Here is a 570,311-nt window from a genome sequence, read left to right on the forward strand (position 1 = left end):
TCCTACTCCATCTTGTCTCTCTCCATTTCTTCTCTTTGCCCCATCTCTTTTCATCCCACCTCTCTATCTCCATCCCATATTTACCCCTTCTTATTGCCATTCCATCTATCCCTCCCTTTCCATCTCCCAACCATATCTCCTATCCCTCTCCATCCCAGCTTTTTCTTTTCCTTTCCATCCCATCTATCTTTTTTCCATCTCTTCATCCATCATCATCTAATCTCTAACCTATCTTTCATCTCCCTCTCTATCTTCCACCTTTCAATCCCTTCTCCATTTACATCTTAGCAGTTTGCATCCTATCTCTCCATTCTATTCATCCTTATCTGCCCATCCCAACTCCCCATCCCTTTGCATCTTAGCACTTTGTTTCCAAGCTCTCCATCCCATCTCTCCATTCCACTCCATTTTATTTGTTCCTTCTTCACTATCCCACCTTGCTATTCCAACTGTCCATCTCACCTGTCCATCCCTCCCACCTCATCTGTCCATCCCAACATTCTATTTCATCTGTCCTTCGCTCTTTATCTGATGTCTCTCCATCCCTCTTCTCCATTCCACATCTCTATCCCTTTCCATCCCATTCCATATGCTGCGGCTGTGTAATCATATTCTTAATCATATCATCAGCCCAATAAAAGCGGCTTGCAATGACAGGCCGCTGGGATCAGATTATTTCTGACGGGACGTGACTCACGTCTGCGTAAGTTAATGAGATGATCGGAAACCGAATACAGATGCTCTGATGAAAGCCACAGCGGCACCATTAGTTTTTACGACAAACCCCTGAAGGAGCAGGAAGGGACCCTATGGAGTGTTTTCACCCAGGTTTAAGAGCAGTATTGCTTTTCAGCTATAAGGTTATGATGTATGCAAACTGATCCCAGATCTGTGTAAAATAGTGAAATGTGGAGTTGTTCCCCATATGTTGGTACAGTGGCCCCATTTTTTCCGTCCATATTGTTTCTATTAAACACAAAACATATCCAAACATCCGCCTGGCAAGGTAGTAATGAGGAACTGTACCAGACGGCCTTCTTCTTTTCCTTCTCCTGCTTCCTGCTCAGTAAATTATTAGTCATATAAATAAGACACATGGTGCTCAAATTGTATCTGAAAGTCTTAGAAAATGAAATGTGCTTTAGGAAAGAGTGCTATAAAAAGTACCTTTCCATCCAGAAAGGATTTTTTCTTGTGAAAGTATAATGAATATTAGAATCATTAGAATTTTATTGGGAAAGTAAGTTGCTCAGTAAGTTGACATTTTAATAATAAGACAATTAAGAAAAGTAAAAGAGAAGCTTAAATATAAAAGTTATACCTTGGTGTGGTTTGGCAAAGATGAACCTATGGAGGAGACTGATAATATAACACAGATAATAGGTAATAGATAATATAATGATAATATATTACTTCAATCTTGGAATGAAGCATAAAAACATACATTGTGACATTGGCATTGTGATATGGTTATATTATTAGGCTGCATCACCTTAAGCGAATTCTCAAATTCTCAAATAGACTTTTCCACTCGTTCCTCCCAAATGATTAACTGGTGCGTCATTAAGTATGAAGTTCCCACAACATAGTAAATCATGGGCTCAAGTTACACAATTTGTGGCCACAGCATAATAATTTATAACCACGAGTTACTTAGGTTGTGAAATTTCGAAATCGCATGATCTATTATTTTAATAATTCATGGCCACACCTCAGACACAGCTTAGCCTTACCAAACACAGAAATCTGCTTACAAAATTGGTAACCATGCTGCTTTTCTTCTACTTAATTTTCATTAAGACCACCTCTGTGATGTTGAAGTGACATCCCAGAATTGCAACTTGAACAAGAACTATAGCTTTATAGAAGAGGTGGAAAAAGTACAGAGAAACTGCGCTTAAGTAAAAGTAAGTATCTTGTGTTAAAATCTTACTTACTAAAAGTAGAAGTATGGAGTGAAAAATACACTTAAGTGCAAGTCAAAAAGTATCTACATTTAAACAGACTCAAGTGTTCAACAGTAAAAGTAAACATTTTTAACTGATGAAAACACCTGACATTCCCAATCCTGCATGACTAGCTAGTTTGCTAGTTTTGCTTGCTAGTTTTCCACCACTGCTAAAAGGCATAGCTAATTTAACAAACTCATGTACAAAACCTTGCTAGCTGGCTAATTTAACCAGCTAATTCAACCATGAATAAAATAGCTAATTTACCAAACCTAAAATTAACTTAATTAAACATATTTTAAATTAAAGGTTGATAGTTCATTGTTATATGGGAAGCAAACAAGACACCTCATCCTATATGAATACAGCAAAAGACAACATTTTTACATTTAATGTTGTGTAACGTCCATGAAACAAGTTTGTTCTTATCACTTACTTTATAGCAGCTATAAACAGTCCTTCCCTTATCAACCTCAATTTTTCTCTTCCTTGAAGTTAATGAAAATAAAAAAAACATAGCTTGTCATGTTACCAAGAAACTGGCATCCTAAAGACTTTCCTGTGTCAGAAAAGTTACAGCTTTACCTCTGACTGTTACAAAGTGCTGACACTGGAGACTCCTTCCTAAAATGTTAATTATACAACAGTTAGTTCCTGTCTACTAATTTGATTGGACAAGTGGCATTCCAAGAGTGCTTATATTTAATATAACCACACTGGAACGTTTCACTGTGTGTAACAGTCCCACTGAAACTTACCACACTTACTACACTGTTACTACACTAGTGTTAGTGACATCATCAGTGGACATGGCATAAGATACATTTTACATGAATATAACTTCTGACTTAAATATGAAAGCTCCTCAGATGAAGATGAAAGGAAGAAGGGAAGCACCTTTAACAGGAATGTACAAATCAATGTGAGTTAGCTAGCCAGCTAGCTGACAGGCTATAAAGTGAGTGTGGCTTCTTCTGCATCTATTTTCACTAGTGGAGCGAAAATAAACAAAACATTTAATTTATAAAACTATTGTATAAAAGCAATATCACACTCGTAATCATGCTGTTAGACTGAATATCGGCATGGCTGTGCTAAGCTACAGCACTCATGCCTACAACCAAATCACAGCTGCGCCAATATTCAATAGAACCGCACTCTTGCTCGAGTTTGTTTGAATAAACATTTCCTCACAGAAAACCTTCCGAGTGGGAATTACATTTTGGAGGACTGTTCTTGTCCTACTCGGAATCCAGAAACCTTCCACTTCTCACTTAGTCAAGAATGAATCATTAGTGTGCTGATTAATGAAGAGTGCTACAGTGCTAATGACTAGCTTTTTCATTAGCAGGCTGCTAGCTAATCAATAGGACAGCATTGCAACGTTCTGTGTTCTAGTGATCTGAACTTAATTCAGTGTTCATTCAGTAACCGCCATTTCTTAGAATAAATTAATCAGTAATTTTAAATTCATAAAAGCAATTGGGCCACACCCAGGGTCTTAAGTAACCTTTGCAGTGTAGGTCACTATCAGTCACAATACGTTTGTTATTTTTGAGCTTATTTCTCGTTTCCTTTTTCGAGTTTGCTGAATGACCGAGTTCGATTGATCAGGCTTACAGATGCTAGTTATGTCATGGCTAACAAAGAGACTGGTGTTAATGTCCAAGGCCGTGCGTCTTCTTTAAATAAAAGCCCCTTTGAGCAAGAGTGGCAGGTTATCTCTTGGACGTGATTAATGAAAAAAGAATAAAGGGAGAAAAAAAAGACATACAGCAGGGAGAAAAGGAAAAGAAGAAAGAATAGGCATGTCTGTGTCTGAGTTAAACTCGGGGACAAATTACTGTGTGCTTTCAGTAATGAAGAAAAGCCAGATTTGTAGTCAGCAGTGTCTCCTGCTGTTTGCTTTGTCCATTAGAAGGAAATGAGCAGATGGTTGTTGGCCTGCGCTTGTCCTCTCTCACTTTCTCACTTTCTCTCTCTCTCTCTCTCTCTCTCTCTCTCGCTGCCTATCGCTCTCTGTCACTGTTTCTCTTTTTGTCTTCCTTTCTGTTCGTCTTAGTCTCATGGGCCTTTTCTGTCCATGTCTATTTCTCTGTTTCCCTGCCTGTCGCTTTCTCTTTATTTCTGTCTCTTTCTGTTGTCCTTCTAGCTGTCTCTGTCCATGTCTGTTTCACAGCCTCCTTGTTACTTTCTGTAGTTTTTTCCTTCTGTCTTCTGTCACAGTTTCACTTTTTCTGTCATTCTGTTCCATCCCATTATCTCTACCTATTCCCATCTCTTTTTGTCTTTCTGTCCCTTCTGTCTCCCTCATTGACTTTCCTCTTGTAAAACCGTCTTTTGTTCTGTCATTCTGTCCCACATCCATCTCTGTCCTTTTTCTTGCCATTAATTGTCTTCTTTCTGTCCATTTTTAGTTCACTCTCATTCAGTCTTGTCTATTCGTCTCTCCCTTTCTTTCCCTTTCTTTCATTCCATATTTCTATTTCTCTCATTGTCTCACTGCTTCTGTCCATCGTTCTCTTCCCTCCCTCTCTTCCTACCTCCCTCCCTCTCTCCATCGTGTCCTTATTGTCCATTAATCTCTCTCCTCGCAGTCTGGCCAAGCACAAAGCTGACAGCGAATACCCAGGGGACGACAGCGAAAACAAGCCAGTCCAGCTGTCAAGAGGCGGCCAGGAGATGTCATCTCGGGAACACACACAAACACACATATACACACGTATACACACATAGACAAACTCGTGCCCGCACACACACCAATAAATAGGTGCGACAGTAGTGTTGGGAAACAATAAATACTCATTAGGGAGCAGTTAAATGGAGAGATGGTAGAATGTGACAGAGACGTCTGAACAGTGTCCGCCAACATCTGCTTCACGTACTGCTGACTAGCAGCAAAATCCGTCTGAATGGCTCCCTTCTGTGGAGAGAGTGTAAGCTTTCACTGAGAAGATGAGGCATCAGTGATCGTGAGATTTTTTTTTTGTGCATTCGTTGGTTGTCCCTCAGGACTTACTGCAGCTGGAGTGCCAGTTTTTAATTCTGCAACAGTATGGACATCTCAAACTGGCAATATGACTCGTTACACAGAGGTTCCACGCATTAAAACACAGAAACATGCGCATCGTCAAAACTGCACAGTGTGTAAAAATGAGTGGAGTGGCATTGAAAAAGTGGTACAAAGGTTCAGTACTGGAGACTGGAAACTCAGCAGCTGTCAAGTGGATATGAGAATAAATCTTAAAAAGTGTGGATCCATTACAGAATCACTCATATTCACACTTTCAGCCTAGTAAGTGTCTCTACACCTTTCCCTCCCCTTTTAGCAGGAAAGAGCGGCAGAATTTGTTTAAGTAAACAAACTTGGATCAGGAGCATTTCTTTTGCGAACATTTCCTGTGTCCACCACCATCTGACTTAACTAGCAGCAAAATGGATTTGAATGGAAAGCGTGTAAGCTTTTACTGAGAATATGAGGTATCAGTGATGGTGAGATTGTTTTTCCGCAATCGTCCTTCATGTCCCTAAAGACTTGCTGCAGCTGGAGTGCCACTTTCTGTAACTGCAACAGCATGGGCATCATAAAGTGGCAGCACAAATCCATAGATATTATATATAAAGGATCCATGTATTTCAACATTGTCCAGCATTATTACTTATAAAATGAGTAGAGAGGCTTTGGCCAAGTTTTTCACACTCGTTAGCACTACGCCTTAGGCTAACTGTGGCTTTAATGTATTTAAAACTTTCTATCACAGAATTCTTGATTCTGATTGGTTAGAGTCGATGTTGTTGATTCATTTTCTATAACAGCAGCTCTGACAGCAGGCAAATCACAGGTTTATATTAATGTGCCCACTTCTAGTATGTTATCATTTCTACAATAGCAGCTAGCTGAGGGACCTCAATGGTGGAAACGTGGCCACATAGACTGAATAAAAAGTGTGTAACTGATATAGTGAAGCTGTGGGAAGAAGTTTATGTAGCATTTATGGAAGGAGTCTCCAGTGTCAGCGCTTTGTAGCAGGAAATTTGAGTTTTCTAACACGGGAAAGGAATTCGCGCTGTCTGGTTTCTTGGTAATATGACAAGCTTTTTTTTGGCTTATTAATTTGAAGACAGAGAAATAAGATAAACTGGTGTAGACTTGTTTTGTGACGTCACAAGATTAAACGTAACTAAAAATGGATTAAAAATATAATGGGTTGTTTATTAATAAATGAAGTGTTGTTAGCGTTGGCACATTGCTGCGATGTAAGAGGAATTAAACACCTTGGGAAGTGTAGATTTCACACCACCCTGTTGTTGATTATTTTCTATAACTGCACCCCCCTAGATGTGTTTTAATCCTTAGCTATAGAGCGTAAACTTTTAGCCCTGTTTCTTCTTCTTTTTGTATGGAGGAGCATTTCCTGTGTCCACAAAGTGTTCCTCAAGGGTTCTTTGGATTGTTGATGGTTATTGGTTTTTAAAGTGAGCTTACATGGAACCTGTTTGAGAAAGGAAACCTTTTCTGCTACAAAAGAGTTAAGGAACCTTTTGGAAATTTTCCAAATGGAAAACCCTCCTTTGCCAGACAGAACACTTTTAATGAGAGTATAGCAGCAAAATAGAGTCAGATAGCTTCATTTTGCAAAGGAAGTGAAAGTTTTTATTTGATGAGTCTTTAGTGAAGCACAATAATTTGATGTAGAATGAAATATTAAAACATTAAACTCTGTTGATTGCCTGTAATTATTACAAATCAACTCCATCCTGGCAAATTAAGTGGAGTGGGATTGGGCAAGACTTCGTCAGGTTAATTAACACTGGAGGCAGGAAACTCGGACCTTGGCCTGGTGACTCTTCAGGAAACCTCAAGTCAGCAAATGTTAAGTATGTGGTAAAGCTCCACATCCATTAAAAGGTCCATTTCGGAATTCACACTTTAGCCCAAGGAATGGCACTAAGTCCTGCCCTCTTTTAACCTCCCTTTTTAGCCTGGAGAGTAAAGGTTGATCAAAGTAAACAATACACTCTTAGATGGAGAGCAGTCAATTTCCCAGCATTTCCTGTGTGGAGCTTTTGGAGTCAAAAGCAGCCCAACCCTTTGCAAACGAGACTCAATTTCACGGCACATTATCCCCACACCGTTTTTTCCCTTTCCCTAAACACTCTCCCTCTCTTTTTCTCTCATCACTAAGAGCAAGAAAGAGCAGCATGAATTAGTAATGGGTAAAAGAGAAAGGGCTAAAAGCCGACCGCTCCTCTCTTGCCCTTTCATTATCCATCCATGGACCCTGGTCCTCATCCCTTCTTCACACTCATTTAGATAACACGTCCTCCAACCTTACCTCAGCCGCCAGACGCCTCTGAATGCTATGGCTAACACGCACACTAATGCATAATATCCCCTTTCTGATTAGATTACATTAGCCTTATCTTCCTGCTCCATTCTGGCTGGACTAACTGCATTGCACGCTACAGCTAACACGTCTGATTTGTCACATAGTCTGTAGCGATGCCTAATGACACCACTGTACGAGGGATATCGTAATTGATGTCTGGTAAAAAAGGGGTGTGTCTGCTGCCCCTGCTGTTAATTGCTGTCAATTGCAGCTGCATGAACGACCAAATTAACTGATCTTTTAGAGAAATATTTGGCTTGAATAAAAAGTGAACATGAAGAAACCAGCACCAAGGAAAATTCTGGTGTTTTTCTAAAGAAAAAAAAAATTAATTCAGATTTTTGTTCTATGAATACAATCCATAAAGAATGACCTCACATGGTCTTCCTCAATGGTCTTGCATAAGCACAAACATAAGAACAGCTGATGTATTCACCATTTTTAAATATATATATATATAATATATACAGTGTTCGCAAGATAGGCTCTGGATCTCCAGTGACCCTGACCAAGAATGAATGAATCTAATAGCTTGGTCGCTTGTATTACGGATTTAGGATGGCCAGGTTTTTACTAATTATATTCCTACTAAATGCATGAAAAAATTATTTGAAGATGAGTCCAGTGTGACATATCACTACTCGACATTTTCAAACTAACATGGAGCAGGTAAATGATATAATGACATGCAGTCTGTAAAATAAGTTAAGAGAAGATTTTTACTAAATACGAGCCTCCAAAAACCAATTTGCCGCTCCGTTCTGAGTCCTGTAGAAATCAGTAGGAGATACTCTTAACACTAAAGAGTACTTGCCCTTTGTCCTGCCCCTCTGGGAGAACCTTTAACGGCTCTGTGTGGCCCCTTTAGGAAGATGGAACCCATAACCATCCAAAGAACCCCTGAGAAATCTTTTTTTCTAATTGTGCACTTCATATACACTGTCTTATTTTAAAAACATAAAAATGCTGAAATCAGAATCAACACTGAAACATGCTGCAAATAACAAACATCATTTTTTTCCTTTCACTTTTCCTCTCCACTTACATTTTGGAGAAGTTAGGTGGCCAGAGCACTGTGGCTCTTTTACACATTGAAATAAAAGCTACATTTGTTTCGTTTGCATGTCTTCCATGTTTAGGATGTTCAAAAGCAATTGTGCCAGAGTGAGTTATAATACATTTCCGTACATGGAAAACATAAGATGTTTATGGTAATTTTTGTTATAGGTGAAAAAGTTCAAAATGTTGATAAAATTTAAAATCTGGGCAATGGTCATTATTTAATAATGGAAAAAAAAAAACTGTCACAAGAGACCCAAGGCATGTGTAGATCGAAACGTGTCTGTAAGGTGTGACCTGCTTTGTACCAGGTGAAAAAATATTTTTATTATATATATATCAGACAGACACGACAAATGTAATGACATGCCAGCATGCTCTCCTAGTCAGGTATGATGATGGATTATGGACCTAATAATAATAATAATAATAATAATAATAATAATAATAACTTAGATGCAAGATATTTCATTAAAGAGGTTTGTATTGATTTCCTAACAGCGCTACGACATACAATGCACAATATTATCTCTACACTTTTATGTACACGTTCCATGTTTCATGATTTTTTTTTTTTCGTTTGAGAATACCTGCTATAATCATCAAACATATAATAATGACAAAAAACAAAAAACATGGACAATCTTTCTTTTGGGAATAACAAGACAGCTACACGAAAACACATTAAATGTCATGTAGATATTCAATAAACGATGAATAAACTCAACTCATCAGACTCTTCCCCCCGATGGAAATAGTGCTTTATAGATAGTTAAACATGTCAGGGCTATAAAAGAGAAGCTCTGAAATATTTTTTTCATGGTCAGTAAAGTGTGAGTGGTTTAAATATCCTAGAAAAAAATGTTGTGAAGGTCCACATGGTGTGTTTTTAGCCTCTGTGATAAGAAAAAGGTGCCTCGACTTCACAGAGAGGCACAATGAAAGCATTGATTTCCAATGCGTGTGACAGTCTCCTCGCAGTAATTTGTAGACACCGACCCTTTGGGGTCCTTGAAATGTCTCTAGTCCTCCGATACAATCGATAGTTTGTGATTATTCGCACTTCTGCTTCCTCCGACTCCGCACTGATTTACATGTTCTCTCGCTCTGTTTCTTCAGAACATCACCGCAGTCTTGAGAAAGAGCCGTCCATCTGCAGACACACACACACACACAGAGGTCTAATGAACCGAAATGTATTTGAATATTTGCCAGACTTGACTGATGTGGGCCTCGATGCGCGATGAATAGCCTCGGTCCGTGAGGTTGTGTTCTTACACGGGCAGATTTCAAAACGAGATGAAAGGTTTTGTCGAGAGAGAAGACGCGCATTAAAATAAATGTCAGCCGAAACAGAGTGCCCACGCGCTCTCGACCCAGACAAAAAAGAGAAAGGAACCCCTTTGAATGATTAATTACTACATGTAAATTATGTAAATTATGCCCATGCAAATATTTCACGAGGACAATTAAGAGAGCCATTAATTACTGCCCACCCGCCTTTTTTTCCCCCTCTGTCTCTCTTTTTTGCTTCGCTGACATTCAATTTAATTTCCTTCTCAATGCTTTAGATGTTTAATCTTTGAACAAAGGCTTCATGACACAATTTCTGGTCACACTGCTGAGACTTATGATCAGGGCCACTGATACGATGGGTGCACTGACATCCAACGCGTGATTTGTGTGCTACTGCGCCTCAATAAACCCTTAAAAAAGGAAAATGTAGAAAGAGTAAACAAAAAAGACTTCCCGGATTCTGCAAGTGGACAGTGAGAGGATGTTACCTGGTATCGTCCTGTCTGCGTCTGTTCTGTCCCTGCTCAGGTCGGTCTCCATTTCCGGAGCAGGAGGCTCTGAAGAAACATCGATCATTCAATATTTTTAGTCAAGTTTATTTATAAAGATCAAAACTACAGCATAATGTAATGTGAAAGGAAAAATCCTCTGTGAATAACTTGTTTATTAATCTTTATATTTAACATGTGATCTTTAATGCTAGTTAAAACATCTTTCATCACCATTTTTACTTTAGCTAATGGAATCCTGCATTACCCACAATGCCATTCGACTACCTGCTGAAAGTGGTGCCAGTGGGATTTAGCCCTTGTGATGCAGCGGCGCTTTAGTACTTCTAATACCACAATCTGATCGTTAGCGCTTACGTTTAAGATCACTGAAATGTTTTCTCCTGTTAAGCACCATGGTAACCACGCTAGCAATGTCAAAAGCGCAGCAAACAACCGCTAACTTTTCACAGGAATAACAAATATACAGCACCAACCAACAAATGAACACCAGACTCGATCATAAACACATCACAAATATTTTAAAATAAATATAAATTTAATGTGTTTCAGGATGGATTTTTGCTTTAAAGGGATAATATCATTTGGGGATGAGTTTATAATGATTTTGACATGCAGTTTGGCAATGCTAAGCTGATAGCGACAAGCTTTTCTTGGATGTTAACAATGTTAGTGTCATAGCTTCAGTACAAAAGTGAAAAAGCAAGATTAAGACACCAAACATGTTTTGGCTGGTGGACTGCACCTGGGTTCATTCATTTCTAGCTGAATTGTTCCTTTGACAATCGACAATCTTTTTCCACGAAGAAAACTCCTGGAAAAACCATTTAGATAAAAATAAAAGAAACCCTGGGTGTTCAGTGTGTGTCAAATGCCGGGATAAACAACAGAAGAGAAATTGCAGATGTAATCAATACAGAATGATGGATCAGCAGCACACAATACAAGAGGAAGAAAGCCCATGATTTATACTCCATGTGCTACAATTGTAAAGTTCTGCAATATATCAGCACTCTAATCACATGCATTTTTCAACAGTGTGTGTGTGTGTAAGTGTGTGCAGCCTGAGGTATAACCAGAAGCCACTCCTTCAGCAGGTCATTATTCCAGCTGTGTAACTCAGCTGCGTGTGATGTGTGTTTGCTCACCGTTTGGAGTGTGAGCGTGCTCACTGGCTGTCGTCTGCTGCAGCGTCTGCTCAGCCTGGTCACGTCGCTTGGACTCATATTCGAGAGCTTCCTGGAGCTTCCGTTTTGTCTTTTTCTCTTTCTTCAGTCGCTTCTGGATGAGGGCTGGAAAGGAACAAACGTGGAAATGTGAGAAAAACGCAAAAGAAATGTGCCAGGCTTCAGACACTTTAGTGCTTCAAAGACTTCTGATTCTTAAAATCGTTCTCTGTATATCGTAGTATCGTGCAATATACAATTTTTTATTTTTAGTGTAATAGTTTTTTTTAGGGCTGTGTGTGGTTTGAGGGAGTCGACAATTTTAATTAGCATCTGCTTAGCTAGTGTAGGTAGCTAATTACCTCAGGGTTTAGCAAACTTTCTCACAGATAAAAAAATGTGTTACTCTCACATTTTGGGTTATGAAATGTTAGTAATGATAGTAACAAACTTCTCCTTCTATCCCTAACAATTACAGAACTATGCTAATCTGGCCTATAATCTTTTTTTTTAAAAAGTACATTAGCCATAAAGTATATTAGCGAGTACTTTATGCAGCTAAGCTAACTGTGTGGAGGTGTGCTAGCCTAACTTGCTAAACTTGTCATAACTAAACTCACTTTATTTCAGGAGTGTTGTGAAATTGCTGATTTAACATCCAGCAATTAGATTGTACACTAAAAAGTGTGTAAAGAATCCAGTCATCACATTGTGAGTTAGCCAGGTGAAAGAAGACTGGTGTTAGCAATAACTGACAACAAAGCCAAGCAGGAAGACTTTAACTTAAGTTCTAAATGTCATATAAAACAGCTCCTCATTTCTTTAGTATATTATTTAAAATATAATATAATATAATACAACAAAACTTTATTTTATTTTCAATCATAGGAAGCTTGTTGATTTACTTGCTAATGCTAGCTAGGTGGTGAGCATGCTAGCCAAGAAGATGGCTACACATTATGATTATGATGAAATTCTGATATAATATTAATAAAACAAATGTTAATAAAAGTAACAAAAAATGATTCACTAAAACATCAGAATGGGGAAAACTGTCATCTCAGTGAGATGGTTTGAGTATTTCAGAAACAGCTGATCTCCTTGGATTTTCACGCACATCATTCTCTAGAGTTTACTCAGAATGGTGCAAAAGACAAAAACATCCAGTGAGCAGCAGTAATGCAGAAAGGAAACGTCTTGTTGATAAGAGAGGTCAGAGGAGAATGGCCAGACTGGTACGATCAGACAGGAAGGCAACTTCAACTCAAATATCCACTCTTTACAACAGCAGTGAGCAGAAAAGCATCTCAGAATACAGAACATGCTGATCCCTGAGGCAGATGGGCTACAACAGCGGAAGACCACAGGAATCTGAGGCTATAGTGATGCTTTTCTGCTCACCATGGTTATAAAGAGTGGCTATTTGAGTTAACTTGTATTATCTAAGGTTCAATATGTGTACTTCATTTCCTTAACAACAGCCATAAACAACCCCATACAAAGAAATGTCACAGAAAGTAGGTATTCACTGTAATATTGGAATAAGTCTGATTTTATTAAGGGTTGGTCTGTAAAACTATAATGCTATACAAATTCCAAACAATTCTGGATTGATATAGTGACATCACCAGATATGTATGTAACAAGTATGGAATATTTTGGTGTATCAGATATTAAAATATCGGAGCATCCCTAATAAAAATTGCCCCCCAGCGCTAAACAGAGGGACCATTACAGTTCACAATGGCAGGAAAATCCCTGATCCAGTTCAAACCACACAGAGCTAATTAAACTAGGAAACACTACAGCAGCAATAAGTAACACTGTAGCTAAATGATTTTAATGAGTAAACGCTCTGCACATAATTGCTGCTCAGATGTAGTTTGGTAACAACTCAGTATATCGTGCAATGTGTGTATTAAATGTTCGATGGAGCTCAATTCTCAACTGACCTCCTTCATTTTCTTCTGTTTGTAATAATGGACTTAAGACATTCGAGTCAGCGAAAATGGGCTTCTTTGCATTAGCTCTAATGCTCCCTTGAGCATTGAGGCTTCCTCTTTCCCTTTATTAACTGATCTGAAATCAGCCCTCACATTTCCACCTTCTTCATTCACCGTTAAGAGATAAAACAGCAAATTATTCTACAATGGAGTTCTACAACAGAGAACTCACTTAATGCTAATGTGATGTATTATGTACAGCATTTGTTATGTTTATCATATCTGGTGTTGGTGAATATTAACGCGGCATTTCAGTTTACAGACATAATCAATCATTAATATAAATTTTATTATAAGTGAGTACATGTAATTACAAAGGCAACTTCCTTGTGAATATGGGTGCTTTGTGTTTTTGTGCTTGTAATTTGTGCCTTTGTTTATGCATGCACATCTCTGCCTAGGTGTGTGTGTGTGTGTGTGTGTGTGTGTGTATACATCTAAAGGAAAATGCTGAACCTACAGTTTATTTCTGTCGGCTCGATCATAGCGTGGGCGATATTAAAACAAATGATGAAGGGGCTCATAATTAAACAACATTAATTAACGCTGCATGTTTTCCTGTCACTGTGATTTAGACGCCTTATGACCATCTCTTAATGTACCCGAAGTTTGAAGATGGAAATGTTTGAAGTGATTCGGATGAAAACGAATTTGTATATGTATATTATCTGCTTTGTTTTTATGTATAATTGTATGTAAAGTATGTATGTATAAATTTAATTTTAAAGTATAATGATTTTTTATGTATAAATTAGTTTATTGTGTTGATTTAGTCATTCATGTTTGTACGATGACATAATGATAAAAGCATAAAAAAAAACATAAAAGCGTTGTAGCTCAAGAAGCAAAGACCAACCTTGTTTTGATTATTTCTCTTTGGTTGTACTGTTAATTTATCTCTTTCTAAAACTGCAACCTGTTAGTATAATAGTATAATAAAACAAGCTAAAACATTGCCTTCATCTCTGCTACAGAGAGAGAGAAATACTTTATATAGTTAATCACATTTTCAGGATTGATAGCTCAGTGGTTAAGGTTCTAAACCACTGATCACAAGGTTGTAAGTTCAAATCCCAAAGAGCTACTGTTGGACTCTTAACTAATGAGCTACGTGCTTGAATTGTGCCCTCTATAAGTAACTCTAAGTACATGTCTCCTCTTTAATCACCATATACTTCACATGACTTCACAGTCCTTGTATAAGTGTAAGTCTACTGTGGGGAATCTCTAGGTACCTCAAGTTTTTATATAATCTCACTTCAGGAATCTTTAAGCATCTTAATGCATCTTGATTTTGTTTTTTATTTCAATATAAAATTATTTTTCAAAATAATTACATCCTTTTATTTCTATTAGGGCTGTCAAGACAAATTTCACTGTTCAATAATAGTCACATATTTGGAAAATTTACATATTCAAAAGCAAAAAAGAAATTTGAATGAGATTCTAGTTTTTTTGTGGCTAGGATGTAATTTAACAGTCCTCACCTATCTATTTATGTATCATAAAATGATTGGTAGTGTTAACATATTTCAAATAAAAATTGTGTCAAAAAATTATGTCACTGTTGGCTGAATACTGGAAAACCAAAAAAGGCAAAAAAAAAACCAAACAAACAAAAAAAAACAAAGACGTATCTGGGTTTGGCCAAAATTAGGTTTCTCTGATTGTAACACACAACAATAACTCAGCTTTTAGAAATCATAAATATATATATACATATTTCACACAATGACATGGAGAGGTTTTATTTGCTTTTTAATCTGGCCTTTGCTGTATGTCTGCAAAGAAAGTGAATTCCTCACACAGTGCATGTCACCATGATGCATCCAAGAATCTAAGGATTGTTACTTAACCCAGGTCTGAGATCAGTTATTAATCAGTGATTAAAACCAACCTCCATCCATCCTTTTTTCCATACTGCTTATCCTACACAGGGTCGAGGGGGAGCTTGGAGACTATCCCAGGGAACCCGGGGCACAAGGCCAGGGACACCCTGGACAGGGTGCCAACCCATTGCAAGGGCACATGTTCACAAACCACAGACAATCTAGAAATGCCAATCAGCCTACAACGCATGTCCTTGGACTGGGGAGGAAACCGGCATACCCGGAGGAAACCCCCGAAGCACATGCAATCTCCACACACACAGGCCAGAGGTAGGCAAACATGCTAACTCCACACCAAACCATAACTGATTTTCATCAGATTTTATACAATATGTGCCTAATACCAGGACAATTTCCAATTCCAATTTACAATTTCCTAATTCCAGGACAAGTTTAACCTGATTCCAGATCAGATTTTGGGTGCAGTAATGACCTCGGTTTTTCTGCTCCACGCAGAGCTGTCTCTCCAGTGTCTCACGTAGTTCCCTCTCCCGATAAAGCTCCATCTTCAGCTCCGTCTTCTCCAACTGCACCTGCTTCTCCTGCGCCCGGGCGTTATCTATAGCCACCTTCAGCAGACCCTGAACACACACACAAGCACAGCATGAAGGTTCACTTTTTTTTTTGTACTTTTAGCAAAATAAATAATAATATGAATTCATTTCATGCCTTTATAATAATCATTAACATATAATTTATAATTTACAAATGCATTTTCTGTAAAAAAAAAAAAAAAGTGCTTAAAAATTAATTATTTATTGTTTTCATTTGTTTGCAAACTAAACAACATATGTATAATTTTTATCACATATGTATTGAATAATGGAATAAAAAATTTCTAGAGTTAGTTTTTTTTAACCTATATTCATGCTAGAGTTTAATTATAATAATTATACATAATTATTCAATTAATTTAACTGTGCTCAGCTTATTTATTCCAGAACTATAAAATGACCTGTAAAACCCTCATTTTTGAGCTGATCAGACCTAAACAATAAACTATAAACAATAAAGTGACACACATTTTCACATGCTTTTCTTAGCACTGCCTTGTCCATGAGTTTTCTGGGAACAGGACTTACCTGGATGTTAGTGAGGAGTGTTTCTATGGAAGACAGGCCCTCAGGGAAGAGCAGCGGTGCAGGGAAGCCTGGAGGAAGCGTGGGGATGGTGTGAGAAACTCTCTCGTAGGTCTCGCGAGATGTGGGCGTGCACAGTACGCTCTCTTCTGTAACAAGAATGAAAACCACATTCATTATATAACACGTTCATTATAACAGTTTAAAGTTATAGCTGAAAGTTAAGGCTCGGAGACTGATTGACAAGTAGTGATGTGCGTGAAGGGGCTGGGCTTTAGTGTGAGCTTTGACTGTGATGAGATGAACATGAAGATATTAGATTAATTACCTTATTTAAGTTTATACTTAAATATATACTTATATATGCTTTTAAATTATATAGCATGTAAGTAGTAGTAGTAGAATAGATAAAGAATTACTTTATTGACCGCTTCATGGTTTTTATGTTATATTTTAAATGATATATTGTTTTTAACATTCTTCATTTTTCATTCCTTAGCTTACATATTTCTTGATGTTTGGTTAAAGGTAGTCTTCCGTTTATACTAAAGGCAATGAAGCTGTTTCTTGTAGTCAGTTTCAAAATGTGGAAAACCAGCCACATTTTTGTTTATTCTATTTGGAAAAACTATGAAATCAAAGCCACCTTGGTTTATTACTATTTGTAATTTTACTATTGTATTTGTAGTATCCACTGCATCATATTGCATGCATCATGCTGCTTACCACTAGCTGTATACTGTTTATCTCAACTAACTGCACCGTAATTCTTATTTATTCCATTTAGCTTAATTGCCATTTGCACTACTGGTATGCATCATATTGTTTACCTTTACCTGTACACTGTTACCTCATTTTAACTTATTTGCTATTTACACTACTGGTAGGATGCTAACTGCATTTCTTTGTCTCTGTACCCGTACTCTGACAATGACAATAAAGTTGAACCAACCTAACCTAACCTCATTAGAAGAAGTTTCTGAATGTAGATCCAATATAGTACACTACTTTTGTTGTGTAGCTTTGTAGAACTTGTGACTCAGCTAACTGCAATTTTTTAGTACAATGATTGACATAAAGCAGTCTGCACTTTATTAACTAAATTTTTGGCTATTGATTGATGGCTTATACAATACATGGGTGCATCCCTAAAATACAGGCTGACCATCTGTTATTATGTCATAAAATCTAGGAGCCAATCACATTCCACTATGCAAATAATAAACAAACTTGAGTGTAGCTTAGATAGCTACATTTTTGTAGCTTCGTTTGTAGCTTAGATAGCTACATTTTTGTAAAATAACTCATGGTTTAGTTAACTACATTTTTAAAGTACCTTGCCCAACACTGCTGGGAAACTCCAAGAGCCTCAAGAGGTTCAAGGACCGTGTTACTTCCATGTTCACAACCCCAAAGTGGCAGACTACAACCCCTATGATCCTCAGTCCATGACCTCATCACATGACCTCCTGTCAAGCTCCTATGCCTGCTCACAGTCTCCTGATTGCTTATGACACTAGCCTGTTTGCAATCACACTACTGGCTTTAAACACTCGGTGTCATTTTGTGAAGTTATATGCCCGTCTTGAGTAGTGTCATATCCTGCTTCACGTTTACTGTTTGAGTCTTGGCTTATAACTGTTTACATATCGAGTATTACCTAGCTTGCTCTTGCATCAATCTGTCTGCTGCATGACAGCTTTCAAACAGCTAAGAATCTCCTACTTTCAGGCTTGCAAAAGTTCTGAAAGTCGTTCTCATAAGCACTTTTGACGAGTAATAAACCGATAATACATGTTACTTAAACATTAATTTACATTATTATATGCAAATGAACTTTGTCCTTAGAAAAGGGGGTTCCTTGGGGATATTTTTTGGATGGTTAAGGGTTCTAGCTATTCACTGTTATGGGGTTCCTAAGGGTAAGACATTTAAGATTTACTCCTTTGGCAGACCCTTTTATCCAAAGCAACTCTGCAAGTGAATCCAATCCATGAAACTGATGCAGTAATGCAGAACTCCACCACAAATCAGAAATTGCAGGTTAGTTGTAGATGAACCCAAAGCCCCAAACAAGCAGAGTGTTACTTACCTACAAACACTTTATCCTCTGAAACAGCAAGTTTCTATATGCAGAGCTGAGCATTTCAGCTGTGCGTCTTTATGGCCGAGTGCCAGACAGGTCTAATAACACTCCAAGGTCGTTACAGCACATCAAAGCTACTTTGTGTTTCTAATGCGGCCCGTGTCACTCGGCCTGAATAAATGTCAGCTTGATCGTTTGCTGAGAGTCAGCATGTTCTCTCCACCTCTGGCCTCCACACTGTAAATTTCCATCACTTGTGCGCAGAGTCATCTCAAATCTGTTCTTATTATGACTTGGACCATAGCATCTCTGTTAGAACGGCTGCAATACACCTGCTGCTGCTGAACCTTAAGGTTCTAGTAACAATTCTGAAATAGGTTAAGCACCAAACTATTACAGTTTTCACGTAAATGCTTTAAACAAAGCTCTCCTGCTCACTCTTTAATTATAAAACATGATAAAAAACATAATTATAAAACATTATAAAACATTTTTAATGAATAAAACCCTTTGAGCTACATTCACTAAAAAAATCATTTAAAACATGTAGCTAATACTGAATGTTGGCCAATACATCTATCTATCATTAAAACCTGACATACAAGTGGTAATATGAATAAATATATATTTATAATTGCACTATTTGTTGTCACCCAGACGGTTTGTTTTTAAGTCTGGTTCTTCTCAAGGTTTCTTCCTCATATCGTCTCAGGGAGTTTTTCCTTGCCACCCTCACCTCTGGCTTGCTCATTAGGGATGCATTTATATGTTTAAAATTTATATCCTGAATTTATATATTTCTGTAAAGCTGCTTTGTGACAATGGCCATTGTTAAATGCGTTATATAAATAAAATTGAATTGAATTGAATTAATATGTCATAAAATATAGAAGCCAATCGGATTTCAGTATGCAAATTAAGACAAGGCTGCATGGGTTTACCAAGAGGAGGGCAGCGACGAGTGAGTATTTTCAAATATCCAAATATTCAGGAGAGCCCTTTAAAAACATTTTTTGACTATTATTTTGTAGTAATGAAATTAGCTGTGTGCTAAGCGTTCTCCAATTTAAGAACCAAGACTGCAATTTGTTTTTTTGTCCAACACAAATGAAACACATAAACAAAACGCTAGTGAGTTGTTATTTAAAAAAATCCATGAAAATGAACTACAATGCAAATTTTCTTGGAAAATTTGGCATTTTAAAACTCAATGACAACTATGCATTTTTTTTGCATATTCAAAGAATTATGGATTTCGTGATGAGTGAAAAAATGTAAAGAAGGTAGTGTTTCTGTACCTTTATACTGTCATAAACATGCCTTAACATAATTTTTTATTCAATATATTTTCTATATTTCTATATTTATTTATTCCTTTATAGTTTTCGAAAAGTTTTCAGTGACTTGAAAAAGCTTTTGCAGCACACTTTATGCCTGCATCAGTCGTAAAGTTTTGGATGCTTGATAATTACAGCAGTGCTGATCTGAGACCTGCAGTTAAAGCAGCAGACGAGGCGGACACACACCGCAGCGCGCATGAGTTGTTTTTGATCAGGCCGAAGCCTTGATCTTGACTTCAGTCACTTCAAAGGGCCTGCTAATGTATGAGGCCTTATGGTATGAAGCAGGTTAACCAGGGGCAACAGTTATTACGGGTCTGTAGCGAGAAGGAATCTGTCGTAGTATTGTACTTCTCTCTGATGTTTAGCAAATGTAACTAATTATACAGCATGCCAATATTTAATATGGACTCATACCTGTGCATGAGCATGGTGCGTAGAGTGACTGATTTCTGTTTTGCAAAATCTTGATAATGCCTAAACGTTATTAAACCAATAATATAATCACAAAGCTCACAAGAATGTCTTTATAACAAACATGGCGTAATGGATCTATCAAAGCACCATGATAATAAGTCATGGGATGACAGTGATCTCAATAACATGCCTGCTGTTCCGTAGCTGCATGCTTTCAAAGCTGTTGAGTGCTTTTTTTACAGCCCAGAGATTGCACAGCACATTTATCAACATGGCTGTAAAAAACTTCCAACATCATACTTTTCAAAATGCTGCACAGCACACAGGCTCTCTTCATTGAGGGTCCTTTGTGTGTGTGTGTGTGTGTGTGTAGCTGTAATAACTGACTTTGTGCAGGCTAATAAAAAGTGTTGTTGGGGGAAGGTGACTTTCTGTTCAAAAACACAGCTGCTTTATTTCCATAACCCTGTCTGCCCATATGGCCCGGCCACTCACCCAAACCATGTGCATAAATAACGCTGTTTTACCGTATGTTTAGGACAGAATAGACCTAGCAACAAGTTGTGCTTCACTGTTATGCTAATCATAAAATGGGAAGGCACAAATGTGACTAATGCACGGACTACTGTACAACCATATGGCGATGCTAATTTGTGGGAAATGCTTTAAACCCAGATTCTAGGTTCTGTAGTTTTGAGATCGTCTTAGCAAAGTTGTTTTTAGTAAAGTCTTTCATAAATGTTTCTAAAATAAATTCAAAAATGTATACTAGCGTTTGCTATTTATTTAGTAAAAATATTACAAACACAGCGTTACTCATTATCCGTATGCACTATACATTCAGAGTTTTTCTTACAAATACTTAGTGGTTCTTAAAGGCCCTATTTACGAACGATGGCTACTTTGTTCCCATTATTTGGATAAATGCCTGATTGCAGTAATGTTTTACTAGTGATATCAGACACTGACAACTGAGAACAAATGAAGGTGGAGAAACTAGTCATGAATTTAGGATGCTATATTACAGCCCAAGCCTCAATCAGCAGGTCTACACATAATCAGATATAAAGCTACCTCTTAATATGATTGTATACACTATAAATATACACTCACTTTATTAGGAACACCTGCTCATTCATGCACCTGCAATTCATATGTGAATTCATCAAGTAGCAGCAGCGCAATGCATAAAGTCATGCAGATACAGGTCAAGAGCTACAGTTCACATCAAGTATCAGATTGAGGAAAAAATGTCATCTAAGTGACCGTGACAGCGGCATGGGTGTTAATGCAAGATGGTCAGGTTTGTGTACTTCAAAAAACGCTGAGAATCCTGGGATTTTCACACACAACAAACTCTAGTGTTTGTCTCTAGTTGTGTGGAAAAAAAACACATCCAGTGAGCGCAGTCCTGTGGGTGAAATGCCTTGTTCATGAGAGAGGTGAGAGTAAAATGGCCAGACTTGTTCGAGACAGGAAGGCTATAGTCACTCAAATAACCACTCTTTACAATTGTGTTGAGCAGAAAAGCATCTCAGAACATGTTAAACCTTGCGGGAGTTGGACTACAACAGCAGAAGACCAAATCATTCCATTCCAATCAATCAAGAACAGGAATCTCAGGCTACAGTGGGTTGTGTGTTCTGAGATGTGCAGGCTTGCAGGTGTTCCTAATAAAATGGACGGTGAGTGTACATTACTACAGTTCTAGAAATGTGCAAACCGAGGAGTGTTTCATTAATTCAGCTTTCTGACAGGATTATCTGCAACACTGCTGCAGCCACAGGACTGCTTCCATATGCAGCTACGTATCCTCCTCTTTAAACACAGCTTCATGTCAGATTTAAGTTTTTGTCGAATAAGTCACTTTCAACACAGTTTTGTCGAAGCAGCACTTTTGACATACGGGATATTAGGCATGGCGCAGTATGTGAGCACTTTTAATTGCATTGAGACGTTCTGTGCTTAAAAATATTCCACTTATCTCTTCTGTGTTGGACTGTTTGAGTGGTGATTATAAAGAGCACAGGCTATTTTTACAGGGGTGGGCTGTGGGTGACAGGAAATATTTAATGGAAGTCAGTTAATGAAACTCTGGACCGGATTTAACTGCACGTCTCACTTTCTCTCTCTCTGGTTCACTCTGGATTTTTTTCCCCCTTTTAGAGTAGATTTAGCTGTCCCTGTCTATTTCTTTGGCTGTGTCAGTTTCTCTGTCCATTTGTCCATCCGTATCTGACTTTATCAGCTCAAGTATCAGTCACTTACTCGTTCTTCATTCCACCGCACACCCACTTTATCGTCGTCTATTCTTGGACGTCCTTCACTTTAAAAACCATGTTAAAAATTCTCGGCGTAGCTTTTTGGCCGCAGTGCGTTTTAAGTACATATAATGCCATACAGGATCCATTTAAACGAGCAGGTGCTCAAAATCTCACCTTCTGCCCGCTATGCGATAAAGGCTGATTAGATTTACACTCCCCTCCCCCCACTTAGCTGACCAAAGCATCTTTATCCGATCTCTCCATCTTGGCAGGAGAGTGAAGCCTGCTGTCACATCCAAGGTGTTTCAAAGATGAAAAACAATCCATCTCTTGCTCCCTCATCCATCTCTCTTCCCCCTTCCCGCTCTCCTGGCTAAAAAAGCCAGGCATCTGGAGGAATGTGATTAGCGGAATGCCGGCATGGGCCGCTGGAGCACTCAGCAGGAGAAAACCTCATGCCGTGCCGCTGAACTACGGTGCCCCCACAGGGACAATCAGTGCTGAGTTAGCACCGGCCGCACCTCTATGAAATCTGATGTATCTTTTCATAGCATTTTTTTTTTTTTGTTCTAGCAGCACAAACTGGAAGCCTGTTTGATCATAAGCAGTCCTCTTCAAACCAAGGTCGTTTCCTCACTCTCTTTCTGTCTCTGCTCAGATTCCTCAGGGTAATGAACTTTCTTGTGCTAAAGTCCACTGCAGTCAGCATTAGAGTGAAAGACAGGCAGAGAGCGAGCAGACCGAGGAGGATGAGGGACAACGTCTTTGAGGCTAGTCGTCTTTGAGGAAGACGCCTTGATTTCTGATCTTGACACTTTCAGTTCTGCCCCCTGAAGATTCATTTGAAAGCAATGACAAAGAGGTCCTTCCTGCTCTGCAATAGCTGTTGAATGGTAAAAAGGTTCTCTTTTCAGCCCTAATTTTTAAGGGCTGGTGCTTTTCTAACTTAGAATGTAGTCCATGAGACCTGTGGGTAGAAATGAGTACCCTCTCAAACCAATGGGCAATGGCTTCACTGGTGTGTGGGGCATTTTTTTTTTACCTGATCAACTGATCCCTACTGCTGAACCGTGCTTTCTTGGGATTCACTCATGAGATCCGTACACTAGGTGGTGGTGTACACCTAAAACATGGACCAGTGATCCATCGATCCATTGGAATTGGACAGAACTGACAGTTTTGCTTTCCAGAATTGGGAATCCATTTCGCAAGCAAACCTTTTCATCAAGTTTAACTTGGGTAATGTTGGCAGGTGAATTTGCATCTACAACCAATAGCACATCAAGCAACCAAGAAAACTGCTTTGGCTGCACTGACCTTTGAACGACATCCTTTGTATTGCAGTGCAGAAGACAAACCCTGAATGTGGAAAATATTGTGCATAATAGATACTTAGATTTAGTACTCCTAAATTATTCAGGAAAATTAAATTGTATTTACAAATCTTGATAATAACCAGATACAAAGACATGGCCAAAATACCTACAGCAAAATTGGAAAATGTTCATTTCCAAGAATGTTGGAAAACACAAACAACAACAAACTAACAGAATATGTTAAAAGTCATTTCAACATTCAAGGTACAACTGCTAACCTCATCCCAATCCTAACGTTAACCTTTGTAACTTTTCCTACGACTTGAGTCTTGAGCCTAGAGCAATTTGAAACCAGGATGAAGTTGCAATTTTACATCCTACATTATTGTGTTCTGCAGGTTGTTCTGTTGGGGAAACCATTAAAGGTTCAATGTAGACCCCTACAGCAGGTTTTTTCCAATCAGAAAGCGTGCCCAGGACACTTCACTATCTAAAGAATGCTTGAAAAACCTTGTTTCCTAAGAGTGTACGAGTGTACAAGATGTATATGTGTGCTGCATTGGGTCAGACGTTTATGGTGCAGACGTGCAAATTATTTGTGATCAAAACAAATTACATGCTAATATTTTCTGTCGTTATTCGCTACAGCTCGTTACACCTCGGCTCTTCTAGCGCGCTGGGTCTAGGTATGATGAGCAGATCGTGGATATTGGTTACAAATGAAACAGCTTCTCAATTACCTGCTTCAGCTCGTCAGCCGGTCATGCCTGACGAGTGTCTGTTTATCACAGAGCTTTCATCTCACTCAGAGAGAGAGAGAGAGAGAGCGAGAGAGAGAGAGAGAGAAAGAGAGCGAGAAACAGACAGAGTAATGCTGGTTCTCATTAATCTAATGCACTGCGGCCCGGCTCATCATCGTTTACACCTTACTCCGACGTGACTTTTATTATCGCTCCTCTTTTAGCGCCGCCGCCGCTAAATGATATTGCTGTTCGAGCATCTCGCGCGCGGTCTCGGCCATTTCTCAACTCACACAAAGCAAACCTTAGGAGGTTCTTCTAACTCATAAACTAAGAAGTCCGTCCGGCCCACTGCCACTGCTAACACACACAGCAGCGTAGCTGATCTGGAGGTATCGTGGCGCGATGAGAAATTTGTGCTGACTACTCGCCCTTGCAAAAGTCCTCATTAAGCTAATGAAAGCCTTCAAATGCAGAAACCAAACAAGGGTTCTGGGAGGTTATTACAGAAAATTACACCTCCAGGAGAGCTGGGGAAAAGGAGGAGGAAGGAGGAGGAGGTGGAGGGGGGGAAAAAAGCTTGTTCATTAATTCACGCTTCGCAAATCGCTAACTAATTTAGCCCCGCTGCCTTCTCTTTCCCACCCTAATGGATTATTTTCATAGAAATGTGAGCGAGCACATTGATTTTCTTTGTTCTCGGAACACGCGTTCTGAGACCCCATGCATGAGCGCAGAGAAAACACACTGAATTTTAATTTACTTTAAAGCACATCAGGGGATCGTTCACAGGTCTGCTCTTCATACTGCTGCTGTGGTGCTCTTAAGACAATGCCAGAATAATCAGGAGAAGAATATAGATAAGTATGTGAGGCTCAAGTGCACAGTTGTGGCTCTCGATCAACTTCATGTATAAGTGAATGCAAAAGTTTACACCCCCTTAGTTTTTGAATGGGCAAAAAGAAATAACAGTATTTTACACTTTATCTACAAATAAATAAAATAGTGGTATGTTCAAAAATGAAATGTGGGTGTATCTTGCAATACAGTAAGAATCCAAACATCTACAGAGAACTTTTTTTTTGAAGAGAAACAGAAGCAAGAAGTCACAGTTTTGCCATAATTAGTTTCCAGACCTGACTTGAAAAGCATATGTCATTTGAAAGTGTAATAATAGATAAGTCAGAACAAACTGTTTTGAGTTAATATCACATTTTTGAATTAATATCAAGATTTTTTTTACTATGAATTTCTTAACATCCGTGAAACCCAACACGCAAACACCTAAATGTTTTTTTGGCTATAAATTACATTTCTTTGTCAGTTTGTCCTAAGGGTGTGCAAACTTTTGCACTCTACCATGCGATTCTTAGAGTAGGACACTGTAATAAGTTTGAATGTGTTATTAATAATATTACGTCGTATTCTGTAGTGCAGAAGGTTTTGGCAGAATTTACATCTCATTGTTGAGTTAAAGTTTATCAATGTCTAGTTACTGTAATACCCAGAATGCACTGCACAAATACGCAAATACATTATATAACCACTGTAGAATTTTTCAGCTTCTTAGCCGCAGCTTTCTGTACCATTCATCTTACTAGCTACTGATGCCAATAGAGACGACTTTGTTACCATGTTTATAATAGACAAATGTTTTCTTTTTTTTTCTTTTTTTTTCATTTATTTTTGGCAAGAATGTCCATTATCCAGTTTAATTCCTAATTTCGTTTAACTTTCTCATGGTCATGAGCATGGTCATATTACTTCAGCAAAATGTCATGAAGTAATATAAAATGCCTCACCCTTTTCTGCATGCGTCCTCCTTGAGTCGTGGCCAGCGTCTTGGGTTGCCAGATCCCCCTCTTTTGGTCCTGGGGGTGCGTTCGGAGACAGGCCTAACAGAGCGTGACCCAAGGAAAGGCCATTCTGATGCACAGCTGCAGGTAAAATGGTGAAAGCAGTCAGGAAGTGTGAGGATGTTCTGGGGGAATTAAATCCACCATATTAACATTCTCTACTGGTGTTTATGATAAAGCCATCAAAGAAAAAGTTAGCTCTAGTTGTAATGTATCACTTGATCTATCTACTATGGAAAACAAAATCGTGACCTTCCCAAGCGTAAGTTAACATCATATTTGAACATCACTTTAAATTTCCCTCAAACTTTGACCATAAATTCGTCATCTTGACCCGAATAAAGCTCAAAATCAAATCTTACTGTGGACAACCGCTAAACTAATAACGAAACCGGACACCTGGGTAGGATGTCTTATAAGTGCTTTAAAGTTGTCCACTTGAAATCTGATAAAAAAAATAGGATTTAAAGCACAGCTAGACGCGCTGCACAATTTTGAGGTCATAATCTCGGATCAGTTACCCAAGATATAACTTTTATATTAGTGTATTAGTCGAGATGATAAAAGCAGAAAGCCTGACATGTGCTTGTGCAGTTTTATCTCCTAAAGTAAGATCCAGATTCAATGAAAGTTTTCCTTTCAGCAGATTATATGGTATCATCCTATACCTAATGCTAAAAGCCTGGCACACTTGCAATGCGGCAGTGTGCGCCTGAGTCGCCACATTATCATAAAAGCACATATCCCAAGTGCTGCGTGAGTGGACTAGTGTGCAGTGTAGCAGAAATGATGGTTAAAAATGTAGGACACACATAATAAAACCTCACACTTTTAATTAGGCTGTTTAGATAGGTAAAAAAGGACAAAGCTCTATAATTATGTAGGATTTTTTTTGGTGGTCCGTCATCTGGTGGCATAATCTTAGTCTGTGCCTAAGTATGTCTTTCACACATGCTCTGTGTTACACAATGGCTGGAAAAGTTTGGAGTGTGAGAAAGGCTACAGAGTTGTCTGACGAGTGTGTGCAGACGTACGCGGCCGATCAGACGAGCTCTCGGTGTGAGCAGGAGAACTGGACACACTGCTGCTCTGCCTGGAGGATACGTGGCTCCCTGACCTGCGGCCGTCCTCCAGAGAGGGAGATGGGGATGGACTGTCTCGCACTCGCTCCTGAAACACACACATACGCACGTCAGTGTCATCAGTTTAAAAAGCTTTATTCACAGCTCCGGTATTTGGGCTCTAATCATCCTGACACACTTCTACTGCTGTGGCTATTCTCGCCTTCTGGATCTGCCTGATTCATCCTGATCCTCTGCTTCAGCTTGGAGCTTCTGCATTTCTCATTAATCCCTAATCATTTACTCCTCCAAAAAAAAACACTTTCTTTATTTATTTAACCCTTACATAAGCAATAAGCAATCAGACGTGTAACAACTGATCCTGAGATGATGTCCTAACCTTAATGACGGAGGTGGCCACGCGGCTCGAGTCGTTCTGCACCTGAGCAGTGGCGGCCATGCTGGCGATGGTGCTCAGGTGGTTCATCTGATTCATCGCCATGGTAACTGAGGCTGGGGGCAGGCTTACAGGAATCAGAGGGTGTGACATCATCATGAACGGCAGCTCCAAACCTGCTGAGCACATAAACACCACCAACATTCAATATACATTTATTTATAGGTACCACTTTGCTGCACCCTACTGTATCCCAGTCCTCAATGGAAAGTGACCAGATAGAGTTGAGTGCAAAAGTTTACCCACCCCTTGGTTTTTGAATGGTGAAATAAAAATCTATCATGCAACAACAATCCTAAAGCAAAGTCCACAGAAAAATAGTTTCAGAAGAGCTCTCTTAATCTTCAGATCTGATATGAAGAAGGCAGTATATGACCTGTACACTTACTCTGTGCACCTGCATGGTTTGTGTGTACCTGATAAAAGGGCCATTGAAAGTAGCTATAAATTGGATGTCAGTGATATGATGGATATCATATCCTATATATATGTAGTGCAAATTAAAAACAGCGATTTGTATAAAAACATAACCATAACGGCCCTTTAATCCCAACATGCGATTACACCTCATAAAAAAAAGAGAAAACATTTCCGGTAAACACAACTTAATTATGAAATCTATTTATGCTGAAGGATGTGGTGTTAGGTCTCAGCATGGCGGCGAGTGTTTTCTGTTCCATGCTGCACACCAATTAGCTCCTTCTCGAACTGCTGCAGATGTCTTCATCCATAACCACCCGGTGATAAATTAGAGCAGATGCTATTTGGAGCGCAACACGCCGCGTGACAACAGCAGGGAAAAAGTTGATTTTCTCTGATCGTCTCTGATTGCTGGTTGCTTGCTTGTTTAGTTTGCTAATCTAATACTCAGTGTGCCTTTGCTTGTTCACTTATACAGTATATGTGTGTGGGGAAGCACAAGCATGGAAGAATACGATCCTCTTTGTCTTGGACAGGTCAGTGCTTGAGATTAGATTCGGTCACTCGACTGTGGCTGCTGGCCATCTCTTTCAAAGTGTGGGATGAAAAAGGAAGCACATTTTAGCTCATTTCCTTCAGAAGACTTGTCTGTTTTTCCATCAGAAGTTGCACTGATCTCTGTAACGGATTCTGGAGTCTACGGTCACAGCGAGACGGGAGACAAAATAATACACACACACACACACACACACACAGATACACCCGCACCCATATTCACGGCCACCTGGCAATCTGTTTTTCTGCTTTTGAACCGAAATACCAGCCAAAGCTCGGCAAAAGGTCAGAGGTGCCTCCTCATCGTCGGAGACTAAACTTGCGTGGGAGAAAACAAAAGGCAACATGCTTTCTCCCAAACTCCCCCCCTTCTGACATTTTTACTCAGAGACAGAGGAAAGCAAATGAAGAAAAAGACGGGGAGGGGGGCAGCTGATTTTCATGAGACAGATGACACGCAGATCAGTCATGCTGCTCAAGCAGACGAGAAAGCAAGATCAAAGAGGACAAAGTGTGTGTGCGCGGCCGCATGTTTGTCTTCAGGGGGCTGTTATTTGGATGGGCTGATCTCCGGCACATGCCAAAAGCACTTGCAAGCTGTTCCTTCATTTTGTTTTTTTGGCCCGTAACTAACTGCTGCCTCCACGTTAAAGGTTAAATTAATCCACAATGGACAAAAGAAATGTGCTCTTTAAACACTTGCTGGGCTTGTGAGGCTGTTTCAGGGGTGTGTCCAGGTTTTCAGACATGGGGGGGCAAGGGTGTGTTGGGGGGGTGGTGGTTTGGGAGGGGGTTGTGGCACTTTTCGGGATGGCCATCAACTTATATATACATGGCAAAAATATCTGATTTGTTCCTTGGTCACATGGCTTCACAGTTACTACTGCTTAAAATATTTGCTCAAAATCATTAAGTATGCATGAATAGCATAGAATTAAAAACGTCTGAGTTTGGGTTGGCTCATGTGAAGGATGGCCACACCCCCTAGCCTGTTTTTACTGATTTTTCTTCCTCAATATCCAAAGATGTAAAGCAATAAAAGCAGGAATGAACACATCCAAACTCAGCACCAAGTGGCTAGGGAACACTAAAACCCTCCCGTCTTCTAAAAAGTCACCTCTGGAACAAGGCCAAATGCACGCGCACACACACACACACACACACACACACACGAGTTCCCCCGACATCTCCAGGGGCCAAAGTCTCAGCCACAGCTGCAAAGTGAATGACAACACAGCCTTCTAATGTCTGAAGGCCCTGTTTTCTGTAACACATGGCACCCAATATTACTAGCCGAGGAGCTTTCAATCTCTATTTACCTAAAACAAAAGAGCCCCGAGAGTTTAGAAATCGGAGACACCCCCGCCTCGACCGCGACGGCTCCCATTGTGCAACCCAGCGCAGGAGCTATTATGGGAGCGTAAATGATTTCGACAGGAAGTTGCGATTTGTATAAATATTTAGCGTCGAATATGAGGGGAAAAAAGAGAGGGAGAAGCAAAACAAACTGAACGGCGAGGAGAGAAAACAAAGGAAGTCTAATGACAGAGCTGGGCTGGAGCCAGGCTGAGCACGGCTGGCTAAATCCAAACACAAAAGGGATCTTGGAGCTGATTTGGGCACAAACTGTCGCAATAACAGTGCGCGCAAAACAATGAGGCAACAAAAACACCTGGAGGGAAATCAAACAGGAGGAAATAAAGCACAATGAATAAAATTCGCTTGCTGCCAAGTTGAATTGTGAGGTCTGTGGATAGATTTTGCATTTGCACTTATTGAGCGTGCAGGCAGTTTTAAAGCCAAACATCTACCCCTGAATGCAAAAACAGGATTTCTACCTGCTTATTGGATGGATGATTCCATATTTACTACATTTTCTAGATTTATCCCTAGATTTTATCCATTAAAGAATTAATTTTCTCAGCATGTCTGTGAAAAACTAATCTGGGGGTGGGGTTATAAATGAGCTCACTTTATGATGTCACTAGACAAGCTCAATATGCAAATTATTAGAGGGAAATGTGGTACTCTGGAACTTTTAACCAAAGAAACTGTGTGTTGAGTGAGAAAGTTCAGAACGCAGCTACATTTGTTTGGGTTACTGCCAAGTGAATATTTAGGAATGTAACAATGAAAAATGAGACATGTTTCATGAATTATATGATGACAAGAGCCATGTGCTTTTGTTTTAGTTTCTATTTTAGTCTTGTTTCCACCCCATGTCTTGTCATTGGTTTCTTCCCCAAATATATTCACCTGTTTTGTGTTAGCTTTCGCATGTTCTAGTTTACGCTCTTTGTTGGTTTGTGTTCAGATATACCTGTCTGCATGCACCCTGTCTGTATCCCTGATATGTACTATAATAAAGAACACATCAATTTTACACACTTGTGTGTTTACCTGTAACAAATTCAAGCTAGTTTGCTAGCAGTTAACTAGCTGGCTAGCTGTTTGGTTTGGTTAAAGGATTTAGGCATTTTCAGTAAATATATATTAACGCATATTGATAAATTGTGGCAATTTCTAGAATGGTAATTTTCTAGAATGGTAATGGTGAAAACACTTGAAAAAAATTTTCTGCATGCTTTGATCTGATCTTTTTAAATTTCACAACAGAAGCTAAGCCTGGAAGTAAACATCTTCGTGTGCATTCACATGCCATTGTTCATTACGCTGGAGGATATCGTGAAGGCATAGCTGGTGCAGCAGATTGTACACGGCCACCAGTGACTTCTCATAAAAATACCACCACATGTCATTTTCCTCCTGCCAGTAAAGCAAAAAAAAAAAAAAAAAAAAAAACTCTTCCACATGAAAATCCAAAGCCTTCAGAGAGAAGACAACCTGGTGATTAGGGCATGTGTAAGCGGGTGATAAGATGTGATCGCAACTTAATGACTTCCATCCTGCATGAGGGAGAGGAAAACAGACAGACAGACAGACAGCAAACACAACGCGCCACAAAAGTTAAAGCGTCGAACAATACAAACACGGCAAGCGCACATTAGCTACCCTTCAGACACGCCGTCATCATCCTGACTCCCCACATGTCCATTCAACACAAGCAGCAGAGCAAATCCTCAAGGTTCGGTACTAATACCCCTTAAAAAGAAGCTAAAAACCTGTCCCAGCCTGACGAGCCTTAGAAAACACACACGGACTTCCCAGACAAAGGTGTGTCTGCCCGTAAGTGCCTGTTGGGAAGGTGTTTAGTCTGAGAGTTTAGTGAAGGGGGCTTTGTAGTGGTCGGACGCACACCAGAGCCATTTCCACGTCCCCCACAGTAAAGCGCAGGGATTTATGGAAAACCAGGAGCCCTGTGTTGTGTGTTTTTCCCCCTAAGCTGCAATTAATGATGCCTTGGTGTGTTTAATGTCGAGTTAGCCTTATGGAAATAATCACGGTACATGAAGCGACGGCTGAGGGGGAAACCATGGATAGAAGTGAAGAAAATAACAAAGGGGTTTGTTTAACTCTGGTAGATTGTGTTATTTTGGAGTTTTGGTTGTTGTGTTGGACATCAAAGCAGCCAGATGAGAGCTGAATTTCATGTGAATAAAATGATGGTATTGCGCAACTTATCTGATGTAACAATCTCAGAAAAAGAAGGTACCAACCTGTGCACCTTTCAGGGTAAAATTCTTATCATTCGTTGGCATCTTTTGTACTGTAAGTAACCTAGATTATCTTTAAAACTTACTGAAGTATCAGTGTGCTACCTATAAGGGTACATTTAAAATAGTTGAAGCTCAGGGAACAAATATTTATCTCTACACTACAAATGAAGGTCACATCTAGAACCCTAATGTATTCTTCAGTTTGTCCCTAGCACGAACTCTTCACTATAGAAAAGAACCAATAAGGAACCCTTCTTACTAAGAGTGTAACTTGTAGTACATAGACAGCCAACCTTTAGTCTTAGGCTAAATCTAGAACCCTCAAAGTGTTGCTGGTTTGTCTGAAGAAACACAAGGTTCTATGCAGAACCCTACAACTGAGGGTTGCAGAATCCATTTAGGAACCATTAGACCATTTGACCCTGTAGAGTCAAAGGCCCCTGTTTGCACGAGTATAATGCATCCCCAAAATAGGGCACAAAATCAATATCAAAAATCAAAATAGGGCCAAAATTTTAGGGGGGAATTTTTTCGTGATCATCGACATGGAAGGTAACACAGAAGCAAAAAGCTGCACAATTGTAAAAAGGTGTGTGTTACAATAAATAAATGAATAAGAGGTGTGGTTAGATGTGTTGCTCTGATATACAATCAAATCAGCTCTCATTTCTTTTTAAACACAGGGTGTGGACAAAAATAATTCCACTTCAATTGAGTAAAACCTCATATTGGCCTTGTACTGCAACAGCGTCTTAGGGCACAGTAATGCTAATGCCATTTTGGAACTCGGTGGGTTTAAAAATACCACTATATCAACTGATTTTGAATTTCCTACCCAGTCATTCTCTGTACAGTACTGTGCAAAAGTCTTAGGCACATGCAAAGAAATGCTGTAGAGCAAAGATGCCTTCAAAAATAATGAAATTAAATGTTTCTACATTAAAAAAAAATACTATAAAGAGCAGTAAACAGTAATAAATGAAACAAAGTCAATATTTGGTATGACGATCCTTCGCTTTAAAAAAAAAGTAGTCTCAGGTACAATTGGTGCAGTTTTATAAGGAAATGAGCTGTAAGTGTTACTGAGCATGTTGCAGAACCAGTCACAGTTCTTCTGCAGACTTTTTGATTGTCACACTTGCTTCTTATTTTTGCAGCAAAACCCAGGAGCCTTCATTATGTTTGTTTTTGTCTGAAAAGTGGTCTCTTATGTAATATGCTGCTTTCTTTACTGACATACAAACATTTTTCTGTAACATTTAATTTTGTGCTGGAAAACTAATGTTTGTAAATCTAAAATGTTTTTGTACTGAATCAATAATGTAGAAGTCTACATTAAATAAAAATCTATAAAAATCTATAACAAAGTTTGTACTAAAAAAATAGGGTGCCTAGGACTTTTGCACAGTACTGTACATCTGTGCAAAAATAGCAACTAATCAAAAACAGGGGAAAATGGCTTTTGACAAACAAAATAATCAATGAACCAAAGTAATACCACCAAAGTTACATTTGCAACATGAGAATAAAACCCAAAGTGGAGATCAGGTGAGTGATGGTCTACCAAAATGTTTGTGTACTGTGATGAGGAAATCTAAAATAGTTTTACCATTAACATTAGCAAGTGGGTTACAAAATCCCACCTCAGGCTGTTTTTTTTTTTTTTTTAAATCAGTATAGTTTACTATAATCTACTTTTTTAGAGGAAACACATTCAGTGAAAATCAGAGAAAACTGCATTTCCTAACAAATCAGGAAGTTTAAATAAATAACGTTCAATATATGCACCACTACTGCAGTGTTATATAGCATTTAAAGAAATACTCCAGCATTTTTAACCTTTTCACTATCCAACACAGGTGTAGCATAGGTGTGATCACCACAGACAAAAATTTCAACACATTTTCCTGTACTGACAAAAACTGTGAAAACCTGTTTGGTGAAATTTAATTATAACAGAAGTCTAAGGGCAGTTGTTAAGCTATAACACAGGTTATATACAGATTATACAGGTGAGGCAGGTGAGAGCAGAACAAATATGGACGGGACAAGAGTGTAAAGAGCTAGCTAGGGGCGGAGCCATGACCAAATAGGGAAGTGACACTCGGGTATTCCTTTAATGTTGTTGTCTTCGAAATTCAGTCTGTTGTCTTTGGTTGCACAATTTTGATATCTTTCCATCCATAGTCAGAATGCATAAAACTTTTTTGATAAACAAGAAAATCTTTTAGATTTTTTTTAATCTGCACAAATATAGATTATAAATATTCCATGTTTAAAAAACATTTAGGTGGAAATAAAAATGTCCGTGTGATAAAGGGCTTCAGACACACACACACTCACTCTCCCTCTCTTTTGAAGCTGCCACACACAGTCATCGAGAGTCGGCGTAGCTGAGCAGCTGCTCCTGATTACTCATGTTTACAATGAGAATTGGGCATCTGCAGAGTGCAACCTTGCAGACACGTACACACACACACATATACTCACACATTAGCACAACTTACAGAAACTCTGTCTGTCCTCATCACAGTTGTGTGTACTTGTGTGTTTGCACTTTAACAAAAGTGCTTACTGACCGGGATATACATCACTAATACTCGGCTACTGGTACCTAAACGATACACTTTAGTGATGTATATAAGAGTCAGTAAGCACTTTTGTTCAAGTACCAATCAATAAATATACATTATACAGTGTGCTCCATTGGCTATAGTGTGTGTGAATTATTTGCTTTACACTGTCATGAAAAAATCTCATTTTTTTTGTCTTGCAATTCACAGAAACACTCACCAGTTTCCAGTTGATAGTGTATCTCTGTCCTTCCTGTTCTAATAGTTGCTTAGAAGTGTCTAAACACACAAATTTCCTCTTATACAGAGACACACTCTCCCACACACACATCATACTGCTGCTCTAATTATAACCAGCCATTCACACAGTGTATTAGTGTCTTTGCACATTGAGGCGCTCTCCTGGCGCGGACCTTTTCGTTAAAGGTCAGCGTGTTCATGTGCCTCAGATTCATCATGACAGCCTCAGACCTACTCAGGCAAATGCGGAGAAGATCAAGTCTATATTCAGATTATTAACACACCCATACAGTCGAGGTAAATACGTCTGCCTTCTGTGAAAAGGATGTTTCATGAAAATAAATGTATCCAATGTATTCATTTTTGATATACCGTCTAAGAGTTTTCTCAGTGGTTTCCTGCATAATTAAAGGTTCCTCACTTTCTAACAGGTTCTACTTGGAACCATAACTGAACCAGAAATCTTTTCACTCATATTAAAAAGGCTCATTATTTGGATTCATTCCTAGGTACTTGTATAGTTAAGAGTCCTAGCTGTTGAAAAGGTTTCCACACTCTGTTATAGGGTTCTGCATAGGATCCCATAAAATGACAAGCCAAGGAACCCTCTACAAAACTAGATTTTTTTTTGTTTAAAAAGAAGAACATCCTAGATTATACACTCTTGATTTGACCTTAAGAGAGTGTCACTCTCTCTAGATTGACACTCTAAAAGTTAAATCCAGCATGCTAAAGTATACAAAGGGGAAACCTTGTCAGTTCCATGCAGAACCTACAACAGAGCCACCTAAGGTCCAAAGATCCTTTGAAGAAGGTTTATTAATGAATTAATCAATTTGTTTTTTAAAAACAATTAATGACACAATTTATCAAAACACCTAAATTTGATCTGAAGTTTCTGAGAAGGTACACAATGATGCCATGATTATTAATAAATAATAAATTGTGCAGCTGTTATAAGAATTTCAGCCTATCTCTTATGACCTTGTTGTTTGAACCCAAACCCCTCAGCATGTAAATGTACTATGTTGTTAGTGCTCTGTCAGATCTGAGGTAAACTTCTCCAACTTCTTTTGCCCATAAAATATTACGATTTATCCATAAAGCTCAGTCCAGTTCAGAGGTTATCTACGTACATCCTACGCCTCCTGCTCCTCTGAGAGCATCCTCATCACAAGCACTCCACTTTTCTGCTGATTCTCAGCTGGTCGTACAGGATTTAATAGAGAAAGAGAAGAAGTGGGGTTTGGGGAGCACCCAGGCTGTTCAACTTCATTAAGCGTTCATCTATTATCAGCTGATTTTCCCCATTATCCCAGCGTCCTGTAGGAATCCTATTTCTCCCTCCATCAAATCCCATTATAAATTCTGAGGAACGTTACGCTTATCTGTCACCTGAAGCCCACGAAAGGGAACACACTAATAGCCGTCTGTGTGAAGGGCTGAGGCCCTGGAGACATCACACCTCAATCCAGATCAACTCAACTCCTTACCTTCTCTTCTCTTTTCTTTGCTTCTCACCACTTTACTTTCTTTTCTTTTCATCTTTTATATATTATTCACTTCTTCTCGTTCCTTCTTTTCCTATAAACCCCACCTAGATCATCTACCCACCTACATGCGTACTATTCAGCTACACTTCATGGGCTCTCTAGATGGTTAACGGTTTTAGCTTTAGTTGAAGCAGTTCTAGTTGGAACTTTTCCTAAAAGAGAAACCCTCTGTTGTAGGGTACTACATAGAATGTTTCAGGGCTTCCCTCAAAGAGACCAACCAAATAACTTTGATTTTTTTTTCCCCCAGTACTTTCAAGTCCAGAACAAGGTACAGTTAATAGCTAGCCACTGATAGTGAGTACTTGTATTTTAGCAGTTAAGTTCTCTGGCAGTGATTTAAGGGTTGTGAGTTCTCTGGAATCTAAACTAAGGACCATATTCAGAGTTGAGTTAAGTGTGTGTAGTGAGGATTTAATACAGAAATTGTGCATTTCGGTATTCAGATCTCAAATCTACCTGCAATCTTAAGCGCTATGTGAGAGTTGCACACATTTCGTTCTTCAATCCGCTTTTTCTATCCTTGATTGTTTTTTTGAAGGCAAGTGCTTGGTTTTAAAGGCGGTGGTCTACATGTTATTGAAGAAAATAATCTTGAGAAAATGGATGCAGAACGAAATAGTTTTAGCCTCAATAACTGAAGCCTATTCTGGACTTTAAAGGGTGTGTACTCAGTGCAGTCATTTCTAGGATCAGACCAAAGTCTTGAAAAACAAGATACGTCACAAGTCCATTTGGATGACCATTACTGAGGGGATCATTGGAAGGACACTTTGCTCCTGAGACTCTTTGTGGTATTATTAGTCTATACATTTGAAAAATGGTCGTTCTACGTCCCTATCCTCATGTATAGTCCAAAAGCACAAGGTTGTGGGTACAGGTGACAATCACTTTTCTTCACAGTGTGGTTGGGCTTACTCTTTGTGACAGGTTGAGAAGCTCAGCAATTCAGGAAAGCACCTCCATTCCTTTGAATCGAGGGGAATCTGCTCAGGTGGTTTGGGGACCTCTTAAGGATGCCCCCTGCTTGGTTTGTAGAACTCATCCAGGCATGTCCCACTTAATGGAGACCCCAGGGTAGATCCAGGAACCGCTACAGGGACTATATCCCATAAGTGGCTTGGGAACATTTGGGGATCTCCCTGGAGCAGCTGGAATTTGTTAATGGAGAAGTTAGTCAGGTAAGTCAGGTAAGTCAGTTGGTAAGTCAGATCTTCTCAGCTTGTTGCCACTGCAACCATCGCCAATAGGATGATAGATGGGCAAATAAATGAACCTTTGCACTTGTTTACGTGAATGTCAGTAGTCTTTGTCTTTAAGAAATGATGCTGAAGTCCATTCCAAATAGCTATTACTCTTTAATCCCTACAGAGGGGGGGGCACTTCCCCTAGGGTAGCGAATAGGCAGGAGCACTTCAGAATGGACTGTACTGAATATCTCAGGATTAAGACCACCAAAGAGTCAGTGTTGGGAGCAAGGCTTAAACCCTGACAGATGATAGATGGCTTTTTCACTTGCAGGTCACTTTAGATAAAAGCATCTGCCAAGAAATAAACACTAAGTGTTAGGTTTATCACTGTTTTCCTTCAGTATATCAGTCCAATTTGGTGCAGTTATCAATGTTGAAACCCAGCTGTCTGTTTAGCATCTTTAACAATCGCATAAGAAGGACACTTCCTTGCTACATTCCTCTGTGACAGGACAGCTTGAAAGTGTCCAGAGCCTTCCACTTCCTGCTCAGAGGGCACAGCTGTTCAAGGGATCTCTATTTAACCAAGGATGAGCTCACATCCTGGCAATCATTGCTGCTAAAAACAGGGTACCAATCATATCTGGAGCACCGCCAGAGTTCCACTGTGAAGTCATTTATCGCAAGTACGGGATGTATCATAAAACAGTCCATCACTTGTTCTGTTACTTAATGCAGGTAAAAAATTAAGGGTGCATTTCTGCAATTAACAACTATTAACAATATCATTTTCTTCCGGGTTATCCAGTGTCCTCCCAACTCCCAAAAACATGCCAGTTGACTACACCACATTAAGAGTGTGTGCATGGAGCCTCATCCAGGGTGTATTCCCGCCTTGGCTGTGCATTTTTTTAAGATTGTTACAGTTATTAGCAATGCCTGCACAGACACTTGTCTCACAACCTTTCAAGATTCAAAATGAAAATTTTACAGAGGTATGCTAACTGCTGATTAACAGTTATTTGTATTCCTAGTTAGCAATAAGTGCTTAATCTAGCAGGTTTAAATCTAGCTAGTTAACGTAGCAGGACCTGACAGACTGCTTATCTGACTTGCTAGCTAGCATTATCGTTAGTCGCATCAGTTTCATTTAGGTGATTAAATTTGTCAGCTTGCTCTTTAATACAAAAGATAACTTGACTAAAATACTGTAAATCAGTAGGCAGTCATTTAAAAAAACATCACAGTATTGTACACTGCGATAAAAAGATAGATATTCATCATGAGAATTCAATATTAGCACATATCTAATGCTGAGGCGACTGGATTTGTGTTTTACTCTTTCACATGTTTCACTGAGGACAGAAAATATTTAGCAACATTTTCAACCTTAATATATAAAATACATACTTTTCTTGTCCCACATACATTCATGCAATCCTGTCTAAACATCCTGTTAACCACAAAAAACAAGAAGGAAACAAAGACAGAGAAAGGAAGAAATTGCTATTCTGTCCCACTCATCCCTCTTATACACGTCTCTTTTCTCTATTAGTACTCTGGGCGAGGACTCGGCACTCAAGGTTACCCTCACTTTAAACTGCCGAAGATAAAAAGCGCCATCCTCATTAGCATCTATAGGTAAAACCTGGCTAATCTTATTCACACTTATCCTTCTCGCTGTGACATCTTGGCCCTGTTCTTCTATTCTTTCTCCCGCTAAAGATTATGACCTCATTTCCTGAGCATTTTCTCCCTTAAATCTGCTTACGAATCATAAAATAAGGGACGTTTCAAAGTGTCTCCTAGATCCATCTCTTTTTTTCTCTGAGGTAATTGAACACAATAATAGACACTGCCAGAGAGGTGCATGAATCTCCATAATAATAGTGATTCCTAGGAAGACTTATATCCCTTTTTAAAACTGTTTTGTTTTTCCATATAGCCGCGACATCTGTTTAAAGGATCAGGCTGGCTTTAGGAAAGGAAGCCGTATTTTTGATAAAGGATGTTATATTTAGCTGCTACACAGGGCTGTTATATTTCCTTTTTTAAGCCGAGGCAGGATAAAATGGGGATGATACAAAATTCTTTTGGCCCTTATTTAGCCATGAGTCAGGGGTTAACGGCAGGATATCTTATGGGATCTTAATAAAAACAGCACAATAATAATAAGGAATTCAGGAATGTATTCGGGACTATTTAAACATTAAGTATTTTGAGACATAAAGTTTGGAGCACCACTGACTGATTTAGATTGATCAGATTTAGTTTGTGTTCAAAAATAACACTTGGAGAATGTTTACACATATAAAAATGAAATGCGTGGATGTGTTTGGAAAGTTCTGTGAGACTCACCCATGCCTGAGCTGACGTCTCCGTTCTCAGGGTCTGCACCGTGGTTGTTAGTACCGTGGTAACTGTTCAAAACCTCCAGTTTAATCTTCTTCTTCATGGCCTCGGCTAAAGTAGCAGCTGTCAGACCTGTAACACACACACACAGAGAAAGAAAGAGAGAGAGAGAGAAAGGAGACAGGAGCAAAAGATGACAAAAAATTGAAGAAAGAAGAAAAATGGAACCGTACAAGTCAGTGACATGATTAAACTTCTTATATTACTACATTTCTATACTGTACAAGTTTAAATACAGAGCTAGACAAGTGATAAATGCATTAGCAAGCCCACTGGGCAGGTAAAAGCTCTAGTGTGCTGACCAATCCCATAAGTTGATCCCCCAGAAACCTAATCGACTAGCCTAGAAAGTGCGAGCTAACATAACATGATGTAATAACATGCTTACGTGATGTAATAACATTTGGTAGTAAGATAGTTAGCTAGTAAAGTGTGTTAATACAGACTAAGGTAAACATGTATAAAGTATATGAATTCCCATGGAGGGGAAGACTGTATAGCCTTTATACACTGTATAGCTTTTAATGAAGCACATCATATTGGCAATCTTGACAAAAAGTCACTGGTTAACGTTTTGGCTATGAGATGTAGTGTTCTGTCTTCTCATTGCAAGTAAAATATTTTTGATTCTTGATTTTCTCTCGATATGTTTAACTGTGAGGTGACGTACTCTGCATGTTCCTTATTTTGAAAAATTTGTTGTTCTTTTCTGGTTGTTGAACCTATTTGTGTAGTGTATGTTAAGATATTAATAACAAAAAATAATAAATTTCTCTTTCTGATGTGATATAGATCTGATTTTCTGATTTTCCTTCATCTTTTAGATTCTTGAAATGTCTTTTTGTTCATAAATTGTAAAACAAATATATAATTTCCTTTTTTTCCCCAGTCAAAACCACAAACTTCTGCACTTGACTGTATATATTATGCAAAATCTAATTAAAGTCTTACATTACAATTCATTACAATTCTTCTATAAAAACAGATCAAACATCTATGTCAAAAAAGAAATAAATCAATTTTTATACTGTTAGAGTTTCATATAATGAAGAGAAAGGCAGTTCCACTGAGCTGAGTGACAGGAGAAGTGGACAATGTCAAATTAAAATGCCAAAGTGACTAGTCTATTAATATCTACTAGTGCTGTCAAACGACTGGCTCTCCAAGCATTCACAGTCTGCTCTGAGAACTGCTATTGTGTCAGTGACGTTAAGAATGATTGGGTGTGTGAGGATAATCAGTTATATGATATATTGCAATATTCAGGTTCAGTGTGAGTAGAACCAGAGCAGCATGTCCCATATCACACACTGTTAATTACTGTGCACAGTATTACAGTATTAGACACCTGTCTCTACTGAACCACACTGACTATGTGAATGTGTGTGTGTGTGTGTGTGTGTGTGTGTGTGTGTAGTCAGTGTTATAATTCAATTAGGCCTAGATTAGCATCATGTCACTGCCTTGTCCCACTCTCCCACAAACACTAAGTTCATGAAACAACTACAGCAAAACTAACCTGCTGAGAGTTGCCACCATGTCTGAGACAGACATTCACATACCAATGCACTTGAGAGTTTACTAAATATGTATACCGTGGCCAAGGAAATATACTATATTGGCTGGCAGGTGTTCATTATTTTCTTGTCTCTAGACACCTCTACCAATCCTGTTCATGCTATGTAATCATGTTGGAATATAACTGTGGTAACGACCATAAATAATAGTTTAAGCTAGGCCTGAGTTTACATTTTACATTTACAGTTTATGGTACATTCGCTGTCAAGCCCCTTAACAAAAATAGGAAAACGAATTACACACTTTTACATGGTAAGTAGTCATTTATAGGCTACAATTTCTGGTTTTTAAAAGTTGGTAAGGATACATTGTGTATGTAATCAACTGTTCATAACTTTTCAGGAGGCTGGCTAGTAGAAATTCTCTGAAATTCTTTATACTCTTTGTGTCTCTATACATACATAAAAGACAAAGGCATTTTGATAACCGATGATGCAGAGGCAAACATTAAGTCTACTAAAACTGCTAAAACCATTATTGTTGCCCTGAATTAGAAGTCTAAAACATAATTTGAAATTAGCAACACACATATAATTTACAGGAACTGCTGTAATCATCAAAACGGCTGCTTTGCCTCTAACAATATGGTGAAGCTTTATTTTACTAAGAAAGTTAACGCTAGTCAAACTACCACTGGCATATTTCCTGAAATGTTGTTGTGCCAGGCTAATCAATGTTAGACTACACTGAAAGTAACAGTTTCCCCAAACTTCGAATGTATTTATTTGAAAAGTTTGAAGTTTAATAGTATATGTCAATTATACAAATTAATTCATTAAATTGAATCAAATACTCATTACAGTCCTACATATAAGACAGTTATTATGAAAATTTATGAAATGTGGCAATGTAGTGTAGCTTTTTTTTATGGCTTTGCTTATAATTTAGCCTGAGATCATTGTATGAGTTTAGCTACACTTTAGTAGGTTTGTCCACCATGTGTTTTTGTTTACAACTGTGACAATTGTTGGAGAAGCAAAGTACCAGCACTGCTATTAGCTGCTACCATAAAAACACCAACAAATGGGTAAAAGCACTATACCTAGAAAAGACTAAAAAATGAGCATGTTACAATTAGGCAAAAATCACCAGTTTAATATGGAAATTATTATGCTATCAAATAAAAACAGGTTTGGCAGAAATCATCCTAAACTCTCAAGGAAACTGAAGAGTTTCACTAAATGTAACTCTGATTCGAGATCATGTGCTGGCTGCAAATTACCGTAATTGCTGAAGTAGCAGGCCTACTGTAAAAACCCTAAAAAATGTGCATCAATTAGATTAATGCAAAATGTCTAACATATATCTGACTTCACTGTATAAACAGCACTGAGGACAGATATAATCTAGAAAATACAGTCCTGTCATATAAAAGTATATTTGGCAAAAACTTTCCCAAACACTCCAGAGAAGTGCATTTCACACACCCAGACTAGCCTAAACTGAGTCCTGCTACTTTTAGCTACCTGGCATTTAGACAAACTGAAACTGTCTACAATTTATGTGCAAGTTAAAAGGAGACACCGTATGTGTGTGTGTGTGTGTGTGTATTTTTTTTTTCTCAGTCGCTCTCCAAATGCTTTCACAAAATGTCAAGATCAGAGCATGAAAGCCAAGGCCCCCATTCAGCCAGCAGAGAGAACGATATCAAAGCGTTCTTCTTTCTCCCTCTTTGAGCCTCTCAAAGGAAAAAAACTGTCCTCTTTCCATCTTCCTCTCTCTTTTTTTCCCTCCCTCCATCCCCCAGAGGCTTTTGAGTTCCCATCTCCATAGTTGACATTGATAGTGTGACCTCTGTTGAAGATAAAAGAAAACTTGAGGCTGCCTGCATTAGAGATCCCACCCCCTCAACACACCTTTCTTTTGCTTGCTCTCTCTTTCTCTCTCTCTCACCCACTATCTCTCACCTGCTCTTTCCAAATGAGTACAAACGTATGGGCCTCTCTTTCTAGAGCTCTCTTTGAGGAGTGGCGGGAAAAGAGCATATTCACAGACACACACTCACACACATACACACACAAAGGCAAGGGCAGCTCAGATGTCGTAGCAGATGAGTGTTTAGCTTCACAGACGCGCCGGGAGGGAAAGGTGGCGGTTTATACTGTACATTTCTGCTCATTACCTCAGCAGACTTGCGCTAGTTCAAGTATAAGCTTTGCAAGTCAATACATAATGAAAAATAAGACTGTTTCTTACTCAAATTAAGTTCTTTAATGTAAAAAAAAGAACCTGAGGACTCCCATAAGATGCATGGGTTAGAGCACTTAGTTTAATGTTTAATGTTTTCTGTACTAAAACACCTCATTTAACTCGATGACTTAATTATCAAAGCGTAGGTGATTTTAATCAAGGCATGCTAGCAACATGAGATCAGAAAGTGTAACATCTTGGTCCTCGAGGACTGCCTTTGGGAAACACAGGGAAAAGGGAAATGAAGGAAGGTCTTAATTGGACTCTATCTTGGTTTTTTTCACTGAGAGCGTTCATTAGGTGTGTGCTGATATTACATTTTTATACTACAATAATTGCCTAGCTGTCAAGTCTGACCTGATTCTGTCCCTGATCACCCGCAATACGACTCTGTGTATTGTATGTCGTGGTTTATCCCTATTTGCAAACCACTTTCCTTATATCAGTGTTTCCTAGTAGTTAATTAATCACATCTGTTTCTTAGTTATATACTGTATTATATATTTAAACAATTTGCCTGTATAGGTAAAATATACTGTATTGCTATTGTATGTGTATAAACTGCATTAATAACCTGTGGTTTTCCGACTCATGCTGTTTTCCTAGTGTCAAGTTTAAACTCTTCTTGGTTTTGATGCTTGCGTGGAATTTCAGGTTTCCTCCAGTTTCTCCGGTTTCCTATTCCCTCCCAAAAACATGCCAGTAGGTGGACTGGTGAAAATAAATTGCCCCTTAGGTGTGAATGAGTGTGTGAGTGTGTGTGTGATGCCTTGCAATGGACTGGCGTCCATCCAGGGTGTATTCCCGCCACATACCCACTTGCGTCCATCTGCAAACACCCACATCTTTTTATTGTGGTTCACGAAAATTTTCATAACATTGCAGATGACTGTGTTTATTAGCAGTAGCTCCGATAATCACTTTTACGATATGTTGAAGGAGGGTGCCCATGTACAGCATTTTTGGGCAGCTTTAGCCTCCCATTTGATATAAAGTCTTCTAAGGTGCCTTACTGGATGCAGTATCCCATAATTTCCTTCATGGGAGTTCCATTAAAATTTTAAAAAAATGGTGGACAGAACTGTTACTCAGCTTCCAAGGATGCAAAGGTCCCACTTAATCACAGAAATCATAGTACCATATTGTGGTAATATCTTAAACCATGATGAAGCTTTAGACAATATTTATAGTATGAAAAAAATATTAACGCAATTTTTTTTTTCTCCAAATTTCAAGGATCTCTTCTCTCATCAGAATTTGGTGCTGAAATTGGATACTGCCTTCAAATTCATCGAAAGTAAGGATACCTTCCAAATGGGACTCTGGAAATGCAAATGTTGCCCCAAAACTCTGCTTGTCTAGGCATCCTCGTCCTGAATGGAATGCAGCGGTAGTGACAATGTGCCATTGAATATTAGGATATATCATATAACCAATTGTGGGCACAAGTCTATTGTAACATGTCTGATTCTACGTTACCTGTGTGAGACATGATTCCTGAGGACATGAGTCCAGAGACGGAGTGGGGCAGGATGTGTGGACTCTCGGGGGACGTCACACTCTGAGTCCTTTTCGGAGGTCGGCCAGGTCTGGAGCTGAAAAGCAGAGAACACCGAGCTAGTTCAATTCAATTGCCTACACTGAATACGAGTGCGATCTGAAACTATTGTGCTGCAGGGACAAAAGGGATCAGGTGTATCAAAGGGCAGAACACGTTAATACCATCCTTCACACACACATTTTCACACACACGCACAATCTGATTCTTTTATTTGGATCAGTATAAAGTGTCCTGATCTAAATGATCATAACAAAGTGGGGAATGAATAAATAAATAGGAATAAATAGAGAACCAGGCATTTATTTTATATGTAAATGACTTGACATGTAAATATACATTTATACAGTAAAAAAAGAGAAAGCGAGAGTCTTGGACAGATTCACAATGCAGAGTAAGCATCAGTAAATGCTCTCAAGGACATTCACCGTTCTGCCGTCTCTCTCTTTTTCCAGTAATTAGATCACACAGTAGACTCATCTGCCTTTTCCACAATCAGCCATTTTTCCCTCATGAATTATTGATACCGTGCGCCTCGTTACCTGCTCCTCGGCATTCACGCACTTCATCTGAATTCGAGTTTACACACGGCAAGATCAGCTCTCTGCTTAACGCAGTGACCTGGATTTCTTCTCACATTACTCACACTCACCTCATTTATAGCTCGCCTGTTGGATATGAGATAAAAAGTGACAATTGGGCTAGCTGGCTAGCTAACAGTTTCTCACAAGACGACACTTGACTCAGATGTCAAAGGATTAATGCTGCCTTTTTATCCACTTGTTTCCATGTATTTAGATACAGAATTTAAGAAGCGATAACACTGTGGTAAAAAGTGTAGCTACAAATCTGCCTAGCTAGCAAACAGAACACGATTTCTCACTTACACCAAATGTAGTCCATCATCCTAGACATATCTGTGGTATGAAATTATCTTTAGTTTCGTACTGCAGCTATAAGGCTAATGTAGCTAACATAATTTAGCATTGTGCAAACTGTCACACGCTCACCTCTAAGTGTATTGAGTTGTTCAGTATCTTAAAGAGACTTGCTTATGTGGTTCCTGACTTATCTATAATGAACACAAGGATGTCATAGAGCTAAAAAAAACAAAAAAACTAACAATAGTAGCATTTTGAGTCACTTTTTCCTCAGCACAGTTTGTTTTTATGCTAGAATCATTTAATTTATTAAACCTTTTTATGTACAAATACTACCAAGGCAAAATAAAGACAAGCTGTAAGGATTTAGACATGAGTTTTTCACTTTGGTAGCTAAATTAGCCTCATTTTGGGTAAGTGAAATTCTGTGTACACTTCATTTTTGTCCAAACTGTTTCTTTAAAACGAACACTCAGTGAACGTTCATCCGGGCTGTAGCTAATACACCACCTCACGCACACACACACACACGCACACACACCGTGAGCGCCAATCATCCCTCATAAAATATTAAGCTCTCCACCATTTGCCCTTTCAAAATCTCCCTCTCGCCGCTCCCTAATTGTTCCGTTTCTTTATCTGTCTGCCGCAGAGAGTAAATAAATGAACAAAATGGCTTTTTCTTAATGGCAGCGAGTGACCTTTTAAACTGTAAGGGAGGATTATGACAGGTTTAGCTCTTTCACCTCATCTCATCCACAACTCACACTGCCACAGAACAGTGTGTTGTACAGTATCACAATAATTATATTCATTTTTAGCACAGGCTGCCTTAGCAAAGAGCTAAGAAAATGCCCAAACAGGTCTACACATACCACATACAACAGGATAAGTCTTGCAGTTAGGTCATCTTTTGTTCAGGACGTGTGTGCCGTTCTCATATAACATATCACATTATCAAATACAGCCCCATTTCCCTCCATGCCCTTTTCTCTGTAGCATTACGCTTTAAATGTGAGATATCATATTATCTTCATGTGTTTTTTGTATTATTCCAGTGTGTCTATGAAACACTTTTAAAATCGTTTTTACTCTGAAAAACTAAGCATTACAAAATTAATGAATTGTTGTAGAGTGCCTTCTTCAACAGAAACCATCCAGTCAGTAATATTCATAGGCAGACCATTGGTGCTGATTAATATTTATTTGCTGACTTGCAAAATTTCATCTGTGAGTCTGAGATTAATGCAGCATATGATGAAGAAGACGAGCAAAATACTGAAGACGTTTCAACAGTAGCAACTTAGCAACTTAGAAATCAGCGAGGTAATGTTAGCTTAGGCCAGTAAATAAGCTAGCTAATAGCATACTTCAGCTAAAGAGAAGCATTTTGCAAGTCAGTACAAGCAGACATCCGAAATCACCACAATCAATTTTATGTTACAAAAATAGCCGAAAGCAAATTTTACACATGGAGAGTTTTGACTTGTATGCACCAGGAATAGCACACTTTCCAAGGCTCTTTCCAGCTTTGGTTGCAATTTTTATGCAATTTTCTTAGTAATGTTTTCGGAATGTTACTAGATCCATTTCTAAAAGGGAAAAACTCCACTGAATGGTTCAAAGTAGAAGCTTTACGGGTTTCGCCTGAGGAACAAGTCTTAAGGAAAAAACCTTCAGCGTTTAACAGGGTATCCCAAAAGTCACCATACACAGGGGACTATGTTTGCCAGCACCACATCTATTGTGCCTTCATCAGGGGATGTTCGTGGACATCCACTTCTCGGTTGGTCCGCAACACTTCCAGTCTTTTTGAATTTGTTAATAAGTTTGGCAACAGTGTCTTGTGTGATACGCTTGCCATGTTTCCTGTTAAAGTCCATCCCAACCTTGCGACAACTTCCCGATGCAGCCATGAGAATGATTTCAATACGTTCTACTTTTGTCAAAGGCATTCATAAAGACTACCTGAAAAAAATATATAATATAAACTAAGTATGAAAAATTTTGGAAGACATTTTGCTAAAAAGTGTTATTTCCCCTATGTATGGAGACTTTTGGGACACCCTGTATTTTTAATGTTAGCTTGAATCACATGGCTTCAGCCACAGTTGTACTGTACACCCTTCAAAAATGGGTTCGTTTAGAAGTTTAAAGGGTTCCGGACAATCAAACCGAAGATGTTTTAATATTTAATGGAATCTTTTTTAACATTACGTGTATTATGCACCAGTGAGCCAATCACAGTAGAGTATGCAGATAATATGAAAATCAGTCCCTGTGTGACATCTTGAAGTCTTGAATGTCATATAAAAATAGAGAGGATTGTTTTCAGAAGAAACCGCTCTAAGTGCAGATGTTGCTGCAACTTATTATAGTCTAAATACCACCAAATCCAGAAATATTTCACAGGAAAACCTTTTTAGCACAAGCACATCCACAGTTATGCAAACACACATACACACACATGCACACACTGATTTTAGCAGCACAAACATATCCGCTGCATCAATTCAAACTGAGAACATGATGCTGCTTGACTTTCTGTTAATGCTGTAATCATGAGGAGTTATTACTGTATCAGTGCTAATAAAACGCAGGCCCTCCATTGCACACACACACACACACACACAGAGTTCTCTCTCCTCTCTCCAGAAGCGAGCTGGACACCTAATGGCATTTTTAATCATTCCTAATGGGCAGCGTTTTAATTAAACCCATACTGACGGCACCAGATTAAATGCGGCTTTAATCCGAGCCACGCAAATGACTAGCTCCAGGAAGCGCAAAGCCTGATCGGCAGGGATGATATAATTCTCGCCATAATAAAAGCAAATATAAAGTATTAATCGTGCCTCCTTTGGTTAACAAAATGGACACGATCTTTATCGGTGCCACCACCGTAGAAAGTTCATCTGACTAATGCGTGGATGGGAAAACGTAATAAACAGGGGATTTCATCAGAGAGAGAGAGAGAGAGAGAGAGAGAGAACAAAAATGTAACTTAGCACTCAGGGTGCCTTTGAGGACATTTAATTAAAATCTAATCCCACATTCATTAAGGCTCCCATAAATTAAGCTGTCATTCATAAGATTTATGGATTCTCATTTGCATACCCCACAATTCATCAATTACAAAGGTATGAAAGGGGGCACAACACCCTGTGGGCTGCCCACTGCCTGGCAAACAACGGAGAGAGAGAGAGAGAGAGAGAGAGAGAGAGAGAGAGAGAACAGCAGGCTGTCAAGTTCCTTCTTAATCTAATTGTGTTGGAAACCCCTGGCAAATACTGTCTGCCGTCGCCCATATGCACCTTTCAATTCTGCATTGCTCACACTTCAAATGCACTCTCCTTGTACGGTCACGGTGCCAAGACAGATGGCACAGATCTTAAAGAACCCCTGAACATGTCATTTGAAACATTTTAAATAATTTATGTAAAATAATAAACTATTTAATATGTTTTAATGGTCAGGACACTACAAAAAATGGCCTATGCCTTTACCCACATTAAAAATTCAAGTATCTATGAATATGCATAAATATGCTAATTGGATCCGCCCATATGCCCTCCTGTGATTTCAAATAGCTAGATGACTAGATAAGCGCTTGTAAACTAGCTCACATTTGTCACTGTTAAAAACGAGCTGAATTTCTGTATCTGAGCTTAGCTTAGTTTCGCATTATAATATTCCGAGCTCAATCTTCATTGGTCAGAAGGTGTTGATTTATTTTCTATAACAGCAGCTCTGACAGGAGTTCTGACTTCAAGGTTTATATCAATGCAATCATTCTAATATGTTTCTATAGTAACAATTTACCCAAGGACTTGTAATTCTAATTGTTGATATGATGTTTTCTGTGTGGAGATGTTTATTTTTGGAAGGAGTCTCCAGTGTATGTGCTTTGTAACAATCAGAGTTAACGTTGTAACGTAAGTTTTCTGACATGGTAACGTCTTGAGGACGGAGGACACTGGACTTTCTTTTTACATGACAAACTGATTAATTTCCTATAACAGCACACTCTGTTGTCTTTTATTAATTACTAAGCAAAAAGATTTCTACAACAACCACAATTGTGCTTATCATTAATATTAGATAAATTAGCTGGTTAGTGTGCAGATTCTGTGGTAAAAGGTTTACAGTTTGTCCTTTAAACTCAGACGCAATCAGGCCAAATTCATAGAATTGAGCTCAATGATATTTTTAACAGAAGTACTAAGGTTTCTGTTTCAAAGAGAAAAATGTGAACTTGTTTATTGTTATTCACTTCATGGGACATTCTGTCCTATTCATGAGACCTGACCTGCACTTGATCCAATTTCCATATGTTCAGCAAAAACACTACAACCCAGTCGGTTTATTAAAGAAAGGGATCATTTGTTTTCCTGTTTATTTCAGGCGAACAGGAAGTGACCTAAATGAGCATAGAAAGTGTTCTGATGAGCGTTGTACACAGTTAACTCTAAAAACAGTTAAACTGATTGGATAATATTTGTTGTTTCTGCATGTGGTAGGAAGAGACGTGTCCTAGTTGAGTGTTTGCTGCTGGTGCGTGAACACACATCCACCCACATACACACACATACACCGCACATATACACACACACATACACACCTGTCTCCTATTCACTGCTTCATTAACTCTGCATATTAATCAGCTCTTTCCTTACGCTCTCTTCGGTCTCCTATTCCTCTATTCCTCTGAACATCTAGACATCCATTCTTACATAAAGTGCAACTTTTCCCTCACACAGCGTCTTTACCCTTATTAATGAGTGTTAGCTCAGACATCAAGGTTACATTGTGATGACCAGCAGGTCATGAATTCAAATCCCAAGACTGACAGAGAGGACAGGACCTTCAACCCTTAGCCTCTCACCTCTTTGACTGCATTGTATTCTGCTTGCTTCACATAAATGCAAATCAATAAATGTAAAACTCTAGGGGTGAGCAATGAAATTTACACAAATTTCCATAACCCTACCTAGGACCCTAGCTGTTTGGTGTCTGTTCTGCATTTTCTCTTATGAGCAGCATATCTCAATCTCCATATACCTGAAAAATCATGCAAAATTCCTGCTATTAATAAAACTAATTTCTCCATTGACCTCCTTTCTAACAATTCAGCCTGTGTTCTCAAATTTCACAAATCAAGGTTGTTCAGGTTTTAACGCCCTGACACACGCCAGATTGCCAGGGGAAGTGGGTGGGGTGTGTAGGGTTGGGTGCATTGCCAATTTGCTTATAGAATCTAGATTTCCTGATGAAGGTTAAAGTGTAGGTGCTTCTGTGCCTTTTTCTGTCTATATTATGTTTTTTCATGGAACCACTACATCAACCAGCTTATTATATGATATAGAAAATTGTCTTTTAAAACAAAGTTTCAACAATTGAGCATTTTTAATCATTTGCTTCTTGTCTGCTTTAGTTAGATATATATTTGCAACAAAATGCACCATAGTAAACTGTACCGTAATAAATAGTACATCAAAACTGTATGCCACTATACTGTATGTAATGGTAGCTGGTGTGCTACTTTAACATATTATTTATGAGCTCCCAGGTGGGAGAACAAGAGAAAACCCTTGTTGGGAGACGGCGAGTTCGAATCCAATGATGCCACAACAACCCATTTCCAATCGTGGGCCTCTGTGAGCTCATGTATGCAGAAGAGGGCAGATAGCACTTTCCTCCATGTGTGTTTAGCTCCCTTGTGACATAGCATGAAAAGATTCAAAAAGATGCGGTGGCTTCATGTGTCTCAGAGGAAGCACATGCTAGTCTTTGCCCTCCCCAGTTGTCATGTGATAGGGGAGAACCTGATAGTGGGTGGAGACTGGCAGATAACTAAATTGTGAGAAAACGAAGTACAGTAGCATACAGCTGGAGACACAAGTGAACTTGTAATGTAGCTACACCGGGAAAGACAATTAGATGAAGTATGACTCAGATGATGTACTAAAACCACTGAAAAGTAAAGTGTGGACTGTTGGACACTTTGCGCTCAGCTCTTTAAGCATGTTTTGCCTTAGAATAAAGTCGACGAAACAAGCAAGAAAAACAAGGAGAAAATGGTTTAAACAAGAAATTTTGGATGTTTGTTTACGTCTGTGGATGCTGGTCTATATCGCCTATGTCAGTTTTGTGACATATCGTGTGGTAATTTGTTATTTCTGATTAGTGCGAAATGTTAGTGTTCAGTTCGAGCTTTGTGAACATACTCGAGTACTTGTATAAAGAAATAATAGAGCGCACAGTACAAAATTTGAGATGCGGCAACTTTTACAACTCGCAACTTTTGCAGCAACTAGCCACGATGTTAGGTCTTTTTATTTACATTTTTTTAAACATACACTACTTGAAGATCACTGCCCCCTGCTGGTACGGAGAAATATTTCCTTTCATACAGGCACAGAATGTGTGTGCATGTTAATGTCTGTTGAGCAAGACCCGCCCCCAGAGGTGGGACATAGATGTTTTAGAGAACATTTAATTGGATGAACATAAAACTAGTACAGAGTGAGTCATCAAAAAGTTTTCCTGTAAGTAACAATCTATAAAATTAAAATAAGAATACCTTCAAAACTTTTTTGGAGAAAAATTTTTTTTTGGATTTTTTTGTATATAAACTGCCAGAACACCAATTTTTATTTCAATTGATTTTCAATTCTTCTCTTCATGGGACTGGACATCTGGTCCAGTCACAGTCCCTCTTCTTCATTTAAAAGTCGCTTTGGATAAAAGCTCCAGCCAAATGAATAATGTAAGTGTCTGAGCACAAAATTTTTCTTTAAGGAAGCTCCAAACAAAAGACATTGAAACCTCTCACTGCCCTTTTCTGAATAGTGTATTATTTGAATTTTCATATTAATAATACACAACCACTAACACACAAACACACACACACAAATTTGAGTGGAACGACCCTTTGAGGAAACAGAGGGGGTTTACGCCAGGGTCAAAGCTGGAAGGCGAGAAACAAACATCCCTTATTCAGACCTCAAACAGGAAGTTGCTTCACGATGGGCCGTAATTGGAGCCCTTATCGGGTCCCTGTGTGAAAGCCGCTGCCCAAATAAGCCACTATTTATGCTGCAGTCTGTGCTGCAGTGTGTAATGAAAGCTATGTAAATAGTGCTGTGAACTTCAGAGAGAGAGAGAGAGAGAGAGAGAGAGAGAGAGAGAGAGAGAGAGAGAAAGAGTGAGAGAGAGAGCAAGAGAGAGAGAGTGAGAGAGAGGTTAAACATCTGTGTCTTACATACAAACATTACTTGTACATTCCCATTCTCATCACACACACACTCACACACACAAAACAGGAAATATCAGCAACGGAAATAATAGTACAGCAAACATCTTACAAACAGAGCTTTTTCCAAAACACACACACACACTATTTCAGGACAAACATAAACTAACCAAAACCTCCTCCGGGTGCTGTGAGTCTATAGAGATTTCAGTAATTCCCACAATTCCCTCTGACTTTCTTCAAAATAACAGCTGCTCCTGAAACAACCTGATTATTAAAGTACAAATTTGTACTTGAAGCACATCATTTATAACATGATTACATTAAGCAGAAAGCAAATACTCTGTATAAATCATCACATCGCTACCTGTCCAAGTGTGTAATATATGTGTTTATTAGGATGATAATGTGTTGCAATGCCTGATAGTGAGTAAAACCTATTACAGAGACCTTGTAGTCTATGTAGGGTGTTAGCACAGAGATCATTCTTTATGTGTTCAGCTAACGCAGGGACGTCTCTGTTACTTCTGGATGATTAATGCAGGAACTAGGCTGAGTTTCCCCCAAAGCACTGCAGTACAAAGATCATTGTGAAAGGGGAGAGGAAACATCACGCTCTACCAGTTTAAATGAACTTTACGATACTTTTGGGAAACTGGGCCATAAAGGATTAAGGTCACCCTAAACTTCATAAAATGTGTTTTGTTTATTTGATTAAATTTTATTATGATCAACTCTTGATCATTGTGTAAAACTGTAACTAATTTTTTCACCAGTTTCTCCCAAATTTGGTCACCCACAAGCCAGCTCTCCACTATTATACGACAGCTACCAACCTTCGAGGATGAAGGCTAGCATCTGCTTCCCCTGTCAACCTCATTTGATCGCTGCTGTTCTTCATGTTGCACTGCAGGGCAGCGTAACACACTTGGAGGAAAGCGCTATCTACCCTTTTCCGCACACATGAACTCACAGATACCCGTGATTTGCTAGTCTTTCTGTGATGGTACAGAGCGTATGCCATCCCTCCCACCCAGAGAGCACGGTCAATTTTGCTCTCTTGCTCTGTCCTTCTAATTCTATTAGAATATCTGATTTATTAGTGTTAAAGTGTTATTTAGTGTTAAGGGACAGGCAAGTATTACTGTGTCATAAAACAAAGGAGCCTATCAGGTTCCAATATGCAAAGGAGTTGGGGGTGGGGCAGTTTCCAATTTGCATATTCATAAAACCAAACAAAAATTGTGCGTGCCTATAGGCCATTTGTTTGTTTATCGCCATGTCAAGCAATGACAGGGTGATATGACAATACTAATATTGATATCACAGTATATTAACCACATTGGATATTGCAAAATTTCTTTAAAGTGTGTTGGGGGCATTAAAATCTATTAATTTGTTACACTGTTCATTGTTAAATCCATTTTTTACAAATGATAAATTAAGAAATCTCTGAATGTTCAGTTTTTCTTAAAAAGGCCCTTGGTTTGTTGCCACTTTGTTAGAAAAATTAAATTTCCTCTAACGGCACAATATAGTATCTTTGCCATCCTGTCCACCTTTAAATTTCTATACAAAAAAGTTGTGGTTTTTAAAACTAGTTTGAGGTGACTAAAATATTTACAGAAAAAAAAGAAAAAAAGAAATCTCCAGCAACAATGACAGCACCCGTGCTTCATAGAAGGCAATGCTGTTTTAAAAGTGAAGCGGATACCATGTATGGTGATTTTTTTTACTGTCTTGCCTTGTTTCTTTGTAAAATGTATTTATTTAACATCACAACACAGCAAGTCTGATTAGTTATAACTGACAGAAGAACTGAGAGAAAGAGAGAGTGATCAAGAGACTAACATAAACACATGAATCAGCGGGATCAAATAGTTCTTGAAGCGACTCTCAAAGACAACATGAACTACACATAATCAAAACACAGAAAAAGGAAAAGAAAAGGACAGTTAATTCAAACTGGTGGTATGCTGTGGGTTCAAACGGCGGTTATTAGCTGTTTTTCTTAAAGTAAAGTTCACAAAGATAGATACTTCTGACAGTTTAAACTACACAACACTCCACTGCATTACTAAGCCTGGAAAATGAAAATTTATAGTAAAAAAAAATAGAGTTTGTTTTGCCATTTGCTGTGGTATCCTGTTTTTAATTTCAATCCAAATCAGGATTATATCTCAATCAGGAAGTAGATCTGGATGGTTGGCTTTGCAAATACACAAGTTTTTATGAATTTTGCTATCTGAAGTCACCCAGAAGATGACCGATTCCCTGGTCTGGTTTCTCTCAAGGTTTCTTCCTCATCTTCTTCTCAGGAATTTTTTTGTTTCCATTGTTGCCTCTGGTTTGCTCATTAGGGATCTAAATGTACGTCCAGATTTCTGTGAAGCTGCTTTGTGACAATGTCTATTGTTGAAAGTGCTATATAAATAAAAATGAATTGAGTTAAGCATTATGGGAAGTGGTAACTCAGAGGTGAAACTACTGGAAAAAAGGTTACTGGAAATCCCAGCTCTGCTAGAGAGCCACCTCGGAGGTAAACAGCTAACTCTCATTTCCTCAGCTCAAGATTTAAAATATATTCTTTGGTTTTAAAAAAAGGCCAAATGTATAAAAATAAATGTAAAAGTGTTCCTCTCAGCATGTAGCACTTTACATCAGTCAGATACTGTTAGTTTGGCATGAAGGCTTCCTAATATGTTCCCCCTAACATCAAACATGGACAATGGAACATCAAGCATGGACAATGAAGGATTTGGGAGTTTTGTCTTTTTTTTCAGCTGTAGGACTGTATCCTCCCCATCAAACTGAGTCCTGCTTTTTAATTAGATTCCAGTCATCTCAAACAGCTCGTCATTCTCGGGTCACGGTGATCAGCACTGCAGCTATAAATATGCCGTTCAGTTCGGTGTCGGCCAAACGTCAAAAGGTTAATTAAAAAAGCTGGTTTTAAGCTGTTATTATTGTCTCTCATTACAGCTATAACCAACAGGGAGCTGACAGGAGGGTCAGAGTTCAAACATGTGACTTTATACTGTAATACACAGGTAGTGCCGACTTTTAATGGCACTGTTATATTACTGGATTATATAACACACACGGCCCCAAAAAGAAAGAAAGAAAGAAAGAAACTGGAGGTGGATGACATGAAAGAAATGATTACAAAGAAGTGAAAGAAAGATTAGTGAGTGAGAGAAACAGAGAGGAAGAACAAAGGGAGAGGTAGACAGATGTGCAGAGTTTTTGCCCCAGTGACCTGGAGTAAAGAGTTTCAGTGAGACACACAGGAGTCTCGTCACTGTCTCTCATCTGTCTTATTCACATTGCGTGTTAGGGGTTTGGGTGAGTGTGTGTGTGTGTGTGTGTGTGTGTGTGGCTTTTCCTCCTCATGTCCTTGGTGTATGTGGGACAGTGCAGGACGAGTTCACCCTGACACACACACACTGCAGTGGTGTGTGTAGAAGCTGTATATAGGCCACAGTGTACAGCGTGTCTTTGGCCTCACTGAGAAGCCGTGTGTCCCTTCTGTCCTCCACTCAGCCCAGGTCCTCAACAAAAATAGGCAAATCCACACGGTGCCATATAAATCACTGTGTATCCTCCAAGGCAGCTGGCAGATATGGGGCACGTGTGTGTGTGTGTGTGTGTGTGTGTGTATCTTTAAGGTCTAAGGGTTCCCTTTAAACCTAATGGAGGGAAAATACAAAGTTTATATACAGTGCTTTCGTCTTTGTGTGTGGGTTTGCAGCAACTTTTTTGTTATCTCTCTCTCTTGCTCTCTCTCTCTCTCTCTCTCTCTCTCTCTCTCACACACACACACACACACACACACACACCCATCCTTTCCTCTCGGCGTGTGTGTTTTATTGTCATCTTGCTGTCTGCAGCATGCGGTGCATTAAACCCCCACTTCCCTTTTTCCCTTTCCCACACCACACACAGTGTGTTTACACATAACTCATTAAGGCCCATTCTCCCACAGAGACCATACATCCATACACACACATCCACACACACACACACGCGCACACACACACACATACACACACACACACCCCGCAGGCTACTGTACCACAGCCTTTTAACAAGCACACGGCAGTTTACTTTCTAACCCGCGAAAACAGAACTACACTAAACGCCACGTTACCAAGTTACGCTGAAAACACACCTAGAACGCTAATTTCTTTCCATCCAGGGAGTGCATCCATATGTGTGCGTGTGTGTATTAATTAGTTTTATAGGCTTACATTTTCAGCTAAAGAAGTTAGCATCCTCCATGGGTTATAAATGTGGGACAAATGTAGCTATTTGGAAGAACGGAAGTCCAGAGTGACTGAATTTTACACCATTTCTTGTGTACACTAAATGTAGTCAGTGATCCAAGATATAGTTGGTGTCCAACGTTTGTTTCTTTGGTTTTAACCTGTTTTAAAAGACATCATTTGTCTGAGTAAAACTATTCGTACCTACAGGAATCCCTCACGCTAATAAGCCATAGGGGTTTCGTTGGCTTTTGTATACTGCAAATTTCCTTCAAACTGATTAACAATATGATTGACAGGTAAATAGAAACACCTCCTTATCCTGATTGGTTAGATGTTGGCGGTTGACTTCATTTATTTTTTTCTCCGAACTCTAGGGCGCCACTAAGACCAGATATTTAATTTTTAAGCTGTCAGAATGTGAGAAGAACTTCACCAAATATCAGGGCTGGGTAATCTAATGATATAATATTGATATTGTGAGAAATTATGCCACAATACTCTTTTCTGAGATATTACTGCATATTTTTGTATAGTTTTTAAAAAAAGATTTTATAACAATTACATTGGAAGTAGCTGATTTGAATTTGGTCGTGAAATCCTCCTTTTCATTGTTATCTTATTTTTGTAAATCAATAATAACATTGCAATAGAGCTCCGTTTTTTCAACACTACTCCTCTGCTGAAAGTTTGTAAACAATCACTTATATCATGATACATATTGTGTATTGTAGAAATGATTTCAATTATTGTGATATTGTACTTTATCACATCGCATGCTGCCCAAATATTACAGAAAGTGTCTTCCTTAAAAGTCACTGACTGCACATTTAAAACTCCTCTCCGTAATTCTGTCGAATTGGCTCATGTTGCTAAGAAAATTAGATCAGATTACAGGTTCTGTTTTGGTGAGCAGAAAATTCAAACCTGCCCAAAATCGTAACCCTCATGTGTTTGAAATGAATTCTGCCTCACTTGTAAGTCACTTTGGATTAAAGCACCTGCTAAATGAATGAATGTAAATACTTCATATCACCACATTTGGAAAAGGATTTTGTTTCATTTCATTCACAGTAATTCGATCTGAAGCTAAGCACTGTAATTCAGTTTATGTTTGAGAAACAACCCAGAAAATTAATGAACCGTTTTCACCCCTTATTCTGCAACACTGTCTGTGTGTGTGTTTGTGTGTGCACCAGGGTTTGTGCCTTTATGATCAAACAAGCAGAATGGTGCGTTAATAATCAAACCAAGTCAAAAACATCACCTCACTCCAACACACACACACACACAAAGTCACAATCACAATGCAGATTTCTGTGCACTACAGAGGGAGCCGGAACACTGAGACTCCCTGAGGTGGAAATAATGAAAAACCCTTTCATGGAAAAGTCATCAAGCCGAGAGATGGGGGGGACCACTAGTGTGTGTGTGTGAGTGTGTGTGTTTGTGTGTGTGTGTGTGCGTGTCTACTTGTGTATGTGTGTACGTGTGTGTGAGGGGGGGTCAGAACGCGTGACCTCTCATTTCATACTTTAATTAAAATCTCCCTCTGACGTCTTTCCCTCCTCTACTCCATGCTGGCTCACTTTCCTACTGCCAGAATGCGCGCGCACACACACACACACACACACACACACACACACACACACAGAGTATTTAGCAGGACATATTTCTGTTGCTCTATTGTCTCCGTATGAGAGCAGCTCAGTGGGTCAGGATTCTACATGATGAATAACAGTGTCGGAGGTTTGAATCTTCCATGTGCCCTTGATTACATCCTCATCCATAGTCAAGGTCTTCAGCTGTGTCCCTTTCCTTCTCTGTTACTCCATAAACTTAGCACTGGGGTGTGTATCTGTCCATCTCTGATGATTTTATATCAATCTCAATACATTACATGATTCATGAAAAATACATTTAAAACAGAAGATGATTCGATACAATATGATTCAGAGTTGTTTCAATGCAAGCCAGTGTGATTTAGTTTGATTTTAATAATAGGTTTTGCTTTGAGGAGTGTCACGCTAGAACTGGTGCAAAAAAAAAAAAAAAAAAAATCTGATAACATTTCTAAATAATAAAAACTAGTAATGAAAGAGTTGGGCATGTAGACTCATACTTCTGTCCGATGCACACCGTTCAGAATCATAAATATTGAACACTGGTGCATTGATTCGAATCGGTCAGTCTGAACTCCTTTACTGAGCATATGTACGCACAAAATGGTCATTTTGTCTCTACACACAATACACAGGAGCGCAATTAAACGGTAAACAGCAACCAGTGCTAATAGGTAATGGAGCTAAAAAATGCTTCATTAGCAGCCAGATGGAAAATTGAATCTCGATTAAATCTCAGCCCCATGTGTTTTACTAAGGTCACATTCAGTTATACAGCGGTAAGAAAAACGCAGCTAGGCTGCTGCTGGGCAAAGGCTAGCCTACTGTGTGTGTGTGAGAGAGAGAGTGTAAGTGTGCACATATGTGTGACACAGGCATAAGCCAATAATCTGTTGTATACATTATATATAAAAAATTCTATACAGCAATAGTCAACATACAATATTGCTAGGATGGACACTTTTATTATTATTATAGACAAATTATTGTCTCAGTATTATATTTACGAGGACACTTCTTATGTAAGTGGGCAACATTTCTGGGTAGAGTTTGCACTTCCAAGATAAATTAAGTCCTATTAAGAAAAAATAGAGACAACTTTCTTCTAATTTTGGACAAATCTGTCACAGTATCACCTACATCCTTTACATGATGAATGAGCTGCAAGTGTTACTAAAAAATTTGCCATTTTCATAACCTGATATTGTGATAATATTGCATATTTGTGATTAAAGGGATAGTTCACTTCAAATTCACATAATCATAAACTAAATATAGCCAAGACAAGTCTGGCGTCTAATGTTTGTTTCTTTAGTTGTCTACTCAAGCTATGAGAATGTTACTATCAAGTAAAGGAAATCACCCCAAAATCTTTTCCATAAATATCTGCCTCAGACCACAGCCAATTCTTTAAGTGCCTGTGAAATCAAAACTTTTCACTATGGACACATACTATGTGCTAGCATATATTTGAAAAATGACATGAAAAAGAAACTAAAACATACAACATATGTCCCTCCTCCTAAAACTAATGTTGCATTCAATTTAATTTGGAAGTAGGAATTCTGAATTGAGAATTACATAATTTTCAAGCTACAAAGTATGAAAAAACATGGACACCCCCATGAAAGCGTATGTTTTTTTAAGCAACAAGCTAGCCAGCTATTATTAGTGATCATGAGTTTATGATGTTTTTCTTTCTCAAAACAAGAGTAATAAACTGATCCGTGTTATAGATTTAACCAAGTAATGTGTCTATGTTGATTGATCTAAAGTTAATACTACTGTAAACCTACTTGCTTAAGTAGTGGAGTGATATTTCATTTACCACTGACTGCTGCCATGTTGACATGAGGACATATGCTGTACTGGGGGGTTGAGGACTCTTTCCTGATTTTCTGAGTAAAGAATTCCAAGCTGAGGGGGCGTTTTCTTTTTTCTTTTTTCTCCTAGCCAGAGGTTGGAAAACCTAGCTTGACATATCTTGGACTGTATTGCTTGTTAGAATTAAGACAACAAGCAATTAAACACATCAGCATACATAATTCCTTCAACTCTCAAGCTGTTTTATGGTTAAGACATTACATGACTTCCTGTAATCTATAAACATGATCAAAAATGTCAACGTGTAACTGAACACTGTGACGTGATTGCCATTTTGGACAACTAGAATTTGCTTTTTCCTCAGTAAAATTCAGTATCATTCTGTCCCCTAGGCCCTCCTGTGTGTGTGTGTGTGTGTATGTGTGTGTGTGTGTGTATGAAAGCTGGTATGAAAGCCAGATGATAATATAATATAGATGCAACTTAATTAATAAAATGAGTTAACACTCAATATTGATGTGAAAAATAAGAAAATGAGCCTTAAACCTGTAAAAGATTTTGGGTGAGACAGATTTCAATTAGCCTCATAACTCCAGTACAAAAGCAAAGAAGCAAATGTCAGACCCCAAACATGCCTTGGCAGATTGTGTAGATTGTGTAAATTAAATTTTTTACCAAATTATTCCTTTAAGCAGTTATAATTTAATATCAACACATGTCCAGTGTAGGAGCAGCTGCTTCCCGCAGGTGGCTCACACAGTGAAAGCTGAACAAAGCGAGAGCAGTTTAACAGCCTCGAGCTTAAACTAAACTAGCTCTTGTGTTTGCTCATGTAATGCTGATCTGAGGTCAGTGTTTCTCTTGTTTTTGCAATGGTGTAGACAGGATTTAGAACTGATCCTGGATCTGTGTGTAATGACACATAGCTGATAAAAGTGATCTGTCAGCTGCTTGTCATTGTTTATAGTCGACAGTCTGTACAGGCAAACTGAGGATTAAGTGACAAAGAGACAATGGTAATAACGAAAGAGCTATTTTAGAAATCACACACACAAACACACACACACATGCACACACACATTTGGAGTGCTGACATTTGGAGTTTTATCCTGGATAGCAAATTTCTGCACCACATGCTGAGCACTGACAGAAGCTATTGAGTTTTGTTTGACTGCAAGACACACACACACACACACACTCACACACACACACACAAACAAACATGAAAGACATTAATAATGCCTGTTCCACTGTTCCATGTCAGGTGATATTTTCCACCCTTCTCATCAGTCCTACTGTCCACCCACGTCCCTAACACACACATACACACACACACACACACACACACACACACACACACACACATACACACACACACTGTGACTAAGACATCATCTGTACCGAACCGTTGTTCTAGAACACGATCACGCTTTCTTTTCTAACGTGGCATACAGGGCTATCGGGTGTCTCGGCAGCTGCTGCGGGGTTTTTCGCTGGAGTCGACGGGCTTAGAAAGATCAAAACACACACACACACACACACACACACTCACACACACTCACATACATCGGGTATCTGCTTCCAACGGATCTATTCAACACAAACTCCAAGGCCGTGTGTAATGCCAGATGGAAAACACACGGGAGAACTTAAAGGCTGGAAGGACAATGCAAACTTGATGGGTTACAATCTACACACACAAAAACACAAACACAAACACACACACACACACTGATTCCATCCCCCTGCTGTAAGCCTCTGTTCAATGCATGTTTAAGCTCCACAGAATCAAGCATCAACTGTGCTGACTGATGCCAGCTCATGTTTCCTCAGGGGTGGACATGAAGGTCAAGACAGGAAAGAGATGCAGAAAAGTGTGTGTGTGTGTGTGTGTGTGTGTGTGTGTGTGTGTGTGTGTGTGTGTGTGTGAGGGAGAGTGTATGTGAAATACCCCTGAGAAAGCAAACACTTCAATATCAATCAATAGCTGGCTATTACCTACCACCAAGGTCTCCAATGTTTTTCCTTCAGAACTAATCGGATCCTTGAGTGTTTGGACGATTCGCAATATAACATTTGTTTCGATTTTTGTATATAAGTGGAACAGAGTCGACACACCTAGGGATATAAAATGTCCATATCATGTTAAATGCTTAACCTATTATCACTAATATTAGCTGTCTCACTAGCAAACCTGGCAAATGGTTTTAATCTCTTAATAAAATAGTTTTACCTCGCATTAGCTAGCTGGCTACAATACCAAGTTTTGTAGCAAGCTAGCTAATGTGAGGTAAAACTACTTTCTTAAGAGATTAAAAGCAGCAGCCATGTTTGCTAGCAAGTCAGCTAATGTGACTTAAACTCTTTTAATATTTTAATGAAAGACTTTAAGTCACATTTGCTGACTTGCTAGCAAACATGGCTGCTGCTTTCAATCTCTTAAGAAAGTAGTTTCACTTCACATTAGCTAGCTTGCTAATTTGCTACAAAGCTTGGCTACTGCTTTTAATAATTTGATAAAAGTTTTACCTCATTTTAGCTAACTTTGCTACAAAACTTGACTACTGCTTTTAACTGTTTAATAAAAGTTTTACCTCACGTTAGCTGACCTGCTAGCAAACCTGGCTGCTGCTTTTAATCTCTTAATAAAGTAGTTTTACCTCACAGCAGCTAACTTGTTACCAAACATAACTATTGCTTTTACTATTTTAATAAAATAGTTTTACCTTACATTAGGTAACTTTGCACAAACCTTGGCTACTGCTTTTTATCTTTTAATGAAATGTTTTTACCTCACATTAGCTAGCACATAACGTATTATCACTAACGTTAGCTGTCTCACTAGCAAACTTGGGTAACGTTTTTAATCTATTACTAAACTAGCAAAAAGGAAAAAAAATTGTTCGGTTATGTTTGCTATTGCCATCTCTTTCCTTTGAATTTGTCCAAAATAAGGATCTAGGTAATAGCTGTCTAAACTTTATCTCGGTATCAGCATCATTCCTCTTGTTGTATACTGGCTTATAAATTAGAAGCACATACATAACACTGACATATATTTCAAAATTAAAGGTTTAACTGCTGTATCTCTGCTGTTTAGTACACACAAATGTCCCATTTTAAGTATTACTTAAGGTTTCAGCAAAGCTAACTCTGGAGTCTCTGGAGTCAGTTCACAAACACACACAGCCCCCCCCTCCAAACACACACACACATAGCTGTGTGCAGGAAGAATGTTGATAGAAAGGTCACTTCACAGGGCTAATGAGGTGTGATGCATCATTCGGCCATTTAAGACTTTCTGGAAGTCGGAGTGTTTTCTGAGGAAAGTGGATTGCTAAATAAATAAATAAATAAATAAATAAATGTATAGAAAGCACCTGCCGATTGTAAGTAAGACGGAGCGGAACTGTAAGTGAGCGGCGTAAGCGCTTTTCTTTTTTTTTTACGGCTTATGAGTTGCAAAATCTGCTGAGAGCAAAATGTCTTTTATGGACATCCAAGACCTTTATTGTGGCGGATGCATCTTTAATGGCTTCAACAGCTTGTGCAGAATAGAAGATTATATCCCGAAGAACACACGCTGGGCAGATAAAGTTACAATAGTGCAAACCGTAAGGCTGCTAACACAAGGACATTTTAGTGTCAGTCAAAAACACTCTTTACAGGGCAATACGTAAACATTATTGATGGCATGTACATGTCTGATGCAGCCATTCAGCAAGCAATCAGAGGCTGTCTGGGGCTTTAATCTTTCATGTCAATGCTGTATGTAAGATGGAGGAGGAACTAACTGCAGTTTTCAGCTCAAATCCTCAGATCTATGATCCAATTCAAAATCTGTGAGGAGGCAAATTATTAGGCTAGTACTAAAATAGTGTGATGGCTAGCTAGGATGAAATGCTATAGAAATAATAGAAAAAAATTACAAATTTGATCATTCTTTAGACCTTGGCTGTTTTGGATTTTTTTTTTTATTATCAGGGATGCATTTTGAACTTCTTTCTCTGTTAAAAAAAAAAAGGTTATTTCATTGTGTTATGAGTTACGAGAGAAGCTTGTGCTTGTATTGTCTATCAGATTAGCGAGCCAATTCACGTAAGTAAAGTGGCTCAGTCATATTGAAAAAAAGAAATGTCATAAATTATAGGTGTTGAAAATTTCAAATGAAAATGCACTAGGTTAAGAAATATCAGGTGTTCACTGCAGAAAACGCATTAGCTGTGTTGCTGTGCAATTCGACCACTTGTGCCTTCTGGCACTTATCTAGGTTTTATCTATACGCAATAAACCAGCTGATCTAAAACAAAAGATCCTTGTTAAAGCAACTCTAATGCATTATGGATTATAAAAGCCTGATCTGAGATCAGTTATGTGGTTCGTGTTATGGCAAGTTCAGCAGGTTGAGCTGATCCTGGATCAGTGTGAAAGAGTGCGAATATAAGAGTGATAAATGACTGGAGACACACTGACTCAGCACAAAGGGCGTCTAGATAAATGCAGGCAGATAGAAGTACAGAGATGGAGAAGCCGATGAAGTGATGAGGATGTGTCTTTCCAAACAGACACTGAGGTAATTGCCTGGGATTAATGCATAATAGTTAAGACTGCAGTGAGGACGGCATCACATTAGCCAGTAATATCACTGGGGCAAAGGTGGTAGTGTGAGCAAGTACAAGTCTTTCTGTGTGTGTGTGTGTGTGTGTGTGTGAGTGAGAAAGAGAGAAAGAGAGAGTGTGAGAAAGAAAGAGAGAGACAGGGAGGGAGAGGGAAAGAGAGAGAGAAAGAGAGAGAGAGCTAACGATGGTTGGTGAGTGAATAAGTAACTGTGAGAAAGAAAGTGAGCAAGTGTGTGTGTGTGTGTGTGTGTGTGTGTGTGTGAGTTTGTTTTTATTAGCCCACCTAACATCACTGCAGCATTTTCCTGTAAGTACTTTTCCTTTTATGGTCTATTTCGGGAATGGTTTGGATGACATGATGTTAGAGGGATCGGCAGTGGCGTGTCATCTTGAGTCAATATGAGTCACTTTTGAGTCGCCATCACACATCAGCGTTACCATGACACAGACGTCTACGATCAGTTACTCTTTCACGTCCCTTCTGGAGAGCTGGCTAATGAGGGCTTAGAAATGAACAAGGACTCCCTGTCAAAAATCTCCAAGAATGTTATAGAAAAGGGTGCTGAAATTTTAAAGAAACAAAAAAATAACCATAGACTCCTAAAGAAACCGACTATATCTCAGTATATTCCTTCCAGCTTGAAGAAAAATGGCGGAATGCATTTTTCGTCTCTTTGTGTAGCATGTCTAAATCTATCGGACCCATTACCTTTCAGCAGGGAATTTCTTTCTTTCTTTCTTTTTATTAAAATGCGGCCTCCTGTGTGGCCTCCTATCTAAGACTTCGTTCAAGTTCAAATGCTGAGTGTGTTGTTTTGTCACGATATAATGAGTTCACACTTCAACAACATTAACCCCTTAAACTCCCAGAAATCATCAGCAGGTCTGAGTTACATTACATATTCTTCCTGTTAGTTTTACTGTAGTTACTATAGAATTCATTGTAGTTTCTAAATAATTCATAGATCAATAACTGAATAATAAAATGGCAGGTTTGCTCTGATAGTAACAATGATATGAGATGAGCGAGTCATATTAAATCCTTGTTAATCCACACCTCTGTTGATATAGACAGCATAATTTGCAGCGTTCTCTTGGTGGGAAGAACGGTCTTCCTCTCTCCATGTCAATCAGAGTGTTGCTATCCAATTAAATATAAACATGTTAGATCCCTATAATGTTGTCTAAGCAACAGTTCGCAAAGATGTGAGACAATAAGGGAGAAAAAGAGTGATGAAAGAAATTGAAGGCTGGGTGACTGGGTGCTTTTCTCTCATGCTGTGCACTGTCTTTTTACAAGGTTTGAAAAAATGCCACCGTAAAGGTCAAATTTCACCTCTTGATGAAAAAACAGATGAATTTCTGACACTGTCTCTGCAGCTGTCTTCTCATGTTTTAGCTCTTAGCTGTGATTTTGCCACCTAAGCCACGCAACCCAAAAATGAGAACTACAAGCACACTGAAACAGTGAGGACAGGATTAAATAATCATGCCACAAAAAAAAAGACCCTCTAAAATTTTCCGCCTGGCCGTTTTCAATTTTCTGCTCGTTTGGCCAAGACTCGGCTCACGTTTCCGAACAACTCCTCGCCCCATATCTGTCCTAATTAGCCAATCCGGGCCCGGGGAGACGAGCTGATTTGCATAATTTAATCGTAAAGTGGTGATACAAATTTTGAAATGCTGCAATCGTCAAATGATCTTTTCATCCTCCCGGGGAGAAAAATATTAATACAATTAGGCCGTAATTCAACAAGGAGAGGAAGGGATAAGAGGGGGAAAAAAGAAATACTTCGAGCGTGGCCTTGTTAATTAATTTTTCTGTGGAGAATCGGCTTCTCCTTGTGACTATTTTAGCTGTAACTGAAATGTGCAGGAGCAGAGAGGTGCGATTTCACCCTATCAGGCATTCTCGTCTGTTCCTGATGACTCGTGTCATAGTCACTTAACATCTACCAAAGAGCGGCGAGAGAGAGAGAATGAAGATAACTAGACAGTCTGAGCCAGTCATTTAACCATCCTCCCCCAAGATAGGTGGCTTCTCACTAGCACTGTTCAACAAAAGGCTCTTTTTATTCGATTAAGTAAAATGACATGTCCCAAATGGTGCACTAAACATTCGAATGCTTGTGTGATGACGAGTGAAACTTTTGCTGAGACATTCCATCAGTCACCTCACCAAAAATGGAGCTGCACAAAATCACACCAACAAGTACAAATGACAAACCATGGTGAAATTAGTTACTTGTATCATATGTAGGCAAATGGTTTTTAATCAGCTCAGTTTAATTTTATGGTTCTTGTTCCACTTTGTGAACACTCTAATGCCGCTGAGTGACAAGTTAAATTAATAACGGCAGGCACTTTAACACATTCGAATATGTTTTTCTCCATATTTAATTTGGATGTTGCTTCTACTACATTGCTACTATAATATAATGCAGTTTGAATAGCATTAACAGCACCTCGCAGCTGCACCCACTGGGGTTCAGGCTGGGATCTTGCCTATATTTATTATTTAAAAAAAAAAAAAAAAAACTTTAATTAAATCTGACTTTAGTTAAAGTCAGATTTAATTTTAGATTTAATATGCCTTAAAAAAACATGAGCACACTTCCATAATTGTCTATATACACCTACTTGACACCATTAATTTCAGAAAAATTAAAGGATTGCACCGGACAAACCTCTTGGACTGTCCTTTCCCCAGTTTTTAATTTAAATTGACTGATTTTTATAACATTTTACTTGATTATTTTAGATATGTTTACTTAGTTTTTTATGTTTAACTGAATTTTGTTTTATTTAATTTATTTGTTTTAAATATTTGCACACCTTTTATGCCATAAAACAAATCTTTATTTTCAGCAACCTTGAACACAAGCACCTCTTACTCATTTTCACTGAAATTCTCCCCTCTTGGTTAATATCCTTTCCTGGGATTTTGATTTTGGTATTGGCTCACTTTTACAGCACCTGCATAACACAGTGTGTAAATTGGGGTATGTTGTATGTATATGACATGTAAATAAGAGACTAAAGGGTGGGAAGTTGTTTCCATGCAGCTGAAGCTGATTCGTTATTTGCACTAAAATCCCCACTCGTTTTGATGTTGTACGACAGTTTCATGATTCAGAAGCAGATTAGTTTATATGTCATTCCTGGAGCTCAGATCTGTGCAACTTGGATGAATAAGTGTCATTGCGCAGATGAATTATTTAAGATATCGGCTACTCATCTTTTTACATTTTATAAACACATACATTTTATAAACACAGGTATTTTACCACACTCTGATGTAATTTGGTATTCCTTTTAAATTTTCAGATATGTACACATAACTGTGACAGACACACCTTGAAAACTCTTGCAATGTAGGCTGCATGTCTCAGCTATATTTGTGGGATATGAATGTTATTAATATTATTTATTTAACCACAAGACTGTATGGTATATGATGGCCATGTGATTTGTGCACCTACTGACTGCTTATTAACTTTGACTTTTGTTTCAAGGACATGTTTTGATGCAGTACTGAAAAACAGTGGTGGTTTTATGATATGATCATTTATGATAAGCAACTGGATCAACACTCCAAATTGATGGTAAACTCATGCAACAATAAAGATATTATGGTTTGCTATTCTTTGGGCTATAAATCAGTGGTGCAATGAGATGCATCTCCATAATCCTGATATGTGACTTCAGATAATGTTGTTTATCACTTTAAGATTCCTGTAATGTGACACTTCAGTTGTTTATCATTTATATAACTTCAAATGATAACCAGTAAGAGAATAACTCCGCTTGAATAGACTAATAAAATTCAAAATTAGTGATATTTTTATGTTGTTGACTTGATTTTTTTTTTTTTTTTTTTTTTTTTTACAAATAAGGCTGATCAATTCAGTTATATGCACTTATGTCCCAGTGCTTGGACCCTAAACTGCAATGTAGCCTCTGTGATGTTGTTCACACTTATGTTTCAGTGCTTGGACCCCTAACAGTGTCCACTAGCCCTTTAATCACATTTACGGCTCTGCACTAGAACTTATCTTTTGGAAACTGACTATACCTACGTAATTACACTTGGCAAACAGAGCTGTTTGGGCCAAATCTGAAAAATTTCACAAACTGATCTCTATCTAAATCAAGCAAATTTACATATATTGATGGTATTGCACCAGTAAGTGTCTTTCAAAGAAAAAAAAGGCCCGTATTACTTTGCCAACTCACGATCTTACAAACCACTGACACACAAAAAAGAAGGTGTTTCAGAAATCAGCTTTGGTAGTCAACTGTTGGAGTTATATTTAGACAAAGATCAGTTCCTGAAATGTTTCAGATTTGGTCCAAAAAGTGATGGTGCCAGATTTCAGAGGGAAAATGATTTCAATTCAGAAATCAGGACTAAACAAACTTGCACACATGTACACATCATTGCACTACCAACCCGGAACCTCTATTCTATCTTTCCCACGGCTGAACTCATTACATTTGTAAATGAACAAAACAGCAGCGTTAATATAGTGTAAACTGGATTACAACTGCATGCTGGGAGATAATTACTGTCTGTTATTATAATGAAATTATTATCACTGTGTTCACGTTATAGGCTTGGGTAGGCTTACAGGTGGAGGCAAAACCTTTAATTAGTCACGTTTTGTTGTTTTTCCAGTTTCCAAGAAGCGATAAGAACAGAACATCTCTCACTGTGCACAGAACAACAGTGCGCGCTGAGTGGAGAGGAGACGAGCAGAATGAAGCCGTGACATGTTATCAATACTGAGGCATTAGAGCTGATTGAGGCGGAAATAGACAAGCCGCCCTTCATCATGTACACACACACACACACACAGAGAGAGAGAGAGAGAGAATAGGGGCTTCCAGCACTATTAACAAATCAACAGTGTCTGAAATACTGCTCATGGCTGTTCATCAGTTATAAGTTCTGATACAAGCCAACCTGCACTGCACAAATTCCCACCATGCACAAATGACAAAAGCTGCCATGACAAGGAACAGATGGTGAGCAGCGAGCTCGGCGAAGTGGAATCCATTCAAGAGCAGGTCTAAAGCTGGCATGGTGTTATCAATCACACTGATATGACCCACAATAAAAGATCCAAGGAGGCATGTAGAAGCCTTATCACTGCTTTACCACAAAGCGCCAACACACACTGACCTGCAGGTTTGTTCTATATTTAAAAGTTTACACAACTGCACATAGTAGAGTGATTATACACACCAAAGTGCTCAGTGATGAATTAACTCTTGAGATGTTCTACGATAGAGGATTTTTACTGTGAAAGAGTCTATTATTAATTAAATAAAATGTTTATAAATGTCCTGTGATAGACTGGTGTCCCGTCCTGGGTGTATTTCCACCTCACGCCCAGTGTTCCCAGGATCCACTCCTTTCCCGGGATACACTCCACCATCAACCTGACCAGGATAAAACGCTTACTAAAGATGAATGCATGAATGAAAGTTTATAAATAAACTGAGAGCTTTCAAAACGGTCATAAAATGCACTTAAGAGAACTTTATTTCACTAAAAAAACGTACAAATTTGGATAAATCATGTTGATGAGACTGGATTTAATTCACTGTTGTACGAATGGAAAAGGTTTCTTTAGGAAATTACTGAAATTAGGGTTTATTTAGGATGCAATCCTGTCTCGAGAACCTTTGTGACAAGATTCCTGAAGGACTTCAGAGGTAAGAAAATCTGAAGAGCACCTGAACTACCTTCCAGGAAACTTTTTTTTTTTTTTTAAGAGCGCGCGAGCTCTAGCCCCGTTCCTACTCTTCCTAAATCTTCATTTTAAAACTCGCACTCGTGTGAATTGTTATGAATTTGCACGAGGTGCAAGCGTGAGACAAAGAGTGAGACTGATAAACTCATTTAAATCCACTTTACAGATAAGGTCATGTAGCCGGAAGTTCGTATATACACGTCCAGGGTAGTAAATATGAGTCATGCAAAAACTTTTTTTTTGCAAACACTAAACACAAGTTGTGACACACTCAACGCATGCAAACATGTGTCCGTGAAAGAGCGCGTGCTACCCACCCGGCGTTGGTGCAGTCGTTGTAGAGCACCTCGAAGTCTCTGCGCGAGATGAGCTTGCAGCGGTTCACACCGGGCTGGATGGCGCCGAGCCCGCGCAACACGCGCACCTGCTCCACGTTGCACACCACCGGAGTGATCTCCAGCCGCTTGAGCTTGGTGTACACGGTGTGCAAACCGCCAACCAGGTGCTTCAGGAAGAGGTCAAACGCCTGCGGGAGGCAGATGAGCTCCCGGCCGTCCACGGTGAACGAGGCGAGGCGCGCGCCGCGCACCTCCACCAGGCGACACTCGTTGTTGCGCGGCGTGCTCTCCACCGGAGACGGCGTGGCATACGCGGGCTTGTGCGGCGCGCTGCCCACCGGGAGAGCCGGACTCGCAGAGGGCAGCAGGTCCGAGCGGAAGAGGCTCGAAGCCGCCGAGGGAGCGAGCGATGACGGTGATGGAGACAGACTCGCCGGGCTGGAGGAGCCGCCACCGGCCGAAGCGGAGATGGAAATCGGAGGAGGCGCGTGATGCGCGAGCGGCGCTGATGGAAGCAAGGGAACCGACGTGGCCATGATCTCTCAGAGTGAACTTTTTTTTTAATGGAAAATGATCACAAAACTGTTTTAGGATTCAAAAGAAAGGGAAAGTGGATTAAGCTACTAAACACACTATAGAGTCCGTTTTGATTCTAAAGTGAAACGCGGCGGTGTGAAGTCACGGCATCGATCAAAGCCTGACGGTGACAGCGCGAGCGCAGCGCACAGGACTGACAGCAGCGCGCGCCCCGACCGCTCGTCTCTGTCCCGTTGTAGCGCTCGAGAGGAGGAGCCAAGCAGTGTAGGAGAGGCTGTGTCCAAAACCACCCAGCATACTACCTTACTACCTTACTGCATACTTCTATCCTAAACAGCACGCATGCACGCCTGAGGGGGAAGAACACACAATTAAGAAACTAAATTAATTAAAGGATATGAGTTTGCAGAAAAAAATAAAACATACAATATCTACCTTACCCCAATGTATTAGCACTATGGACATGTTTAGCGTCTGATGTTTACTTTTTTTTTTAGTTTTGTTCTGTCACATGAACAGGAAGGTTATCTCACCCAAAATCCGTTCTGTAAATATCTGCTTTTTCTATATATAATAGTTCTTTACTGATGACACTGATGACTCAGTGATGTGGTTTAAGACAGTGTGACTAAATCCAGATTTACACTGTATGATTTTGGGCCCAATTTTGTTGTCGCAGCAAAAAAAAAAAAAAAAAAAAAAAAACACATCGTAAAAAATTCTTTGGTTGGTGGTCTCACAATGCATAATGTGACAATGCGACCAAAGACATCCGACGACAAAGTAGTTCTTTCAGTGTCAGAAAGTTTCTGATTAAAATTTGAAGAGTGTGACCACTGTTACAACGCTCATCTGAAAGCCACCAATAGGAGGACAGCATTGGATGATGCAAAAACAGGGGACAGCTGATGATGCAAAAACAGGGACAGCTACAAACTACACTAGTGTCGATGGCAAAATGTAAACAAAACATGCTAATGTGCGGTAAAAATGTATTTTTACCTCAAGCTCACTTTAAAGAACGTTTCTGTTTATGTGACCCTGTTTTCTGCTCAAGCCTGGATCACACTGAATGATGACGTAAGCAGAAAGTAGTAATTTTCTGTAATCGCAGGTCTATCGTCAGAGGATCTTCATCTTCACAGTCTGTTATAGAATTCGGCCAAGATTTTATTGGGATCATCTCATACAGTGTGACAAGTTATAATCTTAAAAGACTGCTGCGACCGCACAATCTAACATCAAACTTTGATGTAATTTTAAAAAAATGAACAAAACTTTGCCATCTAGTTGAAGATCTAATTAACTTTATGGGGAAGCCTTTTTCCTGAGATGCAATTTTCTATGAAGAGACAAAACACATTGCCAATGGTAGCAGTTATATAAAGGACAGCTTAGTTACAGATGATTTTGAGTGAAATAGATTAAATAGAAATAGATTAAAATGAGGACTTCTCAGTCCAATTGATGTTGTAGCTCCAGCTAATTGATACATAGATCTTTGATGCTACCAGTTTGGTATATGAAACAAAAACTCTAAAATACTAGAACTAAAATGTTGTTTTAGAATTTGGTCAATATACTGATGAAATATTAATATGCATTTAAGACTGGTCCAGACTACAAAACACTACTTTTGCATTCAAACTGAGAGGAAAAAAAGTGTTCAGAGATGAAGACATGGATGAAGATGAAGTTTTGGATCATTCCCAAATCAACATACACTATAGTGCACTACTTAGCTATCATTCCATACTTTATATAGTGGGAGTTATGTACCTTTTGGTATTTACTCCCTAAGTTTGGTTGAAGAAATAAGGGCACTCTGGTACTTTGTGTCGGTGAGAGCAGACCGGATCACTTTGATTAATTCCCTGTGTGAAAACTTCTGATGAAGAAATACTGAAGGCCATTTAAATTAAAGCTCATTTAAATGTCAGTCCTCATAGTCTGGACTTTACTATAATTGGCTATTTAATTAAAACAATTTTCATGGTCATTAATAGGGTACAGCTCAAGCCTTGTAGTGCAATGACATGTTTTAATTACACGGTATTAGCAAAATGGATATGCTTTAGAAAGCAGGGTGGAAATCTGAATAAGAAATGATTAAGGCAATTATACATCATCCCCTTATGGAGGTATCAAATCTAATTGATGAACTTTATAAAATGAGAAGGAGAGATTGGAAAGCAAACATGGGTTTAAACAGTGTTTTTAATTAAGAGGTGGAGAAAATGCGCACAAATGTTATTAACTGCTAATCATGGGACTAATTGCATTTTTGGTGTTACACTGTGGGTTATGTTCAACTATCAGACACACACCCTGACACCCATGTTGGTTTTACTACATTTGTGTGGTACTTCCATTTTACACACAACCCCTAACCTTAACCTCAAGGACAAGCGCACACACACACACACACACACACACACACACACACACACACACACACACACACACAGTTGTTTATACTGCCATCTATTGGGAAGCACTTTAATGAAGCCAATGAACAAACAGAAATACTACATCCATAATCAGAATCAGTATTTTCCTGCTTATTTGCACTCTTCATGGACCACTGAACATTCTAACCCTTTCTCCAAAGATGTCAATATGCTGCATTCCGGTTCGCATGTTTATAGTTCTAATAACTGATATGATGATTGGATATATTGTATTTTATTTTTTATTCAAATGCAATATGCTGTAAGTAAACTGACTCAGTAGAGCATCCATTGCTAAGTAGTATACAGAACTACAGAACTGTCAAGTGAAGAGAACTACATTAGTAATTAAATACATACAGTATATTGTGTTTGGAAGGCCTGTGCTTTTTCTTTTTCTATTTTTTTTAAAGAATATTTTGGAAGAAACGTGATTGCACAATTAGGATAATAAACCTAAAGTGATGAGTCATGGAAAAAAAGAGGCATAGACTTAAGTCAATAAACTAAACAAAAAGCTCCTTAGTCTAACACAAAAAGAAAGAAAAGGACAAAAGAAAATTCCAGTAATCCACAACTGAAATACAACATTTAGAAAGTTTAAATTTAAGTACAGAACTTTCAGTTATAGTGTTATGAAAACAGCAGTGTGAACAGCACAGAGGATGTGTCAGCAATATCTTCCTTTATTTTCCTATGACTCTGACTCAGTATTGGTTGCCAGACTTCTGCTTTTAATTTAAGAGTCAGATTTTGCTTTTAAAATTGTGATGCATATGAATGACATGCCTGGAATGTAATGTAATGTAATGTAAGTGGTAACTCATATAACCACTTTGTACAACCGTGGTGAGCAGAAAAGCATCTCAGAAATGCAAAAAATGTCAAACTTTGAGGTGGATGAGCTACAACAGCAGAAAACCACATCAAATTTCACTCCTATCAGCCAAGAACAGGAATCTGAGGCTACAGTGGGCACAGACTCACCGAAACTGGACAGTTGAAGATAGTTGAAAAATTCTGTCCATGTCTGTGACTAATCTTTTTTTTTACTTTTGATTTCATTGCTTGTAATATATTTTGTCTGGTGTCTGTTTTTGTTAAGCTTTGATGTAAGCCAAGATTTCTCAATTCAACAGCAAAAAATGAAACTGAATATGAAAATCAACATGTAACATGCACACAACTCTTACCTCTAAAACTCATCATGTGTAAATCTGTGATCCTTAAGGTATTAGATATTATGTATCTTAAATGAGTTTTAAAGGAACACTACATTCACTTTCCCAGGTAAAAGTTACAAAGAAAAGGGACCGAAGGCATTCCCCTGGAGGTATACCACATCAGGGACAGGCAGAGGTACTTTTTTGTGACACTGTATAAATGGAAGATCAGTGGTTTGATCTTACTACAAGAGACAGACAGGCATTGTCTGTTTTTCTTTTCATAATATTTGGCAATGAATAACATTCTACCTCTATACCATTTCATCCCCTAGACATTATGAACAGTATCTCTGGAGGAAGAAGGCATTCATCTAAATTAATACTGTCAAACCTCACCACACACCCAAGCCCGTGACATCCAATACAATTATCACAAAGTCTCTTGTGTCCCCAATTTCAGCACCACTTAAGACCTGTCGCCTGGATTTAGCGTCGTCGTGACATTTTACAACACTTTTTGCTGCTGTCAGCGTCGGCGTCTGTTAAAGTGCTACAATTTGCTCATGAAACAACAGGGGGAAATAAACAAGACTTAGGCTTGTGTGTGGTCTCGCACAATGTGTGATGGCTATTTATTTTTGTAGCCCTAATACTCAAGAGCTGCCAGTTCATGTAATGGCCTTGAGAACAGACTGTGGATAAATGATAGTCTGAGAGAGAGCTTAACATGTTTTAATTTTATCATTTAAAATGTACTGTGGCCACTGACATTAAAACTTCATCTCAGATGGAGATCTGTGAAAGGGTCATTAGAAGAACAGGGTGAATCCCCAAATGCAGCCATTTGCACAGTCTTTTTAAACTGAAGTGTGGAAAAACAACTTTGCAAAAAAGGCCCTAAGGGACCAACTGATGAATGGTATAATTCCACCACCTCAGCCATGCCTCACAATGCTCATACAGTGGGATCATACTAGAAATTTGGAAGTTCATCTTTCATTCATTCATCTTCAGTAACTGCCTTATCCGGATCAGGGTGGTGGATCTGGACCCTGGATGGTACATCAGTCCATTGCAGATACCATGTACACATCCATACACTCCTTCATACCTAGGGGTCATTTTAGTGTAGCCAATCCACCCATTTTTAGACAGTTGGAGGAAACCGGAGAACCCGGAGGAAACTCGTGCAGAAACGGGGAGAACATGCAAAACTTCAGTTTTGCATGTTCCGCAGACAGTAACCTGAGCTCGGGACAGAACAGGGAATCCTGGAGCTGTGACTTGAAAAAGCCAAGAGAGCAAACTGGCTGTATTCTCTGGGTGAGAGTGATGAGACATTACTCTCGTTGGCGTCTGTGAGCTCATGTACACTATATGGCCAAAAGTATGTGGACACCTGACCATCACAGCCATATGTGTTGTTTGAACATCCCATTCCAGATTGCTGTTATAATAACCTCCACTCTTCTGGGAAGGCTTTCCCTAGATTTTGAAGCATGGCTGTGGAGATTTGTGCTCATTAATCCACAAGAGCATTAGTGAGATCAGGCACTGAGGTTGGGTGAGGAGTCCTGGAGCAAATGCGGCATTCCAGTTCATCCCAAAGGTGTTCAGTGGGGTTGAGGTCAGGGCTCTGTGCAGGCCACTCGGGTTCTTCAACACCAACCTTGGCAAATCATGTCTTCATGGGAATTGTCATGCTGGAAAAGGTTTGGTCCCAGTGAAGGGAATTCTTAATGCTCAAGCACACAAGGACGTTCTAGGCAATTGTGTGCTTCCAACTTTGTTTCAACAGTTTAGGGAAGATTCACATATGGTTGTGATGGTCCGGTGTCTACATACCTTTGGCCATATAGCGTATGTGGAAGAGGGCAGATAGCGTTTACCTCCCAGTGTGTTACGCGTTGCGGTTGGTTGGCTTCACGTTTCATGGAGAAAGCATGTGTTAGGCTTCACCCCCCCAGTTGTAGCTGTCGTATGATAGATAAAGCTGGATGGTTGGTGGGACCAAATTGGGGAGAAGAATAGGGGGAAAATTCAATAAAAGAAATAGAATTCTAATACTTGTTAGCCACTTTAAACCTTAACCTGTATCCCAGCTGATCAGTGACATTTGGGAGGAAGTAGGAAAAGGCATAAATTTGTTTTTTTGACAAATTATTTCTTCCTAAAGGTTGAAGTAATATCTGTAGAGTATTTACTGCACCGACTGCAGCATATCTTCATTCACATCCTTTAGGTGCTGCAGCTGAACTCTATTCCCTGACCTCCATATCTACCGTGCTCCACGCCACTGTAATGCAAAGAGAACATTTGTTTTAATGTACATTTAGCGCCTGTGAATGATCCTCGATCAATGAGACTATATGGGATAGACAGGAAGAGAGACAGAGGGAGAGAGAAACGTGCTACCTGATTCTTAAGTGCCTCATAAATGGACAATACTAGCAATAGAGTGACTAATAGAGAGAGATGTGTGTGTGTGTACGTAAACTTACCTTGCACTGCACAAGTACAAATCTTTACAGACTTGATCACAGCACAATTCTGATCGATACACCTCTACTGAATGAGAATGACACGTGTACACCTATATCCTCCTTATATCACTACAGTGTTTGAGGCATAAAGGGCAAATAAGGCGTTCAATTTTAGCTATAAGATCATATGTCCTTCTATTAATTTCTCTAATAAACATGAAACAGAAGGGTTAAAATAAAATGCATCATCCATCCAAAATCCACCACACCTTTAACTGTTATAAATGCATTGAATGGGTCAAATAGAGGACCTTTTTCAATCAAAAACCTGATCTAGGATCAGCTTTCACATTTCCCATCATGATAGATACAATCACATGTACAGGAGGGATCTGATCCTGAACCAGCGTTCTCGCTTGATAAATATGATAATCTTGATAAATATGAGTCCATGGTAATTTAATTCTCCTTGCCATGCGCACACCTCTTCTGATGGATTAATCGTGCCATTTCCACAAAGGTCCTTCAGGGGAGGATGGAATTTGCCGCGGTCACTGATGCTCAGTGCCATAACTCACCTCTGCCGAAACGTCAGTACTGTATCATCTCGGCAGGATGGATGTGATTTTTGGCGTGGTCTGATTTAAATGTGTCCTTCACTGGATTGAAAAGCATGTATTTTTTCCGGAGATGATGTGCAATTGTGAAACTCAGCAATAAGCACTACTGCGTTGGTAGTAGTATGCAATAGACTGATCTTAATAAATTTGAACGTATACTGTGTATTAACTCCCTGCTCTATATAAATAAAAATAAATGAATATGTAATAGATATAATCTTTGGGGTACTTTCTAACTTGAATCTGTAACCTTCTCAAAATAAATCTAATGATCAAATAATATGAAAGAATAATCATTAAAAAAATTATTTTATATATATTTATATTTATATAAATTATTTTAACATATTCCAATATTGCATGTAATATGGAATATATTACATAATATAAATAATATATTGTTTCACACATAAATATAGTAAAAGATAAAAATAAAAGGATATATATATATATATATATATATATATATATATATATATATATATATAGTATTTATATTTATATATATATATAGTATTTATATTTATATATAGTATTTATACTGAAATTGTCAGATTGAGATGGTATATAAAATATATATATATATATATAAAACCATAATATATAAAACTATAAAATATAGTAAACAAAAAACTATTACATATAATATTACATATAATAATATATTTAAGTAATTTATAAATAAATTAGAATTATGTATAAAAGCAATAATTGTTCTTTTTTACTCTTTGATTCTTGCATGTAATTTGATATAAATTCTTTTGTATATTTTTTAGATTATATAAAATAATTGTTTTAATTTATTATATTTTATTTAATATATACATATGGATAGTCTGGGGTTACTATAAAAAGTGAGTAGTAGGTGTGGATTTATTCATTTATTTATTTATTTTTGTGCTGATGAAGAATCCGTGTAATGTAATTTGTTAAAAAAAAAAAGGAAACCTGTCTGTCTGCATACCCCAGAGCACAGGGTGAGCCATTACACGTAAAGTACCATGGAAGCCAATTCATTTGTTAACTCTCAATCCCAGGATTTAAACCTTTTGAGAACCTTAAACAATGATCTTCCACTATCCTTAAATCCTTAAAGTCATTTATACAATTAAAGCACATATTATACAGTGTATGACAGAGTACAACAGGGCTAAAGCCTGCCTTAATGAAAATGTATGACTGAGGTTATGAAGGCTAATAAAAATTGTTTATGACACAAGCATAATATACACACATACCCTCTGGACAGTGAGCAGAGCTCTATTGGTGAAGATTTAAGGTTTCTCTAGGAAACAGTTATAATATATATTGCTCTCTGTTGGCTGCACTGTGAGGGAGGTACATATTTTTTCAAGCGCACTCTATTACGGAATTCTGAATACATCAGGCAATAAACTATTACTCCTGTTTTAGTAATCAGAGCAAATACAGAACAGATCTATGCTTGGTGGTAGAATAGATCAGTGAAATAAATATGTTACATACAGAACTCATCAAAGAAATTTAATAAAGAAAATGAAGTAAAGGAATCATCAGACACATTATTGCCCTGGACTTCACAATACTTCATCCTGAACACTGCTCACTTCTCTGATCAAAGTCAAGGAGAGATGATCATCTCTCGAGTGCTATAAAGATAAGTTCAATCTAAGGGACACTCCTTTAATAAGACTACGTTAACTCCTGGTTTTCATCCATGATCACCTGAACAAGCATCTAGCTTTTTTTAATAACTGGCCAAAATTAATCTTAGTGACAGAAGGTGGCTGATTTGCATTCAGTAACAGTCAACTCCAGAAATCAAGTTCATTTCCAATCAAATTTGGTTAATTAGGCATGGAAAGATGGAATTCCTGAGAGAGACGGCCAAATGATCTCTTACTCACACTCTCACTACTGACTGAAAGTGTCATCATACATCACAACATTTGTTTATTTACTGTTGCTCACTTATGTACTAAGGAGCCCCCCCCCCACGCACACACACCCACACACACCCACACACACACCCTGACCTGCCACAATCTTTCTCTTTGGAGGAGAATAAGAAGAAAAAAGGGAAGGAGAAAAAGACAAAAAGAAAAAAATTGGGGGAAAAAAACTAAGAAAAATGAGATTTGTTATGTACATGTGCGTATGCCCAGAAACAAAACAAACACAATTTGGGAGCAAAACATTAATGAATACATGGGAGAGGGAAAAAAAAGTTTAAAAAAGCGATTTTCTGGTCAAATTTTTCATTGTATAACACAGCTAGCTAAATAGCTTGCTAGTTAACTAAGGCTAACTAAAACGTTAGTATAAGCTTGCTACATAAAGTCTGAAGCCAGGTTAAAATACTGTATTTAGCTGATTTTAACTATTGGAACAATTACAAATATGAACAACAAGACAAACAATTCACTTTGTGAATGTAAACACACTCCTGAGAGTACACCATGTTTGTCAGAACACTCACAGTAGTTTGGAAAAGTGAACAGAATTATTGCCTACAATGAAAAAGATGCAAACAATGCTGGCCTCAAATTTCTCCAAAATCCTTCAGATGAACTTTTGAAGGAAGCAATCTGTTTCTCCTGAGCGTATCTCTCTAATCAGGGAGCTGCCTTTCATTTTGAACACAGTGTGTTGGGGCATCATGTTAGCTAGCTCATGAAGCTCCTCAAATGTGTGCTAAAACCAGTTCAAGGTTATAACACAAGCCCTAACTTACTACACTACTACTATTTATTAACTCTTAATCACTTCTTAAAAAGAAAAAAAAACACTACGGCTAACTCTTGCAACCTCAGTGGTGGTGTAATTTTTTTTATACTTTTGTTCAGGGGCGGAGAGAGGTCGAGGGCTATTTGCTAATGCTTAACAGCATGCTGATTTTGATGGATCTGCTCCATAAGTACCGGACTTGCTCTCAGGTGCGCTCTCTCTCGCACGCGGGTTCTTCACAGATCATAGAGCATCCTCCCTCTATCGCTCTTTCTCATTCCTGTGAACACACTCTCTCTCTCTCTCCTTCTCACACACACACACACACACACACCTGAGCCCCCTAGTGCGCTCACTCCACGTAACATCCATCACACACAAACTAGAAGGCTCCTTCAGCTGGCAAATAACCTTCATTCAAGGAGTGAAGTGGACATGAATAAAGACTTCCACACAGTCACTTGGGGAGTAGATATAGCAAGACCCACAGGAAAAGATGACACTGATCCATATTCAAATCTTAACCTTTAGAGCAAAAACAAATTAGCGTGAAGGAGCAGCCTGCCATCTTTACCACAATGTGAAGGTGTATAAGCAGTGGCTGTTTGTTGGGCAATAATTTTAGTCCAGATTTTTGCTTTGTAAGCAAGGAAAAATAACAAGCTGACTGCTTTGTAGTTGGGTATCTGCTTACACACAACAGTTAAAAAGAAAAAAGCTAGCTAGCTAGCTTCATAATTCTGTTTTAAAGCCTGATTGTTCCCCAATAGCACACAACTAATTACTTGGGATTTAATTTTCTATTTCAGTGTTCCATCTACCACAGCTTTAGGCTTTCTTTACCCCACCTGAGGACAGATGGTGACTAGTTAGCTAACTAATTCGTTGATAGCTTCATAATTTCATTTTCAAAGCCTGATTGTCCATCTATCTAGCATGTTAGCTGTGTAAGCTATCATTTTTTACCTACTAACAGACATTGCCATTGATAAATTGTTGTAAATTGTTAGCTTGCTAGCATCATAATTCCATTTTTACAGCCTGATCTTTTGCATAAGACACTCTTAGTCAATGAACATAGCTGGCTAGTTAGCTGACTAGCAATCGCCATATAAGCTTTTTTTTTTTTTTTTTTTTTTAAGTATACCTACTTACAGACCTCACAGTTGACTCATTGATATCTAGATAGCTTCATAATTTCATTTTGAAAGCCTGATGGAATAGAATGCAATTGAATTTTCTAAAACAATGAAAATAAAACAATTTTATTTCATTGTTGCACAGTCTGCCACAGCTTTTGGGTTTCCGTAGTATACCTGAGGATGGATCCTGAACTAGCATGAACTAGCGACAGTGTTTCTATGAACAGAACCATACTAATACCCATTGAATATCATATCTAGCTAACTGACAGGTAAGCCATACGTTTTGTTACACTCTTATATACAGCAGAGTTGACAAATATTGAGAAGTTTGCAAGCTAGCTTTATAATTCCATTTTAAAAAGCCTGACTTTTACCAGAACACATAAACACAGTCTACTTTTCCCCCCACTCATCTTAAACACTACCACCTAAAAGCATTTGGCTAAACCATGTAGTAGAATTTTGTGTCCCACTATTTTATATATTTGCTTTAGATTTCTTATTTAGGGAGGCCAAAGGTGGGTTTGACTCTGACGTTACAGGGGCACTGACTTCCTTGGACTCCAGTTTTGAAAGCAGGATGTGAAAAAGGGAAAATGATAAAACGTGGCCAGGCATGGGAATCTAGGTGCCTCTTTATTTATCTTGCAACAAATTCAGATTATGAATGCTGTAACTCATCTTATCCAGGATGGTTGAAGTGTTTGAATGAGAACTAAAAACCTCTTGAATCTCATGATGGCCATATGAATCAAAGCGGAGAGCATGAGGCCTGTCAACATAAACGCTCAGCACTGACACACAGCCTTGGGGAGAGTCATTTTATAAGGTGGAGCTGCCATCAAAGAAAATTGAGCTTTGGGAAAAGTGCCTAGTTAGAGGAAAGATATGAAGCTGGGTCTTCCTGAAAATGGAGGCCAGAGAAGTAGTCTAATGTATGGGATTTTGGATTAATGTTCATGCCTGATGAAGATACTCATCTCGGATCAGCATGCCGAAAACGAGTTGTAATCCTATCAATGAGAAGAGAAACAGCAGACGTCTGCTTGTACTGACTTGCAAAAGGCTTCTCCCTGTGTTAAGAATGGTATTAGCTAGCTAATTTTTTAACATTGTAAGATAATGTTACTTTGCTGACTCCTAAGCAGTATAATTATGTAGCTACTGGTTGAAAAATACTTGAAATCTTGACCAATGCTTGACCAATTCCAATGCTTGACCATACACATAAGCAAGAAAAAAAAAACAAGAAGTGTGTCTAAGGGTTTCCTGTGAAGCAAATAACACCAAAGACTCTTTTCCCATAAAATAATGCTTACGTGTACTGTTTTGGCAGATGCGTTTATACAAAGCAACTTACAGTTGAGCTGAGCAGATGAGAGTTAAGTGCTTTGCTCAAGGGCCCAACACTGGCAGCTTGGCAGTACCAGGATTTAAACTCATAATCTTCCAATCAGTAATCTCATGGCCTTAGCACTGATGCTGCCTTGAAAAAAAGGCAAAGGTACATCAACTCCACTCTCCCTGTAGACTACATTTTTGTGCAAACATTGTCTGATTGAGAATGACAGGGTGCTTCCGGTGCTGTCAACAACAATGTCTGACCAATCTAAGCATGCGGTGGGAGGTGTTTGCCTGACCAGCTTGATGGAGCATAAACATTAGTCCATCCACACTCATCCACACTTAGACAAATAACAACAGATCCAATGCTAGATCTGTGCTAAGTCCCCTGGGAGAAACAGGAGGTCAGCCAGTCATCGCTTCTAAATGAGTGCGATAGAGACCTCATCATGGCGAGCCTCCTTGAAGCTGGTAAAGCCATGTCTCCTCACTGTATCATTGCTAATGGGAATGGATTATGCGCGTGCGGGGGTGCGAGACATGGTTTAGCGACCTTCAGAACGCTTAATTGAAACAAGTATCGAGACCTGGCAGTGCCGTAATCAACAAAAACCATGGGCTCATTAATCATTATAAATAGTGCTGTCGCAAAGGCGCGCACCAGCATCATCAGCTTCTTTTGTTTGTCTTCTAGTGAAGAGTGCGACTGGGCCAGACGCGGGTTAATGGGAGCCGAAGCACCATTTCAGTGGCGACACTGATGAAAATGGGTGCGCAGGTGACAGCGCTCTATAAGGCTGATCATTAGGAAGTAATGGGGATTGATGCACTACGGATTGAGTTGGAAACAGAGCTGACGTCCAGGAAGAGTTCAAGTTGGAGCTGGACAGCTGTGATGTAAAGCTTAATCTCAAACGTCACAGAATGAGAAACCTGTGCCTTGCTTAAGCTTATTTTTCTGGTACTTAATCACCAGACTGTCACTTTCAGTGGCATGGTGCACTGTTATGGCCTATTACTGTGGATTAATTTCCAAGAACAGACTTTGTGGTAGTAGTGAAATAAAGGTTATGGGCCAAGCTGCTCAATTCCCATCCTATCTGTTCAGAATCCAGTACAGTGTGATTAGTTATAGTGTGAATGCAACACTATCTGTGCTGCACAATGACATGTTCCACCATGAGGACTGCAAAATACATATGGCCAAACCTGTTTGTAACTGTTTTGACAAGCATGATGGCACATTAGGGCATTTTGAATGGAGAATCACTGCACCTCAAACCATAGAAAACTTCAGGTGAAATATTAAAATAGGCCACAAACACTAGCTGAATTGCATCAAGTGAGTGCACTAAAATGAACAGGAACTATTAAAGGTATTTATTTATTTCCAGGATTAGCACATATTAGCACATATATTAGCACTTATTTCCAGGATTGACACAGTTGTTAATGCAAGGGGAGGCATAACCATGTATTTGGAAAAAAAATCACAAATGCAAGTTATTTTTGTCTAGGGATGTTATTTACTTACAGAAAACCAACATGATAGCTACCAAATAACCCTCCTAGCTAATATTACTGAAACATAGGCTAGTTATAGTTATAGCTACATTGCCATTTTCAGCAAAGATTGACTGGGGTGTAGACAAGATACTCTTATGTTTTAATACAGAAAATGTTTAGTGATAGTTTAGTATATTTCTTATCCCTGCCGTCCAGGCTCAAAAACACTGAACTTTAAGCCCCTCATTACATAAATGTATTTTGCCTCCACTTCCTGTTGAACAGTACAAGATTCACCCTCACAACGCTTTACATTTGCTGAATCTAACATTTGACATTTTTAATTTATTTTATATATTTCCAGTGAATTTCAGTAGTCTCTTCTGGTTAATCAGTACCTGCAAAATATAAATCTGTGTTTCATCAAATTAATGAATTGATTTCATTTAAGTGCTTGTGATGATTAGGTAGATGACCTTATCACATGCTGTACACTGTCTGTTTATATGGTTAGAAATAAAATCGCCCCCCCATAAAGGTCAATAATGCCCGTGAAATCCACGGAACAAAAATGAATCCATTCAAAATGGGTCTATTCATTTGTAGCGACCTTTATTTTGCATCCACATTGTAAAATCAGATTTAAATGCAGACCTTAAGGTCAAACAGATATCTAACTGGGTTTATTAGGGCTGGAAAAATAAATAACAAACTCCTAAATTAATCTGCATTATTACAATAATTAATATTTTACATTTTAAACATCCAATTAACCTTGTGCAAGGTTTTTATTTTAAATCAAATTCATCAACTTTAGATTAATACCAGATGTTTTCCACCTACCTGGAAAACAAACCACCCTGTTGCTTCACTCGGAAGGGTAGAAGATGAAATTATTAACTTTATGGAGAAATTATTAATCATTACATAGTCGAACACACAACGTTGCAATTTAATTACAAACATTGTATTAAGTGAAACAGAACACAGGGGAATTTACATAAACATTTGCTAAAGGTTTATGCATTATTAAAAGGCCCTGACATTGTTTTTCATTTAACTGCTTCACTAATTAAAGCAATTAATACATGCATTAGCGTTTAGATATATGATAATTAGCCATTATCATGAGTGTTTTGGCTGTGTTACAAAACATTCAGTGTATTTCTCATCCAGTTTGACCCAATTTTCTCATTGAAACTTTTGACTTCTAAAGTTAATATTTCTGCATGTTAAATCCTTTATTTTTATCAACATTAAGTTCACCATGGCCTTACTGTTACAGTGGTAATAGGGAAACAGATATTATACCCTTTCAACATGTGAAGTGATGTTAGTGACAGTGTGATAGGTCTTAGAGTTCAGCTGTCTTAGAGTTCATTTCTTGTAGATCTCTCCAGTAGCTAGTACTTGGGGGGGGGGGGGGGGGGGGGGGGGGGTAACTGAATTACCACCCACAATCTTATTATATAAAGACACGTCTAGCATGATAACAAACACTGTAAGAGTTAATGAAACACTAGGGATTTCCCTCTATGGTGTTGTTCTCCATTAGCATATTCAATGATCTCTTGGAAAAATATCCACAGAAGGGGAAATAAGACATGAATGTACCATGTTATGAAGAACTCAGAAAATGACACGACATTATTTAGGGAACGCCACCTAGAGATGTCAAATGGTACAGACATTTAAGCAAAATTTAATTTAAGAACCCATATTAATGTCCCAGGCTTTTAAAAGTACTTTGAAATCCTCTTACCACCTGCTGTCAAATACTGTGAATGTAGATGCAAAACCTTAATTCTCAGGTGGGTTACTTAACCAAACTTTCTGACACAATAAATAAATTTACTACTAATTTATATATATATATATATATATATATATATATATATATATATATATATATATATATATAAAGATGGAAAACTTAATATACACCAGTTCTACTGGCTTTAATGATGTTCCAACATCTATTTAGTTGAAACACCTTCTCTGAGAAGTTCAAATCAAATCAAATGTCTTGCTATAAAGTGCTGAGTCAAAGTTAGACAAAGAAATGTAAAAATTATATACACAAATTTATACAAATTTATACTGATCTCAAATGTATTCAATCAGTTCGCTTCTTTAGTTTCTTTAGGTTCACACTGGAGCTACGGGTCAGCTACCAAATAAAATAATGTAAATCTTTTCTGTAAATATACTAATCTCCAAGGCAGATATTACACTGTTAGGAACAAAAAAAGGTTTTCGAGTTTTCCGTTTGGAGAAAAGAGTTCTCTGTAGCACCCTACAACAGACAACAGAGGGTTTCTCGTTCAGAAAGCATTCCCTTTTAGCGATCCAGATTTCCTAACCATCCAAAAAAAAAACCTTGAAAAACCTTTCTTTTCCCTATATACTGTATACTACACATATTTTTTATTCTATACTTTATATACCACATTTGATTGTGATTTCCTAAATAGGGCCTCGATACTCTGCTTGTTCAGTCTGCTAAGAGCCACAGATTGTCTGATATCTTTCGTACATTTTTCTGGCTAAGTTTCAGGACCAATCAGGATTGTCTCTCTACAGTTTTCACTGGAAAATCAAAATTCTTTATTAAAGAGCTTTGCTTACAGGAAGCGATCAGTGTTTTGTTGTCTGCCATGCCAGTCAAATTGGTTCTTTCTTTGAAAGTCACATTTATTGATGAAACATATCAGATTCTCTACGAATTCTAAAGGTCTGGCTTAAGAACCTAGTCTACTATCAAATAATTTGTGCACTGTGTACTAATACTTCATAAAAACAAGCCATAAATGAAACACTTCCTTTGGATTAGCAAACAGACTCAAATTCAATGACTGTAAAGCACGACAAAGTGCATCATGCCAGCAAGCTACTTCATACTAACAAGCCACTCGCGCTGCAGGTTCATAAAGCCGTCCCATACATTAACTCCGTAAACAAAGCACTACAGTGACGAATGCTTGGCTTTCGCTTGCCGTAATTAAATCATCACATTTAATCAGAGGACGTACTCCAGGAGAGCTCTCTCTCTGAATAGAGAGGCCATGTCTCCATACGGCCAAGGCGATTAAAGACACATCAGCTAAATGAGTTCTCTATCGCCATGGGGGACCTTCTGTCTGCAGGAGCCAAGGACACAAGCACCTCTCACAACTCCAGCCCTGCTGGACACTAATGAAGCCAGCGCTGGCTAGAAGTTTTCTCTCATGCTGATCTATTAGCAGCTTCTGCTAAACCAAGCCCTAAGCCGGACTGTTTTACGAGAAATGTATGAGCAGAGATGACTTACAAGTTCATAACATGGAAAAGAGAGCACCTGTTGCATCAGTTGCATGAAAAATATAAAGAGTACACAGTATTAGTATTCTGAACAGTGGACCAGGATTGTACAGTTTACAGCGAACGTGTCAAAAGAGGAAAAATCCTAGTAAAACATGTAGAGATATTGTGGCCCACAAGAACAATAGCGACTACAAACTGCTGTTTTTTTTTTGTTTGTTTGTTTTTTTCAGCATGGCTTCACACATCTGTATTCATATGAATGTAGGTTAGGGTTAGCAGTGGAGTTAATACCTTTTCTTCCATCTTCATGTGTATGAAATTAAATTCAATCAACCACACCACCATCATGAAATCATTCTTTCAGGCAAATTTATAGCAGTATGATTTTATAATTCTGGTCTTGTTTAATATTATTGTGCTATTTCTAATACATAATCTATATTAACTTCAGATCCATAATGCCTATAGTTTCTATAGCAACACAGGGACTTGTATGATGGACACTCCATATAAACTGATTTTAAAAATGTGTTGTTGATACAGTGAGTCTTTTTGTCTGGATAAATTTATTTAGCATTTTTGGAAGGAGTCTCCAGTGTCAGAGCTTAGTAAAGTCATAGATAAAGCTGTAACTTTAATTTTTCAGGAGATGATTTTGGGTTTCTTAATAACATGACAAACTGTAATTTCTTTTAACAGTTTGTCATGTTATTAGTTCAGAGAAAAAAGAGGCGGTTGAGAGAATACCTCTTTATAGCTGCTACAACATTAGCAATAACAGGAAGTAACTTGTTTCATAGACATTCTACAGCACTAAACGTAAATATAAATGGTTAAAAAAGTGCAACCTAAATAAAAGGCTGTAATCCTTGACAAGTCGCATGTGGTATAAAAAGAATAAAACACTTTAGTATCTGTATTGGGCCACCACCCTGTTGTTGACTGTTTTCCTATAACAGTATGTCCATAATTCTTTTTTATTCCTTCTTTAAGCTACAAAGAGAAAGTGAGACTAATAGTGGATGTGATGCAAAAATGATTGATTGTAGCATCAAAAATGTAATCAGTTTAATTGGTAGCCCTTGAGTTATGATATTTGTGACATGCAACGAGTAACTTGGAATGTCCAAATGAACATTTAAGGAAGTAGGGGATTAACGTAAATCTGTAAGCACTTTTTAATGTACGTACGTGCTTCCATTTCTGAGTATGTAGAATGCAGTCAGAGATTTAGGTTCAATAGGAGTTTAAGTTTCTCTGAGTTCAGATCACAGGACTGCTTGAGCAAAAAAATAAAATAAAAAAGCCCTCAACTTCACAGCGAGATGTTTAGATTGGCTTGGATTGGATTGGATTGACGTTTACACTCTCAGACAAAGAGCTACTAAACCTGGGTTTTACGATACACACACTTATTGTTTTGTACCTTTATTTGTAAAGAAACACCATTAGGGTAAAAAGTTGGACCTAACTGTTGCATCGTTGTGGGTTAATTTACATTGTACAGTAGTTTGAGGAACACAACCGTACCTGTACACTACCCCTTTTTCTGACAGTGTTAGTGGGTTCGGATACAAGATTCTAACAAATGAATAAATGATGTACGTGAAATGTTCTATTGCAAACTTTACACACTAGTACGTATAACAGGAGCATAAACCGAACACATACATCAGTCAGGTTTTTTAACAGTAAGGTCCAGTGATCTCATTGTTAACGACAGACCTGGCCATAATCACACAGTCTAACAGGCTACAAGAAGACTCAGAGCTGCACGTTGTCTCCACCTAGTGGACAAACAACACAAACACACAGCACAAATCCTGCTTATATAGCTGTGTTATCCCTGTCCAGCTGTGTGCTGAAATCTCATGACATCTCACAACAAACAAATCAGCCACAGTGTAAGCCAATACAAAATCTCTCATCTTCATAGGCAAAACAAACTTTTATAACAATGACAGACATGTCATTTTATAACAATTAAAATACGGAAACATACATTTAAAATACTGGATATATGAAAGCACACAAGTTCACTGAGCACAGACAAAAGGAAGTCATTTTACAAAGACAAAAAAAAAATATTAAATAAAAACAAGGCTGAAGGGAAAATGGAGAACAAAAATTCCCTTATTAAGTATCTCTTGGTGAATTGATGAAATTTCTTCTAGAGCAATTTCTCCGAGCAAAGCCATTGAGCCTGGTGTGACTTATCCTTGGCTTGTGCTGTTGTCAGAGGCCTGAAACAGAAAGGAAGACACAAATTTAATGTATCCAAGTTCATATGTGATGTTCAATATTAAAACACACTGCTGACATTTTACAAAACTGAGAATCATGCATTTGTATAAAACTACACTCTGACACAAAAGAAATAGTAGTCATATACATATACAGTCATATATAGTTAAGGACAAGAGCAGACCCTTAGTACAAGGTTTAAAAAACAAAAAGGAAAAAAAAAGTAGAAAAGTATTTTGCTCCTGATTTACTATAGAGTGTGTGAAAATATGTACACTTGATCACAGGCCAAGACAGACAAATAAATAAAAAAAAAGGAAAAAACAAGACAAAAACGAATGAAAGTAAAACGAATGAAAAGACAAACAAAAGAAACAAAACGAAACTAAGCAAAGCTTTAAAAAACCCACGCTGGTTTTCTAATTATGTCCACAGAAGATTCCGTCTTTCCCATGAAAAATAACACATCTTCTCCATTTTGTGTGTGTTAATGAAATTTGCAGTTTGGGGAATTTTTAGCTAAAGTGCAAAATATCAGGTGGCATTTATGCAAATAGATTAATTTAGCACATGCAGTGCAATTTACATCAGCCTGCAAGTTACTTCTGAAACTGAGCAACAGTGTGTGCAAAATTAATGACATCAACCCTGAAAGTTCATTCTGAGGCTAGTTTATACACTACATGCCCAAAAGTATGTGGACACCTGACCATCACACTCATATATGCTTACTGAGCATCCCATTCCAGATTTAGTCCTCCTTCGCTGTTATAATAGCCTCCACTCTTCTGGGAAGGCTTTCCACTAGATTTTGGAGCGCGGCTGTGAGGATTTTGCTCATTCGGGTAGCGAGGACGGCAAAGCGCATCACTGGTGCCAACCTACCTGGCATTGAGGACATTTACACTACAAGGAGCATGAGGAAGGCAACCTCCATCAGGAAGGACCCCTCTCACCCTACAACTGGTTTAAGCCCCTCCCATCCAGGAAGAAGCTAAGAAGTATTCAGGCCAGAACTTCTCGCAAGCTGTCAGACTTCTCTGAACACTCCCCCCTTCCCACCTCCCCCCAAGGAACGTGATTATAACCCCCAAATGCACTATCATTATTTTAACAAATGCAATACCGTGGGCTCAGACTGACCTACCAACCAAGACTGAAAAATAGTATGACTCTACCTCACTCAACAAGTGCATTATTATTGTTATTGTTAGTACATTACTCTATGCAATAACTGCATATAGTATATTTATTCACTTAATACTTTTACAATGTTCATATGTTACACCACTGTGAATTTTCTTTTCTTTTTTTTCTTTAGCTGTACGCATCACCATCTCCCTACTGCTGCTATATTTTAAATACATTTCCTATTTATCTGACTTTGTTTGATTCTGTGTACCTTATGGTATTATTGTCTACATTTATTGTCTGTTTTTACTGTTGTCTTTTAGTTCTCGTCAATGTCCACTACACGTTGCACGGCAGTTTCCTGAAGGAAGTGTGTTTCATTTTTAATCATTGCCATGCGATGTTCTAAAAATGACAATAAAGCTGACTTTGACTTTGATTCAGCTACAAGAGGGTTAATGAGGTCAGGCACTGATGATGAGTGAGGAGGCCTATTGTGCAGATGGTGTTACGGTTGATCCCAAAGGTGTTCAGTGGGGTTGAAGTCACTTTGGAAATGGTTCTGGAGTAAACTGGCCTTAAGGCAAGTACTTCCTTCCCAGAAGCATGTTTACGTCAGTTGAAAATGAAATAAAACTGTTTTTTTTTTTTTTTATAAGTTTCTAATAACTTGTTTGATTTGTTTGAGTGTGTAAAAAATATTCTGGTTACCTTAAGTGTGTCCGTGGCTCTGCGTAGCTCCTTTATAACTGATGAGAGCGCTTCGGGGTTGATGCCCTGCTCACACAGCCGCACGCAGATGGACAACGACTCCATGTCAAGCCCAGTGTTAAGGAGTCTTGAGATCTCCAGGAGAACTGAGAAACACACAAATGCGTACAGTACTGAGAGGAGAAAATGCACAACTGACAAACAATAATATGATAACTTCCATGCATCCATTTTCTGTACCTCTTATCCTACATGGGGTCACAGGGGAGCCTGGAGCCTATCCCAGGGGACTCCTGGCACAATGCATGGGACACCCTGGACAGGGTTCCTTCAGAAATGCCAATCAGCCTACAATACATGTCTTTGGACAGGGGGGAGGAAACCAGAGTACCCAGAGGAAACCACTGAAGCATGGGGAAAACATGCAAACGCTGCACACACAGTTCAGAGGCAGGAATCGAGCCCCCAACCTTGGAGGTGGAGGTGAACGTGTTAACCATTAAGCCACCATGCCCCCCTAACATGATAACCTGATGATGTTTTTTTGAAAAGTTTTCTCACCTGTCAACTAGCGTGTAAAACTGTATTTGATTTTATTTCTACAGAGCCAAGTAATGTTACAACAAGAGAATTCTACTGAAGTGGGAAAAAAACAAAAAACTGAGTTACCATGCTATTTGATTAGCTACCTGTTATGGTACAACAACATTAGCAACTAAATGTTCCAACTAAATATTTACTTTCTAAGCAACTTCTTTTAAAAAACAAAAACATTTATGTGGGCAAGGCTATGCATGAGCTCAGTCTGTAACCTGACAAAAGAGGATCAGTGTCTTGAACCCATCACGATTCCATAATGCATATTAGACAACCACATAAGCCATAAATCACAATAGGGTGTGCTGTTAGAGGAAAATAATCAACAGCGGGGTGGTATGATGTATCCTGACACAAAGCTGAGTTCCTGTTACCACTCCAGAATTGATTATTTTCCAATAACCACAAGAACCCGGAAAAACTATTGTTACAAAGCTCTGAAACTGGAGACTCCTTCCATAAATGTTAAGTTCCTTACAGAAAACTTCACCATATAAATCAAACGTTTATAGATCTTTGTTTACTAACATTTAAAAAAAAATCTGTTTATTATTAGACTTTTTAGATTATATGCAGCTTCTGCCATACAAGTCCGTGTGTAAGCTGTTACTATAAAAACGATAAAGTATTGGAATGAGCTCATTAATATAAACCTGTGATTTGAATTACAGCCAGAGCTACTGTTACAGAAAACTAATCAACACCTCCTAAACCAATCAGAATTGTGGTATAATATCAGAGATAGAAACGTCAGCCCCATTCACAGCTGGTATGACATCTGTGTAGCCCCAAAATACAGGTGAGAATGGGTGTGAGCGTGTGAGTGATCAGATCAGGGCCACATCACATCAGAAGTGTGAAAATAAACGCATGGTCACCTTAGTTACCAAATCCTTTGTCACGTGATCACTGGAGACTTATTGAAATGACACATGAAAATGCCAGGTGTAAACTACTTGGGGTGTCAGGAGGGGTTGGGGGCGTGTCTAATTTGCATATTAATGAATATTCATAAACCCAGCATATTATGTTTTTTTCCTAGGCCATTTTTGGAAGTTTTTAGGCATTGAATAACTTTTTAATTTGTTTTGAAATTGTATACTTTCATAAAAAAGAATGTATTTATTTATCTATTAGAGCACTTAATAAAAAATATATTATAATACTTTGCCGGTAATAGTTAGCTCGCTTTATTAGGGTACACATCAAAAACACTCAACACAAAATAACACAAAATAAATTCTGAAACTAATTCTGCATTTTATTCCGCACCTAACAATGACTTTAGGACGAAATCGCACACTCACCGTCCATCGTTTCCCGGACAGCGTTCATGTTTGTATTCGCGGCACTAGCCATGACCGCTAGCTTAGCAACAACACTCCTTTCTTCCTCTCCGTCTGGGGTTTTCTCTCCGATCCCTAAGTATTCTTCACGTTACTATAAAAAAACGAGTTCACACCTGTATAGATAGCTCTCTCGATAACAGATTTATAGATTGAGGTCCATTCACATTTCACGTTAACAAGAACCGTATCAATAAAGTTTCGCTATATTTGAACGGAAGTGAAACGTCATATTTTTGCGCTTCTTTCTAATTGGCCAGCGTGCTCTCGTCCTGCATTGTGATTGGCTAGCGAGTGTTGAGGGAAAATTAAATCAAATGTTTGAACCACCTTAGGAACCACTGAGGAAACGGGTGCCTAGATTTTCGTTGGTGTTTGTGTGAGTAACTATGGTGTTTATCTTTTCTTGTTTTCACTGATCATGATGATTAGCTCGATTAGCACTGATTAATAGCTGTGTGCTGGGATATGAATGACATATGAATATATATTTAGAGCTAAGTGGCTAACATCTCTCTCTCTGTGCAGCTTTACTGGCTTGGCTTCAGGATCCTCTCTGCATTATAGCCTCTCATATCACCACCAGAGGAAGGATGGGAGATGTAGCTGAGATCCAGATAACACCAGACACCCCGGGGAGACCCGCCATCCTCAACCCGTTTGAGAGTCCCACCGACTACCACCGGCTGCACGAGCCTCTGGTGCCCAGTCCCTCCGTGTTCAAGTTCTCCCGGGCCTCCTCAGCTGTGAGTAACCTCCACACACACACACACACACACTCACACACATAGCTCTATCTAATACATCTCTGTAGCTATTCAGCCTCTTTCTGAATGTCCTCTGCCTCTATAGACTCTCTTGTTAATGTATCTAGAACAGGGATTCTCAAACGTTTTGCAACTCCTTTAAATGCAAAATAAATCCCATGGACACACACAGCACTGTGGCTTTTACTGTCATCCCTCCATATAACATGCATACAGTGGAACAAAGCTTTATTTCTTCAGGACCAGGAGGGCAACACAATACAGCAGCACGGTAGACAAGTACACGGTACATAAAGGGCATATACATGACTGTGTTAGATGAGTTATACAATAATATACAGCAAATAATTGAGGCAATAAATACTCAAGACAATAAATATTCAGGACTAAATATACAGAACAATAATAAGCGTAATAAACACACAGGACTGTATGTACTCAGGGTAATAAATACACGGGACAGTATGTACTCAGGGTAATAAATACACGGGACAGTATGTACTCAGGGTAATAAATACACAGGACTGTATGTACTCAGGGTAATAAACACACGGGACTGTATGTACTCAGGGTAATAAACACACAGGACTGTATGTACTCAGGGTAATAAATACACAGGACAGTATGTACTCAGGGTAATAAACACACAGGACTGTATGTACTCAGGGTAATAAATACACAGGACTGTATGTACTCAGGGTAATAAATACACAGGACTGTATGTACTCAGGGCAGTGAGTACACGGGGCAGTATGTACTCAGGGCAATAAGTACACAGGACTGTATGTACTCAGGGTAATAAACACACAGGACTGTATGTACTCAGGGTAATAAACACACAGGACTGTATGTACTCAGGGTAATAAATACACAGGACTGTATGTACTCAGGGCAGTGAGTACACGGGGCAGTATGTACTCAGGGCAGTGAGTACACGGGGCAGTATGTACTCAGGGCAATAAGTACACGGGACAGTATGTACTCAGGGCAATAAGTACACAGGACAGTATGTACTCAGGGCAATAAGTACACAGGACAGTATGTACTCAGGGCAATAAGTACACAGGACAGTATGTACTCAGGGCAATAAGTACACAGGACAGTATGTACTCAGGGCAATAAGTACACAGGACAGTATGTACTCGGGGCAGTAAGTACACGGGACAGTATGTACTCGGGGCAATAAGTACACGGGACAGTATGTACTCGGGGCAGTAAGTACACAGGACAGTATGTACTCGGGGCAGTAAGTACACAGGACAGTATGTACTTGGGGCAATAAGTACACAGGACAGTATGTACTCGGGGCAGTAAGTACACAGGACAGTATGTACTCGGGGCAGTAAGTACACAGGACAGTATGTACTCAGGGCAATAAGTACACAGGACAGTATGTACTCAGGGCAGTAAGTACACAGGACAGTATGTACTCAGGGCAATAAGTACACAGGATAGTATGTACTCAGGGCAATAAGTACACAGGACAGCATATACACAGGACAGCATATACTCAGGGCAATAAGTACACGGGACAGTATATATTGACCAGAATTTATGATTTTCAGACACCAGCAAAGTTCAAATGGTCCATCGATGAAATGGCAAGCCTCCTCCCGGTGCACATAGACCCTGAGGATATTCACCGCCAGGCTTTATTTATGAGCCAGACCAGGTGAGACATGCTGCAATCAGAACTGGGATCTACAACAGGTGCTACTTTCACTGCTCATAACAGCTTTATTGTGTTTTTTATGTTCTTTCACTAAGGACGGATGCTGAAATTGAGCAAAAGCGACAGAATGCGATTGAACAAGTAAGACATTTTGTTTTAGACTTACCAATATATCACATTTATCACTTCACAATTTGAAACGATTTTGATCCCAGGTGCTAGAGTAGGATTATAAAATGACGTCTGAGGCAGTTTGATGATATTTCTTGTATGAACACTTGCAGATTTTTAATAACGTGTAGTAACGTGGATAAATCTGTTTGTCATTTAGTTTTTTACTAAAGGTGCTATAGTTCCATCACCATGGGGACCGCTGGCGAGTAAACAGTCAAGTCTGCAAAGCCACGAGAAAAGTAAGTCAGGTCATGTGATTAATGGGTCATATTTTATTTTCCAGTATGGTCCACAGTGGAAAAAACTTTGTCCTTTGTGGCAAACCCTTAAAGGTTCTACCTAGAAGCCTAGAACAGATTTCCTGAGAACCTTTTAATTCCCTTCAGAAGCTGTTTTTATGAGTTTACAACATATTGTAACATGCATTTGTCATGCACACAGTAATTACACATTTTGTCCATGTAGAGGCAGGTTTGTCTTCGCCGCTTGTAACAGAGGAACATCCGTCAGCAAAGAAAATACATGGTCTGTGTTTCATGTTTCAAGCCACAATGTCTTATACTTTTTGTGTTATGTTTTATATGGCTTTGAATAATCTTTGTCTTTTCCTTTGCAGCAACCTGTCAGACAATTCTGTCTTTACCTGTAGACTTCGATATTGAAAAAGTATTAGGTAAAAAAAAGTTTTTATTAACATTCCCTACATGTTTCACCAGAGCGGAAAAAACCATCACGGCGTGGTCTGTTGTTGGCGTTTGTGGGTCTGGCCTGTCCAGCTGTTTTTAACTTCTGATATAAGATAGTAATAGCTACAATACACTCCTGGGCAAAAAAAATGGGCCAAGCCCAAAATGGCAAATGTTAAGCTTTTAATGGTCTTAATTACAAATCACTGGTCAGAAAATTAGCAAGAATTAAATAAATGCACTCCTGAGAGCTCCTGTGCCTCCATTTGCTCGTTTACTTTTGCTGCAGTGAACTGTTTGTTTGGGGAAAAGCTAGAAACAGGGAATTCAATTATATAGTCTGCTTGAACACAAAGGTAAAATCATGATAATGATTAAAATGTTTGATGTAAAATTCAAACTAACACATGATTGGGTGTACAAAATTTTCCAAAAATATCTTCTGGGATGTTTTTTTTTTTTTTTTTTTTTTTTTTTTTTCTTCTTCTTAAAATCTTAGTGGTTACTTGGTTATCTGCCACACCTGATGCAGCCCATCAAGGGCCCCAAGGCTTAAACATTTACAAAAATCAAAGAGAAAAGCTCACATACAAAGTTCCTTTATCTATTTGTTTAATTCTTGCTAATTTCCTGACCAATAGTTTGTTGTTAAGACCATTAAAAGCTTAATATTTTGCCATTGGCCTATTCTTTTTGCCCAGGAGTGTATGTATACTCCTTATTTTATATCACAGTGTTACTTTTGTTTGAATTCAGGGGATGCTGGACATGCCACATTGTCAGCTCAGTTAGAGGAATTTATTCAAGCCAATTATTTTAGTTGACATAAGAGTGAGAAAATCTGTTTAAATGTTGCTCTGTAGCTGAAGTTTTGCTGATATTGCTAGAATTACATATCTGTGCTGTGGGCTTGCTGTGTACAAACACTCTGCCTTTAATCCTCATGCTTAGCTGAGTGTGTGTGTGTGTGTGTGTGTGTGTGTGTGTTTTTGTTAAACCCTTGCAGGTGATTACTACAGGACAGACGAGGTCTCGGAGCAGGTGCAGGAGAGCCTCAGCTCCTCTTCTCTGAGGCGGAAGCTTTTCCTGGATGGTCATGCCAGTGGCTCGGATTCGTCCAGCCCTCCCAGCCCTGAGAGAGAGGCTCATGCTGGGAGCAGAGAGATGATGTCATCGATCATCGTATCACCCGTGAAGTGTGGGATCACAGCCACAACGCCTTCGTCTGTGAGTGCTGGACATAAATACACACAACTACTGTAGAATCATAACACTTACATATCCAGGCACTAGCATACTAGCCAACATGTCTGCATACTACCACTCTCGAACTCTTGCTTACTAGTATACTTGAGCAGTAGTATACTTGTATAATAGCATAGTTGAACTCTTGGATACTAGCAGTGTTAAAATCTTGCATACTCAAACTCTTGCATATTAGCATACTCAAATACTAGCATAATAGCATACCTGTACTTTTGCATACTAGTATACTTGTAGTCTTGCATACTAGCGTAGTTTAACTCTTCTATACTATCATCCTCAAACAGTTGAATACTAGCATACTCAAACACTAGTATATCAGTGCACCTGAGCTCTTGCATACTAGCATACTTGAATTTTTCATATTAGTATACCTTAACACTTGCATCCTAGCATAACTGAACACTTGTAAACTCGAACTCTTGCACATTAGCATACGCAAACAGTAGTATATTAGAATACTTGTAGACTTGCATACTAGTAAACTTAAACTCTTGCATACTAGCATAGTTGAACTCTTGCATACTATCATCCTTGAACACTTGCATACTAGGACACTAACATACTTGAACACTACCATAAATAAACACTTGTGTACTGGCATATTTGAATGCTAGCATATCTGTGCACTTGAGCTCTTGCATACTAGCATACTTGAAATTTTGCGTATTAGCATAGCTTAATAATTACATACCTGAACACTTGCAAACTTGAACTCTTGCATACTAACTAGTATACTTGAACACTTGGATGCTAGCATACTTGAACTCTTGCATACTCTCTTAACAGCCTACTTGAAAATGTCTTTTTCACATCACCTTGACTGTAAAGTGTGGGATCTCTTGTACTGTACCATTAATCAGTGTATTGTGTTTTTATTTCTCTGCCTCTCTGTTGCAGGGTCAGTTCTCGTCCAGTCCTATCCAGGAACGAGGTCGTGCTTATAGTCTGGGCAGCATGACCAGTCCCATGTTTCCAGAACGGTCGTCTCCTCTGTTTAAGTCCCCCACCGTGTCCCCTATCGTCCAGCAGCACTCGGTCACACCTCAGTCAGGTACAGACACGGATCATGAACCTGATTCAGGTGTTGGCTCTGAGAAACTGGATGTTGTTTGAGGCAAATATTTCCAGGAAAGATTTTGGGGGAGATACAAATGTGTGTGTGTGTGTGTGTATAAAATGTATTATAATTGTATATATTCTATATGTATATGGGCCTTAATGAAGCTCTTTTCCTATCCCTGATAGGTGAGAGGAAGCGATTGTCCTTCCTGTCTCCTGACAGTCTTCCTTCCTGTAGCCAGAACATGGCTGTAAACCGGTGTGGCGAGAGCCCGTATGTGGAGGGCTGTTCTCCCATCCGCAGCTGCTCCCCTCTCCACCCTCAACACAGCAGCAGATCCTCCTCCATCCTCCACCCACACCTCCAGGATACGGAGGACATCTTGCTCAGCGAGCCTTTACCCACTATGGAGCTGGACTCCTGCTCCCCCGGGGTCCGGGCTGGGCATGGTGAGAGCCAGGAGTCCCTGCCCGACTCAGAGAGGATGGAGCAGAGCAAGCCAAATGAGGACGAGCTGGGACGGCTGTCTCCTTGCCCTTTCCCTGAAGAAGAAGAGGAGGAGGAGGAGGAGGTGGAGGAGGAAGAGGTGCCGAGTGGAGAGGAGTTCTGTCAACTCAGCAGCTCGAGGACAAGGAGCGTGTCCAATGCAGAGAGCACCCGCATGTTCGTGTCAATGCTGGCTGAGGGGAGCATGGTGCCGTATGACGTTAGCATGCAGGTCTGTATGCGCGCCCTCAACTAATCAGACTCGTAGGCTTAAATGCTATTAGGCTGAAAATGTCTGGAGTATTCTTTTAACACCAGAAGGAGGTTCAGGTTGAGACAAAATGGCTGCCTTAACATACAATCACTTCTTAACCATCTGCGATGACTGACATGGTTTTTGCTAACAGCTTTAGTTGACATAAACAGTCGTTAAGCTCGAGTGGTGACCACCAGCTGCTGTGCAGGGGCAGATATCCTCCGGGAACAGTCTGTTCAAACATGCTAATAATAAGAGCAAACAGGCTCCAAACAGTATTATGCAAATTAAACTATAAACTCAAAGCTTTCATTGTTCACTAGCTGTAATAAACTATTCTTGTTGCAATTAATTAAATTTTGCTTTTACATGCTGATTTATTTTTAAGGTCATAATTTTAAATTACTGCCGTTTGTCACTAACATGTATTGTTCGACCCACTTTAATTCTGAATGCCAAGTCTCAGTAGTGACACTGCAGATCATTTTAGTCTAAAACTACACCTATACTAATTGTTCTGTTCATTTAAAGGACCTTCTCTTTAATCTGGTTTAATGTCTGTAAAATTGTATGTAGTGGTATAAAAGGTGCCAATCCATATAATGCTATCCATTAGGATATTAAAGGAATATTTTGGTTAAAAAAAACGAAAACACAATGATCCACGTACCACTTTGCACTGGAGCTATGACTCTAATGTAGCTAACAAATAATGGAAGATAATCTAAGCCAAAATCTTTGTATACTTACTTCAGATAATATTTTTCAGCTACAAAATCTCAGAAATAAATAGAGTTCTTGTACAAGACTGGAAAAGTATTAAATATAAAAGCATTCATTTCCTTATTATTGGGGATGATCTAGTATCAAATTTGAATTTAAATTTTAAAATAAGACCACATATAAGTATGACTGAGGCAACTGAAGTTGACTTCCATTATTTATACGTTAGATTCCTAGCTCTTGTGCAAAAATAAAGAAGTGTCAGATACCAAACATGTCTCTGAACATTAGGTACATTTAAATCAAACTATTCCTTTAATGGCGGTCCTGTGTGACGTGTGGTTTTGTTCCCCCTGGCCTGAGTTTGATCCGTCCCTCGTGTTGTGTGTCCAGGTGGACAGCGGTTATAACACGTACTCCACGTGCACCACCAGCCTAATGGACACCGTCAGTACAGACAGCCAGAGCAAGGAGCCGCAGGACACACACATGGCCGAGGAGGGACTCACTCACTCTAAACACACTAAGTCGAAGGTAACACACACTCACAGAGCGGAGGTTACCGTTTCACTGATTTCACAAATGTAAATACACTAAACCACACAAAAACTTATTTCAGGGCACATACATATTTTATTATGCACTCACCGTTCACTTTATTAGGAACATCTGTAGCACCACACAATGCATACAAGAGCTTCATCAAACATTAGAATGAGGGAAAATGAGATCTCTGTGAGTTTGACCATGGCATGGTTGTCGGTTCGGGCTGACCCTGTGCCCACTGTAGCCTCAGATTCCTGTTCTTGGATGACAGGAGTGGAACCTGATGTGGTCTTTTGCTGTTGTAGCTCATCCATCTCAATGTTGTGTATTCTGAGATGCTTTTTAGCTCACCATGGTTGTAAAGAGTGACTATTTTCAGCTAAAACCAGTCTGGCCATTCTGCTTTGACCTCTCTCATCATCAAGGCATTTCCACCTGATGTTGGATGTGAACATTAACTGAAGCTCTTGACCTGTTTCTGCTTGATTTTATGCATTGTGCTGCTGCCACATGATTAGCTGATCAGATAATTGTTTGAATGTGCTGCTATAAAGTATTGCTATTAAAGTGTACAGTAGGTTTACTTATAGTCCTTACCCGTTTACACATTTAGTTAACCTAAAGTTAATCACAGTTTAATGCATGTTAATTTAACTGTTGAGACAGGCAGTTGAAATCCAGCTGTGGTGTTTTTCAGCTGTTATTGCCATCCCACTGAACATGAGGGACGGATCAGGGACTCCACATCTTTCCTCTCTTCCCAAAGCTCAGAAGAACTGTTTACACAGTGTTTTTATACCCAATGCCATGCTGTTATACAGTGAATTCTTGCACAGATGCCTTTTATCTTTAACATCACGACACAAAGCGACATTATTGAACAATCTTACCTCATGGAGTTCTGTCAGAATCTGAGAAAACTTGACTTAAATTGTGATGGATAGATATATGCTCTAACTCTCTTATTTAAGTGTCTGAATTACTGAATATAAATTTGTGTAGTGACATTAATTGGTTTATTTTACTTGATATGGATTTTTTTCTTTCCTTTTTGCAATTTTTGTACATTGATGTATGCTCTTAGTTATTTATGAATTTGTAATCAGAACCACTAAAGTGCATATGAGTAATAATCGGTGTATTTAATGTTGCCCTGTTCAGCATTAAACCTGTTTCTGCTAAATTGCAATAAAAGATTTTGATATGAATTTGAGATGAAGTTCTGAGTAAATGATCTCTTGTCTTTTAAGCTTAAAGTCTAGGCTCTGTAACTTGCATTTGCCATCATATAAATCTACACTAATGTAGAGCCAGTACTCCCAAAAGCTGACAAACCAACAGGAACTTGGTTAACATGATAAAGAGCAAAAAAGCCAGTGATTTTTACAGCCTGCCTGTTCCTGCCTCTAGAAAGATTACACTGTACCTCACACACTACCTCCCATTCAATTTCACCTGTTAAAGATTCCATTATGTCTCGTGGGAAAGATATTTTGAGTTTTCCTTCATTCACTTATTCTGGTCAGGGTTGTGGTGGTTGAAATGACAAATTTGATTATAATTTAGGAAACAGAACCAACTAAGTTCATTAGAAAATATTTTGAGCAGCTACAAATAAAAATAACTCCAGGAGTAGGTAGGACTGGTCAGAATTTCTTCTAGAGCTGGTGGGAGTGGGATTCAGAAAAATGAATTGTGTAGAAGTATGTAAAAATCATGTGTGAAAATAATCTTCATAATCAGTAAAAATTACATGTGAAAGTAAATGATTCCTGTAAAAATTAAATAAATTGTGTAAAAATCCCATGTGAAAATTGTGTGCAAATAAATTAATGTAAAAATAAGGTGAAAAATGAATCATGTTAAAATAAATGAATCTCGTAAAAAAATCAGAAGAAAAATGAATATTTAAAAAAAAATTCATGTGAAAATTAATGAAATCGTAAAATAGCTAATGTGAAAAAATGATTTGTGCAAAAATCACATGTAAAAATAAAAATAAGGGCACTAAAATGGCTTTCTTTAACATTTCTTTTAATGTTAAAAATTATTTTGATCCATTTGAATTTTGGACTGACCCAACTTGAGAAAAAAACAAAACAAAAAAAACACAGAGATTTGTTTAAAAAACTCATTTTAATTAATAACAGTTGTTCTGCTGTTAATGTCGGTAAATTTATAATCCATTTGTTCCTGAACCAAAGGCCAGTTTTGTGACGTTCAGTGAAACAGAATAATGTATCGCCCAGAAATCCAATCACACACTCCTGAAACTGACCTACAATTCATACAGAGCTCCATGTCTCTATATTATAACTCCTAGACCCGACTGAGCAAAAGAATATTTACAGAGATTTAAAAATGAGCATTAAAATAAGAAACTAGACACAGATGGTGAAGGCAGTCAGAGGTCTCAGCGATCCAGTTTGGGTTTCTTTGCCTCGGGTTCTAGTTCTGGTAACGGCACACTGACACCCGGGATCTGAAAGAGAAGGAGATTTTTAATATGCGGTACAGAGACGTATCCATAATACATATTTATAGCACAGTAACTACCTAATATTCTCTGAGTTTAAAATAACATATATTACACGTATTAAATTTTACTTTTTACAAACAGTTAGGATTACTTTATCACAAACAATTAGCAATATGACCCCTCATGACCTTTAAAACATAATTTAAAACTTAAAATTGAAATAAATCAACCAAATATTTTCTAATCATTTTTTTAAACCAAAATATTAACAGGTTGATGATAACCAAATACCAAATAACCAAAACAACAACGTTACTATCACCTTGAAATAACTACCAAGTAACACATGAAGGAAAGCTTAGCAATATATGATGAACATTATTAATCAGTAATACAACACGGTGCTGCCGAATTCTCGATTCTGATTGGTCAGAAGGTGTTGATTAATTTTCTTTAACAGCACAACTCATGACAGTAGTGCTGGCTGCAAGGCAAATCACAGGGACTTGTATGGTGGACATTCAGATACTTTCCCCCCCTCTTCCTTCTTCTCCTTCATCCTTCTCTTCTTATGTACATATTGTGCATTGCACAGCTGTAGAGTACCTGAACTTTACAACAAGCACTTCAATGTACAACTGTCTCTGACATTTTGTTCATATGACAAATAAACTTGAAACTTAATATTTATTCAACATTTAGAGAAGGAGTCTTGCTTTAAATTTTTCACTATGGGAAAGTCTTCAGGACAGACGGTTTTGTGCGTTGTGCTGTTTATCAGGAACACGACAAGCTACATTTATTTGTCTTAACTTAAAAAAAAAAAAAAAAAAAAAAAAAAAGACAGGCCGGTGAAGGAATGACTGCTTACAGTTGCTATAATGTAAATGATAACAGGAAAATTAAATATAACTATGAACAGATAAAATGTATGAGTTGTTCTGTAATAAATATGAAATTTTCATCATTGGGAAACTGCTGTGGTATAGCAGGAGTAAAACAGTTATTATAGGAAATAATCAGCTCTGGGGTGGTACGATGTGGCCCAAATGCAAAGCAGAGTTTATAACACACTTTATTTTTATATAACAAATGAGCATTATAAAAAGTTTTTGTTTGTCTGCTTAAGCACTACAGCTTTCCAAACTACACCACCATTTTACTATCTTTTTGTCCTATTTTACCTTTTTTTTTTTTTTCCTCCTTAGCCAACATTGTGCGTATGTATATGTATTTACATAGACCTATATCTCAAAAAGCTTGATTGACATTTAATTCATTTTCTCATTTCCCAGGTGTTTTATATGACTGGACGACTGGGCTATACATTTCCAGGTGTTCCAGGAAGTGAATCAGTCCTGAATCACCTGGGACAGTGGTTCACAATTCCAGTTCTAGGGCCCTGACTCAGGTTTTAAAGGACCTGAAAATGACATGATGACTTCACTCACCACTGGCTCTAACAGAGCCATCCTGATCTTCTGGTGCTGGATGTTGGAGGCATCCAGACTGATGGTCACTTTCACCTTGTCGAACATGTGGAAAGTGTGCTGATCCGCCACGGTCAGAGTGGGGCCCTGGCAAGGAAAAACAAGAAGTTATTATGCATGAAGCCAAGGATGTGTGGATGTGTGTTAGAATTTTAGAAACATTTCCTCATTGAGTCAAAGTGATGAAGCTCTTCAGAGGAATGCCTTTACATCAAATTGTTACTACTAGACATTCAAAAATGAGCTGAATGACTTAAAACAAACTTTGACTGATTTTGGTATTTAGCTAAATCTGTAGCCAAGGCTCTTTTACAAATAATGGCGAGGAAGTGGTCATCTGTGTATTCGTGGTAAAATACAATTTCTCCTACAGTTTGTGTTTAGTAGTCAACATTGTTTCCTCATAGTGACCAAGTTCATTACTGAGTTTATAAAAGCTGAGAAAGGAATGAAAATGAGAAGACTCTGGACTCTTCAAGAAGTGCCCTAGTTTGCTATAAGCTTTCCTTACTTATTAGGAAAATTAGCCTCCAGGGCAAAACCAAAAAACTATATGCTGGCTGATTGGCTATATATTGGCTGAACTATTCTTGAAGGATTTGTTTTCACTGGGGGAATCATCATCCTCACTGAGAAACGTCTCTGTAAATATTTAATCATTCATCATCAGCAACATTTTGGGCTAAAATATTTTAAATGTTGTATTTCAGTTGTGAACCTCAGAGTCGAAGCTGAGCCGTGGTCCCGGTTTGTCCTTGTTCTCGAAGAACACCGTGCCCTCCAGGCCGAACTTTGGGATGAGGATGATGATGGCGTTCTTCCTTACAAACAAAATGAAGCCTTCTTCGTTCAGGATACCTTTGTTCTTGAAGAAGAGCTGTTGGGCAAAAATGTCATACAGTTTGTGTTTTAATAGGTCTAAAAGTGAAAAGAGGAAGCATCCATGATATGAATTGCACTGAACTGTCAGTCAGCGCTGGCATGTTAGCAGCTGTGCTCAACCTGTGTGTGGAAGGCCACTGAGGCTCTCTGGGCATACTGCGCCATCTTGTGTCTGTAGTTGAGGTTGTTGCACAGAGCTGACTGCTTGTGTTTGTCCATGAGCTCGGGGTAGGTGCTGTCAGCGTGGATGGCCACAGCCAGCAGCCGGTGCACTATGATGTCAGAGTACCTACAAGAACAAAACAAAAAAATTGGCTCAATTATATAGTAGTGGAGCTTCATTTGTTTAAAAAAATTTAGCATTCTACTCCAAATGTGAAACACAACAGTTGAAAAAATCTCATAAGCACTGCTTTCTGTGGCTAAATTACTGACACCCCAATAATGACACCCCAAGTGTCTAGCAAATATTGGCAAAGGTTACAGGAGGAGGCTCAGTGCTCTTATTCTCTCTAAGGCTTCAGATATTAATTGTGTGGGGTTCAATAATCTTAAATCCAAAGTTTCAGGAAAAAAAAAAAAAACAACACTGCTTATGAAAACAAGTTTGGAAAAAATAACTATATACTTTCCTGTATGCTTAATTTTAAAATATCAAAACTTTCATGTGTTATTCCTTTATTTAAATTTTTCTACCTGTTATGTTTTCGTTTTGCATTTATTCTTTTCATTCGACCAGGATTTTCATCCAGATTTTGCCCTCATTTTTTCCATTCAAATAGATTTTCCAAAATAAAATTCCAGCTCGGAATCTCGACTATAAACCAGTAGTCAGCATGCATGTCTCTCTTATGGCTTGTAGTGTGAAAGTGAGACTCCCTCACCTCCTGATGGGCGAGGTGAAGTGTGTGTAGATGGGTGAGGCCAGGCCGTAATGGTGGAAGTCGCTGTCCATCCCCGAGCAGAAGTAAACGGCCTGCATCATGCAGCGTGTGGCTAAGATACGCAGCAGTGTGTTGAAGTAGAGAAAATTCTCCAGAGTGGCCTCGTTCAGAGAATCAGCCAGAGCCTTGGCAGAATCCGTCCGGATCACTAGATTCTGAGGAGGAAAAGGGTACAGATAAGTGCAAAAGTTTGCACACCCTTTATTTTTAAAATCATGGGAAATAACAGAAAATTTAATCAGTGTTTGGTTGCACAGATGTTCAACAAGCAACAAAAATGACCAAATAATGTTTGTTAAGAATAAAACACAATGGGGCATTCTATTATAGGAAAATAATCAATGACGAGATTATGTCATCTGTTACCACATCAAAGTTATTTTTCAATAATATTTTCAATAATATTTCTTTTACAGTACAGAATGTTTTGTTGTTTATTAAAGAATAACAAATTGCATTTTTATCTGTTTTTAGCTACACTTAACACTGTTGTGGAATTTCAGCAAAACAAGTTACTTCCTGTTAGCTGTTAGTTATCACTTACATTATAGCAGCTATAAACAGTGCAGCTTGTCATATTATGAAGAAACTTTACCTCTAGGTTTTACAGAGCTGTGACACAGGAAACTCCTTCCATAAAGGCTAAATAAATGTCTCCTCACAGAAAAACTCACCATATCAACAATTATACACTATTCAAAATCCATTTATCTGCCATACAAGTCCCAGTGAAAGTTGTTACTATAAAAACGATAACGTATTACAACCAGCGTATTAACATAAAGCTTCTTCTTCTGACCAATTACTAAAAAGAATTCAACACTCTGTTATATAATAAATGTGGACTTTAATTTCACTTGCCTCAAAGGACTCTCAGTTTTCCTGCTGTAAGTTTTGGAGTTTTGCAAATCTCTGGAAGTTTTGTTTTTCCAAGATATTTTTTCTTCTTTGGTCGTGCCTTCACATCTCAGTCTTCTATCCATTTTTGGATCACGTTTTTTATGCTTGGTAATGATCTCGCTAAAATTCTATTTGTCACACCCTTCTTTAGCTCAATATTGAAATGTTCTATAGTAGGCTGATTTCCTAATTTCAACTCTCTGCAAAGTGAGAGTGAACTTTTCATGCCCATTACTCACCTTAATGAGACACATTCCAATGAAGTGACTAGAGCATGTCAACAGGGATGCAAACTTTTCAGCTTGCTGATAAGATAACTGCTCACTTGCTTAAATGTTTACACTTTATGCTGCATGAGCACAGGATCCGGTGTTAAGAGGTAGGTTTAACACGTACCTTTGACTTGGCGGCCTTGATAAGGATGTCGTAGTTGGATGGAGGAGGCGCAGGGTGTTTCCTGAGAAGAGCACACTCAGAGAACTCCTCATAGATCTTCTGGGCCACAGAGATGTTCGCCAGCAACATGAACTCCTCCACCATGGAGTTAGTGTCTCTGGGAAAATGTACAAAAAGTTCAACACCCAACACAGTGAATTTGTGGTGAAACAATTCTTTTAACTAAACTCTAAATTCTGGACTCACTTTAGCTCTTTAGTCTGGAGGTCTATAGGGTCATGAGTCTCACTGTCCATGTGGAACCGCACTTCAGGAGAGGACAGCGTCAGGGCCCTGCAATGACATCAATCATCCTGTTAAAGATCTCGAATATAAGAGAGGAGATTTGCTTGAGAATCATAGTTAAAAACGTGTCGTACAAAGTGTGACAAAGTTATTCTTAAAATCTAATAATGACTTTATTTCAGTTTAAGATATTGTCGCATGCTCTTTACACAAAGACTTGTTAATGTAAAAATCAGTGAGACAAACACTGATTAACACACAAATGACATCATGAAAGCCAGGTGCCATCCACTTGCATTAAATATTTTGGTCAAACTGCTTCATTAAATGTTGCTGTTACCCTTTTTCAATTCGCCGGCCCTTTAAGATCTTGGCCAGCTTGTTCAGACCCCGGAGGCTCTTGGTGACGTCGTCGTTCATGCTGGAGTCATCAATTCGCATCTGAGCTTCAGCGTATGTCAGAGAGGCCTGGAAGGACATAACAATTCTGTTAATACCTGATAACTGCACTCAGCAAATGCAGTTTTCATAAGCATAGGCACAAATGTAAAATATTAACGAGTGATTATCTAAGATTTTTGTGAGATGTAGAGGATAATTTAGCACATGGATTGAAAAGCCATGTTAAATCGGTGCCTACCTTGGAATTAATGACACTCTTGGTGAAGCGGGTATTTATGATTTCAGCGTTGTGGTTCATTTCCCAAATACAGGAAAATGCTAACCTGCAGGGACAGAAGTATTAAAATCAGTCAGTGAGAGTTGACAGGGGTGTCAATATTTATGATTCAGAACAATGTGTATAGTACAGCTGTGTGGCAGTGGTGTCTGTCACTGTCAAGTGGAGGAGGCTTGGCCTGTGTGCCATCAATCCCAGTGATGGATAAATTACCTTTCCACATTGGAGCGCAGAGAGCAGAGATTAGAGCTCAGAAGCTCAGGAACCATATCAATCCTCTGTGGAAAAATACAACAGACGCAATTACACAAAATTATATTATGGGATAAACTGCATTTGTACATGGTACGTGTTTACCTTTCCACACAGATAGACTGTGGTGCCTCTGTTGGCTGCCTCCTGATCTAACGCGTTTCCTGGGCGAATAAAGTGGCTCACGTCTGCAATATGGACACCGACCTGAGGCAGTAAGCATCAGTAGTCAGTATATAAGAAATATTTTACTTATATCTGATGACATATCATGACCATATGCATCTGTGATATTAACTAGTTTCTTTCAGAAAGTGTACCTTTTTGAAAACTGTGAATTTACTGTATTTATAAAATCTTGCACATGTATACACACACCTCCAGGTTTCCGTTGTCCAGTTCACGACAGTGTAAGGCATCATCAATGTCTGTGCATCCAGGAGGGTCGACACTGCACACACACAGGTGCCTCAGATCCGCTCTCACTTTCAGATCCTGAGAAGAAGGCAATATTTTCAATAACAAGTAGTGAATGAATGCGCAGAACTATGGCTAAAAGAATAAATGAAGAACAGCACACTACTTATAAGAACAGTTTTATTGTTAATTGGTGGCACGGACACACTACAGCTAGTCTTTACCTCTTCTGTGACACTCCAGGGCATTTTGGGTAAGAAGCTGAGCACGGCCTGTGAGAAAGCCTGGTGCGGAACGTCGTGCTCTAAAAGCAGAACCTCTGTCTCTGTCTCCTTATCACCTGCCCCTCCCAGGTTCCTCACAAAGTGACCCTGTGATAGACGACATGATATTAATACATAATCATGGATAAAATGCAAAAAGGCTATTACGTATATGCAAGTGTCACTTAGAAAACTCATATGTATATAAAACAGCTACATGGATGCAAAGATTTTTGTTAAATAACATCCAGCCCCCTCCCTGATGCAGTACCAGGCCTGACATGATACCAGATATCACTACAGCAGCCCATCAACACAAACTCACATTGGGATATCTGGAATTCTTCGGCCAGCCGTCAATGGCCACGATGATCCTCTGGCCTATCAAAGTGGAGGCCTGACGTGTCTCGATGCGGATCCGTGGGATTCTTCTGTCTGCAGGAGTGAACAGATGCCTGGTGGCCTGTGGATTACATTGCAGAAACAAAGTATGTTACCAGTTTGAGAACAATTTAAATCTAAAATACAATCTGTATTTTCTGCACAAAACTACTGAAGGTGTATTACACATTATCAAATTTACTTAAAAGTATTTCCTCAAGAACCAGATCAAAGCTAGTGGCAGTGCCAATCATTTTTATAGGAACTATATCCATCACTGATGCAAGTTATTGACATAAAAAAAAACTCTCAATGAGTGAAAAGTGATAGTTTAGATCATTATTGATCATAACATGTACTGCATTCCAAGCTAAACGAATGCACCACATTCTGTTACCTCTTTGATTTGAGACTGGTTGAGCATCCCGCAGAAGGGCCGCCAGTTCCTCTTGATAATCCCCACCACACGGCCAGTGGGCTTTAGCATAGTGGTATCCGGTACAGGGCTCTCCAGCTGATTCCAGAAAAGTCAACAGGTGGACCATTAGAAAGTCTCAACACATCAGGGGGTTTAACACAAATCTATTTTATTCCTAATTTGTTATACAAAATAAATCTTGTAAAGAATTAAATTTAGCTTCTAAATGAACAGATACCAATCCTACCCCACATGAGCTACTTAATCTAGGTAGTGTTCAGTGATTCTATTAAAAAAAAAAAAAAAAAATAATAATAATAATAAAGAATTTGCTCATTATGAATTGTGACACAACATTATGTTTCTCAATACAGCAGAACCAACAGAAATTCACTTTCTGTTCATAGATAAATGTAATTAATGTGCGAGTTCAATTGAATAGAGCTTTACTTTTCTTAGTAACTTACTAAAACATGTGAGGAAAATATTAATATTCCTGACAATTCTATCTTGTTACCACCATCACTATGCCTTTACATTGTCTATATAAAAGACTTTACGGCTATGTGAGCTAGCAAAATCATTAGCCTCAGCCATTAGCTATGCTGTTTTTAAATTATTGTGTAATTTTAGTCATACTAAATCATTACTTAATTTAGCAACACATCTGAAAAAACACTAACATTCCTGTCACTCAGCCTTAACATTGTCTATATGAAAAACCTCACAATTATTTGTTAGCAAGCTAAATCATTTGCCTCAGCCATTAGCTAATTTATCCATTCTCTGGTGTTGTATTTAAATGGAGCAATGTTTTCTAAATTTAAACTGTGTAATTTTAGTTATATTCAATCTTTTTTTAATTTTCCAACACATATGAAGAAAAAATTTACATTTGTCAGTTTTGTTTCTACTGTCAGTCTACTTTATTTTATCTATATAACATAAATATATTGGCTATGTGCTACATGTTAACTAGCTAAACCATTAGCCTCAGCCATTAGCTAGTTTATACACTGTGTATGACGCGGCATTTTTAAATAGAGCCATGTTTACTGATTTTAAATAACTGTTTAATCATACTGAATCCGGTCTTAACTTACCAATGTATCTGTGGAAAATATATAAAAATATAAAAAATCTATATAAAATAGATTATATTCTATTATTATAGTCTATATAAAAGCTAAGTTCAGTTTGCGGTTGAAGTGTGATTACAGTGGACTAGTAATTTACCAGCACAGCTAAAGAAAATTTCATTTCTTCAGTCATTAGCTAGCTTAAGCTCAGTGCTAGTTGCCTAGCAACAGCATTCTCACAAATTCAGCTACTCCAATGGCAAGGGTATCACGTGTTTGCTTACCTATACAGGGAAAAAAAACTGATACCAGCAGCTACACTTTTTAATTACATCTATCAGTGCTGTAATCACCTTCTTCTCTGCCTCCTCTTCCTCTGTGTCTTCATCATTCTGCCGATCGTCCTGCAGCACCACAGAAGAAGGAGCGACCCAGCGATCTTTGGGGAAGAGCTCCACAGCCACAACGTCCTGGTGCACGGCCCGGTTCAGGTTTTGCAGGCCCTGGAGGAGAACCTGTCACACACACAGACATGCGTTTGTAATTCTATCTTTATGGTATCCTTCCAGCGCAATGCAAAATAATAAGCTATAATCCTGTGTATTTTTCTGTCAAAGAAAAGAAATCAATTTGCAAATTCTGAGTGGCACTTTATTAATTACTAATAACTTCCAGAGAACTATTCTATGCCGTGCTCAGATGAAAAAAGTACTATTATTTTGTTGTGAATGCCTGTCAGACATTTTTCGTTATCCACTTCCTGTAGCATAATAATTATTAACAGAGTATGATTATATTACTGAACTCCATGATTTGCCTTTATGTATTGCCTGATTTTCATGTTTGTGTTCATGTGTTAGAATAAAAACAAGGAGATGACATTATACTAACGCAAAAAAAAAAAAAAAGAAAAAGAAAAAAGAAAAAATAACACACCTTCTACAGCTCCCCAAAACATTCACAGGCAGCTAGAAGATACTTCTATTTTTTTTCCCTACATTTGTGTTTTTTCCCCTCACATTTCTTTAAGTGTGAACTAACACCTCATCATATATAAAAACAGCTACATGATAACTAGCTAAATTGTCCTCAGTCAGTAGCTAGCTTAAGCTCATTGCTCATATTTCTCAGTTGCTCACATTGTTCATATTTCTCAGTTCTCTCAAATTCAACCACTTGAACATCAGGTGTACTTTGGGTTTGTTTTCCCATGTTGAAAAAAACCCTCATAGACAGCAAGAAGAAACTTGTACTTCTTTTCTCCTACCTCCGTGGTCTTGTCTCCTTCTCCATGGATGAAGACGGTAGCCTCCAGGTAGTTGTCGGTGTTTGCCCGGAACGACCCCTGCAGAAAGGCGCCGCTCTTGATACCCGTCTGAATCTTGGACAGAGGCAGATGCTCTGGGAAAAGTACTTTACTGCCACTGATCTCATTCTGGCAAAAAGACATTAATTAATTAATTAAACTGAGAAATTCACTGACACTTAAATCCAATATGTTTGGGTTCAACGAATAAAAAATTTGCAGCTTGTCTTAATTCATGGTCCGTACTTGATCATCAGAGGTCAGTGCCAGTCTGTCCACCAGCTCGGGATTGCCAATCAGGCTTCTGATGTACTCCTCACCTGCACAGAAGATTTAAAAAATAAAACCATACCTAAACATTCCCAACACTAGCTTAGATAAAACAAAGACCAAGCATGAATTAATCCTCAATCAGCCTGATGAGTTCATTCTGATTTACATACATTTGTAAGCGATCACGCCGCTCTGTTCGGCTTTCTCCTTGTTTGCGCGGTCATTTGTGAGCAGCACCACTTTCAGCTCTGCACCGCTCGGTGATTTGCTCAGGTGCTCTGTGTACCACTTAGCCGCCACGCGAATGGCTCGGTCATTGCGGTCGTTGGCGCTCTCACCCTGCTCCCTTTCAACAAATGTCTCCCTGGGATTGAACACAAACAACGTGGTGTCACACTTACATATCTGTATCACGTTTCATATACAAACATGCTGGAATCATCCTTAATAATACAAAAAAGAAAAAAAAAATATGGCGTCCAATCAATATTATATAATATATTTATATACAGTAATACATTATATATTATTGTCATTATAATTTAAATACATCAGCGTTAAACACACTATTATACTGCTGTATAATAATCCATTAATTATATTTCTTCTTTATAGCCACTGATTTCCTTTCTGATTCTCTGAACTCAATTAAAAATTCCTCTAGTCCTACTAGTATTTTTAGTGTCTTTAGTACCACTACTGCAGACCCACAAGCTTAGTATCATAAATGCAGTTCTGGAGAATTTACATCATTTACTTCACATAGAGAACAAAGAAGAGGAGATCTAAAAAGATTAGCTATTAGATTCATGTACCTGACAGCAATGGCCAGTGATAAAACCAGGCACTTCAGTTTTAAATTTTTCCTTACGGGAGATCAACCTTTCATTTTAAAATATCTTTTGGGCCATTACAAAGGACAAACATGTCCTACAGGTCATAGCTTTGACAAACTAAATTTAAAAGTAACTATGACTTTATACATAAGTTTTGTTAAGGCGTAGGGTTAGAACACCTGAGGTTATCTTTAATCCTACATCTGTAGGAGTTTTTCCAAGCTGCTGTTTTGCTTAGTCTGTGATTTTTTGTGCTCTAAACTGTCTGAAAGGTGAACAGCAACTGTTAAAAAAAAACATCCGCAAGCCTTCTCTATTCTGGTGAATCTACATACGCCTCATCAATTTAAAAAGAAGCACAGCTGAGCAGCTCTGTTGCAGCTGGGGGTGGAGCTCATTTCTGGGCCAGAAAAATGTAAACAAAAACCTAATCCAAAGGAAATAAGCATCAATGTATAGTAAGAGATATTAGATCTATAGTATCTTTGAAATTATATGACTATTGTAGGTTTAGAAATACTTTTTTGAAATGACAAACTGCACCTTTAAGGAAATGTCATTTGGAGTGAAGAGTTATTTTGTGAAATGCCAAGTTCCTAGTTTTTAAATAATTTCCAAATAAATAATTTTAGTCACAATAAAAAGAAGTAATCATTATTAGTCCCATCAATTTTTATCCATTGAGGGTCACTACCTGTGATGTTCATTAGTGAATGTATAAAAATGTTTCTCCTTGTCATGGATAGCATCTTTAATCCGTTTGTACACTGGAGCACTTCTGTGTCGGACCTCCTGTAAAACCGTCTGCAGGATGATCACATTCCTGATCAGGGGATCCTCCAGAATGTCGATCTGTCAGCATTAAACAGAGAGGAACTGCTTAAGAAAACTGAAGTATTTCTTTTGCACTTTTAATTGTAATATCTCACTCATGCAAGATAATTATTTAAGTAAATCATGAGGAACATACACAACTCACCTGAATTATTGTACTAAACAAAATGAAATAGCTCATTTACTCCACTTACTCTTAGAAAAATAACACCACCACACACACACTATCTGTACTTCACGCCTCATTCTGTGCAACAGAAATCTACCCTTAAAGGTAAGGTTTTAAAAATGTTTCAAGCTCTATAATAATTATATAATTTTAAAAACACTGTAGAGAAATAGAGATTCACAACTTTGCCATGGAACATAACTCACTAGTGTATTAAGTGTTAGCTTCTATTTACATTTTTCTGGCCCAGAAACATTTTCAGTAAAAATTCACAATGTACCCGTAGTTTTCACAATTTCCTCACTCAAGTAAAGGTCTGTAAAAATAAACCTGATGAAGTTGTAGTCCAGGATGAGATAGTGAGTTTAAACTCATACCTGATGCAGGACTACATTAGTGTCCGGGATGAGATAGTTTAAACTCATATCTGATGCAGGACTACAGTAGTGTCTGGGATGAGATAGTTTAAACTCATACCTGATGCAGGACTACATTAGTGTCTGGGATGAGATAGTTTAAACTCATACCTGATGCAGGACTACATTAGTGTCCGGGATGAGATAGTGAGTTTAAACTCATACCTGATGTAGGACTACATTAGTGTCCGGGATGAGATAGTTTAAACTCATACCTGATGCAGGACTACATTAGTGTCTCGGATGAGATAGTGAGTTTAAACTCATACCTGATGCAGGACTACATTAGTGTCCGGGATGAGATAGTTTAAACTCATACCTGATGTAGGACTACATTAGTGTCCGGGATGAGATAGTTTAAACTCATACCTGATGTAGGACTACATTAGTGTCCGGGATGAGATAGTTTAAACTCATACCGGATACAGGGCTACATTAGTGTCCGGGATGAGATAGTTTAAACTCATACCTGATGCAGGACTACATTAGTGTCCGGGATGAGATAGTTTAAACTCATAGCTGATGTAGGACTACATTAGTGTCTCGGATGAGATAGTGAGTTTAAACTCATACCTGATGCAGGACTACATTAGTGTCCGGGATGAGATAGTTTAAACTCATACCGGATACAGGGCTACATTAGTGTCCGGGATGAGATAGTTTAAACTCATACCTGATGCAGGACTACATTAGTGTCCGGGATGAGATAGTTTAAACTCATAGCTGATGTAGGACTACATTAGTGTCTCGGATGAGATAGTGAGTTTAAACTCATACCTGATGCAGGACTACATTAGTGTCCGGGATGAGATAGTTTAAACTCATACCTGATGCAGGGCTACATTAGTGTCTCGGATGAGATAGTGAGTTTAAACTCATACCTGATGCAGGACTACATTAGTGTCCGGGATGAGATAGTTTAAACTCATACCTGATGTAGGACTACATTAGTGTTCGGGATGAGATAGTTTAAACTCATACCTGATGCAGGGCTACATTAGTGTCCGGGATGAGATAGTTTAAACTCATACCGGATACAGGGCTACATTAGTGTCCGGGATGAGATAGTTTAAACTCATACCGGATACAGGGCTACATTAGTGTCCGGGATGAGATAGTTTAAACTCATACCGGATACAGGGCTACATTAGTGTCCGGGATGAGATAGTTTAAACTCATACCTGATGCAGGACTACATTAGTGTCCGGGATGAGATAGTTTAAACTCATAGCTGATGTAGGACTACATTAGTGTCTCGGATGAGATAGTTTAAACTCATACCTGATGCAGGACTACATTAGTGTCCGGGATGAGATAGTTTAAACTCATACCTGATGTAGGACTACATTAGTGTCCGGGATGAGATAGTTTAAACTCATACCTGATGCAGGACTACATTAGTGTCCGGGATGAGATAGTTTAAACTCATACCTGATGCAGGACTACATTAGTGTCTCGGATGAGATAGTTTAAACTCATACCTGATGCAGGACTACATTATTGTCTGGGATGAGATAGTGAGTTTAAACTCATACCTGATGTAGGACTACATTAGTGTCCGGGATGAGATAGTTTAAACTCATACCTGATGTAGGACTACATTAGTGTCCGGGATGAGATAGTTTAAACTCATAGCTGATGCAGGACTACATTAGTGTCCGGGATGAGATAGTTTAAACTCATACCTGATGTAGGACTACATTAGTGTCCGGGATCAGACAGTTTAAACTCATACTTGACGTAGGACTACATTAGTGTCCGGGATGAGATAGTTTAAACTCATACTTGATGTAGGACTACATTAGTGTCCGGGATGAGATAGTTTAAACTCATACCTGATGTAGGACTACATTAGTGTCCGGGATGAGATAGTTTAAACTCATACTTGATGTAGGACTACATTAGTGTCTGGGATGAGATAGTTTAAACTCATACCTGATGTAGGACTACATTAGTGTCCGGGATGAGATAGTTTAAACTCATACCGGATACAGGGCTACATTAGTGTCTGGGATGAGATAGTTTAAACTCATACCTGATGTAGGACTACATTAGTGTCCGGGATGAGATAGTTTAAACTCATACCTGATGTAGGACTACATTAGTGTCTGGGATGAGATAGTTTAAACTCATACCTGATGTAGGACTACATTAGTGTCTGGGATGAGATAGTTTAAACTCATACCTGATGTAGGACTACATTAGTGTCCGGGATGAGATAGTTTAAACTCATACCTGATGCAGGACTACATTAGTGTCCGGGATGAGATAGTGAGGAAAGGTGCACAGGTTGCTCTCTATACAGGCATCACGCTGCAGTACCGGAGATTCGTCTTTACATTCGCTACAAACTTCACATCCGCACCAAATATCATCCCGCAGATAGTGTTCACGTACTATTTTCAACACGCCACCCGAGCGGGTCTTTTTAACAAACGTTTTGGACTTTAACATGGCTAGCGGTAGTTGTCAAATTTACGCACAAAACATTTATGAAAACACAAGGCACAGGAACCCCACGTGTGTCTATCCGACATCCGGGCCAACCACAAACATTTCCGGGGTTTTACAGTAACGAAAATGTTTTCTTTGGCCTCTATATTAATTATATGCTTACTCAAAATAAATTATAATGTTACACAACTAAAAAATAAATAAATTGTGTTAATGAACACGTGTGTAATTTTATATGATCGTACATCGATGCAAGTGATTGAAATCTGAACTCTGCGCATAATCATAATCGGCCAACTGTTTTGGTGTGTTTTAAATTATTTGGCCACTAGAGGGAGACATTACACACCATTTTGATATATCGCTCAATGAACGTATTTTTAACCAGTATTATAGAAAACTCTTGTTTTAGCTTTTCCTTATACGCTTGTATCTGGAAACAGTTCTGTCATTATTTCCATTTTCGTCCTTACTGCTTATTTTGGAAGGCTGTGTGCGTATGTGTGTGTTTAGGCCTACAGTATACACTGAACTATCATAATGAGTTATTATAGCTATATTAGCATGTTTGTCCCTGTGTGGGGGATATAACTGACCACAGCCTGTCACTAGATCACTTGCTGATTCATCATGGTCTGATAAGATGCTCTTAGCAATGGTTTGATGCTCATGTCACAACAAAACCACTGTACCAAAGCACTAGTCACTGTGTGTGTGTGTGTGTGTGTGTGTGTGAGATAACCCAGACAGACAAGTCACACACACATTACACCCTGGTGTGTCTCTGACCTGACCTGTTTACTCATCCAAAAGAGTTTTTCATCGTCTTCACCTAACTGCACCCACACTCCAGTAAACAGGTCCACTGCCCTTATGACTCACAGCGCAGCGCTATATTCGGATTGTTTATGCTGTTCTTGCTGTGTTAGAAAGGCAAAAAAAAAAGGCACAGGGATCCCTGCTGATTGAGTTGGATACAGCTGGACAGTTTTCAGCATTGAGATGCTGATTGTCACATGATTTGTACAAAGACTTTCAACATTTTCAGTGTTTATATACTCCATATGGCCAAAACTTTGTGGACACCTGACCATCACAGCCATATGTGCTTGTTGAACATCCCATTCCAGATTTAGTCCCCCCTCTGCTGTTATAAAAACCTCCACTCTTCTGCGAAGGCTTTGTGTTCATTCAGCTAGAGCATTAGTGAGATCAGGCACTGATGTTGGGCGAGGAGCCCTGGGGTGCAGTCAGTGTTCCAGTTCATCCCAAAGGTGTTCAGTAGGGTTGAGGTCAGGGCTCTGTGTAGGACACTCAAGTTCTTCCACTCCAGCCTTGGCAAACCATGTCTTCATGGAGCTTGCTTTGTGCACAGGGGCATTGTCATGCTGGAACAGGTTTGGGCCTCTTAGTTCCAGTGAAGGGAAATTGTAATACTACAGCATACAAAGAAATAATATACAATTGTGTGCTTCCAACTTTGTGGCACCAGTTTGGGGAAGAACCACATATGGGTGTGATGGTCAGGTGTCCACATACATTTGGATATATATTGTATATATCTTTAATGGGGGACAGCTTATAATTCTATATATGATTAACACAATCAAGTCCCACTCGTTTTCTTTATATTTGTATCTGCTTTTGTCCTGCTTTCTTAAGCTGGAGCTTTCTTAAGTTGCACATTGCGATCAAAACGCATTTTATACTCACTTCACCACTTTTGCAAGGATGTGCAAGGGCAGGGTCAAATTTGCAGTTTATTATAAAATTCCAGTGTCTAGTGCTGTCCTGTTGCTTGAGGAACTGGAATTGAGGTGTAGCTAATTCTTTTAACACAGGGTCTGTTCAACTTGTTCATCAAGGCACAGGTTCCCAACCCTGGTCCTGCACATTGTAGTTTTTTTTTTTTTTTTTTTTTTTTAATCTTGCTAGGCTTTCTGATTTCTTGCTAGTCTGAAATTTCCATATACACTCATATTGCTGCACTGTAGGCTTGGAAGTGACATAACCTGTGTAGATCAGGTGACCCCTAACTCTCTATAAGGAATGAATCTACAGTGAGGGAAATTATTATTATTATTATTATTATTAGTAGTAGTAGTAGTAGTAGTGGTATAACATACTAGTGTTAGAATTAAGGTAAAACCTGAATAATAACTTGATCTCTCTATGACAGTCTATGGCAGCGTGGACATGGCAGACGCGCGCGCGCATCACGTGACCCGCAGTGCACAGAAAACATGGCGGCGCCCTGTGTGACAGCGCTGAGGTGTATGTTATTTCAATCAGGTACAGAAGTGCGTCTTTATTTTCACGTAGCCACAAATGCAGATTGTTCTCATGCTAGATGTTCTTCTGAGAAAGTACCGTGTAGCAAAATGCATCGGGGTTTTATTTTTGCTCGGACCTTCTTGGTGATAAACTATGAATCATTCATGTTTTGGTTAGGAGTGGCTGAGTGTTTATTATAGTGTTCATCAGTGGTGCTAAACTAGCATGTCACACCCCTTTTTGTTTTTATTTTTTTGGCACAACAAGTAACAGGTAAGTATGCACGGTATCGAGAACAATAATTTACACCGAGTGGTCACTTTATTAGGTACACCTACCTTGGTCAGACTCTCAGGTGTACTTTACTGACTGCAGTCTATATTTCAGTGGAAAGGGTCCATCACTGATCTGATTATTTGCATGGTGGATTATTCTCAGTACAGCAGTGATATTGGACTTGGTTAAACATACTGGCTCTAGATTTTGTAAGGAATAAAACACAATGGAGCATGCTGTTATTGGACAATAATCATGATGGGGTGGTGTGATTCCATTACCACCCAGAAATTCAGTACTTTCCAACAGCATATACATTAAGTATTATATTACTGTTATACCACAGCAGTTTGACAACAATTACAATTTTTTTGTTTATTAAAGAGCTTTAGCTCCCCCTGATGTTCTCCCTGATTTAGTGTTGGCTAATTCCCACCCATGTGTTAGGTCTCCCTTATCATATGACAGCTACTGATCCGTGAGGGTGGAGGCTAACACATGCTTCTTCTGAGACATGTGAAGCCAGCCAAAGACATTTTTTTTTCGAACAGCTGCTCATGCTGTGTCACAGGGTGGTGTAACACAATCATGGGCTACATGAAGCCTGTGATTGGCTAGTGTCACTGTGATTGGCAGGGAAGAGAGAGTATGCCATCCCTCCCACGCTGAGAGCATGGCCAATTTTGCTTTCTTGGACTCATCACGGCTGTGGCATCATCTGGATTTGCACTCGTGATAGGGCAAACATGTTTCTGTTGCACCACTCTGCAGCCCAAACATGTACATTTTATCCATTTATAGTTGCATTTATGTTGTAGAATGTCTGCTGAACTTTTTCCTCCGTCATGAGGTTAATATGATGAAAATGCAGCTTGCTATATTACTGAGAAACCTCAAAGCCATCCATCCTGAAAACTGTCCTATGTCCTAAAAAACCTAAAGTTCCAGCTTTACCTCTGATTGATTACTTCTTCAATAAATACTACATAATCATTTCCTTACAGAAAAATTCACAGCAAGTTTTTAAAATCTGTTTATGTGGAGTGTCAACTGTGTCAGTTATTACTGTAGAAATGATAATAGAGAATTGTCAGGGCTGCTGTTATAGAAAATTATTCAATACCTTCTGACCAATCAGAATTGAGAACTGAACAGCTCTGTGATTGTGTGGTGTAACCATCCTATTAATAATAAAGCAAAAATAATTAACAAACGATCAACAATCTCGTGCAACCCCAATCAAAGGGTTCAGTCAGAGAATTTGACAGGATAACTGGTCTTTGGTTGATATTTGCACATTCTTGGTTATTGGCGGTGTGATTTGTTTTTAAAAACTATGCAGTTTGATTTTGTCATAATCCACTATACATACTGTACCTACAGAGTCTCCAACTTATTTTTTTCTATTTTTTATTCATGTAAGCAGCTCAGTCATAATCTAACAGAGAAGACTACTGAAGACCATAGGAGTGTCACTGGTGTCAGTTCAGTCAGAATTCAGTACAGTCAGTTGTATATAATTCTACAGCTGTATAGAGGCTGTTATGTGTTTAATCAGGAATATGAGACCAATAATGCTGTGTGTTCTATTCTTATGACTGTAGCGGATAAACTGCATCAGTGAAGCTCTACATTTAACCACAGGATTCTGTTTATGCTGTTTATAACACACACACAGATGCACACACACTTCAGAGGAGGTTTAAATTACTCTAAATCCTCACTCAGCCATATACCCTCTCTCCTATTCATTACACCACCCACACCACAACACTGCTCAGCCGTGAGCTTTCTTTCTTTCTTTCTTTCTTTCTTTCTTTCTGTATGGTGTTCTAGCAGTCTGTTTTCTTTCTTTATGTTGATCTGATTCTGTTTATTCTTGCATGCTTTCCTTTTTTGCTTTTTCCTTTTTTTGCTGTTTTCTCTCAGTCTGTTCGTCTGCTTATCTACCTATCTGTTCTTTCTTTCTTTCTTTCTTTCTTTCTTTCTGTTGATTTCAGTCATCTCTCTATCTCAGTGTTCTTACTTTCTTGACAGTCTGTGCGTTCATTTGCTATCCTTCCGATCATCTGCCTGTTTGGTCTCCCTGCCTAGTCTCTCTCTATATGTTTATCAGTCTGTCTTTTTCTAGTTTCTATCTGTATTTCTGTTTTTTTTATCTGTCTATCTATCTGCTTCTATCTGATTGCTCTGTGTAAGTTTAATGTCTATCTATCTATCTATCTATCTATCTGTCTGTCTGTGTGTTTGTCTACTTACCTATGTATATAGGTATATAGTCATCTACAATCTATTTATTTACCTCTCTCCCCCCTCCCCTCCTCCACACTTCCTTTGCCGCTGCTCTGTTCATCAGTCTGTGGTTTTTCCTCCTCCCCTCCCTCTCGCTCTCCCTCCCTCTCTCTCTTTCATTGCTCTATTCTGGGTCTGTGGTCACTCAGTTCTGCTCTGTTCTGACTTTGTGGTTCTCTTCCTCTGCATCACTGGGTGGTTTTACAGTAGCGTGTGCAGCGTGGCTCCGGTGTGGCGGCTCTGTATTTTGGCCGTCCTCTTGGATGAATTATGCTTGTAGTAAAGTCCGAGATTTCAGAACAAGAAAATGGCTGACGTAGCACCGAATATTCTAAACACTGGAGAAAGGCTTGAGAGAGAGAGAGATGGAGCGTGAGCCTTTCAAAATAAAGTATGTAGAGCACTAAAAGCCAGGACCAACACTCAGTGACTTAAAGCAAACAGAATAAAAATATGTGCTCCGAAAATGTTCTTACAGTTTTGTTAATATCCTTTAATTATTTTCACACAATTCAATATGGCTTAAGAATTTTTTAAGTCTTATATAGTTATGAATGAGTTATGTCTTTAGTTGGATTATGATTATAATAATATTCATTGAAGTTATTATAGATAATAGTCACAGACATTTTCGGTAGTGGCGTATCTCTTGAAATATGCTAAAACATTTTAAAAACAGGACAGGCTGCTTTATAAAGAGCAAACACACTGGAGGAAATCCTTTTAAAGGAATCCTCCAGGGTTTTTAAATACCTTTTAAAATATTTGCATCTGTAGTGTGTGTGTGATTATCACAAACAGGAATTCCAACATGTTTATCTGTAGCGGGAAAGAACAAAGTCAAAACTCACTCATAAATAGAAGTTGTTGTTGAATCTTATGTGAAACATACTTTTTTTTCCCATTAAACTTTTTTTTGTATATGAGTCCAGCCTTTCTGTAGGTTAGAATTTGTAATGTGGTTTTGAAAAAAAAATTTTTTTTTTTTATTAATTTGCTTTTATAACACATCTTTACCGAGGATGCCAATAATATTGGAGCTGACAGTATACTGTGTATTATCAATGCTTTTTAATTGTATGTGTCTGATCTCAAATGGATACTGAAACACCTTCAGTACATATACAATAATCATTGACAGAATTCAATAGCTGCCCTTAGATTTGTGTTATAAGTGAGTTTCATGTTACTATGGTTTTTGTTCTTTTCTCATTGCAGAGAAATGTGTTAAAATTCTTGCCTGTGGTAATCAAACATATACTACAGTGGATAGAGATTAAATTTAAAAATGATAGTGTTTTCCTTTAACAAGAACATTTTGAAAAAGATATTGTAGCACATGTTCTTGTGCACTGTTATATGCTTTTGGATGCAGTGTGATATTCAGTTGCGTAGTGTTGTATGGTGTATACTGTTTTACCCGTAGTCATGGTTGTTGTTTGGTTGTGTTGGGGTTATTGGGTTTCTGGTTTGTGTAATAGTTGTATTATGGTTGTTCTCTGGTCATGTTGGTTTTGTTTTCAGCCTCCTCAGGCCTCTCACAGAGAGCAGTGCGGTTGCCAGGATGCCAGCGATGCCCATGCAGTGCCCAGTTTCAACAACGCCGCCACTTCTTCTGGAGAAAATGGACGAGTTCACGCAGCGTGGTGCGGCCCGCCGTGGTGCGGCCACCTTACCCAGTACCCAAGGTATAACTGTATAACGCAAACGGATTTTTTTTAAACATTATCCAACTGTTCAAATTTTAGAATGTGGTAAAATATAGATTCGAAATGGTTTGTATCATATTAACTGCATTTTTCCTTTATCTACCTTGAGAAAACAAAATGACGGTCCTGGCCATTATATCTCGTTGTTGTCTTGTACTGTACATGCCCAGGTTGACTCATGAGTTTGGAATATTAATGAGCTTTAAGGAAAAGGAAGTTAACCCAATTGACAGTATGAGGACTCGGTGCCACCCTCCCTTTATAATCATCTCATAACAATGTGAGATGAGCGTCTATCCCAGATGTGTATCTGTGGAGCGTGCTACACTCTCCCTCATTAATGTCCCCCAAACAGGACGCACTGTATATCAGCTGACAGATACAGGACTTCAAATCCTCATATGCAGAGAAGAATCCTCATATGCACAGAGAATCCTTATATGCACAGAGAATCATCATATACACTTTACCTGGCAGGAAGCAGAGATTCGTCTAAATCCCAGACCTGAACAAATTCAGTCAGTTATAATGCAACTAAATAAGTAGAACGTAAAGAGTAACTTAAACTTTCATTTGGTTTTCTTTCTTTCTTTCTTTCTTTCTTTCTTTCTTGCTGTTTGTCTTTCTCTTGGTCTGTCTCTATTTTTCTCACTCTTTGTCTCTGCCACCTCTCTCTCTCTCTCTCTCTCTCTCTCTCTCTCTCTCTCTCTCTCTCTCTCTCTCTGTGTGTTTCAGCACATCCAGAAGCCAGGCTATGTCTCCTCCAACTCTGTCCCCGAGTGGCCTGACTATATTGAGATTAAGGATGAGGAGCAGATTGAGGGTTTGAGGAGAGCGTGTCAGCTCGCTAGACACATCCTCCTCCTCGCTGGAAGCAGCCTCAAGGTTCTTATCCTCAGTTTCTAGAACATTCAGTTGATCTGACTGAGGGATGAACCTCTGGTCAATATATCAACTTAAATCATTTTAAGAACAGCTTGAATGTTGGTGACATTATATGTTACACTAGGGATAAGTACACTAGCGATAAATATTTAATTTGATTAAGTGTTTACTGCTTTCAGATACAGGTGAATATCTGCCAGATATATCATGATCAGATTAGTGGTGTGTATCAAAATTAACATGTTGGGATGGAAACATACCTGAGTTCATCCTTTAATTCTTCATATTTTGATCGCAGGTTGGTATGACAACTGATGAAATTGACTTCATCGTGCACCAGGAGACGATCAGACACAATGCCTATCCGTCTCCACTGTACTACGGTGGATTTCCCAAGTCTGTGTGTACATCTGTAAACAACGTGGTGTGTCATGGCATTCCAGACAGGTAACGTTACCACAGCAGTGCCATTACGTTAGTCTGTTAGTACCTAATTTGTAAATGGATGTCCAGCTGTTTTTCATGTTTATAAAGAATGTGAAGAACATTCCTGGGAAGAACAGTCTTGCCAAGCAACGTTGTGCCAGTGAACTCGGAAAGACACGATAATGGAGAACACTCCTGTAAGAGTTTGATTTATGTAGGTGCTTTCAGTTTTAGTGTTAGCGACTTCCATGTCACAGGATGTTACCTCAGATGTTTGTGGAAAAAATCTGAGGAAGTGTGTTTGAGTGAGTTACAACAGTAACAATCTGCCTTGAACTTATATTCACTGATGTAGCTAGCTAGCTAAACTGACCAGAGCATTATTTCTAGCTAGCTAACTTAGCTAACTGGAGCCTCCTTTTGAGGAAAATGAGCAATCACCATTTGATATTTGGTGTTTGATGAATTTAGAACCTATTTATTTGCCTTTTTTTGTTTAGATCATTTGGTTAAAACAAATAAACTAAAAACCATCATGAGTCACTTCATCTGCTATTTTAGTTATAGTTTATTTATTTCTAGCAGTATATTTACAGACTGGTGGATAGAAGAAACTCCTGCTTGCCCTGACAAAGCTCCTGCTTGAGTGCAAATAAATGACTTTGGCACAACAGTAAAGCTTCTATAAAAGTGTCATTTGTTTTTTAATAACGACTTACACAAAACATTAATGTTAGCTACCAACAGTTCTTCATGCTAGCTAACTTTGCTAGTACAAGCTTGTATTTCAGTTCATGTTGATTACCCTTAGCTAATATTAACTAATAGCTCCAACAGCTATGTTACAGGTAGCTAAGTTATCTCAAATGTTTGGAAGCCAACAGCAGAAAACAATCTATGGAAAAGTGCTTCGAATTAGCAATTCCTTTAAGCCTTCTTAACTGAAGTAGTTAATTAGCTAAATTTACCACAATATGTTTTTGATAACCAGATGTATTAGCTAACCTGTACCAAATGTCCACATTACATGTTTTTTTAACAAATGAGCAAGTATTAAATGACCTTTTCCCCCCAGCTGTTACCTCATTTTGGGAAGTGTGAGGTGGAAGTTGCTGTTTAATGGCTGACTGATTATAGTTATTGTTAGCTAGCTAACCAACATGAACTGAAACACCAACTTGTAGTTAATGTTCACTTCACGTGCAGTTTATAATGTAGTGTATATAATTATGTGAGTATAGCAGACTTTTTAGGAAAGAAGTCATCTAATCAGAAATGTAACATTACTAGAGGCATTGATTATTGTTAAATCATTAAATGCTGTTCTTTCAAAACTCAAAAAATGCAAGAACACATTTTAACTACCCGTTTATCTTAATATAACTACGTATGCATATTTCTTTTCAGTCGGCCACTTCAAGATGGAGATATCATTAACATAGATGTTACTGTGAGTACACACACATCCTACTGTAAAATATGCAATACAACTATTAACTGCTACAGCTATAAATTTTTTTTATTATTATTATTACTAAGGAATCTGTAATAGTTGTTTCATGAGTTGTCTTGAGTTTTTGTTGTTGGTGTATCATGTAGGTTTACCTGGAAGGTTACCACGGCGACACCTCAGAGACATTTCTGATTGGTTCCGTGGACAAGCAAGGTAGGAAGTTAGTGGACGTGGCGCGACAGTGTAGAGACAAGGCCATTGCTGCGTGCGGACCGGGAAGCCCGCTGTGTGTCATCGGCAATACAGTCAGGTACATGCTGTGTGTGTGTATGTGTGTCTGTGTATGTGTGTGTGAGAGAGAGAGTGAGGAAGGTAGAATATGAGAAGTTATGCATGTTAGTTTGTGTGTGTGACTCAGAGAAGTGGGCAAGAAAGAGAGAAGCGTTTGAATATGTATGAAGGACAGTGTGTGACTTAGCCAAAGACACACACACACACACTCTGCCCTCTGTTTATTTAGTTTTTCTTCACTCTCCGTCTCTGTCCCTTTAAATGGACATTCTTTTGACAATTTCACGCTGAATCTAGGTTTCAGAAAAACTGTAACTCACTGTGGTGCTGGCAGTGAAGCTGACTGAACAGAGAGAGAGCTAGAGAGAGAGAATAAGAAAGAAGGAGGGAAAGAAAGAAATGGGAAGGAAGAGAAAGAAGTGAAGTCGACTAACGAAAAAACTGGAAAATGGGAACCAGGCGAAATATAGAACAGGGAAAAGGAGATAAGAAATGAGGAAATAAAGAAAGAAGAGAGAGATAGAAGAAAGAGAGTGAGTGAAAGATGGGAGGAAGAAGGGAGAGAGAGACTTAGCAGAGAGTGAAAGGTAAAAGAGAAGAAATGAGAGGGAGACAGAATAGAGAAAGGAGAGAATGGGAGAGAGAAGAGAGAGAGAAAGAATGGTGAAGGAGAGAAAAGAAAAGGAAAAAGGATGAGAAGAAAAAAGACACAGTGTAGTAGTGAAGAGAAAGGAATGAGATGAGACAAAAAGTGAAGAAGGAGGGTGAACTAAAAGAAGAGAGGAACAGAGGAGGGGAGAATGAAAGAGAAGAGAGAGAGAGGGAAGAGGAGAGATGAGAGACAAAAGAATATCAAAAAACATGAGGAAAGGAGTAAAGTGAAAGAGAAGAAGCAGGAGAAAAAAAAAGAAGGAAGAAAAGAAAATGACAGGAGAAAGACAGTTAAAGAGAAAAGGAGAGGAAGAAGTGAGAGTGAGAGGAAAGACAAAAAGAGAACAGACATAAATAAAGAGAAGAGAGGACAAGCAATGAGAGGGAGGAGGACAGAGGGCCACAGAAGGGAGGGAGAAGAGAAAATGAGGAAAGGATGAGAAGACAACAAGGAGAGAAGAGAGGTGAAGAGAAGAGACAAAATAGGAAGTCAAAATTAAAGGAAAAAGAGGAAGAGATGAGTGGAGAAATTAAAGAGAAGGGAGATATGGAGAGAAAGTGGGTGAAAATACATTATTTACAGATCCACCTTAATCACAGATTAACATGGCAGAAAACTCTCTCTCTCTCTTATATCAGCTATAATTAACTCAAGGGCTCTCCAGTGCTCACTAGCCTTTGTCTGAGTGTAAGGATTCAGCCTACACACACGCGCACACACACACACACACACACACACACTTGAAACTCAGGAACCTCACCTCTAAAACCTGGCTATGAGAACATCATCAGGAACATCATCTCAACATAAAAGTGAAAGACAGAGAGGGAGAGAACGAGGGGAAAAAGGGGAGGATGTGAAGAGTTACAGCTGTGAACCCTCCATTTCCCGTCGCAGTCTTCCAAGCAGCACTACATAGAGTTAATGTATTTCTGGGCTTGCACGAAACGAACAATTACCCAGAGTGCACCGGGGTTCTCTCCCTGCAATGGGGTGTAAATTACAGGTTAGCTGGTCTCGCTGTGCGTACATGCGTGTGTGTTTGTGTGTGTGTGTTTGTGTGTGTGTGTGTGCGTGTGCGCGAGTGTGTGTATGAGATGTAAATTACAGGCTAGCTCGTGCTGTCTTGAAGAAATGCAGTGTCTGCCAGGCAGAGTCCAGCTCCCTGCCGAGACACACTCACAGCCACAGGGAGAAGGAGGACACGCAGAAAGGGACAACACACAAAAACCTCTTTCTATAGCATTGCACAAAAGACACAACTATAACAGCTTCGGGCCCGGTCACACTGATTATGGCAGGGGTTCTCACAACCCCTTTTTAATTTACAGTATACAACCAACCCCCCTTATGATCTCCACTAAATAATTATTTCATAAAAATAATCATCTAAAAAATTAAATATTAGGTTCATTAGCCACATATGTATTATCTTATCTTTTTATTAGGCCTTTTATTTCTGAACTTTTTACCCACAAGACTTGGTAATTGGGTAATGTTACTATCAGAACTTCTTATCAGTTCAGTACTTTTCCAGTACTGTTAATGGTTCTTTTAAAATATTCTTTTATATTTTTAGAGTTGCCAGATTTCTCAAATTTGTATAGCAAACCATGTAGCTAATTATGTAGACTTCATGTTTGGTCTATTTGTGTAGCCTTTGTATTTGTATTGACTTTAATGTATATATTTATATATGTACATTTATAAACTAGATTGTTTCAGTTCTAAAATCTGAGCCGTGTTCGAAGTTGTTTGAATCAAACCTATCACCGCATCATGATATTTGATTTCTTTATTAATGCACTAGGTTTTCAACCAATGAAAACTCTTCTGTCTGTAGAATAGTCTAATTTTTGCTTGTTGTATTGCTTAGCAACCAAAGCTTACTGTAACATTGTGTGGTGGAGGAATTGTTGAAAGTGAATATTATTAATTATTTATTGACCACTAGATTTTATTGTATTGTTTTTGTTGACGTTTTATAAAAGTACTCGTGTGTGTTACAGTGATTCTTATCATGGGCCCACTCTGCTTTGAGTCATGTCTAAGAACACCCTTACTCATGATAAATTACTGTAAGGCACATCCTCGATTGGTTTATTACTTTAATATACATAAAGCAAAGAATTTGCTCAAATGGCCTTGACTACACCACTGATCCTCAGTGAAAATGATGTAGATGTGTCTATCAAGACAATACAAGACACTAACCAATTAAATAGAGGCCAATTCTTATTTAGAACTACACATTGTATGTTTTATGTGTTTATAGTTACATTAACTGTTGTGACATACCTGTAAGACAAGTTAGTTCGTTATCACTTGCATTATAGCAGCCTCACTAGCCTCTCCTTTTTTCTCTCTTTTGAAGTTAATCAAAAATGATGGTAATTACTGTGACCTTGAGTTGTGTTAATGTTGCAGAGTACACAGTTTCCCTCAGGGATCAATAAAGTACTCTATCTATCTATCTGTCTATAGAAGATTGGCAACTGTGTTGAAGGCTCTCCATTTGTAAACAATCCTTACTGTACAATGGTGAATTTCAAATTGTTTGGAGATGGCCTTATAACCCTTCCCAGATTGAAGAACAGCAACAGTTGCTTCTCTGAGGTTCATCTGGCTGATGTCCTTTCTTCTTGGCATGATGTAGACACACATAGACACACACACACACAGCTGAGTGCTCCAGAACACCAAACTGCCAAAAGTTCTGCTTTTATAGGGGTAGTCACACTTCTTGATGATTAACTAATCTTGTGCATTTCTTTAGTAACACCTGGCTGCTAATTACTTGCTTAATGATTGTGGAAATAGGAAGGGTGTACTTATTTTTTCCCACCTGGTTTCTGAATATTGGTTTACTTTTTGGGGAAAAATAACCACATATTGAAATCTCTTGTGTTTTTTTGTTGTCACCTGAGGATATTGATTTGTTTATAGAAGTTGGTGAGGACCACACAAATGTTACTTAGGCCCTGATATCTACAAACTTAGAAATGGAGAGTGCACTTTCTTTTTCCCATGCCTCTATCTATCTATCTATCTATCTATCTATCTATCTATCTAATGCAAAACTGCTGTCCAAATGAATTGTTTGGGGATTTAATATTGAAGTTAATATGTACAGCAGTAGTTTATTTGACTTTTCCTGTGTGCTAAGTATATGGGCAGCTTTATAAGTTTGTGTGTGTGTGTTTTCGGTAAATTTCTGTGCAGGTATAGACGTGCCTCTCTGAGTAAGCTGTGCTTTTGTCTTCTCTGTCTGTGTCTCTCTCCCTTTTTGCTCTAACCCTGACTTCTTCCTTTCTCTTGTTCCATGTTCAGAATGTGTGCAAAGACTAACACTATCATTACATGCACACAGGAGCCCATTACATATCCTCAGGAAAGAGCACTTAGACCTCTGTCTGTTTTTTCTTTTTCTCTATTTTGTCTAAATTCTTTAGTTTTTCTTGTACTCTAAATTCATTTCTCAAGTTTTCCTTTTTACTGCCTGCTTTTATTTTCTCCTACTTTCTCCTTCATGGGCAAATTGGTACCTTTAAAGTAATTTTCGTTAAATGCGGCCTGACCCATGTGACCATAGCAACCAGATGTCATTCCCATGACTCTGATAGATCAATAAAGTTGCATCCATGCGCCCAGCATGAGCTCCTGTTGTTGCATTATTGCTTGATTGCTGGCTGTCACCTTGTCGGTTTCTCACTCTGATCTACAGTGCCGTCATCTGTATGTGTGTGAATTACAGTGAAATTGCCCATTCGAATGGTTTCGCCGTGTGTCCATATTTCATCGGCCATGGCATTGGATCTTACTTCCATGGTCACCCCGAGATCTGGCATCATGGTAAGGGCTCAATTTTTACTTCTGTGGTCTCTACTGTTGTGGTGATATGTACTCAAAACTTGATGTTTTGAATTTTTACACCATTTTAGTTGTGACAGCTACCAGTTTGCTTGCTTCCTCAGATATCTCAATTTACTGGTGTGCAACTAGAGCAGTGTACAAAAACACTCTTGTTGAAACAGTGGTGAAAATGCAGTGGTGGTGCAACAGAAAAGTGTTTGCCCTGTCATCAGGAGATCGCCCATTTGAGTTCTGATGATGCCACAGCAATCTGTGGCTGGGAGTCTAGGGAGCAGAATTGGCCATGCTCTCTGGGTGGGAGGAATGGTATAGTCCCCTCTCCTGTCAATCACAGGGATACAAGCCAATCATATGCGAAATCAAATATGCATAAGAGGGCAGATAGTGCTTTCCTCCAAGTGTGTTACGCTGTGCTGTGACAAAGCATGAGTAGCAGTTTGAAAAGATGCAGTTGGCTGGCTTCACATGTCTCAGAGAAAGCCTTCACTCGTCATATGATAGGAGAGAGTTGGCTGGTGGGAATTAGAAAGTGACCCCCCAAAATCCAAACAGTCGAATTTGTCAGACCACCTCTAATATTAAAACAATCTAAATGCATATTTTTTCATCTCAGAAGCAAGAACCATAAAGGAACTGAACTAGACCTCAAATTTTCTAGGACAGATGCAACTTTAATATTTGCTCGTTAAATGGAGAGGGGAAAGGGTTGGCCATTGTTTGTTTTTTCTTTTTCTTTCTTTTTTTAATGGTGGTTAAGAAGGGTTGGTCATTTGGGTCCCCTGCAGTTTCTGGTCCCACTGAAAAGTACCTACTTGGGTTGTTGAAACTAGGCCTAGGAACTAAAATCAGCCCTGTTTCTCACTTGAGACCTCGGTTGCACCAAAAGTTCCAGACTCCTGAAAGGTTCCTGTGGTGGGCATGTGCCTAATGAACTGTCTGTGGGTGACTGTAATGATGATCTATAATTAAATTTATCCAAAGAGGCTTACAAATGAGAAAGAATCCAGTCCAAATTGTACACTCAAGCTGTTGAGGATTTTTCAGAAGCTCATCAGTGACTCTCTGGCAGTCCTGGGAATTGAGCTTTTAACCTTCAGGTCACTTGTGCTTAATATTTGAAATGTCATCTTCATGTCATTACTTTAAACTTTCACTTGTTTTTTCTTTTGTTTTTACAGCCAACGATAATGACTTGCTGATGGAAGAGGGCATGGCCTTCACAATAGGTCTGTGCTTGTACAGACATTCCTGTTGGTGTGTGTGTACTGTTTTGTTTGTAGTTTTAGGAGTGTGTGAGCTTATTCTACCAGTAGTCTCTTTCATGTGTTCTCACTTTTTTTCTTATTTTTTTCCAGAGCCCATTCTGATGGAGGGAACCTCTGAATTCAGGATCCTGAGAGACAAGTGGACGGCCGTCTCAATGGATGACAAAAGGTTCTCTTCTGTCCTCCACACATTCAAGTGCACATTCATACAATACCATCGCAGGGTTCTAGTGACAGCCCATATTTTACCGCCCATTACTGATAATGAGCCTAAGTGGGGAATTATTACTGGAAAGGTAGAAGAGGAGCTTTTCTGTTGGTTAGCTAAAGGCCTAGCAAGACCCAGCAGAGTGGTATGAGAGTCTGAAGTACAGTTGGGTTGATGTATGCTGCATTCACAACGTATTGGAGTAAGCAATCTCAGTTTATGCCATCAACACGTGTTGCCAGCATGGACAGATAAAAGTTTCTAATGTAGCACATCTTGTTCGTGCCCTCAACAAAAAGGCACAAAGACACTGGCCGACGTTTCAGCTATAAGCAGTTCTCACGTCGCATGTAAAAGATTTTACCTGAGTCTGGCTAGTGTCTTTATTTTCTGTAGAGATGTTTAAATGGAAGGTGACTGTGTGTAATGAGCAAGAAAGTTATATAACAGCTTTGCACAGAACTTTCTTTTATTTCTTTTATTTTATTATTTCTTCACTTGGCTGATTTTACATGCCTTGGAGGAAGCACATGTTAGCCTTCACCCTCCCCGGGTGGTAGCTGTCATATGATAGAGGAGAGACAGCTGGTGGGTGAGAATTGGCAGGTGACCAAATTGGGGAGAAGAATGAGGAAAAATCCCAAAAGAAAATCGATTAAAAAGTAGTTTTTTTTTATTTCTTTTTCTGGTTTTCAGACTTGCATGTACAATGGGTAACTACGAATAAAAAACTAATAGTTTTCACACGAAATCTGCTTTCAGCCTTACTAGATTACTGAATCTTGACGGATATCAGATTTATGATACTGGTATCAGAAACAGAAATCGTGAGATCGGTGCATCCCTAGTGCCACTGGGAAAAATCAGCCATATTAACATCACAATGGTAATTCTGAGCTAAAATAATTCAGTCTTGCCCAATTCTTCCACGTCATTTTAATGACATAGATACGTTTGCCTGAATAGGCTGTCCTGCGCACCCTCAGGCTAATTGCTAATGGCTCCGTTGGCAGGTGTGGACAGTCTGCACCACTGCTTGGTCAGCGCTTCAGCTGGAGTCCCATGTTTAAGGTGGATTGAAGGGAGAGGTAGTGTGAAGAGAGAGGGCCTAATCTCTAGCTTTTCCTTAAATGTGAATCACTTAATCTGTTTAAATATGAGTCACTCATGTAAGTGTGTGTGTGTGTGTGTGTGTGTGTGTGTATGTTTGTGATTTCCAGATCAGCCCAGTTTGAGCACACAGTCGTCATCACCTCTGATGGTGTGGAGATTTTGACCAAATTGCCAGATGAGGACTGAATGTGGTCAAGGAGCTTTTGCGTGTTGTTTGAGTGAAGATTTTATGTGAGGTGTGTAGTGAAGTAAAAATATTTTGTAGTGTTTAAACAAGTGTTCAAAGACAAAAAGACAATTTTTATTGTTCACAGGATATTCCTGGTTAAAGAAAGAATAAAATGTTTGTGCTGCGATATTTGTTAGGTAAAGGTGTGCCTTATATTGTTTTTGTTACCATTTTGACATTTCAGGGGGATTTTATGTTAATCCCATTTAAAATGTGTTCGGTATAAAGCCAAGAAAGAAATCAGCTTTTTTGCTGTTTTGATAACTTGCTGTGTCTTTGACTGTTACTTTTCTCTTAAAAAATGAAAGCCTTAAAGCCACTTTTTAGTTTGCTTCCATTAAGCTCAGCTAAATATTTCATTATTTCATCACTCTATTAGGAAAGCATATCCTACGTCACTCCTAAAACGTCAGTCCGTCTCGAGATCAGCGCCGGAATGACCAAGAAAACTTCGTTAAGTCTCATTAACATGGCTCACGCTCACTATCTGCTCACGTCATGAGATTACAGTGGAGTAACGTCATTATGTGAGCGCACATCCACCGAGAGGTGATTTTATTTATGGCATATGAGGGCTCCCTGGCATCAGGGGCTTCCTATATAATCAAGTTTAGTAACTGATCATATTTAGGGCTTATGATGAGATTGGACAGGTGGAGCTAAGAGGCTAACAAAACCATGATAGATCTGTTCTTGATGGATGATGCATGACACAAGATTGTATACACAAGGGCATGATATAAATAGAGGCTTCATGCCAAGCAACTCTGTGCATTCACAACTTGATGGAACCACAAAAAATAGGCTTACTAGAGAAGTCTAACGATTTATCTATCTAATGAGGCTCTGTCTCAAATCATTAACTATGCACTATGTTCTTATGCCACACATTGAACATCGTATTGGACTGTCTAATACCAAGAATAGTATAGTAGTAGTATACAAGAATTTTGTATAGTAGTAACTAGGGCTAGTCAAGACTGTCATTGTCAAGTCCAAGACAAGGACTGGCCAAGATCTGTTTTCCAGAAGAAGGAATTACTTCTTGTTAAACTTTGTGCATGCCATGCGCAAAATAAAGACCGTGCAAACATGATCTTTTATAAACTCTCGTTTCATACCAAGACCATATTTAGCCAGACCAATGCCCAAGATTGAGACAAATGCAAATGCCAAAAAATCCAAGTCCCTGTCAATACAGAAAACATCTCAAGACCGGACGTGATTCCTACAGCCCTAGTAGTAAGATCTTACAGCAAATATTAACATGTTTTACTTAAAAAAAAAATGACAAAGTACTACAGAAACAGATGGCAATTTAAAACCCTAAATGCTTGCCCCAAATTTCTAAACCTTTGTTCTGTCAAATATGGCTATTTGCGTTACAAATATGGCTTGGAGAGATAGATACATTTACACTTGTATAGCGTAAAAAATGCATCTCAGACCTACGCTATATTTAAATGATATGTGGATCATTTCCATCTAGATATTACTCCAGGTCACAGGTAGACCTTTGTGAGATTTCAGCAGCTAAATCTTGATTTGTGCTGTCATATTTTCAGTATTTTCACTTGTCAAAATATACCATAACAGCCAAAATTACTGTATTTTGTTGATCAGTAACATTAGCTAAGACATCATGCGGGTTCCAGGTCATCCTCTACTCTCAATCCTGATTGTTTCAAACTTGTGCCAATTACTTAGTGACATCACAAGTTCAGCTTATACATAAATGGAAAAAAAAAAGTTAATTTAGTAAGTAAGGGGTAAAACACCTGTGGGTGTGCTGTTGTAGAAAATTAATCAGTGACTACGGGGTGAGTTACTGTTACAAGAAATTGATTATTTTTCTAATAACAGCTTGTCGCAAAGTGTTTTATTCCTCTTATAGCAATTTGGCACTGGTTATACTTTTGAAATTTATTAATAAATGAAATAGGGTACTTTTTATCCATTTATAGTTATATATAATGTTGTGGAATGTCCATGATACAAGTGAGTTCCTGTTATCAATTATGTTATAAATGATCATATATAAACATTTGTTCCCTCAACAGCCTCTCTGTTTTCGCTCTCTGTTGAAGTTAATACAAAAACAAAAAACCCTCAGCTTGTCATGTTACTAAATTAATGAAAAGACTTTCTTGTTGCAGAAATCTTACTGAGAAACAAGCCAGACTCCTTCCAATAATGTTAAATAATCGTCTTATTATAGCATGCTTATAGAAAACCTCAGCATGTCAGCGATGTTTTATTTAAACAATTTGTTTTAATCTGTTTATTAGCCTTAGATTATGTTGATCTAGATGTATTAGAGCCAGTGCATTAATAAGCTATAAATCTGTAGTAACTGTCAAAGCTGCTGTTATAGAAAATGAATCACTTCTGACCAATCAGAATCGAGAATTCTTCAACGCTGAGATGTAAATGCGTGTTAAAGGAATCGAATCAAAATCGAAGGCGTTTAAAAAGAAAAACATCTTGAATGCATTTGCATCCTGCAGTGTTGCGTAGATAATCCGGATTTAATGATCAGATTAATGACGTACAACAAAACAACCAGGTGTAAAACCAGGGTCAAAGTGAACGCGTGACCTGACCTGACCCTGCGCGGATTCTGTAGCTGTTAAACCCTTTCTTTTGTAAATCGGGTGCGTCCTGAATGAATGCCATTTGGAACAGTAGCTAAACCCGATGTTCGCCGGTTAGTCTGCTTTTCAGCTCGGCTCCATACTGAGGGCGCAACAACGCGCACGAGCGATTAACCGACGGAAACCACCCATTAGCAGCCTTATTCAAAAACCGAAAGCATACACATTATATATATATGTAGTCTTTAGATTATTATTGTTGTTGACAAATGAGGAATTAATTGTTCTTTACCTTTTTTCTTTTTATTAGTTAATAATAATAATAATAATAATAATAATAATAATAATAATAATAATAATAAATAATAATAATATTGGGATATTAAATATTTACCTTTTTTTTTCTTTTTTCAAGGGAAGACTTACCATATCCCTTGCATTTTGTCTTTCTTTATCTTTTCTCCGTGTGTGTGTGTGTGTGTGTGTGTGTGTGTGTGTGAAGCTGTGGTCGATAGAGGCTCCTCTAAGCGCGACTCTACATCGAAATGTAATTGCAGTCATTTTGCAGTCTTTGTGCACATTTGCTTTTTCCGTGTCGCAATTACAAGCAATTTCAGCGAATCTTTTTAGTGGAACAAAAAGAATAGGATGGGAGGAAGGGGAGAGAGAGAGAGAGAGAGAGAGACACGGCGGGGGGAATAGAGAGAGAGAGAGAGAGACAGAGAGAGAGATGTAGTATAAGATGGAGTTTGGGAGTTTGGCAGGGGCAGGGTGGGTGGAGAAGCGGCTCGGTTCGCGGTTAGCGTTTTAAAGCGGTTGCAGGTGGTCCTGAGCGCGCAGGGGGTCTGTTAGAGAAAAGAGCTGCTTAAAACAACCATGTTATCATCATGACCTCCCACAGAGACTGAAGCCGAAGACAACCCGGTGAACAAAATACTAGACATTCAAGTCTTTTATCAAGTTAATATAGGCTTACCTTATCTGCGCCTTTGGCATTTTAGCTATAAATATTTAAATATGTAGAATATTATAGTCTATATGGGGTCCACAGATGGCTGAAATTATATGATACTTTTGTTTTCTTTGTCTTCCTCTCTTCCTTATATACAGCATTATATTTAAATTGCTAATGGCTCTTTTTTTCGTTGTTATTAGAGCATATTCAATCATTTGGCTCTAAAATTTACATTTTGTAAAATATATGTTGAAAATATAACGGAATTATTTCTAAGAAACGAAAGAGATTAGTTTTTCCCCACAGATAGATCCAAAATCTGGGGGAAAATTAACACACTAAGAAAAAAGACGTTTTTTTTGTGCATTTTTTTTAAAAATATGTGTCAAAATATAGTGTGAGAATAGTACGAGAAGCCTATAGTGTTAATGACGTGGCTGCGTTATTGTTGTTATAGCGACCAAATTGCGCATAAAATCCTGAGCTTATATAGTATTATGGGATATGCAGACGTGTATAGGATATAAGCCACGGATGTGTATAGTGCTCAGCAAACGGATGCGATTAGCCGAGACTCCTAATGATGTGGTTTGCAAATAAAGGGCGGCATTTCAATCATTACCAGCTGAAACTCTGAAGGAATATGTGAAATGCTTATAATGTGCGGTAATAAGGCCATAAATAGGCGAACTGTACATTGGCGGAAATTCCTATGGCTGCGGAATTTAGACGGAAACGTTTCAAAACTGGTTCTTCTTCTTCTTCTTCTTCTTCTTCTTCTTTAAAATCCACCTCTTGTGAACGGGTTAAAACGTGTGGGGGTATTCAGGGTTAAATTTAGGATGTGTAGGATGAAAGCACATGCAGGGGGGGATGGAAAACCCCCAAACAATATCACTTAAGTTATGCTTCATTTATGTCAATATGAAGTGAGATTTTATTTTAATATTATTATATATTCTGCAGCTATTTTTAACTAACTATCTATCTAACTAACTATACACACACACACACACACACACACATACATACATACATACATGTGTGTGTGTCTTATAAATAGAATTAGATTCACAATTTACTTTGACTGGAGGCTGTAATGTAAACTCCCCCCAAAACGCCCACATGTAGGCTATACTGTAAACCTCGGTGATTTTACACTGTAATTCAAAAAGCAACTGGACCCGTGGTTTTGTGACACGTGGTTTTGTGCTTTGTACCATATGGGATTTCCCATACAGCCTACACTCTTAACAATAAAGATCATTTAGAGCAATGATATAGAAGAACATTTTTGGTTCTCTAGGCCACTTTTTTTTTTTTTCTCTCTCAGAAATCTTTTGTACCTTTAGTACCTTTATACCTGGGAAAGTGCACATGGTGAAGCATTGAAAGTACATCAATGGTCTAAACCTTATAAACCTTAGAATTCACTCAGCACTATGGGCTCATTAATGTTCCATAATTTGTGTGTGTGTGTGTGTGTGTGTGTGTATGTATGTATGTACCTTCAGAGGTCTTGAGGAGTCCATGCCTCGACGGGTCAGAGCTGCTTTGATATATTTTATGAAGGTGAAGCCGTGGTGTCTGGCATTAAGAAGTTAGCAGTGGATCCTTTAAGTCCTGTAAGTTGTGAGGTGGGGCCTCCATGGTTCAGACTTGTTTGTCCAGCACATCCCACCAATGCTCGATCCGATTGAGATCTGGGGAATTTGGAGGCCGAGTCAATACCTCAAACTCTTTGTCATGTTCTTCAAGCCATTCCTGAACAATTTTTGCAGTGTGGCAGGGAGCATTATGCTGCTGAAAGAGGCCACTTCCATTAGGGAATAATGTTACCATGACAGGGTTTACTTGGTCTGCAACAATGTTTAGGTAGGTGGTAAGTGTCAAAGTACTACTGTGCTACAGTAGCTCTTCTGTGGGATCGGACCAGATGGGCTAGCCTTTGCTCCCCATGCACATCAGTGAACCTTGGGCACCCATGACCCTGTCGCCGGTTCACTGGTTTCCTTCCTTGGACCACTTTTGGTAGGTACTATCCACTGCATACCAGGAACACCCCACAAGACCTGCCATTTTGTAAATGCTCTGACTTGGAAATGCTTCTGAGTTGTCTAGCTATCACAATTTGGCCCTTGGTCCTTACTCAGATCCTTACACTTGCCCATTTTTCCTGCTTCCAACACATCAACTTCGAAAAATGGCTGTTGACTTCCTGCTTAATATATCACACCCTTTGACAGATGCCATTGTAATAAGATAATCAGTGTTATTCACTTCACCTGTTTTTAATGTTATGGCTGATTGGTGTATATATTTTGGAGTTGCCAGCTGTTAGGGACAAATAACTGTAAGTATGTCTGGAATATTGTCTGTAACAATATCTTTACATCCTTAAAGAATTCAGGACATTAGTAATTTCATGAAAGAACTGCACACAGGTCCCATATAACTTCAATTATATTCAATTCAATTTTATTTGTATAGTTCTTTTAACAATTGGCATTGTAAAGTATTTAAGTTAGCGCTTACCAAAAAAAAAAAAAAGTATTGTCTGAGCGACAAAAAAGTATTGTCTGAGTGCTTGTCTATTACCTCCCCAACAGAGTTTTGGACTGATGGTATTCCTAGTTTGTGACCTAGTGAGCCAATATCAGAATGTATTTTTGATAGACTGCAAAGCACTATTGTAAGTCGCTCTGGATAAGGGTGTCTGCTAAATGCCATAAATGTAAATGTCACAAAGCAGCTTTTTATATAGAAATTCCAGATAGAAATTTTAGAATTTATAAATTTATCACTAATGAGCAAGCCAGAGGTGATGATGGCAAGAGAAAAGCTCCCTGAGACGACATGAGGAAGAAAGAGAGAAAGAACCTGACTCAAAAGGGAACCCATCCTCTTCTGGGTGACACCGGATAGTGTGATGAAAAATCATTTATCTTCTCCAAATGTATACTATATAGTCAAAAAGTGCTAAATGTGTTAACAAGAACTTATGAGCTTATGAGTAACTCCACTTCTTGCCTTGCCAGATTAAACAGCACTGAAAACCGCACTACTTTTCATACTGACACTGTAGACTGCTTCTCTTCATTCTTTCTAAAAGTGGTCAGTAGCTTATTAGCGACACTTTGGATTGAAGTAACTGAATTATCCTGTTATTCTGTGATGCTTTTGCTATTCAGATAAATTCACACACACAAAAGATTCTCACGACTAGCGTTATGGCCTGTAAACCAGTTGCTCAAGTTAAGGAAACAATATACTGTTTAAAACAATATACTGTTTACACTCTCATCGTTGAACGTTTAGCAGCTTAGGCACATAATGCAACCCTGACTGCCGAAATAATTGGTCACGTGGTATACAGTTCGTGAAAGTTCATATTTAATAGCTCCCAACCTTTTTACCTCCACCCCTTGACAGGTGACGTTGATTTTGTTACAGACCTACAACGCCTGTATGTGCAGTGTTTGTTTTCATATTACAAAAAGGCAACTCCCGGTGTATTCGGTGAATCATGAAGCACACACAAAGTTTTAATTGCACCATGGCACTTGATGCATATTGTGCATCATCTATTTCTGTAAAAAAAAAAAAAAAAGGCTGAGTTTCAAGAAATGAAACTTTACAGAACCGCGTGTCCCCCGTACCAAAAATAATCCAAGGCTGAGTCTGAGCTGGAAGCGCAGGGCGTTTTGGGAGAATAATGTTTCCGAGGCGGTTCTGCTTGAGGCGGTTTTATGCTTTTTTCCCCTCTCTCTCTCTCTCTCTCTCTCTCTCTCTCTCTCTCTCAGTCTACTTTGCTTCAGTGCCGCTCATAAAACGTCTGGGAGAGGCGCGCAATGACTCCAGAAAGTCTGCAGTGGGAAGAGCCGTGTAGCCGCACACGGAACGCCCTCCCCTCCCCGTTTCTCCGCCGCGTGCCAAAGTGAGACGCGCCCGCACACCGCCAAGCGCGCGCCTCTTTCTCCAAACGCATACTTCCACGCATACTTGAGCCGCATACTAGCGCATTAAATAGTAGTAATAGTGCGCCTTGACGCTCCCACGGGCCGCTATGTCTACGTTTGCATATAGCGCATAACCGCGTTATTATAGAAATTACCCAGATATTACAACAGATATTATTGCTATTATTCTGACTTTTTTTTTTTTACATAGTCAGCATGCTCTAGCAACCATGTAAGGGTTACATCCTGAGATTTTTCCCCCTATACTAGTACTTTCATGCTTATGATTTACACTGGAAGACACGGACATGGCGGCTGTTAAATACACGTTCTTATTGGACCGGAGGTGTGCGGTTTGTAACAGTCCAGCCGTTTCCTCTCTTAGCGCCCTCAAGGCGTCGTTTCTGCCTCCACTTGTGCCACGATTTGTCTATACAAATAAGGACATCCTTCAACAAAATTACCTATATACTCTCAAAAATAAATGTACTAAACTGTACTTTTTCTTGTCGCTGGGGTTGCACCATCAAGGGCACATGTTTTGTACCTTTAGTAGCCTATCTATAATAAAGTATCTATATGTCATCTGGAAACCTTTACAAGTAATTTAAGGTACATAAGGACCACGACTTTTAAAGGTACACCACATCAATTTCTTACATTTTCGGGAAATAAAAAAGACTTTCATTGTCACTAGAGTGTTAATTGGGAACCTCAAGGGTGCATGTTTAGTTCTTTTACATGGTAATGTGAAGGTGCTGTACCTTTAAAAATGATTTAAGGTGCATAACTGGACCTTAAGGACAACTCCTGTATTAATTAGCTTAGAGTAGTTATAATTTAAGGTACACTTCATGCACGTTTTCAGGTGAAAGGTACACACTAAAGGTACAACTGATGTACTCTTGCGGCAAGGAAAAGTACAGTTTAGTACTCTTTTCCCTCAGAGTGTAGGGAAGGAAAGGAAGTGCACGTACTAAAGGAAGAAAATATATGTCCTTGATGGTATCACCCAGGACTGTTTGGCAGCTTTATTACTGAGAGTGTACATTTGGCTTAAAATGGCACAAAAAATAAATAAAAACATGATGAAGTGTATTATTGTAGCTACAGTCTTCATTAAAGGTTCTTTAAAGGCTCATTAGTTAATTAAGGGTTCTTAGCTTCTTAAAAGGTTCTACTTGGAATAGGAAATCACTGTTGTAGGGTTTTACATAGGCTTCCCCCAGAGGGATGACCAAATAACCCTTAACAAGTAACCATTAGGTTTCACATTTTCTAAGAGTATTGTATTGAGACGCTTTTTTTTCAGGGGTTCTCCAGGAAATTTCCAGGCCTTGTATATACGCAGTCCCATACAAACTTACTTCAGGCCCCTCGAGGGTCCTCTTCATCTAGGGGCACTGAGTTATTATTCCCACAATTCTCTGGTTTTTTATTTATTTGTTTATTTTTTAATGGAGGGATTGCTCCGAGTTATTTTCTGCCCCAACCAACAGTAAACCCGCCAGCAGTTACTCCGCGGTTTATTTGTATTTCAGTGCAGCCAAGTTAGTCAGACACAGTTCTAGGTCGACATCAAAATGCATGTTTTCTTTCTTTTTTTATTGTGAGTACAAGTTGTATAAACAGCATGATAGATTACTCTGTAGGCCTAATATAGTCTGATAGGAAAGTGTACAATGCACGCAATAAAAGGCTACCCGTTTTTTTTTTTACTTGGCAAGTGATGTGTCCCACTGTCCTGCGATTGCAAACAAAACAAATAAATAAATAGAAAAATAATTTAATGTGCGTCGATTTGTTGCACGTTCTGCGCACTCGAGCGCGCCACGGAAATCCACAGCAAAAGAAACTAAAAACCATCAGAATTCAAATTGCATGTCAGAGTTAGTGTTTTTTAATCTCTCCGTGCCTGTGTGTGCACTACAAGTTCATTGTCCTGTAACAGGTGCATCCGATCCCCGAGTTCATGGCTAGAAAATGGCACCAGCGCTCATGGCGGAGTTGTGATGGGGTTGCGAGAGCGCGCTTGGCTGTAAATGCGCGTTCGTGGATGAGTACCATGGATAGTTGGACAAATACGATGGTGCAGTGGTGTTTGGGGGACCAGGGGCCTGCTCTGTGTTAGAGTCCCCATCTCCTGCAGCTTGTTGATTCGGGGGGAAATCCCAGGCGGTGTGAGGAGGAGGAGACGCCGGAGGAGAGTCACCTGAGCCCACGTGTTGCTCCGGCGGAATCTCCCCATTTTTCCACAACTTTTTGAACTTGGAGCGCCGGTTCTGAAACCAGATCTTCACCTGCGTGGAATAGGAGCAACGCAAACATGTAAGAGATCACACTTTTGAGAATGGGGGTTCCTAGAACTAAAATGAAAAAGTGCAAGTTTGCTGACCTGAGTCTGCGTGAGGCCCAGAGAGGCTGCGAGCTCTGCGCGCTCCGGTAGCGCCAAGTACTGTGTCTTCTGGAAGCGGCGTTGGAGGGCAGCCAGCTGGAAGCTGGAGTAGATGGTTCGCGGTTTCCGGACTTTCTTTGGCTTGCCGTTCACCATGCGCACCTCCGGCTCGCTCTCGTCTTTCTCTAACCCGGGACACACACATGAAACTTTGATTAACATGCTGCATACATAACCAGTATATGTAGATGTAGAGGTTGGAAAGATTCCGCTAGTTAGATAAAGTGGGCAAAGTTTGTCTTTTTTCAAGAAACGTGTACCAGAATGTTTCCAACCTCTACATTTATTCCAGAAGTCTACACTGCAGTTAATACCCGAACTTTAGATATTCCTTTTTTCCCCCAGTGAGAAACTTCTCACACTTTATTTCTTTTGCTTTCTGATATATATATATATATATATATATATATATATATATATATATATATATATATATATGGCAAAGTAGCTTATAAGATTTTGAAAATACAAACCCATATTTTCCTTTCTATCTTCAGTGAGGCTAAAAACTTTTGACTCCCTCCGTTTATTTAATTTAAAAAAAATGGTGTTAAACTTTCTTAAGAAACATGATTTTCCTCTCTTTTTCCCCGAGTTTTTGCTTTGGAATAGTTTCTTAAAAAAAGGATTCTTCAGTCGTGCTACACACATGCAACTGAAATTCACTATGTTTACTGTGTCTGCGTGAGCATAAGGTGTTTCTTTATGGAGCACGGAGGCGCACCAGATCTTTACCTGGCTCTGTAGGAGTAGGTGATGAAGAACCGGGTCCGTAGGCGCCGTAAGCGCCGTATGAAGAGCCGAAGCCCATGTCGTAGGGTTTGGGGCTGTAGGGTCCGCCGCTCACCCCTCCGCCATGGGAGTACGAGTAGGAGGCGAGCTGAGCGTAAGCCGCCGTTCCTGCGCAGTTTGCGCTCTGAGGGACGCTGTAGAAACTGCTGTCGGTGACGGTGGACACCGGCAGTGTGGGCGAGTCCTGAGACTTGTGCACGGCGCTGAAGTTGCTGGAGGTAAGATGTGTTGTGTGCATATCCGAACCAAGGCTATCCAGAACCGCGGTCATCTCTCCCCTCTCCTTCTGGTAATTACCTTCGCAGTAATTAAAGCAGCAATCTGAACAAACTGACAATACTCCCGCTTGGGTATATGGTTATGATCCGATGTCTTATGGAACTTGCTGTTTAATGATAGATGTTTGACCCAGTAGAGGCAGCGCTTCTTCACAGGAGTCCTTGCTGAAGTCTCATAATACACTGCTGGTGGTGCATTGGTGCTTCGAGTCCCTCTGTTCGAGATAGTGGTGGGTGGAGTCAAACTAGTGGGCGGGGACATCATGTGGGGCGTCATGTGAGTAACCAATGGATACATGGATGGATGGATGGCTGGAAGGACGGATGGATAGAGGGATAGGCATGGGTTGAAGCGCGGATTAATTCCGAATAACTTAATGTTTTATTGCATGACTATTTCATTCATAAAATTTCATTACATCTAGAAACACAATTTATGACAAAGTTACTGCTTTAATAATAGAACTTGTACAACTGACACAACATCATGCCATTCACCTTACTTAGCTCTACGGATCTGGGAACTTCAAGTTCCCAGGGTAAGTTTGCATCTGGCCCCAGCCCCCTAGCTGACATCACATCTGTGTTATGGTGTGATTTTGAATTTTGAAATAAACACAACGAAGCTTAACTGTTCCACAAATACATAATGCCCCATGTACACATTAGAGAAAAGGGCTACTCTAGAACCCTTAATGGTTCTTTAGTTGTTCCAAAGGCAATCCCTTCATGTTTCTGCATAGAACCCTAAACAAAGCGTTTCGCTATACCTATCAAATTTTAAGGAGCAATAACCTACAATAAATGCTACAAGCCCCCTTGTTTAAGGCTGTAGGTATTTACATATTTATAGTGACATCCCTGCTGAGAAAAATATATAAGTATCATTTTACTTCTTAGTATACTGGTTTCTATTATACATTTTCTGCCAGAATCTTATGGTTTTAATCGTTTATAGGAGTCCAGTCATTCTTTACTGATACAGTTTAGGATATCATTCATTCATTCATTCAGTAACTGCTTTGTCCTGGTCAGGGTATCCTGCTTTTCATTCTTTTCCTTTCCTCAAGTGCAGGATCATTACAGTTGCAAACAATAGAGAGGTCCAGGTCTATTAAATCACCATTAAACCAGGGCTTATTACCACAAGGTCATCATCAGAGATCAGAAGACCTTTAAATCATCATTAGGACACTCCAGTCTGTGATATTAACCAATAATACCAACTACTAACAGTACTACTTATGTAACTCATGACAATGATCTCCTCCTGTAAAGAAAAGTCTGAAGTCTAAATGTCTACCTAGTCCCTACATAAGTGACATAGATTAGGCATGATATAATAATTTCTACACCACACGCACTGCTGTGTATCAGAGCCATTTGGACCTCAGCTACTCTCTGATAGTACATGATCATTATCAAACACGGCTCGCCACCTACCGGTCAAAGTGTGCACTGTACCCTGTGTAGACTGCGCATGCGCACCACTTGCTTCCAGCGCATGAACACAGACGGCGCCACACAGTCGCCTCATCCTCCTCAGGTGAGCAAAACAGCAATTTACCTCCGGTAAACACCGGGGATAAAAAAAAAAAGCTCGTAGGCCACCTGATGCCCTGTCGCGCCAAACGCCCCCCTAAAACACCCCAACAAGTGGCAATTTTCTCTGAGTCTCCTGTCAGCGCCACTGAGGTCGAGAGAGACTACGTGCTAATTTCAGGATACTCAGCTGAGCAGGCTAGGCCCTTGGCTGCCGAAAATGCCAGCGTTACAGTTTGAAGGAGATTTCTCCTTGAGCCTTGTAATACTCTCTTAGGACAGTAAGTCTTACTGGGTTTATTTTAGCTCCGTGACACAGCCGTTTTTCCCCTCACCGTATGTCCATTCTCTTGCTAACAAGTATGCTAGTGATACATCCCGCCATTTTAAATCACACACTGCATATGTTCATGAATTGAAATAACATTTGACGGTGAAAAGCATGGTCAGGGAGCCTTAAACAGCTTTCTATTTGGGGTTACTTACCATTACTTTTTGAGAATGAGTACTTCATTATACACCCAGTGGCCACTTTATCAGGTAAATCTATCACACAGCCTAATTTTTAGGTGAACAGTTATTGACTGTAGCCCTTCTGCTGCTGTACACAGCTTGTCAGCCCTTATTTACCACAGTCATCAATGTAACTGGACCACCACTAACCTGAGATGATGATATAATTCTCAGCACAACCATGACACTGACATTGTTTTGTGTGTGTGCTACTATGAGTGTATTGGACACACAACCGACTCTGGGGATTTTTTAAACACCTCGGTGTCACTGCTGGGTTGGGAAACAATCCTCCAACCAAAAATATCCAGTGTGACTGCCATAACCATGACTTCTGGTGGCTTGGAAAGCTTGCTTGCAATCTTTTAACATTAAATCCACTAAAATTATAGACCATAAGTATATATATATATATATATATATATATATATATATATATATATATGTGTGTGTGTGTGAAGTAAAAAATTAAAGTTCATGAAAAAAAAACTATGAAGAGTAGTTTGATGTTATACACTGGTCAGCCATTACAGTAAAACCACTGACAGGCGATGTGAATAATTGATTATCTTGTTACAATGGCATCTGTCAAGGGGTGGGACATATTAGGCAGCAAGTGAACAGTCAGTACTCAAAGCTGATATGTTGGAAGCAGGAAAAATGGGCAAGCGTAAGGATCTGAGCGACTTGAGTGACAAGGGCCAAATTGTGGGTCTTGGTATTCATGTGGATGTTACTTTGACATGTACCACCTACCTAAACATTGTTGCAGACCAATATGCCCCTTCATGATAACGTTATTCCCTAATGGAAGTGGCCGCTTTCAGCAAGATAATGCACTGCAAAATTGTTCAGGAATGGTTTGAGGAACATGATAAAGAGATCAAGGTGTTGACTAGCCCTCCAAATTCCCCAGATCTCAGTCCGATTGAGCATCTGTGGGATGTGCTGGACAAACAAATCCAATCCATGGAGGCCCCACCTCAAAGCTTACAGGACTTAAAGGATCTGCTGCTAACCTCTTGGTGCCAGACATCACGGCACACCTTCAGAGGTCTTGTGGAGTCCATGCCTTGACGGGTCAGAGCTGTTTTGGCAGCACAAGGGGGACCTACACAATATTTGGCAGGTGGTTTTAATGTTATGGCTGATCGGTCCAGTGCAGTTGCCATAAACTTGGCTCCTGTTTTTAACATTAAATCCACTAAAATTATAGACCATAAATATGAGTGGTGAGTGGTAAACACACACACACATATATATATATATATATATATATGTATATATATATATATATATATATATATATGTGTGTGTGTGTGTGTGTGTGTAGTAAATAATGCAAGTTAATGAAAAAAATCTATGATGAGTTGTTTGATGTTATAGTAAATTGATGATTTGATGATGTTCTGTCATTCATCATTTATCAGTGACATTAACATCTAGAACGGATATAGGATGTAGGAAGTGGAAGTTGCCTATCAAATATTCTCTGATTAAAAAAAAGAAAAGAAATGCATGTGAATTAAAAACAAATCTGATAATCAAAGTTGATAGTCATTTATTAGCTCTGTTTTTTAGTTGATGTTATGTCAGTGGTTTATTGAGAAGGATCATCTACAGTGCAAGAAAATGATAGCAAGTATATGAATATAGTGAGATTTGCTGGAAAAACAGGCTGAATAATATATTTAATAATCTCATATTAAGAAATATTAGATTTGCCTATATTCAAGTTATTTTCACTTGCTATGATATTGTTTGCAGTGTACACTCTCTGAACTGCTGAAATCATTGGAATAAAAGTTACACTTTCAACGTCTAGTAATTTTTTACTATCAAATGCTCTTACCTCACAGCCTCAAGCAGTTGAATGTCCTGCTTCTTGGTTTTGTGTATCCTAATATACAGTAAGCAGTACTACCGCTACATCTATAAATATTATTATCTTCTATAAAAAGCCTTTGCACCTAGTTTGATCATACATGACACCTAATAAGTGATATGAAGTCCAAGGCTCTAAACTATTTAATCAAAAACGGTAACTCAGCAGCAGGAACCAAACACAATCTCAAACAACAAAACAAGAAAGTAAAAACATCTCTAAAATGGAATTTACAATACTGTAGTAGCAAGCATATCTGTAACAATTTAAATGTGGAGAAAATCAATAGTGAATACTGATAGCTTGTATTTCTGTTTTTTTCAGAGTTGTGCAATATTTATTTTAAATATACAGGGACATGAAGATGGAAATGATGGAACATGTACATGGGGGAGAGCATGTTATTTACATTATTGTATAAGAAGCCTTAGTGATAGCTAATTAGATAAAATTATTTTAATGTAGTGAGCTAAGAAATCATGAGCTTACAGGACGTTTTCAGTTTTCATTTGGAACTTCTTTATTTGAGGGCTGCTGAAATAATATATTTTTGGGAGATTTGTATTGTTAGAATTACATTTTATTCCATAGCTTGTATATAATTAAATTTCGAAACTGAAAAACATTTAAAATAAGCTTTTTAAAAATAATTTGTCATTTAACATAAAATGATGGATTCCCCAAAATGTGAAAGTCATCCCAACAAAAACAGTATTTCAAATGAAAACACAGTAGACATAATGATTACCAGTCAGAAAAGGTTCCAAACTAGAACTTTATTGAGTCAATTATCTTTAATTAAACAAAGAACCTTTTGAAGAACGCTTGAGGAACCATTGTTCTAGGAGTGCAGTGCTGAAACTATGGCGCCCCAATGAGGTGGCAAATGATTACTGCGTGTGCTCTTCCATAAAAAATAAATATTAAATAAAGTTTTTCTTTCCCTGAATGATTTACATTTTTTCAGTCAGTGATGTTGAGAACGAATGGTAAATGTTTAATAATTAATAGCCATGTGGCAAAATTTGTCTTAACCCCCCGCCACTAATATTTATATTCTTCTGATTTCAATACATACATTTTTCAAGGGTTCTTTGGGTAGTCAAGGGGTTCCTACCTGGAACCTTTTCTAAAAGAGAAACTGTGTTGTAAGGTCCCATATACACCAGAAGGGCAAACTAGAGAACTTTAAGAGATATATAAAAGGGATAAACCGAAAAAAAAAAAAGCAACAACACCAAAGCCTTTAGAAGTAAACCTTCTCTAAGAGTATATACGCTCAGAAACTATTTCATTGTTGCTGATGTGGTACCCTTAAGGTACATTTCTTGTAACTTTAATGTGTATTTTTCATCTGGAAATGTGGATATAGTGTACCTTTAAAAAAAGATTTAAGGTACATTATTGGACAATAACTACCTTTTAGAGGAAAGATTTAAAAGTACACTACATGCAGGTTTCTTGGGAAAATATACATACTAAAGTTAAAAAAGGTCTACTCCTGAGGGTACCACTTTAGGGACAAGGAACCTTAACCTGGTTTAATACAATTTTTTCTGACAGTGTATTAGAAAAAAAAAAGGTTCCACTAGAACTTCTCTAGAAAACTAGAATCATTAACCTTTTGAAGAGTGGGTAATTGTGTATTAATATTTTGTATTAATACACAATTTTTTGTGTAGGCCTTGTTCCTGTATTGTACATGTACAATTTTCTCTGTATGTTTCTTGAGGGTTTTCAAGAAAATGAGACCACAAGATGGCGATATTGGATATCCATTTGGTAAGCATTACTCTTCTGCCTAAAAAACTTGTCCCATGTAAATCCTGTCCTTGCCATGGTAAGAACAACCACACAGCTGATCTTAGCTCAGCTTACAGTAGCATTAATGAGTTACTCCCATGATGACTGGCTGTTCTTTCAGATTACAGTGCAGGCTTGTAGAACTGCTGATACAGAACTACATCATGCCTGGGTGGTGATTACTCATTCACAGTTACACATTTTGCCTTTTACATGAACATTGGTCATGTAAGCCTAACAGCTCGGTCTGCTTTATAACAGGACTGATGTGTGATGTGACGGTATGAGGTCAGTGTGAGAAGAACATCCAGGCTACAAACTTCACATGGGAGACAGCTATAGCTGAAGATTTCCAAATAAAGGGAAGCGAGCGAGAGAAAAGAGTGCTTGTGTGTGGATTCTTGGAATATACTTCAAAGTTAGTGTATCACCTGGCTTTCATCAGTACAAATACCAATACTGTAAAAAACAAAGGAATCTCATCCCCATGCTCGCAGGCGTGCTGCTGCTGTCTGAAGGACAGTTCTGTCAGTGAGAACATCGTGGAGAATGTGTTTTTCTTTGAACCCTTTTCTGTTGTGAAATTGTACCAAGTGCCAATATTATATTACTGCAGCAAAATTGGTTTGGATGGATAATTTGTATTTTGGTCTGGCATATGACCTGGAGATGTAGATATTAGCCGTGTTCCAGTAGTAAAGAAAAACCAAACCAGACAAAAGATATACAGCTGACATGTTGTAACTAGTCTTGTAAAAAATATAAAGCTTAAATTACAGAATATTACAGTGTAGGAAATACTGTATACTCTGTGATACAATAAATTGGTTACATGCTTTGACTGTGTATGAAATATACTCTATATGATGAATCATTTATTATATATGTATACTGCTCAAAAAAATTAAGGGAACACTTAAATCACACATTGGATCTCAATGAATGAAATATTCATGTTGAAAATCTTTACTTATGTATATTGTGTAATTTGCTGTAAACAAAATGATGTCACAGTGGTCAGTGGAAGCCAAAGTCATCAGCACATAGAGGGCTGGATTCAAAAGTTCACCGAAAATCAAAGTAAAAAATTGAAATTACAGGCTGATCCAACTTGCATGAATTTCATCACGGCAACTCATAATGTAAGTCAGTAGTGTGTATGGCCCCCACGTGCCTGTATGCTCTCCCGACAATATCTGGGCATGCTTATGATGAGACGGTGGGTGGTGTCCTGGGGGATCTCCTCCCAAACCTGGATCAGGGCATTGGTGAGCTCCTGGACAGTCTGTGGTGCTACCACAGCCACGGCTTCGGATGCTCTGATACATAACGTCCCAGAGGTTCTCAATTGGATTCAGGTCTGGGGAACATGAGAGCCAGTCAATAGCATCAGTGCCTTCAGAAACTGCCTACACACACTTGCCACATGAGGCCAGGCATTGTCATGCACCAGGAGGAACCCAGGGCCCACTGCACCAGTGTAAGGTCTGACAATGGCTCTGAGGATTTCATCCCAGTACCTAACAGCAGTAAGGGTACAGTTGGCTAGCACGTGGAGGTCTGTGTGACCCTCCAAGGATATTCCTCCCCAGACCATCACTGACCCCACCAAACCGGTCATGCTGGATGATGTTGCAGGCCGCATAACTTTCCCCATGGTATCTCCAGACTCTAAGAGCATTAGTGAGGTCAGGCACTAATGTTATGTGAGAAGGCCTGCCACTCAGTCTGTGTTCCAGTTCATCCCAAAGGTGTTCAGTGGGGTTGAGGTCAGGGCTCTGTGCAGTACACTTGAATTCTTCCACTCCAGCCTTGGCAAACCATGTCATCATGGAGCACATGTTGTGCACAGGGGCATTGTCATGCTGGAACAGGTTTGGGCGTCTTAGTTCCAGTGAAGGGAAATTATAACGCTACAGCATACAAAGACATTCTAGACAGTCGTGTACTTTGCAGGAACAGTTTTGGGGAAGAACCACATATGGGTGTCCACATACTTTTGGCCATATAGTGTGTATTTTTAAGTGTGTTGAAACAGTAAGTATATAATTTTTTCTGAAGTATACTGTATATGAAGTTAGTTCTGTTGAATGTTGGTGTATGAAGTACACACTATAAAGTTTCATAGTTTATAAAGGCATTATTCATACACCTGTAGTGTTATATAGTATAATGCAATAAGTACACACATATACATTATAATTAACTGGAAAAATTTTTATCTTTTCTATTCATAGTCATTTATCATAAATTAACATTATTCATTAATATGGACAAGCTTTAGCATGAATTCAATGTCATATTCATATGTTAGTCATATCTAAAGGTATTCTTGCATGAATCAGCATCCATATCAACTATAATATCCTCTATCTGAGTGTCATTTCCTGTGGGAGCTGCCTGCCAATCCCTACTGATCATGATTAATAAGGCATTGTACTGAACAGACTTCCTGTGTTTGTGTCAGTTACTCGATGGGCCTATTCACGCTGTCTCAGGAAGGAGCAGTATGTCCTTCCATTTTAGCCACTGTTTTGTTCATGCATGATGAAAAAAAAGAGTGTAGATTTGCCATAAAGATAGTGCAGTGGTACAGATAGTACTCATACTTTTTTCTCTTTTTATCTCTTTTTTTTTCCCCCTTCCCCCCAGCCAGCTCTGGCTCCATGATATGGAGAGCACACCTGTATGTCCGTGTCCATGCTTTTAGGCATATCGTTTCCAGATGAGATAAGATTCTCAGCTTCAGATGTGGTTTAAAGTTATAGCTGGCCTCCATGTGCCCTGTTGCAGTATTTCATTAGTTTATTTTATGATCATGAAGGTTATGAGGTTAGGCAAAGTGCTGATTAAATACACTTGGTCAAGTTAATGTTAAAGAAATACTTCAGCATTTTGTAAATCTAATAGCAAAACAAATTGACATTTCTTTGTACTGTAGAAAGAACAGAAAATTTTTTTGCTCAAAACATTTATATTGGAAGTCTACGGACAGCAGTTAAACTCAGTGGATAAGGTTTTAAAAATGCAACTATATAAAAATTTGCTACATTCTAATAATAAAAGTCATAAGATGAGGCATACATGAGAGAACGTCTTACCAAACCTGTTCTTAAGGGCTTTCCCAACACTCGAGCAATACATTAAAAAGTAATAAATTCTGGTGGTGCCATCAGATCCAAACAACAACTGTTAAACAATTTAAGGGTTCTTCACATGCCCCTCTGGGGAACCTTTAAAGTTTTTATATGTCACACCCTACAAGAGAGTGTTTCTCTATCAGAAAAGGGTCCAATAAGAACCATTTCAAAGGCTAAGAGCCCTTTATTACTCAATGAACCCTTAACGAACCCTTGAAGAACCATTTTTCTAAAAGTACTGTAATGTACTCTAACAAATAACTAAAACTTGTTTAATTTCTATTAACTTGTTTACACTGAAGAATTAATTTTAAAATTCTACTTTAATGCATTTCACATAAATTTTTTGGGGGAGTTCAACAAGTCAGTTTCTTTTATCAGTACAGGGAAACATCAAAATTCCTGTGGTAATCACACCAACACTACAGATGTAGTGGATTGGGAGTTTAAGTTAAAAATGCTGAAGTATTTCATTAAGGCTAGGAGTTTGTGGTTCATATAAAAGGATTCAGAACTCTGAAATCAAAAACAACTGCTACAAAAATCATGAGATCATTTTGACTACATCACAAGCCTCTGTGTACAGTAAGAGCTTTACTAACTTGGTGTTATAGGGATCTGCAGGATCTTGTGAAGAACAGCCTTAAGGATGGGTGGGAACAGGGAGAGATGAGATGTGCATGAATGAGTAGGGTGGGACACGAGTTTGTCTGTGTGTGTGTGTGTGCGTGTGTTGGAACAGGGTGCAAGGGTGTGTGTTGAAACAGGTAACACTCTGTGACTGGAAACTTGCATTTTGCTAGTTCCAACAGGCCATTACTTCACATTTCAGAGAAGAAGCATTATATGTAGAAGCATGTTTAAATGTTACACTCTCATGTTGCACACAGACACGTCTGTTCCCCAGAGTAATTTAATTATTACAAAGTAATTTTAAACAAGTAGAAATGATCTATGTATAATAATTTTCTTTTAAACCATCTCTTTAACCCTTGCCAGAATGTATGAATATACATGCAAAATGGAATGCAAGAACATGCAAGGACATGCAAACTGGAATCTCCCACATGTCCACGTCATGCCAAGTAGAGCTAGACAGCTAGCTAACTGCTAGTAAAGTAGCTAACATACAGTACACTATATGGCCAAAGGTTTGTGGAAACCTGACAATAACACTCATATGTGCTTGCTGAACATCCATATCCCATTCCAGAGTTAGTCCCCCTTTGCTGTTATAATAACCTCCACTCTTCTGGGAAGGCTTTCCACTAGATTTTGGAGCGTGGCTGTGCGGATTTGTGTTCATTCAGCCACAAGAGCGTTAGTGAGGTCAGGCAGTGATGTTAGGTGAGGAGGTCTGGTGTGCTGCTGGCATTCCAGTTCTTCCCAAAGGAGTTCAGTGGGGTTGAGGTCAGGGCTCTGTACAGGACAGTTCTTCCACGCCAACCTTGGCAGCCCATGTTTTTATGGACCTCACTTTGTGCTCAGGGGCACTGTCATGCTGGAACATGTTTAGGCCCCTTAGTTCCAGTGAAGAGAAATTGAAATGCTACAGCATACAGACACATTCTATACAATTGCATGCTTCCAACATTGTGGCAACAGTTTAGGGAAGAACCACATATGGGTGTGATGGTCAGGTGTCCACAAACCTTTGTATAGTGTATATCATAGTGACATAATTTGTATTTCAGTATCTCAGTTTGGATAATCATATTCTTAATAGTAGTCAACCAGGTCAAAATATACCACAACACAAGATTTTGTTTATCATCAACATCACCAAGTTAGGTAAACAGTTTAGCATGCAGGAACCATGTTACGCTCTACTCATTTGCACATCGGATCATGATAGGTTCCTTTGAACCAAATTTGTGAGTTCACAAAATGTTCCCTGACTCAGAGTTGAACTGATATGCTGAAAAAGTCTCTGTTTGAAATGTAAAAATGTTAATTTTCTAAATGCATGTTAACAGGAATTACTAAGCTACAGAAAATCTGAGGAGTACTGTAGATTACAGATTGTTTCATGTGTGCTATGAAAATCATTTTACATAAATGATTTACACAGACAAGTTTATGCAAAGCAATTTACAGTAAAACAATGCAATTTAAGCAGTGTAAAGCTGAGCAGTTGAGGCATTGTGTTACATTGTGATACAGCTGAAAAACCACAGATATGTGATACTGAATATTATCGCGCACACAGCACATCACTCTAGTGGCAGTTGTGTTGTCAGTTTAGCATATTTATAGAAGATGTTTCTGTTTTCTGCCCTGCTAAAGAAAAAAAATTCTCTGCACCCATTTGACACTATTTTGTTTTTCATATATTTTGTTAATATAACAATGTAAAACTAACATCAGACTGGTTCTCTGTGAGTTTGGTTGTCTTAAAATATGCATGAATGAATAATGTCTGTACATTAGAAACACATCAGAAATGTGTGCGCACCATGTTTCCCCACACAAAGACTTAAGAAAAGAAGAAAAATTTGTGTCTCTTTACAAATACTCAATTTTTTTGGGGTTAGTTACAGTTGGCCCCTGATTTATAGCTCCTTAAGCACAAGCACCACAAATACACAGTAATAATGCTATACATGATTTCTCAGCTGGAACACAATAAGTTCTGATTACGATTACCAGATGTCAGTTAGAATGTCTAGACGTTTTTTTATTATAATGATCTACTGATCTGTAGCATTTTTTATGGTATCTAGATGGTACTTAATTGTTAACTGGGTCAACTGCACACACTAAGAGTGATGAAGGCATCAGTGATGACTGACAGAAATGAACCAGGGTCAAACACTTGAGCTAAACATTCTGATCTTTTTGTTATCTGTTTATGAGTATTTAGAACCATGTGTTGTGCCCACACTGTGACATTCAATCAATCAGTGACATGGATGATGAACCCATCAGATAATAAGAACTGTCTTTTCATCACCTGCCAATTGCCACTAAACCACCCACCGACCATTCCTCTGAGACACGTGACTCTAGTCAGCTGCATCTTTTCAAACTGCTGCTGCATTCAAAGGCTTGTGTAGTCTGCTTATAGGAGTGAACTGTTCACGGTGACATTTTGTTTGTTCCATCAGTTCATTTGGAACAGTGTGTTACCATGGGGATGGGAAACCTCATGCCCGAGGCCATGATTGGCTAATAACAGGAAAGGTTTTGAATGGTTGGTTAATGTCTCCACTGTGCTTCAGGTTAAGACTCATGCCCAGAATGATACCATGTAGACCGAATTATATTTACCGAGTCATAAACACACAGCCAGGAGGCACACATTCACTCTTTGAAATGTGAATGATGATGAGCCTTGCGTGTGTCTGTTCAAGTTTATATGGCTCAGCCTGTCATCAGTTCGTCAGCTGACATGCCACCTTTCTCTTTTGGTACTCTTCCTCCTTTCAAAATATTTGAAAATCATTTGATATGATTTTATATTCAAAGATTAATAACACATTAAAATGTGCTCCCTTGCAAATGCCATAAGCTAGAGTCAGGTTCTTAACAAGTACTGACTGAAGTTTATATTGAATAGTTTGTGTTAGATAATGCTAACATAATCTTTGGAGCTGGTTATACAGCTCACAGTGTGACAACCATTGTGAAATTTGTGCAACTGTTGCCCCAGGCCAAGAGGAGGGATTGAGGAACACATGCATTGTGCTACATTGTGATACAGCTGAAAAACCACAGATATGTGATACTGAATATTATCGTGCACACAGCACATCACACTAGTGGCAGTTGTGTTGTCAGTTTAGCATATTTATAGAAGATGTTTCTGTTTTCTGCCCTGCTAAAGAAAAGAAATTCTCTGTACCCATTTGACCCTATTTTGTTTTTCATATATTTTGTTAATATAACAATGTAAAACTAACATCAGACTGGTTCTATGTGAGTTTGGTTGTCTTAAAATGTGCTGTACAGGAATTGCAATTTTCATTTTCACTGTGCTAGTTTTGGAACAAGGTTGCACATGGGTAAAGCAAGTCTGTTGGTGGCATTTTTGGGCTAGTTTACAAATAACTGGCCACCACATTATCTTGTTTTAAAAAGAAAAATCATGAAAAGGGAGATTATGGAGTGAATAATGTCTGTACATTAGAGACACATCAGAAATGTGTGCGCACCATGTTTCCCCACACAAAGACTTAAGAAAAGAAGAAAAATTTGTGTCTCTTTACAAATACTCAATTTTTTGGGGGTTAGTTACAGGTCTTTTTGTGCAGTTTTTGTGCAGGGCTGGAAATTTTGCTCAGACCTGGTAACGCTGCTCCCAGTTCAGGAGAATGAGCATTAGGGTAGCCATGTCTAATGTGGAATGTCTCTTAGGATTCCAGTGTCTGAACTGGTTTTGCACACTTATTCATCCTGCTGTATTTGTCATTCGATTTACACACTGGATTACATTGTGCATTCATTTCTTAGTGTGCTAATGCTTATTTCACCCTTTCATCCTTGCACAGCACTAATTTGATACACAGTGAATTCTGTACTTGATTTTGATTTACATGTTTTAGCTTTCTAGTACAAGATTTTATATGGTTTCCCTACAGTAATTTCAAATGGATTAATTTATTTTAGGAGAATGCTGTGTCAAACAGAGGAAGTGCTTGTTTGTTGTTTACCCATTGGATTTTACCTTCCTGATTTGGTTATGCTAGTCCTACAGGATGTTCACATGGATTGGCTAGCATTGTGTTGTAGATTTGTGATGACTCATTATGAGTTTATATTACTCATAAATATGGTCTGGTATCAGGACTATGGCACCTTCAGATTGCTTAGACATCTTATGGGATACTTGTACAAGCTACATTACTACTATGCTAGTATGCTATGAGACTTTTATACCAAAACCAAGCAGGTTTTTTGTGTTAGTCTGATGTCAGCAATTCATGATCTCATTAAACACGAGCCAGTGTGGGACAAGACTTCTTACAATGCAAGGACATCCTAACAAATTGTGAAATCTGTTAGAAGGAAATTAGGGTAGAATTTATTCACTTTACTACCTGGTTAGTGGACTTTGATGCATGGTATGTAAACTGTGTTCACTCAATTTGAAGCGATTCTTATGATGCATAGAGAAAACAAAGACCAAAAGGGTGAATGAAACAAAATTAAATAAAAAAGTGAATTGTGTAATTATCTACAGATTCTGAGAACATTTACAGGTGAGTGGTAGCTGCTTTATTTCGGGTCCTCTGTACCAAACAAATAAAAGAATGTCTTTCAAAAACAATGAGAATTCAGATCTTAATTGTGTGAAACATGCAAAACTGCCTTCTTTTGCATATGTATTTAAACACTGTAGAGGAAATGCTGATCACTTCTATCAAATTTACCTCTCGTCTTAGATCTTAGGCTAATACAATTCAGAAATGGTTTCTATTGAAGCTGTTTAATGAATGTGTTTGGATGAGGATAAGCGAGGTCATTAAGGCCAACCAGTCAGAGGCACAGTGTGGTTAAATGGTGGCATTGTGCAAATGCCATCTTGATTCCAAATGAAAGAGTGAAATGGCTTGTAATTTCCAGTTTTCTTGTGAGTTCCTTTTATTGACAGGCTTTCTTTTTGTATTGTAGCGCAGCAGACATCTAGTAGAGTGATTTAAGCATTCATTGTGTGTGTTTGAATTTTCTGGCACCCAAATGTAATTCCTCAAGGTAATGAGTAGTCTGCACAGTAAACTGTGAAACGACACATACTGCAGACTCTCTCTCTCTCTCTCTCACACACACACACACACACACACACACACACTTTCTCAATCCCCAAGCTAATGTATTTTATTTGGCATTGGTGGTTTTTAGGTTTACCATGCAGCCTGTTGAGTTTGCATTATTTATCCTCAGTCTCTCACTATAAAAAACTTTTTGAGCAGAGCCATCAAGTATAAACTGGTAAGGTTAAATGCCTGAAATTCTGCAGTATTACTCCATTTCCCTTGGCTTCTGTTGGCCTCACCACACGTACATATGGATAACTTTCATTATCTGAGGGCATGTTTAGCCCTCATATATACCCTGACCATACAGGAGCTAAAATAACCAACATCATGGGTGTTTGATTCCTAAGATGGCTGTTACAGGTCTTGTCAAGTTCTATAAATAATATTAGAACAATACTTCCAGTGTTTCTTGCCCCATGAAGAGAGGAATGGGAGGAGAGTGTGAATTAGGGGGTAGGTCAAGAAACGATATCGTCCTCCTTTTTAGAATAATAATCTAACTGTATTTGCAGGAAGACAGAACAGACTGGAACAAAAGGTGGAGGAGAGAGGAAATAAGATTAGGTAAACCAAAGAAAAAAGGAAAGGAAACTGTGTAGGAGAGCAAGGGTAAGACTTCCAGGGCATTAATGCAGCTTTTATCAGCTCTGGGATGGCCCCTGATTTATAGCTCCTTAAGCACAAGCACCATAAATACACAGTAATAATGCTATACATGATTTCTCAGCTGGAACACAATAAGTTCTGATTACGATTACCAGATGTCAGTTAGAATGTCTAGACGTTTTTTTATTATAATGATCTACTGATCTGTAGCATTTTTTATGGTATCTGGATGGTACCTAATTGTTAACTGAGTCAATTGCACACACTAAGAGTGATGAAGGCATCAGTGATGACTGACAGAAATGAACCAGGGTCAAACACTTGAGCTAAACATTCTGATCTTTTTGTTATCTGTTTATGAGTATTTAGAACCATGTGTTGTGCCCACACTGTGACATTCAATCAATCAGTGACATGGATGATGAACCCATCAGATAATAAGAACTGTCTTTTCATCACCTGCCAATTGCCACTAAACCACCCACCGACCATTCCTCGGAGACACGTGACTCTAGTCAGCTGCATCTTTTCAAACTGCTGCTGCATTCAAAGGCTTGTGTAGTCTGCTTATAGGAGTGAACTGTTCACGGTGACATTTTGTTTGTTCCATCAGTTCATTTGGAACAGTGTGCTACCATGGGGATGGGAAACCTCATGCCCGAGGCCATGATTGACTAATAACAGGAAAGGTTTTGAATGGTTGGTTAATGTCTCCACTGTGCTTCAGGTTAAGACTCATGCCCAGAATGATACCATGTAGACCGAATTATATTTACCGAGTCATAAACACACAGCCAGGAGGCACACATTCACTCTTTGAAATGTGAATGATGATGAGCCTTGCGTGTGTCATTTCAAGTTTATATGGCTCAGCCTGTCATCAGTACGTCAGCTGACATGCCACCTTTCTCTTTTGGTACTCTTCCTCCTTTCAAAATATTTGAAAATCATTTGATATGATTTTATATTCAAAGATTAATAACACATTAAAATGTGCTCCCTTGCAAATGCCATAAGCTAGAGTCAGGTTCTTAACAAGTATTGACTGAAGTTTATATTGAATAGTTTGTGTTAGATAATGCTAACATAATCTTTGGAGCTGGTTATACAGCTCACAGTGTGACAACCATTGTGAAATTTGTGCAACTGTTGCCCCAGGCCAAGAGGAGGGATTTATGTCTTACAAAGGAATAAAGTCTGCAAAATATGTAATATGTCGACTTTATTCAGTTATTAGTGGCTAGGAATGACAACAGACTGAGAGTCTTGTCTCACTGTTGACAATATATGGAACATTTCTATATAAGATAATAATAATCTGTTATACATATTGTCTTGCTAAATTCAGAAGGATCGTCGGATCCCTATGTGGAAAGCTTGATAGTGTAGCCTGCTCCCGTAAAAGCTATGATGTCTATCTAACAATTCTGATTTGTGTTCTGATATCTAAGTACTAGGATCCAAACTGTTTTTTTGTTTGTTTGTTTTTTTTAAAATCAGTAACAAATACTAGACTTTTCTAGTGTAAGAACACTAGTGTAAGAAAAGACAAAAGAAAGATCCTAAACAGAGTTTCCCAAGCTGAAGTCCCTCAGATGTTGGTCTGCTTAGCATTAATGAGCAGCAGGGTCATATGACCACCATTACAGGTAATCAGGAATGCTAAATCACCCCAGCACCATATCCAAATTCAAGAAATGGGTTGTGAGAGAGAGAGAGTTTCCAGAATATTGTATGGTGAACAAACATTATTGATCGCAATGGTTTGGATGTAGTTCTGATAATAAAAGTGTGTGTGTGTGTGTGTGTGTGTGTGTGTGTTTCAGGGGGTGTGGAGAGCTTCCTGAGTTTATAAACCATGATTTTGGCATAAACAACTCATTTATTGCAGTTTAAGCAGCAGTGGCTGAGTGGTGAGTGTTACAAGAGAGTGAAAATAAGTGCGAGATTGAAAGCATGTGTGAGACACCAGGCTGCACATAGAGTGTGCACTTTACACAGCCACTTCTTGTGAAATCTCACACAACACACTGAAGTTTAGATCCTCTTCCTGTCCCGCCTACTTTCCAGATTTGGCTAGTTAGAGATAAGTTAAGCCAAGACAAGATAGGATTTTGATTTGATTTGCATAATTTGTGCAAAGCATAAAGGGTTTAAAGGGCTTGTACTTGGAAGCTTTTGTGAAAAGGAAACTGTCTGCTGTAGTGTTCTATGCAAATCTATTCATAAGAGCTACTCATAGGGGAAATCCTTTAGGTTTCTAGACAGAACTTATTTTGCAAAGAATGAAGGTGAGCATTGTTTGTGCTCCTGAGCTATTTTTCCCCTGGAAGGGCACCCATTAGGGCACTTCATCATGTTTCCTCACGTGTAAGGGAACCCTGTAGGGCACTGTATTACATATTCTCCACAAGAAGGGCACTTTTTCACATTTTCTCACAGGTAGTGACACCATAGAGGACATCTCATCACATTTTCTTCACTGTAGGGGCACCTTAGCGGGCAGTTTATCATGTTTTATCTAGAGTATGGCATTCGAGGCATTTTTTAGACCATGGGGTAACCCCTTCACTCCCCTTCCCTGAGTCTGAACTGTCTCGGATAGGGAAAACCTAGACACCAAATAGAAGGGTACAAACCAAAGACTCTGTTAGGTGTACACAGGAGACTGCATGCACAAAGAAAGCTCATACTGCCAGTAAAAGTTCTTCTAAAATTGTTTCCCTAGAACCATAAACTATAGAGAGGAACTTTTACTGAAGAATGTTTGACTCATATGGGTGGAGTTGACACTATTGCTATGGACGAGTGTTTTGTGAATTAATTTTGACATTGATTTGTTTTTTTGGCTTTTTTTGTGTGTGGTAAACTTATTTGAAATCATAATATACTAAACAATTTTTTAATTAAAAAAAGTAAAAAAAAAAAAAAAAAAAAAACAATCTCCCCCAATCTACCCATAAGAAATGAGAAATAAGATTTGATGTACTTCTGCATGCCCTGGCAGGGCTGAGATGAATGTTGGCATGTGTGGCCTCAGGGCGCATCTAGACTGCGTGTGTGTGTGTGTGTGTGTGTGCACGCATGTGTAATACCTTTGTTGTCTTCTGCTGTGGGGAAAACCGGTTTCACAATGAAGAACTATCAGATGCAGGTGGGCCCCTTCTCTTTAAATACCTAGACTGAACAAGGGAACCAAAGTTTTATACACACACACACACATTGTGTCTCTCCCATACTTAATCCGATGAAGAATTTGCAGGGATTATAACAAATGAGTGTAATTTCATTGGGTTTAATAAGAATGAAGTTAGACAAGCATGACTCCCCCAGCCATAAATTTACTCAGTTGTTCTCTCATTGTCTGCCTCACATACAAACAGCAATTAAATTTAAAGCATGACATGGTTGTGTAATGTGCAGAATTTATTCTTCTGACAAATCAAACAGAGAAAAATTTGTACAATAATTTACATTTATTACATTTATTTATTTGGCGTACCCAGACTTTGAGAAGCCCAAAGCAAAAGAGAAATCAGGGCCACATAAATGGCTAAACTCAGCAGTTAGGTAGCGGGCTAACATGAGAACGTAGCATCAGGGCTGTGGTTTACATTAAAAGCCTCTACTACAGTATTATAACCAATGAACACAACAACTGAGGAAATCCTTTATTGCAGAGTACTTATTTCAAAAAACATATTTCACTGTTTCATGTGCTCAATGACATGACTGCTCGTTGGCTATTGTTAACTAGCCAGTTAAGAACTTGATGTGAGTTTACTTAACACCCCCCATCAGAAAAACTAGCTAGATAGCAATTAACTTAATCCAAGTTTCCAAGGAAGGAGCACATATTTGTATTATACCTTTCAAAAGAGAAACCGCACAACTGCCAGAACCATGGATCTTTTCTGCTTTTTTGGATAAGAGAAAAAAGACCTACATACTTGCTTGTGCCAAAAATGGTAGATTACAATCCAAGCACATAGCTGCACAGTTAAGGGTCAAATGTGTGGCCCAACAATGGCAATCCTGGGACTTGATATTCCAACCTTCTGGTTGAAACACACAAACCTGCACTACTGAGCCATTACATTCTCAGTTAGGATATAATGGTCCAAATCCATTCAATCGAATCCACGAACCAAACCCAAACTCAAAAGTAATAAATCATTTGGTGCTGAAAAGGGTAATAGTTATAAGCCCACTGATAGTTTTCCCATTGGCAGACGTTGTTGGCAGCATGGAGCCGCCTAGATGCATGACTTTGTGTCATGTTTGATTCTGTGCCTCTGTCTGACTGGATGACTATTGCTGGTTCAGTGACGGTTCCTCTTTTTTTCCCCCCCAGGCTCCTTATTTTTAACAACAGTGGCTCCTTGGCTACTCAACTCCAAAACAAGTGGAAGGAAGTTTTGGCTTCTGTCTAAGATGGGGACGTCTGAGGAAACCGGCAAAGAGGCATGAGGGTCACATATGCACACACTCCAGGGCCTTGGTGGGAGTTTCTATGTTAAGACCTTTGGCGGACTGAATGGTGTCCTGCCCAAAATTACACCAGTGGGCTGACCCATAACAATCCTTTTCATGCAACCTTGGATCTATGGTAGGATGGGTCACGTGTGTGTGATCCACCAAAAAAACAGGACATTTATTATTTGACTTCCCACACACCAACTGGGTCAATATTTACTCGCAGCACCCCCATTTCAGCCTGACACCATTCTGATACTCCTTTGATATGGGAATATTCATAACAGGAAGGCTATCATGAGGCTATGTGAAAAATGCAGATTTCATCGTTCCACCCTGTTTGGGTTAGTTATTTATGAAATCCCTCCAGCTGGAAATGTTCCTGCAGCTATGCAGGCATCCAGATAACACCTTTTGCTATTTATATGTAAACTGTTGATAAATTCAGATGTAGTTCAGGCGTGTGACCCTAATTCTGTCCATTTCTCTCTCTCTCTCTCGCTCTCCTACCCCCACACACACTTTTGGGAGGTCCTTGAACAAAAATGCAAAATTCCTCTACAAGTGCGGGATATTTTTAGTGCCTTTGACCAGTTACTATTAGAGTAATTTGACTATTAACAAGTATAAAAAAAAAAGATTTAACATTATTATTATTATTATTATTATTATTATTATATAAAATAATAATAATAATAACATATACTCTTTTACTCTTTTAGACTCTTATTAGTCTAAAATCTAAAAAAGTGATTTACTACTATTCTATGATAATTCTATTCTACAAAACAAAGTATATTTAGGAAAGTGTATTAATCTGGATTTAAAAGCACATTTATTGCTTAAATTTTTGCATTACAATGTGCAAAAAAAGACATTTTCCATCAAAGTGTTCCTACATTGTTCATTTTCTTTTATTACTTCCTATAATTGTGGGGACATTTAACAGAATACACACACCCTCGAGTATCCTGTGTTACAATATTCTCCCCTTCTTTAAAAAAACAACTCTTTATTTTCTCACTTTCTGTAACTGACAAATGGTCCTGGTGGAGAAAAACACAGAAACATTTTGCATTTGCTGGCAAAAAGTTTATGAAGCTTTGTTACTGAGGGCTGTCTTGAACGTGGTCCATTGCTTTGCCAAGAATGTGGGTACGCATTCCCGCAGTATTGTTTTTCGTTGCCATGGCACTGACCCTGTGTGTTTTCTCCTTCTCAGTGTACGTTTGCGTGTGTGTGTGTGTGTGTGTGTGTGTGTGTGTGTGTGTGTGTGTGTGAGGTCATGTGTGTTCAGTCATGACTTGACTTGCTTTTGGTTGCGCTCTTCCCTGTCTGCCTCTCACACTTCCTCACATACTCCCTCACACACTCATTCCCTTTCTGTCTCTCTCAGCCACACCCTCACTCTGAGGCCACTGCTAAGAGTTTAGCCTTGAACAGTGTCACCAGAAGAGCTTCATTAGACTTCTACAAGGCCACACTGATAGATGCCTTCATACATATAGTGTAGAAAACACATACATGTATAGAGACACTCACGATGCAATTAGCTGCAGAGTCAGATTAATTTCTATCAAACAAAAATGTTTTAGTTCCTGTGTGGTGCCCAGTGAAGGGGTGGACGATATGGCAGAAATATCATATCACGATACCTGAAGACCTTCTCACAAACCACAATATCCATCATGATATTTAGTTTTTCTAACCATGCCAACCAAACTGTAATATCCCATGATGTAAAACTACAATTTTGAACATTGAACAGTACAAAAATCTAACAAGCATATTTCAAAAGAGAGAAAGAAAAAATTAAATTCTTTCTTTTTGAGTCATAAACAAGACAAGGCAAATAAAATATACACAGACTACTCTATTAGAGCTCTGTGAAGTTGCTCAGCATATAAAAATATATGGAGAAATTGAATAAAACCATTCGCATTGACCTGTGCTTTATCTGTGTTATCTGAGCCATGAAAATGACGTGAATTTGAATCCTGATGATGCCACAGCCATCATGACCAGGAATAAAAGAAAGTGTAATTGGCCATACTATCTGGGTGGGAGAGATGTTATTTCTCCCCTGTCATTCACAGTGACACTAGCCAATTGTGGCTTTCTGTGAGCTCATTTATGTGGAAGAGGGTAGATAGTGCTTTCCTCTGAGTATTCAGCTGTCCTGTGACAGTAGCTGGAGCGCTAGCTAGCAGGTGGCAATTAACAAAGGACCAAAAAAAAAAAAAGGACTGTGCCAGTTTGTTTTTTGAGATGTTCTTCACAGTGATGAGAGTGACTTCACAGTGAACTGAACATATAATGTCTCAAAAAAACCAAACCGACACTATTTTTCTACAGCATTTTTATGGTTTGGTTTTCAGTTGAATGGGGTTTAATGCACAGTGATGTCATTCTCAGCCATAGACTCAGTTATAATATCTCAAAAACCAAGCCAGCACTAACAACAACACAAATTAGCACAAAAACAAATGACACATTTTATTCACTTTCTTTATGGACTGGGCTGCAACTTTTCAGGTCTCAATATGAAGGGGATGATAGATCCATCTTCCTTTGGATCATTGTTGGTATGTGACATCAGTTTTAATTCTGACAGTTTGAGATTTAATGGCATAATCTGCAAATTTCTCATCAGCAAAGCTAGAACACTTGGATGCTAGTGTGTGTGAGACAGCTTTTTTTTCTTCCATTTAGAGTCTGGGGCACCACAGATATTAGAAATTTGTTGAAGCAGTAGGATATGAGAACTTCAAACATTAGTGTCAGGGCACACATGTACCTACTGTGGCGGTGGTTATGCAGAAATGACCTTACCTAATTTAAATAAATAGTTTTCATAATGTTGCTCAGTGGCTTCCCGCATGGGAGAATGTGCGTGTGTGTGCATGTGTGACGCAACCGATACTCTTGTCATGTGAGAAAGGTCAATGAGTTGTCAGTGATCAAGTGATCAATAAGGGGAGCAGAACAACAGGTGGATCAATACTCTCATTTTAACACACACACTGTGGAATGTGCTTCCATACACACTCAGTACTGGGAAATTCCATACAAATGTCAATATTATGACAGAAGTTAGTAGAGGAAAAGTCACTTTTTGCCCACTTATGCTTACATTCAACTTGGTTCATTCTTAGTTTATACCTAATTCCTATTTCAGTTGTTTTATACATCATTTAACCACATAACTGTGTGATTTTTACAGGCTTTGAAGGATTGTTTCATGTCACATGCATAATGTTTATGTTTTTGAAAGTGACATTGCCACATCTATATTTATATAACTGATAAATTGCTAAATCTGTAATAATGCACTTAATTTCAGCCTGTGTTCTCCTTGAAAGGTCACCTGATGCAGAACACTACTTGATGATTGTGCGGTTAACTGAGACACGTCACAATATAACATGGCATCCATAATGCTAGATTGCCCACTTTACTGGAACATAAGTAAAATGAACTGTAAAATAAACTAATAAAAATCTTTATCTCCCTGTTGTCTTTCCCAGGTGACGTTGCTTGGCTCCTGATAAGCAGTCTTTACAGCTGACTGTAAAACTTAATTTTAAGACTAAAATGTTGTTAAATGTTGAATTGGTTTGGTTTCTTTGGTGACACTCGACACCCAGGGCTCATGAATTAGTCATACCTGTTTACCACACAGTCTCAGGATCAATACAGTCAATACCACATAAAGGATGGGCTGAGACTTTTAACTATACAACTGCTCCTATTACTCAGCACTCAGTATCACATTATGTTTAGTGTTAAGGTTTGTCAGTGTGGTGGGGGAGGGGGGCGGCTCTAGGTTTGCAGGAGTGATGATTCTTGTCATGTGTTGTGACCATTGGAACAGCATCATCAGTCAATGTCATACTCTAATAACAAAGAACATTTAACATGACAGTAAGACATTGATCAGAAGGTCGGGGGTTCAATTTTAATCAGGATATTTACACTTTCTGAGGTTACGCTAACAAAATAGTGAAGCCACTTTTTTAAAAAAAATTACGAAATTATGACTAATTTTTAAATGTTTACAAAAAAGTTGGTCTGTGTTGTAACTGATATACTTTATCATAACATTGATATCTTCTCGTCATATCTTAAACACTAAATATAATAAAGAATAGAGACATAAAAGATGTACAAACTGAACTAAATACATCCTAAATCATCCCTAAATGAGGGTGGAACGGAGGAAGAGAAGGACAGAGGTATGAGAACAAGGGAGTATTTGGCTTTGATTGAGGTCACACCCAGCCTGAGTGTGCTGTACATTCATAGCCTGAAGCCTACGATTTCAACACTATGATGGAGCAGCTCAATACACCTGAAGTGTAGATGGATGACGAGTGTGCTGTAACGCGGGCGTGCACTTGAGGGCAAATCAAATATTAAATCAAGAATTACTGCATGTGTATGTTTACATTTCACAGTTTATGTATTATCCTTTCTGAAGAAAGACTAAGGCACTAATCTATGACATAATTTTAATAAATAAGCCACTTTTTCTTAATCGTTCATCATATCTTTACATGTCTTGTCTAATTTCAATTTACTCTTAAGTATAAATAGTGTAAACAGCACATGTTTAAATATATTATTTATGCATTTTAAACTACTGTATACACACACTGCCACTTTAATAGGAACACCAATACACTTGGTCATTCATACAATTATCCAGTCACCCAATCATGTTGTAGCAGCGCAATTCTTAAAGTAATGCAGGTCAAAAGCTTTTTGTTCACATCAAACATTAGGAAAAAAAAAAAAGTGATCGCAGTGGCTGGTGGCAGACAGTTTGTGTGACTATTTCAGAAACTGCTGATCTCCTGCAATTTTCATGCACCACAGTCTGTACAGTTTACACAGAATGGTGCAAAGAAAAAAAAAACAACCAGTGAGTGGAGGAAACACCTTGTTGATGAGAGAGGTCAGAGGAGAATGGCCAGACTAGTTTGAGCTAACAGGAAGGCTATGGAACTATCCACTATTTACAACCATGGTGAGCAGAAAAGCATGCCAGAACACGTCAAAATTTCAGGTGGATTGACTAAAACAGCAGAAGACCATATCAGGTTCCACTTCTGTCAGCCAAGAACAGGAATCTGAGGCTACAGTGGACACAGACTCATCAAAACTGCACAGTTGAAGTTTTAGACCAGTTGACATTTTTCTTCAATTGTCCAGTTTTGGTAAATCTGTGTTCACTATAGCCTCAGATTCCTGTTTTTGGCTGACAGGAGTAGAACCAGATGTGGTCTTATGCTGTTGTAGCTCATCTGCTCATCAAGGTTATTGTTGTGTGCGTTCTGAGATGCTTTTCTGCTCAGCATGGTTGAACAAATGTTACACACTGCTAGTTAAAGGATTCTGAATGTGCTCTATTAACTTTCTGTTAGACAAAAGTAGAATATTAAGAGTGTTAGAGGTATAAGTGAATTGAGAAGTTTGTGGCTTTTTTTTTTTTTGGAAAAGAATCCACATCAGATGGAAAATGCCTAGATCTTGACCACAATAATCAGCCACTTGTAGCCATACTGTATATTTTTCTTTCAACTATTATTATTATCATTATTATTATTATCATTATTATTATTATATAAACTCCCAGTTTATATAAACTATATATTATTATAATAGTATATAAACTCCCAGTCTTTTGACTCTTAGTGTATATTATGTACAAGACCCACATTCTACAGACATTACTGTAACATATGCTTACATGCAGTGCAAAATGTCAGCTACATTAACATAAATAAAATATAAATTACCATTCTAAGAGAAATGTGTGTAATCTTGCTCGTGTCTGAGTTACCTCTGACTTCTGATTGAGTTACTGTGCAAAAAAAAATATTCCTCCCTAAGCATGACATGCACATACCCTATTACCCCTATTATCTTTTTTAGTCTGTGTTCAACAGTTTTACTGTGTTGAAAAACCTTTACCTGAAAGTAATTTTAAAGTTTAGCATGTTCTTCTAAATGGACCAGTACTGTAAACGTCCATGCTGATTTACCACAGTTTATGTGCAGATTTGTCTTTGCTCTTTTGACTGTGAATAACCCAAATAGCTATTTGCTGGCCTTCCTGCATGTCTTTTCTCTTTCACTCTCTCTTTATTACTCTCTCTCTCACACTCTGTATCTCACTCCCCCTCCATTGCTGGGATAAAAGGAGTGCAGATTTATTGTTGTAGGTGTACACAAAGCTCACATTGTTTCACTGCCCCTGTTGTTTTGAGGCTTGGTCATATGAAATCCATTTTTCTCCAACCTGATTGATGATTTGCTGTCATATTGAAAGAGGTTAGTTAGTGAGGTTTTAATGAAAAAGAGAACAATGCTAACAAGCAGGTACGCATGGAACAGAGAGCTGAATGATAACTGGCATTTCATTAATCTAATCTTTGATTTTATTATTATCAAGCATATGTTGACAATCTCTTATTTAATTTATTGTGATACTTGTATTTCTGTAAATATAATTGGCATCAGTCAGCTAGAGAGCTACCTAGCTATGTGAGTCAGCTTACTTAGTCAGCCTTATTTACAAAGAGCAGTTGTGTTTTTATCAATCTGGAAATCTTGCCGGTGACAGACACTGAAAGGAGTACAAAATGCCTGCCATGGATTACTGTGCAAATATAAGGTCAGGTAAACATGTTCAGTAATGCAATAAGATTTTGAGGTAAATCAATACTGTGACTATATCGTAAAAACTGTAATGTAAGGTTAGGCAGCACAGTGCAATAGGTACCTAATATTTAATGGGTATGTATACCTGGTATTTTCTCAGAAGCACTTTTCAACTTGTAAACTGTACCCCAAGAAAGAAACTGAGTATTTATTGTACTGTAGCCCCAGGTACAGACATATAATATACCTATTAATTTTCACGAGTTGCTGTGTACTTGAATATCCATCACATAAGGTATGTTCTGGACACTACATGTTGTTGTTTGTTCGTTAGGGGTCGCCACAGTGGATCACTGGTCCACATATTTGATTTGGCACAGTTTGTAATGCCAGATACCCATCCTGACACAACCCACCCCAAATTTATCTGGGCTTGGACTGGCATTGGGAGTGCACTGTCTTGTGCAACCCCAGTGGCTGGGGTCGGTTCCCTGGCTGGGAACTGAACCCGGGCCGCTGCGGTGAGAGCGCCGAGGCCTAACCAGGACACTACATGTAATTACTATATAAACTAAATATGAATTGCTGATAATAAACCTTAGTGGTTAAGACAAGTCAAGCAGCATCAGAGGTTAACTATATACTTGATCTACCTCTACATGTTCATTTTCCATTGTCTTTCTTAAATTCTACCCACCTCTATTTATATTCAGATTTTTATGTTTATAAGTAAAGGCCTGTCTTCACAATCCACAATTTATGCAACTTAAAACAATCATTGTCTGTTTTGCATGTCTTTTCAGATTACTTTTAGATAAAAAATGATGAATCATGTTGTTCATACTAAATGAGGCAAGCAACCCTATGCTTCCAGTGGTAGTGCAGCAGTTAAGGTTTACTGCTAGTGAGCATAAGGTTGAGTTCAAATCCCTTGCAAAATCCTTTAATTGCTTAGCATATGCTTGTTTGGTGTTTTGCCGAACTTTGAAGTCGTTTCTGGACTGTCCTTAACAATATGCTACCAGCTGGGACTTCCTTTTTCCATTAGAAAACATTTCCTGCCAAGCTGTGTATTTTCTTTAGAGTATCATCTAGAGCTGTGTTCAGAGGAAAGTTGCCACCCTTAAACAAATTAACAAATACTCCATAACAGTCATTTCTTTAACTGCTCAGTTATCTGATTACCTGTAAAATTAATATTGAATACATGAAACAGCATCAGCCAGCACTGTTACAGAGGTGCATTGCATCCATTTGATTCCGAACATGTGACACCACATCCTGAAGGAAATCAGTGAAATCAATCATGCATGCCATACCTGACTATTTTAAGTAGTGCTGTTTAAAATAACACATATGTAAATAGAGTGCATTCGGTTATGCATACACAAAGCATCAACTGGGTTTTGAAGTCCATTCTAAACCTACTGAACTTTTTCATATCACTTTATCACTTGGTAAGTAAGGTGATTAGAGATTGTGGCACAGGAGAGCTTTTAACAATTTTTATAACATATAAAACACACACACACACACATATCTATATCTATATCTATCTATATCTATCTATCTATCTATCTATCTATCTATCTATATAAAATGTATATATAAAACATATAAAACACAAGAATTACTGACAGAAAGATTGCCATATTTATCTTACCCATTCTTGGAGTTATCACTTAAGATTTCTGTTGTCAGTATTGTAATCCCACCTTTGGCAGTTCAGTATCTCAAACCAAGGTATGATTTGGGCAAAGTAAAGGTGCAAGGTCATGTACAAATGCATGCTTTTATTTTCCAATTCACAGATGACTGTGTGGTGCCGAGTGCCATAGTTTAAACTTTCAGAACTGACAATGTGAACACTACAACAAGGGGAAAAGTTTGTGCAGCAAGTATTATTGTCACCTTTCAGCTCCAGGGTACCTGGTTTGATGCTGAGCTCATTGTACTGTGTGGAGTTTTGCATGCTCTCTCCATGTCAATCTGGGTTTCATCTGGGTTATCCAGTTTCCTCCTATCTCCCAAAACGTGTGTAGGTGGATACTTGACTCTAAAATGCCCCTAGGTGGAATATGTGTGTGTGCATGATGTCCTGCGATGAACTGCCATCCCATTCAGGGTGTATTTCTGCCTCACACCCAGTGTTCCTAGGATTGGCTCCAGATCTATCACAACCCTGACCAGGATAAAGCAGTTAATGAAGATGATTGAATAACTGGCAAAAGCCTAGAAAAAAAGAAAACTAAGAAGAAAACAAAAAGATGTGAAGAATTTATACTTATACAAGTGGTATAGTGTATTATCTATCTATCTATCTATCTATCTATCTATCTATCTTTTATATATAAAGCTTTATTATTTGAATGCCTTCTTGTGAAATCAAGCCACCCAACTAGACTTCTTTCTAGATATTTCAGCATCAAGGAGAAAGAAAAAAAAATCACCAAACCTGTAGTTACCGCCTGAGGTTCCTTTTGGTGCAACCGGAAGTTCGCACAGGTAAAAGGGTGCGGCTTTTGCAACTCCTGATTTGGGTGGAGTCGCGCGGACGGGGCGCGAGGCAAGGAGGGAGGGCAGGAAGGGAGACCTCGTCACAGCGATCCTTCCCACACCATAACACAAAAACGCCTCCGTTATAGATTTCACTGAGCAATCTGCAACAGCAGGTTTTTGGAGAACGAGGCATAAGAGCTCCAGAGGCGGAGAGGCGCGAGCGCACCACAACACACTGCTGAGATTTTCCCGCATTAACATGGCGCGGTACAGGACGGTTACCTTGTCTCTCCTCTTGTTATTGGAATGCGGATTCATTTCCGCCTTCAACCTGGACACGGAGAATGTGATCAGGAAAACCGGGGAGCCGAACAGCTTGTTCGGGTTCTCACTCGCCCTGCACCGACAACTCATTCCGTCTGATAAAAGAATGTAAGCGCATATTTTTAATAACTTGTTTGTAATATGGGAGGAAAGCAGGTGGTTGCTGCTCGAGTTGTCATTCTGCCTGAGTAACCTGGCAGGCTGCATGCACATGCACATGTCTGCAGTGGTTGTGAGGTATTTTAAGTTTTCAGGTGTGATTAAAAAAAAAAAAGTCATAAATTAGGTGACTTATTAGTTGTCATTTTAACTTCTGACAACTGAGTGATTGAGAGTGCTGGTGAAATAAGGAGTTGATATTATACTTTTAACATTACTGTTTTTATATTAAATATATCTTAGGTGGCTTTGTTTTTAGTGTTTTGATTTAGTTTAATGTTATTTTTAATGACTGGAACAGTGAACAGTCCTTCAATCAAATCAGTAGGCTAAGTGAGGAGGGTTTGTGAGGTAAATACACCATTTTGTACTCTGCAACATTAATTGATCATAGATGTAAGTGGTTATGTGTGTTAACTTTTACAATTCAATTGTTTTTAACACTTTTTCATATCCACATGTGGTCATTTAAATCACTGAATGTCGATTAGGCTAAATTACAGTGAAGACGCCATTTTACTTATTAGCATGCATACCTTAACATATAGTAGGCTAATTAGGCTATTTTACCTGTATTTTAAAACCAACCTAAACGTTTACTCACTTGCGAGGCGTTTTCCAAGCACACAGATTCAATAAAATGCTTAAACATAAATATCTTGTTAAAAAATGATATAAAACAGATAAATCCTTAGCGAGGAACCGCGACCGTTAGTCTGAGGTAAAGAGGCCACGCCCTAATCGAGTGCACGTGCACCTTCAAGCAGCTGTTTGACCGTCTCGTGCGCTCAAATAAGAGAAGCATTAGCAGCAGAAGCTAAAGAGATATTTTTTTTCCTCCCGTCAGAAATGACCGTGTAAACTGAGTCTTAACTGTCTTAATTATTATCTGTGGAGAAACAGTAGTTTTACTGGTTGAATAAGGTCGAATATTTGAGGTAGTTGTATGTGAGTCAGGTTATGATTCATTCCCTTCCGAAATTCTCCTCAGCTGCCAATGTTCCTGACCAGATGGACAACAGGATAAGAGAGAGGGAGAGACACCAACTGCTGAATTTCCTAGCGAGAAGGAGGTTGTGAGAGAGTGTGTAGCCTATTTGTGTGAGACACCGAGGGAAAGTGTGAAAGAGAGAGTGAGGGAAAGATGAGTGAAAGATTGTGGGAGCGACTGAATGTCCAATACCACACCCTTTACACCACATAGTGCACTATTTTGTAGTCATAGATGAAACCACATTCAAGAATATTTGGTACTCTTAAGAAATCACAAGTTTTAAGTTTTGCATCACAAACTAAACCACAGAAGCACTGAGAAAGAAGGTCCATAATAATACCCATGGCTCTTCATTTACGTTAGTGAGGGACACGTCGCTGGTGTTGCTTGTAGTTTGTCTCCTGTGCGTGAGTAGAGACCGCTTAAATGGAAACTAATCGAGTGGGAACCTGAAGAAACATACCACATGTGCCATACAACTTGCCCTCTATTAACATCAACTCTATGTAATTCAAGCTAGTAGGTTAGATTTTTGTTTACATTAAATATAGCGTAAGCAATAAAGTCACAACCTTACAAGACATTCTCTTAAGTGTCAGTGGGCGGTGGTGGCTCAGCGGTTTATTCTCTGGGTTACTGCTCAGAAGGTTGGGGGTTCAAGCTTCAGTACCATCAAGCTCCTACTGTTGGGCCCTTAAGTAAGGCCCTTAACCCTGTCTGCTCCAGGGGCTCAGTGGCTGACCCTATGCTCTGACCCCAGCTTCCTAACAAGCTGGTATATGTGAAGAAAAGAATTTTCACTGTGCTGTAATGTGTATGTGACAAATAAAAGCTTCTTCTTAATCTGACTAACTACACATTCCCTTTTTTCAATGTACGATTGAGATTAGGGAATTATCCAAGCCAGTCATTTGGATTTGTTACTGTACTGCATCCTACTTAATTTGAACAGAATTGAGAAAATCTCAGTTCAAGTTGTTGCCACTGCCGCTGAAATCACGGCTCCGTGTCACGCATGTATGGTCACCTGTTGCTTTGTCAGTTGCTAGTATAAAAATTAACAATTTATTAAGGAGACGTTCTGACCTTGTGTGTGTGTTTATTTGCATAAGTCTTGTCGCTTGTGTATTGTATAAACATTTCTTATCTCTATGGCTACAGTTTGAAATCAGTATGGTAGAGGGTCTGGAAAAGGCTCCAGTAGCACCAATGCACTCAGAAGTCTGAAAATTATAGTTGGAATATTTTTGACAGGTGTGTGTGTGTGTTTGTATGTGTGTGTTTGTATGTGTGTGTTTGTATGTGTGTGTGATTGTGAATGGCCCATCTTGACTCATATCCTCAATGACAGCGCATGGGCTTGCCTTGTTCAAACACAAGAAAATGCCTTTCCGTTCCAAATGTTTACCCTACAGGTATATGTGGGTGTGTGCGTGTAGGTGTGAGATTCACATACCTGCAGGCCAAGGCAGGGCAGTGTTAGGCGTGTGTGTTGGAAGAGGAGGGGGGTAGTGGGTGTGAGAGCTGGGTGTAGCATTCTTTATCCTGTCATGGCTAGTGAGAGAAGTTGTGTCTCAGTGCGTGTGTGTGAGTGAGCATGTTTTTGTGACTTTGATTCAGTGTAGAGACAGAATTGTAACAGGCAGAAACAGTTTTTGTACGCATGTGTGCAGTTGACACACACACATACACACACACCCCAACAGAGAGAGACAGAGCTTGGGCACACTGTCACCAAATACCTCTCTTTGATTTTCCTTCTTCAGAGCTACATAGACTACAAAGCAAAGAGAGAGCTGAACACTGATTGCTCCAGGCTTTGCGGCTATTCATAAGCTTATACAGCTTTCCAGATCTTGCATTTGTACTTGACTCTATAAATCAAGAGAGAGAAGTCGATCACTCTCAAGAAAGAGAAAATGAATGTTATTATGATACATCAGATACGTTTTCTCTGACTGAAGCAATGAATAAAAAACTGTGAAAAAAGGTTAAGCATGTATCGATCCGATGCTGAGTACTGGTATTGGTGCTAATATTGGATTTAAATGCCAGATCAGTAACAGATTGTCAATATGTGATGTCGACTGACAAAACACAAATCATGCAGGTAAATATCAGGACAAAATCAGTACTGACATATCTCTGTAATTAAAAAAAAAAAAATTAAATTTTTACATACATATATATATATATATATATATCAATTACATAAAACTGCAAGCAACTGTAGGTTCCTCAAACATAAACATCACATTGTTTTCTGTAATGAAACAAATGTTTCCCAAATGGTTTTCGCATCTCCCATAGTGACAACCAATTTATCTGCCAATATCAAATGAAAAAAGTTTTGTTATTTGACTTTTTCACATTTTTGATGTTGATATTTTGGAAATGGTGCCTCTTTAATCTTTCCCTACGTCAACAAACAAATACTAAAAACAATTATATTGTCATTAAACGTGTGGAAGAGTGAACATACAGTTGTACCGTATAACAAAATCCATTTTTGTGGTTATACGGTGTAATGGTCAGCACTCAGGCAGTGCTAGCTCAGATGTTAAGGTTCTGTGCTAACTGCCAAATGGTTGTGATTTCAAATCCCATGATGGCCAAAGATTTACACTTTTATAGGCCTTGGAGAAAGTCATAACTTTTCGGTTGTGTTTGGATTATACTCTGTTGCATTTGCAAGCCACTTTGGATAAAAGCATCTAATTAATCATTGAATATAAATAGATGCAGATGCTATATAACATAACCGGTGCAATCGAAAAACATTACTTACAGACAAATTACTGTAGATGCATTGGGTTCAGCAACAAAGGTTCTCTATTCAGGTTAACTGTGTAGTGCGGATATCCAACAGTGTACACATTTACATACTGTGGAATGGAATATAAAGTGGAAGAGCAGTTATATAACACAGGATCATAGAATTAAGACAATTAAGTATATACAGCAATTTGCTTTCTTTTTCATGCATGGCAAGAAGTGCAAAGTAACAGTAAAGTCTGTCCCTTTGCACAACTGTTGCCATGGGACGTGACGTTTGTTTAGGGTTTGTTAAAAGCTGTTACCTTCAGCTCTGAGCCTGAAGCAACATGAAAAGAAAGACCTGAAGGTGAAAAAATGCTGAAACTATCAGTCAGGATAAAAACTTGGCAAAGACAGCTAAAACCTGGCTGAGTACAGATCTTGGCCTCCATAGCTGATTGGTTTTGACTTGCCTGTACCCTGCTGGTCCTGGCAGGCAGTGTAAGTTAATTATTTTTGGCTGGTGCTTGTTTTAATGAGAAAAGAAATGTTTAGCATGATCAGTTGTTACACCACAGCAATAGCCATTGATGACAGGGGTTTGGTTTGAATGCACATGACAAAAATCCTACATGAATGTTACAAAAGAATGTTATAAAAGGAAAATATTTTTCTTCATATTATTACCTGGGATAAAAGTTGACAGATATATTGACTCCATTAAGAAAGGTGTGGCAGATTTACAGTCTAAAAGTAACTCCTAAGAAAATGATAACTGGATCTGGATGTGTGCGTACACATATGGTATATCCGCTGGTGTTTCCTTAGTGCATACTTAAAAAATAATAAACAGTAATCATAATATGCACTAGCTCTGGAGAACAATGCAGATATAACAAGAAATCCCCTTAATCATCTCCCAAACATCACCATATATAACCTGGCCCATATCCCGGCACGTAATGGGGCTAGTCTGTGTGGAAACAGGCTCCCCTTCCTTCCTCTGATTCTCACAGCTTCCTGTTCATGAGCTTCTTTGTAGGTTTAAGTTGAGCTTTGCTGCAATAAGGGTCAATAGCTAATTTAGAGCACTCAATTTAGTGAGACTTCATTACACTGCATGGCTGACATCATAGCAGCTACCTAGCAAATATTAGTGGTTCACTTAAACATAAAATGTCACAATTATGGCTATTAGTGGGTAATAGGAACATTGGATAAACAGATAAAAAGACAGCAAACTGTTCAGAAAAAGAAGTCATGTCAGATTGGGAAGAACGTTATAGCCTATTTTTCTTAAAGGAAAGCAGCAACATACGCTATGTTTGGATTGTTTAAGAAAGGAATCACTGACCCCGGTGTATGTTGTCTGACCAACTGACCACACTTTCCAGGCTGCACTGTTTAGCAATGATAGAATACTTTGATAATCCTTTAAATTTACATTATGTTCAGGCTTACGGTCGATGAATTAGTCCAAAGAGTATGACAGAATACAAAAAGCATTGTACTTTCTACCTGGAGCTGACAGTGACACAAGAAGTTTCACTTTAAGTTTCCATGACCAGAAACAAGTGCAAAACAGATGTAGGAAGATGGAGGGTTGGAGTGCTAGAACAGAGAAATGCTACACATACTTTTCAAGCGACAAAGCAGTCAAGCAACAAATGAATCAGTTTTACAAACTGAGCAATTTGCTTTAGTGCGATTGATCAGTAGCACGTCTAGGGCACATACCAATTACTGAAATTGGTTTAAGAAATAAATTATACAAATGTATATGAATACATCAGTCCACCAGTCCACATGTGAGTAAGTGCAGAAATGTTTTAAGGTAAGAAAAAAGTGAATGCATTTATACCTCAGTGGAGGTTTTGGTGAGCACACCTTAACTGTATTTATATGTTTATTTCATTTTTTCACTGAAATATTATAGACCAGAAGCAGCTTCCCTTAGATGAAATGGAAGAACATTGATGTCGGATCAGGTTTGACCTTTTGCACCTATAATTACATCAGTGTCAATGGACAACTGACCTCTGACATTGGCAGATATTCATTTATACCAAAAGTGTTCATCATTGTCATTCCTTGACAGATAGTATTTTCATTGTCACTTATTTTGCCTCTCGTGCAAGCCCTTTAGTGAAGTAATATTAGCATACTAGCAAGCCAGGGTTGCATGCGTGTGTGTCTCTAAGCGTAAAGTTTTGAAAAGGAATGAAGCACATCTAGAGCTGTGTCTGAGTCTTAAGCAGGACTTGTCAATGATGTACCATACTGTGTAGCTTCTAAAATGGATCAATTATTCATTTAGAAGATAGCTTTATTAAAACCAATTAAAAAGTGAGACAGAATCCAGTTCAAGAGCTGAGAGGTTGGGGTTTCATTGTAGCTTGTATAATGCTATAAACTCTTAAAAAGATTTCTCAAGGGCTTTTTGGACAGTTAAGGTTTTACACTTTCATAACACTGACCAGCTTCATTACAGTTAAATATTATGACATGTATTTGTACAGTTGTTGTTTTTTATCATAAAATAACTTAATGTTAACCGCTCAGTGTGTATTATTACTCTTACTAATAAATATGTGTAATACTCTTACTCTTAGCAATGTGCCAACACTAACAGAATTTTACTTATTAAAAATGACATCACACTTTTTATCCAGTTATAGTTACATTTAAAGTTGTGGAACATCTGTAAAGCAAGTTTGTTCCTGTTATTATTTACGTTATGAACAGTTTTCCTTCACTTGCATCTCTTTTTTTTTTTTTCTCTCTTGAAGTTAATACGACAAAAAGCACAGCTTTGTCATGTTACCGAGAAACTGCAAAGCCTTTCCCAAATCCTGTCAGGAACCTGAAGTGAGAAATCAATAATGTATTAGAACAAGTGCATTAATATAAACTAATATAAACTAACTTTGAAGAAAAAATACCCCACAGAAACAATGCAATGCAAATACACAACTGCTGCTATTTTGTCCATGGTAATATTAGGTAATACTGAAAAACACACTATATAGTAGGGGCGTAACGATACATAGTGATATAGTGCATCGCAATGCAAAAATGTGATGTGCATTGTGGAAATGTGTGATCAGCATTCTATTACTTATGCATGTAATGCTGCACTGTTTGAAAACCAAAAGTCTCAATCTGCACAACCCATAGTGTTAAAATCTATAGAGAGTACTCTGGTCAAGTAATCTCATTCTTTAGTGCAGAGCCTGCGAGATCTGTGCTTGTGAAGCCCGATTGCTCCAGATTGCAATGACCAACATGCATTATACTTTATATGGTTGCATGGTTACATGGCCACAATATAATTGTTAAAAAGAGCTCCTCAGTAGCTTTTAAACAACACCAGAGGGCATGGAAACTGGGCATTTTAGCCTACTTTGGAGCTCTATTTGTGCTATGGAGAATGATGTTTCAGTGGATCATTTTCCCCAGGTCAGACACCTTGTTTATTCAATCAAAACTTTTGGGAGAATTTATAAATTTATTTATTTGTTTAAAATATGGTGAACCTGTAGTACATTTTGTTAACGATATTAAATCTGTTAGTAGCAATTTTTGATTTATTTAGTTTTATTCGTACAAAACTGCACAATATTTTGCAATTTTTATGATTCAGAAAAAACAAGGAGTCATAATTTTTCTTCGATCAAATTTTGTTAATATTCTGAAAATCGAATAGAACATGGCATCGAAATGTGTCCGCAGTGTATCATTACACCTCTACTACTGTGTATAGTAGAATTAAATATTCGTACACGTCTAGTTGAGAACATCTACAAGTGAAAACTGTTCCTCACTGTTCCTGATGTACACAGTGTGTCATGTCTGATAAGTCTGCATGTTTGTTTGCTTGCTGTGGCAGTCTTTAGTTGTACAGACTTGTCTTGGCTCAAAACTGTTTATCTAATAGTGGAGGTCAGCCAGGCCTGGCTGCAAATGTCTCTATTGCATTACTGGTGAGCCACTTGGTCTCACTTTGGATACCATGAACCTTCACAACACTAATGAAGGCATGATTCATAGGTCATTACAAAGAAGAAGATATCCAGGACTCAAATGATAATGAACTTGAATATACTTATATATCCTCTTGCTCTGTCTCTCTGTGTCTTTCTCTTGCTCTGCATCTATTTGCTATTTATCTTCCTCCTGCACTCTGTGTTGATCACTAAGCCGTTGCTGTACAACCCAATAAGGCACCTCGTGATTCTTCAGTCACAATAAAAAAAAGCAAGAACATAGAACAGTAGAGGCTTATGTTCATTGAATTCCTCTGTAACTGTCTTTATAAGGGGTCAATTTGTTAATACTTGTGAAAAAAGTATCAAAACAACTGTTATCATGCCACAGTTGCTAGTCCTAAGATGTTACACCCCGTGATTATTGGTCGATTTTGTCATTTTCTTTCTTGATGAAATGACAAATTCCTGTCAGTTTATTTCATGCTTTGTGAGTCAGACCAGATTACACAGAAGTTGAATTGTTGTAATCCTTACAGATTAAGGTTTTACATAGTTTACAGATGAGACATATTTGCTCTTTGGCACACTGGAATGGTTTAGGAATTATGGTCTATGCTTATTGTCACTGATGGCCTCAGGCAACATGAATCAGTAGCCATTACACAGTGCTTCTTTCTTTCTTTCTTTCTTTCTTTCTTTAAACAGCATGTTTATAGTTACATTTAATGTTGTGGATCATCTGTGAAACAAGTTAATTTCACTTAATTTAACATTGCACATTATAACAGCTATAAACAGTCATTCCCTCATTGGCTTCTCTTTTTTTCTCTCTCTTTTGAGTTAATAAGACAAAAAAAAAAAGCTTGTCAATTTACCAAAAAAAATGGAAAGTGCAATGTTGTCTGCGCTGAAAACTTTCCTGTGGTGGAAAACACACTGATTGTTACAGCGCTGACACTGGAGGCTCCTTCCATAACTCTTAAATAAGCATCTCCTTACTGAAAGCTTCACCATATCAATGGCATTTCTTAATTAAATTATGAGTTTAACACTTTTTTTTCATGTTTACCTTGTAGCCAGAACTAGTGTCACAGCTGCTGTTATAGAAAATGAATCAACACCTACTGAACCAATCAAGAATGGTGTAATAGAAATTAACACATACACACAATCTGAAAAACCATGCTGATGTGTTTTCAATGAATAATAAGGCTGCATTAATTACAGTTTAAAGATGTTTTAATGGGAAATAAGGATAAACATTCAGATTTTTTTTCTTTTTAACAAAAATGTTTTTTTTTAAAAAAAAAAAAAGAAGATTACATCATATCTATTAGATTGGCAGTAGTGGTTGAGTTTCCACTCGGATCTTACTTGGCTGACAGCAGCAATTTTTTTTCTCAAATTCTTTGAACTATTTGATGTTTTTGTTGGCTGCCACGTCTACATGTAGTAGGTTTTCTATCAGACTGGAGCAAAAACTAAATCACTACATTTGTGCATGTGAGGTCAGTTACACTGCGTGTGAATTCGTACTATGCTTAGGTTTAGCAATAGTGGCAGAGTTCCAAATTAAATACCTCAAAATTTTTGTAAATAGTTTAATTTGTTGGTGGAAAATAGAGATTATATGATGGTAGAGATTATATTGGATTATATAAATGATTATATATAGATTAATTGACGATGTTGGACTTTGTGTTCTTTGTGACTGACTACATTCCCTGTACAGTAATAGGACTACAGGAACTTCAGCAACTGGTTAATTATTACCAATACTGGCCATTCTTGAATAGTGGTATTACTTGTACTTGCATTTACTTGTCCTTAGAACCAATCTCAGAGCAGTATAACTGCACAACTGCAAATCTCACTTGCACACCATTGCTCTCTTTATTTCTTTTAGGTAACCTGAGCTCACCAAGACTTTATAGGACTTGTTGATTTAGTTGTATTTCCTGTGAGTTACACTGCCATTAAAAGATGACCACCTGCCCCAAGCCTTAACCCTAACCACAAATCTTCATGGAAATATGAATGTTGGGAATTCCTGAGAAATTGTGGCTGTGAGATTTTCATGCCGAGGGATGGAGGGAGTAATGGATATGCATAACCTTTTACCCAGAATTCATTAGCGGGGTCATGTAAAGCCCTCTGGGAGAAATGTGAGAGGGAGGAAATCATACGCTCAGCTATTTGATCAGATATCGCTTTTGAGGTTGGTTAGGGAAGATGCCTACTTGAGAAATTGAAACTGAAGCCAGATCTGTGGTTTGGCAGAGGAAGAAATAGATAAGAGAACATCACCTGGATGATAATGAATTTCTCAATGAACTTTCCCCAATATTACAAAATATGTGACCATCATGATACATTAGAGGAGTATTATGGGGTATTGTCAGATGGCAGCACAATGTAACAAGTAACTGAATGGACATATAGTATATTTTTGTACCAGTTGTCACTAATTAATACTTATATATGGGGAACATTTAGATTTTTACATAATGTCTTAATCTATATAGGAGTAATGTTAATGTATCAAATAACATTCATCATATGTTTTGTAGACATATGGTGAATGTTATTTCACTGTTTTATATCCCTTAAAAACAGTTTAAATTTAGCTGACTGATCTGAGTGGCTGTACACTTCTTATCAACTTCTGATTAAACCCTAAATAGTGTAATTGACCTGCTTGTATCATATATGACATTCATTAATATCAGCTCTGCAACTTCTTGGCATTAATGCTAAAAATTAGATTGAAAATTCATAAGAGTGCCTCACTGGAATTCAGAACGTGCAAATTGGACAGAGGCAAATGCCAAGTATGTATTTAGCAACACAAAGAGATGCTTGTCTCATTGGAAAATCTGACCCATTTCTCTGTATGCTCTGTAAAAGAGCATGGCTTCATGAGCGCCTGTTCGCGTATCAGGGCTTTCCCCTCATGTAAAATAAAGCACCTTGGGGTGAAATTAGAGAAATTAGCACTATGTCTAGTTTTTAGTAGCAAGGTCCCAACTTGCACACCTCAGAATATTACTTTGTTACATTAGAAAAAGGTTATAAATAGTGTCTTATTGACTATACAAGGATTCCCAAACTAGGTGTCATGACCCGATGTGAGGTTGTAAGGCAGCCTGAGATTTTCTTTAGCAAGCAAGAAAACCGTGGAAATTACATATTCGTAGCTTGAATGATTATGAATGAGTGCACATACACTGAATTAAAGGTCAATGATGACACATTTAATAAGTTTGTAGATTTACAAAGAATTTTAATTATGGCACACTGAATTTGGAATAAATTTGATTTGTTGTGTTCTGTAGCAAACGTGTCCAAATTTGTTACAGAAACGACATCTTGGTCTCCCTTTGTTTTGTTTTTTTTTAATTTTTTTTAGCTTTTTATTTTTTTCTAGTTGTTAACTGTTGTGTTATTTGATAGCCTAGTAATGTCTTTTCCTGAACTGTATCTGTTTCACGGACGTCTGAAACTAGAAAACCTCAGAACAGACCTGTTTGATTGTCAAGCACTTTGATGTTGCCCTGAGGCCTTTCCTGCTGCATTGTGGGTACCGTAGTCTCCACCGCAGTCAGTGCGGCTTTTTGTTTGTGGCCACAAAGAGAACTTGTGTAGCCAACTCTGAAGTGTCTGGATGAATGTTATCAACGCAGCAGCCGATCCGAAAAAGAAGAAAAGGGCCTTTCAGTCAGACAAATGTGCTGAAAGCAGAGATATGGACTCTGCCCTGTGTGTGTCAGTTGTCCTCCCAGTGCTGCTGCTCTTCTTTTCAGACGAGAGCAGAAAGGACAGCTCTGTCGTTTCTTCATGGAAAAGTGTGAGAGAGTGCAGTGAGTGATGTGTGGCAGACTGGAGCTGCGGTTTTAAACACAGATTGAGGGCTTACAGTGGAATATACAAACACATTTGTCTTGGTTCATGTTCTAAAGCACACATTACCCTTAAAAAGTGTCACCTCTGAAATTGCGAAAGATGATGTTACTGCATGTAGAAACAAAGCAGACCATAGTCCATGGACAACTCAATAAATATATCAATTAAAACTCAACATTAAGTTAAAAGAGAATACAAATACTCCATTAATACCAAGCTCTTGGTGCTAAAATGTACATAGAAATACTAACACTTTGGTTTTAAGATGCACTGTGTTTATACCAGTAGTGATTTTGAAATCATTTGTCATCATTCCTTAAAAGTCTTGCTACATGGAACAGCAAACACAACCTGAATGCTGTGTTGTGTCTGTTGGAGACACATTTATTCTTGTATAGTGTTGAAAACCCTTGAAGTTCATGCACAGTTTACTTGGTGCTTTTATAATACCAAAGATATTACGTGTCTTCAAATGTTTACAGTCTATAAGCATTGTTACTGGCTTAAGTTGAAGTTTGCAGTTTACTGTCAGTGTTGGTTTATAGTTTATTGTCAGTGAATATGCTTAAAAGTCTGTGTGTCAGCGCTGTAGTGACAGGAAAGCTTAAACACAATCAGTCCTTCTGTTGAACAGTAAATAAAATATTGATACCATGTAGCTAGAATCTTTATTCTGCACAAATATTAAACACAGCTTAGCTTTTCAGTAGATGTCTTGTTTATTCCATAGGTTGCCTGTGCGTTGTTGGATTATACCATAAGTATTTGCAGCAATGCTAAGAAAACAGCTAATGAGAGGCTCCTGAGTGACACAACAATAAAGTGTTCGCTCTATTCTCAGGAGGTCCAATATCAGTGATGGCACAGCGATCTGTGATCAGGCACCAGGTGAGCAGCAATTGGCTGTGCTCACCGAGTGGGAAGGATGGCATACTCTCTCCCCTGTCAATCACAGTGACTAGCCAATCATTGGCGTCTTTGTGCTCGTGCATGCAGAAGAGGGTAGACAGCAATTTTCAATATTTTATTTACTAAGTACGATGTCATACATTTTATTCATTTATAGTTTTGTTTAATGTTTTGAAACAAATTTCTCACTTTTAAAGTTAATAAGACAAAAAAAACTTGTCATGTTACCCAGAAATTGCAAAGCCCTCCATCCCTCCACAAGACTTTCCTTTGGTGGCAAACATAACTTTGCAGCTTTACCTCTGACTATTACAAAGCGCTGACACTGGAGACTCCTTCACTATATCGATGATTATACATGGTTTTTTTTTTTAAATAATTTTTTGTGTAGCATACTCCACTGTGTGCATTAATAAAAAAAAAAATCTACTACTGTGAGCTGTGCTGTTACAGAAAATCAATCAACACCTTCTGAACAATCACAATCAAGAATTCAACAGCTCTGTGGTATAATGAATATTAGTGACTACTGGGCAGTCTGACTGAAAATACTAAGTGAATTGAAGATGAAAAATTTTATAAAGAGTGTTGTATATAGACGCAGACAATGACTTTCAAGTTTCACTAGTTAGGAGCCAGGTGGAATCTTGGATTAAATTTTTATTATTTATATATTTTTGACACAGGCTGCTCGTTGGTGCTCCCAGGGCGAAGAAACTGTCTAATCAGAAGTCACAGATAACAGGAGGTTTATACAACTGTGATATCAACTCCGCCAGCTCTGCCTGCCAACGGGTTAATTTCGACAATGATGGTACACTACAAAAAAATGATATCTTAGCAAGTGATCAATATCTTGAATATGGACAAATTTATTTGGTAATTCTTATTATGAGATTATTGTATTGGCAGATAATTTTGCTTTTTTTCTCAAAATAAATGCTTAAAATTTGAAGAATGACCTGCTAATAGAAGAAGACTATTTCAAGCTTAAAATGAGTAAAAAAAAAAACTTTCCAGAAATAAGTGTAATTAATCATAACCCTTTTTTTGTAATAATTGTCTAATTGGAAATACTAAATGAATTTGGCTATATTCAACATATTTTCACTTGTTAAATCATACTATCTCTTCCCTACTATGTACATGACCTGTCAACTGTTTTTTTTTTAACTTAAAAGAAATGCAAGTTAAATCCTCCAGAATTTGAAAAAGCCAATCTGGATCACTCGAATCAGCACTTGTAACACACAACATGTATAGTTGAAACTAAACCATTGTCTAATATCAACTGTAAGATAAATTTAGGCTTATAATAACTTATGGACAACTTTATAATAACAGCTTCACACAAGTATAAGTACACTTGCCTTTAATAAAGTTGTTATTTAAAGTCCCATTACAAGTCCTTAAATACAAAGATTTTTGGATTTGATAGAACACTTGTTTTTTCCTTATTTCAAAAGTTTGCATACTGTATATATTTATATAAACTGTGTACAGTTCTGTGATTTAATGTCTGTTGTGTGTGTGTGTATGTGTTTGTAGAGAACCTGGCCCAGGAGAGCAAAGATAACCAGTGGATGGGTGTCACAGTGCAGAGTCAAGGACCCGGGGGCAAGATTGTGGTCAGTGTTTGCTGGCTTGTGTGTGTGTGTGTGTGTGTGTGTGTGTGTGTGTGTGAGATGCATCTACTAGGTCTGTCGCTCTAGTTAGTAAGTGCTCCGCTGGTTTCTACCTGTTCCAGACGTGTGCACATCGCTACCAGAAGAGACAGTTTACCAATACGGCGCAGGAGGCCCGCGACATCACGGGCCGCTGCTACGTGCTCAGTCAGGAGCTGAAAATCGACGAGAGCACTGGTGACGAGGGAGGAGACTGGAGCTTCTGCGAGGGCCGAATCAGGGGTCACGAGCGGTTCGGCTCCTGCCAGCAAGGCCTCTCAGTTACCTTCACCAAGGACTACCATTACATAGTATTTGGAGCACCCGGAGCCTTCAACTGGAAAGGTGGGGAGAGGAGAGGAGAGAAGAGGAGGAGTAGAGATCAGAAACAAGGAGGGATGGGAGAGGGGAGGGGGAAGACTAGGAGTAGAGATCAGAAACAAGGAGGGATGGGAGAGGGGAGGAGGGAAGAGGAGCAAAATGGATAGGAGTGGTTAGGAGGAGTTTAGATTAGGAGGAGGGGAAAGAAGAGGGGGAGTATAGATTAGGAGGAGAAGTGATGTGGAGGGGAGGTTGCATCAGTCTCATTTCACTGTAGATTATCACATGAACTTGCCATTAAACACTTTTTGTTCAACATCTTATTTTGTTTCTTTTGCCCTTCATTTCCTTCACTTTGCCCTCTAACTATCCCACATGTTCACTATCCTCCGCTCTCATCCATTCATCCATTGACTCCAATGATCCTTTACCTTGGGCGTGGTCTAAGGCGTTGTACGCTTGGAGCAGAAGAACAACACGCTGCTGGAGATGGGTTTCTATGATGATGGACCATTTGAGGTCAAATACAGCACGCCTGAAGGACTCGACGAAGTGGCCGTCCCTGCTAACAGCTATTTAGGTGCGTCTGGCGTTCATCACATCACATCATATTCATTACAAAAAAACATTCCCTTGAATCCTCATTTCATCTGTAAAAGAAACACGTTATTTTTTTTTTGTTTTCATTGATAGACCTGAGTTAATCCTTAAATACTCTGTTGAATTTCTTTCTGCGTCAGTTGTCTGTACGTGTGTGTGGGTTTTAGGTGTTCTGTTTATGACTAGCGTGTCCAGCAGTGACCCGGATCAGTTTGTATATAGCTCTCATCCTCCTCGAGCCGACGCTACAATGGAGGGCCACTTGACCACCAATAGCTACTTAGGTTTGTGGGACGTCCGGGATGATCATCATTCATTCCAGCCATATCCCACAAAAACCTTATACTATACCTGTATATTTCATGTCGATCAAGGAATTTCATCATTTAAATTTCTTCCATTGGCGACATTTTGTCTGAGTTATAGCATGTAGTGTTGTGACAAAGTGGTGTAACTAGTGGATGCCTGGAAAAGTGCATGTCATGATCTCACTAGGGGTGTTACGGTTTGAAATTTTCACAGTATTTAAAAACTTTCAAAATTAAAATGAAAGTTCTTTACTATTTCTTCATACAGAAGTGCCATTGCACATACAGTGTTGAAGTAAGTGTCCTATCATTCACAACGACTGACAACCGTAACAACCCTAGACCTCATATATGTCCAAAAATCACTCTCATTCACAACAGTGGCATGTTCATATAAGTCCAGTATGTGTGAATGAGCCATCAGATATCACTAGATATGTGCTACGTTTGATTTATGAATGTTTAAAACCAAAAATGCTAATGTTGATGCTCATGAATTAAGGGCACCAACTAGTAGGACTGTCACATTCCCTGAAAATTGCATTTTAATTACTTAAAAGATTTAAGGGACAGAGTGAACTTTTATTACTTGTACCACATAAACCACGGAGGTGAAAATCATATTAATTTCTCAAGTAAAGAAAAATGAATGGAACGAATGAATGAAACATAGTTTAAATTTACATTTCTTGCACTAGCCAAGATCCACATAGAAATTGGCTACATAGAAATCAGTATTAGCACATACTGAATTTTCTCCAGTGTTATATTTAATTTCAAAAGTGATGCATAATTTTAAAAAGGTTTTTGACTATAAAATATGCCATAAATGGCATCCATTTATTCCAACCTATTTTCCTACAAGTGATTCAAGAGATATCTAGCCAAAAAGTACAACAAATACAGTACCTGTTTCCATCGACTTATGCTGGGCGAATACAAGGACATTGGATCTAAAATTTGCCGCTGTGCTTTTTTTCCCTTTTAAGTGGAGAGATTTGAATAGTATTTAAAGAGTAAAATACAGATTACAGCCCTAAAAGCTACCAGTTTTGATTACTGAAATTAGGTCACTACTGAAAATGTTGAAAAAATTATTTTTAGTGCAAGTTCATTTTATTAGGTAATAATTAGGGCTCTCTTTCACAGCACAGTCACTGTGGCACATAGAAAATACATGCTACCTGGTGACTTTTGTTAATGTTTAGCATTTTTGGTTAAACATTCTGACACTGGCTGATGAACCACTTCACCTAATCTCTGATTGGCCATGTCTCTCCTCAGGATTCTCTCTAGACTCTGGTAAGATGCTGACTAAGAAAGGTCAGCTGACCGTGGTCGCCGGAGCACCGAGAGCCAATCACAGTGGAGCCGTGGTTCTGTTGAAGAAGGAGTCAGATACAGCTACGAATATGGTCACTGAGTATATCATCGAAGGAGAGGGCCTAGCCTCGTCTTTTGGCTACGAACTTGCAGTGGTCGATTTAAACGGAGATGGGTAAGACCAGTAATGCAGCAATTTTAAACAAATCCTGTGACATCTGTGTATACTTAACTGCTGTTTCCTGTCACTCTTTTACAGATGGCAAGATCTTGTAGTTGGAGCTCCTCAGTTCTTTATAAAGAATGGTGACATCGGTGGCGCTGTTTACGTCTACATCAATCAGAATGGAGATTGGGACAAGGCCATCAAAACTAGAATAGATGGAGCCAAAAATTCCATGTTTGGGCTAGCTATTGAAAACCTTGGTGACCTTAACCTGGATGGATTTAATGGTTTGTGACTTTGAGATTTTGTTGGCAATAATAGTTTTTCACTGTACAAATGATTTTTTTTTAACTTTTGACAACAGAAACCCTGACCTGCTTTTCCTTTGTCCATCAGTGCAGTTGGTTGGTTTTTAGTAGCTAATTAAGATTGGTTCCAATAGTTTGTTGCTGTTTGGTTAGTGATATCACATCAAACAGTGTGCAAACATCGAGATGCAAGCCTAAATAAAAAAAACACATTGCAAAGAAAGACGTATTGGTACCAGGAACCAGTACTTTAATTTTCTGATCAATGTTATGACTTCAATGAGGTTTTTCATGCCTTTATAACATCCTTATAAAGTTACCGTTTATTCCTTTCATCATAGAGATGATCATTATGGTGGTGATGAACATGTTAGTGATACATGATAATGGTCCTAATTATGGTGAGCATACTAATAAAGAAGAAATGTTAAATGTGCACATGGTCTGTTTGTGTTGTGTAGATGTGGCTGTTGGGGCTCCATATGATGATGAAGGAGCAGGAAGTGTCTACATCTATCACGGCTCAAGCGACGGCCTCAAAAAAGAACCTGCTCAGGTTTAATACCACCCCATCACTCCAACATTTATCTGATAGCATGTCAGACTAGAAGCGAACAGTGAAAACTAGTCTGCTTCAACTGACTGTTCACAAATTATTGACATTATTTGACTTTAGAGTATTTTAAATACTGTAAATGATAACAGAGCATTAATACAGCCAAGTAAATGATTGCCTCTATCATTCCTTGCTTGTATATTTATCTTTTCACTCACTTATTCTCATTCCATTGCTCATTTTTTGTCTCTACCAGGTGCTGAAAGGAAGAAACCTGAACATTAAGATGTTTGGTTACTCCTTAGCTGGTAACATGGATTTAGACAACAACCAATACCCAGACATGGCCGTTGGATCTCTCTCTGACACTGTGGTCGTGTACAGGTGAAAACCTGGGCTGTTTAATCACTTTAAAAAGTTAAATTTTCATTACTTGGAATATTTCATTAAATATTGGATTACATTTAAATAATAATTTTAGCAGTACGGCTTCGAGTTGTATTATTTAAGCATTCATAACACAGAACAGATTCTTATTCACTCTATATGCTCATTACACAGGGTATAACATAATGGCATTGTAGAACCTAAAGTTTGCACTATGTGCTGTGTATAACTCCATTTGAGATTGTGATTCAATCTTAGGCCATACATTAGATTGTTGCTTTACATTTATTTGCAAAAGTGTGAAGAGTTTTATTGTCATTCTAGCTATAGACAAGTAGGATGAGCACGTAGGAAGCGCATTCTCAGTGTAAAATATTATAGAAAATTAACAGCAGTGTGGTACAGGATAATTACCAGACAACAGGTTTTGCAGTTAGTAGTTTTGCAGTTAGAAGTTAAGGTTCAAGACAATAAATACAAAATACAAAAAAATACAAAAAAAAAAAAAAATATATATATATATATATATATATATATTAGTGTGTGTGTGTGTGTGTGTATGTAAATTTTAAAAAGTGATCTAAAAGTGTGTTATTAATGACATTTACACCAGACAGTTTAGGAAACAGTGTAAACACATCAAATATATGACTACTGTAACAAATTCAAAATTCGTTCTGACAGGACTAGTGAGAACACGGTGAATCTTTACAACTTCAGAATTATCTTTGGCTGGTTTGATCGGGTATAGATTTGCAGTAATATATAGTAATAGATCATTTATATATATATTCCTTTCTTTAAGTGCTTCTGTTAACAAATTACAGAGTTAGCTCCAGCAAGTGCGTTACCCATTGACACAGTGACAACCGCGATATGCTCACTAGGATCAAACTTCTACAGCCTTTACTTCTCGTTTTGTCTGAATTCTGACTGCTGAGCTTCCACTGCTCCTTCTGATCATTTATTCCTGATATCTCACAGAACAAGGCCAGTGGTCAACATAGAAAAGACGGTCACCACCACTCCGAAAGAGATAGACCTCACTAAGAAGAACTGCGGTGACAGCATTTGGTAAGAGAGACTTATCAAACATCAGTCTGTAATGTTTTTCCATGCTTGTGTGCTGATGTGTTTTTCAAAGAAATGGATATGTTTCCAGTCTTCAGGTGGATATCTGTTTCAAATTCACCTCCAACTCCAAAAACTACAGCCCTTCCCTCAGTGAGTACATACGTTTTCTTCCTGCCGTGCTGACAGCCTTACAATTTAGAACTAAAATACTACAAATGTGTTAAATGTTTATTTTTAACTGATCGATCTTTCCTCACTTCCACTCAGAAATCAAATACACCATCCAGGTGGAGACGAAGAGGAAGAAGCTGGGACTTCCCTCTCGTGCCGTTTTCACCCCACTCGCCTCCACAGACACTGACTATGAGAGCACAGGAGTCATGGAGCTTAAAAAGCCGAATGAGCAAAACTGCTTAAGAAAAACCCTCAAACTTCAGGTACAACAAGCACAAAAACAAGGTGTTAGATGAGCATGTGGGTGGGCAGAATTATTTTCCATACTTTGGTGATCATCTGCAGAGGCCGATAGGTGTAAAATTTGAACCTCATAAACTTGTGTTAGAATGTGGCGTCTTAGCCTGTGTTCAGAACAGGAAAGCACAAAATTATTTAAATGTGTACAATAATATTTTTAATAATAATATTTATTAGAGAAATAGTTAACATTATATGTATAAAAACTACTTGTTTTGAGGTTTGGATTAAAATTATTCAATACAAGTTACCGGTCAAATAGGCTAATCACTATAAGAAGTCAATAATAAATATAATAACTTGGATAATGGTGAATTACTGTATTTTCTTTGATTAATTATTTTCTGTAAGAAATTAAAAAAAAAAAATCACAGACAAGTGATAAATGACACAGTGTGAGCAGTACAGAGATCCTGTGATTTTGAAAATCATCTAGAGTCATGTCATCATGCAGTGTTTCTTAATTCAAGTTCTGGGGTTCTTTAACAATGTACATTTAATGAATCTCTACTGTAAGGCACCTGATTAGGCTGCAGTTAAGAGGGTTAAATGCCCTGTTATAAAGTAAAAAAGTAACCATTTTTCCAGTTAGAAAACTGAGCAGCTCTTCTGACTGTTGCCACGTCTGTTTAAATTTTATGACTAGGCTGAATTTCTCTTGCTTTCCCAATGTCAGAAGCGTGTAAGAATATTACTGCCACCTTGTGGGAAAATTTGGTTTGCCTTATGTTTTATGAAACCTATTTTGCTGTCCTGCTGTGAAGGATAACTTAAAGGATAAGCTGAGAGCCATGCCCATAGAGGTGAATGTGGAGATCCTGAAGCCGTCAATAGGACGCAGGAAGAGACAAACGGCCCTCGCTGAGCTGAGTCCCATCCTCGCTGCCATCCAGCCAACCCTTACTGAGGTAAACACTCTTTATATCACAACATGCAAAAGCTTTCATGCACACAGGTCTTTAATTAAAGGACACTTTAAAATGCATGAAGATGCTTATTATTATTATTATTACTTTTTTTGGTCTCAGGTGAATTTTGTGAAGGAGGGCTGTGGCAGTGACCTGAGGTGCCAGAGTAACTTGCAGCTGCAGTACAGATTCTGCTCTCGAGAGAGCAACCAAGACATCTTCAACCCACTGCCAGTGTGAGTTCTCTTATATAAGTGAATGGATTGTTCTGTCCCACATCTGTGGAATTTATTATTTACTAAAAATATTATATATATAGAAATGTATAATATATATATTTCTATTTCAAACAGCAGCACACGTTTTGCATAAAGTAATATAGGAAGTGGTCTTAAAAAGATCACTTTTTTTTAATCAGATCAGATTACTGAAAAAAAGTTGAATAAAGTTTAGGGCAGTTTATTCTATATCATGTTTTATATTTGCTCCCTGATCTGCGACTAATTGAAGCGTGATGTATTGTATTGTATCGTAAAGAAACTTACTGACCATCTCCTGTCATGCTTTCAGTCAGAATCAAGTGCCAGTCATTTCACTCAGCCACCAGAAGGAGATTGCCCTGGAGGTCACGGTGACCAATAAGAATGGAGATGACGCATACGAATCACTTCTGACAGCATCATTCCCCAAGTCGCTTTCTTACTCCGCAATTCGCACCAAGTCTGCTGTGAGTCTGACGTCTCAAGTCCGTACCAGATGTGAGCGTCCTGCTTTTTACTTTCTTATATTTAATTGAACGTTTGTTTGTATACAGGACAAGCAGATCTTCTGTCTGGCCAATCAGAACGGATCAAAAGCTGATTGTGAACTGGGAAATCCTTTCAAAAGAGACTCGGAAGTAAGTCACAGAGATAGCACAGAAATTTAGCCGGTGTGATCAATCTGTTCTGACACTATCTTTCTATTTTTATGTTATAGGTAGTATTTTACATAATTCTGAGCACTGGTGGGATTTCACTGGACACGACTGAAGTAGAAGTTACACTTGATCTTAAAACGTAAGTCATTTTTAGACTGTCAAGTGAAAATTATCCTTCAGCCTTAATCTTTAAAGGAATAATCTTTAAAAAAAAAATATTTTTTTCATTTTAATCTTAATCTCCATACAAATTACCGATTACCATGGATAATAATTTCCACGTTTCCATGTAATGGAGAAAACACCAGAAAATTTGTTCAAGCAAAACTAACTAATGTGTCTAAATGAGACAGATATGACAAAGTGTCACTGAGACTTAACAGTATTGAACTTTTCAAGATCTATACAGTAAAAAGTAATTCTGGTTATGTAAAAAATCTGTGGTGTCCATGCAACAGCAATTCTTCTTTCGCAGTCCTATCTCAAAGGACAGATGATAAAGATTTAGTGCTTAATTAAACACTTATTGAAGAATTAATAAATATGTTTTACCTAATCATTTTAACAACAAAAAAAACTTCAGTTCTAAGGCTATTTCAGGTAAACAGTTGTTCTGTTGTTTTTTGTTCTGTTTTCCAAGGGCAGGGAAATGTCTGTGGTAATCACACATATGATACAGATATGGTTAAGTTAAAAAAAAAAACAAAAAAAAAAAAAAAACACTGGAGTATTCCCTTAAGATTATTGAGTGTAACTTTGTGTGTGTTTGTGTGCCTTGTAGGACGAGTGACCAGGCACCACAGACAGTGACAAAGAAAGCTGATGTTGTAATTGAGCTGCTGTTGTCGCTTTCTGGGTAAGTTACAAAATGCCATAACTTTTATATTTGTCATTTTTATAAAATGAACAATATTAATCATGTAAAATTAAACATATATGTACATACATGCCAGCAACACATATACATAATAAATATAATAATAGTTAAGTAACACATCAGACTGGAGTTCTGACCTCAGAGCAGGTTTTACTTCTAATGTGGTAAATGTATGAGTAAAATGTTAATGTGTACTGATCTTTAATGATAAACATGGTTTGGTTGTTTCAGGGTGGCTAGGCCGTCTCAGCTGGAGTTCACTGGAAGTGTCTTAGGAGAGAGCGCTATGAAGTCGGAAACTGAGATCGGTAGCCAGATTGACTATGAATTCAGGGTGAGTATGTTATCATACAATATAGCACATTATAGAAACACAGCTTTGATCATTATGCCTCAGTGCAAGCCTTTTCTCTCCACCAGTTCATATTTATCAATAGGTTAACTCTGTTTATTGTAAATTCTGAAGGTGATAAACTTGGGAAAGCCTCTGAAGTCGTTCGGCACGGCATTTCTGAACATCGAGTGGCCCAAGAACACAGCTACAAAGAAATGGCTGCTGTACCTAATGGAAATCACTACTACGGGTACGGATAATATCAACTGCAGACCAGATGAGGTCAACACGCTCAGTTTAAGTCAGGTAAGTCACACTTGAGACCAAAGGGATTTTTTACGCTGCTTAGAAACAGCAGTATATCATTAGATATGTGGAGGTTGGATGTACTTGTTCTTGTCATCTTGTATTGTTTTTCTGTACTTTCTCCACCCCGCACATATGACATTTATCTATTCTGTGTGCTTGTGCAACTACATTAAATTTAACAGGTGAATTTTCCACTTTCTTCAAAAGCAGTTATGAGTAATAATTAGTTAAATGTTCAGTTGTTGTTCAATTGGCTTGTATATACAGAGAGTCACAGATGTTACAAATCTCATGGCTTATTTGTTAGTTATTATGATTTTTATGACCAAAATTGGCTGTGTTGACAGTGTCTGTCACAGTGACTAGGCATCTGTGAGCCCATGTATGTGGAAGAGGGTAGATAGCTCGGAGTGTGTTAGACTGCCCTGTGTTGCAGCATGAGCAGCAGTTCCAAAACCTGAGGTTGTGTGGCTTCACATGTCTAGTAGGAAGCATGTGTTAGCCTTCACCCTCCCTGGCAGCTGTTGTATGATGGGGAAGCGTTAGCTAGTTGGCAATTAGCCAAGACCAAGTTAGGGAGAAAATGGGGAAAAATCCCCCCCAGAAAAACCAAATATTTACAGAGTAAAAAACTTGACAAAAAGAGTTAAGATTAAAACTAACAATAAGATTAAAATAGTAATGATAAAATGGTAACTACTGCACACATTTGCGAGAGAATGTAGTCCTGCAAATTTTCGCTAGCGAATCTGGTACTTTTCATTATTAAATGTGTACTTTCATTGGATGATGCACTTGACTGACACTATATAGCCAGCCATGTTTACTCGCAGCGATCCATAGACTGGATATGTCAATCCAGTGACTGCATCTTGCTTGGAAAAACCTAATTGGGTTTGTTGTCCAATGTTTCGAAAGGTGGAGAGCCAAACAAATTGCTACTGTCAAGATTCTGAAGCTTGATGACCAGCTAACAGTACAAATGATAACTGATTCTCCATGGGTAGAGCTTCTGAATCTGAGACTAGACAGAAAGAAATGTTTAATGTTCACCAATGGAAGATTAATATCCATTGCTTTAATTCTTTTTCAGGTTCCATCACTGTCCAGGACCAAGCGTGAAGTTAAAGATGGAGGTGAAAGCACAGGAAACGAAGGAGTTTTATCATCCCTGTTTTCTGACAAGAGGAAATCTAAAGTCTTGGTAAAACATGTTTGCTGTTCACCTTTTTTTTGCCCCTGATCCTCTGTTTTCTTTGTTTTGTTTGTAATCAGTTGTTATGTTGTTTGCAGACTTGTGATGATGGTGCATCGTGTGTGACGCTAAAGTGTCCTCTTCAGGGATTGGACAGCAACGGCATCATTGCACTGAGAGCTCGTCTGTGGAATGGCACCTTCATAGAGGTGAGTTTGAACAATTATGTGTTGTGCAGAACAAATATGACAATGAGTTTATATGTTCAATGTTAAGTGTTTTATATTATTAGGGGTCCAAGCACCAAAGGTGTTGAAACAGTATTGTTTTTTATTTTTCTTCTTCTTGCTTTTTCTGGACCAAAACAAGTAATGCAGATCAAAGCATAAGTCATAAAATTAGTCAATATGGTATGTAGTACTCCCTGCTATATAATAAGATGGGCCAGATTGGACTGGTGGTCATACTACAGCACAGCGTTTTACACTTTGGCCCATATCTTGTGAATTGAGAGTTGTACTGCAAAAACATTGCCTGATTCCTTCGCATCTATGAAGCAAAAAAAGCCTTAAGAACCAGCTTCAAATTTGAGCAAATTTGCTTATTATTCAAAACCTACTTTTGTGAACAAGTCCTAGTATTAGGGCTACTGTTTAAATTATTTATATTGGCTCACTGTTTGAAATGTTATAAAGAGCCACATTTGGTCAGTGTCCTGAACTTTGAACTATAACATTGTTGTTCCATGCAGGACTTTGCTGATATGAGTTATGTCGACATAATTGTGAAAGCGTCACTCAGTCTGGACTCTGCCCCCAAAAATGTGTTGCTGAAAAATAAAGATACACAGGTGAGCTGGGACAAAGTTGGAATTATATTATAAGTAACCATGTATTTATAAATATTATGACAAATTATCTGTGTGTGTGTGTGTGTGTGTGTGTGTGTGTGTGTGTGTGTGTGTTAGGTACGAGTGACTGTATTCCCAGTACGTAAGGCAGCACAATACGGAGGTTTACCCTGGTGGATCATACTGGTGGCTATATTACTGGGCCTGCTCCTGCTTGGCTTATTGGTCTTCCTACTCTGGAAGGTAAGACGAGGAACAGCCTCATTCTAAATAGATTTATCCCCATCAGCTCTCATTCATCGATTATGACTGACCTGTCTGTGTGTGTCTGTGTGTGTCTGTGTGTGTCTGTGTGTGTCTGTGTGTGTCTGTGTGTGTCTGTGTGTGTCTGTGTGTGTCTGAGACGAAAAGAAAAGTTGCAGATGGACTATACCAAGACAAACACTGTTAACATGGCTGTAGGGTTGTTTTTCTACTGCACATTCAAAAAAGTAACAAAAGTAACATTTTCAATTTTTTCAGTTTATCAAAGGTACGATATAAAAATCAGATACTTACATCCTCATAGTTTCTAATTTTCCGCATCATCAGAGGCCCAATGGCAATGTGTGCACAATACGTACGTGGATTGTTCCAGCGTCCAACCCAGTGTTTTAGGCCAATGTTGGCCCAGTAACGATATACAGTTACAGATGGGAGCATTCCTCAAAAATGGTATGGTAATCATGTTAGTAAATGTGTTGCAGCCCATATGATCAGTAAGTAAACATATTTGTTACTTTTGCACAGGTTGAGAAGAGCTATGTTACTTTAATGGGACACAAATGTGGCACCAACAAACCATTCAACAGTATTGCTAGCCCCTATTATTATAGTTCTGTTATTTCCTATCTTGAGCAAGTACCAAAATCATACAACTGGAATGTTTGGTACAGGACTGATAGCCACTGAAAAAAAAGAAGCACAGTTTTAGGAGGTTTTTTGCCAGAAGTTTTGGTACTTTGTGCAGTGGGAAAAGGCCCTAACCAAACAACTTTACTTCTTTTAGTGTGGCTTCTTCGGCAAAAGCGAGCCCAAATATGAACCTGAGAAAGAGACGCTGACTTCTGATGCATAGCGAGAGGGAGTGACAAAGAAAGTTCGAGCAGCTCTCTTTTGGTAACGGACCTTTTAAAGATCCATTCAAGCTCAGCGGTGGCATGGGGAGTTAGTGTAGGCTGCGCTAACTCACGCTAGCCCGGATCATCGTGCTACCTTGCATTGCTTAGATCTGGGGAAATGGTGGCAGTTATTATTATTATTATTATTATTATTATAATATTATATTATAGCTTCCAGTGCATAGTGATGATTTAGAATGCTGTTTACAATGCAAACCTTTCATGTATGGTGTTGGCGAAGGGGATAAAAGGGTTACATACATGAACGCATCATATTTCCTCATATAAAGCTTTACATACATATATATACTACATAACTGTGATTATCAAATTTAAAATGTTTACAGCTAAGCTCAGCTTGATTGCAGATGCTTGGACCTTGCAGACTCAAATTTTTCCTGCTTTCTTGTGCATGTTATATTTTCTGGATCTTCTGGTGCTAGATTCCTATCTGTTGCCTCTTTTGAAAAAAATGTTCCTCATCACACTTTCTTCATGTCTGGCATGCCTTCAATTTGTATTAATCTAAAACAAAATAGCAGTCCACATTTGGCTCATGCTAACGCTAATCCCTGTGCTTCGTCATTCCTTTCAGTGTGGATTTTTCAAACGTTCCAAATACAACAACAGCGTGCCAAGTTACAACGCCGTGAGGATTAAGAAGGAAGATCGGACACATCCACCCGGGAAAGAGCAGCTGGCCTCGGTGGAAAAGAAACAGTGGATGACTTCTTGGAACGAGAATGAGAGCTACTCCTAGCCTTATGCTACATCAGCTGCTAATGCACATTAATATCCTGCTTTTTAAACAAACAAAACAAAACACAAACAAACCAAAGACACTTTCTCTAAGACATTGAGTGCTTCATCATTGCACACCCCGAACTTCTGATTGTAAATATGACAATGACTAAATGAATTGTAAAAAACTGTATTATGTTTAGGGACTACTTCAATAACGATAAATGAAACTGATAAATGAGATAAGAAAAGAGAGATGGATATTTTTTGGGTTTCTCTATGCTCTCTATGCATCGATCCTCACTTTTACATATAGGCATGTGCCAATCGTCTGTTATACGATGTATATCACAATATTCAACACACACAACACAATCTCATGGAAATATCATCTCTGGAAGTTAAATATATGATGTGGCACATTGTTGACATTCCTTAATATGCACAGAATCCACAGACATTGTTAGCAATCAATGCTACATGTAATTACAGTGTAATTGTAGTAGTATTGAGGCTTTTTTTTGTAATTTACCAACATATCTGTGGTAAATGTTGATATTCCTGACAATTTTATCTAATTTCCACTGTCCTTCTACCTTTAGGCTGTGTGTTGTGTGTGTGTGTGTATACAAGACTTTTGGGCTACATGCTAGCTAGGTAAACTTTAGCCTCATTTCCAGGAAGTGCAAGCAGTCTGTTCCCTAGCAACAGGTTTCTCTCAGCTTTAACCTCTTGAACAAGCATATCGTGCTCAACTTCCAATATCAAAACCACAAATTCACAGCACACCACTTGTATACTTCTCTGTAAAGAAAATAATTCTGCATTTCTAGTGATAAATTGGTCATATTTTAAATAGAATATTCTGATATCATAAACCATGATAAAGTTTTGCAGTTATTGTGCAAAATTTTAGAAATCTAATATTGGCACATGCCTAGGTCTGTATATACTAATTGTGTTCAGAGAACTGGTATTTATTCTCTGATTCTCACAAGCAAGCCAAAGATTCTTCATGACTTTTTTTTTTTGTGAGTACTTTTTTGGCTAGATTTCTAACTCCTAAATTTCTAAAGTTCTCCATCCTTACCAGCTTTTTTTTAATTATTTTTTTTTTAATTAAAACAAACTTTTTCAGTTTTACGCAGAACCATTTGGACGAATGTAAATATTTGTGGGTTTTTTAACCGTTATTTACTTCTTAATGCTTGTTTTGTAAAATAGGTTTTTTTTTTAATTATTTTATGAATTGTGAAGATTGGTACTGAGTTCACTTTCACATTGACGTATGTATAGTCGTTTACTGATTTCACACAGATCATCATTTCAGGGTTTACTGTAAACATACAAGGGCTGAAATTTGTTCATGCAATCTGGCACCTTTTTATATAAAAGTATTATGTATTTACATAGGTTGACTTGAAGATATGGATAATGGAAAAGGAAAGTCAGTCATATTTTTGGTTTCAAAATACATAATGAGAGGTTATTATTGTTCAAAAATAGTTGTTATTGAGGGAGAAAAAACAACATCCCACAATTAAAAACAACATAACTCCTGAGTCTGGTGCAAACATATTATTGTCCAATAAAACAAAATGAAGAGGATTTTTTTTTTTAAACAATGTCTATTTCTTTCATAATCTGTTTTGCATTTGTGTACTGTGCTTCAGGGCTCAACTAGGAAGCAAGATGTTTTTCTGAAGTTTGCTTTCATATTTCTTAAAAATTAGAGGGGAACGAGCACATACAGTAGTATAACAGATCACTTGCAAGAATATACTATCTATTTTGTTTGTTTATTGAAACAGATTTATATTAGCCTCAAAAGTGTAGACCTATCACTTTCTTACAGAGCATTTTCTTTATTTTTTCTTGCATATTTTTCAAAATTGTCCCAGAATTTACACCCTCACCCTCAAACTTTTTTTAAATGAATTTTTAAATTCATTTAAAAATAAAACACAGCAACGTAAAAATGATTTTCCCTGATTGTGAGAAAGAAACAGAATAAAACAGATTGACAGTTCATGTAAAATACTTTTTATTTATTGTTACACATGTAAAACCATCTGTGGCATAAAAGACAGTGAAGACTTCTCTTCCTGACACAATTTCACTGACAGCATTGCCTCATTATGTACAGCTGATGATAAAAATAAGCAGATATTTTTAAAAAAGTAAAAAGACAAAGTGTACAGTAGGGGAGGTGATGTGCACACTTAAAAGTGCACACAATTTCCACTCAGTAGGTTTTCTCAGCAAAGCACTCCTGTGTGTGTGCTTCATAAAGCAGACACTCGCTTGCTGCAGATTAAAATTAGAGTTTAAGCTAAAGTGCAGGGTGTGCTCTAGCATTCACAAAGCACTTCAGAGAAAAATAAATCAGACACTGGATTCAATAAAATCCCAGTTTATGGTGGTTATGGACATTAAGACAGATCCAATATCAGCAGTTTGACTTGGAAAAGCTTTGTGAATGCCGGCCCTGATGAGAAGTGCCGTATGGGTCACCTCAGTTACACTGCTGCCCTCCAGTGTGAATGAATAGGAACCGTCACACCAGATTTTGATTTAGATTTTAGATTTTTGTTTATATCCCAGCATCACTGGCTCAACAAGGGTGGAGCTTAGGTTACATTTGCTCGACCAACCACAAATTCATAGGACATGACATCATCATAATAGTTTAACCTATGATAGGCATGTGGGGTACCCCAGGGCTCAATTTTAGGCCCAATATTATTCAACTTGCATGTGCAAATATATTCATTTTCTTTAGTATGTAAACAGAATGAAGCTGTAAACAAATGTAGCTATTGCTTTTAATTATGCAATAAAATAGTTTACCTAATGTTAGCTTTCCTGTTAGCAAACATGGCTCCTGATTTTAATTACACAATATAATATTTGGCTCCTTAGCCACTTAGAGTTGGCAATAGAGCTTTTTTAAAATTAGTTAAAAGAAGTACTTAGCTAACTACCATAGGCGTAGCGCTAGCAAGCTTTGTTTGTGTTTTCATACTATTATATTGTATAATTATATGTAATATTTTATGCTAGGCATAGCATCAAGCCAAATGAGTGAGCAAAAGGGATAATGGTGATGTCATATACCTAGGTTTGTGATTCGCTGAAATTTAACTTGAGTTTTACCTTTGTTGACCCAAGGACACCTGTCACTCTGCCAAATCAGGACATTATCCTCAAATTGGTATCAATGGAGAGACTAAAATCTGCATGGAGTGAATAAACTTAAACAATTTCATTTAGGTAATTTAGGTGGAACACAAGAATTGATTCAAAATGGCAGCAGTGTAATTAAGACACCTTGAGTCTTAAGCCTGGAGGTGACAAATCAAGTCCTAAGATATAAAACTATGATTAAAGATTGTAAAAAATATCTTTACTTAACCAGAGGAACTGAGAGAATGTGCTAGAAGAATCTAAGTTACTTCCAAATGAGTGTTTTCCTATTCCCATCATATCCAGTGATTTGCAGTACATGCACACACATGCGTGACGTACATGACATCCTGTTGGGAATGTCCATGTTTCCCAGATTGGGGCTTTTCCCTGAAGTGTAAGGTTTACTGGAGATTCAGATTCAGCAGGCAGATTCAAGATTAGCAGGTTTACCACCACCACCACCACTCAGTCGGCCCTCCTTCTCCTTCTTCGCCCGCTGCTTCTCCAACTTTTCCTGTGCCTTCTTCATGTCTCTCAGCTTCCTCTTAATGGTGGAGCGATCTCTCTGACTCGACACCCCCAGCTCCTACAACAAAATTATTACACGTTTCTGCAGTTTATTTAACACTGGCTATGCCCGCATGTTAGAATGAAGATAATATTAGTGAATTCCCACCTTGAGTTTACCGCTGTCCAAATCGGCCAGACGTTTACCGTCAATGCCCTTTGCAGTGAACTCAGCTATATACTGGTCCATGTTCATGCCCATCAACCAGTGACACACCTGCTGATTGGTCCACTCTGAAAGGGGGCGGTTCTGCCACAAATGTTGCCTTGTAACAGGAGCAGGTTCATCATCGAGGGTCTGAATAAGAAGAACAAAGGTATGATAACACAAGCCTTCACATATACACAATTAATCTTTATTTGCATAAAGAATTTAGGACTTGCTGTGGATTTACAATAATTAACCCACATAATTTTCACACAAGTTTTTTCAAGCTACAACATTCAAATAAAATTAATCTAAAATACATGTAATTAGTAAGCTTGTGCTTGTGATGTTATGTAATGTGTCTGCCTTCATTTTTATTTTAAAATCAGACTATCTATTTAACCTTTAACCCTAAAGATTTATAACCTATTAACCTAAATTTAATACCCTAGTATTAGTCTAACACAATAACTGTAGTTCAGGAACACCAAAAACCTTTAATCATATTCCTAGCTTAATAAACTAGACAAATAATATTAGTTATAAGACTTATCTAATAAATCCAGCACTACAATGTCAATATCTCTCTGAGCAGAGATCTTAGACTTTCTTGGGGCAGCTGTATCAAATGCACACCAAGATCTATTTGACCCACCACAGAATCAGGTTGTACTCTCTTATGCAGTACTAGTTTTATTCAGGTTCTATTTAAATGGTTATGAATACCATGCTATACTGTGTAATTATGTTTCTCAGCATCATACAGTACGTCGGTGCCCAGCTAGCTCAGTTGGTAGAGCATGAGACTGTTGATCTCAGGATCGCGAGTTTGAGCCCCACGCTAGGTGCCAACCCCAGCCAGTGGGGGCACACAGGCTAGTACAATCTCAGTGCCAGTCCCAAGCCCTGATAAATGGGGAGGGTCGTGTCAGGAAGGGTATCTGGCATAAAACCTGTGCCAAATCAATATGTGGATAATGGAAGGTGATCTGCTGTGGCAACCACTAACGGGAGAAGCTGAAAGAACATCGGCAATATCATAAAGTATCTTGTGGAGTATCTGAAATTCCATTTCTTGGCCCATCATCATTTAACTTTACATGTAATAGGGGTGTAACACAATGACACAACCTGTAGCTGTTTAACTCACCAAATATCTGTATTTGGATTTAAAGCAGAAATGGGTGTGGCCTAAACCAGACTATTATTTTAAATTAAATAAACACTGGAAAACACTGTAGCAAAACCTAAAAGTAGAAGTGCCAACACTGTCAGTATGGTGTGTGAATTCTGACTCTGACAGTTCCTCAAACACGCTAAATCACTCGAGTTCATAATTGTTTTCAGCTAGAGATTTCTGCAGGACAGCTTGTTTCTTTAATCCTGCTTGTGCAATTATTATTTTTGTTTCTACATGCCTGCAATTCTTTCTAACAAATTTAGCTGGTTCTATTTCTCAAAATAAAAACAATCTACCATGATAATTTAAACCATCAAAACACTGATTAGGTGTTTACTAAAGATGAAAGGAACGAATGCCGAGAATCCATTGTGCAGTGACTCATGTTCGTGTTAATGAATGTGTTCTTTCTCCGACCTGGGAACATCATTATATCCGTGTTTGAATATGTTTAGAACACATTATCTTTTCATTCCTAATAATGTATTCATATTTGGTTACATCCCTGATATGCCAATATAACATTTACTTTCAGCAGTATGGACTCCACACACAGCTGAATATAAAAAGAATATTTTCTGGGGAAGAAAGCTGAAGTTATTGTTAATTGAAATTAATTACAGAGATAACGAGAGTATATGTAGACTTATTGAATCAGAAGGCTAAAATCTGTCAAAAGGCTTGTGTGACTGATCTCATTTCCAGAATCTGTAGTCTGTCAACAAAACAGCACACTGCCTCTTTAAAATCTGTATGGTATAGAGTGAAGGACGATAGATAATCTAAATTTAACATATTCTTACAAAAGCCTGGGCAGTTCTGCAATAGCTCAGTTAACTATGAGCTGTGTAAATACTGCAATCATGTTACTGCAGTTCCATAAAAAAAAAAAAAAAAGTTATTGGGACAAGTTGAATCTAGAGCACATTCAGGAATGAGGCCATAGAAAGAGCGAGCAAGAGCGAGAGAACAGATAGAGTGATATAAGCAATCTGAACACTCCTTTCTGTACCTTACACCTTTCTGCCTGGGTGAAGCAGTGAGTCACAATCAACATTTGAAATACTAAACAACCAAATTACAAACTAAACTTTTAGCTTAAGAGTAACTGTCATATCATAACCAATGAGATTTGTACATGGAGACCGTATACACCTGCCCTTGAAATCTCATGTATGACTTACAGAAACACTTCAGCAGACTGATCCTAAGAAAATAAAGACTGCATTGTTTATAGGTTACACAGTCAACCTTGCTCTTGTGTAAATTTCAATCCTTTGCCAGGTTTACACCATGCAATATGGATGTTGTGTATAAACACATAAATCAAGACATTCCTCTGTCGTAAACAGACCCTCAACATATATTCCTATATCTTCCACACACTCAGACTGTCCACTTACAAGTCCAACACATGACCTTTACCATAAAACGGCAAAGCTTTTTGACATATCGAGAATGTATAAACTTGCGTCTCAACCTAGTCATGTCATGAAAGACTAATTGACTGGCTCAATGCCTGGTATTTGGAGCAACGGATAACTGAATATAAATATATAGACTAGCGTTGAGGAGTGGGTTGAGAGCCTCTGGGATCTCTGGGATGCAAACAGTGAAGCTTATCCATAATTGACAATGCTGCAGAAACCATGTGACCCCTGGGGTCGCTCACCTCGCAGGAGGAGAAGACGTGCTTCTGGGAGTGTCCTCGAGTACGAGGTTCACTCAATAAATACGCCAGGGCAGAGCGAGGACTGCTGGAATTCAAATCGAAGCTCTGCAGCCAGCCAGGGCGCACACACACACACACACACACACACACACACACACACACACACACACACACACGTGTACATACAAGAATAGAATAAATATCTACTGAATTTAGGATTAACAAGCAAAGAATGGTTCACCTTTTTCTCCAAATTTAAGAATAAACTAATCCAATGTGCTGAATTTTTAGGTTTATAAGAATGACAACACGCCCCTCCATTCCTCTTTTACCATGGCTACTTACTGATGTTTTAATAATATTTAAGCTTTATATCCATTTTGCGTAACCATAATTTAATGAAATAAAAACAGCACTGACACTTTCTTTAGTGTAGTCCCACATGTATCAATATGCTATCAATAATTAATTTCTCTCCAAATCCATGCCATTCATTCTTCTTATTACTGCTTAATGTTACCCAGTGTTATGGGTTACATAATATTAGGTGTATTCATTTAGAAATGTGATTAAATTTACAGCCAGAGCTACAGTACAGCCATGCCAATATAAGAAAATAAGACACTTGTCAGCCAATCAGAAACGAGTTTACATCACATTAATGTAACAAGGCCTAGTGCCTGGTTACTAGCGTGATAATTATGTGTTTTCACTTAATGCATAATTGTGTCCTAAAAATAAGCACATCGCACTGGGCTACAGCAAAATTATACATTTACTGGCCACTTTAATAGGAACACCTTTTCATGCACAAGGGTCTCCAGAGTTTAGACAGAAATGTGGAAAAAAAAAAAATCTAGTGAGAGGCAGTTCTGCAGAGAGGTCAGAGGAGAATGGCCAGACTGGTTTGAGCTGACAGGAAGGCTACGGTAACTGAGAAAAACACTCTTTAGAACTGTAGTGAGCAGAAATGCATCTTAGAACACACAACAGGATTCCACTCCTGTCAGCCAAGAACAGGAATCTGAGGTTACAGTGGGGAAAAATTGGACAAAGACCAGACAAAACGTCTAGTTTTGGTGAGTGTCCCTAATAAAGTGAACAGTGAGAGTATGTACATTGCTTCACTGCTAGAGGGAAAAAATGAGTTTTATTGTCCAGAGAGTCTGGTAATTGCAGAATAAATCAACATACCTCAAAAAAAAAAAAAAAAAAAAAAGGCTACCAACAACAAGCATACAAAGCTAGTGATGTAACATGATGATTATTTATTCAATAAGCTGTGGCCACAAATTATTATACTAAGGTCAGAAGTTGAATTTCTTAAGATCTATTTCATGGCCATGAAGTAGGTACTTAACTCATGGCAAGTATTGTATATTAAAATGGTTGAGACAGAGAAATTGATTGCATTAGACTACTGCGGTCACAGGAACCCAATCATGGAGATAAGCAGTAATATGACACTTTACTTCAATCATGGAATGATGCATACTGTATCACTAAGTCACTGAGACTGAGACATGTACAGTATATATATACTATTAGCCTGCATCACCTTAAGCGAATTCTTAAATAGACATTCACCATTAACTGTAACTAAATAACACCATTAACTATAACTAAATACCTGGAGGACATGTATTAAGTATGATGCTCAAGTTACACAATTCGTGGCCACAACATTTTGGCATGTCATATAATCTTGTATAATGAGATACTTGAAATATTATTTTAATAATATTAATATTGTGGACTTGAAATATTAACCTGTGGTGTCAGTATATGAATTTGGGTCCACACCTTATTAAAAAATAACCTCATGTCACCACAGAGGCTCTGTAAACACGTTATGTTAGTATGTTAGCAGGTATCTGCAAGATTTAATTGTTAAAATTGGTACTAACTGTGATAGAGTGGCATTACTCCAAAAGGTAACATTGCTACACATGCACAACATATATGGTACATTTGTGAAGACGTCGGTCATTCACATAACTACTTTGAGGTCTTTAGAAACCAAAATCTAACAGTGACTAGATGTAGCCAAGTTGTCAACTACTCCACATAACACATTAATATCCTCTAGAACAAATGAGTGAGGGACTGAGACGTGTTAGTTTGTTACGCTCTATCGAAGGCAATTATGATATGCTGAATATTATTTCATACTGTACCAAATCTATGGAGTGTGAGAGGTGAGAGTGCCAGGACAAGGTGCTCTGTTTCAAAGAAGAGTTTAAGAAACAGATTTAGCAAGCGGACAACTTTAATCAAGAGACTGTCTCACTGGAAATACTGCATACTCTAAAGCCATCATATCACCGAACATAAGCAATTTGATTATATTAAACACACGAGCTAGTTGGTGAAGAATCTTAAACCATGCACGTATGAGCGGATTGACTGTTTAGAGAAATGCATGAGAATGTGTGAGAAGACGTCCTGCAAGTCCTGCAAACTGGTGGAAACATTGTCTTTTTGCATGTGTGTTCACACTGATGGACAATTGTGAATACCTTTTTTTTTTTTTTTCCTGCAGAGAGCCGCTTTTGGGCCTCAGTTCTAAGCTGTGTTGGATAAATGCATTTAAGGCATTTGCAGAAGTGCAAAATTATGTATGTGCATTTTCAGGCATTCAAGTCACTCATTTCACTCATTCATTCATTTTTTTTGTCTGCTTTGGTTGTGTAGGGTCTGCATGTTTGTGGGTTTGGCCAGTCACTGGGAAAAGCTGCTGTTTTTCACAAACACAGGAAATTAATGTTCATCTGAGTGAACATTAATTCATACTGTATAAGTAAAGAAAAAACCAATGTGGTGTGCTGTCATAGTACCTGTAATTTAGAATTAAGTTCGTTGTTACTATAGAAACAATAACATTTCAACAAGTGCATTAATCTAAACCTTTGATTTGAATTGCTCTACTTTTAGAGCTGCTGTTATAGAAAATGAATCAACACCTTCTGACCAACTGAGAACACCACCACTGTGATGTTACATGAATGCCTGTTTACTGAAGGTGTTTTTGTGCACTTCACACATGCAAAATCAAAGCAGCCAATCCTGCTCTGCCAATTTCTCACCTTATTCCTTCGTTCCGTTCCATCCTCCGTGTGTCCCTCTGTAGGACTGTGGGGGAGACTACAGCTGGACAGCGACTGCTCTTTCTCTCGCTCCCTGTCTCTAGATCTCTCCCTGTCTCCGAACCAGGAGAAAGGCATGCAGGATGGGATGGAGGATACAGAGTCGGAGGGAGAGGCATTTCCGCTGGATTCGTCCACCAACTCTCTGGAGCTCCTGTGTTTAGACACGAGAAAACAGTGCAAATGAAGTGGCACTATATACTACTTACAAAGAAAAGCACCAGATTTTATATGATAGAGAGATAATGCAAAACATAATTACAATCAAGGAGAAAAATCTACCTGCTCCCAACAGAACCCCGCTGTGCCTCCTTTTCTTGCTTGCGGCCTTTCCCACCAGATTTGCGCAAACCGCTAATGAAAAATAATTTTTTTTTTTAATTAACACAATGAACATATACTATACAGTATATTTAAATATATGGTGTTTTAGAAAGCTTGAGCATTACCCAAAATCAGGAAATCTTCTTTTGGATGTTCTTGTTGTTGAGCTGTCACTCTCCTCATCTGTGAGAAAATATTTATTTATTATGCAGTGCTCTCTTAACTCTCATTTGGGTTGAACCAGACTTTATACGAATACTATAGGTGTTGATTTAACATTGGGAATTTTGTTATGTAAAAAGTGCAATTGGATCATTTAGCTTATCCCACAGTGCTGTTGAATTCTCGATTCTGATTGATCAGAAGGTGTTGATTAACTTTCTGTAACTGCAGCTTTGAAAGGACTTCTGGCTGAAAGGCAAATCACATTGTTTGTATTAATGTGATCTGTCTAATACGTTTTCTATAGAAACAGCTAATTCACAAAGAATTGTATGATGAATGCTCAGCATAATTTAAGTCTAATTATAAGTAGGTTGAAAATTGTTATTTATGAAAGAAAAACATATATTGTCAAAAAACATATATTAACATGGTAGGTTTTTCTATAAGGTGCTGTTTGTTTAACATTTATGGAAGGAGTCTCCAGTGTCAGTGCTTTGTAACAAGAAAGAATGTCTTCAGTTTGTGCTTACCAGTTTCTCTGTAACATGAGCTTTTTTGTCTTATTAACTTCAATAGAGAAAAAAAGAGAGGCTGGTGCAGGCAGGACTGTCCATATCTGCTATAATGCAAGTGATAACAGGAACTAATTTTTTTGAGGATGTTCTATAGCAGGAACATCATTAATAATGAAAAAAATTAACTGTTGTTAAATTGCTGTGGTATAAGTGTAATTAAATTTAAATTTCAGGATGTGCTGTTATAGGAAAATAACACACATCCCAAAGACTGCCTAAAAGTCAATATATTTACATTACCATAAATGAATGAAATCAGTGATGTTTATAAACGAATAGCTGATGCTGTACCTTTGTTCTTCCTGCTCTGACTGCTCTCCTTCTTCTTGTACCTCTTGTTACGGAGGTTGTGGAGCAGACCGGTGGACGACTGGCTGGACGTGGGAGAGTGAGGTGTAGACGAGTCTTTAGGAGGAGACAGGCTAGACTTTGTGCTGCCTTCTCCATGAGGCATAAGGCCCTGAAGGGAGGGAGAGCTGGACAAATCACCTGGTCTTTCTCCTCCAGGCCTCGTCCTGCCTTGAAACTCACTCCTCTGCTCATAGCCAGGCTGTGCAGTGGGTACAGGTATGGAGAGGCTCTCCAAGTAGGATTGTCTCCGGTTAGTTTCAATATTGTTATCGCTTATACTCTCTTCTTGCTATGGAAAGAAATAAAGAAGGAAATTCAACAGCCAGATATATTTTAAATAATCACTAGAATTAAAAGGATTGAGAAAACACTATAAAATGCAACATTCAAAATACTATAATACTATTATATACTATAACATACTCTAATACTATAATATACTATAACAGACAACAGGCAAAATACTATAATACTATTATATACTATAACGTACTCTAATACTATAATATACTATAACAGACGACAGGCAAAATACTATAACAGTATAACATACTAGAATACTACAATACTATTATACTACAATAGGCAACAATCAAATTACTGTAATATACTATAATATAATATAATACTATAATAGAGAGCAATTAAAATACTATAATATACATGATAACATACATGAGTCAAAATACTATAATAATATACCACACTATAACAGACAGCTGTCAAAATACTATACTATACTATACTATACTATACTATACTATACTATACTATACTATACTGTAGTATTATATACACTATAATAGTTTTGGAAAAATAAATGCGATCTTCAGTGCAAACATATTTTTATCATGTATGAGTAACCGATTGGCACAGAACACACATTCTGATATTAATCTCGCCAAACCGAAACGCATTTGACTACAAATGACAGAATCCAGATACAAGCTGCATTAAATGACCAGATTTAAACAGGGTCAGCAATATCCTGAAAGTCACCTGCGGCTGAATGGAGGACTGTGTGCTCTTAGCAGACTCTCGGAGTTTGTTTCGAGATGGCCTTTTTCGCTGGACTCCTTGGGTGAGCCTGGCTTTAGCTCTGTAAGCGCTGCAGTCTAGACGATCCGTCCGGGGTACCGCCGCCCCCAAGTCCACATCTGAGGAGTGACATGTTCAGTTATGATCTGCTTATTATTGCTACAACAGTTGTCATTTGCAGTGCAAACTAGGAGCAAATATGGGTTCTCAACATTGCAAAGGATCCAGACATCGAGATAGACACTTTGCAATATTTTATAGAATACTTCACCAAAAAGTCATATAGATAAAAAAAAAAATAACAAAACCACAATCCAATTAAATAATCTAAGGTGTAGCAAGATCTCGTAGTGCACTCTATGAACAATCCAAATTACTATGAAACAGATTATAATCCTGTTCATGCAAGGGACATTAAAACGGTGAGGATGTTTTGGGCAAAACTACGTAATAAATGAGAATGAAAGACATGGTAATTATTCTGCGCTACCGTGTACGAGGTAGTCTGAAGCATGTTCATTCCTGTCTGAGGATCCCGAGGTGGGGCTGCTCTGCTGGCTCTCTACTGCAGGACTGCACGACTCCTCAGGCTGATCTGAACTCACTCGACCTTCCAAAACAGCAATCTGAGGACCAATAGAGAGACAAAATTTAAATAACATATCAAATCCATCTATTTTTTAAACAAACAAAATGTCACACATTTTGTCCATTTACAGTTACATTTAATGTTGGGGAACATTCATGAGAACATGTTCTTGTTGTCACTTTCATTAGAACCTCTATAAACAGTCACTCCCACAACATTCATCCACTTATTCTTGAGATATCACACTAACGGATGTCATGGATGTACGAATGCACGGACAACCCGAAAACATAATGCCTCGATCATAGGCATAAGTAATGCAGCTTGTCATGGGACCAAGAAACCAAGCAGCAGAATGTGCTCTGTTCTGAAGACTTGTGGAATGAGTGCCTTAACACAAACACTGCACTACTGTCAGAGCTGCTGCTATAGAAAACTAATCAACAATCAGCTTTGAGAATCCAACAGCACCATGGTATAAATTCTTAAATGATCACACAATTCACAACAACAATGATGGTAAGTCACAAATTTTACACAATTATTAAAATGTTGCAGACAAATATTAAACCTAGTCCTAAGAAATACTGTACTGCAAAATCACAAATTAGCATCATATCATCTGTGCTGATGGCTCTCTCTGTCCACATTATACCCAAGGCTTAGCCCACTTCCACACTGATGTCAGATTTACCTGTTCATGAAGCTTTCTAAGAGTCTTCTTATAATCCCTCTCTCTGTCCTCTAGACGTTTCTTCAAATCCTCCTCTCTTTTCATAAACTCAGCCTCCCTGCAAATGGAGCACAATTAAACTCACTCACACTCAAATCCATCAATTATTAAAGGCCTTTATTGCTCTTTTAGATTTTAGAAGTTACCCAAAGGCCTCTTCAGCTCGAAAAGACTAGTGAGCTGAAACAAGCAGAGTTTCATTTCAGTCTCACTGACAGAGGCAGAGGAAAATCTTTAAATAATAATAGATGCCATTATCATGCAAGAAATAGCTTGTGACTTTTAGCATGATGAGAAGAAAAGCCACTTTTTATACGAAATGTTCTACGTAATTGGAGTAAAACTTTTCATTTTGCTAACAATGTCAATAGCTGTAAGTTTGTGTTACTCAAATACTAGAACGCTTGTGTTAAGAATGCTAATTAGCTTGTGGGTGTTAGCTCGTATTCAATGTTAACCATGAGAATTTTAGTTATATTTATAAGGCATGGGCTACTTGAGTAAAAGTAAAAATCAATACTATTTGCACCTAGTTTATTCATTGTTAATATTAACCCTGCAGCTGTCATTACCTAAAAATCCAGGAGCTTTGGCTTTATATTAACTCTTTCTAGTGGCCTCGGATTATGGTATACACAATATGCCAACCTGATATTAGATAGCTTGCTAACAAATCTGTTTCACTGTTATAATTACACTAGTTAGCCTAAGAGCTAGCTTGTTGGCAACACTGGCTGCTGATTTACTGTAAATAAAGGCCTAAAGTTATAAAGATTGGTAGGAACCTTGACTACTCGTTATATAAAAATTAGCCCCAAGATATCAATGTGTTGGGCCAATGTTTGGTACTAGTGGTACTAGCCCAATATAATATTGTCTGTTTGGCCAAACTGCCACCAGGGCCAGTAGACTTTTAGCTATGTTTAAATCCACCTTTCCAACATTGACCCAGTGTAATTTTGTCTGTTGGGTCAATTTTAAATCCACTCTTCCGATGCTGACCCAATGTAATTTTGTTTGATGGGCCAACTTTAAATATACCTTTCCTAAAAATGCTATTTTCAACCAGGCGCAATAAAATTTTATTTTTTTACACCAAATAGTATAACAGCCACCAATCAGCATTTGTTAGCATGGAAAATCTAGATACAAATCACTTGACTTGACTATTCTACATATTCATACCCCTACAGAAATGATTCAGTGTACAGTGTCAGGGTGCCATTACTTATATATTTGAACATATGTGTATGTAGTGCTTCATGTCTTACCGCTCCTTGTGCTCTTGTAGTAGCGTGTTAGCTTTGTCGTATTTGACCTGCAGTGACTCGTGCTGGCTCTGGGCCTCACTGAGTCGCTGGTTGATGGTCTTGCAGAGAGCCTGAGCATCGAGCCAGTACTTCTCCAACTTCTCTATTCTCTCTCTACTCTCATTCACACTCTTCTCCAGAGATGCACCTCGAGCCTCCCAGGCTAAGCGGTCGGCTTCACACACTCGCAGCTACAGAAACACGTACAGACACACTGTTTTGCTGTTACAGATGAAGAAAGAGGGCGTGGCAGATGTTCTGCTTACCTTTTCCTTCATCTGCTTCAGCTCTGCTAGAGTTGTGTTGTGCTTCATTTGGAGCTGTAAGAGAGTTTGATTAAGCTTAGAGAGTGTTTGAGAAAGCTTAGTTTGGAAGTCATGTATTGGACAAGAGAGATTACTTTTAACCTTATTGTTATTTTTTATTGTTATTACATTCTTGGACATATTCATTTTAGTCCTAATGCCAATAAATTTGTTCAAATAAATAAAATGCACATTCACCAAATTCAGCCAAAACATGTCTCCTGTGTGAAGTGTGCCTTTTTTTTTTGCTTTGAACTCAAAGCATAAGGGAACAAGTAACAAGTAATGGAAGGGAATGGCTACCAGTTTAGCATAGTGCAAAAATGCATAAATCATGCATAAAACAGATTAGGTAGGAGACATGGCCCAAAGCTGGAACTGCACATCAGAAGTCATTTTTCTTTTTAAAACAGATTTATTCAGCTATTTTATGTACAAATGGTGATACTGTGCTTAATAATGTCCTTTGCATCGAGTGTATACTGATTTACATTTTAGAAGAGTACAATAAAATTTTCTCCAGCATGTATTATTCTGTAAGAATATCAGGTTCACTTGCCTAAATTTAGGATTGAAATCTCTGCAGAAATGGCACTGCAGTTCCTTAAAGGTATAGTCAGTGATGTCTTTTTACAGAAGTTAGCTGAAGCTAGCCATTTTGAAGGTTATGAGAAAACTTGTTTTGACTTAAATGTTAGTGACCCCACCTTTAACACATTAAGACTTTAATCTCAGCCAACATTCAATTACACAATTTTCCTGCATCATACCTCTTTGAATGTTTGGTCCAGCTCGGTGTAATTCATGTCCTCGGGAATAACAATGCCTTTATTCTTCAGGTGCGCAAACACTTCCTGAGCCAAATCAAGGGCTATGTTGTCTTCTTTCTCCTCCTCCTTCTCTTCCACTTGAGTCTCTCCATCCTGTGTTACGGCATCAAACAATGCAGACTAATCAGATACTGATGAAAAGATCGAACTGGCATCGCTGTCTCTCTCTTACCTCCTCCATGGCGTTCTTCTTCTTTTCCCCTGCTAGTAGCTGGTCTTCTTGCTTGACTTGATCATGTTCCTGCAGGATGTGACCCGTTTGCTCTTCAGACTGAGCTTCTTGAGGTTGGGGGACCTTTTCTCCATTCTCTGTTTCCTGGTCAGCAGTGTCATCATCCTGGACCTGTTTTTGTGGGCTCTTTTCTTGCTCCAGAGTTTCACTAATTAATCGAGCTACTTCACTCTCAACCCCAGGCTTTTCCCGGCCAATCAGAAACCTGCATTTAGACACAGAGGTCATGTTATCTCATCTACATTTTAAACTGAAAATGCATACACAGATTACAGAATTTGACCATATGTGCGAAGTGGAATTCTGGCAAATAGCTAAAAAAAATCCCCCAAAAAATCCAGTTTTGGCCAGTTGAGTTTTTCTACCTGTAAAAATTTAAAGTTTAAAATTCCATTAATATATTTCACCAAAACAATGTGGAAATGCTCTTAGTTTATTTATTTTTTAATATCTTGCCTAGTCTATCTATAAAATCCTGACGTGCTCTTAGTTCTACATCCCTTTACTGGTAGCAGTAAAGGGACATAGAACAGATAAGCCACTAGTGTAATAAATCATTAACTGATCTTCCAGTCTCAGTGTGCACTATCACTGAACAAACACAAGCACGCCCTACGATCTATGACCCCTAAATCCAGACACTACAGTTAACAGGTCACACTAAGAAGGCACTGCTTAATAACGAAGCTCTTCAGTTTATATACTGATGATAAAAGGACCTCGCCCTGAATTCCTTAACAGTAAATGATTGACTCATTATGCATTTTGAGCTCAGTCATGTTTACGTGCGTGTTCTTACTTCACAAGTCCTCTAGTGTTCTTCAGTACAGTGGCAGCGAACAGCTGGGTGACTCCTACGAGGCTGATCCCATCCACCTCCACGATCTGATCGTTGACTCTAATACTGCCACAGCATACAAAAATTATAGACTCATCATATTTAATTTAGTCTCAAAATGATCAATAAATTAAAAGCTGGACAATGAATATTTGAATAATTTGCAGCTAGTAGGAACTGGCTCGCAATATTTCCGTAAAAAATTATTAGCACTATTGCATAGACATTTCTTAAGATTTGGGTTAGGTACCGGCCATCGCGCTGAGCCGCTCCTTTCTCTGTGATGGTTTTGACAAAGATGCCGAGTTTCTCCAGACCTTGATCAGCTCCTACACCCATTCCTATTATACTGATCCCTAGACCTTCATCTCCTGTTTCAACAAACCAATATGAACAGGATATCTACACCAAAGAGAATACAGTTCTGTGCATAAATATGTTTCAGAAAACTAAGGACAAACAAATTTATAATGGACATCATATACAATACAAACAATATTCCAATATGTGCAGAAAAAAATACAGTACACTTACGGAAGAATGCTTATATGCTCAAATACCAATCCAAAAGATGATGAAAATATCCATCCCAAAACATTCATTGGAAGTGAAATCTCATTAACAGTAGAGATTGAGATAAAATGGGGTTCACTCTTTAAATCCATTTTTATTTCCACTTAAGAATAACTGTGGTCTAGTCCATAGCTGGAATTCAGGATTATCACCTATTTTCAAAGAAGGTTATTTCCCTGCACCTAATAAAACTAATTTCCCATGATACCTAAAACATACCCCAGTGCCCAAACCAAGCATAGCCTGTCACTCAGCAAGTAACAATGTATTTTATCATTTATATGTTACCTTTCTGAATTTCCACTGGGAAGACATCCATTTTCTCTACCCTCTTCTCCAGCTCGTACTCAGCTGACGCGGATACGGGGTCAACTTCTTCATTCCTGCGATCGTACTCATCGTTGGAATATGTACTAAATACCTGCAGAGAGAGCGTTTACACACACACACACACACACACACACACACACACACACACACACACACACACACAGCTTTATTTGAATCCCATAATGATTAAGGCAGACAATGACAGTTCAATGTGACCCAAATTAGTTTTTGATTAAGAAATGATTCATCTAGACCAGGGGTTCTCAAACTTTTTACAGTCAGGACCCCTTTTAACTGTTTAAAAGAAAAAAAATCATGGACCCTTTCAGTACAGATTTATTTTATAAGCAAACTATACAAAAATATTTAAATATGTATAATGCTTTGGCTATTTACTGGACCCAGAGTATTCCAATCTTTTTTCTTTTTTTAAAAATAACTTTATAAGCATAACTTTGATAATGGTGGGTGGATGTTTCCACCACTGTAACCAAAAACCCCCAGGCTCCCCGGACCCAACTTTGAGAACCACTGATATAGACGCTTCCTACGACAAGTAAAAAGGAAACCCCAATTCCAATTTTAGCTTCAGAATTTGCTATATTACTGTAGCATGTTTGAGAGAACGGCTCAGTTAAATGTATATTTTAGCTATGTTTAATCTGACAGACTAAAGCAGATCAGATTGTGTGTTTGTGTGTGTGTGTGTGTTTTTGTGTTCCTCATGCAAGCAACAAACTTGGCCTGAAAGCAACTAATAAAAGGAACTCATCAACTAGAAATCAGGTACCAGTCTATTCTAAAGTGGCACAACCAGGCCACTCCCTTTTCCTCTTTCTCCTTAGTCTCTTAGGGTACGTCAAGCCCATTTTTATTGCCATCCTGTCCATAATCCATGTACAAGTATATACTGGGTCGAAAGATTGAACTTAAAAACTATATGGAAACATACAAGACAACACAGTGGCCCCACAGCCATGATCAGGAATAGGCAGTGTGCATTTAAAATATAAACTTGAAACATTACATTTTGTAATTTCTATTTAATAACTGTAGTGATAAATATGTACTTTCTATGAAAATGCTTTGATTTTGATTTGTCTCTGATTTTACAGAATAATGTCACCGCTAACTGTCTCAGAACTTTGATAGGGTACATTTGAGGTCACTGTGAAGTTTAGGCCTTGGTGAGCTCTTAATATAGCTTACAGTAACCTCCTTTTATTTATGCTAGTTTTGCTAGCCGGAATATTACAACAATGCCCCGTATCTCAAAACAGCGCTTTCTCCAAATAGAATTCTGGAGAACTCTGCAAAATAGAAATCTGCATTTTTTCCTGTATTATAGATAAAATTTTCTGTTACTCTTTTTGTTTAAGTCCTTCATGTTGTCGTGGAGTAACCATGCACCTTTGAACAATGTCTTTTCTTCAGCAGTCATGCACAGAGGAGTCTCTCTTTCCCTCTGCATGTCTCTTTTCCCAAACACAGAGCACAGTTTATTCTTAGAGACAAGCAAGGATGAGATTTATAACTGCACGACTAGATGAGAGTGAGAAACCACAGGAGTGAGCGCAGTAATCAGGTCACACATTAGGCTTGGATTCCACTGTGTTTTTTTGGAAGGAGCTGCCATGTCTGCCGTGGCTTCAGCTTGCTAATAGGCATAGCAAAACTCAAGGTGGAACTAGTCAAGGGTGAAATCTCCCCTACACCACAGCAGCACAGAAAGCAGCCTGATTTAGCCCCACCTGCTAGTACCAGACATCTTGACTTCTCACTCTAGCAACTGAGACACACTGTGTGTGTGTGTGTGTGCATTTGGTTGCTTATGTAATCTTACAATACAAAATGTGAGGTGGGTATTTTTGTGGAAATATTTTACATAACCGGACTTGGACAGTAAATAATGGTGCTGTAAGTCTAATGAGCAAGAAAAACTGTTTACGTATACAGAATAGTTACGAGGGCATCAGAGAAACCTGTTTTTAGCTCAAGATAAAAAAAGCTTCCACTCTGTCATTCAAGACAGGCAGCTCAACAAACATCCAAGTCCTGATCTAATGTGTCTTACACTGATATACAACAGAGGAAAATCCTAATTTACAAACTACACCTGGAAAAGCACAAGAAGAGGAAACTGAAGTTTGTGTGCCATAGACGAAGAGGCAAAATGGAAGACGTCTGCTATAATAAATACTCCAAATAAATGGAGGAAATTTAAAAACACAAAATCCATTAGAGAAAAAAATTTAAATATTATGGAAATATGTTAACTGCAGAAGAAAATGTGTCATCTGCTAAAGAAAAAACTAACCCCTTTGACCTTTTAAATGTAAAATTAACATTAGTTACATCCAGTTAACACACCTAACACACACACTACAGTGCATGTGCATTAACATAGAAAACAGACAGACTATCAGGGACACACACAGACACACACAGACACAGAGGGGTCTTTCTTTCCTAAACAGGATCTGTGCCTTTCAAGTATTCCACTTTCTAGTAGTCCAACAGAGTCATGTGACCTTGTAAACAATACACTTCCTGTGTGATGCCAACCAATCCTTACCCCCCCAGGATGTCCCTGTTTTGGCATCTGGACAACTGCGTGACCTTGCAAAAACATGCATACAAATCAAAAGAGGAAAATTTATATCATGGAAGGACTGAGTGTCAACATCTGGAGAGTTAGCACTTAATGCTAAGTTAAAACCTGTAGCTACACTGCTTAACAGAAATTGATGTGAATCAAGACACTGTATACTTATTCAACAACTGCAAATATTCCTGAACAGCCCTAAGGGAATATGACTGTTTAGACAGCCAGAGTCGAGTCCTAAAGACAAAGAATGCTGCAGAAATGTACTCTTCCAGTACAGCAAACCTTGGTAATTAGCTGATCCTTTGAGTCAGATGTGTTAAATGAGGTAGAATGGTAAACTACAAAGTGTTGTGGCTCTTTAGGACTGTATTTTAGACCAGGGTTTCTCAATTCAAGTCCTGGGAAAGCACTACCATGAATGATTCCAGCTTCCATGTAATGCTATGTTCAACATCACCTGGAAGTGAGAAGTTTGAACACAATTATGTAATAGTGAGGGGGCGATTTCTTTGGTTTTTCCTAACTTGTAGTTCAGAAATTACAAGTTACGAGCTTTAGTCGATTGCAGCATAAGCCAAGAACAATGGGGGTTGGATGCCTACCATCCATAAAATTCAAGTGCTCTCAGCCAAAATGAGACATGAGCCCAGACTGAAATTGTCCAGTAGGATTAACCTATCAGTAGCCTAATATTTCTATGTCCCTGCTCCTAACATCTGATCCCAATGTGGGAGTCACAGTATACTTATCTGTTGAGTCCTGCTCCTGCAGAAACTCCAACCACTACCGCCAACTCTCAAAATTATTTACATTTGCAACTGTCCTTAAGGTTTTCTAAATAACTCATTTGGTTCAATTACCCAAAAAGGTTAAGAAATTAAAAGTTCATCCATGAATTTGCAATGCCTTCTTTGCGACCTCTCCTTGTATTGCAATATTTAATTTTTTTCCACTCACACTTGCATGAGCGTTAAAACTTGTCAGGCCCCCAAATTCCTACTGGGTTGTTCCACTGATCCCAGTGGTCTAGTCCTTATGCATACCTCTATTTCTGAGCAGGGAAAACAGGGTGCTAGATTTGGAAGTCCTTCATTTAAACCATGTAGCAACTGCAACAGACAGCATTAGCATGATAAGAACTCCTGTAATTTTCCTATTTGAACCCATTGTGGTATTTGTAACAGCAGGCGCAGGGCTAGTCAAAGTAAATTTAAAGTAACAAAGATGTGTGATCAGATGGCAAAATTGCTGGTGAACATTTCTGCTCTTACCATTAAAAATCATCTGAAAACAGTTTTCCTTATAGGTCCTATAATTTTCAAAAATAAATAAATAAATAACAGTTTAAGGAGCCTATTCACAAAACATATCAACATATGAGGACATGGGATCACTTTTTGTGACTCTCACCCCATCACAGATCAGCATTACTGCTCCAAGATCTTTTACTTTTCTATACCCACAGAGCCCTCATGAACATGAGCTCAAATAGATAGAATTAAACTTCGTCGTCCATTTGGTTACCACCTGTGAAAAGTTGTTGCCAATTCCAACCCTTATTCCAGGTCAAGCTAAGAGCTTGGCACACAGAAATAAACTATACCTAAGGCTATTTCTCTTTCTGCCTCTATGTTTCTCTTTCCATGTTAACTGTCAGAGGCAAAAAATGACATGCCTGAATTAATACAAGCTCAGACAGGACCTTCGTTCAAAAAGTGGATTGTTTCCTTACACTTGAGTGGACTATTTACTGATCCAGAGTCAGATCTTCTTACCTACACAGTACTATTGAAAACATATGAGGAACAGCAAGCCTGTTCTTTTGTTACCACTATTGCACAACATGTAGGTACTCAAAACACTTTTACCAGCATGTGAGATCTTGTATAAAAATGTAGAGTAAGGATAGACACAAATCAAACACACAGAGAAAATTTTCCAACAAAAGAAGACAAGCAGACCTTTGGAAAGTGTTGTCAGAGAGTTTTGGTTAATGCTAATAAACTGGTTCAAATAAATTGTTTAGGTATTCCACAAAACTTCTGCTTAACACAGATTGCAGTATATATACATTCACCTATTTTTATTGCCAAGTAATGCTTTTACAAGCATAAGTTTAAGTTAGCCATACCTTGATAGGAGCAGTGGAGAATCTGATCTTCCTCCTTGAGTTGAGGTCTTCTTCATCAGAGAGGCCTGGAAGCTCCTCATATTCCTGGAACTGGTCATGGTCTGGTCCAGTGTGCTGTCCCTTTTGCTGATAGTCCAACTTACTTTCCCGGTCATCCACAAAAGCAGCATTCTCAATCCCACATATCAAAGGTCTCTTCCCAGCAGAGTCCTCATTCACTTGGTGTTGCCTCTCTTCCACGGTCACTTCTTCAACATCACGTTCATCATCTTCTTCCTCTAAAGCCTCTTTCACCACATCACTGTCATCTTCCACATTCTCCTCGGTTTCCCTCTGCTCGTTCGGCATTCCACTTTCCTCCTCTTCCTTCACTTTCTGTTCAGCTTTCATCTCACTGTGTGGACATAGTTCCTCTTGCACTTGCTCTCCCTTGTCTTGTACCTCCTTCACCTTCTCGTCTTCCTCTTCCTCCTTCTGCTCCTCTTTGTGCATACCTTTATCCTCAGCCAATTTTTCCTGCCTTTCCTGATCCTTATCTCGTACAACCATTGTCACGTCCATCCCTACCTTCTTTTTCTCCTCCCCTATCCTAAAATCCCTCCCTGATCTATCTTCATGATATATGATTTGGACCTCCTTGCTGTCTATGAGTTCTTTTTTTGAATGAAGATTTGTGGGAGGTTGCGCTTTCTTGACCTCCTCAAAAACGTCATCCCCAATGCGGTCTTCCTCATTGCTCTCACCCTCTGATGATTCATTATGGACCACTACTAACTCGGCTCGGACCGTAGACAGACCTGGGGTGCCAAACTCCCCCTTGTGTTGCTTCCCTTCGGAGACATTCCATTCCAAACACTCATTTCCATCTCCTGAAGGACTGACTGAACCACTGCTCAGGGACAAACGATGACGCTTCTCGCTTTTAAAAATAGTTGGTTCTGTTGAGACAACGGAAACTGAAGTTTCATTAGCATTGTCCACTGTGGTGTTTGTGCTACGGCTACTCCAGTGAGGGCTTTCTCCTGCGCAGACTCCATTCACTGGGGTAGGTGAATACTGGGACTCACTTTGTGAAGTTAAGTTTGCATCTGCCTGGCCAGAAGGGCTTTCAGGCCACAGAGAATAGGATGTGGGAGAACTGTCACTATCTGGCGACAAAGGTGGATCTGAATGCTCACTGTTTGGGGACGATGGTGGTTGGGAATGACTACTTGGACTTTGTGAACGAGTTGAGACAGATGGGCCAGACAAGGACTCACTGTCACTGTCTAACATGAAGCTCTCCAGTCTCCTGGATATAGGTCCTGCATTCTTCATCATCACCGCAGGCTTATGTGGTTGTGTCTCACGCTCAGTTCTTCCTCTGTCCTTGTCTTCCTTTGGTTGTTCTCCTATTATCTGAATTTGGTCTGTCTTTTCTGTCAGCTTCTTCACACACCTGCCTTCATCTGAAATGCTACGCACAGAAGATCGGCTGACAGGTCTACCAGGTGCACTTCTGTCTGTTGGTAGTCCACTCTCAAAGAGCTTTCTGGTTTCTGAGAACTTCTCAGCCAGGGCCACTTTGTCAAATGAGATGTCCTCTGATTTTCGTACCACTTCCAAGATGCCTGATTCCATGCTGGAGGCACTTCCCAGGCTAGACCTGTATGAGGAGGAGCTTCGTTGCAGTTTAACCGTTCCAGGTTTGGTTTGGTTTGTGCTGTCCTGTGGCTGTTGGGCATCCTTTTGAAGAAAGATGTTTTTGATTTCATTCACCCGGCTCCCTGATGGTCTGCCTCGGGTCTCGCTACCTCCATAGGAGTAAAGGACGGACGGGCCCTCGAAGGAGCATTTGATGGAGTGGAAGTCTGATTTGTATGCATTTCTGTGAGGGGAGGCACTCCTTAGCACTCGGTCACTTTTGGGTTCACTTCTGATCATTTTCAAACCGTGAAACAAATCGTACAAATAGGCCAAGGATAAAAACTGATAAAAGATGTGAGCTAAAAATCAGCCTGTATTTTTCATGGGCTTTTTAATGGCATGTTCTACACAGCCTTAAACAGGACCGGTCTGTTTTCTAGTTGCAGGGGGTTCTTGAAGAATACCACATTGCACTGAGGTGCTGTTACCTAAAGAAAAGAAACATCAATTTTTAGACATATCATGACATATCAGTCAAGATTTAAAATGATTTCAGTTGAATGTATTATGCGACCTGATTAACATTTTCTCATTTGAGTATTTACTTAATTTTAGAGCTAATAAATGGTTAATGACTTTGTAAATATTTACTGTTATTTATTTTATTTATTTTTTACTTAGGAATGGTTTGATGATCAGTCAAAACAAGTACAAACATCAAAACTTATTCAAAGTAACATTCTGTCATATTACTCCTCAAAAACCTCCCGCTTTAGTTTCTCACTGAAGTGTCTAAACAACTAAAATACGGATCGGGTCTGAATTAAAACTAGTGACTCCGGTGTTTACCGGGACGCCGCTTCCTTTTAATTCTGACAAATCACTACAAATCGATACCGATAGCGCACTTTATATCACAGCCAATGACCGTAAAACTCGATAAAAACTCACCACAACTCCACGCATATCAGCAGAGGAGGAACTGACAAAATTATCCACATTCAGGAACGACCAGACCAAACTTGTCACACCCTTCAGCGCCTCGCTGCCTGCAGGATTCGCTCTGTGATCGGCTCGGGAGCAAACCTTATCCCCGAGTGCGCGCTCCCGAGTGAGAGGGTTTATCGGGAGCGCGCGAGCGCGTTCGCGTAGGAAGGCGGAGGCGCGCGGGGTGGGGGTGTAGCCGTGGGAAAAATGCCTCATTTGCCTACTAGCTCCACCGACATAACTGGTACACAATTAGTAGTAGAGAGCTGTATTAAGATTTTCTGAAAGCAACAGGTGACAGAAAGAATTTAATTCTGCTGAAAATAGCCGAAATGGAAATTATTTTGGTGTTTGGTAAAGCCAGACGTTTAATGCGCTTGATTGTGCCTTCATTGTTTTTGACTGTATAAAGGTTCAATCTAACACTCTAAAGGGAAATTAATTTTGTTTTGGCATGGTGGCTTAGTGGTTAGCACTGGTGAATTGCACTTCCAGGGTTGGAGGTTCAAATCCTGCCTCTACCCTGTGTGTGCGGAGTTTGCATGCTGTCCTTGTGCTTCAGGGGTTTCCTCCTCCAGTCCAAAGACATGCGCTGTAGGCTGATTGGCATTTCCAAAATTGTCTGTACAGTGTGGAGGTGTGTGATTGTGCCATGTGATGGGATGGCACCCCCGTCCAGGGTGTCCCCTGCCTTGTGTCCCGAGTCCCCTGGGATAGGCACCAGGTGACCCTGCGTAGGATAAGTGGTACAGAGAATGGATAGATGGATGAATGGATTCATTATCTTCATTAAGTGCTTTATCCTGGTCGTAGTGGATGTGGAGCCTATCTCGGGAACACTGGGCATGTGATGGGATACACCCTGGATGGGTCGCCAGTCCATCACAGGACACCATGCAGAGCAATTTAACATGGCCAACCCACCTACTCACATGTTTTGGGGAGGTGTAAGGAAACCGGAGAACCCAGAGGAAACCCACACGGACACAGAGAACATACACAGAAACTCCACATAGACAGTAACCTGAGCTCAGGGACCCTGAAGAACTCTACAATGAAAAGTTTCCGAATATGTAGAACTTCTTTATGGAGGTAGAACCCTTATCCACACAAATCAATCTTTTCTAATAACGTCCATACTGTAAATTAAACAATTTGATACCTTAACATCATTTAGTGTTTGTTATCTATATGGAATTTAGACATTTAGCAGGGAAAAAAGCTCCCTCAGAGGTTCTTTCTATGGTTAACTGTTCTAGCTTTCTAAAGAGGTCATACTTGGGAGCTTTTGTAAAAGCCTGTTCTGTAGATTTTGACATAGATCCACTAGAAGTGCTAAATTTAGCCTTTTAATAAGTGTATTCTTCAAAGTTCCTTTATTTCTGTGAAGCAAAGCAGTAAAACAGGCTGACTTTAATGACTGTACAGTGTCAGAGGAGTCTGTGCCATTATGTGTAGGTTATTTGTGAAATGTTTAGTTCCCAAAAGGGCCTCATGAGATTGGGACTGTCAAGTGAAATAAGTACAATCTTCTCTTGAGCCACTCTTCCAAAGCAGAACTGACATGGAGGAGCTTTTGTCTCTCTGATACACTTTTGGGTCATGGCTGACGAGAGGATTAATAAGTTGTGGGGATGTTGGAAGTGCACTTTAGCTGCTGTCTGACATTTCCTTTTTTAGATTTTCAGTGGAGCTATGAGGGTAATGTAGCTAAAAATTAATGGAGTCAGCTTTACCCAAAACGTTACTATAATTATCTGCATCAAACCGTGTCCTGCTCTTCACTCTCTGATAAGGTTTCAGACACAGTGGGACTTACAGTCATTTAGAAAAAATGAACCATATAGCCAAACACTGTACAGTTCTAGGGGCAGCCATCTAAGGAAACTGGAATTCTTTTTTCCCCTCAGCATAATTAGTTATCATTTCGCCTCCTAGACCACGCCCTCCCCAAGCCTGATTACAGAATTGTTCCACCTTGAGCTTAAATTTGACAAAACTTTCTATTTAAAAGCATTATGTACACTATATGACCAAAAGTATGTGGACACCTGACCATCACATACATATGTGCCCATTCCAGATCCATGGGCATTAACACAGAGTTGGCCCCCTTTTGCTGTTATAATAATCTCCACTCTTCTGGGAAGGCTTTCCACTAGATTTTGGAGCGTGGCTGTGGGGATTTGTGCTCATTCAGACACAAGATCTTTAGGGAGGTGAGGCACTGATGTCAAGTGAGGATGCCTGGAGTGCAATCGGTGTTCCAATTCATCCCAAAGGTGTTCAATGGGGTTGAGATCAGGGTTTCACGCCAACCTTGGAAACCATGTATTTATGGACCTGGCTTTGTGCACAGGGGCATTATCATGCTGGAACAGGTTTGAGCCTCTTAGTGCCAGTGAAGGGAAATTATAATGCTACAGCATACAAAGACATTCTATACAATTGTGTCCTTCCAACATTGTAGCAACAGTTTGGGGAAGAACCACATATGTGTGTGAGATGGTCAGGTGTCCACATACTTTTGGCCATATAGTCTAGGTTAATAATGTAATCTAAAGAAAGTAATCAAAGATATGCACCTATATTTATGGAAAATATTTGGGGTGAGATATACTTCTTCATAACTCTAGGTCAAAACTACAGGCACAAATGTTGGACAGTAATTTTGTCACAAAAAGACAATAACTTAGTGATAGATCCTGGTGTAGCTGAAGTGTCTTTTAGCCTTTCCATGGCTCATGGCTTGCAGTGAACCTCAAGTATGTGCGAGGGAGAGTGTGAGAGAATGAATCCTCTAACAGATGGCATTTTACAGCCGCTACATATTGAGAGTAGATTATCTCTACTGATCCCCTGTCAATCGGCACTCCTCAGAAACAGACCTGTACTACCACAGCTTTGGGTTTAAACATATAAAACACACAGCGCCTGAGTGAGCAATACTGTGTGGTGATGTATTTAAGAGGTGAATGGTCGACCCCTTGAAAAGAGTTTACTTCATCGCTGAAAGCTGACTCTTCATATGCATAGATGAAAATGCCATAAGTAATCCACACACAGACTTTATACCCTATCTTCCCTCAGCCCAAAATTTAATCTCACACTTCATAAAACTGATCTCAGATCAGAATAGAAAGGGCATCACAATTTTCAGATTTTTACCAATCAGGGATCTTGTAATTTAGTTTGCTGCACTATAACCATGACACCCATGTTTTTCTGGATGCATGCCCTAAAAAAAACAGTTATTTTGGTTGCATAAGCTCAAGACACATTCCATGTTAAAAATAGAACCATGCCAGATACAATTCAAAGTACATTAGAGAAGCCAAAATAAGCAAATGCGCCGCTTACCGGGTCTTTTTTAGAAGAATCCTACTTTATGCCTGTCAAGCTGCACTGATATCCAAGTTGACTGGATTTGCTTCCACTAATGTAATATTTTTTTCTTTTCTTTTCCTTTTTTTTTTTAGAGAATAATTCCTTGCTTCTAGTTATTCACTGGTGGGGAGCTATGGGTTGGTAATATATTACTGACATCCTTTGTACTTGGCCTAGGTTTGTTTCATGGCCTGAATTTGGTGCTGTTTTCCCCAGGTGGCCTCCGGACCTAGATTTATAAAAATATCACCCAATCAAAGTGGCAGTGAAGGAAAGAGAGGGAAAGAAAGAGGGAGCGCGTTTGTGAGAAGGATAAATTTGGAAGATTCGGCTTCTTGATGCTGATATGTGTTCTTCACAAATCACTCATTTACATTAAAGCATGAGAAAGTAATAAAAGTCCAGGGGAGTGGTTATATATAGTACATACTGCTGTTTCTACACACACAATCCTAAAGTTCTGGGTTTGGCTGGAAGACGTCTGAAATAAACACTCACCCTCATAAATCTCAACCTATCGTAAATGCCAGTTACTATGCAGCAGTCTTTGATAAGGTGTTAAGCCAACAAGGGTCTCGTTTCTGAAGGATCTGAAGGGTTTTTTCAATGACATGAGGAAATGAGGTAACCCATGAAACAAGAAAGTGGGAAAGGTTGATGAGCCTTGAGTATTTAAACAAAGACCTATCAAATATATTAAAAATAATTTTATTTTACATATAACTTAATTTGCATGAAAATTTAACAATTCTTAAATTGGGACAAAATTCAGATCAGGTGAGTAATTCCAGGATTCAGGTGCCATTTGTAAAAGGTAAAAGGTAACATTTTAAATATGGGTAAAGCTTCCTTCACATCAAGCTATGTACATGTTTCAGATAAATAACTTAAACCAATAATAAAACCTACAAGATCTACAACACTTAGAAAGCACAATTTTTCCTAGCACAGCTGACTATAACTAAACTTTATGTTGAAATATATTCATACATAATCATAAGTACTTCGAAAATTATATTATTTGTGCATTAAAGTGTGAATCCATTTAGCATATTTTGCTTGAAACATTCTTAACCCATCAATTCTCCCTTATAGGTTAAGAAAAATGTTCATTTTTATCCTACAACACAGTTACCTGTGAAATATTTGGAATTTTCCGTAAGTCATATGTTCCGCAGGAAGTGATATCCGCATGTGTTAAAGGTCATGGGGAGAAGAAATATATATATATATATATATGAACCCCCAAGCTACAGCTGAGAACCACACCCTTCTCCACACATAGAACCACACCCCCACACACAGACACACACACATATGTGTGTGTGTGTATATATATATATATATATATATGTGTATGTATATATATATATATATATATATATATATATATATATATATATTTATATATAAAACAGCTTAGAGCCACACCCTTTTCCACACATAGAACCATTTAGAATAAACTTAATATTAACAAATAAAGACATCACTACCAGACTCTTGACAGATGGACATGTTGAGACAACAGCTAGTACTGTACAAAATATTATGTAAAAATAGTTTGCATACAATTTTAAAATGCAATATGGCAGTATGCGGTTTGGGACATAGTCCAAAACTTTCTAAGAGCAGTCTGATAAGTTTTCTTGGCACCATGTTCTCAGACAGATGGTGATCTATTTTATCTCCCAATATTCACCCATTTCCCACACACTCAGGGCCACAAGTGCTGCAGATTTAATCACTGAGGCCTTCTTTAGCATAACACGAAGCATGGATAACAAAGATACTCCCACGACATGACTAATTTAAGCCATCATCTGAAACATTTTCATAAAACATGGTCCTGTAAAATACTGTATGCAGTGACAAAGACAAAGTTTGTAAATACACATTCATGAAATTTGTAAAGCAGATGCCTTTTAATACTCTCTTTGGGTGTGTGTGTTTTGGTTATTTAAAAAATGAATGAGTTGATAATCTGTAATTACTTAAGAACTGATTTGAATAGTTATACACCTGAATTATACTCACTAATGTTAATGAACACTGATTGTAATGAATGTGCAATATTTATTAATACATACTTGGTGTGAGTTCAGTTTCTCTCTACTGGTTCTAATCTCTGGGTTTCCAGCTCCTTTAAAAGCTGGGAAACACACCAAGCCTTGAACAAGTGATACTTTTCCATCTTGGAGTGTCTGTGTGTGTGGAGCTGGCTGATGCAGTGGAAAGCAGCTGTGTTTCTGTTTATCATCTCAAACCACTTGAGTCTCTTCAGAGACCTTTAGTAAAGGTCTTGTGAAGCACACAGAGAGTAAGCAGGGCCGTTTCTAACTATAAGCGGTATAAGCAGTCACACAGGATCTCTGAGCCACCATGGCATTGTGGTGCAGTGGGTAGCATTGCCACCTCACAGCTCCAGGGACCTGGGTTTGATTTTTGGCTTGGGTTACTGTCTGTGTGGTGATTCACATGTTTTTGCCATGTTTGTGAGTTTCATCTGGGTTCTCTGGTTTCCTCCAACCTCCCAAAATCATTCTGGCTACACTAAATTGCCCCGGTGCCATATGATGGACTGGCATCCCATCCAGGATCTATTCCTACTCTGTGCCTAGTGTTCATGTGACCAGGATAAAGTGGTTACTACAGATGAATGAATATTTTGTCATTAAGGGACAGTGAATCCACGCTTGTTATCTAAGTTCAGGCTTTCCCAGAGGCCTGCTTGTGGTCCACAACTTGGGTATGATGTTCCTCAGCACAAGTAAGGCTAAGAAGTAACTAAAGACGGTACCCCCCCCACAAATTCTCAGTATTCTTTTAACCCCAAATATAATCAATTCAATTCAATTGAACTGAGCTACAACACCAATAAGGGAAGCTTAGCACATTGCACAAACTGCATCTATATCATCACAAACTCACATTTTGGTAAATATCATGTTACATTTTACAGTATATATTTTTCTAAACTACTAAATATGTAAATATCTAACTATACATATATTAGCATTTGAATCACCATTTCAAACCATTTTGACTTCAAACTGAGTTTGATGGTTAATTTGATACTAAATTGTGCTGAGGAAGGAAGTGATTGCAGTTTTAATGTGGTTTCGCACCAATAGCCTTTGCCGGAATGGGCCTGTTTTCTCTGTATTTTCTGATAGTGCTCTTACTATGTATTTATTTTGGGTCGTCTGTTTTCAAATTGTCATCTGCCTCAAAAAGCTAAGGCTGCACACCGGGTCCACATTCATGAATCTGATATACCATAAATCTAATATACCATATAAAGCCTTTATATATAAAATGTAAGCTTATAGGTACATTCTATATCACCACACATGAAGGGAAATTCTGGTGCCAACAGCTGGAAGACAGAAATAACACATGCTTATAGATTTAAAAAAGATATAGACAATAACATATTAAATGTCAAAAGCTGTCAATCCCTGACGGAAATACTGTAGGCCTAAGTCTTATTTAAGACCTCAGACCACTATATGACATAGAAACAGCTTCTTAAAGTGTTGATAGAAGGAAATGATAAAAACAAATATCCCTAAAGAATATTTCATATCTAGCTTTAAGGTTCTCGTAATAATATATATCCTGGTTCCATTTATGAGCTTGTTATCAGGCCCTTGATGGGCCGCATCAGGTGTGGCAGATAACCAAATAATGACTAATCTTTTAAGAAAAAAAAAAAAAAACATCAGAGAAGATATTTTTGGAAAATTTTGTAGACCCAGACATGTGTTAGTTTGAATTTTACATCAAAAATTTTAGTCATTATCATGATTTTACCTTTGCGTGCAAGAAGACTATAGTAGTGAATTTCCCTGATTCTAGCTTTTCCCCAAACAAACAGTTCACTGCAGCAAAAGTAAACGAGCAGATGGAGGCACAGGAGCTCTCAGGAGTGCATCTGTTCCATTCTTGCTAATTTCCTGACCAATGATTTGTTGTTAAGACCATTAAAAGCTTAATATTTTGCCATTTTGGGCTTGGCCCATTTGTTCTTTATCTTTGTGTGCGTGTGTGTGTGTGTGTGTGTGTGTGTGTGTGTGTGAGAGAGAGAGAGAGAGAGAGAGAGAGAGAGAGAGAGAGAGAGACGTTACTAAATTGCACCATCTGCTGGGAGAATTATAAATAACAGCTTCTTAATGATTAAGAAAAATCTTAATTACAAACATTACAGTATAAACAGTGCTTTCAGGTATTATATGGAATATCAAGCCATTTTTCATTTAATTTCCTATAGGAATGACCAGATCAGCCAAAATGAAAAATAAATCAAACAGTTCAAGCAGTAATAGTTGACTCAATAAGTACATCAATATAAAATAATATTATTTTAACAAATAAATAAAATATATGATGTATATATCTATACATACTTAATTTGCATAAATAGCCTAAAAACTAAAAGCCTTTTAAAACTGTAGAAATATATAATTGAATACAATAATTATTTGTGACTGTAATTTAATTAAAGAAATTAAAGAATTGGTTACATAAATTCAGAAATAAGTTAATGAAGACATAAATAGCCTAATCAACAGAAATAACATTCATATTTTGGTGACGTATTCATATTGAATTATGTTTATCAGTATATTTATTCAGACAATTATGTTTTTAATATTTTTCATTATTATGCACATGTAAATCTCTATCAGTTTCTGCTACAATAATTTACCTAGACTATGTAATTTACCATAAAACTTTATTTAACTTAGAAAGAACACAGAATGATGGAGGAACTGTAATCCACAAAACATAAGACAAAGTGTAAAGAGCCTAACTTAAAGTTTTAGCCTATACATACAATAAATTAACAATCTGGGCCAAAATAGTTGAGCTTAAGCTCATTCATCTCAGTTCTGGGAATGGCAAATGAATTGTGGGCAAGATTTAAAATTTCTAATAACATTTTGAATCCTGGCCAAAAAATTTGAATTTGAGGCATCCCACTCATTCCATGACTATACACACTCTCAGAAATAAACCACTTTTCCTTGTTGCTGGTGTGGTACCATCAAAGCTTACCACTAGTTTGTATCTTTTTACCTGGGAATATGCATGTGGTGTACTTTTAATCAACTTTAAGAGTAAAGCTTTAAAAAGTTCTTTAAGGTCCAGTTACATACCTGTCATGCTACCACTCCAGTGGCAAGGAAAAGTACAGTTTTGTACCTTTATTTCTGAGAGTGTATGAACCATATGATTAGTGTCAGCCACCACTGGGCCATTATTCATTTTCTATGACACACAGGCATGTTTGATGCTTATGACTAGAAGGTAAACCTGTGGTTGTCAAAAGCTTGTGAGATTTAAGTGTTAAATAAATTTCCTTTATTCCGTTTAGTGTTTTTAGAAGCTCTTAACAAGTACACACATTAGCCATGTTTATCTGGGGCTAATCTCCCATTTTATTTCTCACTGAGTGATAACTTATTTCTTTAGGATAGCCTTTACTTGATGAATTTGCTTTTTTTAAAATTATTCAGTTAATATTATTGTTATTACTAATATTGTTATTATTATTAGTTTGAATTGTATTTTATTATTAACTGTTTTTGATGCATGCTTATATAGTTTGTTTTATGCTATGAACTTCAGCTTCTATTTTCTTTTCCTATGTAAAGAGCCTTGAGAGGCCTTTTTAAAGGCACTATATAAAATAAAGTTTTTTAGTTTATATAACACCTTTAAAAAAGGCCTCCTATTGTTATTATTATTATTATTATTATTATTATTATTATTATTATTATCCATTACTATTTACCATCTATCCATTCTCTGTACCGCTTGTCCTACACAGGGTCACGCGGTAACCTGGAGCCTGTCTCAGGGGACTCGGGGTGCAGGGCGGGGGACACCCTGGACAGGGTGCCAACCCATTGCAAGGCACAATCTCACACACACAATCACACTCTACAGACAATTTGGAAATGCCTATCAGCCTACTATGCATATCTTTGGACTGTGGGAGGAAACCAGAGTACCCAGAGGAAACCCTCTAAGCACAGGAAGAACATGCAAACTTCATACACACAGGTCAGAGGTGGGATTCGAACCCCCAACCCTGGAGGTGCACGGCAACAGTGTTTACCACCAATTATCATTATTATTATTATTATTATTATTGTTATTATTATTATTATTTTCCTAAATTTTTATATTTCTATATGTTATTTTATTTTTGTTTTTTTTATTATTTTTACTGTTACTCTTTTACTCTTACTGTTACTGTACTAAGCACCAGTACACCAAGACAAATTCCTTGTACATGTAAACCTACTTGGCACTAAAGCTGATTATTATTATTATTGTTATTATTATTATTATTGTTGTTGTTGTTGTTGTTGTTGTTGTTATTATTTGAGCGCGCCATCTGCTGGAGGACGCAGATATTGCAGCTTGTTTCTTCTGAGAGACGTCATCGGCGGTATCTAAGCCTCTGTACAGTATCTGAGGGAAGCGACCGTCGTCAGTATATCCGGCTGCTGCTGCGTCAGGCCTCCAGCATCGCCCTCAAGGTCGGACATTACATAAATCCTGTATGTTTTATCACATATGAACATTTTTATGCGCCATTGTTGCTCGTCTCTGCAGTTTAAACTGCTCTGTATTTTACTGCGTGTGTGTGTGTGTGTGTGTGTGTGTGTGAGAGAGAGACAGAGAGAAATTGTGAACGCAGCATGTGAGGTGAGTGGCTTTATTTCTAGGGAGGAAATAAATGAAGCACTCCTGTTTTTTTTTTTTTTTTTTTTTTTTTAAACACGACCTGAAACGTTACCGTCTTCGCGCGCCATGTTGCAGCAGTAATGATGCGCGCGGCGCAGTGCCGTTTGCATGCTCACCGTCATGTGACATGTTTATACATACATGTCTGTTAACATTAACACGTAATTGCCGTTAGTCGGGCCGTTAACAGGTGATTTGGAGCACGATGCACGGCGTCGAAACGTATTCCGGTGTGTAAAATGGGCATGAAGCGCGTGCCCGTTTGATTAGATTCGGATTAGAATTTGCCGCATAGGTGGCTCGCGCGCTTGTTACCTAGACAACGCAACGGCTGAGGAAAACATGGCCGGCTAATTTTCAGCTTTCAGACTGTTTATCAAGATATTCTGAAGCCATGGCTCGAAAAGGCCGAGTGTTTCATTTGTGGGTAATTTCTCAGGGAAATACCAAGAGGAGAAGCACACAGCAGTCTCCGGGGTGGTGTAGACTACCTCAGGCTACATGTTTTGGGCTGTGTAGGCCTACATGTTGTTTTCCACATGATAAATCTTTTAAAACTCATTTGAGGATTGTTGCTTATGTTCATTCATTTGAGAGTACATTACATTTTATAGTGAGGAGCATGTTAATGGCTTCATTTGGTGACTACTCAAAATGATATTAGTAACTGGTAATAATAAATGCAAACTGCTTTTACCAAATTTATGACCATCAAATGAATTTGTGAATTTAGTTTTTATATTTCAAAGAACCTGAACTGAAATCTCTGCTATTACATAACTAGCAAACAGACTTCACCAGCTGGATTTTAAGCTTGACAATTATGGAGGTACAAAAAATGTCCCAATTAGCTTGATATCTAGTGCTTTTATATTGTTACTGCTTTTATGTAGGTCCCAGAATAAGGGAATACCATTTTTATCCCCTATTTTTTGATCTAATATAATGCAGATGCCAAAGATAAAGATATGAATATCTGTAAGATTTGTTACCAGCATCCTCACAGCAGACATACAAAGTCATACAAAACATCATTTCCATGATGTCATTGGACAGTTTAGGTTGTACTTTCACATTCCTGCTGAAAAAAAAAACAAAAAAAAACCCCCAGCTTTTTCTGACCAGCTACCAGCAGAAAAACCCAGGCAGAGCTGGTCAAGGTGGTAGACCATATTTACCAGCTGCTAGAAAAGAAATACTGCTACTATTTCTACATTGTAAACAAGTTATTTTAAAGCAAATAGCACAACAGCAGGGCAATTAGAAAATCTCTAACATTTATTGATCAGTTTAGTCAAGTAATCAAGAAGCTGGAAAATAGCTTTTACAGACTGGCAAATGGTTTACTAGCTTGACAGCCTCAGCCATTGGTTTGGCAGCTGTATATATTAGATTGGATTAGATTCAACTTTATTGTCATTACACATGTATAAATACAGAGTAACGAAATACAGTTTAGCGTCTAATCAGAAGTGCAAAAAGCAGCAAGTGCAGTATATATTTATATTCTATTTTAATGTAGTTCCAGTCTCTTTATGTTATCTCATGGACAGTAACAACTCAATGTTCTTCTTTATTGGGCAATCATCACCTCAACTTTGAATAAAATATACAGTGTGTACAAGTAATTATGCAGTTTGTGTCTTACTGCAGACTCAATTACTGTACTGTAATCCTACAAACCCAAAGCTATGGGAAAGGAAAAGCTCCACATCAATATAGTGGTCATTGGCCATGTGGACTCTGGGAAGTCCACCACCACTGGGCATCTCATCTACAAGTGTGGTGGCATCGACAAGAGGACCATTGAAAAGTTTGAGAAGGAGGCTGCTGAGGTGAAACACTCAGATCAGACTGTTGAATAGTAAATTTATGTTATTTAATGTTGAAATGTTACATTTTTAAAGATTTCATTCCTGCTTGCAAATCATTTCTACAGAATGAATAGTCTTGTTTTCTAGGACAATGTGTAGTGCAGTTTAGCATACTGTATATGTCAATATCTAATTCTTTTTGGCTAAACCTCAATGCACCATTTTTGTATGAAATCTGGTGGCTCTCTAACTTTTTTTTTTAAATTTCAGATGGGTAAAGGTTCTTTTAAGTATGCATGGGTTCTGGATAAGCTGAAGGCTGAGCGGGAGCGGGGCATCACAATTGATATCTCCCTCTGGAAGTTTGAGACCAGCAAGTACTACGTCACCATCATTGATGCCCCTGGACACAGAGATTTTATTAAGAACATGATCACTGGTACCTCCCAGGTCTGATACTAGGAAATAGAATTTGATGCCCTGAATTTAGAATATCTTAAGCACTGTTGCATGTGTAATATCATGCATGTGAATTTTGTAGTTCACATTTTCATGCATGTGAAATTCCTTGGTAAATACGTCTAAGATGACATTTAGCAGATTATTGAATGACTTCTCCTATTCTGTCTGTGAACACAGGCGGACTGTGCTGTGCTAATCGTGGCAGCAGGAGTGGGCGAGTTTGAAGCCGGCATCTCGAAGAACGGTCAGACCCGAGAGCATGCCCTGCTGGCATACACGCTCGGTGTGAAGCAGCTGATCGTGGGCGTCAACAAGATGGACTCCACAGAACCTAATTACAGCCAGAAGCGCTATGAGGAGATTGTGAAGGAAGTCAGCACCTACATCAAGAAGATTGGCTACAACCCTGAAACAGTGGCCTTTGTGCCGATCTCTGGCTGGAACGGAGATAACATGCTTGAGGCTAGCCCAAATGTTAGTAAAATGCTGAACATGAATAATTGCAAGTTATTTTTCAAACCTATACATACAGATATCAGAGATGTAGCATGATGTCACATTTAATATGGTATACAAAATGTTTCAGTTACATAATAGACTCTGCATGGTTGGTATTGATGTGTACGCTTTTCACAGATGACCTGGTTTAAGGGATGGAAGATCAACCGCAAGGAAGGGAGCGTCTCAGGAACGACTCTATTAGAGGCTCTGGATGCCATTCAGCCTCCAACCCGGCCAACTGACAAACCACTGCGCCTCCCACTCCAGGATGTTTACAAGATTGGAGGTGAGGAAACACATTTGTCAGCCAAGACAGGAGGATTTTTCCAGAGCTAATATGTTTAGTCATCAGTGTGAAAATCATAGCAGCTGATCTTTCTGCACATCTTATCAAAGTCTGCAATGCTCCAATCAAAGATGATATAAAAAAAAAAACCTGAATTTCTCTTTCACAGGTATTGGTACAGTCCCAGTTGGTCGCGTTGAGACCGGCATCCTGAAACCTGGCATGGTTGTGACATTTGCCCCTGTGAATGTGACCACTGAGGTTAAGTCTGTAGAAATGCATCACGAGGCCTTGTCTGAGGCGCTGCCTGGTGATAATGTGGGATTTAATGTGAAAAACGTCTCCGTTAAGGACATCCGTCGTGGGAATGTCGCAGGAGATAGCAAGAATGACCCTCCACAGGAAGCTGCTACCTTCACTGCACAGGTGAGCAGATGGCTCCATAACAACACGTCTGATTAGTAAAATGCCTTTTGAATGCAAACTTTAAAAAGGAGCTGAATAATAGCTTTCATGCTGATTTCTCATAGCTGGTAATGTTTTCAAGTTGTTGTTATGAGGACTGAAACCTGGGCAAACCAAAGCCAAGTTAGATCACCAAGTCAGACAACAGTATTAGTTAATGAGAAAAACAAGATCACTATTCTTGGAAGAGAACCATCCCCTTTTGGGTCTATAAATTTTATCTACTGTTTTATCTACATGAAGGTCATCATCCTGAACCACCCTGGCCAGATCAGCGCTGGCTATGCTCCAGTGCTGGACTGCCACACGGCCCACATCGCCTGCAAGTTTGCTGAGCTGAAGGAGAAGATTGACCGTCGTTCAGGGAAGAAGCTGGAGGACAACCCCAAATCGCTCAAGTCTGGTGATGCTGCCATTGTGGACATGATCCCGGGCAAGCCCATGTGTGTGGAGAGCTTCTCTGAGTACCCACCTCTCGGTAAGGACTCTCTCTTTCAGATGACCTACTTCTTTTTGTTTTATCGAAGTGATCTCCAAGTGTGAAAAATGACATTGTTGTTTGGTGTCTCTCTCGTAGGGCGCTTTGCTGTACGTGACATGCGTCAGACTGTGGCAGTGGGCGTCATTAAGGGCGTGGAGAAGAAGACGCCCACTTCAGGCAAGATCACCAAGTCTGCCCAGAAGGCCCAGAAGAACAAATGAATATTGTGCAGGGCTGCAACCTCTCGAGTCAGCCACAGCAGAATCCACGTCATCCATCCGCTCCTTAGCTTAATAGTCAAAGCCTGGCAAATTATCACAATGCATCGCAAGAGTAGACGAAGGAAAAAACCCACAACCACTCTAACAGTTATGATGTTAATTAATATATTATACCATTGTATTTATGGTTTCAAGTTTCTAGTCTGAATTGTCAGTTGATGTTCTGTGGATATTTATCAGCACCTTACACTAGAGTTTAGATTAAGGACAGGAAAAGTGATTGTTTCTATCTTCTCTGCTTGATGTGCAGTAGTATGAGAACCTTTCCCAGTCCTGACAAGCCATGTAGCTAATGTTGCTAATGTGATCTGGCATGCAAGCGCAGTCAGCCTTTTCTGCTTCTTGTAGTCAAGGATTTTTTATTTTATTTTATTTTTTGTACGTTGGTCCGTATTGAGCTGATGTGTTGTGACATAGCTTTAAAATTTAGTGTCTTTCCTGGCTGCATGCATGAAGCTTCCCTAGCTAGTGCACTTTACTGAGACTCCCTTAGCACTTTGAGAAAGCACGAGCTAAATACTTTGCACTTGCACTCATGTACTTTAACATATGGACATATATTTCTCCATAAGCTCATATAACATGGATAAACAATAAAAAAAACCCATTGAGCACTCATTTTTTTGTTGCTGTTGTCAAAGTTTCTGTTCATATTTTAGTTTTACCTCTGGAAATGAACCATACTAACATGTGAATCAGTTGCTGCATGTAGACAAACAAGATTGGCAAGAGGAGTTTAGTTCTGTTACCTAGAATTTATTATTATTATTATTATTATTATTATTATTGTGCAGTTATAAACACATGGCACATAAGCATATTAGCTATTATCATTAGAAACGTCTAGCATGAACTTTGCTAGGAAGTTAAAATACACTCTTGAGTAGCAAACATTTATTTTGAAATACATGAGACTTGACAGACTTTATCTGGATTTACTCCTCTATATACCTTACTTCTTCCTACTAGCTTGCAAGCTGTCCTGCTAACCACTAACAGCTGCATGCTTGAAACTCCATTTCATGACCCCTGATGACTGACAGTTGCTTTTCAGCTTGCAGTTCAGAATTATTCTGAAACACTTAGCTTACACTAGCTGAACATGTCAACATGATCAACATTCCACTAAAAACAGCTCGCAATCTAGATGGCTAACCTGAGAGAAACTCCACCTCGGTGGTGTGTGCACTTATTTGTACAACTATAACCCTATGATGAAGTGGATTGCTAAAGAGTAGTTATTTTCAGGCGTATTTAGAGCTGTGTACAGTATCGAAATTATTATCAGTGGTAGCTACTGCTAACAGCAGTGTTGATTTTAGCTGTCCCCAAAATGGTGTCACTATTAATGCTGTACATATGCACCTCAGGCACTCAGAGGCATAGAGTATTTTTAGCAACAATAACAATACAGCCATTAATGTACATAAGTAATAATTAGAAGCTCTTAGAAATCATAGAAAACGCAGTAGCGCTATCAAAGTAAACTGCACCACATGGTTTTAGAGAACCTGCATCACTCCCTTGGAAAAGATTCAATTTTTTTTTTTCCAGATGAAAACATAACAGGAGACAGTAAACTAGGAGAATATTGAACTGTATGCTCTACTCAATATTTAATTATTATTTTTTATTTTTTTTAATCAAAACTGTACAGTGTTCAACAGCAAAAGTACCCTTCAATATGTCAGGGACTTATTATAACTAAAGAAAAATAAAAGACTTCACAATGTAACGTAACATTTAAAAGATGTAAAAACAAATAATATTTTTTTGAAAAAAGTTTTGAGTTGGCTTGACAAAACCAGAATATAGTATCTATAAATATAGCATACTATATGTTATAGATCATGTAACAGTGTCTGTTCCTCTTAGAATAAAACAAATAACAGTTGGAATTTGTTATAGCTGTTTCCATTTTTACAGTATTACTGTTATTTCTATAATTTTACAACAACAGGCTTCTCATACTCAGGGGAGGTTCTAGGATTTCTTTTCATAGGGGCAAAGAGGGGGAACCAAGCCATTAACATCATGGTCTTATTGAGGATATGTGTGTGTGGCTCATTCAAATATCAGAAAAAGCAGCCACATAAGTAATAAACAATAAATAGTAATAAATATGAATAAATACTATTGAGGCACAAAACAGTATCATCTGTTTAAAATGGATTAATGTGCATTGCATTTAAGGAGAGATTTTATTCCTTCATATATAAACACTGCTTCGAAAGCTCATTAGCTTTTGAGTTTATTAACTTCTCTCTGCTTACCCTGCATTCTCAAAGTCTGCTGCAGATTTGCTCATGCAAGACATGTCCAGGACTGTACTATTTAAAAAAAAAATCAATAGCATGAATAGCCAACAGCTCCTTAATTCTACCTCACTTGAGGCATTTATTTTGTTACTGTTTTCAATTGACATTAGGCTTTTATTTGTTGGTGTGGCTTCAATGGGCTGTTTTAACTATTTGGGTTTGGGTGAAGCTTGGCAGGTTTACCATCTTCTCCAGTTTAAGTCTTTGTGAGATTTTATCATACAAACACAAAATAACCTCAAAACTGTACAGTCATGGCTTTCTACTGTATTCAAAATCAGACAAATGTACACCTTGGCTCTTATTGAAAAACCTCTCAGTGATGAGTCCCCACTGCGGCCTCAAAGGGTGTCACAGGTCTATTCCTGTAATTTATTGGCTTTTGATCACACATAAACATCCTGAAAAATCCCAGAATCAATCGACCTGAGTTTTCAAACCTGGCTTGTGTAAACTCTTCATGTTTCATAGCCCTGATGGCTTCCCAACATGTCCCCTAGAGCTGCCTCTATTCATACCTCTCCCTTTTGTCTTCATTGACTTTATTCTGTATCTTTATAAACCGTTAGCATCTAAAATGATATGATGACATTGTCAAGCCAGCTTGTTCATAAACCTTCATTTCCAGTTTAACATCAGTTCCTGTGGTTCTGACATGCAACATAAGCAATACCGTCTTTACTTTTCTATTGGAGACATGCAATTATTTTTAAGTTATGGCACTTTTAACCATGTGGTTTGTTTAGGCAAATGTAAACAGAGCAATCGCACTTAGGTGTGGACCAAAAGGGCCAGTCTGAGACCAAGTGAGTGAATCCTAGTGCAGTTTGATTGACTAGAGAACACAATTCAACCCTGATTTGACCCATTTACATGAAATAGCCAATCAATAAAAGATTTACATATAAATGAAATTTTCAATCCTACCTGTCTCCACATGCAAGGTTTTTTTTTTGTTGTGACATGCGAAATGGAACATGACCCAAAAGGAAATTAACAAAAAGTGTCAATTTCACGCTGATCTGAACTAAGCAAAGGAATACTATATGTGAGAAAGCGTCTTTTCATTATATTGTGGATTTCCCTCATTAGGCCAACTCAATAATACAGTGCTTTAAAAAAAGCACACTGCATGCAATGAAAAGTCCTCAGGTATGTTCACTGTATGAAAACTTTTTTTTCTTCTTAAAGAAATCAGCATTTAACAACAATATATAAAATTAAATCTGAAATTAAAACAAATTTTAAAAATAAAAACAATACCCCAAACTCCACTCTTGCCTTTCCAACCTCCCATTTCCAGCTGCTAAAATAAAATACTTAAAAATAAGACAAAGCTTTCAAGCAAGCTTCATGTCCTTCAAGAAGATCAATTCTAATAAGAGTTCATCATGTCCATGACTTATTGTTTTAGCCAAACGTGTGGCAAAATGAAAGGCTTTGTACTACCCAATTTGGGCGCCAGGCCAAGGCCATCCCTCGTTGCTGTCCCTGTCCTCAAAAGTTCAGAGGAGAAATTGGAATTTGCAGCAGGCTGTGTCAGGAAGCCAAAGCCTGGGGACTGAGTCTGAACTGAGTTCTCCAGGTCTCCATCTGCGATGAAGAGATCGGCCTCGGCCCAGCCACCTCCTCCCATCTCATGCTCTGCAGCCAAAGAGTCCTGGCTGCTGCTGGCTGAGAGGCTGTGTTGCCTATCAACCTCTGGAATCCCAACGAGGTCCTGGGCAGAGAAGGACTTTCCCACGGCCTGGTCAACTCCATCTGGCACTGAGGAGGGTGAGAGCTCCACAAGAGGGTCCATCTCCATTCCCATCTCTGGGCTCATATGTCTCCTCCAGGAAGCATCCTCTTTGGCGCTGGGGCGATTTCTAGCATTTGGTGCCAAGTCCTGCTGGGATCTGTTTAAATATGAGGGTGGGAAGTGATCAGAAGGACTGGCCTGAAATTGGGTTGATCCGTTGTTCACTCGGCCTGACTGAGGTGGCAACAGGGGTAGCTGAAACCGGGCAGATGTCGGAGGGGGTGGAGGAGGGCTGGCCAGTCTGGGAATATGCACCCCACCAGGATTGTTTGCCATGAAAGCAGGTGGGCAATCTGCAGTGGGTGTGGCAAGAGGCTGAAGAGGAGATGGGCTAAATGGTGAGGCAGAATTGAGTTTGTCGTCAACGGAGGGAGACCCTGATGAGTTGTTCAAGTTGAAATTGAACTCATTGGGAGCCAAAATGAGATGGAAGCCCCGGGGGAAGTTGGAGCTACTCATTTGGCTGAATTGTGAGGGAGAGGAGAGATCCTTGGTAAAGACCGGACTTGGGTAGTCTGGCGTTTGTGCCAGCTCAAACAGGGGCAGAGATGACAGGTTGAGAGCTGAGGAGGTGCCTTTTTGCAGAACCTGCCGGTAGACGTCCAGCAACGAGTCCAACTTGGATTCAATGGACTGTACCTAGACAGGAGACACGGCAACACTTAAGCACCCAATAAAATTATGCAAAAATAAATACGTGTAGTCGCAGTGAAAGGTAACACCCCTGTAGTTCTACCTGAGCCATGCCTGAGTAATTGTTTCCATCTCTGTCTAATTTGTCTTACCTACCACATTTTGATCTGAACTTTGTTTAGCTTTCTATAAAATAGGGAATTCTAGGGAATTTTGGGATGGTATCTGCAGATAATGTCAGGAACTACAGACAAGGTAAACTAATCTTCTGTCTAAAACACGAATATTAAGATTATAAACCACTTAGGAAAGCAGTGTCACTGTCCTAAGAGATCCATAATGTTCATGCATCATATGTCAAGTGTACGGGTTGTGTCAGACTAATGCTGTTGCTATAAATGTCAGCTTTTAATACTGAACTACATTTTGGCCATGGGTTCTGCATGTCTGCATGGGTTCCTCCAGGGTTTCCAGTTTCATCCCACCTCCCAAAACATGCTGCCATGTTTTGGCCAAAACAGAGGCGTGTGCTGTTATTGGAAAGTAATCAACTTTGGGCTGGTAATATCACACCACCCTGTTGCTGATTATTTTCCTATAACTGAAATTTGTCAGTGGTTACAATTTTCGTTTATTAAAAAATTACATGAATTTTTTAAAAAAAATTCTAATTATTAAAAATTCTAATTCTAACTTAATGTTAAATGTAAATACATAAATATTTATATCATATTTGAAACAGTACTGCACTCAAGAAAGCTGTATATTTCATCTTGTATAAATAATTTGAGCTGCAAATGTAGTTACCAATGTGGAGATGAGCTTGTTAAGAATAGTGAAATGAATCAAATATAGTTTAATTAGGGTTGTAATACAATGTTTGCTAGTGACAGTACACACTCACCTGCCTCTCGACTTTACACACCCTCCCCAACATGCTGACGTCCTCCAGCAGATCTCCATCAGACAGCATCTTCTCCTTCAGCTTCTTATCTACAGGGACTTGCCCCTTCCCCAGGATCTGATCCACCCTGAGACACACATGTTGAAATATCGCTACAGATCAGAGAGATACACAATAAACCTTTTTATACAGTACAAAACAACGCATATGCAAAATGTGTCATACTATTCAGCATTTATACTGTATACTTCAAATGCTGAATATGTATCATGGTTTTTTGTTTTGCTTGTGAGTGCAAACAATTTTATAGACAAGTGAAAAAGAAAACCAATTTCTGAGCAATCCAATCCAAATTATTCATACGCAGAAATGTCTCATCAAGGTGCTGATGGAGAGTAAACCTTTATATTAAGAGAGACATAAAGATCTAAAGAGCAAAATTATCTTTCAAGTATGCAGATATGCTAGCATGGACTTATGCACGTAGTATGCAAGTATGCTAGAATATACTTGTTTGCTAATATTACAGCATTAAAGTATGCAAGAATGCATGTATTCAAGTATACTAGTAGGCCTGAATGCAAGTATACTAGTTCTATTAAAAGTATATACTAGTATGCTAGTGTAAATATGCATGTAAGCTAGAGGTATGTTTGTATCTAGTATGCATACATGTAGTATACAAGTATTCATGTTGGCTAGTATGCTAGTTCTTAAGTATGCCTGTACACATGTTTGCCACTATGCTATTGTCCAAATATTCAAGTGTGCTTGTATGTATGCATGCATGCTAGGAGGTCAGGATGCAAATATGCTAATATTTAGTTATGCTACTATGCTTGCTAGTATACTTGTTGAAGTATGCATCTGTGGTAGTATGTAAGTATGCATGCATTCAAATGTACAAGTATGCATGTTGGCTAGTATTTTTGTAAGCAAGTATGCTAGTATGTATGTTCATTAGTATGCTAGTATGCATATTGTTACAAACTGGACCAGAAAATAGAAATGCCTAACAGAAATAACAGTCACAATATGACACAATTGTAGTAATTACTTTCATATATTTGTTTTGTAAATAAGTTTTGATCTTGCAATTAAAAAACAAACCAAATTTTCATTTCAATCTGACAACATATTAGTAAACCTGCCTGTTGTGTGTGTGGAAAACACACTGCATTTGACTGCTATAGAGTGATTTACCTCGTCTGTAAACTTTTAATCCGGCACAACATGTCCAGGTGTCCTGCTGAATACTGCTCGATCACGTCCTTAACATCATACGGACGCAGTGTCTCCTTAAACTTCTTCTTTGCCACATGGAACTTCATGATCCTGCATATAAATATATAGCATTAAAAGAGAACATTTTATAACACTAAGAGTATAAACAAGCAGTGTATTAGAATATGCAGGCTTTGTGAACATTATCACATTAAAGGAAATGTATATTATTTGGGGACATATTTTTATTAATAAATTATTAAAATTATTATAATTAATATAATATTTATAATATTGTAATATAATATAATATACTATAATATAATATAATATAATATAATATAATATAATATAATATAATATAATAACTATTATAAATGAACGGTGGTTCTTATTAGAAAATTTTGGGCTTTCAACAAATTAATGGTTTAAAAATAAATATAAAGTTGAAAAAAACAGAAGAAAACAGGACATCATGCAGTTAGATATTCAAACAATTACAGGCAATAATGAGAAAAACGACACAGGCAAAATAAATATTTGGCTGTTGTTACAACTTAATATTGGGCCTTCAAAAAAAAAACAAAAAAAACAAATGGTGTAAAATAAAGTTGAAAATAAATGAAAAGGTGAAAAATTTCAGAAGCAGTCCTTTGATATTCAAACCACTAGGGGGCAGTAATGAATAAAAAACATACTATTTGTCTGTTGTTAAAACTAAATATCAGGCCTTGTGTTTTTTTAATGATAAAAGTGATTGCTTTAAGGAAATATCACAAAGCTGTAACCAGAGAAACCAGATTCTGTTTCCCTCGTATTTACTCTAACACCCACCCCCATACACACACCCTCCCACACACACACCCCCTACAGCATCTTCCAAAGCCACAGTTCAAGGCTGAATAGCTACAAGAACCACTTTAGCACACAATACACACTGGAGCACAACCACTACACTGTGCTGACCACCAGATATTAATTAAGGCTACTTATGCATACAGGAGAGATTCGAAATAGCTGCTGGGAGAGCGCTGAAGTCAAGATAACTGAGCAAAATGCTATACCATGCTCTCATACTCCCATTATTGTATTTTTCATATACATTTCATCACAAGAAGCCTGGCCATTTTATCACGACTGTGTAGGGGAGAGCTGACAAACTGTGTAGCAGTCACTAACTGTAGACCTATAGCATGATCCTTAAGTACTTGTAAGTATACAAGTGTGCAGGTATGCAAATATGCTAGTATACCCATTTGCTAGTGTAACAGTGTTCAAGTATGCAAGTATCCTAGTAGGGAAGTAGGGATGTAGTATGCTTGTATGATAGTGTGCAAATAATCAGGAATTCTAGTGTGCAAGTATAATAGTATTCAAGTATGCAGATATGCATATTGGCTGGTATGCTGGTGCGTAAGTATGCTAGTATGCATGCATGCCGTATGCAAGTACTCAGATTGTTTACCATAATGATAGTATTTAAGTATGCAAGTAAACCAAGATGCATGTGTTCAAGTATACTAGTATGCATGTAGTATGGTGCTGGATAGTATGCCCAACATTCATATTGTCTAGTATGCTAGTGCTCAAGTATGCAAGTCTGCATGTTTGCTAATATGCTACAGTTACATGTGTTAGTATGGCAGAGTATTCATATTTGCTAGTATGATAGTGTTAAAGTTTGCAAGTAGGCCAAGATGCAAGTGCTCAAGTATGCTAGTATGCATCCATGCAGTATGGCTAGTATGGTGTTGGCTAATAAGACTAGTATTCATGTTGCCTAGTGTGCTAGTGTTGAAGTATGCTAGTATGCCAGTACATGTTTGCTGCTATGATATTATTCAAGTATGCTAGTAAGCATGCATGCACTATGGCTAGTATTCATGTTGGTTAGTATGATAGTGCTCAAGTCTGCAAGTTTGCATATTTGTTAGAATGCTACTTAAGTATGCTAGAAAGTTAGAGTATGCATATTTTCCGGTATAACAGTATTCAAGTATGCTAGTAGCCCAAGATGAAAGTGCTGAAGTATGCCAGTATGCAGTATGTCTAGTGCAGTGTTGGCTAGTATGACTAGCGTTCATATTTGCTAGTATGCTTGTGTTTAAGTATACTAGCTTACTAGTACAGATATTTGCAAGTATGATAGTAGGCTAACATGCAATATACTAGTATATAAGTATGCTAGTATGCATGTTGACTAATATTCTATGGCTCAAGTAAGCAAGTACACTAGTATGAATGTGTATGCTGCTAGTGGTTAGTATGCTAGTGTTCAAGTCTGCAAGTATGCATGCAACTATACTACAATCAATGTTTGCCAGTAGTCTAGTAATCTAGTGTGCAAGAATGCAAGTATGAGTAAAGGTAGTTCAGTAGTTAGGAGTCTGTGCTAGTGGTCAGAAGGTTGTGAGTTTAAATCCTAGAACTGCTAAAGCTCCACTACAGGGTTCTTGTGTCCCTAACCCCCCATTGCTCAGCTCTATGCTCACTTTGTATTAGTGGTTTGACTGAAAGTGGTGTGAGAGTGTAACAGCGTGAGGGTGTGCTGAGGTTTACCGGACTGCTCGGATGACGGTCTTCACTGCCGGTAACAAGTCCTCAGCGGAGATCTCACAGTGACAGCCTTTCTCATCGACGCCCTCCTCCGGTGCCATATTAGCCTCACCTGCTCCGACACACACACACACACACACACACACACACACACACACACACGTCAGCTCTCTCCTGCTGTCAAGTACAGTTAATCTTCCACTTAGTCATCAATGTCAGAGAGCTCTCTTTACTGTTACATTAAAATGGAGAAGAAGAAAGAGAATGTCTTTTAGACTATGAAATTATTAATAACAAAAGAGCCACTAAAGAGGAAAGTGAAAAAAATGAAATAAATAAAAAAGACAATACACCAACAAGAGAGAAACAAAGACTGAAAAGTGCGATTACAGGAAAAATGAGATTAATTTCTTTTTCATTATGTTCAGTACTTTTACAAGTAAAAAAGTTTTCAAAGACTGTATAGTATTGAAGTATGCAAGTATGCTAGTATAAACATTTGCTAACATTTTATTATGCACATATGCTTGTATACTAGTGTATGCATGTATGCTAGTATGTTGAAGTATGCAAGTATGCCAGTGTTTAAGTATGCAAGTATGCTAGTATGCACGTGTGGTAGTGTATGTATATTTTTATTATGCTTTTATATGGTTGTTTGCTAGGGTTCTAGTGGTCAAATATGCCATTATGCAAGAAAGTAAGTATGCATGCTTGCAAGCATGCTAGTGTTAAAGTATGCAAGTAAGAATGTTTTCTAGTATTCTACTGCATATACGCTTGTATGCTACTGTATGCATGTTTGCTAGTAAATTAGTGTTGAAGTATGCAAGTATGCTAATATGCAAGTATGCTAGTGTATGCATATTTTCTATTTGCATTGCATACTTGCAATGCTAGTATGCAAGTATACTAGTAGGCCCATATACTAGTGTCTAAGTATGCAATTATACAAGTGTTATGCATGCAGGTTAGGATGCAAGTATGCATTTCTGAAGTTCAAGTATGCAAATATGCATGTGTAGTACTATGCAAGAATGAAAGTATGCGTGTTTGCTAGTATGTTAATGTTGAAGTATGCAACTATGCTAATATGAAATTTTGCTAGAATGGTAGTATGTTAATGTATGCATGTTTACTAGTATGTTAGTGTTGAAGTATGGATGTTTGCAAGTATGTGCAAAATAGTGTGTACATGTTTGTTAGTGTTCAAAAGTAAACAAGTGTGCAAGTGTTCAAGTCTGTAAGTATGACATTTTATAGTATGCAGGCATACTATTATTCAAATATGCTAGTATGCATTTCTGTTCGTGTTCAAGTATGCAAATATGCATGTATGCTAGTGCACAAGTATACTAGTATGAGTGATTGGTAGTATGCTAGTATGCACATATGCTAGTGTATGTATGTTTGATAGTATGTTACTGTTGAAGTATGCAAGTATGCCAGTGTTCAAGTATTAGCTTTAAAAATTCTGAACAGAATACGTTACAGCTCCAAGATTGTGCTGTTTTTACTGCAAAAAATGTTTTAGAGAGATCCTGTAATCAGAGCAAATCCTCTTACTGCAGTCACACTGCACAGTCCATTATGTCTTTTCATATGATCTACAAATGAAAGCAGGGCTGGACTGTAGACAATCAGCATACACACTGTTCAATACAGCCGTGAGTTTGTGTTGCTGTAGGCAGGGTTGGTGAACCTGAGATTGAAATTTCAGCGGGTGTCGAAGATTGAAGCTCAAAACACTGGAAGAGGTTGCAGCCTAGAATACATGTGCGTGGGTTCGTGCATGTGAGAAGTGCGTATACAGTTTGTAGGTTTGGATGTCTGAAAAAAACCACTGTATTCCCAGAGACGCAGAGAGGAGACAGGATCTGCAGTGTCAGCCCACAGAGGGAGGGATAAAGGGGTAGAGAGAAGGATACAGAGGGGGAGAACAGACCCCGTCACAGCAGGAGACTTCTGGGGACAAGTGAGGACCATCTGTCCCTTAGGACACACACTGCTCGAAAAAATATTACCCATCATTTGTGTCAGGTTTTAACATGGCGCTTCACTAGTGATAGTGAAACTTCATATGTATTATATATAAATCATTCACGTTCATCAAGCTCTCCTGGGATAAATCTATTATAATCAAAGTGAGCATCTAGAGAACCGAGAGAGGAATAAATCCAAAAGTTAGTCAGTGTTACTCCTCAACGTAAATTACTGATGTTAGAAAAACATTTACTTGTTTTGCTTTATTCCCCAGTCAGGAAGAACAGGCCTAACGGGGGAAATATAGAGGTAAACTCTGATATCAGCAAAATTAATCATTGTGTTAGAATAATAGTGATCACAATCATGTTTTAAATAGCTTTATACCGCAGTCCTATTGAATTCTGATTGGTCAGAAGGTGTTGATGAAGTAACGGAAAACACACACAGGTCATGCTTTTATATGAAAATAATGCACGCCGGGGGGTGTGATTCTGTGATTCAGCAATTTGTCAACAATTACAATTTATTAATGAACAACATGTCGTGCATTTTAACAAATGACTGCTTAATAATTTTTAAAATGAACAGAGGAAATTAACAATATGAAAGTTTACCAAAAGGAATTTTTATCATATTAGAATATAATAAAAACAGAAAAGAGGTTCAGGGAGAATTAAGCATTTTAAAAATGTTGATACAGTTTAGAAAAATCCTTTCTCTATGGAAGCTCATTTGTGCCACTTGAAAAAAAAAAAAATGCATTTAGGAAGTAATGAAACTTTCTTAAAATTCTGACATACAGAATGTATAATCTCATTACAAGTGCTTAATAATTTTTCTTTGTACATGAACACGCAGAAGTGAGATTTTTGCATGAACACTGCCCTGTATTTTAGATTTTTAAGTAGAAAAATTGACACAGTTTACTAATTTGAAAGATGCTACCCTGTTGATGAAAACCATGGTAAATGGATTTTAGGTCTCACCATCGGTGGTGGAGCGGGACTGGCTCTTGAGGCGGAGAGAGGGTCTGAAGCGAGTGCGGTCGTTGAAGCTCCAGCTCTTCTGCACTTTGACTGGACTGGAGCCGTCGGCGTTGATCTCAGCACCCGGGGAACGCCGGTCTGTGACGGATGTCTGTCTGCTCTTAATGCTCTGACCGCGAGGACTGGCCATCCTTACACGGTCTTTAAAGCTCAGCTTCTGACTAAGAGACAAAAGACGGAGAGATATCAAGAGCAAGAACGTGAGAGTACATGGCAGACTACAAGACGCTACAGTATGACACTGTGAGAAGTCATGTTGCTCCCAAGCTGCACACAGACTCATTCGCTGATACCTCATTGTATTAGTTTCTATCTTTGCTATACACACATCCTCTCTTATCACATGCTACCAGAGGCCATTTTCCTTTTTAACCAAGCGAGTTGAATTAATATGAGATTCTGATTGAAAGCAGTTTATACATGTGTGTGTTCTTGCTCAGGGTTTAGCTCTAACCTACACAAGGGTACATTACAATATTTCAGTGTATTTTCTGAACTATAAGACAGGTTTTGGCCTCTAGCAGGCGCAGCAACCTTTACAGCTAAACATTGTTATTGTTTTTGTATCATTCTAATTGCAAGACTGTTAGCGTTTTTATGGTAAGCCTTCTACTCCAACATTTATGGTAATTTGCTGCCCTGACAATAGCTGATGTTAGCACATCAAACCACAAAGTTTTTGCATGACCCATAACTCATGAAAAATTATGAGAAGTGAAGATTAGAGTTATAGACAGGGTTAACTGTCACAACTTTTCTTACAAACTAATTTGTATAAAATCAAATGAAGTCATCTTGCTGCTTGGAAAGCCTACGAATGTTGCTTGGGTTTGGAAATAGGCCAAAATAATTAAATCTCAGTAGGCATAGCAATAACTAAATAATTAAATATATGATAGTAGTAACAGTAATATTAACAGTAATAATATTAATAATTACAACCAATGCAGCCAGAGTGAAAAAAATCCACCATATTAACTAACACATATAAGAAATTATGATCACTGCGAGCATTAACATGCATTGTTTGAGTGCGAAATTTAAATTTTCATTTGCAAGCAAGGTTCTTTAACCTTAATCTGTTTACAGCAGCGGCTCGTGACCATAGATTTTGGTGGGGCAAGACATTAAACAATGACATAGCCTCACACAAAAATAACTGAGAGGCTATCACACTTGACTTATGCTACTACATAGTGATTTTTTTTAAGTAACTATATAATACGAAGTTGAGAGCAAAGATGACTTGAATGAGCTTGAACAAACTAACTGTGCACCAGTTTTCCGTGAGAGAACAGAAAGACGTAGTGTGGCCTAAAAGCCAGCACCTCAGCACAGACAAAATCCTAACAAAAAAATCAAACGATATAATTTCATTAGTTGATCAAACTGAACATCTCTGACATAACACTGCCACCTCACTCTTTAACCTGTAAAGAAATTTAGCTTGGTGATCTTTCAGATGTGAAAATTTTTCAATCACAGCTTTACTGAAATCAAACATTTACATTTATAAGCAACTGGTGCAGTTGTGATGGGTTCTGGTTGCTGATAATTGCACTCCAAAGACACATTAAAAACCTAGCTAGCTAGATAACAGTATAGATTAAACTTGCTAATCACATGCTTTTTATTCAGGGAAAGGACTGAAAACTATAGACTAAAAATACAGCAGTGCTCATTTTGATGAATTGCATTCAAATTGATTTTTATAAGAAAATTCAGCTGTGTTCTTAAAGCAGGTGTGTTTCTCATCATTAAACATTAGTAAACATAATTAACATTAATTGCTCGGTCTGCTGCCCTTCCCCCACTCATAAACAAAACATTCAAAGCATGAACATGGGGCAGCGTGATTCTTGGCCCAGTGGGCCTCTGTTAGCGCTTGTTGTACTTCCCTACAACCTGTTGTAGTTATTGTAGTTTTAATGCAATAATAACAGAAACAAGCTATATGGGCCGATGAGCACACTGCCCCATGATTCTGCAACAGCTAGAACAGTGACCAAATCAATAGAACTTTGGTTTCTATCTGTCAAATAGAAACATTTTTTTAATCGTAGGTCACTTAATGGAATTTAAATGAATATACTTTATAAAGATTAATATTTGTTAAATGGCTGATATATATCGTTGGGCTCTATCCCACCTGCCCCTACAGACGAGCCACCACTGCAAATTATAATACTGGACTGTGGAGATAAGCACACAGTAGACAGATGTCACTTCCTCTCTGACTGCATCTAAAGAACAAAATCAAAATCCCAGTGTTCCCGGTTGTCCATGCACTTAAGAGTCAGTCTAGCATTCCAGAAGTCAACAGAGCATGATGCATGGCACATATACCTCCTCGAACTCAGTTTCCTGCGAAGTCCGCGCTTATCACTAAGACCCTTACTAGGATCAAGGGAGAGATACAGGCATAATGTCAAGTTAGTTCAATTGCTTTCTCTCAGCGGGTGACTGATTTCAATTTGTAACCCATGTGCTCTTCGGTACAGCTATGCTAATTCCATTACTACTACATATAGATACGTTTCTGATGACCATTGAGTCAGCAGGCAAGAACTGAACTTGAGAGTCATTGGGAGCAATAATGCATTAGAAACCACATGATGAAGGACCCTCGTCCCTGCACCTTGTTTACATCTTTGATATGGCTTTTCACACAAAGCGCAGACGGGGATAAATAAGTGCTCAGGTTTATTCACGCCTCCGAACCACCTCTGATCATTTTCCATTCTGGATAAATGATATTATTTGGCTTGGCTTGGCTATAATGATTTTTTTTTTTCATTTGGCCAAAGGCCATTATTCTCTCTCTCCGGTTCTTAGAAATCATGCACTAATTATGATGGAAAATCATGCAGCTGGCTGTAGGATGTCAATTTATGCTGTTTGACAGCAGCATCCATTAGCCTAATAACTGTAGTGTAGTAGCTCCAGTGTCATCCTCAGTCCCATATTTTCTCTCTTTAACTGAAAACAGCATCCCCGATGGAGCACATTTCACAGATATGTGACAAACACATAACACTAAAACCTTGCAATTAGTTTTCCATCATGCACACACACTTAGCTTTACAACATATCTGCATCTAGGCAACAGAATTACAGATAGAAATAATCAGCAGTTGGCTCTAGGAGAACTACAAACATGGTGTGTTTCATTACAAAATCACTGACTGGCTCACTGAACAACTTAAAGGTGCAGTTTATAATGTTTAATAGTGTTTCTACACCTGTAATAACTTCATATTTTCAAAGATACTTTAGAAAAACTGTCTTTCACAATATTTCTGTGGAACAGATTTGATTAGTTTCATCATTTCAGGCTTCTGTTTACATCACTGAACAACTTAAAGGTGCAGTTTGTAATGTTTAAAAGTGTTTCTACACCTGCACTAATTATACATTTTCAGATACCTTACAAACATTGTATTTCACACAATATCTCTGCAAAACGGATCTGGCGAGTATCTTCATTTCAGGCTTCTGTTTACATTTTTCTGGCCCAGAAAATAGTTCTGGCCATAAAATAGCTGTTCAGCAATGCCGTTTTTCTTTCAAAGGCACCCATGAGACAGCCATCGTATCAACAGAAGGGTTTTGATCAGTCTGGGTGAAGGCAAGGCTGGTCACATGTTTTCACTGTAACTGCAACTCACCTTACCAGCATCAGAGTGCTCTAAAATTACAAACTACTCCTTTAAGATGTACAAGACCCTTTTTCTTTCATATAATCAAGTATAGATGGATTAAAGTTCAAGAAAAAAGTGATACTAACTTTGTCGAGGTCTCCGCTTGATCCTTCCTTTAGTAGCAGTTGAAGGGTAACATGGGAAGGAAGAATAACACATAAATACCAAATACCACAGTTGTGCATTGTATTGATATGACACTGAAATAAATATTAAGTATACGAATGAACAGCTGAATTAACTGAGAACATAACGGTGCATTAGAGTTTAAGGAAAGGCAACCCGTCATTATGGCAGAAATGCATGCATTCAATGATGCCAAGGTACTGCAAGCAAAGATAAAAAGCACAAGCCAAAGAGTATCACATGTGATATTATACTGACTATATTTGGTGTGTAAAATAATGAGTGTGTTTCTGTATTTCTGTGCACATTCGAGCTAGTGTCGTAAATTAGAAACTACAAAACTACAGTGTAGTGCTTTTTCAAAATAGTTACAGTCTATTTACATCAAGCTTGACAGCAATTACTGGGTAGCTAGTAGCAACAAGCGTAGATTAAAGATTGCCATTAGTGTCTGATGAACTGCTAATATGGATCACTACATGCTTTCTAAACACAGCAAGAGAGGGAGGGTATTGGAAGACAACATGGTGACTCGAAAAAAAAATGATGCTGCAATTTAAGAATACTCGACTCACCCGAAATGTGTTTTATTCATTATATCTTGATCCCATTTTTATAATAACAGAACTAACCAGACTGTAATATAGTAATAATAACCTGTAGTCATATTAACACCTGCACACAGATTACTAAATATTTGAAACTTTGTATCATGAAACAAGAAGACACAATTGAAATTGAGTCAATCTTTATTTAAAAAATCATTTTATGAAAAAATAAATTGATTTCCTATGTTAATGTGTTTCCTTGTTTTCCTCATTTTCATTCTGAAATGAAAAATGAATGAACGCAATTTACACGGAGCTCGGCGTTCCACATTATTTGTTTTTTTTCTATTAAGAGATCAAAGTTTCTGAGTAGATATCTTATTCGCGTAGCTGGCACATGAGTAGAACATCACAAAATATTTTTAAAAATGTCATGACTCAAAAATCACTGAACCCTCCGTTAATGAAAACCTTATATGGGTATCAGTATATTATGTGAGAACTGATTCCCAAAAGGACAGATACAGATCAGTATTTCAGCACTGATGCACTCATCCATACAGTGTTTTCACCCCTGCTTTAGATATCGCCTACGATAACTTAAAATAAACCCTTAATAATTACAATTTCGAGTGCTTGGTAGGAACCTTTGCTTTCTGCACTGACTGTAATGTCGTACCTGATTTCCTTCTGTAGCAAGAGCTTTCTCTAGAGCCACAAAGCCTGGATAATACTAGTCTTAAAGACACATTTAAAGCAATTTCCATGAGCCAAGTCTTAAATCAAAGGTAATGTCCTGGAATAAAGAGTAGGCGAGTGTATGTGTGTGTGTGTGTGTGTGTGTGGGTGTGCTAGATTGAAAAGGGCAGACAGACAGAAAGAGAGAAATCAAAAGACAGCGAAAAACTACAAGAGAATATCACATATTAAGAGTTCTTAGTCACAGATTAAAATAAAATAAACTAAACAAGTACAAAGGGAGGTGAAATATGAAACGTTAAGGAGAAAGAGCAACTGCCAGAGGTTTATACCTACTTTGTAGGACTGCAGGTATGCAACGCCTTTAAATGTGGCTTCCAGGTAGCAATGGAAACCGAGTTCTCATCAGCCGCATAGCTACGCCAAACACACTGCATGCCAAAAAAAACACACACACACACACACACATACATACACATACACACACACAAAACACGGAAAAGGGGAAAGGATAAGGAAACAAAAGAAAGAAAAAAGAGAAAGGCCAAGAGTGGGGGAAGGGAGGGGATAAAAAAACATACGAATATTGATTAGTAAAGAGCATTGTTAAGGGTTTTTTTGGTCTGAGCAGGCATCGATACATGCCTGAGCACAGGGATGCTGGATTCATAGTGACGCCACGTGGCCTCGAGGTACGCACGGCTATCATCCGTGGAGTAGTAACGCCACGCTGCCTGATACAGGACCATGGGGAGAGATGAGGTGGTTATGCTCTCACACACATACATTCAGACAGACAGATACTATCCACATGGGTTTCACACCCCTACGTTCCTTAAAATTGCCCTAATTTATTTTATATATATATAATTTATTTTATATATATAATGTATATATATATATATATATATATATATATATATTTAGCTCAAAGCACCTGTGGAAAATAAAACAAAAAAAAAAAAAAAAAAAACAACAACAACTAAGTGTTTGATTCCTCTTTTACCACAGCAATTCATCAATGCTAAGTTTTTATTTACTAAACAATAGCATGTCGTACATTTACAGTTACGTTTGTTGTGGAACATCTGTGAAATGTTAGCTTCTGTTATTAGTTATGTCATAGCAGCTATAAATAGTCATTTCCTTTCCTTTCCTTTCTCTCTTGAACTTAATAAGATAAAGATGTAGCTTGTCATATTACAAAGAAACCACAAAGCACTCCGTCCTCAAGACTTTTCACATTTTGGAAAATAACTTAATTACAACTATGTAACCTATTACAAGACTGCATTAATATAAAGCTGTGATGTGCCTTGCAGTCAGATCTACTGTCACAGCTGCTGTTATATAGCTGCTGTTCCCTGCTGAGGCACACATATACAAAAGCATGAGCTATAGGCTTTTACAGTGAAGCAGTGATATGAAACCTACACTCCTGGGGGGGAAGGGCTAAGCCTAAAATGGCAAAATATTAAGCTTTTAATGGTCTTAACAACAAATCATTGGTCAGGAAATTAGCAAGAATTAGCAACAATTTGGGCTTGGCCCATTTTCTTTTGCCCAGGAGTACATTAAGGTTATTGGCCGCTGCACTGCTTTCATTTGTTTTGTTCATCTTAGGTACAATTACTAGATAGAATGGTTCATACTTGGTCTTGACCTACATTTCTAAATAGGTTAGAAGAAAAGTGTCCATCGGTTATTCTTTTCAAAATGGCCATTTCGAAGAGCCTTTGAAAATAAATGCTATTCATCACTTCAGCTTGAAACAACTCGACAAATGGCTTCTATATGTGTTTCAAATTGCCCTGTGTAGTCGTGATCACTTCAGATTGGACTGCAGGTAAATTGAACATTGCCTATAGCACAACGCATTGAAGTATGATTATGACTTATATGACTACATTTATGAACAGATATGATTAAGAACTCATGAGGATGTGTGGCGGATCTCTCTAAGGTTAACATGTTTAATCATACTCATACTAGCAAAAAAAAGCTCTGATACCAACATCTGAGACAGTATGATACTATGCGACATAAGCCTAGTACACACTGTCATGCTAATGAACAGACGACAAGAAATGACAGCGATCTGGATGTATTTCATGATTAAGGATGGCAATCAAAGCATAGCAGACTGCAACCTGTACTCTGTGGAAAAAAAAAACAAGAGGAACTACAGCATCTTCCTACAGCAGTGAAAGGACCGTACAGAAAAACTGTTGCATGAGCAATTCAGTTCTGCGAGCACTGAGCACTGTCACATGGAGACACAGTTTACACTTTTCTCGCCAGTCAAGGTGCGGTTCACAGCATCTTGCTCAGATTTTTAATGACAATGCTCAGTGATGTTGCTCTTTGTGCTCAGGTTGCCCACATTCACACTCTATAGACACAAAATGCAGCTTAAACATCATAACATAAAACCTAAACATAAAACTCAGAATGAGGAGTTCATTGCTAGCAGCACACAGAAGCAGCAAACATAAAGAGCTACATAAACTGTTCCATGATGCCCCTGAGTGCTTAATACTAAGTAAGTCACTCATTCTGGTATTGATGAGTACCAAAAAACGTCACACAGGTTGAAAAAAATACTATCGATGGATCCCTAGTTAAGCTGATTTTTTTCCCTGCTGGACATTTCAAACTGATCACAATTACTAAAAAAACCTAAACATTAGAGCATTTTGCTACCTGGATGAGACAAGCTGCAGGATTCCTTCTCTTCTCAAAGTGCTTCTGTCTGTGCTGCTCCTGGACTTTAAGAGCAAAACCTGAGCCCAAGATACCCTGCAAATTCGAGATATAATTAAATAGATATCAGGTGGTGATATGGGGCAGTAATCTGGAGTGTAACATGCTATAGGTTTGATTCATACCGCAGGCAGAGCGAAGAAGGAGATGCCAAGAAGCGCAAAGCCGGAGGACAGCAAGCGGCCTGTCCATGTCTTGGGAGTCTTATCTCCATAGCCTATAGTGGTCAGAGTAATCTGTACAACACGAGAAGACAGATATCAGGGAGCTCATTCCATTAATACTGAGTCTCGACAAAATTGTAGCTAACAAGCAAGGGTGCTGACATTACATGATTGAATCCCTGTTGCTGTTTGCATAATTATCTAGTCCTGCCACTTTGCCACACCTTTTCTCATGACCCCTCTCTTTTTCTCCATCTTTCAATCTGTGATTTTCTTCCTGTCTAAACAAGAAAATGATTCCTATTGATTGAGAGACTTCTCCCTCAGTGTGATGTGCGACCTATTGATTCTCTTCAGTCTTGCTCCCATCATGAGCGTTCAGGTGCAGCCACGGAAAAAAAGCTGTCATTTTAATTCATCATGATGACTTGGTTTAAAAAGCCACAGCCACAGTAAAGAACGTCTGTCACCTGAACCCCATTTTACAAACAAGACAGAATGGATGGGACAAAAGATAGAGGATATGTCTGCTATTCATCAGAAAAGATCTGGCAGAAACCTTTTTATAATGTAAAGTAAAATACAATCGGAACAGTGATGGTTAAGGGCAAACTTCTGGTCACTAGCTTTAAACATCCTCTTAATAATCCAGAAAATGTTATCAGTTACTCATGAGATGAACCATTTTTAACCAACAACTGGACATTTCTCGCACCATACTTTGACCCATATATTGGGTGGACAGAGGGAAAGTGGGTGGAGGTTTTGTTCAGATGGCTAATTTAGTATGCTGTTACACCTACAGTAGTAATCTGTTTGCTGAACCCAAATCAGAGTGACACTGATACTTCTGATTCATTTGCTATGTAGTTTGGTTACATACTACACATAATTTGACAAATCAAAACCAAAAAACATTGGCTGAGAGGTGTGACAGAGTAAATTGGAAATAACGGCAATGCAAAAAAGTAAACAAATCTTGGCCTAGTGCACCAAATAAACAATTATATATAGATAATTATTATAGATAATAGATTAGATTATAGATTATATTATATTATGGATTATAGATAATAAATAAAGTAATTATATATATTTAGTTTCTCTTTTCCACATATCCAGAACACATGGCATTTCCACAGCTCTGTTCTGGTTCAGTGTTTAGCTTTTGGTTCATATCTGATTCACATCCTGCAGCTGCATTGATTCCTAGTCAATCTGCTTTCTCATTCCTGTTGAACAGCTCCAGAGTTTGCTGGGGACCAAACCAAGACTATATCGCTCAGACATTCTCAGGCTTTTGGTCCACAGCTGAGGGCGATTGCTGTGTTGTCACCTGCTCAAACGAACCATAATGAGGAAAACACACCAGGGTTCCCATAAATGCACACATAAACTCACCGTGCCCCACCAGAGTGCATCAGCGTACGTAGAAAACTCCTTATTCAAGTCCTTCTCTACAAGGTAGACGAGGAAGGAGGCGAAGATGAGCACCAGAAAGCCGATATACCAGGCAGTCACAAGCTCCTAGAAAACAGTAGAAGAGTTTAAGAGACAAAAACTTCTCCTGTTTGCTATAAACTCTCTCATATTTACACTGCTGTACCTAGGGTCAGGGCCACATTACATTTAGTTTAATGTCAAGTCCGCTGGACCAAAAAAATCAGCTTGGTAGGTCAATAACACATCGACAACTCCTCTTAAATATGTTTGTTTATCGGTATTTCTCTGAAATCTACATTTTGGATGCACAAACAGATTTAACATATACCAGCTACAAACCATATTATCAGACTGCAATTCTTTACCAAAATAAAAATTTCCAAATTATGTGTATACAATGCCCTGCAAAAGTATTCACCCCCTTCGAACTTTTCCTACATTTTGTAGTTGAAATAAACTGAACTTAACTGGGATTTTATGGCCTCAATCTACATGAAATAACTGAATTTGGAGGAAAAATCAATCAAATTTCAAACTGCATCACTAGCACATTGTGTCAATAACTGAGTTTATTGCTCTATTTTACTGTTAGTGGAATAACAGAAAGTAGCTCTTTTTTTCAATTCAGTTATGGTCCACAAGATGATTTTCATTTAGAACACGGACTTTAAATTAATTTGGAATTTGAACCTATATTTTGAGCCGTATGTTAGACACCGCTGTTCTACAAAGAAAATGACGGAAGCTTTGCTAGTACGCCAATTATTGGTTGTGGTAACTGCGAAAACGGAATTTGTTCCAAATCCAGCTTAATAAACCTGGTTCTATGACTGGGATGGTCCTATGAAATGACTCTTTACATAGGATCAAATGACCTTTGGCTGAAAAGAAGATTAAGCCTTATTCTGAAAATGAATGTCCCCAAGTGGACATAATCCAGCCTCATTAACGACAGAGATTAGTGTAGCATTCTAGGTTCAAGGAATGATGAGAATCCTCACAAAAAGATATAAAGGAAGGATTTGAATCGTATAGCAGTGTTATGGCATAGTGGTTAAAAATGGATTACTATCCACTTATGGAAAACTGATTCAAAAGTAATCCTGTAAAATAATATTGCAAGATCATGACGAATTAAATGATGAATAAAGTCTTTATTTAAGACTACATTTAATCATGTGAGCGTGTCATCTCGAGCTTTTCAGACCACATATCCCAAGCCACCTGTCCATCATTGTTAACTATATTTATACCATAGCTCTGTTGAATTCTTGAAGCTGATTGGTCAGAAGGTGTTGAATAATTTTCTGTCTGGTTTCTGATTTATCATGGTCAGGGTCACTGTGGTTTAAGTTACTAATTTCTTTATAATTTGGGAAAATAGAACCAAATAATTTCATCAGAAAATACTGCATGTGGGTACAAGCAAAAATAACTGTAGGAGTGGATGGGATTGGTCAGAATTCCTTTGGAGTGGAGGAAACTGGAGTGGAGATTAAAAAAATCTCCTGTGACCACCTCTAGTAGATACGTTCCAAAGATGAGTTTACTTTCTGTGATCTAAGTATAGACTATAGAAGTTTATCTGAATTCTGTTTCACTTAGACAGTGTGAATAATTACATAGTGTTTTACTATTTCTTATCAAAGTTAGCATAAATTAGTATCATCTCATCAACTCAGATCCTGACCCCCGGTGGGAATTTCAGTACAATTCAGGTCAAACTCCCTTTAGGTCAATATAAAAGTATCCCAGCGTACCTTGCTGTGTGCGTAAACTACAGATCCCAGAAGCTTCCAGGTGCCTCCACGGCGGTCCATACGCACCATGCGCAAGATCTGCAGGAAGCGCATGCTCCTCAGTGCCGACGCGGCAAAGATGTTGCCCTGGCTACCGGCCGAAACCACGGCGACTGATGCGATCAGCACAATGATGTCTGATAGAGAGACAGAGCGAGAGAGAGAAAGAGAGGGAATTTTGATTTGTTGTGTGGTGAGGCCTCGAGGTAATGCACTGTTCACTATTCAGAGACCCAGCACTGATTTTTGTGTAATTAATCATTTGACTAGAATGAAACTCACGTTAAAATACTTGCATGTTCAATGCATCGTAAGTGTAGTATAGTGTGGGTGTGTGTTGGCAAAATTAATTCCAGGACTTTAAGATGCTCTTTAGCAAAACTTGACTCTTAAAGACAGTTATTGCTGTCCCAGCTCCCCCCGAACTGATTTTTCCCTTTGCTGTTGTTCCAAAAGTCCAACTATTCCCAAACTTAACATTAAAAAGGCCAGATCTATTCTCCAAAGGATCACACCTGTAAATATTCATTAATTATGTAAATCGTTAATCATCATCTTCCTCATTTTCATTCTTACAGTATATTGGTCTCATTCTGCACGCTTGCAATTTGCTCAGTTACGAGAAAGGATTTCACTCCTTCTCTACCTATTTCGTCATGAAGTACTCGATGTCGCAGTGATGGGGTTGCATGAAAAAAAGGAGATTGAGAACAGGCTCCTGCTGTTAAAAAAAACAAATCAGGTTTTTACATTCTCCCCCATCATGTACTCTCTCACTCCCTGAGAAACACATAGAATGAGGATGAGATGAGAGGACAAAGGAAGTTCACACTAAACCCACATCCACTTAAGGAACCCTCAAAGAACACAAACAGCTCCAAGCCTCAAACAGACCAATAATATTAGCTTTCCCTCCCTGTTTTCCCCTCCTCACATCCCATCCATCTCACACTCCTCTAAACGAAGTCTCCACGCTCTGATGTGCCCCGATACATTGCTGTTTGGTGTCCTAAGTAATGAGGACGATGCTTCATCGCTGTGTCAGGGCTTCAGGGAACACAAGGACATGCTGATTTAGTAGAGGGCTCTCCTTTTCATAAATCATAAACTAGTTAGACAGAATGTGGACTGGATAAAAAATGTATAACGCCATTGTTACACTGTACAGCTGCCAGGCTGACTCAGACTGAAGGGATCTGGGCAAACTATCACCAGCTTTAAATTCGAATTCCACATTGAATATTGCATTCTAATTTGAACTACTTAATATTAAGATTTAGTATGGAATTACTTTCTAATATTAATGATCAAAATGTCAATGATCATTTTATCCATATAAAATTCAGTTTATTAAATAAGCAGCATCTCCAATTAAGCTTGTCTCCTCCAATGTGTGTGTGAAGAAAAAAAAAAAAAAAGTTATAAGGACGATACTATACTGAGTCCAACTTCCTAACAAGAAAAGAGTTTCACTGTGCTGTAATGTATATATGTAACAAATTCTTTTCTTATGTATTAAATATTGACCTCAAGCAACATTCCATAGTTTTCTCACTGTATTTACAGCCCAAAACAAGAATTTCAGACAGTGGCGCTGGACTTAAGTAGATAATTTGTGCGCAATATTAAGTCAAATTAAATGAATGAATGAATTTATTTGATGATTAAAATATATATCACAGGCACAACAACCATAACACACAACAGAATCATTGAGGATAAATACATCATAAAGCCACATTTTTACTGTGGTCCCTTAAAGTAAGGAATACATGACAAGGTGTGCAGTTATAGAAAAATAATAATGACATGAAGGAGTGATGCGGCCCGCTGTGACTTTTATTCCTGTTACATCACAGCAATATACCAAAACTAATAACGAAACAAGTTCCTGTTATAGCAGCTATAAACAGCAAAGCCCGCTGTCCTAAAGTCTCTCCCATGTCAAAAAATATAAAGTTACACTTTTACCTCTGAGTTTAGAATAAGAATAAAAATGTAATTTAAGGGACTCTGACAGCCCTAATGATTTAAATGATATTGCTGACATTTTTAACTGTAATTAAATTGAATATGTGCATAATTTGGATTACACATTTTTGCCAGTGATGCAGAATAATTCGAGAAAGAATTAGGATTCATTGAAATATCCCTGCAAATATAAACACTTTTGTACTAAACACTGAAATGTATTACAAAAGCCCCAACACACACAGTTAATGTGTGGCTCTGTCTGTTGTGTGCTATCATTTGTACTGATGCCTACGTTTGCATTATTTACTTTTCATCAGCGCTTTCGTACATGTAAATTGTTTTTAAATGTGCCTTATAAATAAAACGTACTCACACGAACACTTCTGAGATGTCCTCCTATTTATCTACATTATATCATTCCTTTCCAATGAGAAAAACCTTACACTTTATTTATTGATCATAATCACAATAGCGTTTAATGAGGCCTGGCAGCTTCTATAATGACAGAGAGCATGGAGCTCATTAAAAGCTGGCAAAACAAAATAAACACTTAATCTGGTGTTGGCGATTGGAGAAGGAAAAAACACACATCACATGAATATATTACTTCTATGGAATAATACATAATCATTATTTTCTTTAGAGGCTTGTAAAAGACTTCAGGGAGGAAAGAAAAAAACACACTGCTGATGGTCATGCATGTTGTCAGTGACCCTTTGTCCCTTTCAGTGTCTGTCGGGATTTAAACATTCCCTTCGTACCAAATGCTTTCTGTACAAATGAGCCGCTCACATGACGGAGTGCCAAATTGGTTCCAGTCGCATGTTATTTATGAGCTGCTGGGAGTAGCAACGGTGTGAATACAGTGAGTGTGTGCATGTGTGTACATGTGTTTATACACATGTATGAATATATGTGTGGCTCGATGACTTGATAGACTTCAACAAATGCGCGCACACACACACACACACACACACACACACACACACACACACACACACACACACCCCCATGTTGAAAATAGACTCATGACATTATTACCCTTCATATTATACATATAAGTAAGGAATAAAGCACATAGGGATGGAAAATAATCAACATTCTGGGTGGTACTGGTAACTCTGCTTTGTGTCACTCCACCCGGATGTTGATTATTTTCCTATAACAGCATGTGCATCTGTGTTTTATTTCTCTTATACCACAGAAACTTACCAAATTTTTATGTATTAAATAATATCAGGTTGTACTTTTTACCCATTTATAGTTACATTCAATGTTGTGGAACGGCCACAGAATAAGTTATTTCCTTTTATTACTTATGTTACAGTCATTATAAAAATCATTCCCTCACCATCCTCTCTTTTCCCTCTCTATTGAAGTTAATAAGATGAAAAAGAAAAAAAAAACACAGTTTGTCATGTTGCGGAGAAACCCAAAAGTTTAATAAAGGCTCCCAAAAAACGTTGTTTTTATGATCTTGTGCATTTGAACTTCTTCATTACAGGAAAGTGATGAAAACTAACTGTCTTCTTTAGTCACCCTGTACTGCAAATTTGAAAGTTTTTGACTGTTTAACGGCTTAAACACACAAAATCACACTCACAAAAATTCATTAAATGATTAATAAACACTTTGTGAGAATTAAATGAGTGTGTGGAAACATATTAAAGTGTACAACGCAGCTGTACCGGCTGGAACATGAATTAGGAAATGCTGGTTTAGCAAATATCTCTTACAACTGATTTTAATATAATTCTAATAAGCAATGACTCAGCTATAGACACACACACACACACACACACACACCAACTTGAGCACTAGTCATATACAGCACCTAACACAAAATGAAATAAAATGGGCTTTTTGGGCTATAACAACTTTTCTGATCCATCAAGTGAGGACCATTCCACATATACACACACACACACACACACACACACACACACACACACTCACACCAACTTGAGCGGAATGAAATAAAATGATACTTTTTGGGCTATAACAACTTTTCGGATCCATCAAGCGAAGACCATTCCACACACACACACACACACACACACACACACACACACATATACACACACACACACACAAGAGGTGAGACAGTTCATCCCTAACAAGCCCAACTCCAAACACACACAGTGAGGCCAGGAGCAGTGGGAAAGAGCTATGGAGGAGGTTAAAGCTCCCGGTGGCCTCGTTGCCAGGTTGCGGAATATGACTCCAAAAGGAAATGAGGCTGCAACTGTGCTGCTTAACCAAAGCCATCTATGCTGGGTCACGGTTATCAAATCATTCAGTCTGGCCTAAAATTGATTTCACATGCAAATTTAGGAGCATGGATGAGGCCTGGAGAAAGGGGAAATGTATCTACTAAATTGCTCAATTGCTCCAGGAAAACATTTTCAAATGAGCTGAGTGATTTCATGTATCTGTTCTTTAAAGAAGCCACTTTTTTCCTGCTCTCAGACCCTCATACCTAGTTCAGAAGAATAAAGGATCTGAAAATATATTTTTTTATGTTTATAGAGGGTGACAGATGAATTGACGTAGTGGTGGAGAATTAAAGGTTGCCAGATTGGACTGTTGCCACATTGGAGTATTGCCTTGATGAGCAAATAGTACAACAGGCTGCTGAACAGGGAGGCAAGATTTAACGGCATCAGATTCTGTAGCTGGTTGATGACACAGCTAGGTTGCCAGATTGGAGCCCAGGTGTCAGGTGGGAGTGAGTAAACTGAACCACTTAGCACCATAAAGATTAGACTGCGATGACAATGAACTCTACACATAGAGGTCATGAGGAGAAACAAGAACACTATGACCTAGACAGCATACAAACATCTAGCCAATACTGGTACAATGGGCCTCATTTGCCAAACTGATTTATTTGTAAATGTTCATAAGAGCATTTACACAATAAATATCACCATAATGAATACTGTTAATAAATTCCTTAAGGCCCTGATAAACAGAGAACCATCTTGCTTACCTATAATGCAGAATGGCTTTCGAGCAAATCGCAGTCGTCCCTGCCATCCTCGGTACCGGCAGCAACAGCCTGCAGACCAGATCCGCACGAGGTACTCCATCCCAAACACAATAATCATCACAAACTCCTGTTAGAAGATGGGATAAACCAGTCAGGATGAGGTATGTGTTATCATGTGTATAATCAGCTATGAAATACATCACGATATTCAGGAGATGAGGCTGACTCCACCTAGTAATCATGGTTCCTCAAGGGTTCTGGGGATGGTTAAGTGTTCAGGCTTTCTAAATAAGTTTAACTTTGGAACTTTTCTGAAAGACAGTCACTCTCATTGAAACTCTCACTCATTGAAACTTTAACAATTCATCCATAAGCACAAGGTGAAGAACCTCCAGCTAGATGCAAACTTTTGCTTTGCTAAGGGTGCAGCTTGGTAGTGTTTGTGCTCTCAAGCGTTACTCTTAGGTTCCTAAAAAAATTCCTAAAGAGGTTCTACTTGGTTTCTGAAAAAGAAACCCTTTCTTGTAGGGGTCTCCATAGATCCTTTAACGATTTCCCTTAGAAAAATAAACAATGCTTAAGGTTGCTGAATCAAACCTTTTACTAAGAGTGTAGGATGACAGTGTTCTTTAAATTGGTTAAAGGTTCTAGCTTCCTAATGAGGTTCTACTTAGGTTCCTGAAGAACCCTTAGCAGTTCTAATTAATTAAGTAGTGTTAGTTAGCTGTGTTTGTGCTTCTGAGGTCCACTCCGAGGCAAAAAACTGGTTTCTTCAAAAAACGGCTCTTAGCTTCCCAAAATACTTGGAACCCTCTCTGATAGGGAAACACTGCACTATAGAAATCTACATGGAATTTAAGGGTTCTCCATGACAGCAAAACTAAAGGGCACTTAAGGTCTCAAGATTTAGCCTTCTTTTCCCTAGAGGCGTATTCTGTCCTATTTGGAAGGCATTTTCTGTCCTATTTGGAAGGCATTTTCTGCGAAGGTTATACCGTATTTTGTTCCATGAAAGTTTAAAAACATGGCTGATGCAGCTGAAGTTTTTTTTTTTTTTTCTTATTTCATAACCCATCATATCATGAACAAAATCAGCACGTTTATGTGTGGGTGCACTGAGAATTATGAAATATAAATGTGCATAATACTCTATTACTGTACAGTTTAAACTTCTCTACAGGTTGTGTAATTGGAGAAACCAAACATTTTGGTTGACTGATTGCAAATGATAATACGAGCAGGAAGTGTTTGAGCATCTCTCCTTAATAATGCTTTTGTGTCTGAAACGCAGGTGGGTCAGATTTACGAACATAATAGAGAGCTAATCTGATTACCAAGCCGTCGCTAATCCATGATTTCATTAGTGTAGCTGCAGAAGCATGTAACAAGACCAAAATCCACTTAAGATGATAGGATCCATTGTCTCACCATCCAGACACCTCTAATTTTCTCCATGACTGCACTTCATTTTTACCGATCTGATCAGTTAGCTGTAAATGGCTTTGTTTGTCATTCAGTTTAGTTGTAGCAGTCTCAGTAAATGATATGGTGATGATATTCATAATCAATTAAGCTTTAAAGGTAAACAGATTTACAACAGGATGCTAAAATGTTTACTTTCCATTAAAGCGCTATGCTATACATCACTAAGACTGAAGAATAACTTGTTCCACTTAGGAGGTAGTTTGTATGTCAGTTATGAAAAGGATATGACACAGTATAATGGCCAGGAATAGAACATGTGAGTAACTAAATAACCCTCAAAGAGCTTTTGATCTGCACCTTCAGTAGCACCAGCAACAGCTTTCATCATGGCTTTAGTCCAGTAAGAACAGACACGATGTCATACTTTTCCACACGTCCCTCCGGATATATTTACGTAACGTATAAAAACGAGACAGTATGTTCTTCATATTTACCCTGTGGAACAGAACAAATCCCTTCACTCGCTTACGACTCTATTTTGCTTTGTTTGATTGAACTGTTTTGCAGTCATGTGATATGCACAGATGGCCACCATGTTCCCTTTAATTTGTCATCCTTATGTATCTACTGAATGTGTGTATGTGTCTTCCCTTCTTTCAAAGTGTGTAGTTAATGGGTTGAGGTTCTTAAGGGGTTCTACTTGGAACCCTCGCTATTCAGAAAACATTCTGTTGAAGCGATCTACGTAAGAATTCTTTATGATGCTACAGTTTTTGCTTACAGTGTAGTCTAAAGGTTACCAGCGTTTGTGCTGCTGGGGTTCACTGTTACAGAAAAGGTCCTCAAAAGGGTCCATTTTTTAGCTTCTTAAGCAAGTTGTACTTGGGACCTTTTCTGAAAGATAATCACTCTATTGGAGGGTTCTACGTAGAACCTTTAGGGGGTCCCTCAGATATATAACAGCTATTTTCATCCCACAATCTTACCAATATAAACAGAGCACGTGATGACATTTCTTGATGATCTGGAATGGTTGAGAACACGGACAGCACCAAACAGCCAAACACCAACACAAACCTGTTCGAGAGAAAACAAACAAACAAAAAAAAGTTTTGGTCAGGAAAAAAAAGACAAACATACACTATTGCATTGAATGATGGTAGTTTTATTTATTTATTTTTCTTTATTTATGGAGAAAATTGCCGTATAATGAAATGCATGACTAAATCAACCAATTAATGTAACAAAGAACAAGACAAACAGGCAAACTGATAAAGTTTCAGCAGTCAGAGAAAAGTGCAATTACGGCTTGAATAATGACCACATTTTCTGCAAGATGAATGAATCCGTCAGTGGAGCAGTAAAACAAACAAAAAGATTCCTTGGGGGATAAACTCGAATAATGGCTGTATTTAGGGATTTGCTGCTGAACCCAGCTTAGCCTTGCTGTCCTTTAACTGACTGAATTAGTTCACCATACCTCAGATTCCTGACATGATTAACATCATGCAAAATCCCTTAACAAACTCCCGGCCACAAATTGTCCTCTGGAAAGAGATGCACACATACTACGACCTTTCAAATGTTTCAACCTTCATTTTCCGTTACGCTAATCTGAAATCCGGCCGGGAGGAAACCGCTACAGGCCGTCTGAAATATGAGGTTAGAGATGTAAATTGCTGACCCTCGCATGAGGAAGGCGGACATCTGCGAGTGATCAACTGCAAAGGCCTACTTTAGGCCTACTTTAGGCATGAGGGCCTGAAGGCAAATATCCCCCAATCTTTCCCATTAAATCGTTCCCTTTATTCAAATAAAACTCTATACCATTGGTATTCTGTTTGATTCATAATAACCCCATCCCACCCAGACATATATATTTTTTCTCAGATGTGCCAACACTGCTAAAAAAAACCGTAGCACGTCAAGAGAGGAAAAAAAGAATTCTACCATAAAAATCTAGCGCAAGTCAGTGGTTTAGTCAAATGTGTGGCAAGCTGTAAGAAATAAGCAGCTTCTCTATTTTGTTACTGACCTAAGAGACCAGAGTCCCGCCCACTTGTTTTCTTTTGGCTCACAAGACCAAGGTTTGTAAATTCACAAATCAATGTTTATGAAGATGAAGTCAGGGTTGAAACAAAAGTAACTGGTACCAAAAGCAACTCCATTTCAGTGAATTGCATTTCCTGTTGCGAGACTTTGGCCTCGTTTGCAAAATGTTCATACAGTCAGATTTGATCTTAAACGTCTCTTCCACGTATTTGTTTTTACGTTAAAACTGACAAATTTGGATTTATAAAACCTTACATGAAAATGTTCTTAAAGATATGCAGATATGATAGATATACTATTAAAATGGCCATTTATACTGCTTGTGTCCCAACATATCTTGTTCACATGGTCATTGCCATTTATAAATCCTTCCTATCTAGGGCTATAAAGATGTGCATTAAAAATAACAAACAAAAAAATTTCTAAATGGGGATATAAAATTGTTGCTTCCCAAACGTTTTTCTACAAACAATTAATGTCATGGAAAAAATGACAATTTTTTCCTCATGCAACATCCCATCAAAAACATTGTTAGACAGAAAAACACCCAAAAGCGACTACGCTTTTACCTTTATTAAGAAATATACTAATTTAAAAACACCCATTAGATGAGTTCATTTACTCGGCTACTGCACAACAGCTACCAATCTGGGAGGATGAACGCTAAACGTGCTTCATTGGACACAACTGCAGCTAAGCAGTGCTTCTTATTCAAATGCTGTTCATGTATCGGCGTAGGAAGAGAGCACTAACTGTGCTATTTTGTATACATAAGCTAATAGACATCCGCAATTAGCTAGCATTGCTCTGACTGACCGGGGGGAGGGAAATGCCATCCTTCCCACCAACAGAGTAGGATAATTATGCTCTCACTGTGACATCTTTTGGATTTTAACCTGCAATCTCCCAACAACAGGGTGTTTACATGGAGCCTGTCAAACACTAGACCAGACGAAACAGACGAAATGCTGCACTTGGATCTGATCCATAATAAACCAAAATCCATATCTATCAGAAATAATGACAAAAACATAATTTTATTATACCATAATTTTAAATGTATACTTTGTCCATAACATATGCTTTGTTCTTTTATTTTATGCCAGACATATGAGACCCTTTTCGATATTGTTCTCTGTGTGTGTAAGCTAAGCCATCTGAGTTTTAGCTTCCGCTAACACTGTGACCTTCCACAGCTGTGTTGGCAGTGCAACGTCCTGTGTGATCCTGCTCTACAGCGAATGAGAACATGTTGTTTTTGACAGGCTTGTGAAAGCGGTGGGGGGATTTAAAAACAGATCGAAGGGTCATATTCAGGACTCCAGCAGCGCGTGTGAAAGTGGTGGACGCTCTAGGGGTGGCTCAACCCTTCACCGTGACCTTGACCTGGATATGCAGGCTTTGCTCACCTGCACAAACCATCTAAGTCCCAGTTATGCCTCAAGCATAACTGCTGGAATTCAGAGTGAGCAACAGTTCCCTTACTAAAGGCTATTGTAATGATAAAAACGGACCATCAGTATTAAAAGCTAGCTGTAGATATACAGGACATGTCGGTCGTCTACACACTCTTCAAGGAATCACAGCTAGAAGACATTACACCATTTCAAATTTTAAACAAGTCACATCACTTTGGAACGTCTCTACAATGTGGAGAATTTTAAAAGCCAACTGTGAAAGCTCAACTGACTGAAGGGTGAATATAAAGATGGATTTGTATGCACGTCCATATGACGCATGTCATATACACCGAGAAAAGCACCTGAAAGAGATGCAGCCTTTGTTCTCCTGCTTTTTTCTCAGTGACTATTTCATTGGAGTGCTTCAGGCTGCAAACAACTTTTTCAAAGGAAAAAAAAAGGAGACAGGGAAAAAAAAGAGAAAAGTAGAAAACATGTGTAGATCACTAGGTCGTGTGCCATCCATCAAGCTCGACTAATTACGCAGCCATGGCCCACGCTTTTGTTGTGCTCACGCATTAGTTTCTGTCCTGGTGACACCTGGTCATACGTGGAGTGCCATGACCTTTGATGCTGCGTGACAGGCTCTTAACCTTTCAAACACGGCCCACGGAAAATACATCACATGGCCTTGCTCAAACAGAGAATGAGCAGACACTGAAAGGGTGGCACTTTACATAATCAAAGGGTTTTCCTTTAAACTCTGTACCAAGGATGAGCAATTAGCATCCGTACACAATCTCTCTCCACTTCTGTCAATTGCATATGTTTGTAATTTTCCCTTAAGCCATTATACCATTTGGCTTCACTATAACAAAAGCCAGTGGCTGGGGTACTACTGACTGAAAGGTTATATGTTTAAATCGAAGGACTGCCAGATACCAGTTTGGCAAAGGTTCTTCTCTTAAATTGTCACCTGCAACATGCTTGGAAGCTGCTTTGGTTGAAGATATTCAAAAAATTAAAACACGAAACACCCAACAAATCAGCCACAAAGACCTAACAACCTGAATCAACCCAACTGCAGGAAGTGAACCAAACGTGTCGAGTATTTTGAGTTATAAACAGCATATTTTTGTAGATGCGAGTTGCTAAACTATAAAAAAAGTGAGCCAAAGGACAGAGCTGTAGAACTGTATATTTGGAGCAGCTAAAAAAAGGAGAAAATAAACGCTAGATGTAACACCCAAAATGTTTGTTATTTATATTGTTATTTATATAATTATCCAATCATTTATTTAGCATCAGGTCCAGGTTCTCCATGCTTGGGTGGTTTATGTGATTTCTATGCACACTCTTTTGACTTTTTTCCATCGCTATTTCTGACCAATAAATGAAATAGTTTTACGAGTATGTTTTCTGCCCTACACAACCATCAGCCACTTTCTTTGGTTTGTTTAATTATGAGTAGTACGAAACTAAACCTAACCAAATTGCAAACAAACCAAAAGTTTTGGACTAGAAAAAATGAAAAATGAACTTTAAAAAAAGCACCTTGAGTGAGGTTGTCTCAGTCTAGTCCAAGGGCTGTCTTAGTCTACTCTCAAGTGTTTGCACACTTAGCAAAGGTTTGTTTACCTATTTCCATCACCATAGTTCTGACTAATAAATGAGAACTTTTTTTTTTCGCTTTTTATTCCATTAATTATACGCAGTATAAAACCAAAAATTGAACAAACCAAAAGTACCCGTTTTTCAGCAAACTGACTAACAGGTGTGAAAACCTTGTGCACGGATAGACCTATTAATAGCATAGCTGTACACCTCTCCGTATATAGGGGCACATATCTAGATTGTATACAGGGAATACTTCCATTGGCTGTGTGTCATCACCTCAAATGCAGCTAAGTACAGAGGCAGACAGGGTAATAGAGTACAGACAAACTGCTGCTATTTTCTCTAATACACTGGAGCCTGCCAATCTCTCTAGCCATGCCAATGCATTAGAGACATCAGGGAGAGAAGCTGTGCTCAAATTCAACACTTTATTACCACATCAGTACAACTACGGGAAATCTGCTGGAGTGTACATCAAAAAAATGACACAGACTCAATAACTTGTGCAGTTTCTATGTTGTTTCCTGACTAGTAAGTACATTGCCAGTCCCCAACTCCAGCTACATGTGACCTGTCCGTGGTGCTGAACCTAAAATAAAAAAAAAAACCCTCATGCATGAATTCTTTTTAAAAAGTGGACTGTGCCTGCAATGGTGGTCTATGTACTATACTGTGGGTTATATTAATAATATAATAGTAACACGTCACTATCCTGAGGTTTTTTTTGTTGTTGTGGCAGCGTCCCTGATTCAGGTCAGGGGCATGATACTTGAGAAGAATGTGCCTTGCACTACCCGACACTTTATTTTGGCTCAAAGATGACTACTGTGTGGGAATTGATAGCAGGACAACATTGCTTTTTGGCATTTTTATTCAGGGCAGTTTACTACACATCATCATCCACAGGAATGGTAATAAACTCCTACCAAATGCATATCCAACTTGGAAAGCAAAGTGAGATATGGCTCTAATTTTAAGGCAATAACAAGACAAAAAAGCTTTCCGAAAAGACAGAGAACCAATGACAGAATAAGGATAAAAACTAGACCAAAGCAGGAACTAAAATCATTGGAGCCATGACCAAGATAAAGCATTACAAAAGATGAATGAATGAATATGGCAAGTCAATAAGTCAATGTTGATGAGTTTCTGTGTGAAAAGATTGATAAAGAAAGACTAAGCATTAAAATAAGTGATACTACTGTCTGCAAATCACATACTTGTGTTTATTATTGCTACAAACCAATTGGCTTAATTTCCACACAACCACTTCAGCAAACAGAACCAAGACCATTAGCTCTGCAACTGATCCATTAAAGAGGGTATCAGTGGACCATGCACCATCTGCACCCAATCCCTGACAACAAGCCTGATAACAAGTCCACTGGGGCAGTATTAAGAAAACACAACCAAACCAACTGGTCCCCATTAACTTTTGTTCATAGTCTGCATCATTAGCATTATTGAGTAAAGTCCTCCTTTAGGACTGGCGTGGCCTTCCGAAATCAATTGTGAGAAGAATGTGGTCCTTCAGTTCATCAAACTGTGCTGGAATAAACTTTCTCAAACTGTCAGAATATCCAAGCAGAGTTGCAGCCATATTATTGGTACATTCTTCAGTTCAGCAAGCTGCTGTATGCTGTGCTGCTGTTCTTCACTCACTTGCAGAATTCTACCAAAGCAGAGTACCATTGGAGTGGTACTCTGCTTTGAGTACCACTCCAGAGTAAACTGGATAAATTTTTATATGGGAAGGTATTAAACCTTCTTAGGGCTTCTTCAGGTAATGGTTCTATCAATGTAAAAGGATTCCACTTGCAATCTTTTGTGAAAAGGAAACCTTCTCATTGGTCTTACTAATAAGATCTGTAAGTACTGATTTTAAAACAATGTGAACCTATAAATTAGTAAGTGTAAAAAGTAAAGTCATTGCAATTCCATTGCTTACTGTATTTCTCAGAACACAGAACTCCCTTGTTAATTGTATTCATTATCATCGACCTCATGGCAATAGAATGAGTAAACGTGGTAATAGAAACAGTCTTGCACCATTCCTGTTATTATTATTATTGAGTGTTGTGTCTTATCACGTGATATTGATATGTTCATCCATGCTACGTTGGATCAACATCAATTCTGGTTATCTATGGTAATTTGGGCAAATTACACATGCTTTATATCATCTTATCTGGTCAGTAAAACCTCGAATCTCGATTATTGTCTAAAACTACCATTTGAACTACCAATTTCAGTGAATCTGACCTTTTTTCATTAATTTGATTCAGCATTTAGAGCATACATCAAGCAGGCTACAATGTCTTTGCCCTACTCCTACAGTAAGCCAGGTTCACAATGTCATACTATTGCTTTGACTTTATAACAGTTAACTACCAATCATGCCATAGCAGTAACTGACCACACATACAGTTCCTAATCTAATCTGGTGGTTATACGTGTTGCATAAGCACACTTTAACAGTCTATGAGTCAAGAAGGGAAAAAAAATGTGCAAATGACACACCAAAAATATATATAAAAAAAATCTTTTTTATTCTTGCACTGTTCTGTTTATATATATTTTGGTAGCAAAATTCTTTCAACATTATAAGACATATCTAGTTTACTTGACTTATTACTACTAGACATGGAAAAGACAAATATTACTATTCCTTTATTCCTTCAAAATACACAAACAAGGAGCACTGTACAGAGTAATGTCCAGGAAGTAAACAAGTACAGGGTTAAAAAAGAAAGAAAGAAAGCAAGAAAAAGAAAAGGACATCACTGACAGTAAAGCTGAGTGTGTGTGGGCAGGCTGCCAGAAACATCACCACTACTAACTTTTCATTCTGCCCTAGGCACTCTGAAGCAAAGAAGCATCTCTACACCCACTCTACTGTGAGGAGAGAGACGGCTCATGCTATAAGATCTGTTCTATGCTTTCTTATGATTGAACTAAATTCATAAAAGATGAACAAGTTAGCTTAATATGTCAATCTCACTTGATTCCACAGCCACTAGGTCATGTAAACAAGAAAAGGTATAACATGCTATAACATGGTCATTCCTAAATTCATAAACAAAAAAAGTAGTGAATGGTTAGCATTCATAGCTTTTCTCAGGTCATTCATATCAACCTGAACCCTTTTGCTTGTTAGAATCTTCATATATTTTGCATGAGGGAAGCTTGTTTTAATTAGCATGAAGCACTTATCATTTTTCATACAATAAGCATATTAGCATTTCTCTTCTGCTAATCACTGAAATAAAAGCAATTAACCAATGCATTCAGATGCTGAATGATGAAAGCAGTGAATGAACATCAAGTAAGAATGAAACCCACATAGGAACATCAGTCCTTGCTAATTGTGCAGTTTTACAGGTTTGTGCTAATCCTTCATGCTGCATAGGAGGAAAACATGCTAGCAATCTTAATAAGGACTGAAAAGGCATAGCTTTACTCAATGATTCAGTCAAACATTTTCATAAACATGTTCATTTAATGCTTGAATTCAGTTTGCTAGCCAAATTACCAGAAATTATCGTCAACCATATCACCTAGCATTAGTGAAACACACATTCACACACTAGCAGCAGTGCCATTGGCTAGTGTGGTTGAAAATGATCTGTGTTTTTGTGTCACTCCGTGTAATGGAGGCTCGAACCAATTACACAGTCACAGTCCATTTAATACCATATTAACCAAAGATCCACTCACTCCCAAGCATGTGAGTGCGTGTGTGTGTGCATATGTGTGCGTGTGTGTGCGTGGTGTTACTGTCGTAACATAGTGTACAGGTGTGTCTTGCTGAATCCAGTGTTTCATCACAACGGAATGTTGCGAGATGACAGTAATATGGTGCATTTCTCCTAGTGCTCTACTTGGCAACAACTCAAACAACAAGTTCAGAACATACCAGGAAAGAACGAAGCCTGGTACATACACTGAGAAATAGCTGAATATCTGACTAGACCTCAAAAAAGAGAGAAATCCCACCCTTCCTCGACAAAAGCAACTACCCTGAACCTTTCATAGACAGCGCCTGGTCAATTCTGCTTTGGCATTTCATTTGAATGGCATGCTGCAACAACCCCTCCTTGTTTTGAGTGTGTGAAAACAGCCTCTGAGGCATGTTTACACGTTTCCCCAAATTTCGTTCTTGCTTTTTGGCTTCTGCATTTGTGCAAGTCAACCAGCGCTCCTCACGCCCTCCCTCTCACTTCCCCGGTCCAATTCCCTTACGTGACAAACCATAATTAAAGAAAAGCAGATGGACGGCCTGCGTCACCCTCCTAATGATATTTCTCGGTGGCTCAGAAGGAGAGAGAGACAGAAAGAGAGAGGAAAAAAACAGCTGGAGGTCTGCTGGCTTCCAGAAGGAAAACTAAAATAGTCTCAAGTAAGTAAGCATGCGAGACTCTTATGATATTCTGAGAAATGCAAGCAGCAGAGGTGAGAAAGTGGAAGAAAATATTGCTATTGAAGGACTTCAAATATGCAAAGGACGTATTTTGCGAATAAATGGACACTATGAAAATAGTGATTTCACAAAATCACCATATCAATTTTAATATCTAAATCAGCCATTTGATGTCCAAAACATTCCTACAGATGAGTGTCAATAGCTTGTTGCTTCTGTTAAAACTCAGAGGCCTTAAAAAGTAAATCCAAATTAGATTACTACGATTACTACCCTTTCTGCTTATTTGAAAAATGCACTTGTGCTGCATGAGTGCAGTGTGTGTGACGAGTGTAGAGAGACGGGTGAGACAGACGGACAGAACACTGTTAAGGTCAACATTACAAAAATACATGTGGCAGTCTAGGAAAACCTGCCAGTAATACAAGTTCACACTTTAAGAAAATATAAATATATATTTTAACAACTCAGTGTGTGTGCTTTGTATAAGCTACTTCCTAACCCTGCTTTGGCTTTCTGACATGGTGGTAAACGCAGTCAGTCTGCCTAAAGATGTCTAAACCCTTGCTAGCTGAGTGTGCGTTTCTCACGATTCGATCACGTTTTCAGAAATCACATCACCACACTGCAAAAAAATTACATCCTAGCAAGTGAAATTATCTTGAATATAGTAAAATTGATCTAGTATTTCCTATTATAAGATTACAATAACCCAAATATAAGATTATTTAAAGACATTTCTACTAATTTCAAGCTTTAAATTTTCTTATTCTATTGGCAGATAATTTTGCTTCTTTCTAGAAATAAATGAGCAAAATTATCTAAAACCAGGTGTAGTAATCTTATAATAGGAAATACTAGATCAATTTTACTATATTCAAGATATTTTCACTTGCTGTCATTTTTTGCAGTGCACTTACTGTGTACAGATGAAAGTTTCAAAATGCTTAAATGACTTAATAAAGACATTAAAAACAAGCAATGTACTCAACAGAGCACTACTTCTAAACATTGCAGACCAAACTGTCACTCAAATGGAGCAGTCTTTTGCCAATACATGGTAGTCTGGGAAAACCCAGGCTTATTTCTGCCAGCCAAAAATTAGGTTTTTCTGCCTATAACATAACATACTTTCACAACTATTTTTACTGTTTTAGTGTACTTTTTAATATTGGCTAGGCTATCTTCCAGCAAAGATCACCTCATGTAAGGTGTTAGTTTAACAAATATGGTGTTAAAACTGCTCAAATTTGTTTAAAATATTGAATGTCACTGTTGTTGATCAAATTGCTGCAGCAAAATGGATAAAAGCCTAAATAATGCAGATTGTAATCAAATACTAGAAGACAAAATGTCCACAATAAAATCTTTTCTCCCTTTTCACGTTTGGTGATCACCTGATTTTAAAATGCTAGAACATGACTTGTGGTTGAAACAAGACAAAACATTTCAGGAAGTATTCCAGACTATATATTAGTAGAAAATGTCAAAAGATTTCATCATGTGAAAGGATTCCCCAGGCCGCCATGTAATTGTCTAAGAAATTCCCTTTTTCCTGAGGTACTAAGCTAGGGACAGTTTAGATGGTTAATTATAACCAACATCCCACCAGCAACCTCACCTACACTTCTGGCAGTCATGTGAACTTGGTAAGGAAACTCTCTCTTACAAGAGTGTGTTGGATGAATGAGGAAAGATGGCAGGGTCACAGAGTGGCAATGGCACAGTTAACTCCATCATGATCAGGTGCTTTGTGGCCTCAGATGTTATGATCATGTCTGGTCGGAGGGATGTTGGAGCGATATGCTGTGGGAACCTCAGCTGTTTTCCCAGGTCCACTTGCAGCTGCCAATCGGGGGCTGTGTGAAGGAGGCCTGTTATTGCCTGTGGCCTTGCCGTAGGTCTCTCTCCGGCCTTAACAAAGGGGATTGTCCTCAGAGTACGATGGTGTCTGCTGATGTTAATGGCTGAGGCTATACTCTCCGCAATTGCTTTAATTGCTTTTCATGGCGCCACCGATAGCGACCATCAGCCAGGGCTTTTGGGCGGCTGCTGAGGAGGTGTTCTAGTGAGCCTCTTCCGGAGCAGAGGGGGCAGGAGGGTGTCTCGCTCTTCCCCCAGATGTGAAGGTTTGCTGGGCTTGGGAGGGCGTCATAGACTGCCTGCACCAGGAACCGGACACAATGGAAGTCTGCCTGCATGATGTTTGACCAGGTAACTTTGCGCTGCAATGCGCTCTCCCACCTTGTCCACGCTCCCTGCTGCCGGAGTCCAACTGCCCTGCCCACTCTCTCTTCCTCCAGGCCTGCTCGGACCTCTTCTTGGAGTAGCTGGTGTCTCTCCTTGCCCCGGGCCTTGCTGACCTGGATCTTTGGGACGTAGGCCAAGCCTGCTCTTCCTGTTGCCAGGGTCCCCACCAGGGCCTTCTGCCTTAGGCGTGACTCTGCCACCTCCACTGCCTTCTCTGCCTTCCACTTCCTTCCTGTCCTCACTTCAATCCCGGCTGATGACACCTTGTGGTCCCTGGAATCCCTGTACTGTAGAGCTTCTCTTGTGCGTGCCACCTTGAACTCTTCAGTGAGCCCGCTGAAGGGCAGCTGCAGGATATTACTCTTCCCATACAGAGCAGCGCTGGTGAGAAGAAAGCCACTGATCTTCCTTTCGAGGGATTCCACTGTTGTCAATGGGACTGCATAGACAAGGAGGGGCCAAAGAACTCGGAGCAGGATGGAGTGCTGGTAGATCCAGGCTTTAAATCTACCAGGCAAGCCTGACTTGTCCACCTTGGTCAGCCAAACCTCCAAGCTCTACACTGAACTTCTGGATGGCAGTGGTGTCTTTCAGGGTGGAATCGAAGAATTTTCCCAGGCTCTTGACAGGTTGTTCAGTGATGGATGGGATTGCTATTCCTAAGATGGAAAAACAGAATTTGTCAATCACCTTCCCCCTCTTCAAAACCATGGATCTTGACTTAGAGGCCTTGAAACTCATCCTTGCCCATGTGATGAGACTCTCCAGACCTTGCAAGATCCACCTGCACCCTGGGACTGATGTTGTTGTAATGGTGAGGTCATCCATAAACGCTCTTATTGGGGGCTGTCGGACGCCAGACTTCGACAGGGGCCCTCTGCATTCCACCTCGGCAGCCTTGACCACCATGTTCATTGCGAGGGCGAAAAGGATCACAGAGATGGTACAGCCTGTTATTATGCCTTTCCCCAGGTGATGCCAGTCTCATGTTACTGACCCGGAAGTGACCCTGAGTCTGAAATTGTTGTAATAATCCAGGATCAGGTCCTTGATCTTACCGGGAACATGGTGGCGATGTAACGCAAGCTCAACCAGTTTGTGAGGGATGGACCCATAGGCGTTGGTCAAGTCCAGCCACAACACTACGAGGTCACCTCTGCTCTCTGATGAGCTGCGTAACTACTCCTGTATGCTCTAGGCAGCTGGGGGCTCCAGGGATTCCACCCTTCTGCACTGAAGGGTCAATGTAGTTGTTCCTGAGGAGGAACTCGGTCAGCCTTCGGGAGACGACGCTAAAAAACACCTTCCCTTCCACACTTAATAGTGAGATCATCCAAAACTGGTTGATGTTCTTCGAGTCCTCCTCCTTGGGGATCCAGACTCCCTCTGCGCATCTCCACTGGTCAGCCACTCTCCCTCTTCGCCAAATCACCTTTAAGATCTTCCACAGGTGCCTTAGAAGCTCTGGACAGCACTTGTAGACGAGGTAAGGTACTCCACTGGGGCCTCGTGAAGAAGCTGATCGAGCTGCCTTGATGACCTCTTCTACCTCCTTCAGACTTGGCTCCGCCAGCTTGAACTCCACTGTTGGTGGGCCAGGGTTGGTGAGGGCTTTGTTGGAACCCAGGTCTTGTTCCCTCATGGGATCGCTCATGCTGTTTTCAAGAAAGCGATTTACTACCTCTACTGAGCACTCAAGCCGGCCACTGCGCTTGTCCCCAAGCAGCTGTTTAGCAAGGCGGAAGGGATTGGCAATAAAGGCAGCACGCTTCCTGGCTCTCTCTCTTCCCCGCCTCCTATGCCACTCTGCTCTACGGAGAGTTAACAACTTCTTCCGCAGGATGTTACGCAGGTCTGCTAATGGTTGCTTCTCCTCCTCAGGAGCTCTTTTGAACTGTTTCTTGAGGGTTTGAAGCTCCTGGCGCAGGTGGCGTATCTTACTGGCTCTGCGGTTCATGGTGTAGGATTGGGAGGTCTTGAAGTTTCGTAGTCAGTTCGTTTGCGGGGGTCATTAACCTTGGGTCTGTCCGATAGGAGATCTCATTCTCCCCCCCTCTCGGGATCTCCTGGGGGTATTTCTCTTTAGGGCTTTCCGTAGCTTCTTGGGGTTCATCCTCACGAAAGATACAGACTGGGGTGCTAACCCAGTATGCCCCCTCAACTGTCTCTCCAGTAGTCACCAAACTGTCCTTGGTTGTCACCCAGTCTCTTCCTAGGAGTCACTGGCCAAGCCAGAAACTAACTCTTTAAGAAACATCTCCTGGATGCACTGGGACACATCATCAGTGTTGTTCCCTGGGGTCATAGGGTGTTTCGGGTCTATTATTCTAGATTGCTACAAAATATCTTGAATGTAGACAAATGTATCTAGTATTACCTAAAAAAATATATGGCAGATATTTTTACTCATTTTAAGCAACTATTCCTAGAAGGAAGCAAAACAATCTGCCAATAGAAGAAGAAAATGTAAAGCTTAAAATGCATATAAATGTCTAGAAATAGGTTTAATAATCTTATATTTGGTTTATTGTAATCTTATAATTGGACGTACTAGATAAATTTGACTATATTCAAGATATATTCACTTGCCAAGATGATATATTATTCAATGTATTATTCAATGAAATACTCTCTGTCCTGTGTGTAATTATCTTAAAATACCTCTGAACTACACACATGATTCTTTTTTTCACTACTTCTATACTTCTCTATGGCTGTGAAACGTCCAACATAAGAAGACGACGTAATATCCAGGTTATGCTAGCGAACTAACTCAGACACGACCATACTGGGTGTTATGGTATATTTCTGACCATTTTGGCTACTGTTAAATCACTGGGAATAACACTAAAAAATGAGACTCAGATACTGATATCTCACTCATGTTTGTCTGTGTCAGTGAACTTAGATAATTTAGTTAGCTAGCCAGTCATTTCAGGCTATTTTTGATAACGGGAAGACATTTCATATAGCATATTCATAGATATCTATAGATCAATGAGGGTAAATATCCAAAAAAGCCATTTTAGTAGATTCTCATTTAGTCTCATTAAACCATATTATGCTATTTATTTGGATTAATTTTGGTGTATGATATTGCTAATATTAATTGTTTACTTCCATTCATATTTTAGCTTTCACAAGTTCTTCATGCCAAACACTAGCAGCTAATTAGACTATTGTGCTGTATTAATTACACTAATTATACTATTACAACATACTGTCCTAGCTAACTGGCTATACAGGTTTTCCCTGGCTGTACAGGTTTGTGGTGCCTGCCATATTTTTTGTTACCCCATTTGTTCCTAATTGTAGTCATTGCTAATTCCCACCCACTAGCAAGTTCTACCCTGTAACCATGGAGGGCAAAGGCTATCACATACTTCCTCCGAGGCACATGAACTCACCCAATGCATTTTTTTAACTGCTGCTCATTCTATGTCACATTGCAGTTTAAAAACGGGAAGAAAAAGTAATATAGTAATGCTGATTTTTTTCTCTTGGACTTGCAGCAACAGAGTCAAACTCGATCTTTTGATGATAAGCTTGTTGTGCCACTCTGGAGCTTATATTAACTTTCTTTTTGCTATAAAAAGTGTTTTCAGAGATTATAAAGAAGCATAATAAAATAAGTTATGATAAATGTTAATAGTCTAATGGTTGTAGAATTACTTTATTCTGTATAAGCAAAAAGGCAGCTTAATCAGAGTATAATAAGTGTGGCAGTCTGGGAAACCTGTTGGATGTCACAGTGGCTGAAACTCAGTTGACAAACTTTTGACTACCATTGAGTTCTTACTTCATATATTTTCATGCTGTATCATTAAGGCAATCCTATTACTCTTATTAATTTTTTGACAAACATGGTAGACCAAACTGTCACTCAAATGGAGTAGTATTTTGGTAATATATGGTAGTCTGGTAAAACCCATCGGAAGACTTAATTCTGCCAACCAAAAATCAGGTTTTTCTGCCTATAACATAACATCCTTTCACAACTATTTTTACTGTTTTAGTGTACTTTTTAATATTGGCTAGGCTATCTTCCAGCAAAGATCATATCAGGTAAGGAGTCAGTTTAACAAATCAGGTGTTAAAGTTGCTTAAATTTGTTTAAAATAGTGAATGTCACTGTTGTTGCTCAAATTGTTAGATAGTTATGTGCTGCAGCAAAATGGATAAAAGCCTAATTAATTCAGATTGTAATCAAATACTAGAAGGCAAAATGTCCACAATAAAATCTTTTCTCCCTTTTCAAGTTTGGTGATCACCTGATTTTAAAATGCTAGAACATGACTTGTGGTTGAAACAGATGCAAAAGACAAAACATTCTCATTTCAGGAAGTGTTCCGGACTATATATAGTAGATAATGTCAAAAGACTTCATCATGTGAAAGGATTCCCCAGGCCACCATATAATTGTCTAAGAAATTCCCTTTTTCCTGAGGTACAACTGAAGCTAGGGACAGTTTAGATGGTTAATTATAACCAACATCCCACCAGCAACCTCACCTACACTTCTGGCAGTCATATGAACTTAAAAAACTCGTTACAAGAGTGTGTGAGTCACTACAATTACAATAATGTCTATGAGGGAGGATCACATGTCATTACAAGAGCATATAAACATGAAAGAAGGGCCAGTGTGATTAGGAGAGTGTGTGATGGTGTCTGGAGACCTCATCATGCCTGACCTTGTCTCATTAATACTACTTTGTGGAGCGTTAAGCCCGAGCGAGGGCGATCGATTCGAGGCGGTTCTAAAGGACGGAGATAAACAAGCCTGATGGATGAGGATGATGTTAAGTGTGACGCCAAACTTTCTCGCTGCATCACTCTGACCTGACCACCTGAGTGGTCTATACTTCAGCACATTATGACATTTGCTAATTTCATAAGCAATCGACTTTAAAGGTCATGGTGAACGAACATAAAGAATACAGCAGTTATGGTTCCATGCTAATGACAGGTTGGGAATTCAATTTCCTGGAATGCCAGAAAGCCACTTTTGTGCCCTTGAGCAAGAATATTAACACCCGCCTTTACTCAGTGCCTGGATTAGATAGTTAGCTGGTTGTTTGCATTTCTACGAATGCCACCGATGTTGCCAGCCAGTCAAGTTCCCACACAATGCATTAACACCAGACTCCACCGTAATAAAATGTAATTATTTGCACTTTAAGTCTTGAAGGAATCTCGATTATGCGTCACCTCTACCTGCTTGCCTTTAAATGGAATGACAGCAGTGCTAGCAACAGCGCAATATCAGTATCCAGGCAACTGTGACGCAGCTGATGGGAATTTCAGCGACGGGAGTGTGTTATAAAGGTGCACAAAATGAGGGCATGGGTGGAGAAAACATAACAAATAAGCCCTCTGGTTCAGCACAGGGTGTCAAGACAGTGCGTCATTAGAACCTTTGGAGAAGGAAAAGGTCACAGTGATGCAAAAACAGTACCTGAGCACTAAGAGGACTTTTGGATTCTGTCAGTCTTCTGAGATGCTGCATTTGTAAAACGTTACCTTGCTTTTACATGTACTGTGAGTTTAACCCATAGCACATACAGCTTCATACACATGTGCTACCAATATAGTACTCACAGGCAGTCAGACAATTCCAGGAATTCCATTTTTAATCTAATACATACAAAGCCAGGTATTTTTCAATAATTTAGTGTTAAGTTTTAATATATACTTTCAAATTATTTTTTTCCCCAATCCATCCTTTTTTTATTGAGTCATTTATATATAAAGTGCTACAGTGCTATTCCATGCACTCCAGTAAATAAACAAAGGTAAAATATGAAAAAAAATGAAATACATGATACACACAGTGGTACACCTTTTCATGTGATTATTTATTTTTTACTTATAAAATTTTTAAAAAATTATTAAATACAAGACTGTCGTTATTTTTGCTACACCTTTTCATGTGATTATTTATTTTATTTTTTACTTACTTCGTCCAGGCATAAATGGAGCTGTGTTATGGTGATTTATATTTGTGAATTATAAGGCCATCTATTTTAATCAGACACTAAATAACAGACATGCTTTGATGGGTGTGGGTGGTATTCATTTCATCTAAGCCTGAAATTTAAACCATGGCTTTTTCCATCAACAGAAATCAAACAGAGATGCTTAATAGCAGCCTAGTTTCTTTTTCCATTCTTTTCTCAGCCTGCTGTGAAAATGTTTCCTTACCTAAGATATAGAAACAGCTAATGGACCATTAATCCATTAATCACTGGGCAGTGTATCTGTTTAAATCTGGTAGATCAAAAAGGATGGACCTAGATTCTTTCAAAATGGCTGCCTCAGCCTCAATTAATCAGAGACATCATTTGAGAAATCAAATCTCAAATTAAAAACACTCTCTCGACAGATACGATAGGATCTTTGGGGCAATGCCAAATTTAACAGCATTTACCCAGTCTCTGAAAACAAGATTATTTGATTATCTTCTAAATTTCTGTTCCTAAAATGAAGGTATGTATGTGGGTTGGGGTATCTCTCTCTCTCTCTTTCTCACTATCTGGCTCAGACACACTATGATTTTGATTCAACCAACACACCCTGGGGATAAATTTAACATCCTGGTGAAAGCTTTCATCAGCACAGCTGTCCTTCTGAATGAGAGAAATAAAAAGATAGAGAAAGAGAAAAGATAATCACAGCTTAAGCTGACAATGCACAAACACAGGCCAAGGACGTGGCTCATGGCTTCCAAAGTCTTCACTTCTTACTCATTTGGTTATTTACCATAAAATGTGCATATATGGTCTGGAGTATTGGACTTTGGTCATAAGTGCTTCTTAAAGCCTATTAGTCAATTCTTGTGAACTATTTTGTTGGATTCCAGAACCTAGAACTTTTTACTACACATTTTAACTATTTTACACAGAATTTACTTTGCATAAAAAGCTCAAAGCAGTACATTACACACTAAAGTTTTCATCATGTTTTGACAGATATAACTAATTTCAGTGGTGCGTGAAGAGCCTTGTGTGAGACAAATGATGTTTTCAGACAGAGCGGGAGCATTTATCAAGCTTTAGAGAATATGTTTCCTGTGATTTTGTGAAAACAAAATTGATTTTTTTTCCTGATAATTTTATATCATGATATACTGTAATATTTTCAATATTTTGGATGATAATGGAATACAGCACTGTTCCATTCTTGAAGCAGACAGAGTTGATTAATTTTCTATAACAGCAGCTCTGACAGTAGTCCCGACTGCAAGGTTTGTATTAATGCACTCGCTCTAATATGTTATCATTTCTATAGTAACAACTCAGACACAGGGAACTGTATTGCAATCGCTCTAAAACTAATAATAAACCGATTAAAATGTGGTGTTATTTAACAAATAAAATGCATAATTATTGATATGATGAAGCTTTCTGTAAGAAGATGTTTATTTAACACGTATGGAAGGAGTCTCCAGTGTCAGCGATTGGTAATATTCAGTAAGTTTTCCACCACGGAGAAGTCTTCAGGCTCTTTCCAGTTTTCCAACTTGACAAGCTGTGTGTTTTTTTTTTTTTGCCTTGTTAACTTCAAGAAAGAGAAAAAACAGAGGCTAGTGAGGAAATAACTGTAATAGCTGCAATAACGGAAACAGAAACGTAATAACAGGAACTAACTTGTTTTGTGGATGTTTCCAAACATGTAATTGTAACTACAAATGGATATAAAGTACGATGTGTCATTCATTAATAAATTAAAAATTGTAAAAAAAAAAAAAGAAAAAAGCATCATGTACAAAACAGGTAAAAAAACATACGAAGATGTCACACAGCAAATTTGAATTTTTTTTTTTATACAACAAGCCAAAACCGAATGAACAGTAAACAGTCATGAGGTGCTGGGCCACAAACCAGTAGAGTTCAGCAGAGCGAAAAAATATCTGTTCCTCATTTCCTATTTAAAGATTACTATACATCCCTCAAAACTGATTATTGCCCACCCAGCTCTGAGTCGTCATTTATTTAGTCATGTGGATTTGAGAGACTCACAGTGGCTCTGCTTTAAGTATCAGCCGGATTAATGTGTTGATGCGTGTATCTGTTGAGTTAAACATTTCTTGCATCATGCCACATGAGTCACTTAAAAGTTTTCATTTCAAACTTATAAAACTTTTGCAGATATGTATCAGTGTATTAAATTGAAAAGCTGAGACATATTGAATACATGTGAAATGTCATTGCTACACTTTAGCCAGTACCTTTCAGCCTCTCGACAGCTGTAATAGCATAAGATGGATGACCTCTGACTTGGTGATAAATTACGTCCTATGGATATAACCTCTGTAAAAATCTCATAAAGGAGCCATATCTATAATGCAGAAATGTAGTCTGGAGCTTGTACAGATTTAGCCTGCTTTAGATCACAGGGCCAGGACTGACTGCCCTTAGTCCACTTTTAAATTCCAACTTAGAAAGTGACACCGGTGGATGAGAAGGTCAGTCAATACTGAAACACGTTTCATGTGACCGAGGCACTGGTGCGATCCTCAGGAGGACCCACTAATGTACGGGAAGCATCTGGTCAACATCAGCTGGTTGAGTAAACGGCTGTTTGGGAAAGATATCAAAATCAAATTAAGGCCCTGAAATAGAATTCTATCAGACTTGGAATGTCTAGACATTAGCCACAAATGAGACTATATTGATCACTGCACTTCTAATCTCCAAAGAATGGTGCAATTTAAACAAAGTTCAACTTAAAGTCAACTTAATGGACTTGTAGAAGCCAGTTTTAAAGAACATGCTGCTAAATCAAGATGGAAATTTGCCTCCCACAGACTTCTGGCAGAAATTCTTTGGATTAAAAAAAAAAAACAACAATGGAAGTTTCTGTTATGCCGAGGGCAGAATAAGTTGAATATCTTCCACTCTGTAATAGCTGATTCCTCACTAAAAACCTTTAATACTTCCAGGTTCCATCTTGCACCCTACATAGTCCCTTTATTTGGTCCTACAAAAGAATTGTTCTGACAGAAAAGGTTCTAAGTAAAATCCTTTTATAAAGCTAGAACAATCACACCCACAGAACCCTTAAAGAACCATCTTGGCCAAAATGTAGGCTTCCTCTGTTCAGAAACCCATGATGCCATGATATCATCTGATCCACTGGTGTGACACTTTTCCTCATTGCTGGTCACATTTTGGTTCATCTCATGAGCCAGAATTCTATCACTATAGAGACATGACCAAAATACTTTCAAAAACAAGGTGTTTGACGAACAATACAAACAGCTGACAATGTTTATCACCACCAACTACTTCAAAATAACTTGCTAATAACCTTTGAGTCCAGGGCCTATATCCTGTGACTCATGTTTAAAAGTTTATATTCCTCACTACACACCGGTGTACAGAAGTATACATACATGGAAGTGTGGAGAGTCTTGAAGATTCTGAAGCTTTTGGCCAGAAAATAGTACAAGGACTAACTGAGCATGCAATGCAGAGACAACGTGGGATATTTTTAAAGATAAAAGTAATGCAACATGTATTTATTCTGTTATTCTTACAGCACAGTAAGAGTGGTCAGCACATTCTAGCACCTGAAAGCTTTCTTCAGTTTGTCCCTCCGGGGAACCTTTGAAGAACCCTAGAAAAAAGGGTTTCCTTTCAGAAAAGGCTATAAACAGAACTGCTGAAGAAAGCCTTCTTTTCTAGGAGTGTATAGTTTCAGATGGCTACAAACTGAATACTTAAAACCTTATATCATGCTCTTATCTACACCAAAGCCTATTTAGTTTTAGTTTTACTACCAAATTAGCCTTGGTGTAGATAAGAACATGATAAAATGTTTTAAAGTATGCAGTCTGTAGTCATCTGAAGCTATACACGCTATAAAAAAAAAAAAGAAGGTTGTTCCAAATGTTAAGATTTTCTTAATCAGTTTATCCTGATCAGGGTCATGCTGGATCCAGAGTCTACCCTGGGAGCTAATGTGCACGCAGCAGGAGTATCGGATGGGATACCAGTCCATAACAGGGCACAACGCGCACACACACACACACACACACACACACACACACACACACACACACACATGCCAATTTAGCATAACTGTCCACTTAGCTGCATTTTGTTGGGAGGTGGGAGGAAACTGGAGAACCTGGAGGAAACCCATACACATATGCCAACACGTAAAACTCCAGACAGTAAGAAGTATTTCTTTCTTGAGAGTTTCTCAAAGGTTCTTTGGGTGGATAGTGGTTCTAGCTATCTAAAGAGGCCCAACTGGAAACCTCTGTTGTAGGATTCCACATAGAACCTTTAGAAATACATGGACTCAAAATGGAACATTTTGAAATATTGGGCACTTTCTTAAGATGAACTACTGAAACCTTCAGAAAGGTTCTGGGTTGGGGGGGTGGGGATTGTTTTTCTTTTAGCCTTATCTATGCAATGAAAGTTTGCAAGCTGCGAGAATCTGGCACTGGAAAAGTCACAGTTGATTGTGTGTGGAGTGTGTGGAACCCCATGGTTTTCTTTCCACGAATGATTATTTCAGGTTATGTTCTCGTTTTGATGAGCCATGGCAAATGTCATCATTGTTACCATATCATCAACATCTTGGAAAATCTTCACACACCATATGTACAAATGTTGTGAGAAAGTCTGAAAAAACTGGTATCTCATCAGTATTATGTGATTTGACTCTTCAAAACACTAACAGTAGTTGGACCACAGAAACTCTTGTAAAGTGCTTTCAATAAGACAAAAGAAAGACAAAAGTTGAGATGAGCGAATTATAATAAGATGAAGAAGGACGAGTATGTGGTCTAAAAAGATAGATAGAGCTCAGAGAGGCATCTGATGGATGAGTGTTGATCTTAATGCTGCTATTAAAGCTCTCAGTGAGCAGAAGCATATCGGTGAGAAAAATCGTTTATGTTAATGACTGGCAGGCTGCAGGAAAGAAATCTTTTGGACCACCCTGACGAGAACAACAACAAAAAAGATGCCGTATGGGGTTTTACACCTTGGAATCAAATTTCGGTGATAATCACTGTTCAGTGATTCCTTCCTGACAGGTGTGGATGAGAATAGCGCAGGATATTGGCTGCTGCATGAGCCCGATTTGAGGTTGTAGAAAAATGAAAATTGCCTTAAACATAACAATGGAAAAAAGCTTAATAATACACCAGATCTGTCTATTTTCGGCAACGGTGTAGATGTATCACTTCTGGTCCATATTATAAGCAAATGAGGTCAGTTCATTAAATAGCACAGTAACAATAATTCTTTGCTGAAAATATTATTAATTGTTAATATTTTAAAAATAGGATTGCAAATTCATTTCAATCAGGCCATCTAGGCATTTAACAGCTGCTACACAGCCCTTAATTCAAAAGTTCTCTTATTTGGAAGTGGTAAGTGAAAGCAACCAAAGGAATGGATGGAAAGATATAAATCTTGAAATGACAAATTTAAAAGCTGGGCAAAAGCCAACTGGTTGGACTGTGTGGAACATTTTTAATGCATTAGTAACTGTAGACACACACACACACACACACACACACACACTAATCTCACTTAGTCACATCTTTACTTAATTTGTTAATCTTATCTAAATTGGCAAAAGTCCAGTCATAACACCAGGCTACACATCAGAACTGGAAAAAGAAACAAAACACTTTTTTTTTTTTTTTTTTTACCATAAAATGCTCTGACGAAAACCATCTGAAGCTCAAAAAAAATTTAGCTTAAGTCCTAATGGCTTTATATAAGAAACACATGTATCTTGTAAACATTAATTTTTATGAATCATTATCTGAATTGAACAATGTTATTAGAATCGATCAAATCATAATTCCCAGTTACTCAAACAGAACGCAATGCAGAAACATTCTTGTGGAAAAAATTACACAGTATGATTTTACAAAAATCAACATACACTGGAAACCTTGACAACTTTTCTGACAGTGACTGACCTTGAAAAAGAGGTGGTGTAGATTATGCTCCTATTGATAAAACATCTTTAATAATGCACGCTTTTGCACAATTTAAAAAAAACAAAAAACAGACACACAAATGGAAGCGCTGACTTCTGTGTTTTAGTGTGAGATTTTTGTACATCACAGAGAGTCAGATGGCATCTTGTATTCAGCTTTGGCCATGAACCCAGCCTTCTCACAGTAGGTAGGTGGAGATACATCTGCCTGAATGTCTCGATATGACTTATTACACCTTAGAGTTGACACAGCAAGCGTGGGGGAAAGAAAGCAAGCAAGAAAAAAAAACAAAGAATATAGGAAAATAAAATAAAAAGTTAAAAATGAAGATTCTGTGCTCTGACAGAAAAACAGATGGATGGATGGATGGGTGGGTATGTGGATAGATGGAAGAATGACTGGATAGATGATGGATGGATGGATCAACTGATAAATGGATGGGTCATTGAATGGATAGCTGGATAAATGGATGGATGGATGGATGGATGAATGGGTCATGGAATGGATGAATAGGTGGATGGATAGTTCAATGGATGGATTGATAAATGGATGGATGGATGGATCAATTGATAGATGGATCGACTGATGGATGGTGGATGGATAGAAAGATGAATTCATAGATAGATAGATAGATAGATGGAATAGTGTTAGTTGGATGTATAGATGGATCAGTTGGTTGAGAGGTGGATTGAATGATGGAAGAATGGATGATTTCATAGTCAATGAGAAATGAGAACAGGAAGCTTCCTCTTCTCCAATTATCGAACATCTCACAAACACACAAGTCTATAATCAAACTGCACACCTACATTGTAAAGCAACTCCTCAAGACTTGAGCAGTGCGTTGGTAGATGCATATTCATGATGATCGATATCAGTTTGATACAATCCTGGAGTTGCTTCCATTTGGATACTTTACTTTGCAAATGGCAAAGAGCTAAAATAATGCCAGGGTGTGACAAGATCGAGGCCACAGTTGGTGCCGCAGTTGGAGATTTGTTTTGCACTCACTCTGACTGCATTTCACAATCAAAATTTTGAAGGACTGTCTCTCAGAATCTCAATACATTAGAATCTCAGGTTTGATCTCATTATGTCAATTTTTGGTCTGAAAACTGATCTTTTTTTTTTTTTACAGAACAGAACAGAACAAATGCACTATCAGAAACTCAGGGGCAACATCTGCTCAACAAAAACCAAGTTACATGGACATAAGGCTTCTATCTTGTCTTGGTTGGGTTTGTAGTAATTGGGAACTGATGTGATGTCTGAGGTTCTGACAGCAGATGCACACACAATTATACACACCTGCCCAGATTACAGTGGATCTGGTTTTCACATCCTTGCACAGGTAGAGAGCATAGTCATGAAGTCCGAAGCTGTGATCCGTCAGAATTCTCTTATTAATGGAAGAGGAGGCTGACAGCAAGGCTAATTCATATGTATGTGGCCTGAAGGCAGACCTGCAGCATAACTGCCAGTGTAAGTATGTGTGTGTGTGGGTGTGTGTGTGTAGAGCCTAATTCCTGTCTATTATCACAGACATTGTGTAGTCTCTCTTGTTCCATATGACATCTGGTGAATATCCTTTAACTATTAAAAAAAAAGTCCTTTCTGGCCCTATCCTGGGAAATGAGTGCACACTGGTGTGTCGTTCAGTATTCTATTGCATTCGAGCTGTGATGTACACATAGCGGGATCTAAATCTACATCTGGGTTTTTGTAAAGCTGGTTTGTGACAATGTCTGTTGTTAAAAGCAAAACAAACAAAATTAACAAATAAAACTGAATGGAACAGAGAATTGAATACAATTATTAGCCAAATCCCTCTCCTATTCTTTAATCCACTTTACTCCAGTGTGAATTTGCTTTAGCGAGAGCAAAAGGAAAACTATCACACTTAGCAGCCATTCATGGCCTATGACAAACCGTTCTGTTCCCACTGACATTACTTTGGACCTGTTCTTCCAGTAACGGCATGTGCCTATGCCCTGCGAGAAGCTTTATAAGAGACGTTTTATTATTTCCCTGAAACTGCGGAGTGAAACTTGTTTTTGGGTTGGGCCTACTGATAAAATTTATGCCTTGACACACAAACATTTACTACGTTGCTCAATGAACTTTGTTGTGCGTGGTGCCTGCTTGAGAGACTGGAAACCAAAACGAAAAAAGAAACTGAAAATAAAAACAGAAAATAATCATTTTACATAGTTTTAAACCCTTTTTAAAATGTATTTATGCTGCTAGAGATAGATAGGCCAAGACACTGCAAAAACGATTTTAAGTAGGACATCCTTTCTCAACCAATCATCTGTCTTAATAAAATACTCTTCTACAAATTAATTTCCATACAATCTGTAGAACTTCCTCTGCTCTGCAAAGTAAAATAACTGGTGAAATGCCTGGTGTACAGTGGAGGTAGAGAGATTGATTGAATTCATTAGCAGTGTTGGCTCACGCACCAAATTTTGTTCATCGATGCTCAAAGCTGTACCAAAATATTACACTGATTTTTTAAATATTATTCACTAGAGTTTATCTGCTGTACTTCCCAAACCTGACGTACTTGCGGCGTGTACCTGTCTTCCAAAGATAAGGGTTGTCACAATACCATAATTTTGACTTATAGACTAGTAGATACCTAATATTTAAATGCCTGATAGCAAAACACTATTACCACCAAAAACATTCATCACACTCCTTAAATCAAATATGGATTGTACCATTTTGAATTTTTATTTTTGAACATTTCTAGAAGCGTATTCTCACATATGCTTACTTGAATCTTTAAAATTGATTAGATTTCTTAATTTTCCTTTTCAGTGTTAGATAATTTATTTTGTACACATAAAAATATAAACAAACTCAGTGTTTTTTTTAACACTTTTGTTTTCTGGTAGATTGTTACTACTATATTTCACGATGCATATCCTATATTGACTTTTACTTATATAGAAATGTATGCAAAAGTATTGTGATATGATAATTTTCTCATATTGCTCACCTCTACTTAGTCAGTAGAACATTATTCCTTTAAAATTGGACCATGCTTTAAAATTCAGACCATGAAATGAACCTTTCTACTTGCCGTTAATGTCAAGCTACACTTCATTCGCTCACTCGCTCTAGTGAGGAATTTGAAGAAGAGCAGACTCGAGGTGCTTTTGAAGAACAGCATAGAGAGCTCGATGCGTGAAAACAGGCAAAGACCTTTTGTTGCCATGGAGAACAATTTAGCTGCTAGTGGCCCTGACAACCTCTGGCACCCTCACACACATACTGTACACACACACACATACAGCAAAATAGACACTTCTGTTTAGCATTTCTTTGATTGTGGTCGAAGCTCACTCATTTACCTGGGTGAGGTTTATTTTGCACTAATTATCAGGACAGCACCACACATCACTAGAAAGCCTCTTAAAATGCTTTTAAGTGCAATCGATGACCTGTATAAAGGCATCACCAACATGATTCATCTGCATTTACCCAAGTGTTCATATAGGTGAAAAACTGTTTTCTTCACCCCACATGTATGTGTGTGTGCATAGGTGTGAACAATTCAATATAATTCAGTGAAAACTAGCTTTGATGACTGACAGGCCATGCCCCCTTAACCCTATCCTCACTCTTTCCCAGCATGCTCCAAAACTGTCCCTGTGTGCTTCAACACCATCCTAGCACGCTCCAGCACCATCCCAGCATGCTCCAACACTGTCCCAATACAGACCAACACCCTCCCCCAGCATGCTCCAACACTGTCCCAGCATGCACCAACACTCTGCCCCAGGATGCTCCAACACTGTCCCAGCATGCACCAACACTGTCCCAGGATGCAGCAACACTCTGCCCCAGCATGCACCAACACTGTCCCAGCATGCACCAACACTCTGCCCCAGGATGCTCCAACACTGTCCCAGCATGCAGCAACACTCTGCCCCAGGATGCTCCAACACTCTGCCCCAGCATGCACCAACACTGTCCCAGCATGCAGCAACACTGTCCCAGCATGCACCAACACTGTCCCAGCATGCACCAACACTGTCCCAGCATGCAGCAACACTCTGCCCCAGGATACAGCAACACTGTCCCAGCATGCAGCAACACTCTGCCCCAGGATGCAGCAACACTCTGCCCCAGGATGCAGCAACACTCTGCCCCAGCATGCCCCAACACTGTCCCAGCATGCACCAACACCCTGCCCCAGCATGCACCAACACTGTCCCAGCATGCACCAACACCCTGCCCCAGCATGCTCCACACGATCCCTGCATGGACCAACACTCTCTCCACAAAATCCCAGAATACTAAACCACCATCCACACCCTATCCCAGCACACCTCATCACCATCCCCACCTGGTACCAGAATGCCCAGCACCATCCCCACCACATTCCAATATGTTCCAAAACTATCCCCACCCTGTCTCACCATGTTCCATCACCAAAAGCATTCCCCAACCCCATCACAGCATGCACAAAACACAGTCCCCACTCTGTCCCAACATGCCCCCATACCTTCCCCACCCCATCCCACCCCAGCATACTTCAGTACTGTCCCACCTCATCCTAGCACATTAGAACACCGTCCCATCCCATCTCACCACACTCCAGCACTGTCCCAAACCCTGTGCATGTGTGTGCTGGTCCGTGTTCATGGATGGTGCTCCGACACCATCCCCACCCCCATGCTAGCATGATCCAACACACATGACAGCCTGCCCCAACACCATCCCCAGTCCACCCCAGCATGCTCCAACACCCCATCCCAGCATGCTTGAATGCCGTCCCCACCCCATCTCACTATGCTCCAACACTCCCAAAGTAAAAACATAGACAGAAGTTGACCCTATTAAAGACTGACACAACTGCGTTTCAAAGCATTGAATATGGAGCTGCAAATTGTTTACACATTTCTGGGATTTCTTGCACAGGATTAGGAAATATAACGTGAAAATGCAATCCACCACAAGTTCAACCGATGCAACCTGTTGCCGAAATACAAGGATGTCCGGCTGTCAACTTCCCTCTCTCTCCTGTGCTTTACCTCTCCTGAGCTACATGCTTTAATGTCTTAACACACACACTTCTGCTTCTCCTTTAAATACCTCTCTCTCTTTCTTCGTCTTTACCGTACAGAGGCAGGTGCTTTAGAGCTGAAACCACACTGAGTCAGACGAATCATAATAGAAGAGTGTGGAGGAGTCCAGAGAGCCTCCTAACACCACCTGTTTGCAGCAGAGATCCTCAAATCTGCCACAAGCTGTGTTTGATAGATGAGCAAATGTGTTGGAATACATGTGCTGGTTCATGTTCATAAAAAGAACAGGTGTGTCCATGTGTGTGCTCTGTCTATGTGCGAGAATCACACTTGGTTTCTCTCTCTCGTTGAGATGGCGTGTGTATGTGTATGTGTGTTGCAAGCATTACATGCTCAGGGTCAAGCAGCTGATGGTTCTCTTTGTCACCTGTTATCCTGTCCACATGCCAGTGTGGCAGTGGCATAACGGGTGAATCATGAGGGACATGCAACGTGGCCAATGTCTACTGTCCATTCCATGATGCATCATGATAGTTATAACCAAGAGAAAGTTCACATAGGGTGAAGGGTTGAGAATGTAAAAAAAAAAAAGTAATGGGGCAGTCATAGTTCAGTGGTTAAGGCTCTGAGTGTCTAATTTTCAAACCATGTGACTGCCAGAGAGCCAATCCTGTGTCCTTGAACAAGATGCTCAAACCACAAATGCTCAGCTATATGATAACCATTTTAACTAAAATCTGTGTGTTTAATCTCATGAGATCAACGTTAAGGCCTTGAAACACTCAGAAGCTCTGATTCACAAGACTCTCAAGACTGATTCACAGTGGAGTCCCTACCAGAGCTGATAAAAATATGCCTGTGCTTTTCCTCTAAGCACGACACTCACATTCAGTGCCAAAAGATAAATCGTTACTGTACGCAGTCATGGGAAAAAAAAGTACACCCTCCTTCTATGTTTTTATTTATCAGAGCCTAAATAACAATTGGCTGGTCCTTGCCAAATTCTATAAACAAATAGTCTCAGGTGACAACAAAAAAACAACAGATTTTAATATGTAATCATTTCTTCCCCAAAAAAGTAAACCAACATTCAGAAATCAGGTGGAAAAAATAAGTACAGTCTATAATTCAAAAACATATAGAACCAGCTTTAGCAACAATAACTTTTAAGTAAACATCTGTAGGAGTTTCTGTAGGAGTTTATCAGTCTCACACATCTTTTTGGAGAATTTTTGGCCCACACTACTTTACAACATTGCTTTAGTTCACTGATGTACCGCTCTCAAGACTCTGCCACAGCATCTCAATGGGGTTGAGGTTGGCCATTCCAACACCTTGATTTTTTTTCTTTTTTAGACATTCAGATGTCGATTTGCTGGTGTGATTTGGATCATTGTCCTGTTGCATGATCCAATTTTCGCCCAGTTTAAGCTGCTGGACAGATGGCCTCCCATTTATCTCAAGAATATTCTGGTATAAAGTGGAGTTTACTGTTGTCTGTGGCCTCCGGCTGCAAAACAAGCCCAAATCATCACCCTTCCACCACCATGCTTCATAGTTGGTATGAAGTGTTTGTGATGATACACTGTGTTTGGTTTTGACCAGATATCTCCACCTTGGTCTCACCATTCCAAAGGATATTGTTCCAGAACCTTTGTGGTTTGTTCAGATGCAATTTTGCAAACCTAAGTCATGTTGCCATATTCTTTTTGAAGAAAAGGGCTTTTTCCTGGCCACCCTTCCAAGAAAGCCATACTTGTTCAGTCTTTTTTTCTGATTGTGCTATCATGAACATAAACATTTAATGTTCTTACAGAGGCCTGTAGGTCACATGATGTAGCTCTTGGGTTTTTCTTTATATCTCTGAGCATTAAATGGTCTGTATGTCAGAAACAAAGATGGTGGATGAAAAATCTGGCATCTATATACAAAAATGCAGGAGCCAGCAACTCTTTATCCAAGAAGGAAATGAGTCTTGCTACTTATCCCAATATCTCAAATTTCATGGGAAACAAACTCCATTTGGAGAATTTGGATCCTGATGATGCCATTCATCAGGGGATGCTCAGGAACTGGCTATGGCAAGAGCAGTCAACTGACAGTCCAGAGGATAGTATTGCAATGGAATGAAAAAAATACAGCAGCAGAGCAGATAAAGGTATGGGGGGAAAAGTTCTGCCTGTAATTCAATGAATCTATTTTCAGCTTGGGTTCTATAGCATCATCTGTTGTGGTTTATCCAATCACACACATTTATGTAAATTATTTAGCTGAAAGAAGCTCATTGAACCAGAGACCAGCTACAGGGCTAGATATTAATTTAGAATGGGGAGAGTTTTCACAAACTTTCATTTTATTTACCCTCTCTGGTTTGATTTAAAAAAAAAAGAGAGCCATGTTGTCAGTTTGTTAAAGTGTTTATGACAAAAAAATTACGTTTAAAGATGATTGGACAGATTTACAGGGCTAGACATTAGTTTTGATTGATTTAAAAAAAAAGCCATGTTGTCAGTTTGTTAACGTGTTTACGAAATAAAAATTATGTTTAAAGATGATTGGACAGAGAAGGAACTGTTGTTTTCTCCCTGCATTAAATTCAAAACATGTGTCTCGTCTTTCATCTTAGAGTCCTTGGCTGTAGTCAAAAGTGGTAATGTGATGCGCCAGTATGAAACAAAACAACCACTTTGAATCGTATTTATAGCTGTAAACTAATCATTAAAATGTAACTGTTGTCGCCACTCAGTCATGGTAGTTGCTTATCCGGATCTTTCTTGATCTTCACTCATTTTACTTGAATACCCTTGGGTTATGGGGTTGCCATATCTCCAAATAATGAAATTACAACTCATTATTACCCTGCTAAAGTTGGTTTCATAGCAGATATTCACCATATGTTTGCCTGTGAATATTAACGCAATGAACACAGCACACATGACAGCACATGTCTACACTATATTCGTTTCATATTTTCAACGGTTTTTGGACCTGTATCGCTGCCTGGAATCAGCTTTTTGCTTGAGGCATAAATCCGCCTACGTGTAGCAAGGTTTAGTTTCAGTTTACTGTCTTTAAGACCTAATTTGTGATTTGTCATGGCTATTAAAAAAGAAATAGCACACATAAAAATCTCACCCAGATACTGTTTCCTCTCCATATTTTGCATGTGAGACCACTTCCTATTTATTATGTGTAAAAGGCCCACAACACATCGACTACCTGTAAATTAGATATTTTTAGTGTGCACTGTAAACAATAATGTTGTCTTTACTTAAACAATCAAGTAATCATGACTAAACCTTGCGTTTTGTACCCATAAATCAAAAATCTAACTTGTTTGCCTACAAAATACATAAACTTCAGATTTCAAGTGTTGTGGACTCAAAATCTTGATTCATTAAAATAGCTCACTCTGGTCTTTCTTTGATGTGATTGGCCATGCAAGGAGTTCTGCCTGGCAACAAGAGTGGTTGGTAGATAATTGCCAAAGATAACTGCCACTCTCATCGCTGCGGCCCGGGTTTGATTCACGCTCAGTAAACTATAAAGTACACTATGTACTTTATAGTTCTAGATGTAAAATTAACATTAAGCAACTGGATCTTTTTTAAACTCCAACCATAGTTTAACCTGTTTAAATAAATGTATTTAAAGCTTACCGAGTTAAAAATCAGAACATAATAACATGATGTTCATTTACATTTGACTGCTGTCAGGCTTATTGTGTTTATATCAGCGTATAAGGAGCTTTATATAATAAAAATAGAACGGCAATTCTTATGGTGAGTCATTTATATAGACTATAGCTGTCAGTCATCATTTGTTTTCGTGAACTCAACTGTAAACCCGTCTATTGAACTCCTGCTCATCATTTTTTAAAATCTAATTATTGTCCTTTTTTTCTTCTTGTTTTTTTTTTATAATGGGACGCCCTTCATACCAAATCATATGTGTTTATGCCAACTGTTAAATAAAGTAAAAACAGGTCTTAAACTGGGAGAAAATTGAAAAATTATAATTACAGTTTAGCTCATTTGACATGGTGTTAAGCATAAAATCTCTACTTAGGATTCGGTTTCATTAAAAAATTATTACTCCCAGCCCATTGAGCATGTGGCATTTATTTACTCTCTAGCTTCTCAGGTTAGATAAATGAAATGAAGTAATAAATGGCAATAATTAGAAGAGATGATGATAATACTGTTGCATGTGTATATACGCAATGTTTTCTTCAGATGATTTAAAAAAAAAAAAAAAAAAAAAACTCACCTCATTTATCATTATGTCTGAGTGAATGAATCACCTGCACTGATGCGAAAGCAACTGTACAATTTCAAAGTTTCAATCTATAACCATGTTTCGCAAAAATTCTCTACAGCGCTAGTTTTAAACTACTTGCACTATATGTTTTAGACACAGAAGCCAAAGAAATCCTATCAGAGTTAGACTCATTGCTTGACAAGATCTTGTTGACTCAGAAATTAGAAAGGAATTTCACATTGAACTTTAATGTCCTGAGGGCAGACACGATCCCTCTCAGCTACACAATTCAAGATGTGCAGAAAAGCAAAACTTAACATACAATGCCGACACACACCCTGCTCTTCCCCTCACAATCCGCTGACATTTCCATTTTTAAATACCAGCCATCAATTGTACTGCTATGCTGTCTGATGGGTAAGTATACTTCCACCAGGAGTGAGATGGCAAATTCACATATTTACAGCTTTCACGCTGTTAAGTGGCACAAAGTCGTTGAGGCAGCTCTGTCCTCACCGATTGAGTTCAACGAATACTGCCTGTTTCTCTGATTCCAAGAAGTGTGTTTGACAATTCAAAAGCAGAAGATTGTTAACGTCCAACTGGTGTGAATGAGTTCGCTTTGAGTACAGAGAGAAAGAAAGACAGTGGGGGAAAAAAAAGGGCTGAAGCTCTTAAATAATTAATCTTTTTAAATGAATACAGTTTTCTTAATATTGTCACATTAAATTTGTTCACTCTTAGGAAATTGGGTTCTTCAATGATTCTTTGGATAGTTAAGCATCTCCTAAAACTTTATCAAACCTTCAAAAGAACTCATAATGGTTTCGAGTTGAAATTCTTTTGTATTTTCTAAGAGTGTGTTTGTCATGCAGTTCTTTTACGGCTATAAGGCGGGTTTACGCTTCGTCAGCAGTTACACTTTGGAGAACTTCTGAAAGCTCTGAGAACATAATTGAAGTTCCAAACAGCTACAAGATTCACTGGTCTACCACCTTATTAGGGGTATAACACACCATCTGTGTCTGTGTCTGATATGCATATGCAGATTTAAACCTAATGTGAGTAGCCTAAACAGGGTAGAAAGGCCATTAGTGTCAGTGTCAGTGTCAGTGGTGTGTGAATTCTGGCTGTGACAGTTCCTCAACCTCAGCTACATCACTCGAGTTCATAGTAAGTCTAAGTTAGAGATATGCTCGAGAATTCCGCTCAGACAGATATTAATTTCGTTTGTACCTGCCTGCAATATTTTCTAAGAAATTTAGTTGGTTTTATTTCTGACAATATAAACAAACTAGGATCATGTTAAAGGACTCTGTATGTCCTGCGAGCTTCATATCTGATAGCTCACTCTTGTTTGCAGGAAAAGTAAAAACTTCCCGTTCACATCAATTTTTTTTGTTCCCAGTCCCACTGCATACTTCTAGTTTCAACCAGACGCCATGTGAACCTTTAGCAAACTTTGTAAAAAATGAATAGTGCACCTCCTATTTCATTTATAACACATTAGCTGTTTATTCCAAATAATGTATTTGGTTACATTCCTACACCTTATGTGGTTAAAAGTTAAACTGAGTCTCAGTTAACGTTCTCGCTCTATATTGGATAACCTAATGAAGCAAATCCAATAAATCTTTTATTAGAAATAAACATAGATAGAAATGTTCCTGAGTCTTCTCCTTGGCCTTGGCATGTTTGCTCTGTGTCTCGATATGACTTATGTAGTGGTAGTTAAGGACAACTAAGCAGAGAACAACAGCTGCAAAGGAAGATGAGAAGGTGACATAAAGGTCAGATGCCCAACACACACACACACACACACACACACACGTTTTCACCATATCACTACTCACAATCCAAGTTTCCAATTTACATTACTGCTGAATTTCTATTTCTGTCTCCGTTTAGCACTAAAGGTCTTGCAGCAGTGTTCAGTGTCCGATGTACGTAACGCGTATCCCAGGTGTGTTCGTGTGCGACTGGCCCCAATTATGGCCCATTTTCAATATAAGGGTCTATAATGGCTTTGGAAAATGTACCCCCTTTCACCCCTCTTCACGTTTTCCATTAATAAAATTCCTCAACTCAGCATAAAGCAGGGGAAAGAAGTCCGGAAAATTCCACGTCTGTAAAATCACTTCGCTCCTGCTTTTTTTCCTTCCCTGTTGTAACCCCGGTGTGATTGGCAGACAGAGGCAAAAAAAAGCCGTCCAGAGCCATGTGTTTGTGCGCTGCTGTTCTACCTCATTTTCACTGCACCTTCTTTTTTCCTCTCTAATGAAAAAGAAACACTAACTGCCACAATGAAAAAAGCAAAGTGGTGTGAGGCACTTAAAGGTCCTTGCTGTATGCTCGCCCAGACAGCCTGCGGTTCATGGAAATTTCCAATGTAAGGAAATGGAGAGCTCTTGAATTTTATTTAAATCAAAGCAGCTCATGATGTTCAGTAAGGAATTCAGTTCATCGAATGACGATTTTATGTAATATGCTTTACAATCCACTACATCCGTTCTGCTCCATCAATCAAAATGAGACTGTTCCTATAGCAACACATTTCCATCACACCATCTCTATGGCAACACTGATCAAAGGGTCGCGACCTTTGTGCAAACCGACAGGAGTTGGAGGTAGTAACGTAACTAAAGCTGTAACTATAGCTTTACTTAAACCTTAAAGCTGTGAACTTCATATTGTTTCATACTCTGACCTTAATATTAAAGCTCCACTATATGGTGTAGGTCATTGGAGGTTGGGTTTCCCTCCTGAGTCTGGTTCCTCTTAAGTTTTCTTCCTCATGAGGGCTTTTTCATGCCTTTATCACCTTTGATTTAGAGCTGAAATTCTGTAAAGCTAGTTTATGACAAGATCTGTGGTTAAAAGTACTATACAAATAAAAAAAAACTGAACTGAATTAATGCCCAACACAAATGTTGCTGTTATACACTAAAGTTTGGACACACTATTTTTTTTTTTCTTCGATAAAGTCTTTTAATTCTAAGACAACTCTAAGTAGTGAAGTTAATGTCCATGTATACATTTATTTCTGAATATATTTTAATATAGTTATATGAATTTATTTTAATACATAGTTTCTGAAACTAAAATACATTGTTTGGGTAAAACTAGTATCTGAGGAGAAGCAATGAGGATCTCGGGCCTATTTGGAAAGTTTACGAAAAATCCCCTGGGTGAAACTCCCTCATGAACCTGGCAGGGAAGATACCAAAAGTGTGTAAAGCTTAATCAGGAATACTGTTATGAATTTCAAATAGAAAATAGTTTTGATTTATTTAACACATAGCTTAGTCACTTATTAATTCCATATGTATTATTTCATGTTATACCATTAAAAAAATTCTGTAATTGTCGATTTTTTAATAACAACATGTCCTGTTGTGCTTTATTCCTTATGAGTTCATGTCTTCAAAAACAGCAGAAAATAGTAATAATAAAGAAGACCATTCTATAAGCTGGGGTGTGCAAACTTTTCACTGGTAGCATACACACTTGAAAAAAAAAAACCTCAAAACAACAAATTCCTGGCACATTAGCAATGTACCAGCATTATATCACTAAATGATGCTTGAGCCTGCATAAAACAGAAACATACATTCAGATTACAATCAGTGTCCAGTGAAACAACAGCTCAGCAAAAAGGCAGATACGAAGATGTAGATGATTCAGATTTATTATAGATATCTAAACATAATCTACCTAAAAGTTAAAAAACAAAAACGAGTCTAACCACACACCCAGTGGCTGCTTGTTCACACACACTCTAGCAGACATACTCTGTGTGTGATTTTAGCACCTGCAGTCTCGTAGCATTTTGTTTGCACTACCAATAACCAACTAGGGTTTTTTTTTAAATGACTGATAAGAGCGCTGCCTAGCTTTCATAAAAAATTCATGCACCTGTGTGTGTGTGTGTGTGTGTGTGTGTGCATGATGAATTAAGATGAAAGTAGTGGCAGATTTCATAAAAAAAGTGTAGCCATGGAGTTCTCACACAAGATAATCTGCGCCGAGTATTGGACAGTTTAATCAAACACCAGTTTGTTGAGTCGTTCAGTGATAAATTGATCCAGCTCTCTTTCAGCGGTGAACAATGAGCCTCTCATTATTAACAAGTGTAGTCTAGTGTGTATGCGCATGAAGTATGGGGAACCGAAGGCCTGACGTTTTTATTACAAACTCAGTGCACATTTGATTTATAGAGCTACTCAGCCCTAAAATTTGATACAATATGGTGGTGTTGTGACATGAAACATTTTCGATACAATAAATAAATAAATATATTGTGCCTTAGAGTTCCATTTTCATTTGATTAAAGCATTCAATATTATAAAAGTACAGTGACGGAATGTAATAATGGCACAGTGTTTGCATACTGCAGCTGTGTATAACGAAACTAAAGCTGTGCATTAGAATGCAATAAATTTAACCCTTTCTAGCAGTACACTAGCATTCCATTCCGCCAGTAGCAGACATTTTCAATCAGAATAAACAAATGAATTATTTTTATTTTTATAAGATTAGTCTGGACAGTGTTGGGTTTCTGTGTGTAGAGTATCGTGACTCTGTGTTTAGCTACTGGTGAGCAGGGCGAGGGGTAAGGGGAGGGGTGTGAGCCCCCTGCTGGGCAAACAATTCACAATTCAATTAAAGCTTTTTTGATAGTAAATCACCGTATACAACTGTCACAACAAAGTTATAACATTTAAACCTAGTAGGCTAGGTAAAAAATTAGCAACAAGCTAGCCGGCTAACTGATGTATATTTAGTTCCTCAAAACAGAGAACTGTTATAGATTCAGTGTTATAAATTTAACAAGTAAATATGTCTGCATGTTGATTGATCTAAAGCAAGTACTTATATACCGTATAACTCATTTAAAGGTAAGAAGTGCTATTTTGTTTACTGTTGATACTGTGAGCAGCCATGTGGATTTGAAGTCACTTGCTGAACTCAGGGTTGAGGAGACGGTTCCTGTGTAGGAATCCTGACTTTCCTTTGTTTGTTTCCTAGTCGGAGGGCTGAAATGATGCTACGACTCTATCATGACCAGGAAGTCGAAGTGGGCCCTTGCACCAGACCTTAAATATGTGTATAATTTCCATTTCCCGCTTGCTGCTGACCGTAGCCAAGGCTGTTTTCATGAGCTATTATGCTAGCTGCTCACCTAACAGCATGCATAGGAGAAGTGTGTTTTCTTTTAAACCCCCAAAACCTTCTCCTGATTCATGATTGAAGAGAAAGGGTTTTTTTTTTCAGAGGAGGGAGTGTGGGCTTGATTAAATTGAAATATTTATTACTCTTCACAAAATATAAGCAGTATTTTATGATAAATAGTGCACGCCCACAAGCGATGAAGGATTCGTTGCTTGCTAGTGCGATCAGGTAATAGATGGCTAATATTATGACTTAATACCTGATCTCAAAACCCATTTCTCACCATGTGGTTTAAATAAACATTTCCTTATTTAAATTGTACAGTACTGTTTGTAAATTGCCATGTAACCTGATAAAAAAAATTATGTTTCTTGCCTGAACTACTTTTGAGATCAGTTTTTTGATACAGTAGGCCTAGTCTTATTCTGCTGATGTAAAGTAAAGAATAGTGTTGAGACTGTCACTCTGCATGCAATTTAACTCCAGAAAAGGCATTTAATGTATTTTTTAAGCACATGGGTGGGCGGGTAAACAGAGGTTATTGTGGTAGCGTGGGCGAGAGGCTACATTAGAAAAGGATGAGAGAGATGCGAAGGTTACAAGACAGAGGAAATTGCCTGAGCAAATGCTGAGCCACCTCGACGATGACATTTCACTATCTGCTTTGTGCAGAGTTTTGAAAGGGCAGGAATGTGAAACAGAGAAAAGACAAAGAAAATTTAAGAGAGTAATAGAGAAAAGAAAGCATGGATAGGGAACTTAAGAAAGTTAGAGCAAGTAAGAGAGCAAAAGATCAGTGTGGAAAAAAAGAGATAACTGAGTAACTGAGAAAGACAGGTGTCATGAATGTGTTTTCCTGCCACGTGAATAGAGGAGAAAGTGGCACATCCTAACAAGATCATACACAGATCCATCAACGGCAATACACAAGACACACTGAGACCAATCAGACTGTTTATTCAACCATTCATCTGTCTTCAAGAACTGTTTTTATCCTGGACTGTGGTGGATCTGGAGGCTATCCCAGGAAAACTAGGGGCAAGGTAGGGTTACACTCTGGATGAGACACACACATTCGCACCTAGGGGTAATTTAACACAGACAGTTCAGCTCCTGGGTGGCACGGTGGTCCGTTTCCGCCTCGCAGCTCCAGGAACCCTGATTCCTGAGCTCAGTTTACTGTCTGTGCATAGTTTCAAATGTTTTCCCTGTGTCTACATGGGTTGCCTCTGGGTTTCCTCCCTCCTCCCAAAAACTGTAGGTCAGGGGTGTCCAAACTTTCCTGTGGGCCAGATTAGACCACATCAAAATACCCGAGGGCTAGTCACCAACATATTCTGTATGTATTTTGCAAAATACGACCTAATTACAACATGTTGTAACTATATACACACACAGTCATATCTATTAATATGTCTAACACAGTATATTGGAGTTGGAATTCAAAAAAAGGCAAAATGCACACTTTCACTTTCATACTTAATTTATAGTATTTACATCCAAATTAGGCATTTTTTATAAGTGGTCCCACCTATTTAAAAGACCAAAAGTAATTTTGAGTTGCTTCCAGCTGCTTCAGATTCTCTGCCCTCTCATCCTCTGAATATTTTTCCAATGCCCATGATTTGATTGATAATGTCTCATGATATTAAATTCCTTACTTACTGCAACAGTCTTTTACATGCACTTCCTATGGTTCTTGGTGAAAAAGTATTCTTGGGTCCAGATCTTTTGTAATCACTCTTTCCCACCGTTACCTTTGTGCTTTTTTTCTGTAGCTAAATATTGTAATTAAATATCCTTTAGTAAATTAATTTGTAGGTGTAGTCAGAGAAAAAAGTGCGCTTGAAATTTAGCTAACTGTGTTAACACAGCCTGCTGCCACCATCAGGTGAAAGGAAATATTGCAGTGTGTTGGCCAGGGAGGGGGGTCACTCATCATATATTCTAAGAGAGAAGCTGTGGGCCAGTTACCATCTGTCCACGGGCTGCAGTTGACCCCTGGGCTGGACTTTGGATTGGACAGGCCCTCGGAAATTGCCCGTTCAACATATATGATGAACTTGTAGGCCAACCTATCAGCATCTTGCTTACTTGTCCTTCATGTCATGCGTGTGTAATGAGAAAACAGGAAGGAAGGAGCCAAGGAAATGAGGGCCATTAGTAAGCAATGATGCAGGCAGAGAGGTTTTACTGTTAGTTGCCAGACTATTTAATGAGATAAAAGATTTTCCATATTACATTGTTTAAACAGTTAAAAAGCTGAACAGAATGCCGCCGTCTCCATCTACATATCTGATTTTTAAAACTACCTTCTTTTCAATAAAGAGGGAAACTTGCTAAACGTGGACGAAATATGATAAGCATACTCAGTGGAAAACATAATAAATGTTAAAAAAAAAAACCAAATGGAAAACATAATAAAACTTGTGCGTGGTGTACGGACACCAGTCAGTGTATCCACTCAAAACAGACCAGCGGAAGCTTGGAAGATGAAATGTTTCCGTCTCTCTGTCTCCCCAGTTTGACAGCGCTAGCACTATAGGAGCTTCGAAACTGTCAACAACTCATCAGACAGAGTGTGGGGAGGGGATTAAAAATACACTCTACAGTTCACCACAGATGGCAGAAGGCTCAAATGTGTCGTCGTGTGGAGTTTAGCATAGATTTCTAAGGAAAACAGATTGCTTTTGGACTAGTCATCGACCTCGTAAAAATTGTTGCGCAATGTTACATTAAAGGAAAAGTCCACCCTGAATGACTTGCATATGAATAGCTGAAATTCAGTGTAATAGTGATTCAGTTCTGAGTTGACCTTTTTGGTAAGCATCAACATGGCTGGTCTATTTTAAATTTTTTTCATGGTTTCCTACAATACCCTCAGCCATTCGACTGCTTGCTGATAGCAGCACAAGTAGGAATTCATCTCTACCTGAAGAGAGATACAGCACTGCTTTAGCCTGTGTGTCCACCAAAGCGTTTTTTCTTGAGACTAGCGTCTTTTTAAATTTTTTTGCAATGGGAGCACTGCGTATTTAAAAAAGCCATCAGTGTGACGAGAGTTGAAAAATGTTCAGCTTTGGATAGAATGCATCGCTCGTCACTGTCACTTTTTACCCAGCCATCCAATCACAGTGGAGGAGGGGTGGGACAAATACCACACCGACCATCCATCACATCCTACTTGTACAGTGACTGAACAACAATGGAGGAGAAGTTAATGTTGCTGGTCTCCGAGTTCCCATGTCTGTACCAGGTGACATCCCTGGACTACCACAATATTAATATGAAAAATAATGCTTGGAGAAACATTTCGTTCGCAATGGGTCTACCAGGTAAGCAGCAGTCAGCTAGAATCAGCTAGTTGTTCGGGAAAAAAGTCCATATAGTGTAGCTTGCTAACTGTCAACAGCTGAAAAAAATGCTGCGCCTCCAAAGAGCTCTCAAGCGCCCCCAGCTGGGCATTTTCAGAAGAGCGCCTGGCATTTTCAGCTGGCTAAAAATGCTTTGGAGGACACACGGCCTTAGTCTTTTAGTCTGTCTAGCTCTCTCAATTCCTCATCTGCACACTTTGCTCAAACTGATCAGCTTCTAAAACTTCAACTTTCATGCTAATGCTAGCATACTTGCACACTAGCATACTTACAGGCTACTGCACACTTCCATACTAGCATATCTGCACATTAGCATGCTTGACTACCTGGAAAATATCATACCAGAATACATGCATACTAGCACACGTCACCACTGGGATACTTGCACACTTACAAACTTGTGCCCTGAAGCATACAGGTATGTTTGCATGTTGTCATACTAGCATACTTGAACTCCTATTAAATGCCATTGTAACTGTGCTCCATCCTGAGTCCATTGTGATATCAGTGCTGCATACAACCTCTAACATTTTTTTTTTTTTGATGTTAGCCATTTTTCTCCCCAATTTGGTCACCTGGTCACCAATTCCCAGCCACCAGCCAGCTCTCCCCTTTCGTAAAACAGCTATCAAATGGGGAAGATGAAGGCTAACACGTGCTTCCGCCGAGATTTGTGAAGCCATCTACCCTCTTCCGCATACATGTGCTCACAGATGCCCACAACTGGCTATTATTGTTGTGGTTAACAGGGGAGAAAGTACGCCACCTCACCCACCCAGAGAATTTTACTCCCTTGCCTCCCAGGCCATGAATACCTCCCAGGCCATGTGGCATCATCAATGTCCCATCAACAGGGCGAAGCTTTTCTGTTGTGCCACTCAGGAGCCTCAATCTCCAACATCAGAAACAGCAGAACTACAGCACCAGAACTGCTAAGCACATATCACATACTTCAATATAAACATATTTAATGTGTTTTTTCCTTTAACACAAACATAAAAAAAATGAAACATAGGATCATAGAGCCCATTCATTAGCATTAGTCTAAAATGCAGTGCAAGAAACACTTGTAAAAAGTGGCTGTTGTGCTGCTCCATTAGAACACATCAGTGCAAAAATTGGCTTACGCCTGATCAAATTAGCAATATGCCTACATTATTCTTCCACTTCAGAGTCACTCCTCTTTGAAAAATGAGGCTTATTGTTAACATTCAATAAAACTCTACAGCAATTATCTTTGAGATAAACACTAGAGTCTAGAACTGATAAATGAGTTATAAATAGCAACAATTCATGGATCTGTTTATAACCTGCCTAAATGGAATATATTAATTTCAGCCCTGTTTAATGTTTATAGTGGCCGCAATCTCAAACATAATTGTGGTGCAATTAACTCAGGAGTTTAATAGGCAACACGTGGATCCAAAAAGCCATTATAGGGCTCTGCTTCAGCTTTCCACAGGTCTCGTAGTGCAAGTGTGTGTGCGTGTATATGAGTGTGGGTGGGTAGGTGTCTCCTCGCTCTGGAAGTTCTATTACACAAGCTAATATCACACTAATGTAGAGCCATTATCAGGGCCGGAAATGGCTGAGGAGAAAGCATTGCTGTGCCTACACTTCTGCTAATGTTATTATATGTGGAGTGTGTTCAGGGCACCTCACCTTCAGTACGGATAGTTTAGTATTAATCCACTCATCCTAGTATAGACACACCTAACTGAGGGTTACAGCAAATTGAAATTCTAGATAAGTGGATTCAAATATACTACCTGGTGACTGGGACCATCCTGAATAAGGTTCTAACCTGGCCCACCAAATGAAGTTAGGATCCATGATCTAAATTAAAATCTTAAATGAATTGAAAGATTTGGAAAAAAAAAAGAGCTAGTCTCTTTTATTCCACTATAAGCAAAATAGAACAGGACTATAAACTCAGCTACTGACAAAACATGCTTATGAAGAAAGTAATTCACGATTAGCAAGCTAAAATTTGACATACTGTATAATCCCAATGATGCCCAAGTTGTAACACTACAAAATCTGGAAAAGTTCAAGTGAATACTTGATACAATTATGCAAGACACTGTATTGTAAAACCATAATTTGGAAAATGTGCTTTTATTTGATAATAAATTGAAGTCTGTTGTGCATTCAGAATGTACCTTTCATAAAGCCAAACTGTAGTACATGTTTTCAATGGATGTTCAGTATGTGTAAAGTCCTGGGATGAGCACATGACAGTGTTAATGATTACATCAGCAGTTCTTAGGTACAAATCTACAGTATCCATGGGAAATTATCCACTGAAACAAGGTTGAGACTTGAGCAGGAACTGTTTTGGGGAAGTGCAAATCTATAGAAACCATCCACAAAAGCAGAAAGTGAGTCACGAGTACAGAAGCTCTGAGCAAAAGTAGCGCATCAGGATGAATCAGGCAAATCTGTAGGCTGAGAGGTGCCAGAGCAGTAGAAAACAGTGTGTTCCAGAGACTGACCAATGTTGGGGAATAGAGGATTAATTAACACATACTTTTTACCTTTAACAATATCATTGTTTGAGAGCGTGTCCACAGAGCAGTATTTAGCCTGGTTTGTATAAAACCCTGGAGGGTGGAGCAAACAGTACAAACATTTGGTATAAGAGCAGCTGTAAGAGGTGGTAAGTGCACAGTTCAACCGTGATTTGATCCAAATGTAGGAGGTGATCCAAACATGCCAGTTATTATGGACTGTGAGCAAGATTTTTTGACACAAGAAATGGAAAAATGAGTGCCACTGGGCAGAGCTTTAGCACTGCAGAATTACGTATTCTAGATATCTAGCTCATGATACACACCAAAACTGAAATGCTGGATAAAGATCCCAAGACAGAAACGTTAGTAATTATTTATTTGTTATTAATATTTTGTTCTTGATTTATTATTTACACCAGGTCCATGATCTCTGAGCTCAGTTTGTCATTCTTTTTATTCCTGGTTTACAAATTCCTTCACCGTATTTTTGTCAAATAAATGAACTCTTGTGACTTCCTGCCGCACCCCTTCCTACACACCCCTCAACCTAATACATCTGTGCAGTTTTCGATCAAATTTAGAACCAGAAGTATCAGCAAGTGGACTGAACGGTAAGAAAACAACCCTAAAACCATGAGCGAAGCTGCTGTCCCTGATCCACTCTTACTACCACCACCATGTCATTGTTGAGAATGATCCAACATCCACATGATATCTGGTGAATGGTTGTACTATAGTGGTCTCTTCTCACAGCTAGATAGGGCTAATGAGTGTAATGCCCTTGGAGGAAAACTCTAAAGATGCTAAGTGTATTTTTTTTTTGGGGGGGAGGGGTTTGAACAAAGGGCTTACAACTTTTCGATTTAACATGTTAGGTGATGGAACGAAATGCGGCGTTAACCCAGTATAGCATTATGGACTTGTCTAACAATTTGCCTCATTCTTATAATGACATCAGTGAGAATTAGTGATATAACACATTGCTCATAAGCTGCTGATAACTGTTACATTGTAGCCCAACCAGCCATCAGTGGAGTAGGTAATAGGTAGGTGGGTGTATAGGTGGTGTAGCTAAAAGGTAGGTTTACCTAATAAACTGGCAGCTATACAAACCCACCCACCCAAACCCACTGGTGTTGGATTTCAGAAGTGCTTTTGATCACAAGGCACTGCAAAGTGTAATGCCGTAAATCATCTCTGTGACTAAAGACCTTTTAAAGAATGTGAGATAGGGAGGATGAGCAGAACTGTTATCAGCTCACACCGGGAACATACCCACAGACGTGTAGATACACGGCAGGATGTGTTCTTTGACTGTGTGCGCAATTTGACATGACCATTCTTGCCAGCGCGGATGCGTGTGTGTGGGGGGAGATGTGTTTTAATATCTTGGTGGGGTCCCCACAATCATAGGAATATCTTACAATTTTGACGAGAGAAACTGCAGCTATTATTTCAAAAACTAAACAAGCCAGAAGAAAACCTCACTGAGGTTAAGGTTAGTGTTCGATTTAGGTGTAGCATAACATTAACATTAATTACTGGCATTAATAATTATGTCAGTGGAAGGTCCTCACAAGGATACTAACACAAATGTGTGTGTGTGTGTGTGCGTGTGTGCTGTAGCAAGCAGTAACAGTACTGCCTGTCAGCATCTTATCCTCTCTCACTTTTCTTCTCCCTCATTTTTTAATATCCCTTTAGTCACAGGGATGAATTACGGCTTATTACCAAGCCTCCGATTATTTATATACACTGCCTTCTGACCTGAGAACAGTTCATCACTTTTCCCGCTGCACTCCTCCCTAACACGCCACACAAACACAGATCCCAGACCAGTTCTGATTGCTCCATTCGATATGTATGAGGGTAATGACGCATAATGCCGTGCTGCAGAGAATGAGTATGTTTGGAGGCACCATCATTTCATGAATAGAAGGAAGCACAAAATGTCCAAACCCTGTCTAGGGTAGATAACACTCACTATCCTAACACTGATGAGGATATTTCAGATTTTTCTGGTGGAGATGGGATTGCAGTTGCTGGAGGGGACCACAGTTTGCACGTGTGTGCATCAAAAAATTTTAACATTTCGAGTCAACAGCAGGCATTCATGTGATTATATTTCCATATATTTTATAATTTGTAGTATAATCAAATATCTGTTCTATTCTATAATTTAGATTTCAGTAGCTAGCTGCTAATAAGAATCTAGTAATAACGAATAACAGTGGTTAGTTCATATTATTTATACCATACCACTGTTGAATGCTCAGAAGGTGTTGATTAATATTCTAAAACAGCAGCTGTGAGACAAATCCCAGGCTTATGATGCACTTGTACTAATACTTTATCAATTCTACCATAACCATGTACACAGAAACTTGAATGGTGGATGCTGCACTATCATAAGATTAATAATAAATGGATTAAAACATGCTGATTTACAAAGAAAACCATATAATCATTGATATGGTGAAGGTTTCTGTAAGGAGATGTTTATTTAACATTTATAAAAGGAGTCTCCAGTTTCAGTACTTTGTCACAATTAGTGTGACAAAGTTTTTAAACACTGAGATGTCTCAAGGACATTCCACAACATTAAATGCAACTATAAACAGATAAAAAGTATTACGTGTCATAATTTAATTAATTCAAAATATAATAGTTGGCAATTTTTTTTCCCCCACATTGCAAATTGTTATAAAGGGAATAAAATACAAGCAAAAGATGACCAGGACGTGTGTAAAACAGTGTAAGAATGCAATATCTGTTCATCTGCTTGTAATTATTATCATCTTTTGCTTACTTTTAAATACGAACTGCATCTCTCTCCCACTCAGTCTCCAGGCTGCTGACTGTCTGGTTTGTTGCCACTGCTGACTCTGTCAGTCTCCTTTATTCTCACTTTTCTTCCCTCATTTCACCGTGATGCCAATAGCTTTTGAAAGAAGAAAAACTAAAAGTCGGAGACCAACCAGCATACAGTGAAGAGTGGTAATCATGGAATAGAGATGACATATGGAGCACTGAGTGGCTGATAAACCAGAGGAACTGACTCCTTCCATCTGGAAAACAAAAGGCTGAATGGAATAATTATGGCTTGAAATTGCGCTTATAATAGGCCATTCGAAAGACAGAAGCCATGATTAGAGAATTAGCAGGTCCAATCCCAACAGTGCCTCAGTATAAACAGGAAATAAAAGCTAATGATACTTTCAATCTGAAGTCATATTTTCTCCATCTTCTTTCCCTCATGTTGCTACAGCTTTCCTAAATTGACATCCTTTGCCTATTAATTCACACTTCACACACTCATGCTCATGCATCTGTCCCTACTTGCCTCATTCAAAATGGAAACCTTTCCACCTCAGAAACTTAAAAACGTTCATGAAAGTTTACACATTGCTGCTGCACTTGTTTTCCACTGTAAAAAATAAAAGGCCACGTGATAAGAATAAAGATCAAACCTCTAATTAAAAGCGGCTAATTGGGGCTGTCTGGAAGAGCTTTCATTTTATTTTTCCAGAGTTGCTATTCTGAATCGATCAAGGAGCAGTTTGCTTGCAACATATAAGAGCTTGAAGTGAAATTAACGTTGAACCCTGCTGCTTTTGATATTAAGATTTTAAAGAGCAAGCGACTGTGCTTCAGGCATTGCTGCTAAAGATTATATAGTGGACTATAAAGAATTATACAAGGTGTCCCAAGAATCTCCATACAAAGGGCACTATGTTTGCCTGCACCACGTCACTGGATGTTTGTGGACATCAACTTCTCGGTTGGTCTGCAACACTTCCAGTCTTTGAGTTTGTTAATAGGTTTGGCAACAGTGTTGTGTGTGGTGTGCTTGCCATGTTTGCTGTTAAAGTCCATTCCAACCTTGCGACAGCTTCCCGATGCAGCCATGAGAATGATTTCAATATGTTCTTCTTTTGCCAAAGGTGTTCTTAAAGACTATCTGAAAAAATATATAATATGAACTAAGTATGAAAAATGTTGGAAGACATTTTTCTTAAAAAGGGTAATTTCTCTTATGTATGGAGACTTTTGGGACACTTTTGTAGTCACAGTATCAGTCAAAATAATCTGCTGACTGGTGTCAATGTAATTAATCTAGTGCATTACTTGCTCTATCCATCTCTCTCTCTCTCTCTCTCTCTATATATATATATATATATATATATATATATATATAGAGAGAGAGAGAGAGAGAGAGAGAGAGATATACACATACATATACATACATATATATACACACACATATATATGTATATATATATATATATATATATATATATATATATATATATATATATATATACATATATATACACACACACACACACACAAACTGATATTTGGATTTTTTTGCTATTAAAATCCTAACATACAATGATATCTATTTTTGTTATTTTACTCCTTTTACGCTCTCATATTCATTGAGGGGTATACAAACTTCTGCACTCGACTTCACGTACCCTATCCTTAACAATTTGTGGAAGAATCTCTGTTCATGTGTATGTTTGATGTATTCTGAACTGAAATCATGTACACATTCAGTGTTATCATTTTCATAATACTGAAAAGCTTGCAAGTTTTCAGAAAAGCATCTCGCCCACTTCTGAAGAAAACCACGGCCTTCGCTATGAGAAACTCTGCAGACAAAACAAGCAATAAAAGCAAACTTGGAAAAAAAAAAAGACACAATAGATTCTGAGAGGCTTTTTGCTGAGACATGACAAAATATCTCTGTCTGAAATCAAGAGCGATTCAACAGAACAAAATCAACAGAATAAATTAAGGTAATTCGTGGAACTTTGCCACCAAAATAAATGTTTCTACTTAGTGTTTGTAATCTTTCCTGGACATTTTGTGCATGTCCATGTGCATGAAAATTCTTCAGTGAGCCCTTGAGGAGCTTTGTTGAGCCAGACAGAAGATGTATGAAAGCTTATATGCAGAGCAACAGACCATAAACTGAGATAAAGCTTAAGAAAAATTGTGTTTACACCTAACTGTGATATGAAGCAACATTAATTTACCATTAAAATGGAATACTTATTTAAGTTGAAGGTCTTCTGCAGAATGAGAAATCCTTGGTAAGAGTGTTACATCCATTCAAACTCACAGTGAGTCATTTGGAAGAGGAGTAGGTGGGAAACGAGGGTGGACTTGTCCAACCGAAAGGAGCACCTGTCTAAGTGAAATCCCTATTCACTCCCTCGGAAATGCTAAGATAAATCAACCGTGAAACACATTTAGGGTGTAATGAACCATGATCGCTCTCTCTCTCTCTCACACACATATATATATACACACACAACCATATACCCACACAGTCACAGTTAAGGTTGATACCCTGGTGCTGTGACTCATGGCATTGTTTCCATGTCGACTGCATGCTGAGGCTTTCCCATCAAAAGAGGTATCAAGCTCCAGGGGGTCACGTCTTCACACACACACACACACACACAGATAACGTGGTTTCTACAGAGGACTGTGTCTCAGCTGTGATTCAATACAGTAGTGACCAAAAACCTCATTAAAATAAAGTCATCTCCTGTCGTCATCACCATCATCATGATCATTTCCACCACCATTATCATCACCAATGCCATTCTCATGACGCAGGTGACCCACGATTACCGACTGTCTGCCCTTTCACCAGGGTATCCAGCTCGCCCACAAGCCTCTGGAGCACAACATTAGATGAAGTGAAGCTGGAGCTGTTCATCAGACCTACACCAAGACCTACACCAAGTTTTTTTTTTTAAACAAATAATTCTCAAAGTTGTCCATAACTACAGAAAAATAATTTATACCCATTTGCTATGCTATGACAAACCTGATGTTTCAATGAAGCAGTGACAGAAAATTGGGCCATCATCAGTGACAACATCAACCAAAGGCTGTCCACCCATACTTATACTAACATTAGCTAGCTAACTAATTAAACTTAACACATGTAAACTTGATGCAACACTCACAAACATGTCTGTTTTGTGTGTTTGTCTTAATGAATATGCAATTTGGAGAGTTTCTACCTAAAAGCGCAAAACACAAGGACATTGTACAATAGAAGGGCAGGTATTACATTTGTGGGAGTCCGTTTCCTCCAGTGGAATACAAAATTACGAATGCAAATTAAAAAATGTGAACTAAATAAAGAACTAAATGTAAGCTGATTGGAGAACTGAATGAAGAACTCTATTAGCATTAGCCATTTCACATATTTGACTCAAGAGGAATGAAGGGCTTCATTCATGCTGGCCAATGAAGCAGCCATTAACTTCATCAAACGCAATTTTAACACGGATGTGTATGGCAGGTTTTACTTTATCCAGAGTGAATATATACTGACTAACTGCAAGGCAATGTGTGTGTGTGTGTGTGGGTGTGTGTGTGTGGAAGCAATGGTGGGTGTGGGGATGGAATGAATATTTCTTTTCATGTACATGCGACCCAGAACATTGGGGTGAAAACCACAGTGCAGTAATTAGTGTGTGTGTATGAGGGGGTGGATTGGGGTGGAGGTGAAAGAAGGGCACAGATGTTAGAACTGCTCTGGGCTTTCCCCTCTCCCTGTCTCTTCTTCATGTTCTCTCTCACACTGTTACAACCCAAACCCCACCTCCTCCAACCAATCTACCAACTTGCGCTGAACGTACGCCATAGACGTGATGTTAGTTGATTTTTAAACATGCCTGAATATAAACACTTACGTATAATATACAATTCTCACACAGCTAAACACTTTCGCAGCATGACTCGCCATTCCAAAGTCCCAAAACCTACAAAGATCACAGCACCCCTAGCAATTACAATACAATTATTGAGTAATACAGGTTTTCAGTAGACAAACGACAAACATTTAATTGCTACGTGCCGGATATGTGAATCTAAACAGCTCATATGCTAATGTATGCAAATAAGACCAGCGTCATGTTTTTTTTTTAAACATTTAATGCAATGTGCCCTGGCTCTAACAGCGTTCTCTGAACACTGCCACGGATTGTGTGTGTGTGAGGTTCTCGCGCTGTCTGGAGGCGACAGCTGAAGCAAGAGCTCCGTAATTACACTACTGACACACAATGCAGCTAAGCCAATAATACATGTACGTCTGAGATTCATTTGCATAAAGGAGCGACAGCAGAGCTCGGTCAGCATTTTGCAAGCCTGGGAAGAAAGAAATACAAAACGGGGAGAATTATACTGCAAATGAAATCATCAGAAGGCTACAGGGATTTACTGGAGTCACACTCTTACGTCTCAATAGACACACTATTGACTACCATTGAGTTCCAAATGTTCCACTCAGAAAGCAGCTTGCTAACAGTGCAAACAGTGTTTTTGGACAACATTAAAGAGCTCCTCTGGGTTGAAGTGTCAAAGTGTGTTATAGGCAGAAAAATACCTGCTTTTGGCCAAATCCTAAAATCTTTTTTTTTTTATTTGCTAGAATTCAGCCACAGCAACATGCAGCACATTTTCCCAGACAGTCAAACATATTTGCAAAGTACTGCTCCATCAGAGCAACAGTTTAGTCTGCCATCTTTGTCAAATCCCATAATTCTGTTCACTGGATCTTTTTAACAAAGCTGCAAACTAAACCACTGCTCTGATGGAGCAGTACTAAATAGATTTCATCAAACCGACGTATACATTTTTTAATTTCATTTTTAATCTCGCCTAGGCTATCTTCCTACAAAGAAAGCAAACACGGTAGTAAAAACTGTCTAAAGATACAGTACCTTGCTAGCTAAGTGTGATTTCTACACACAGTGAACGTCACGCTTGGTCAAGTTGTTGGACAGCTACACGCTGTAGTGAAACAGATCGAAGCCTCATCAATTCAGTTTCTAATCAGATACCAACCGGCAAATTTGCTCTAATGCTCCTGAGACACAGTCGGAATGACTCTTGAAATGAAATTCTCTCTATTTTGGGAGTCACAGACTTTAAAATGCTTGAACCTCACTTCTGGTTGTCATGTAAAAGAGAGAATTCATGAAAGCTTGTAGCCTTGTTAAGAGCATCTAGCTAAACAAACTTAAGCTCACAACGTACCATTGCCTTTAGCTGGCCATCTAGCTGTTTATTCAGCGAAAAGTATTCTGCTGGTGTTTAATGTAATAAAAGTTATGACGTATGATGCAATGCCTGCCAAAGCCCCTTTTTGGATAAATTGCTTCCCAGCTAAAGGATGGTTAAGGAATGGAACGCATATGCTATGCTTTAATAGACTCTGATTAGCCAGATAAAAATAGCACATTGGATCTTAGTCATTTGAAACTGAAAAAACAAAATTGTTTTTTAATCAAATGTTTGCCTTTGAATATGTAAATATTATGAAGATTCAAATGGTGCAATTAATTCTCATAGCCTAAAGCGTGGACATACTCTCACTAACACTAACACTAACACGCACACACACACTCTCACACTAACACACAATAACACACACTCTCACACTAACACGCTCTCACACACACTCTCACACTGACACGTTCTCACACACACTCTCACACACACCCTCACACATACTCTCACACACACACTCTCACACAGACTCACACACACTCACACACACACAAATTCGACTGGGATTTGAAAAGCCCCAGAGAAGAGAGTGATAGCGGGGGCTGCTGGAGATGTAAGTCATCAAGTGTATGGGTGGAAATGAAGTGTTTGTGTTTCTTCTGGCCAGTCATCTCCGTTACACATAGAGAGACAGATGGTGTCACAACTGTGTCTGTGTTTTTTCTTTTTTTTTTTTTTTTTGGTTTGATGCCACATAATCTTTATTAGTGGAATGAAAAGAAAAGAGAAGGTCTTTTCTATGGCTACATCAAACTAAAACACCTCCAAACAATGACCAGCTCAGAGAAACAGAATTATAGATTCAAGTTTAGAATGTATTCAGAATCAGTCATACGATATAAACCACAATATTCAACATTGACACTATTGTTATTCAAAGTGTCATCAGTCTGTCCCTGTGCCGTGTGATTAACCGAGTGACCACAGTAACAGCATCCAGTGACCCCAAAAACTTGTTTACTGCCAGTTTATTGCAAGCAAATCATAGCAAGACACTAGTATTGTCACACGTGAACATGTTGGGTGATATGATGTCCTTAAATGTGTCTTTAAAAATGAGAGCAAGATGCATGATTTGTACACATACAAACGTATTCGCGAGTGTGCAGAGAAACTGTTGCGAGAGAGCAATTCAGTCCTGCGAGCACTGAGCACTGAGACACGCGCACTTCCTTTCCCCTCGCTCGCCACTATCTCTATCTACGCTTCGCTCACAAGTCAAGTTAATTAAACTAAAAAGAGCCAAAGCCTAAAATAAAAAAAGTAATTTGTAATATTTATTTTTGTGCTTAAATATAAAGTAGAACAAGTTAAACTGAAAATGCAGGTTTTGTGAGATTTATCTTTACCTCCACATTTTGTGTAAATAGGAAAGTTAAAGCATAATAAAAACCGAAAAAAATCATCATTGAAAAAAATTAATTAATATTTTATCATGATAATTTTATGAACTGTGATCATTTCATATTGTGAGATGAACAATTACTATCAGCAATGCAATGCATTCATTCTTTAACATTTCCATATAAGGGAAGAATTTCACCACTATCCAGATGAATGAATTTAATCTTACACTAGAACTAGAACAGTTTGTCCATTCAACATGAGCACAATCACACACATACACACACACACACACACACACCAACAGGTAAGTGCCAATCCTCACAGCAGCTCATTAAAATAAGAATACACACAGTTTCCAGAGAACATGGTATTGCACACAAATAAACACATTCACGCACATTCCAGATTATGCAACAGATTGCACCATGAGTACTGTCACACACTCCTTTTAAAAACAACGTCTGACTCTCCACTACCTCTCTGCAGGGTGTAGGAGTTTTCCTTCTCGAACATGATGGCTACACTCACACACAGGTGCCACACTTGTGCCATGGACAGCCAATATATACAGAACTGTGCAACCCAAAATTTGTAGATAGATTTTGTCTTACATGCTGGTTTTATCAGGAAGAAAAGAAAAAAATGATTTACAAACATCATTTTTTTTAAAAATTTCAGTGTTAGGTGTTTCAGTGTTTCGTATTTTGGTAAGTAACGAACCTCATCAAGGATATGTGGGATTTTTTTCCGAAGGATTCAGAAGGACAGTAGCAAGTTCTCCAAAGAGCCAGGAACAACCAACAAGTCAACTTCCTTAGAACAGTGGTTCTCAAACTGGGGTCTGTGACTTTTAATTTGTTACGATACTGGAAATCATTGTCAAAGCTGTTATATTTATGATTGCCTTAAATTGAATGGGCTCAATAACTCAAAAAGATGTAAGCTATAAATAATGCCCACTTGAATCTAATGCCCATCCATCCATCCATTCTCTGTACTGCTTACTCAGGGAACAAGGCAGGGGACACCCTGGACAGGGTCCCAACCCACAGGGCACCCCCACTCACACACCCATTCACACACTATGGCCAATTTGGAACAGCTAATCAGCCTACAATGCATGTCTTTGGACTGGGGGAGAAAGTCTGAGTACCCAGAGGAAACCCCCGAAGCATGGGGAGAACATGCAAACACTGTGGTGAAGTGGTGAAAGACAGGGTGAAGGCGCAGTTCAAACCACAAACCGTGTAGGTGTGAGGCAACAGTGCTAACCACTAAGCCACTTGGAAAGTACAGGGATAAAAAGCTCTGTGGCCCCCATTCATAATTATACAAAATAATATTGTACAAATTTAAATAATGAAGCTAATATTTGAACAGTTGGATGTTCATTAAAACAGATCTGTACTGAATAGGGAATAGTAAAGTAGCCTACTTTGATTTAGTTCATCCCTGCCTTAGACAACTGCACAACATTGTACCTGAGAATGTATACAATTTTAAACACAAAGACAAACTATGATTTGATTAGATTTTGTTTACAATGTTAGTGTAGCAAGGAATATGTAGTTATTTTCGAAGGCGTCTTCCCTTTACAGAACTTCTGTACAAGTCCCTAAGACTTTTGAACAGTTCTGTATACATAAAGCATATTTAGGAAAATAATCAACATTGAGGTGATAATAGTGACTCACATCACATCACACGTTCATTGATTATTTTGCTATAACAGCATGCCAAGGAGGTTTTATTCCCAATATAATTGTACAGTACTAAAATAGCAGAGTATAATATTATAATTATAACATATTGATCTAAAAATAACCTCTATAAGATCAATATAATGAAAATGTGAAATTATGCAGTAATAAACTGCAACCTTGGCGAGATTTATTGTATTGTATTTATTGTATTGTATTGTAGGTTACAGAGTTACACAACACTGTACTACATTAATACCTTTAGGAAATCTAATGACTGACATGACACTTAATTTGAGGATACAACTGACTTTGAAAGAGGGATTACGAGAGAGAGATGGAAAGAAAGAGGGTGAGAGTAATGGGGCTTTCCCCATGCAGCTGCTGTGGAAGGTCTCTAGTCATTTGGTCATACGATCACATGACCACGAAGCGGGACGGCCCGAAGCAGATGATGAGCTTGGGACTATTTTTGATCTCTGCCAATCTGATGCCATCCCCTCTGTCAGCACTTCATCTCTCTCGGTCTCTGTCCATCTTTCTCTCGCTTTATCCCTTCACTTAATAACACTTAATCTCTGAGTGTCTCTCTTTTCTCCTTCTCCGCTGGCTGCATGTTTTCTGCTCTCTTCAATTTAAGCCGTTAACGAGAGCCCCTTGTTAATAGCGGCTGCCAGCCCACGGTGGTGGTCTCTGAGTCAGCGGCCTAACCCCTGTAGCGCTTCATCAGCCGACCTCTCAACCACTGACACGCACAAAATACGGGAAATAGTTTGGGTGTGTGTGTGTATGTATATGATGCAAAGCTAAAGGTACCTGTCATTGCTGTCAACAACTGTACCGTAAATAACCATACCTCTATATGTAAGTCGTTGTTTGTGTCTGTGTGTGCATGGTCATACACAAGTGTGTGCCTGTCTAGTGTCTATTTCAGACTGCACTAGGAGAAGCAGGCTAACAAGCACCGGAGCAGTACATACAGAGAGCCTATTCATCACTGCTATATTTACCCACGCTGCATCACCTCAGCGCAGCTGCCTTCACCATCAAGCAAACATCACCGTGTGTATGCAGAGGCACAGAAGCCAGTGTGACAGATGCCATTCACATGTAGTCTACATACACAATGGAAAAATGTACAGTATTTAGTAGGTGGAGTTGCTTTGCTTCTTCCATGAGTGCCTATGACATGTGAACAGTAACGTCTGATTTATGTCTTCGTGAGGTACCTAAGAACAATTGCTCGGTTTTTAACTAGCTCGACGTGATTTTTCGTTCAAAAGAACAATCTCTATTTTCAACTCTAATTTTCACACATCACTACATTTATCTATAATCATATACATAAGCCATAAGGTGACTTTTTAGCATCTGCCAGCTTCAAGGAGTCCTGAGCTAAGCTAAGTCTTTGAGATAAGCGTTAGGAATCGCCGATCGAGTCCAAGCTGGCAGATTTAAATGCCTGTTGGAAAACGCTGTGTCTGCAGCTTTAAGAATGACGTAAATAAATTGTATATATACAGTTTATATATGCACACAAGTATTTCATCTTGTGTTATGTGTTAATAAAGTTGCGTGACATTGCAGCAGGACAACAAAACCTCATTCTCTGATGCCTCTTAGCTTGCCTTGTCCATGCTTGCCAAACAGATAAAGCCATGCTAGCGTTCCATGCATGGAATGTCTTCGCTAGCAAAACATGAATGGAGGGTTAAAAAAAAAAAGAAAGAAATAATGTGTTGTTTTTCAGGGCTGCATCACTATACAAGAATTCAGTTATACAAGTATCTCCACTTCTGTTCAACACATGTGTATAGTTACAGCTAAAAGCTCATTATGTTTATTTACAGTCCCAATTTCAGTTTTGTGAGAATTCTTGTCCCTGCTAACAAGCAACTGATCAAAAAAAAAAAAAAAAAGCAGACTAAATGCTAATGCTAGCGACTAGCAGCTACACCTCCACCTCCCCTGTCTGTACTCGCGACCTTATTCTTTCAGTCGCTATCCACAACTCGTGATCATATGTGAGGGAAAAATGGGACTAAAACAATAAAAAATGAAGAACTTGAGTGTTAGCCACCTTACTACAACATTAGAAGGCCTATATTGTGAGGATCGGCTTTCTCCTGTGGTTTTTTAACTCTACGGGGTTGCATCAACACTGATAAAATGAGGGAATCATTTGAATAACTCACTCTGATTAGCAATCAACATACAGCACAATCAAGACACAGGCTACGTCCCAAACTACATTATTGTTTCTGGAAGGGTTTACACTCTGTGGTTTGCTAATGGACTTCATAAGGTTCCAAATGTTTAAAACAAAAACTTAACAAGTTAACTCTTCCGTGCATTTGCTGTGTTGTGATAAATTGCTTCACTTCCGAGTACGCAAGTGCACGTGCCCATATGTAGTAACAATAAAATAAAATTGCACGTCTTTAGGGAACAAGCAAGTAAAACGAGACGTAGTGTCTAATTTTGCACAAATTTAGAAGTGGATAATGTTCTTCTAAACAATCCCTATGATTACCCTTTGTGTTTGATTTTTTTTTCGATAATTTGTACTGTTTTGTAAATAACAGTAGGATTACCATCAGTGACAACACATAATTACATTAATCTCAGATTGATGCTGCCTTTTTACACAGCTCCAGTATTATTGGCACCCTTGGTAACAGGGAAACAGGAACTCAGGGGTGACTTTATATATATATATATATATATATATATATATATATATATATATATAAAATAGAACATGTAAATGAAAACAAGCTTCTTTTACATTTTGTTAAGAATTTCCAAGGGTGTCAATAATTGTGACACAAAAATTCTAAGTTTTTTTTTATTATTATTAAAATTACTTAAATGAAAGGTTAGATATCATATCTTCAGTGTGTGATTAAGCTAATTAACCACAGAAATTTTTCCATTATTTTCAGGGTGCCAATAATTCTGAAACGGACTGTATATGACATTGACGTTAACAGACATCGTACACAAACAATCAGCTTCTGAGCTACTGCTGTAGGAATAACTGATCACAGCTGGTGAATATTATGAATATTTTTCCCAGAAATCGTTTCCCACACATCCTACACACACACACACACACACACATAAAACATGAAGGCAATTAAGACTTCCTGCTTATTATAAAACTAGATTTAATGACTGGAGTAACACTAGGCTCCCACCACTCTACGTACGGACAGCAATTAAGCATTTGATTGACTTTTTAATAAACCACTACAACTTGAATGAAAGAGAAATGATTCTGTGAAGTGGTATATTTCTGGCTCTCTGTTCCAATGCTTTTATTAAAACACCCCTGAGGACTTCACAAACTCGGAAATATGGACTTCACAAACATGGAAATATACTACATGGTACAAAAACTGGCAACAGCCAACAGGATCTGGAAGATATTGTAACAACTGGCAGTAAAAGTGACTTTCTTGCTGATCTGCATGCTATATTTCCCTGCTTGCTTAGCAACTAGCTTACTACCTGGCTTGCTATTTATCTAAAGTCCTAACTAGATTACCTAACTAGCTAGCAGAGTATAGCACTAAATTTAGCTGTTTTGTGAAAATTAGTAGTAGCTATGTCGTGATGCACAGAGTATTGGTATGTTATTAATATTAGTGGCCTTAAAAGCCTTAATAGTGTTTTTTGGATCAGATTTAACCCTAATAATGCAGTTGGATCCACAGACATAATGTACGTTATCCCATGAGCACGTGTGATGTTGACTCGAATAACAGCAATCATGTAAAAATGTACACCAATCGTATTAAAGCATGTTACTGTTTCTTATGTGATGTACTGTAAAGGAGCAAAGGTAGCACAGAGGTCAGTTTCAGATCAGTGTCAGGTTTCAGATGATCCTCGGAGCTCCGATATCAGCATCATGCCTAAAACTGAAAACGTGATCAGTGCATCACTATGTAGAGCCCACACTGAAGGTAGAAAATCAATCATGCATATGCATATCATGCTTGTATCCTTTTCAAAATCCACCATTTTTAGCTACTTGTAAGGAAAATGTAAAGTTTTGCTCTTTAACTATGTTGATCCGTCAGACTTCGAAGGGCTCAACTTCACTTGAACTAGTGAAGTAATGGAACGCCCACAAGCATCAGCCAGGATGCCCTGCCTATGGTTAAATTGGGGGAGGGGGATGTATGGGGTTGGGGACGTCTAATAATTGACAGATGTGCAACCTCATATTTGATCAAAAGCACCAAGATTTTGTGGATATTGACAAAAAAACTTTTTTTTTTTTTTAGACAATGCGCCTTTATTTCAAAGACTCTTATGGGGTGCCAATAATTTTTTCAACATATGATTTTGACAAAAAATACCATTACTATAATTCCAAAGCATTCCAAAAAATTCTAGAATTCCAAAGAAGTTTACTTTCTTAACGTAAACGAGATTTAGTGGAAAATGTGAACCATTGTGTGTTAGGTGTATTATATATTTGATACAGGTCTGGTCTTGACACGTGACAATAATGTTGGAATCGACATTTGGACCTTACTGTAAATTCGTAAAATGGCCTAAATAAAATAAATATACAACTGGCAGCATTGCTACAGTGCTCTGAACCCCAGTGTACAGTTGCCTGACAGCAGGAGCAGCAGAAATATATTTTCGGTTTCAAATTGCCCCTCAGCTGTCCGTCCGTAATAACATCCTGTTGTCAGCAGCTGTTCAGAGAGAGAGACGGAGAGAAAGCGAGAGAGAGAGAGAGAGACTCTGCTTTTCAAGGTCGTCGTTCTGTTCATGAAATGGGGAAAACACAGTGCCAACCTCGTCACCTACATAGGGGGCATAGTGACGAGGAAAAAAAAAGCCCAGCGCCGTCCAAAAGTCCCTGCTCAGTGTCCAAAACATAATGAGGCATCAATGAATGACATTCAGAAAGATTATCAACCAGCATCTGTCAGTTACACCGGCCTCGTTATAAAACCATAACTAGCATATGGAACATCAGGTGGTGGTGAATATGTGAACAATCTGCTCCACCTGATCAGAGAAGGCTGGTTGTGATATTAGATGTGACGGCTAACGTCAACACCTCAGCTGAGCAATGCAATATATTCACAAGGTCTCATTGGCTTATTCACATTTTTACTAATTAGCAAAGCATGCTAGCTGTATCAGCTAATGTATACAGACATTACAGTAGAATTCCATATTGATGAGAGAAACCTAGCATGCTAGCACAAACAAAGTCCTAGCCCTACCTGAGCCCAAAAGCCTGAGCTCTAACAAAAAGAACCCAGACTGCACATTTAATCATACTTCAATCGTAATAATACTGGTTTTAGCTTCTTAAATAAGTCCAATTACATCAACTATGACAATGGTGAGCTTTGCTAAAGCTAGCTAGTAGCGTTTAGGCTAGCATAACATATTGTTTCCATTGCTACTGCCTTCATACATATTGCTATCTGATTGAATGTGGTCTGTGGTGACATTTATTTATTTACATCTAATTTCTCTTACACGTAATGTTTAAGGTATAATTATCATTTTAACCCTAAACAAGTGGTTCGAATTACAGAATCTAAACTAATTGCGAAAACTTATATGGATCAAGTGTTCGTTGTATGGATAAGTGTGTGTGTTTTTTTTTTTTTTTTTTTTTTTTTAGATCAGCCTGTTATTTTGGTGTAAATTCTGCCACTCAACTGAACTTAATTGGAGGGTCAGGGTTTCAGATGTTTCTGTTGTCAGTGTGCACACGTGCAGATGAAAAGCAATAGGCTTTTATAATAACGGAGGTGACACACATGGCTGTCAAGGCAGGGATCATACATTTGCAGGCGTAAATTATAGGTTGTAAGGATAAAAGAGCCAAACCCAGGTGTCAATGGAATAATAAAATTCCTGTGGCCCTGCACAGTACACTCTATATATATGCTTAGACATTTAGAGTGGGTGGTAGGGCTGGACGTTATAGACAAAAACATGATTTGCAATAAAGTTGTTAAATATAGCTTTGACAATGCGAGATATGATATACTAATATTACAGTTGATTGTGTATTTGACTCAAAATATAGATGCTCAAAATGAAAGTTTATTCAGCAACAAATAACACTGATAGTAATACACCTTTTTCATGCGTCTCTACCAGAAGGAAAAGTCACAGCATTTTAAAATCCCTCCAAAAGTGAGATGATAGAAAATTGTAGTTTTGACAAAACTCCAAGTATATTTAATAGTGAACCATGTTACAAAATACTAGGGATGTTACAGAAATGATCAGACAATGTGTTCAAAGCAGATCCAAATACAGACAGAGGAAGCTTGACGGAAAGGTTCAAAGGCATCTGGTTGAGACAGGAGGTGTGCATTGGGACAGGCTGCAAGAGAAAATTCTGTGAGCAGGACATTTGTACTTTAATGCGGACATGAGCAAGAGGTCAGACATGAAGTTTGTGGGAGGAAAAAATAATACCACGTTTGTTAATGTGAATAATGCATTTACAGAGATTGCATTCACAGCTTTTATTCACTTGTCCGTGGTAACTCCTGGATCAGGGTCACAGCTGCTAGTTTGCTCATAATTTGGGACATAGAACCAATTAAAATAGTTAGGAAATCTCAGCCAGGTGCAAACAAAAATAATAATTATGTGAGCAGGATTTAAAGAAAATCCATACATATCAACAACAACACCCCCCACAACTTCCAGTTTAGGCCACGCCCGCTTCATGCTTAAATTCAAATACAGATATAGATACAGAAATGAATATTTTGAGAACTAAACAGGTACAGATGCAGGCAGACCCAGCATCTCTATAAACCCAAGACGGATGCTAATTAACCTAAATCAATTCAGGCTCAAGCCACCTCCAGTCTAGACCAAGCCAAAAGCCTCTGATTAGCAAGAACAAACATGGGTGTGAGTTTAGTGCTGACAAGAGCCTTGCACACATGATCCAAATCAGTGAGCAGTTGTGGAAGTGTGCACTTACTAGCAGTGAGCACAGTCTGACGACAGAACCGGACAGGATATAATTACAGCTAGCAGATAGGTCTGTTATTAATATTTCATACTCCAAAATAGCCTAGCAGTACAGAGTTCTTAAAAACAAAACAGTAAAAGATCCTAAAGAATTTTAGAAAAACTGAAAGCACGCTGATGACATTGTTTTTCTCAACGACACCAGAAGCTTCCAGAACCCTGACAGCCACTGCAGTGCAGACAGGCAGTTAACCATAACGACAACAGGAAGGAAATCTTGCACAAGCAGACCCCAAGAAAGTAATCACGCAACTGGCAACCCAGTTCTTTCAGATCGGATGGAGGAGAGCACAAGTCTGACGTTGGGGTTTAATTCTGTCACAGTCGTAGAGGATAATTCACACCGATTGGATGGAGAGGAGGAGTGGACCGCAGAGACGAGTGGTATCTTGGGCGTGTTGCGTTGCTTGTGTGTATGACGGAACAGGTGCACACTGATCTATATACAGGTTACATGCAAACAAACCTAAACCAATAAATAAATAAATAAATAAACAAATATATAAATACAACAGGAATGAAGAATATGTAACGTATACACACACAAGACACAAACACAGAAATAATGCACTTCATGTCCGAGCTGTAAATAATCATATTCTACTGGTAATTATTTTTACCAGTTAATTAACCATAACACTATCAAGTGTAATGCTGGCGAGCGAAGATAAATTAGAGCTAAATGCTTAAAGTGAGATATTGTTTACTTTTATTTTTTTCATTTTTTGTTTTGTGCTGCAATAAATTATGAGTCAACTGTCTGTCTGCACACTGTGGTGACAAAGTGTTTATATTTGGCATTTGAAAGATATTATTAAGGACCAGGGTCTTATTTTGATGAAAAAATATACATACTCTTGAAAGAATACAGTTGAAAATGTCCAAAATGTTTGTATCCCTCTTGGTGTCTGGGTGAAAAAAAAAACCAAAATTGTACCTCCGTTTTAACATTTTCGCAACAAAGCAGAACTCCACATCTATTTCACGGTGAAAACATGTTAAAACATAGAGCGTAAACATTACAGAGTTGAGTTTAACCAGCATCTCTACTATCACGGTAATAACTTTGTATCCCTGTTGACATTTGCACCATTAAAAGTTCCATAAAAAGAAACTGAGGTTCAGAAGAGGGTAGAAATATATTATATGAAATATATGAAAAAAAGGTCCCTGCAGATATGTTCTGTTTTCTGTTTTTGATTGTGTCTTTATTAAGAACTTAACATCTTTATTTTTATTAAACTGGACAGCCTGGTCTTTATCCAGTCTTCTACTGTGCAGTTTGGGTGAGCCTGTTCCCACAGTAGGCTCAGATTTTTGTTCTTGGCAGACAGAAGTGGAACTCACTGTGGTTTCCCGCTCTTGTAGCCTATCCACATCAAGCTTCAGCATGCTGGGAGTTCTGAGATGCTTTTCTGCTCACCACAGTTGCACAGAGTGGTTATTTGAGTTACCATAGCTCTTCTGTCAGCTCAAAACAGGCTAGCCATTCTTCTCTGACCGCTCTCATCAACAAGGCATTTCCTTTTCACTGGATGTTTTTTTGTTTTTCACACCTTTCTGTGTAAATCCCAGGAGATGAGTGGTTTCTGGAATACTCAAACCAGCCCGTCTAGCACCAACAACCTTGCCACGGTCAAAGTCATTGAGATCACATTTTTAAACCATTCTGATATTTAAACTGAAGCATGAAGAATCACACTAAAGAATAATTGCCTGATTGGAGAACTGCATGAATGAGCAGGTGTAAAGGTGTTCCAATCAACATAATATATGCAGAATGTATACTATATATTCACAGTGATATTGTATTTTGTCCTGCATATTAGTTTTTATAATGATGTAGTCTTTATTGTGCTTGTTCCTAACAACTGACCTGCCATGATAATAAATGTTATATGATATGCATGATAATAAATAAGCTAAATATTAATTCTTACATGTGAGTGGAGAAAAAAGAAAACATGCAATACAATTATTTTATTTCGAAACAGGCTGGATAACTCTGATAAAATTTGCTATTATTGTGCAGCCCAATTTCATTATATACTGTATTTTGTTTATCTTTTCTCCTTTCAATAACTGAAAATATTTTATTCATATTCAAAAGAGCGCCAGTGACTAATAAACGTCTTACTGATTATTTCCTAATTATACATACATAATACATAAACTTATGCTTCATAAAAAGCAATATTTGCCCTTCCAGCAAAATAAATAATGATTTTTGGAATTTCAGTCGTGCTCAGAAAGCCAAGAGCAACAATTTGAGTTCATAAGCCTCCTCAGAGACTGATATAGCATCTAATATCTATTTAAATATCTACTGCAAGTAAATCTAAAGTGGAAATTGGAATCTAACACATTAAAATCATTATATGTATCTATTTACCATGTTTGTAATTTACAGTCTAATCTGTTCACCTAATCGTAAAGTATTAATAGGATTTTTGTTGAAATAAGAGTTACACTCCTTCTAAACATTTACACAAGAGACGGTGCAATCACGTCCCTGGAGTCACTCTATTAAAAGCCTGCTTGTAATATGAGACACACACACACACGCATTTGCACATACACACTTGCTGTTTTCATTGACCCAGCACAATGTGTTATTCACACACACACACACACACACACACACACACACACACACAGACAGCTGTTGTGTGTAGTTCCCCAGCTTTGGCTCCTGTCCTCGGCTCAAAGGAACTCAATGTTACCCCCCCCCCTTCCTAATTGGATTGTGCATGTGTGGTTTGTTTTTATTGTTTCATAAAATGTCTGTGTTGATTTATCATGTCGTGTGTGTTAAGGGAGTGTGCACCAATTACTCCCTTAGCACTCCACAGAGGTGACAGGAAAGTTGGCAGAACAAACACCGCTTCTACATCCAAGCACGCTGCTGCCGCTGGCTGCTGCTTCACTCACTCACTCTGTCTGTCTCTCTCTCTCCCTCTCCCTCTCTCCCTCTCTCTCTCTCTCACACACACACACACAAACACACACAGCTGCAGCACCGTCTTACCCTGCCAGACCATCTTTCAAAGCTCGCTCACACACACACACACACACACACACACACACACACACACCAGCTTCTAAACAGACTACAGGCTATTCGTCCCTCGTGAATTAAGGGTGAGCAGAGGTGAGGAGTAAATAGGGAAAATGATCGATTCTTCAATTCTCTCAAAGAATTCCATATTCATGCATAAATTATCATTGTGCATAAATGATTAAAATATAACTGAATTTCAATTTCTATGATGAACAGCACTATAGACTGGGGCTCAAAAAAAATCCCTTTTAACAACTCCATTTTCATTTGTATCACTTGAATATGAATGTTTCAAATATTAATCAGCCTATACTTTTATACTGCTACAGATGGAGTGAATATTAGCAGTAGTTACTTGGTACAACAAAGAAGCAAAGAGATCACAACCGTAAGATAGTATACTGCATTCAGACTCATTTATAATTTATTTTTAACAATATTTTGTCTTTTGCTGATACTTTGATAGTTACTTTTAAATATCTGAGGGATAATTCACATGGTTAGGCCAAATCCCAGATGGATTCCTAGTCACTAGAGATATTCAGCAATAAAACGTGGATCTTAAAATTTTACATGTAACTTGATATCACTTTAGAAAATAGATTTCTATACATAAACATTACTAAAACTCAAGTGACATCATTCTGACTGATTAAAATACATTATTTTTCAGGACAGATGACCAGATGTTGTCATATTGGGGCCTACAGCAGTTGAGACTTGTTCATTTATGGAGGAAACCAGTGATTCAGTGGAAGTGAGGCATTCCTGGACACATACAAAAACAATTTTCCTTCCAGACTGTCAAAAATAACAGCTATATAAAATAATTCTATATAATCCTATGTTTAGCTGCTTAGTTTGTGTCTTGAAAAACCATTTACATGAGCTTCAGTGCAAATTTACGAAAAAAAAATTTTGTGGTAATTGTGGCTGCATCAATAATACCACTAACTGCTAAGATTAGTCAGGTCATCTAGCTAGAAAGCAACAGATTCTATGTATAATGTTAATATTCTTTGTTGGAAAAGTGTAGATTTGGACTCACACTTGAAAATTTTTACCAATTTACAGGACTCAATCATAGGAAAAGTTGCAAAAGTTAGAATTAAAGTTATGATTTGTGCCATTTTATGCAACTTAATTCAAAGGAAAAGGAACGAAGTCCAATCACATCACATACATTTCTTCAAAATTGTACAAAATCACATGTAGTATGTAAGGAACATAACACTTTGGGGATGTGCTGTTATAGGAAAATAATCAACAACAACAGGGTGGTGTGATGCTGCTTGAGGTGAAGAAGAGTTACAGTTACAATCTCAAAGTTATTTTATAAAATTATGTTTTCCAATATCAGTACAAGTGATTTATTCCGCTTATACCGCAGCAATTTGCCAATGCTAAAGGATTTATTTATTTATTTATTTATTAAAGAACTATACATCATACTTTTTGTCCATTTATAGTTACATTAACACTGGAGACATCTTACATTAATGTTAAATAAAATCATACAGAAAAATAGACGTTTTAATCAGTTCATGTGGAGTGTTCACCCTGTGTAAGTTACCATCAACTGAGCTACTCTTACGTAGAGTTATAAAAAAATTAACCAATCAGAATCAACAATTCAAATGCACTATGGTATACATCTATTTAATAGCTTGAGTTTAAATAATGTTTGTCTCCATTCTGTATATATAAAATGGAGACAAACGTTCCACTATCACTGTCTATTGCTTAAGTATTCCTACTTGAGTACGTTTTTTTGGCTGCTTTACCCACCTCTGTTTGGTTACTTTAAATACATTTGTAACTGCTCATTTACTCTTTTCTGTTTTCCCTGTCTAGCTTTCTCCCTCCTGTCTATAACACATCACTCTGGCTCATGATCAGTCCTGCAGGAGTTCTTCCCTAGTCTCACACTCACACACACACACACACGCAGAGAGAGAGTGTACAGTCATTCTGGTCAGTAATTTTGAGAAAACTTTCCATAATTTTGAAAAGACAAATAAGACCAACAACATAAGTTTTGCTTGGCTCACACCGATATTAGCCTGAGGGACCAAAGCTGGGCCTGTTCTTCCTCACGGGCCTCCCGTCTGTATGTGTTCTTTCTCACTGGTTATTAGGGACAGAAGAGGGCACAGAAGGTTCAAGCTGAACCTGAGAACCAGTCAAGGAATAAGAGCTGGTATTCATAAAGCATTTCACTGCAGGAGAGCTTCGTCATCTCGCAGAACAATTTTGCTCTTTAGTCTGATGGCTAACATGATGTATAATCAGGGGAAAGTCTGATCCTGGGTTAGAAAAACTGCAATCCTTTTGGAAAACAGGTCCACTCTCACATAACCCAAGTTTAGACATGACGTGAACTTTGATTGCTGTCTCTGTACCCTGAGATAAATTTCAACAGAGACAGAACGGGGACAGAGAGGGACAGCAGTTCCCTCTCATATCAGCTGCAGATTACTTACTGTGTAATTCCGGCTGATATGAAAGAAGAAAATTGCAAAAATTTAGCAAAATACTGTAGCTCAATAATAATTATGTGACAATAATGATAAAGAAATTATTTACCTGATATATGAAGTTTTTGAGACATGATGAATTAGTCCTGGTGAGAGCTTATACTTTCAATGAAATATATACTTACTGTATATGTATGTATATACTGATATATAAAATGTTCAGATGAATTAGTATGTCAGTAAATCTAGAAATTTCCAGTTTATTTTTTATTTAACTAAAGGTGAGAATGTCCTGCCTCCTCTCTATCATTTTATTTAACTACAGCATTAACATTAAACTGTAATTGAAAGGAGCATGACTAAGGCTTTCGTTATTATTATGTATTAATACTTAAATTTCCTTAAGTATCCTTTTACAGCCTAATCACGAACAAAGAATCATTAAAGCCAGGATAGAAACACTTGACTTAAAACTACCCTGTTAGAAATCAGACATATTGTTCATGGCTTTAACAACTGACTCATGGTAGTGGGAAGCGAAACTCATCTCATCCAAATTCTCAGCTGTATGAGTACAACAAACTAAACCCAAAGCATAATGTTCCAAAACAAAGTTTTAGTTCTTCAAACGTGCTGCTTTTCTCCACCAGGGCTGGAATTAGCAGTAGCAATAGCCACTGGATAGCCACAGCGTGGACGTCATGCTAGCTTGGTTGTTTTAGCAGCTGTGTAAAGCTGGATAGTGATGATGGTGATGACTATGAGGACCTTACATTCAGAGACACACTGTGTACACACACACACACACACACACACACACACACAGAAGCAAACTCAATTATGAAACTGAATCAAAATGCATATGACCACTGGGCACTGTGCTAGTATAAGAAATGTTTGTACATGTTGTTCAAAATAGTGTAATGTCTTCATTATTCATGCTTATTGCCACAAGCAAGGACAGTGGATTCAAATCAAACGGTACTCACATTTTCTCTCCAATATCCCTTCAAAAATTAACAATAAATCTTTGTTTAATTTACAGCCAAGTAATCTGTGGCTCCATGTTGATCCTTAAAAAATAATCTACTTTGCGCTCTCACGCTGTCCAGTGCTAATTTTATGGATTACACCTGAGGAAAAAAAGTTTTCGGTGTAACACAGAAGAAAACCCACTTTGGAAATGTACACTATTCAACATCCTGAAGAAAAATAGAGATCATCAGCACGGACGGTGTAGCTGATTAGCACTGTCTGGTATTAGCATGATACTAACACATGTTTCCCAGGGAGTTTGGTTCTCTAAGGCTTCCTGAGGTAAGAATATTCATTTTATTAATGAATAATGTTATTGATAATGTAAATCAATATATAGTGCATGTGTATTGATAATGGTTTAGGAAATAAAAAGTTTTGTTATTCTAAAAACACTGGCTTGTTTTCTGGTCAGAGGATTTTAAGCTTAGCTTAGAGGAGCTAAGCAAACCATTTCACCTAAGCTGATTGTTTCATGTAAGCTACCAAGAACCAAAGTTGGTGGGGAAATTTTGATCAAAGATGAAGCAAAGTCACAGAGGTACAAAGCAAATTAGTGGCAGTTTCTTCCTTCCTGCCTTGAGGTTATACGGGTATGGTGGTTAATCTTTTGTACAACATCTACAGAGTATCTACAGAACGTACACAAATGATATGAGACCAAAAGTGCTTGCCTATTACCCAGTAAGCAAAATTACTCAACCTATTTCTAAAAGGGTATGCTCGTGGTTTCGGTGAGTCATAGTGGACACCCCTGACAGCAAACAGAGGACAGCCCCGAAGGCATAACACTAGTGAAACTAAAAAAAAACCCGATAGCTAATTTCGTCGAACCCTTCTCAAATCTTCAAAGGAGTTTTTGAGAGAAGGATGACTGGCTTCTGAGAAATCGTGTGCATGAGAACCGTGCTGCTGTGGTCTCACCGCGTTCATCTGTGTATCACACATGCTGATCTCTAGAGTTAACCTACAGGAGACAGCTTCCTCTTGTTTGTGCTGTGAGGTGAAGATAAGGGCCTCCGCGTGTCCATTTGCCTCTTCTGCCTCCTGTCGTAATAGTGCTTTGATGACTGAAATATTCCGACCCTTTATCCATCCCTAATACGCCTTCACTTCCTCTCTCTTTGTAGCTCCCTCTTCAGCCTCCAGTCACTAACAGAATAATTAATTAAAGGACGTCCTCTGGGAACAAAGTGCTGACCCTGATCCTTCGTCTGCTATGAAGCTAGATACTGCATACCTGTTCAACCCAGTTCAATTTTTAAACACAGCTCTCAATCTAAAAACCTACCTATCATGACTGGCCTTGAGGAAATGGGATCTATTTATCCCCATTTATCATCATTTTCAAAGAAGTAACAACCGTAACCTTAAGACAGTTGTGATGAATAAAATGATGTTCACATATACAAGGTAACCATAATGCACTGAAACAAAACAAAACCAAATTCTGTGGTCTTGTTTAACTTGCATTAGAGAAAGTAGCTGGTGGATTGGTGGAGAAACGTGACATGGTGGAAACTGGTTTTATTAATTTGGCTTACACTTTCATTTCAAATGACCTACAATCCAAAAAAATAGAGCTGAGGCCCTTCCTGAAGGAATCATTGAGTGGAAACTCAGATTTACACAATTTTCCATTTATCCCAAGATACGTTTGGCATCCAACTTTTGCTTCTTTAGCCTTGTAGCTCCAGTAAAAAAGCAAAACGCTGGATGCTATTACATTTGAGGTAGGTGGAAAATAGTGCAAACTTGACTTCTCACCAAACTATTCCTTTCTGTCAGGCTTGGAATTTGAGCTCACAAGTAAGATCTACATGAACCAAGCTGACCAAGAACAGTTAATATACAATGTCCCATTAATGTCCCAAACATCTCCATACATAGTGGAAATGAATCACATTTTTTTTTTTGCAAAATATAACATTACTTACAAAACATCCTCTACAAGTTTACCATTTCTTTGTAAGCGCACATGGAGTCTTCTTTCCCACTCATGGTGAACTTGTGTTAACACATCTGGTGTTATGCATGTAACTGCATGTCCATCACAACGTTGCGTCAGCTTCCCGATCAGCCATGAGAATGATTTCAATACGTCTTTCAAATGCTATCTGAAAAAATATATAACAACTATAATATAACTAAGTATGAACAATTTGTAACAATATGTATGGAGACTTCTGGGACACCCTGTAGTGTGTATGGGTATATGTATAAGCCATTACATCAATGAAAAGAATATCAGAGTAACAGTCTCCATGCACGTGCTTGCTGTGTGATGAAATTCGTCTTGATGTCTGACTGAATTTTAACCACTGAGTCACAACACTATATGACTGGCTCAGTTTGGTTCTTCAGCTAATTACCAAGCTCCTCCTATGCTCATTTGAGTGTGAGCATGTGCTTTGGCTCTTTACGATCAGCAAACCATGGTGGTTTGGTGCTAGCCAATACAGGTCTGAAACAACATCAAGGAACAGTGACCACATGCAAAAAAGCTCAGATGAAGGTACAGGGCATTTCTCAGTATGCCTCATATGCTTCTTCTTCTGCCAAGTTGTAATACTTAAGAACGCAGGTACAGAGAAAGGTTAAAATACCCAGAAGTCTTCTTGAATTGAACCAAATTTTAAAGCAACATATGTTGGTGGCTCACCAAAGAAAAATGATTTTTTTCCATTATAGACATAGAGACAGTAGTCACTATAAAAAAAAGAGACAAAAATAAGTAATCAAGTCTTTGTTCATTTGGGACAAGTAACGTGTAATATGGAAGTTCAGAACTAGCTAGCAAGAACATGCTGTGGCATATCTCTCATAAGCTCTGCAGGATTGGTCTCATGTAGAACCTTGGCAAAAACATTCTTCTCAGCAGCAGAAGTCCAATTCTGGTATGACTAAAGTGTGCAAAAACTAAACCAACTATAAAATCTGTGAAATAAAGGTTCTTCAATATATACCACTGCCTATAAAACGGTACCAGCAAACTGGGCCATGTCATATTGTTGGTTTACACTAGACACTATCTCGTACCTAATGAACTGGAAATGGTGTATTTGAGCAGGATGGTGGTGGTTCTGAAGTTAAAGTTCTGGTCTCCTGACTGAAAGCTTGACAACTCATAGCCTGGATCTGGCTAGCTGCCACTGTTGCTACTCAACTTTCTACTGTTCCGATCAATTTTAGGTGTGTTTGCCAAATTATTAAATGCAAATATGGAAAAATCTATAACATTTGGCTGCAGGAGATGTATGGTACAGTACAAAACTATCATGAGAGTATTATAGCTAGATTTCATATCTGAGTGGCAATTAGATGGGTTGGTTGCAGTATTGTTTTTGTAATGAGAAGTTTTCTTGAGTGCTGACCATTTAGGGTTTTAAGTGGGAAAGTGTATCACTGGGGGCATTTCAACTGCTTAATTGTATCCACTTCATTTCCGCTTCCTCTTTTTGTGACCGTTCATTACCACCTGTGTTAATCCCTCATGGTTCCCTGTAGTCCTGCTTCTGCTTACGCCCTCCACATTTCTTCTTCCGCTCTTACTCTGGGCTTTCATCCTGAGGCAAAAAACTTCTCAAAGACTGCACTGTATAGAGCAGAGCGCCTTGAAAGTGGGATAAACAGGAGGGGAAGGCAGGTCTGACAGCACCCCACTATGCAAAAGTATTAGCGCACACACATGCTGCTCAGTCAACAAAATGAAATAAGTCCACTGTAAGTCCCTGCACAGTCTTACACCAAGCAAGCCTGAGCTTTGAGGCAAAGCCTATAGCAGCATCCTTCTTCTTTACGCCTCTATCAAAGGAAAAAACATCCAAGAAAATCAGCAAGCCTTGATAAATATTCACCTGAAGAAGGAATCCAATCACACCAAATGCAGATGTTCTACATAAAAGAAGCCAATTGGACCAATTTTTCTTTGAAGCATACCTGGCTTTCTGAAAGGTACTTCAGCAGAGGAAGTACTCATCTTTTGTGTCAAAGACAATGAACTAACTTAAGCACGCCTCCACCAAAGCTTCTCTATAAAGCATTCAGGTTTTTGAGTTTGGAACAGTATGCTTATGTTAGACACGAATTTTAAGGGGGAAAAAATCTTACAAACGTAGAGGCAGGTAACTTTGAAATACCAACTTGGCCAGCTTTAACTGTCCTCTGTCAATCTCTGTTCACTCTTGAAGTTCAGCTTCATTTTTGCAACACTGCCTGAATGAGAGCAAGAAAAGCTTATTAAATAACCAATGTGAATTATATCTCATGTATTAGGGAAAACAAAAATGTGCAGTGAATGGAAATTCACACTTTTACACTGTATGTCTGTGCATTAGGTCATCAGAACATGTTCGTCATTATATTATTTACAATTGCCCTATGAGTCACTGCGAAGGTTCTGAACGGCCTAATTACTCAAGACCGAGCGGAAATGATTTCCCCTGTGATGAAAACGCCTGTTGGTTATTACACATTCCTGCAGATAAAGGCTCTCCAGCTCTGCTTGTGGTGGTGTACCAGTTCCAACACCCCTGACTCTCATATTCAGATGCTACTGAAGGGCTTGTTTAGGCGGATCAGGTATTGGAGATAAACTTTGGGATTTTGGAACCCTTGAATGCCCTAAGGGCAATGGCCCCCAGAACAGGCATGAAGATTCACCATCAGCTACATCAGAGATTCTCAGCTCCTACTAAGAATGTAGGTTCTTCCCAGTGAGCACCAACTGACCAAATGTGCCCATGGATGTTCCATTACTGGGCTAGTCCAGCTTATAAAAAGACAATTATTGGTCCATTTTATGTCCATTGTATGACACAATATGGATTAAACACACACACACACACACACACACACACACACACATATATATATATATATATATATATATATATATATATATATATATATATATATATATATATATATATATGTGTGTGTGTGTGTGTGTGTGTTTAATCCATATATACATATATGTAAAGAGTTCTGCTCTGACCAAAATTTACTTGTCCCCTTAACATCTGGAAAAGACATTTTCCTTGACTTTGCAGAGGAAAGGTTAAAAATTCTAACATATGAGTCTCTCCCAGACTGACCAGAGACATCCACTGATATTATTGGACCAGCCTGGCAAGACTTCGCTTTGTGCATAAAAAGATGGTTATTGGTCATTTTATTAGCCAGTCCTGGTACAATATAATCCTGCCCCTAAAATATGCTTATTTTCGTCTGTATTAGATTAGACTTCTTGCATACAACCACAATAAACATATTTAAACACTCTGTCCAAAATCTAGACGTTCCATTAAAGTCTGTTCATCAGTCTCACTATGACAGTCCTCAGATCCAGCCTTGGAGACCCACTTCCTTTGCATTTTTGTGTTTTCTCTGCACTAACACACATGATCCAGATCATCACCTAACTATGAATCCCTTCTGGAGTTTGGTCAGGTGTGTTGGGAGCAGAATGACCCTTTCTCCCCATTTCCTCGCAATTTCCTTCACAGGATAAAGAGCATTGGATATAAAATGGTACATCCCATAATTAGTCCACTATGTAGTGTGATTAGAGTGACATTTCTGACATACAACCTGATACTGCTTATGGCAGTGGATTCCCAGGACTGATGCTGAGGAACAGCTGCATAAAAGCATCACCACCCCCTGCTGTGATAAAGGGGATTCATGTGCTTGAACAGAAAGTGAAGAAAAAGAAAAAAAACTCTCAGCTGTCAGTTGCAGTTCTTAGCTCTCAGCCACTGTCTAAGCATTCACTGTCAGGAAGAAAGGTACCAAACTGTTTTTGCTTATCACTTATCACATTGTGTGCCTCTGGGATGTATCTTTATAACTTCACAACGATTTAAGCTACCTAATCAGACCGTAAGGATTACTGATGCACCTTTAAAGCTTCACTTTATAAGGTACACCACATGCACCTCAGGTAAAATATACACACTGCACGTAGAAAAGGTATCCTTGAAAAGTAAAGTACAGTTTAGCGCCTTTATACATAAACCTTAAAACACTGCAACAGGTTGATTTTTTTTTTTTTAATTAAAAGAAATCTTTTTGGAACTCACACAAGCGCGTGATAGACGAATGCCCATGCCCGCGGTCGCTCGAGCACGTTGTACAGGCAGTTCTGCAGACGGCGGTAGCGCGCGTTCCTGCGGCCGCTTTGCGCGCCGTACACCAGCGGTTTGCCGAGCAGGCTGAGGCGGGCGCCGCGCTCTCCCCGCCGTCCGTCCGCACCCGGGCGCCGCGCGACCCCGCCGCCCCGTTCCACATCCTCCGTGCCGCGTGTTTCGAGGCGCACGCCGCCGGAAGCGCCTTCGTCTCCGCCGCGGTCGCGCGGCATTTCGTCACCGGAGCCGGCCGAGAGTGCGCGCCGCTCCGAGCGCGCGGCTCATGCGTGCGTCGCCGCCGCCGCCGCTCACACTCCCACACGACGCTTCACGGGGAAACAGGACGCGAAACAGGTTTCCCGCCACACGCACAGTGCAAACATGCCCCAGTGCAAACACTTCCGACAAACTGTAAAGCGCTTTTCCGCCGGGTTCGCTTTACTCCTCACGTGCACTGCGCGGTGAAGTGAAAACACGAGCGTCCAAAGTCTTTGACAATCAATTTTAAACTCGAAGCTGTCTCGCGGGTTCCTCACAGAGCATCAATGCCGCGTGCTCGCGCTCTGTCGCGCTGAGAGTGAGAAGCGCGCGCACAGGAACCGGATCTTAGCGTCTGTGCCAGCTCTGCATACAGCAGCAACACTGCTTCTCAACAGTACACACACACACACACACACACGCGTGCGCTGCTTCAGGCGTGTTTACATCCTTCTGAAAACAGTAGCTCGTGCTCTGTGCAGGCTGTGAATAAAATGCGATTTCTTTCTCAGCACCTAGAATCAGAGTTCCGGTTTATTCAGAGGTTTTTCAGTGAAAAACAATCTCTCTCTCTCTCTCTGTGTGTTTTAAATTGATTCATGCAAACTTTCAAATCTAACAACAGAGGCTATACAACACATCTTTCCACACTTCACGCGCAGCTCGGCAACTGTCACAGCACCCACGTGACCGGGCCCGAAATAAACCTCCCAAATTACACACTGTACTAAACAGCACGTCAAAATAGACTGCTACCTGTTGTACTGGATTCACACAGAACAATGAAATACATCAATGCCTTTATTTCAAAGTAAAATAGGCTCCCAAAATGTTTCATAGGCGCTGAAATCTATCTATCTATCTATCTATCTATCTATCTATCTATCTATCTATTCATTGCCACTAAGGTAACCTGTCAATCAACCATGGTGGCATTCAGTAACAATGATTAATCAAAATCATAGTACTTTCACTTTTTAAAAAGTTGAGTCTTCAATTTTGCTGCATTTATTATTATTATTATTATTATTATTATTATTATTATTAAATCATATTACACAGTAAAAATAATCCATTGAACCCAGAAGGCACTAAATGCTTTAGTCAGCAGCAGCAGTGTGTGAGACAGTGGAGACAGACGAGCATCCCTGACTCGGTTTATCAGGTACACTGGATAGCCAAAGGTTTGTGGACACCTGACCTATGGGTATTTATTGAACATCCCATTTCAGAGTTAAACCTGTTCCTGTTATAATAATCTCCACTCTTCTGGGAAGGATTTGCTCTCGATGTTGGAGTGTGGCTGTGGAGATTTGTGTTCATTCAGCTACAAGAGCATTAGTGAGGTCAGGCACTGATGTTGGGTGAGGAGGTCTGGGGTTCAGTCGGTGTTCCAGTTCATCCCAAAGGTGTTCAGTAGGGTTGAGGTCAGGGTTTTGTGCAGGACACTCGAGTTCTTCCACTGCAGCTTTGGCAAACCATGTCTTTATGGAGCTTGTTTGTGCACAGGGGCATCGTCATGCTGGAACAGGTTTGGGCCTCTTAGTTCCAATGAAGGGAAACTATAACGCTTTAGCATACAAAGACTTTCTATACAATTGTGTGCTTCCGACTTTGTAGCGACAGTTTGGAGAAGAACTGCATACGGGTGTGATGGTCAGGTGTCCACATACTTTTGGCCATATATTGTATTTTCAGTTTTAAACAACATGATAATGATCTGCAAATTATGTGAGCCAAAACCTGTGGAGGTATCAGCGTCTCACAACTCAACACCCAACCTGCAGAAACATGTCCAGGTTTCTGCCATGAGCTAGCTCAGTGAGTCAGATCTTCCACACTGTTTCCATCACTGGTAGCTTCAGCTGTTATCATTGGCTTATGAAAGAAATAAGACCAGCTTGTGGTGTCATGGAGGAAAAAGTCCTTAGAAAGCATCCAGTCATCTAAATAGTGAGTCAAGTTGAACTATGAAGAGTATTTGCTAATATAGCTAGCTAACCTGGTCTAGTCATGCTAGTCTCCATGTCTACGACTTGCAGTTTTTTGGTTTTTTTTTGTGTTTTCTTTTCATTTTCTACCCAGTAATACTGATAAAGTCAAATGAAAACCGGGCTCACGTAAAAAAAGGAAATGATCTTGGCTAATTTTTTTCCTCCAATGAACGCAGTTGTATTGGATATTGAATTAGAGAGTAAAGCTAGCTACCAATAGCAGTTTATTTCCACAGACAGCCTAAGACTCCAGAGACTCCACTTACCATAAACCAATGGTAATAACTTATTCGCTCATTCAGGATGACTGACAGATGTCTTTACAATAAAATAAACCTAGCAAGGAAATAAAACAGACAATATATACAGTAAATGTGACAATATAGAAATAATTTATATTGTTGCTGATGAACGTTAATAATTTTATTTAACTCTTTTTGACCATGTAACATGATGGCAAACTTTGCTGGTGTATTGTTTGGACGTAATGTTTATAACAGTAGTTTACCCTGTAAAGTGGATATAAAGTTCACGTTAGTTTAGTACAGCAAATCAAAATAGCTCACTTTGTCACACACTTTCAGTTAAGCTTCTTACATCCAGTTACTCCTGTCTAAAGTGGAAGCTGAGGGTTTCAGTTTTGCCTTTTTTTTTTCTGGCACAACCCACTTCCTCTGAAGTAGTGCTGAGACACATTTCACCTAACTTTATAAGCTTGGATTTAAAGCTCAAATTTTTCTTTTTTTTTTTTTTTTTTTTTTAAAAGAAATGGCTCTTCAAAACCAGATTGGACAGATTGTAGATTGGACATCACAATCTCACATAAACAATAATTATTACATCAAAAGCATCACGTCTCCTTACGGTAGCTATAGCATAGTTTACATCCATGGGTGGTGTTTTGGTCTTTTGTGGTGTCTATTTAAATCCATTCGATGAGCTCATTCTCAGTATAGTCACTGATTCGTTAAAGATTATTATACCACAGCACTTTTGAATCCATGAACCTGATTGGTCAGAAGGTATTGAATAATTTACTATTAATCAGGAGCTCTGAGAGCAGTTGTGAGGTTATCGTTACTATAGTAACAACTTATACATTGTATACTTGTATAGCAGACGCTCCACATAAATGGATTTTTTTTAAAAACATGTAATTGTTGCTATTTAGCATTGCCAGTGCTTTGTAACAGTCCGAAGTAAAGCTGTAACATTAAATTTTCCAACCAAGGGTGAGAGAGAGAGAGAGAGAGAGAGAGAGAGAGAGAAGTGAAGAAGATAACGGAAACAACACAATAGTTTTGTAGCTGCTATAACGTAAGTGATAACAAGAAGTAACATGGAGTTCAGACCGCCATTTTCCTTTAAACCAATGTTTCCCAAAGTAATTCTAACAGACCGCTCCTTTTTTTTTTTTTAAATCCACAACCTGTTCAAATCAGGCATCAGAGAACACTCCTTTAAACTATTTCCTTATAATTGCTAATCAATTTCCTAAATACAACCCACCAGAGCTGAGAGTGTCTCCTCAGTCTGGTGTGTAATCTGTCATACAGGGACTTGATCTGCTCAGTGAAAAGACACTAGAGTAATAAGGCGCTAATTGGCCACATTTGGAGCTTAATGAGTCCCTGGAGCACATTCATGCTGGCTCATCAGACACCATGACAGAATGAGCATTTAGGGATGAAACGGCTGAAGAATGACCCAGAAAAAGTTGCCAAACGGAGGCAGTGCTGATTGCATAGGGTTGCTGCAACGCCGTGTTGCTGGCCCTGGAGCACATTGAGAACCCTGAACTAATCATCTAACACACAGCCTGACAACACTCTGCCATCTGCTGGTGACTCAGTGCGAAGTTGCTTTGCTTCAAATCCACCAAATTAAAACATGAAATAGCCAAAACATTGCTATGAATATCATGTGATTCATGTGTTTTGAATGTTTTTTTTTGTACCTTTTAGGCAGTTTTGTATAAATGATATCCACTTTTCCCATGCAACACTCATTTTTCCTCATTCCACATCCAGAACAGAGAGAGTGAGAGAAAGCCGACATTATGCTTTGGAGAAGAAGCCACAAATGTCTCATCACCGAAGCCACAATTGTCAAGAGAACGTGAGGGTTTAAAAGAGCTATAACCTAAGTGATAACAGGAAGTAACTTGTTCAATGGACAGTCTACATTCAAGTAAAAGCACATGTTGTTCTTTAATAAATACAAATAGTGAGAAGAAGAATAAAACACTTTTTTGGTATGTGCTGTTATGGGAAAATAATCAACTTCAGGGTGGTGAGAGTTCATCAGCTTCATGTCACACCGTCTTGTCATTGATTATTTTCCTATAACAGCACAACCCCAAGTTTTTTAAACTTGGAGAACTGTAAAGCAGTTCTTCTTACAATCACTTGCTCCAAAGCGTACATCTGTTTCTTTGTTCCTCCCACAGTCTCACACTTTTTTTATCCAGTTGGTGGAAATGTTTGGCACTTGAATCACCATTGGCGCTTTCAAACAGCTCTGTGCTTGGGCCGTATTATCTCTCAATTGTAAGTCACTTTGGATAAAATCAACTAATAAATAAAAGTAAATAAATAAAAGTAAATGTAAAAATGTGTTTAACTCCTTAAACTCCCACTATACTATATACATTTCCTATTAATTTCCCTGTAATTAAATTCAGCAACTGTTCTTTATTAATGAGGAACTTATACTTCATTAATAAACTTAAGTATTATTTTGGAATATTTGTATTTTACCTGAGTGTCGTTAAAATTGAATATTTGTATTTTTAATTAATTACATTTCCAAGAAAAGAAATTACTCCTTACATTTTAATTTAAATCTTCAAACTACTTCTTCTCTCATCTAGCCAATGACTGTACACTTTACATCAGCTGAATGAGCTTCCTCGCATTTTATTCACATTTCACGTTTAAAGCATCCAATCAAATTAATCAATGCAGAAAAAAATATTAAAATCTGTGACATTTCATCATCTGCTGTGACCTACACAATGAACTTAGTGCTAGCTCTATCTGTGTGCTTTTAAACTTCATAAGCCTCTGGACTGCAGTGTTGAAATTGAGGATGAGCGCCCCAGCCCTAACTCAGTAAAATATTTCAGTATGATAGACTAAAGCAGACGAGTAGAGTAGACTCGTCTCTTTTGCCTGCCTAGAAAGCATGAACTCCATCTAATTTGAAAGTGCATGTTGAGGTAAGTTTTGCTAATTTGCTAATGTTACCTACCTATATTTACCTATGTATACTACTACTATGTATATGCCCAGCAAACTTACACAGATGTTCTCAGGGATGTTCTCAAGAGCAGCAAATTTTTTTTAAAAGTTTCATTTAATTAAGCTCTTGGTTGGATACTTCCACTTTTCACTGAGTAGGATTTTGACACATTATTTATAGCTTCTCAGTACTTTTTCCACCCCTGATAGCAAGTCAAGATTTTAGGGGATTAAGGACAAATATAATGCGTAAGAAATGAACAGTACAAAATATTTCTTCCACACACTTTTTTATTTGGAAATAATAAAAATGAACTCTTTTTTTATATATATAAAACATACACATCATTTGAGCCACATCTTTATACAAACAAAAGTGTTGCAAGTGAATACTTTTTTAAAATGTATCCTATTTTTTTCTTGACTTATTTCAGTGGAACATATAATGTGAGTTGTAAACAATCAGCGTTTTTTTTTTTTTTTTGTGTTTTCTTTTCATTTTCTACCCAGTAATACTGATAAAGTCAAATGAAAACCGGGCTCACGTAAAAAAAGGAAATGATCTTGGCTAATTTTTTTCCTCCAATGAACGCTTGTTGAAGTGTGAGGCTTGTATTGAAAGCACAGAGATGGTCGTGTTGTGGCGGAGCGGTTGGGCCCGCTGAGCGTGAGATGTTAGCGGAGGGTCCTGACGTCTCGACTCGGCTCCAGCGAGTCAGCGGTCCCTCGGGAACTGAGACGTCTTTTGCAAGAAAATCCTTGGCCCCTTTTGCAAATATGGCTTAACCTACTTGATGGTTACTTCATATTTACAATCTGTGCACATTCAGTGTTTTTGTGCATGTATTATTGTATTTCACACCTGTTCAGTTCCGTAGCTATGTGTCACTCTAATTTATGTATAATTAGCTAATCTCTGTCTCTTGGAGGTAAAGAATCATTTACATATGAGATATTTTGTAAAAGAAGGAGGTTAGGTTATGATCAGTATTACAGTACAGCACATATTTCCCCAAAGGGATTAGAAAAGACAAAGAAATGCAAGGAAAAAATAAAACATTCATCACCGGAATGTAGGACAAGTACTGGAGGGTTTTTTTTTTTTCCGCGGATCTGAGAGTGAATGGCTTTAGTTTCTTAGTTTATCTCTTTATAATCAAGTACAAGCAAACTGTACAAGTACATGCAACAAACAAGCTGGCCTACTGTATGTGGAACTAACACAGGTATCTATTTCTGTAGCTTTTTTTGTTGTTGTGTTTTGTCTGTTTATAAAAATGTGCATGCAGCTTGGAACAGGTCATGCTGCTCCGCCCCCTCTGGTAGGAGGGGCCAGTAGCCTGGCAGATGATTGGCGTTTGTAGTAGCAATGACAAAATCTGATTGGTCACTTGAACTTCGCACAAGAGCATTGTTTAAATGAACATTAAATGAAAAAAAAAAAAAGATAAATGAACAAAACAAATTCTTTCCCTAATTTTTTTAGTCTTTTTAAATTCTTCTACATTCTTCTAAAAAAAACCACATCAAATTTCTTGTGCTTGCATTTGAACTGCAAAACAAAAAAAGTGTGTTTTAGATCAAATCCAAATGCATGCATGAGGAAATGGAAAGGAAAACCTTTAACAAAGAAAAAGACTCGAATATGATAGAATATGATGTGTTATATATTGCACCATCTTACAAAATTCACCAAGCCTGGTCCTAGATTTCTGGAGATAATATAAATAACATACACTTTTATATAATATTGTCCTTTTTGTAACAGTATATGAAAATTAACGCTCGTTTCCAGACAAAAGGCCCCATTTATACCTTGCATTAACAATTTTTCAATCATCCAAACATGATCATGTTTGCTAGGGATGCATCAACACTGATATGAGTATCGGTCTGACGTCCTCATAAAAAATGCTCCAACACCATGTGACACTATGTGACGTAAACATAGTGAAATTGAATAGACAATATGAAATGGCATCGATCTGGACGCATTTCATGATTAATGCTGACATCAATGCGAAAATGTGAAGAGGCCTAACTAAGGCATCTTTCTATGATACGACTAATGTGATAAAATATCTTTAAACAGTATCTTAAATAGAGAGTGTTCATGTTTATCGAGCATGTTGGCTGATACTGCTCCGCTCGCTAAACATACTGTTTAAATGGCGAAAGATTTTAAAAAGAAAACATTAAGCACAAGGAGTTGTTCACAGCAGCACACAGCAACAACCAACATAACCAGCGCTAAATAAAATGTACCATTAAACCCTGATTGCTTAATTACTAAGTTGGTTAAGAATTTCAGTAACAGTATCAGTACTGGCATTGACGAGTACCAAAAAATATTCACGCGTATTCATACTTGGTCTGATGCATCCCTAGTATTTTCAGCCATTGCTGTCAGAATGTGATTGTGTGCCAGTTTTTTTTTTTTTAAACATCATAAAGTGCTCAGTGTGATGCTCGCTCTACCACCTAGTCATGATCTTTTTGCTATGCTGCTTATTATGATTGGATTTCAAGGCTGACAAAAACAAGAGAAAGTACTTAGGATACAAATACAACAAGGGTCATCAAGTACCATCACTCGAATTGTAATTGTCTATACTGTGCAAATTGTCAATACGCCTTAAAGTGACCATGGAAGCGAAATTGCAAAACTGGTGCTCTAGATCTTTCTGTCCAAGTCTCTTGGCATTGTGGACAAATTAGCCAGCATACAGTACACACTGAAAAAATAAACCAAAACTGTTAAAAATGTGTTTTGTGGATTTCATTTTAATTTAACTGTTTATCATTTGTATTTGTCCAATCTACATCCGATCAAACACTGTCTAGAACTTGCTGTTTGTCTAGCACTGCGTTTATCGCTCTACTCTACAAACATACTCTACTAATCGCTCTACAGATATGGGAGTTTGTATAGTTTTGTTTGTTCCGCTTCTGTCTATTGTGTGTTGAAAAGATGGCTGGAGTTTATATATATATATGTGTGCGTCTGCACTCATTTCCCAACAATGTTGCAATGGGCAAATTGGCAGTGAGACATTCTACACATCTGAAAATTCCCTTTAAACTCTTTGCTGCATGTTTAGCCGGTTTGCTAAGCCGCTATTGAGTTAGTTTGAGTGCTATTTGTTTGTTGTCGAATTCAGTCAAGCCTTTTGACACGTTTCCTGTTTCAAAACTACAGCATAATGAAATCAAGCCATTTTATAGGCACTTAAAATTCTGTTAGAAATCCTGTCAGATTAGCTCATGTTAACTAGCAGACTAGCGTTACCACTGAAGATCTTCCCATTGTGCTGCTTTGTATCAGTATTCATTGGTGTAAGGTTGTGTTGCTACAAAATTTGTCAGATTTCTGTCAAATTTGCATAACTGTAATCACCAACATTACTAATATGCTAGCAGCTACCACAGAACATTTAGAGTCTCTACAGCAACTGTCATATTGGCAGTTAGATAATTCCCACCTTCTACATTTACCCATTTGGCTGATGCTTGGCTTGGCGATGTGTAGTTGATGCCGGATACAATTGAGCAGTTGAGGGTTAAGGGTCTTGCTCAGGAACCCAACATGGCAGCTTGGTGTAGGGATTTGAGCTCTGATCAGTAGCCCAAAGCCTTAGTAACTGAGCCACCACTGCCCTTGTAGCTAGCTATTATTTGCATTTTTGCATTGGAGAAATGAAATCTGAACAAAATGGATGAAATGTTAATGCAAGGTGTAAAGGGCACCAATGACCTTTTCTTGGAAGAATGGTCCTTTCAGTCTGACGATGACGATAAAGAAGACTTTTAGTAATGAAATCAAGGAATGCCTTAACCAAAAATAGCAACTTTGTTAATAGAAATGAAAGCTAGTGGTGACCATTTATAAACAAAACAAATAAAATTGTGCTGGTCCTCACTACTTTTCCTTTTCTATTAGCCATGTTAGCATTTTTTTGGTGATGTCTTTCTTTTGAATCGCAAATACGCCTTTTTGGTCCTCTTCATGTTTAGAACTGTGAGTCTTTGGTCAATGTGGCGTTTCAGAAGTCTGCAACTGAAGCGTTATCGTACACTCATAGACCATCAGGAAGGGTTAAAGGAGTGAAAGCATATGGAAATCTGCTACGTGTGAATAGAAATTGTATGAGAATGCAAAATGAATTGTTGTAAATGTTTTTGAAAACACTTTTTCTCAAGTCCTATTTTTTTCTCATTCTCAGCATCATCACCATGCACACAGTACATTTGTAGACAACACAAACCTCCTAACAGGTGTGTTAGAGGTATGAAAAGAATCAGCTGAAAGAATAAACAAAGAGGAAACATTGAGGAGAACGTTGCCTCCGTCAGCTGTGGTAAACATCCTGAAAACAGTAACGTTCTACGGATACTGGACCGTAGCCCGGGGTCCTCGATGTTTAGGCACCAAAAAATCCCTTTTGGAATGGCCCTGTTTCTTTCAAGGTCGTAACCTATAGACTTTCAACCTTTGCTTATACAGGAGTCTCTACAGAGACCCCACAATCTCTTGGTCGGAGGTCGTCATTGTGTTTCTAGGTCAGTACATTCTGCTGCTCTGTTAAATGTACGTTTCTTTAACAACAGTTGGAAATCACCCTGCTTTAGCTACTCCAAGTTGCTATTAAAATTGTACTGTAGCTCCACAGCCCTAACTAATTTGTAGCTAAGACGATTTTGTCATGGGCGAACAAAATCGGCAGAATGTAGAGGCCTTATTTTGCACAGACGCACAACAGAGGGGAAAAAAAATAAACAATACGAACCCAACGTAATCGACAGGAGTGATTGTCATTTTTCGTCAAAGCTTTGTCTTTTGTTCATCGCATTTTGTCGCTCTGCCTCTGATTGCGGTCCTGTCCTGTCCTCTGTTGATTCTCTGGAGATTGGAGTGTGCTTTGTAAATTAGTGCACTAGGATCGAATCCCCCCAGGTCCTGAAGAACTGTCCAGAGACGACTGGGAAGCACGCCTAGTCAGCGACGCTAGCGTGGGGTCTACTAAGGAGGAGGGCGGAAACAGTTTGTACCAGCCAATCACGTTGCTGGCCAGGTCCAGCTCCTCCAATAGGATTTGTGCTACTCCCATGAAGGATTTGTGGTCCATTCGTCCGTAATCTCCCCAGACAATGACCTAGGTGGGAGTCAACATGATGACTTGTAAAAATAAAATTCAAACCAAACCCAAACAAATTACTGATATGCCGGTGTTATACTACTAAATTACCCTTGCATCTGCACAAAAATAGATCCGTTGGGCTTTATTCAACAGTAATCCACTCCGTGCCTGCAAACCCTGTATCCACTGACCTTTCACTCCAGAGTTGTGTATTGACACTGAAAAGCAGAACATGACCCACCTGTAACACTTTCCCCTGTGGGCTCTCTTCAAACTGCAGGGTCTGCTGGTACAGCGGGTCCAGCGTTTTCCGTGCAATTTTCGTTTTCTTCTTGGCCACATATGCCCCATTTTCCAGCAGGTACACCTTTACATAAGGAGCTGAGAAGAACGAATACACTTTTAAAACACTCCCTCCTCTTAAACTGTTTTGGACTTTGGAGTCACTGATACATCCAAATTTCTTTTTTTTTTTTTTTGTGAAATCCCTTGTGTAGTTTGGCTCAGACTCTACAGTTTTACAGAATCACTATTAGTGCAATCCAAAATAGTAAGGAAATAAGGAAAAAATGTAACACTTAAAATCACAAGATCCACTAAATAAATAAATGACTAATATACTGATGTTTTTGGTTTTTTTTTTAATTAAAGGCAGATGCACTTAAAGGGTTAATTAGGGTTCAGCCTATACATAAATATTTAATTTAGGCTTTTCCATTTTCAGTAAAATAAAAGTCACAAACATTTCTAAATTTACTTATATAAAATTGTAAATAAAATAGATTCAATTTACAAAAAAACCCTAAAATATGGGAGGAAGGTGTGCAAACACTTCTGACTGTTGACTGCATATTTTTAATTATAAACGACTTAACATTTCTTCTTTCATAACCACATCAATGACCAGTACAGCATTTCGAGGGACTGACCCGGGAGAGATTTGGATCCTGGTTTTTGGATGAGGCCACGGGCTCGGATCACCTCCACCTCCAGCTTTCCCTTCTTGTTCACCATGCCAATCTGGATGTCTCCTGTACAGCGAGTAAAAAAAAAAAGATCTAATACACTCTATTTTGTAAATACTGTAAATAATGGATCAAGAATCTATTCTAAAATATGACAACCTCGTGCAATTTACAAAGACAGTTCAGAGCTAAAAATTGGTTTGAGTGAAATAAATGTGAATGCCTCTTGCTTTAAACATCAACGGACTTCAGAATCAATAGAAACGAAGTAAAAGCATGATGCAACTCACCAATAGCAGGAGTGGCCAGAGTTTGTCGGCCCACAAGCTGAGCAGGACCCAGTCCATCCAGGAAGTCACTGAACTGCGTCTCCACCCTCACGGCTGGGAAGATCGGACTGAAAACACAGCAACCAGACAATAAGAGACAGCTCTAAAGATAGAGTATTCATCCGCGCCCTCTTATACCATAGCCCTGTTGAATTCTCGCATCAGAAGGTGTTGATTCATTTTTTTATAATAGCACGGCTGACAGCAATGCTGGCTGTTATGCACTACAAAAACAAATCACTCCCAGAGATGGGTGATCTACATAATCTACGGTTAATAATAAACAGATAAAAAACATATTATTAATCAAAGAAATATGTCTAATCATTGATATAGTAACATTTTGTGTAAGGAGATGTTCATCTAACTGTTATGGAAGGAGTCTCCAGTGTCAGCATGTTGTAAAAGTCAATAAGTTTTCTGCCACAGGAAAGTCTTCAGGACAGAGGAGTTTGCACTTTCTGGTTTCTCACTAACATGATGTGTTTTTTTGTCTTATTAACTTCAAGAAAGAGAAGGAAAGAGAGGCTGGTGAGAGAAGAACTGTTTATAGCTGCTATAATGTAAATAATAGTCTTGTGAACGTTAACACTTCAGGACATGCTGGTATAGGAAAATACATAAAGTATATACTGTTGTGTTTCATTCTTTACTTATAAAACCAAAAAGAAAAAAGACATCTGCTTTTCTCCTCTCAAGCACGTGTGTAACACAGGATTTAAAAGTCATTATAGAAATACTTGGCAATATCTGGAGTACTACCACATTTCATCTTTGTGTAATCAGAGTTTCTGGCAAAAAGCAGGAAACTTTTTTTACTCAGACATTTTGAATGACAGATACGTTGTCCGAGCAACACAGTTTCCTCTTGGTGAGGATGTCTGAACCAAAAACACCCGGAAACAAGCTGTTGTAAAAAAAAAAATCTGTTGTTTCTATGATTTATTTAGCAGTTACCTACAGTGAATATACTGAAACCAAGACATTGTAGAAAGTGCATTATCTAAGCTCTAACACAAGAAGTAGAAATAATAAAACACAAAAGCAAGCTCCTTCTATTTTTTTTATACATGAAAGGCAGTTGTGGATTAAAAATACTGATTTCTGTATATATCTGAAAGTAGTAGAAAAGATGGCTCACCTTCCCTCGGAGTTGTAGCTGGCCATACTGCCGTTGTTGGACTCGCGGCTGGGCTGTCGACTCATGTTGCGCTGCAGCTCGACGGCCATGCCTGTCTCCTGGCTCCGCTGTATCGTCCCACCTCCCTTTGACTTTTTAGTGGACGCCTCTGGAGACAGCACAACCCATGAAAAGGAAATGTGAAAACAGTCCTCCTGATATCACAGCAAAATGACTCTGATTAGTCCTGAAAGCTAACTTTACCTCAGTTAGTATTGCAATGCTAATCTTTACTGAAATGTAACGACAGCCTTTTGGGTTTGATAGCTAGCACTGATAGCACACCAGAGACAACTTTTTGGCAGCTGTAATTTTATAAAACTGCTTAATCGATCATTCACAAACTTCTACTCTACCGCCTTCATGATAAGAAACAAACATTCAATAGAGCGTTTGAAGCTGCTGAAGTAACCTCAGCAGCAGTTTTGTTTCTAATTGAAATGTTAGCCAGCAGCGCTAAGCTAACTGCCTGCATTTCACTCCACAGAAATAAAAAGCTCCATCTCCTTCACTGGACTCTTTGGACGTAAAAATGTCAGAGCAGAGTGGAGTGTCGCTCCAGGCCTGAGAGGTCTCTAATGTGCTTTTATGTCTGCTTCAAAGCGAACAAGTGCAGCGGAGCAAACGCTAGCCTCTGTACCTGCATGGCCAGCTTTCTTACAGAATACTGCCGAGTCACTCCTGACGTTTAAAGGTCTAAAGAAATGGCCGCAGTTGCTTTATTAAAGAGAATGCTCATCAAGTTTGATTGGAGTGCAGCTTTCTTGTGAGATACTAAGCAGGAAAGTATTAGAGAAGACCAGGAGGCTAAACGTTTATGAATATCTGAGAACAGTCTCACACTTCCTGAAGAATATACAGAAAATATGATTTGAAGCTTATGAAAGCAAACAATAGTTTATCAGAACAATGTGACATTTCAAGGCCTACGATGCATTCATTTATTCAACACTGCTTCTGAGTTCTCAAATCTGATCAGTCAGAAGGTGATTCATTTGCTCGAACAGCAGCTGTGATAGTTCCAGCTGCAAGGTTTATATTAATGAGCTTGCTCTAATATGTTATTGTTTTTATAGTAACTCATTCACACAGTTTTTTATTGTCCCTACCGTTCTCGAAGGTAGTTCATCGACACACACTATACGTATCACGATATATATTGAACTGCCAGAAATACAGTAGTGGTGCATTAAAAAATTCTAATAAATAAAAATAAAATAGTTAATTATTAAAAAAATGAATGTATAATATGTTTATTATTCAACAAATGTATAATACATTTTTATATCATTCATTTATTTATTTAATTTGCATTTTATTTAAAAAAATGTAAAAAATTAAACATCGAAAAAGAAAAAAGAGTAATTAAAGTAAAAATTATTCTTATTATTTTAAAAAAAATTTATAAAAAGACATCAATTCCCATGATACCTCAGAAAAGTGTATTATGACATCATTGATCATGACATTAATATTATATTGTCACATTGCCCAGTCTTATTGGCCAATGCACATAATCAAAGACTAATACATGTACAGAGTAACTGCTCAGTGAGAGTAGAGCTGATTAAAAGTTCAGACCTGTCTGGCTGATCTGCGAGGTGCTGCGGCTGCGCCTGTTGCCCACGATGGCTACGAAGCGGGCATTGAGGCTGGCACGACGCTTCTTGCTGCTGCTGCTGCCCACTGTGCCGAGCGCCGTGTCCGACTGGCTGCCGTCCGTACGCTCTGGCGTGTTGATTTCGCCACTCACACTCGTGCTCTTTAACATGCTGCGACCCGCCGAGGCCCGAACCTGCCGACTGGAACAGAGAGCGACCCGTAACACTCATATCCTGTTTGCTACACAATCTCAATAATATAAATAATATTTAAAAAATCTATTTTCATTCAGTAACTCACTGGTTAAGAAGCTGTGCTGCTTATTGTAACAATCACTTGTTCGTATTTTTGGATAAATGAGTAAAATGTTTATTTTTTTTCAAATTTATTAGAGGAATTGAGCTAAACATAAAGTTTCATGTTGGACCAAAAAAATTATGAAAAATTAAAATGGTCTATTTTGATCTGAGGAGAAGATTAAGATTATGGTTTTATGTCAAGATGAAGTATTAAAACTAAATATCTCATTCAACTTTCCATTAATTTGGCAATTTTTGTATCAGATAACAACTAACTTTTGTCACTAAGTCATTTCCTGTAGCTTAAAAAATGTTGCATGAAGGCAGAGTTTCAATGTTTTATTATGTCAAATTAAAGCTTTATCTTTACTGAGGGTGTAAAATTTAGTTCTGCTTACTTTAACTCTGAATATGTTATAAAAGGATAACAGTGTTTATAAGCCTACATAATACCTTCATAAGCCCATAACTGATATAAACCTATAAAGATTTATAAACATTTACTCCAACAAGCATCAAGTGTCATAAAGTCTGCCTTCATTAATTTCCATGTCAAGTTGACATAACACCCAAATGAAGTGACAGAGTTTTGAAGACATAAGGTTGTTATAACACTTTCCAGGCTGATGTAGGTTAACTTATGACAGCTGACTTACACAGTGAGCTACATAGTGAATGTTTTGGCAGTAGTGAACATTACATTGTCACAGACCTATATACGTAAAGTGAAATTTGTTTAATTATTAGTAAGATTTTTATGAAATTCTGTGATAATGCTATGATGGCAAAATAACAGGGTTAAGTATTTTTCTGGTCATGAAGTAAATTTCATTTTAATATTTATTAAAGTTTATTTATATCTTTGGCAAATGCAAGACACCCTAATGACAAAGTTGTTTATATTTTCTATATACCTGTAATTTTTATAAAAACTTATGATAATGTCGTGACACCACTATGACAGAGTTATATATGTTTTCTCTGAGTTTGGGTTTGATGCTTGACCAGAAACATGCTGAGCTACAGAATAAGCTGTCACGACATCCTAATGCACCAGAAAACCGTTATAACACAGTCAACTGTAGTGACATCTTAATAGATGTCAGCCCAGAAGTGTTATAACATAGTCAACTGTTATGAGGTCCTAATGTAGGTCCACTGAGAAAGTGTTATAACACAGTCAACTGCCATTACGTCTTAATGGACTTCACTCCAGAAAGTGTTATAACACCACCTTATGTCAACAAAAATCTACATCACCTTGCTGTATTATCTACATGACGTTATGTCAACTTGATATTGAAATCGAGCCTACTGTCATAAGCTTGTACAAAATGTTTATGTAGGTTTATGTCAGTTGTCAGAAAGGGTGTTTACGTAGATGTTATGTAGTACTATGAACGACACCCTTATGACAACTTTTATCACGTTTGTATCATGTAGAGTTTGTGTTTTTATCAAATGACAGTTGATTAATACACATAAAAGTGGGACAGGGTTCATTCAGTCATGTACTCTATACTACTTTCTCCCAATCATTAGCATTCGTTTCTATTAATACAGCAGTGTAGCAGAGCGCTGTTGCGCCCCCTGTGTCTACGGAGGAGCCAGCGCGTGTCAGTGTGCTCTGAGGAAGTCACAGTGCTGCAGGATTGTCCCGTTACACTCTCATCAGCCCCACTGACTCTCATACAGAAGAGTGAATTTGGTGTAGGGAGCGGGAGGGAGGTGGTCGGCTTCTCCTCTCCAGAACGAAGAGGGGTAAGAGAAGGACGGGCTGTTAGGGTGCTTGGTGGAAGGGGGTCACGTGATGGTGCGGCAGCCAAGCATCGGATGTATGACTGGAGGCATGCAAGGAAGGCTCTAAAAGACACATTAGACACAGTGTACACACAAACACGAGACAAGATACACACAACAAAACACATGCGCAGAATGAAGAAGTGTAATGAACTAAGCACATGCAAAACAACAGCTTCATGGTGTGTAGCAGGAAAGTGGGAGTGTGGCTAAAAAGTGTGTAGAAAGGAAACGCATGAGAAACCAAGCACATTGCCTCCACAATAATATCTGATGTTTGATTTTAGTTGGGACAAGTAGGTTATTAGTGAATTAATCTGGGGTTAGTTGAAAGAAAAGGAGAAATGAAGCAAATATAGCAAACACATGGGTCAGGTTTTGTACAGCAATTGTTATATTTTCTGGACAGAAGTACATATATTTACATACAGTGAGTAAACACACGACCTGAAATCTGCTTTCAGAGAGGATAACTCAATATATTATGACCTTCAGTTTAAAAGGTTCTGGATGAGGACCAGTATGGAGATATGCAGCTTCAAAGTTTTGAAGCAAAACTGATTAACTAACAACTTAAGTATAAAAAGGACAAAACATAACACATTCATCTGTGTCATAATGTGAATCTTCTGGCTGGAGGACACTATTTCAAGCGAAACAACAACAAAATCTTTCATTTCATCTTTCTGTGAAATCTTTTTAGCCAAGTCTCCAAAAGTGTGTCAGGAGCCTCCAGCTGCAGAATCTCATAACGCTCCACTTGGCTTCCAGAGCAGTGGGGCTGTACGGACGTTTGTCTGGACTATATAATACAGTGACACTCTCCGGAGACTGAGAGTCTCTTACATGATTTTTCGGCTTTTTTTTTAAACATCTCTCATCATCATAGGGAGATATAAAGTGTAGAATTTAGTTAGTTCTTGTTGTTTACACACTCTTTTGACACTGGTTCAGATAATCACCTGGTCTGAGATCAGCCTTATGATGGTGATGTTCTTACAGTATGAATAACTGTTATAATAATTATAGTTCCTGAACATCTAAGATTTTTACACTAAATGTAATCCTCATTCATTTATAATATTCATTAATAATAATAAATCATAGATTGTTATTCTCTGATTCTAGTTGAGTGTCATTAAACTATAAATAACTATAAAGGGTTAGTTTTGATGACTGATCACAGATTATCAGTTTTCTTTGGTTCCAGTGGAGAGCAGGTCCTGTCCATCTCGCGGTTACCTGACATCTCCGGCCACAGTGTGGCGCCGGCGTTTCAGTTCCTCTGAGAAGCGCCTCTTTCCCAGACTCCTCCTCTGCCCTGGCCCGCTCACCCCCCATGAGATTCTCCTCTCCCTTTTCTCCTCTCCTTTGCAATTCTCCAGTGATTTTGACCTTTGAACCCCGACGGCGTTGCAAAGTGTGAGGAGGCAGAAAAAAAGAGGACGAGAGACAGACAGCAGCATGCATAATGGAGACAGGCATGCAAAACCATGCAAAAAGAAAGAAATAGGGAATAGAGAATAGACCACTGCCTTGAGGGAATCTGAAATGCTTGTACATTGGATGTCATGTCATTTTCAAAGATTATGTTAAAGCTTGACAATCTGAGCCTGAGATTATTGACAGGAAAGGAGAAGACAGAATAAAAGATGAACGTGTCCTGATCACATGTATATGTGTCTGATTGGCTGTTTTCCATGTTTTATATGTGCGTATATTTTTCATGTACAGATGTGTGACATATGTGTGCAAAGTTTCTCCAACCTGATCCGTCCGTGTGGCCTCTCTGATTGGACAGACATGTAGCTGGCGCTGCTGAGACGAGAGGCACTGCTGGCTCGCGAGATGGCTGACACGTCGCTTACATCACTGTCCGACGACCTCGCCGACACGTTATCACAGCTCCTCTTGTACATCTACACATTTTCCACCAACAACAACAACATCAGCCTGCTTCAAATATCCTCCACAATTCAAACGGTACATAATGCTAATTTATTTTTAAACATAAGTACGAAATATACACAGGAACAGATACAATTTTTTTGTATTAAAGTATAATATGTCATACTTTTATCCATTTACAGTTACATTTAATGTTGTAGAACGTCAGTGAAATACGTTCCTGTTATCACTCAAGCTACAGCAATAATAATTAACACAGCTTGTCATGTTACAGAGAAACTGCAAAGTGTAAAGCCCTCTGTCCTAAAGACTTTCCTGTGTCTGAAAACGTAAAAATGTACAGCTTTACAGCTTTAAAGTGCTGACACTGTTAAATAAATGCCTCCTTACAGAAAATTTCACCATATCAACAATTACACACATTTTAAATCTAATACAATTTATATTTAATTTATGGATAAGTACATCATCAGTAATCTGTAAACAAAATTGCTGTTTCTTTAGAGATGTAGAGGCGTAAAGTACTCTAAATGTCACAGTCCACAGTGTTCTGCTGGACTCTTCTATTAGTGTAAAGCTGTGTGTGCGTGTGTGTGCGTGTGTGTGTGTGTGTGTGTGTGTAAGACTGACTCACATCTCTCTTGTTCTTCAGATCCATGTCTTGTTCATGGCCTGAGCTGGCAGACGAACCTGGCCGATATGATGGAACCCGCATCTGACTCAACTGCCGAGCTCGCTCTTCTACTGCCAGAGCTGAAAAAGATAGATAGATAATATACATACATATAGATAGATAGATAGATAGATAGATAGATAAATAGATAGATAGATAGAGTACCTTGCTCTATACTGCTGCTCTTAGCAGGGAGTTGTGGGAGCTGTCTTCCTCTGCGCACTGATAAGGGAGACTCTGTAGGGGAGTTGTGTCCACCATGCAGATGTGCTCTGGGAGAGGGAGAGAGAGAGAGAGAGAGAGAGAGAGAGAGATTGCCATATATAAAATTTAGATACTGGAACACATGGCACTCTCTATGTCATTGTTTAGTTCAAAGATATATTTATGTTTCCCTCATTTGGCTTTCCAACGTGACTTACAATTGAGACAGGATTCAGCTGAGCAGTTGAAGGTTAAGGGCAGGTTAAGAACACACACGACCTTCTGATCAGCAGCCCAATGCCTTAACCACTGAGCTACCACTGCCCCATCATATCTCCATCACACTGTGTTGTGCTGTCTATAAGCCAAGTGTTCATGTTTTATTTGCAATATTCAGCCTGTTTTTTCCTTCAGCAATTTCTGGTGATTTACATGTCATGCTTTCTGATGTGCAGATTTAAAAATTTGTATAAATGCAGATGGATGGAAACTCAAATACAGAGAGCGAGACAGAAAAAGCAAATACGAGAAATGTGGTGGAAGAAGAAAAGACATTGGTTTTATAACCTAATACACAATTACCATCAAATCAACCTGATCTCATGGGAATTGTGTCTGAGTTTGAATAAATTTGGGCTTGGAAGAAGTCGTAAGACAAATTGTTCTGAATTTGGATGTGTTAGAGGATGCTTCCTCAAACCTACAGCACCATTCTGCTTTTACACTTGTAATGAAGTTTGGGTTTGCACTAAATAAACAAATCACTGTAAAAAGGGTTTCCTGCTTTTTGATAGATAATTCCCACTGTTTATAGTAAAAACCCAGACTTCTTTAAATGGGCACCGTGTAATGAAGTTTGGGTTTGCACTAAATAAACAGTGGGAATTATATAGTTGAAACACCCAAACTTTGCTGCACACTGCACCAAAACTGAAAAATTGCAAAAATGAGCCTGAATGGAGCAACAGTGCCAGATCGAGAGTTTAAAAGGTAGATTTTGGATTTGGGATTAACCAGAATGCACCTGTCCTGGCTGGAGTGTGCAAAGGGCCGGATTGGGCCATCTCTCCTCCACCTGCTGCCCCGCAGGATGGAGGTGGGCTGGATCCTGAATGCAGGAATGAAACGACAGAAAGGATGAGGTGCAGAGAAAAGAAATCCAGAAAATAAAAACATGCATGAGATAGCGAAAAGGCAAGCAAGGCGTTTAAAGAGTAAATTAAAATAGGGCCATATTCAGAGGTGTGCCAGTCTGACCTTGAACTTAAGAATTAACATTAAAGATGAATTACTTGTATGAATCATCCCTGTAGCCTGCATCTTAACTGGAGACAATACTTATACCAAAGACCAAGTTTTATTCGGCACATTAATTCTTATAATAAAATTAGGATCTCCACCTAGGACTACTTCGAGTAAGCTTTAACCCTTGCAGATGACTGCTTGGTCAGCTTGGCCATTAAATTGTGGGCACAAGTTGTTAAGAGCGGAAAACTAACCAAATATGGGTACATTTTAAATTTACAATTCAAAAATTCAACCTAGCACAATTAAAGCATGAAAATCATACTGTATGCGCACATAATTTCAGGAACTCAGTCTATCACATTCATTTGTGCATGAAAATTAATATGTTGCATGACATTAAATAAATTATTTTCTACTGAAAATAAGGTACAAAACATTAAGCTACCTCATTTTTTCCACCTACAGTGCAAAAACAAAAAACAGAACGTACTATGTCAAGTAGTATCTTATAGTCCGGCAGCCAATAAATGAGAGTGGAACCCATATTATTAAATTGAGAAGTTATAGTAATATATTAGACCACTACTATTAGATATTTATTTGCATCTTTACCTACCTTTTAACTGTCTCTTATTTTTATATTACAACATATTGCAATTGACAGCAAAGGGGAAAAATGCTTTGTCAGTCCATATTTTCTATCCCCCAGTTTTCTGGGGTTTTTTTAGACAAAAACTGTCCAAAAGTGAACATCAGAGACAACTCCAGAGGCATAAACTGCATACAGGTCACTTTAATGATCTGAATGTGCTGCCCAGGAAATCAACTCAAGCATCTGCGTAAACCGAGTCTGAACACTGAGAACTTCGCGTAATCATTGACGTAATACATGAACTTAAATCGCCAACTATGAATTTGAACCATAATGAATGGATTAATAGAATGTTTGAATGAAAGAGTGAGACTGAAGAGAAAAAAGAGATTAGTGTGTATTAAAATAAAAGAGTCTGTAATAAGTGATAAGATATGAAAAATAAATGCTATGAAAAATACATTATGACAGTTTTCGGTGTCAAAGTATCTACTTATAAGGTCAAATTTTCAGAGGCAGTGCAGCAATTAAATTATTCATTTCAGAAAACAGCAATTTTTTTTTATAGACTTTTAAGGAGCTCACTCTAAACCTAGTGCATCAAGACAATATAGAAATACTATTTTCTGATATTTTCCATGATTATCCTTTAAGAATGAGTCTACATTAGCAGTACAACTGTTTTTAGATTTCCTCATCACATTATACTGCCACACCCCTAATCTATGAACGCGAAGAGACAGAAAGTGAAAAGCGGAGGTGTCAAGAGACAGAAGAGTGAAATAAGTGAATGATGCTCTGAAAATCTCACCTGTCATTGTCAATGGATTTCTTGTTAGTTTTTGTGCACACAGGCCTGTCCAAACTGCCTGATAGCCTGAGCATGGCAGGCGATAAATGAGTAAAGAACAAAAGAACAGATGAAGAATGAGAAAGCAGCTGAGTGGAAAGCTAAACTATAGATAAAATGGAGCTCCATGATGGGATGGGTGTCTCTCATTTTGGCCTGAGGACAGAGTCTCGGCTGTTATTACAGTATTTTCAAATTAGCATCAGGCTGTACAGCGTATACAAAAGGATTTAAATAGTACTGAGAGGAGTGAATGTACAGGCTGTTCCAGAAATAATAGGGTGGTGAAAGTGGGAAAAAAAATCACATCGGAGCAGATAAAAATTTATATTAGCAAGGTGCAGAACAGAATGTTCAAACAGAAAATAAAACAGAGGCTCTGTGCTGAAATGCAGCACATCTTACAATTATGTTCCATTTTGTGAAATGTGCTCACAATAAAGACTTTTTCAAAACAGAAATCAATTAATAATAAACAAAAATAACAATGTATGGACTGCCAAATATTTCAGTAAAGGTGCCATTACTTCTGGAACACTCTGTAGTTGTAGTAGTAGTAGTAGTAGGAGTAGTTGTGTGTGTGTGTGTGATCACTGCTTTAATTTTTGAGTGTTTTTCATTTTTTTGCTTTCTTTCCTTTTATTTTTTCCCTTTCATTTCTCTGTACCTTTCTCTGTCAGGGGAGCGGAAACTGCTCTCAGGCCTCAAACAGGTCGTACTGGCACTTCGCACTCTGTCCAACGAGGGCTGAAGATCACTGTGGAAGGAAGGAAGGAAGGAAGGAAGGAAAGAAAGAAAAAGAAAGAAAGAAAGAAAGAAAGAAAGAAATTATAATAAAAAAATGTAAAAAAAATTTAAATAAATATAAAAAATGAAGTAAAATAGAAAAATTAAAGAAAAAAATTAATAAAGAAATTGGAAAGAAAGAAAGAAAGAAAGAAAGAATAAAGTAAATATAACAACACAACAAAAAAGCAAACAGAAAAATATAAAGTAAAACAGAATATTTAAGGAAAGAAGAATAAATTAATAATGCAAAAATAAAAAGCAAATAGTGAAAAAAAGAAAAAGAAAAGAACAAAATAAAAATAGAAGATAAAGAATGAAGTAAAATAGAATGTTTAAAAATGTTTTTTAAAAAAATGAATGAATTAATATACAAAAACATTAAGACACAAAAACAACAAAAAAAATAGAAAGAAAGAAAGAAAGAAAGAAAGCATCAGGAACACTTATTAATAAACTCTTATGTATGTGTGTGTGGATTGATCAGTCTACCACTTAGTCACTGAACGGAAAGCATGTTTAAACCACATTTTTGGGAATGGTGCATTGTGGGAACTTTATGAGCTGAGTCAGTCACTCAGTGTGGAGAGTTTCTGCCTCTAGCTGCCAGATCGACTCATTAGTGATTTGGGACTGTGCCTTTTTCTTTGGCCAGCTGGCCGGGACACAAACTTGGTCTGAAGGTGCAGGATATCGACACACACCTGGCATCCAGCCCTGGTTCTATTTTCCACTCTTAAGTCTTTTTCGTTTTCAGCCAGCTCATCATTAGACTGTACTACCCTGAAACCTGACACTGTTCATAAACAATGCTGATTAAAGTTCTACAAGAACAATCTGAATCCATGTACAAAGAACATGCTCCAAATGTCTTCAGGTAAATCAGCACTGAAGATAAATTCATGGAGCTTCAGCAGTTAGGGCTAATAGAAGGTTTAAAAATGCCACTAATTACATTCTAGCAAATGAGCTGCATGGATTTACAGCAGGCCAGCTCTACTGCTCTACAACCCTGACTAAAGTATTAATGTATATTCGTGTGTCTTTACAATCGCTAACATCTTAATTAGTGGCAACGTTCAATATTTAGATGCTTGTTACGAATATAACATAGATACTTTGGGAACTAAGAAACAGCTGTACTTAAAAAATGTTCTTGGATGAATCAGCGTTTTCTACTGTTCGCAGTTTATATTATGGGATCATTAGATAATATTCAAGGATAGTCAGAGTTTGGTCAGAGCTGTGAGTTAATCAGAAGTAATAAAGTAACAAGTAAAAAAAAACAGTGAAAAAAAGAAAATATAGAATAAAATAATAGAACAATTAGTTGAAATTAATTTAAATATAGAATCTTTTAAAAGAAAGCATTAATAAAGAAAATTTTTAAAAAGCAAACAGTAAAAACTAGAAAAGGAAGAAAAATGTAACAATAAAATGCTTAAAGAGTAGGTGGGCGTGGTCAAAGTTCCTATGGGAGTGGGTGGGTGTGGTCAGGATTTATCTGAGAGTAGAAAGGTGTGGTAAATTTCTGTAGGAGTGGCTGGGCGTGGTCTGAGTTCCTGTGGGATCGGGTGGGCGTGGTCAGATCTTCCGTGAGATTAAAAACTGACCCAAACACAACTCTAGATACCAGCCATATATACTATACATTGTATATATGCTAAAATAGAGAAACGTGCTACTTCACATTTGTTTCCAAACCTAAATATCTTCAGGGTGCTTACCTAATGCTGACCTCATCTGTAAACCTGAGCACACGCTGTGGGGTGGGGCTACGATGTGAGACCCCACCCCCTTCTAGTCGCCGTGTTGATTTGCTCTTTAGGCATGCGGGAAGGGTGGAGCTTAGCATGGGAATAAAGAAATAAACAGAAAAGCGTGCAAGAAAGCCAAAACAAAAAGACCAAATACCAGAGCCTGGTTATGTAATTTAAGTGCTAAACCAAGCAACAGGTCAAGAAACCACACAAATTGTGTAAAAGAACTAGAAGGAGAAACACGGGTATTATGTATCACAAGGGGCAACACATGAAGTTATTACTCTTAACAACACAGTCTACTACAGAGTCAGATCTTACCTGTATATGTCTTTGTGAATGCCATTCACTAACAAAGGCATCTTTGGGGGCAAAGTATTACAGTGTCTAGCTAAGTTCCTACCAAAGTTAATGCGCAAAAGGCCATGCAATGAGAAGGGTAAAGAAAAAAGTGCATTAGTGAACAAGAAAGAAATGTAAACATGCAAATTAGGCATGCATAGAAAAGAAAACTGAGCGTATGTATAGTTATTGTACTCAAATAAATGATGTACTGCTTTAACCTGCGTTATGCTTTTTGTGATTTTCAGCAGATTTATACTTAATCCATTAATAAGGGTGGACAAATCAGTAGCCTGAGCGCCTGGGACAAGATTACATGTCAAGGCTATTAGTGTTTTGTGCATAGTTGCCTGGTGGACAAGTAGGCTCAGTATGCACGCAGCCACCAGTGTTTTTTCTCTCTAGAAAAAAACCCTCTAATAAGTTTTTATTTGGTATGTATCTTTAAACAAAATATGTTTCTCGTTTTTTTAATGGACCTTAATGCTGTAACCTTTAGTACACACTGCTCATTCAGAATCTCACCTCTTGCTGCACTACACTTATCGGCTTTTAGTAGTCAGATTAATGACCTTACACAATCTTTTAAGAAAAAAGAAAATGCAGGTGTGTGAAAACAAAAAAGTGCAGCGTAAAGCCAAATACCTCTTGTGCTTACACGACACGAAGTTACTGATAATGTGAGGAGTCAAGAAAAAATAAAGATGCGAGCCAGACTCAAATAATATCCCTGATGTGCAATGTGAAGAGAAAGCACCGCAACTCATAGCCAAACACTGGTCAACACCTTGCTGACTTTTTTCCAGGGAAGCAAACACAAAATGCTACATCAGACACTTTCTTAGAAAAGGAAAATAACTGGCTGACTCATGTCCTACAGGGGAATGAATATAATTGCTTGTATCTATTGATGTATTGTTTTTATCTCCTAATGAACTTAACTAGCTAACTAGCTTGCCATGTGTTATTACATTACACTAGCTACCATTTCTTAGCTTAGTCAGGTTCCGGGCCACCAAAACACGACACTGGGCAATACATTAACACTTTCACTTGTGATTTGTCCATCCCTGGTTTTAGCTCTTTCAGATTACTGGTAATATTATTAATATAATTAATATTACTGTTACAATTCAGTGTGTTCAGTTTTGAGTTCTGAACATAACTAAATAAGACATTGGGTGTTTTAGAAGAAGCAAACTGCCATAGCAAAGGATGCTTGGAAATGCATTCAAGTCAAAATCTTGGAACTGAAGTCCACTTTACCATCAGCTCTCATTTTTCTCAGTTTTACCTGTTTGTGTGCAGGCACTCAGCGCTCCCGCCCCGGATTGATCTGTGCATCTCCAGGACCTCACTTGATGTTCATGACACAAAACCAAAGTAATGTAAACGGCAAACATAAGAGTCAGTCAACAGAAATACAAAAATGACAGACATATGTTTAGAAAACACCATATTAATATTGTATAACCACAGTATGATGTGACTGAATGATTCGTTAGTCGTATTAGTACAATTAGTAGTACATAAACAAGTCTGAGAGCATACACACAGGTTTAAATGAGTTATGTGGTACACTAGAAATACTCATCAAGGATGCTGTATAACTTGGAAAACTTGAGATTATACAACTTCACCTGCAGCCTGTACTGTTTTGTATTTAAATGCTTGGACGGTATACCTCAAGGGTACATGCTTGGAAACTTTACGTTGTGGATCTAGAGGGTGTAGCATACCTTTAAAACTTGTTTAAGGTACATCATTGGACAGTAAGAACTAGTCTTGTACCTTTGACACAATGTTTATACTTTGGGAAACTGTACCTATTTTCTAACACCGGTGTGCTAAGATTGGAATTGAAAAAAAAAGTATTTTTCCAAGATGTACAGATGTGCATTTATAGTATTTTTCCAAATTATGCATATGTACCAATAATTATTATGTACTTTTTTTCAACCATGTTTGACGGAAACAGTGTTTGCATGTACAGTATACATGTACTTGAAATATATAATACTGTTATAATACAATTTCGATTTGATAGTGATGGAAAAATCACCATGTACTTTGTATCATCATGGCTTTATATTCTATTTTGTCCCTTAAAATATGGGCATCTTTGTGATTCTGTGATTTTTAGAGCAGCACTCACACCAGGGCAGAAATCTAATAAGAAGACAGAACCTTGTAATTGATTTCATTTCTACCTGATGGTTTCATGTGTCTGGTATCTGGATTGTATCCTGATAAGATTTTAACCACATTTGCAGTCGAATGTGTTTCTGGTTAGAAAGACTGAAATGCGGTTGAGCGGATTGAGCACAATTTACACAGAATATGGCTGCGGCTTCAAAAGTAGTGTTTTGTTCAGAGTTTTTGTTCCACACCAAACTGGAAAGTCAGAGAACATGTGTGTTATGATGTAATGCATTGATTTTCAAACGGGAGAAAAATGTATTTAAAGTACCTGTCCTCTGAGTAGTCATAGTCTGAGTCTCCAGATCGGTGCTCCTGCTGTGGATTGTAGTAGTGAGTGGGTGACTGGGAATGATGACGTTTCTGGCGAATTTCATCCAGACTCCTGAGAAAAGGGTGAGAAGGAAAAAGAGAGAGAAAAGAAGACTTGCACCTTACAACATGGCATCACTTGTGGAATTATCTTTTTTTGTTTTTTTCCTTCAGAGTTTAGTGGTTTACCTACTTTTAACACACCTTCATGTATTCAGTAGCTAATCATTTCCTGTAGCAGTGTGAAGATCAATGTGACTGCGTTAGTATCTATACAAAGGTTATGTCACTATCTACTATTATGGGAAAGTTATTCATATTAGGATTATGCATGTGCTTATGCGTGTCGATTTAGTGAGGGCCCCATTCAGATTATTACAATTAATTTTTAATTTTCCAGCACATTCTACTTTTTTTTTCATATTCTGAACCAAATGTTAACATACAACTTAACATACAAGCCACAAGGTCATGTGGCTCATGTATTCTGTGTGTGTGTGTGTGTTTGAGGAATGTAGGCTATTTTATTACACTTTAAATTCGCTATTTTGAGTTGTGAAATTAATAAAATAGTGCCAGTGTTTCCATTAATGTGATATGTGCTCCTGTAAAGAAAAGGTGTCATTTCTGTATTAGCTCCTCACTATGCATACGTAACTCAATTCTGAATACAGCCCCTTATTCATGTGCGTATAGATTAGATGTGTGTGTGTGTGTGTGTGTGTGTGTTAGAGGTTCACCTCTGCATGGGGACATGTGTGTGGCGTGAACGTCCTCTACACTGGTCCTCTCTGTGTGGGGAGACGGAGCGAGAGCGATGCTGAATGGCTGCCTGCCTCTCGGGAACTGTCAGAGTGCTGCACCTCTCCCTCTCTCTAGAGTTCCTCTCTGCTGCTGGTATATCACACACACACGCACACACACACACACACACGCGCACACATACAATTCATAAATCTATATCATTAATGCCACAAGAATGAATATACAGGTATCAGTTAAAAAGATCCAACTAAAACTACCATGCGAGAGGATTGTGCCGAACTACCAGCACAACTGCTGAACTCTACAACATGCCAAAAAGAAGCAAAAGGCCCACACTCTTAATTCCTTTTAGTGATATCGTACTTGGCTATTAAAACTGATCTCCAATTCCCACACTTGTCTTAACCCTTAAACACATCCCTAAGCTTCATGAGATTATATAGCTAAACCAGAATGATAAGCATAAAGCTTAAATCTACAGCAAACTATGCTATAAGCATGCAACAGAAAATGAACACAAAATTAGCATATTGTCATAAGGCCTGTATCAGAGTGTATTAAGCCGCCACGATCTGTTATTTCTGCTTAATAACAAGAGTTCCGCCAGCTTTATAACACTTCTAGGCCTTATGAAGGTGTTGTAAGTGGTACTACTGTGCGCCATTCCTAGTTTTCATGCAGTTTGTGAGTGTTTTCTCTGTGGTTACAGCTTCATTACTACAAAAGCCCAGCAGAGGGGGAGAGAGACTGACCTCATGCCTAATAAACAACAAATATACAACGAACTATTTAATCAGCATATTTGGACTAGGGCTAAAGCTACATCTTTAACTATAAGTTGGAGTTTATAATTGACAGACACTAATAGAGTATGAATGCAATATTTTGGTTCATAAGAGTTAATAAATTGGGTAATTTCAGTTTTCAGATGTTTCCTAATATAGTACTTGCATATAAGGCTAGTATTCCAAGAAATCAACTCTCTGTAATGGATCTGATTGTCTTCAAGCACAAAAGGTCTTTATTCTCTCTCTCTCATCCTGTGGTGGACAGCTATGGCGTGATTACGGTCACCATGCGCCCGCCCCACCCACCTGAAGACACTACCGTAATAGCATCATCATAATCAGTCTCAATGATGCGATGAGATCCTGAGACATACACACACAGCATATAGTTGAACAGCTAAAAAAATAGGGCATCACACAGGACACAATGTGCAGCCTGGAGACCGCACTCGCAGCACAGTTCATTCCAATCAAGACAGTTTATTAGGTACACCAACCTTGTATCTACACCAAGCTTTTATCAAGTAAACCTAGAATATATGCCACTTTGTAGATATACAATTACTGACTGAAGCCCAGCTATTGCTGTGATCCACTGCGGCAGGGATGGCTACGGCAGCCAGAAGAACACTGAGATAGCCTGTTGTTTTGCTTTTACTTTCTCATGTTTATATAAATGACCTTTTCTTAGACTGTCCAACACTCTGTTCTGCTGTAGCATTAGAGTTGTTGCTTAGTGACCCTGGTTTCCATGACTGCTTCGTGAACTCAGCTTTAGTTCTGGTTGCTGTAACTGTCGTTGCTTAAATTCGCCATTAGCTGGTCAACAGTTGTCCTCATTGATGGACAGTTTCTAGCCAGGCTGATAAATTGTCATAGCAACAGATAAGCTACAGTTAGTAACTGTAACCTATATGGTAAGTAACTGTTAATTTGGCCGCTATGTTTAGCTACAAGGTAGCTGTCCCAAATAAACTAGCGGATTGTTTTTTTTTGTTTGTTTGTTTTTGTTATTTTCTCCTATTTTCCTCCTATTTTCTCCCCTGGCAATTCCCACCCACCAGCCAGCTCTCCCCTCTCATACAACAGCCACTAGAGGGTAAAGGTTAGCACGTGCTTCCTCTGAGACACGTGAAACCAGCTGAGACACATGGAACTGCTGCTCATGCTGCATCACAGGGCAGCTTAACACACTTGGAAGAAAGCGCTATCTGCCCTCTTCAACATACATGAGCTCACAGATGCCTGTGATTGGTTAATTTTGCTGTGATTGACAGGGGAGAGAGTGGTAGCTCCTGGCCACAGATGGCTGTGGCATCGTTGGGAATCAAACTCACAATCTCCTGATGATAGGGTGAATGCTTTTTCTTTACATCACTCAGGAGCCTAAGTGTAGATTTTTAGGTTTACACTAATTAGAATGTAACAATGCAGCAATTTCTTTAACATGTCTTGAAGATGACCTATGATAAACCTGTGATTTGCCTTGCAGCCAGCACTATTGTCAGAGCTGCTACTATAGAAAATTAATCAACAATCAACCATCTAATCTGAATCGAGAATTCAAGACCACCGTGTTATAAAAACATGTTTAAAAAATATTAAGGAATTAATTAATTCTTTATAAAAGATGTAATAACAGACTTAGTAAAATGCTTACAGAGTATTGAGAACACATTACAGAGAATAATAAGCAGAGCTACAATACAATGCTCTAGGAAAACTTATTTTTACTCTCTAAACATGTTTGTATGAGCCTCAGTTTAGTTCAGATTTAGAACAGAAGTCCCTTATTATACTGTGAAAACAATTTTGCCTGTTTTTCTTTCATAGATGAAAAACATGCACAGACATGACACTCACTCTGTAACTTCTTGCTAGGGCTGTCGGTGTGGACGTGTCTGCGGGGGAGGTATGGGGAGGGTTGTGGTAGAGGGAGAGAGGACACGTCATGGGTCTGCAGCTTGTACCAGTGTGGCTGATCGTCCAACAGAGCCGTTTCAAGCTCAATCAGGATCTGGAAAAATGATGAACGAGAGTCCATTACTACTGTAAACTATCTTAAATGAAATCTGACTAGAATATGACTATAATAGAGTCATAATAAGTCTAACTCTAATTATGAAGTGGCCAAGTATTTGTGCACACACACAGTAGTGAACACACACCCGGAGCAGTGGGCAGCCTTTTTTGCTGCGGCGCCCGGGCTCAGTTGGGAGTTCGGTGCCTTGCTCAAGGGTCTCACCTCAGTCATGGTATTGAGGGTAGGAGAGAGCACATTCACTCCCCCCCACCTGCAATCCCTGCCGGACCTGAGACTCGAACCCATGACCTTCAGGTTCACCTTTGGGTTACAAGTCCGGGAGAGAGTCATTCACTCCCCCCCACCTACAATCCCTGCCGGACCTGAGACCCGAACCCACGCCCTTCAGGTTCACCTTCGGGTTACAAGGCCGACTCTCTATCCATTAGGCCACGACTGCCCCCAGATATTAACCCAGATAGAAAACTAATCTCAGAAGATGTGTAATTTCAATAAAATGCTGAAGTGGATTTCTCCTTGTGATATAAACAGACCTCTCCAAGGAACTCGCTCTCCTCCTCCTGCGCTCTCGGCTGGTCCCACACGGTGATCTCCAGCATGCGCTCTCTGAAGTCCCTGCGGTGAACGTGTGAGTAAAGGAACGTCTGGTTCCACCTTGGCTCTGAGCTCTTCTTCACCGTCTTCGTCCTCCTCTTGCTCTTGTCACTGAAAGAGATCACAGTGTGTGTGTGTGTGTATTAAATAGAGAAATTGTGAAAGATTGTTGAAAGATTGTTACTCAGAAACTGGGATGGTATACCTCAAAGATACACAGAATCGGCTGTATCTGTTTAATATGTATTTTTCACAGGGGAAAGTGAAAGTAGTTTTACTTTAATAATAATTTAAGATACAGAACTGCAACTGGTCGCACCGGAAGAATGTAATCTCTAAGGTAGCGTAGTTGTGAATGGCCACTATGTTCGAGTTTACAGACTACTAAATAACTTAAAATTTAGACCTACCTGCTCATAGGTGCGGGCTGTTTAGAGGCGAGGGGAAGTTTCCGGAAGATTGGTATCTAATCCAATCAGTTTTGATTTCACATTTAATTTCACAATTCATATCAAAGATTTTTTTTTTCTGAAAGATGCCAAAATATCCTTGAGAAAAGTAGCTTTGGGTCTCTTTACCATGGCTATAAGTACAATAATCACTTAGCAATACTCACCTCCGATCAGGAAGGAAGTACATTTTGACGTAAGGGTTGCGTGGTCTGCCGTCTGGACGAGAAGGCAGGTCTATGGCTTGTAATACGTTGACGATAAGCTGATGGCCCACTTTGTCGTACCACAGTTTCACCTTGGTGAAAAACATACACAGTCCATATTAGGGCCTGAACAATATCAGAATCATTTTTTTTTTTGCCATATACTTTTACATGTATTAGGAATTTTTCTTGGTGTTTGGTCACAACACGATAAATTCAACACACACATCTCAGACGACACAACACAATTACCATCCTAATATACAAATACTGCACCTAATATACAAATATTACACCTTAAGTGGAAAAGGCAGTCGCAGTTGTAATCTATAATGGACCAGTACTGATTTTAAGGTGGTAGAATTTAACCAAGCAGTGCAGACCGTGTACGCTGCATTAATTTGTTTTTCATTTTGAAATTCAAATGGGAAAAAAAAGAAACAGCTTTAATTTTAATTTTTATTTTTCTTGGCACACACTAAAATTGGAAATTAATGTTAAATAGTAATATTAATAAAACAGTAACTTGTTTTTAATCGTTTCTACTTGTTTCATGACAGTCTAGAAATCAAAAATTTACAAATACAAATATTTCTCTCAACTCAAACAGCAAACACTTAAAAAGGCTTAAAAAACATATTGTTTAATTATAAACCATGTCTGCTATGTGTTTACAGATGTGGTTGCACACATCAAAGATTTTGTGACTGCCATGGCGCCTTCAGACTAAATAAGTAAGCCATGTTGTGACTAAATAAGCCATGGAAAACTGCACTGTGTGTAAACAATTATGTCAAAACTGGATTACGGAAATGCGATCTCCAGACAGCTCAGATTCCTGATGGTTCTTATTATTCAGAAAGCTGATGCACTTATAAACCACAGACATGACTGCATGGTGCTTGGCGTTGAAATTACGCTATGTTGTCCATCGAAGTCAGTGATTAGTGCCTGCTAGCACCCCACTGTGTGCTAGTTGTTGAAAATAGCATCACATTCATTTAAAATATTTAAATTTAAATTTAAATTTAAAATTAAATTCATTTAAAATATTACTCCTAACCTATAAAGCATTAAACGGTCTCGCTCCGCAGTATTTAAGCGATATGTTAGTACCTTACGTTCCGCCGCGCCTACTTCGCTCTAAGGATGCAGGCTGTCTATCAGTACCACGCGTTGCCAAAACCACGGCAGGGGGCAGAGCTTTCTCTTACCAAGCCCCAAAATTATGGAATAGTCTCCCAGTTAATGTACGTGAAGCAGACACGGTCTCAGTGTTTAAGTCGAGGTTGAAGACTTATTTATTTAACCTAGCATTTAGCGACTAGTGTTTTTATCAAAGGAGTAGATCTGGGGGACTCGTGGATGTTGAGTTTTATCTCCACACGGTGACTGTGAGTGTACCTAACCACTTTCCTTCTCCTTCTGCCGAGCTACACTCCTGAGCTGCCGGTGATCCAGACCTCCCCCCCTTCACTCTGGACCTGTCCACCGGCAATGCTTCATACTGCCACGAAAACGCTTCAGCTGTTTTCCATGGACTACACCAACACACATTGTGCTCACACACACGCACACTACAGTGTAAACCCATATGAGGATGGGTTCTCTGTTGAGCCTGGTTCCTCTCAAGGTTTCTTCCTATCACCATCTCAGGGAGTTTTTCCTTGCCACCGTCGCCCTGCTTGCTCATCAGAGACGGCACACACACACACTTCACTTTACTTTTGTTTGTGTAAAGCTGCTTTGAGACAATGACCTTTGTAAAAAGCGCTATACAAATAAAAATGAATTGAATTGAATTGAATTCATTAATGTTGTGTTCCTATTTATCATTTAAAGATAAAGTGTGAGTTTTTCAGTGTGAGTACTGCCAATGCTAATAGGTCAGTAGAAATATATTACTTATTATTATTACTTTTTCATCAGACAAACCAATACTGAGCACTAGCCCTAGCATTAACCTACCAAATGGCAAATTAGTGTTATTTACAGTGACAAATTTGCTCATTTTTATTATGCTATCTTAGCATTTCTATACATTTAATAAGATATTGGATCAAATATTGACTTTAGAATTACTTAAGACCATAAGAACTGCTATGTTAGATGATCGCTGGTTAGTGCCACAGTTTGAAAACAACATTGTTTGCTCTGTAATTTCCCCCACTGTCTTCAAGAAAAGACTCATCAATGACCCTAAAAAGTGGATGGTGTGGTATGTATGGTGGAGATTTCTATAAGGAGATGTTTATTTAATGTTTACAGAAGGAGCCTCCAGTTTCAGTGCTTTGTAACAGTCAACAATAATGTAAGGAAATTCTTAAGGACTGCTTTCTTGGCAACATGACAAGCTGTATTTTTAATTCACTTCAAAGGTGAAAACAGGAGGCTAGTAAGGCAGCAACTGTTTATACACTATATGGCCAACATCAGCATGTGGACATCTAACAATCACACCCCTTTGTGCTTGTTGAACATCCCATTCCAGATTTTATAATGCTCTTATAATAACCTCCACTCTTCTGGGAAGGCTTTCCACTAGATTTTGGAGTGTGGCTGTGGGGATTTGTGATCATTCAACAACAAGTGCATTAGTGAGATCAGGCACTGATGTTGGGGGAGGAGGTCTGGGGTGCAGTTAGCATTCCAGTTCATCCCAAAGGTGTTCAGTGGGGTTGAGGTCAGGGCTCTGTGCAGGTCACTCGAGTTCTTCTACACCGAACTTGTCAATGTCTTCATGGACATCGCTTTGTGCAGGGGAGTAGTCATGATGGAACAGGTTTGGGCCTCTTAGTTCCAGTGAAGGGAAACTGTAATGCTACAGCATACAAAGATATCCTAGACAATTGTGGCAACAGTTTGGGAAGAACCACATATGGGTGTGATAATCAGGTATCCACAAACTTTTGGCCATATACTGTAGTTGTTATAATGTAAGTGATAACAAGAACTAACTTCATGGACTTTCATGGATGTTCCACAACATTAAGTATAACTATAAATTGATAAAAAGTACAGTGTGTTGTTTCTTTTATTAATGAAAAAAGTAAGATTGGCAAATTGCTGTAGTATAAAAGGAATAAAACACTTCGGGCCATGGAGTTATAGGAAAATAACCAGTGACAGTAACTCAGGCCACAACACACCAATCCAATGTTTATTATTTTCCTAAACCAGCACATCCCTAAGTGTTTTATTCCTTCCTTAATGCAACTGTGCCTTCTTTACTTTGAAAAATTACATAATTATTAGTTTGGATCACTGCATTTTGACCACAATTTTCTTGCACTCTTTTCTAGTCATTTGATCTCACCCTGCAGTACTTGTATCACTGTCAGCTGGACTCTCTATTACTCTATTCTGCCTCAGGATGGCTAAAGACAATGTAAATTTAATTATTTGATCATTATGTGCCACCTTTAATACACTTTCTACGGTACAATATTACCATGCATGACTGGTATTCATCTTTGTGCTTGTACTTACTGAAAGCTGGCCTGGTAGGTCCTGAGGCAGGTCTCTCAACATTCCCGGACTGGTAGGGGACATGACGGAGATGGAGGGACGGTCCACCTTGTGAGACTCATCTATAGAACTGGAACCAGCTAATGCGACAGAAAATAATAGTCAATCAAATATTATTTTAAAATGAATATGCTGTTGGTATTCTTAGAAATACATTTTTATGATATGAGGTAAAATAGTATATTGTTCTTACGTAGAAAAAACTAAAAAAAGATTTACACAAATGAATTTGGTGTAAATCTAACCAACAAAACCTACTAGATTCAAGAGGAGGATGTGACTTCTCTGGAATTCTTGGTATGTCTCTTTAAAAGAACAACACAAGGAAATTTTTAACAGACATATTAAAAAATATGGCTTTCTTTACATATAAGCGATTAAACCCACTGGATATTGATTATTAGGAAATAAGGGACATGCCGGGATCAGAGGGTTTGATCTTGGTAGCTATGCACTGCTAATAACCTAGGTTCGAGGATACTTTAGGGTCAGGCACTATGGACACTGGGTACATTATCACAGTTTGAGGGCTTTACTTACTCATATGCTCTATAAAACTTTCTGAGGACGTTTTTGGGAAGAATACGATGGATGCATCTTTTACATACGGTGGAAAAGCAAAGCAAACTGATGTCAATTTGACAAATTACACAAAAAAGAAGCAACTAAATCACCAAATATTACACATCTAAGCCATTTCTGATCATTTTGTATTCTTTCTTCATGTAGATGGTCACTCCTTTACCATTCAGGCTAATTAGGAATTCTTTATTTAGAAGATCCAGATTGTATTTAGTAAAAGCAGAATGATACAAACTGAGTCAGATTGTATGACACAAAGAGACCTAAAAGAATCCATAATCTAACGGGAAAAGGGGGACAGACTAACCATATACCTAAAACATAAAGACTCCTAGCTTGATCAAGTAATCTAGATAATAATTAATCAGAACAGTAAGCTCAGTAACAGTCAGATAGTAAGAGGGGGGAACTAAAGTAGGAAAATACTGAAGTAGGAAGCACAAATCAAAGCTCAGACGTAAAACAAAAGCAACAAGACATGGACAAAAGCAACAAGTGTATAAATAGACAACCGAATCAGAATGAAACAAAGAACAGGTAAACACAGTCAGGCAAAAAACATTGACAGGACATGGCTAACGAAAGAGGGAAACTGGAACAACTGTATTTCTATTTAAAATACATGTGTACGCATGAAAAAGTGAGGCCAATCCAGGAGCTCTCTAAAATCTCAACAATGATGTTAATCATCTCAACAATGACAATACATATCTTATTGTCACATATAATATAAGCATATTACAGTGGAGTGTCTTAAAGACACAACAATTAATTTATGACGTGCTATGCTTACCCAATTGGCCTTGAAACCACTATTTCTACTTGAGGTGCAGACTGCGACTCTAAAATGATGTTGTATACTTCTTTCTTGGTTGCTCCAGGCAACGCCTTCCCATTCCACTGCAGCACCTCATCACCTGAAATCAAAATGGCTACCGTTTAGCCAAACTTCCATCTAACAGTTAGGAGTACCATCAAACAGAGGAACAAAGGTTAGCACATGAGAAACAAATATTAATGAGAATGGTAATGAGATTCATCATTGTTATTGGCCACATTATTGTTCAAGATACACATTAACAACAATCCTCACCTGCTCGTAAATGGCCTACAACATCTGCGAGACTTCCTTTCTTGACTTTGGTGATGAACGCTCCAAGTCTCCCAGTCTCTGTGATTTTCCCACCAACCACCTAATGACAATAAAACATGCACTTGGTAAGTTCTACAACTTCTTCTACAAGTTCTTCCGCAACATCTGGTACAAATGGTTTAAACTCTGTGAAAATTTTTGAATGGTAAGATAAACGATACATGCTGTACTATTCAGTGCAGGTCATATGTCTCGTCCTTGATTGAAACGGAATAAACAGAGCTTGGCCTTGTACTTAGGTGTAATGTAGAGATGTAATGTAGAGAATTTGGCTGTGGTGCCCTGTCAATCTCACCTTCAGCCCGAGCAGTGAGCCAGCTTCCCGAGGCACGGCTGAGCGCTTGCTCAGAGTGATGCGGCCGATCAAATGATCTCCCTCTTTTGATGGCTGCCACGTAACAGGATGCTGAGGGGAAATGGAATGGTGGTTTCAGACCCATTAATGATGGACACAGTCTCGCTGACATGCACACACACTCTAGTAAAGCACTGTGCATAATCAAAGACTTAGACATCTACTGTATCAGAGGTGTGCTGAGGAATTTGTACAGTTTGCAAAACACAAAGTAATCAGAGTAGTGCCATTGTGCATATAGCAGCTGCATTTGATTTCTAACACTCTGTTGGTGTTAACTGATGCTTTTTACATGTTATCAAGCTTTTAGACCATTAATGAAAATACTTTTACATTAACTCTAGGTTAATAAAAGTTATGCAAAATTTTGCTGTCTCTGTAACTAATCAGGTCCTTAAATTGTATGAATGTAACAGTAGTAAAGTCTTATGCTCAACATGATCTCAAATTAAAACTTGTAACAATTCAAATCACATCAGCAGTTACAAAATTTAAGGGTAGGGGTTGGGGTGAGGTTACCTGTCGTATCTTTCGTTTTCATTTATTTGAATATTATCATAAAAACAAAATTGATAGAGCCAAAAGCATTGGACTACAGTCATTGATAATATACCTAAAGAGTGTTTCTACTGTACAGTATATTGTAGTGTTACCTAATTAAATGGCTAATACTAGTAGCTACATGGCGGTTCTATCAAACAAACTGGTCACTAAGTGTATATTACTAAATTTATACTCATTACAGCCAATATACTTGACAATAGTGCTTTTCTCTTCAAACAAAATAACATCATTTATACAGGATTATTTCCTGGCCCAATCAAATCCTCCAACCCCATCGACTATTCCAACCTTCTTCAGGTTTCCTTAATTCAAAACCACCTGTCCAAGATATATAGGAACATACCGTCTGATAAAACTTACATGCCATACAGTGGGGTCTAGAGGATGGCAATCCCAGTCACCTTGAGAAAGAAAAACAAGAGAACTGTAGATCATACAGAAAATTGTTTGGTAGCTATGAAGAAGAAGCCACTGTGACTCCATTAGTACTAACTTTATTAGTGCAGTGAGTTTTAATATAATTGGAGTCATAAACAATGCATCAGTATGTGCTATACTTTGTAACAAAGGAAGTGCAGGTTTTGATAAACTTACGCTAGACAACCAAAAGTACAACACAGGATTGAAACATTCAAATGTGGATTATTGCCTTTGCATATGTAGATATTATGTAAATACAAATTGAAAAGTAAAACTGTGTCTGACAGCCCAAGTTTTTAGCAATGCTGAGTGTACTGTTTGAGGATGAGAAAAGGATGTGGCATCATTGGCCCTCAGCACAGACCAAATTTGACCTTTGAATTTAAAGCATTTACTGTCAGATCTTGTGAGATCAGCTTTGACCTAAAGCAACAATATGGGAGAATGATACACAACAGATTCACAACAGATAATACACAACAGATAATGGAAAATTATATTAGGAAGGCTTGCAGCAAGATCTTTTTCCGTATCAACACAATCCATCCATCATGCTGCACCAGGACATAAATCCAACCATAGTGGAGGGCTAATGTCCAAGAGTAACTAAGGACAAAGATAACCAATAACCAATCCAAATGCAAAGAGACAGGTCACTCAAAGCACTCGGTCCGCAGGTACTATGTTCTCTCTGTACAGAATGAATCATAAAGCTAAAAAACAGATTAAAAAGAATTTGTCTTACAGATGGAGCTTTCATAAATCAAATCTCAATCACAGATGGGAGGTGTTTTGGCATACAAAACTTCAATTAGTCTCTTCTTCAAACGGATTCCAACAACAGCAATGAACAGTCAAGCTTGAAACTAGCTTAGCAAGAATGCACAATTAAGCATCAAAAGTGAATCATCAGGCAAGATTAACCTAAAAAGTAATGGCATACTCATTGGTGAATTTGCAACAGGCTTAAAATTCCATGACAATCCTTTATACTGAGAGTCAGTCACTGTGTTACGTGACTAGGCCACTGATATAATTCCCAAATCTACAGTACTTTGCAAAATAATTAACGGAAGATTCCATTAGCTATGTGTGTTTGTGGGGCTTGAAAAGCTTCTTCTGGTTCATTGTTTCCAATAGAATTCAATGGAAAAGGGCACTTTTGAGAAATTATAGGCATGGTTTTCAGGTGATAGAATTCAGAACAAATGTTGGGAATGGTGAAATCCATAATGTAACTGTCAGGAATTGCTACATATTTGCTATGTATGGACTGACATGCATACAGAAACCTAAGGAACTAAAAATTTGTTGATTCCTAACCATCCTTAAAGTTACTTAAGCCAAAGCAGAAGACTTCCGTACCTTTTTCGCTGATGCTCTCAATCTCAACATCTTCACAGCTAGTATATTCGGGCGTGGACCCTCCCTCCTCTTCTGAACTGCTAATGGACATCTGCCTCTTGTTGAGGCCTCGTTTGGGCCTGTAACCACGGGGAGGAGGTGGTCGGAGACACTCCGACTGGTCTGAACTGAGAGAAGAATCTTTCCGGAAGCTTTCAGCAGCCTTCTCGCGCTTGGTCTTGTGCAGTAATGCTGCTGAACCAGGCTCCAAGTAGCCTTTGAGGCCCCAATCCTGTCCATCCCTGAGGTCTTGGGAGCCCCCGGGGCTCATATGAGAACCACTGTGACCCTGTTTTTGGAGGGGTACAGGCCCCCCACCAGCAGTACCCCCCACGGTCCTGTCCACAGAGTATGCCCTGTGGTTTTCCAGTAGTGCCTTGCGGTTTTCATTGCCTGCTGCCCTCCTGCTTAGCCGGCTGCCTGGGGTCTCACAACCATCTTGAGCCAGGCCTACTTCATTGATGGCCATGTCACTGTGGTGACGTTCTTGTCGCATTTTGGACACTTTGGCATGCATGCGCATCTCTTGTTCTTCTTTCTGAGGTTTGACAGGGTAGCGGGCCAGGTTGGGATCACTACAGTAGCGATTTTGGTATTCCTCTTCCCTTCGCTGCCTTTCCCGCTCCCGTTCCTCTTCTTCTTTTCTACGCCTCTGGTCAGGATGGGCAGTGTCACCAGAGTGGTCATATTCTTGTGAATGGCCTTTCTCCAGACGCCTGCTCTCTCGCCTTTCTGCTGGAGCACGATCTTCTGAAGCCTGACTCAGCTGCCTGCCCGGTCCCACTCTCCTCTCACCTCTGACAATGACCTTGCCATTCTGCTCATGTAGAGACACTGGCCTCTTTCTATTGGACAAGGAAACATAAAATCTGATAGTATGATCTTAGAAAAAAAAATGGCTTCTATACATAGTTATCATTTCAAAAATTCTAAGAGGAACCTTTTCTTGACTGGAAAAGTCTGTTGTAGGAGTCTACATAGAACCATAGATTGCAAGCCCTTTAGGTTACAAGGCTTAACATTTTTTGTAAGAGAGCAAAATGAAAGGGTAGGACACCAATAAACTATTGAATGTTGGATTTCAGACATCTGGAGTTTCAATCCTTTTTCCATGTTGAACAAATAAGGAGTTTCATACCGATACATTATAATATCCAATGGTAAACTGAGGAGAAACTTAACATAAATAAACATAGATTTATCCTAAATAAAGGTCCCATCTAGCACCCTTCAGTCTTTGGTTTGTCCCTTTGACAGAGCCTTTACAGGTTCTATGTAGAAGCTGACAACAGAGATGGTTACAAGTAGAACCCCTTTGAAAGTGAAGACCTCTTAACTATTCAAGGAATCCTTGTGGAACAGATGATTTGCATCCATATAAGCAACTATGAATACATTAATCGAAATGAACAGATACTGTGTTTTGAAAAGATACAAATACAGATACTACATTCTTTAATGTGAACGTGAATGATGAATTTACATCCTTCGTTCATTCATCCCTAGTAACTGCCTATTCAGGGTTGTGGTGGTGTAAATTAGACTACTAGTTTGTGATGGAGGAATAGAACCAATAAATTTGTTAGAGAATGTTGTGGGGAGGTACAAACAAAAATAATAACTGTGCAAGCAGGATTAAGCAAAACAATCCCATGCACATCTCTGTTAAAATAATAATAAAACAACTTCCAGTTTAGGCCACGCCCAGTTCTAGTTAATAAAAGATACAAATATCTGTAGCAATAAACACATACTGACATAAATAGTAGCATTGTGTTAAAGCCATAAAATGGAAAAATCTGTCTGATATGACACAGCTTAGTCAAAGCAAGGGCAATAATATTATTTTGTTACTTTAATTTTTTTAATGATTACAAACAAAAGATGTAGCCTACATTCCAAATGTATAAAAAGCAGATTTTGTTGCACATTTGATGTAGAAATATGACACATGTACATTCATATGACTAGACTATGCTTAGACGCTCTAATGTGCAGCAACAAATATTCATGGCTGGTGTCACAGTTCATTATGTATTAACGTTACAGAAGTGCACTAGCAAGTATACTTCTCTCGTGGAGGTTCGCTGCGAGCTCGCGAGGCTGGCATGATGTCTGCTCCCTTGGGCCGGTCAGTGGCTGGCTGGGCGTCGTTAGCACTAGCGGGGTTAGCTCCGGCTGTAGCCTGTGACCTGGAACGCAGCTTCCCGTCCCGGTCAGCCTCAGGGCCGGCCACGCTCAGAGGCCTGCCTCTCGGCCCTGATGAGAACCATTCTCCAGATTTAGTAAGGATCTCCTGCTGCTTCCTACACAGGTTGCATACCCACATCACCTGCCGAGAGACATGGAGTAGCTGACGTTGAAGAGATCTTTATTTGCAAGGTATAAAGGTAATGCTCCATCTGGATAACTATTATTCTATTCTAATGTAATTCTGGTAAGTTACACTTATGTGTTTACATTTGTTTAGCAATAGCATTAAGGTAGGTGAGTTAAGTGAATAGATTTGTAGGAAAACGTAAAGAAAAACAGATATATAAGACAAACACTGTCAGACACCTGGCAGATGTATACACAGTTATAAACACATTTGCACACACTGTCACTCACACACTATAGTGGTCATCAGTTATATGCAGTTTTTAGCAAAACTATCAACCTGGTCATCTTTTTCTTTCAAATATTTTTCATTTAATTTTCCTTTTTTCTCTCTCGCCTCTCATTTTCAACATTAATAAGAGCTCTCTGATGGTTCATTTACAAGATGGATGACTCAGACTTCCTAAAATACCTAGACCTCAACGATTTCTCTTCTTCCTGTCTTTGTCTGAGTCTTTCTCTATCTGCAATGTGGAGACCAGCCGAGCTTGATTAGATGCTATTACAGTTAATGCAAAATCAAACAGCTCCTGCTTTTTTAACGTTTGTGGCTTTGAAAGTGTGAATTTCCAACATATCAATCTCACTTTAGACTGCTTAGTACAGACTACTTAGTAGAGGTCTAATCTATTGATCGTGTCTGTAAATCCAGTCCAGATTACTGTTGCTCCACATTACATTTTACAGGCTTTAATGGTGCAGTAATGAGCATATATTCTTGTTCCTTGTCAATATTGTGCCTTTCCAAGTAAAACTGGATTTTAACCCATGGACTGTCACTTTGGCAGTCAAACAGCTAGTATGACTCTGCAAACCAGTGAAAATATCCATTTCCAGACAAGCCCATATCATTACATTTAGGCACTGATACTGATATTGGTATCAGGTATCGGTTCAATACCATACTCGATTACTTGTTTAAAAAAGATGCTCATAATACCACATCCGATATCACAAGATACTATGTGATGGAAGCCTAGTTTAAATTGTTGAGCTACCGAACAGACGACACAAAACGACCATTAATGATTAAAGCAAAGCAGACTGCAAACTGTGCTTGGTGAAAATTTCAAGAGAAGGAACTACAGCATCTTCCTACTATACAAGTAATCTGATAAAACATCTTCGAGGCATTTAAGCAGTATTTTAGACATAGAAAACACAAGGGTAGCTGATCTGAGGAGGCAGAAGGGTATTAGTGAGCATCGTCATTAAAAATGAGCACAAGCTGTTCGTGAGCGTGCAGAGAAACTGTCGAATGGGAGAGCACTTCAGTTCAGCGAGCACTGAGTACTGAGACGCGCACAGTCGCCTTCATATTCTATTGAAGGCAGTGTTTAAACAACAATGTCTTAAACATAATACTCAGTATGAGGAGATCTTTACTAGCAGCACACAGCAGCACTCAACATAAAAACAGCTAAATAAAATGTTCCATAGTGCCCCCTGTTTGATTAATACTAAGTAGGTTACTAATTTCAGTATCAGATTCGACAATTACCAAAAAAATGTACTTCTCAGGAAAAAAAATGCTATCGATATATCTTTATAATGCCAATCAAATGCGGACAGATTGGAAAGTTGGCACTAATATCTGATGCAAAAATCAGGCTGTGCTTCAAGGCAAATTTGAGAACAGGAATCTGAATCAGCTCATGAAAAACTATCAGGAAGAAATGAAACTTTAAGCAGAACACAGCTGCTACTGTCAAAATATGGAACAATCTCAAATCATTCTTTAAGCCTGGTGTTAGCATATGTTCCATCTAAATACTTCATCCTGTCGATGAGCAGTTCTGCAGAGAAGAGTACTTACATGCTGGTTGCCGTGTGTTCAACATGGTCAGAAGGTTGAATTCATGAACAAAAAAACAGCAAATAAATATCTGTTTTTGGCAGATTGTTCGTGTTTCAATGTCGCTCTAAAGAGATGGAGCCTCTTCTAGGACAGCATGGGGGTGGGAGGAAAAGTGAGAGAGAGAGAGAGAGAGAGCGAGAGAGAGAGAGAGAGAGAGAGAAAGAAAGATATAGAACATTGTGCCCTTATTGGATCCAGTTGGCCTTGTTCCAGAGTAATCTGAGGTAAATCTGATGTCCAGTGGCCCACAGCTGTCGGCCGACCAGAGATACCCTCACAGGAGGGATTAGCAATCTGCGCTAATCCTGCTGCCTAGCAATACAGCTAGCCCTTATTCTCACTGCCTTCCTATAAACACCATATAAGTATGCACCGAGATCATGCATGATACTGTGAGAGTAGGAGTCTGCAGTAAATGTTTAATTCTATTATTTGCAAATATGAAGAATTTGAATAAACTAGAAAAAAGTCATGCACATTTAAGAGCAGAGAACATAGAAAACTTGGTACCACCACAATGGAAAAAAGCTGCAATAAGAGATGTAAGAGAATAAAGTGTGTAAGAGAATAAGGTTCTATATGGTAGTTGGTCACGCTACTATCCAACAGCTGAGTGTTGTTGAGGACGTGTAAAATAATCCAGACTCTAATCCTTGAATAAGATTGAATTTGAGTCGCATGTGAGAGGATTCTGGGTTTTTTTTTTTTGTTTGTTTTTTTTTTTTCCTCAAAGATGTACTGTGCACAAAGCCATTAAATGCAGAAGCCATTAATTTATGTCTTATACAGTCCACTACTGTGTGCTACATACACTCCTGTGCAAAAAAATGGGCCAAGCCCAAAATGGCAAAATAATAAGCTTTTAATGGTCTTAATAACAAATCACTGGTCAGGAAATGAGCAAGAATTAAACAAGCAGATAAAGGAAGTCAGTATGGGAGCTTTTCTCTTTGATTTCTTTAAATGTTTAAGCCTTGTGGCCCTTGATGGGCTGCATCAGGTGTGGCAGATAAACTAATAATGACTAATCTTTTAAGAAAAAAAAAACATCGCAGAAGATATTTTTGGAAATTTTTGTACACCCAGACATATATTAGTTTCAATTTTACATCAAACATTTTAATTATGATCATGATTTTACTTTTACATACAAGAAGACAAGTTAAATAAAGTTCCATTTAACACATATATTGCATTTTTGATTACTACCAGATAAATATGTTGGGTGATAAATGTAAAGCTGTACACTCTCATTTTTTTTAAATGAGTATGTTTTATTTATAATTTTATAACTGTGGGGTCAAAACCGAAATTTTACTTCAGGCCACATCACACCACTCCGTTGATGATTATTTTCACCAGGACCTGTCATGTTTTATTGCTTAAAATATATATAAATAGATTTTTAGGCCATATCACCCTACATGACATGCAACAAAGCATTAAGAGGTGTTTATTTGCGTGTGTATATGTGTGTGTGAATATAGTCGCTTCGGTTCCCTGTGTGTTAGTGTGTCAGCCACCTCCTGCTCAGCTGAATACAGCTCTCCATGGTAACCAAAACAGGGATGGAGAGAGAAGAGGATGTGTGTAAGATAGACAAAATGACTGAGAAATCCAGAGAGAGACAGAGTGAGAGTGAGAGACCAGGAAGAGAAGAGGGTTGATGGAGCACGGAGAGGTTGGAAACTGAAGAATCAAGAAACAGAAAACAAGTCAGCAGGTTCGAGTGGAATAAAACGGAAGCCCAGAGAAAGAGAAGGCACCATATTAGATTTGTAGAGGAGCGCGGTGTCTAAATGAAGGCTCCGTGGAAAAAGTCCAAGGCTTGGTTCAGAGACCCAGTGAGGAAATAAGCAAGATAAAAACGACTGCCTCCCTCTTGGAGTTTGACAGATCTGCTGACACACAATTACTGAATCATACTCCTGAGACACGGCGATTCAGAGAGTCTGCACATTTTCGCCAGCGCCGCAACTAAAACAGCAGAAGTACCATAATAGCAGCCTGAGATTTGAAGCAATAGTCTAGCTCAGGGGTATGCAATTAAAAATGGTCAAGGTCTAGTTACAAAAAAATTTCTTGCTTACAAAGGTCCAGATAAGCAACTAACATGACTGAATGGTGTCAACAGTTACCTTTTAATGCTTGTCCGTTAATGATTAGTTCACAGCTATTCGTCTTTAAACGTCATCAGTGAAATAAAAAAAGAAATCTACCAAGGTTTGTAACATACAGCCCTTTCGGACTGTATGTCTCTAGCGCCGTAGGGAGTTTGATCCTGTCTAAATAATTTACTCAAATGTGCGTGATTGGATAAAGCTGCAAGATAGGATCTGCTACAGAAACCATGATGGTTCATGTGTAGAGCCACTGAACTATGGCCATTTTTCCATTTATTGTCTCTGTTATAGTATTTTTTCCAATCACTTCTGGCCCACTGAAATAGTTTGCTGGTGTTTCTTTGCCAAATGACGACCCCTGGACTGCCTTTTTTCAACCTAATCTCTCTCCCACATATATAGTATGTGTCATTACCACAGGCATTAATTTTCACATTTCTCTGTAGTGAGAAAATAATAGAAAACCTGCCTACTTAATATATCATTTTAAGTTTTGGAGCCGTTTTAAATTCCACCAGTAAATGTGTACGCAGGACACTCTTTGTAATTAATGCTATACAGATATTTGTAAAGTAAACTTTAAATCTTTGTAATGGGATTACTTTATATAGTAATCATTTGGGGTTATACCACAAAACCTTAAGGAAAGCCTTAAGTAACCAGAATTGCTTTTCCTATATTCTACCAATTTTAGAAATTTGAATAAAACCCCATAAGAACAGGTTTAGTAAAGCTTTCTCTCATGTCTGTCTCATTGTAAGACCTTTAGTGGTAGAATATATATATATAGAATGGCTATAATGGCTAACAAAAGCAAGCTAGTTCACTAGGTGGCTAGCAGTTTGTAATGCAATTTGAAATATCTAGGACATGTAGATATTCTGTATTTATCAATAAGGTTAAAAATGGAGTGAAGAGGTGTGTATCGGGACTGGAACAAAAAAAAAAGTTACAGGAGAGGGTGGTTTTTACTCTCATGCTGGTGGGAGTGAGTGTTCAGACATGCTTGTGGAACAATGAAAGGCCACGTTGAATAACATGAGAGTGTACTGGATTGTGTTTATTCACTGATCTTCAGGAAATGCTTTACCCTAGATAGTCAGGGTTACCACGTGTCTAGACACTTTGCATCCCAACTCCTTCTCAAAAAGAATTCACCAAAGGACTTAAAATCAGCCCAAAAGTTTGGGAATTAAAAAGACAGACACATTTTGTTCTTTTTCTTAGTCTTTGTATGGGAATCAAGTTCACTGTGGTGTGCACGCATTTCTATGCAGTATCCGCAATACACCTTTTCATCACCAACTGATGTAGTCTTCTTCTCTTCCTGGTATTTCTCTGTCTCTCTCTCTCTGTCTCTCTGTCTCTCTCTCTCGATTCCTCAGAGTCATTTTATCTATCTTAAATACACCCTGTTCTCTCTCCATTCCTCTTTTGATCCATAATCTCCCTTTCCCTCTCCCAATCTTTGCAATACATCTTACGACAGAAATTATGTATATTGTAGATACACTGTCTGCACATACGCTTTCCCTTTGTTTGCCATAGCCTATATTTACAGAAATTGATTAGATTTCAGATTGTGTTTAGTATCAGTGTTAAGTCTAGCCCAAAGTACACCCAAACTAATCAGCTGTCTCTAGCAATCTCTAGCAAAGGAGACTGAGCTATGCATTTCTGCAATAATGAGCCACCAGAGTGTTGTCCCTGATATCATCTGTGAGATAACTGACCACTGATGCTGTGAATAAATGTGGCATGTGTGGTTTAAGTTCAGGCTAAACACTAGAGGCTAACAGCACTGACTCATCTCTAGATGGCTAACTCGATGACAGCAAGAGCGCTAATTAGGAACTCCCGTTGCTTGGTTCAAACTCCTACTTGGAAGCAGACATCATGTTAAGTGTGTAGCTAAAATTACCAAGTGATTAATTAGTGCTAAAGTTCGTATGCGACCTTTAATGCTAGCTGACAGAACAATTTGTTTTTAATCAAAAAGAGTGGCGCGCACACACACACACACATCAAACTTACAAAAAAGAAAAACAGACACACATAAACTTGATATATACACAAAGAAAAAAAAACACTGAGAACGTCACAAGTGCACAGGGAGTCGCAAGTGCCCATTGGATTGCAGGGTAAATTTGCTCAGAGGGAAAATAGGAAAGCTGTCTACCCCAGATCCCATAGGATTGTGCTATATACTCTGACCCATGACCCCCTGACCCCTTGACCCCATGGCATGCCCGTTGCAGTCCCAGGGCACAGGCAAAGTGCAGCAAACATGCACATTCTCTTGTAAGTTAGTGGCACTTTTTTTGAATGGAACTCCATAATATATCAAGTGTTATAATTTATATTTTTTTCTTATACCGCCTTGTATAAGTGTTATAAACGTCTAGCAGTTCCACTCCAACGTCCTTTCAACTAAAGTGCAACCAACTGATAATGTCAGTATAAAATCTGACCAATTGGAATGCCACCCCGTGCCCATCAACCTCTCCCTGTTGGCTGTCCCTATAGCAACGGCGGCACATCTCCATGGCAACGGCCACAAGGAGGGGAAGGGGCACTCGGTCAGCTAAGGAAGGGATACTGCGCCCCATGCAGAGACTAGAATACCCAGAATTCCTTACCCTGTCCTTTCCTATGAGACACTTTGCAGGAGCAAGAGACAATGGGAGGAAAATTAGTCACATTTAGAGATATAGACAAAACTATACTGAGTAATAGAGGCTGGTACTAACTGTAAAACAAATAAATCATTTCATATTGAAATCCATGTGGGATTTGATAGATGGTGAGCTTCTGACTTTACACACACACATACACACACGCACGCGCACACCCACACGCACACTCACATTGAGAGCAAACGTTGGATACAACAATCCCATCATCACACAAAAAGATAGAAACAGAAAAATAATGCTAACCACTTTATCCTCCTTGAGGCATGCAGTCCAGGAAGCAGAGAGGAGTGAAAGACAGGCAAAAACAGGAAGAGGTGAGGAGAAAACGGGAGAGGGGAGGGCGGGTGGGAAAGAGAGCAAAGTGTGAAATCGGAAATCGAAAATAAAATGGTGAGAAATGGAGATGGTGCATGTGTGAGAGAGGGAGAGACAGAGGGAAAGGTGGGGAGGAAGAGAAGGGAGGAAGTGTTAGTGAAGGGAAAATGTCTACTTCTGTGTATTTAAAAAGACAGGTTCAGTGAGAGCAACAGTGGGCTGTGTTCTAAATCGAGCTGTTGTGCCATACAGTGGAGTGTAGTTGACACTAAAAAATCCACACAGCGAGAGTACGGATGAGACGTATAGCTGATTCCACACATGTATGTGTTATACATGGAAAAGGACGATGAAAAGCAATGATATGAAGCAACATGACTTGGCTAAATCCTTGTGTATTAACTATTTATTTAAGTACATTGCTAATGCTCCATGTATCCTCCTATGCTGTGAGTTAGGAAATATCTGCGTGATGGCAAATTTTTATGTGATGTGATTAATGTAGTTGTAATGCCTCCTATAGGACAAACACAGAATTGCATGTGAGGTTAACGCTTTATTTGAAGGGTACCTACTAGTGCCTTTATAACACATTCATGAGCACTGCAGAAATATTTTTAAAGCAGCCCTGGAGAATTTATTAAAGGTTTATGTCAATACGCAAATGATATTAGAGGTTTTATGCAACAGCAGAAGGTACATACCTTCTGCTGTTGCATAAAACCTCTAATATCATTTGCTTCAGTGCTTCAGAAGAGTGTTATAAATGTAAATTTGATTAATACTTTAGTTTGAGGGCATTAACATTATTCATTTGGCTGGCATATGGGCTTCATCAGGCCATAAGGTAAGAAGCTGTATTAGAATGGGGCGCCATTTTAATACAAATGGACTGAGCATTCAATTCCATGCTCCTATAAGACGTAGATACTGTAATAAAGTTTTGGCAAAAAAAAAAATGTCTCCACCTGCCATCTTCCCTTCTGTGAGGTGGGCAGCATCCAATACAGCGTCTTAAGTATGAAGCCCATACAGAGTGCCAGAGAAATCAATTATTTTAATTCCCTCAAACCAAATAGTTCTTCAAATGCACATTTATAGCACTCTTATGAAGCAATATGTGGACCTTCTACAACTTTCTCAAAGTGTCATGAATGTGATGTCAGTCAAAACAAACTAATAACATAAAGGAAAAGTTCAGCATTGCTTTATAAAATATTTATGCAATGCTTATGAATGTGGTATAGGCACTAGGTAGGTACCCTTCAAATAAAGTGTTACCCATGTGAGAAATAGTGTACATGAATAAAAAGTACGAAAGTTACCACAGACTTTAGAAAATGTGTTTTTGTGATGTTTAGTTATAGAAAATGTTCTCATAAATAGTCCTAAGGTGCTGGGATTGTATAATGGGCTGTGTTATGTGATTTTAGTGTGTTTAGTTTATTATGTGTTATGTAATAATGTTTTATGTTGTTTCTGTACTAAAAGAAAGAAAGAAAGAAAGAAAGAAAAAATATTTTGGGAAAACTAAGTGAGAAGACTTGTCTAAGTGTGAACGTATCACAGTAGTGGATTTGTCAAACCTATTTATAATAAAGGATAAAGGAGTCACTGGAAGCCTCATTGAAAAAAGCCAACTTAGTACTGGACATGTGATGGGAAAGTGGTATTTTGTCATAAAATGTAACAACCTATTAGATTTCAATATGCAAATGCAGGGCATGCAACACCCGAGGAAAGCAGGTAGGGTGTGCAGGTTTGGGGTGCTTCAGAGCCTTTTTCTCTTGTCTAGTTATTATTATTATTATTATTATTATTATTATTATCTTTTTTTTGTGGAACTGGCATATCAAACTATTTATGATTTAATATTAAAAAACCTGATGGTCTTCAAAACAACTTCAGTTCTAGTAACTAACAACTTGTAAAAGGTTAGATTAAGATCATTACTATGTTTAGAAGATGCAGAGGAAGGACTGGCATAAACTTATACAATTTAAATTGTCTACACTTTATACTTCCTAAAGCATAAGACTTCACTGCGATTGCATTGTGTCTAGAAACACTGTCTAGTAATCCAGTTACTTCACTGATGTTGATCTAGTAATAGATTCATTTACACTACCCTTAAACTGACAGAAGAGATTCAAAATGTTTACTCAATATTTATGATATAGCTGCAACATTTAAGAAGAGTGTGTGCTGGGCAAAAGTTGGGAGGTGATTGTGACTGAATAATTTCCTGGGAAGGGCCCTGGATCCAACACAACCCCTGAGCAGGATAAAGTGGTAACTGAAGATCAATGTATGAATGAATGAATGTTTGCATAATACTGGATCACATTCTATTGCATCGCATTGTATCATCGCTTCACATCAATAAAGCTCTGAATAGTATCATACAATCACTGGGTACTTTAAATATATCTTTCACGTATCAGATCACTGATCATGTATCAAGATGAGTATCATATTCTCTCAGATGGAGAGATATAGATCGCTAGTGAGAAAGACTAGCATGGTGTAAAACTGGGCTATGGGCTATAAGTATAAAACCTTTTATTAACGGTGTGTATGGAAAATGCTACATTTTAAGCTACATATACACACACTTACTAGTGTGCATTCAAACACATTCATACATTTTTTCATATAATCCCTTTCAAAAATGAACTAGACTTCACCATTATCTGTGTATAGTATGCATAAAAATGCATTCGAGCAGCTTGGTCACAGTTATTACACTCCATTCCACTACAGTCATTGAAAACATTATGCTATTCATCGTGTGACCACAGGGGGCATCACCTCGCTGAGCAGGCCGGAACCAGGGCAGATTGGAACTCAGCATGACCAGAGACGAGTCCATTCTCAGGTAAGTAAAGTGAGGGGAACGTTGCTTGTTTTAGACACAGCAGGTTGCGGCAGGAGCTGAAAATATGCCACCCCATGCCGTGATGCTGGAGCCCACCCCAATCAACACTTTACTGATGTAACGGCAAATGCAATACTGAATGAACTGTGATGCAAAAGGGTCAGCCAATATCTGTTTCTTGGCGCATGTTGGACTGGTCATATCTCTGTGGTATTCTGGATGGTGCCTGACCTGGAATCTGGCCCTAATCTATTTCTAGTATGTGTGCGTGCAACTATCTAACAGTGAATTTGGACATATATAGCATATTGGCAAACACTGAAGCCAGGCATTAGGGCAAGCAATGAGACAAGACAGCACAAGATGATCAAAATGAACGAAGGAAGGAAAGGGTGGATAGAATGAATCAGTGATAGCACCAGAGAGTGGTTTTGCAGAGAGAAAAGAAGGCTTATTGGCTGTTCCTCACATTGTTGGAGCGTAGAGACACTCTTCCACCACAGCGGGCACAAAACTTGGTCTGGCAGTAGGAGCAGAGGTGCCCGCAGCCGTCAGCAAACTTGGTCTTGCGGCAGATCCCGCAGGTCGGGGCATCGTCCTTGTGGGTGGCTTGTTGCCGTTTGTTCTCTGCCCCGATCCGCCTTACCTGCTCCTTGTAACTCTCGAATTGCTGATGAAGCGTCCTGGTTGTGAGACACAGAAAAAGCAAAAGACATTTTACAACTTCCTTCAAGTCCAGTCGACCATCCAGGAGCTGAATACTAATAAAGCACTGATGATAATTTCTTTGCTAGCTGTGTATGTCCTCATAAAGCTGCAGTCATTACTGTGTATCTGAACCCAACCCTTTAGATCAGTGTCATTGAGTCAAACGGATTTTATTTTAGACTGTAAGCAATTACACACACACACACATACTCCAGACAAAATGCAAGGTTTGACTGTCATTTTGCTTTTCGCTTCAAAATGAATCAGCAAGGAACAACATTACTCACTTTAAAATAAGACATGGCCATGTTATAGAAAGCATTTCTCAGAGGAACGATGTACTAGCATTGTGGTTCTCGACCATGAAAAAGCAGCTAGTGCATCTAAAAGACCAATACTTGTAAGGACAGTCAAAAGCTACCTTTTGTACCAACATTTTTAAAAATACAAATATTGTAGTTAAAGTTGCTACCATTATGTTAGCAAACAATTCCCCCTAATAAGGTGAGATTAATAGAGAGTTGAAAAGCACTGACCATATTTTGCTCTACAGACTTCCTTTAAACATATCCTCACATAATCGTTTGCTAGTATATCAAATCCTTAATGCACAAGCTATAAATAATCATCAGCATGAAGGCAAATATGAAAGTTTACCTCCTTTTGTAGTGCACTGCCATACCCTCTGGAGACTCACTACAATTCCCCGGAAAGCTGAAGCAAACAAATATAAATCCACATTCCACCGAGAGCGGTTTCTACACTCTTCCATGCCCTATAACTAGTGTTTGCAGCACACTGCCTTCCTACCTAAAGAGGAAGCAGACTGCAGCCCCAGGTAGCTGGAGCCTTAAAGTGACTTTGTCATGTCTTGGCCTGAAAGATGGTGTTACGCAGAGGGGATTTAACCATGACGTAGAATGGCAGAGGAGTGGGAGGGGTGGGCAGTGACGATGGCTAACGGACCTATGAATATGAAATCTGAATGACCTGTCTCAGCCCCTAAGCATGGAGATCTTGTACATTGAGATGAATGTTTTGGACCTTTGGATCTTTCACACCACATTCTACTGTATTTTTGCACTGTGGTCCTGGAGCACTAATATTTCATAACCCTGTATACATGTGTATAGTTTGGGTTTGATGTAAGTGACAAAGTTATGTTATGTTAGTCAGTTATATTATGACAACAGAACTGACTCCAGGTCAGTTAACATAATAGGCTGTGAGCTTTGACCTGTGTGCGTTATCTAGAAGTGGAGAGCATAAGGAATCCTAGGGTTCTAGGGTCAGCTGTCTCGCCATGGGTACTGTCATGGTAGCAAGAGACCCAGGCAACAGTAGTCATGGAAACACCACAATGAGGCTGCGCTCCATTTCAGCAGTCGAGGGTAGCAGACACACAAGATAAAGAGAGAGAGAGAGAGAGAGAGAGAGAAAGAGAGAGAATGACAGCTGCCTAAAACCATCGAACTGCTGCTGGTGATATCGTGGATTTTTGTATCAGACATCCATCTGCCATACTAAATAGTTTTTCTGCCTTAATAATTCCCCACCCCATTTTCTTCCATTGTAATCTTTGGCAATTCTCACTCAATAGTTCTGCCTTTTCACACAATAGCTACCAACCTGGGAGGGCAAGACATGACATGAAGCCAGCTTTAAATCTTTTCAATCTGCTGCTCGTGTAGCACGTTACACACACCCACAATTAGCTAGTCCAGAGCCGGGTCAGTTATGATATTCTTTGAACTGCTGGGATCTGAACATGCGATCTCCTGATGATAGGGAAAATACTTAGACCATTGTCTAAAAATGTATAAATATGTTTTATGCAGACAAGAGACAGATCTCATGAGTCATAGTCAATATAGGCTTATCTGGAACAACAAAGCCATCTGTAGTGCCTAGTAGCATTAAGGAAACCCCCCCCCCTTAAATATTATTTGATTTATATGAAAATATGAACATATTTCAAATATGCAAAATTGAATATGAACATACATACATATCTTTATTGTACATATTCTAGCAAATGGCTGGTTAGAGGTAGAAGTTGGTTATACTTATCCATGTCCTGGACATACAGACTTAAAAACCAACATGAAGTGACTTAGTAAGGATTTGGGCCACCACAAGCTACCAGAACAGCTTTAGTGTGCCTTGATTCTACAAGTCTTTGGAGCTCTACTGAATGAACACCGTTCTTCCAAAAGATTACCTCATTTGGTGTTTTGATGATGGTAGTGAAGAATGCTCTCTAACAGGTCACTCCAAACTATCTCGAAGTTGACCAATTGTGTTGAGATTTGGTGAAAGTCATTGCATATAGCATCATTTTCATTATCATCATCAAGTCATTCTGTGTGCCCTCATGCTCTGTGACTGGGGGCAGAGTCATCCTGGAAAAGGCTTTAGAACATAGACCCAAATAAGGGAAGCCCCTTTCGTCCTTTTTCTTTCCTTCCTGTACTCTCCAGTCCTCTCTCCTTGCCTCTTTCATCCTCTATGTCTAACAGGGTTTCCTCCCTTCCCCTCTCTCTCTCTCTCTCTCTCTCTCTCTCTGTCCCTCTCTCTTAGCATGGCTGATAATTATCACCCCATGAATACACTGGAGCAAAAGATCGATTGGGAGGATGGATAGACGGTTGGTGAAAAGATTAGAGAAGGGGGAGAGGAGAGAGAAGAAGCGTACGGTGTGAGGGAAGAGGAGGGACTATTTCCATCCTGCCAGCTGGTTCTTGGCCGATGCCTTGGAAGGGTTTCTCTCTCACTTTCAGTTTTTCCTATTGCTGTATTTCTCGCATTCTTTCTCTCACTCTTAGTGTTACAGAGATATGGTAGGAAAAACAAACACATAAACACATTATAGGTATATACCATATGCCAAGATAATTTTACCAACTTTTTTCCAGCAATAACACAAAATGCCTGGTTTATGGATTAATTATAGCAGTAAATCCAAATGGAACTATTTGTGCATATACCCATGTTGCATTAAGTTGTTGTCATTAGCTGCTATTTCTGTAGCCCAACAGAACTTATTACTAAAAAGTCAAAAGAAACCACTGCCCAAGTATGCAAAAAGACAGACTAAATCTGTGAAACTCACATGGTCTTCCAGTTGCAAAATTATAAGACTTTACACAAGCCAACTTGTAGCTTTCCTTAGAAATTCATTCATATGAAGCCAAAAAATTTTGATCTTTCTTAGTAAATTCCTTCAAGTTTCACTTTTCAACAAAAGGGAAAGCTTGTAAGATGCAGGATGCTTTCAGGCTAATTTCAGGCCAAATGAATCCAATACTTTACCAGTGCCCTAGCTAGAAACTGGGGGGGAAGTGTCCTGCGGTATTAACATTTAGCATATTGTGCCTCCTCAAGATACACTGTCAAGTAAAAGAAATCTTTTTTAATTAGTTTTTGTATTGACACTTTGTTTGGTATCGGGTATACTTATTACACAGGCATTTTTTAAAACAGAAGTCTTTCATTCATTCATTCATTCATTCATTTTCCTTCTGCTGAAGGCTGGATACAACAAACAGCTATTTCGTGCATACACACAAACAACAGTCAGAGTTTTCCTTCATGAGTCTCGAAATCTCATAGAGGCAACACACTTCTCCACAGGGAAAAACCCCGAATGTCAGGACCTCAGTCTGGGACTGATAAGTATCCCCAGATGCCTAAGGCCTATCTTTTGTGGGAACTCTGAAGCCCATAGTGTTTATGGATGCAAGACTATACCTTTCTATCTCACACACTACCTGAAGCACTTACCGCACTAGAAGAGATATGATATTCCACATTCCCAAAGCCAGTTTCCATTGGCAAAGGTCCAGTCTATCTAAGACTGTCCATCATTGGATGTCTATCACTGGTGCAATGCCCAACAGTTCATCTTGCAGGTGGTGAGCCCACAAGATGGCTCCATGTTGCCATTTCAAGGGTTCCCCAGTCATCAGGTGCTTGCCTGTGGGCACCACTCTCAGATAAACAGCAGAGGCTTTTCATATTGTGTTGTTGACAGTTGCATTATAAAATAGACTTTGTGTCTCAAACCCTGTTTGCTTTCCCATTAAACTCAAATGGCAGCTCTTCCATATGCTCCAGCTATAGCCCTAGGCCACATCAATCAAAATATTTAACTTGACACATAAGGCTAGTTAGAGAATCACAAAAGCTATCCTTTGTTTAAATTTCATTAATGTTTAAGCAAACGCACTTGCTATGTTCATCATGTTTTGGTGAACTGCCCAAAAAAGCTACTACTAGATCCCTGAATAAAACACTCAACATGAATTCTGATGTATTAAAACAATGCAAAATATAACCAAAGATGTGTGCTTTCTACTTCAAAGGTGGAAAACGAAGAACCAATGTTGGCAGAAAACCATATCGATCAGCAAGTGCAGTTTCATAATACAGTGTCTATTCTTATCCCGGTAAGAGGAGTGCCTGTGAACGGGGGGAAATGAGCATTCTATAGAGAGAGGAAGAGGAGAAAATAAATAGACGGAGTGATATACATATACAGAATAGGGAAGTGACCAGAAAGATAAACGACCTCGGGAGAAGATGAGTGCAGCCGGAAGTCCCTTGATGATCTCTCTTCCTCTGTCTCTCCCTTACACAAGCAGACAAATGTAATTTGTTTCGATTCCTAATATTAGACCTTTAAAGTAGAGAAAGGCTTTCTTTCTTTTGGAAAAAAAAATGTTAAAGCAGGACTACTTCAAACGATACAGTACTTCAAACGATACTTCAAACCTAACAGTAAATGCAAGATCTGATCTATGGAAAGAGTGTCCATGTTTTCCACTTCCACATCTCTTATACTGGCTGCTGAAATGCTAAACTACTTAACTGGATGGAAAGATTGAGCAATCTGATCTTAATGCGACTGGAAAGTTTTTTTTTTGCAAATTATTTCTTGCGATTTCTAGGAAATAGGTGTGTTGCCTTTCCAGTTATATGGATATTGGGGTTGAGGCACGAAGGAGGAGGAAGAGAGACAGAGAGAGAAGATATCTGGCATTGATTTATAAATACTGCTGTAGTTAAAATATTAATTCATGTGCAAATCTCATTAACCATGTCAAATACAACAAGTGCAAGTTAGCTGTATTCTTGAACTAAAGCTCAGAAATTGTAGCGCTTGCTTGCTGTTCAAGTATTTACAGAATAAAGTGCTTTTTATAATGGACTTTAGGTCTACCCACGCTCTGTTTTCTTGCTCACACTTCCTCACTCTCTCTCATCATTTAGAGCAAGTTTGCTGCCTTCAAATTGAAACAGGGTTAGCATTGCCAAAACACTTTCCTGAATCTTCTTTCTTTCTTTCCTCTCAGGTCTACAGTCTTCTCTACAGTCTTCTCATCTTTTTTAACCTCAATATCTGTGCTTCTCATGCTATATGTACACTTATTGCCACTTAAATAGGAACAGCTGTATACCAGCTCATTCATGCAATTATCCAGCCAATCATGTAGCAGCAGTGCAATGCATAAAATCATGCAGATACAGGTTAAGAGCTTCTGTTAATGTTCACATCAAACATTACAATGTGAGGAAAATGTGATTTCAGTGACTGTGGCATGGTTGTTGGTGAGAGAGCGCTTGGTGAGAACAACACAACAAACCTTGAGGTGGATGGACTACAACATTAAAAGTCCACATCAGGTTCCATTCCTGTTAGCTAAGAACAGGAATCTGAGGCTACAGTGGTTAAACAGTCTGACCAAACAGACTTGTAGATAAACAACTCATCACACATATACACACATATTTAAAGTAGTTTCCTGCATGTGACGGAAATTTCGGCTGCAATGAGCAACATATACAGTACTGTGCAAAAGAAATGCTGTAGAGCAAAGATGCCTTCAAAAATAATTAAATTAAATGTTTCTACATTTTAAAAAAATACTATAAAGAGCAGTAAACTGTAATAAATGAAATAAAGACAATATTTGTTGTGACAACCCTTTGTTTAAAAAACAAAATGAATAGTTTCATGTACAGTTTGTGCAATTTTATAAGGAATTCTGTTAAGTGTTACTGAGCATCTTGCAGAACCAGCCACAGTTCTTACGGAGAATTTGACTTTCACACTTGCTTCTTATTTTTGCAGCAAAACCCAGCAGCCTTCATTATGTTTTTGTCTGAAAAGTGGTCTCTTACATAATATACTGCTTTCTTTACTGACATACAAACATTTTTCGGTTTTGCTTGACTGGACAAAGTAACACATACACACACACACACACACGCGCAGACGAATGCAGAATGCCTCGCCATTAAACTTTCATGCTATCAAGTACTTGACTGGCTACCAGCCACAGCCCTTTCTTGTTTATATATGTTTAAGTAGAGTATATGTAACTCATATACTGTATGTATTTTACATGCCCACCGTTTGCCTTTATAACATTATGACTGCCTCCAAACTCATCTTCCCATCCACTTTTGGAGCCTTGGCCCCTTCATAATGTACATTTTTCCTGTAATAGCTGTTCTAACTCTTTTAGATTGCTTTGCCTGTTTTTTTTTCTTGGATTTTTGTCTTTGTTACCCCCCATCAACCTTTGAATTATTATTGATTCAGAAATATTAACTGTTATGTATGCATGTGGGGTAAAGGGAAAGTACAGGTCTAATAATTAACTAGTTACATCAGTGCCATGTTTACCAAAGAACTCCAGCTGTAAATGTTCCCATCACTGAAAAAAGACCACACACAACTGCACATATGGCTGCACACACATACCCATTAAATGAGAGGAAAGAAATTTGGAACATCATTAGAAGCTGGTGAAGGGGATTTTTTTTTCAGGATAGGCTTCCAAATGTGAGCTATTTCCAGCTCCAATTCATAATTTAAGAACCACCATTTTTCTCCTAGAAACTATGAAACCTCCTCATTTCAAAAGGAAAAAAACATCAACAAGAAATGATAATGTGATGTTTTCCTTTCCTGACTAGCCTAACTTAGTAAGATATCTCATCCACTGCAAAGAACTTCTGAGTGAGCACAATTTTTACGGTTGTTTTCAAGCAGGGTTTGTGGTTGAAAGCTGGAATGCAGACGATGGCTGTTAGTCGTATAACACTGATGGTAAGAACTGGGGGGAAACAGAGCTCAGGGTTAGGAAGAGCAAATTATTCCTCAGAATCACCAGGATTACATTTATATCTGTCAAATTCACACTTCTACAAAAAAAAAACAGCTGTAGCGTCTGGAGCTAAAGAAAGATCTGAAGTGTTCTGAGCATTCCCTCGTCCCGTGTTTCCATGGTGTCGCATGATTACCCCTGGCAACGAGGAACATGTCAGCATCAGAGACGCTGCTTCCTGTCAGTTGTGCTGCTGGCAGGGTTCTGTCTTGTGCACATGGATAACAGCAATCATACATAGCCTGTGTGTGTGTGTGTATGTGTGTGTGTGTTCACCCTTATTCCCATGATGTGTGTGGATAATTTCCTGTTGATGAGCATATAGAGAGTTTATGGCCCCCGGATCACTTTACTTGCCATAGGCCTCAACCTGTGGGGTCTGTCTGGATGGCTGTTATTACTTTAGGCACTGAAGCTCTAATCTAATCTTAAACCTGGAACTGGACTGTGGTATTTCAAGCCATTATAATGCAGCTAGCAAAGAAAAGAATAGCCAGGTAGTGTGACATCATTTGATTCACTGTGTGCTGCATTAGCAAAGTTTGACTGCACTGCAAAATGCAATACTGTGTGTCAACTCCTAAGCTGACTGATCCGCTCTCATACTTTTGCTGTTGCCTCAAGCTCATATAATGTCAAAATATATGACAAAGGGTCTAATAGGATCTCTTAGCACTCTTGGTCACAACATGTGCTCTATTATAAGGAAAACAAAAGGCAAACACTAACTGAATCAATTCAAAAGAACTGCCCTACAGCCAAAACCCCATAATACCATATGTCAAAATAGGCCACCTATGATAACTATGGTAACCTGTAATGGTGTAATATTTTTATATACTAATTACTGCAGCAGTATCAGGCAGTATAAGGCTTGGATGTAGACCATGTCCACACGTCCACTGGGTTCTGGCCCCCGTTTGCTCTTTAGTGTGAACAAAGATACTCTGTATGGCCAAAAGTATATGGACACCTGACCATCAAAAACATATGTGCTTTTTGAACATCGCATGCATCCACACTTAGTCCTCACTTTGTTGTTATATTAATCTCCACTCTTCTGGGAAGGCTATCCCCTAATTTTGGAGAATGACTGAGGGGATGGGCAGAATGATGTATTTTACACCAAAGATTAAAATTAACTGCTCTAGCCTAAAGAGTAATGATGGACATTTTTTTGTACATGTTCTTTAACCAGGTGCTGTTTTCAGACTGTGCTCAAGGCCGCACACAAATAGACCTTATAGGGTTATCTTTGCCAGATGGTCTGTTCTCAATAACAAACCAATGAAACCATGTACACTCCTAGTCTACTCACATTGTCTACACCCAAGAGACCAATAAATTCACCATTAACCACTATCCTTCTTTAAACCATGGATAAACAAATAACTGAATAAGCCAAGGTTATAATCTCATACACAGTTGATACTGATGCTCCAGGATCATTTTAACAGTTTATATCACAATAAAGGATATGACTTGGAAAGGAGGAAATGATTTTAATTGCCAGACTAGGTCAATAACTTTTAAAGGCTTGATAATTGGCTGAGGAATAACACCAACCTGTGGAGATTTGCTGACTATAGTGGAACATCCTACAAATTACTGGTCAACAAGCATTCAGTCAGCATCTTTTCACCATACCATGGTTCTACCATATTCAGGACATATGTACCTCTTCTTACAGCACTCAGCTAAGAGTTATTGTTTATCATACCCCATTCATCCCCCCGTTTAGTCACTGCCAATTCTCACTGCTACTGCTACTTTTCCCCTGTCACATTACAGACTGGAAGGGTGAGGGCTAACCCTTATTTCCTCCAGCCACACACTGTTATGTAGCTGAACACGCTTAGAGGAGAGTACTAACAGCACTCCCTTCCATATAATTTGGCAAGAGAGGGAAAGCCATCCTCCCCCACCCAGAAACCAGGGCCAATTATGCTCTGACTCCTGGCCACAGATGGTCAACTCACTATTTCCTGGTGCTATGTTAAAAGCTTTTACTGTTTACTGCCATTTGAGAACCATGTCCACCTTGCTTTCATATAAATCCCATCTCTTTTTAAATGAAAGGAGATGAATAAATATAATTGATGGCATTCTGTAAATAGCTGTTGTAACAGGATGACAGTTATAACATGGTAAATATTATCTTTACGATGCAAGCTTGAACGGTCATATGAAATTCAGACACTCCCTGTTAGTCAGTACCAGCTATACGCTCTCTAGCTAAGCATCTTCTCAATGATGTGGATTATACGCAGATAAATAAGCTGACTATCTATTATTCTCTAGCTTCTTACCAAATTCGAGAGCAAATAAGCGCATTGCCTGTTGAGCAAGAAAAAAAGCTCATGTCCATCAGTCCTGAATCCCTTTTCCTCTTCTAGGATAATTTCGTACTCTTTCGCTCTCTCACTCCGTTATACTATAGTCTTGTTGACAGCATGTGTACAGTCTGTTATAATTCAGCCAAAATTGTATTGGGATCTTCTCTATAATACATCTTACCTACAATAATCTTAAATACCGCTGTAATCGCATGATGTGAAACAGGCTTTAGTGTGTATAACACACTTCTTTACATCTATGTGTCCCTGATATTGTTGACAGACAGATATAGGGAACAGTAAATAGGACAATCGGACAATAAGTCGTGATACAGCATCAACTATGACTCAGTCCCCTTTTGGACGATGTTAGAAATTTCATTCGTCATAGCCTAGTCGTCATTATTTGGCGCTGAAAAATTACACAACATGGCCTCATTTTCCCCCCTTACAACGTCACTTCCGTTTGAAGCCACAAGCCATGAGGACGAAAGAAAACGTCACGGTCACGACTACGTTAAAAGAGATGGAAAATCTCAAGTATCACGATAAGAAACCCTAAGAAACACTAGGACTGTTTGGAGACGCTGGTGAAGATTAGCAGAAGGCTAACTGGGAGCGCTCACGCCCTCGCGCGCATCGTCTCGAGAGCGACGGTTACGTTTGAAATAGCCAACCACACCCCGCGCGCGCTCGCTTCGACGAAGACATAGCTTTATTATTATTATTTATTGTTTTTTTTCGGCTAGTCTTGAAACTCTGAGGAAACATTAGCGACTACTTGTGTGTATGTGTGTAAGGGGATGTTTTTTCGCCCCACCGACACGTCGAAGCACGAGAATATGTGCGAGGTTTGTAGTTCTTTTGTCGGCCACACGGAAGAAGGGCTGGTCGACGGAGACACACTCATTACACCGGCTAAGACAACGCTGAACCGGCATACTACCATACTCACTAGTGTGTAGAAGCAGGACTTCGACTATATACAGAATAGCCTACTCTTTTTAACCGTCTTGTTTAGTGCACTAGTACATTGGAGATACAGGACGCAGCCTATGATTCATCCTCAAGCCCCCGTGCGTCACGCCCCATTTCCCCACACCTGTAACTCTCTCTTCAGCCGTCTCACACACACACACACACACACACTGAACGACTAAACACACTTCTACAAGTCTGTCCTCTCCTCTGTTAATGAAGTGCAACCTGTCCACTAACACTGATACCATTGCAGTGCTCAGGCTACTACACAGCTGCAGACTGTCTATACAATCATTGTATCATTGCTATTAAAGATACATAGAGCAATTTTACACCATTTTAAAGGAAGGATGTAAAGCAGGGAGGAGTGTGTTATGTCGTGAAGCTTTTTTTCCCCCTCTGGTCGTACATTACACTTATGAATGGGCGTGTGAGTGTGAAAGGAGATGATCCAGGCTTACTTCAACATGGCTTGCTCTTTCTCCTCTTCCTCCTTCTGGCGCGCCATCACCGCCAGGATTATTCTCCTCTCCTCCTCTGTGAGGTGGCTCAAGTCCGGTATGTCAGGCATAGAAGCCGGAACGGAAGCCCGCGGGCCACCCTGGGGCCCTACCGAAGCGGCCATGTTTCTTCCGCCTCCCTCTCTCCCCCTCTCCCTCCCTCTCTCCCTCCCGGCCTCCGGTGCGGGTCCTACTGGCGGTCTGGCCTCAGGCCACGCTCGGCGCTCCCGCACAGTGTCTCATGCTTGCGGGTGCCCACCATTGAGCTTTTGTCTCCGTGCGTTCGGTGCCTTTTCCACCTCTTTCCCACCCCTATCTTGTATCTTGCTCTCTTCTCGCACTCTTCCACCCCCCCCACCCCACCCCAACCCCCCCCGTCTCCCCGCCTCTCCCCTCCACCTCCGGTTACGGGAAGCCCATCTTCTCTACGCGGCGCGGATGCTGGAACTCCGGCATTCACGCTCCAGTCTGGAGATGTTGGACAGCGGCGATGGTGCTCTCTGTGCTCTTTGTGCTCTCTCTCTCTCTCTCTCTCTCTCTCTCTCTGTGTATTCTCTCTCTCTATCTTTCTTTCAGCATCTCGCCTTTCAATCGCTAATGCAAGTTCTTACATCTGGCGCGGGCGCCAAAAAAAACGTGGCGCTGCCTTTAAACCGGAATGGCGCCTGATCCTGAGAGAGATGGACAAGTACATCAACAACTACAACCACAACCACCTGAGACAGCGAGCCAGCCGTCAGTCACTCCTTCTCCCTTTCCCATAGATCCACGGGCGCGCCTGGTGTGTGCTCGGTGGCGCATCAGTGATCAGTGAGGGACTATTCTTTAACGAATCGGTTCTTTTGAATCTCTGGTTGATTCACAAGTGCGAATCGAAAGCTTGGGCAATTAGACCTCTTTTTTATTTTAAAAGATAGATTTTCTGACTTCTGATTTGACTTCTCCTTTCCTACTCCTTGGATAGGTCTATTGGACTATCTGTTTTGGGAAAATTAGTGCTAAATACGTTTTTTTTTTTTATCATACCTTTCAAAGGGGTGAAATTATAACTGCATTCGCCTGACTTGCTTAAAAATGTAACTTCATGTTATTTGTTGTGCAAACAAACAATAGTGAAGCAAAAGTAATACACTGCACAGAATTTATTTTCACCCCATAAAACATTTCTCTCTGTTCAGTTTAAATGAACATTTTTTTCAAAAATTAATGTGAATAGTTAGAATTATAAACAGCCAGATTTAGACCTGGATGTATTTACAATGAGGCATGTCTTATCCCAGTGGTCACAATTAGGACTAATGACATGTTTACATCTCCCATGAGTATGACACAAATATGGTATTAAAATATCAGTAAAGAATACCAATAATAGGCCATTTAAAAGATGCACCAAATATTGTAGTTGTGTCAGGATTGTATGCTTAGGTACATTGCTCTAGTTACAGTATGAATCACACAACCCACATGAAATCCATCCATCCACCCATTTTCTGTATCACTTATCCTACACATGGTTGTGGGGTAGCCCAGAGCCTATCCCATGGGACTTGGGGCACAAGGCAGGGGACACCTGGACTGGGTCCCAACCCATCACATGGCACAATTGCACACACACCACAGGCAATTTAGAGATGCCAATCAGCCTATAACGCATGTCTTTGGACTGGAGGAGGAAACCCCCAAAGCACAGGGAGAACATGCAAACACCACACACACAGAGTGGAGACAGGAATTGAACCCTCAACCCTGGAGGTGTGAGGCAAACACACTAACCATTAAGCCACGCTTCCCACATGAAAGCAATACAACTTTATCAACAACTTTTCAAACGAAAAAAAAGGTGACAGGTGGGATAACATGCATCTCACCATCAAAGACTATGAACTAGTAATGAATGAAGTTATTTCCTAATCATAAAATGCTGTTTTGAAGATTATAAGTGACTGTTCAAAACCATGAACAGTGATTACTGTAGGGGTTGACACTTTGGAGTTTAAACCCTGAGTTGTGAATCAATCTCATCCCTCCATTCACGTAGACGGGTTTGTCTGAAAGAATCGACTCAGTAAAGAGTCATGATGCCTGACACTCCAAGTCGGTTGTGCTCGGAGTAGCCCGTGCCCGCCCACCTCAGTCTATTTTCAGCATCACTTAAACGGGCCATATCTCAGCAACGTGAGAGGTATTTTTAACCCAATCAATACACATATTTTAGCCAGTTGAAATGATTTTTTGGAGCTGAGCAGCCCCGGAATAACCCAGTGCACCAGACACTGCTAAGCACTACGCGTCTTGGAAAGAGACACAGAAATGAGATATCAACTTCATAGAGCAGGCTAAAACAAATCAGGAAATAAAAACAGTCTAACGCTTACGTGGGAGTGTCTGACGCCTTCATTTATATGACGTGTTAAATCATTTTATGCGTTTTTTTTATTAATTTTTTTAATTGGACCGGAAAGGTTGGTTTCAGCACCGTGGACAGCGACAGCGTCACAACTCGCCTGCACCGCCCCCCCGCCCCCTCAAGTCTAAAAAGGGCGTGTCATTGAGTCCACAGGGAATGAGAACATCTCTCTGTGGGCGTGTCATGAAGTGCATAGACAGGGAACGAGGGCGTGTCTGAGTGCATATATGGGCCAGGGGTTCTCAAACTTTTTGCAGTTAGGGGCCCCTTTAACTGTAAGAAAAAAAAATCTATTTTATAAACATCATCATTTGCAAATCCAATTATTCAAATACTGGGAGTTAAAGAAAACTATAGTTATAAGCTATAGTTCATGGACCCCACTTTAAGAAGCATGGATTATGATAATTAAGGCTTCTTCACTTCCTGAGAATAGCTACGTACATTTTCTCATAGGAAAGCACTCTTTAAGAATTGTATATTGAACCTTTAGGGACAACAGAAAACTCTTGTAGATTTTACCTTTTTTATCTAAGAGTGAATGGAAGTCTTGAAATAAGAAGGAGAAAGTCACCGGTTGCAGTAAACAGATACAGGCCATGCAAGCCCAATGTACTCAGATGAGTGTGTAGGGTTGGGGGCGTTTTTAATTTGCATATTCATAGACTAGTCTAATGACATTTTTCTTTGTGAAGCCACCACATCAGGCAAATAATTCAATATTTAAAAACACTAGTAATCTCATACTAGAGACCTAATGACCACAGTTCTTTCAATCGCGCGCCTCACGCCGTCTTGTGGCCATATGCATGTATTGCACCCTGACATTGCCACCTAATATCAAGTGTGAGCTTTTTTGGGCTACTTAATAAATGAAAACAATATTCTCTGAAAATAGAATGATACAGAATAATGAATTGCTTATTTTTTTTATATATATATAACCCTCCCTAAGGTCAAAACTACTTTTCATAATGTAGTCTATATTCTGTATTCAGGTGCAAATCTACCAGTTCTGTGCCTTTCACCTTACACTAGTGCACAGCTTCTCAACACTGGTCCTGGAGAATCCCCTGCTCTGCATATTTTAGCTCTTTCACTGCTCTAACGCACCTCAGATAATCAGCTTATTAACAGCCCTAGGGCACTGCCAAGCTGCCCTTAACCCTCTCTGCTCCAGGGTTACTCTATCATGGCTGACCCTGCGCTCTGACCCCAACTTCCTAACAAGCTGGGATGAAAAGAAGAAAAGAATTTCACTGGGCTGTAATGTATATGTGACAAAATAAAAACAGTAAAATATGCGGGGCAGGGGGTACTGGTTTGGAATCTGTGGTCTACTGCAGTTTTTTCCTTCTAGACAGTTCTGTCTAGATATGAGCCGTATCTGAGATGGCAGAAACATATCTGAGACAACAAGTAAATGAACACCCAGCTTTAGTAGACTATGTCCAGACTCCACCAGGACAGATGTGTTCTTTCCCATTGCATCACATGAGTCACCTGTTTCTAGTGTTTAACTTCACACCACGCCCTGAGCCCATGTCAGGATAGGGTGCCAGTCAAAAGTCAATCCAAAGGTAGTAAAGCGAAAATAACCAAGGATCAAGGTAAACAATGCTCGCTGGACCAACTGTGAAGTTGTATTCTGTGAGAGCAACAAGCAAATATTTGCTTAGATTTTTTTTTAATTAGGCCCTAGTTTACTAAAGGTGTGTTCAAATCTATTAACACCTAAAACTATACAAGCTGATTTACTAACCAGGTCTAAGGGGAATTGTGTCTTTCAAATAAATAAAACAGCAGTTTGTTTTGCATGTTTGCTTTAATGAATATGAAATATTTTAATGTTTCTTCTGCAGAAATGCAAAATACTGGGTGGAGTCAATGCAAATAGATTAATTTAGCCCTGCAGTGTGAAGCCTGAAAGTCCCTGCAGAATAACCAAAGTGTGTAATTCTTAATATGACCGAAGAGCAGGTATTAAATTTGGGGAAGCCTGCTTCCACCAGATGAAGACAAAATTATATCATTCAGTAGGTTTTAATAAAGATAATGTTTATCAAGATTATGCCTTAGTAGCAAAATTATGAAAAAGTTTATGACAAAGTTGGTTTTGTGTTATAGATATTCGCTAAACACACTGACACCTCTGAGTCACACATACCCTATGAATCCAACATCCATGATTTTATTTTGTGTTCATACTGTATTTTGAACAGATTTTAACTGTGCCTCTTTAGTGCAAATTTTTAATGACACAGTTATAATTATAAGACATAACAATTAAATTGAACACATAAAGCCTGATAATAATAATAATAATAATAATAATAATAAAACGTTTACCACAAAAAGGAATGTGAATGCTCCCTGTTTTCTCTGTTGGTATGAAATCCTGAAAAATCCCACAAATGATCATTAGTGATTTTACTAAATCATTTCTGATTTTAAATTAAGGCACACTGAGATGAAAATTGCTCCTTAAGGCAGATTTAATTTAGTCCTTCTTTAAGATATAAGTCTGATCTGGATTATGGTGAATTAGCCTGGTTTTAAACGGATTGATTTCAGTCTGTCCAATCTGGCAACCTCGCACCTGTCTCAAAGCAGTCGAAAAGATGTGCATGGATGATTAGATGATCAGATAAATGGGAGAAATTCGGCACAGTGGTGGTTCAGTCAGGTCCTGCCAAGTGCTGAAGCCCTGTCTAGCCTGTTACGTCATCAAAGCATCAACGTGACGTCGACTAAGTGACGGAGAACTCTAATAATGCCATGAAGGTCAACTTGCGTGCGCATGCGCATATCCAGTGCTTTCTGTCCTGATTGTCTGCTTGCAATGACATGACCGTGTGTGCATGAGGTTCAGGAAGAATCAGCGATGCTGAAGGACGCGCGAGCTGAAAAGTCGAGGAAACTCAGGGTGTTTTTTTTTTATCAACCTGGAAAAGTAAGTACGACATGCAAATTGTTGGTAGTAATTTATGAAAACAAGACCCCTTGCTGAAAGCATAATGCATATCAGTGACGTCTGTTTATGTCTTCATAACCAGCTTCTTTACCAGATTGCTTGTGGTCGAGTGCACGTGCATCTCGTGATAGGTCGACTAATTCAACTTGTTTTATTCAGAAAATGCTGATTCCCCAGTGCCGTGCACGAGACTCAGTAGTGAAGGACGCGCGAGGTGAAAAATCAGCTTGAAAAAGTAAGTATGACATTCAGATTATTGTTATTAAAGCAATGCAATCTATTAATAGAAGCCTGTTTTCCTTGTGCATACAAAGAAAATGGCATCGGAACACAAATCAATTAAATATTTATTAGCAACAGTTTTTCCCTGAATGATTACTTGGTATGGAATAGATACACAGAACCATTTTGTTACTCATGTTTTACAAATCAAGGGCAATTCAGCCATTTTCTGAACTAAGACTTTTGCTCCCCTCCTGTGGGGACTCGCCTGCGCATCACACACATGCTGAATATAACCATATGGATATCATGGGGTTTGGGCTAAATGACTTCCAGAAAGCATTCTTTTCCGATTAAAACACAATGTGTTTGAGGAATAACTGCATCAATGTTTAATCAAGTGACTATAAAGGAGTTGCCCTGTGTTTGGCTCCATCCATCTTTCTCTCAGTCCTAGCCAGTTTCTCAGTCCCTGCTGATTAAAAGCATCTCCGAAATATGATGCTACCACCACCATGCTTTACTGTGAAAATGCTATTCTTAGGTAATGAGCAGTGTTGGGTTTTTGTGTAGATTTATGACATAAAATCACATTTCAGTTCCAGGTTGTGACACTACAAAATGTGGAACAGTTGAAAGTGTGTGTGTGTGTGTGTGTGTGTGAAAACTTATGCATGCCACTGTAAGTCAACAAAAACTTGTTTTGAAGACAACAAATGTTTTTGTTCCATATTGAATTATACAGTGCTTCACATGGCAGCTCAACAGAAATGTAGCTGTATGTGTCCTAAAGTCAAATTTAAAACTTTTTATGATTTCAAAGCAACTAACATAAAGAACATGTATGTGTGTTTTTCAGTGAGAAGAAGCAACCAAAGGTCACCAGCAAGAGTATTTCTTGTTTTCCAGGAAGCTACAGTTAACCTCAGTTTAACACACACCCCTTAAGGGTATTGTGATATCAAACATTTTCAAAACAACAACAAAAAAAAAATCAAAAATAGAATAAAACAAATGAACACCTGAAATGCATTTAATTGGAAATCAAGTTTTTTTTAGGGACCCAGGACACCATGATCATTTCTGGATGAGCAGAGTAATTACCAAACTATGCTGGAGACTGCTTATACAACTGAAGTATAGATGATTAGTGACATTAGAGGTCACTTTAAACCTTTCTCTCGTTGGACACACAGACTCGGTGACTTGGACACGCTTTTTGAAGTCGGAAAAAAAAGGACACCTGGGTAGTGGGGCATCTGTAAACATCTTCTGACTGGAAGCTGGACCAATACAGAGAGCTTTCAGTCTGATGTTTGCAGTTGCAGGCTGCCACATGTCAACACACATCCTGGAAGCATTTTTATTTAAGCGTGAATAAAGCAGACACACTTTACCCATTCTAAACATAGATATACATAAATATTACAGACCTAGATAGCTGATGACATCATTCCCTATACAGTGGTGTGAAACCACTTGGCTGTCATTCTGTTTCTCTGTTCTCAAAAATAAATGCATACGAATATGTAAAGTGTTTTCCAGTAATGTCCAGCTGTGTCAAGATGGTTTATGTGTAAGTATCCATGAAAAAGTGGAATTTTGTTACTTTAGAAGATAGCTAGCCACTGTTCTCTGCAAATATTAGCTAACTCGATCAGGCCATTTATTGGACTGTTGTACCATGTGTGTGAAAACCATTTCAGACATAGTTTAAGACTTCATTTATTCATGTTTGAAAATATCCACCTACCTTGTTGTTCTCTTACCACTAGAGGTCAGCGTCATAACAGACATACACTAAATACCAGCTTAGTACCCATCATAGCCCCACGAAAAGTCTTGCCTGTATGTCCTTTTCATCTAAATATACATAAGCTAATGGGTTTAATCTTTAAACCCTACATTAAACATTTACTGTTTTATCCCTTCTCTATCTCCTTTCAAAAATGGGTTACATTGTGGTCACATTACAGCACAGAGATGATCATTAGATAATAATCAGTGACACTGGTTTATATTTTCAGCCATTTTATTTTCCAAATTGCTTAAATTTAAATATACAATAAAACAAGGAGAAGAACATAAAAGACTGTACATATAATCTCATGATGGGTCATCTAATTAAACCTGGTTAGTAAAAAAAAAAAAAAAAAAAAATTAATGAAAAATTTCCAGACGGATTTTATTGCAGTCCTCTGGGTGTCTGATTGCAATTCCATTACGAAGTAGCATTTCAATGTACGGCGGCCAGAAGGAGTCATCAATCGTCACATAGGGCTCGTGAGGAGTTTCCAGGGTTTTGTTTGTTAATTGCTGCAGTAGACAAATAGAATAATAGATACACCAATGAGTGATGCATCATACACCTCTTATTATTAAAATGTTAACTTTAAAAATGTAAAATGGCTGACATGCAGCTGTACCTCAAGGATCTCACTTAGTGAGATAAGATTTGTTCCATAATCTGGAACAGCACCCTATGAGCACAAAAGTACAATGATTGATAACCAAAGTTTCCAATTACCAAAGTGCTGTCAATGGTACAGCCTCCAGGAATACTAAGGAAACGCACCTTCTTTTTCTTGGTGCCAAGTGCTTGTTGACCAGGAAGAGGAAAATGCTCGGCTAACATGTCGCTCAGCGTCTCCATGAGGGTGCCGTGATAATCCTTCACCTTGGTGATTTTTCTCTTCATGTCCTGTAGAATACTGTAGAAAGATAGAAGGACACTGAATGCAAAATAAACCATTACACTTCATTCAGGACAATTTGCTCTAAAAACACACACTGTCTCATACAATCACTTTCTCTGGTAGACTAAAACCCCCGGATTAAGAGGATTAGGAATTATTGCAACAGTTCCACGGCTGCCACCACATTTCCAAAAGCTTGTAAAAGCGTCCCACCTAACATGCAATATTCAGTTCGTTTAAATCGAGCTCTGATGGGTTTATAAACGGGTAGGATCACATCAATCACACTCAGGTGTGGACTAAAACAAACAAAACCAGACAAATTTCTTCTGGATGAAAGACTTTTCCTAGTTCATTTCAAGCAAATATTTTTTTTAATAGACTTCTGTTTGGTTTAGTCAGGCAGCATGAAGCCAAATAGAAAATAGCCAAATGGAGAAATTACCCAATAGCACTTCATTACTATTGCTGTGATGTAAATGTGATTACTATTTGACAGAGTTTTATGTGTAACACTGATAACGCAACAGTGTTCAACATTCTTTACCTGTGTTCTGACAGCTTCTCATTTTCCTCACGCAACGTGCCGACTCGTTCAGTCACTGCACTCAGTACCTCCTTCTTCTCTTCCAGCCATACCTGCTCTCTAAAAAGAACAACTGTTAAATGTCTGTAATGTTTGTATATAAACAATAATACGCAGATAATAGTCATGTTTGTTCATATAACTAATAAAACACTTGGGCGTGTACTGTTAGAGGAAAATGGTCAACAATATGGTGGTGTGATGGGACCCGTTGTGTAGTGGAAGTTGATTATTTAACAATAACAGTGTGTCCCGAAGTGTTTTATTCCTCTTATACCACAGTAACAGTCCAATGATTACAATTCATGAGGGGAAAAAACAAAAACCTGCAGCTTGTCATGTTACTGATAAACCGTACTGCGCAATGCCTTCTGCCCTGAAAACTGTTACTCCTTCCATAAATGTTAAATAAACAATGTTTAAACTTTGTTTATTATTAGCCTTATATCATCATAATTATTGTACTTGTGATACAAGTCTAGCTGATAACATCAGAGCTGCTGTTATTGAAGAAAAAAAAAAAAAAAAAAAAAAAAAACAACACCTTCTAACCAATCAGATTGAAGAATTCTGCAGCGCTGTCGTATAAGAGTTGGTAATGTATCGATTTGTAATGTTACTGAAGAGAAGGTCACCTTTGCAAAAGGTCTTTCAGGGCATCTCGCTTTGCTTGGGAGTAGGAAAGGACCATCTTCAGCTGACCGTTGAGTCTTTGCAGCTAGAATTTAAAAAAAATAATAAAAAAGGCTGGTTACAAAAAAAGAAACCGTCTGTAAAATTAAAATAGTTAAAATTTTTCTGAAGGAGGGCCGCTCACCTCTTCCTTCCCGATGGCCAATAAAATTTCAGGGTTTGTTGACAGTACTGATAAAGACAGAAAAGCAGTAGCAGAAGAAGAGTTTACACTGGTGGTATATTGGGAAGAGCTGTACTTTCTAAATACATAATCTGTCATAATCTGACCTGGATAGTGCAGATTTATACTTTCTAAGAACTGCTGCTGTAATCATAAAGACTATCCTGTGCTCATCCCAGGACTCTCACTCACAATCATTTTTCACACACTTTGTACTGTTTGTCTTTACTCTTCTACACCTGCATACTGTAAGGATTTATAATTCCACTATCTGGTGTCACCCAGAAGAGGCTTTTTGAGTTTCTTGCTCATGTCCTCTCAGGGAGTTTTCCTTGCCACTGTCACCTCTGTCTTGCTCAATAGGGATCTAAATCTACACATGGATGTCTGTAAAGCTACTTTGTGGCAACCTCTATAGTTAAATGTTCTACACAAACAAAATTGAATTAATAATGACTTACATTTGGGTTCCATTTCTTGCCACTGTTCAAGCTCAGTCATGATGGCATTCAAACGATTCATTGCCTGCCGGGATTAAAAGGTTTCAATGGGGTGTAATTCACTTCGCCTCAAGCTTTATATGCTAAAAATGCATATGTTGGTATATGATGGAGCTGCACAAGGCAGGGTGTCCCAAAAGTCTCCATACATAGGGGACATTAACATTTTTAGCAAAATGTCTTCCAAAATTTTTCATACTTAGTTTATATTATATATTTTTTTCCAGATAATCTTTAAGAATGCCTTTGACAAAAGAAGAACGTATTGAAATCATTCTCATGGCTGGATCAGGAAGCTGCTGCAAGGTTGGAATGGACTTTAACAGCAAACATGGCAAGCGTATCACACAAGACACTGTTGCCAAACTTATTAACAAACTCAAAAAGACTGGAAGTGTTGCGGACCAACCGAGAAGTGGACGTCCACGAATATCCACTGGCAAATGCACAACCGACAAGGTGCTGGCAAACATAGTCCCCTTTGGGACACTCTGTGTATTGCTTGTTCAGCGTTAACGCAATATTGGCTTTTGCAAGACTGACATCGCAGAAGCCTGAAACAAACTACTGTTCCAAAAAATCAAACCAATACCCTGATTAATTAAAACACCTACAGAAAGTTTCTCAGGAATGTGAACAAAAAGACGATGTAATAATGTTGAGACCCTAAAATTAGTCTGACGACTCAACAATTTAAAGATATTGCTTCATAAAATCCTGATCCTCAATAATAAGCTCAAATCAGAGACTACTTTGCAACATTATATTTTTTTATATTTCTACTTAAAGTTTTGGTGTAAAACTTCTCATGTATTCATTTTAACCCACCTTTGTATCAATGTATAAGCTAGCTAGAGCCTCATTTGCATATTGCGTGACCAGTATTGGACAATTTCAATACATTGTGCATCCCTATATACAGATAATGGATGCAGCAGGAGCCTCACCTCGTTTGACTCTCCATCACCGGACCCTTCATCTGCTGAGGCAATTTCACTCTGAAGCTGAAAAAGACAATTATGGAATACACTCAACAAGTAGTTAAGCATCAGGAATCTCTATTTATTTGTTTATTTTTATCTTTTAATATAATGCTTTGCATTCTTGCACTGTGAAGCTTCAGAAAACCTGAACCATGTGCCTGTTGTTACTAATGACATGACTACAGGATTAGTTAAGCAAAGGGGAAAAAAAACAACCACCAAAAAAAAACCCAGTTTTACTTCGTTTCAGTCCAATATTTTAGTCAAAAAAAGAGAATTAGATAAACAACCTTTTGTAAGACCTCAAAGTGTTCTTCGCACTCGTCCAGCAGCTCAGCTCTCACTGCCTCAGAACATCCTGATGAGTGGATCGGAGCCTCAGCGGCCTCGACAGCCTCGACCTCCTGCTCCATTCCTGTCTGCATAAAAACAAAACATCATAAATCTGACGTGATCTGGGAAGCTATATCTTACAGAGTAGTTAGCTCATTAGTGTGTAAGAAACATGCCATGCATCATATACACTGGACTGAAAAGAAACTGTCTGTTGGTAGACACACACAGACCAGCAAACATTTTAATCTGCCTTGTCAGGTCAGTTTGAACTTGCGATAAATAGCAGGGGTTTTTATCATTGGTGTTACCCCAAGAAGTGTCACAGTTATTACAATAGTTTAATCAGAATTACTTGGGTTGATTGGGGTTTTTTTTGGGATGACTGATCATAGGATTGCACTATCATATTTTTCTGTTTAAAAATGTAGTCTGTAAACATTCATTATTAATTAGTTTATCATTAAGATATAATCAAACTGCTGCCCCACCATATTTTAACCCTTTCTCTGATTCAAAAGCTTTGATATGTGAACTGTTTACACTGCATTTTGTTGTATAACAGTAATATTCAGTAAGTTTCAACTTAGCCAGTCTCACTTGATCTAGCTGACATTATTTGGTACCCTAATACTGAACAGTTTATCATTTATCTAGTACACTGTTTATTACCCAGTAACCTATCTGAGTATACTGTATTTATGTATTTATGGTCATACTGTTAAAGGAAAATATATGACAATGACAATGTGGTGTATTGAAGCAGAGTTACTGTTACCATCCCATAGTTGATTATTTTGTTCCTGTACGTGTTTACTCCTCTTATACAACAGCAATTTGTCAAATATTACCATCGTTATCTATTAAAGAATGACATGTCATACTTTTTATCTGTTTAGAGTTACATTTAATGCTGTGGAATGTCCCCAAAACAAGTTAGTTCCTGTTTTAAGTTACACTATTACACTATTAGAGCTATAAACTGTTGCTCTCTCACTTTTCACTCTCCATAAGGTAATAAGACAAACAAATTGCAGCTTTCATGTTACAGAGAAACCGCTGACACTGGAGACTCCTTCCATTAATGCTACAAAGGCCTAAATTCTCACAGGAAAAAAAACAACAAAAAAAACTGTTATGAAGCATTGACTATACAAGTCTCTTTGGGATAATAAATAAATAAAAATTCTTATTATTTGTCATTTCTTGTGTGTGACAATTGTTTTACTAATTTGTCTAAAATGCAAACAAAACATTTTACTTATTTATGTTCACTCTTGATAAAATTTATGTTCAAAGATGAACCTTGTCTTAGTTTACATTTATTTAGTTTATACACTGTGTTTTTCTCCTCCTTCTGCTGTTTTGATGATTTATGTGAACTGTTTCTCTGTTTTTATTTCCTATTTATTTAGTATGTTAACAGAGTTTAGTGCTCCTGCGTTGTACAGGTGCCTTAGCGAGTAAGCTACGTTATATAGCTAACCAGCTAGCTAGCTAATGGTGACTGCAGGCTAATATGCAAGTAAAGCAAGGTAGTTAGCATGTTAGCTAGCGCTCTAACCTAACAGCTACATCAAACCTGACGCTCAGATACTGAAATAAAAGTTTACTGGATTTGTAAGACTAAGCCTTTATATGAAATAAGTAGCTGGGGTAAATCTCAAACACCTGATTATATTGTATAGAGTGCACTACACAGAGTGTACAAGGCACTACTCTATGCCCTGTGTAGTGCACTAAACACAGGGATAGGAGGCTGTTCAGGACGTAACCACTCATTTTGTCGCTAGCTAGCTATGCTATTAATCAGAAAAGTATCCAGTGCGTTTAACGCAACTATACCTACCGCACGCGAGTGATTAATTTTAATATTTTAACTTTTTTAACGCTAATATACTAGATAATATTCCAGGTTCTCAGAGGTATCTTCAAAGCGTTTACATTCTTCTTCTACAGCTTGTTTTCTGTCACATCCAAACAAAAATGCCGCCAGCTGGCCCGCCGTGACGCACTTCCTGTTGGTGCGTTCATGAGTGCAGTGACGGCGCAGCATGTACGCAGTCTTCAGGAAGGGCAGTTAGTGTTTGTTAGCTCACTAGTCATCCACTTATTCAACTTACTTACTACTTTTGTGTTGCAGTGTACAGCAGTAAACTGTGAAACATTAAAAAAAAAAAAACATGTCAAAGTCTATTGTTATTTGCACAGTCATCACATGGAAAACTGTACACTGAAATTCTTCTGGTAGCTCCACTAACAAGTACTGGATATAGTGTACTAGTGTACTGGACTATATGGCCAAATGTATGTGGACACCTGACCATCACACTCATATGCGCCCATTCCAAAACGATGGGCTTTAATATGGAGTTGGTACCCCCTTTACTGTTATAATAACCTCCATTCTTCTGTGAAGGCTTTCCACTAGATTTTGGAGCATGGCTGTGGGGATTTGTGTTCATTCAGCCACAAGAGCATTAGTGAGATCAGGTGAGGAGGTCTGGGGTGCAGTCAGTGTTCCAGTTCATCCCAAAGGTGTTCAGTGGGGTTGATGTCAGGGCTCTGTGTAGGACACTCGAGTTCTTCCACTGTAGCCTTGGCAAACCATGTCTTCATGGAGCTTGTTTGTGCACAGGGGCATTGTCTTGCTGGAACAGGTTTGGGCCTCTTAGTTCCAGTAAAGGGAAATTGTAAAGCTACAGTATACAAAGAAATAAGATACAGTTGTGGCACCAGTTTGGGGAAGAACCACATATGGGTGTGATGATCAGGTGTCCACATACATTTGATACATACCATATAGTGTATATTAACATACAGCAACATAAGAAAGTAAGCAAGTAAGTAACCAAAATATATAAATGTACAAATTCAAAATATATACAGGGCAAAAGAAAAAAAAAAACTTTCAATATACAGAAATAGATGACGTATACACAAAACATACCTTAGTAGAGTATGTGTGTATATATAACAGTATAATATAGGTGGATAATGTACATAGTAAGTGTACATTGTGCAAAGTAGTGAAAATATATGTGCAAATGAAATATGTGCAAAAGATGTACAGTATATGTATAATAATACAGTATGCTATCATTGACTGTTTAAGAGTCTGATGGCCTGGGGAAAGTAACTGTTTTAAGTGTATTTGTGTGCCTCTGTATGCTTTGGTAGCACATGTCGGATGGAAGCATCTGAAAGAGTGAGTGTCCTGGGTGACTGCTGTCCTTGATGATATTTTTGGCTGTCCTCAGGCATCGTTTCAGGTAAATGTCCTGTAGAGAGTGCGGTTTCCTACTGATGATGAGCTCAGCTGATCTCTCGACTCTCTGTAGGTCCCTGCAGTCACCAGTGGAACAGCGGCAGTACCAGGCAGTCCAGCTGCACTGCCATATCCAGTTGCACCAGTGGCTGTCTAGACCCAGACCCTGTAGCTGAGCGAGGAGCTTGGCGGGAATGATGGTATTAATTCCTGAACTGTAGTTGATGAAAAGCATTCTTACATACAGTAGTTGTTTATCCCCTCTAGGTGGCTCTGATGTGTGTGCAGTGGGTTGCAGGGGGTCTAATGTGACAAGCAGGGAGGTGCAAATGAAGGATTTGGTCATCCTCTCAAAGCACTTCATAACAATAGAAGTCAGTGTCATAGGGTGGTAGTTGTTCAAGCTGGAGATAGTGGACTTCTTCAGGACTGGAACAATGGTGGTCTTCTCCTGGGCCATCAAGGCCCAGTGCTTTCTTGGAGTGAAGACTTATCTTCATTGCATGTTTGCATGTATAACATGTATGTCACTTTTTACAGAATGTGCAATTCTAGATTTTCTGCAGTATGTGCAATAAATGAAAACTAGTGCATAACTAAGAATGTGTGCAATAACTAATATATGTGCAATATACTGTATATGAGTGAATGGGAGGCTAGGCAGGGAGGGTAGGATGTGAGTACTTACCTTTTGGTGCATGATTGTGTGTAGAACATGTTATATGCCTTTTACAATGACAATAAACCTCTTCACCTCTCTGCTGTAAACATGACCATGTACAAATATGAAATGACAAACCATCATTTACTGGTCATTTTGGTTTATACCCAGCAAACTTGCCCATACTGGACCTTAATGGGTAGTGTGAGCGTATGCTAACATGTGCCCACTGTTAGGAGGGGTTGCTTCTCTGTGGGCATGTTTAGGATTTCATGTTTGCTCACTTTTCATGAGACTCACGGAGTACGAGCTAGTCACATTGTTTTAACAGATTTACATTTAAAAATGGTGCTAGCATAAATGCTTTATAAATGTGTAATAACTTATAGTTTACTTCCCTAAATACATCCATCATATGTTAAAGCATGGCTGGGGTCTTGTTACAGGAGATAAGCTGCTTGATTTCTAGTGGCTCGTTTGCTCTTTCTCAGCATCCCGGATGTTTTCCCTGAATCTCTCTGGCCTGAATTTTTTTGACTGCTTGAATTTTTTTTCAGACTGAATTTTTATTACTTGAATTTATTTTAACTTAAAATTTCAAGACTTTCATTTCAGATAGTTGAATTCTGAAGTAATATATTCAAGTATCTTAAGATTCACATTCAAGTTTTTCAGTCACATTTACACATTTGTTTCTTTTTTTCAAGCATTACAAATTCAGTTTCAGGTTGTGCTGACTCTGACATGTGATTATTCACAAGAGAGGTTCATGACTTTTCTGTAAGACTACTACTACTACTATCAACATCATTATCATCATCATCATCAACAACAACAACAACAACAACAATAATAATAATAATAATAATAGCAACTTTCAGTTAGTTTTTCATTGTCCTCGGTTTTCCTATAGATATGGAGTTAAACAGTCATACTACCTAAGTGTTTTTTCCTGGCTCAGATGCTTTCTCTCCCAGCATCATGTTTTTTTTTTTTTTTTTAAACGAAGACAAATCCTGAATGAACAAAAGCGTCTCTATTAGCGCACACGATCCACCATTCAAACACCTCATGTGAACACACACACACACACACACACAAATAAAAAAAAAGGATCCATGTGAGAAAAAGTTAAACATATAATTTAAAGCTCACCCCAAACAGACACACACACACACACACACACAAAATAAAAAAATAAAGAGCCATGTGAGAAAATTTAAACCTCCCCCCAAACACACACACACATAAGGAGCCATGTGAGAAAAAATTAAACATATAATATAAAGCTCCCCCCAAACACACACACACACACACACACAAAATAAAAAAAATAAAAAAATAAGGAGCCATGTGAGAAAATTTAAACATATAATATAAAGCTCCCCCAAACACACACACACACACACACAAAATAAAAAAATAAAAAAATAAGGAGCCATGTGAGAAAATTTAAACATAAAGTTAAACATATAATATAAAGCTCCCCCCAAACACACACACACACACACACACACACACAAAATAAAAAAATAAAAAAATAAGGAGCCATGTGAGAAAATTTAAACATAAAGTTAAACATATAATATAAAGCTCCCCCAAACACACATACACACACACACACACACACACACACAAAATAAAAAAATAAAAAAATAAGGAGCCATGTGAGAAAATTTAAACATAAAGTTAAACATATAATATAAAGCTCCCCCAAACACACATACACACACACACACACACACACAAAATAAAAAAATAAAAAAATAAGGAGCCATGTGAGAAAATTTAAACATAAAGTTAAACATATAATATAAAGCTCCCCCAAACACACATACACACACACACAAATAAGGAGCCATGTGAGAAAATTTAAACATAAAGTTAAACATATAATATAAAGCTCCCCCAAACACACACACACACACACACACACAAATAAGGAGCCATGTGAGAAAATTTAAACATATAATATAAAGCTCCCCCGAAACACACACACACAAATAAGGAGCCATGTGAGAAAATTTAAACATAAAGTTAAACATATAATATAAAGCTCCCCCAAACACACACACACACACACACACACACACACAAAATAAAAAAATAAAAAAATAAGGAGCCATGTGAGAAAATTTAAACATAAAGTTAAACATATAATATAAAGCTCCCCCAAACACACATACACACACACACACACACAAATAAGGAGCCATGTGAGAAAATTTAAACATATAATATAAAGCTCCCCCCAAACACACACATACACACACACACACACACACACACACACACAAATAAGGAGCCATGTGAGAAAAAGTTAAACATATAATATAAAGCTCCCCCGAAACAAACACACACATACACACACACACACACGATCTCCGAGAGAGAGAGAGAGAGAGAGAGAGAGAGAGAGTTTCATTGTAATTCATTGACTTGTTCAGAAATGCCGGGTTTAAAAAGGGAAAAGAAAAGAGCGGACATTCATGAGTACAGATGCCCTCTGTACCGAAAAAAGCCACTGTGTGCCTTTTGTGTGTGCAGTGTTAAACGGTTTTAAAAGGAAGGGTTAACGCAATCCATCAAATTGTCTGAAATTGTGGGGAAATTTCTAAAAACCATATGGGCCGCAAGCGTTTGCGTCTTTCTCCGTGCGCCGGGACGCGCTGGTTTCAGCATGGCGCGCCGCAGGAGGCTCTCTCTCAGCCTTTCACACTTGTCACATCAGCCTTCATGCTTTTTAGGCCAAAATTACGGCCTCGTCTGTGTGCGAACAAAAAAGCAAGAGAGACAAACTGGACCCAAACTTCGTGGTTTTTGTGGCTTCCTTTCTCCGCAGACTCCCAGATTGGTGTTTCTCACATAAATTTCACCAAAACACACGATGCCGGGTCAAAAAGCCGAGACACGCTTATAGAAGGAACAGAAAGAAGAAAGCAGAGCCAACTGCTTTGAAACAGAATAGAAACAATAGCAGGAATGCCTCGAAAACGCACAAGGCAAGAGAGATGCGGCAGTTAGCGTTTGCTAAAGAGTATGCCCAAGTGCTTTTTTTCTTTTTCTTTTTTTGTCTTTTATTTTTCCTTCCTCCCCCCGACGGCTGCACACAGTTAGTTAACTATATGACAAACATGCCTAATGAAGTAAAGATGCACCTGGCCAAAGACAACAAAAAAACACTCTCATACCAGATTTGTTCCCTTAAAACAAGGCACGTGAGTTTTTCATATGTGATTGCGTGAATATTACGTGTTATAGAATATATATATATATATATATATATATATATATATATATATATTTTTTTTTTTTTTTCTATAACACGTAATATATATATATAGTGTGACGTCATATGAGTAACATGTGAACCCATGAGGGGAAACAAGAGAGGAACTCAAATCTCTCTTGAATTCACATAAAAAAATAAAAAATTCACATACTCTACATGTGAACAAAAAAATAAATAAAAAAAAATTGATATTAAAAAAAAATTGTGAGAAAAAATGTGGAAATAACTCAAGTGGAACTCAAGTGGAAATAAATGAATTGTGTGAAAAGAAATCAAGTGAAAATAATAGAAACGTGTGAAATAATGTAGAAATAAATGAATCATGTGAAAACAATAAGGTGTCAAAATCAAAGGAAGCTCTATATGCGTAAAAAAAAAAAGGGTGAAACATGATGTGGGAATTTCATGCGACTTTTCTATCAGGGTCTGATCACGACTGCAGTTTGGTATAATGCGTATGGTTAGGGTTAAGGCTCTTACGATTTAATTTTCTTCTCACATACAATTTAATTCTTCTCGTCTGTTAGAAATTCCTATAGGTGCTATCGATAAAATTATCATTATGTAGGCTAATAACAACAACAACAACAACAACAAGAATAAGAATAAGAATGGAGACAACTTCAGTAGTTTGTAAATAATTACTTTTATTCTCAAACACATTAAAACGGAACTGGTCTATAAAATAAAAAAAATGCCTAGATTTAAGGCACTTGTAGAGGTAATAGGTTTTCATCCAACAATATTCTCCAACTCTCACTGTACCAACAGGATAAACCCAGCTGTTATAAATACTCCTATTTGAGTTCAGTCATTTGTTGTGTTTCATCAGAATCCCATAAAGACTGTAAATCAACCCCAGAAACTTGGGAGTGAAACATGTGCATGTACACGGCATGATGAAATGCGAGAGTAGCTGAATCCATGATACTATTATAAACAGAGCAGGAATATGAATTAAAAAAAGCAGAATTGAGGGAGTCTGTTCATTTCTTTTCTTGCTCCACCCAGTGAGCAATCAGTCATCCACGTCTATTTCCATGTCCTCGTCTTCAGAGGCAGTGAGACTTGTGTGGTCTGAAAAGGAGGACGACGTGGCGCGCAACATGCGTAATTTGTGCGCGTTCTGCAGCTCGTGTGTGATCTGAGAGGACCACTGTGTCCCCATGTGTCCCCTGCTTTCTGTAGCACTTCCCTCCAGCTCAGCCAGTGCGGCTGTTTCCTCTAAAGGCACGGCTCCCACTGCTCTGGCCGACTCCACGTCCGCTTTCAGCTCCTCCATGTCCCGCTTGAGTTTGGCGCGGCGGTTCTGGAACCAGGTGATGACCTGCGCGTTGGTTAACGCCAGCTGCTGCGCGACCTGGTCCCGGTCCACGGGGGATAAATACTTCTGACGCAGAAACCGTTTCTCCAGCTCGTAGATCTGGTGGTGTGTGAACGCAGTCCTGGACTTTCTACGCTTTTTTGGGTTGCTTCTTTGGCCAAAGACACTGAGTCCATCTCTGCCTACAAAACATAAATCACATATTTATTATTATTAATAAATTAATCATAGAAAATAACACATTTGACTACGCCTTAGCACTAGAATTTTGTTCGTTGGTTGGAAAACAGGGTTGAAAACTTGACCAAACAAAATGTTCCAAATTTATTCCATAACTAGAATTTTTAACTACTACTACTGATAATAATAATAATAATAATAATAATAAGAAGAAGAAGAAAACGAAGAACAATAAGAATAACAATTATTATTATTATTATTATTATTATTATTGTTGTTGTTGTTCTTCTTCTTCTTCTTCTTGTTCTTCTTCCTCTTCTGCTTCTTCTTCTTTTTGTTGTTGTTTTTGTTGAACTAATTTCTGAATATTTTTTTCAAATTATTAAATTATTGCTATAAGAAGTAATAAGAATAGCATATTGCTGTCAAAATCAAAATTATTTCTTTTTACTTTTTTAAATTTATTTTTCTTTACCCTACTTTTTTATGTTATCACTCATTGCCACTGTTTATTATCAATTTTTTAAAAAAATTATTCAATTTGTTAAAAAAAACATTTTGGTGACCAATTTGTTAGCTGTGTATTCTTCTTCTTCTTCTTATTATTATTATTATAAAACCTAGAGCTGCTTGCTGTTGTCAGTTTTCTGCTTTCTTGAGGCTTACCCTCTGCTGCTTGGAGCACACCCAGCTCCAGACCTCTGAAGGTTTTACTAGTCAGCTCCTGCAGGGCGCACAGTGGTGACGTCTGGCTCCCGGGCGACGTGACGCGGTGCTTCACGCGCACAGGTGAACTCAGGTGAGCGCTTGGGCGTCCGCTCGGTTTACCGAGAATGTCCGCGATGCTGAAAGGCGTGAGGGGTTTGTTAGAGCTCGCGGGAGGCGGAAGTCGCTCCAGCGGGTTTGGCTCGCAGCCCTCGCGGATCACCTTGCTCATGTTCACCTTGGCGGACGGCATGACGTCAGAAGTGGGGTTCATTTCCAAATGCAGAGAAATCTCACTGCTTCAGTCGACATGCGAGCAGAAAGTCTGCTGGAGGCATGTTCATGTTCTTACATGTAAAGCATCTCACAGAGCCAGGATGCCTTCCAGACCACGCGCACTCCTCTTGCAATGATGTCATCCACACAAAGTTGTAATAAAGAGAAAGAAAGAAAAGAAAGAAAACTGGTGCAGGACGCAGATGTAGGCTTGGAGGTCTCTCCTCTCTTGCTCATTGAACACTTGGCGCTGTTTGGAGAGAAAATGATGCAGTTGGAGGTTCCTTAATTAGCGGGCATGTCTAGTAGGAGGAGTTAGGCTCAATAAGACCTTCAGCACAGCGCTGCTGGATTCTCCAATCTGATTGGTCAGGAGAGCTTGATTAATTTTCTGCAACAGCAGCTCTGACAATAGTGCAGATCACAGGTTGATTAATGTGCTCATTCTAATGCTTTATGGTTTGTATAGTAACAACTCATTCCCAGGGAATGTAACACTTCAGCACATGCTGTTCTAGGAAAATAATCAACTTTAGGGTGATCAGTGATTTTATTCAGTCATATTTTATTCTTTTATTCCTTTTATTCAAATTCCAACGAGTGAATACTTTTTATTTTTAAGGTAATATAGGATTAAATAAAGGAACAAGGCAATAGTTAGTAAGAATAGTAAGAATATATATGCAAACAGGTGAAAAGGTAGATAAACAAATATAAATATGACAGAAATAGTGTTGATATGACAAGAATACAGTATGAGTGGGAAAGTATGACATGTGCAGTAAATAGGCTTATCAGAAATACTGAAGTACTAGTGTAGGATATCAGAGTGTTGTCCATGTCCATGTGCAAAAATACCAGTGAGTGACAGCAGCATGAAGCAAGAGTACAAACAAAAAGACTAGTGCAGTATACCAGCTTACACAGGATGTACAAAGGTACATCTTGTTGTGCTATCTCATCCTCAAAAAAAAAACAAAAACAAAAAAAAAACATAACAAAATTCATTCATTACAAAATCGAACAAGTTGGATTAACTTTACTCATTATTAAATGTTTCTCTATCAGTGTGCTACAACATAGCCCAGAGTTAGCCATCTTTCTGATGCATGATTGAAGCCAATTCAACTTACTTTTTTGGTCTATATGTTTGTACAAATGTAAGATTTTTATTTTTTTTTTACTCAATGTTTTATGCATTTAATTTGCTATATGGAGAATCAGTGTTTTCATGAATTATCACATTTTTTCATACCATATCACAACTGTTTTATTAAGAAAAGTTTTCAATTGAAGCTGTTATTGATGTTTTTATTATTACATTATTATTATTATTATTATTATTTAAAATAATTTATGGTATATATAATTATTATTTTATAATTATTACTACTACTAAAACAACAACAACAACAACAACAACAATAATAATAATAATAATAATAATAATGTTTAGTATGGGATAGGTTTATTCATTTGTTTGTTTGTTATGGATAATATGATTACTTGTGTTAAGAAGGCAATCATCTTTGTCCAAACGTGTAAAACATTGTTAGATAATAGCGTGACTATCACTATAGTCTCTCTCTTTTAATAATGCTTTATTGAGCTGTGATTTTAGAAATTGTTACTTTGGATTAATTCACAAGCACACATTTTGCATGTCTTCTTTGAGTAAGGAGCATCTGGCAACCTCACACGGAGAAATCTGGAAACTGTCACTACCTCAGCACTCCAAACATGCACTACAATATACGCTCAGCATGCGCTGCATAAGGGATCTGAATGACCATAGGGACAATATGACTTGGATGGCCACTTAAATCCCATGGTGAGAGGGTCAGACAAGCAGGTCAACACACACAAACACACAAACGCACACATGATGATGTAGGAAACATAAATTAGCTCTGTTAATGTGAAGGGAGTGAGAGTTGTGTTATGGTCAGGCTCCTCCATATTGTCGTTTTGGGTTGATGTCTTTCTTAAAAAGCCAGGAACTTATTATTAAAGATAATGCACAAAGTGGCACTGACAGAAGATTTCTACATTTGCTCACAAAGTCTTTTGCAATGGTGGTGCCTTATACCTGGATGGTGCCTTAAACACAATTTGACATTAGAAATATGTGTTTTATAATTTATTAAACAAGTGGCAAATTAACTAGCAATTCATTGTATGTACTAGATATTTTCATATATTTCATGATAAACATGGTGCATGTCCAGTAATTTGAAATTAAAACTTGGTCGTTAGAGGTATTAACATAAAAAGTTGTGCAGCTGCCTGAATACCGACACACAGTCTTGTCTGTAATTCATTTCTCAAGTAGAACTGTGTTAATACAGTGATCATGAGAAAAGCTTTTGGTTCATTTGTGTTTCAAGTAAAAGCTGCAGGAGTTCTGTTGCAAAATGCCATGACATTGTTCGAATTTCTATATTCTTCTGTCACTGTGGGAACCCCACATATAGAGTAATATAGAGCACAGCATCCCCCCCACCAACACCCTCCACCCCACCCACACACACAAACACACACACACACACACACACACACATACAGTGAGAGAAAGAGAGAGTGAGAGAGAGACAGAGAGAGAAAGAGAAAGATACCCTGACAGATTTCAACACATCACTTTTCAAGATCTGATGTTTGAAAAGTAGAAAAAAAAATGAATCCCGAAAGTCCCCAGTTTAACCATTTATTTACCATTCTTTACCAACTTTTTTTTTTCTCTCAGACACACTTTTTTTTATTACTGGTGAAACCACTAAGGAATAAGAATGATACTTTTATCAACAGAAAACAAACACAAGCAGAAACAAGTGATTATCAGTTAATAAGGTCAAGAAAATGCAAAATGAACATTAAAGTTGTTGAAAAAAAAGAAAAGAGAAAATAAAATCCTGAAATGTCTGTTATTTTCCTTTCTTTCCTTCCTATATTTATAGTTTTTGGGCTCTTTTTTTTTCATTGGTTGGAGACTAGGACCGACTAGCACAGACTCATCTAGATTGTGAACTGAGGCTATGACCGGTGTAAAAGTAAATCATAATTTTTGGCTTTCAGTGAAGTCAAAAGCACTAAAATCAACTAAAGAACGTTCGAGAACACAGTATCTGCATGCAAGTGCAACATTTCCTCACTGCTTCACGCTTATGGAATGATTAGATTCTAATTTTATTCTAATTAGGAGGTTACATTACTCCTGGCAAAAGCTCATCAAGAACAGATGAACAGAAAACTGGGGGCATATTCTGTTCAGTGCTTAATGATCTGTGGCAAAGAACATTACTGGATATAAGACATTTCCCCCTAAAGTGAAAGTGATGTAAATCGGAGCCATTTTCAGCAGAAGCACACTATTGGTCCAAATAAAGAATGGCCTTAGAAACATCTGAGCAGTATATGTTGCATTCAGTAACAGGAATCCCAGCCAAGACAGAAGCAACGTGTGTATGTTGAGCCACAGAACTGTGCTTCCCCATAACTTTACACAGAAAATATAAATGTACAAAAACAACCCTTCCCATTTCTTATGAGATGTGCCATGATATGCCTTGTTAACCTTTGAAATTAAAAGATCATTCACATTATAGGCAATTACGGCACATCCTTCTAGGCAATGAGTCCCTCACGTTGAGTAATTCTTCCTGCTGTGATTTTGCATTTATATGCATTACAATTAAGTGGCTTCAACTTCTAACGATCACTAAATTTCTAATTGTGATTAGAACATGAACACGATGTGATCTGGCTAATTAATTTTCCTTTCCCTATTTTTACAAGGTTTATCTGAAACGAGGAATAGCTTTTAAGGTGTCATTATATAAACTGGACTTGTTGTTGTGTCTTATAGGCAGATTTTGTGTGGCCCATTTTCTTCATCCATCAAATGTCATGGCAAACAAACCAATATCACAAAGGTTCTAGGAATTATAACAAATGTAAGCAATTTTGACAGATTTCAGATGAAGGAACCTGTAAAAAGGCTAACAGTTAATTGACCTAATCAACCTAATCCTAACTGTTTGGGATTAGGATTGGGGTTTCCCTTCATTAAACTTCTTCTAGATCTTCTACATTAAAGGCATACTTCATGATTCAGGCATAAAAAAGAAGCTTGTTTTGCCAATACTTCAAATAAGTGAAAACATTTCCAATAATCTCAATGGTCATTAGTTTTAACTCACCTTGAAAACTTTCACATGGCACTTGGAATCCAAACATTCCTACACATAGGCTATTTATGTCAGTATGCTCTAAGTGCATTTCTAGGCTATAGGTTACCTTAGATAAAACGGAAATATCCGAATTTCTCTAATCAGTTATAATACTTAATGAATTTGACTGAAGTTTAATAAAATTTTGCATTTAATAACAATATACAAATAGATGATGAAAACATTTTTAAACAACAAAAAAGATTACTTTCAATTATTAATAGCATTTATAAAATGATATGAAAAAAAGCATTTTTAGGAATAAATATGACCTAATTTAACCAACATTTAATATACAAAATTTACAATGCACTTAACACTACCATGCATTTAAAGCATCTAAAATCATTTCATAGAATTGCATGCAATTTTTGTGATAAGATCATTGATTGGCATACGTCAAACAACTGAGTCAAGCTTTTGCAGTCTAATAAGATGTAAGTGTATGTTGTAGCAAAAACCTATACAAAATGGAACCTCTTTTATATCTATTATTTTATTAACTTTACAATAAACCTTCAAAGGTTATTCTGCCCAAACTGAGTGTGTGTGTGTGCGTGTGTGTCACATACCTTATACAGAAGATTGATTTACCCTCTTCTTTCTCTCTATAAATGCCATTTTCAGGGTCAGTGCATTTCATTCAGTATTGTCTCCTGACATAGACACACACTACACACAAACTACACTCTCCATAAACTGGAGTAAAACAGCCTAAAGGCAAGAACATGGGGGGTTACTCTATGACATCTTTATGTAATTTTATTTTCCCTCATAGTTATTTCATAGATACTTGTTGAAGTATTGTTACACTATACTACACTGCATCGGAAATGAAAGAAGCTACCTCAGAGTAGACCATATTAAGATTCTTTCTCTCCATGGCATCAAGTCTCGTCCCTATTTATTAGGGATGTACTGATACAAATACTGATATTTGTATCAAATATAAGCACACTTTTCAAGCAAAACATTTCCCAAAAAATAGATCATTATGTTTAAAAATATACAAATAATGGATATACTGTTTAAAATTAGCCAAAAAGAATGCACTCAATACTGGCTTTATTAAAGGTCATATCTAAAGTGTTTTAGTATTTAGCCTTCCATTGTTTCGCAGGACTTCTCGACAACGTCTGGGCATGGAATCAACCAGGTTCATTTGTAGTGGAAGTTTTCTCCAAGTTTCAACTTTCAGTTCGTCCACACTAGAGCATCAACAATCTGCTAATTTCTTCTCCATTGCATCCCATAGATGCTCCATAGGGTTTGGGTCAGAGCTCTGGGAAGTATTCTTTCAAAAGTTGGCTGATATGTTTTGGATCATTATCCTGCTGAAAAATCCAAATTTGCATCCAAAATGCCTCCGCACACTACTGAGGGCATGATGCCATCAATGAACACAAGCTCGCCAACACCACTGTAAGAAAAACAGCCCCAGTCACCTCCATGCTTTATAGTACCTCTAGCGCAGTTTGGTTGGAATTCTTCTCTTGGCTTTCTCCACACAAACACTCTACCATCAGCTCCATCCAACTTACATTTGGAATCATCTGAAAATAAGACTCCAGAAGCTGCTGTCTTTCTGGTCATGATCTTTTGCAAATTTCTGATTCTTGAGGCTGGTGAATGGTTTCTGATGGATTACTCTCCCTCTGTAACCATTCTCATTGATCCTGTTGTGAATAGTTTGTGCACTAAATTGTATTTGGTGATTTGATGTATTTGATGTCTGAAGCAATCCTTGCTGCTTTTTCTGACCTGTTTTTCTTGATTTTACTCACAATTATGCCTTTACTTTGTCTGTTTTCTTTGACCTTTTTCAACATCTTTGAATTTTTTTTACATTTTTATTTATTTATTTTTTTTACAGTAGATCCAACTGTGGAGGAAGGAAGATTTAGTTTTTTGCTGATCTAGTAAATAAGGGGATCTTCTTTGTGTAAGCACATGATCCTAGACATTTTCTCAAAACTTACTTCCCTCTTCTTATATCTTTTCATTTTCGCATTTTGCAACTTTTAACCAGCTGGTCCCAAGGTCATTTAAGGTGGATCTATGTAGTCAATTTCTTTCAATTTCATACATGTGCCCCTAGCAGAGTAACTACATGGTGTAGTTCATCACATTAACTATGGATTAACTGTGACAAGCAGATTAGGCTTAAGTGTATAGATACTTTTTTTTGTCTAATTTTGAACAGTGTATCTATTATTCTTTCTTTTTAAACATAATCATTTTTATTTTTTGGGGATGTTTTGCTTGAAAAGTGTGCTTGTGGTATCTGTCTATAAAATTATCTTGGTTTGACATGTTGTTTTCTAATGCAGTGAAATTCATACATTTGTAAGTGTGGCTTAAGTGTCCAAATACCTTTTCGGGCCACTGTATGTGTATTCCTACTTGATCTGGAAAAAATAGATACCACTGACTAATAGTTGACTAATACAGTCACTACCTTCCACAGTGGGGCGCTGATGACCAGGGCAGTGGAAAAAGCAATGATGCAGACAGTGAGAACATGCAGGCAGAAGCAAAAGAATGATTTTGCAGGGAAAAGTTTTATTTTACTTATTTATTTTTTAAATTTTCCTTTAGTGGACTGTTTCCACTTTGATATCACTTTGCATGAAGTGACTGTGCATGCACAAAAATGTTTTAAATCCCATTCTTGCCTCATCCAAAGGAATTCCTCCTGTAGCTGTGTTTGTTGACCTTTAAACCTATATCGAATTTAAATAAAATCCGTGCGCTGTGGAAGAGTGAATTGTGACCAGGTTGCACGTCACTATCCCACGTTCCCAATCCCACTCAGCTCGTTTAGAGTCAGATCAGTGGTGCATATCAGCTCCAGGAGGCCAACTGTGACTCATTTTCGGATGCTACTGTGACTGAAGTTTAACATGGCGAAACACCTCCTAGACGCTTCTGTAGACATCATACCCTCCTCCATTATTAAGCAATAAGGAGTTTCTGTACCACACTGCATGTATACAATGAGTTTCAGAATCACACAAATGCATTTTAAGAAAAAGGTACGTCCTTAATTAAATAGTGGAATATGTTACACAGCTTTATTATTTTTCACATTTATTGCACCAATTTATTTAACATAAATTTCAACATTAACATTAATATTTATAAAGTGTGTGTGTGTGTGTGTATATTGTGTATATTAGGCTAAAATGTTCCCATAATGACAGAAGTACATGGTTGGTTTACCAAAATGCAGCTTTTATTGCACATTTCTTTTTTGGCGCTTTGCCACATTGCGGCTGTCTAGCAGTGATCTATCACAAGGCTGTTAAATGATGGTGTTATTGTTGTTATTCCTTTTCTCTCTGTGCTCAGCCTTTTACACCTCATTATGCCTGATAGTGTGTGTCTGCACGAATGAGCTCATAAAACCCTGAAAGCACATCAATGTTTTTACTAAACCTGACTGTCTAACTCTCTACAGAGTTTTGTCCCGAACCACACTCCCACCATACTTTATTAAGCACTCTCACACACATACACACTGAAACAAATAAGACAATGATGAATCCCACAGTCTTTCTTCTTGTTTTAATGAACTGACTCTGTACACACACCGGCTCAGTTTCCTCTTCACGCCTGTCTCCTCTATTGTCCCACAAAAGGCCTGACTTACAAAGAAAAGCTACACATTAACATGTCCTCTGATGCTGGCTCTTACTTCCCTCAGCTGTCTCACAGTAGAGACTGTAGAGCTCCATGAGCGAGCAGGTGACAAGGGGTTCAGACTCAGGGTACATTAAGTGTCCCGCCAATAGAGTACTGAAGAAGAGATGGTTGGATAAATATGGGAGGATGGTAAAACCTGTCACCAGCAATGATGGAAAGGGTGCTTCATCATGAAGGACAGCCAGCTGCAGCAGTGCTTTTATCTGCTGTACCACTAACTGGGCGGTTTTCTGTGGATACACAGCTCTTTTGGGAGTGCTGGACTTGTGTGTGGTGTGTTTTAAGACATCAAAAAAAAAAAAAGGTCAGACAACATGGAGCTTGCAGGTAGATGTTCATGGAGGGTAGTTGGGTGGAGTCTGTTGGGTAAGTAAGGCTTTTTTAGAGCCTTTAAGGACAGGGTTGGTGACCGAGTGAGACAGCCATCACAGTATGCTAATTCTAAACCATGAAAAACTTGTATTTACAGCAAATGTGCTGGAAATAATTAAATAAATTTAAGGATCTGACATATGAACAGATGCAGAAAGAGCATGTATGTGAGTTAGGAGATTAATTAAATCACCATGAAATGGCTTCTTAGCTGTGATGTAACTCCATATGTTGATGTGATTTATTCTAAAACAGGAAGTCAGAGTGACCTCAAGTTGAAGTGCTTGACTGTTACACAACAGCCAATAGAGTTCGAGATACGCCACACCCCCACCGAATCTATACAAACCTGACATTATATTAGCGAGTTAGCTAAATATGGAGAACAGAGAAGAGATTAACAAGAGCAGTCCCAACCGTGTATTAAGACGTAGACCATGTTTACTGCTCACAAGTGGCAGGAAGTGACTAACTATAAAATTTAAAGAAAGAATATCCCTATGGAATGAGAAATATATCACTACAATCTGAATTGTACAAATCAGAATTTTTTGCCTTTAATTTGTAAGTGAAGGTTTGTAGTTGAATTACATCAAACTGAAGTTGTGTTCCATGTTTCAAATAATTTTTGTTTTTCGGGTGTAGAAAATTCAAATTCAGTTTTTGGTGGCACAATTCATATCAAATTCATATTCAAACTTTCAAAACACTACATCTGGGGACTTTTTATTTTGCTGGGGAAAAGCAAATGGGCACAGATTTGATTGCCAGCATTTCAGTGAGTGAGTAGTGTTTTCAGTCAGCGATGTAGGTATTGAAACTTGAACTGAAATTGGAATAGATTGTGCTGCCAAAAAACTAATTTTGAATTGTCTACACTACATTATTACAAGATTTAATTTGAATTTCAGTTTGATGTAATTCCACTTCAAAACTTTAAAAAAATCTCTTAAAAATAGGCTTAAATAAATTTAAACCCAATGCTCATGAAATCTAGGTGGTGTTTCAGTCACTTGGCAGGACTATCAACAACAGGCTATGTGAATCTGCAATCTGGGCTAGAAAGAAATTAGCCTCAGCCTCGCTTCTTCTTACCATTCTGTGTATTTTTACTTACGACTATTATGAGACTATCATAAAAGTCAATAATATTCACTGATGTTTCCACAACCCATCATCAGCAGTGATTGAGAAGGTACATGTGAAATACTTGAACAGGGTTAATCATTTTCTTGATCATATTTGTTTGAACAGAAGAGCTGACTAAAGGCAAGCTTCTGGCATTGAGAGTGGCCAATTAGATGTTAGAGCCTACCAGTGCCAACCTAGACACCTCTCTGGCTTTGTCTCTACACACGGTGGTTGTTAATGTTTGATTAATTAAGACAAACAGAGCCTGTTACGTTCTGGGGTATGTCCGCATGTTTTTATGTTTTGTTCCCTCCCCTTTTCTCTCGCCCTCCCTCTCTTTCTCTCTCTCTGCAGCAAATGCCTCATTGGATAACGTTCCTGTCCGTCTCGATTATCCCCGCTGATGTCATCGGCCATGACAACCAAGCCACCTCTGACCCCGCCTATTTAAAACCCGCAGCCATTCGTTCATCGGGAGGTTGTTGTTCTGGTTGTTAAAACTAAAACCCTGTCGTACCTCTGTTTTTTTCTGTGTTCTAGTTACGCTGCCTTACTGTGTTTTGTTCTTGTATGTCAATTGTTCCATGTTTCCCCCCGCGTTGTTCTAGTCACTTGTTAGTATAGTTAAACTTAGTGCTCGTTACCCTGGTTTGTGTTGGGGAAAAGTGGACAGATAAGTATGTCACATGGCATACATTGTACAGCACGTAGGAATTCTCTTTTTTTGTATTAGATACACTAGGTTAGGAGCGAGCACCACCCTCTGTACTTTTGGTTTGCATAGATAGAGTAGGTAGTTAGAGCGTCCTGGACGCTGAAGATTTATTTTTCTGTCTTTTGTTATAGTTAGGTTAGAGGGTTTGAAACTAGTTAGACTTGTTTTGTTCATTTCTTTGCTTTGGTGCCGCTTGTGTCCCTTTCCCCCTTTTGTGTTTTGTTACGTGTAATTGTAAATAATTTGTAAATATTACCACTATCACACTCTTCCACTTGTAAATAGATAAATAAATCACCTGGATTGATTTGCTCTACTGGTTCTTGGTCCCTGACTACACACCCACAACTGATATTTTTAATAATCAAATAAGTGTTATTCCCCACATACCCCTAGACTAATTGGGGTTGTAACAGAGCCGAATGAGTTAGAGCAAGGTCAAATCCAAACTGGAAAATTCTCATAGTTCCCACAAGAATTCTCTGACGCCCCAGTTTTAAGACATACTGTACGTATGTCGATTTTAATGTGTCTCATATTTGTTTCTTCAAAACAGGATTGATCACACACTGTGTGGCAGATAAATCAACTGATTTGCCTTAATTATAGGGTAATTCTAGGGCAAAGTTTGTAATACTTTTTTGTTCATTCAACTGGAGTAGAGAGAACAGATAATGATCATGAAACTCATTTTTAATTTGTTGAGCTGAAGACGAATCTATGACAAAATTGCTCCCACAATGTTGACTTTGCATAAATTATCTGGTTTAACCTGAATTTGGGCACAGAAGTTAATGTGATGTTCCCAGCATCCTCCCTCACAGTAAATAAAACTGTTTTTCTACACCTTATTTTATTCAGCAATGCATGTCTTTAAACGAATACAGACAATATAGGAAGGAAAAACTTGAATGTAGCTGTTTAATCATGCTTAAGTAGTTGATAAATAATGTCAAATGAAATGGTAGATTAAAATATGTTTTATGGCTATTGTGAGGTGTTTTAGCAATACAGGGTCAAACTGATCCACAAACCTCGATGATTTATGAACATAATAGGAGAATTAAAATAATCTGTTGCAGTGTTTGGATTTACTTGTTTTCACTTCGGAAATCAATAAAGTGTGTAATTGGGCTGGGGTGTACAAACCTTTGTGTATACATGTGTGTATATGTATATTGTGTTATGTTCCTGTGTTTGTTTCGATACTGTATGGATACTGTACTGCATTGTGGAAATGTAAAAGTTGAAATTTGAATGTTGCATATGTGAGTCATTTAACGTGTTTGCATGTCATCCAATAAGCTGTCTGTGGTTAAGCTGTCATAAGTTCTGTATGACTTTTTGATTAGCTAATAAGAAGAAGTAGGAGGAGGAGAGTTCACACAAGACGAGAGAGGTGCCTGGACACATCTTTATGAGCTGCTCGGGGAGTTAAAAAAAACAAAAAACAGAAATAATCAACTTTAGTGACTGCACGTGCCCAGGATTATTTCTTTTGATTATTTTATTTGTTTTAAATTTGGAGGGTTTTTGGTGTTTTGTCAGGTTTTGAACTGTTTTAGAACTCTGCGTTGACTTCAATCGTCGGCCATTTTGAGTGCTCTAAGGCACCTGTGCGGATCTTCGTCTCGGGTGATTTTGCATTTTCTACGGAGGAAAGACTGATCTACGGTGGTAAGGGAGGTTCCCCTGGTTTTGTGAGACGTGATTCATCTCTCCACTGGCTGGACAGATTCGGTACATGACATTTTAAACTTTTGGCTAGCCTCAGAGGTTTTCCATCACGACCTTGTGTGGCTGGTGTGTGTAGTAACCGTTTGAGATGACCTATTGACATTTCGTTTAGTGATGGGTCGTTCTTGAACGATTCGTTCATTTTGAACGAATCTTTAATGTGACTCGGGAAGAACGAGTCATCTCGGGGAGTGAGTCGTTCAGTCGCGCATGCGCAGCATCCTACAGGTTCTGTACTGGAATTAGTTCACCTGTTTCGAGTCTTCGAGTCTGAGGCGTTCGTTCATCACGTGACCGCCCCATAAGCTTAACCAATGCAGCCTGAGCCGGAAAGAGAATTGATTAGTTCACCTTTCCAGTCTTTCGAGTCGTTCGTTCTTTTGTCACGTGACATGACAGCATTGGATAGAGAAATTAGTTAATTTACAACCTTCCTTACAAACGGGTGCATAGTAATTATTTATTATTATTATTATTATAATTATTTACTCTTACAGTTACGTGATGTGTTTCTGGTCTCAAATTGTTGCTTTTAATTTCTGTCATGATGGTTCTTTTCCATAACACTGAATGTGGTAAAGGTAATAAAGACTCTTTATGAACGTGATGAACGAAAGACTCAAACCCGAAGACTGGAGAGATGAACTAATCAATTCTCTTTCCGGCTCAGACTGCATTGGTTAAGTTTATGGGGCTGTCACGTGATGAACGAACGACTCAAACCCGAAGACTTGTCAGGTAAGAGGTGAGGTGAGGTGAGCTAATTATAGACTAAAGCTCCAGGTAAACAATGAATTAATGTTTTCTGTTTCTTATAGCATTACAGTTTTGTCATGTTTGTAGTGTGATCAACGTTTGCGTAAGTAATAGATGTGTTAGGGAAGTAACACGTAACATTTTAATTATATTTATTATATTTTTTATTATAATAAATAATTATAATTATTATTAATTAATATAATTAATTTTATAATTATTATTATATATAATTATATAATTATATCGAATCTTTGAACTGAGTCATTTGTTCATTCAATTATTGTAAGCTGGGGTTTATATCTGTTGGAATCTTTGAATTGAGTTACTTGTTCATTCAATTATTGTAAGCTGGGTCTTTTTGTCCATTTGAATTGTTTGAACAGAGTCATTTGTGCTCTCTATTTCGGTACAGAAAATTACAGGACAGTATATCTGATTTTAGTCGTTGCTGGTTCCTTGGGAATCACTCTTGGTTCATCATATTTAAATTCGCAAAATCAATAAGTTTTGTTTTCTTAAAAAATATTAACCTGGCATTGATTTCTTTTGATACTGAATTTATTTTGTATTCTGAGGGAGAGTAATAAGCCCATAACAAATATATTTAGAATAATTAATTTTATTAAGAGTTGCATAGTGTACCAAAGTCATATTTTGACTACAGCTTTCTTAATTGGAGGCACCATGTCAATTTGGATTTTAGTTTTGAAAGAGTTAGGCTTAGAGAAAATTCAGCCATTCCTACCTCCAGGATTCACTGCTCATTAATTAAATAAGCTCCATTACCCCTCACAAGATGGTTACATATAAAATACTGTATGCTCCATTTATCTGGACGACACTCATCATAGATAAACTAGAAATGCACATTAATGACACTGTGTTTTACTTGGCAGACATGGAGGCTAAAATAATTGAGATGGCAGCCCTGGGAAGGGCCCTGTATCCTGGCATGTTGTACGACTGCCGCACTGATTCTTTTATTCCAGGTAAACCTCTCATTTATAGTGTAATTATGTAGATTGTAATGTTTATTATCCATTCTAAAGCAAGAACGATTTGACTCACATTCATGCTTTTTCTGAAAAAGTGTGGGGGGGGGGGGGGGGGGGGGGGTTATGATGAGAGTGCTATATTCGAATTAGAAGTAGCTGTGTGTAGATAAAAAGATTAAGAGAGAAGATGGAAACTTTTATTGTTGAAAAGATGAAAAGATTTTATCCTCGGAAGCATGAAGATGCTGACTAGTGAGCTTGTTGCATATGTGGCTAAATAATTCCAGTAAAAGCTTTCTGCATATTAGTGACATAATCATAGCTGTATGATAGTTTCAGCGACTGCAGAGCTTTCATTTAACATGGGCGAAGAGTTTTGCATCTCTCATATTGGCAATTGGTCCGTCATATTAAGTTGCACCTTAAATATTTGTGCTCATTCCTAGCACTGATTAGTTAACCAATAAGGTCAAGTTGATCCTAAGAGAATTCTTTTTTAATTTTAACTCAATATCTTTTTTTAAAATTTATTTCTTAGATATTGTTAATATAAATTACCTATATGAATTAAGTTACAACAAAAAATATGTAGTAGTCTTTATTGTCATGTTGGGTAATGCTGTTAGAAAATCGACAGTGAAGGCACAAATGAAAAGATAAATAAAGCAACATATGGCAGCTTCTCGGCAGCTTTCTGTTTTGGTGTCCTGGAAATGAAATTGTAATTTAGGGCTGTGAATTAATGAAATCGTTCACCAGCAACAAGATTTTTAGGGAAGTATGACCTCATTTTTAATCTCCTGCTTTAATATCCTGCTTTGATGGTCATTATGACCTAGACACAAAGATAATCTGTGCATATGGCGGTAATACAGATTTTTTATATGTCATCTATTTGTTTATTTATTTAGCAATTTGATTTCCAGTTGATGTTGCCCTTTATTTGCTAATTTGGTTGTTCTTTTAGTCATAGTTTGTGTCGGCATTATACACATGTACACTACATAGTCATCTGTATGGTGTTTGCCATAAGTTTAACCTCTAGTTTTATGAGAGTTTAGCAACAAAGCATTGAATCTCTTCGTTAGTTAGAAGCTGAAGTAATGGTTTCAGAATAGGTATATACTGGAAGCTTCTTTAACCTCTTGCACAAAGCACATGTTCACCAGTCTCCCCCACAGAAAAAATGGTCCTTAAAATACGCTATTCTTTTCTATGAGGTGGCAGAGGACCTCCCCTCTGAAACGCTAAACTAATAGGGTTAGTTTGACAGAGTTTTGTCACCACATCTGAGATTACAGCATTGTGCCTTTGCAAACATAACTGCAACATGTTTTCAATAACTGGACCTGAAGCTGACTGTTTGAAGTGAAATGAAGTGAAATTATTCCAGAACCTCATCAATACACCAGTTTGGGATGTTACAAAATAACATAACTAGCACTGAGATTAGACTACCCTGTTGGAATCTTAACTGGGTTTCAAAGTAAAGTTGATACATTTGAACTATAAAACATACACTTGAATTGCTGTGTATGTAAAAGCTAAACTCTGAAGTAATATTTGAAATTCTGCAAATGGGTCACTGATTCAAGAGGCACGAACATATTTATTTCATATTTATTTTGATAGTTTAGAAGGAAAGTTTTTTTTTTTAAAAACAAGGCAATGTTATGTTGCAAATTTTCAAGACATACATTTCCGTACAGTGCTGAACAAGATTAGAGAGAACACAAGACCACTGAAATTTATTTATACATTTATACACTTGCATATTGGCACAAAGAGAAACAGGTGTAATAAACTACATATAGGTGGAAAAAAATTAATTGGATGTCTAAATGTACACAGAAAATATTGATCAGCAGCTTCCAGAACACTTTCATGAGGGTGCAGGGTGCTTGTATTGTATAATATGACTAAAGCTTAAGTACTATTCGGACAGAATAAGAATTTCTGGGCATATGGCTGATTATTAATTTTGCCAGAGGATGTCTATAGTAATTATGATCGAGTCACACAGGACAAGTGATTTCTGTATAAACACAGAGATGGGAGTATACTACATGCATCTCTTATTAATACAACAGATTGCTTTGACCTTTATTATAAGCACTTGAAGTATGCATGGTCACATAGGTTGTGCTGATCAATAGTAGGTCACATGACCATAACAATTAATAACAGTCTGTAAAACTGATTCACATGGTAGACCCCACTCGCCCATGTAAAACTAGTACAACTCGAGTATGGCTTAATACTCCATCAAATCTGGATGGAAACTCATCATTGTTAAAACTAGCACATTATTTAATAACTGTTTAAAAAAAAAAAAAAAAACCACACCAGTGGTTATTTTGAGAGGTTCATTTTCATTTCTAGATACTAGGATTCCATACTGTACAATGCACGATCAGAATCCAGTGTGACTCATGTCTACTAATGTCAAATGGTTTTACACTATGTGACCACATTGAATCATATAGAATATTTTCTAAAAAGTAATGTCATTTGTGATACATCTATCATTTCTCATCGCTCTCTTGTTTCAGGTGTTACTTTATGGGATAAGCAAGCATTGCGTGACGATCTTGATGTGCATGACCAGGCTAAAACATTTGTCAAGCTTGCTGCCTCTGACACTCTCTCTGAAAAGGCCAACCTCCTAGATATAAGCGCTTCCCTTAAAGCCAGTTTCTTAGGTGGGTTGGTGGAGGTTGGAGGATCAGCCAAGTACCTGCATGATACCAAATCCTCAGCACGTCAGTGCAGAGTTACCATGCAGTACAGCCAGACAACAAAATTTGAACAACTCACTATGAAGGAGCTTGGCAATATCACCTATCCACAAGTATTCGACCAGAAAACAGCCACTCATGTAGTTACAGCTGTACTGTTTGGAGCTTGTGCTTTCATGGTGTTTGATTATACAAGTGCAGAAAATGAGAGCAAACAAGCTATTGAAGGAAACCTTCATGCCGTGGTCAAGAAGATCCCTACCATTTCCATTGAGGGGGAAGCATCCGTAAAGATTAATGAAGATGAAAAAAAACTGGCTGAGAATATCAGTGTCACATTTTATGGTGACTATGAGCTTGAAGAAAACCCCACCACATACACAGAGGCTCTGAGGGCATGCAAGAGGTTGCCCACTCTGTTGAAAGAAAGAAACAGTAAAGGTGTACCGATGACTGTGTGGCTGTATCCTCTCATGCTTTTGGATAATAAGGCTGCTAAGCTGGTGAGAGAAATCAGCATGAGCCTGGTGCATCAAACAGAAAAACTGCTGGAGGAGCTTGGTGAAGTAGAGAGAAGATGCAATGATTTGAACAAAAATCAAACAACAGACAATTTCCCTGATGTAAAAGACAGGATTAGACAGTTTCAGGACTTACACAGTTCTTATAAGATAGCATTCCAGAAGGCACTGGTCAGAGTTTTGCCAGCTATTCGGGGTGGGACACAGGAGGACAAGGCACTGGGGGACATCCTGGACATCCATTACATGTCACCCTTCACAGCTAGCAACATGAACAAATGGTTAGACGACATTACAACTGAAATAAATATACTGAGCTCCTATACCAGTGGGCTGAAGGACCTGACAGTTGTGAAATCATCAGGGTCTCTCCATTCCATCCTCTTTGATGCTGACGTTGATGTGGTGGTTTGCTTGTCATTTACATCTTTAAGGAATGAAGACTCCTACCTTGTGGCTTTACAAGACTTTGTGAGCTCTGAAGGGTTTGCAAATTTGGGGCAAAAACATGCAAAAGATTTCTCACTCCAAGCAACACAGCCCTGGTTCACTTCTCCTGACATTTCTGCAAGCATGAGGCAGAATCTTTCTCTCTTTACAAGTTTTTCAAAGGCCAATAAAAATGAAAAGAAAATCAAGTTCGTCCTTGCCTCCATCTCTGACTCCAGCAATCCAGGAAACTCCATCCGACTTTATCAGAAAGGCAAACTGAAAAATCCTAAGTTCCAGCCTGTATCCAAACCGCCTCTACCCATGGTGGAGACCAGTTATGAGAAAGTCACCCTAAAGCTTTCAAAATCCCCAACCGGTGAGACGGTTCAGTTCAGAGTTGAGTACAGGATGACACCACCAACTGATTCAGCAGCTGATGTTGATGCATGGAAAGTCATCAAAACTTCAGATGCACAGACCAGCTTCACACTGACTGGACTAAAGCCAGCACAACAATACTGGGTCCGATACAGAGCTGTTAGTGATGGGGGAGTGAGTGAAGCCAGCGACTCTGTCCCCTTCTCATTTCCTGGGAAGTTCGATGTCACAGTGGGCCAATGGGTCAGTTAAGATTGTATACATATATATATATATATATATATATATATATATATATATATATATATATATATATATATATATATATATATATATATATATATATATATATATAATTCCTGTTCATGCATGCATATGGTTTGGTTTAATTTTTATAAAAGCTACATGTAAAATTTGATTATAAATTAAGAGTCTCTTATTTTTTTATTATTATTATTTTTAAATAAGAATAAAGTCCTAAAATAGAAATCAACTTTTAATTCCTCGTATTACAAGGCAGTTCAGATGTTCTACTACACATATTTCTCTCATTATGGGTATAGACATAAAAACAAAACTAAATAAATAAAATGATTTATAATTGTCAGTAATATGTAAACATATATTTTCATTTAATTATGTAGCACCTAATTTCTTTTCCCACAGGACTTCTCCATGCCTTCCCTGTTTAATAAACTAAGGACTAAAATAATGACCAGTATGGGCATGTCACGATGGTCTCTCTCTACTATCAAGTCAGAAGTTACAAATGTTGTCAACAGTCCTGTGAGTAGCAACAGTTCATAATGAATCCCAAAATCACATTAAGCATATTGAATAACTGAGTTCAATATTTATTAGTTAATAAAAAAAAATCTTTTGTGCCCTATGGTGGAAAGCCAGGCCAGGCTGACTGCAAGTTTTACATGTGAATTTTTGATTTAAACTAGAACTATCTAAATGGCTCAGGTTAACAATAAACACTATCTTATGGCCTAAATTGTCATTATTTTGAAAATGTTACTGACTTTTCACTTTATTGAATATGGAAAGCAGAATTTGTAGAAATGTTGTTGCGTCAGCTAAATCAGTGTTGTCTGGTTTAAATAAAAACATTATATCACCAATTCATGTGTTATATGCTTATACTCACCACAGAGCATTCCTTACACTGATACAATTCCTGGAGGGCTGAAAACTGGAATGGCTTTGTACTTCCAAGGGGTTGTTTTTGCAGCAGGAGAATCGTATGTATTCATGTTACTGACCACATGACAAAAAGTATTCAGTAATGGAAGCATTGATCTAAATAAAAGTATCGGATCATGTTGACTTTTGTCAGAATTTTGCCAGAATATTCTTATGTATTTTGTATGGATTTTTTTGTAGTTTGATATGAAGTTTTTATTCTACACACAGCATTAAATTCAATCTTATAGCCGGGACAGAGAAAGGCAGCGATCGCAGTTTTCACATGCGCTGTGACTTCAATGAGTCAGTGGTCTATAACAGCCAAAGGAACGGGAGCTGGGAGAATGAAGAAATCACATCAGGGTGTCCCATTTCCAAAGGATCAGCCTTTGATATTTTTTTTGTGACCAAAACAGAAGGCTATGAGGTATGGAGAATAAAATAATAAGTTGACCCACACAATGTAAATAATAATGTAAATGTGTTTACACTAATGACACTTCTGTACAGGTATATGTAAATGGGCAGAAGCATTACCTGTTCAAGCACCGCATGCCAATGGAGAAAGTGACTACACTAAACATTAATGGAGACGTCATCATGAACATCATTGGTATTGTTCCAGTAAGTATATAACGTATACTCAAGCTCTTCAGTTTTATGAGTGCATATGTTTTGTTTCTTTTTTTCAAAATTTTTCATAAGCATCATTTTCATAAGCATTTTTTTTTTCAAGAACTGGAGCACATCTACTTTTGGTAAGGAACTAAACTCTGGCATCTCACGCACAAAGCTTTCTAACATCCAGTCTGATGTGCCTCATCCAGTCTGCAACCCTGTGAGTAACATTTTCATGTCATCTTCCGAATGACTGAACTAGCCAAAAGATTGCATTTATATGATAATATAATTATATGATTAGAGATTTATCATTAAAAAAGGAATGATGCTTAACCATAACAGAGCAAACCATATTTGGGATCAATCCCTGGAGGCTTGAGACCTGGTGTGGCGTTATTCTTCCAAGGGGTTGTTCCTTCAGATTGTGAACGGTATGCTGATTGTGTTTTCACTACACGACAGTTTGAATGAAAACCAATATGGAATAAATTAGTTAGAAATTTCTCAATAGAATCTGGTGCAGTCAATTAAATGTTAAAACAATTTCTTTCAGCTTTAAAATAAATTTGCAGACCGGGTCAAAAGACATCGCTTTCCACTTCAACCCCCGCATGAACTCTGTGGTCCTTAACAGCTGCAGGAATGGGACATGGGAGAATTACATTGAGATACCAGGAGGCCCATTTGTCAAAGGAGGAGCCTTTGATATCATCATGGTTATTAATCCAGGAGGCTATGAGGTGTGATATTATGGAGAAAAGAAATAAAGTCAAGACTTTAAGCAAATGGATTAATGAAGGTTACATTTTCTTTGTTCAGGTAATTGTGAATGGCCTGGGATTCTGCACGTTCAATCACCGTATAGCAGTAGAGAAAGTGAATTCAATTCTGATCAGTGAAGATGTCTTCATGAACAACTTCGGCATTATTGAAGTAAGTTGTTTTCGTATGATGATGGGGGAAACAATAATTATTAAAAAATTAACGTATGCACTATATACTGCTGTGGAATGATTTTAAGCATATGGCTAACCGTTAGAAAGAAAGAAGGACCTAAAGAACATTTAGTCAAGTTTGTTTCTTGTTCGCATCATTGGTCTTTTGTACAAGGAGAAAATGTCTGACTGTCTAATGTTGAGTTACGTACTACCCTTACATTGTACATTTTAGGAACAGTTCTCTTGCCTAACAGGAAAGTAAAGAGATGTTTCTTTTTTCTACCAGGTGGATGATGTTAATATGAAAGCCACTATTTCTGCCAATATTTGAGGATTCCAAATCGCCACTGAAGCACTGAGTACATTTTGAAGAGCTTTTTTTTTTGTCTTGCTCTGTGCTCAAGTATATCAGAATTCATGAACAGTTCATTTCAACATTTTAATGTTGCTTTTTACTGTTAGAAATGAACACACTACATTCTTTGCTACTGTTTTACAGTTTTATTGTACCTTTTATTTAAATAATATGGATAGTTTGTATTAGTCTATATACACAGACACTTTTGCAGCAGAAATGATGGCAGTCGTTTTTAGATAAACCCATTTAAACCCATTTTCTGAGGTTTTAGATAAAGATCCAGTTTAGCTAATAAAGGTCTGTTAATTGACTAACTGACTTTTAATGAAAAAAGAGTTCACTATTTTTCCCATGATTTAGGGGAAAAAAACCTGATTGAAACATCATCCATCACAAAAGTCTGCAATGTGCAATTCTGGCTGTAATTAGCAAAACATCAAGCTTAAAATTTTGCTTATCCCTTCATACCTCATATGCTGAAGTTAACTTCTTATTTGCTCTTTCTTTACTTCTTTACTGTTTCTTAACTTCTTGTTTTCTGTTTCAGTTCCACCTGAAATGCTGTTGTAATTCAATTTTGGACCTGTAGAGTGCACTCATTGCTCATTTTAAAAAAAATTGCTCTATGTGAAATATTATGAAACATCATTGAATTGGCCAAATATATTATGATATGATTCAGTTTTTTGTTGTTATGAATTGGGAAACTATTTACTTCTTGCTTAAAACATTTTAACAATGTACTGGCCATAATCATTGAATAAATAATAATAAAACTAAGGTCGGACACATTGCCTGTACTTTCTTTTCTTGAGCAAAAGAAGGCATAATGTGACATATTAAACTTGATGTGTGTCTTCTCCCTTAACAGTATCATAATATAGTGCATAAAATACCTAAATAGAGAGAGCAAATGAACTAAAATGTGATCTTGATCACCTTTGTACACTGACCAAATCACACTCAGAGAGAAATATATCCTAGATCCCATTCCTAGTTAGAGATACACCATTTTCCATGTGCACCCTGATGCTAAGGTGGAGCTTGGGTACACATAAACAAACTGTGTATTTATAATATTCATATGTAATATAAATGCTCATGTTTCTCATGTGGAAAATAATCTCCTGGCCAGCATTACTGTTCTCATGGCTAGATGCTTCTCAATCCTGTCAAGCTGTGTTTGTGTGTGTGTGTGTGTGTGTGTAGATGCAGTGTGGGGTCTCATTGTTTCCTGTGGATTGGCTTTCCCTAGTGCCCCTCTTGCTTCTTGGGGAAATGCCTGTGCTTGTAAAGAAGAAAGATCCAGGAGATCCTCATAGTTTATTTAAGCCACATGACTATGAGAATATCCACTGGCAGCCTAGGCTTACCTGTGTAAAACATAAATGCTGTTATTTGGTGCGATTGGTTAATGGAAAAGCAGGAGATGGTATGTTGATCATGGTATATTGATCAGCCAGACATTTGAAAAGGTATAAAGAACAAGAGTAAATGGCAGCATGGCTGTCCAACCCTGCCCCTGCAGTGATTAGTTCCAGATCTAATCTAACACACCTAAACCAACACATCTAGGTCTTCAGTAGCTTCTGAATAGTACACCAAGGTGTGCTGAGATGGAAATATGACAGATGGAAGTTTATTTAAAAAAAAAAAAAAAGAATGGTGTAATGCAATTTCTTTAAATATGTGTATAGTTAACATTTGAAACTCATGAAACGTGTTTATATTCAAAGTAATTCAAAAGGTTCCACTTCAGATTGTCACAAGAGTTGCCATTCGAAAGGATGTTGGTGCCATCTGGTGGAATTAAATGCTATCACAAGATTAAATTTGAGCTGTTTAAGTAATAAAAGTGTCTATAACATGTAAAGGGCAAGAATGATATAGTGCAGAGTAGGAGTGTAAATAGTTATAGCATTAGACGATACTGATATAAATAACCATACACACAATTTTAAAAAACTCATATAGAGTGATCTTATGTTTTACAAAAAAAAAAAAAAAAACAGGCTCCAACAACCAAATAATTTGATACTTACAGTGTTTTAGTATATCTTCTTCTTTAAAATGCATTAAAGTTGTAAGAAGATACCACAGTCTTGGGTATGGCTAGTACAGAGATCCTCAAACGTTTTGGGCAAAGGACATGATGGCACAATGAATATTCTACAACCTCAAGCTTTGATCACCCTGCACGAGGTACTTTTTCAGCCAGGGACCCCTCTAGAGTAAAAGAATTTCAAATGACAGCATTATGATCACAGCTTAAATTTAATTTTAAGAACAATAGGTTCTTATCAGGGCTCTCTGCAGGCCACTGGAGTTCTTCCACTCGAGTTCTTCCAACCTTGGCAAAAATGTCTTCATGGAGCTGGCTTTGTGCACAAGGGCATCGTCATGCTGGAACAGGTTCGAGCCTCTTAGTTCCAGTGAAGGGAAACTGTAATGCTACAGCATACAAAGACATCCTAGACAGTAATGTGCCTCCAGCATTGTGGAAAAGGTTTGAGAATATAGGGGTCATGGACAGACATCCACATACTTTTGGACATATAGTGTAGATTCCACTGAAAATGGATTCAGAGCCGTTCTGCTGAAAGAATTATGATGTGGGAAACAACCTGGCAATCAAAGCAACCCTAGCAGACTAGTGACACTGGCTAGAGTGCAGAACACTCCTTCTGGAATATGTCAAATCCACAAAAATGCTGAATCCACAACAGGTACTATCACATCTGCCCCCAAGTTCTAGGACACTTCTTCTATGCTCACACTCATTTCCTGTCTGATATGTATATAAAGCACATGAACTCACATACACACCACAAAGCCTTGCTATTTGTTCACAACAGTGTACCTTCTGAACCTTTGAATAATGCCTTGTGTATTGACCTAGTTCTGTTTCTCTGTTTACCTGTCTGAATTACCCATCTTGGATTTTGGATATCTCTGCATTTACCATGTCTTGGCCTGTGCCTGAACTCTGATTACTCTTAGGGTCTCCCTATTGGTTTTGTCTGTCTTTCTAATTTCTGTGAATTGACCCTGCCTTTTGACACTGGATCCCGCATATGGGTCCCTGAGTCCTCTACATTACATGTCCCTGAGTCCTCTACATTACATTTGGCCAGTGATCTCATTTTAAAAGGACCCAAAATTCTTGCTACCCCACCCTCCACCACCACCTTGTTCACAGAATGTTATGTATCTTATTACAAAATTATTTAAAATTTAAATTATTTAAAATGATTTAAAATAAACTTTATATTTAAAATTCGTATGTTGTATTTAACGTTTAAATGTCAGACATTAAAGAGGAAAAGATTGCACATGTGCTATGATCATAGCTTAGCAATATACCTATGAATACTGACAGTTAATGTATGACACAATGATAGCCTGCAGTTGGAAATTTTAAGTCTGTTCAAGTCACTTTTGGTGATATGAGAGATAATTTGTAGTTCTGTAATGGGAGTGATACAGTGAGTAACTGCAGTAGACTGAAAATAAGAGCGAAATGAAGAGGAAGGCTGCAGATGAGTCCACGAGAGAGTAATTCTGCGATGTCTTACACCCTTGGGGTATCTTTCTGAGTGTTCATCTGTACTGCAGTGTGTTCATGCAGGGTGGGTGTTGGCTCCCTCATGTAGCCGTGAGGTGCTTTTCTGTTCTGTCTTCTCTTCTTTTGCTCGACTGCCTGGGTGTGGCATGTTATTTTCAGCAGAGCCTGATTAATTCACACAGATTGCTCTCAGCTGCATGCTTCGTCTTCATCAGAAGCACAGGCTGCAATTTAATTCAAGTCGATACAAGTTCATGCAGTATGCAGCACTCGATTTCTATAACAGGCAAGTTGTTTAAATATAAAAACTTTGACAAAAGCATATAACATATAACATTAACATTCTATAACATAACATACACATATAACATTAAAACATATACTGTGCAAGTGCTTGTTGCACAGTATATGTTTTAATGTTATATGATATAATGCTATGCACATATTCATATTACTCCTAAAATGATTAAGTAGTTATTACATAGCTTATCTCAAATGACAAATGCAGCATATTTTGATGATGCACAGCCGTGATGCCTGCACCTATTTTATTACGAAGGAGATAAAATGTGTCTCTTATATGTGACTAAACTGTAAAGGTGGCAGGGACTAACAGAGCACAGTGTTTTGGCAGCTGTTAAAGACAGATATGGAAGCTAGACTTGTACTTCAGTGGAACAATACAGTGACTTCTTGGCTGACAGGGGTAGAACCTGATGTGGTCTTCTGCTGTTGTACCCCATCCACCTCAAGGTCTGACCTGTTGTGCTTTCCAAGATGCTTTTCTGCTCACCACGGTTGTAAAGAGTGCTTATTTGAGTTACCGTCACCTTCCTGTCAGCTCGAGCTAGTCTGACCATTCTGCACTGACCCCTCTCATTAACAAGGGGTTTCCTACTACAGAACTGCCACTCACTGGATGGTTTTTGTTTTTCACACCATTCTGTGTAAACTCTAGAGACTGTTGTGCATTAAAATCCCAGGAGATCAGCAGTTTCTGAAATACTCAAACCATTTCGTCTGGCACCAACAACTATGCCATGGTCAAAGTTACTAAAATCGCATTTTCTTCCATTCTGATGTTTAATGTGAATATTAACTGATGCTCTTGACCTGCATGTATCTCTATGATATTATCCATTGCTCTGCTGCCACATGATTGGCTGATTGGATAATTGCATGAATCAGTAGGTGTACAGGTGTTCCTATTCACTTTGCTGGTGAGTGTATTTTACATATATTTATATACGCAAAGCCTTTCACTTAGATTCAAATAGCATATTTGTAACTGATGTATTGACCTATTTTTGCCAAAAATAAGTCTTGAATGATAAGATAAAGTATCATTCAAGTATGATTTAGATCAAATATGTATTTTCAGTAAGTGCAGTCACAGAAGCCTTGAGGTTGGTGCCAGAATTATGGTTTTAACTGTCAAAACTCAAAATGAGCAATCAACCAGTCAATAAATTAACATAGGGATGAGAAGATGATAGAAAATGAAAGAGAAAAATAAGAAAGAGGAAAAAGCATGTGTGAGAGATGGTATAGTACATTATCTGATGATTTTATTCTCTTTATTAGCTCTGTGCAATGACATCTTTGACCTAACACGGGAATACGAACAAAATTACCTTTTTACAACAAAGAAATGTCCTGAAAAATTACACCTTATAAAATGTATGGCAATATACAGTAAATAGCTCACAAGCATAAACTCTGAGCATACATTTTTAAATTAGATCTGGGCTTGAAAATGAGAAAGAGAAGCCAATTTTAGCCAGAAAGCCATAAACTCTCCTTATAAATGACTCATACTCTTCTTACACACTGCCTCATATACATTATACATTGCATCATGTTGCAAATACATTATTTATGCTAAGTTCAGTCAGTGTAGACTATCAAAGCATTATTAAGACCACTGTAAAAAAAAAACCTTACATTAAAGCAATAGCTTTTATTAGATGAGTTTAATCTTTTTGATTAATAATTTCATTATGCAGCTTGTATACTGTTGCAAGCAAATATTTTGGGGATTTTTCTAAGGCATCTTACACGCTTTGGTCTTGTCTGGGCTTTTCTCTAACTTGCTTAGGTATACAAATTCAGATCAGTCCATACTCTGTAGCAAAACTCAAATATTAATAATGTGTGATCACAGAAAGCAAAACACTGAGAGAGAATGGGGAATGAAAAGGAAAATGCAAGTAGAGAAAATGGAAAACATGCACATGATATCCATTATAAACAATGGGAAAGAAAATCATTAAAGCAAGAGGAACCCCTAGACGAATTACTGAAGCAGACTCAATATTGAACCCTGAGGCATGCCAGTTTCTTACATCAGCTCTGCTTTAGGCAGTGTATACATCTTTACTCTCACTAATTGCTATGGGTTAATGATACAGAACTAGTCCATAACACCATGAGAGCTCTATGCTCAGTAATTCACAGATTCTGCTGCCATCAGTTTGCTATTGAGATCCTGTGACTATGGTTACTGGTTACCTTTACATTGTGGCACTTGAAGCACAATTCAGATATTTTGACCCATATCTAATTTTTGTCTCCCACCTGTTTACATATACATAACGCCTGATGCATATCACGTCATTCCACATCAAAAGCTTTTTCCCCACTAGTATTACCATGTTTATAGAAAGGACAAATGATTTTGTTATTTCCACTATAATTATTGTGGTCTTTAGCCTCTTCATATTTTGCTTAAGGCTTAATTTTACGTTACTACTAGAGACTGAACTGACTGGATCTTTGCTTTGCTATGGTCCGAGACATTTCCTCTTCAACAGTCTGGTTTCTGTAGCTACCCTGCAGCTTTTTTGAATGGTTACTATATTTCACCCCACAGATTATTGAGTCAATTTATTTCATGTGGACCCCACTGAGTTCAGATGATAAATTTCGGTTTAGCCTTTCATCACATAACAATGACGATAACTCGAAAATGAACAAAATTAGAGTGTTTTGGTGCGAGTCAGAATGACCAGATATCAGATATGTTTTAGACTTAGTGCCTCATTTGAGTGTGGCACATACTGAATGTGAGAAAAAAAAAAATCAGATCCAAACTGTTTACACATAAGCAGCAATATGCAATATGTGTCAGAAATCAGCCAAAAAATCAGTTGAAAAAAAAAAAAAATTGGTTGGCACTGTGCCACCAACAGTTGACACAGTCCGGCAGTTGACAAAGTCCCTGATGTCCATGAATGAATACACTGCTTAGTATAGTCGACTGACTACTTACTATTCACTGCCTTCCTGAGCTCCGACTGCTGCTCACTTCAAAAACACATCTAAAGCTTTAGCTTACAGGATTCAATTTTCAGCCAGGATGTGACATCTTCCATCTTTTTTATTCCTGAACGTTTCTCTCACTCTCTCTCTCTCTCTCTCTCTCTCTCTCTCTCTCTGTTTCTTTGAGAGAAAAGAGATGGAGGGTGGCTGTGAAGGCTGGAGTAAAGTGAGGTTCCTTTAGCTCAGTGAAGTGTGATAATGGCAGGCTGAGGCTTGCTGGAATGAAAACCTGCTCCTTCTGAGCCCAGAGAAATGTTAGTGTGAATTATTAAAAAGCTTCTTACCAGAAGTGTGATGTAGTGCAGCGCACAAATCAAGGTTTTCACCAACAGGAGGTTTCTGGGAAATATGCTTTTACAAAAATCAAACAAATCACATAAATGTAGAATTGTTACCTGTTAACAAGTCTTAATGAATTTATGAAAAAGAGCAATGCTGGGGAAAAAAGAAATCAAGTTGAAGGTTGTTATAATATTTTAATAGGTTCCTATTATGAATGCCATATTCTACACTGGGCATGAGTTGGGAATTTAATCCAGATGGGAGGCCGGTCCATCTCAGAGCACCATGCACACACATTTTCACTTCTAGGGGCAATTTAGAGTCATCAGTCTACTGGCTGGCATGTTTTTGGGAAGTGGGATGAAACCAGAGATGCATGAGGAAACAAACATGGACACAGGGAGAACATGCAGAACTCAACACAGACAGAGTTCAGGATCAAAACAAGGAGCTAAGAGGTGGCAACACTATGGGCTGCACCACCATTTTGTCTGTTTATTTGACCTCTTCTGCATTTCTGTATCAGTAGACATGAGCAAATTTTAGATTTCCATACATCCATGTTCTAAAAAAAAAGTTAACATTTCAGAGAAATATGTAATATGTATGAAATATTTGTATCGTATGTCAAACATTTGTATGTTAAAGAGTAATAGACAAGTAATAGACTCAGGTCTGTGGCAGGTTCTCCAAGGTTGTACTCTTGGGGGCAAAAAAATTAACAGCCAATTTACTTATAAAACTGTAAGATGTTGTACCTGAGAGAAATGATGAAGTTTTACCAAATATCGAGGTTTTTTTTTAACTGTTTACTGAAACATTTTATTTCATTAGTCCTGAAGGCATTCTTGCCATAGCATGGCGCTACGGAGTGGAGGTAGATCTTATAGAAGCTGACAAGTAATATCGAGTAATTTGTGCTATACACACCTTTTTATCTGGAATTTAAAGCTCAGCTGAGTACGCTTTTACACCAGTCCATTACTGCAGAGTTTGCATTACATCACAGCCTTAGGGAATCTCACTGCCAATAGCAGCTCTCTGTTTTTATCCTGAAAATGCTGCCACTGCTGCAAATATCCTGGGATATCTTAGTAGCTATTGCATGGTCCATCACAGTGATGTTATTGTCTATCGATCAAGTCAGACTCCTCTCCCAAAGGAACCCTCCCGCTGTAATTGCTTTACTTCAGTGAAAGCTGTTTAAGATGTTCTGTCTCAAGCGCCCTGGCCTTGCGGTGTGTATTGAATGCCCAATAGATTAATTCAGCCTTCAGACCTATCAGCATATGTATCATTATGGCATTCTTTTTAAAATTTTTTCCTAGTCTTTTTCCTCTGAAGCTGTTCTTAAAGTCGTAAGTATTAATGTTTTGGTTTAGAAAACATAAATTGGTTCTAGTAAGAAATAAAACACATGCTATAAAAAACAAGATGTTGTTATGGGAAAATAATCTATGATAGAGTGGGGTGATGTGACAAAATACAAAGGAGGGTTACAGTCATTACTCTGAATATGATTGTTTTTGCTTATTTTCTAAGAGCACCTCCTGAAGTGTTTTATTTTGTTCACACCACAGCAATTTGTGAACATTTGCATTTTTTAATTAACTAAAGAATGAAACATCATATGTAGTATTTGTTTATAGTTACATTTAACGTTGTGGAAAGCCCATGAAGCATGTTATCCTATTATCACTTACGTTATAACAGCTATAAACAGTCATTCCCTCACCAGCCTCTCTTCTTTCTCCCACTTCAAGTTAATAAGAGAAAAAAAATGCAGATTGTCATGTTACTGAAAAAGTCCTGTCCTGAAGACTTTCCTGTCTCAGAAAACTAAAAGTTACAGCTTTACATCTGACAGTTATAAAGCTCTGACACTGCAAACTCCTTCCAAAATTGCATAATAAACGTCTCTTATAGTAAACTTCACCATATCAACAATTACACGAGTTTTTTAAACATTGTCATGTTTACGTGGAGCATCTGGCATACAAGTCCCTGTGTAAGTTGTTACTGTAGAATGATAACATATTACAGCCAGAACTATTGTTATAGAAAATGAATCAACACGAATGAATCAATCAGAATGGAGCATTAATCAGCGCAGTGGTATAAATAAATAAATAACATTATATTGCCAAGGGAAATAGAATAACAAGGTGGTAGTATATGAACCATGACACTAGGGGCTTTAGCAGGTATATTTTCTTGAATTATTTGTCACAGCAGAATCAGCTCTCTAAGAGCTGCTGTCTGAAATTCATGAGCAGCGAGATGAAATGCACATACACACCCATTTGCACACACTATTTATTACACTATTGATTTTTCACTCCACTGCTGCCACAGAACTGCTGACTGGGTGCTCATCACTCCCACGGGATGTATTTTTTTAATCGCGCGCGCGCGTGTGTGTGTGTGTGTGTGTGTGTTTGTGCTGAGAGCTTTATCACTTTGCAGTCCTTGACACGTCTTTGTCAAAGGTGAGCAGATTGTCCTGATACAAGACCATCTTTGTGTGTTCAGGCCTTCAGATCGACATTAATATATTCACGCACACACACACACACACAAACACACAGTGATGTGACCATCTAACCTTCACACACAGCAGGGTTGTCCTTTGACCACAGTAACCATTGGCACAAGACAAAAGCTAAGCCACAGTGAAAATCCACCCACAGAATTGCGGGCAAAATGCATTTATCCATCAAATGCTCTAAATTTTAAATATAAACACGTCATTTGTTGGCTATGCAATGAAAAGCAGTTTCATGTACTTGTCTAATGACAAAAAAAGGCTTTCTTTCTTTATTTCTATCATCTCACACTGTGCTACTAGCAAAAACCAATTGCTTGTTTTATTTGATTGGTCTATCCTGGTCAGTGTTGCGGTGGATCCGGAGCCTATCCCGGGAACACTGAGCATGAGGCAGGGACGCGGTGGCTGCTGGATGGGAGGTGAAACCAAATGTCACACTGTCAGTCTGTCATAGCAACTATAATACAAAATACTGTAGTATAATATATAAACAATACATTGCAAGAATGCAGGACACAACATGCCACGTAAATACTGTTAGAAGTGTATAGGTGTGCAAAAGTCTTACTTTTTTCCATTTATAGTTACACTTAATGTTGTGCAATTTCTGTGCGATTTTATAGCAACTATAAGCAGTTGTTCCTTCACCAACCCATTTGTTTCCTTTCTTGAAGTTAATTAAAAAAAAATTTAAAAAACATTCCCTGGTATGTTAGAGAGAAACCGGACAGCGCAAAGTGTTCTGTCTTGAAGACTTCAAATCATACTTTCATATCATATGAAAGTGTTCTTCGACAAATGTGAATAGTTAATAGAGTAGAGTTTTATTTTCCTGGTTGATGCTGGTGACTGTTAGATTAACAGCCAACTAAACCTGCTTGTTTGCCAGACAACAGTGAATAAAAGGATTAAGGATATTATGATCTTCACAGCTGCTACTAGCTCATTTTCTTCTATTTCTACTGTCATAAATAATGTTGTAAAATAATGGCTTGCAGGAGAAGTGCTGATTGATACTAATAGCTGTGTGTGGTAGAAAGGCTCACTTTCTTTTTTGTCTTTGCTGAATCATTTCATTTATATTTGATCCCTGTGGAAATAAATGGAACTTATTATATTTTCACACACATTGTGACTCATTTGAAAGCCAAACACTGCACAAGCCTTCACAAATGGTTCAGAGAATCTCATTTTCCAAAGAGGGAACACACAAGATTCTCGTGATAACAAAAATCCTATTATAAATGTATTACCATGTATGTCTGCATGAGCACTGAAATAGGGAATGTGTTAAATAAAGACCGAATCCTACAACCATTAACTCATAAGTGACATTACCATAAACATGAATATGCATACAAAGGCTTTTAGATGTGCCATGACAGAATCATTACCATACTATTTGCATAAAGCAGTGGAGCTGGACAGCGCAATGCTACGGTCAGTCATGAGATTGCTAACATGCCTGTGCATATATCTTGGGAGAATTATCAGGTTTCTGGCTTTCCTGGTAACTGATATAACATATAATAAGTGCCTGGTAAGATCAATTACTGTATTCAGAGAAGAGTTTATACTTCTGTTGGCTTTCAATTGGTTTCTTACACACACACACACACACACACACATTAAAAGGATAATATCCAGCATACTTAGGAATAGCTAACATACTGTTTATACAATCATAGAGTTTCATTTCAGATTTGGGGAGTGGCTTGACAAGTCAGAGAAGATTAGATTCATTGCTGGGTAAAAATTCAGATAAGTGAAGGCAAAAAATTAAAAGTGAATTATTCCCTTTTAAACAATACAGTGCATTGCAAAAGCATTCACACCCATTGAACAGTGTTCATCACCTTGACAAGAGCATCCTAACAGTGAAGCATGGTAGTGGTAGCATCATGTTCAGAGTTATCGATATCTATATTCATCTTGGTTGCTTCTCTGACTAATGCCCTCATTACCTGGTCACCATTTATTGTGGACAGGCTCCTCTAGGCAGAGTTGCAGTTGTGGAATATTCTTTACATTTTTTAAATAATGGATGTGCTCTGCAGGATGTCTGAGCTTTGAAATATATTTCTATAACCAAACACCAATTGGCTATAGATGTAAATGTAAATTTCCAGAACTTTGTCCCAGCCATGTTTTGGTCTTCATGCTATTTGTATAGATATGTTCTCTAACAAACTCTAAGGCCTTCTAGGAACAGGTGGATTTACACTGAGCTCATGTGACACTATTTGTACACTAAAGTGGACACTTTAGGATGACTCCATTCAACTAATCATGTGATTTTTGTTGGCAACTGACTGCTGCAGAACTAATTTAGGGCTTTCATGCCAATAGAGGTGAATAGTTATGCAATCTCAATTTTAATATTTTTAGTTCAAGGTTTCAGGATTCAGGATTTGACAGATTTGAGACTGCAGTGTGTTGGTGTGGTGGGTGTGGTATAAGAGTCTTGTATAACTCTTCCTCTACCTATTACGTGAGCTGACTATTTTTATTCCTGGCTTTCTGTTCATTAGTTCTGCTTAAATAAACACTGACTGTATGGTTCAAATTTATTCTGTCAGGTTTAATCCTATTCTGAAGGTGGATGGGTAAACAGTAAATAGATGCAGTACAGATGTGATGGTTGGCATGTACAACCAGTCTGCTCTGCCCTGTTTCATCAAAAAACTGCCTGGTCTTTTTCCAATCTCCAACGAACAAGTGCCCACGGTCACCTCAGATTCCTGTTCTTGGCTGGAAGCTGATGTGGTCTTCTGCTGTTGTAGTTCATCCACCTACATGTTTCTGAGATGCTTTTCTGCTTACCACGGTTGTAAAGAGTAGTTATTTGTGTTTACAGTAGCCTTCCTATGAGCTCGAAACAGTCTGGCCATTCTCCTCTGACTTTGCTCAACAACAAATCATTTCCACTAGCAGAAATTACACTCGAAATATGTTTTTTTTTCTTTTCACCATTCTGTGTAAGCTCTCGAGACTGTAGTGGGTGAAAATCCCAGGAGATAAGCAGTTCCTGAAATACTCAAATCATCCCATCTTTCACCAAGAACCATGTCACTGAGATCACATTTTTCCCCCCATTCTGATGTTTAAAGGGAACATCAATTCAAGCTGTTGATAAATATACACTTGTGTAATACCTTGGCCCTTTCTAATTCATCTGAACCACAAGCAAAATACCTTTGAGTGCCTGTGTCCTTGTCTTCAGTGACTCCTGGTTGTTTTGTGTGTCTTGTATCTGAATTGCATCATGCTGAGACTTTAACTACATGCATATACACTTCAATCTGATTGCTGTGTCTTATTGGAAAGGACAAATAGTTGTCCAGTGGCTAAAATGCCTTTCACCCGCTGTTTACAGCTGGTCATTTTATGTGTCTTAAGCAGACATGTCCTGAGTAAAAGATGAGAGTAAATTTAATGCCTACATTTGGTGTTAAATCCTATACAGTATCCTATACACAGTGTAAATAGTGCCAGAGTGCCTGGCGTATACTGTATATATTTTATAAATGTCTGGTGATTTAATGTAAACACCAAAATAAACATTTTAACCAGATTTTTTTAACCAATTTTTTCTTTAGACTGGCTTAGAAGTGTGTCAGCTCAGGGAATATAAATTGCTCTTATTGCCACAAGTTAAGCTCATCAGTCATGTAATTTTGACTAAAGATGTGACTTAACCATGTCTTGTTTGTGGAGTAAAATGTCTGACTTGTGTGTGTGTGCGTGTGTGTGTGTGTGTGCGTACGTGTGTGCCTCACACGTCTAACCTTCATAGCTAGGACTCAAGGTCAAAATAAAATGGCCACGTTCACACTGCCAGTGCACACTCTAGCGAAATACTGCCACAGTAACACAGACATATGTACAGCTTGGTTTTGACACTTGAAGGCGCTTATACTATATGGCACATTTCAGATATTGTCCTTTCAAAGTATTTAAAATAATAATAATAACAAACAATTAATTGTGGATTATTTACCTATAACAACATACTGTATCTCATCGTGTTTTACTCCTAACATGGCAAAACCCCTCATAGACAGAATAGGCAGAGTTTCTATTTATCCAAGCTGTTTTGTCATCCACATTAACATAACGGCGCTGCTGAATCTGGCTGAAGTGATGTTTGACTGTGTATCATCAGTGTTAAAAAAGAAAGCAAATATTATTTTTGTTAATTATTTCCAAGGCACTGAATATAAAAAACAAAAGACGGCCCAACATTGCACACCATACTGCAATTTTTTAGGCTCTGAAGAATCTTTAAAAAGTGCCATTAATGTGTTCTCTGCTGCAACAGAATCTAAAAGCAACAAAAAACCTACTTCAGTGTAATATAATGTCATGGGTGTTATTATGTTCAAGCATATTGTGTGTGAAACAGTATGTTGTGTGTGTGTGTGAGGGAGCACTTGGGTTTAAAAAGATAAGCCAACACCCTGACACCTCTATTGCAGCAAATGATGTGCAAATTGATTGAGAATCTGTTTGTGTGTGTGTGTGTTTGTGTATGTGTGGGGGGAGGGGGGTTAGGGAGGGTGCGCATGTGTCTGTGCACCTAGAGGATGCGATACAGGAGTGATAAAGGGCAGTGCAGTACTGCCCCACCCATCTTCTCTGCAGTGAGGTAATATATGCAGTGTGTGTGTGTGTGTGTGTGTGTGTGTGTGTGTGTGTGTGTGTGTGTGTGTGTGAGAGAGACAGAGAGAGAGAGAGAGAGAACTAGACCTGTGACTCCAACAGCAGATGCTGCATGAGGTGTGATGCTTTCACACTTTTATCTCTATCAGAGCTTTCTCTTATTCTGCTTTCATTTTGCTTCAGTCTTTAAATGACTTGCACTATTCATTTATGACTTATCCAATTTATTTATACACTATTTTACTCCTTCCTTACTTTTTCCTTGTTACAATGTCAATAAAACTAATTCCCTGATCTTGTAATAGATTCACCACATATCACCTGGGTTTGTTTTCTTTTCGTATTCTTTCATTTTAGCATGTTACAGGAACTGTACCTTCACAAAGACACAGACATGCTGCAATGCTTTGTCTTGTTTGCTGTTGGCTAGAGAGAACTACTTTGTATCTGTGACACTGTAGGCTCATATGATCTGGAATCACCACCAGATGGCACTGGATTGGGTGGCCATTTCAATGCATTTCAGGTTTTCTAGCATTTTCTAAGAAATTTCTTAAAAAGAGCAGTAACTATAAGGTAAGTGAGAACAGGAACTAACTTGTTTCATGGACGTACCTCCACATTAAATGTAACTACAAATGGCTCAAAAGCACACTGTGTTATTCATTAATAACATAAAAAAATTAATCCTTGGCAAAGTGCTGTGGAAAAACACTTCAGGATGTGCTGATATAGGAAAATAATCAACTTTGGGGTGGTAACAGTAACTTCACTTTGTGTTGGGCTGCATCACACAGCCCCATCGTTGATTATTTTCAGCATATTTCATATGTCATATTTTAATTCCTTGCTTAACACAGCAGCCATAAAATACCACCAACTTTAAAATTTGAAGCCATGTATAAATTTGTTCCTTTATTTGAAGCGCAGCCCGTTTGTCAAATTATGTAGCCATGACAAATTATACTCCTTGAATAGTTCACTATATTATTACAAATAATGCACCATAGATCTAGTGTACAACAATACACATTACTCCCGCACTTAAGTACAACAAACCACCTTGATTTCCTTCAGCTTGAATTTACTAGTCAGGACGAATACTGGAGCAACTTTGTATATACATAAATGTAAATTTAAAAAATGTTGTTAAATGTCAAATAAAGCCAATAGTTACTTGTTAGTGGTCTATTACATACAGAAAATTGCTTTTAAGACTTCCCAGTGATCCCACAATTGGAGCTATCTATGTGCATGTTTCAGATGAATAACATAAAATATTAATAAAATCTCTACAGCACTTAGAAAACATTTTTGTCTGTCCCAGCCCACCATAATACACTTTACCTTAAAATTTCTTATTTTTGGATTAGTGTGTTAATCCATGTTAACAGCTCACCATTTTCCATGAGTCATCCATTACAGGTTATGAAAAATGTACATTTTTGTTCCACAACTTTCAAACAACCCTACTACCTATGAAATATATGGAATACTCCACAAGTCACATCTTCAGGGATTGAATCATTCAAATTTCATACAGATCATGGAAAAAAGAAAATTTAATTATCTTATTTTTTATTAAAAAATATTTTCAATGATATTGTGATAGTGACTGAATTCTAACTAAATGGTTAGAAAGTCCTTAATGTACTCATGCAATTAGCATGGACATTAGTAGGGGTGTAAAATGATACATCATGATAAGATGCAGCTCAATGCAAAAATGTGACAATATACATCATGGAAATGTGCAATTCACATCATAGGAATCAGCATGTTATTAATTATGCAGCTAATGCAACTGCACAAGCTGCACAAACCATAGAGTTAAAATATATAGAGAGCAAGCTGGGGCTGATAGCTCCGGATTGGGTATATGACCACGTTATAACAGTTAAAAAGAGCTCTTCAGTACCTTTCAAATGACACCAGCCCCATGCCGCCACAATCTAGGCAACTTTTAGCCAACTTTGGAGCTCTATTTCCATTTAAAATGACATCTCCGCTATGGAGCTTCAAGTATGTTTTATTCATTCGATTCAATTATGTTTTATCATTTTCTCTGTGTCAGAGACTCTATTTATTTATTTATATCTCTATCTATCTGTTTATTTATTTTTAAGATATGTTGAACCTTTAGTACATTTTGTGTTTAATGTTAAGCCTCTGTTCATAGTAATTTTTGATTGATTACTATGTAGAGACAAAAAAGCACATTGTTTTGCATTGATTATGATTCAGAAATAAAAAGAAGTCTTTTCAGTCAAAATTTTTCTCCACTCACATTTTGTTCAAAATCTTCTGAGAATCAAACTGAATCGAAATTTTGCAGCCAGTACCTTGAATCGAATTGAATCATGACCGGAGTGTATCGTTACACCCCAAGCCGTTAGCTAGTCAACCACATTTTGTGTATTTGCTAATTCTAAGCACGTTTTCCTCGCACCTCCAGGGTTGGGGGTTCGATTCCTGCCTCTGTCCTGTGAGCGCAGAGTTTGCATGTTCTCTCCGTACTTCAGGGGTTTCCTCCGGGTACTCAGGTTTCCTCCCCCAGTCCAGAGATATGCGCTGAAGGCTGATTTGCATTTCCAAAATTGTCTGTAGGGTGTGAATGTGTGTGCGATTGTGCCCAGTGATGAGTCGGCACCCCATTCAGGGTGTCCCCTGCCTTGTGCCCCGAGTCCCCTGGGATAGGCTCTAGGCTTCCCGTGATCCTGTGTAGGATAAGTGGTACAGAAAATGGATGGATATCATTTTGCTATTAAATGGATTTAATAGCAAAATGCAGCCATTTTCAGTAGAAAAGATATTGTTGCATTGATTTGATTAACATTTTTTTTATGGTTAAATGCATGTTTTCTTGATGCTGAAAAATGTTTTACGAGATACAACTGGCACCACATTGCACCTCATGCAGTCACCCTTCTGTATTTTTGTGATTTCAGTTTACTTATTTATCATTTTTTAATTCTAGCAGCAGGTTGAAATTTGGTCCAGTGTCTCCATTACTGCTGCCCCCTATATGGTGGCACTCTAGAATATATAGAAAAGTCTATACAGTAACTAATGAACTAGTGAGTGAGGGTGTGATTTCAGAAAGTAAAATCTTCCATGCTCCAACAGTCAGCTAGTCAGAGTGCATATGAGGAAAGGTCTCAAAGGATGGGGGTGGGGTGATTGTTTTCCTGGGCCAAAATAATGAGTCTCGCCTGAATAGAAATAAGATTGTTACGGCCATCATTTGGTCTTATTGCTAAAGCTGCCGGATCCTTTTGCTCTACCATGATGCTGAGGAAATAAAGCAGTTCTCAAACCTTACAATCCTCTGTGGCTTTGTAGGTTTGCTTTGTATTTGTAATATTAAAAAAAGAACTGTGATACTGTATCTGTCTACAAAATAGGTTTTGTGAGCACGTTTTTTTTTTTTTTTTTTTTTTTTTTTTTTAATAAACCTCATTTCTGTATGTGGAACAAACAGACATCCATCTCAACATCCTTCTCTCCAGAGGAGTCAGGAAGGACACCTGGTGGGGTGATTTACACATGCACATGGGAGACACATTGTTTGGTGTGCATATGTGTGTGTGTGTGTGTGTGTGTGTGTGTGAGTGTGTGTTTCTGTATTGTTCTCCTCTTGTGGATTTTCAACACGGTGTTGACTTTTCTTTGTAGTATATTGCATCATTGAAGCGCACCTCCATGCTTTATTGCATAATTATGCATTAAATATGGTCATATCCATATTAAAAAGCAAACAAATCCATAATAAGGCAAATGAATGACATTTTTTTAAAACCTACCCATAGTAGGCAAATATTATATCGATAAACAACATTACAGCAGTACATACATATATCGAGTACACTATATTTCATTTAAGTGCTTTGGTGTGTCCTTTAAAAAGCTCTCTTCATTATGGAGCTGCTGTAAGACTGTTGATGATACAGCGTGTACTTTCTTCAGGGTCAGTCTCACCCTGTAACTTCTGTCTGTACTAATATAGAGCATTACACCACAGAGAAGGCAGAGAGCTCATGCTTTCAAATATTCTTCCAACATCTGGTCAGATGTGATTTAATGAGCTGGAAGTGTGTTCAGACTAACACAACTCACATTTACATTTCTTTTCATTCCAGTTTACAATAACCTGCTTGCTAGGTTATGCATGGCTTAGAAGACAACATTTGAGCAAACTCTGTTCATACAGTATAAATGAAAACATTTTCAATGACGATATTTTTTCTGTAGCACGTAGGCATAGTCATGGGTGGAAAAATGATAGAAAAATGTACCTTAAATCAAAATATAGTTAATGTGTTAAAATCTTACTCAAGTAAACACGGAAGTATTTATAAATGTACTCAAGTGAAAGCAAAAAAAATTTCTACTTTTAAATGTACTCAAGTATAAAATGTAAATAGACTTTACTTAATTGATGAAATTAAGGTAATGTCATGTGTGCATGTGAAAACTAACTTTTATTACTTAGCCAGAACTGTTAGAAGAAGAACAACAATGCCGTTTAGCCTAAAAATCGTTCTTGCTCTGTAGGATTGCTGGTCATATATAATCCTATGTAGTTTTCTACATCAGAAAGAAAATATCCTGTAAATAACCAATACCATTAGATAGAATTTGACTTGTTGCCTTGCTAATTTATGTTAGCTACTGGTATTGATGCTAGTTTTACCTAGTATTAGCAAGGAAAACAGGCTAACTTCATTAAATATAGTCAGTTAATGTTAGCTAATTAGCCAGTTAATGTTACCAAACATTTTTTTTTTTTCCAAATTTTTGTCTACTCCAGCATACTAAAATATTTTCCTGAGGTAGAGCGAAAGTCTCAAAGCAATGCAGTGTAGCCAAGATAAACAAATTACTTTGGATTTTAATTATGTATTTCTATAGTACTGTATAGGGTAGCAGTAATTCACACACACACACACACACACACACAGACAGAAAGAATGAAACAAATAGCCTCATTAACTGCATGGTGCCAGTGTTACCAATAAACCCATTAACATTAGCTTACCTGCTATTACAGGTGCTAAATAAACAAACATGAATAGCACAGCACTAGCTGTAATCTCTGCGGGATCGATTTAAGCATTGTTGCTGTTTTCAGTCTTGTTCTTGAGAACCTTAGTTGTTGTGACATTCGTTTTAATTTTGTTTTTATTTAATCTAATTTATTTAATCTGGTATTCTTTTTTGCGGCTAGTATTCCTGTTTTAGACAAATTTTACCTTTCCTTGTTGCAAGAATGGTACCATCAAGGCGTCTTTTGTACCTTTTGTACATGCTGGAAATGTGGATATGGTGCAGCGTTAAAAATGATTTAAGCTACATAAAATGACCCTTATTAGTTTTTAGGAATTAGCTTTAAAGTTACACTATATGCACAGTTCTAGATAAAAGTTTTACTAAAGATACAAAATGTGTATTTTTGAAAGTCACCCCAGTGACAAGGAAAGGTATAGTTTAGTACCCTTTTTCTGAAAGTGTAGCACAAGCGTCCTTGACTGGAAAATAAAACGATTCCTAAACAGATTTGAAACATCATTTTCACAGTCAACACAAACCTACACCACGTACAAATTGGTTTAATAGTGGTGTAGGTTTGTGTTGACTGTGAAAATGATGTTTCAAATCTGTTTTTTTTTTACTTTCTAATGTCAATGTTGTGTCTAAGATTCTATGCAGCTGCTCTTCCCAAGCCTATGATACAATATGTACAAGAAAATAAGGAAGAAAAGCCATTATTGTTACCATGTACACTTTCCAAATATCAAATGTATGCAATTTTTCTATATATTTTTCTATATCAGCCAATTCAATGTTTGGTGTCTGATGTTTGCCTGAGATGTTTTGATGCATTTTTTAGATAGTTATATGCATGGTTTTTTAGATTTAATGTTGAAAATTATTTTTCAGAAATGTATTTTTAAGAGTTATAAGGGATGAAGGGCACATAATCATGGAATCGACCAAATATTTCACCTTCACGTGCAATGAATTTTTCCCATCTATGTTGGGCGGAGGACAAAGCTACAAAGGAGGAACATTGAATAAATAATCTTGAGTAAATAATTCCAAGTGTAGTAAATGAAATATTACAAATGCTGTATATACTATAATTAAAGCTTATTGTTTATAGCTCATGTGTTTTTGCAGGTTATATATCTGTTTTGTCACTTTACATTTCCTCTGAGAGTACTGTAAAGAAATAGTGTTGCTAAAGCAGTTAGCATTCCTAAGGGGGCAAAGGTAGACAGATGAAACTTTTCCAGAAATAACTTCCCAAAAATCTTGTATTCGCTTTTGCCTACACGTACATGCTATCCAGCCTCAGGGAGTGTGCAGAGTGTGGGAGCTGAAATGAGGCTCACAGACTCCTTTCACTGAGGTACTTTTTGTTTACACTGCCAGGTTGCTAGCATGCTAATTAACAGCCACACTTAATTTAAAAAAAAAAAAAGTAGCCTGTTTTTTTTTTTTTCTTTTTGCCATTTCTCTTTGAGGGAATGAGTATCAAGAGATGATGGGTAAAGCTTTATTCTGACAGCTAGTTAGCAAACTATCTAATTAGCATGTTCAGCAGTTAGCAAGCCAGTACTGCTACACAAATTGGTTCAGCTACTCTGTGCCCAAATGATCTCAAGGCAAATGTGTTTCTATTAAAATATAATTGGAACTATTAAAAATCTATTTAAAAAAAAAACTACCTGCTTGTGCTTACAAGTCACTTGACAGAAGTCAACAAAGGTATATTAAATGATTTTGAATAGCAGTGTCTTTCATTTTTATCTCTCTCAATAATTAAGCAATATCGCACAAGCAAGAGTGTTGTACTGAATATCGCCATGTAGCTAATCGCAGCTCTGCTAATATTCAGTATAAGCGCATGATTGCTAGTGTGATATTGTTTTTATGGGACAGTTCTCTAAACAAGAAATTAATATAGAGTAACTGATATTTCAGACACACTATGGCCTAATGTTCTGTTTATTTTTTGCTCCACTAACAGAAATAGATCCTGAAGAAGCCACACTCCCTTTATAGCATGTCGGCTAGCTGGCTAGCTAACTTGCATCGGCTTCCCTTTTTCCTTTTCATCTCCATTTGACAAACTTTCATATTTTAAGTCAGAAGTTATATTAATGAAAAGTATTATTTGCCATATCTGCTGATGATGTCGCTAACACTACTGTAGTAACCATTTCAAATTAGGATAGCGAACACAGACGAGTGGAGTGATACACACAGTGAAACGTCCCAGTGCGGTTATAGGAAATATAAGCACTCCTGGGACGCTGTTCGACCAATCAAATTAGTGGACCGCAACTAACTGTTGTATAATCAAGCTTAACTCAAGCTCAGTAGTTCTCTTTTTTTACTCTTTCTCTGTCAGAAAGCTCACAGGCATCTGTCAGTCGTCTGTTTAAATGGTTCACCATGTAATTTCCCTGGGGAGACACATTAACTGTGTATACATAACCAATGGTCAATTTTCAGCTGATGTTCAGCTGAAGGATTCAGCAACTATAGAAGCAAAAACAGATATTATAATAGATTTTTTTCTCAGTCATCTTTTGTTCAAAACTACTTAGATTATTGATCTCTACCTCAGAACACCTTGAAAAAACTCTCAGTATTGTACTAAAGTTGTGATTAGATAGAAGTTAAGAGAAGATATAGCATTATTTAGCTACAATACCTCACAAAGATAGTTATACAAGTGTGTGTATGTGTGTGTGTGTGTGTGTGTGTGTGAGAGAGAGAGAGTGAGTAAGTGCAAGTGTGTATTCCCTCACGACCGACAGGGCACTAAGATGGGCTTGGCAACAGTATCCTAGGTAACAGTGCCTGGAACTCAGTTAACACTTTGTTGACTACATGAGAGAATTTCAGATCTAGGGTGTTTTGTGTGTCCTTTTTTCTAACCTCCCTGTTCAGGGGCTCGCAAAAGCTCAGACAAATTTGGAGTGACCACAGTAGAATTTTTTTAAAGATTAGATTATCAAGTGAAGAAGTAAACTCAAAATATCACTAATTGCATGTATTATTTAGCCCAACTGTCATCTGTGAACATCCAAAGCAGCACAGAAATGTCCACAGGAACAAGACCATGGCTTCGGTCACCTCAGGCTCTGGATTTGATTGATATTGAATTGAATTAAGAGGACAGCCTCCTTGCACAAAGCTAAGAAGGAGGGGATCACGATCCTTTATAAGTGTCTTCAACCTTGTTAGACATTACAGGAGGAGGTTCTGTTATTCTGTCAGGAGAGACTTCGCCAAATATTAATTGTATGGGTGCCAATAATTTTTCATTACTAAGTGGATAGTGTTGCTGCCTCAGAGCTTCAAGGTCCCTGATTTGTTCCAAAGCTTGGGTTACTGTTGGTTCTTCCCATGTTCACATGGGTTTCACTCAGGTTTTTTGGTTTTATCCCACCTCCCAGAAACATGCCAGTAGATTGATTGGCTACTCTAAATTGCCCCTAGGTGCAAAAGGGTCCTGTCTGATGCACAGACATCTTTTACAAGGTCATCACACCCAGTGCTCCTGGGATGTAGGCTCTATATCCACTATGACCCTGACAAGAATAAAGCATTTACTAAAGATGAAAGAATGAATTTTTGCTTGTTTTCATAAAGAGTGTTAATCATTTTGGAATTGGTTCTAGAAAGGAGGTAATCACTAGAAATATAAAACAATTTTACTCTGACGTTAGCCTTTACAGTGTTTTTCACATAGTATTGTATACTGCTGATATGCGCCATTATTCAGAGTGTTCGTGTCTTTACATATTAAAAAAACTGTATAAAAAACAGGTAGATAATCTAATTAAACAGACTAGCATGCAGAAACCATGCGCCATTTTGCCTAATCAACATCTCCAAACCAGTAGCCTTTATTTTGTCCAGTGGCTGGCTGTTAGTTTTGTTCTGCTCGATGAATGAATCACTGTCACAGTGATGGTTGTGTTGTCTAGATTGTGAATTCGCAGGAAGTTTCCCCACACTAACCATCAGTGAGAAGAGATTTTTCAGATCTGTTAGATGATATCAGGTAGGAGGAAGACACACACACACACACACACAAAACAAAGAAGAAAAACATTTCAATGCCATGCTGAGCAGCTCAGGGTCTTGTGTGTGTGTGTGTGTGTGTGTGTGTACATGGAATACTCCCTGCTGCTTGGTAGCACTGCAGGGGTATAAATCTTTGACAAACTGCGGCATGCGCCACAACCCCAGCACTCTCACAGGATGGGTGTGTGCATGGGAGTGTGTGTTTGTGTGATACGTGTTCATGCCAGCATGTGTTGTCATTGGTATAGGGTATAGGGGTGCAGTTGAGGGCATATGTGTTTGTGTGTGTGGGTGTGTGTGTGTGTTGTTCAGATATGAAGGTTTTTAAAGCTATACAGAGCAAAGGAGGTCAGCCTGTTCTATTACATTTTGTTTAATTGAATTCCTGGTTAAGTATAATCATTCTTCTCGAGGACAGGAAAGTATCAGGAAATCAAGTCATGTTTATTGTTATCTATGTGGCTTCTTCTGTCTTTATAAGATGATATACAGATGGATGACATGTTTAAGGAAAAGCTGATGGCTCTATTATGCTGTAGTCATTTTGCTTTGTTTTGGTTTGTGTTCACTTGTCCCTTAGAGGAAAGAGTCACTGAAAATCAATACAAATTTCTTCTGACTGATAACCTTTATCCTGTGCTGAAATGTTTCTTCCAGGGTGACCTGACCCCATCCCCAGGGCACGAGGGTTCGCTGAATGGTTTGATGAGGATTAAAATGATGTAAGTCATATGCTAGGGCATTGGCAGTCACCAGATCTCAACCAAACTGATCAACTATGGGAAACTTTAAAGCAATGTGTGTGTGTGTGTGTGTGTGTGTGTGTGAGAGAGAATTTGTGTGAATTTCATTTATAAACCTTATAAACCACACTAACTAGACTGGAAATACATTAATTCATTTTAATGGTTTAATGGAAACACATTTGTATTTTTAAAACCATTTTTAAAACCATGGACTGACTCAAGTCCATGTTTTTTTCTATATTCAGAACCAAAACCTGGTTTATGACCTGCATTCATAAAATTTTTCACTTTCATATCTCTGTCTAATTGGAATCATATTATGGAGTAATTTCCCAAAATGTGGCTCACTGTTGGAATCACATTGGATTTTATACTTAAAAATGGCATTAAATTATTTGTACATTTGTTTTTTCAATTTTTAGCATGGTATTTTCTTGACCAATCGATAAATAATTGACTTTCCAATAAATTGTTCAGTAAAATTATTTCTCCTGAGAGCATCTTCACAATGAATTTTTTTTTAATACTAACAACATCGAAAGACTTGATTTTTGGTTTGGTATGCGCATTTGTGATTGCATACAGAAATGTACATTGTACAAAGCTCCAATGCAAAAAGTAGTTGCAAGAATATTAGCAATGAACTGGAAAAGATTGATTGTGATATCTTTTTTATTATTATTAAAAACTTAATTACTGTCTAATTGCTAAATACAGCATTACTACCATAGCCAAGATTTCTTTGCATGTAGCGCCAATTGGTATTATTTTTGGTGGAATTGAAAACGAGGGCGTAATAAACATTTTGGGAAGGAATCAACACAGACAAACAGCAATATGGACTTCGTAATGCTAAGTGTTTATTAGTCATTGGTGATACAGCAGTAAGATAAAGGATAAAGACTAGAGTGCATAATCTACATTCAATTCCTACAGACATCATTTTATAAGTTATTCATAGTAGCATTGTAGCATCTAGAGAGACAGCGATCAACAGAGCACATTCTTAGCAGAAACACCACACAAACCCACACACTGATAGCTTCAGCAAGCTGCTGGTGATTTAAGGCAATTTGATAACCTAAAGCGATAAGACTTGTGCCTTTTGTATTCGTTAAAGATTGCTTATCGGATTTGTGTTGGCTGTATTATTCAGCTGAAGCGAGTTGCTAAGCTTTCAAAATATTAACATTTCACCTTCCACATATTATCATTTGTGTAGACACCTAAAGGTGAAAAGTGCCTTGAGAAAAGTTCTCATTTATGCTTAAGACCAAAAGTTCTACTGTGTTTCGGAGACCCACAAATGGCACATTTTTGTTTGTTCCCCTGTGCTAACACACTTGTTCTAGCTTGTCAGCTCATTATCAGGTGCTTAATTGGTCAAATGAAGTGTGATAGCACAGGAAACACTTAAAACAGAACACAACAGTGGGTCCCCAAATGATAGGGAAGGACAAACTTGAATATTTGCCAGAACCTTTCTTATAACCTTCTAACTGTTTATGGGGAACTGTTTGGAATAATCCAAATACGCAGTCTACAACATTTATCACCGTCATTTTCTCCAGAGATTATCCTGCATAAAAAGTAAACCTTTATAACATGCTGCAGTACAGTTGATCACAGTGAAGAGTGCAGTAAGTCAGGCCTATAGTGCCTTGAGGCAAGTGGTGTCAAGACCTGGCAGTGATCAAGTAGAATTAAAAAAGATTCACGCTAGCACTCATTATAAGTTAATTAATGCAAACTGATACTTAAGGGAAGCTTTGCTTTGTGCATCGATGTTAGGTCTATGTCTGGACTTATTTGAAAAGTTGTATTAAAGAGTATAGGTTTAGTCTGAGCCATTCCTTATAAATTGTATTTCTTTTGTAATAGAAGGTAAGGTCTTTGAGAATGGCTTGTGTTTTGTTTATTTTTTTTACTGTGCGCTGTGCGTTATGTTGTGCTGTTTTGTTATGGGTCGATTATGGATGATGGTACATTTGTGCATACATGTAACATTCTTATTTAATTCATATCTTTCAGTTCATTAGCCCATGCTACATTTGTGCTAATTTTTATTATGTTTGCCCTCAAACTCAAAAGGAAGACCCTTACTTTCACCATTACTGTTTTTTTCACCCGTTTTCCTCCCCAATTTGGTCACTTGCCACTTCCCCCCTACCAATCAGCTTTCGACATCACGCAGCATAACACACTCCGAGGAAAGTGCTATCTGCCCTCTTCCCCATACATGATCTCACAGATGCCTATGATTGGCTGCTGTCACTGTGATTGACAGGGGAGAGAGTATATGCCATCCTCCCCACCCAGAGAGCACAGCCAATTTTGCTCCCTTGCCTTCTGGCCATGGATGGCTGTGGCATCATCAGGATTCGAACTTGCGATCTCCTGACGATAGGGCAAATGCCACTTGAGAGTGTCTGTTTAAACTGTTTACATTTTTTCATGTATATTTCCCAAACCTAGTTTAGGCAACATCCAAATACATTCGTGTCCTGAATAATCATGATTAAAAATGTGTTACTATCACGCATACCAAGCAGCATTGTGCACTAATTAGCTGATACAGTCTACTATGATTCAGTGCATGACTGACATAGCAGGATGAATGACTTGGGAAAAGAACTATATGGCAATAAAAGTTTGCTGGATGGCCCACATACACTTGACATGCAAAAAGGGAATAAACATCATGCATTAATTTCAGCTGCTGCTTGCACTCAACTCATATTCAAACAGGGGAGAGTCAGATTGGCACCATGATTAGTCTTGGAGAGGAATTTCGTGCTTTGGCAATAGGTTTGGAGAAAGTGATCTGGGATGCAATGTTACCATGCACACATGTGGACGCAGATCAGAAATCAAACGCAGCTAATGATAGGAAGAGTAGTGTCGACTGAACCTTTGGATGTAACAAAATATCTGAGACTACAGAAAAAGTCCACAAGTAACAGTATTGCCATGGTGTACAGCAGGGGTCATCAACTGGTGGACCAATAGCAAAGTATTTCACTGTAGCAGAACCAAGTCTAGTTTTAAAACATGAACCAGCATGGCTTCTGTAGCAGATCCTCTGTTGCAGCTTATCCAATCACTCACATTTACGTCAATTGTTTAGCTGAAGGCAGCTTATTGAGAAAGGGAAGACTTTTCACAGACTTTAAAACACTTTAAACACAACTGCACAGAGAAGACATCTGTTCAAAACAGATGCATCTTATCTGATGAGTCTGTACCTCTAGTCAAAGTGGTAACGTGAAGCACCAGTGTGAAATAAAACACTTTAGATTTGTGTTTTATTTATAGTCATGAACAAATCATAAATGGTTAAGCGTTAAAAGATAACTGTTGTCACCAATCAGTTATGTTAGTTGCTTATCCAGACCTTTGTAAGCTAGGAACTTTCACAAGTCTGAGTTGAATACCCCTGGCATACAGCAAAAAAAAAAAGAAAATGGGATGGTCAAGTACTGTGCTGTTTTTTTTTATATAATGAATATTGAAGATTCAGAGAGATACTGAGAACAATTTGTGAACAGATAAGGATTTTGTCCTGAATGCACTGTGCATGTTCACACACATGCACATAAGCTTTCTGGAATGTGATGAGCGCAGCCTGTGTTAGTGCACTTAAGGGTTTTTTTTTAAGACAACACCTATGCAGAACAACACAGACCTGATCAACTAACAAGTAAAAGTAGCAGAGAGAAAGAGTGGACTGTGCCTAAAGAGTGTGCGGTCTATCTTAAGGGGACAGACGCCCTGTTACTGAGAGTGCTGTACTCGATAAGTGGAGAGAGAAAGAGATAGCTGATACACAGATACACTGGATTCCTCTCTGAGACATTCCTAGTGGAAAAGACTAGTGGGGAGGGGGTAAATAAGGAGCGAGATGAGACTTAGTTCTTCGAGGTGACACCATCAACGTCACCAGAATCATGCTTTTCACCCTTCTTGGAAGCGGAGTTGTCGGCCCCGCTGCTCGGTTTTTCCTCATCGTCTCCTCTCTCCTTCTTGCTGCTCTTGGTAGAGCTGGTGTAGACACGGCTCTGGTAGTTGTAGCTCTGGGTGCTGGAGATGGAACCCGGAACGGGGTAGGTGATGCCTGTGCTTAGGCGGGTCTCTTCTCCTTCCAGAAGTTTCCTGAGAAAGGTATGACAAGAGAAAAAAAGGAGGGGGTTTGTAATGAGGGAGGAGGAGTGTTGAGAGAAAAATGTGTATGGGGGAAGGTAAAGTGTAAGAGAAAGGTGAGAATGCACAGTTATCCATATTCCTATTTAAAAGGTTATAAAGAGTTTCTCTGTTTACCTGTAAGCAGCAATCTCAATATCCAGGGCCATCTTGACATTCAAAAGGTCCTGGTATTCCCTCAAGTGACGAGCCATCTCGCTCTTAGTGGTCCTTAGCTCATTCTCCAGCTCACCAATTGCGTCCTGGTTGAGGACGAATTTAACCAAGAATTATTTACACTAAAATAGAAATGTTAAAATGATAAAAAAAAAAATCTTAGACTGCATCACGTTTATTCACAATTGTACAAAATTTGGATGTTAGACGCTCTGACGAAAGCCTCTGCCACATTAGAGAGAGGTATATTTTAATTTGGGTGGGGCACATTAACCCCTTACACTCCCAGAACCCATAAGCAGGTCGAGACGTACAGTTTTCACTCTCATAACCACATTTTCACTGGAGTTACTGAATAATTCATAATAGTTACTGAGTTAACTAGTTACTGATTAATAACTGAAATAATAAGACTGATCACTGGCTTATAATGTACTCATTGATGTGGATACTAAAATAGATACCACCTTTATCAGCATTACATAAAATAATTACAGTGCATACTTCAATATTAAATGTAGAAGATGGAAACAAAAAATGATAAGAATTAAATAGAATTTTCCAAATTGTGAATACATTATTTGAAAAAAAACATTTATTATAATAATGTAAAGAGTAAATGTAGTAGTTTTAAAACATCACATTTGTCACAGGGTCGGTTGCTTTCAGGACCATGGACAGAGGAGAAGCTCCTAATGTAGTGATTATTAATTTCCTTCTCGAAATCTATCGGATTTAAAGACTTGTAGAGGAGTTTTTGACGCAGAAGGATTTAATTTATTATCCTACAAAATAGGCAGAAAGGTCATAACTAACCTGAAGGCCGACGACCTCGATGTTGTGCCGGTCCTCCATCTCGCGGATCTGCCTCTCCAGGGACTCGTTGGTGCCGCGCAGGCTCTCGATCTCGATGGTCCTGGACTGCAGCTGACGCCTGAACTCGTTGACCTCTTCACGGCTGGCGCGGATCGCCTCGTTGCTGCGGCTCGCCTGCTCGTTCAGGTCGGCGAACTTGGAGCGGTACCACTCCTCGGCTGACTGCAGGTTTTTAGAGGCGAGAGACTCATACTGCGCGCGGATCTCCTTGAGAGCGGAGGTCAGGTCGGGCTTGGCCACCTCGAGCTCCACGGACACCTGCGACGCCTGGATGACGCTGGTGAGCTCGGCCACCTCTTCGTCGTGCACCTTGCGCAGGAAGCCGATCTCGTCCAGCAGTGACTCGACCTTCCTCTCCAAGTCGAGGCGCGCCAGAGACGCGTCGTCTACATCCTTGCGGAAAGCCTGCAGCGTGCGCTCGGCCTCGTCGCGCCGGCGCGCCTCCTCCTCGCACCGCTCCTGCGCCTTGTGCAGCTCCTCTTCGGCGGCGTCGCGCTCCAGCGCAACGCGCTCCCGCTCGGCGCACACCTGCTCCAGCTGCGCACGCAGCTCCCGGATCTCCTGTTGGTAGAGGTCGGCGAGACGCGACGGCTCCGCGTGACGCTGACGCAGCGCTGCCAGCTCGGCCTCCAGCGCCTTGTTTTGCTGCTCCACGTGGCGCACTTTCTCGATGAACGTCGCGAAGCGGTCGTTCAAGCCCTGCATCTGCTCCTTCTCATTTGTGCGAATGATCTTGAGCTCGTTGCTCATCGCGGCGCTCTGCGCGAAGTCAAAAGTGTCCAGCCCCATCGGAGAGGTCGATGCTGGGTAGCCGGTGCGCGCTGTGCGCTTATAGGAGCCCAGACCCGAGCTGGTGGTCCTGGACAGAGACACGGACCGGTAGCCGCTTCGGGGGCCACTCATTCTGGACGGGGACGTCGAGAAACGCGGAGACTCTCCGAAAATCTTCCGGTAGGATGAAGAGGAATAGACGTCGGATCCGTAGCTCATTTTGGCGTTTGAGGATGAAAGGAGCGGAACTCAGGCTGCAGAGTGTCCCCCTTTTTATAGCAGCAGCAGGACCGTCCCAATCGATGTCACCCTGCCTATAGGCTGTATCTTCACACCCAGCTTCCTGGCTGCAGATGTTTCAATGGGAAACACGCCAAAAAAACACGCTCTTTTAACTTTTCTCAGCGTTTCTGCTCGTCCTAGTGGGGCGTTTGCTTGGCGTTGTGAAGACTGAGCAGGAGACGCAGGATGGAACTGTCCGTTTTGGCGCAGTGCTGATGTCATCAAGAAAAAAAAATCCTCATCGTTTCTCTGTCTCTGTAATGTCCATGAAGCACACCCATGCAACGCCACCACCACCACAGGAGACATTTTATTACAGGGAAAGATGCTGCAGACTATCCAAAGACATTTACATTCTCCAGCTGTAAAAACTACACTGCAAAACTGCATAATGAATTCTATAAGCAACTGTAGTGGCACTGATAATAAACTGAATTTTATTCTTTCTTCATGTTATGAGGTCATGTTCATCATCATTAATATGAATCATCAGACTATTATTAAAATATTGTCTCAGTTGCGCGCATTTGTGTTGTGTAAGCATATTTACTGTAGCTGTTGAGTTTTTCTTAAGTATATACGTCAGTGATACGCAGTTATAATATAGTACAGTTGTGATGTTGCTAAATTTAGCCATCATACGCCAAAGCTGTGAAGTCATCGTCTGGGCTGGAGAAAGTGTGAGTGCAGTACACTGCTGCTCTCTGTCGGAGTCCCTGTGCAGTACACATGCTGATGCTGAACAGATAGCCATATCCCTCTCTCTCTCTCTCTCTCTCTCTCTCTCTCTCTCTCTCTCTCTGTGATCTCTACTAGAATGTAAAAGAATGGACTCCACATTAATGACATTACTACACTAACTGTCTGAATAGCACAGATCTGATATACCTGTAGAAAGGCTTAATTAAAAAAATTATTAATATTCCTGTAAATCTTTAAAATTCTCAAATTAAAACTTTTTAAAATGTGTTAACAAAAAGATCAAATAATTATAACATTTTTATAACTAATTTAAAAACGTTAAAAATTACATTTATTAGTAAATTATTATTATACAATAATTATTAAAGTATTACTTTATTTTTATTTAATATATAATTTAATAAAGAATTAACAAATCTCATTTTCACTGTATATCAATTGATCTTTTACTTTAATAATAGGAGCTTGATTCATTTTTGTTTTGTACATTTAGGCATAGATCATTATTTTTTCATTATATCAGTGCTTGATTAAACGTAATAGTGTGTGGTTTGACCTAACAGGTGACCACGCCCCCTTATGACAAAGCCCCGCCCATCAATGCGTATTATCTTCCCTCTCTTGTCACTTCTTCTTGTTTTTTGGTCACTCTGTGTCTAGGTCGCTTTGAGACAAAGTGGCAGAAAGATTAGAATTCAATAACAGAATTTAATAATACAATTTTGTTCAATAAGTCTGTTATATTCCATTAAATGTAAATGCATGGGACGGGAAGTGACATATAACCACGCCTCAGGACAATCTAAGCTCCGCCCACCAGCATATATTCCCCTCTCTTCCGTCAGGTATTAATTTTATTACTCACTCAATGTCTATAAGATTGCTTTAGAGACAGTTTGTAAAACCTGATACAAAAGTAAAATTCTATTCAATAATTCTTACTATTCCATTAGATCTAAAAAGTGACATATAACCACGCCCCAACTCAATGTAAGCTCCACCCACCACCTCGTCTACTCCACTCTCTTCCGTTACTGTGCACTCTTCCGTCAGTTATTGTTTTTTTAATCACTCAGTCAATGTCTATAAAGTTGCTTTGAAACTACGACTAGAGATGTTTTGTAAAACCTGCTAGAAAATAAGATTATATTAAATAATTCTTAACCACGCCCCAACACGACCTAAGCCCAGCCCACCACCGCCCCTTACCTGTTTCTCTTTTTTCCATCAGTTACTGTGCACTCTTCTGTCAGTTACTGTTTTTATTACTCGCTTTATGTTTATAAAGTTGCTTTGACATTATATTCTTTGTAATTCATGACAGAAAAACTCTACTCAATAGCATAATACAGTATACTCTTTCTATCTATTAAATATAAGTGTAACATTAAACGTGTGTCCTGATGTGACATGTAGTCACGCCCACAACATAACCCAAGCCCCGCCCACCGCCTCCACGTATTTACCTCTCTTCACTCTTCTGTCAGTTGTTGTTTTAATTACTCACTCTATGTTTATAAAGAAGCTAAATGTTTGACGCTAAATGTTTGTAATTCTTGACAGAAAAACTAAATTCTACTCAATAACTCAATAATGACCTACTCTTTCTATTTCTATACTCTCTTTCTAAATATAAGTGTATCATTAAAAATGTGTGGCTTGATGTGCATATAGCCACGCCCCCAACATAACCTAAGCCCCCAGTATTTATTTCCTTCTCTTCTATTAGTTTTTTTTTATTGCTTACTCATTGTCTAGAAAGACAATCTGAGACACTGTTTTAAAAATAAAATAAAATTAAATTAATAATTAATATAAATAAAATTAGTCATTAGTAATTCTTTCCATTGCACTGTGTAGCCTGACTTGAATATAACCACGCCCTCAACATGATCAAAGCCCCGCCCACCTCCGTCCCCTATCTATCCCCTTTTCTTCCGTCAGTTTATTATTATTATTATTATTATTATTATTATTATTATTGCTCACACATTGTCTATAAAGTTAATTTGAGACAATGTGTTTTGTAAAAAAAAAAAAAAAAAACCTCATAGAAAAATAATATTCAGTATCTTTCTACTTGTTTCTACGAAACATCAAAGGCCCAGTACAGTCATGGGTGTAATCTGAAGTGGCATATATATATAAAACCACGCCCACAATCACAATCTAGACTCCGCCCACCAGCACCAGTAGCTCCGCCCCCCACTCCCTAATTCCGTCAGTTATTGTGAAAGCGAGGAAGAGGAGGAGGAGGAGGAGGAGGTGACGGTTATATTCAGTGTACAGTAGAGAGAGGAGACAGGCTGCCAGCACAGCTGCGCGCGCGCTCTCGCTGTTATACGGTGCCGCTCGGTGGTGTGCTACAGCGCATGCTCAGATCTCCAGCCTGTGCAGCTGCTGCTTTCTGCTTCCCTGAACGGTGGGTGAGTGAAAATGGCGAGTTAGATTACAGTTAAGCCATTTTGTACGCGTATCACTTTTACCTTACCGTACAATGTGTTTACAGCTCGGTGGTGTATAGATATCCATATCGAGCTGCTTGTGTGTGTGTGTGTGTGTGTGTGTGTGTGTTTGTGTTTATGTTTAAACGCTACATTTAGACGCTAAATAAAAACAAAAAGGTGATGTCGGTGATGTGATGTTTGACGTTTCCAGCCTGCTGCTAGCTTGTTTATCAGCGGGCCAGTAAAACTGTGTATAACTATGTAATAGTCGTTAGTGTTTCTGTCTGCACAGTTTCTTCGCTGACATTTAGTAATGTTAATGTTTAGTAAAGGTTGTAATCAATAAACTGCATCCCTGAAAGCTAGTTAAAGCTAGATAAAGCTAGTTATTGCTAGCTAAGCATGTCATTGTTCTGCAGCTGTAACACTGCTGTTGCATTACTTAGACTCCATTAGGACTTGTTCTAAGTAAAACCTAAATCCAGTTAACCTTTCATCCATAGATAAATCTCAAACCGTAAATAAAACCCCTGTCTGCTTATCTAAAGTCTTATCTCCTCTCTAGGAGGTTAGTTGTTTTGCACGTTAGCCCTGAAGCTGACATCTGTGAAATTCTGTGCTAGATCTGGAGAAAAAATGATCAAGACTTGAATTGTTAAGTTGATCCTTGTGTGTCTATAAATTTGTCAAAGTATAAAGGTTTCTCAAAATCTTCAAGTTTGTAAGGTTACTAGAACTGTGTATTACATTCCTTATTTTCATTTTCTAGGAAAACAGTGCATTCCCAGTGCTCTAAATATAGGACAGAAGAACTGTAATAAAGAGCAAGAGTCATTTATTTACTCATTTTTTATTATTAAAATAGATTTGAATGGTTTCTATTTATTGATGTATTGCTCTGTTTTTTTTTAAAACAGAGCTTTACTTTTTCTTTAAGTACTTTACTTCTTTTTATTTTATTATTTTATTTATTTTTCTTGTTTTTTACCTTTTTTTTTTTTTGCCAGTCAGGAGACTATCTGGTTTTAATAATAATAATTAAAAAAAAAAACAAGAAAAGTAAATAATAATTAAAAAAACTGGCCAATATTACTACATTCTGTCTAATTTTGTGGTCCTTCAAATGAAAATATTACAGACATGATTCACTGTAATTCATGACTCAGAATCATCAGTTATCCCTTAGGAAAAAAAGGTACTAAACTGTATCTTTCAGCTGGAGATATATAGTGATATAGTGTACCTTTTAAAAAGAGCGTAGACGGCAATTACCTAAAAAGTACAGCTTTAAAAAAGTGACGAGGAATGGTCACAGTTTAATACCTGTTTTTCTATGACTGCAGAACTCTTTTAAGCAGATAAGTAGCTGTAACTATGTGAAGAACCTTATTTTCTATGAGTGTACCACTTCTAGTCGCAGCATTGCCAGCAGGCGTCCTTTGGCCCATTTATTTTCTGTTCTATCAACAAAAGCTGCCAGCCTGTTAAGTTGCAGCCTACTTTTTTGAGAAGAGGATTTTTTTTCCCATCGTTCCAGTTTTAGCTAAAATTTGTAAGCAAGCGAAAGACCACTCTTCTTGAGAAATAGGTTTGCCCTTGAGTGAGTGAAATGATGTCATGGCTTTGGTGTCCATTTCAGACAGCCTTGTCTTGCAGTGTCCTCGTTCACACGTTCGGAGAAATCTCTGTCCTTTAGCCCTTAGGCCTCCAGCATGTTTGTACAAGTCAGCATTCATGAATTACAGGGTCAGAGAAGTGCTTAGCTTAGCTGTTGCAGTGCCCACCATTCATCTTGCGTCAGTAGTTTATGAGGAAACTTCCTGTGAAATGCGGACTTTGGGTAAAATGGGGCACCAGCTGACATTCTACCTTTAGATTATATATACTGTATTGTATTGAGATAATAAATTTAGTTTGCAGCTTTAGACTCATACAATGAAGTAGCTTGGGGTTACAGAACTAGCCAAATTAATTTGGGAACCCGTTTGTAGCGCTGGGCATGGTCTGAATGCGATTTCACATGAAAAGAATTAAATTTAGTTTAAATCTAATCAGCCTGGCTGAGTTTACTTCAGAGAAGAAGAGACCAGACCAGGCCTGGTTCAACATTTCGAGTCCTGACACTTTCCATTTCAATAATTTAGATCAATGCATTAATCACTGCTCAGTTATTCCTTCTTTCATCAGTAATCACATTTAAATGTGGCATGTTGGGGTTGTGGATTCTCTGAATTGTGTTAGAAACCAACGACTTCAAAGTGATTTTGTTAAATTGGCTGTTAAAGGCTTTCTTCTTCAATCCCATTCTCTCTCCATGAGCAAGAACATTTGTCTTTATTTGTTTCCCCAGATTAAAATTTGAGCCTAATGGATATAAAGGTGACTACGTCATGGAGCGACCGCCTTCAGCATTACGCAGACCTCCCAGCGAACATGGACGGATTGGCTATGAAGAAATACAGACGTGAGGCATATCATAGGTATGCACGATGGACGAACTTTATTACAAGCAGCCAGGGGTGTAAAATGTTTGATTAAGTTTACTTTATATTTTTGGCTATTTATACACTATGTATATGTGTTATTTAAATTGAATACTCCTACTTTTCCAACAAAAAAAAAAAATGTACATTGCACTAGGGGTGGGCAATATGACAAAAATATCACATGACGATTCTCAAAGATGTTTCTACGATATCATGATATATAGGTAATGTTGTATTTTTTAAAAACCTATTCAATACTTTATTTAATGTCTAGCAAAACAAATTTGTTTTCATTTTTTTATATTCAAAAACAACGTATTTGTTTAAAAAAAATCACTGAGAGTTAAAAAAAATAATAATTTAACCATTTTACAATGATAATGATTAAGTACAGAATTTTAACAGCAGATCAGCTGCTTCCAGTCAGTTTATAATAATAAAAAATTTTCTAATTAATAAAATTTTAATTTTCTCTTATTCTCTTATCCGAGCAGTGACTGTACGCTGAATATAAATCAAATTGGCATTTTATTTACATTCACTTTAAAGCATCCGATGTGAAAATACAGTGTCAAGATTCATTCCAGTTTGTCATCTGTGCTGTAAAATCTCATTCTACAAAACATACTTACCACTACAGCTATCCTTGTGCGTTTGAATTGGATTAGCCACCGGACTGTGGTGTTGAAATTGAGGAGGAGCGCTCCTTGCCCTACCTCAGTAAAATGTTTCAATATGCTGGATAAAACGAGGCGTCTCCTTTACCTCCCTAGAAGGCATGAACTGGTAGCGTGGAAAATTCGCCATCTCATTTGAAAAAGCATGTTGAGGTCTTTTCTTGTTTTCTAGCATTAACTGGCTATGTATTCTTTGCTAACACCAGGTTCCAGAAGCTAACGTAATTGGCTAGGCAGCAAGTTAAATTCTAGGGAATGTCTACAGTTCCAGAAACATGCAGAATCTATGTTTAGGTTCATTGAAGCTGTTGTGGAGGTTGATGGTGGCCCAGCACCACAGCAATGCGTTTTTATGTTGTTTTTTCCGTTAATGTATTAGCCATCTGTTTAATGTACCTACTCAAGGGAAAACACTAAACTGAAGCTGGGTGGTTCAGCAGAAACACTGGTACACGCAGTACTGGTAGTTCACATATAGGTGTACGTGGTATTCCAGTTATACCATGCTGGTTTTGCATTTTGCCCTATAGTAGCCAAGCGGAAAAACATTCTTACAAATGATATTAGTAATTAATCCATTTATTGCATGTATATTTATATATTGCATGTACATTTACACTGATTCATATGGTAGACCTTTTTATCCATTGTGTACAAGTTTCAAATCAAATTTCCAGCAAGTTAGTCTTCTTCTTGGTGGAAAGTAATAACATTATATTAAGTTGTTGATGTTAAAGCATGTTGTTCAGTACTATGAATTATTCAGAAACTAATGCGACGCTAATAGGAAAGTTATTTTATTTATTTATGTGACATGTGGGTCAACCGAAAGCTCAGTGGAAGATTATTATAGTGAGCATGAAGTGTGCTAATCTATGGTGGAAACTTGCATTCTAGGCAAAGCTGTGAGCGCGTTGGTGGCATCAGCCTTGGCAGCAGTATTAATTCACCAGGAGCGCTGTTAGCAGGGCAGCTCCGGCGGTTGTTTTTGTAATGCAGATCTGATAGATTCTGGATCCATTTCAGTAAGACGTTTTTATGAAACAGGTTTTATCAGCTTTGACACAAAGTGGGATTCTTTCCAAGCCACAGCTAAGTAATCAAAGGTATCTGTGAAATACAGCTCTGATGATACACTGAACTTTTTATAATGTGAAGCAATGTTGCAGCTTTTGTACTGTTCATACACTTCAGCACAGAGAAAAGGCTCATACAAGGTTTAGGTTTGAAACATTATTTACATTTATATCTATTCAATTTTATCTGTACCGGTGTAAAAGTGGTCCATATAGCTGAGTAGTTAAGGGTGGCTCCCTGGCAGAAATGGGATTTGAATTCACAACCTTGACTACTAAGTGAGCAGTCAATAGACCAGGGGGCCAGGACAAGCTGATTTCACATCTGAGCTATTTTCATTTGCCACTGTGCTGTGGTATAATATAATATTTTAGCCTAGTCAGTTAGGTTTCTGAGCAACCAGAACATTGGACGGGCAGCAGATTAGAGCTTTTACTTTCCTGGTGGGCAAATTTCTGATTTGTCCACACTGACCTTTATAATTATCATTATATCCCTCGAGCACCACTTCAGACTCTATACAGAATAATCTTCCAGCAGCTCACAAGAGTTTTCCAGGAATAGGAATAGTTGGAGCATATGGAAAGAATTTATATTGTTGGATCTTATGCAATGGACATAGCAGGCTTGGCTTGTCTCAGAGACCATGCTCTCCAGTTTCACTGATGAGGCTTTATTAGATTTTTAGGACATACTGTGTATAATTATATAGGCTTGCTAATGAAGATATGGTCTTTCGATCTGTGACACATTATCATACCAGAAGCACAACATTGTCAGTTGTCCAAAGCCAAGGATAGCCTTTCAGTCTCTAAAATAGAAGTTACAGGTTCTCACTAACCTGGCTATAGTTTGGTGTTTAGAAGCTAGCCGGATCTCTTTAAATGTCAGTTCCATGGAAAGGACACTGACATTAGAATTCTAGTCAAGTGAAAGATTTGACTCACAGCAGGTTTTCTTTTTATTAACCATTCCATCAACACTCAGTCAATCATTTTGCATTCAATACACCATGTCATAAATGTGAAATAAAATGAGTGGTGCTGTTTTGGTGGCGGGCCAAACTGTAAATTCTAATCTTGACACTAAAATCGACACCCAAGATGTCTAATTATAGGAGTTCTCCAGCCATGCTGGATAAAATATAGAGTGGAAGTAGGGTCTGGCAGGAAACTAGGATCTCAGTCTAAACTGGACGGGGGTAAACCTAGAGGCCTAGAAGAAATGCGAATATTTAACTGCACTGAAGATGTATGTAGGAAAAGGAGTCTATGGGAATTGCCCAGATCCCATAGGTATTATGCAATCCTATTTTAGATTAGCCCAGTGAAGCCAGCTGAGCTATCACTTCAGAGCCTGGGATGTTTATTCTGCTGGACCAGGTCCTAGTTTGTCCACTTTTGAAGCTTTTTGTTAGTCATTTAGTCAGTATTTGAACGAAATGGAAATAAGAAGGACCTCACACCATTAATAATGTCGTCATTTAGACCATAGGATCCAAGTATCTGCCAGGAAATGTTTTGATTTTATCAGTTTTAGAAGCAGAAAAGCATTTTTTTACTCAGTTGAACTATTGTCACACCTGGCGTGGACAGTTCCCCTCCAGACCACCAAAGGATAACCTGACCCATCATTTGAATTTCTTCCTCTGTGTTCTGACTCACTTCCTGTCCCGCTGTACTTCCGTGATTAGCGTAATATATAAGCTCTGCATTTCTTCCTTCTTGTTGCTAAGCAATGTTGTTATATTTTCCTGAGTAGTGTCTCTTTTATGATTGCCTTGCCTTGTCTTTGTTTTGTTTTGCCATGTATTGTCTTGTCTTGTCTTAATTTCTTTGGTTTTTGTATTAGTTAAAATAAAGTATGTCTGCATTTGCGAAATTGTGACAACTATTTAAACTGAGACAATGACTTGAAAAAATAATCAAAGGAAGTTAAAGTATATATATATATATATATATATATATATATATATATATATATATATATATATATATATATATGTAATTCAAATCACAGGTTTATATTAAAGCGCTCATTCTGATACTTTATTGTTTCTATAGTAACAACTCATCCACAAGGACTTGTATGGCGGACGCTTCACATACGGATAGAAAAACATGTTGTTATTTAACAATGAAAAACTTATAAGCTACTCATTGATATGGATAATTTTCTCCAGTGTCTTCAGTGAGTCTCCAGTGTCAGTTTTTTGTAATGATCAGTAAGTTTTCTATCGCAGGGAAGTCTTCAGGACAGAGGACTTTGTGTGTCTGGTTTCTCAGTAACATAAACTGTGTTTTTTTCCCCCCCATCTTACTAACTTAACAAGAGAGAGAAACAAAGAGAGGCAAGTGAGGAAATGACAGAAGTGATAACAGGAGCTACCTTGTCTCAAGGAAATCCTACAACATATGTTATAATGGATAAAAAGCATGATGCTGTTCAATAAAAATTGCAATTGTTGTCAAATTGCTGTGGCATAAGAGGAACAAAACACTTCGAGATGTGCTGTTTTAGGAAAATATTCAGGGGTAGAAACTGGAACTCAAAATAGTTAGTAGTTACACCAAAGTTATGCAAAATAGCTTTACTGTTTATCTGTTTACTTATCTTTGTAGCAATAACAATACATTTTCATTTTATTGCTTTTGAAGGTATTTTTGTGTTACAAAATTTCTTTACACGTGCCTAAGACCTTTGCAAAGTACTTCTTGGTATTCAGCCTTTTGGACCTACTGTACAACGTAGAACGTAACCATTCGTCAGCAAAGCCTTGCCAAGATTTATCTTCCTTTTTCCAGCTGATAATGGAGGAAGATAAGGAGCTAAAACATTCGCGTCACACACATTTGGTTAGGATCGAAGTGGCCATACTGTCTATTTGAGGTCCAAAGGTGACCCTCTTATCTGGATTGTCTTACGCTATGTCCCGGTATTTGTACACTCGGGTCAACCATGTGATGCAATACAGTAATCAAATCCAGCCAACCATGTTCATCTCTAGCTGAATGAATTCAGTAGGCTTAAAGTACAAAGATAGCAGTAATGCTGCATCATAGTCACTATGTGATAATTATATATGACTTGTGAACTCGGAGAACGAGGAAGTTAAACATGCTTGTTGGTGCGCTTGTTTATCAGCCAGGCCCTGCCAGTAGTGCTCTCTGCTGTGGAATCGGCCAGTTCCTCTTGCCCGTTTGACTATTCTAGATGTCTTTGAGTGAAAGTAAACAACCTCTAACTCAACAAAGACCCAACAACAGAGAATGCAGCAGAACAGACACAATAGTTTTCAGATAGACTGAACGCTGAAGGAAGCAAAAAAAGCAAGCTATTGTTGTCAGGTTGTAGGCATAGCGGTGTGGACAGACAGTTTGGATTAGCACTCTTGCGATAGCAGTGACATCTACACTCAAAATGTGCTGTACTTTTCCAATCTACCAAAATGAGCCAATGGAGGGAGTCCAACAGTGTGTACTGACAAGGTAGACTTGAAACTACATAACGTTACAAAAATAGATTTTTTTTGCTTTCATGGGCTGGGAAACGTTACATGTTCAGAATGTTAATTTTCTTATTCATTGCTGATAGATTTTGCAAGCTAGTAATAAAAACAAAGACTAAATGATGTTTTAAAACTGCCTAGTTTTGGTGATCTTGTGCCCACTGTAGACACAGATTCTCGTTCTTGGCTGACAGGAGTGGAACCCGATATGGTCTTCTGCTTGTAACCCGTCCACCTGACAGTTTAGCATGTTGTGCATTCTTAGATGCTTTTCTGCTCAGCAGGGTTGTAAAGAGTAGTTATTTGAGTTACCGTAGTGTTCTTGTCAGCTGAAACCAGTCTGGCCATTTTCTTTTGACCTCTCTCATCAATAAGGAGTTTCCGCATACAGAACTTCCACCTTCTGGATGTGTTTGTTTGTTGTTTTTTTTGCACCATTTGGTATAAACTCTAGAGACTGGTTTCACTGTGTGAAAATCCCAGGAGATCAGCAGTTTCTAAAATACTCAAACCAGCCCATCTGGCACCAACAACCCTACCAGAGTAGATGTGCATTAATGTGCAGCTAGCTGTACAGGTGTTCCTAAGTGAATGTTGAGTGCACAGCAGAGACTTGCTTCCAAAATAAAATGTTAAAATTTGTTCAGATTTTGATTTAGCTTTTGATCTAGCTTCGGATCAAATGTGTCGGGTTTGACGTTTGAAATCAGGCTCAGCGTGTAAACCCTGTTGCATTGGGGGTTTTATTTAATACCCAGAAAGCCTTAGCTGTCTCTTAGAACAGATTCTCTGTATGCTGGTCAGGGGAATCTTTTTCTTTCCATGCTGTGCTTTACTCCAGATTTGGCTCAGCAACATCAAAAGCAGGGAACTGATAAAAAACTGTGGGAAAATGGAATAGCCCTTTGGCGTTTGGAGCTCTTTTTTTCATGACTAAAGAATATTTGTCTAAAAATGCGGCCCTAGTCTTTTGCAGCCTAGTTCTTATTTGTATGAATTTTCCATGTGTTCATTCCGTTGACGTATTCCTGTTTTTCTGATTTGTTTCAGAGTATTTGTGAACAGAAGTTTGGCAATGGAGAAGATCAAATGCTTTGGTTTTGACATGGATTACACTTTAGCAGGTAAGACAATGAGGCCCACTGTTTGCTACCGAGAAATTTAACACATCATTTACTTGTCTGCCATTTTGCTGCATATTGTAGGCTCACTCGTGTGTAATCGGAGGCAGCTGTTTCTTCTTAAACTGTGACCGGACCACAATCCTTTGCAGCTCTGAAATTTTTTAAAAACGTGTCGCTGGGATGAGGCAACTTTCTTCATTTTAAAAATAGCCAGCAGCACAGACACTCTGAAACTCAGGGTAAACAAGCAGTAGGATATATTTAAATGTTTGTCATTGGTGTTTGGAACTTGAAAATACAAATACATGGTACAGTGTTATGTTTAACCCATATTTTGGCTCCACAGAATGGAGCCAAAACCTCATTAAAAAAATCAAAAAAAAAAAAAAAAAAACACTAACCTGAAGGTTCAACATATGTCATCAGCAAATTAACCCATCTTATGTATTACCTCATCTTATGTTTATGTTTTTTTGGGTCAACTAGGAACCCAATACTGACATTTTAACGTGCACTGGGTGCATCGGATTTCCTTTGCTTTCTGCCCTGCATCTCAGTGACTCAGCCACTAACAACAGCCGTGAGTTGCTAAATCGGGACTGCTTGCTTTAGGAAAGCAGATCAGCTCTGTGCCATGCCAGGACTGATGGGCCTGCGTTCTCCACAGACTGCCTTCATTGTAGGCTCAAGGGAGATATCGCCGGCATTCAGCTGTTGACATCCACAGCTTTATTGCTTGCCGTAAAGTGTTTACAAGGCGAAGGGCTATCATGTTGTCTTGTGCTGGAATAACGCTGTGACCACAAACCTCATCAAGTTCTCAAAGATCACTGTCACTGCAAACATTACAGTGCAGTGTAGCATGGATATGAGCTGTAATGGGAAGAATTACGTACTTCATGGCTAATCTTGCCACAAGAACGTTTTTGAGAAGCAATTAGACAAATTTTAAAATCTCACTTGGGTACAGTACAGTCTAACCTTAGATTAATCTGTCCTCTTGCCCTGTCCATAAGATTGTTGTCTGTATGAAAAATCACCCTTAGGATGTGTTTTAAGGGCTATCATTGGCCTCTGTAACCAAAGGAATGTTGAAAGGTCAGGATTCTCCACATCAGCCTGGTGTTGATAGCCCTGCAGCCTGATGGGCCTCTAAATCACTCTAAACTGGTGACATCTACATTCAGCATGCAGCTGTAATAGTTGCATTTATATTGACTTAAATAGCCATACAGATAAAGCCTTTGAGCAAATTATAGCATATATTTTCATACGTATAAACTACATATACTACACAGGCCTCCTCGAGTATGTGATGATCTTATATTAAGAACCAGATCATCTTTATTTTGTCAAATGGGTGTATTTGTCATTCTCTGGCTAAAGTGGTGCTAGCCGTTAGACAGCATTCCTATTGGGCAACGTACATGCATGCTTGTGAGGTATAATTATCTGTCAAACGAGTGCAGCTAAAGGAGGAGATAACAGATTCCAAGGGGCCAAGCCATGCCAGAGGGGGTCCTCTCTTGTATTTGAAAAGAGCTTCCCTTAGACATCCATTCTTGTGCTAACCCATGTCAAATAAAGGGTCCAAAGTCATATTTTAAGCAGTGTGAATTTTATGCCTCCTTTTTGTCATGTCACTGTCAATCACTATAACATTAATTTTTTTCATTGTAGACCTGATACACTTAGTACTCATGGTCAATAAGTAGTGCTGTGCTGATAATGCATATTAAGAAATACTTGTAGATTGTGACATCACTCCTTAGCTTCTTCTCTCAACGGATTTTTTTTTTTACACTTTAGGATAATTTGTTTCTGAACCCAGTCCTATTTACACCATTTTCATTCCTCATCTTCAGTAGCCACTTTATCCTGGTCAGGTTGGGTCTCGTGTCTGTCCCAGGAACACTGGGTATGAGTCTGGACTACTCCCTTGATGCAGCAGTTCGGTATTTTTGGTTGAGTGTGAAAGCTGTTCACCTAGGGTTCACTTCAGGTGAATTCGAGTAGAGTCTATGCCACGTGGGAAAGTGATCCTCTCCCTGGGCTGGGCATCGGGTAACATGATTATTTGAATTTAACACACGGGCATGTTGTGATCTGCTGAGGAGATGGAATGCTTTCTAGATACACGGAGCCAAGAAGACATTTAACACAGGTGTCTAAAAAACACATCCACTTGTTACCTGCACAATCCCACACACTCCTGCAGACACTCTTACTACTCCTGCCCCCTCCCACAGTTGTTTCTGTGAGATTTTCCAAATATAAACAAATAAGTTAGTTTAAACATTGTTAGACCATTTAAGCTACTCACTTAGACTATAAAAAAGTAGAGAACAATTTGACAGAAGGCAAACAAAATTTGCATGGTGTAAAAGCCAGTTAACTTTAATGGTAAAAGATTTAAAAGGAATTTGATTCAAACATGGAGGAATGCTAATCATTATGTACCTTTTTGTATGGTTGTGATCTTTTTAGCTTGCATAATAGTAAAAATGGCATTTGCACATGACTTTTTCTTTGCCTCACATGAGTCCCTCAAGATCCTAGTCCGCATACCTATAGAGCAATGTCAAGCACAAGAAAAGAAGCATTAATTAAACAAATTATCCATTGATTAAAGAAACCTTAATACAAACATGTGCCTGATGTATTCCATTGTGGAAAAATTGTGTGCACAGCAGAAGTGATGTGAAAACAAACCTCCCATGATGACACCATCCACAAACAAGCCCAGAATTGATCTTGGGTGCAGACTCGAGTATTGGAGCCATGTGTGAAAATGGTATTTCAGCAGCTGCAACAGCTCATAATAGCTTTACATTTTAAAAGCTTTAAAATATGAATAGGAAAAAATTTTCTGAAAGGACTCAATTTCATTCAGAGCTGAGCAATTTATTTATTCATTTATTCTTTCATCTTCAGTAAGCACTTTATCCTGATCAGGGTCTTGGTGAATCTGGGAACACTGGGCACGAGGTGGGAATACACCCTGGATGGGAGGCCAGTCCACCCAGGGCAAAATGCACACATTCATTGACACCTACGTGCAATTTAGCGAAGACAGTTCACCTTCATGCATGTTTTTGGAAAGCGGGAGGACACCAGAGAGCCCAGAGGAAACCCACCTGGACAGGGAGAACATGCAAAACTTCGCACAAACAGTACCTCTAGCTCAGGATTGACCCAGGGACACTGGAGCTGTGTGGCTACTCACTGCTCTACCATGCCACCATGTTGAATGTTATGAGACATGTTTTGGTGGTAGTCCAAGATAGCTCAGAGAATTCATTTTAGCTCTTATTTCCTGCTGTTACATGCATCATCACTACCTATCAGGACAAGGTCAAGGCGATGGACTGCTAATCCATTGTGCTTTGCACACGTGGGTTTGAATCCCATCCTCGCTGGAAACCCTGTTTTAAAACCCTTTCGCAATGTCCGGCTTTTCGGTCAGGGTTGAAGCCCCAACACTGCTATGCTGCTACTGTTGGGCCCTTGAGCAAGGCCCTTAACCCTATCTACTACAGGGCTGCTGTATCATGGCTGACCCTGTGGTCTGACTCCAACTTCCTAACAACCTGGGATATGTGAAGAAAATAATTTCTCTGTGCTGTAATATATATGTGACAAATAAAGGCTTCTTCTTATGTGTTCTAGCATGGTCAACTTGAGGCACTTTTCGAGAGAGTGCTGATCAGAGCTGCGAACAAGAGGCAAAGAGGCTCAAAAATAGGTTTCTTTGTAGAAGCCCAGATCTTATGGGGAGATACTATAAGGGAGTAGGGGGAGAGGATAAGGATATATAGGGCTCCTGCTTGGAAAGAAGAATCTGGCCTCAGTTACAGATTCTGTAGTTTCACTGGCAATCTGCCTTGCTGAGAGGAGTTCACTTCCCTTCCCCCCAGCCCACACTTGTCACACACTTATCTGTAGATCCGAAATACTTTGGATGAATGTATATCACACACCATACTGTTCTTAAATGCAACCTTGTGTGACATGTAGTCAGACTGAGACCTGACAAGAATTAGCCAAATTCTCGCTAAGCCACATGTCTCACAAGTGAGGATCTCTAGAGGTCCCAGTACTACTCCCTGAGGCATTCCTAGCTGCAGCTCTTTTCTCAAGTGATCTCTCCGTCCTGCGCTCCCACGACCTGAAGCAGAGACAACAACCTTCTTCGATTTCTTTACCAGAACATGTGGCTAAATAAGGATGACCATGGATGATGTTGTTTATGTCCTTGTTTTTGTTTTTATTCTCCTTGTGTTTTGGTCTTGGCTTGAAATAATGGACCAAGGACTCAAAATTCTCAGCTGGTTCTTTTGCCCTCTGAAATGTTACAAAAATCTTCATACATGCAAGCTCTGGGCCTTAATTGGGTTTAAATGTGAAAGGGTGAATGGATCTGGTTTCGATCCAGATGAGATCACAGGACATTCAGGGACTCCTCTAAGCCATTGTGAATGCAGTCCCTCTTGCTGTTGGATACTCATCTCAGATGCTGTCCTCGGTGAGGTTCCAACATGCTTACTGATTTATTTCTGGTAACAAAGCTTGTGTTTTGAGAATGAGGACCAAATATCTTTCTTAGGAACAAGAGTATCACAAAGAGCAGCAGTGTCATTTAATTTAGGCTCTTTAAACCGAATGGAATGGTGTGGTGGGCATCCTACCTAGAAATACCGCTTAACCTCTTATGCCTGGAATCTATGCCAAAAATACCAACATGAAGCAACATGTGGTTCATAACTTACTTCTCTACATGTTAAAGTAAACTGATGTGCACATTATTATTACTCATACGCCTGTATTGCAGTCTGTCAGATACCTGAAATTATGACATTACTTAAACCAGGTAGAACCAAACCAAGCCAGTTTGTCTGAGTCACTTTATAATTATTCATGTTCACACTGTACAGCTGATTTACATTTAGTGATGCCCACAAAGCTCCTTAAATGTAAAACAACAAAATGACTACTAATTGGTGAAAGTTTGTCTCCTAAGCATGGCGTATGCTAAATTTTCCAGTTATGCAGCTCAGCCATTGCAGCGCCACACCCTAACGCTTCCTCTTTTATAGGCTGCACTTTCTTTTGGCTATTGCCTGTTCTTAATTGTGTTAATTTATGGATTAGTTTTGGATCGCTTTCATTCAAGTCATTAATATGAAATCTTGATTAAATTTGACAGCGTAATCGGTATATAAAATTCCTTTAACTCATCACCAGTTAGACAATTTGAAGCCATTCAATTGAGGTTCACATTAGTGAGTCTTCTTATATGTAAATTCAGAAGCTCTCGCAAGATACAATCTTTTTTCTCCCCCAAACTAACTGCATTTTCATGAATACTCAATTCTCCTGTGAATGATTTACAAATATATTTGTTCATATTCAGGTTAATAGATGAGGCTTATTGATTTGCACAACATATTGCTTTTGTTCTGTTTCAGTGTATAAATCTCCAGAATACGAGTCCCTGGGTTTTGACCTGACTGTTGAGCGTCTGGTTTCTATTGGCTACCCACAGGAACTGCTCAGCTTTGTCTACGACCCATCCTTCCCCACCAGGTAAGCACCTCTGGATGGTGTTACCAAATTATCAACATTCAGTATCAACTCAAAAGGTGTTAGTGATTAGCAAAAATAAATTCTAAGTAATGTATAAGTAGATTAGTTAATTCATTAACAGACTTAACTGAAAACATTGTGTTGTCCCCTTTACTCCAGAGGTCTGGTGTTTGACACATTGTACGGTAACCTCCTAAAGGTGGATGCCTATGGAAACATCCTGGTGTGTGTCCATGGCTTTAACTTCCTGCGTGGGTAAGATGTTTATTTGTCTGGATTCTTTTTATAGCTCAACATTGGTTAAAAACCTTAGTAGTTTGTATTAACTGTAAACATAACCAATTGTGAAAAACTGCTGTCTAGTAATACACTAACTGTAACTTCTGTTATTTGATAGTATGGACAGGTTGTGTTATTATTACACACATACAAAAAATGTTTGAATAATTTTCCTCTACCTTATGCCAGGCCTGACATCCGAGAGCTCTACCCCAACAAATTCATCCAGCGTGATGACACTGAACGCTTCTACATCCTTAACACTCTCTTCAATCTGCCAGGTCGGTGTTTAATCACTGCCATCTGTCAGGATTAGCCAGGGTCTACTTAGGTTCAGGCATTTATTTGCTTTCTATTTAACAGAACAGTCTATTTTTCAATTTATTTGAATCGAACTCTGGTGCTTTTACCTTCCTCGTGTGGTTTGTTTGGACAGATGAGAACACAGCAGTCGTATTCAGGTGTGAGTCAGAACAAGCAATTGTAATCAGAAAGTGATTCAACTCTGAAGCAAAGCAACTACATGAAGAGAATCAAGTATACATAGAATTAACTGAAAGAACTGAAGTTCAGGTTAAATACCGCATCTGGAACTCCACCTTTTTCCTAGTTAACATCCTAGAAATGTCAGCACCTACCACCTCATTTTCCCCTCCTTACTATGCAACAACTCCTATGCAAGGGTCTTTATTGGGAGGCCTGGATTTCCAGTGCAAAACATTTTTACAGTTCACAATCATTCCATATCATGTAATTGAGGGGGTGGTTTTGGCTATGAGATTCGGTTTGTATCAGCAATTCTTTTCAAAATGAGCTGGTAAGCTGAGCCAGAGTACAGAGTTGAAGTGTGGTAGTGATGAATAAGAGATTTATGAGTATGGTTTTAGCAGTACACATCCCACAGCTAATGTTTTGTTTAATTATGACCAGTGTGAAAACGAACCAAAAGTATCAGTTTCACTCTGATTCAGAATAACAGGTGCAAATATACAATAAGACAAGAAGTTACTGAAGTGAACCCCAGTAACTTCTATCACATTATGTAAAAATTAGGGTGTATAATAAATAAATAAGGTGTATTTTTGAAATGTAATGTTTTTGAAATGAAATGAATAAAAGTGCACATTTTGTGTGTGACCTAATTTGGTAAAGCCCTGGTGCAAACGAAACCTCCACTCCTCTCTCTCACTCACTCTTTTCTTTTTTTTTTCTGCACGCAGAAACCTACCTCTACGCCTGCCTCGTTGACTTCTTCTCAAACTGCGACCGGTACTCAAGGTGAGAATTTCACCGGTAGTGACTACCATCACACGCTCACCTTGGACACTGCATCCACATATTGATTGAGGCCCTATCTCTCTCACACACACTGGGAGAGTCTTATCAGTGCACACGCTCGCGACTGATAAGCAAAGCATAGTGTGGCGAAAATCGGTTTACTGCATGCTTTATTTACAGTAGACACAGTTGTAGCACACGGAACTGTGTACAGGCATGGCATCAATGAAAATTTAAACTATATTAACTAATCATGTAGCATGTATCTTATAGAGAAAATAATCATTTTTTAATGGACACAAATAAAATACATGTATGGTAATTAATAAATTAATTTAATTAAATAATGATACTTATAATCTAAACACTCAGGTGTATAGACTTAAGCCTATACAGACGTAATTGAGTGTGTGATTTGTTCTGGTATGGATGCATGTCCTCTGAAACAATTGTTGGTCCTTTTAGGGGGAGAGGGCTTTCCTGTTTGGCTCGGAACGACCTCAAACAAGGGAAGACTGTCCCATTTAAACCATGTCTGACTGTCGATAGTGTGTGTTGACTCCCTGGCCGCAGAGCCTTAGACTTTTGTCCCTTTTTCCAACCCTCTAGCTGTGAGACAGGCTTCAAAGACGGAGACCTCTTCATGTCCTTCAAGAGCATGTTCCAGGACGTGCGGGATGCCGTTGACTGGGTCCACTTTAAGGTAGCAGGAGATTTGAGGTCGGAGCAGAGTGTAATGGTGTACAATGGTTTTTAAAACACAAGAAGTGTGAGCTGAAGTTTTTACCTTTCTAGGATGATGGGATGCCTGAAGGCATATTCACATATGCTAATATAATCTGAAACAGGGTCCTTTTGTCCGTAGGGAACTCTGAAGGAAAAAACAGTGGAGAACCTGGAGAAATATGTGGTGAAAGATGTAAGTTTGCCCTGCTTCCGTGTTCTTCCTGTATGGTTTTGGTTTCATGCTGAGGTGTTTGAGGTGAGTCATTTCTCTCTGTGAATCTTGTCTTAAGCCTAAACTGCCTCTGCTGCTCAGTCGCATGAACGAAGTTGGCAAAGTGTTCCTGGCCACCAACAGTGACTACAAATACACAGATGTGAGTTTACAGATACAGCACACAGCTGTCTTAACACACTTACACACACCTACATAAACATGTGAAAAGATTCACATATGTATGTAATTTTATCCTACAACCTTTCATTAAATGTGTATAGAGACAATGCAAAGAAAAAATAAAGTTTGGAAGGAAGTAGTAGAAATTGTTGGTGCCTCTGGTGACTGTATGGTGCTAGTATAGTTAGCTTGCTTTGCTAATCTGCCACTGAAGCTAGTATGAAGCCTAACATGTAACCTGTATATCAAACAACCAATTTGCACACTGAGTACTGCGTAATATAGTTGAATTTAAGTTTAAGTATTTGAAGTTAATTTTAGCTACTACTGTTTCTCATCATAACTAAAAAAAAAAAAAAGCTGGATAGTGAACGCCCACAATTGTAGAGGTTGATACATGCCCATTAGAAACAGACTACAAGCGACGCAAGTGACATGTGACTGCCTAGTGTGAACATAGGGCTGTGCAATGAAACTAAATGTCTTTTTTTGTATTTAATTGCAGAAAATCATGACCTACCTGTTTGATTTCCCTTACGGCCCAAAGGTGAGCACTTTATTTCACCATCTGTATTTGATTAATCATAAAGCAATGCATACAGTAGTAGTGACATTACTAGTATTTCTATTGGTTAAAAAAACCATGTCATGATTGACTAAACTAGAACGCTAAACTAAAGAGGCATTTAGGTTACATTAAAAAAATTCTCATTAGCATATGTATTCAAGGAAGTTACTTACCGGAAGCAGCAAACAGTGGGTGTAGAAGTGTAATTCACATGTACGTTCACCAGCACAAATGATTGATAATATTAATTTTTTAATAAAATGTGTGGCAGTCAGGAAAATCTTTGACTTGGTGAAATTTTGATATTTGCTACTATATATGTATAGTGAAAACTACAGATTTTCCTGAACTGAAATATGTACTGAAATATTCAACCACAAATGAAGATATAGCAATTTAAAAAAAAAAAAAAAAATCTGGTTACCCCAGAAGTGACAAGAGAGAAAATTATATTTAAAGGCTCATCATGGATACAATTTACAAATTGAATTAAATAGGCTTATTTCCAGTTTGATATGGAATGTAGCTATACAACAACTTGCGTTGTTGTCATCAAAGTGTGACGAGATCACACGTAGCTAGCGAGATTTTAGACATCTTTAGACAGACTGACTGTTTTTACTTTATTTTTTACAGGATGATTTTTTTAGTAAAATATAGCCTGTGTAGAGTTTCTTACAGTTGAGTTGTTATAGACAAAAAATATATATATATATATATTTTGCTCAAAACTGCATTGAAAGATGACTACACATTCACTGCTGAATGTATGGTGTGTGTTCTGCTATAGCAAGGCCTTCCGCATCGCCCATGGCAGTCTTACTTCGATCTAATTTTGGTGGATGCACGGAAGCCACTGTTCTTTGGCGAGGGAACTGTACTGAGACAGGTCGATACGGTGAGTTAGACATATACTTTCAGGAACATTTTGCTCTGCTGGAGAGCATGCTTTCTCAGAAACTGGCTATTGGTTAGCCAGCACATGGCTGAGATTTTTCTGAGGACTCAGAGTACAGAACAAACCTGCAGAGCAAAGGGAGATCTCACAGTGGGTTCCCATTTTACCATCGCAGTTCTAAAAGCAGATGAATACTGTGCAGAATAATGGAACAAATCAGAGCTGATAAATGCTGATAAATGTGCTCTGTTGTAGACCACCGGGAGGCTCAAGATCGGAACATACACTGGCCCACTGCAGCACGGCATAGTCTACTCTGGAGGTGACAAACGCACACACACATGCACATGCTACACATAACTTGTACTCACCCTTCACACATATACCACATACTCACTACATCTGGTGCTTTCAGCTCCAGTCCTGGAGCTCCACTGGCCTGCACTCAACAGACTTGATCTTGTGTAAGCAGGCGTTAATAATTGGGTCATGGTTTCAGTGAGGTGTGCAGGGACCTAATCAGCCTAATCTCTATCTACTATAGCATATAATCTCTATTTGTAGTACACGCATTTATAGAAGTCAAAGGGCAGTTGTTAAATTCCATCAATGAAAGTACTGAACTGTAGCAATCAAGGTCTTAGTATGAGACAAACATAAGAGTGTTTTACTTAAGGGTGCTTTAACACTTAGTGTTATTTTTTTTGTTGTTCCTGAAAAAAATAACTTACAAAATACAACATACTTGTATGGTATGGTATTGCAGATGCTCCACATAAACAGAGCAGTGTGTAATTGTTGATATTTTGAAATTTTCTGTGAGGAAATGTTTATTGAATATTTTTGGAAGTAGTCTCCGGCGTCAGTGTCAACACAGGAAAGGAGGGCTTTGTGGTTTCTTGGTAATATGGCAAACTGTATTTTTGTCTTAGAGAAAATAAGAGAAGCTGGTGAAGGACTTGTTTCATGAACATTCAGCAACATTAAATGTAACTCTACATAGATGAAAAGTATGACATTTCGTTCTTTAATGAATAAAAATTGTAGTCCTTGCCAAATGGCTGTGGTATATGAGGAGTAAAACATTTGCTGATACTGGAAAATAATCAACTTCTGAGTGGTAACAGTAATTCTGCTTTGTGTCAGGTTGATTGCCATTGATTATTTTCCAATAACAGCACACCTTGTCAGGTTTTATTCCCTACTTTAATCTTTCTTACTGTGTTTTGTTGTTGCTGTTGTTGTTGCTGACATCCTCTTGCTGTTCTTGGTCTCTAGGTTCCTCAGACATCGTGTGTGACCTGTTGGGTGCTAAAGGGAAGGACATCCTCTACATCGGGGACCACATCTTTGGAGACATTCTGAAATCCAAAAAGCGCCAAGGTTGGAGGACGTTCCTGGTGATCCCTGAACTTGCTCAGGAGCTGCACGTCTGGACCGACAAGAGCTGTGAGTCCTTTGTTAAACCAAGATAAAACAAATGTGGTTAACTGTGAATGTGCTCATGACATTACAAATGGCATTATGTAAGCTACCAGGGTTAGTGCTTTACTATATTTTTAGCCTTTATTTGGCTGAGCTGTCTCTTTATACATTGTCCTGTGTTTTGTGCATCTCAAACGATCTCTAAAACCACTAACAATCAACGATGAATCAATTCAGTTTAAGCTTAAGAGGAAAAGAAGGAAAGAAAGAGAGACAGGGGTCTATGCTCATGGTTGTCACTCTGTTTGTCTTTCACAGCGCTGTTTGAAGAACTCCAGGGTCTGGACATTTTCTTGGCAGAGCTGTACAAGTGAGTTCTTTGTATACCTTTGAGTATCCAAGTGTCCTCTGTGTGTGTATGTGTGTGTTTGTGAGCTCTGCACCAGTCAGAGGGGTCACCCTTTCTCGCTGTCCCTTTTTCTCGAAATGTCCCCTCCGAAATGACCTATATCCTCTCTCTCTTTTCTCTCTGTCTCTCTTTCTCTCTCGCTTGTTCTCAGGCATCTGGACAGCAGCAGCAACGAGAGACCGGACATTAGTGCCATCCAGAGGCGCGTGAAGGTACATACACATACATACACACACCTAGCCACCATGGTTGCAGTGGAAAAAAGGAAGATAAACCTCTATTTATCAACAAACATTTCACAACAGTCCAGAACAGAAGGTAAATTCAGTAAAAACAAAACTAGGAAAGAAGCAAAAAGAAAAGTCATAGTTTTTCCATGACTCTCTTCCTGATCTGAAAAAGTCAGTGTAGGAAATCTCGAGTTATAACCGATATGTACGGAAGCACACTGCTGCCACGCAAGAAAAAAAATCCCCATCTTGTTATTTTGAGATTTGTATCTCGGTATTATTAGAACACATCTTGCTATTATGAGAAACGTATCTTCTTTTTATTTCATATGTTTTCTAAGAATAACAAGATACTTTTCTTGTGCTTTTTCTTACTTTTCTATGAGTAAATGACTAAGTGTCTAAACTGGTATTAATGAGGTGTTTCTAAACTGGTATTACTGGTATTAATTAACTGGTATTATTATTACTGGTAGAGACTGGTATTATTATTATTATTATTATTATTATTATTATTATTATTATTTTATACTATTTGATCATTTTAACTAAGTATTGCTACAAATGAAATGCTTTCATTTTGTTCTAAGGGTATGCAAACTTTTGCACTCAACTATATATGTAACAATCAAGTCGCACTGGATATTACTGGATTATTTTCCCATAACAGCACTCTTTTTTTATTTCTTTTATACCACAGCAGTTTTTCAATGCTAACAATTAAATCTCCTGACAGAAACCTTCACCATATCAACAATTGCACCAATTTTAAATCAGGTTTTGTGGAGCATCCACCATACGAGTTTCTGTGTAGGTTGCTACTGTAGAAACGGTAACATATTAGAACAAGCGCATTGATCTGCTTTGCAGCTGGAAGTACTCTCTGAGCTGCTGTTATAGAAAATTAATCAGTACCTTCTGACCAATCAGAATCGATAATTCAACATAGCTGTGGTATAAAAAGGTTAATCAGTTTATCTCGATGAAGTTAGTCTAGCATGTGTATGTAAATAGGATGTTACAAGCAGCTCTCATTGCCTTCTAGAAAGTGACCCATGACATGGACATGTGCTATGGCATGATGGGTAGTCTGTTCCGCAGCGGCTCTCGCCAGACCCTGTTCGCCTCGCAGGTGATGCGCTACGCCGACCTATACGCTGCTTCTTTCATCAACCTGCTGTACTACCCGTTCAGCTACCTGTTCAGAGCTGCACACGTACTGGTGAGAGAAACACACACACACACACACACACACATATTAACATCTTTATGGACTGTTATTAAAGTAAGTCATATGGACAATCACAGAATAACTATAGATGTACTATAAATGTATCTAGTATAAAAAAAAAACAAAAACAATCATCTATTACAAGTAACTCCACCAAACTGATGTTCCTACTGCTCTCCTGTCACACAGAGGTTCACTAACAACACATCTGAACTTTAAATGACCCTGCAATTAACCCTCTCCATTCCATTTAAACAAGAATTTCTTACATGAATTTGTGGAATTTACTGCAAAATACTTGAAGGCCTCTGCTGTGACACACCCCAACCCCATATAAGACATTTTTGTGCAAATATACATCAGTATCCTCATCATAGTGACAGAGAATTTTTAAATCAATTCATAGTATTACTGTTACAGGGACATGGTGTCAATTAAATAATAATAAATGTACCAAAACCACTTACATTCAGCTGGATACTTACTTACTTACTTACTGTTTACTTGTTGGCTCTTAATGTTATCTTAAACATCTGTCTATCTGTGTGTCTATCTATTTGTCTATCTGTCGTGGCTATCAGAAGTCTACACACCCGTGTTATCTAGCTACTGTGGCTATCTAAATTCTACACACTCCTGTTACTATCTACAGTGGCTATCAAAAGTCTGCACACCCCTTTTATCTATCTACAGGGGATATCAAAAGTCTACATCCATCCATCCAATTTATAATGATAATCATTTTGTTGTTATTATGTTAGTATTTTATTACTATTATGTTATTATTATTAGTAGTAGTAGTATCTGTACTATTATTTTCATTATAACTTTTTTGTGGGCCAGTGTAGGATTGTCTGTCTGAAGTGATTGCATCTCAGATTTTTCCACTCTAAGAATGACTTAGTTACTGATGCTGAAAATATTTTTTTTTTGCTTGTTTTATTTCCCAGATGCCACATGAGTCAACAGTGGAGCACACGCACGTGGACACTGACACCGAGTCGCCATTGGCTACACGCAACCGCCACTGTGTCGACTGCAAGGAAATAGACTGCAAACGCAGCCAGCTCACACGCTCTCTGAGCGAGATCAAACCCCCTAAACTGTTCCCCCAGGCTCCACAGGAGATCACGCACTGCCACGACGAAGACGATGACGAGGAGGAAGAGGAGGAGGAGGAGGAATAGATGACTCTCCTTCAGTCAGGCCTGACCTATTCTTCATTTCCCTAAGGGAAACGTTTATCTTTAGTGAAGGGAACAATAGTAGTGAGGGATTTTAAGACAAAGAGGAATTTTAGAGTTTAACTATATAGACTTTTTTAACCATATGAGAATGTGTAGCATGTGAGAGTCAAGCTCAAACGGTTTATGTGTCAAAGTTTAGCTTGGCTAAAGATCCCCTGAAATGTTTCTGTTGATCCGTTTGCAGTTTTTTTTTTTGAGTTTTACAGTTAACAACGTATTTAGAAGGAAAACAGCAAAGCACATTTAATTTACGGTAAGCTATATAAACTCAAGCTGATTTAGGACAAGTATTCTAATGAGTTTACAGTATTTTTGGAGATGCACAACTATTTTTGAAGGTCAGTCATATGAAAAATTATCACACAAGCAGCTATGCTTCATATTAGATCAATTCCAGCCTGTTATTTATTAATTGTCTAGACATCTAGCTATCTAACTTGATACACATTATGCATCATATTGTAAGTTGGTTGGAAATGCATGATGTTCAAATAGCAGTTATTTTGAACTTACTGACAGTACATAGTCAGCAAAATAACCCCACTGGGTTCCAGCTGTTTCTGGGCTCATGTTTTAATTTTTTCAAATCTGTTTTTAACACAAGCCTTTGTTTCATTTGAACATCATTTTCTTGTACATCAGTTTTTGGCTTAATGCTGCCTCATACAGGACTTGAGGGGAAGTGCATAGCACGTGTGTTGGCATGATATGCCTCTTTATTAGAGAGCTGTTCATGATAGGAATGTAAATGAAGTCCGGAGGGGGGCTGCAGCGCACCATGACGGCCAAAGTGACGGCTACGAGAGAATGCCACTAACACAAGCGCCCCTGTTACTTGGCAACTGCTGTGCCAGGCGAACCACATATGGCTAGTTAGGTTTTTTTTTTTTTTTAATGGCAGTGATGTTAACTGCCAAGTATAGTGCTATGCAGCAAATCAAGCTGTCAACAAAGGCACCTTTTCTCATTCACACACATACAAACACACACTACAAAGTATCGACATATTTTTATACTCAACATCTCCGTTTGTGGGGATAAACTACCAAAATGTTAATCTTTCCAGTGCCATACTGCTAACACAGTCATTTCTGGCCATACCATTTGCCATGCTGTGCATATAAGTGACCTTGATATGCAAAAAACTCTTGTAAATAGTGTACTTTATAGCTGGTGTGAGTAGAGAATTTAGAGAATTGAAATATATGTGGCTATATAAAACATATAAGCATCGGATTTAGTGTGCATTGAGTTCAGCAGATTTTGCAGTTAGAGTAGTTCAGATTAGCGTACGATATCACTGGAGAGTTTACTCCTGTGAGGACCAATAGCGTTAAGAGCACTCTGACCAGTGATCTTTCCAACTCAGCAAGGTCCCTATAGCAGAGGTGCCAACATCTATGGTTAAGCTGGAGCATTTACTCTTTTTGACCCTTTGCCAAGGTGATATGGGAGACACGTAAAAGCTAATCTATTGTGCTTTTTCAGCTAAAGCAGCAGTCAGAACAGTCATGAATAAAATTTGCCCGACAGGAAAGGGAAAGACGTGAAAGACATTTATGGTAGCGGTTACTTGTGTTTTGCGCCAATTTTATCTTGGTGTACTTTGAGCAGTGAATTTACAAGCCTCTCTCTTATCAGCCAACAGAAAACCGGTAGGCAGAACTGCCTACTTTGGTCGGTAAAAAAACATGGAGGAGCTGCTTATTTATTCCTGCTGCTTGGCGCACATCTGAAAACAGTAGCCTTCTCGTCCACCAACATGCACGAGGCCAGGGGTGTTCAACTAAAATTTGTAAAGGTCCAGTCTGTAAAGATCCAGCTGAATAAGCGACTAACTTGACTGAATGGCGATAACCGTTAAACATTCATAATTAGTTTATAAATAAAACAAACCAAAGTGGTTATATTCTGTTTCGCACTGGTGCTCCACGTTACCACTTTTGACTAAAGCCACGGACTCTGAACAGATGAGACATCTGTTTGGAATAAACACATACTTCTCTGTCCAATCATCTTTGTCAGCTTTTTTTTTTTTTAAAAAAAAAAAACAACCCATGTTGTCAGTTTGCTAAACAGATTAGAGAAGGTAAATAAAATGAAAACTCTGTGAAAGTTGTGAGACCTAATGTCTCTAATGTCTTCTAGATTCATTAAACTATAGCTAGGTTTTAATTTGTACATTGATCTGCTTAGTGACACGATTTTCCGAAGAACTTGGTTAAATACATTGCTGGGTGTGTATCTGGACCCCAGTCCACCAGTTGACAGCCCCTGGTCTGGGGTTTTGTGGTAAATTTCTGTTTTTTTTTTCCCTCTCTACCTACTAGAACTCGTAGCGATGTTGGTGCCTTTGCTATAGACTTAAACTGGAAGTGATAGATACAGTAGATTTGTAGATTTTGTTTCTTAAAGGAATGAATATTATATTTGATAGAAGGAAAATGATTAAATTACTGAACAGGTCTGTGAACAGTGAGAGTATAACTGTCTCTGACAGGAGTAGTTAGACCAAAAAAAAAGACATAAGATGACAGCCCTCGATTAGCATTATAGAGCTAATTAGGGCCTACTAACCTTCAGCCATGTTTGTATTTTGGTCAAACGGTTTCCTTTACAAAACGTTTTTAACACGTAAATGACACAGATACAAACAAGCTGTTTAACACTTGATAAAATAAAGCTACATTTTATTCAGCACAAGATACATTACTATATGTACAGTCTATTGTTACTGTATATCCTTATTTTTTAGAAAAAATAGTTTGTCATAAGGGAGAAAGAGTCAGAAGGGAAAGAGAAGCAGGCATTATTTTATAAAGATAAGGCCTCGGCACATTTTGTTAGAATGTTTCAGGCAAACTGTATTTCATATGCAGATTATTTATACTGTCACATTAAATGGTTTTAAACTGGAAATGTAATCCAAGGCAGCTCATTTCGAAGTGAACTGTCAGAACTGTTCAGCTGCATTGGATCTTAAAGCAGTCATACATTACTGCTGAAAGTAAAGTGTTGCACAAAACGGTCACTATCCCAAGAAAACCTTGTAGCATTTGCGCCAGAACACTGTTAACCCTATTCTGATGATGTTGAAAACAGTATTTTGTGCTGTATATCACTGTGTATCATTCTGTGAACAATGTTACAACAGATTTGTTTCAGGCTTTGTACAGTGTAAACGTATAGACCCACTGAGGTGACATGCTGGTTATTTTTTTACTAAGGTGCGACCCTTAGATTGAGCGAATAGACTTTTTTTTTTTTTTTTTTAACCCATTTCTGCTAAATAATGAACTAGAGGTTATGTAGTAAGTTTGACATTTCAACAACATACCAGCATAATAGTTTGAAATACTAACTTGTGGCCTCAATACATTATGCCGTGGCCACACCCTATTAAAAATAACCAGAGTGTCACCTCAGATGTTCCATATAGAAGTGGTCATATATTTTTTTTCCCACTTTCAGACGGAAAATATGAAGAGCTTATGTGTATTTAAAAATGGCACAGTATCCATGCGTGCCTTTATACCAATGTTGCGGACTGTTTCTTGTGCATTGTTTACAGTTATGTATAAAGTGATAATACATACTGTACCTTTGAGTTGTTTTTTTTTTTCCATGCTGATTACAGAAACCTGCATTTTTATTCTTCAGAGGATTTTGCAAGTGCAGGAACTGTCCTGTATGCATAGATAACTACCACTAGAATGCTCCATGTCATTTTTACAATGTAGAGTAGAAATGTACACAAAACAAAAGTTGACAAATTCAGTACTGCTTAAAGTACAACATGAGGAAAAAGTTTGCCATGTTATGATTCCTTGTGTTCATTTCCCACAATCACAGAATGTGCTTGTATGTCCCTTTTGTTCAGATATTGTTCAGCTTCTACATTTGGGGAGGCTGCACTGAAATGTGAAATAAAGATCATTTATACTTTATTTCATGTCACAGTTTGCCCTAGCATTTTATCAGTACATTCATTTTGTTACTACATATTGTGCAAATTTAAAAATATATACAGATCCAACTGCTGTCTGACATCCACGTAAAATGCATGACACATGCCATACTTACCAATTTACTTATACAGATCAGATTAACAATTGTGATTTTATTTTGTATATATCCTCATCCCACCGAAATTCATTTCTGGTTACGCCACTGCCAGCACAACACGCAGTGTGCTTCTAAATCATTTTTAGATTTAAGTGTGACTTACATCAGCACAGTACACAGATTTTAACCTGCATTTTAGTCTGTGGTGAAGCCAGCTGCAATAGAAACGGGAGTGCACTCAAATACGGAGGTTTACACTGACTGCACTTGGAATGGCTATGCTACAAATCTGATGTGAATTCTGGACAGTGACCATTTTGAGCAGCAGTGTACTATGGGCCATTTCAGCATTATTTTTTTCCTGGAGCTGGATTTGGCCTGTAGGCCTTGTTTTACACATGTGCATGAGTTTACACAGAATGGTGCAAAAAAGAACAACAAAAAAAAAAACATCCAGCGAGCGTCAGTTCTATCGAAACACCTTGTTCATGAGAGACATCAGAGGAGAATGGCCAGACTTGGAAGCTGAAAGGAAAGCTATGATTACTCAAATAACCACTATTGACAACTGTGGTCAGCAGAAAAGCATCTCTGAACGCACAGCACGGTGCTGTTTAGGCAGATGGGCTACAACTACAGATGACCACATCGGGTTCCACTCCTGTCAGCAGAGAAGACGGGCTACAGAGAGCACAGAAACTGAACAGTTGCAGATTGGAAAAACATTACCTGGTCTTTTCCAAAATTTTGGCCACCAAACATTTTTGTCCAAAATGGACAAAAAAGGACCTCAGGTTTTCAGAAAGAGAAAAAGGGGTGACAATTTTGACTGGAAAAAACAAAAACAAAACAAAACCATTAAATAGCGAAAATGTGGGCTGCATGGAACAATTTCACGGTTTCTAAGAGGGACATTAGACATGTGATTTGTAAAAGGACTATATCAGAAACTGGAATTTTTTTTAAAGTTTTTTTTTTCTTTGAAAAAACATATTTCTCCTTGAATGTGATGCAAATGTAATAACTGGACAGAGAATATACATGACCACACAATCGTAGTTTTAAAAAAATAGTTTTTATTATGAGGCACATTGTAAGTTAACTGGTCATTTGTTTAAGATTTTGGGAAAAATTCTGGTCCCCATTTGAAAAACTTGACTTCAAAATAGTTTGAAATAACCATTCTCTACTTATAATGAAGAAGCTACCCATTTTATCCTGAGCATTCAGTTCTTCATTTTTCATAATGAACATTAGTGTAATGAATTTTAAAGCTAGGTAATGCTGTAACTTCAAGGTAAACACAGAGAGTTCACTGTGTGTAACCATCAAAGCGATTAGGAATCACCTGCATTAAATTGGGCCCTATTCAGAGTTGGCAGCTGAAGTCCAAAAGTTACATCAATATTTATGCAGAGAAAGTTCCTCACACTCAGAGATGGGCTACGCACAAGCTTAAGTTCTAGGCTTCCCATTCAGATTATGCAAATCACCTGTGTGTAGTTCAGGTCTCCAAGGTTGCAAGATTTTTCTTGAATAAAAACATTGGAGACGGGGTTTTTCAATAGTATTTATACCACCACATTTTAACACAAGCACTGGTCTTTAAGTCCACAAAAAATCAGGGATAGAAATGCAGAGTGAAGAAGGAAATAGTTTTCTTTGTTGTCAAATGTAATTCCAGTGCAACGGAAAAGCAAGGGACAACTGCATGAATAGTCCTAGTAATGATTAACGCATTTAACACCGCAAATTGGTCCCATTTAACAATATGGCCGCCACCCTCATTATTCAGCAGCTTATAAAATAGCACTTGATCCAGCACGTCCTATTACGTTGCATACAGCACAAGAAAAAAATGCACTTGAGTTCAAGTTTGGATTCGCACGTAACTAAGACACACCACTGTTTTACTCAAACTCACACATGCACAACTCTCACGTGAATTCTGAATAGCTCTTAAGTCCAGAGTTACATCTGAGGTTGGAATAGCAATATGTGCAATTTCAGTTTTAAATCCCTAATATACGTGTGTAACTCAACTCTGTATACGGCCCGTATGCATAGTAGTGTGACACCTTATTTCCTTTGTGTATATTCGTATGAAAGATGCATGGAATTATTTGCCTATTCAAACCTGAATTTTGGTCATAAGTAGGTGACATTAAGGAGAATCAGAAGTTCTGTTTCCTCTAAAGTTACGTTTTTAAGGCAAGCAGGTAGTGAAGGAGTGCTTACAGGGGACCAGTACAAATTTGAGCGACACAGTGAATGCATACAAATATAGCTACTGTTTACAATAAACTGATTTTAATCAATAAATCATCTTTTTAAATAGAAATATGGTTCATTGCACTTGTTAAAAATTAATATGATTCTTTAAGGCAATACTGTGATTCTTTTTAAAAAGGTGTAAAATGTACTGTACCGTATGCCTGATTTAGAATAGTAAAAATAACAATATCTGTAATATACATACATGTAAAAGACCCTCACCAATACACATACAGTAATGTATTTGTAACTATGTATATACTATAGCATGTGCATGGCATCACATTCACACTCACGAAGGCACATGTACTCACAACATATACAGTACACACATTACATTGAATTTTACAAAGGTGTGTTCTTGGCATGTGCCTGTAGTTACATGCACACATACGTATATACAGTAGACATGTATAAAATAAATAAATACAGGAGGAAAATGTTATTGGTAAGCGGTTCATGGTTTCCTTCAAATTGGTATTTGGCACAGTCTTTGACTCACCATATTACAACATCAGCCTGATGAAGTTGTAGAAAGTAGTCCATTTGAATTGTGGTCCTCCTCTATCCCAGAATCCCTCCTGGCACCTTAAAGGGGACAGTCGAGGAGTATGTTCAGGGCCTTGTGACAGATGGGGAGGGTGTCCAAACTCCAAACTCTTTGGTCTGGTGGACAGGCACACAGCAGGGTGTGTGGAACTGAACTGGCTGTTCCAGTCCTGTTATTGGGTTTAAAAACCCAGACGCTGTTCTAGCAGTCCATTGTGGTTTCGTGTCCAGTTGTTACAGGGGGTGGCGGAGACAACTCAGAAGGTGAAAAAACATAAGCAGCTTCCTTTTTCACCCATTTGTAAACCCCCAACCACCCCGCTGGGGGCTAGACGGTACCCTCATTGTGCACCATGTGGTTTGCCTTTTTGTGGGCAACACAGTTCTGCGTCTGGTTAAGTAGAATGTCCGTCTCATCGGCCACGCCATCGTGCAGCTCACTGAGAGTCAGTTCAATTTTGGTGTACTCACTGTCCGATGGCTGCGGTGTCTTTTCCATGTGTGACGCCATCACAGCATTCTGGTACTGCTGACGGGTGACCTAGAGTGTAGAGGCAAAGACAAAGCAGGCAGTAGCATCACTGATGAATAAACAATAACACTGAGTACAAACAGTGGACTATTAGATAGTCCATTGTTCAACCAGATGTGCTGGAGTTGCATTGGACATACATACATACAATAAACAAGCAATACACTGAGCCCAAGAGAGACTCTTGAGGTAATCATAAACTTATTGTCAATTTCTGTGAGTGAGAAAATGCTTATATTTAAATAAGCATCCAACTGATTGACTATGGTGAACCAGCCCAGTACAAATAGAGCAAGAAAGTATATTTCCTTAAATGTTAAACACAGAATTCTAGGAAAGGAAGTAGCTGTGTGGTACACTTTTCACCTCTTCCTTTATCTAAGCGATCTCATGCAGGGGTATGCTGATGTTGGATGGGGGCACTAATAGAACAGGTATTAAATTTGTACTGTGTAATGGGGAAACTGGTGGCCATAACACTGTGGACATGATTGCACAGTCTTTTCTTGACTGGACGGGAGGTGTGCTGGACTCCTTGCTTGAAGTACTGGTGCCCTAGAAGTAATGAGGAATGAGCCCTAGTTTTCCCACACCTTCTTGTTTCTGGCGGTTAGCTGGCTGAAACTTCATGGCACCTGCAACAAAAAAATTGTCTCAAGACCCTGCCTTAGACTGGGAGTTGGTTGGTTAGTTGCTCTGTACCACAGTATTTCCTGGTCTGTAACAAAGCAATGGTGCTGTAGCCAAAATAGCTTAATTATCATTGTGCTTCATATCAGCCTCTTCCTCATCTTCTGCTTGCCCTCTGTGGGCAGATAGCTGCTGTGATAACAGCAGAGGTAAATGAGAAAAGCCCAGGATTGAAAAGAATGTTCCTCCATCATGGTTGTAAGCTTGGATGCAGAGAGACATGGGATGCACATGGGATGGTTATTCTTGCCTGAGAATTCACAGGCAGCTGGACAAGAACAGGATATGATCCCTTTACTGCCCTTCAAAACCCCCTTCTTGAGCAAAAGAGGCCATACCAAGCACAGCCAAGTCTCTGCTACTATACTGTCCCCTTATACAATGACGAGGGAAGGAAAGGAGAACAGTGAAATCACAGTGAAATCAGAACTGTAGAGTTTAAATGATTCTTGGGTTTGTCAAGTTTAAAATCAACTGTTTTCCTCCTATCAGGTGTCGCCTAGAAAATGATGTATTTCCATTTGAGTCTGGTAACCCTCAAGGATTTTAAATTTTTTTGGGGAAAAAAACTAAAACACGTTGAACTTGATACCAACGGCATCAATGGGGAATGTTGGGGACCACCAACAAGTCTAGTTACTAATTTATATGCCTGAAATACTTTAAACTTATAAACTTTATACTTTAAACATGAAGGAAGCTAGTGAAGAAAAACTATAACACTAAGGAGAATCTCAGACAGATGCATGGATGGACACACAGACGGACCCATGGTAGAAATCTTAGATAGCCAGAAAATCGATCTTGAGTTCCTGAATATGAACGTAACATCTCTGTATGACGCACAGGAAGGAAGCTATTGAAGATAAACTATTTCAGACATTTGACCTTGCTGTGACTTTGACCCTGTTTGGATCAAATCCAAAATCTAATCACTTCACCTGCTGGTTACAATAATAATTCCATATAAATCCTATAAACATTCAACCACTCATTCTTGATATATTTCACCAACAGGAATCACAGATGGACGGACAACCTGAAAATATAATGCCTCTCAGTCCTGGAGACATAAAAAAAAAAAGAAAAGTTTTGTTTAAAAAGTACTGTGTGGTGGCTGGTCATAGCTTATGCAAGTTGCACATATGAAAATACAGTGCCTGCTTTTATCTATTCACCTTGACATAAAGCAGGTCTGTGATGGCTCTAACTGTGTAGTCTGGTGTGTAGATCTGCAGAAAGGAGTTGAGCTGGTTGTTGCTGCTGCCCAGCGGGGGATTAATAGCTTCATTGCGGTCACTCCGGTTCAGTGAGTCAGAGTGGTTCAGTCCATATGGCCGAGGAGGAGACTTGTTCTCTGAAACAATAAAGATTATAGGTAATGTAGGACTTGAATTAGGACTGTGAGTTGAATTACAGGGCATCCACATTTACTCCAAAACAGTATTTTACTCCAAAATGTGGGTGTAGGAATTTAGGTTTTAAGACAACCATACTCTACAATGCGACATGCAGTGATAAGCATCTTACACATAAGCCCTACATGTAACTGATTTTTTGTGGAAACAGTGACCAACATTGCAATGTTAAGAAATGTCTTAATGGCAGTCACAGAAGGGGTTGGTGAGGAGGTCAGTGTTTTAAAGTGGCGGCAACAGCTGGATAAAGACTGATAAAAAAGACCTTACAACCCTGAAAGAGAGGACTAGTCCTGTTTTAATTAAACACAGCTTATTTTTTCCACTTCTTAAAGGAGGCTGGCCTACAAACACACACGCACACACTTTTCTCTGCCTCTCGTTCTCAAACACATACACACACATGCTCAATCACTAGTAGTGTTAATGCCACAGTTTGCTTGGAATGTATGTAATCCGCGTTTGGATGTCTGAGTACTGCGCCTGTCCCCGGTTTGAGGGGCCCTGTGAGCTACACATTGGGTCACAGTGTGTGTGCATGGGGTCAGACTGTGTGTGTGTATGTGTGTGTGTGAGTGATGGGATCAGTGTATGTGTGTAAATGGGGGGAGGCCATGGTTATTTTTCCAAGTCTGGCAAAATCAGTGGGAGGGATACTACGAATTTATGGTATGAGAACATGGAAGTACAGAAAGGAGGTGGGAGCGTTCAACTGGGTCATTTTTCACTCTTGTTAAAAAGTGAAAAAGATCAAATCTGATAAGAATGAACTTCTTTCTGACATGGATAACACAAAATAGAATATTTTGAATATATTTTAATGCCCTTATTCATGTGCTTCAGTGGGGTTTTTTTGGCTCTCATTTAACAGGATTCATGTTTGTAAGTTAATCTTTCATACATCAGCATGCAGCGAGTAACATGCGCATTCTCTGCCATTGTCAGATATTCTTGCCAACAGTTAATGCCATGCAACCAAAATGAAGCCTGGAAACTAACAGGTCAAAATGAAACATTACCAATACCAGTACCTGGAGTTACTCCAATTGATTCTGACCTCTTGACCATAAAATTGCGAGAAAGGGAAAGAGAAACTAAACAGAGGATGAAACCAAGAAACACAAGAAAATCAGAAGAAGATTAATAAACACTACACTGAGGTGAAAAGACAAGATGGCTACTGATCATCAGATGAGTCACATCCAAACCACCAGAGACAGAAAACAATATTCTGATGACAAGAATCAACATTCTGCATCCAATATCTGACATGTTTGTGAAAAAAAATAAATCATGTAGTACATACACAATTAAAATGCAGTTCCAACATTCAACCAACAGAGGTCACATAACTCCTGCACCATACTTCTCCTTCGTCAATGGCCCAGTCCCAAAGCCCACCCTTGCAGTTTTGTGTGCGTGTTCATGTGACTTCCGGTAAGTGTTTAATTGTGTCCCATTTCTCAAAGCGCTGTGTGTAAGACCACAGCAAATGTACACTAAGCACAATCCTTTGACGCTTAGGATATAACCCAGAATTCAGTGTGTGTGATGATTGAATCCTATAAGGGAAAAATTTGTGTTGTAAACATGGCTCAGTGGCGTGTAGCCAGTGACAGCATTATAGTAATAGGTGGTAGCATTATTACATCCATACACTCACTAATTGTTATAATTGGATTAATTTTCGCTAACAGCAGCTCTGACAGCCAGTCCAGCTGCAAGGCAAATCACTGTTTTTTGGGTTTTTTTTATGATCTCGTTATGAGATGCTATTGTTTCTACAGTAACACAGTAACAATAAAAAGATAATGGTGTTTTTTAACATAGAAAAACATTGATATGGTGAATTTTCTGTAAGGAGACATTTGTGCAAAGCAATGATTTATGGAAGGAGTCTCCAGTGCCAACATTTTGTAAGGACCTGTATGTTTTTCCGCCACTGACTGGTCTTCGGAACAGAGGACTTTCCGGTTTCTCTGTAAGATGTCAAACTGCATCCTGTTTTGCAAAGGTATTGTAAATGTAAGATCATTAAGACCTTCTTAACTATTAGAGAAGTGTTAGAAAATGTTACATTTTTGTCCCTTAAGGTTTCTTCAGTTGTATCTCTGTGGGAACCCTTAGAGGATCTATGTAGAAAACTACAAAAGAGCATTTCCCTATCAGAAAGGCTTCTTTATTGGAAGCTAAGAACCTTTGTTTATCCAGTGTACCTTCAAAGAATTCTTGACAATCCCTTTTATGATAAGACTGTTCCATTAATCAATGATCTTTGTGCTGCAATGCCTTTGGGAAATTCAGCCCAGAATTATGATTCTTTGCGATGAGAGAGCCACAAGGAAAACACTGTCACTGATAGTAGAAATAATCAGCAGTGCACCATTGATTGGATTCTAAAATCCAAAACCACAAAAGTGTGAGCTTTTTTTGTGAGTGTGATGGGGCCCATGTTTTTGTGAATGAAGCCACACCATAGGTTCCCACCACTGGTCCTGGATTACCCCATGTCCTACAAATATAAGTGTTTTCCCTAACACACCTGATCCAGTATGGCTAGTACAAGAGGTTATTGCTTTATTACACCAAATATTAAAACCATTGTCTCTGATTGGCTCCCCTTTACACAGAAGGAAAACTTTACAAAGACCAGCTGCAATAAAATGGTGAGATAATGGCAGGAAAGATTATATGTGTTATTTACCTGGAGAAGCAGTGAGGGCCATCATCCCGTATGATGAAAATCCTCCAGCTTCAAACTTCATCCCATCCTTCCCTGCCTCCACTTCAACTTTCCCCTGGGGGAAGAAAAAAGTCAAACAATTACAAATTACACTGGCCTACAAACACTATGACTTTCAAATATAATGAACTATATTGCATTTATTATTATAAATGATTGTACTAGTTCTGTATAGCTCCATAAAAGTTTCTTTCGGTTTGTCCATCTTGGGGAACTCCCTAAAGATCCTATGTACAGCAGTGCTCACAAATGGTTCAAATCAGAACTATTAACCATTCAGTGAACCCATTTTTCTCAGAGTGTATAGACTGGACAAGACTGTAATTCCTATGTGTATGCTCTCTGTTCTAAAACTAGTAGCCAAACAAAGCAGCTCTGCACTGCAAGCTTTGACCCACACTTTCTTCAAACTGTGTCATCCACAGGCTTCCCACTCGAGCCATGTGAAAAGCAAGGCTTGTTTAAGACTAATACGTCTCAGTTTACTTCCTTTCCATGTCTTATACTCATCATCTAGTACCATGTCTTCTGGGACCCTTATGGGACATAAATGTCTTTGACAACGTTAATGGGATGTCAAGATTTCAATCAGAGAGAAAAGTATTAATCCGTCTTTTTAAAAACGTATAAAAGATGACTACTGTGGTCATATTCAAGCCATCAAAAGTAAGAAGTTTTACAGTTGGCCTGAATACTAATATTTCACTTACAATATTTCAAACCGCTTCTAAACCATTGTAATTTTTAGATATGTTCCCCCTCATTTTTCTCCCCAATTTGGTCTTGCCATTTCCCACCCACCAGCCAGCTCTCCCCTACCATACTACAGCAACCAGTCGGGGAATATGAAGGCTAACATGTACTACTTCCGAGACACATGAAGCCAGCCCACTGCAGCTTTTCAAACTGCTGCTCATGCTACATAACAGGGAAGCATAACTCACTTGGGGGAAAGCACTATCTGCCCACTTCCACACACAAATTTGCTCGCGTGGGTTCCCAGCCATCCATGGCTGTGGCATCCCCTGGATTCAAACACGCAATCTCCCGGTGACAATATTGTGTGTCACTGCTTTGTGCACAATCTTTTCAAAATCAAAGACAACAGGTGCCTCTCTTTATTGTTCAAATTAATGTTGATTTCTTTATTTTGTTCAGATTAAACCCTCAGATGAAACTTTTCAGTCAAAGCTGCTCAATTAGAGCCTATAACAAAATCATGTTTGAGTCACATGCAGTTTTATTTATTCCACAACATCCATTGAACCAATCACATTACTCGCTGCTCAGCACTAGAAGATCATGATCTTATTCTTTCACACATGATATGGTCTTGAAGTGTACCCCAGACCACCATCATTTTAAGGTTGACCAATGATCATTTCCAGGGACTGCACTCGGTTTCAAAAAGAGTTTCCTGTATGAATGAATTCTCAGAGTAATCACACTCAACCTCCGAAGTGTTTAAACACATAAACCTATTATGGACTAAAAAGACATTTTTATTTTGGTGTTACATCCAGGCAGACCAGGACTAACCAAAAATTTACCAATACCAATGTTTGACTTGCCCAGTAATGGATGTCCATAATCCATAAAGATGCCATGGATCAGTCAATAATCACCAAATGGTTAGTTCCCCTGGGAGAACCCTTAAATATTTAAAACATTATATTTTACATATTTACACCAGAGGGTTTTCCTTTCATAAAATCTTTTAGAAATCTTTAACTTTTAATCATCCAAGAACCCTTGAGGGACTCTATTCTAAGAGTGTATACCAGTAACGCAGCTGACCTGCAGGATGAGGATGAAGTAGTCCGCAGGTCTGTTGCGGACATAGAGGTAATGTTCTGGTGCTTTCTTGTTCTTCTCATTGAATTTAAGTTCCTGGATTACATTAGGGTGCTTCAGTAACCTCAGCAAGATCTTCTCAGACATCTGATTCAAGCCAAATGTTTCCACCTCTGTAAAGTAAAGTAAAGGAGCACAATGTACATTTGTGAGAAATGTCAACACCAACATCACCACCACAGACATTTTACATTTCATGGGACAGACACCAACATTTTACTCTTCCTGCCACAATATTTAATACTGTGTTAATTTTTTGGGTTGAACATAGAAGATTGATCAACATTGAACACTAAATTAATTTCTCTGCTTTAATACACATGGTTTGGTTAAGCAGAGAAAACTGCATACGTATAAATTGCTAGAGTAATCGCTAAACATATTTGAAATTCCATGTCATTATCAACAATTTGGCTTTTGGTCTGAAGTACATTTAATACACATTGTAGTTTTTATCATGGAAAGTAAAAGCAAAACGTACAACATATACATCTCAATGCCACCAGTAAATAGCCTAGCCTGGCTAAGACCTCAGAAGTAAGCAACTGGGATAATATGGGGCAAAACAAAAACCATTCCCTGTTCCACACAAGCTGCTATGAATTAATGGAGGCGTATAAGCAGAAAGAAAGAAAATTGTCTCAAACCATGTTGAGTCATAGGAATAAATGCTCCACACTCTTCCAACTTATTCCTCCTCTATCTCTCACTCTCTAGCTCTGTTCTCCCATCATTCTCAATCTGGACCTCCAATATCTTACCTCCTTGATCACTCAGACTTCATTCCTTGCACTCTCACCATCTCACAATCACAGCATTCATGGTTTCACACAAACAGTTCCTCTCAGAGTGAGCCTTAAACTCTGTTAACCACCTGGCTGATGGCCTGCACTATCAGGTTAAGGAAAACTAAAAAAAGTACTCTTTCTGCAGTTGTCTTTTTTATAATAAATCAACTGTTTTGGATTTTTCTTAAATTTGCTGTCATTTTTATTAACAAAAATGTAGTATATACACTCTGTAAGGAATGAAATATGACAGGGCGTGCTGTTTTAGTAAAATAATCGACAGCGATGTAGAGCACCGCATTATTTTATTTTTTATTTCAGTGTTTTATTCCTCTTATGCCACAACTTTCAGTTATTAAAGAATGGAATGTACATTTGATCCATTTACAGTTAAATTAATTTTGTGGAAAGTTATTGCTTACGTGATACAATTGGGAGGCGAAGGTGGATGCAAGTGCAGACAATTTATTAAGTAAAGTGCAAACAAATGACCAAATATGAGATAACAAGAACTATAAACATGAACTGTGGATATGAAGCAAAGAACATACAGGCTATAAGTGACACTGGGGCTGGGGCTGGGCGCGCACACACACACACACACACACACACACACACACACACACACACACACACACACACACACACACACACACACACGACTACAACAAATTACAACAGAAGCTTAATGATGAGACACTTAAACACTAGAACTTAAACAGTGGTGCTAACAAGGTATAACGAGACACAGGTGAGAGTGATTAGTGACATGTGATGTGCTCGGGCTTATGGGTAGTGTAGTTCTTTGGTGCTACCATGACATTATAAGAGCTTAAAGAAACAGCTTTATCTCTGACTGTTCTGACACTGGAGCCTCCTTCCAAAAATACTATATAAACACATCCTTGCTGAAAAATGACATACTATATCAACAATTACATGTTTTTTTATCCATTTACGCTCAGCATACACCAGACACGTCCCTGTGTAAGTTGTTTATAGAAAACGGAAGTATTGAACAGCCCGTGATTTGCATTGTAGAGCTGTAATGTTATATAAAATTAATCAAAGCCTTCTGAATTCAACAATGTTGTGATATAAATATTTGTGTAAAATACATATAACTTGTCTTTCAGAGGTGAAACCCTAGAAAGCTGATTATTTTATCCCATAAAAAGGGAATCCAGCTGAATTTATTTGCGTTCAGTCCATAAATAACCATGTCATAATTTTAAAAGCTTTTATCCAAATGTTTTGATTCTATAGGCTGGCATGTGCCCATATCTGTACCAACAGTGTAGCCATATATTAAAATGCTGAGTGGATAAACCTGGCTATCAAACCCATACAACTTATTTTCAACATGTAACAGTTCTCATTAAATTTCAGTAATCCTTGACTTGATGCTAAACTAACCTGTAGAACTTAGAGTAAAATCTTAAGAACAACATTTAGCCAATTGTAAAATGGATGCCAAGATGAAACATTTCTTTTAGTTCTATATTTACTTGACATCATCTTTAAAATAATAATTTCAAAAAGTTACATAATTGGTGACTCTTATATTTCTTCTTTCTTTCTTTTCTCCTTCTTCCCTTGTTTATTTCCTTCTTAGTCACAAGTATTTGCACACGACTTCTTCAAATGAAACCTGCTTAATCTATAATATGCTCATTTATTGGAAAGAATTATCAAATGAGTTGTTAAAAAAACATTTTGAAGTCAGTGACAGTGTATGGATATGTGGATATGTATGTCACCATGGTAAACAACACCTACCAGGCCTCACTCCTCACTCCTCTGCAGGGCTAGCATGCTAACAAACTAGTCACAAGGCACACTGGGGAAAATCAAGCAGCCACGCAGCACACTTGCCTGTTGCTAGGAAACGCAGAGTAGCCAGTAGAAGCTGAGGTGATATTTTAACCTTCATTTCATTGTCCATGGGCTTGAAGGCCGAGAAATCCTGCTTCCTCTCCCGATGGGTGATTTTCTTTTTTGTTTTGTTGTCGGCTAATGGGGAAGTCAGGGTGAGAGGAAAGAAGGGAGGTGGTTTTTAGTGAAATTCCTTGACATAGAAGATCTTGATATGGATATAGGTGATTAAAACATCTTGAACATAAAAAGAAGATTGATGAAGATGGACTTCACCTGGCAAAGTAATTTAAAAACAACACTGAGGAGAGGAAACAACTCATATTACTTATAAATTAAAACATAGCAATATAAAAATAGTAATAATATTTCAACATACAAGAAAAAAGTAAATAGAATAACTGTATTATATCAAGATGCCAAGAAGATGCACTTACTGTATAAATCTGTCTCATCCAGAATTTCAGACTTGATTATTTCTTCGATGACATCCTCTAGGGTGACGATCCCAAGAACCTCATAAAAGGGATCCCCTTCCCCCTCATTGTTGACCCTCTGAACTATTGCCAGGTGTGACTTGCCTGAGAAAAGACAAAACAGACTATGTTTGTTGTGACAAATGGAGAGCACATTTCTCCCAAAGTTTTATCCATGCCTTTGTTGTAATCAATTTGTAACATGAATATTTTGCCAATAAGATGCTTAGACAAGACTGTAGAGAAATAATCTACATCATTACATTTCATCACTGCACTACACCACATCAAACTACATCATTACATCACTGCACTACACCACATCAAACTACATCATTACATTTCATCACTGCACTACACCACATCAAACTACATCATTACATCACTGCGCTACACCACATCAAACTACATCATTACATCACTGCACTACACCACATCAAACTACGTCATTACATCACTGCGCTACGCCACATCAAACTACGTCATTACATTTCATCACTGCACTACACCACATCAAACTACATCATTACATCACTGCGCTACACCACATCAAACTACATCATTACATTTCATCACTGCACTACACCACATCAAACTACGTCATTACATCACTGCGCTACACCACATCAAACTACATCATTACATCACTGCACTACACCACATCAAACTACGTCATTACATCACTGCACTACGCCACATCAAACTACGTCATTACATTTCATCACTGCACTACACCACATCAAACTACATCATTACATCACTGCGCTACACCACATCAAACTACATCATTACATTTCATCACTGCACTACACCACATCAAACTACGTCATTACATCACTGCACTACACCACATCAAACTACGTCATTACATTTCATCACTGCACTGCACCACATCAAACTACGTCATTACATTTCATCACTGCGCTACACCACATCAAACTACGTCATTACATCACTGCGCTACACCACATCAAACTGCGTCATTACATTTCATCACTGCACTGCACCACATCAAACTACATCATTTCATTTCATCACTGCACTACACCACATCAAACTACGTCATTACATTTCATCACTGCACTACACCACATCAAACTACGTCATTACATTTCATCACTGCACTACACCACATCAACCTACATCATTTCATTTCATCACTGCACTATGCCACATCAAACTACGTCATTACATTTCATCACTGCACTGCACCACATCAAACTACGTCATTACATTTCATCACTGCACTGCACCACATCAAACTACATCATTTCATTTCATCACTGCACTACACCACATCAAACTACGTCATTACATTTCATCACTGCACTACACCACATCAAACTACGTCATTACATTTCATCACTACGCTACATCAAACTACGTCATTACATTTCATCACTACATTACACCACATCAAACGACATCATTACATTTCATCACTGCACTACACCACATCAAACTACGTCATTACATTTCATCACTGCACTACACCACATCAAACTACGTCATTACATTTCATCACTGCACTACACCACATCAAACTACGTCATTACATTTCATCACTGCGCTACGCCACATCAAACTACGTCATTACATTTCATCACTACACTACACCACATCAAACGACATCATTACATTTCTTCACTGCACTACACCACATCAAACGACATCATTACATTTCATCACTACATTACACTACATCAAACTACATCATTACATTTCATCACTGCACTATGCCACATCAAACTACGTCATTACATTTCATCACTACATTACACCACATCAAACGACATCATTACATTTCATCACTGCACTACACCACATCAAACTACATCATTACATTTCATCACTACACTACACCACATCACACTACATCATTACATTTCATCACTACACTACACTACACCACATCACACTACATCATTACATTTCATCACTACACTACACCACATCACACTACATCATTACATTTCATCACTACATTACACTACATCAAACTACATCATTACATTTCATCACTGCACTATGCCACATCAAACTGTCATTACATTTCATCACTACATTACACCACATCAAACTACATCATTACATTTAATCACTACATTACACCACATCAAACTACATCATTACATTTAATCACTACACTACATCAAAACTATGTTACAATTTATCACATTACACTACATCAAAATTACATCATTACATTTCATCACTACATTACACCACATCAAAATTACATCATTACATTTCATCACTACACTACACTACATCAAAACTATGTTAGAATATTTATCACATTACACTACATCAAACTACATCATTACAATTTATCACTACATTACACTACATCAAAACTACATCATTTCATCAATACACTACACTACATCAAAACTATGTTAGAATTGATCACTACATTACACTACATCAAACTACATTTCATCACTACATTACACCACATTACACCACATCAAAACTACATCATTACACTACATCAAAACTACATTAGAATTTATCACTACATTACACTACATCAAAACTACATCGTTACATTTCATCAATACATTACACTACATCAAACTACATCATTACATTTCATCACTACATTACACCACATCAAACTACATCATTACATTTAATCACTACACTACATCAAAACTATGTTACAATTTATCACATTACACTACATCAAAATTACATCATTACATTTCATCACTACATTACACCACATCAAAATTAATCATTACATTTCATCACTACACTACACTACATCAAAACTATGTTAGAATATTTATCACATTACACTACATCAAACTACATCATTACAATTTATCACTACATTACACTACATCAAAACTACATCATTTCATCAATACACTACACTACATCAAAACTATGTTAGAATTGATCACTACATTACACTACATCAAACTACATTTCATCACTACATTACACCACATTACACCACATCAAAACTACATCATTACACTACATCAAAACTACATTAGAATTTATCACTACATTACACTACATCAAAACTACATCGTTACATTTCATCAATACATTACACTACATCAAACTACATCATTACATTTCATCACTACATTACACTACATCAAAACTACATCATTACATTTCATCACTACATTACACTACATCAAAACTACATCATTACATTTCATCAATACATTACACTAAATCAAAACTACATCATTACAATTCATCACTACATTACACTACATCAAAACTACATCATTACAATTCATCACTACATCAAAACTACATCATTACAATTCATCACTACATTACACTACATCAAAACTACATCATTACATTTCTATATAATCAGATATTTATAAAAGTCACAAGTCTTGATCTTTTAGCATCAAACATCTTCAAGAATTTTATTTATTATTATATTCCTGGCAAATCTTAACTCTAACAGACATGACTGTCAGAATGAGACTTAATACCCATCACTGTACTCACTGTCTGCTAGCTATCAGCATTCACATTGTTTGTATATTCAGTGTTATTATCATGCTAGCTAACATTTAAGAGATTTGGAATAAAACTGTTGTTAGATAGCATGGTGTCAGCAAGCTATGAGCACTCAGCTAGGTTTTATCTTCAGTGTTTTATCATGGTATATAACATTTGTGAGATTTGGAATAAAGCTGTTGTTAGTTATCATGGTGTCAGCTAGCTCTTAGCATTCAGCTAGTTTTTATAATTAGAGGTATCATGCTGGTTAACATTTAAGAGATTAGGGAAGTCTGTTTGGTAAAAACGCTAATTTATTAGTATCTAAATCAGTGTGTGATTTGAGGTAGACATTTATTTTGTAAAATACTTTTTATCATTAGAGATATGCTCAATAACATTTGAGAGATTAGGTATAAAAGCTGTTGTTAGTTAGCATGGTGTCAGCTAGCTCTTAGCATTCACATAGTATTTATAATTAGAGGTATCATGCTTGATAACCTTTGATAGTTTAGGGGGGGAAAGCTGTTGTTAACCTTAGCTAATGTTTACTGAAAGGGTGCACTAATTTATTAGTATCTAAATCAGTGTGTGATTTGAGGTAGACATATTTCTTTTGTGAATCTTTCTTGTATTTTTACTTTCATACTTTTAAGTACATTTAAGAGTTTTTTTTTCTTAACTTTAACTTGAAGCTCTACTTTTACCACCTCTGCTAATATGGACCTGGAATGACAGAAATTTGTAAAGAGTTTACTAGATTTCTGGTAGCTAATTCAGTGTTGTTTGGCTTCGTGACATTGCTTTAATCTAGCTTTATGCAGGCATCAGATTCACTGGGTTTTTTTTCTGTATTAAAAACAGAGAACTAATCTTTGCACCACTGGTTAAATACTGTTTAGTACTGTACCGCACTGTACCTCCTGTTGTGGGTTTGACTGTCCTGTGGGAATATGTGTATTACAGGGTTCCTGGCATTACCCACACTCTTGTTACGGACTTCAAAGTCTGAGTCTGTTTCCCCAAACACTCTGGTGTTTTGTCTATGAGTGTGTCTTGCTTTCAAAATCATTCAGGGTGGTCTCCACAACACTGCGCTGCATTCAAATAACTAAAGTGTTTACTTTTTGTGCTGCTAGGACTGGTGATGTTCAATATATAGTCACCTAACTTCCACTGTCTGCTATTTATTTTGTCTATACACATGAAGACACGTAGCTTGAATATGTCAGTATAATCATATACAAGGATATATGCATAAGCTTCTAACAAATGGGAAGACAATAGGAAGCAACTAATAATAAAGCAACTCCTTCTTTCCTTTTCCCAAGAACTACCTAAAATCAAAAGGGGGAAAAAAGAAACTATTTACAAATACTGTTAAAGCAAAAAACGCTAAACAAATACTTTGCCTTTTCTCAGCTTGTGATCATTTAAAAGGAATTTTCCGGAGGGCCAGGCTAATATTAGCCCTGAAATGAAGTTTCCATTCCACTTGGGCAGTATTCTCACCAAAGCCACTGCTGGCTGACGTGAGCTGTCTCAGAGCTGGCCGTTTACATGCAGATGGCCGTTTGCTGCAGTAGTAGGAAGTAGGAAGCACTTGGAGCAAATGCAGTAACAACAAACCCACACTGAGGTGCGTGCCTTGCTACTCATTCTGTGGTATCCCAGCATTTACCTCAGCCAACGGCAAGTCACAATGTTGCATAATCAGTATTGCTGCGTTAAACAATGATTTGAAAAATGCAGAAAGCTTTCTACCTGTGATGTCAATGATTCCTGTTATTCACACACAATTCTTACATCATGCATTTTTCGAAATGTATAAAATGACACTCTAAAAACAAACAAACAAACAAAAACACTAACATTGCTAGTTAAACTCCCTGAGTACTTAGTATGATCTGTCACGTCATTTGGTGCCAAAGGTTAACGCTGTTTGTAAACAATGTCCAGGTCATGCATTCTTACAAGACCAGTCAGCTAACAGTCATGTCCAAGAAGAGTTAGTCAGATTGGTCCCTATGGAAAAGATTAAGGGTCAAATATAAGGGTTAACTGTAAATCACATGGCTAAATAACTAAAGCATGAGCATATAAAGTGGCGGGGGAAGTGGGTCTGGGCCATAGTGGAATAAAAACATGTTTGCTTAACGTAAGCCAAGGTTCCCTGGAGTACGGCTCGAAACGGCAGAGATCCCGAGCGAGCGGAGAAATCAGCTTATCTGAAAGCACAGCGCTCTCAGTGGGTTTCATTTGAACCTCAATAGATTTTAAATTGAGAGAATGTGATGTTGCTTATTAATGCAATAAACTCAGCATGTAGCTTAGACTGAAATCAACATAGTTGCATACAGCAAGAAAAGACAGCCACACGGACCCCTGCCCTTATTGGCCTTAACATTGCATCCCTCATAATGCTCACATTCTTTCCATTTTCTCAGCAAAAGAGAAATTGAATCGGCTGAGGAACAGACAGAAGGACACTAACATCTTCCATACAAACACACCATGGTTATTCATAGTTCCTGGTGTTCTATAATTATCACAATATCTTTTTTAAGAAGGACAGAGGGGTGCCCGGAGTGACCCCTCATGACCTCCATGACATTAATGGACAGTGGGCAGCCTTAAAGAGACAAGGCAATGGGCAAAGTCTAAACAGAGATTTTCCATGATGCATGCCTCAAACCCTAAGCCGAAACCTGAGGCTGTGTAAACCTTCTCAGGGTCGTGGTTTAAGATCAGATTTTGCCATTCACACCAAGGGATATAAGCCTGGTGGGGGCTTTTATAAACTGTTTATGTACTTTATATAGACTCTCGTTTTAAAACAATGCCAAAAATGGTCACATTTAATTCATTTAAATTAATTCATAATTTATTTAATAATTTATTACAATTCACGGAGTTGGTTATTTTCCTCTAATAGCACATCCCAAAGTGCTTTATTCCTCTTAAACTACAGCAGGTTTTCAATGATTATGTTTTTTATTTAATAAAGAATTACAAGTCATACATTTTTATTAGTTTGTCTTATCATTTGTGTATTAGCAGCTATAAACCGTCGTTACCTCACCAGCCTTTTTTTCTGACTTAAGGTAATAAGACATTAAAACTGAAGTCCAAAAAAGTCCAAAAACCCTCTGCCCTGAAGAATTTCCCGTATTTGAAGTCACAGCTTTACTTCTGACTGTTTGAAAGCGATGACACTGTAGACTCCTTATGAAAATGTTACATAAAAAAGCCTCCTCACAGAAAACTTCACCATATCAACAACTGCAAAGTCTGTTGATGTAGCTCATCTTCCCTATGAATTACAACAGAAATGGCACTACTGTTAGAGCTGCTGTTATAGAAAATTAATAATTAATCAATCAGATTTAAGAGTTCAACAGTGGCTGATGTATAAAATAAACTTAACGTTTATGTATTGTTCTTTATATTTGTCTATCAAAGTAAAATTCCAAATTAAAGTTACTTAATGTGGAAGTATTAACGGAGTTCTGACTGCTCAGGGCTCTGAAACTTAAAATAAAAAAGATATCATAGTGTACTGTGTGTGGTGTATCAGGGGACTCATTATGTAATCACATTACCTCAAGACCATCATATCCTGCTTATTCTCTCTAACAGAAAATCAATAGCTCTTACAGATAAATGGCACGCATTTCCTTCCACATTTGTTCCTTCATCATCCTCATCATCTGCCAGAACTAACAACATACAAATGACACTGATGTAATTACATTTAAGTGATAGCAACACTTCTGTGGGTGAGTGTATGAAAGAGAGTGAGATGAAGCCAGATAACACAAACAATGTGAGATAGCACCTCAGCACTGAGAATGTCTCCATCTTTCCCTCATCCCTTCAGAGACTCTTGCTCTTTTCCACCATTCCCAGCTTTATTTCTGGAAGGCATGTTGTCATTTTCCATAGCACAACTCCCACTATAAATACACACATAAGGCTGCCGACAATGTTTTTGGAAACTTTTGGAAATTTCTTTGAGATTCTGGTCCAAATTCCTGCAGTTTTTTCAGGTGCAGTTTCATGCTGCGAATCTCCCGTTCTACCACATCCCAAAGGTGTTCTATTGGATTCGGATCCAGTGACTAGGAAGGCCACTGAAGAAGTGAAGAACTCATTGTCATGTTCATGAAACCTGTTTGAGATGACTTTTGCTTTGTGACATGGTGCATTATCATGCTGGAAGTAGCAATTAGAAGATGGGTAAATTGTGGCCATGAAGGGATGCACATGGTCAGCAACAATACTCAAATAGGCTTCAAATGATGATTGATTGGTATTAACGGGCAAAAAGGTGCCAAGAAAACATTCCCCACACTATTACACCGCCTCCACCAGCCTGGACTGTTGACACAAGGCAGTTTGGGTCCATGGATTCATGCTATTGGTGCCAAATGCTGACCCTTCAATCTGTGTGCCTCAGCAGAAATCAAGATTCATCAGACTTCACCTGTTCAGTTTTGGTGAGCCTGTGCCTACTGCAGCCTCAGATTTCTGACAGGAGTGGAACCTGACGTGGTCTTCGGCTGTTTTATCCCATCCGCCTCAAGATTTTATGTGTTTTGTGCATTCTGAGATGCTTTTCTGCTCACCACAATTGTCTCAACCAAAGAGTGGCTGTGTGAGTTACTATATCCTTTCTGCCAGCTTGGACCAGTCTTGCCATTCTCCATTGACCTCTCACATCAACAAGGCGTTTCAAGCTGCACATTGGCTGATTAGATAATTGCATGAATGACTAGGTGTACATGTGTTTCTAATAAAGTGCTCAATGAGTGTATAAAGAATGTTAAAATTAATGTAGCTAAAAGTGAACACTGTACTGCTGTATGAAGTGTGGAACAGTTTCTTAAAAACTATAAAACATAATTTGAATAACAGAAACTAGATATATAATACCCGGTATTAGTATGGTGTTTCTAATAAAGTGGCCATTGAGTGTTTTCAAGAAAAGCCTGTAATCTTTTGCTTCTTAATCAAACGTATTTTGGATAAAAGTCTCTGTTGAAGTAATAAACATAAACCTGTTCCATCGGTTAACATACTATTAAGGATGTCCTGGTCTGATACGGAATATCAATACGGGCGATAAAATGCTGAATTGGTTTCGGATTTGACCTCTTTTCCGATTGGCTCCACTGGTGTGTATTATCTTGTGAAAGCTTATAGTGTTGACTGACACAATAGTGTTATTACACACAACTCCACCTCAGTATCTGCTGACACATTAGTGCCTTAAATTTGGTATCATTTCAGAACTGGGAAAAAGTGGGATTAATGAATTCCTGTATACAACTATATACACTATAATATTATACACTGCACATTGCACTTATATACTGTGCTTTAAAATGTAGTCAGTAATCATTCATTTTAGTACACAGTCTAATTACGTCATATATGTGAAGTTGGACCTCAGTTCAAGTAGGATTAGGCAGACAGACACGCACACACACACACACCAGGGTCCGTGAAGCTTATCCAGGGGGTTTGTGATATTTTTAAATATTTTGGAACCCACCGTTACCAAATAAATTATTATTGAGTTCTTATAGTTATTGGCTTGTTTGGCCTGTTTGGTGGGTCACTTGAATGTAGTAAATATCCATGAATGTACACTTTGAATAATGAACCTAATATTTCAATGTTTCCAAAAAGAAATCACTGCTTATGAGATTTTTTTCAATTGAATTTTTTTTCTACAGCTAAAAGAGGTCCCTGGCTGCACAAAGTTTGAGAACCCTGGTTTAGTAAGCTCAATGATGTGTGAGATTTGTGAAAAAGTATGCCACATGCATCTGATTCTTTCTGTCGGTGGTGAATCTAAACTCAAATCACCCTGTTTGCAGTCCAATCAATCCCAAGATCTAAATATGGAGGCACACTGAACTGCAATTAGTTTTATTACTTTTTATAAGACAGTGGAAAGTACAAGATGTACATGATGAGCATTATCAGTAAGACATAAATCTAAAAAAAAAATTAAGTAACAACATAGCTAGTCCTTGAGGTCATTTAAATGTATTTAAATCAATTTTAAATCATGTATTCCTAAATAATAAACACAATGTTGTATTATTGGCACTGGCATTGTTGCACAGTGCGCTGTGTCAGCGATGCTGTGTGAGTCTGATTCTGCTTCCACATGTATATAAAAATATACTGTTTTTTATATATACAATTTAAAACATGTAAAACATGCAGTTGTTTTTTGATACCAAAGCACTTTTGATACTTAAGTATTTATAATATCAGACACTTCTGGTTTTTTTAGCAGGTTAAATTAACATTTACTTGAGTAATTTCCCAGTAAGATATCTTTTGAATTTTATTGGGTACTCTATACAACACTGGAAATGAATACCATGTAGCAATGTCTTCTTTAATTATAATTTGTTAAATAAAGAATTTCTAATCTCATTAATCTTACAGATAACTCAGTCAAGTTTACCCATATCTTCAGTCAACTCTCTTTAAGTGTAGAGCCTTAGAACTGCCTCTTTGGAATGGCTGTTTTGAGAGTGTGTGTGTGTGTGTGTGTGTGTGTGTGTGTGTGTGTGAGTCAGGGGGGTGGGAGAGAGAGTGGGAGAGAGAGAGAGAGAGAGAGAGAGAGAGAGACTGCCTGACCATAATCAATGATGCCAGCCCACAGCCTGTCTGAAAAAAAAGGTTCTGGTTGGAAGATTTCCATGCCAGGGCATTAGGCAAGGGTTTGTGTCGCCTGTAATTTACAACACTGAGGGAAACGGGCAGAAGGACAATGTGGGTTTGGGGGTGTGTGTGTGTGTGTGTGTGGGAGGTGATGGAGGAAAGATGGCACTGGGGCGCTGGGCCTTGGGAATGCCAAGGGGGCAGTTCAGAAATCCGAGTGGGCTTTTCTGCCCCTGAATGTGCTGTCACTGAGAAGTAGTGTAGTCATGACAGATGGATGGATGGATGGATGGATAGATAGATAGAAATCAGAAAATAATTTAGCTCTAATTTGCACCTGAAATCAAAATTGCTCTATCCGGAAAGAAAAAATACAAAAATTCATTTTTTCTCAATATACTTGTTGTAATTTTATAGTTCAGTACTTCTGGGAAAAAAACTCAATTTTTTTGATGATTCATATTTGTGAATCCTTTATTAACTGCTCTCTAGAACAATATATATCCCACCCTCTACAGTAGCAGCGCATTAGAAGCAAACATGGTTCGTTGGTTTGTTTTTGGCCGTGCGTGTTCCCACACAGTATTCCCTTTTCCAACCATCTCTTGGTTGAGGAACTACATATTAGTTTTGAAGAGGGTACAATTGGTAAGAGTTGGTGTGATGTGACAGGCTGTTTGTCAGAGGTGTTTTACCAGGTTTTCAATGCTGGAACATGTTGCTTCCTCAGACTAAGCAGGAATGCGATTCTGTTTTTTTTATAAACCATCAGGGCTTCTCCATCAGTAAGACCAAGTAAAAGACTCTCGTTAATCTCTTCTCTGTTCTCCATATTTAGCTAGGTCTCTAAGCGAATGTCAGTTTTGTTTAGATTCGGGAGTGTGGCACATCTCAAATGTTACTGGCTGTTGTTTAAATCAGTCAAGCACTTTAACACGACACCAGCATACAAAATCAAATCATATTTCATGGGGAATTTTAATCATTTTACTTCCTATGCAGTGTTATGTTATTTAGTGATGTCCTCTAGTTGTAAGCAGATACCATGTTATAGTGAAATCAATGATACTAAGTCGAGTATATGTTGAAGTTCTGAATTTGTTATGCTATAAATAAAGATTTACATACCACTGACTACATATGAGAAGTTCATCATGAGACCAAGGTCTCACATTACATTATCATATCTGATTCTCATACAGTTCCACCCCTCTTTATTATATATAATATAATAATAACTGTACCTTTACGGGTACCCAAGATCAATGTACAGATACATAAAAGATCATAAAATGCACACAATTATAATAGTCATAAAATTTAAAGGAAACCCCACCCCTGACCTCACCCCTTAGGGATGGAGGAAGACCAGCAGCAGTTGGGCCCATCAGCACTTGTTCCCACAGAGATATACAAAATCTAAAGGCAAATTATTAAGCAGTTGCTGAGATAATGCCTCACTTCCTGTTTTCAGCAGCCCTCCCAGATTTGAAATTAACTTGAAGCTTGTTTTTTAAAATCAGGTCATGTTGCTAAACATATGGGTCAAGTTTGGTATCAATACCTAAACGCATTTCTAAGAAATGGCTTCACTTCTTGTATAGTGTCTTTGCTATCAAATTTGTTTGTGCACTATGGATAAACCATCCCTCAAATTTCGTGAGGATTGAACAAAATTTGTTGGGAGAAGAAAGGAAAAACTGTGTTTGTGAAAAAATTCAATCCAGTATGGCAGAAATTAGCATCATGGTAGGCATGACCCAAAGAATCAGTGGAAAGTGGGATCATACATATCTTTAATCCAGGGGTGCTCAGGTCTGGTCCTGGTGATCTACCACCCTTGAGAGAATGTGTCCTACACACATGGCTCTAACATCCAGGTTCTCTTAAAAACATGGATAAACAGGGATCAGTTGTGTTAAAGGTTGGACTTAAACACTACAGGGAAGTATTGAACCAGGATTCTACTTATACGTCCCTGTTTAATCAATTTAATGTATAAGCAAATTCCAGATTCCCTGGAATTCCATATGTTCTTCCATATTAACAATGCAATGCTGTTTAGCCCAAGGTGTGTCTCACCTTGACATGAACACAGACCTAAAATCCTACAAAGCCACACTGATCTTGCTTAATTACTGCTTAATATCCCATATTAGTCTCAATGGTTTAAAGCACAACTGAGAAAATGACAATCTTGGGTTGTACCTATGAGTCCATTCCAAAGAGGTAACAGAGCTAAGCCTATGTTCAAATCTGTTTTTGCCTGCCAAATAACCAAATCTGTAGAAGATTCGATTTCTTTATGTATTAATACTCCCTAGTTGGCGTAATCAGTGAGGATGTGAGAGGATTACTGAATTACAAAAAATAAGCCAATATACAAGACTTAATGGCATTCAAACAGCTATATTATTTAGTGTGTAAACAAATCTATAAATACTTTCAAAGAATAGATGAGTACAAATTATCCAAGTCTCCAAAATGCAGGAATAAAAGCTATAACACTTACATGAATGTTACAACATAATATGACACAGATCAGAAAGGAAAAGTAATGGCAGATCAGACACACTTTCTAAGGGCACTCAGGCTGCATTCACACTTTTTACTAATCGGTTTTACGGCCATTTCATGTTGCACCAGAATCTGAGGAATGTAGGCCATTCAAAAAATAAATAAATAAATAAAAAAGGCCAACGCCTTAGTATAGGGCTATGAAATATGAGGGCTATAGACAGAAAGAACAAGAGAGTATGACTGTGGCACAAGAGAAGCTAAACCCTTAAACTGTGTAGATGATGCAATCAGAAATGTTAAAATCTTGCTTTATGTCTCACTCTTGCTGTAGCGCAAAAGTTTGAAGAACTATGCAAGTGTAGGTGAGGGCAGAAAGTCTAAGCGTGGAGCCATGCAGCGTTCAAAGGGGGGATCCCGCTCTAGGCACCCGGCCCTGTTCTTGCCAACATGACGCCACATAATCCTCACGCTTATTCCTGCACAAGCAAGGGTTACCAAGCGAACACTCAAACAAAACTTTGCTCTTAGAACTGCTAGATACAGCACTCTGGGCTGGTTGCACAGATACGGAAGAGGTGAACTTTCACTTTCCAATGAACGAACAAGAAACAACGGCTCTGGAACTATGTAGGAGTCATTGTCATTCAGCCATAATTGATACCATAGGGTTAAAGGAATTGATGAATGAATGAGTGAATGAATGATTGAATGAATGAATGAACTGCAAGTACAGAATTGCTTTTGATATGGTAAACTATGACATATTCATGTCCTGTCTCAATGTCAGTGTTATAGATTTAGCTCTTGTCTGGTTCATCACACATCACCTGGCAAATCACAGGTTTATATTTAATGCACTTGCTTTAATGGTATCGTTTTGTATTGTTTTGTATCGACTTGTATGGCGTACATCCATATAAACAAATAAAAAAAACGTGTAATTGTTGTGTAAATGTTAAATAACCATCTCAAAGGAAAGCAAAATTTCACTATATCAGCATTTACACCTGTTTTTTTTTTACCCATTTATGTGGAGCAATAGCCATATAAGTCCCTGTGTATGTTGTTACTATAGAAACATGATTTGAATTATAGCCAGCACTTCTGTCAGACCTGCTGTTACAGAAAATTAATCAACACCTTCTGACCAATCACGAACCAAGAATCACTCTAGACAACAAAATTTTTAACTTGAGTATCAGGGAGAAAGAACCATGTGTGATGAGAAAGAAAGAGGAAGAGATGAAAAGACAGAGAGACCAACACTCTCTAAAAAGAACCAGGCAGAACACACATGCTGAACTTTTAGAGTTTGAGTTTGAGTTCATTGCCCTAGTTGAGGCGATAACGAATTGTCTCACCTGGCACAAATTCACACAAAGCAGCCTCTACAAATCACTAACAACAATACTGGCAGTGAACCAGATTGGGTTGAAAGGTCACTAGGTTCACAGGAGAGGACATCAATCCTCTGAGGAGGGGAAAAAGAAGGTTTAAAGCACTCTCTCGTCACACACTTCAGGCTGAATCCAAGTCTCTTTGTCTTTCAGTACTCTGTCTTGGCGCAGTTCAAGAACCTGTAGAACTGGCGAATGGATAGAAAGATCTTATACTCTGTCTTGCTTTTATGAATCCGAGTTATATTTAACATTATTACGAGTTATATAGAATGAGTTATATTTAGTATATTTGCACAGCTGATGAAGATTTTTGTCTGAAATGTTCTGTTTCACTGGAAACTTTATACTATATATAAAACCATATATCTAAACCACTTTTTACAACCATGTTGAGTTGTAATTTCAAAATGCTGACACACACTGAACCTTGAGGCGGATGGGCTACAACAGCAGAAAACCGCACTGGGCTCAAGAACAGAAATCTGAGGTTACAGAGCACAAAGGCCCAGCAAACTGGACAACTGGAGATTGGGAAAACATCTCCTGGACTTTCTGCAATCTTCAAATGTCAAGTTTCGCTGATCTTGTGCCCAATATGGAACCCAGTCTTCTGCTGTTCTAGTCCATCCACCTAAAGATTTGGTGTGCTGTGCATTCTGAGATGCTTTTCTGCTCACCACCGTTGTAAAGAGTGGTTACTTGGGTTACTTTACACTTCCTGTCGGCTTGAACCAGTCTGACCATTCTTCTTTGACCCCTCTCATCAGCAAGGTGTTTCTGCCCACAGACCTGCCACTCACTGGATGTTTTTTGCATTTTCCACCATTCCACCATCCAAACCCTATAGTCCCTAGAGTCCCTAGAGTGTGTGAAAATCCCAGTAGATCAGCAGATTCTAAAATATTCAAACAGGCCCTTCTTGCACCAACAACCGTGCCATGGTCAAAGTCACTGAGTCAAAGTCACATTTTTTGGTTGGACACCAGTCCATTTCAGGGCGCAATGCATACACTCATTCATACCTAGGGGCAATTAATGTAGCCAATCTGCCAACTTGTGTAGGAAACCGGAGAACCCAGAGGAAGCCCATGTAAACACGAGGAAAACATTTAAAACTCCACACAGACACAGATTGACCCTGGAACCCTGGAGCTGTGAGGCGGTAATGCTACTCACTGTGCAACTGCGCAGCCTGTAGTGTATTTAGTAAATATGTAGATAATATAATATACAATGTAGAATATATAATATTTACAGAATATAGCTATAGTTATATTTAGTATAGGCCTTATTTAGTATTCTGCATTTGCCTTTTCAGTGGTGAATTTTTTTGTAATCTTCACACCAGTTGCCATCATTAACTCCAAAAGAATCAGTGTTTAATAGTGTTTCCTGATTGTTCGTTAATAAAGTCTGAAGCAATACCAGTTTACAATGTTTGAGGTGGGAAAATTTGCTTTTGTTCACCAAGCAGTGAAGAGTTCTTGTCAAGTTATGCTTCAGTGCATCTCATTGCCTTGGGCCAGGTCCAAAAATTCACCTCCGACTTACTAATTAAGAGCACAACCCACTGCTAGGTGGTCATTTCCTGTATGCCACACTCACTCTTTCCCTCATAAAGGGATAATCAGTGCACTTACAAGACTTTGCAGTCTTTTCTTTATTTGCCTTATGAACTGATGTTCAATTTTTCATCTTCGCACACACTCCGTCTTATTTTTGCTTTAGCAGTGCAATTTGTTTTCACTTCAAACCATGACAATCTTAACTGGAAATGCTACATGAAAGTGGAAGCAGATTTGGAACGAGCGCTCTTGGTGGGAAGAGGTGTTTTGTTCCCGCGCTGCTCCACAAGAGTCGATAGATTAATTAACAGTGACTTACCATACAAAGCGCTTTGAACCGAGTGTGTGTGTGTGCGCTGACCACAGCCACCGTGACGTGAAGACTTTGACCCCCACCCCCTTAAGCAGTCATTAGAATACGAGTTCTTGCTGGTGACAGGCCAAAATTGCAAAAAAGCTGCACACACACACACAACCCCAGGTTTCTAACATTCTTCTAATGGCCCCATGTTCTAGTCACTAAGTCACACTCAGAGCACATTCTCAAGGCTAAGCAACGTAATGTTTCGTCTCAGACCACGCTAGACAAAACTGCACATATACACGACTCAAAGGATTTTACAGTAACTGAGGGAAGCTGAAGATGACTCACTTTGTATACCTGCAAGAAACCCATAAAATGTTCTGACATGTAGACCATTCTGCATAAATGAGTGATTCTTATCACATCTGTGTCATGCATGTAGCTTGTCAAGATGCCACTTTTTTAAAGTAAAGGGAAAACGTCTTCATTTCCATTCCCTATCAAAACAGAATTAAAAGTGTCTTGGGTAGAATTTGGGCACTAGCAGATGGTTACAAGGTGAACTACAAAAACATCAGAATGATTTGTTTACTCTGTAACTCCACCTCCCATCCATGCCCATGTTCACAATGCCCCGCCCCCTAGAATCTATGTGTGCAGCTAGCTAGCCTTCCATCATCATGCTACTTGGCCAGTTATGACAAACATGCAAGATGTTAACACTTTGAATAATGTACTGATTTGTTGATGGTTGGTTGATCAGAGGATGCTTCAGAATGGCTATTATTAATATTAATAGTCTATGAATTATTATTACCACTGTTGTTATTATTACACTTATTATTATTATCATCACCCTGTGATGGATTCGCTTCCCATCCAGGATGCACTCCTGCATTGCACCCCATATTCCCGGGACACGCTCTGGACCCACAACGAACCTAAAATCTCTACTCCATTAGCAGGGCTCTCCATCTTGGAAATGCAACTCCCAGAATTAATCCTGTTTGATTTTTTTGCAGAAGAGCTGGTGCCCTGAAGTTCTAACTGGTAAAGATGAGGGCGTGTTCATAACATGTCTAATTTGGGGGTGTAAAAGCAACCAAGAAGTCCGAGACATACCTGGTTCTTTTTGTTGTTGTTTCCTCAGGTATGTCACTTTCTCTGAACAATTATATCTCCCTGTTTGTGCTTAGATCAAACCAAATAATTTGTTTACAGTGTGTGATTTTTGTCACTGACAGAAAAATCAGGCTGGAAATCATACAGTTTAAAGCCAGCTTAAGCAGTCATTTCTATCAGTTACCACTTTAACACATTAAGGTGTTGTAATGAGTGTGTTAAAGCTTGAAATGTTGTAACCTAAAGAGGACTGTGAGGGTATGAACACATATGCGTACAACCGCTCATACAAACCCTACTTCTCTCAATTTCACTTTTTAAAATGAGTATAAATTACTATGAGAGCGACAGAAAAGCAAGAAAGCAACTGTGTGAGAAAAAACAAGAGGCTCTTTGACATGATTACTCCCTCGATAACCTAAGTCACACTATTCCCACAACTTCCTAATGCATTCAGACACAGAGAGGGAGACGTGTAAACATTAACGCTGAATGAAGGTGACAGCCAAACACACACAAGGGAAGTCATGGGAGGAGCCCATAGGTGCACCTTTAAGTTACCCAAAGCCTCCCACACACATGAATGCATTCTGTTTCAGAGCTCTTTAGCATCCTCAAGCCTGTCAGCTACTTCTGAAGGTCCTAACCTGATGTCTTGTTCATGACTGGGAGAATGTTTGGTGTATTTCGGCACACGCCAACCATCTTTACATAAACAAATCTGTGTTCTGTGTAGTTGCTTAACCTCTCACTCCGAACGCATGGAAAATTTGCAGGGGCCCTTGTCGGCTTGTTTAATGGAGAAGCACTGTTACCAGACTGAGTCGGCATTCATGTACTCTACTCATGCATCAAGTTCAAATAAATTCAGCAAACATATTTGTTTGTGTGGTTTTCAGATAGCAGAGCGTAGCACAAACATGGCACGTGCCAAAGCGGTTCTATTGGAGATCTAACTGAGGAGTATAGTTTAAAACACCTGATTGAATTATCCATCTTTTCAGAAAGCCTCGATTACCTCGATCAAGTGTGTTGTCTTCAGGAAGGTAGATCTACAGAAGAAGAGCTACAAAATGTAAGTGAGTTCTTGAAACCATTCCTGGATACACATTCCTTACCATTTCCCCACTCCAGTACACCAGATCCAGCTTGTTAATTAAAAGCCACACTTAGATCAGGTGTGTAAGGAGCACAGAAACCTTAAAACAGTTTAAACATAAATTATATAATTGTTTCTCAATACAGCGCCAGTGCTACAGCCCAACTTCCCTGGACATAAATCTGTGGATCATAAACCCATGGAGTGATTCATGTAAGTTGTGTAGTGCAGGAACTGCAGCAGCAGAAGTGAGAAATTTTAACTATTATTATTATTATTAAACATTTTTAATAAAAGAGCCTTTTAGACTGAAACATGTTCATACTCTGTTCTTCCCCTGACGCGTGCGTCATAACGCGTAAAAAGCGCACGAGCGTTACACAGACACAGACACGCACTGGAAATGTGGGAATACTTGCAAAAAAAATTCTTGATCGTACTTTTCCCACGCTGAGCCAAGGCGCGTAAGGTGATGGAGAAAATGAGAAAAGTCGGACCCACCTTTTTTGAACTCCTCGAGCATGGCGTCCAGCTTGGTGTCGTTGAAGACAAAGTGCAGCGGGTGGCTGTAGAACTTGGTGACAGTCTTGAGCGGCGTGCAGTCGTCCGGGTCCACGAAAGCCAGGTCCTTGACCAACAGCATGTCGATGATGTTGGAGCGCTCCTCCTCGAACACGGGAATGCGCGTGTAGCCGCTCTCCATGATCTCGCTCACCGTGGCGAAGTCGAGCGTGGCATCAGCCGCCAGCATGAAGCAGTCACGCAGCGGCGTCATCACGTCCTCCACGGTCTTGGTGCGCAGCTCGAGCGCGCCCTGGATGATGTTCAGCTCCTCCTTGACCAGGTCGTTGTAGGGGTCGGTGACGCGCAGCATCTCGAGCAGCTTCTCGCGGTTGTACACGGTGCCGATCTCCTGCCCGAGGAGGTAGTCGAGCAGCTTGCTGACCGGGTACGACGCGGGAAACGTGAGCAGCATGAAGAACTTGGTGAGAAAGATGGTGTTGGCGCCCACGGCGAGCCCGTGGCGCGAGCATATGGCCTGCGGCACGATCTCGCCGAAGATCACGATACCGATCGTGGACATGACCACGGCGATCAGGCCGTTTCCGGCGATGTCATCCAGCAGGATGGTGAGAGTGGTGTTCACGAGCACGTTTCCTAACAGCAGTGAGCACAGCAGGTAGTTCCCCTGGCTGCGCACCGGCTCGATTTTGCGCGCGTAGTTCTTCTCGCGCTCGGTGCCGCAGTTCTGCACAATCTGCAGCTCCATCGGGTCGAGCGCCATAAGCCCCAGGTTTAAGCCGCTGAACATACCGGAGAGGCAGAGCAGCATGGAGATGAAGATCACCTGGAGCCAAAAGGGGAGCAGAAACTTCCTCTCCTCCACCACGATCACTTTGGTGTCATCACCTTCATGGTATATCCACGTGCTTTCTGTCCACGGGTCGTGCGTGCCAGCCGGCGTAGATGTGGCGATGCACAGGTAGTACGCTTTGCTTCTCTCGGTCTTCCTCAGCGGCTTGACCTCGATCTCCACCACCCCGGACGTTTTGCGGTTCAACACGATGTTGGGCAAGATTAAGATGTCCGATGTCCTGATGCCGCACGGGTGCAAGCCCGACGTTTCCTCGTGGCTCTTGTTGTCACCGTTGGAGCTGTCGAGGCTGGCAACGGCGCGACTCCGCTCGTGCTCTGTGAACGCGATCTTGGACCACGTCTCGTTGTTGATGTTGTGGCCGTACACGCGCAACTTGACCCGGGAGCGCTCGCTCACCCGCAGATAGCCCCTGTCCATGAACGAAATGTCGTCTGTGTCCTCCAGGCGCAAGCCGATGATGACGGTCTCCTCTCCCCCGCCTTCTTTGGCGCGCGTCGGCGCAATTAAGCAGACGGTTAAGAGAATCAGAGTCGCGGCTCGGACCGGGACAAGTGACGCCATTTTTGCAGCCACCGACGGCTCTGCCATGTTGACAAACCGCTTGAATGAAAATGGCTTTAAAAAAAAAAAAAGGAAAGAAAAAGTCAGAGCCAATCGGAGTGCGGCTTCATCTCAGCTGCACACTGGCCTCGGCTCAGCAGCTGCTTGGCTCCACAACTCGGCAAAAACTGACTCCACTTCAGCGCAAACTCGTGCCTCTTCTCCAAGTCCCGGTTACAGGCAACTCCTGCGACCAATCAGTGCTCAGGGGTGGAGAGTTGACGGCTGGAACGGCCAATCAAAAGCCGACAATCAGGACCGCTACATGCAAATGAGCTCGGGCTGAAGTTTCCGCGTGACTTTTTTTTGTCGTTAATTAACAGGTTCGTGACAGCATCCTGAGAGTGTAAGCCGTTTAGAAGGTTAAAACAATTAAAGAGCAGCACAATCTATCACCACAAAGCTGTGTTCAAATAGTTAATATTGTAAGAATGATTGAAGTTCATTCTTTACTACAGCAGCAGAGTACACACTTCTGATCGCCATATGAATAAACAACTGGACAGTATTTATTTATTCATATACACACATATGCAATGCGTACATGGATCAGCACCACCTGGTTGCTGTGAATGTCTGCTGCTGCTATTCTGCACCTTGTTGTAGATTTGCACATACTCTGTTATTGTTATTCTGATGCTGCACCTTGGATTTTTGCACCTAATTACATGACACTGTATTTTTGCACCTAATTAAAGAGGCTTTTGCACTGTTTTAATTAATATATGCTGAATGTTGTACCTCTGTCTGGTACTTCAATGTCCTTTGTAGTTGTAGCACCTAAATTTTCTCTTGGGAATCAATAAAGTGCATCTATCAATATATACCTATCTATATAGCTGATCTCTTTCATTAAGAGATGAAATGCCACACAGTTACAATAGCGACAGGTGGTTTGCTATGAGAAGTTTTGCATGAACGATCTCTTATTTATTTATTTATTTGATCATGATGATGATGATGATGATGATGATGATGATGATGATTTTGTCTGGTCTTGCCTTCATTCAGCAGCATCATGTACACTGTTGGACAATATGCTGTTGTTGTGCTTTACTGTCTCCTTATCCTTTCACCTTTGTGTGCTGAAAAGTAATGCATATCTGTCCTACCTTCATTTCATTACACTATATGATTTCTATATGAATTATAGAAATTCAATATGCTCTGTGCTCTCTATAGGCAACTACTGCAGGCTATGAAATGCCTTGATATGAACGAGTAGAAGTGACCTGCATTACTTAAAACATGAGCCTGATTAGATGCAAGGGTTGTCAAATTTTGTAGCCAAGGACCCCTTCAACTGTCAATTACATTTAAATGTGTACAGTAATATTTTGTGTATTCATTAGAGCCAGAGAGCTTTCTGTTCCTGATCTTTCAACCAACAGAATACATTAGGTAAATTATTTATAGGCTTAGTTGTTCTGGAGTTATTGAGGTTTGGGATGAAACTCATTCAATTAAAGGGGCTAGTCAAACAGGCTAATAGCTATTAAAACTCAATAATAAATATAATAATTTTGATAATGGTGATCATTGTGATTTTCACTGCTGTAACTAAATAATAGTAAAAAAAAAAAAAAAAAAATCACAGACTTTCCCCTGAACCCCAGTTTGAGAACCAGTGAAATTTGTTTGCTGTTATTTTATTTACAATAAACAAAGGCAGATATCTTTGAAATGTTGAAGTGCATTATATGCATTATCACATAAATTACTGCATACATTATTACATAATTACATATACATTATTTACTTAATTCTTTTTCTTATATGAATCCTTTTGTAACTACAACTACAATATGATTCATGCTGTTTTATCCCAACATTATAAGAATATTATATATTCATTCAACACAATTTTTATGAATTTATGCATAAAAACATTGTCATAATTAACAGTTTAATACTTTATCCTTTGATTTTTTTTCTGTACTTTCATTTGCAGCATGACTCCTGAGGGCCACAGCACAACCCTGTGGATGGAGCCACACTCGCACTTCCCAGCTGCTCCGCCAGTTCGAAGGGGTTCACAGGTGCGACCTGAGGTGAGAAGAGAGGTCTTAACTGGGTGGAACAATTGCATGTATAAAGCCTTAGTTTTCTTAATAAACTGAGGAGTTTAACAAACTCAGTAGTTTCATAGGACTGCAATAAACAGTACTTCACCGCAGTGGAAAAGTACAGCGCTAAATGAGTACTCATTAACATGATGTCCTTGGTTTGGGGGGGGGGTGTTTATGATTCCTCTTGCAGCATATTACAGGTGATCCAGAATCAGCACAAACATTGGTACAGATTTAAGGTTTAACAATTATGATATTATAACTGTGTATTACAATTCTACAATGTGACAATGAGTATTCTACAATGAGTAGAAGATATAACTCTGTGTGTGTGTGTGTGTGTGTGTGTGTGTGTGCATGTGTGTGTGTGTTTCTGTAGATGCCATCGACAGTACTCACTAATGAAACATCCATGATAAGAGAGCAGAGATAATGGAGCTTTTTTCTGATGTTTATCTTATCAGTGAAATTAGACACAGTGTGACCTGGGCATGCGGCTCCTACAAGGACCAAACAGCCGTACAATAATGCTGCAGGTTTTCATTACAGCATATGGACAAAGCTATGTAACACCCTGTTTTCTTGATTGGTATGTGAGCCCACCAGCAACAAATTCATGTTGTCTTATCACTACAGAACAACAGTGCGAGCATGAATTACTTTGTTGTCATCCGCAATGTATTGCTTTATTGCTCTTGATAACTCATGCTGCTCTAAAGTTCTGTTGGTGTTACTGCACTAGATGATGTGATAAAATGAACGTAATTCTACTTTGGATTATAAGTAAATTCTATTTATTCTTATATTGTTTATATTGTTAAATGTTTAAACTGAAATATTTGTCATGTGTCTAGTGATTATAGTGATAATTTTTTGGTTGCCACATTGGACTCCAAGTTCTAGAATGCAACGCAACTATAGTGTCATGGCCCTGACAGCAGCATTAGTATAAAATTTGAAGCTATGGAAGTTTGAGCAGAGTCTACAGATGAGGAGGTGAGAGAGCTGAAGGACTAAAGCGCTGCTGCATAACTCTCTTTAGGTAGAAATAAATAACCACTGGTGCCATCAGTGGACAGTCGAACGGTACTGTAGGTAATGTAGGAAAAGTGACTTTTGAATGAACAACGTTTCAGAAAAGGTCAAATCAGAATTTAATCATGTAAGAAATTTTTTGCACCACATGTTAATTATAAATATTGATATGCAAGTCATTCAGGGTGGAGTTCTTCTTTACTGTCATGACAACCTGAACAGCTTGGTGTCATTTGAGACACCGTCTACCCTACATCACGTCTCTGTTATTAAAACAGACAATTGAAAGGACAATTTTAGTCCATTTCCATTTGGATAATAAACTGAGACCAGATACTCCGTTTGTAGTACAACAGATTAAAATGAAGGATGAACAAGTTTATGTGTGGTTATAAATAGGCCCCAAATCCAAATGGTGGTTTCTTATGTCTGAATAAGCATAGTGGCCATGAGTTGGTCTGATAAGGTGACATTCCTTGATTGGAAGGTTATCAACGTATCTGTAGTGTTAAGCAGCGAGGCAGCTGTTTGGCCTTGGAGTGTCTGTGGTGCTTTTTGGGCCACAAGTAATGTAACAATGGACATAACAAACACGTCCATGTGAAGGGACAGACATAACAGCCTAATGCGTCTTTTACAGGGTGATCAGACCTCACTGTTACTGGCAGAACTCTTGTTAAACTAGGGCTAGGAATTATGATGATATTGTGATTATGATGATGGTAACGATACAGAAAATTCAAATTTGATACTATACAATACAGTGGTGTCTCCAAAGGATACATTTTTTCGATACAGCAAAAGTAAGCATGTGTGTGTGTGTGTTGCTTCATATTTTTCGTCAGTAAAGGCAAAGTGCTTCTATACTCTAGACCTTAAAGATTTGGGGGAAATCATCCAGTTCCTGCATCCTGCTGATCGAAACTATTGTTGTTTTTCTCAAGCTAATACAGTAGGATGCTAGTATGCTAGTGTATTAGTTCAAGAAAAAATAGCATGCTTAGATGTGTCATTTTTTTTAAACCCCCATAGCCTCTACCGATTAGAGATAAAGAGGAAGCTACATGAATTAAAGCTGAAAGTCTACACATTAATCACATCTTGATTGTTTCATTTCAAATCCACTGTGGCGGTGTACAGAGGCAAAATTACAAACATTGTGTCACTGTCCAAATACTTATGGACCCGACTGTATACAGACCGGTACAGTTACAGAGACTTGTAGAATCTACACCAAGTTGCAATGTTGTTTGTTTACTAACACCCTTTATGCTGTTTTATTTTTCTGTTAGTCACCCATCTGTACAAACCTTGGGTTTGGTCCAACATGATCCTGATGTTGTGCTGCTCTTTCCTTGAGTCTGGAAAGTGAACTCTTCAGCAAACCTGGAGGTCTTCAAGATGCTGGCCACATCTCCATCCACCTCCATCGCCTCATTCACCTGCACAACATATTATTCCGTAACTACTATGGATAATGTATTGAAACTTGTATATTGATAAAATATTAGACATGCATCATGAGTCAGGATGTATAATGTGTCTTTCAGGTTTTTATTATTTCAAGCATTTCATACCTTAAAAGTATACTGAGCATCAAACTCAACTTTCTCCTCTAACCCCGTAATGTTTCCATCATACATGACAAGACAGCGCTCCTTTTCAGAACTCTTTGGTAACTTGAAGAGACGGTACGTAGCAGAGACAAACTTGTAGTCACCTAAATCCAAAACAAACACAGTGATGGTGTTGTAAAAAATGAATTTCTAAAAAAAGTGTTTCTGAAAATCAAATGATAATTGCACTGAAATGGTAATATATAAACCACAATAGCTTAGAATGAATACATCAGTTCAAAACTAAGACCCCTTTACCTAGAAGTTTCTCAAGTTCCTCATTGCCTACAGAAATGACACTAGCTGTGACCAGTCGTGGTTTGCAGAACCCAACTTCCTCAGCCAATCGCACAAGCTCCTCCCACCAAAGAGCTCCACTCAGACACTCACCTGTGGCGGATAAAAAAAAGATACCTTTATAATATCTCAGGCAGAGAAATAATTGCATGTTTTTTAAAGGTGCAAAAGTAGTCAGTGCTAGAATAATCAATAATATATGCATATGAAAATTAGGTGAACAAAACCAGATCATAAATCTGAATTCAAATTCTGTAAACTGTAAAATAATCCTGTTTCAAAACAAAACCACATATCACACATGACTGTATGTAATGCATTAGAAAGCTATTCCTCTTACCAATTCTTTGTAACTGAAATAATCAATGACATAGCAATGTGATGCGCCCCAGTGCAAAGCAGCGTAACTGTTACCACTTAGCGTTAACTGTTGATTAATTTCCTAGAACACCAAAGTGTTAAATTTATCTAATACCGCAGCAATTTGTTAATAATGTTAATAACATTGTTAATGCTTATTAACTAAATTAATAAGCTAAACTAAATAATTTAGTTAATGCTTATTAACTAAAGAATGACATGTCACACCTTTTAACCGTTTATAGTTACATTTAATGTAGTGCAATGTCCTAGAAACAAGTTAGTTCCTGTTATCGCTTATATTAAAGCAGCTATAAACAGTGGCTCCCTCACCAGCTTCTCTTTATTTTCTCTCTCGAAGTTAATAAGACAAAAATGCAGGCTGCCATGTTACTTAGAAACTGCAAAGCCCTCCATCCTGAAAACTTAATGTTACAGCTTTACCTCTGACTGTTACAAAGTGCTGACACTGGATACTCCTTCCAAAATTGTTAAATAAATATCTCCTCACAGGACACTTGGACACTTCACCAAATCAACAATTACACATTCTTTTAATCCATTTATGTGGAGCATCCACCATATAAGTCCCTGTGTAAGCTGTTACTATAGGAATGATAATGTATTAGAACGAGTGCATTAATATAAAACTGTGATTTGTCCTGTAGCCGGAACTACCATCAGAGATACTGTTATAGAAAATTAATCAACAGCTTCTGAACAACCAGAATTGAGCATTCAGCAGTGCACTGGAATAAAATTAACTTAGCAATGAAGTGATATATTATTTGCTCAGAAATGCATACTGTAACAATTTACATTAAGGTTACTGAAATTAATTAACATGAACATGTGTACTTCAACTTTAATATACCATTAACAAAGTAACAAACGTGTATTAACAGGTTTTATTAAAAAATAAACTAAATAAACCAAATAACAGTCATTTTGTTTCAACACTTGCATTAACTAATGTTTATACCAACACTGACTAAAATTAAGTCCACAGTGACTGATATGGACCAACACTACTATGAACTGGCTAAATTCAGAAATTCAGAATTCAGCTTATGAAACAAAAATGTGTTTGTGTCATATTTAGAGGCTTCAGTTCAAATGTTAGAGCCTTAACTTAAGTTGAAAAGTTATGTCCATATTTACATTGGGAAAGCTCCTCATATTCAGAGTCGGGTTACGCAGCCGCTTAAGTTAGATTAAGTTAGATTAGTAGTCTGAGATGGGTTTTTCAATACTGTCTGAACCAATGTTTTTAAATACAAGCACTTGCCTTTAAGTCCAAACAAATCAGTTGACTAGCAAACTAGCACACGCAGTAGCGAAATTCAGAACTGAGGCTGAAAAGCAAGTTTTAATATTTACATCTGGACACTAGAGTTTAGTACGCTATCAATATGTAGGAACATTCTATAATTTCATTTCTACTATTTTTTTCTGTTTTGAAAACCAGTCAGTGCATGTACATTTCATTACCATTTAAACAAACATCAATTAACACGTGTTAACTTACTTATTAATGCTAAGTTTAACATACTGTATGTTAATGCTAGCTAATGCAGTAAATAATGTTATTTACAGGAACCTTAATGCAATACATTCAGTGTGCATGAAACTCTCAGTATTTGAAGCTCCTATGGTGTATCTAACATGAAATATGAGATTCCATGTGAGATTTTAATTATTCTCTTACCCCACAAAACTTCATTGGCTCTAAGGGATTCTGAAATCGGGGCATTGCTGTAAATGTCACTGAAATACAGCTCTCCCCCTTCCTGAAAAGCAAACAAAAACATATTTAGACATTTTTCACATTTCAGAACTCTCTGGAGAAAACAGGCAGTCTGGAAGTGGCTGAAACTCTACTGCACATTACTGTATTAAAATTATGATATTAGTTCATGTTTTTGATGTTATGCTTGAAAGCCAAAGTACCTTCAGTACATGGTAGGCCTCTCTCAGAACACTAGCCTTGTCAGGTGACAGGTTCACCACACAATTTGATCTGTTAAAAAAAAATCCCAATGTCAGAGCTTTATAGTAGCTGATAATAAATTATATAATATTATATAGATTTTCCTGAAATAGATTCGGTTTTAAATTGTTTGTGTATCCAAGTACACAGCTTAATGATGACATAAAAGTAGAAATATTTTCCATATAAATGGTTAAACAATATTTTTAAATATATAATAAGTAAAATAAAATGTTTCCATTAAATCACCCATAATGGTGAAGTAATCATTATCTCCAATACTGTACTAGCCTTGCCCAACTTACAGTTACTGGCGTAGGGCAGTCTGGGTGCTTTTCGTCATCCATATCAAGTTAAATGTATTCTTTTATCAAGTTTAAATTTTCTGTACTAAAATAAATCTGGTCGAAATCTAGACATCACTGAAGTAAATCAGGTTCATCACACACTTGAGAAAAAGAAGAAAAAAAAAACACATGTAATTTAATGCTAAAGATCATTTTCGCTGTGTATCTTACACATCTGAACAGTCAGCCCCAGAATTATTGGCATCCTTGAAAAAGATTATAAAAGTTTTGTGGTTGTTAATTATCTCACACTGACTATATAAAACCCAAACTGTAATTAAAATGAATTTATTCCAAAAAAAAAATAAAAAGGTTCTGAAAAAATGTTTTTGTGGTTAATTAGCTTAATCTCACACTGAAAGGCATTCAACCTTAAAGGTTTATTTAATTTATTCAAATAAATAACTATCAAGAAATAATTTAACATGAACTTTTACAGCCAGAATTTTTACAACTTTAAGTTGTATTACATTATTTTCCATAATCTGAATTTTTACAAGAGCACAAATCTATAAAGCTCTGAATATTCAAATGCACGAATATTTCAAAAATAGGATTTTCAAAATCCAGATTTTTAAAGAATCGTAACTTAAAATATTAAAATATCTAGGATCCACAGTGAAACGTTACAACATCAATCTATGCATGTGACTGACTACAGGTTCAGGTTCGGTTGAATACGAGTTCCGAGATTTTTTTTTTTACAGGCTTTTAAACGTCTGTGCTCAATGTCACACAAATAAAAAGATGTGTGTAAAAGCCTTACATGATTATATCATAAGAGTTCTCCTCCAGCCCTGCTTCCCTCAAGGCCTCGATGTATCCTTGAACAAAGTTGACATTTGGCTTCTTATACCCAAACGTCTCCATGTGATAGTCTATATATTTTCTTGCAACCTCAAGCTACAACACAGAAGCCTCAAGTTAGTGGTGTCAGTTCAAACACAACTGAATGTTCAACAACTGTATTTTTTTTATTTATACCACATCACTGTTGAATTCTCTAATCTGATTGGTCAGAACATGTTGATTAATTTTCTATAACAGCAGTTCTGACAGTAGTTGCAAGATAAATCACCTCACTGTCCTGGCCATGTCATTAAATTGCACTTAGAGCGCTAACACCACACTCTGCCCTTTGATATCATCAACCAGACCCACCTGATCTTCTGTCATATCAAGTCCAGTGACGTGTCCGCTCTTGCCCACCAACTGACTGAGCACATAGCAGTCACGTCCGCTGCCGCAGCCGAGATCCAACATTCTGCAGCCCTCCACACACTCAGGCACTGCCAGACCACAGCCATAGTACCTGAGAGAAAAAGAGAGTGTTATTAGTTTTACCAGCAGGGGGATCCCAAAGACTGCTCATAAGCCAGCAAGTCTACAACATCAACTTATAATGTCTAGGAAGGCTTTCAGTCATCTGGATCATTAAGGGTGAGAGGTACACTGGTATAAAATGTGAATAGTGGTGTGACACTGTCCCGTGAGGTGGAATTAGCCATACTGTGCATTCCTAATGGGAACAGATCTAATGGTCATATCACATTAATGGTCTAAATTTAAATATTCTAAAAATAAAATACAAAGACAATTACATAACCTATATGAGCCAACCTTCAATATAAATTATATACTAAACACAGAGGTGCCAACATTTCTAAAAAGATCTAACATTTCTAGCAGGCAGAGAGAAAAAAAAGAAATCTATCACAAAAACCCTAGTGTATGTCAGTGGATGCAAAGGCAGCAGTAAGAAACAACCAACGAAGACACAACAGTGCCATCCACTTGGTTATAACTGCCTCACAAGACCGAGGGCTGTAAATTCACAAGTCAAAATTCTCCTAGATAAAGTCTAAGCAAAAGTAATCACTACCCCAAGCAAGTGCACATCTTTTACATCCCATGTCCTTTCCCCTTCAGTGAATTTTCTTTCAAAAATCATTTATGCTATTGCTAAACTGTAGATGTATTTAACTTTGAAGGACATTTACAGTTAGATTTTAATTACATACTATATATACATACTACATTTTGAATTAAGTGTTAATAAAGAGTGTCGTAAACTTGAAGATATTTTGCTACATAGTGCTGTAGAGATGCATCTTCTACAAGACCATAACACAAGTTCAGTGTAATATGCTTAGAATACAGCTGGCGTACGGTTTATGATTTTAAATAGTTGTAGACAGAGTTTACTTTGCTGTGACTTCCGGGTGAACCTTAGTCAGCGCTTTTCTAATGTAGACTGGGATGGGTTTAGCTGAAGGGACACATGCATTGCTCTTCAAATCAGAGCTCTGCTTCAGGATTTTCCCATAGTATTCCTGTAACACAAATTCAGCACAACAGACATTGCAATATTTGGCATGAGGGACAGTTTTTAAGTTAAAAAAAAAAAGGAAAAAAGAAAAATCTATTTTGTTCCCATTCATTTTCAAAATCTATCTTTATATATATATATATGGAGTTTAAGAGGAAAAGCCGTAACGAAGTTTTAATAAAGTCCCAAAAAAAACCTTATAAACGATATTACTCATATCACACACCCTACTTGATTCTGAAAACTCTGACAGATTATTTAAAATAATGTCACTCATGATGTTCTGTAGTTTTGTTTTTTTCTTTACCCAATTTTCTCCCAATTTGGTCCAATTCCCACCATTTTCTATGTCTCTGTTTATTTCTTGACAAACACCAATATGAGAATGTGAGAGCTAACACATATTCCCCCACAGGCTTTCACTGGAATTGTCTTCAGACATATAATCACAGCTTACCTTAACATGGTCATGAACATGTGCAGCAGCCGGTTCACTGTGAAAATAAACACATGTTCCAGGCATTAATGAATTAAACAGTTATTTTAGAAGCTGACCTTTTCACACATACGAAAAAAAAAATCTAGAAAATTTCTAGTATAACAATATTTTTCTTTTGCACAAATCAATGTCACAAGCCTCTGTGATACTGTAAACCTATAATCCAAACATTAGTAGGCTTATATATTTATCCAGACATTATATTTAATTATTAAACAAACTAACTAATCACATAGTGATGATCAGTGGTCAGTGAGGTAATGTGGTTTTGAGAAAAGTGGGCTGTAACAGAAAGTATGGTAAGAAAGGTGTATAATATGTGTATAATATATTTGGTCATTTATTTTATTGTGTAAATTATGTAGCTGGACAGGATATGTGAGCATATTTTGATGAACTGAAACCTCACAGAGCAAACAATAAACACATAATAACATGTAATAAACCATTTCCACATGGTGTTGTGGATGTATGAGTGCATACTCTTGGAAATTCAGTTCAGTTCAGTTAGCTTTACTGGCTAACTGTTACAGCAGTTACAGTGTCGCCAACACATTCAACCTTTAGACTTCTAGGAAGCTAATGTCAGACTGTAAGTGGCGTAGGCCTACTAACATTTATTATTTAGTACATTAGTGGCTGGCTTCCGTCCCAGTACAACACCAGTTGTTGTTAATGAAGGTTAATACAGGTTTCTGACCTAAATGTTGTAAATAAATGTCCGTTCGAGTCACAGTTACAAGCTAGAGCTTCGAATATAATTTTACTTACCGGTTTCCGACTTGTTAGTCTTACAGTATCTCTTACAATATATAACATTTATCTTACAGACTCTTATAACGTCTTACATGTATCTCTCATTTAAAAGAGTAACTCCAGGTGTGCACATGTTACATTAAAGCTGCAAATCAGCTTCATTTAACCTACCTGTGTGCTCCTTGCATGTCGCCCAACCTCTGCCGATTCTCAAACTGAACTGATTCTTAAACTGATCCGATTCTCAACTGAACCGATTCTTAAAATGAACCGATTCTCAAACTGAACTGATTCTTAAAATGAACCGATTCTTAAAATGAACCGATTCTCAAACTGGGCTGATTCTTAAACTGAACCGATTCTCAAACTGAACTGATTCTTTCACTGAATCGATTCTCAATCTGAACTGATTCTCAAACTGTTCATAATTCATTCATAGGCTGAATTCCAAACGTACAAAAATCTCATTAATGTAGTACTACTACTACAGAGACTGGTTTTGCCACTGGAGCCGGAAGTAAAATTCAGGCAAACATTTACCGCAGAAAACAGAAAGGTGGCGCAAATGTGCCTGCTTTAGCCCTTAATGGGAAAAGAAAAATCATATACGTTTTCACATGATAGGAAGTTCTTCACATGTGAGTCGTTATGTAAGAATTATGTGATCACACATGAAAAACATGAAGCTGAAGCCGCATTTCACTTTAGCATGTTATCCCCTGAAACAGCACGTGATCACTAACATGTCAACATGAGAAATTAACATGAATGAATAAATGAATGAATGAGTAGTGAGAAAATAACGTAGAAACGTGACATGTGAAGTGTATAAAACCACATGTGTACAATTAACAATTATTCATGATTATTCAGTTAATGTGACTTTTCTGTAAGTGTTTCAGACAGTTTCTCTGCTTTCAAAACAATTTCAGAAAAGGAAAGGGGAAAAGAGGAGAAGAATATTGATGCTTTAATCTACAGTAGTTGTCTAATCTAGCCTATTTAGGACTGGATTTGTCAAAATACAAAATTTATAAACAACAACAACAACAAAAAATCTTTTAAATCTTCACCAGGCGATTGCTGATATCTTTCTTGTACATTTTTGCATTAGAACCTTTTCAAAAATGTGCATTTATGTATGCAGATGAGACTTCATCTATTTAAATATGCATACATTTCAGTGACCCTTGAGCTAGACCTCTAGCATCAGCATCTCAGGTCTATGATTGGACTGTATTCTGCTGCTTCTGACTCAGTTAAATTGTCTGCCAAAAAATAAGTGGTGCATTTCAAATAGATAAATATACATTTAAGGAGGAGGAACTCAAACAGCATGCAAATATACAGGACTACAAACAAGGCATATCCTTCTTAAGCTGATGTGCTGTGAAAAAACCTACCAGATTAAAAAAGTTCTCTTACACTATAAGAATCTGAACTCTGTATGTAGAACGCAGTGTGTTCAGTGTGGAGTTGCTGATCTGGATTTCTTCTTTACTAAAGTGAAGCCATTTATTATTTCTGTGCTTTTATGTTGATTCATCAACTTAAACTGAGTTGATATATCAGTATGATAGTATACCATGATATATCAATATAATTATATACCATATACAGTTATAAATCAGATTTTATGATAATAAAATCTAAAATACTGGTCCAGTTAAGAGTAAGCTAAACCAGTATGGATAATGATGTCAACAAGTTGTTTCCAGATGCTACTGAGGGTTAAATCTGATCTTTTTAACATGTTTGAATTAAAAACATCGTAGGAATTTCTCCAATAAACCCTAAAATTGGTGTTGGCTCACTCAATTTTTCATACAGTGCCAAACAATGAATTACTCCTTATTAGTCAATCAGCATAAACTGAATTAATCTTTTAATATTTTAAAATAACTTACACTGAAAGAATACCTCTGAATAGGACAAAAAATTATTTTAATATTTTTTTATACAATAAAATATATTATTTTCTCTCTTTAAGATTATTCTCCACAGAAATATATGAAATTAACCTAGTCAAGCTGAAGCAGAATCCAAAGTATGAAACTGAAATTTTGAATTTTCATTTATGATTTTTTTTGTATAAAAATGCAGTTTATCATGTTACCAAGAAATGACAAAGTCCTCTCACTGTATTTTCTATGATAGAAAACTTAAAAAAAGCTTTAACTCTGACTGATTCCTACAAAAACTGCTAAATAAACATTTCCTCACAGTACGTTTCAGCATATCTACAATTACACGTTCTTAAATTTGTTAGTGTACAGCGTCTGCCATAGGAGGTACATATTGTTACTATACAAACAATAACATATTAGAATTAATGCATTAATATAAACCTGTAATTTGTCTTGCAGCAGGAACTACTGCCAGATGTGCTGTTATATAAAATCCCTTAACACCTTTTAACTAATCAGAATCAAGAATTCACCAGCGCTCTGGTATAAATAATCTAAAATGTTGCCTTTTCAGTCATCAAATTTGCAATTATGTACCACATTGTATAATAGCATTTATATCTGTCAGTGTCTAGCATTGAGAGAAAAAGAAAGTTATTTTTATTGCAGCTTTCAGGTTTTTCATGCCTTTTTTTCCCCCAACAATGTTTGATTTAATCACAAGGTGAAAACAAGATGAACCTACTGGACATGCAAATTTATATTTGTGATGAATAACAATCAGAAAACATTTTCTACTTCCTTTAAGTAGGCTTTAACAATATATACATATTCCTGAAAATCATTTTATATTTAACAGTAGAACCCACGTTTATTAAAAGTGTCATTAGATTTGAGTTCTCCTTATTTATAGGCATAATAACTTTGATAATAGTAACAAAAATGTAAAAAACATAACAAAAGTCCAGATGTACTGTACCTCAGCTCATTTACACCGGCAGGGTTCATCTCGTTCCACTCAAAAGAGTTGCAAATGGACATCTACAAGTTTCCTTTTGACATCCAGAAATGCTCACTTACTTGCATGAAGGTAACACTGTAACAGCTATAATTACTCTTGTAGCCCCTTGCACAATGACTTTATATAGCAGACGCTACACATAAACAGATAAAAGAATTGTTGATATGATGATGTTTTCTGTCTTTGGATTATTGGAAGAAGTCTTATTTATTTAGGATTATTTATGATTTTTGGAAGAATTCTCCAGTATTTGTAACAGTTAAATGTAAAGCATTAAGTTTTCAGACACAAGAAAGTCTTCAGGACAGACAGCTTTATCATTTCTCAGCATAAGGCAAGAGTTTTTGCATTTTTTTTTGTCTTACTAAACTTTGAGAGAGGCTGATGAGGAAACAACTATTTATAATAGGAAATTGCTTGTGTAGCAGGCATTCCACAACATTAGGTGTAACTATAAACGGATAATGTGTACAACATATTGTTATTAAATAAATAATGCATTTATTAGTGTTGGTGAATTGCTGTGGTATCAAAGAAATAATGGATGTACTGTTATAGGAAAATAATTTTCAGGGTGGTAAGAGAAACTCTGCTTTGCACCAGGCTGCATCACATCACCCTGGTATTGTTGATTATTTTCCTATAATAGCATGTTCCCAAATATTTTAGTCCTTACTTAATTTGTGGAAACTATGATGTGCTATTTTTCCAGAAGATGAAATGAACCTGACTACAAAATCAACAAACTTTACTGAAAAATCTTATATACTTAAAAACTTATAACCTTACCAGCAAAAGATTTTTTTTCAATCACTTCAATTTTAAAATATGATCATACAAATGAAATTATGATGTGTGGACTAAAGCAGTTCATCTCTTTGTGTTTATGACACAGATAAACCTTAAACGTGAGGCCAGTCTCTGAAACAGTCTCTCAGTGAAACTCCTGGTCCCCAGTTGCTTCCTGAGTCTATTCACTTTCCTTCTGCCTCTTCAAAATTCTGACAACTCTGCTTTCAAAATGACCCTCATCCTGTGCTACACGGTCTTTCTGCTCATCACTAATGAACTCCTGCCTAACAGTGCCACAACTACTCCTCTAATGAGGACCTGCAGTACATATCGGAGGCATAGATAGGGGGTGGGGGAATATTTTGTAACTTTTCCAAATACTTATTCGTGGAGTGTTAACATAACACACATACAACACAGCTGTTTCTATACTTGTCAAAAGACATAACAGAACTATAATAAGGTCCCAAAAAAATGAAGAAAATCATCATTACGATTTTATATTTAACTGCCTCAAACGTCAAACACACCACGTAGTTTGTTTAGTCACATTTTATTGGCAACTAGAAAGATAAAATGTTATTTTATATCTATTAGTGGCTATCATAAAGGTACTTTATTTCTTATGCTTATTAATGTTATTGATATGGTAAGATTTGGTAACCTAGCTAAATAATTGCCTTGAGTAATTAAATGACAAATTCTGAATACCACCACTGCTAGAGTCTGGCATCCACCCAAACAGCGTCACACTTACCACTGTGTAGTATAAATCAAGCAGTAATTTTATTTAGCATATTTCCACATCCGCTATGAAATTAATTTCTGAAATTACAAAATAATGTGTACAATAATGTGTACAATATTACAGTACAATATGCAGCTTATTGTACATTCTCTGACAAAAGTCTAACTAATGAGCAGCCTAAAGTACAATCATGTTTACCGACTATTGGACCAAAAGGGAGCGGGTCTACATATATATCTTGGTAACATACTGTACATATTGTTCCTGTTTCTTTCTCCATGCAGATGTACTTTTCTCTGATGGTGGCCAACCTTTTGGCTCACCAGTAACAGTAACAGTAGCTTAACGTCAGTAACAATGCAAACTATTTCCCCAGAGTACCCCGCTGGCTCCATATTCACGTTCTGGACAACATAATGGGCATCCTGTTCATGTCCCCTAAACGTCCTGCTGCTCTGTTGGCAGTGATTTTAAATCCACATGCAAAGGGTAGCAAGAATATTGTTTTGCAACACATAAAATAAGAATATTTAATAAGTAACAAATAAAATACAGTGGCGCATGCTGCTATAGAAAACTAATCAACGACAGAGTGGTGTGAAATGGAGAGGCCATTACCATCCTGGAGTTTATAGCTACATTTAATGTTGTGAAACATCCACAAAAGTAAACGAGTCCCCGTTATCACTTATAGCAGCTGTAAACAGCCACCATTCTCTCTTTTATCTCTCACTTTTCAAGATAATAAGACAAAGAAAAGGCCTTACAGCTTTAAATTTGACAAAGCACTGAGACTGGAGATTCCTTCCATAAGTGTTAAACAATGTTGTCCTTATTAAAAACTTCACCATGTCAACAATGTTTTTTTTTTATTAAAGAATTAGAATGAAAGTAACAGCTAATTAACTGAATTAGCTGTTACTATGGGAACATATTAGAAGAAGATCATTAATGTATATCAGTGATTAGCCTTGCAGTTGGAACTACTGTCACAGCTGCTGTTATAAAAAAACTAATCTACACCTTCTGGCCAATCAGAATTGAGAATTCAACAGTGTATAAATAGTATAAACCATAGTATAAAGTAAATTGTACCACAGTGCGGCTGAATTCTCAAATCTCTATTTTCCTATGACAGCAATTTAGAGTCTAGCTTTTGCTTATATTAGCAATTTTTGCATTTCAGAAGGAAACACTCCATTAAGATAAACAAGAATATATTTTAGATGCCACTAAAATCCATACCATCCATACACTTGAATGATAGTTCAATGTCTCATTATGTTCATTATGCTCATTAAGTTCTCTATGTTACCAGTGACTCCAGACACATCAGGTGAAGCAATGATGTCTGCTGATGCTGGAGAAAAGGAGGACATGGAGGGTGCAGCCTTGGTGGATGAACTGAAGAAAGCAGCCCAAGACATGCTGACCATTCCACTGAGGATGGAAGAATGCCTGAGACCAAACCAGGACAATAATGACTGGAAGCTGATCGCAAATGTTATTGATCACCTCCTGTTCCTGCTTTATGTCCTCTGTGTGATTGTGGGCTATATTACTATAATTGTCATATGGGCCAATTCCTAAGTGCATCGTTCTGTGTAGGAAAGGAGGAAATTATAAAGTTGTAAAGGGAAAAATGTGAACATAAAAGCAAATAAAAATCTCTGTCAATATTATTTCAGTACGAAAATAAATGATAATTCTTTACATTAAGGTTCCTTTAACTGACATTATTTGAATCATTACTTAACATGACAGCAGACTATGAACGTCAGCATTCACATTAACATTACGTTACATTAACAGCATCAGTAAAATTAACAAGGTAACTATACTTGTTTTTTTTTTAAATACTTAAAAAAAAGTTCAAATATGCCAAATAATCTCCATTAACTAATGGTCAATGATCAATTACTATAATGAAGTCCACAATGAGCAACATGAAAAATGCTTTTATTTTAACATGTTTTGCAGCTGTTAACTGGACAAATTGAGACCTGATGCTGAAAAGCAAGTTCCTGTATTTAGTATTCAAATAATATATATATATATATATATATATATATATATATATATATATAACAAACAGGACTCAGTGTGAGAATCGCAGGAGGTTTATTAGCAGGAAAATCCACAATCCAACACTCAAATAAACAGACAAGCCAGGGTCAGACATGGTAATCACAGTACTTTCCAAAGTTAAGGTCCAAATAAAAAAAGGGTAATCAGAGAAGCAAGGTAAGGGTCATACACAATAGAGCACACAATTGGCTCAGAACTTAACTGAATGTGAACAACTGGCAAGGCTTTGCAAAGATTCTGACAAACCAAGTGTTCTAAATTGTTTGAGAACAGGAAATGAGTGTGGCCAAAGAAGAATTCGTGGGAGGGTGCCCTTTGGTTGCATGGAAGTGAACTGTCCCAGGCCGATGTGACAATATGAAAGAGGAACTAAAATAGCATGCAAATATATAGGATTTCAAAAAAACTCACATCCTTACTGAGCTGAGGTGCTGTGTTTATTTTTTCAAATGAAAAAGTAGTGTAGTGTGATCAGTGTGTAGTCACTGATCTGACCAGTCATAAACATAACCAGCACACATGTAAGATTTTGCCTTATGTTTTTGTGCACATTTTTATTTCTATGCTTTTATGTTACATCATCAACTTTTGAAATATATATACATACACCAATCAGTCATAACGTTAAAACCACTGACAGGTGACAAGAATAACACTGATTATCTCATTACAATAGCGCCTGCCAAGGAGTGGGATATAGTAGGCCAGATAGCTAGCTATTTGATATATGATACCTAGACAACTGGGTCAAAGCATCTCCATAATGGCAGGTCTTGTGGGGTGTTCCTGGTATGCAGTGGTTAGTACCTACCAGAAGTGGTCCAAGGAAGGACAACTGGTGACCCAGCGAACGGTTCATGGGCGCCAAGGCTCATTGCTCCGTGTGGGGAGAGAAGGCTAATCCATCTGCAAGTCGCCGGAGGCAGTGTGATGCTCTGAGCAATGTTCTGCTGGGAAATTTTGGGTCCTGTCATTCATGTGGATGTTTCATTGACATGTACCACCTACCTAAACATTGTTGCAGACCAAGTACACCCATTCATGGCAACAGTATTCTCTAATGGCAGTGGCCTCTTTCAGCAAGGTAATGCGCCCTGCCACAATGCAAAAATTGTTCAGGAATTGTTTGTGGAACATGACAAAGAGTTTAAGGTGTTGGCCTCCAAATTCCCCTGATCTCAATTCAGTTGAGCATCTGTGGGATGTGCTGGACAAACAAGTCTGACCCATGGAGGCCCTACCTCATGATTTATAGGACTTAAAGGTTCTGCTGCTAATGTCTTGGTGCCAAATACCACAGCACACCTTCAGAGGTCTTGTAGAATCCATGTCTCATCAGGTCAGGGCTTATTTTTTAACCTGACAAATAGCTTAAAAAGTTGAAGCGATGTCAATTTTTCATACCATTCTAAAAATGAATTACATGCTCAACCAACTAAACCAAATTAATCTCTTTAATATTTTAAAATGGCTTAGATTCAAACATTACCTTGTCAGAGCAGAATGTAATGTTCTTTCCAAGATTATTCTGCACAGATATAGAGTATATGAAATAATCCCAGTTGAGCTGAAGTAAAATTCAAAATTCATATTCTGAAGTGTTTTATTTGTCTTATACCTCAGCAATTTGCCAACACTAACATGTGTTTATTTAATAGCTTTCATAGCTTTTTTTTTTATCTATTTATAGTTACATTTAATGTTGTGGAAGGTCTGTGAAAAAAAGTAACATTTCCAGTTACATTTTCACAAAATTACTGAGTCCTTCAAAAATGCTAAATAAATATCTCCTCAGAATACACTTCCGAATATCAACAATTACACTTGTCTGCCAAACAAGACCCTGTGCAAGTTGTTACTATAGAAACAATAACATATTAGAACAAGGCATTAATATAAACCTGGGGTTTGTCTTGCAGCTGGAACTAC

At 38.3% G+C, this 570,311-nt stretch overlaps 18 protein-coding genes, 2 long non-coding RNA genes and 1 other non-coding gene across 49 annotated transcripts; 9 read left to right on the plus strand and 12 right to left on the minus strand.

Annotated features, from left to right (window-relative positions):
* Positions 1 to 8,864: 8,864 nt before the first annotated feature.
* On the minus strand, positions 8,865 to 73,090 carry dachc (dachshund c). 2 transcript variants are annotated; one of them, XM_026931986.3, is made up of 11 exons: positions 72,306 to 73,090; positions 45,685 to 45,800; positions 40,384 to 40,509; positions 27,821 to 27,993; positions 27,394 to 27,529; positions 26,306 to 26,440; positions 16,344 to 16,489; positions 15,695 to 15,842; positions 11,352 to 11,495; positions 10,183 to 10,251; positions 8,865 to 9,551 (listed from the first exon to the last, which is right to left on the minus strand). In XM_026931986.3, exons 1-11 carry the CDS (start codon positions 72,860 to 72,862, stop codon positions 9,514 to 9,516), a joined length of 1,788 nt encoding a protein of 595 aa, XP_026787787.1. In that variant the 5' UTR covers positions 72,863 to 73,090; the 3' UTR covers positions 8,865 to 9,513. The 2 variants fall into 2 exon arrangements, with proteins under 2 accessions (XP_026787787.1, XP_026787786.1); XM_026931985.3 differs by having other exon boundaries at positions 27,821 to 27,996.
* Positions 73,091 to 90,998: 17,908 nt separating this feature from the next.
* On the minus strand, positions 90,999 to 95,815 carry mzt1 (mitotic spindle organizing protein 1). The gene is made up of 3 exons (XM_026931998.3): positions 95,577 to 95,815; positions 93,673 to 93,818; positions 90,999 to 91,829 (listed from the first exon to the last, which is right to left on the minus strand). The coding sequence occupies exons 1-3, from the start codon at positions 95,626 to 95,628 to the stop codon at positions 91,800 to 91,802; spliced, it is 228 nt and encodes a 75-aa protein (XP_026787799.1). The 5' UTR covers positions 95,629 to 95,815; the 3' UTR covers positions 90,999 to 91,799.
* Positions 95,816 to 95,856: 41 nt separating this feature from the next.
* On the plus strand, positions 95,857 to 104,466 carry bora (bora aurora kinase A activator). Its single transcript, XM_026931988.3, has 12 exons — positions 95,857 to 95,994; positions 96,144 to 96,361; positions 97,948 to 98,054; positions 98,150 to 98,195; positions 98,386 to 98,467; positions 98,694 to 98,753; positions 98,845 to 98,901; positions 99,921 to 100,141; positions 101,078 to 101,231; positions 101,426 to 101,958; positions 103,099 to 103,239; positions 103,949 to 104,466. The coding sequence occupies exons 2-12, from the start codon at positions 96,209 to 96,211 to the stop codon at positions 103,967 to 103,969; spliced, it is 1,575 nt and encodes a 524-aa protein (XP_026787789.3). The 5' UTR covers positions 95,857 to 95,994; positions 96,144 to 96,208; the 3' UTR covers positions 103,970 to 104,466.
* Positions 104,467 to 105,368: 902 nt separating this feature from the next.
* Positions 105,369 to 120,506, minus strand: dis3 (DIS3 exosome endoribonuclease and 3'-5' exoribonuclease). 2 transcript variants are annotated; one of them, XM_026931982.3, is made up of 21 exons: positions 120,186 to 120,506; positions 117,226 to 117,383; positions 115,866 to 116,059; positions 115,669 to 115,742; positions 115,384 to 115,551; positions 114,470 to 114,631; positions 113,017 to 113,133; positions 112,564 to 112,701; positions 112,200 to 112,346; positions 111,937 to 112,053; positions 111,664 to 111,765; positions 111,520 to 111,584; positions 111,268 to 111,352; positions 110,968 to 111,095; positions 110,589 to 110,675; positions 110,343 to 110,499; positions 108,987 to 109,201; positions 108,223 to 108,391; positions 107,939 to 108,097; positions 107,182 to 107,307; positions 105,369 to 105,733 (listed from the first exon to the last, which is right to left on the minus strand). In XM_026931982.3, the coding sequence occupies exons 1-21, from the start codon at positions 120,402 to 120,404 to the stop codon at positions 105,665 to 105,667; spliced, it is 2,856 nt and encodes a 951-aa protein (XP_026787783.3). In that variant the 5' UTR covers positions 120,405 to 120,506; the 3' UTR covers positions 105,369 to 105,664. The 2 variants fall into 2 exon arrangements, with proteins under 2 accessions (XP_026787783.3, XP_053085980.1); XM_053230005.1 differs by lacking the exon at positions 120,186 to 120,506 and adding an exon at positions 117,912 to 117,974.
* Positions 120,507 to 122,606: 2,100 nt separating this feature from the next.
* Positions 122,607 to 137,614, plus strand: metap1d (methionyl aminopeptidase type 1D (mitochondrial)). 2 transcript variants are annotated; one of them, XM_026931996.3, is made up of 10 exons: positions 122,607 to 122,696; positions 126,771 to 126,934; positions 127,691 to 127,840; positions 128,139 to 128,287; positions 129,674 to 129,716; positions 129,866 to 130,029; positions 134,417 to 134,514; positions 135,714 to 135,761; positions 135,891 to 135,969; positions 137,229 to 137,614. In XM_026931996.3, the coding sequence occupies exons 1-10, from the start codon at positions 122,648 to 122,650 to the stop codon at positions 137,305 to 137,307; spliced, it is 1,023 nt and encodes a 340-aa protein (XP_026787797.1). In that variant the 5' UTR covers positions 122,607 to 122,647; the 3' UTR covers positions 137,308 to 137,614. The 2 variants fall into 2 exon arrangements, with proteins under 2 accessions (XP_026787797.1, XP_034156308.1); XM_034300417.2 differs by lacking the exon at positions 137,229 to 137,614 and adding an exon at positions 137,022 to 137,170.
* An 8,912-nt stretch (positions 137,615 to 146,526) lies between these two features.
* Positions 146,527 to 166,810, minus strand: dlx2b (distal-less homeobox 2b). The gene is made up of 4 exons (XM_034300195.2): positions 166,727 to 166,810; positions 148,049 to 148,695; positions 147,254 to 147,438; positions 146,527 to 147,158 (listed from the first exon to the last, which is right to left on the minus strand). Exons 2-4 carry the CDS (start codon positions 148,374 to 148,376, stop codon positions 146,835 to 146,837), a joined length of 837 nt encoding a protein of 278 aa, XP_034156086.1. The 5' UTR covers positions 148,377 to 148,695; positions 166,727 to 166,810; the 3' UTR covers positions 146,527 to 146,834.
* LOC113537502 (uncharacterized) lies at positions 149,855 to 155,013 on the plus strand. Its single transcript, XR_003403768.3, has 4 exons — positions 149,855 to 149,929; positions 154,056 to 154,105; positions 154,248 to 154,298; positions 154,388 to 155,013. It is a non-coding gene; the product is annotated as an uncharacterized LOC113537502 (long non-coding RNA).
* A 10,565-nt stretch (positions 166,811 to 177,375) lies between the features above and the next one.
* On the plus strand, positions 177,376 to 206,389 carry itga6b (integrin, alpha 6b). Of its 2 annotated transcripts, XM_026931981.3 has the most exons (26): positions 177,376 to 177,704; positions 190,994 to 191,121; positions 191,856 to 191,935; positions 192,055 to 192,316; positions 192,741 to 192,872; positions 194,485 to 194,698; positions 194,783 to 194,976; positions 195,459 to 195,553; positions 195,810 to 195,937; positions 196,925 to 197,014; positions 197,103 to 197,164; positions 197,282 to 197,451; positions 198,253 to 198,396; positions 198,517 to 198,632; positions 198,967 to 199,123; positions 199,211 to 199,294; positions 199,375 to 199,454; positions 200,097 to 200,171; positions 200,424 to 200,526; positions 200,659 to 200,832; positions 201,929 to 202,039; positions 202,129 to 202,239; positions 202,782 to 202,880; positions 202,998 to 203,123; positions 203,929 to 204,038; positions 204,636 to 204,774. In XM_026931981.3, exons 1-25 carry the CDS (start codon positions 177,532 to 177,534, stop codon positions 203,995 to 203,997), a joined length of 3,177 nt encoding a protein of 1,058 aa, XP_026787782.2. In that variant the 5' UTR covers positions 177,376 to 177,531; the 3' UTR covers positions 203,998 to 204,038; positions 204,636 to 204,774. The 2 variants fall into 2 exon arrangements, with proteins under 2 accessions (XP_026787782.2, XP_026787781.2); XM_026931980.3 differs by lacking the exon at positions 203,929 to 204,038 and having other exon boundaries at positions 204,636 to 206,389.
* A 412-nt stretch (positions 206,390 to 206,801) lies between these two features.
* On the minus strand, positions 206,802 to 230,346 carry ppp1r9alb (protein phosphatase 1 regulatory subunit 9A-like B). Of its 6 annotated transcripts, XM_026931977.3 has the most exons (20): positions 230,193 to 230,346; positions 227,616 to 229,729; positions 222,835 to 222,967; positions 222,224 to 222,344; positions 221,935 to 222,039; positions 221,076 to 221,340; positions 220,844 to 220,996; positions 220,035 to 220,088; positions 219,730 to 219,959; positions 218,420 to 218,516; positions 217,627 to 217,762; positions 217,098 to 217,255; positions 216,039 to 216,387; positions 215,133 to 215,190; positions 214,966 to 215,037; positions 214,624 to 214,837; positions 213,715 to 213,759; positions 211,538 to 211,642; positions 208,647 to 208,835; positions 206,802 to 208,556 (listed from the first exon to the last, which is right to left on the minus strand). In XM_026931977.3, the coding sequence occupies exons 2-20, from the start codon at positions 229,536 to 229,538 to the stop codon at positions 208,389 to 208,391; spliced, it is 4,575 nt and encodes a 1,524-aa protein (XP_026787778.3). In that variant the 5' UTR covers positions 229,539 to 229,729; positions 230,193 to 230,346; the 3' UTR covers positions 206,802 to 208,388. The 6 variants fall into 6 exon arrangements, with proteins under 6 accessions (XP_026787778.3, XP_026787779.3, XP_026787780.3 ...); XM_026931978.3 differs by lacking the exon at positions 213,715 to 213,759; XM_026931979.3 differs by lacking the exons at positions 211,538 to 211,642; positions 213,715 to 213,759.
* On the plus strand, positions 209,461 to 209,533 carry trnan-guu (transfer RNA asparagine (anticodon GUU)). Its single transcript has one exon. It is a non-coding gene; the product is annotated as a tRNA-Asn (tRNA).
* A 9,678-nt stretch (positions 230,347 to 240,024) lies between the features above and the next one.
* On the plus strand, positions 240,025 to 245,282 carry eef1a1b (eukaryotic translation elongation factor 1 alpha 1b). 3 transcript variants are annotated; one of them, XM_026931989.3, is made up of 8 exons: positions 240,025 to 240,166; positions 242,028 to 242,209; positions 242,459 to 242,638; positions 242,828 to 243,124; positions 243,287 to 243,437; positions 243,607 to 243,863; positions 244,146 to 244,380; positions 244,480 to 245,282. In XM_026931989.3, the coding sequence occupies exons 2-8, from the start codon at positions 242,066 to 242,068 to the stop codon at positions 244,602 to 244,604; spliced, it is 1,389 nt and encodes a 462-aa protein (XP_026787790.1). In that variant the 5' UTR covers positions 240,025 to 240,166; positions 242,028 to 242,065; the 3' UTR covers positions 244,605 to 245,282. The 3 variants fall into 3 exon arrangements, with proteins under 3 accessions (XP_026787790.1, XP_026787791.1, XP_026787792.1); XM_026931990.3 differs by having other exon boundaries at positions 240,054 to 240,187; XM_026931991.3 differs by lacking the exon at positions 240,025 to 240,166 and adding an exon at positions 240,202 to 240,335.
* Positions 245,283 to 246,323: 1,041 nt separating this feature from the next.
* On the minus strand, positions 246,324 to 350,637 carry kcnq5b (potassium voltage-gated channel, KQT-like subfamily, member 5b). 3 transcript variants are annotated; one of them, XM_053229769.1, is made up of 15 exons: positions 349,694 to 350,635; positions 275,753 to 275,843; positions 273,342 to 273,468; positions 268,337 to 268,512; positions 266,535 to 266,660; positions 265,095 to 265,205; positions 264,910 to 265,005; positions 262,543 to 262,637; positions 260,920 to 260,946; positions 259,479 to 259,529; positions 257,073 to 257,293; positions 254,104 to 254,212; positions 251,524 to 251,655; positions 250,321 to 250,447; positions 246,324 to 249,422 (listed from the first exon to the last, which is right to left on the minus strand). In XM_053229769.1, exons 1-15 carry the CDS (start codon positions 349,969 to 349,971, stop codon positions 248,385 to 248,387), a joined length of 2,805 nt encoding a protein of 934 aa, XP_053085744.1. In that variant the 5' UTR covers positions 349,972 to 350,635; the 3' UTR covers positions 246,324 to 248,384. The 3 variants fall into 3 exon arrangements, with proteins under 3 accessions (XP_053085744.1, XP_034155862.1, XP_026787785.1); XM_034299971.2 differs by lacking the exons at positions 259,479 to 259,529; positions 260,920 to 260,946; positions 262,543 to 262,637 and adding exons at positions 256,471 to 256,477; positions 262,852 to 262,940 and having other exon boundaries at positions 254,104 to 254,207; positions 257,093 to 257,293; positions 349,694 to 350,637; XM_026931984.3 differs by lacking the exon at positions 259,479 to 259,529 and having other exon boundaries at positions 349,694 to 350,634.
* A 4,851-nt stretch (positions 350,638 to 355,488) lies between these two features.
* On the minus strand, positions 355,489 to 414,563 carry rims1b (regulating synaptic membrane exocytosis 1b). Of its 12 annotated transcripts, XM_053229937.1 has the most exons (31): positions 414,182 to 414,563; positions 402,990 to 403,203; positions 399,271 to 399,291; positions 392,341 to 392,603; positions 390,233 to 391,116; positions 388,808 to 388,848; positions 387,824 to 387,934; positions 387,469 to 387,568; positions 387,169 to 387,292; positions 386,052 to 386,098; positions 385,755 to 385,873; positions 382,227 to 382,357; positions 381,550 to 381,721; positions 380,836 to 380,989; positions 379,279 to 379,335; positions 378,160 to 378,313; positions 377,379 to 377,492; positions 376,203 to 376,265; positions 374,888 to 374,965; positions 372,688 to 372,777; positions 371,982 to 372,047; positions 370,355 to 370,438; positions 369,292 to 369,398; positions 369,088 to 369,206; positions 368,313 to 368,464; positions 364,426 to 364,646; positions 362,806 to 362,953; positions 361,626 to 361,732; positions 361,300 to 361,401; positions 360,612 to 360,751; positions 355,489 to 360,385 (listed from the first exon to the last, which is right to left on the minus strand). In XM_053229937.1, the coding sequence occupies exons 1-31, from the start codon at positions 414,343 to 414,345 to the stop codon at positions 360,167 to 360,169; spliced, it is 4,566 nt and encodes a 1,521-aa protein (XP_053085912.1). In that variant the 5' UTR covers positions 414,346 to 414,563; the 3' UTR covers positions 355,489 to 360,166. The 12 variants fall into 12 exon arrangements, with proteins under 12 accessions (XP_053085912.1, XP_053085903.1, XP_053085902.1 ...); XM_053229928.1 differs by lacking the exon at positions 374,888 to 374,965 and having other exon boundaries at positions 355,490 to 360,385; positions 378,160 to 378,310; XM_053229927.1 differs by lacking the exon at positions 374,888 to 374,965 and having other exon boundaries at positions 355,490 to 360,385.
* A 4,843-nt stretch (positions 414,564 to 419,406) lies between these two features.
* LOC113537659 (uncharacterized) lies at positions 419,407 to 420,855 on the plus strand. The gene is made up of 3 exons (XR_003403785.3): positions 419,407 to 419,580; positions 419,761 to 419,836; positions 420,683 to 420,855. It is a non-coding gene; the product is annotated as an uncharacterized LOC113537659 (long non-coding RNA).
* Positions 420,856 to 421,837: 982 nt separating this feature from the next.
* On the minus strand, positions 421,838 to 427,822 carry cenpk (centromere protein K). 2 transcript variants are annotated; one of them, XM_026932093.3, is made up of 10 exons: positions 427,627 to 427,822; positions 425,735 to 425,859; positions 425,409 to 425,465; positions 424,423 to 424,486; positions 423,923 to 423,969; positions 423,741 to 423,823; positions 423,067 to 423,165; positions 422,399 to 422,534; positions 422,250 to 422,303; positions 421,838 to 422,139 (listed from the first exon to the last, which is right to left on the minus strand). In XM_026932093.3, exons 2-10 carry the CDS (start codon positions 425,855 to 425,857, stop codon positions 421,984 to 421,986), a joined length of 819 nt encoding a protein of 272 aa, XP_026787894.1. In that variant the 5' UTR covers positions 425,858 to 425,859; positions 427,627 to 427,822; the 3' UTR covers positions 421,838 to 421,983. The 2 variants fall into 2 exon arrangements, with proteins under 2 accessions (XP_026787894.1, XP_026787893.1); XM_026932092.3 differs by having other exon boundaries at positions 425,735 to 425,863; positions 427,627 to 427,821.
* A 5,834-nt stretch (positions 427,823 to 433,656) lies between these two features.
* Positions 433,657 to 435,729, minus strand: lbx1b (ladybird homeobox 1b). Its single transcript, XM_026932160.3, has 2 exons — positions 435,169 to 435,729; positions 433,657 to 434,504 (listed from the first exon to the last, which is right to left on the minus strand). Exons 1-2 carry the CDS (start codon positions 435,479 to 435,481, stop codon positions 434,017 to 434,019), a joined length of 801 nt encoding a protein of 266 aa, XP_026787961.2. The 5' UTR covers positions 435,482 to 435,729; the 3' UTR covers positions 433,657 to 434,016.
* An 11,284-nt stretch (positions 435,730 to 447,013) lies between these two features.
* LOC113537720 (cytolytic toxin-alpha) lies at positions 447,014 to 457,082 on the plus strand. The gene is made up of 12 exons (XM_053229741.1): positions 447,014 to 447,372; positions 449,025 to 449,117; positions 451,676 to 453,435; positions 453,859 to 453,978; positions 454,351 to 454,439; positions 454,612 to 454,810; positions 454,894 to 455,007; positions 455,120 to 455,221; positions 455,347 to 455,435; positions 455,558 to 455,744; positions 455,824 to 455,937; positions 456,229 to 457,082. Exons 2-12 carry the CDS (start codon positions 449,027 to 449,029, stop codon positions 456,271 to 456,273), a joined length of 2,910 nt encoding a protein of 969 aa, XP_053085716.1. The 5' UTR covers positions 447,014 to 447,372; positions 449,025 to 449,026; the 3' UTR covers positions 456,274 to 457,082.
* Positions 457,083 to 481,367: 24,285 nt separating this feature from the next.
* inab (internexin neuronal intermediate filament protein, alpha b) lies at positions 481,368 to 487,118 on the minus strand. Its single transcript, XM_026932408.3, has 3 exons — positions 485,702 to 487,118; positions 484,847 to 484,971; positions 481,368 to 484,681 (listed from the first exon to the last, which is right to left on the minus strand). The coding sequence occupies exons 1-3, from the start codon at positions 486,749 to 486,751 to the stop codon at positions 484,438 to 484,440; spliced, it is 1,419 nt and encodes a 472-aa protein (XP_026788209.1). The 5' UTR covers positions 486,752 to 487,118; the 3' UTR covers positions 481,368 to 484,437.
* Positions 487,119 to 489,780: 2,662 nt separating this feature from the next.
* nt5c2b (5'-nucleotidase, cytosolic IIb) lies at positions 489,781 to 517,053 on the plus strand. Of its 3 annotated transcripts, none has more exons than XM_026931837.3 (18): positions 489,781 to 489,938; positions 492,314 to 492,443; positions 498,762 to 498,835; positions 504,304 to 504,421; positions 504,581 to 504,676; positions 504,890 to 504,981; positions 505,921 to 505,978; positions 506,588 to 506,681; positions 506,844 to 506,897; positions 506,995 to 507,078; positions 507,604 to 507,645; positions 508,457 to 508,564; positions 508,820 to 508,886; positions 509,843 to 510,013; positions 510,308 to 510,359; positions 510,550 to 510,610; positions 511,674 to 511,850; positions 512,810 to 517,053. In XM_026931837.3, the coding sequence occupies exons 2-18, from the start codon at positions 492,331 to 492,333 to the stop codon at positions 513,044 to 513,046; spliced, it is 1,698 nt and encodes a 565-aa protein (XP_026787638.1). In that variant the 5' UTR covers positions 489,781 to 489,938; positions 492,314 to 492,330; the 3' UTR covers positions 513,047 to 517,053. The 3 variants fall into 3 exon arrangements, with proteins under 3 accessions (XP_026787638.1, XP_026787639.1, XP_053085851.1); XM_026931838.3 differs by having other exon boundaries at positions 489,786 to 489,942; XM_053229876.1 differs by lacking the exons at positions 489,781 to 489,938; positions 492,314 to 492,443; positions 498,762 to 498,835; ... (1 more) ...; positions 504,581 to 504,676; positions 504,890 to 504,981 and adding an exon at positions 506,444 to 506,485 and having other exon boundaries at positions 505,940 to 505,978; positions 506,586 to 506,681.
* Positions 517,054 to 518,118: 1,065 nt separating this feature from the next.
* On the minus strand, positions 518,119 to 550,638 carry cnnm2b (cyclin and CBS domain divalent metal cation transport mediator 2b). Of its 2 annotated transcripts, XM_026932278.3 has the most exons (8): positions 549,052 to 550,638; positions 530,332 to 530,475; positions 529,895 to 530,032; positions 527,175 to 527,344; positions 525,339 to 525,432; positions 523,666 to 523,728; positions 522,395 to 522,573; positions 518,119 to 520,535 (listed from the first exon to the last, which is right to left on the minus strand). In XM_026932278.3, exons 1-8 carry the CDS (start codon positions 550,514 to 550,516, stop codon positions 520,323 to 520,325), a joined length of 2,466 nt encoding a protein of 821 aa, XP_026788079.1. In that variant the 5' UTR covers positions 550,517 to 550,638; the 3' UTR covers positions 518,119 to 520,322. The 2 variants fall into 2 exon arrangements, with proteins under 2 accessions (XP_026788079.1, XP_026788080.1); XM_026932279.3 differs by lacking the exon at positions 523,666 to 523,728.
* A 1,523-nt stretch (positions 550,639 to 552,161) lies between these two features.
* Positions 552,162 to 562,086, minus strand: as3mt (arsenite methyltransferase). The gene is made up of 11 exons (XM_034299940.2): positions 561,998 to 562,086; positions 561,029 to 561,065; positions 560,448 to 560,575; positions 559,404 to 559,554; positions 559,009 to 559,145; positions 557,856 to 557,925; positions 557,614 to 557,695; positions 555,507 to 555,638; positions 555,210 to 555,352; positions 554,943 to 555,074; positions 552,162 to 552,574 (listed from the first exon to the last, which is right to left on the minus strand). Exons 1-11 carry the CDS (start codon positions 562,012 to 562,014, stop codon positions 552,470 to 552,472), a joined length of 1,134 nt encoding a protein of 377 aa, XP_034155831.2. The 5' UTR covers positions 562,015 to 562,086; the 3' UTR covers positions 552,162 to 552,469.
* Positions 562,087 to 570,311: the final 8,225 nt, after the last annotated feature.

Source organism: Pangasianodon hypophthalmus, chromosome 26 (assembly GCF_027358585.1).
Source record: "Pangasianodon hypophthalmus isolate fPanHyp1 chromosome 26, fPanHyp1.pri, whole genome shotgun sequence".
Lineage (NCBI taxonomy): Eukaryota > Metazoa > Chordata > Actinopteri > Siluriformes > Pangasiidae > Pangasianodon > Pangasianodon hypophthalmus.

Bases quoted from the DNA above. Each gene is read 5' to 3' on its own strand.
- dachc (XM_026931985.3), bottom strand. From the start codon at position 72,862: ATGGCCACGTCGGTTCCCTTGCTTCCATCAGCGCCGCTCGCGCATCAC. The intron at 40,510-45,684 runs GTAACGTAGAAT...TGTGTGTTACAG, and splicing joins AGGAATCATGTCTCACACAG to GTCTGACAGCTGCTACTTTA. The intron at 10,252-11,351 runs GTGAGCAAACAC...ATGTTTCTTCAG, and splicing joins GCACGCTCACACTCCAAACG to AGCCTCCTGCTCCGGAAATG.
- mzt1 (XM_026931998.3), bottom strand. From the start codon at position 95,628: ATGGCTAGTGCCGCGAATACAAACATGAACGCTGTCCGGGAAACGATG. The intron at 93,819-95,576 runs GTGAGTGTGCGA...TGTGTTTCTCAG, and splicing joins TGTCCGGGAAACGATGGACG to TTCTCCTGGAGATCTCAAGA. The intron at 91,830-93,672 runs GTAACCAGAATA...TTTCTGTTTCAG, and splicing joins GAGCCACGGACACACTTAAG to GCCTCTGACAACAGCACAAG.
- bora (XM_026931988.3), top strand. From the start codon at position 96,209: ATGGGAGATGTAGCTGAGATCCAGATAACACCAGACACCCCGGGGAGA. The intron at 96,362-97,947 runs GTGAGTAACCTC...TATGATTTTCAG, and splicing joins TCTCCCGGGCCTCCTCAGCT to ACACCAGCAAAGTTCAAATG. The intron at 98,196-98,385 runs GTAAGACATTTT...TTTGTCATTTAG, and splicing joins GACAGAATGCGATTGAACAA to TTTTTTACTAAAGGTGCTAT.
- dis3 (XM_026931982.3), bottom strand. From the start codon at position 120,404: ATGTTAAAGTCCAAAACGTTTGTTAAAAAGACCCGCTCGGGTGGCGTG. The intron at 117,384-120,185 runs GTATGAGTTTAA...TAATGCTGACAG, and splicing joins CTAATGTAGTCCTGCATCAG to ATCGACATTCTGGAGGATCC. The intron at 109,202-110,342 runs GTACGTGTTAAA...TTTCCTCCTCAG, and splicing joins TCAAGGCCGCCAAGTCAAAG to AATCTAGTGATCCGGACGGA.
- metap1d (XM_026931996.3), top strand. From the start codon at position 122,648: ATGGCGGCGCCCTGTGTGACAGCGCTGAGGTGTATGTTATTTCAATCA. The intron at 130,030-134,416 runs GTACATGCTGTG...TGTGAATTACAG, and splicing joins GTCATCGGCAATACAGTCAG to TGAAATTGCCCATTCGAATG. The intron at 135,970-137,228 runs GTTCTCTTCTGT...TGTGATTTCCAG, and splicing joins GTCTCAATGGATGACAAAAG to ATCAGCCCAGTTTGAGCACA.
- dlx2b (XM_034300195.2), bottom strand. From the start codon at position 148,376: ATGACCGCGGTTCTGGATAGCCTTGGTTCGGATATGCACACAACACAT. The intron at 147,439-148,048 runs GTAAAGATCTGG...GTCCCGGGTTAG, and splicing joins ACCTACTCCTACAGAGCCAG to AGAAAGACGAGAGCGAGCCG. The intron at 147,159-147,253 runs GTCAGCAAACTT...TATTCCACGCAG, and splicing joins TGGGCCTCACGCAGACTCAG to GTGAAGATCTGGTTTCAGAA.
- itga6b (XM_026931980.3), top strand. From the start codon at position 177,532: ATGGCGCGGTACAGGACGGTTACCTTGTCTCTCCTCTTGTTATTGGAA. The intron at 200,833-201,928 runs GTAAGTCACACT...ATTCTTTTTCAG, and splicing joins ACACGCTCAGTTTAAGTCAG to GTTCCATCACTGTCCAGGAC. The intron at 202,240-202,781 runs GTGAGTTTGAAC...TGTTCCATGCAG, and splicing joins GGAATGGCACCTTCATAGAG to GACTTTGCTGATATGAGTTA.
- ppp1r9alb (XM_026931977.3), bottom strand. From the start codon at position 229,538: ATGATCAGAAGTGAACCCAAAAGTGACCGAGTGCTAAGGAGTGCCTCC. The intron at 215,191-216,038 runs GTACAGCATCAG...ATTTTCTCACAG, and splicing joins TCAGAGCAGGAAGAACAAAG to ATGAGGAGAGTGACAGCTCA. The intron at 208,557-208,646 runs GTGGGAATTCAC...ATTTTGTTGTAG, and splicing joins TGGACAGCGGTAAACTCAAG to GAGCTGGGGGTGTCGAGTCA.
- eef1a1b (XM_026931989.3), top strand. From the start codon at position 242,066: ATGGGAAAGGAAAAGCTCCACATCAATATAGTGGTCATTGGCCATGTG. The intron at 243,125-243,286 runs GTTAGTAAAATG...CGCTTTTCACAG, and splicing joins TGCTTGAGGCTAGCCCAAAT to ATGACCTGGTTTAAGGGATG. The intron at 243,438-243,606 runs GTGAGGAAACAC...TCTCTTTCACAG, and splicing joins GGATGTTTACAAGATTGGAG to GTATTGGTACAGTCCCAGTT.
- kcnq5b (XM_053229769.1), bottom strand. From the start codon at position 349,971: ATGCCGCGCGACCGCGGCGGAGACGAAGGCGCTTCCGGCGGCGTGCGC. The intron at 268,513-273,341 runs GTAAGCAAGATG...TCTCTCTATCAG, and splicing joins AAAGCCATTCTGCATTATAG to ACATCATTGTGCTGATCGCA. The intron at 251,656-254,103 runs GTAAACCTCAGC...ATTTATATGCAG, and splicing joins ACCGTCATCCGAGCAGTCCG to GATCATGAAGTTCCATGTGG.
- rims1b (XM_053229937.1), bottom strand. From the start codon at position 414,345: ATGGCCGCTTCGGTAGGGCCCCAGGGTGGCCCGCGGGCTTCCGTTCCG. The intron at 392,604-399,270 runs GTAAGGAATTCT...GTCTCTCGGCAG, and splicing joins GTCTCATAGGAAAGGACAGG to GTGATGTGGGTATGCAACCT. The intron at 360,386-360,611 runs GTGGGTCATGTT...ACTCCCACCTAG, and splicing joins CACAGGGGAAAGTGTTACAG to GTCATTGTCTGGGGAGATTA.
- cenpk (XM_026932093.3), bottom strand. From the start codon at position 425,857: ATGGAGCAGGAGGTCGAGGCTGTCGAGGCCGCTGAGGCTCCGATCCAC. The intron at 425,466-425,734 runs GTTGTTTATCTA...TGTCTTTTTCAG, and splicing joins ACTTTGAGGTCTTACAAAAG to CTTCAGAGTGAAATTGCCTC. The intron at 423,824-423,922 runs GTGAGCGGCCCT...TTTAAATTCTAG, and splicing joins TGGCCATCGGGAAGGAAGAG to CTGCAAAGACTCAACGGTCA.
- lbx1b (XM_026932160.3), bottom strand. From the start codon at position 435,481: ATGAACCCCACTTCTGACGTCATGCCGTCCGCCAAGGTGAACATGAGC. The intron at 434,505-435,168 runs GTAAGCCTCAAG...TATGTTTTGTAG, and splicing joins TGTGCTCCAAGCAGCAGAGG to GCAGAGATGGACTCAGTGTC.
- LOC113537720 (XM_053229741.1), top strand. From the start codon at position 449,027: ATGGAGGCTAAAATAATTGAGATGGCAGCCCTGGGAAGGGCCCTGTAT. The intron at 455,008-455,119 runs GTAAGTATATAA...TTTTTTTTCAAG, and splicing joins ACATCATTGGTATTGTTCCA to AACTGGAGCACATCTACTTT. The intron at 455,938-456,228 runs GTAAGTTGTTTT...TTTTTCTACCAG, and splicing joins ACAACTTCGGCATTATTGAA to GTGGATGATGTTAATATGAA.
- inab (XM_026932408.3), bottom strand. From the start codon at position 486,751: ATGAGCTACGGATCCGACGTCTATTCCTCTTCATCCTACCGGAAGATT. The intron at 484,972-485,701 runs GTTAGTTATGAC...GTCCTCAACCAG, and splicing joins TCGAGGTCGTCGGCCTTCAG to GACGCAATTGGTGAGCTGGA. The intron at 484,682-484,846 runs GTAAACAGAGAA...TACCTTTCTCAG, and splicing joins ATTGAGATTGCTGCTTACAG to GAAACTTCTGGAAGGAGAAG.
- nt5c2b (XM_026931837.3), top strand. From the start codon at position 492,331: ATGGATATAAAGGTGACTACGTCATGGAGCGACCGCCTTCAGCATTAC. The intron at 504,677-504,889 runs GTAAGATGTTTA...ACCTTATGCCAG, and splicing joins GGCTTTAACTTCCTGCGTGG to GCCTGACATCCGAGAGCTCT. The intron at 511,851-512,809 runs GTGAGAGAAACA...TTTATTTCCCAG, and splicing joins TCAGAGCTGCACACGTACTG to ATGCCACATGAGTCAACAGT.
- cnnm2b (XM_026932278.3), bottom strand. From the start codon at position 550,516: ATGGCAGAGCCGTCGGTGGCTGCAAAAATGGCGTCACTTGTCCCGGTC. The intron at 530,476-549,051 runs GTGGGTCCGACT...GTCTTTTCTCAG, and splicing joins GCTCGAGGAGTTCAAAAAAG to GCAAGTCACACCTGGCAATA. The intron at 530,033-530,331 runs GTAAGTGCATCT...CTTCCCCATTAG, and splicing joins GGATGAGACAGATTTATACA to CCGACAACAAAACAAAAAAG.
- as3mt (XM_034299940.2), bottom strand. The intron at 559,555-560,447 runs GTAAACTCTGTC...TTTTTCTCTCAG, and splicing joins CACCCGGAAGTCACAGCAAA to GTACTATGGCTGTGGTCTGG. The intron at 555,353-555,506 runs GTAAAGGGGTCT...TTTTGGATTTAG, and splicing joins GGAACTTGAGAAACTTCTAG to GTGACTACAAGTTTGTCTCT.